At 41.9% G+C, this 413,370-nt stretch overlaps 1 protein-coding gene across 7 annotated transcripts; it reads right to left on the reverse strand.

Annotated features, from left to right (window-relative positions):
* Positions 1–3,132: 3,132 nt before the first annotated feature.
* Positions 3,133–307,575, reverse strand: FOXN3 (forkhead box N3). 7 transcript variants are annotated; one of them, XM_073349399.1, is made up of 7 exons: positions 307,390–307,575; positions 178,092–178,648; positions 134,147–134,283; positions 98,413–98,477; positions 35,367–35,432; positions 22,070–22,178; positions 3,133–8,844 (listed from the first exon to the last, which is right to left on the reverse strand). In XM_073349399.1, exons 2-7 carry the CDS (start codon positions 178,632–178,634, stop codon positions 8,295–8,297), a joined length of 1,470 nt encoding a protein of 489 aa, XP_073205500.1. In that variant the 5' UTR covers positions 178,635–178,648; positions 307,390–307,575; the 3' UTR covers positions 3,133–8,294. The 7 variants fall into 7 exon arrangements, with proteins under 7 accessions (XP_073205500.1, XP_073205502.1, XP_073205503.1 ...); XM_073349401.1 differs by lacking the exon at positions 307,390–307,575 and adding an exon at positions 234,904–234,928; XM_073349402.1 differs by lacking the exon at positions 307,390–307,575 and adding an exon at positions 213,968–213,989.
* Positions 307,576–413,370: the final 105,795 nt, after the last annotated feature.

Here is a 413,370-nt window from a genome sequence, read left to right on the forward strand (position 1 = left end):
ATATGTCCTCACTGAACAGCGGGGAAGCTCACCCCTCCAGTTTGAACATTGTCTTTGAAAACTGGCTGTGGAACAGATGATGGGCTTGCTGAAGAATGGGGTGCTTTTTATCTTTTAGAAGCTCAATCTATACATATATTTAGGTCTGCTTGTAGAAATATGGCATTTTCAAAATGGAGAATGCTCCAGTAATAATTTTATGAATAGGATTTTACCATTTGGATTGGCTGTAATAGGCTCTGTTTACCCTTCATTGTTTAGTTGCTAAACAAAAGACTGAGGCCAAGATTTTCAAAATGAGTGCCTGGGCCAGATTTCTAACTCCAAATTAAGCCCTGATTACCAAGAGTTCACACCAAATAGGAGCACCTATTCCCACTGAACTCAATGGGAGCCATTGGAAGCTCAGTGCTTTTGAAAATAAGGCCACCTAGTACCTGCCTATCTATGGATTTGGCCATCTAGTTTAGGTACCAGTTTTTGAACATCTTTGCTTGAGTGGTTTATCTGCATTTGCTTACAGTAGGAGTCCTTGAAACAGCAAGATGGGTCAATGAATTGACTTGGGATTTGCACTGATGTAACTGAGCTCAGACTCCGGCTCAAAGACTGCAAATGCACCACTTAGAAGGAAATATTCTTGATAACACAATATCATCTGATATACGTGTCTGGATTCTTCTCTGGTTTATGCTGGATGTACAACAGGAGTAATTCCAATGAAGTAAGTTATATCCATGTAAAACTGATATGAGAAGAGAATCAGGCACACAGTCTTTTTAGCAAGATGAAAAATTCTATATCATAGAAGATTAGCATTGGAAGAGACCTCAGGAGGTCATCTAGTCCAACCCCCTGCTCAAAGCAGGACCAACACCAACTAAATCATCCCAGCCAGGGTTTTGTCAAGCCGGGCCTTAAAAACCTCTAATGATGGAGATTCCACCACCTCCCTAGGTACCCATTCCAGTGCTTCACCACCCTCCTAGTGAAATCCTACTTCCTATATCCTATTTATTCAATTGCACATGAGCAATCCATTGGCACCTAGTGAAGTGAATGCACAAGAGGGATCATACCGTGGGTATAAAACGTATTCAAATTGAATAAAAATAAATAGAAATCATACAGCAGTTAGTGTTTTAAAAATATTAACTGTTACTTAATATTTAAATGTATTTTCAAGCAAGTATACACAAAACTACAATTATTCAATTGATGCAACTCAGTAATTTTTATTGCAACTGGAAGACAATACATCACAGAAACTTTATGGTAGGTTTTGGGAAAGTGTTATTTACAATAATAATTGATGAAATAGTTTGTCTTTGGCAATATGATTACACATCAAGAAAATGTAAAATGCAAGTATGTTTCTAAATCAACACTTTCATATTTCCTAAAGATCGGCTGATTGCACTTGCCTTCGGACTGCTCATTTAGGTAAACACAAATACAACTTAACACCACTGTTTATTCCCCCATCACAGTTCTTATTTCAATATCATGAAATTGGCAGTTTCATACGCCAAGTACAGCAAAAAAAATAAAAAAAAATTGGTTTCTTATTATGGTACTAAATTAACTTATTGGCCAGTTAAGGTCATGTGACCCTTAAGCATTGATATTAAACCTCTTGGTCTTTTGATTGCTTTATCACTTTTTTCTGTAAAACAAAATATTTCAGAAATATTACAGAATCAGAGTATAAAAAAATGTACAAGTTTATAATGCTTTTTCATACACACACAAGTCATTCCCCCAACATTTTACTGATGGCAGTTTTAAGTAGTGAGTGTGAATGATGCAGGCATGGAATTGGTTATTAAATGCAGGTATTACTTTTAATTGTTGTACCAGACACATACTCAGGAAATGTACAATGTTCAATTAACTTAAAAATGCACTAAATTTCAGTCTTATATAAACTAGAAACAAAAATAGGTATTGGGATTTCAGGCCACAGTAATGGAAGGATGGAGTCCAATTTCTAGCTATGATATATTATCCATATTAGCATCTGAACATCCAATATGGAATATCAGCTTTCGGTGAAATCCACCCTCCGTTGAATGCCAGCTCAAGGCCTTTTGCATCACTTAAATCCGTAATGTTGGGCTTAAGTGGTGGGTCTTCAGTGCTGGTGGTCTGATCCGAAGCCCACTGAAGATAATTGAAAAAACACTCCCATTAATTTCAAATAGGCTTTGGCTCAGGTTCTGGGCCAATTTCACCCTCTTTACAAAAGGAATAGAAATCCCATGCTATACTCATTGCAAATGTGATACAGTAGAAAAAAACAATTATATATTTTCAGATAAATACTCTTTGTTTCAATGCTAACAGAAAAGAGGAAAGGCTACTCGTTTAGCACAACAACTCAGAAGTGACCTTCGTTAACTCATTTCTGATTTTAAATGTACACCAGCAAAATACAGCACCATAGACACATCAGGTTGAGAATTTTTTTTTCTTTTTTCTTTTTTTGGTCAGTGAAGCTAGTACTTGTTTGCTGAACTGTGGAAGAATTATAAGGTCATATACACTATCAATGATAAAGCAACCCAGCTGACAAGTCTGTGCTTAATTCAAGAATAACCAGTATTAGAAATAAAGTAAAAACAAAAAACCCTAATAAACCACTGTCAATTAATACTTCCTAAAGAAAAGGGGATTAACAGATGATTTCACAAAGGTATGCAGATTTATACAGAACACTAACTGTTATGTGTAAATCCTCAAACTCCATCTCAAAATAGAAACACACAAGATGTATATAGCTTGATTTACACATTCTGATTCAAAGGAAAAAGACATAATTACAACTTTGTAACTGTGTTAACTGCAATATAAACCAAACAGAAGTTCAAAGTTTGGCAGATAACTAAGAAGAGGGTTATCACTTAGGTTATATAGCAAAATGTTGATGTATATTACAGAGAGTAGTATAAATAATAAAAAAGTATTATTTAAATTAGATCACAGTGCTGCATTATGTGCATAACAGTGTTTGATATATTACTGGAGGGCTGTGAAGAACAACACTAAAGACTTAACTGGTCAGACTGTCAACACTGATACTCTGTTACAATCAAGAGGATGTACAGTTCAAATGCTCTTTTGCTGGCAAAGTCAAGAAGATAGATAGATGGATATTTTTTAAAAGCAACCTTTTCAAAATAAAATAAATCTATCCTGGGCAGCTGTGACCCAACTGAAATAACTTGATTCACTTGCTTAATGAGGTGAATTGCATTTGTATCTGAAATTGTGAACGTATTTTCCACACTTTTATTATGAACCTAGAGCTCATGGGGGTACATTTTTCAGAGCCACAGAGGGCCAGATTTGTAAAGGTATGGAGGTACCTAAAGATGCAGATGCCCACGTACCTGCCCAGTGGAATTTTCAAAAGCCCGAAACAACTAACTCCCACTGATTTCAAAGGTAGTAAAACATCGAGGCATACTTGAAAATCCCACTAGGCAGGTGCCTATATGCACCCTTAGGAACCTAAAGACCTTTACAAATTTGGCCCTTAGTGACTTAGGAGCCTCTCTCTCAATTAAAGTCAAAAGGTCACTCTTGACTTAGGTGTTTTTAGAAATTTTACCCATGGCACCATTTGGTGGATGATTTAGGACCAAATGCTTATGAAAATTGACATAACTCCATTATAGCTCTATTGAGTCCAAATAAGTAGGGAATTTGGTCCATAGTTTTCAAAGTGAGGCAGTAATTCAGTCAAATGTAGAAGACCAGTGTGTGTGTTTAGGGATTTTCTTCTCCCACACTAGTGTAAATCAGAAGCAACTCCAAGGACGTCAGTTAAATTACCCACAAGTATGTAACCCATGGATGATGAGAATTGAACTCATAGGCTGATTTTCTAGAGCTAAAGGGGTGTGTATCTCATCTCACCAACCCTGATTTTAACTCCAGTGATGCCCTGGAGTTACTTCTGGTTTCAACACTTGTGAGATCACAATCAAGCTCCGTTTTTAGGAAGATACATTTGATGAAATAGCAAAGCTGCTCAAGACCTGTGCTTAGCATTTTTAAAAGGCAAAACTTCATCAAAATGATTTTACAAAAGAACATCAAATATTTTGCAGCATATAAGCAATGAATGGTTGATTCCTTTACACCTGCAGACTTTAACAGAATCTATTTGTGGCATTAGCTCTGGCTTACAAATGTTTCTCCCTCCAAAATGAATATTGTAAAATGTAAGAATGTTTGTTAATTATAAACCACCCTTAAAAATCCTCTCAGGTCTGTAAGTTGCCATTGATAGTCTGCTGCCCTGGTATCTTTTTTCATACCAGCTTTGAAGAACATTAACTTTGAAAGATTTTTAAAATACTAGAATGGGGAAAAAATAGATGTTTAGAGATTTTCGGAGCTCTTCCTCAAAAATGGCTATGTCAGAAAAAAAGTCTGGCAAATGATAAAGTCCATAATATGATCCAATTACCAGTTAGTTTTGGCAGGATTTTAAGAATAGTGACAATTGCACAGAGGTGTTGGCAATGTATTTTTATTTATTTAGTTATTTAATTCTTGAGCGTATTTACGAACATGCATTGTATTGGCTCTATAATGTTTGGTTACATAATAAACTGGACGGACCTTAAACAGTCCTTCCAATCCAATGTACAAAGAACACACCTATTTAGATAAATGAATATTTAACTGATGGAACCAAGACCAATTCCGAAGAAGCTACTGTGCTCAATCAGGCACAAATCACATGTTTTAAAAGGTGGCTTGTAAGTATTTATTTTTTTTAAACATACCAATCTGTAGTTATGTACTGAATGTCACCAGTTATATGTATAGGAATTCTGTACAAAATACTTTTTAAACTTAAAACAATAGGTTGTTTTATCACTTATATACTTCATGCCCTTCTTGAATAGTCTACAGGGGGCATTAGTACAAAACCAAATTTCTGGTTCCTCTCTTTTGGTGGGCCTTGAAAGTATTTTATAAAACACAGCCTATTGACATCTTCCCAGTAGGCCAGCCTAGAAGCTACAAATTGCACCTGCCAATATTTAAATATACCAGCAAGTCCATAAAGGAGTTATTGAAGTCTTACAGAAATAATATATTTTAAAGACAACCTGCCTAATTAGGTATTTATGTACAAGATTGTTTTCTTGGGTGGATAACACTAGTGATAATTACATATTTAATCAAGTAGCCAAATTAGAAAATAGTACTTATGGAACAGATACTTATCTCAGTTCCACTGGTGTAAGTCTGGAGTAACTATTCTAGTCAGTGAAGTTACTGTGGAATTAGTTTTGTGACTGAGAGCAGTTTTTGCCCACTGGTAGGTGACCATGTCATTTTTTCTGGTGACGGTGGGGAGTAAGCCATTGCTTCGAATTTACTTGATGCCACTAAATTTTACTCTTAATTGTATTTAATATTAATCAGGCTGGTGGGATGGAACAACATATGCACAAGTGTGTATTACAACGGTTTTTGGGGCAAGTTGATGCATTTTCATTTGCAGTCACTCTTCCCAGAAGTCCATGAAACACAAGAGGCCAGATTTTCTAGTGCAGTTGTGTAGCACTATCAGTGGATTCTGGCCACAGAGCTGGCATATCTGCCAACAGGAGAATGACCCCAGTGCAGTCATGAAGGAAGCAATATGGCTGATGCACCTCTAGGCTGCACTGATCCCTAAGTTATGGGTTTTTGCTTCTCAGGGCTGCTGGCAACCAATGCAGTTGGTAGGGTTCTAATTTACACCTGGGGACCAACCCTGCACACAGTGGACATGGCTCAGCTGAGTGCAAGGGTTAAACCATCTTTGCTTCCCACCGTCTCAGTCTATGCTGCTTGATGTTCTCCCAGACTCTAACATCCAGCCCATGGACTACTATTCAATTCACAATATAGTCAGGGTCTGGGGTCCTGATACACACTTAGGCAAATCAGAAAAAAAGAAATAAATTTTGGTGCTGCACCCTTGTGCTGTATTATATTTTCTATACAACAGAACACCCATTGAGCATAGCAATATTGGCAGACCATAGTAATCCACTGCACAATCCTTCCACTTCCTAAACCAAATGAAAAACCCAAATGCCTCATGGTGCAATTTTTCTTTTACTCCATTGGGTGGGCAATCACATCCCTCTATAGTTTCCTGATCATGGGCTATATTCCTTCCTCATGTAACTCTGTGGATTGAAACAGTTATACCAGGGATAAATTTGGTGGCCTCAAGTTTTTAAAGACGACAAGATAATTTTATGAAATGATAGGGATTTTCAGTCCCTGTAATGTTCCTTTTGCCTCTAGGATCTTTTTCGTGTAGATGATTTTAATGCCAAATTCACAAATTGGGGTGGGAGAGATTGTATTTTATTCACAGCTTCCCCCCCCCACTTCCAGGGAATTCCAATCGAATTATCAACATTTTCATGAGAGTAGCACAACTGTACCTGAATCGCTTCCTCTAATCCTGTGCTATATCTCTGATCACCATCCATAAGGCCCTTTACTAACTTCATTTCTTTTCATGGCAAATTAGCAAAGCTATTCACTGACATACCTATCCCTGAACCAAATCCCAATTATTTTCCTCAATTAAGCTCCTATTATTCTCTTGATTCTATCATACACACTCACTACTAAATTTGCCCTCAGATTATTGCATCATGTTACACATGTACAGGCAGAGAAAGGACATTTTTTTTTTTTTTTAAACAGAAGTAGGGAGCGGGGGCTGAATGTGCAGACAAGGCAGTATATAATTCAACCATCCAAGCCCTACCAGAGTGTGAAGATATTTTTAATATTGCAGAGTAAGTTCCCCAACAGTCAGTGTTTGTCCCTGAAGAAGGTTAAACCTTAAACACCTGCTTCAAAAAACCAAAACAAACAAAAACAAAACAAAAAAAAATAAAAATAAAACAGACTCTAAGCCTAAGGGCTTAAAAATTAGAGGCATAGCCTTTTTCTCTATTTTCTATATTTATATGAAAATAATTCATGCTTCATGCTAAATACATTATTTACCTTACAAGAACTTTGTTATCTTTGAATTAAAAAAAAAAAAAAAAAGTAGTAGTTTTTCATTTCCCCTCCCCCAAATCCATGCAACGTGGATCAGAATTTTCTGCTGGCTACGCTGGTTGAATCTGGAAATCTGATGTTGTTTTTGCACAGACGAATCCTGACTGACAATAACTGCATACTCAATTTTGAGGGCAGTATAGGAGCTCTTGGTTGTACTCTATTTTCTTGTCCATCAATATGCCTTTTTTTTTTTTAAATACACATAATACTAATGGCAGGTTTTGTAGCATTTTTTCCCCCCGTTAGATCAAGTATTTTTGATCCACAGAAAAATATTCTGATTTACTTACTTCCTTAATATCTACTGTAATTTCTTAGACTTGATTGCTTTTCACTCAGGCAGTTTAGAAGACATAGCTTGTTTTCCATATTATTATTATTATTATTTGCACGCAGTGCCAATCTTCAGGCTTATGGCTTTTTGAACATTCTTTTAATTTAATATAGAAGACAGAATTCAATGATTAACAATACCATTAACGATTCCCTCTCCCCCCCCACCATTTCTTCTCATTATTTCACTGAAACCCGTTGCATACACAGTTCAAATTTTCCATAACTTAAAGTTATCAGTCTTCACATTATGAGCCACATATAGTACAGGGAGCACTAATAATGCATTACTGTATGCGCAATTGCTTTCAGTGGCTATCCAAAGACTTCTATGGCACAACTGTATCCAACTGCCACCGGTTCTTGGTTTGGTGTTGAGGACTCCATGCCTCCTCCATCCTCCAAATCTCCTTATTCACTTTCATTTATAAACCCAATTGTAAGGCCATACTTTTTAACCTAAGGGCCAGGCCTGAATGATTACTGAATTATGCACATCTCTTCTAGGTATAAGAGGGATTTCCGAGGGCCGAATTGTACTCCCATCACAATAATGTTGATGTCACTGCGTATTCAACCATGCATTTCTGACAAGCTGGAGAAAGCAATGGTGATTTTGGCTTTTTTTACTTTGTGTCTTCAGGTAATGAAAAGCTTTTGTAAATTAGCTGAGTGTCAGTATGAGTTCTATGGCTTCAATCTCCTTTAAAAATAAAAATCTTAAGGGTCCAAAAAAAGAAAAAAAAAACCAAAAAAAACAAAACAAAACAAAAATGCTGATATTGCCACAAATCATTAGAATTCACCTGACGTGCTGAAACAAAATTTTGTAAGTTCAAACAAATCAATGATTTGTTCTAATTTTTTGTGGTTTCTTTTTGCTCTTTCTGCCCCTTTGCCGTCCGATTGGTGATGTTATTCAAACAGGACCGAATTCCTGCTAAATGCAGGAGTGATCCAGCTGCTTCTTTCATCTCCTCATCGTCACTCTCTGGGGGCTTTTCTGTACGTCTCTTTTTAAGAGGCAGTGTGTCACTTGGTACTTTTTTGACCTTCAGTAAATGTTGCCTTTTCTTGTGCTGGGATGCATACCCACTGTCAGCTAAAGAGTCCTTGGTCTCCTTTCGGTTTTGCTTTTTGTCCTCCTCTTCTGTTTCACTATGGCTCTCGTGGCTCTGGAAGCTAACTTCACTCCCTTCGCTGCTGTCTTGGCTGCCTTTAGTAGCAAATTCATAATGGTCATCAGCAGATGAAGAGGAAACAGAGTCACTAGCAGGTGAAGTGCTCCTGTGGTTGGAAGCTTTGGCACTGCTATAGTTGTGATCCTCCTTTGGGTCGCCACTAACCACGGGAGAGCCACACGACTGTTCACTTTCTGTCCTCATCCGGCAGTTTGCTAGTCCATTTCTGTTAAAACAATATGAAATATCCTTAGAAACCACGTACACATAATGCTGCTCTAATGTGAAATGCAACAATCGTGGACTAAATGGACTCAATATGGCTACCAAAGTAACGATCATTCTAGGCCTGATCCAAAGCCCCATTAACTCAATTAGTGGGAGCTTTCCTATCAAAGTGAATCATCTTTGTATTGGGCCTCATAGATAAAACTCAACAATTCAAAACAGACTGACAGGAGTGAGCGGTACAGTCACAAAAATTGACATTCCGACGGTTCATATTTATTCTTCATCAATAAAACTATCTAATTTATGTTTACAAACAAAATCAAATCACTAGTTTTCAAAGAGATAGAAATGGCAGTTTGGTGACCTGGAAATTTAACTCCTCCTTTCCTTTATATGTCAGTACTACTGAAGACTGGAATCAGAAACTTGCTAGCAGGTTTGGAGACAGATGTGTGTTTGTTTTCCCCAGCTATGTGATTCTGACCGTAGAGAACACCTTGTTCTGTCAATAAGTTAAGCTGCTGTGGCTTCTGACTAGGCACCGTGACACAGTGAGCAGTGGTGTACAACAGCCAGGTAACATTTCACGGTCACTTTTTGGACCATAAACACATTAAGAAAGAGAATCAACATTTATTCTGACTATATCAAAAGAAGAGGGGCATCCTCAGTACTGTCAATCTTAATATCTATTTACATAAGTGATCCACAAAATATTTTAAGAATGGTAATAAGAATGCTTTTCCGCTACAAGGCATCATTTGGGATAATGTCTTCCTTTCCTATATATCTGTACCGTACTTAGCACAGTGGGACCCCAATTCTGATTGAGGCCTTTGGGTGCTACTGCAGTATGAAAAACGTATAACCACTACAGTCCATTTTCACTCCAGTGAAGTCAATGGCAGTTCTGCTGTTGATTTACATGGGAAAAGAATGTGTCCCCCATGCAGCAAGTATGTTAAAGCAGGGCCTAATCCTGCACAGTGCCCTCAACTCCCACTAAGCAAAATGGGAGAGGAAGATGCTCGGGACTCATTCTACAGGCTCCTAACTACTAACGAGAGAAATACTAGATTGTTTTCAGTATCACTTGATGAACTGCTTTTAAAATCAAGTCTTGTCACCTTCGCATAATTCAACGTTGCCAGTCTTTCAAGCCAATGTTGGATAAGTGACTTCCTACGAGTATCCTGAATGTAAAGGTTTCTCAAAAGGAATGTTCAGAGGAATAGCACCCTGCCAAATCAAATTTACTGATCCCCTCTCCATTTAAAGTAAATTATGGGGAAGTGGTTCAGGTTGGACCTGAATGGAACTTGGACCTGCCTTCTGGAACTTGTTTCTTTACAGAAAACAGGACAATCTTATCCATTTCCCAAGAGTATGGGACAAACTTATAATACAGAAAAGAAACGAGCTGTGCATAAAGTCACAGTTTCCATCTGTTTAACAGAACAAACAATGGCTAGAGATGAAAGCAAACTTCTGTTTGTCTAAGACCTATCTTATTCTGTTGAAGTAGGAAATAGAGTTCCAAGAACCAGCAACAACACAGTGCTGGAAGATGGCTAATTAGTCATTCTAAATTTTCTAGTTCGAATATTTTGGGGAAAACATGTAAATACAAGGTCTAGTTATTGGCAAATAAAGTCTCTCACCAACCTCTCTTGCTCAATAAAATTTAATTTGTCCTAGATTTTAGAGTAGGTTTATGATCCATGAATTATATACAGGACCCAGCAGGAAGAGACAAAGCTCCTTCAATTATTAATAACTAAATGCAGTGTCATTCATGATTGTGCAACAAGCCAGCTGCATTTACTTTGAGATGGTTTGCCACTGCAGGGGTTGTTGTTAGAGGATGCCAAACGCTTAAAAGAAGAAATCATCCATACAAAGTAGTTGTAAGGTGAATTTATAACCAATTCCTTAGAATCATTCATTAAAAAGGAAGCACGGGATACATTTTAAATGACAAATTCTTCACTTTTAAGCTAAATTTACATGTAAATATGATCAAAATTATCATAAATTAGCATAAAATTAAAGTTAGGTGATTTTACTAGGCAGCTAATAGTCTGAGCAATGTGGCTCAATAAAGATTGCAATGATCTTCAGCATAAATTCAGCAATAAATTCTTGCTCCAAGGAAACAAACACTGGACAAAATAGGTGGGAAATGAAACAGTATATTTATTAACTAGACCGTAGGTAAACAAGGTTTTTAATGGACCTTCCTATTATTAAATCTTGGCATAGTTTGTTTTGAATTAAATAAAAAAGCAACAACTCCACAGAAAAGAGCAGCAACATCTCCCTAAAAACTGCTGATTTGCCCCTTGAGTGCATTGAGCAGACTCTGGTGTTTGTTTTGAAACAAATGGGCTACAATTTGGAGTAAAGACCCAATGACTTACTCAAAATTCCAATTCTTTTGCAAAGTATATAAAAAAAATGCCGAGAATTCTAGGATTATAGGGGGAATTGAAACTACTATAAGGAGATCCCATCAGTATCCGAATAACCACAAAAAATGGAAAGAAGGAAAAGAAAGAGAGGGTGGTCCATAGAAAGGTGCAAGAAAGAAAAAATATTAGAGAAATGGGAAGAAAGGAGGGAGTACACCAAGGCTCTCAGAATGGAAAGCATTAGGGATAGGGCTGGTCAGAAAATGGATAACTTTTACTACAGAAAATATTTTCTGTTCTTCATTAATATTTTGAAATTTTTAAAGTTTTCCAACCAGTCCTGCTTAAGAAAATAAAAGAGAAAGATAGCAGGTCAAGGAGACAATTGGTAAGGATACCAGCAGAAATGAAAATGAGTGAAACAGATGGAATGTTTTAGTATCTTCAAAAAGATCAGTTATTGTGTATCCAAAAGTAAACAAATAATTGTTACCTTGAGGCAATAGCTCAAATACACGAGATGTGAAGACTTCCCTATACTTGATGTTAGCAGATGAATATAACGAGTGGAATTAAAATAATATCTAATCCATTTCCATTGCATATGTACTTCTGAGGCACTTCCAAGACCTAATTCTTTGTATTGCTGCTATGAATTCATACATTTGCTAACAAAACAAATAGTGTAATACTGGGTGTGAGCCAAAGCACCTCTATATTCACACCCAACACAGTATTATTATAATATTTGTACACAATATGCCTTGTGAGGTATAATTTGAAAACCAGTAATTCGCTGGTCAATAATTTCATGGTGAAATGTATATAGCAGCGTAAAAGTAAAGTTATTAATTCCCTTGTATGACGTTATTAACACATGTTCAAAACCAGACAGCCCTGCCTAGGCAAAAGTCGTTAAACAAGTCTCTCCTAAACAAAGACATGTGTGTTTACCTCAATTTACGTACAAGTAGTAAACAGGATCTTCAAGACAGCAGGGGGAGGAGATGGCAGGGAACACAACAATTTGCATTTCATCAAACAAAAGTGAACAAAAATGTGTGTGTGGTGGGGAAGAACATGGAGCCTCCTTCACTAGCAGTCTACATATCACCTTCCTCACAGCTTGAATGAACTTTATTTTGAGAGGTAACTTCCAGAAGAATCCATTTCAGAGGTTCAATGTACTATAAAAGAAAGGGGCAGAAAACCCCAGGTGATCTCTTTCACCTAAAATGATCAAGGCACCAGCACCTTTGGAAGAGATCCTGACCAAGGAGAGGGTCACCATTTTGCAGAAGACTGTGGGTGAGAAAGGCTATCTTGAACAAAGTCTCGAACAAAATCTTTCTAGATTGAGACTTTTAGATATGAATTTTCACTTTTATTTGCTTTTAACCATTCCTAACTATCTCTTATACTTGAACTCACTTAAAATCCCATCCTCTTCCGTTAATAAACTTGTTTTACTAGTAATCTAAGCCAACAGTACTGTGGTTTGTATTAAAGTGAATGTCAGGTCCAGGTGATGCGGCAAACTGGTGTGTTTTCTCTCTATAAGGAGCAAATGAACCATATTATTTCACTGAACTGTCCAGGAGAGGGCTGGACATTACAGAGCACATGTTCAAGAAGTAAATGATAACACCTCTGTCAGTCATTCAGTGTTTATAAATGCCAGAAAAATAGTATTGTGTGCCTGGGTCTAGCCTATTCAGTTAAAAAACCAAGACAAATACAAATAATGTATATATAGAGATTGTGTATCAGAAGGCCTCTAAACACAACCCTCTCTACCACTGAAGCATTAATAAAACAAAAATGCCCATTTTGCCTAGTGTATTTTTTTTTTAAAAGGGGAGTTTAGACATCTGTAAAAATGCTAAACTCATAATCACAGTGATAAAAATGCTACTAAAAATCAATGCCCCACAAAGATTTTTAAATTACCCAAAAGTTCATCCAGATTTTCTAGTAACTGGCACTTTTCAAGTTGTTTCATGCTGAATCTCTAGCCTGTAGCACAGACTACTGGGATGTGTTTTGTTGCTTCATCCTTCTTGCACTGAAATATTTTGTTTTTCTGACCTTAACTAGATTTGAAAACACTTAAGATTTATAAATCCACAGCTACAGTGTAAAGATTTTTTTTAAAAAAGAATAAAATTAAATTTGACTAGGCCATAGACAGACCATGTGGGGTGTTGCCAGAAAAAGGGATGGCCATTTTAAGGTCTGATTCCATTCTCATTGAAAATCAATAGAAGTTTTGTTACTGATTACAGACGGAGCAGGAGGGAGTCTACAGTGGCTGGATCTCCTCTCTGCAAGACAGTAATGAAATGATTTCACCAGTATGGTGTTAGTGGGTCCCAATTTGCAGGGGGTCATCTTCTAGAAGAGACAAAACTGAAGTCCAAACCATTGAAGGCCATTAAAGATCTCAAGGTGCCTTTTTTGTGTGTGTGTGCAAGCATACAGATGTTTGCTCAAGCTCTTGGGCAAATTCCAATAGAGGTAAATAAATGTTGCCTATGTGAATTCCTCTAGTGGTTTCAACTGGATATGGTATTATTCACGTCCTGTCCTTAACTGTTGGGTAGTTCTCCTTCTAAACACCAGCTACATTCCACCCGTGCTGGCTGCATTTTACAGGTGGCTGAAGTGAACTCTGTATATAGTTGGAATATCAGTTTAATTGTTTTTGGATTCTTCTGAATGAAACACGTTATGGATGTGTAAGTGGGAGTTTTAGAATCTGAGAGAGTATCCCAATTAAGAACAGGAGAAAACAGGGCATGTCAATTTTTCTTCTGGACACTGGAAGTTTCCAGGTTTGCTATAACCCATATAGTAAACTCTACACTGCAGGAAAGTCACAGGTTACTTTGCAGGTTGGTGGAACTGTCATGTAGATAGCACTGTACAGGACAACAAGAAAGCAAATTAAAAATAAGTAGGGCTCACTTGTATGATGATTGATGTGACCCTATCCATAGAGCCCTGCGCAGATACAAAAAGGTGTATCCACATCCGATCTGCAAAAATGGTCTGTGTATACCCGCAGATTTGCAGGGCTCTATCTATCCAGGAGTTGCTGAATAGAAGTCAACACTGGTAAGTCAGTTATGCTATTGACAGAAACTCTCACAGGGAGATTTTCTATCGTAATAAACATACAAAGGACTACAGCAAATATAAATCTTGTAATGATCCATTAACAAACATACGAACTGGATTTTTTTTTTTTGCATTAAACAGATTGCTCTAGCCCAGTATCCTGTCTTCCAACAGTGACAAATGCCAGGTGTTTCAGAGGGAACGAACAGAACAGGTAATCATCAAGTGATTCATCCCCTGTCACCCATTCCCAGCTTCTGGCAAACAGAGGCTAGGGACACTTCACAGCATGGTTTTGCATCCCTGCCCAGCCATTGATGGATCTATCCTCCATGAACTTATCTAGTTCTTTTTTGAACCCTGTTATAGTCTTGGCCTTCACAAAATCCTCTGGCAATGAGTTCCACAAGTTGACTGTGCATTGTGTGAAGAAATACTTTGTTTTAAACCTGCTGCCTATTAATTTCATTGGGTGATCCCTAGTTCTTGTGTTATGAGGAGTAAATAACACTTCCTTATTTACTTTCTCCACACCAATCATGATTGTATAGACCTCTATCATATCCTTCCTTAGTTGTCTCTTTACCAAGCTGAAAAGTCCCAGTCTGATTACTCTCTCCTCATATGGAAGCTGTTCCATAACCCTAATAATTTTTGTTGCCCTTTTCTGTATCTTTTCCTATTCCAATATATCTTTTTTGAGACTGGGCAACCAGAGCTGCACGCAGTATTCAAGATGTGGGCATACCATAGCTTTATATAGAGGCAATATGATATTTTGGGTCTTATCTGTCCTTTTCCTAATGATTCCTAACATTGCTAGTGACTGCCGCAACACATTGATTGGATGTTTTCAGAGAACTATCCAGGATGACTCCAAGATCTCTTTCTTGAGTGGGAACAGCTAATTTAGACCGCATCATTTTATATGTATTGTTGGGATTATGTTTTCTCATGTGCATTACTTTGCATTTATCAACACTGAATTTCATCTGCCATTTTGTTGCCCAGTCACCCAATTTTGTGAGATCCCTTTGTAACTCTTTGCTGTCTACTTAACCATCTTGAGTAGTTTTGTATTATCTGCAAATTTTGCCACCTCACTGTTTATTCATTTTTTCCGGAACATTTATAAATACGTTGACTAGGACTTGTCCCAGTACAGACCCCTGGGGCACACCACTATTTACCTCTCTCCATTCTGAAAACTGACCATTTATTCCTTTCCTTTGTTTTCTATCTTTTAACCAGTTACTGATCCATGAGAGAACCTTCCCTCTTACCCCACGACAGCTTGCTTTGATAAGAGCCTTTGGTGACGGACCTTGTCAAAGGCTTTATGAAAATCTAAATTGTCCTCACAGAAAGAATGCTTTGTCTATATCAATATCAGATTTAGAGAGTTAAAAAAAATGTGGCCCTTTTCACGTTGGAGAAGGAGGCAAGTTAAATTCAACAGTCAAATATTTTTGTAAAAGGAACACCTCCTTCAGCTCCACAAAATAACTCACTATGCATAATACAGCAGGAAATGGGCCTGCAGTGCAACCTGGATTTTTTTTTTTTTTTTTGGTATTAAACAGATTGTTCTAGTAATAAACCAAATTAAGACCATCTATATGGAAATACATTCCAGCTCCTTTACGCAAACAACCTACAGTCATTCATAGATGGTGTGGGTGCATAACTCAGCTTATGTCTTGGCACCTATGCTGCATACTAAATTTATTTCTGTTCATTTAGTTATTGCTTGAATGACTGATTCAGAAAAGCAAATAAATAAAACAAACCAGCATGTGAGACAGGGACATCATTCCTTACCACCATGTTGGACTTCACAGACAAACTAGGTTTGGGCTCTAAGGCTATGTGCATACTACAGCTTATGACAGCAGAACTTATGTTGCTTAGGGGTGTAAATAAACCACCCCTGGAGCGACACTTTCCACGTGCCATTCTAGGCATTGACTGTACCCAGAAAAGATCTACAGCTGTACAATGGGAATAATGATACTGATCTCCTTTGTAAAGCACTCCGATATCTATTGAGGAACCGCACTATGTAAGAGCTAGTATGATGATGAGGGACCTGATTACCTAGGATAGAACATCTCTTCCTATACATTACCTTGACTGATTAGGTGCTTCTACGAACAGGCCCTAAATTGTGCTCTCATGAGGACTTTAGGCTGGACATTCCAATGGAAGAGGGGGAGGGGGGTCCCAGACTATGGAATTTGCTTCTTCAGGTAGTCAGAGCTTAATCTTCAAATCATCAGTCAAGCCTTTGCCTACTCTAAGGTGTGACTTGATTTTTCTGTTTACAAAAACGTTAAATGAAAGTATGTGCCTGGAGGCCAGAATGTCACTGTACGTGTTTTCAAGTGTGCTCAGATGATGCCACAGTGCTGGGGTACACTAAAATTGAATAATACAATGGTTCTCATATTGGAGACTGGAGACATTTTAAAACCTCCTACACTCTGAGCAGTATTGGTATCATATTTCACCCAGCTATTTTCTGCTGGCTCCTTGACTTGTCAGCCACAATGTGGAAAATAGTGGTGGCAAACAAGCTAAAAGTGGTGTGAATAAAGTAAATAAGAACTACTGTCAAAACACATCCAGCTACGTTCTGTTGTGGAGATTTAGCAACAGACGATGATTCATAAACTAAAATAGCATAGGATGCTTTTTTCCATTTACAGATCAGTCTGGAACAAAAGATCTATTTATGAGATTTAAGCCAAATGCACAACAACATAATGATTGTCTCCTCAATAGCTAATCTTTATTCATGTAAAGTGGTGGACGTGTCTTGATTTCAATATTTTTCAATAGGGTATTTTATTCAAACAATTCTATTCAGTCGCACCTTATTTTATATACAAAAGGTGAAGTGATTATGTGAGATTGCTTCCTAATTTGTTCTTCCTGCAGGGAAAAGTAGGCAAGTAGATGGTAGATTGTGTACAACTGGGAAACACTGCAACCCATTCACGTCCCACATTAAAAAGCCATAGTTCAGTAAATTGCTCAACTGGATGGAATTGGTGTGAGGTAATACATCAGAAGCCAAAGTTATTTAAACGTGTTAGGTCAATGCTTAGTTAGGTTTTGGTGTCTTCCACAGAAAGGATCTTGAATAATCAATTATCCAGCTGCAAGAGCAATGGCAACACAAAATCTAACTTTTGGTGACTATAACCTGATGCTAACGGCTGTCCAAACAACAGGGCAATTTGCTGAAAGTCTTACCTCCTTGTGATCAATCCATTCTATAAAAAATCTCACCAAATGAGGGTAAATCCATCCTCATCATCGTATCTACTCATACTTCACACCTGAATATAGCCATTATATGAACAACATAACCCCATATCTCAATGTCTGTTCTTTGATCCGTTAACTTTTTACCCCCAATCGGGGAGACTGCAGATTATGTATTCCTTACGCCACCTGTTCCTAAACCGAATTTCACACCCCTTGATAATCTGTACCTTATTCCCTGATAACCAGAAACTTCTATGCTTAAATTCTGTACCATTTTCTTTTTACCTCAACATCCTCTTAATAAAATTATTTGCTTAGCGGTATCCTTCAGCCAGCCAAGGTATGTCACAGATAAGACTAAACTGTTTAGATCTGCAAACTTAAGTGCAGACAGAGAAATAATACAAAGGGATCTACAGAAATTAGATTGTAGAAAGGAAGTAACAAAACAAAAGTCAACCAGGAAGGAAAAAACCTGAAAACTGTCATGCCAAGAGAGATCATGTGGCGATTGCAGACAGATATATGCTATGACTGCACAGACATAGATAGCACGTGTGCCATTTGATATGGCAGCAAAGAAAGCTAATGCAGTTTTGGACTGAATAACCAAAGCCTGGGCAGGTAATAGCCACTCTCTAAAAGGTAGCTGTCATACTGAACCTGTAATGGGGTATTTGGTACTGGGCACTTCAACACCAAAAAGGTATTGACAGATTAGCGCATGTGGATACAAAAGCTGCACAAGTTACTGTGTGAAAGAACATCCTTGAAACCATGGACATTCCCCTCAGGCTTTTCTGTGCTTTACAGTCCAGCGGATCCTTCATGAAGGCTCTTCTCTTCCACAGAGGATGGGGTGATTTCTGTCATATCAGATAGACAAGCCATTGGTTCTTTTTGGTACTTCAATAAAGTATCTTCAGATCCCTGCCCCCCGCCCGCCCACCCCCTTTTTTTTAAAGTCTGTGATCCTAATTAGCTCTCACAGCACTGAATGGATTTGATGTGAAAGAGAAATACAAAATCTGTATCTGTGGATAACCCAGACTATCCTAAAACAAAAGAATTAAATACATGCACTGGAATTTAAGGACACATATCATACTTTCTCATGATGCAAATCATAGTTGTGCTGAGATCAAGCTATTACAAACAACTGGCATTTCCTCACTTTTGCAGGATTGTTAAATACGCAACAGAACCTATAGCCATTGGAGCAGCCAGGAAGAGCAGTAGAAAGAACCACACATCATTTAAGAGCCAACAGAACCACATAATTTTAGAGAAGGAAAGTATCTATTAGACCCTCTACTCCATATCTTTGTGTAGAACCTGTAGCAACTCTAGGCTCTTTTCAGAGTACCAGCCATGTTAGTCTGTATCCGCAAAAAGAAAAGGAGTACTTGTGGCACCTTAGAGACTAGCAAATTTATTTGAGCATAAACTTTTGTGAGCTACAGCTCACTTCATCGGATGCATGCAGTAAGCTCTTAGAATACTGGTGTCATTTTGTTAAGATAGAATCTATGAAATTCTGAGACCAGATCATGATTCTATGATCATCTAATTTAACCTCCTGTATAATACAGACTATAGGACATTCCTGAATTAAGTCCTGTTTAAACTAGAGTACACGTTATAGAAAAAAACATCCAATCTTGATTTAAAAATTGCCAGTGACAGAAAATCAACCTCTGGAACAATTTAGCAAGGATTGTGATGAATTCCCTTCACTACTAAAAAACTGTGCTTTATTTCCATTCTAAATTTGTCTAGCTTCAACTTTTTATATCTTTGTCTGCTGGACTGAAGCCCCCATTACCAATACAGTAAAAGCTGTATTATCCGTCACTTTACCAACTATATAGCTCTAGAACCTGGCATTTCTGATATCCCCATTAAAAGCCCAGTTGGGGTGGGGCCGGTAGGCTCCCTACCTGGCTCCGCTTGGCTCCCCGAAAACTGCAACATGTCCCTGCTGCTCCTAGGTGAAGGGATGGCCATGGGGGCTCCGTGTGCTGCCCCCACCCCGAGCGCTGCCTCCGCAGCTCCCATTGGCTGGGAACTGTGGCCAATGGGAGCTGCTGGGGTGGTGCCCGTGTGCAGAGCTGCCTGGCCGCACCTCCACCTAAGAGCAGCAGGGACATGTTGCTGCTTCTGGGGAGCTGCCCAAGGTGAGCGCTGCCCGGATCTGGCACCCCAAATCCCCTCCTGCGCCCCAACTCCTTGCCGAGCCCCCTCCCACATCCAAACTCCCTCCCAAAGCCCTGCCCCCATCCCATGCCCCAACTCCCAGCCCCCTCTCACACACAAACTCTTTAGTCTTCATTACCATTCATCAGGGTAAAGATACTATTCCACCTGCTGGAAGCAGGAACAGCAGGGGGACGGGAGGTGGTGAACCTCTCTGAGAACAAAAAATTTAACCTATATGCTGCCCTGCATAGCATGGCGATATTGGGAGCAAAACTGTGGAAGTCTTCAAGTGGTGGTGGTGTTGGAGGGACACGGAGAAAGGACATGTTTCTTTGGAGATATCCCCTTTTTCCTCCACTAAGCTTCCTCTGATTCTGAAATAATATCCGTGTCGTTCAAGCGATAGCCATAAGTTGAAGGGGAGAATGAGCTCAGGAGCAGCCACTCTCACTTGTATGTCCTTCCTCACCATTTAGACTGGATTCTATGTTTTAAAATAATATCATCAATAACTAATCCCGTGGCTCTATGATCCCCTCTGGAGCAGAACAGAGGCTCTGCCTGACAGCCAGTGGCATCACTGCTGGAAGATGTGTGGGCTGCCATTCCTGGGTACGGTAGACCTTAAACAGGTGCAGACAGAGGGAAACTCTCTGTATTTCTGGTTGATGCCTCATTCAGCATAGCAGATGAAAAGATGTGGTTTAACAACAGCCCATAAACAGCCATAGGTTGTTACTGAATTAATACCTTCCTCTCTGTGCACGTTTTGTATAAAAGGGAAATAAAGGTCTCAGAGGAAAGGGAAATACTCTGTCTCCAGCTGTTGGCTGGATGAACTACACCTAAGGGTCTGGATATAAAGAGCACTTCCAGAAGCACTGACTATGAAAAGGCACAAACAACTGAGGCAATTATAATGAATTAAGCTAGTACAGTGGTTCACAAACTGTGGATTGTGACCCCATTTTAATGGGTTTGCCAGGGCTGGCGTTAGACTTGCTGCGACCCAGGGCTGAAGCCGAACCCCGACTCCACTGGGTGGGGTCAAAGGAAAGCCCAAGGGCTTTGGCCCTGGGCGGTGGGGCTCAGGTTATAGGCCCCCCCGCCCGGGGCCAAAGCCCTTGGGCTTTGGCCCTCCCACCTGTGGCAGCAGGGCTTGGACTTTGGCCCCCTCCCACCTAGGGTGGCGGGGCTTGGGTTGGTTCAGGCTTTGGTCCCCCCTCCTGGGGTCATATAATAATTTTTGTTGTCAGAAAGGGTCCTGGTGCAACAAAATTTGAGAATCCCTGATCTAGCAGTAATCACAATATTTTCCTTCATAGACTTGTAACCTCTGGCTGAGAGCCTTGATAGCAGATGATGTAGCCTGAATGGTCCTCTCCAAACCAGAATCAGCACAAATTATGGAAGTCCACCCAGGGCACCCAACTGGTAGACGGTGAAAGCATTTTTTGTAGATATTGAGAACACTGGAAGAGAAGGACAATAGCAACACACCTGGCCAAATTCTGCCATGGTGTAAAAACTCTGCTGTCTCAAGTGGAGTTAGCTTTCACGAAGTAAAGCAAACCACTGAATCAGAGCCCTTAGTATTACCAGACTTTTCTTATGCATCTTGTATTGTCCTCCCTTCTGAAGGATACGTCCTAATTTCATGGCTTAAAAACAACATTCCATTCGTGAACATTTCAAAATACTCTTGCAAGTGGACCATGCACTAAAAGAACTTCAGATTGTACATCACAAAGTTAATAATGATAGCTATAACGTTTACATACCCTCAGAATTTAAGTATTATAATTGATATTCTGGTGTCTGATATTTAACTCTAGGAAAAGATTTATGCTAAATATTTGGCTAAATGGTTTGGTTATATATGGAAACACAACAGAACACTTGTAGCGAGAAAAAGAGCTGACAGCACTAAGCTGTCACCATAACCTGCAAATCCATTGATGAATGTACAGTCCCGCTTTTCAGAGAAGCCAGGGTGCAACAGACAGTCACTCATGAGACACTTGTCATACAAAGAATGGTGATCCAGGAGTACATGTACTAAAAAGAAAATTAAAAAGCCCACTATGTCCTCTCATCTAATCTCAGAAATAAAAACAAGTGTCAAGACTTTTGACGACAATCCTTGCATAACCAGAGTATATCCACTGTCTAATAATTAGTTTCTTTAATGCTGGTTCTGTACCTATATACTCTTACCTTACTGCAGCAGCCATGCTTCCAATAGGGTTGATTGGCAATGGCCTAACTCCTGGGAACATTCCTCTACTCAGAACACGAGCTCCATTTTGTATCACTCCAGGGGGAACTAAAAGAAAATTTTTAAACATTTAGAAAAAAATTTTAAGCAGCACTTTTGATGTTAAGCGCTTCAAAATAAAATTAGAAACGTTAAATAAGAATGTCTAATACAGCGCTCACCTTTAAAATCTTCACAAAAACCTTTGTTCATAGTTAACATTAAAGTGCTATTCACATTATTCTATATGCGAAGTAAAGATTGCAAAATATTTAATGGCAACCACTATTAACTTGGTTCATAGAGGTCACCCTCAAATTTTCTAATTGCCATAGACAATTCCTTACACAACATCCTACAGTAAACAGGAAAATTTAGGTAACATTGCAATTACTGAAGTAAAATTTATCTAAGGCAAAAATGGCAAATACTTTAGGAAGAACATATTGTAACCAAAATACAAGCCATATTATAAGCCGTTATATCCATAAGTCATAACTTTTTATCATTGTACACTATTTGAACAGTGATCTTCCATCTTCGTTAGGTCCTATCCTATTCAAGGAAAGACTAGGACACCTAATTATACAAGTACTGACTATTTGGACAACAAAGTTTCTTTGGATTTTTAGGGATTTGTAATTCAGCTGAATTCCAGACTGTGGCTTTGGACCACAAGGTTTTGTGCTAGAAGTAAGTACTTTTCATCACACTTGCGTGACGTCTACAGTCACTATTTTGAAGTAAAAATGAGAGGGGGAGGATTTCAGGGATATATTTTTGCATTCTTTCCGGCCTATATCAGGAACAAATCACGACAGCTGCAACGCTACCTCAGCTGTTCTGACCAGAAGAATATTTGAAATGACAGAACTACGGACCTGTCTACACGGACACTTTACAGCGCTGCAACTTTCTCGCTCAGGGGTGTGAAAAAACACCCTCCTGAGCGCTGCAAGTTTCAGCGCTGTAACCTGCCAGTGTAGACAGTGCACCAGTGCTGGGAGCTGTGCTCCCAGCACTGGTAGCTACGCCCCTCATGGGGGTGGTTTTTTTTTTAGAGGGCTGGGAGAGCTCTCTCCCTCTGCTATGCCGCAACTACACAAGCCACATGAAAGCGCCATGGCAGCACTTCAACTTTGCCAGTGAAGACATGCCCTCTGGCTCTGCTCACTCCCCGATGTTCTCTGAGGAGTGTCTGTACATAGTGGGCGCACAGCACTTGCTTACTCTGTGCAACTGGACCCAAGTCCTGGCTGTCTCATGCAGGCTTTTAAGAGGAGGTTCTTACTCCCCATTATGTGCCATCAAAAGCACATAGTGCAAGTCGCCATCGAGTCATTATCATTTAAATTGCAAAACTAGATATTCTGCATGCAAATTGATCAAAAGCACTTGAGGTATTTTCAAATCAACAGGGAAAACTACTCCAGATTTCACTTTGTGCACGTGTGTGTGGACGGTGGGGGTGTATTTTCAATAGCAACAACAATCCGTTACAATATTGGCACCACAACTGGGGCCATCTCAGAATGGAACAGTAGCCTTTACCAATCTAAGTTTGTCTCTCAGTAAAGTATCCCTATTTAGCCCTGATTTTTCTTTTTCTCATCACTTTTCCTTTAAAAAGTCATTTTCCCATTACCCTCCCAAAGATGTGGATAGATTCATTCAATTGCCAGTATTATTATTGTGCATGTCCTCTAACTGCTTTTTATTTTTAAAGACCTTTCATTTAATTCTAATTGAAGGGAGACTGGCAATCTAAAAATAAAATACTCTTCAAAAGAAACATTTATTACTATTGCCAGCGTATGTCAACATTTTCAGAAGTAGATGCCTAAAGTTAGGCACCTAAATATATACTTAGGCACTTAAACTAAAGTGACCTGATTTTCTTAGGTACTGAACATTAACTGTTCCTGTTGACTTCAAGCTATGGTCCTATCCCATCTTGACTACCATCTCCTCCTAAATGGCATCCTGATTCTCACCCTGCTTCAACTCCAAACCACACAGAACATTGCTGTGAAAATAATCTTTTCCCTTCTGCTTAGAGCATGTTAATCCCTAATCAAATCCTGTCACTGGCTTCTACCCACCTTTGGTTTTTAGCACTTCTGGACAACAGGTCACTTATATGTACATGTCCAAACATAGCTTTCGGTGACTAACTTTAGGCTGGAAGTTGACTTTCAGTTATTTAACTGAAATAATTTTAAAAAGTTACTTTTTGCTATTTATGCTGTTCTACTTTTTGCACACACCCCCCCCAACGTAGGAAAATCAATGAAGTCAGTTTCCCTGCATAATCGTTTTCGCGTCCAGATTCTAGTGCTCCAATGTTTAGGTTGCAAACACTGCAATTGAATGTTTATTTGTTTAAAACAACTGTTGGGATTTTACAAAAGCAAGCTTGCTTTTACACAATGTAAAATTTTGGACCAAATCTGTGTAAACAGTGCCTATTTAAAGGGGCCTGAATATCAGTGAAGTATAATATACGTAAGTAATATAAGACTAGTAGAGTAAAGCTCAAGGAAAATTCAGGTATAAGATTAGGAAAAAACCCAAAAGAGCAACATAGCCTGAAGCAACAGATAAAACTGTCACATATCAACATGGCTTTTCGAGAAGGAGTGTGGATACACAGTATAGGAGAGGGGTGCATATTATGCGGTACTGTTTTTTTAAATGCAAAGTCCCCTTCACTTCAGAGCAATAAATTCTATAATATCAACAATCCTTTGAATGAAGCTTCCCAAGGACAACAGCCTGAAGGGATATGGAGGAATTTGTGATTTATGTTAATGAGTTACAAGTGTTGCCTAAAGAACTTCAAGAAACTTCCCAAGGCCAACATACTGGCAATTCAAATAAAACAAGGGGAAAAAATCAGCACCCAACTCTTCCTTCCTTGCTCCACCTCTGTTCAGATCTGCAAGCTCAGTGTCACATCCAATGAGTGAGCTGTAGCTCACGAAAGCTTATGCTCAAATAAATTTGTTTGTCTCTAAGGTGCCACAAGTACTCCTTTTCTTTTTGCAAATACAGACTAACACGGCTGCTACTCTGAAACCTGACATTCTCTCCTCTCACTCCTTTCCTTTTCCTATCCCCTCATATCCAGCCCACTGAAAAACCCTGTTTCTGTCTTTACACCCTTGAAAATCACTCAATTCCTCCCCAGTCGTATGGCTAAAATCGTGGTCCTCTCTCACTCTGAGTATTCCAAGCTCTTTTGTTGCCCAGTTCTCATCTTGCTCCACTGTAAGCCATACAAAATAATGCTATGAAGAGCTTTTTTTTGTCTCCTGCCTCTCAGATCATGATTCTCCTAATCAAATCCCTTCAATAGCTTATACTCCACTTCTGTATCAAGCTCAAGACTCTGTGTCTCAGATGGTAGGTTCTGCCTAACCCAACCTCTGCTTACATTTCTGCTCTCATGAATATCTCCCTCCCCCGTCCCAACCTTTCATGTCTTCCTCTTAATTGTTCTCTTCATATCTATACCCCTTCTCATCTCATCGTCTTCTATGCTGACCATTTGGAACAGTGTGAAACCCATTTAGAAACGTGAAAGATGCAAAATAAAATCCTGCTATCCTTTGAGAAACGTCACCCCGGAAGCAATATTGCTCTCTCTTTAGGCCCGGCTCCCTGTTTGCAGCCCATTTCTTTCCCCACCATTGCCAGTTTTGTTACGCTTGGGTTTAATAAAGGATCTGATCCTGAAAAGTCTTCAGCAAGACTACTTGCCTGAGTATGGAAAAGATCCAGGGACCTTATCTTTAATTTAAAATATGCAGTAGCTGGTATATTGAAAACATCATCATTCCAAATTCAATCATCATTTACTTCAGGTTACATTAATTATGTCATTGCTGCCAATGCCTTTGTTTCACAATACTTTCTGAATTGTCACGTAACAGCATCACTACGTAACTGTCCAGGTGATATCAACATACAAGATACCCGAAAGGTTGGGTGGAACAGAGCAATAGGGACTGGGGGGAGGGGAGGAAGCAATAACGAGCCAAAGCCATAATGAAAACACATATTTTCACTGGTTGAATTGGTGTTAATGGATTTCTGAGCCTCTGATTTAAAAAAAAAAAAAAAAAAAAAAAAGAATGACAACCACCTCATGGTAGAAGTTCTTGATTGATAGGTAATCCATTCAGCCCATATGCTAGGATGGTTTTCTGTTGCATATTTTGTATTACTTGCTCCTATCTTCTTTAAAGATCCGGTTATGAAAGTAACATTTCACACTGCACCAATACTCTTATTTCCAATACCAAGTAACACTCCAAAAATATTTTTAAACTGAATGATTCATATTTGAAAACTGAAAGTCCAATAGTTTGAAAATTCAGAATTGCTCTGCCCTAACTTCAGTAATTCGGGCATTGTTTTCTTACTTAGATGGCTCACAACCTGGTCCTTAACATCCAAAGCACAAGGGAGGAGGAGGGCACAAGGACCCCTTTACAAACTCCATCCTGACTGCCCGCATTATGTGAGGGTGAAGATAGCAGGAACACCACCCCGCTCCCTGGGCTGATGGGTGAGGTCTGAGTGGGCGTTTCCCCCAACCCCAGCCAATACGCTGTCCAGCACAGCTGCACGGAGGAAGTAATCTGTGTCAGGTATAGGTCTGGTGTAGGGTACTTCCACCCCGAGGATGGGGAACCAGAAAGAAGAGTGTGACTGAGCGGGACTGCTCGAAGAGCAACAATTGAGCCATAGTAAAAACAACACACTGTATTTACATAGTATCTTGCACGTAAGGACCTACTTGTTCTTTACAAATATTAATTAATTAAGCATAAACTTATTCCCCCTCCCCTCCCCCAACCTGAGATCAGTATTATTCTCATTTTACAGATGGGTGATCCAAGGAAGTGATTTAGGGCTTGTCTCCATTTACAGTGCAATAGTGGCAGCTGCTACATAGTTATGCCAATGTAAGTTGGTAGTGTAGACCAAGCCTGTGTCTAGGTCACACAGTCAGTCTCTGGCAATCAGGAATAACGTTCTATGGTTCTGAATCCCCATTGTCAATCCTGCTTTAACTAACATAACACGCCGCCTCCTGACAGACATTTTTAAAGTAATCTCCCCTCTTTCTGTGCAAATGACTAAAGAACTTTGTTATGTTAGAGACACACTGCTAAGGAAACTCAACCACATATATATTTTTCCCCTTTAAGATGTTTTTTCTTCTTCATAAACAGCTGTCTTAGAGAAATTCCAGACGCTGGAACAATAAGATGTGTACATGTCTTTCACTATTCAGCTTTCGCCATTATTTTGTACTGACACAGATATTGGACCTGATTCTTCTCACGTACACCAGTGTAAATCAAGAGGTACTGCCACTGAAGTTAACAGAGTTAATATTTGTATGTGTGGAGAATCAGGGCCATGACCCCGAAGCCAGCTCTAAAAATTCACCCTCCGCTTCTTCTCAATATGGGACAGATTCTGATCTCAACGGTGTAATACAATGAATTTTAAATGGAGTTGCTCCTAATTTACACCAGTGTGAGTAAAATCAGGTCCTCTCCATAGCAATTATTCCATAGTTACCCTTCCTTGCTTTTATCAAGATTTCCAATGATCAACTGGAGAGAGAAACAATGCATCTAATGAAAAAAAATATAAAAACCATAACTCTGAAATTGTGTGGGGAAAAAAGTTTTAACTTGTTACACTTCCCTGCAAGTTTTTGTATTACAATATAACCCACAATAAAGTGACTACCACACTGCTATACACAGAGAACATTTATAATACTAATCCATAAGGATCTGATACAAACCCACAAATCAAAGAAAGTCAAAACTTGGGCTGCAAGATAGAAGTCAGAGATGGAAGAAAGCTACTAAGTCATGCAGCCACCCCTCGGTCAATGCAGGATTGTTCCTTGTGATACATACTCTAGCACATGGTACAGTTTAGTTTTGAAAGCTGCAAGAAATATGGCTTCCTTTATCCCTTCCCTTAATAGATAATGTCCATAACCTTGTATTTTGCTGACAGGAAAAGAGTTCATCTCTACTGTACTTAAGCATCCCACCTAAACTTAAGTATTTCACAGCAACCAGAAAACCACTCATAGGGCACAGAAAAGATGAGGTCCCTGCCCTGAAGAGTTTACCCTTTTAACATCAGAACTAGACACAGGGAGTGTGAGTAATAAAGAGAGGGGTGAAAAAAGGACAAGGAACATGCAGTGCATAGAATCACCCACCATACAGCGACCACAGCAGCATCCAGCTAAATAAACTAAGGAATTGAAATTCATGTTTCAAACATTATGGCATGGAAGTTACAATAAACCATGCTCAGCCCTGAGATGGTATTTAAAATCAGGGACCTTAAAAAGGAGAAAGTATTAAAGGCAAACATTTTCCACATTCCATTTGGGAGATGGGTGCGTGTTTTATTAACTCTTCTAGCTCAAGGTAAATAGCTCTCTTCACTAGACTGAATGCACAGTTTTTAGAGCACTAATAAACTTACCAAACTAAGCTTATCTGCCTGATAGAGAAAGTCTGTTTTTAAAGTGAACATTAAACCATACAGGTATTCTGCAAGAGCAGATTTGTCTTCATGTCTCCTTTGGTATCATGGGACACAGGCTTTCAGGCAGAGGCTGTCCTTCCTGACCCATCTCTTGTACCACAAAAGAGATGGATATAAAACAGAGATATAGGCCTTCTCCTAATGGATGTCAATTTTTGCCTTCATCTGCTAATTTCTTTTCCATTTCAGTGTCTGCCACAGCACCTTAGCTCAGGCTACAGACATGGAAAGTAGGGAAATGTCTGTGATGTGCAAGGCATAAGACATCAGTGGTTGCCACAAGCAAACGTTATTTGCTTAATATGCCACACTACTGACTTGCCTCATCTTACATTAGTGATGAATTTGGCCCCATCTTCCTAATTTCTTCCATTTTGCTCCTCAGGGATAAGCTTGCAACCTCTTCATCACATAGGTTAGGTTTACATTGCAACAGGGGCAGCACATGTAGACATAACTGAGCTAGCTTTGATCAAGCTAGCTTTTTAAAAATAGTATCCCTGATGGTATGGACTAGCTGCCCGAGTTCATACCTAGGGTTCTAGTGGGACTATACTCTGGCAACTAGCCCTTTTTGCCACCCATGCCACTGTGGTTACATTGCTACTCTTAGCAAGCTAGCTCCATCAAAGCTAGCTCAGGTATTCCTACGCATGCGGCCATCACACCTCCTGATTGTTGCGTAGACATACCCATAATCTTACTACCCTAAGACCACGCCAAGCCCAAACTTCCCCATTAGGCTGCATAATTTTAACTCCTCTCCCTGCTCCCATTTGGCAGCTTAAGCGAATCTCTGGGCTTGTCTAAACTGCCCCAAAGTTCCAACTACTGGAGCATGAACAGCAGGGCGCACCAAAGTGCTGCACTGTAACTGACCCATGTGCACACTGTGGGCAAAGACTAAAAAGTTCCTGGTTCACTTAATGTAATCCTTTTTGAAGAGGACTATATTAATGGAAACTAGGAACCTTTTAGTTCACACCAGCAGCATCCACATGGGGAAGTTATAGAACAGCATTTTGCTGCGCTTGGCTATCCAGGCTCCCGTAGGCCGAACTATGGTGTAGCGTAGACATAGCCTCTGTTGCCACTTAATCCCAGACACGTACTCTCACATTTATGAGAAAACTTTATAAAACTATGCAACCTCTGCAACCTTCTGCCATGTAAGGGGTGGGGTAGGAGGTGGGAAACCGCAGATCTATAAGCATCATTCTGTAGTAAATAGGCAAAGGGGGGAATGCATTTCAGGTACATTGAAATGTTTTGTTTTGACAAAACTGAAATGTTCTACTCCAGTTCCTACTTTTTTCATTTTATATTTTACAATATACAAATTTTAAAAACCGAAACAAAAGTAACTTTGAAACAGAAAATGGAAATGTTCCTTACCAAAATGCTTTTTATTCCATTTTAATTTCAAATTGAGTTTTAAAAGTAGCACATTTCTGCAACATGTGCTGTTTCAGTGAATCAGTATTTTCCGATTGAAAAACATTCTGTCAGAATAAATTCCCAGCCAGCTTTACTATTTATTGTTTGTTTACAAGAGGTAACGATAGGGCATTGTGGTTATCAGGTTTCATAGAGTAAAGATGTATCAAGATAGCAGCTCTTTCCATTTACCCATCAGTCCAAGTGCAGAATTTCTTCTAGTGATTTTTATTTTACGTTTATACCTGCATCGAGCCATTCTTGAAAACAGGTCTTCCATTTCCACAATCACTTGGCCTGGATCGAACAGTAAATTACACTGGGAAGCAAATTTTAGGTCAATGAGGAAAAAAGTCAGACCTCATTAAGCATTTTATTTTAATTTAATATAAGCAAAAAGACAGTTAATGGGATCGTGGTCCCTTAAGTGCCTAAATCCTTTTTGAAAATGAAATTTAGGCTCCTAAATTAGTAAAGTGTTGCAACACTGCCGATTGCAATGCCTAAATACCTTTACAAATCTGTGCCTACGTGTCCTGAGAGAAAACTAAAAACATTTTCCAAAGCAGAAAAAGGGCAACTGACAGTCCCCCACCCCATAGTTTTATACAAAGAAAACACCAAAAATCCTTTCCTAAGGACCCAAAGAACTCCTTCCTCACCACGCTTCTCAGTACTCTGCAAATCCCACCCAAAACAACAGGCTTTGTAGAGTGCCCTGAAGGTCAGCAGATTCAAGCTATTTTGAAACAAAGATGTTGGAAAGTGAGGAGGCATTTTCAGAGTTGAGGGGACCCTCATGTAGAAAGGTCCAGCCTTCAGTTCCCTGGTTAACACTTGCATTCTCTCTAGCAAATCATTGTTTGCATTTGTGCTGTTAAACTGTAGTTCAGCAAGGTGCTTAAGTGCATGTGTAACTGCAGCTATGCAAGTAATCCCACAGTGATCAATGGAACCACTTATATGCTTAAAATTACATACTTGCTTAACTACCTTGCTGAACCAGGACCTTTTGGAATTAAGACCAGGATCCCTACTATGATGCTTGAACTATGGTGCTTGAACTATTAGTTTCACTAGTTGCAGCAATAAATTGATGTGTGCGCTACTCCCTCTAGTTCTTCTGTCCTCTAAAGCAACTGTTTCAAGGAATGATTTCACCCATTATTATTATTATTAACTGTAAAGTATTAATATGTTATACATATATAGTAATTTTTGTCGGAGGCTCTCCAAACACATTGCAAAGAAGTAGAAAAACTATGGTACAGCAAAGCAAGGTTAAGTGATATGCCCAAGGTCACACAGAATGGCAGGACAACAAATTACAGTTTGCCAAAGATTACAACAGAAGTTCCTAACTCAGAAGCCTTTACTCTGCTACTTGGGGAAGCTACATAGCCTAGTGAATGGAAACTGTACAAGGCCAGAATGATCAATCACGAAAGGCTTGTAAGTGGTTTCTAATAAAGATATTTATCATTCACATAGCTCCTTATGACTTCAAAGGAAGCTAAGGTGCAGAGAGGCTAACAGGCAACACTAAGGCACAGAGACAAAGTGACTTGCCACAGGTGACCTAGCAAGCCAACATGTATCCTCAAGTTACAAACATAAACCTAAATATTGGTCATGATGGAAATAAATACATGAATTTGTATTAAAATATTAAGTTCCAACGTATTTGTGACTTGTGATAATTACTATTACTTCTTAAGGAAGTGTTTTGCGTAAATCTTTACAAAATTCTGTAAAATACAATACTTAATTCTGTATATTATGTATGCCAACTAGAATACATAATAGCTTAAAACCGTATTTTTCCACTGTCTTTCTGAACATTATTGTAGCAGCTTTCATGCTTTGCTCTGAGTGCGAGCCTGGATGTATGTTTCAATAGAGTTTGTACCTGCTGGCTCCCCCGTTTTTTGTGTTTGTTTGTTTGTTTGAATTAAAAATCTGAAGTGATTTACCATGGTACTTTATTGGAAAATTTTAAATGGTTCAAGAATGCATTTGACAGGGTGTCAATAATTGACTATAACTGTATTATTTTCAAGCTTTTGGCGTCAATTGTGATCAATTTTATGAGATTCTATAACGTAACCTCCCCCACAAAAAATAATCTAAATTATGAAGAGGTTTATATATTAGTTTTTAAGTGACAGTGAAAATACAGTGAGGCTGGGTGTAAATGGTGAATAGAGGCAGCATAGGATTAGGTGCCATTTAACGTAAGAGCAAAAGTCAATATTAAAATGCATCTGTGGCTTTCAGCAGCACTTGGCATATGCGTATCGATTTTTAAATGGTAATTTTTAAATATAAAAATTCTGTAACAATGCAGGAACGATTTGCTCTGTCTTTGGCTTTCTTGGTGTAGGTGAGGAGGTACTTTCCACCAGAGATGAACGTGAACTCAGACTACTAATTTCTGACAGCAAAGCCGAGGTTACTCTACAAAAATAAAGCTTAAAACACGATTGTGAAACGTGGCTGTGGGCAAACATTTTTTTTCTTCTGTTCATACACTCCAGAATAAAACTATGTCCTGGAAAAGCAGGATTTAAGCTTGGTAGATACCTGAAACATGGTTAGAATATGTTGTTTTTTTCTGTCCATGCAGGTATGAATTAAAGTACGGTATCTGGTTTGCCCACAACTATGATTCACAATCATGTTTAGACGTTGTTATTTTTGTAGTGCAGGCAGGGCTTGGTTGAACTGAAGATTTAAATTCACTGACTTATCACTTTTTTAGATTGCGAAATTACTCTTGGCTCCTGAATGTCTTCAGCCGCTCATCTTTGTTGTGAAAGCAGCTGCCACACCTGCAGTCAAACATGCTCAGCTACTGAAAACATTTTCAACAGTCAGTTATCATCAGTTGTGGTCAAACTGCACATAATGCCCCTTCCACTTTCTACCAAATACCGAAAGGCACATTGTTCAACCCAGGGCATTTTTCAGCTGCGATTTGAATACACCCATGATACTGTAACCTAACACTGCAGATTGAGTCCTAAATCTTCAAGGGTTCTGATAACATCAGCATGTTTTCTTCACTGATGATTTATGGCTTGATTTACAATCTGTTACAGTTGGCAACAGAAGTAGAGTCTGAAATGTGGGCTTCTGTAGGACAATCGGGATTGCTGTGAAATTTTTCTCTCTCATTACCTTCTATTTGAAAATAAGTCAGAAGTTTTTTCATGCAGTAGTTTCTCAATGTGCACTAGATATTATCTGAGGTAAGTTGCCTAAGATTTTCCTAATATGGTAAACAGGCAGGGCCCCCTGAAATTCACAGAACAGGTTATCCCACCTTCCTAATTTTACATTTACAGAGAGATAACATAGCAATAATATTTTATCTAAAGGATCAATGATGGGTTAACACTTTTTGTTGCCCATCCCACTTAGCCTATTCCACCTAAGTCACTAGTTTTTAGCTAGAGATTACATTCCAGCCTGAGAGCCATCATTATTTGCTGATATCTTTGAAGTTGGCAGGGTGGACAGAGCTGTGATGTTTTCACTCTTTTCTCTTATATTCTTCTCTCTATATATATGTCCGTGTTTGAACTGAGTAACTTGCAGGATAGGTGGGGTGGATTGGTGGGAGGAGGATCTGGTACATTCCAACAAGGTAAGAAACTGGCTTTTCAGAAGTATCTTTATAAACTAAGTTATCCCTAGCCAAATGATTTATTGCTATTTATAGTGGATGTGCCAGAGACCCCTGGGCCCCAAACCTACTTCCACTCAAACATTTTGAAGAGTAACTTACTATGTCCCCATTCCCTTGCCATTGGCCTATCCCTTACTCCACTCTCACTTTCCCGTTATTCTGTAATTTAGTACATCATGTTCAGTTTGCTCTTTTCTTTATGTCCATCTCCTCCTTCTCTTTCCTTGTGTTATCTTCTCTACTTCTTCTTCCCACGTTCTTCATCTCTTCCTTCTGCTCTTGCTCTCTCTCCTCATATCCCACCAATTCTCTTTTCTAACTGATCCCCTCAGTGTCCTCTCCTCTGCTGCTTCTCTCAGCCCATTCTTTCCACTAATCCCAAATGCCACATCCCTTGATAAAATCTCTCCCTTTCACCATGTACACTTCCCTCCCCCTTCCAATGACATTCTCAGCCTCATCCCATGGGATGAACCAGAATGGGAGTGAGGTCAAATCTGTTTTTCTCTGGGGAGAGGAGTTTCTTGGAGGAGATTCTCAGCAGATCCTTCTCCCATGAGATTTCAAAGAAGGCTGACAATGGCGCCCCCCAAAGCTCTCCTTGGCTGTGCAGGGAATGCTTTGGATTCTGACTGGTTCTCTTCCCCAGACAGAGCAAGGAAGTGCTGACCAAGGCTTCCCTTACAGTTCTTATTTGGTCACGTGAGCTAAACCAATGTCAGGGAAGCTAGCCAGGCTTCATAACGGCTGTAGGTAAATTCTGTCTTTATATTTAAAGCTGTGAATTGCTTGGTATTACTGCCCGTCATGCTGACCAATACTGTCCCATTGTTTCCTTGTACTCCCCCATCTCTATCAGTCGTCTTTAGTCTTATACTTAGATTGTAAGGTCTTTGGGAGCAGGGACCATCTTTTTGTCCCATGTTTGTAAGGCACCTAACACAATGGGTTCCTAGCCTCAAACAATAAAAAATTATCACAATATCTGTGGGTCCAGCTGGAGAATGACAGGGACCTATGGGCAGGAAGCCAAAATTTGCCAGATTTCCTGGAGCCTGCGTAGGGCCCTGGCACTGCATATCACACAGGCAAAATGCGAAGTATGCATGCAAGAAAGGATGTGAAATAGTGTCCAACTGACTAGAAAACATCCAGGTGGCCTCAATCACACACATGATGGAGTCAAATCAAAGCAAAATGAAAACAAAAAGTATGTATCCTTCGTCTCTTTCTCAACTTCTGGTGGTTACCCCAGGTCTTATCTCACTTGTCCCACATCACTAAATTATATGTATTTAATGAATAACAATAATCTTATCTCTAACACAGAGATATAAAATTGTTATTCATGTAATAGTGGATATTATATTTCACAAAAAATAAAATAATATTTAGTGTAAAGTAGTGTCTACAAGGGAATTATATTTCTCCATTAGATCCTCCTTTTTTGTCTGGTATGCTGTATACTTATAAAAAGAGAATGTTAACTTTACATGTCTATGGTGCTATATGCTATAGAAATATCTACTCACAACCTGCTTGTATCTCAGGGGGAGTATTCAAAAGCATCATGGCAGTGGCAGCATCAATGTCAGGATCTGGAAAAATCAACCAATAAATACATTATTTACAACTGGGCTAATCTTGTTTTTACCCCCCTGCTAGACCGAATCTCTGCATTGAAAAGGAATAAAGATTAAAGTATCCAAGACGTTATTTTGGAAAATTCCAACATGTGATCAAACTTGCACATGATCCCAAAACTACTGTTAAGTCAACTACACTGAAATATATTTGTCACTGTACTGTATATGTTTGTGTGCACGGTGTGTTCTGTTATTCCTCTCAAGCTTGCTATTTAATTCTGGTGAGGAGTATTTAGTAGGGCTGTCAATGAATCGCAGCTAACTCACGCGATTAACTCAAAAACATTAATCGTGATTAAAAAAATTAATCACAATTAATCAGAGTTAAACAATAGAATACCAATTGAAATTTATTAACTATTTTGGATGTTTTTCTACATTTTTATATGTATTGTATTCTGTGTTGTAATTGAAATAAAAGTTGATTACAAATATTTGCACAGTGAAAGATAAACAAAATAAATAGTATTTTTCATTTCACCTCATACAAGTACGGTAGTGCAATCTCTGTGTCGTGAGAGTGCAATTTACAAATGTAGACTTTTTTGGTTACATAATTGCACTCAAAAACAAAACAATGTAAAACTTCAGAGCATACAAGTCCACTCAGTCCTACTTCTTGTTCAGCCAATCACTACGACATTTATGGGAGATAATGCTGACCTCTTCTTATTTACAATGTCAACAGAAAGCGAGAACAGGCATTTGCATGGCACTTTTGTAGCCAGCATTGCAAGGTATTTACATACCAGATATACTAAACATTTGTATGCCCCTTCATGCTTTGGCCACCATTCCAGAGGACATGCTTTCATGTTGATGATGCTCGTTAAAAGAATAATGCATTAATTAAATTAGTGACTGAACTCCTTGGGGGAGAACTGTATGTCCCCTGCTCTGTTTTACCTGGATTCTGCAATATATTTCATATTATAGCAGTCTCGGATGATGACCCAGCACATGTTGTTCATTTTAAGAACACTTTCACTGCAGATTTGACGAAATGCAAAGAAGGTACCAATGTGAGATTTGTAGATAGCTACAGCACCCGACCCAAGGTTTAAGAATCTGAAGTGCCTTCCAAAATTTGAGCGGGACAAGGTGTGGAGCATGCTTTCAAAAGTCTTAAAAGAGCAACACTCAGATGAGGAAACTACAGAACCCAAACCACCAAAAAAGAAAATCAACCTTTTGCTGGTGGAATCTGACTCAGACGATGAAAATGAACATGCGTTGGCCTGCACTGCTTTGGATGGTTATCAAGCAGAACATGTCATCAGCATGGACACGCATGTCCGCTGAAAATGTGGTTGAAGCATGTAGGGACATATGAATCTTTAGCGCATCTGACATGCAAATATCTTGCTCCGCCGGCTACAACAATGCTATGAGAATGCCTGTTCTCATTTTCAGGTGACATTGTAAACAAGAAGTGGGCAGCATTATCTCCTGCAAATATAAACAAACTTGTTTGTCTGAGTAATTGCCTGAACAAGAAGACAGACTGAATGGACTTGCAGGCTCTGAAGTTTTACATTGTTTTATTTTTGAATGCAGTTATGTTCTGTACATAATTTTGTATTTGTAAGTTCAACTTTCATTATAAAGAGATTGCACAACAGTATTTGTATTACGTGGATTGAAAAATACTATTTCTTTTGTTTTTTTACAATGCAGATATTTGTAATAAAAATATAAAGTGAGCACTGTACACTTTGTATTCTGTGTTGTAATTGAAATCAATATATTTGAAAATGTAGAAAACATCCAAAAATATTTAAATAAATGGTATTCTATTATTTTAAGAGTGCGATAAATCGCACGATTAATTTTTTTAATCGCACGATTAATTAAGATTAATTAATTAATTAATCTTTTTTTAATTGTTTAACAGCCCTAGTATTTAGGTTTCATTACTAATGCACTGTGCAAGAAGTAGTCATTTCATGAGTTGTAGTCACTGTATTGGGATGAGTTACTAGCACAGTGGAGAGTGTCAAGAACAGTTGCATGGAATCAGACACAAAGATGACATTCGGTCATTTTCATATGTCAATAAGAATTTAAATTATTATTGTGAGAAAGCATTAGAAGCAAAAACCTCTAAAATCAGGGAAAACAAAACCAGTGTTTCATTGAAGGTACCTAAGTGATTTGCATTCATACCTATTGTTACTTTTAATATAAGCAAAAATTGTTACTTGGCTGCTGTTATTCGTAAATTGGTTTCTGAATCCATCATGAGCCATCCGTTGACAGATGGCAAGTTATGGAAACAGAATAAAATATGATCCTTTTATAACTATATTCACTTGCTTCAGACGCAGCAGCAAGGCTGCTATGGAAATGGAGGTAGCCATGACAACAGTAAACAACCCAAGAGTGGCCACTGAATAAGCTGAAAAGAACATCTGCCCCAGCAAAGCGTCCCAGCTGCCCTGGGGCGAAACTTGCTAATCGTGCAGTGATGCTGTGTGACAGAGAAAGCCGCCTATGCGATGTCCAAATAAATGAAGTGTGCAATTGAAGCAGACATAAAAACCCACGCCCTTGCCGATTGCTGCCTCTGCATTGCTAAACTGAATGACTAATGAGCTCATTAAAACACACACACACACACACACACACACACACACACACAACTTGTCAGTATTTATACTAAATTACATACCAAAAAATTCAATTTACTGCTAATAGCTTAATGGTACTCTATATTGGGTATTATGTTGGAAAATACTTTTTACTGTTAAAAAATACATTTTTCATACTTTTGTGTGTGTTGTTCTATTTCCAGGGGAGTAATGTGTTGTAGTAGAAAGTTCTACAAGCTATTCATAATACAAATCATGCAGTGTAAAAGATTTTAATGTCTAAGCAAAAAATAAATTAACTCCACCTACAGAGAAAAAGAATTTGATTCCAGCTTGAGTATATAATATTGTATTGTAAATAGCTATAACAACTTCTTACATGACAATATTTAATACACGATTGCTGTAACAGTAAACTCAACAAATGCAGAATCGGTTACAAGAAGTTTTTGCACCAGTTTGGTTGTTCCTCTGTTCTGACTTGCACAGATGCCAATGTACAGAAGGCAGGTGCTGAACTTCCGATCACATCAACATGTTCTAATGCCAAGGATTACTCCTAGTACACTTCTCATAAGAGAGTTCACAAGCTCACATTCGTTATTAACTCTGGAAACAGGTCAAAGGCAGAGTTCTTCCCAAAAATCAGCATTGATTGACGCTGAACTGTTTGGAAATGGTGGTTGAAACTTTTTCACGTCCCCGTGGGTGGAATAGTGTGTTTAATGCACCACATTTTACAGGATCAAGTTCATTTACTGCAAATCAAATATTGTTTTCTTTAGCTTGACTAAAAAGGGAGAATGTCCAGAGGAGATTCATATTTAAAATAGAACGATCTTACCTGTGTTAAACAGTAGTTTAGAAAACAACATTGAAAGAATGTTAGTAGTCCAATATACTTTGTTACTATTCACGTATCCAGTTTTAGCCTTTGTTTATAGGCTGTTCCTGTATGATTTTAGTTTCTGGTTTTCTTAATTTAGATGATGTTCCAGTGTTTGGGTAGAAAAGACTGTGGGGAAATGATAATCTTTTCCAGAGAAATTAAACACAAAAATACACCATGGAAACATTTATAAACAACCCCTACATTGTGGGTCTACATTGATGTGGCCAGCATATCTTGAAAGTTTTATGTCTTACGATTTGACAGTTCTACAGGAACAACTGTGGTTTTGTAATCACTTGGACACTAATCAGAACTGGTTATAACAAACATGGTGTGTCCACAGCAGCTATTTTCCACAACATAAGCAAGATTCAGATATGTCCACACCTGCTATGCTGTCTAGCCATGTTTGTGTCTTGCACTTTTGAAAAATCTGGGAAGCTATCCCACGCCTCAGCAGGGGACAGTCCCTAAAGACATGCACACAGGGTGGCATCAGCAACATAAGGGACAATGCACATTGGGATATTATGCTGAGCAGAGAAGTGGGCCAAAGTTAGGGACTGGATAAACGGGGCAGAGGCCTCATCTGTACTATTAAAGAAAAAAAAAGCATCGAAGACTTGTTACAAGAAGAAAACCACATGGCAGCCTAGGCCACAGGCACAGAAAAGGGCAACACACTGATAGGTGCCAAACATGGCACTACCTGGCTAGAAAGTTGGAGTACAGACAGCACCATAATGCAAACTGAAAGTTGAAGGGCAAGTTCATGCTGTAATGCCAAAGCGACTCTTAGCGATGTACCTGTCAAGCATTCATGGTTCACAACATGGAGGTTTTTAGAAAGGGGGAGAACAGAATGGTAGTCAGAAAAATGCCTTTATTCAGTGCTTTACCTTGGCTATAAAAATCAAAGTTTAAACGGGCATATTTTGATCACTCTTTAGTGCTAGAAAAGGAGAAACCAGAATAGGCAACTACAGACAGCGAGGGAGATTCACAAGGTGGAAGTAGAAGAAATCCTTCCAAATGGAAAAGGACAGGGAGCAGAGGAAGGACAAGCTGGTGGGTGCTATAAAGAGCATGAGGAAGAAATCAAAATGACCTCAGAACCAAAGTCCTCAAAAAGGCAACAGCAAAAGCTATTGGCAAATAGATCAGCTGTAGTTTGTTCTCCGAATATGTATTTGGTGTGTATGCACTACAGTATGCAGTGTACTATGTAATATCCACACTACAATCCTAAATCTAAGGGTTGGCTCCTCATTCTTTGAAAGCCCTGCAAATGCTATCAAGAAGGTAGCTGAAAGCAGCGACAGACCGTAAGCAGTTACAGTAGAGCACATAATAGTCTGAAGGGACATAGTCTAAATGGGGCAGAGGTGGTACATAATTTGGATATACTGTAGTTGTAATTCTGCTACTAAACTTTATCCAGCACTGCATTCAAGAGTGAAGATTCCTTTGACAAGTCAAAGGCAAAACACATACACGCACATACAAAATGAAGAGTTTTAAACCCATAACAGAACTGCTGTACTTCAGACTCAGGCCCTAATTCTGCAAAGTGCTGAATTATGTGCTTAACTCTAAACACTAAGTGGTTCCACTAAAATTAACTATGTGCTTAAGTGCTTTGTTGAATCAGGGCGTTGGTTATTTTTTCAGCTATGTTTGTGGCTAAGGTTCACTTAAAAAAAAGTACGTACAGATCGGAACGTGTTCTGCACAGTAATACAGAATGGTCAAGTAATGAGCATGAAATATCTTGGCACAGAATTGGTCACAAAAAGCCAGAAAGCCAGAGGGTAACCCTCAGTGGTAGACTGTTTATTCAAGAAGTGACAAAAAATAATTAAAAACAAAAGGTGGCACCTGAGAAACCCCAATGTGCCAGCTGTCCATCTATTATGTTGTTCTGATCTTTGGTTTACAGTTTCACACAGAAGGAAAAAAACACTTTACCTTAAAATTATTGGTTTATTATTTGTAATAGAGTTTTTTTATTTCAAATTCTTTGGCCACTGAATGAAAACAGTCCAGGCCTGCCAAAATGCTAGTTCTTCCCTCATCATTAAAACATACTATAAAAACTACAGTAACAAAATTAAAAAGGGTCTATATTGCTTCAAAATATAATTCCTAACAAAATTATAGTAGATTTATTTCAATTACTATACAGTATATCATTTTCCATTTAATCATTCCAACTGCACACTGAATTTATTCCAAAATAAAGAAAATAGCAAATTAATATTTTAAGCAATTATGTCCTGAAATTTCAAGCTCAAATTCCAAGGAAGAAGCACTTAAATCCATAGTTAGGCACGTAAAAACTCAAGTAGTTTATAATGAGATGTCTAAACACAGATTTAGGTGCAGGCCTTTAGGCACCTCAGCCTCAATCTTGCAAACTCTTATGCACATGAGTAAATTTATGCATTTGGGTAGCTTCACTGAAGTCAATGGGACTATTCACTCATGTTTTTGCAAGATCAGGGCCTAAGTTTGAGAATTTGGGTCTTAGTTTTACTTTGGTCAATTCAATAAAATGCATAAAGGCAGAGGTACTATTCAATTTCACTGCCAACTCGTAAAAGGTGAAGTCAGTACACGTACTGCATCATCTGTTTACCATGATCATCACTGTAGTATCGCATCAGACAAGAATATACAAGATTTCTTTAGTTTTTCTTTTAAAGGATTTTTAAAGGCTTTACAGTAACATTCAGCTAATCTTTGTGTTTCATTCACCCTACTTTTCCATTAGCCTTCTCCATTACATTCTTCCATGCAGGATCCTATTATGTAAGCATATTCTCCTGAGCTGCATTTAAAACTTGCAACTCTAATGCCTTCATTATCCACAGTATCAGGCATTCCCCACCCCAACTCCCACCACTCCCATGTATTTGCTCATCTTTAATCTTTCTTCTTGACTTTATCCATTTTCAGCAATGGTACACTGCAAAAACAACTACGCTCTTTCCACGTTTTGTCCTTAGGCTCATTAAGTCAACAGGTCAGCTCATAGTTTCTCTTTGCCTAATTATTCTGTTAAGGGATGTGCCTTTCCTCTTCTCATATGAAGACTGTTAAGCTTGGAAAATGAAAAGCAAAAGTCAAGGTAGGTCAGAGATATACGAAATAATTAACAATGAATAAAGGCAAATCAAGTACTTTTATTTACCTTGTCCAGTGACAGAGAGAAGGACAGCTGATGAAATTAAAATGTAATAAGCACAAGCCAGAGAGAAGGAAATACATTCAGGCAACTAGAAATGGCCTATGAAATTCCTTGCTGCAGGATATTACTGAGCCTGACTCGGAAACATTTAATAAGATTGAGTTGAACTTTCTCGAACTAAATGGAATTACTTGTGGGAGTGCTACTGAAAACTAGTAAGGATTGCAGAATCAGGTTCTAAAAAGGATTAGACATTGTAAATCTCAATAGCAATACATACAGTTAGTCTACAGGTAGAATAAGAATGAAAGTAATCAATTCTTAATGCAAACTGCCAGAACAGGTCAGGAAGGTGTTCATCCCGTGGTATTTTGTAGCCTTTTATGGCTGGCCTGGTCTTCCCCTGGTTTTCCTACAGTGATTTTCCCCCTTCCTCCAAAGGCTCCAGTATGAGACACTGCAGAATGAAGGTACCAACTAGATGGACCATTAAATTGTTTTGGTATGACAGTTCCAAATGAACGACTGCCACTTTTCAAGGTGTTTTTTTTTTTAAAGGCCATCATTAAATAATATGGAACATTGATAGCTGAAGTCTTTCTCCTACTCAACCTCTGCATTATAAAACTGTATTGTCATTGAACTAACATATATAATTAACCCTATTCCATAACAATTTTATTACTGAACTAAATGATAAACAGAGTCACAAAAAGTATTACTATCTAAAAAGATTAGTACTCTTTCTTCTACCGTGCTCTTTTTTCTAATATAACAGTAGACTTTGCACACGTCCAGATTAATGAAAGCAGCTTGAAACAGAAAGCATATCATAACTTTTGATCTCAACTGTAAAGAGTAATGTTAGTTAACTGTAAAAAGTATAGATACATACTGTTGTCAAAGCAGGATAAAAGCTTTAGAGAAAGTCTGAAAAGATGGCAGATCTACATTTTATATACAATGAGAGGGGATAATAATAAAATCTATGATTGATCTCAGACTTCTTCCGTTTCCTGAGTGTTGCTTTTTTATTTTTTTCTTTCAGTGTTTAAGGAAGAGAGAATAAATTCACCTTTGTAAGCAGTACCAGTACAATCTTGTCTGCCCTCCATCCCATCTGTACAGTACTAGGCACAAAGTACAGGATGTAGAAAACAGTGGCCATAAGTAAGTAAGGACATGACAAAAAAGGAAAATTCATGGGCAAAGATTTGCTATTCCGTCATTCACTCATCTACATTTTAGTCAAGAATCACAATAGGCTTCTTGGTTCTGCATGATCTTACATAGCAGAATTTGGAATTTTGTGGCTTTAACAAAACTGTCTCACAAATTAGAACTTTTCTTCTTTTTAAATGTTAAGCCCCTCCTTAATCCAACTGGTATAATCAAGGACATCAACTCTTTTTTTTTTAAAGCAGATCTTCACTTCAGCCCAGGTCCTTTTCTCTCTCTGCTGCTGGTCATAACCATGTTAACATAACAAACCAGGATTACGGTAAAATGAAATCCACCTCTGTGTACAGAAGGCCTTTACACCACTTACACTTTATTTTCCTAAGGGAAAAAACCTCTCCATTGAGGACAACACTTATCTTTTTATTAATCTAAAATCAGAGCTTGAGGGGGCCTCAGCACAGGGATGAATACTGAGGGTATGTCTCCACTGTAGATTCTGCCCAAGCTTGCCTAGCCCTAGTGAAGTATCCCCACCCATGCCAGAAGGTGGGGGGTAAGAAAATATAGCCCAGGTGGAGTTGTGGGAAGGCTCTGGAGGACTATCAGCTTCCAAGCCTCATTAGCTTATGTCCTCACCGCAAACAAGGGAAGCGGTCAGCAAAGCCAGGCTCAAATCTATACCCTCAGCTGTGTATGCTAGCCTGGGCTTGAAATACCCTCACTCCCAGATGAGTGTGTGTTCTTATGTGGCTATATGGGATTTAGGGACCACACCTGGGCGAGAACCTGGGCTAAGTCTGTAGTGAAGAGTCTACACTGCAAAGAAAAACCCATAGACTGAGTCTCAGAGCCTGGGTCAATTGATTTGGGTTTTAAGGCTAGGAATAGCAGTGTAGACATTCCTGCTCAGTCTAAAGCCTAGGCTCTTTAACCCAGCAATGGGGCAGATATCTGAGACCAGACCCAGCCTGAGCAGGAGTGTCCACGCTGCTATTTTTAGCCCTGCAAGCCTGAGTCAGTTGACCCAGACTCTAAGACTCAGTGCTGTGATTTTTTCTTTGCAGTGTAGACATCCTCAGAGAACAGGCCCCTTTTGCTATTTATCTAGTTACATCAGCCCAAATAAACTCTTCAATACCAAGAAAGACGGGTGTAAAGAAATTCACACCCAGCACTATTCACTTCACTTGTTCCTAAATTAGAAGATTAAAACCCAGCTAATTAATATAAACAGATCAATTTTAGACTACACAAACTACCAGGTTTGGCAATTTGTTGAAAACACAAATCAAAAGAAAAAAACAAAACCAAAACCTAGTTAGGGCAATACCGTGTCTCTCATGAATTCTTTGAAAGTGTATCCTCTGCTTAGAGACCAAAAGGATCAAATACAAAGTTCTCAGAACAGAAACCCAAAGAGATTAAAGCACATTTCCCAGTAGAACACTTGAGAATCCTTATTTTGTACTGGGGCATGCCAGCCCCAGTCTATACATACAGACGCTAAAGACCATACATAGTTCTTGGGAAGACTGTTGAGCATTCTCCACAGGGAGCAATGTTGAATGCTGCTGGGATGAGCAGCTTTTCTACTCCTCTGAAGCATATTAATGGAAGAGGGCAGACAATCCTAGCAACAGTTACATTGTATGACTGAACTATGTTTGGGACCAGGTTTTAATACTTAACCTTTTCACTCTTTCTGGGATAATCCTCTCTGTAAAATTCTTTGAATTTAAAGAAAAAAAGGAAAATCTAGCATCTGGTATCTTTTGACCTCTTTTGTAGCTCTCCAACAAAAGTGTTTTTACCCAGAAATACAAACGGATACCGAGTCAATGTGTGTAGAGCATTTTCTTTTTAAAGGGTTAATACTCAACATTTTTCTTTATATTAAAACAAGGAATTTTGGCTAGGTCCTTTGAAGGCTTTTAATTACAGTTGTAGACTGGCTGTTACATGCACGTAATCAATTTCCAATCTTAGCAATTCATATTTTGGGTACATATTGGCCCTGTTTTAGTGAAGGCTCCTGCTAACACTCTCATATCTGCCTAATCACAGAAACAACCCACAAGTATAAAGTTTATCATTGTAGGATTGGAGACTTTATTTGTATTAAACAGACTTACTCTAACAGTATCATTTTTGTTAGGATCCAATGGACATGCAGTTTGTTTAGAACAGTGTTTAGGCATTCCAGCACCAGAGTTTAATAAGTACTGAACATCATCCTATTACTTAAAAAAAATTGTTTGTCTTTTTATCTCATATTTAGTAGATGCTAGTTTTTTGCACACTTTCGCCTGCTCTTTCTCGTTCAACTATAAGACCATAAAATATATTTTCACTTTTTTTTTCCTTTGGATTTTCTTTGGTTCTATTGTATTTGTTTTCTTGACTTTATAGTTACAGGCTCTTCCCGGTAAACAGATCGGGGACTTTCCTATTTGTTGCATTGCATAGTATCAAACCTGTAAGTTATATACAGGCCTCATGACACTTAGGAAATTTGAAATTACTTTAGAAAATAATGGAAAAAATGTGACTAGAGCCCAGAAATTGTTCCAAAATACTGCAAGAGGGCTCACTTCACATTGAAGCAGAATGCTATGGAGTTTGAAGTTATGACTTTACAGCTCAGTAGCATTCACAGATCATTAAATAATCACGATGATTCTACTTTGCTATTATCTGGCCATTAGTGAGGGAAAGGTAACATGAGCCCAGACAATGATTTTTAAAAAATGAAATGAAAACACTGACAGGGGAGAGATACACATTCCTTCCACCACTGATTTACTGTGACTCAGTCTCAGTTTACCAATATGTAATAACGTGGATACCACCCACCTATCTAATGGAGAGAACACAAGGATAAATTGTTTGTAAAGCACTTGGAGATCCTTGGATGAGAAGAGCGAAGAATTAGTACTCCACAGGAATAGTTGAATTAACAGGTCTTGCCCCCTTTCCTTACATAATGAATGTGTATAGCAATGCAACTCAAATCAAAACAGCCTTGTTGCTGAAGTTGCTGAATATTCAAAACACCTTAGTAGGGACTTGATCCTGATGGTGCTGAGCACACTGATCCTGATCTAGCACTTAAATATGTACACACACTTTGAACACAAGTAGTCCCATGGACAAGGGCTAGTGTGCTTAGCAGTTGCAAGATCAACCTGAAATTAGAACTGCCTTACAAAATTTTAACAGCTCGGGATGAGGTGTTGACAGCTGAATAAAATATCTTCCGCACTTTCGTTATCAATCATAACAGAGTGGGCAAACAGGTTCTGTGCCGGGGCTGGTAAAATTTCCACAAGAATTTCGTAAGAAACTACTGTTAATGTACCATACTCCCCCCCTCCATTTACAGTTCTCTGATACAGCCCACAATTTCCAGTGCGGAGACTCTCTGAACTTACAGTGCTCGGGAACACCAGTAACTCCTCCAAAGTCCGCTGGATCAGGGGAATAGTTAAGCGGAAAGGGGAGTGTGTTTTGTAAAGTTTCTATTCAGTCATTTAAAAAACCCCTCCCTACTCAACATTGTTATTTTTATACCCAAATATATATGTGTGTGTGGGGGAGCGGGGGAAATAATTATTTCAACATCCAGCAGCCCAACTTTTTATTTTTTCACAGAGGCAGTTCTGTGAGATTGTGTCAGTTACAGCACACTACCCACCCATTTCATCTTTTAAAAAGTTGAACTTGACATGTATAGGGGAAGAGTCCATATTAATTCTACTGGTTCCTTGAGGCCAGGGATTTGGGGGTTGGACTAGATGACCTCCCAAGGTCCCTTCCAACCCTGATATTCTATGATTCTAGGACAGTAAAACAAGAAGCTCATTTAAAATGTAATTTGCTATCTTCATCTGTGTGTTACAGAGAAAAACAGTAAAGTTAATGCTTGTCTATGGAAACCAATCTAAATATTATCTGGCAATCATATTGATAAAAATAAGCACAAAACGAAGAGAATGCATTAACCTCGTGAACACTAAATTTTTAATGATCACCTATTTATTCTCTAGGGAGAATCAAATAGACTTGCTAACGACTACTGCACAATCTTGACTGATCTCATGCTCTTTCATGGCTAAAAAATGAAAAATTTCTAGGTACCTAAGCATCCAGTGAAAGAATATTTCTTTTCTTACTCTTCATAGTCCTGCTATGCTTCAGTGTATGTCCAGTAGGGGGTAGAAAATCTCAAAGTATAATGAGGACTATGGACCTCAAAAATATTTTAAAGGAGAAACCGTCTGTTTATTCTTCAGTTTAGACCCATCACTTATAAGTAAACTTACTTCCACTATACACTGGAAAGTGGAACTGCAAGATACACAGTTCTGTTTCTCAAGGACATTACTTACTGCTCCCCTTTTTTATTGCTTCATAAACATTTCCTTTAGTACAACAAATATGCTAACAGCACATTTGACATTCTCTCCATAAAATATACTGCATATTACTGTAAAAAGTACTAATGTTTTCTCTCATTAGTAAAAGACTGCCACCTTTCAACTACAAATATATACTTCTGTTTTACACATAATTGCAAGTGAAATTCCAGTATGAAATACCAACCTGATATTTAAATCCTCAGTCTCATAAAATAAGTGTTAAATTTCATATGAAAGGCACTCTGATATTATAGTGATGGGCAGCAGTATAAAACCTATTGATAGCTAGATAGATGATCTTCTGGACTATCTAAAAAAAGTTTATCTCACAGACGTATCCCGGTGCATCTCAATGTATGATAAGTATTTAGTATTACAAATCAGTGTTGTTTGCCTACTATTAGAGGTAAGCCTGAACAAAAACATCTGATCCAAACACTGAATTTTGGGAAAGTGTGCAACCATATTTAAACTTCAGTTTAAACCTGAGCTACAATTACCTTTATTCTAGTTCTGCAGATACAAATTCAGAAGTGTAATATATTTTTTTTATTTATGTATGTTAAATAGAGAAGTAGGTTTTGCATTCCAGGAAGATTCCAGATTACAGTGGTGGGGACTGTGCTGTTTGTATCTATAAAGCAGGTACAGCCCTGGCAGGAATAGTGCAGGATGCCCTATCCTACCCCAGCCCAATCATCTGCATCAAACCTAAGCTGGCCCTCTAAGATGAAAGTATAACTCAGTTTCCCTAGGTCATTCAGTCATGGGACCTCTCTGCTGAGACTGCCAACCAGGGTGCCAACTAGTGGTAATTGTGATAACTGTCATTTTCTCTATCTAGTTACTGATATGACCCCATCCCCGTGATATCAGAGTGCCTCTCATATATTTAAAAATAGAAATCTCTTTTCATTCCCAACTGTAGATTAAAGAGACTGTGTGCGTGTGAGACACAGACTTATTGGAGGAAAAGCCAAGGCAGGGAGATGAATTCTGCAGTTAGTTCTAAATGCAGCGAGGTCTACAGTTAACTCACACTCTTGTGGGAGTGAGTTCCATAGGCTGGGTTCAGAGCCAAAAAAAGTTTCATCTCCTGTGTGCCTCCTATTGGTCAACCGTTTCATGGTTCCAGTGAAACGTAGCTGCTGTGGGAGATCGAAGTCGCAATCTCTCCTGTAACTAGAGCTCTCCTTGAGAACTTTGATTATCACAACAAAGGCCTTGATTTGAACTCAGACTGGGAGGGCTTGTTAAATGGACAGGATGTTGAATTTTTACAAGACAGCTTTTTCAGGGCAACTCCATTCTTAAAAAAAATTAGGTGCAATAATCAAGGCTGGAAGTCACATACATGTAGATCATTGTGACCGGTCTCAAACCAATCCTCCTATTACTTGAAGATATAGTTGGCATTTTTTGCGGCCATAGCAATATGGGCATCCAACAGTCGCAAAGAATCCAAAAGCACCGCAAGGCTGTGGAGAGAATTATCAGAGGGCTATCCAGTCGGAGACGGTCTTTGCAGCACTTCTTTCTTCCTAGCAACTTCATTTTTGTTACACAGATGTTCAAGGAGCCTGGATTTGTCATCGCAGACTAAAACATAGGTCCAACGAGTCCAGCGTTTTGGTTCCCATAATAGCTAGCACTCTATATCTTCAACACGGATTCAAATAACTCCCCACACCAGAAAACATGTCTAGTGCAGTTTTGTATCTAGAGAAAACTCCTCCCTGACTCCTGCATGTGCTTAGCTTATGATCCAAGTCAGATTCAATAAATCTTATCTGAGTTTGTGTAACTACATGTGCTATTAATAGACATAAAATTGTTGAGTCCTTTTTAGATGCAGCTACAGTATTTGACTCTATGATCACCTGTGGAAGTACATTTCACAGACTGACAATACAGTTTTTCTTTTAGATGTTCTAAATTAAATCAGCACTTACTTTCAGTAAGTGACCTTTCCCCTCCTCACAGAATAGGGTGGAAGAGAAGAATCACTAACTAAGAAGGATGGGCTTGTGGATAGGATATCTTATTAGGACTCAAGAGACCTGGGTTGAATTACAGGTTCAGCCAGACTTATTGAGTACCTGTGGATGAGTCATTGAATCCACTCTGGGCCTCAATTCCTGATCTGTAAAATGGAAACAAACACTTCCCTACCTCACAGGGGTGTTGTGATGCCCCATTAATCAATTGTGATATGCTCAGATACTATGGTATGGTGGTAAGTACACAGAGAATTGCTTCTAATTATACTCTACTTACTCTTAAGTAATTATTATCTCTCTCCACCTTCCTTTCTTTCCAGGCTAGATTTTTGCCATTTCTTGTCATGTAAATCCCACCATCTGTCTATCTTAGGTATGTATATGGCACCAATTACCACAGTATCTGAGTGCCTCACAGTCTCTAATGTATTTATCCTCACAACAACCCTGCAAGGTAGAGAAGTGCTACTATCCCCATTTTATAGACGAGGTACTGAGGCTCAGAAGGGTTAAATGACTTATCCAGGAAAGTCTGTGGTGGAACAGGAACATGCACCCAGATTCACAAGTGCCTGCCTAGGGCCCTGAACACTGAATGGTCTTCCTCTCTAATTATCCTGACCTCTGAACTCTCCTTTATCTGAACCTCTTCAGTCTTAGAGCATGGCTACACTTGTAGATGTAGAGCGTTTTGAGTTAAACCAGCCTTCGTAGAGTGCAGTACGGAAAGCGCTGCAGTCTGTCCACACTGACAGCATCAAGCACACTGGCGTGGCCACATTTGCAGCACTTGCAGTGGCATTGGGAGTGGTGCATTATGGGCAACTATCCCAGCATGCAATTGGCTGCAATGTGCTTTTCAAATGGGGGTGGGGTGGAGTGTGACAGGGAGTGTGTTGTGTATATGTGGGGGGGGAGAGAGTGGGTTTTTGTGGGGCTGAGAGCATGTCAGTATGCTGTCTTGTAAGTTCAGACAGCAGCAGACCCCTCTTGTGCTCCCACCCCCCTCACACACAGCATTCCACACTAATGGTTGCTTTGTCTCAGAGCAGATAAGCAGCCGGCTGTCAGAAACTGAGCTTTCAAAGGGCATTTCCGCATTCCTACAGCCGATCCAAACAATGACAAGAGTGGCCACTTGACTTAAGGGGATTGTTTCTGGAGGCTGATCAGAGCGCAGTAAAGCAACACCTCGTTCACACCGGCGCCGCGGTGCTCCAGCGAGGGTGCAGCAAACATTATTCCACTCGCCGAGGTGGAGTATCAGCGGTGCTGTAGCTGCAGAGTCAGAACGCTCTACATGCCTTGCCAGTGTGGATGGGTATTGAGCGAGGCTCCTTTATTGTGCTGTAACTCCCCAGTGTAGCCAAGCCCTTAGCTATAAAATTGATTTAGGTGAGGCAAGCAAAATTGGACACAATTCATCCAAGGAGAGCATACATGCCATTGTTCATTAGAGCAACGTCCTACCTTCTCAGTGGGCCACATTCTCAACCCAAATTTCACCTCCTTTGTGCCACCTGAACTACACCTAATCAGCTCCCTGATGCCCTCTTCACCCTGTTCTGAGTCTCTTGGTATGAGAAAAATCTAGCCTACCATTTTCAGAACTGGGGCTGCACCAAAAAGCTAACTCCTCACACCTCAGGTAATATGCTCGCCACTAGCTGATATGGTCAGGAAGAAACAGGTTATGATAAGTAGATTTTGGTCTATCAGGGCTCATAGCTGATATGGAATAGAATATTGAGTATGTATCTTTAAAAGCAGACAGTTGGTTATAGGCTGACCATGGACCCCTGAAGGTGTAGGCAAGGTCTGCAGTTCTCTGGCCCTTAATTCAACCCCCCGCAATGGCCCAAGTTTTCTTGTGCTCCTTCCCATTCTCCTTAGTGCCCACCCTGCCAAACCCTAAGATGCATCTATATAAGGCCCAGGCACAATCAGGCCAAAGTAATTTCTCATGTACTGAGACTGTGGTTGGGAGTTGGCTAATGAAACATTGTGCTTTAATTTCTGAGAAAACAAACACTGTCACTATGTAACTGAAATCCAGGTGGTAGCAATGCACAAACAGGGCACAATAGGAACGTAGGGCTTTATTTTTACCAACTGGTTCAACGGGTTTTGAATTTCAGGCCACTTAGAGCTTTGTGGCACATAAAAGCAAACACTGCATATATCCTTCCCACTGCAGATTTTAGCCCTTTCATGCTTGTTCACTGTATCTACAGCTGTTTTCTCCTTTTCTTCCAATTCCATAAGAAAGTGTTTTGCTCTCCATACTTTCTTACAAGTCTATCCTCAAAGTAGCTAAAAGGAACAGTCATCTCCCTTCCAACCATAATACTTAAGTGCTCAGTGAACACTCCATAATACTATTACTCTGCACTTCTTGATGAAAGATGCTCTCGGGGATCTCAAATGAGCTAGGGAAGCTACAAAACACTCATCTAGGCATTAGCTTCATTTTACAGACGGGGAAAACGAGGCAGAGGTTCTGTGACTTACCCAGGGTCACATAAGTGAGTGCCAGACCCAACAATGAAACACATCACTCCTGAATGGAGCCGGGCAAATTTTTTCCAGGTGAATATTTTATTTGCCAAAAAAACCCACAAAAAAACCAAACAACCACCCTGTTTCAGTCAATCCAAAACTATTTGTGAATGTGTGTCAAATTCACAAATAGTTCTGAACAAAACAAAACAAATTCCCTCCCTCCATATTGGTGCACATAAAATTTATTCCGCACATGCGTGGGAAAAATTAGAGGGAACACTGTCAGGCAGAGGGGGAAACTGAATGCAAGTCTCACACATCCCAAGTGAGTGCCTTAGCCAAGCGGTAAGCTGGCCACCAACAGCACCACCACCGTGTGAATCTAGTCCTTTAAAAATGCCTGGAAGCAAAAACATTTTGTTCAACCAAAATGGATTTGTGATTTGTCAAAAGTTTTCAGAATTTTGGATTCAGTTTGGCCCAAACCAATTCCCCCCTCCCCCGCTTCTTATCAGAACTGCTCTACTCTACTCTTATCAGAACTGCTCTACTCCTGACATCCAGTTCTGTGCTATAAGCCACAAGACATTGCCTCTCTGGAGAGCCCTAATGACCCCCATGTCAATTACTCTCTTCCAACTACATGTAATAAATAAAACCTAGAACTCACCAAAGTTCATTGCAAATATTTTCAAGCATCTGACACATGGATATAGTTATTTTAATGCAAGATTTGCACAGCTGAACACTGATTTTAGCTGAGAAAGTAGAACTTTAATTAACAAGCACTGGACAATTTATGTTTGTTTTTGACTATATAGCAAGTTATTTTGATTAGAACATTCAGAGCTTGAATGAATTCCGCACAAACAGAAAAGCATGCATGTATGTAAAACCTTGAAATAGTAAGTCATGCAAAATTATAGTTTAGATGAAAGAATAATTACTTGTAACTGGCACTTTATTACTAACAAGGGCTCTACTTTGCTACCGTACCTGTTTTTTTTTTAATGTAACAGAAGTTAATGGTATACTCTGAATATAGCATATTAAGAAAAAATTATTTTCGTCTCTGTGGAATCTGCCTGTGAAAATGAATATGATCTACAGTCTGCCTGTGAAAATGAGTATGAATCACACTGATGTGGTATCAATGGACTAGAGGCCTGTGACACTATGCCTGATACTATCAGCCTCTCCCAGAAGTTGGCTCAGGAGTCCTTAACTTTTTAATTTTGTATATAACTAAGAGCTGGTTAATCTTATTTTCAGATACTTTACAACCTAGCAGAGGACACTTATTTGTGCAGGAAATAGCCCAACTTGATTGTCATGCACATTGTGTAAAGAGTTGTCACTTTGGATGGGCTATCACCAGCAGGAGAGTGAATTTGTGTGGGGGGGTGGAGGGTGAGAAAACCTGGATTTGTGCTGGAAATGGCCCACCTGATGATCACTTAAGATAAGCTATTACCAGCAGGACAGTGGGGTGGGAGGAGGTATTGTTTCATATTCTCTGTGTATATATAAAGCCTGCTGCAGTTTCCACGATATGCATCTGAGGAAGTGAGCTGTAGCTCACGAAAGCTTATGCTCTAATAAATTGGTTAGTCTCTAAGGTGCCACAAGTACTCCTTTTCTTTATTCTGAGCAGTCTCTATTCTAAACTTTGTTTTAAATAATGCATAAATACAGAAAGAACAGGCGGTTCTCTACATCAATGTACACGTGGCTATTTCTCTACTATTCTTCATTTTTCAGTTTACACTAACAACTGTAAACCACAGAATAAATATTAACAAATTTATTTGAGCATAAGCTTTTGTGGGCTAAAACCCACTTCATCAGATGCAAATGAATGGTTTTAGGCCACGAAAGATTATGCCCAAATAAATTTGTTAGTCTCGAAGGTGCCACAAGGACTCCTGGTTTTTGCTGATACAGACTAACACGGCTACCCCTCTGAAACCTGTCAGAATAAATATTATGATTTGCTACTGCATTTGAGCTCTGTTTCTGAAACATACACTACATTTAATTATTGTTTTGCTAGAGCATGCCCACACAAATGAGCTGTGCATGCATGAATAGATGGAATCTCTAGAGAGCATGAAAGGGGTTAAAAAAAATGAGGACACTTATGTCAGCCCCTCCTTCTTGTCCCCTGCATTTCATCACACTGAAAGGATTTAAAAGTAAAAAATTCCTTCCACATCATATAATCCTGGCATCTCCTGTGCAGCAGATCAAGCTCACTCGTTTTCCTCTGTGTTATTCCCAAAAGAAACTGTACAGATTAGGACCAATAACTCCATTTTCCATTCCTTGAAGTTTTCTGAATACCTGTTTTTCCTATTTAGGCACATCAGAAAAAGCAGCACAAACACTAGTAAATACAAAGTGACCTTTTCTGTAGAAGTGCAATTCTGATTATGTTACATAAGAAATGTAATTTCCTGAGGCTTTTTACTACCTTACTTTATGATAGACGTGATATGATATCAATCCACCAACTTGATTTTGCTGACCCTTTATTTAGCAGGCCTCAACTCACCCATGACATTATTTACTTCAAATACAGAACCATTACTGAGATTAAGCCACAGCAGGAATTCACTCATAGTGAATGAGTAGGTCATTGTGGTCATGTTTATTATTTAACAGTAGGAATAATTCATATAACAGCAACAGTTCCCTGTGACTTCATTTATCACTTTCAAAACAAAGTACATCAAACTTGGGGCTGTGGTGGGGAGATACACACATCCAGTCCATCTAGAATCTTTCTCTGTTAAGCACTGAGCCAATAGTCACTGATGACTGCAGTACAATACTTGGGAGCATTCACTGTTAGAGGGTCCATAGCTTGAATGGAGATAGTTGAGATCTGATCACTTGTGCCCATTTACCCAGGCAGGGGGTATGGCCCTGTGGGATTCACACCTGGTCTACACTTAAATGTTCTGGGGTATAGCTACCTATGGTGGTTAGGAGCATGGGGGCAGGGAGAGGTGAAAAATCAGACACCTAAGCAACATAGCTATGCTGGCAAATGCCTTAGTATAGATGTAGTTATATAGGCAAGAAAGTCCTTTTGCCGGTAGAGCTTATTTCATTTGGGGAACTGGTGTAAACTATATGGCAAAAGAACTTTTGTTGGTATAAACTGCTTGTGCTCTAGGGCAGAGGTTTGCAAACTGGGGGTCGGGACCCCTCAGAGGGTCGTGAAGTAATTATGTGGGGGTTGCGAGCTGTCAGTTTCCACCCCAAACCCTGCTTTGTCTCCAGCATTTATAATGGTGTTAAATATATAAAAAAGTACTTTTAATTCATAAGGTGGCTCAGCGGCTTGCTATGTGAAAGGGGTCACCAGTACAAAAGTCTGAGAATTACTGCTCTAGGGGGATTTGCCACTATAGCTACACCACGAGACAAGGCCTTTGTAGTGCAGACTAGGCCTCAGGAGATACGGCTTTAACTCCTGGCTCCACTGCAGATTTTGGGTGACCTTGGACAAATCTCTCAATGGTGTCTCTCTCTAAATTCCCCATTTGTAAAATGGGGATAATACCTCCCTTTGCCTGTCTTGTCTATTTAGATTACAAGTTGAGGCAGGGACTCTCTCTTACTATGTGTATTTACAGTGCCTATCACATCTTGGTTGGTGATAAAAAAAATCTTTGGTGGTTGTTCAGATAGAAAGAGTTCCTACCACATTTTTTCAAAAATGATTAGAGGATAACTCATACTAGTAAGGACACCAAGGCTTATCTTCTAATCATTTTGAAAAAATGTGCTAGGAACTTGTTCTATATGGACAGCCACCAAAGATTTTTTTTTTTAAATCACCAACCAAGGGGTGTGGGTGTGTGTGTGTGTGTGTGTGTCCTCTCCTGAAAACACCACATTTTCTCTAATGTGGCTTTCTTCATTTTCTCACTATTTATTAAAAATGCATTTAAGAATAATTAATGTTAACTGAAATTGCAATGAAATAGAAACACCAGTATCAAGTTTCTATACACACATGCAGACACACCCCTTAAAAACTTGTTCCAAATTTTCACACAGTCTGAAGACCTGACATGCAAAGTATTTTATTTCCAGCCTGGATTTTATTAAATGCCTTTACTGGGCAGCCTCAACAAATGATATGTGACTAGTTGTATTTCCAAGACCCTACAAACAGGGCTATGGCTTTTGCCTTTTTGTTTGGCTAATCTTTTCACATCTATTTGCCTTGCTGTCATGACAACTAAACAGTAAATAAATGATTCAGGTTCATTCAACAAATTCCAAATTGGGAGCCTGCCTGTTTTGTTTGCTTTAGGGCAAAAGGAGGACGCAAACAGCAGCTTTGTAAGTTAAGTTGCTGATATTCTTCTCTCAATTATGGCTGTGAAAAGATATAGAAATGCAAAGTACTCTTTACAAATAGAGTCAGTTCATGCTGATCCAACTTGTTTCAATTCACTTTAATTTGATTCCGCCTCTAGAAGTGGTTTAACTTTGATATCTGCTAACCATGTTTTCGGCATTAAGACAGATTGTTTTCAACTCAGCAGGACAAAGCAATGTTTATACGTTCTGTCTAGAACAGACTATTTACTTTAAAGGAAAAAACGGAGTCTATAACCAGCTCTCCCAGTGCTCAATTTCATTTTCTGATCTAAATCATCTAGGCATTCCCTACTGCTAATAATGGTTTAAAAAGTGCTACTGCCAGGTGATGCAAACAAACAAAAGCTGTTCAAAAAAGGTCTCAATCAAAATTGAAGCACCTTCATTAACTATCTGACAAAGAGAGGAGTTTGTAACATTGCCTAATGATTTTGGAGGGTATCTTTTGCAGACAATCATGACTGGTATGTTTACATTTCAGTTAACCTGCTGCAGTTTGATTATAGGTCTGTTTGCTCTCCCGTTTGAGGCATCAACTCTGCAGTTCCAGGATTGTATTGTGGGTAATTCAAAGACTGCACCCAAGTTTAAACATTAAAAACATCTTAATTTTATCTTAACTTTTAAAACAATTAATCCAGGATGCAATATTTTCTTTAACAAAGCACATTCAATTTCTTCCTAGTCTGGCAGCCAGGCAAGCATAACACACAGTATGGCAGGCAGCCAGAGTAACATCACACCAAGGAAGTTCCTCCTTTAAAAAGACACACAGCAGTATGAGTGTGATTCTTAGGTTTTACACTGATTTTAGAAACTAAAACAACTTTACCTCTTCATTAAAGGGATAGCCCTCTTTGTAAGCAAGGGACAGAGAAGGTTGAAGACCACTACATGGCCTGTTTCACAGCAGAGAAGAGAAACTGAAGTCTTATCAGATTTTTTTTTTTAAATGCCACTGTTACCTGAAAAAACGTACTTTATAAAATTTAGGTTAAAGGAAGTGTTTACGTTTCACAGATTAATTTCTTTTCCCTTCTACATTATTTCCTTTACACACACACACCAAATATGCAAAATGAATTTTGAGACAGTTTTTAAGGCATTCTTTTCTATCCTAGATAGGTTCTTAAACCGTGCTCATCAACTTAGTATTTGAGCACCTCCCAGTAGTGCATTATGCAACATAGCTAATATCTGTCTCATGTTTATTCTCTCATCCTCTCCCCAGAGGGAAAAGTGTGTAAACTGGAAAGTATTGGTTTGTTTTTTTTTATATAATCTCTCTCTCTATATTTTACACATACACACGTTGTGTTTAAATTAGAAAAGGCAAGGTCAAAGAAGAGCACATTGCACTTCCAGTGACAGATGGCGAGGTTTGTGATGGTCTATAGTTCCTACAGGAGTTAATTCCACAGTCTTGGGCCAGCCCTTGAGAAAGCTCTGTCTCCTGGTTGCATTGCAGAAAATTTTAAATTTTGGGTTTTTACTTCCATACACAATGTAAAATTGATCAAAACTTTTTAAAAGAGCTGGGGAAAATGTAACAAGATTTGCATGCCCTCCAACTGAACCTAACAGAGTCTCCTTATGTTTTTCCAACCCACGGGGAGACAAAATTCACGAAGCAAGGAAGTTTGCTTCTCAGCTTAACATCCTCCTCATCCTCTAATATGGATGGTCTCCCTCCATCAAGTTCTGGCCTCCACCTTCTCAAGCTGTGGATCTGCTGTGAAGGGCCACTACTACATACAATGGCCTTCTGAAAGGCCAAGTGACAACTTATTCCTATCTTCCAAGGCCAGAAGAGACCGTTGTGACCGTCTAAGTCTGACCTCCTGTATAACACAGGCCAAAAAACTCCTCCAAAATAATTTCTAGAGCATATCTTTAAAAGCAAACAAACAAAAACCAAAACCCATACAATCTTGATTTAAAAATTGTCAGTGTTGGAGCACCCAGTGCAACACCTGGTGAATTGTTCCAATGGTTAATTACTATAACTGTTAAACATTTATATCTTAATTCCAGTCTGAATTTGTCTAGCTTCAACTTCCAGGCATCAGATCATGTTAGACCTTTCTCTGCTAAACTGAAGAATCCATTATTAAATATTTGCTCCCCATTGGTAGGTACTTATAGATGTACTTATCAAGTCATTCCTTAACCTTCTTTTTGTTAAGTTACATAGATAGACCTCCTTGAAGTTTATCACTAAGGTGTTTTCTCTAATTCTTTACTCATTTTCGCAGCTCTTCTCCAAACCCTCTCTAATTTTTCAACATCCTTCTTGAATTGTGGACCTCAGAATTGGACACAATAGACCAGCTAAAATAACCTCTCTACTACTTGTGATTCCCCTGTTTATGCATCCCAGGATCACATTAGCTCTTTTGGCCACCCAGTTGCACAGGGAGCTCACATTCTGCTCATTATCCACCATGGACCCCAAATCTTTTTCAGGATCACTGCTTCCCAGGATACAGTCCCCCATTCTGTACACATGGCCTGCATTCTTGTTCCTAGATGTATACATTTACATTTAGCCATATTAAAATGCATATTGTTTGTTTGTGCTGAGTTTAATCAAATGATCCACATTGCTCTGTATCAGTGACCCGTCCTCTTCACTATTTACCACTCCCCAAACATGTGTGTCACCTGCAAACTTTATCAGTAATGATTTTATGTTCTCTTCCAGGTCATTGATAAAAATGTTAAATAGGGCAGGGCCAAGAACCAATCCCTGCAGAACCCCTCTAGAAACACACCCATTCAATGATGATTGCTGGTTTACAATTATATTTTGAGACCTATCAATTAGGTAGCTTTTAATCCATTTAATGACTGCCATGCAATTTTATATTATCCTGTTTGGGTTGTTTTTTTCATCAAAATGTTACATGGAAACAGATCAAACACCTTACAAAAGTTGAAGTATAATACATCAAAACTATTACCTTTGCCCTCACTGCAGCCAACAGAGCAATAGAAGACTAACTATTCCCTTCCATTGAACTACTCTGCTCTCGGCCTCTCATACATTCAGCAGCACCATGCTGGGAAACGAAGTCCCATAATTCCTAGCATGTGCCCTTAGGGAGCTCCCATAAGCTATCTTAGATCCCATCCTAGGTCTTATTCAAGATGCACCTATCAACAGTCTGGGCACAATTCCAATGGGAAAAATCCTATAACTCAAAGGAAACTCAACAGCACTCATTCCACTTACATCAGAAAAGCCTGAGCAAATAGATTGGTTTTGCAAATGTCCTTACAATCATAAGCCTGGGTCCAGATCAGGTCGGGCCTGATACCCCTTAGACTTAGGGCAGAGACAGTTATAGCAGAAGTGCTCTCTCTCTCTGTTTGATGTGTGTGTTGGGAGGGGTTGCAGATACTTCCTGGCCCTTCTAGAAAATCTTTTGGCTTGGTTGGGGGGGGGGGAAGAAAGGAGGGGGCATAAGGGGCCTTCCTGGTATCCCCCATCCAAAATGAAAATAAAGTTGGAGCCATCTAAAGGCCCAAGAGACAAATCGGTGAGTGGTGGGATGGACCCATCCCCTCCTCCTCCCCAGCCTAAGGATTTACAAATACTAAGGGATTCATGGGATTAGGTTTTTTGGTTTTTGGGGTGGAGGTTGGCAGGGTGTTCCTTTGGAGGCTGAAGTCCTTCAGACAGGTGAATTGAACCTCACCAGTTCATCCAGCTCTAACTCATGGTATCATTTTCAGTTCTACACATATTTATGACATGGTGGTTCACATGTTACACAAATGCTTTCAAAACTATACAAATTTTCCAAAGTTACATGGTATGCATGAGCTCCTGTTCCCAGTCCCAAAGTGTTTAGTGCTGTGTTATGCTACCAGGTTTTTACTGTGTGCCAGTCACTCCCCAAGGTGTTCATGTGAAGCACTCAGACAAAATGAACATAACATCTGTATTCTATTTGCTAATGAGCAATCATCATTTCTACAATTCTCCAGCCTGGGATTTTGGTGTTTGGAATACTAATGCCATAAAAATAAAAAAATGAAAAGTTCCACTCATTAGCACTATAGTTATCAAAATAATTTTGCACTATTTACCGTGCAACCAGGCTGCTATTTCCATTATGCTCCAGTATTTTAATAAGTACTGCTTTCAACAATAAATTTTGATGATATATATTTAATGTATTTTCAAGATTAGAAACATTAGTCCAGCAGTTTTTGCTTTAATTACATTTTATCCACACAGGCCAAGGCTTTTTAGTTTAAGATATTTTCAGATATGGCCCCCTGAAAAGTCCCATTTACTGTTTTTTGGTGGGTGATAATCCCTAAGCATGCTCAATGCTGTAGAAACAGAGATGAAAATACAGAATACAGCCCCTGCTGCACACAGTATATCAACTAAAACAATGCGTGAAAGATATACAATAGCCTTACGAAAGCTTATGCTCAGATAAATTTGTTAGTCTCTAAGGTGCCACAAGTTCTCCTTTTCTCCTTGTATACAGTGGCATCTATCCATATTTATTGTAACAAACATATACTCTGATAATTATGGATTAGGAGTATTGTCTGAATGAGAGCCAGTATCTTGAAAATAGTTATAGACAACAGGCAGCTCCCACTTTGACTCCCTTCGCTCTGTAATGCTTACCTGTTCTAATGCTAGATTTGGATCTCATTTACAGCTGTGTACATCAGAAGTAATTCTACTGGCGTCAATGGAGTTAAAGAAGAACAAATGAGACAGAATCACGACTGAAGTTACAAACTCAATTCAAGTGACTTATGATCCATTTAAAACTTGCAAATTTAGAAGATTTATTTTAAAACTTGCGAATCACTTACTGGAATCTAAATTACCAAGAAGGAGAAACACAACAGCACAGGGTTTTTGCGTATGTGCACCATTGGAACTCTAGGGTAAGAATAGAGCCATGATATGGGAGCAAAAAAGGGGTACTATTCTTGATAGATACAAGAACACAGTACATTAACAATTCTATTTTTGTACATTATAGTAGAGACGTTTTTGCTGAAAGCCTTGAGGTCTTTTAAAACCTAAAAATAAACCCTTATCATGTGACCTCAGATCATACCAGGTATGGCCATTAAATTTCAAACATTATGCACGCAGTTCAGATTTTCCAAAGACAGTCCTATTGCCTAACATTGTGATATTCTGTTACATATATAGCCTTTTCCCAATAAAGACATCTTGACTGTAGCATTTCCTTCCTTAGTTAACGCAGGCTTTCTATTTCCATGGCAACCTGTAACATTTCACATACCACAGAACACTATATCATGTATCACCGAGGCAGAACAGGAAATGCCACACTGTACTGAAAAGCGACCTTCCTCAAACATAAAATTAAATAAAAATTAAAACAAACCAACAAAAAAATCCCACTTGTACTGTGGATTTGAGGTGAAATTGTAACCGTTTGTAAACTCACAGCTAGAAATGTATTTATGTTTAACACACATCTCTGGATCCCAGAAAGTGCTTTAAATCACTCCAAGGACTGTACTTAGCAAAACAAAATACAATTAGCCTTGATTTCCAAACAGCAGTTGCTCAATAAAACGACCATACTCTAAACATTTACCTATCATTTATCATCAATGAGAGCTGAAAACGTTTTCCTCTTTATGACAAAACTTCTAATTCTGGACAGAGCTGAACAAAACCAGAACTCCAGTTCTGAACCCAGATCAGAATACTGAGACTCAGTAACATCTTATCTTCTATAACCCACCCACCTATGATACATATAAACCAGATTAGCAATAAATTGCCCCATTCCAGGGACCATATTCAAATATAATTAAAACTCTTTCCCAATCACAAACATATACACTGCTGCTGCCAGTAATCTGGGCTACCCACCCAGGCATCTTCAGTGTCTGATCCACGTAGGGAGGAAAATGCATAAAAAGAACTATGTCAAATCATAGATTGGTATAGCATTACTGAAATTTAAGAAAAAAGAGGAGCAAAAAGCTGTTTTTGTCCATTTGATTACCACCGCCACCAGTTTGACTCTCTTTCACACCACAGAAGATAATTATATCTGTGGCATCATACTAGCAAAACATTAAATGGTTTTATATACAAAACACACTGTACAGTATTTTTTTATTTCACAGTTTAGAAAAATGTGTGGTCCTTCAACTGATGTAGCTTTATTCGGTTACAAGTAAAATAAGATTAAAATACAGCATTTACTGCTTAAGAGCATAACTCCTAAAAAAAAAAAAATCACATAAATGTAAAAATATTATTAAAAAAAAGAATTCATCACCTTATTGCGCCAGTAAGTGCCTATTTCAGCAACGATAGCCAGTACAAAGGAAAAATTCAGGCTAGTGCTCAAACCTACTCAGTATCCCCTTTATGGTGAAAGCAAGTATCAGTTAGTTCATGGTTCAAAGAAAATCATCGATTTAAAATATGGTCCATTTCAAATACTGAATTAAAATAATTTTCAGGTACTATATCTGAACTCAAGTCCTCCTGCCAATTTTTGTCATTTTACAATATTATTTTCCTATTTACAAAGTTTGCTTTCCTCCATGGATGTATGAAAAACCCAAATAAAGAGGGGAAATCTCATTAAATAACTATTAAGGGAAACAGTGAAACTGATGGTACAAAAAAATGCTACTCAATCCACAAAGTAAGCAAAATGAAAAAATAGAAGAAAACATTTCTCTCTAAGCTTACAGTGATCTTTATTTGCATATCAAGACTTCCTTTCTAAATAAGAATAAAATGTAGAACTAGAAATAATATTAATTCAAACATTATAGTTTATTTTAATAATTATTAATTATTCATATAATGTAATCATTGGGAATAAACAAATGAAAGCATATGGCAATTGTAGAACATGGCCACACCTACTACAGCCAGCTAATGAAATAAAACTGTGAAAAAAAAACAACAAACTCTCTGCCATATAAGCTCAAATATAATATGCTGTATTGAACCAGATACTACATGAGCACAGTTCATGAGGAAACAAAGCTCTTAAGTTTTAAACAAAGCATCCTTATTTAACTTGATAAATTGAGGATACTGAGAAAACTGGTTAACTTATTTTTGTTATATCTGTTTTAAGCCAAAGTGCCCGATTTAGAACACGTTGTCACAGTGAAAGTTAATTGCTTCAAGCTAAAAAGGTAACACTTCAGTACAGAGACAAACACCTACAGGATCTCTATCAAGCGTTCTTAAAACTACAGTACCCACCTGGTGAAGCGAAGAAACAGATTGACAGAGCCAGAAGGGTACCCAGAAGTCACCTACTACACGACAGGCCCAACAAAGAAAGTAACAGAACGCCACTAGCCGTCACCTACAGCTCCCAACTGAAACCTCTCCAGCGCATCATCAAAGATCTACAACCTATCCTGAAGGACGATCCCTCACTCTCACAGACCTTGGGAGACAGGCCAGTCCTTGCCTACAGACAGCCCCCCAACCTAAAGCAAATACTCACCAGCAACTACACAACAAAAACACCACCCAGGAACCAAACCCTGCAACAAACCCTAGTGCCAACTCTGTCCACATACCTATTCAGGGGACACCATCTAAGGATCTAACCACAGCAGCCACACCATCAGGGGCTCGTTCACCTGCACATCTACCAATGTGATATATGCCATCATGTGTCAGCAATGCCCCTCTGCCATGTACATTGGCCAAACCAGATAGTTGCTACGCAAAAGAATAAATGGACACAAATCAGACGTCAAGAATTATAACATTCAAAAACCAGTAGGAGAACACTTCAGTCTCCCTGGTCACTCAATAACAGACCTAAAAGTGGCAATTCTTCAACAAAAAATCTTCAAAAACAGGCTGCAACGTGAAACTACAGAACTGGAATTAATTTGCAAAAACTGGACACCATCACATTTGGCCTGAATAAAGACTGGGAGTGGTTGGGTCATTACAAAACCTAAACCTAAATTTCCCCCTTACTAATTTCCCCCTACTGTTACTTACACCTTCTTGTAAACTGTTTGAAATGGGCCACTCATTACCACTACAAAAGTTATTTTTCCTCCCTTGGTATCCTACTGTTAATTGAATTGTCTTGTTAGACTGACCTCACACTTGGTAAGGCAACTCCCATCTTTTCATGTATTTATACCTGCTCCTGTATTTTCCACTCCATGCATCTGATGAAGTGGATTCTAGCCCATGAAAGCTTATGCCCAAATAAATTGATTAGTCTCTAAGGTGCCACAAGGACTCCTCGCTGTTTTTGCTGATACAGACTAACATGGCTACCACTCCGAAACTTCAGTACTATCGGCATTTTGGGGGAGAGGAGCTAACTTACTTCCTTTTAGAGTACTAGTGATTCTCAGGAGACAAGGGACTTGATTCTCATCTCTCCTATACATATGAAAGTCCAGAGTAAGTCCATTATTGCTGTTAAGAGAGTGAAAGTGGTATCAGATCAGAATTGGGGCCAGCATATGAATCACAGATCAAAATAGCACAACACAGAAAAAGCACCCCAGCAATGGAACCACAGGGAACAGACACGGAGCACTTTGTTTACTGACAGCTGTAGAGTAAGCTGAACATCTTATTTACTGTTTTGTTTTCACTACAGCATAGATCATTTTGAAAGAGTACTGCAAGGGATATGTTTAGCAAGACTGGAATAAGGAATTGAGAAGTACATCCTCCTGAGTGCACCCTACAAGCCAAATCCATTACACAAGTAGAGACTCACCTCTTTGGAGGGCCAGCAGTCATCTGCCTTTGCCCTGCACTGGATTAAACTAGCAGGGCTACATTAATGGCTGTCGAGTATTGTCATGCAAAGTCACTTGGAGGAACTTTTTAGGGAACTACTGAATCAGCATTACTTCTGGGAGCTCTGGCTACAGTCCTGTTGTCATCAGCACTGCCCACTTTTGACACTGGGCTAACTGCTTACAGCTCTGCCCCAAAAGTGAAAATGCATCTGCTTTCCCCAACTAAACCTTGTGCCTTGGGTTGGCACAGTTCCCAGCCCCAAAGAACTCTGCCACTTCTACTGCCGATATATACTCGGCCAACAGTAGATATTGCCTCATGCCTGGAATTCTGAGGTTAAGTCTTTTGGGATAACATATATCCTATCGCAACCATTATGCTCTCTATAAATATATCAGAGGGATAAATACCAGAGAGGGAGAGGAATTATTTAAGCTCAGTTACCAATGTGGACACAAGAACAAATGGATATAAACTGGCACCAGAAAGTTTAGACTAGAAATTAGACGAAGGTCTCTAACCATCAAAGGAGTTAGAGAAGCAGTGGGGGCAAAAGAGCTATCTGGCTCTAAGATTAAACTCAATAAGTTTATAGAGGAGATGGTATGATGGGATAACATGATTTTGGTAATTAAATATTCATGGTAAATAGGCCTAATGGCCTGTGATGGGATGTTAGATGGGGTGGGATCTGAGATACCCAGGAAAGAATTTTCTGTAGTATCTGGCTGGTGAATCTTGCCCATATGCTCAGGGTTTAGCTGATCGCCATATTTGGCGTCGGGAAGGAATTTTCCTCCAGGGCAGATTGGAAGAGGCCCTGGAGGTTTTTCGCCTTCCTCTGTAGCATGGGGCATGGGTCACTTGCTGGAGGATTCTCTGCTCCTTGAAGTCTTTAAACCAAATTTGAGGACTTCAATAGCTCAGACATAGGTGAGAGGTTTTTCGCAGGAGTGGGTGGGTGAAGTTCTGTGGCCTGCGTTGTGCAGGAGGTCAGACTAGATGATCATAATGTTCCCTTCTGACCTTAGTATCTATGAATCTATGAATATCTGCTGAAATAAAAAGCACCATGTATGTTGAAATATTAGTGTTCAGTGTGGCAAAGCTTCATTGCACGATAAATCAAAAATGTACCCTCCCTTCCTATATAAATGGGAGGCTGTAAAACAGTTTATATCCCATAATGCCAGAGCCTTTAAACATTCTGTTGTATTGGGTTTAAACGGAAGATAGGGCAAGAAAAAACAGGATTCTAGATTATGTAACCACAGGGGTTTTGTAACAGAAGTGCTGATCAAATCTTAACTATCACCATCATCCTTATAGTGTAGTACAGGGAGGTTTTTTCCTTGTACAGGTAAAAGGATTTTTCTGTGACTTTCACTGACTCCTGTAACATTGTACTGGGCTAGACTCATTCTTCAACTGTACTGCATTAAGTGAACCCATTCTATACCAAATAACCATACCTCAGCAATTACAATACAAATGTGAACAATGAAAACAAGATCTATAGATTTCTTCCACAGTGCCAGGTCTCCTGTGCTGAGCCTGGGACAACAATTTTGTAACACTGCGGTTTCCACTCCAGCCATGTCAAAATGGCAGACTGCTGATCATTTGTGACAGGAGGCATTTGTACTAAGAGATTTTTGAAAGCAGTACAGTATTTCTTTGTGTGAAGGAGCTGAGAAATAATAATAATAATAATAAAAAAACCAACAAAACCCCTTCTTTTCATTGTGAGCTGCCAAGCAAAACGATCCCAGAAACATGCTCTCTTTATTCTTTAACTGATGGAAATTACATTAGAGGGAAACCCAGCACAAAGGAAGTTTTTGGCAGGGAAATGTTCCTTTCATTTTACATTCCATAAAAACTCCCAAAGATATACTGATTGACATCTGCAAAGATGCGCCTCCATATACTCATATATTGTGTCTGCTATAATTCCAGCCTAATCTGTATTCCATATTTGTCATTTAAAACAAACAACATTCCATCTTTAATTATTTTAAACTAACAAAGTTCAAGGAAATCCAGAGCTAAGAAAATAACACTGTCCCACTGTGCTTAGATTTTATATTGGATCCATGATATAGAAGTTATCATCCTACTTCCGTCTGAATTTCTGACCTTCTGTCCATTTGAGAAAAATACTTATCTTAAAGGGTAGCCAATTTTTCCTTATAATTTATTAACTCAAAAATGGTGCCCATTACAGTAAGTTGCAAGTATATATACACAATCCTTCTTATAAAATAAATAGTCACAATAAATGAAGAAATAATTGTTTTGTGAAATTTCCTTTTATAAACCTGAAAATTAAGACTATTCCTCGTTGGTTTTGTTCTTTTCTGTTGGCAACCCTGATCTTCTCCTACCACTTCTAATGGGACGGGAAGTTCATAAAGCCTTTTGATTAAATTTGTGCATCATTTTCAGTGATGGCAACAGCAGTCTGAAATAGTTTGTTAGTAAGCAGATGGCTTGCTGGCTTTGCACTACCACAAAATACAGGTAACGTGTATACATTAATGCCAAAATAAGCAATGCTCCCTGGCACACATTTCTCTCTCTCCACAACTGAGGCATGGGGGTTTAGTTTTAGATAAAATATTTTGCTCAATGATTATACTGTCACTTTCAGCTAAGAATAAAGTGATTATTCCTCCGAATAGGGCAGAGTCTTACTGGCCCTGCTATAAGGCTTTTTAATACCAGAGCTGGTTAGAAAATGTCCATCAACATTAAGTTTCAAGAAAGAGATTTCACTAAAAAAGCACTCCCCTCCACCCGAGCTAGTACAGAATTTAAATAAAACACAGCTTTTCCAGTAAGTTTTATTTATTAGACTATTCACTCCTGAGAACAGGGATCTTGCTTAATTTATATTTGCAGAGCTCCATGCACATCCACAACACTGTGTAAATATCGAACCCACCAGAATAACCACAGCAACAATGCAGAAGCAATAACAGTGACGGCAAACTTGTGACAGCAGTAGCTCACACATATGAGAGCATTAAAGGCTACATTGATGACAATCACAAGGGACTTCCTTCTAACCAACTGAACCAAATAGGCCAGTTTACACTAGCAGTTTGGTAGCATAGTAATGTTTGTTAAAAGTGTGATTTTTGGTGACATTTTTGTAATATAAAAGTGGTTTTGCCTGTCTATCTTATTTCACTTGGGAAACGAGTACAAGTTACACTAGCAAAAGCACTTCTTTGCTTCTATAAGATGCATCAAACACTAGGAGGGTTTTCCAGTATAGCTATACTGGCAAACCTTTTCTAATGTAGGCCTGACCTTAGAATGGAGCCCGGAAGGTGTGTCTACACCTGAAAATCTTTGGTAGAATTGAGTTGATTTCTTCTGTACTGTGAAATGTAGCACAAGCCTCTCAAACAGAAATAGTAGTACTTTTTAATCTGAAATTTCCAGCACAAAAATGAAGCATGTAAGCAATTTAAGTACCTATTTTTCATAGTACTGCTGGCTCTAGCCATTCTTCATTGCAAAGAAATTGTGAAAGTTAGATGCACTTTTAAACTTTGTTACTTTATGTACAGTCAGTTCTACAGTAATGTTAAATACTGCCATTTAACTGGTCTAGACTTTAAAGGAAAAGATTTTCCCAATAATATTGAGAATTAGTGTTGTCTACTGTTTAGAGCAGCAGACTCAGAATACTAGTGACTCTGCTTTACTTTTGGCACATAACTTAACCTATTTGCCTCAGTTTTTACCTACTGCAAAATAGAGCTAACAATTACACATCTTTGGGGAATCGTTTTTAGATCCACAGATAAAATGAGCTATATAAAAAAAGAGGGCTGTGAGTTAATACTTCAGTTCTATTTCTATCCTTAGTTTGGTCTACTTTACAAATTTCATTATTAGACTAGTTTTTGACTGTCATTTCTGTGAGGAAAAGAAATGCTTGATTGAAAGACTCAACTAAATAAAAGCCACAGGGGTTCTATTCTCCCATTACCGTACACGTGTCACACCCATTAGCGTGACTGGCACTTAGACACATGAATGCTGATGACAGAACAGAGAATCATGTACAGAGAAAAAATATTTTAAGTTGATTAGTCTTAAAAGATATCATACCAAAATGCAACCTTTTAATAGCTTGTCTGTAACATTGGTACATCACAAAGGTGTGTCTATGTAAAAGAGAGTGTTGCTATAATCAGAACAATGATTATCATTTAATAAAAATAATATTGCATAAAAATCCTTAAGTCTTTTGATAAAAGAATCAACATAAGGAAAATGAGACTGATAAAATCGTATACTCTTACACTGTTGTACCTCTTCCAAGAGAAAAATAAAAACTAAGCTTTAACTAAAAGATAATAATCAAAGAAATAGTTTGGGGGAACTATAAAATAATTATGTACTTTAGCTGGTGAGTTTTCTTCAATTTTTGTTTTTTAATGAAGTACATAGACCTCCACTGAAAGGTACTGCATTGCAACACGAGTTATAGTACGTCAGCCATGGCATCAGTTCTTCTATTAATAAACCTGAAACTTGATGTTTTCATGATCCACAGATTAGGGCAGTGGCTGTCAGTACTGTACTTACTGTACCAAACTGCAGGTTAGATACTAGGTTTCCACGCATGGCAACAAAGAGGTGGGTTTAGTGCTAGCATTCATAAACACTGCCACATGAAAGCTTTTATTCTGATGCATCAGCTGATATAAGACTCCCCTGAGCTCCATTATATAGAAGAATGAAAACAATTAAAACTTATATTCAGGCCATGCAACACAGGAACAGTTTTCTCTGCATCACTGCTAGTACGTCGAGATGCAATGTTTTTTTTCCTAATTAACCCTTTGATGTCACAAATCAGGATTTTCTCCAAAACTAATCATAACTAAAAGTAGTGACAAAAATTCCTGTCTCGCTGGGTATGGGGGGAAAAATATAAATCGATTACCCCTCCCAAACAGACCACTAATGTCTCCACCCCCAGTAACTCTTACCTTGAACATTCACTTTTAACATGGGTACTAGTAAGACGATTCTCTGATACTTTTTCCTTCAGCTAATTACTGCAAAGGACAGCTACTGCAAGAAGAATTATTGTAAAATAGCAACCAGAGCTGTCTTACACTCATTAAATCTCTGTGAGAAATCAAGTTCTTCATTCAGACATACGGACACAAAAAAGGCCAGCATTTCAGCTCCTGGATGCTTGGAGTTATTTGTGCCTGGGCTTTTTTTTTTGTTTTGTTTTGTTTGAAATAAAAGGCATTTCTCAGGAAGGATTTAAAAGTTTAAAAGGTTGGCGGGGTTCTTTTGTGGTGGTTTTTTTTTTTTTTTTTGGGTAAATCACGAGATTTTCATATTGGTTTGTAGATTAACAGGGTAATATAAATCTTTTGTGATCACCCACATCTCACAATTGGGAAAGTTACTGACTCTTGGACTGAGTGCATAGGAAGTTTTTTGATATTAGGGGGATTGGCTAAGGGAGGGGCAAGGATAGATATCATGATTCCTGGTTCTCTTGAAATCTTTATAAAATGTGGACAAGTGTATGACCCTCTCCCCCACCCTACCCCACAAAAAACCCCAAGTGTATTGACACATTGGTGTACGAAGGACCACAAAAGAAGTAACGGCAAAGCTTAACTCCATACACTGGAGTTACCAGTTTGACAATGATGGAGATGGAATCTCAGGGGTGTTTCTATTACAAAGCAGACATATCATGAACAGCTAATAAATCAGCTTTGGTTCAGGTCTTTAAGGAGAGGAAGGTATTTTTTAAACCAGTTACCAAAAAAAATACTAAATTTTGTATTTCAGTAACTGTTCCTTCTCTGCCTCTGACCTAGCTGCACAAGCCTGAACTCCTGGCTATGCTGGCAAACTTTGTTGCCATGTGTAGAGTCCTTGTGCCAAATCAGCAGTGTGATTAAGTACAGCACTGATAGCCTTTGTTCTAATCTGTGGATCTTAAAAAGATCAGCAATAGAAAGTTCCAAATCTACCACTGGAAGAACTTTAATGCGGCAGTTGTTTCTCATTTTATGAATGGAAACATCTTCCCACTGTGGTTGCAGCTCCTGTTCATCATCTGACACTGATGTCTCCCCATAGGGGTACTAGAACATTTTTTATAGTGGGGTGCTGTGAGCCACTGAAGCAAACGGTAAATCTTGTATATAATGGAAACCACTTCAAGTCAGGGGGTGCTGCAACCCTAGTTCCCGCACCTGTGTCTCCACAAGCCTTTTCCTAGCATAACACATATCTACGCCTTGACAGCTGAAGTAGGCCAGGAGCTGACTGTCTCACCCTGCCAGCCACTGGAGTTACCTGTTGCTATAGTAACAGAGGTATCTCATTTTTCAGCCTCATATGTTCCCTACTCAGGGCTTCTGTAAGCAACTGGCATTTCTACCGTGGACCAAACAGTCTGTGTACACTCTGGGGTTCTATTAAAGAAACCAATAATGAATTCCAGCTTAGTCTTCTCCCCAGGCTTAGGATGTTCACAGGTTCCTCCTGTAGGACTTCTCTGTCCCAGACTCTAGCTTTTTTTGCCCAGAAGCTTGACCGCCTTAAAAGATGTGGTTCTAGCTTTCGGCTGAAAGCCAACAAAGTTCAAACCACAGTCCACGGCAAATTCCTAGGTCAACTCAATATGTGGTCTCAGCTGTTTAAAGCTTTTGATTGGATATCTTGAAGGATTCCCTGCCAGTTCTGGTAGTACTCACACCAGAGAGTATACAAACCAAGCCACAAATGAACAGCTACCGTGATAGTGTTGAAGTACATGTGACCCCTCTCACCTTTTTGCTTGTTTGCCTTTTCTACTGCAGCAAAATGTAGTGGCCAGGGCCTTCTAACCTAAACAGCTAAAATGCACAAGCAGTTTACTACTGCTTGCTTTACCAGGGCAAACCAGTCAGAGCTTCACATTAAAACTGCACAGACAAAAATCAATTTTAAAATGTTATTGATGCTGCAATATGTACTGGTGTGCACCACAGACCTACATCTAACATATTCAAAGTAGCAAAAATACTGCATTAAGAGTGAAATTCAACAAAGCAACAGATGCTGCAATTAAAAAAAAAAAGTGGGGATTTCAAAGCTATTCTTCAGTTTCACCTCAAAATTTATTGTTAAACTGTATTTAATAATTAGTTATTAGATATGCACCAAGCAGCTGACATCATAATACTCTTAAAACCTCAACCGTTACATAACATGTAAGGCTAAATTTACAGAGGTTACTTTCATTCAAAAACATCAATAGTCTTTTATCCAACAGAGGTTGAGCAGGGTAGGATGCAGTGTCTGAGTTGAAAGTGAGTAAACAAAGCCGATCTTTTTCAAATGCCACAAGAATCCACTGCATTTATCATAGCAACAAGCATATAGTAAACTTTAGTGTAAGTTTAGTATAAGTTTAACGCTCCAAAAATGGAGGGGGAGGGAGCCCCAACAAGATAATGTACATTCTGGCATCCTTGTCTTTTCAAAGCCACGTTATCAGGTTTTTTATTTAACTTTAGCAGAATAGCAAACATGAATCACCACAATGTAGAGAAAATACTGTACATATTGTAGTGATACAATATAACTTGTCATTGAAATACTGTACAGTCATTTATTCCCTTCCACCAAGGAAAGTCACTGTTAATATAGCAAATAGCGACTCTACGTAGTTCAAATGAAATGGAAATAAGCATTTGTAGGGTCCTACCGGACATCTTAGCTTCAATACAAATATGGAAGCTTATGAGTTAGTGCACGGTGGGGTACAGAATCTCAGGGCTTTTATAACCCGTTTCACTAACTCCTGAGAACATAAGCAAAGAACAAAAATATAACTCCACAGTTTTAAGAGAGCTGTTATGTTCTGCTAATCATCAATGCAAAGAAGGATGAAATCCTGACTCATGGTGCCAAAGACTTCAGATAAAGAGGTAATCCATCCCCTTCTGGCCATGATCACACTTGGGGAAGAAAGAGAGAAAACTGACAGAACAGTGTGCTTGGTTATTAAGGTTTACTGTGAACTATTTGAAGTTAAGCTTTCTTAAATTTTTTCAAAATTAGTGACCTTAAGCAGTGTGTGTCTGGGAGGAGTACGAAAGGGGGAGGAGGGGAAGCAGTGGCGGATTAGCTAGAGGGCCAACGGGACCTGTGCCCAGGGACCCTGGCCAATTGGGCTCCCCCCAAAAAATGGCACCCCCATGCCCCGACTCTGCTCCCGGGCAGGAGAGCCAGGTGAGCGGAGCAGGGCAAGCCCCTGGTCCTTGACAGGAGCATCAGATGGGCAAGCGGAGTGGGGCAAGCCCCTGAGCCCCAACCCCATTTTCTTGGCTGGAGTGCGGGGAGGTGAGGGTGGGGATGGCCCCCACTTGCTCTGGCCCAGGGCCCCACAAGACCATAATCCACCTCTGGTGGGAAGGGAAAAACCCCTTGTCTGAGGCTAGCAGAGAGCCTTGACATAGTAGCTAACTATACGTAGTTTTCCCACAAGTCATTGTTAAAAAAAAACCCCAAAAAGCATTAATAATTCTCACCACAAATTACTCGCCCAGTCTTTAAGCATTAATCAGAAGAGGTTGAATTTATATGTTGACCTTTTACCTCGGCTTTAAACCCGTTGACTTTCACAACTCACCTGCTGGCTAAGTTTTAAAGGAAAAGATTTAGGGAAAACTATAAATGGAGGAATAACCTGGCAAAATATGGGAAGGATCCAGAGTGGGCCAAAGGTTCTTTTTCCACTGCATTTTCTGGATGATTTAAGCACTATTTGGAGTGGGAGACTCGATTTTCTGGATTGCCCAGACAAACCATGTGCAAATTAATATTGGGCACAGGGGAAGATTTCAATTCCAAGTCCCATCTTAACTCCTCAGACATTCACAGCCTGTTATTCCCATGCTTCTGAAATATTTGTTCTTCTGGAAAAGTTAAAAAAATTAAACTCTCTGACTTTAGGCCCTAGGGAACAATATTGTTTAGTTTTTGTATTGTTTGTTTCCAATACATAAGATTGTTGGAATTTCTAACAATCCAACAGCCTTTGTATATTAACTTTAACTAGAAAAAATCTGATTGGGTGCTCTTCTCCCTCCCACCACTTTTTTTTTTTTTGATTGAGCTGTGCGCTTCTACATTGCATAAAAAGGCCAAGTAGTTTAAACGCCAAAGCAACACATGGATGACAGTGCATAATGGGACCATCCCGTTCAATACACGGAGTACGGGGATGTCACATAAAACCAAGGATGCATACAAATTAAAATCATGAAAGTGCAACAGCAGAACACACAGAAAGCAAAACCAAACCAGCTAATGCAGAACGTGCCTTTCATGTGAACATCTGCTGGTTACAAATAGGAGCTCCGCTTGAACTTCTATGGTGAAAACACAAAGATCACACCCAGCTACTGTTGCTTAAGGTGCTCAGTAGATTTTCCTCTCTTTAAGTGCCACCCCTATTGAAAATATTCTGTATGCAAGTGCCTCTTTTCTGCATGCACAACTCAGGTTCATTTGTTGAAAACTTAACTTTCAGTGTGAGTTTGGCAAATGGAGCTGTGCTCTTTCCCTAGAACATTTAACATTAAAATGAACCATGAAAAAAAGCTTTCATAAAAAAAAAACACCACCACCACCTTTCTAAAAGGTGGAAGGGGCATATTACTCAGAGTTTGTTCTGATACAATTCCTATAGGCACTGCATATGGCAGTAGGCATGTGCAATTTGGAATTTATTTTTAAAGCATCCCCTTAGAAGAATATCCCACAGAAGATTTCCTAAATGCCCATTTGTATACTGGGCGTTTTAGTGTGTACAGAACAGAAATGATCATTCTGATCAGGTAATGCTCCCCATCCACTCCCACCCCCACACTCTGAAACACTGCCAGGGTATCAGCCCCACTTCTTCCTTTATTTGCTGGGACTCCATAGGCCTAGAACTCTACTAATTCAGCTGTGGCTTAAGAGCTTTTTCAAGACAGCCTTTTCAATTCAAAAGTGCCCAAACTGCTTAATTTGAGAGCTCTGTGATTCAAGCCTTTCAACCAAGAAAATATTTCAAGAAATTACAGGAGTTTACTTCAATATATGGTTACTGTAACTGGGTATAGACAAATCTGTACATTCTCTCTCTCTCTCATGCGCAAACACACAAAATGTGTGAAAAAATATCTGATTACTTCCATCACCTGACTGAAATTTCAGAGTCCCCATTCAAAAATTCAGGTATCCCCAATGGATTACATATTGCTGTACTTCAGGTTAATCCCCTGAGCACTTGCAGACTTTGCACTGTGGCAGTGATGTTTATTGATAGGACATATAATGCACAGTATGACCATAGAGACATACAGATATAGTTATAGCTATAGCTATGATGCACTGTCTGGCCTTTAGGGTACTGAAGGGTGGGGGGGAGAGAATATAACCACACTACCTAAGACACTTGCTTTTTCAGTCTCTTCCCCAATTTCCTGTTCATGAGGTGCAGTCTCTCCCCTTCCCCATTCTGTGAGGTGACAACTTTCACGCTGTGCAGTTTCCCCAACACTGGCTTCTCTAGTGGTCTGAAGTGGCCTAGCAGAAAATGGATGTGAACTAAAATCTGTTCTCTAAAGCACCATGCTGACAATGCAGAGCTTTGGGTTTTAGTAAATTCCCTTTTACTACCAACATGTGGAGCAGAGTTTGCAGGGTCAGAAAGGCAACCTAGGTCAGCAAGTCCTGGAAAGCAAGCCTCCCAATGCCTGGGACATCTCAGAGATGGAAGTTTGAATGCTATACACTCAAAACTTATCTGTTTTTCCTTATTACAAAATGGCTGGAACTACAGCATATGTCCTAAAAGTTTTCCCACAATTGCCTAGGAAGACCATGGTCTTACACAGTCAAACCTTCAAAATACAAGACTGTAAAGAATTATACATTATAAAATTATATACAATTATAATACAAGACTGTAAAGACTGGGATCAGAGGCCTGGAGCTGTCGGATCAGCCCTGCATGCTTCACCTGCAAATGTGCTGGAACTTAATTAGCTCACCCTGAGGGTCTGGAGTGGTGCTTCTAATGGACCGCTACTGGAGCTACTGCGGAGAGGAACTGCTCCAGAAAAAAACAAATTGACAGGAAGGGAGACTGTTTGGAGCCCTTTATTGCTGAGGCTCTGAGGTAAAAGCCAGGGAATCATGGTATTGGAATTACTGATGCGAGAGAGAGACTTGGAGAACTACTTTGCTCGCATAGACTTTGAGGGAAGAATCTGCAAAGGTTTTGACGATATTTTGTTAAGAAGAAATAATGCAACTACGCCCTGCTGAAAATAGCATCCCCAGATTCCTTGAAAAAACCCAGACAGAATTAACCCTCAGGGAGTGAACTGATATTGCAAGAACAAAGGTTGGTCCAGTAAGAGGAAGGCAGTATAATATAGGCCTAATCCCTTTACAGTGACCAACAGAGAACACTGTCCAATATTTAAACACAATATTTAAACACAAATCTTCAGAGACTGTGATATAGAGGCCTGTTTGGATTCAGGGATTCTATACAGAGGTATATGGTCAAGTATTAGAACAAGGAATTTTTGAGTTTGAATTCTGAGTGACATATACTTGCTTTGTGGTCTCAGGCAAGTTGATCATACTATGCACCTCAGCTTCTTCAGCTATAAAATATCATATATTAATACTTACTAGACCTCCCTAAAAAGATCCTACGTGATTTAATTAATTAGCTAATATGGAAAGTACTTTGAAGTTGAAAAGTGCTATTTCTGGAAATTGCTTAGAATCATCGCCACAATCCCAGTAATTTATCATTCTTGACAGTATTTCAGTTTTTTTGTCCACAAAAGCAAAGAAGCACTGTTTATATATTTTACATTTAGATTGTATGCTTCTGAGGGCAAGGGCTTGTCATTTTGATTCTTTGCCAAATGCCATACACACCTACAGTACAGCATAAATAATGAAGTCAGACACTATATTGCATGTTTTCATTATAATGGCCTGATGATAAACTCAAACTCCTAAAAACGCAAAGATCATTTTTGGTTTATAATAGAAACTGAATTGGAGTTTCAACCGCAGACTCAAAAATACAATACAATACTAAGATACCATCATGCAGGATGGGAAGGGGTAAGGGGAACAAACATTTACTATACAATTACGTAAGAAAATAATCATCTGTGGGTTAGATGGACATTTTAGATGTCTAAACTGAGGTAAAACATTTGGGGTGATCTCTCACAAAAAAAATTGTTCAAATTAGCTCTTAAGTGCATCTGAACAATAAATAAAATAAACTAATTTGATCCAATAAGGAATTGGGCAAGGCCACGAAGAAAATAGGTAGTGTATATTACTCTCTTCTTCCTTGCATTAATCCCATCAGCTGTGGGGTCTGCTCTATGGATCCTCTCCCTCCGAAGTGCTCTCTGTTCAATGCCATATCCTCTGTAGTGTATATTCTCTATTACATACAAAAATGCTACATTCAATGGAAGTTATTTAGATTGCAAAAATCAAGCACTTGAAAGTCAGAAAATACCAGATTTATAGTTGCCCATGCAATTTTACTTCTACTCCCTTGTGCTCTGACTGAGACAGCAGTCCTTAATAGTATGTGATTACATAATTAAAGATATGGTATTTTAGTGCATATGCACAAGGGGACTGAATTAAGGTTGCATGGGTAAACATACATGTTTTTAACTGTCCTATATAATAGACAAATCACCATAAATAGATAAACTAACTCACTGAAAATCAGCTTTATCACTGGGATATATCACATTAGAATAGCAAGTAAGAGTGAAAGGAGTACAATGTAAGAGCAGCGGTCAGAGCTCTGTAGTTAAGGCTGAGTTGGAGGTTCTGCACTTAAAACAGGGATTCATTGTCAGTGTTATATGGGAAGAATATACCACACCCTCCCCTAAAACACAGCCCTTTGAGTATTGAATTAATTTTCTTAGACTTTACAAATAAACCTTAATTTATACGTAAAATTAATTACCAGGTTATGTAAGAAATTCAGCACTCAGAGACCCTTTTTGGCCCAGCAGACAATGCCTGAGCTTAGAACAAATTTACACCAAAGTCGGGAGACAGATGAATCTTGAGTATAAATGGTGTAATGGGTCATTATTGAAGAAATGTTTAGGATTATTTGTAATTTATCCCCATTATAATTCACAACTGAAAGTTTCACTTTCAGCAGAAGCTGCAGAACAATATTTTTCAGACAAACTCATGAACTACCCTCTCAAAATCTATTACTTACAATGGGACACAGGTTGCCCCCTATTAATATGGCCACTATCTCTATTCTCCTCAGAGTGCTCGTCTCTATCTCAGAACAGGGAGCCCACCATTTTACTGAAAGCAGATTGGCTTCAACTTCCCTTGCGAACAATAAAAGGCATTGGTTATCAGTTCCACTGAAAACAATCAGAAATGATCGCCATTTGGACAGATAGCATTCTTCACTGGTTTCCCTGATGGAGATCTGGTGTTCATTTTCTGCTTACAAGGCAGTGACCTTGGGCTAGATACAGTACAGGTTTTGTGCCTCTTACCAGTGCACTTTCAGGAAAAATATTCTATGATCCTCATTAACTTGTATGTCTTCCTCTATATAAATTCAAATAGATTTCCATTCCTCGTAAAAGTCAACCAATTCTTGTGAATTAATTTAAATTAAGAGCCCAAGAAAGCAGTAGGATAAAATGGGGCATTTATAATGACAAGCACCCAAAATGTGGAAGGTGCTGCATATTCACATAACAGACAGTATTTGCTGGAGCAGAGGTAATTTATTTTAACCCATATTAACATATGTAAGAGACTACTTAATATACTACTTACGTGGATTATTGTGTGGAATTCATTATACATATACTTCAGTAAAAATCAGATTTCGCATCATCAAGCAGTTATTTCTGAAATAGTGTAAAACTTGTCACCTGTAACTTTTGGATGGCATGGAGAGAGGAATATTTACAGCCAATATAGTTCATGTGAGTTAGAGTTTAAAAAGTATAACCACAATTACTTATTTACAATTGAGGATTTTTAAAAGGATCACTGCAACTCATTCATCCTCTCTTTATCTGTATTCTTGGCCATTTTTTAAAACATTCAGGTGTGCCCCAAGGTGTAGGGAACAAAGTCGTCATAAATATAAAGGGAAGGGTAACCACCTTTCTGTACACAGAACTATAAAATCCCTCCTGGCCAGAGGCCAAACCCTTTGACCTGTAAAGGGTTAAGTAGCTAGGATAACCTCGCTGGCACCTGACCAAAATGACCAACAAGGAGACAAGTTACTTTCCAAGCTGGAGGGGGGCGGGAACAAAAGGTCTGTCTGTGTGATGCTTTTGCCAGGAACAGATCAGGAATATTCTTCAGAACCCCTGTAAAAAGTTACTAAACAATTTAGCTAGAAATGCATTAGATTTTCTTTTGTTTAATGGCTGGTAAAATAGCTGTGTTGAATGGAATGTATATTCCTGTTTTTCTGTCTTTTTGTAACTTAAGGATTTGCCTAGAGGGATTCTCTATGTTTTGAATCGGATTACACTGTGAGGTATTTACCATCCTGATTTTACAGAGGTGATTCTTTTACTTTTTCTTTAATTAAAATTCTTCTTTTAAGACCCGATTGTTTTTTCATTGTTCTTAAGATCCAAGGGTTTGGGTCTGTATTCACCTATGCAAACTGGAGAGGATTTTTACCAAGCCTTCCTGAGGAAAGGGGGTGTAGGGCTTGGGGGGATATTTTGGGGGGAAGATGTCTCCAAGCGGGCTCTTTCCCTGTTCTTTGTTTAACACGCTTGGTGGTGGCAGCATAGGGTTCAAGCACAAGGCAAAGTTTGTACCTTTTGGAAGTTTTTAACCTAAGCTGGTAAGAATAAGTTTAGGGGGTCTTTCATGTAGGTCCCCACATCTGTACCCTAGAGTTCAGAGTGGGGAAGGAACCTAGACAAAAGTATTCCAAGCAGTAGTTCAAGACTGTTTTTGCGTTATTTCTGACCTATAAAAGCTGCTCCTCCTACTATTGTGCATATATAATATTTAATACACTCCCCTAGGATATTATTTGGGAGGGAAAAATTTGTACTTATACAACAGATTTGTCCACTGAATAAAAAAAAATACAAGTTTTATACTTTAGGCTCTATTTTCTAAGGATATATGTCCACTTTAAGGTCCATTTTCCACTAACACGTGGGGAACTAGGGGGGGGATGAGGGACTGTGCACTGTTTCACTCCAAAGTCCTTACACAACATTTGTATCCAATTTCTGGAGCAGAAACATGCTCAAGTAAAAGCTGTGAGGAGCCTTCATTTACATTTGAGGTTTCCCCACCATGCCTCTCTTAAATTGTTATATGTGATGCAGGATCTACCCAAGACTTCAGTTTCAAGGAGCATCTGTTTAGTGCTCTTCTACACTAAGAACTCTCACCTTTGGGCCCTTAAATAGATTTTTCTCATCTTGCTATGTAAAAATTCAAGGTTACATATTACTCCTGAGTGGTAGGGAAACCCACAGGAGTGTAAAATCTTGGCAGAAAACTAAAGAATTTAAAACTTGCAGAGTTTCCACCAGATGTTCTCCCCAGAGAGGCACTTGGGGGCTACTATGGGGGAGAAGATGTGTGCCTTTGATGGAAAATCATCCACAAAGACACGCAGGCTTTCCCTGCAGATCCTTGGCCATTTCAAGGGATTTAGGCCATGAGGGGAGGTTTCCCACAGGAGATAAGGCGCCACTAGCCTGCATGCAAACCTGCTATGGGTGGGACAAAGGTCAAAGGCAGTAATTGTTGATCCTACCAATGGTAACTCAATCTGCTGCTTAATCAGGTGAGCGCACCATGAACAGTGGCTGCTCCCCAGCTACCCCTACTGTCGTCCAAGAGAAAAGCAATGAAGAGCTGACCACAGACAGTAAGAACAGGGGGCCCCTGTAGGGTTTATTTGATGATTTTCTGCCTCATCTTGTTCCCTTCAAAGTCTGCCTCTTGTCATGTTGTCGAGGAGCATGAAGTGGCTCAACAGATGAGAGAAGAAGTTAAGATTTTATAGGGCTTCTGAAGCATCAGTTTGAGCACATTCTACTGAGTTACTTCTCTTGTCTTGCTCTATGAAACCACTGTCTGCATACTGACTTCTTATGCAGGTCACTTCTTTATTTATTGGGAGATAATGCATCAGCATTCACAACGCGTCCCCCCTAAATAACCAGTTGCAGCTTGTCTGTCTGAGGTCTATAGAAATGGAGGACCCAACTAGCAGATCAAATTTGAGGATTACCATGAATCTTGGTCAAAAGGTCAAACAGGTTCCAGACAATGATTTTCTAGTCATAGGTCCAGCACTTAAGGTCGTCCAGCTGAATGTTGAAGGGTTGTCTGCTAGTTACTGTAGCATGGCTTGACTGGATAGCATCCGCCAAATAAATATATTGATTTATTAATATTGTCCAAAGCAGTGAGTGCCAGTGTAATTCCATATTCCATTTAAATTCCATGTTAAGGTATGTTAAATCCTTATTCAGATGCCAGTTTGAACTTTTCAGGCTTTGGTTATTTATGACTATCATATAGACTTAATTTGTAGCAAAATAGCAAAGGAGGTTACGCTTGTGCAAGATAAAAGAGCTAAATCTTTAAAAGAAACTATGCTACTGTAATGGTTTAAAAAAAAAGAAAAAGTGAGCCAATTCAGTATGACTAGGATAAGACTGACAACTATTTTTGTTTTTGGTCTGAGCGTGACTACACCCCAGTGAGAAAAAGATAAGGACTGCTCAGCTAGCCTCAGTTTTTTCTATCATGCCTCTCTGCCAATCTGTGCTCTCTCATTCCTCTGAGACACAACTCACTCCCACTATAAGACGTTTTTTAAAAAGTGAGAGTCATTCATAAATCAAAAATAAAACAAAAACATTTTGTATACATACACACACCACACACACACGAACTACAAGAGGTAGTTCCACATGTACTGAACTGAACCAGACATCACACAATACTCGCTTCCCATGCCAATAAATAAAATCTAATATCTCACTCATACAGTTTACACCTAAATCCATCCTCGTTTTGCAACAGAACAGTTTAATAACAACATTCATGATTAAATGTGGGAGCACGGAAAGCGAACCAGAGACAACACTGTTAGTGTAAAATTAATCTGTTCTTGGACAGGGGGTACAATAATCAGCTGTAGCAGAGTTGACTCCTACTTTCAATACAAAAATATACTGTCTAAAAACTTTTAAAACACTGAATTCCTTTTTCTTGAAGTACTACCTGCCATCTGCAGTAGTCACAGGTGAAATTATTAGAATCAAGTGCCCAACTGATAGATTTAGCACAATGGATGGGGAGAACAGACAAAGAGAAACAGGAAGAGCTGAAGAAGGGGAAATGTGAACTTGAAGGGAAAAAGTGCAAAGAAAGAAGAAACAGTAAAGACACAAGGAGATAAACAGTGTTTACTACCCAACATAAAAGTGAAACATGGTAAAATTGTGTATCCAAGGATAACTCAATCCTGGTGTTCAGATGCCAGATAAGCCACTTCAAATGCACAGGAGATTTTGGATTTCACCAGAATACTGTTGAAAAACATATGCAAAAATGTTTTAACAGTGTTTCACAATTTATAAGAATGGAAACAGTACTATAAACTTTGTGACCAAAAAAAGGATTAAATACACACTTGGCTGAGCAAGAGTTCACCCTGCTCTTGAGAGGACTGCATGCTAGCATTACGGTCTTGTAACATCAGATGCCACATTACTGAAGGCAGTGATGCCACTGGAGTGGTATTTGGACTTGTTTAGGTGTTAGAGATCAGAAACTGGCAGCTGGAACTCAAGACAGGTTTTTTAATTCATTATATAAGGTTGCGTGTCTGTCTCAGAGGTCATGGATTCCGTGACTTTCCATGACCTCCGTGACTTCTGCAGCAGCTGTAGTTTGGGTGTGTGGGAGGGGGCTAGTGGCAAGGGGTTTGGGTGTGGGGCGGTGCTTACCTTAGGATGGGGCGGGGGGGGGGCTCCCCAGCTCCCACCGGCATGTCCCTGCAGCTCGTAGGTCAGTGGTTCTCAACTCTGGTCCACCGCTTGTTCGGGAAAAGCCCCTGGCACGCCAGGCCAGTTTGTTTACCTGCCGCGTCTGCAGGTTCGGCCGATTGCGGCTCCCACTGGCCTCAGTTCGCTGCTCCAGGCCAATGGGGGCTGCGGGAAGGGAGGCCAGCACATCCCTTGGCCCGCGTCGCCTTCTGCAGCCCCCATTGGCCTGGAGCGGCGAACCGCAGCCCATGGAAGCCGCGATAGGCCGAACCTGCGGATGCGGCAGGTAAACAAACCTGACTGGCCTGCCAGGGGCTTTTCCTGAACTAGCGGTGGACCAGACTTGAGAATTACTGTCCTAGGTGGAGGGGCTAGGTGGCTCTGCACACTGCCTGCGCCCGCAGGTGCCGCCCTTGCAGTTCCCACTTGCTGCGGTTCCCAGCCAATAGGAGCTGTGGAACCAGTGTTTGTGGCGGGAGCAGCACACGGAGCCTCACTGACCACCCCTCCCCGTAGGAGCTGCAGGGACACGCGGAGCCAGGTAGGGAGCCTGCCAGCCCCGCCAACCCTCCCCCCAGCACCAGAAGGGATCCTGGGCCACGCACCGCCGCCTGCTCCCCCCCTCCTAGCACCAGCAGGGATCCCGGGCCACATGCTGCCGCTCCCCCCAGCACTTGCCGTGCCCACGGCCCCCCGCCCAAGTTTTAGTTAGGAGCATATAGTAAAAGTCATGGACAGGTCATGGGCCATGAATTTTTGTTTACTGCCCATGACCAGTCCATGACTTTTACTAAGAATACATGTGACTAAAACTTAGCCTTAATTATGTCCTCTTTCATTATAAGGAAAAGGTCCAATGTTTATATAATCAACACTAATACAACTACTCACAAAACTATAAACAATCAAGTTTACAAGCTGTGATGCAGGGATATACTATAAAAATGTGAAGCTGAAATAAGGCCTGAAATGTCCCAATTTAATTTGTGTACTTGAAAACAAATTTGTGTAACTTGAAAGCAAGGCTGAACTTCTCCAAAGACCTGAATAGTCTTAATTTATTTTAATTTTGTTTGGTCTCTTTCACAGTTTAGATGGGTTCATGAGGGTTGGCTGATTTGCAGCTATAAATATATACCAGTAGGGGGAAGAAAAAATGAACATACCACAACAATTCTGGCAAAAGAAACCACTGTAGGACCCTGACTTATAAAGAGTAATAACGAAGAAAAAATTCTCTTAAGATGCAGTTGAGAACAATATAATGGCACACACTCATTTATTTGGGGGGGGCGGAGGGAGGGCGCAGTGTGGGCAGAGGCATGCCCTTGTGTTTTGAAAGTACTGCATAGCAAAGAAACTGACACCTTCCAGTTCTTGGTCAATATCAAACATATTAAAGGATTAATTCTTATGTCAGCTGTTAAAGACTTTCTGAATTCACAATATGGCTTAAAGCAAAAAGTTCTTGAAAGCAAGTTTACATCATCCTATTGTCTCAAGAGGCGTCTTTATAAAAAGCTTTCCCTCCCCCTAGCCCCTGCCCTTTCTCGACCCAGATGTAATTTCCTTTCTTGTTTCCTTATTTTTTTTTAAATGAACAAATAAATAACTAAATATCACATGCTCACTCTAGTGTTCTAACTACTTTGGCAGGTGTACTCTGTAGAGCAGATGGATAACGCTAAGGGGAAGCATAAAGGAGGATTACTTACCCTGAAGGAGTCCCTGTTTTGCTTTTTGAACATACTGTAGTTCCCTCAACATAGGCAGTCCTGCCTCCTTCCTTCTTAAAGTAAAACCTCAATATAGCTTTAAATCCTTTATAAATTACAACAGAGGAGAAGTGATGGGTTCATAAATGGTTTTTTAAAAAGTAATTAAGAACATTCTTGTTTCCCCCAAATTATCTGTCTAGTTTTAACAAGAGCACATTTGGAGAATCTCAAAAGGATTAATTTATAATCCAGTACCTGAAGCTCCCCAATTATCCTGGCTCAAGTGATGTTTAATTAAAACACTACAGTGAAACATGTACAGCAGACCATCATCCCAGTTTGAAACCTTCCCAAGCTACCCCCAAACATCTAAATACAATTCTGCTACCTTTTATTAAAGTTTCACTTTTATTAAATAACCAATTTTTGTTGGGTGCTTAAGGAATATTTCATGCAGAGGAGGGAGGGGGAGAGAGAATACTACGCTTTTCCGGTATTAAGTAACTGGCACAAAGGCTCTGATCCTATCACTAAAGAGAAATTTTTAATAAGTCTAAAGACCAACAATAAGTTAATACTAACACCAAAGATATGGCACCTTCAAAACAGTAAATACTAACATCTCTGGGATCTGGTCACCATTGCTGAAATCCCTGTTTTCTGCATTGCTTTAACTTGCTTACAAGTTACAAAGCTTCAGTCTCATCAGATGATCTGAAAATATATACCTACTTATGACCAGTGAACAAGAAACTCAAGGGTTACAGCAAGAAATATACTATTTTAATGAGCCCAGAGTTTATTTTTTAATTTCCTTGATATAGATTCACTCTGAAAAAGGCTGACATGTAATCAAGAAATATCCCAGACTTGGAGTTCTGGTACCCACAAGGTGGTGTTTCCTTGGAAATTTGCAACATCTTTTCTTTGTTGATAGTAATTTGCATGTCACCAAGACTGTTCAAGGCACTGATGTTGTAGAAGTACTCATGTTAGTAATCTCCACGCAAATGATATATTTAGCCTACTTTGGTTGTATTCTCAGTAGTTCAGAGATTATGGCAGTCAAGATTTGCTCTGTGTAATATTACCCACCTTCACACTTTCAGGGGTACCAACCAATCTCAGATTCTTGGCATGGTGCACGTGCTTCAACTCATCAATCTTAGGATTTATTGCAACAATTACAACATTTTCCAATTGCAATAAGGAAGATCTCCAATTGGAGATCTCCAAGTTTTCTACCATTTTCTTATGTTATTTCACAGAGTTAACTGCTAGTTTTTAAACTTCTGCTCAGTACAGGATTCATGGGCAGTATCCAGCCTTTGGATCATCAACACCATCACGTGTCTCTAGAATTTTTTTACTCCTGTGTATGAGTCCACAAGGATGTGGAATGAACCAAAGGTAAAGTTGAGCTAGAGGTGGAAAGTGAAGAAGAGCCATCACCTTTGGTACTGGACAGAGGGGCTTTGAGGAAGTCTTCCAAATCCAGTAAGTGATGACCCCAATCCATTTAAGGAGTCCAAAGCCCATTGAAGTGTAATTGTTTACAGGAAAGCCTACTTGTAGATAAAAATCATTAATCTGCAGAGTAATGGGGCTCATAATAAAAGATTCACCTTGGGCAACAACAAAAATACATCCACACAATCTCTTGTTACTACAAACCTGCACGGATGCAGGGTCCCAGCTATACAAGTTAAGAATGTAAAATTAATATATCTTTTTCCTTGAAAAAGTTATGATTTGCTGAATATTATTATCCTATTTGTATGCATATATCATGTTTGTATCTGAAGTTATGAATAGTGACTGGGGATCTGTATTTCAAATGGGCTTATTCTGGAAAACATCCACAGCCAGCCTTTCAGGTACAACAATGAAGAAGCTAAAGTTTTGAAACAAAGGGTTCCCACCATATGCTAAAGCTATATAAGGCAGGGAGTGACATCATCTGTAGTTCTTCACTCCCCACACAAGACGACTCCTGGAAACAACTGAGAAACAAAGACTGAACTATGGGAAGTGCTGAACCCAGGCTAAAGGGATTTCTAGCCTGTGTATGGAAGACCTGGGGATTCCATGCTGTAAAGCAAGTGCAGCTTGCCCCTTAAGAATCTGCAACCAGCTTACATCATCTCTCAGGGGAGAATTTGCTAGTTCATACTCTATCTTTCTAGTATCTTAGCCTTAGTTTGCGTTTTGTTTATTTACTAGGTAATCTGCTGCGATCTGTTTACTATCACTTATATTCTATCTTTTGTAGTTAATAAACTTATTTTACGTTTTAATCCACACCAGTGAGCTTTGACTGCAGTGCTTGGGGGAAATCTCTGCTTGGTTACCACAAGTGTGCATTGTTCTCTTCACATTGAGGGAGAGGCTGAATGGGTATTAAACCCATATACTGGCCAGATCTCACCAGGGCAGGACGGTACTGCTCCAGGGTCCTAGGCTGGGAAGCTGGTGGTTAGAGAGCCTGTGTGTAACTGCAGTTGGGTGTGTCCCTACCTGTGTGAATGCTGGTGAAAGTGCAGGCTGGGGGCTTTGCAGCTTGTCACAGCAGCATAGTGTGAGAGGAAGCCCAGTCTGGTGGATCAGAGGGCTCAGTGGTACCCCAGTTCCAGGTGGCATCCCGGGGGGGGAGGGGGAACCCGTCACATTAAGGTAATAGTAATACATATCTTATCAAATGCCACGTTGTAAACATTCACACCCCAGGGGGACAGAGAGCTTTGAGTGTGGCACAGCTCATTTGTGACTCTATAAATCCCCAGCCTTCCAAGAGTGCTACATGATACACAGGATGTTCTCTCAGATCTCAGGACAACAGGAGGTCACAGAGGTCATATATCTTGTCCTTTATTTCGGTTGCTAAATTCTACCCCTCCCCCTTCCAGATGAAACATCAGAAGCTCCAGGAACGTAAATTCACTTTTCTAAATGCTTATAAGACTCGTGTAGGTGTTTCTGTGGGAGAGCCTGATTGGTCCCTGAGCAAGAGTTTTAGAACAGAGGCCTACCAAAGCACATTATATGTAAGCAAGTCACCTAACCAAGTACTTAAACATTACAACGGAAAGGACCTCATTGAAATTTTCCAAGTGCATTTAAGGGTATTAAATATACCCTACATATATTGTACTTTAGGGGTATTCATTAACATTTACTACCATTTTCTGTGAGCCACAACAATTAATTTTAATTGTTGAGTTGAGGAGAAAGAACCAACTATGAAGGCTGCTTCCTACCTGGTTTTATATCTACTATCAGAAATTGACATGGAATTAAACCCAGAGTTTTATAGTTACTAATCACAACCTATGTAAACTAAACCAAGATGAGATCATCATGCAAACGGATCAATTTAGAGAGGGGTTAAAATACATACTTAACCTACCTAAGGTATTTCTAGTGTACTCAGAACTGTAATGATTCTAGCATTAAAAACAGTTATTTAGCTAGACACCATCCTACTTGAGTCTGTTTCTCACCTCTTCCAGGTTCTAGGTAACTGTACTCGCTTTCCCCCCACATCCTTTAAATATACTATATACATGTCGGTGGTCAGACAAGGACTTGCCAGAGTAACAGCAACATAAGGAATTGTTTTTTCACCATATATTTCAAAGAAAATACTTTTTGCTATTACAATTCATACAGCAGCTCACACTAGGCAAATGACGACATACACATACACACCCTACCTAACATTTGTACTGTAGAATGACCTGCCCAGAATTACTCAGCCGCACCCTCTAGTTGCCAAGGAAAGTAAACTAAGACAGTAAACTTTACCTTGACTCATTTACAAACAGATACTTTCATGTTTTTCCATTTATACCTGCAAGCCACAGTATGAAGCAGTTACGAAATATCCAAATTCATTTGTCCTACTGAGACTTCTAACAACAATACCGTCATAGAGCTATAATATAGGCAAATCAAGTTTAACACACTAACAAAGCAGGGCAGAAATTAAATGTTACTTAAAAAAAGTCACAAATCAGAAAATACAACCATGCAACAGTCATGCTGTATTAACATCAAATTATCACCTTGTTTCTCTTCTTTGTATTTTAGAACATATAAAAATGCTATTTTTAAAGTTAAGGTACTCAGATATTCTAGTAATGTGGAATGCAAGTACCTAAGTCTATACCAGGGATTCTGAGGACAAAATTTTTGGTGGCCTCAGAGTGTGGCCACCAACTCTGGCTGGTGGCCACTCTCACACTTTTTCCTAAAATACTTAATTAGCTTTAGGAAAAACAAATATAAGCATGTACACGTCCAAATCATTGTAATTTATTTGTTGCTAGCTACTAAGTCTGTTGTGAAAAGTGATATTAACAAACATAAAAGTATCACTTTTCACAGCAGACTTACTCAACCCTGGCAAGCCTGGGGACAAATTAAGCCCTGGATATTGGGGAGGGGGGGAGTGGAGGGGGGCGGCGGGGGAGGCAGCATGGGTCTGGAGCCTGAAGCCCCGCTGCCAGAACCCAAAGCCCTGTGGCAGAGGCCTGGGGATGGAGCCTGAAGCCATGTGAACGTAACCTGCTGCCCCACCATCCCAGGGCTGAAGCCCAAAGCCTGAGCCTCATCACTGCTGGGAAGGTGAGAAACTCACTGACTGCCTGCTCCTACAAGGTTGTACTTCAGGTGTCTCCAGAGGGGGGCAGGGCCCAACCCCTGCTGGCAGCCCCAGCAACCAACACCAAGGAGCAACAGGGAGGGGGAGGGACTGCTACTCCTCCCCCCCCACATCACAGCCCAGGAGGCTGTGGCCACAAGAAAAGCATGCAGCCACGGTGGCCGCATTTGAGAAATGCTTGTCTATACAAGGCTCCAACCGCAATATTAACTTAGTGTGCCTGTATGCACTTTAATGACAAAAAACAGTAATATATTATGCTATAGATCTGACTAGAAAAAAAAAGAACAGGAATACAATATGCATACTGTACAACCTAGTTAATGTGGATCACCACCCTAAAATAGTGACATTGTAAAAGAGTCATTGTGGGGTCCCATATATCACTCTGATATCAATATCAAGTTTGCTCAGACTGGGAAAATTTTACTCACTAACCTCTGCGCCCCACCCCCAACTTCCAGTTCCACCAACAGTCCCTGGATTCTGACAGTCCAGCTGGATTCTTTCCATCTCCCCCCAGAAGAAAGGTTTCTACACCTCAAATTATGTCCTTGGTGGCACCTGTGAAACTCCACTGACTTCATTTTATGCCTTCAATGACACCTTTGAAAACCTACATAAGGCTAATAATAAATAGGCTATTCAAATATTCAGGCTCCACAGACACTGCATGTGATTTATCTCCCTTGAAGAAAACAACTGAAGAGATTGTCAGTAACCCTTTACAATCAAAAAAATAAAAATCCCAATCTAAATAATAATGTGATGTGTCTAAAAATTTATTTATTATAACAAGAGGTGTAACACCTCTACTGGTTACTTCAGGTTGGTAGACAAAAAAGGGCAAGTCAAGAACAAAAGATACATATTTAAAGAGGTAACAAAGTATAAATGTTACCATAGCATCAACTGACTAAAAATGACAGGCGAAAGTATAAAAGAGAAAACCTGGTGAAATGGAAAAGTAAGTTGCTGTGTTGTTGGAAAAATACATGGGTGAACTGAACTGGGATTTCAGAGGCATGCACCTCTTAGCATAAACTAATCCTTATTTGATGGCAAGGAACAAATCAACCTGTAAACATGTATCTGGTAGTAGCAAGCCTATTCCAACCTTCAAGTGAAAAAAGATCTATTTAACAAAGAACGAACAACATTGATGCTTTTTAGGATTAGATTTCTTGCCCAAGACACTCTACAAAGAATCTGGCACAACTGTTCAAGTCCTTCAGGGAGAGCTCTCTTTTTTAATTACAACTGACCTGTTTGAAATACACTAAAAATTAAGGCACATTATCTACATTTTATTTATTTTCCTCAGTAAATCCAACTCAAACTCATTTAATAGCAATATGCACTCAGCTGTGTTAGCCACTCAAATCTTCAGTTGACAGGAGAGTATGGGATCTTCTTACCCGCAAATTTGTTTTTTGAGCTATCAGGGCCACAAATTCCAAATGCTTCTGATGTCACTGAGAGTTTATTCCCTCTTCATCAGTGTGGTGGCAGATAAATTGAATATCTGGCCTGGAAGCCCAATGGACCAAGGGTGACCCTTCGATATTTGGTAGTGGTGACTGACAATTGGAATATAAAGCATTTTAAGTTTTTGGTCAGCTTGATAGATTTGTGATCCTCTTTGAAAGTCTACTATTAACTGATTCCCATCTTGAAAGTAATGAGAATTAACGGATGAAATCTCAAAGAAAGGCCTGATCAAGTAGCTTGTATTGACAGTAGGTGTTTGACCATGTTAGATGTCCCATCCCTCTATGAATGCCTATTTTAATGAGAGTATTAACAGAAAAGGCATTTTGGGGATTTTGGCTTGGCAAATCAGAAGGCCTTACATTTATCTTTTAAAAAAAAGACTTTTGAGGATTATTTTTGTTATTTAAACAAATGTATTCTATCAATAGTTAAAACTCAGAAACTTGAAACTCCAGTTCAGTTTTTATTTCATGAAATTATTTTAGTGTACTGCACGCACATACATTGGTTATTTCTCAGTTTCTGATAGGTGCAGGGGTGAGGAAAACATATTTGTAAAAATGTGAATGTGCATACACAAGCAAACTGGAAGCCTATCTTTAGATGTGCATAATCCCTTTGTCTGGTCGAAACAGAGTTTTGTATCAATTTAACTGTCTGGAGTAGGGGCTTGGTTTGCATGGTTTTGTATCCCTGCCCATCCTGGCTAATAGCCCCTGATGGACTTATCCTCCATGAACTTATCTAATTCTTTTTTGAACCCTGCTATAGTCTTGGCCTTCACAACATCTTTTGGCAAAGAGTTCCCCGGTTGACTGTGTTGTGTGAAGAAATAGTTCCTTTTGTTTGTTTTAAACCTGCTACCTATTAATGTTATTTTGTGACCTCTCGTTCTTGTGTTATGAGAAGGAGTAAATAACACTTCCTTATTTCCTTTCTCCACACCTGTCATGATTTCATAGACCTCTATCATATCCCCCCTTAATCGTCTTTTTTCCAAACCAAAAAGTCCCAGTCTTATTAACCTCTCCTCATACGGAAGCCATTCCATACCCTTAATCTTTTTTGTTGCCCTTTTCTGTACCTTTTCCAATTCCAATATCTTTTTTGAGATGGGCGACCAGATTTGCACGCAGTATTCAAGATGTGGGCGTACCATGCATTTACATAGAGGCAATATATTTTCCTGTCTTATCTATCCCTTTCCTAATGATCCAACATTCTGTTAGCTTTTTTTGACGGTCTCTGCACATTGAGTGGATGTTTTCAGAGAACTATCCACAATGACTCCAAGATCTCTTTCTTGAAGGATAACAGCTAATTTAGACCCCATCATTTTGTGTGTGTAGTTGGGATTATGTTTTCCAATGTGCATTACTTTGCATTTATCAACACTGAATTTCATCTGACATTCTGTTGCTCAGTCACCCAGTTTTGTGAGGTCCCTTTGTAACTCTTCACAGTCTGCTTTGGACTTAACTATCTCGAGTGGTTCTGCATCATCTGCAAATTTTTCCACCTCACTGTTTACCCCTTTTTCCAGATCATTTATGAATAATATTGGTCCAGTACAGACCCTTGGGGGACATCACTCTTTACCTCTCTCCATTCTAAAAACTGACCATTTATTCCTACCCTTCGAATCCTATCTTTTAACCAGTTACTGATCCATAAGAGGACCTTTCCTCCTATCCCAGCACTGCTTGCTTTGCTTAAGAGCCTTTGGTGAGGGAACTTGTCAAATGCATTCTGAAAATCTAAGTACACTATATCCACTGGATCACCCTTGTCCATAAGCTTGTTGACCCCCTCAAAGAATTCTAATAGATTGTGTGACTTCTTTAGCAAAATAGTTAAGACACTGCAAGCCCCTAGTATGGATGCACTTATATATCGGTACAAATGTGAATTATAACTTATTCCCTTAAGGGAAGGTGCATACCAAGTATAAAGCACTTTTAAACTGGTGTAACTGCATCTACACTGGGGGATGAGGGGGTGTTATACCACTTTACGTATACTGATATAGTTAAAGCAATGCAATTTGTATGTGTAGACAAGCCATTGGGAACATCCTTCCCTCACTACTAGGAAAGTGACATCAGAAGAAGGCACATGGATTTCCCCTCTCTATTTCGCTGCTGTGAGGAGAGAAGGGGATGAGATTTGTACCCCCAATCCTTTGCTGGGCGGGGAAGAAGGGAAAATGGGTTGTGACTTCAGAGATAAGTCAGGCTGACTTCAGTTTGCTTGAATGCTTCAGTCCTATTGATTGAAGTGAACACAGGCCCACAGACAGGCATTTTCAAGATCACCAGAGCACTAATTCACTTAAATCCAAAACACACCAAGACTTTATTGCATATTTACAAGTGGCTGGCTTTCAAATGCCATTATGCTAAACAGAACTAGGGGAGAAAATCTTCCTAGTACAGACATCAGAAATTAGACTATGTAACAAAGAATGTGGTTATACCTGATAACCAGCCGGGTGTATTTCTTCACTGCTCAAATAGCACATAGCCAATATGGAAAGACATGAGAGGTGTTCAAATTTTATAAAACATTCTGAAAATATACAACTTCTTAATAAAACCCTGCAGCAGATGCCTAAGTGGGTTCTTTGTTTTTATAAGTGAGGGCAATTAAGAAAGAGTGGGTCATTTAAAAAAGTTTGAACTATAGTATTTCAAGATGAAAGGGAACTCAAAAGTTGAGATTTTTGGCTACAAATAGATTTTTAATTTTATCTCAGTCGTTGTACATCTTAGATACAGGTAGTTAGTCAGCATCTGGAATCTGCAGGTCACTATTCCCGCATCACTGCTAACTATAAGTGAGAGGAATAAGTTGTAGCCTTATTTTCATTTTATTTTTTAAAGTATTTGAAGCCAAGGTTTTGCACCGGCAATGGTGGACAGAAAGCACATGAGGGGAGTGATAAGACAGCTTAGTGGCAATGCTTAAGCCATGGATTGGCAAGCAACTTGATCTCCTTACACTTGCGCTCCTGAAATTGGGACATGGTCTGAGAATGACCAAGCACACAGCAAAGAGATACAGCTGACTTTGTTGGAACCCCATACATCAGCCTCAAACCCTTGCTACATGTGACCTCACCATTCTCATCTGGCACAGATGTCCCAGACAAGAACAGGATCTTTTCCACATAAAATGGATGATAGGAAGAAATCACTAATTTCTCTAAACTAAAGTTGAAAATTGTTTTAATAAAGATAAATTAAAAATTGCTGGATAAAGAACAAAACAGAAGGTTTGAAAAGAGAAAGTTGATGATTTGGAACAAAAACAGCTTGTGTAACGAAGCACAGGAACAGGAAAACTGAGCTAAGACAGCAAAAAACCTAGAAGTTCTGGTAATCCTGCAAAATAGCCCTAGTGGGCTTCATTAGGGAAGTTTTTGCAGTAAGTTTAGAAACTTAGATGAGGCAAAAGGTCCTGTGTACTATGAAAACTGTTTTAGAATCTGCATGGGAGTTCAGGTGGTGAAGGGAGAGCACATGGGCATCTTGACTAATGCTGCAAGTTTGTGACGGAGGTTGCAAAAATTACAGATTCTGCGACTTTCCGCAACCTCTGTGAAATTCCGCAGCTGCAGCGGCCAGTGTGGCTGACCCCAGGGCTGCCTGAGCAACTAGTCCTGGGGCCAGCCACTCAGGCAGCCGCACTGACCACTGCTGGAGCCACCCCAGGGCCAGCCACACTAGCTGCTGCTGGAGCCACCCCCCAGGCAGCCCGGGGGGCACCTGCACCGGCCGCTGCTCATCAGCCCCAGGCAGCTGGCCCTGGTGGCCCCCAGAGCAGCAGCCGATAGGGCTGGCCCCGCGGGGCCCCCCAGTGCAACGGCACCCCGGGGCAACTCAGATTTAGTCATGGGCATTTTTAGAAAAAGTTATGGATGGGTCACTGGCTGGGAATTTCTCTTTATTGCCCATGATTTTTACTAAAAATACCCATGACTAAATCTGAGTTGCCCCGGGGTGCCGTTGCACTGGGGGGCCCCCCGGGGCCAGCCCCATCGGCTCTTGTATTGGAGTACTATGACCACAGTACTCCAATACAGTGGGGGAAAAGGCAGATTTTTAAGGAGTGGCTGGGGCAAGACCTTGTATAACAGGAAAAATAAAGTTCATTCTTTCATTTTCTTTGGCCCCAGGTTGAAGGGCAAAGTCAGGAACCAGATAATACAGAGCTCTGCAAAGAAGAAACTGATGCAGCCATCTTATGCCCAGGGAAGTTAAATGGAGAAGGGACACCTCATATCAATTTTGGGAGATTAAATAAGGCTCTTGGACAAGGTGGAAGGAAGAAAGCCAGAACAGGATTAATCCTCTGTTCTTTTTACATCAAAGACATAATGATTATGGGACAACCACACTTAATTTCAACTTCTGTTATTTCTTCTTCTTTCCCTATTTTGATGTCTGCAGATAACAGGTTTCCCAGTCACCATTTTCCCTTGGAAGACTTTAGAAGGGTTAAAATTGCTTTGCCAAATAACTGAAATAAAACACAGATAGAAACAGGGAGAGGTGTCAGTCTCTCTCAGCTAAGAGGAGCTAGTAACACAGTGGAGTTATCCTCTCTTTAGCCCCCCGAAACCAAGGGCACTTTCCTTTAATAGTGCAAATGAAATGGAGTGTGTGCAGTAACTAACAAGTTTTGTTTACTAAATTTTGGGGGCAGTCATTTTAGACTACCCTCTGTAATACCGAAAGAACATTCTCTCTGCATTTAACTAGATGCTTATCACGAAAGGTATTTTAAAAACCCTTCCTGTTATCTTACTTTTCCCCAATTAAAAGTTTGCTTCCTTGGAAACAGAAGCATAGGCAGAAACTAGCAGTTGAGTTAATTCCACATGTGAATGTCTGGTTCTCCTCTTCCCAAGAAAATGGATAGGGATTGGCAGAGTAAGGGGTTTAAAATGCTATCTGGTTGCAGGGCTTCACTGTGGCCTCTCTTTTCCTCATCTGACATCCCCCTCCACCCACCTACCCCATTTACACCAAAATTAGACTTGAATGATCACCTGTAGCAGCAGCTGCTGCAATATTTTACACAGCTATAAGCACCATTTTTAAAAATAAAGCCAGAGATTTGAAGGAATTTTTGACTCTCGTCTACAATATTTCAAATCGGAACATGAAGTATGAAGGGAAATGTCTCAGACAGATGCTTTGGGTCCGCCCCCCATTCTGGAGTGGGGTCATGGGTTTGGGACAGAATATTGGCTAACTTGTTCCATTTGATGTGGCTATGCTCAATACCAGCCCAACTGAAAGCTTTGCTCGTCAATCAGTTACTCAGTAGACAGTTGCCTGGTTTTGTAATGAGAAAATATCTGCTGGCATCTCTGCGGAGGTGTGGGGAATAAAAAATGGCTATAGTGACTTCATAAACATCTTGTAATATAAGAAAAGGGAGGTCAACATTTGTGCCATTCAAACTTGACATCTCTCTCATTTTCTAAGGTAACAATAGAAAAAATGGTATTAAGGGTACTTCTAAACATCTTACTCAATCACAGACAAGCCCTGAATGAGGGAAGCAGAAACTTTTCTGACATATTAGACTCCCCCTGACCATTCCTTCCAATATGGTCTTGTGACTATGAAGACATCAAATCCATATTGTCCTTACAAAAAAGGAAAAGGATCCAATTTCTGTAGGCTTTACTGTCTCCTAGAAGTAAAGAACAGCCTGAAGTTTCTAATGAAATACATCAGAACACACTATAACAAAGACACAAGGAAAAAATAAGGATGCAAGGCTTTAGAAATATGCAGAAAACTGTCTCAAAAATATTCTACATTGAACTGCAGTAGTTTGATTACCCTGTGGGGAGGAGAGCAGCCACATTCCACTCCCTTCTATTTTGTGACTATCTTTGTATAAATAATTTTGGGTATGGCCTCATGTGAGCCATTGACCTCAATGTTAAATCCCCTCTTGATCTCTGGGACATTTTACAGGGTAGGAGTACCTTCGTTTAGAATGGAAGCTACCTGCATAAAACTTTCAAGCATTGAGGAATAAGATCCCAAAATTGATACATTTCACAGGCTGATCTCAATACAAAAGTTAAAACTTGTTTGCCCCAGAACAGAAAAGTCTTATGAAAAGTCTGCAAGTTATTTCCACAAATTTTAAACAAACTGACATAATTTTGAGACAGAGTTTTCTTGTAATGTTCCCAAGAAACATTAATTATGAGGGAATTTATACATACACAGCAGCAAAGACAAAAATACTCTTTCTGAAGAATGAAAATCTAATAGAACTCTCTGAAAACCTTCCCCTAACACCTATTAAACTCCCCAAACTACGTAGTTTTAGTTCACATTGTACGTCACACTGAAATAAAAACAAAAATAATTCCAAAGTCCTATACAAATATAAAGAAGAATAAACATACTTTTACTTGGGAGGTTTTCTTTGATACAAATCCTCTAATTATTTTCCCCACTGTGGTGCTGACACATGGCCACCCGAAGAGACATCTTGGCATCAGCACAATTAGAGAATGCATGCTAGGAAGTAAAAGAAAGTCTCTCTCTCTCTCTCTTTCAGGGAAGAATTTTACTTCATCAACACAGTTTAAATTGTTCCTAGGACATTTTCTGCTGTGTACTCTCAATTTCACTCAAGAAAAAATTGTTATAATTTACAATAAGCAAATCAATCTGAGGAAGGAGAAAGTAGCAATTTTCACAGTCAGTATCACTTCTGGGTAATAATTTGCTATTTTCATGAAACCAGGATTTAAAGAAAGCTGAAATAAAAGGAATCAGGTACAATGCAAATAAAACCACAAAGTCACTTTGAACTTCTTCCCCAAAAAGAAGAATATGAAAATTATGATCACTCGAAAATACGTTAATAAGAATAATTACTCAGGAGATGCATATATATCTATGACCTACCTTGTAGAAGGGCTCCATTTCTCTTGAAAAAGGTGCTTCCTGACCAAATGGGTGGACCTGATGTGCTAAAGGTAACAAGAAATAAGTGTAAAGAAAATCTCATGTACATTTAGTAATTTACAAGTTACTATTTTATTGACGTCCTCTCCTTTTAATGTGGTATCAACTTTGTCATGTTTTGACTGACTTTAAAACAGGACCCAACACTCTTGTTATTATGATAAGTTGATTTAAGTTTCACATTCGATTCACAAAAAAGCATTCCTCAGTCTAACCCTCCAGCCTCACACTCATCCACATATTAATTTAGAGAAAGAAAGGCAGCATGGAGAAAAGAAAAAAAAGTCACAAAAAATATTTAGGTTTCAGAGTAACAGCCGTGTTAGTCTGTATTCGCAAAAAGAAAAGGAGTACTTGTGGCACCTTAGAGACTAACCAATTTATTAGAGCATAAGCTTTCGTGAGCTACAGCTCACTTCATCAGATGCATATCGTGGAAACTGCAGCAGACTTTATATATACACAGAGAATATGAAACAATACCTCCTCCCACCCCACTGTCCTGCTGGGGTGGGAGGAGGTATTGTTTCATATTCTCTGTGTATATATAAAGTCTGCTGCAGTTTCCACGATATGCATCTGATGAAGTGAGCTGTAGCTCACGAAAGCTTATGCTCTAATAAATTGCTTAGTCTCTAAGGTGCCACAAGTACTCCTTTTCTTTTTTAAAAAATATTTAGTAATTCACAATGCAAAAAATATCCATTGGGTTTTTTAAAATGCATCTACTACTGGAAAACAATATACTTTACAGCCAAGCATTTAGTCCGAACAACCCACTTTCCCAGTTTAAAAGCAGTAGTATAAAAAAGGCTTCGGTAAATACTGTACTGTTTCTGTATTTTCATAGGAATATTACTTCCATTAAGAATGCCATGCATCAAGTGACATCTCATTGTGTCATCATTAATAATCACATTAATAAGAATATAACTTCAACTGATATGGACAGTAAGTTTAGAAGGCTGGACAAGAGCCATGATTTTACAAGACACTTATTTTATTGGTCATTATTTATTACGTAGTCTGAGGTAATGAATAGGGCTCCAGTTATGGACTGGGACTCCACCGTGCAAGGCACTGTACAAACATAGAACAAAAAAGGGGCCTGCCCTGAGGAGCTTACAATCTAAGCATAGACAGCAGTGGATTCTAACAGATGGGGAAGCACTAGGAAACAGGGAGACAATAGGCAGTGATATTGACGCAGAAGTAGCCTAACAGTGAAGTTTTTGGTAGACAATTTTAAGGAGGGATTATGGATAATGAAAGTAGATAATGAATTTGCTTTGCAAATATTTATGGAGACCTCCTTGCAAGCACGAGGGCCAGCAACGGAGAAAGCACAAAGATCCCAGGTTGAAAATTAAACAAGTTAGCAATGAAGGCTGGCATCATTTTCAGAGTGGAGGCAGGAGTCAACATCTTAACAGCCTACAACAGATGACAGATCAGGCAGATGTAAGCAGCCAAGAGCCTCAAAAGTGAAGACAAGTACTTTGTGTTTGACAACATAGAGAAAGGGGAGACAGAGAAGGGATGCACAAAGAGGGGTGAACATGGTCAAAGCAATGAGATAGGGAAATGATCTTTGCAGCATATAAGCTGGGCAAGATTGCATTTCTTAAATCAAGAGATGAGGAGGTTGCTGTAGCTGAGATGAGGAGGACTTGGAGACAGGTGTAAATCATATGACAAGCTGCTACAGTGGGTCTCGCTATCATCTGGTTGAGTAAGACTATTTCACACAGATTTGTGTTTAGCTGGAGGATTTAAAAAGAAATTGTGTGAAGTGCTGACTCAGAACTTGTGGTGTTTCTATAGCTGCCCTACCAACATTTGAGATTTTTTTTCCCCGCCACCAAACTTCAGTTTGTTAGAGCCTTAAACAAGTCAAGAAAACTAGCGTCCTAATGCATTGTGATCTCTAAACAATCTGTTAAACTGTATCTAATTATTCCTCACAGAACACTACCTACATAACTAACAGCAGCTTCAGCACACAGGGTACTTCATGAGAAATGAACAGGATCTATGACAAGAGTTCCAGCCAAAGAGTTTAAGGAAATAACAGATCTGCAGGCAGGTCAACTTAGACTTTCAGCTTTCTGAGATAGAAAAATAGAGTATTATGCAGCTTAGCATGTGGAGGTATTTTGGAAGAGTTTTTTTAAAAAAAAACAAACAGATCCTGTGTGAACATTAAAAAGCCACTGCACTTTAGTAACAGTAGGGTGTTACTCTATTTGCCAAATATTCCCCTCTCTCCATAGCTGTGCAGGGTGATTTGTGCAGGTTGGTGCCCACAAAAGACACCTGTATGCAGTGATGCTTAATTAGTTGTAGGTACTTGGGAAACCTTCAGTACAAAAGGCACTAAATACAACATAAGCTTTTATTATAAACTAGAAATCTCAGGTATGTTGATAGGGTTTAGGCATGGAAAGCATTTTAAAGCACAAACTCTAGGGGGAAAATATCTTTAAAACAAAAAAATACATTGTAGCATTCTGGAGGGAAGAAGAAAAAAAAGATGCGTTAAAGGATCTTTATTATAAAATCATTATATGAGCTGCAAGAAAGTGCACTGAAGCTTTAAAAAAAAACCTAAATAAAAAAACCAAAAACCCAAAACAAAAAAACAACCCAGAATTATATATTTACTACACTATAAACTCATCTTGAAACAAGCACATTGGAAGCATAAATTACTAGGATACAAAGAAGTCCCCTAGATGCAAATCCAAACACAGATTAAAAAAAAAACAAAAACAGATACTTTTCAGGAAGATTAAGATATAGCAACTTCTGCTATATCAGTTAATCCACCCCCATCTCCTCCATCTTTGGATGCATGGTCTAAAGAAAGCAACACAGCATTTCTGTTCATTACTTTTTTCCTCTCTCTTTGTTTGACTACTACTGCACAAAATTCAGTGAAATAGAAAACAGATGCCTTTTGTTACATTTGCCCCATTAGCAAGGTTCTGATAAAATGCCATGAATAAAAAACATGCTGCTTTTCAAAAAAATTATTCTGCAGAGACTTCTGTGCTAACATATACATGCTTCACTGAGTGACTCACTTAAATAAAGTATTAATATAGGGTCTGTAAAAGAATTCAAGTCAATAACCTAGGCATACAAACTTTTTATAGCACAGGACAGAATTAACCAAAATAGTATTACAGAATCATTGTTACCAGCGTGAAAATAATGTATATGCATATGCATGCACATGTCCAAACACAGATGGATCATGCATGTATACACACCTACTTACCTACAGGTGAATGACTAGCAACATCCTTGCTGTACACCTCCTTACCTTACAAATCAGGGCACTGATGCTCAAGGTGTTGGACACTATGAATTCACATGGAGGTAAATGACAGCACCTTGTAGGACTGGACCCTAAGTTTTTAGAGCCTCACTGAGTCCAGAATCATCTTTGGGGTTGGCACACGGCAAAGTTGCAAAATGATAAGGCAAATATGCTGCACAAACTTGTCCTGGACAGAGGGCTGAACATGAGATTCCCAGCTTTATGTAAAAGGTTCCCATGTAGAATTCAGTAGAATCCTGAAGTGAAGTTTTAATGAAATTTTCTCACAACCAGACTATTAGAGTAACTTGGGAATTGGAAGGGGGAGCAGAAGAGATATTAACTTATATTTTTGACTAGACATAAAGTCTACGATGTAGGAAACACAAAGCAATGATGGATTTACCTTGTATTTTCCTGAAACTGAAAAAGCCCAGAGACTCGCATGAAAACTCAATCTGAGCCAACCTGAGCCCACTGAGATTGAGAAAATTGAGTGCAGATCTCCAGGGAAGAAATTTGGAAATTCAGATGTGTAAGCAGTGTGCCACAGAGAGTGAGACAGATCAAGATTTTCAATAATAAGCCTCAGTGTTTGCAGAACAGTGCTCACGTTTAACTAAAACTGGTAATTGATGGATAAATTAGCTTCCAGTTCCCAAACTCTTACACGCAAAGTCTCAGGTGGTATTAACTGTTAAAATTTAGTTCAATTTGAGAAACGAGAGTTAAACAGTCTCTCCGTTTTAAAGTATTCAGTGTTTGCTTCCTCCCTGTTTCTGATGACATCAACTTTTGGAAAAGCTCACGCTACACATACCACCTATGATAAAAAACACCCTTTGGGTCATCCAGAGTATTTTTGGGCTACATTCAGTTGGCTATATAATTTGTAAACTACTTCAGGAAGAGACTATTTAGCTTTCCGTTTTCTACAACAGTGAATACAAAATAATAATATACATGCCATAGAGTATATAAAAAGTAGTAATTTGTGACCAGCATATCCTGGTAATAATAATGCTACTTTTATACCACCTATTAAGATTTTTTTTTTTTTTAAACGTGTTCAACAGGAGTGAGATCCAGTTGCTTAGATTCTCCTTGAATAAATCCTCCTCGGGCTACTAGAAATACCGAACTTTTAAGCAAAAGAATACCGTACTACCATTTAGTGTGAGGTCCACTTCAAATGTGACTTAGTGTTCAGAAACTAGAAACTGATCCATAAAGAAAGCAACAGCTATTTTAAAGTTGCTATGACTTAAAGCCATAAAACACCCTTCACTATCTTATTATTTTAAAAGTTTACAGTTTAATGGATCTGTGAAAGGATAGGCTTTAAGACTGTCTTATTTAGAACATTCTGCAACCATACCATTCTACAGCATTCAGTATCAGGTTCTTCTTCAGTGTCACAAAAGTGTTTTAATGCTGTGCTCTAAAGACAGCAGAATATAAATTAACATTAGTCAGAAATACAAACTGTGAAGTGGAAATACACAATACTTGCGGAGCTAACTAAAATAAGAGTTTGGATAGAACAACAAACATTGTAGCTGGGAAACAACTCCGAGGTTCTAAGAACTTCTGGCCTAATGCAGATTTGCTATATGTAGTCAGTATTAAACTATAACTAAAAGGTCTAATCCAGGGATCGACAACCTTTCGCACATGGCCCATCAGGGAAAGCCTCTGGCGGGCCAGGACGGTTTGTTTACCTGCAGAGTCTGCAGGTTTGGCCGATCGTGGCTCCCATTGGCTGCGGTTCGCCGTCCCAGGCCAACGGGGGCTGTGGGAAGCGGTGCAGGCCAAGGGATGTGCTCGCCGCAGCCCCCATTGTCCGGGGACGGCGAACCGCACCCAGTGGGAGACGCGATCAGCCAAACCTGTGGACATTGTAGGTAAACAAACTGTCCTGGCCTGCCAGTGGCTTTCCCTGATGGGCTGCATGTCAAAGGTTGCTGATCCCTGGTCTAATCAAAGTAACTGTCCCAGTAGTAGATATAAATGTAGTTTTGACCAATTGTTTTTGGCTTTAATGACACAACATTTTAAAATGTAATCAAGGTTTGTCATCTGAAGCATGACAACAATATACTGGACCATGGATAAGAACAGATTGCATCTGAGAAAATATACAGAAGCATAAACAGTCCTCTTGTTGCAGGACAATCATTCTATTACCTGCATTTTGTGCAAGATAAACTGAAGATTCAATCCTACTCTCAGCCATGGGGTACCCACCATTGTGTAGACTGTAATGGCAGTTAATCCAAAATGCATGCTAACAGTGGCAGATTTCACAACTATATGGGGTGCAGGCCCATGCATTTAAATTCACGATGAATCCCTCCAAATCCGGTCAGTCATTCTAACTATGGTATGTATGTAAGCTCCTATTAGTAGAGCACTGCATGGTTAAGAAAATCTTCATCCATCCAGTAAGCTATCAAAAATGCTCAACAATAAATGACTGAGTGAAGTCATGTCAATGGCATTTTTCTGTCTGTACAATAACTTTTGAAGATCCAGGGGTATCAATGGGAAGAACCCTACTGATTTTGGTGACAACTGGAAAAGCCCAATTTCCACTGAATCAGATGACTGGCTGATTTTCCTCTCCTGTCACAATCTCACTAGGGAGCTTCTGGGAATTGAAGAGAGGGACACACAAGGTTTGGGGCAAAGCTGCCTAGAAATTTGTCTGATAGGATGTTGTGGGGTGGGAAGGTTGAAGTCAGGAAAAGTTGATTCACACAAATCTAAAACATCCTGCAGGAAAGTGTCAATTTTAACAACTGTTTTTGCTGGAAACATGGCAGGCTGGCCCGACCAGCAGGCAACCAACCAGGAGCTCCTGGTGTGTGAAGGGAGGTTGGCCCACAGAAGCAATGAAAAGTGTGACCCTGTAGTTGAATTATTTCTATCAAAATGTATAGATCACCGATTTACAAGATCTTAAAAAGTGTATAGGCTGTAAGAGACTTACAACAAGGAAATAAAACTCCTTTGTCTGCTGGAATTTACATTAGAGCAAAGAGCCTGCATTTCTTACAGCCAAACAAAAGAGTAAGACATAACTCCTCTTTCAAAGTTGCAGTATTTTACATTTATGCCAAAACTCCAGCCGGCCTCCTTTTCAGAAAGGCCTGATTAAACAGATTTCTCAAATTCAAACAAAACCAGTTGTATGGGTCCAAACACAAGAGTTAAGGTATGATGTGAATGGAGAGGGGGAAGGTACTAAGTCTGGGGCCAACAATGATTATATTACTAAAAATATACCTTGAGGAAATGGGGGGAGGGGAAGAAAAAACAAAAACAAAAAACCCCCCAGAGAATATAGTTTAAACTCCTTTTGAAGCAGGGAGTTATTAACAGAGACAAAATGTCAAGGGGAAAGGAGTTCTATGCTCCATGGCTAGCCACAGCAAGTGGCAGGGTCCCTAAAAGGTGGGTAGTGACAGAGCAGATATTAGTCAAAATGAAGCTCTGAAAGGAGACTTAAATACAGCCTACACTGGTAAAAGCTCTAAAGATCAACAGCATCAGCTGAAAGCCAACACACTGCTTTATACGCACTGAATGTAAAGAACATGGGACAGGAATAATATGACCACAATTGTTTAGTTTTACCTACTAGAAAGTATTTTATCTTTAAAGTCAGAAATTGTTACAAGAGAATACCACCTTATATTTACAGGTTTCAGAGTAGCAGCCGTGTTAGTCTGTATTCACAAAAAGAACAGGAGTACTTGTGGCACCTTAGAGATTAACAAATTTATTTGAGCATAAGCTTTTGTGAGCTTGATGAAGTGAGCTGTAGCTCACGGAAGCTTATGCTCAAATAAATTGGTTAGTCTCTAAGTACTCCACCAGTACTCCTTTTCTTTTCACCTTATATTTGTACTCATTTAAAATCTCTCTTTGTGATTAAATAAACTTGTTTTATTATTAATCTACACTAATCCAATGTTGAGAAACTGTTGTATATTGACCCTTTACAGGGGCAATGGACCTTTAATATCTGAACTATCCAGGAAAGGGTGGGACAGTGCAGAACAAATGTTTCTTGGGAAAATTCGGGATTGGGAGTATGTTGAGGTCACCTTGCTGGTAGTAAGCAAGGCTGGTGGAAGCCAGAGTGTGGCTGGTGTGTTGCTGACAGGCTGCCGCTATACACAGACACTCAGGGTGTGCCCTACATGCTGTCAGGTTGTTTGTGAGCGGCCCTATTTGGGAGCTACAACAGCAAAGCACTGGGAGGCACCCAAGACACACAATCCCTCACTGATCTGGACTGCACCTCAGAATGTAACACCATCACACCCTGATCTAAAGCCAGCAGTGGAATTACAGTCCACTCTAAAGGAAGGCTCAGGTATTATTGGTATACAAGTGAAAATGGAGATTAATAACTACTACCCTTTTTTTTCCTGGAGAGATTTAGGACTGGAGGGTAATTGGCAAGCACTCTAGTATCAAGATTTGGTAAGGATGTGGCATACCCCAGTATTTTCCCCAGTTTGCCTTTCTTGTTCTCAGAGTTATGGATTTTATGTACTATGGAAATTCAAAGCTGTGGAGATTCTCCGCAAGCTGCACTTGTGCAGGGAAGGGGAGACTGGTTATTCAGAAAAAGGAGGATGCTGATACTGGCTTGTTTCACATTCTCCTGCTGCTTCAGAGAAATGGCTTGTGCAGTTGGGTTGAGAAAAGCAAAACACTTCAGCCAACTCTTTTCTCTAATATACCTCCTGCATACAGTCATGGAAGAGGCTTCCTCTATTGTTGATGGCCTCAGTGCCATTGGTAGTTCCTCTGCCACCTTTTAATTTGCCCTCGCCTATTCATTTGAACAGGCACCCAAGGCAAACTTTCCCACTGCACTGGCTGTCTGCAAGGCTGAACAGATCCCAAAGGGAAGTCAACAGTGACACTTTGTTATAGGTGGTGGTGAAATGTGAATTAGGAGGTGTCCTTTCTGACTGGATGGTTTTCGTTGCATGCAAGACAGCCGTTTTTTGCCCTCAACAACGAGTTGGAAGAGTGCAGAAGATTTATTCAACTCTTGCTTTCTAACTCTCTTCAGGAGGACATAGGTGTTGGAACTTGGGGTGCAAGGGGTGCTGCTGCACCCCCTGGCTTGAAGTGGTTTCCATCATATACAGGGTTTACAGTTCGGTGCAATGGCTCTGGGCCACTACACAAATTGTTCCTGCACCTCTGCAGGAAGAGTTGCATTGTCCCCCACACAAATCAGTGCGGAAAACTGAACCGTTTCATTTTTACTCACTACTGGTAGGAAATCTGTATTTCCTTTATTAAAAAAAAGTCTAAAGAAGAACTGAAGCTTAGAGAATCATTGTGGTGGCTCTGGCAAATGAGCCTAGTACCAAACTAATGACTGACAGGTCTGGTTCTGGCCCCAAAACTAGAATTGAATATCCACAATGTGAGGTTTGGGCAACATGGGAACAATGGAGAAATGACAGTTTATAGTAAAATACTTGAAAATTTCAGTTCTCTTTGCAGTTCCTACCCCAATGGGAGGTGCTTCCTACCATCTGAGCATAAATAGGCCTGTTCTGATAAAATGAGTGCTGTTTAACCAAAGATAGAAGGGAGGAGTAAAGAGATGGAGGAACAAGTGTAATTTGGGTTTGAACTAATTCTGTTAGAATTGTTCAGAAACAGTTGTGTGTCAAATCAAGCTCTTGCAACTCAAGTGACTCTCTGATCTAACATTTAGAGAAATGAGTTCCCTTATGCCTAACAACTTCATTTATCCAAACCATGTGTGGCACACATGTCTTCAGTATATTCAGAATTAAGTTTCAGTAATTATTTTCAGATAAGTACAGTTTTATTCAAAAAGCAACTTAAACATTCAGCACATGACCAAAACCACCCCCTGTAGTGGAAAGGGCACTTGATTTAATCCACTTTAGCAATCTGCCCATTATTACAGTTTTTATTATTTTTAAAATGCCCCATGCAATGATGCAAAGTGATCTTGTTGCAATGTGAGTTGAAAATTCATTTATATTTACTATATTACTTTTGGGTATTTAGACTGTTTGAGTGTGCTTCTATATACAAGGTGATTTAATCACCTTTCAGCTCCCCTACAAAATCTTGTGAAAGCACCACTATAGGCGATATCATTAAATCTACAAGGAATGCTTGTAGGGAACTGCAGGTTCAGAAACTTTGCTGAGAGTTTTCTACTAATGCGTCCCTTGGGAGTGGGGTGGGTAGGGACACATGTAAAACCCTATGGAGGAGCCTACCCCAACAGTGCTCCCTGGCTCCCCTTTGTGGCTGAAAGTCTGCTCCTCCACCCATACAAAATCCCCTGTTGGGGCAGGGCAGAGGATCCAAACACAGAGCAGTAAATGCTCAAAGAGCAGTATTCATTTTAGCAAGTACCACCAGCTCCTACCAAAAGTGGCCAATACCTTGCTCAGAATCCTTTTAGTGCACTAAATCCTGCCCCACCTCAGCCACAGAGCTATGACCCAGCAGAGTTAAAATGGAGTTACCACTTCCTCCTTTCAGGGAGGGGATGGAGCTCCTTAACTCTTCTTTGTTCCCCTCCATTCCTCATAGCACAGGGAACACAGATCCTTCTATTACCGTTCTGCATTCATTTTGCGACATTCAACTTTACTGCCATTACTGGACTAGAACGAACTAGGCTATAGTACAAAAAGGGGTTAATATGCTATAAATCCAGTGATACACTGTGGTTATATTAAAGAATTTATCACCCACATTATACTTTTTGAGCCATACAGCAGCTTTTATATACTGCTGTACTCGACTCAGACACACGGTCTGTTAACAAGACAAGAATTAACAGTTCCTGCCAACAACTTTCTGGCGGTTAATATCACAATTAGCTATTGCCTAGCCACATTCAAGCAAGCTTCCTCCCACATCAGGAATCCCCACCCCTCAACCCACTAAAACTAGGCTAATGAAAATACAGGAAAAATATTTTGAAAGTACATATTCTTAACATATTTCCCTGATTTTAATGAAAACTGATTACTTCAGAGATTTTTAACTACACAAAATCATTAGTCACCGGTCTCCAATTTTCCTGCAAGTGCCAAGGCATTATTTTCAGAGATTTATGACTTCACAGTAGCAATTTTTTTAATTTATAAAGATTAATGTAATATTATAGTAACGCTTCCCCTTCCCTTGTAGTTCCCCCTTTTATTGTCTCTGTATGACTCACTTGTGGGATGTAGACTGTAAATCTTAGAACTGGGACTTTACTGGTTTCTCTGAAGGTGTTTAACACACTTTTGAAGGAAAAATAATAAAATGCTGATTTCTTGTGCATTCTAAATAAGTTTTGTATAAGATGACATGACTGCCACTGGGTTTAAGCCTAGACCTTGAATAAAGTTAAACACAAGAGGAGAAAGCAGGCTGTAAACGTCTTCAAGGACAGACAACAAAATGTATTGAAAACAAAATGTGTTTTGCTTTTTGAATGACAAATGTAGTGAGCTGATCAGGCTATTGCACTCCCCAAAGACTGAATTGTGCATCTTCCCAGAGGAGCATTCTGAGGGCCGCCTATTCTTCCCATCACCATGTTCAAAACTTCAGAGCACAGGTCACCATTCTTCTAGTCCAGGAAAATTGGGCCAAGTTTCCTTTGGAACCCATCAAATAGTCTCTTGAGATAGCCCAAGGGAATCTCACCACTGGAGAGGTGCATGGCACTCCCTTTTCCTTGGGATACTCTCTCTGTGGCCTCCAGCAAGATTCTGGCCCTTGCTACTGGCTGAAAATAGCTTTTTCAACATCAGTTGCAGAGGCAAAGCCTGTAAAAGGTAAGGCAAATGGTCTCTTATTCTTGTTTTGTTCTTTTTTAAAAGCTACAGCATTTTTATTTTTAAACTGACATCCCTATCTAGATGTTTGCATTTTGGACTAGATCTGTCAAACTAGTCACTTCTTTCTACTTTAAATACTACAACATTTCTTTTGAGATCTTTGTTTTTCTAGGCTGAATATCAGAATAGAAAAAAACACCACATATATTTAGAAACTCATTGTGAGCCAAATATGCCACATTTTATAATTAAAAAGATTTTTCTACCAGAGGAGTCATGTTCATTGAGTGCAGGAGTTTCTGGCTACCAGCCTCAAATTCTAATCCCAGTTTTACCACTAATTGAATATGTAGATTTTGGTCAAGTCCCTTCACCTCTGTGCCTCAATTTCCCCACTTGTAAAACAGGTATAATACTGACCTACCCTGCAGTGCTGCAAGGAAGGATAATTATTTGCTGGATAGTATTGTGAAAATAAAGCACTATGTGAGGGCTAAGTATTTTTTTTTAAGTGTGTTTAAAGTTTACTTTATTTGTAGTATGCACTGTTCTCCCTCACCCCTATCATTATTTTGGAAGAAGACAACACATTGTGGGATACAAGAGTTACGTAATTTATTGTTGTGCTGCTTATATTTCTCTCAATTCTTAACACAGTCAAGGTCCTCTGTACAACTTAAATCCTACATAGGGATTGCACAAGGTAGGAGAGAGGGTTTTGGGGGTGTTGCTGGGTTGAGAAGCTGTTCGGGGATGTCTGTGCACCACATAACTAATCTTTGTGCCAGCCTGTATAGGCAGAGAAGGTCACTTACAGGATGAAACAGGAGACAAGCTAAAGATCCCCGTTTATGGACATTACAGGTATGTCTACACTGCGATTAAAAAACCCTGGCTGGCCCATGCCAGCTGACTTGGGCTAAGGGGCTGTTTAATAGAGGCGTAGACCTGTGAGGTGGGAGGGTCCCAGAGCATGGGGCTGCAGCCTGAGCCTGAACGTCTACATCTCAGTTAAACAGCTCCTTAGCTTGAGTCAGCTGACACGGGCCAGCTGCGGGTGTTTAACTGCAGTGTAGACATACCCTATGGGCTTTAGTACCAATATGGAGGGGCTGCACACCATAAGCTAGAATAGCAGCTGCAGTGGCCTAGGTTAGTGAGGGTGAGATGAATTTGATTTCCCTACATTCCATCCCTTTAGGAATGGGAAATGCTCAGGCTTCCAGCAGGTGGAATGAATTGCACATGCCATGCAGTAATAAGGTAGCGTTGCTGTTCATGTCTTCTTTAAAAACACAATTCCCACTAAATTGAATTACAGCAGCCTTATCTTACGATGTTAGGTAGAAGAAAAGCAGCTTTCCCAACAATCAACATTGCTTGGTACTTGGTATTTTCAACTCAGTATCACAACATTAAAACTAGAAACAGACACACCTCTTGAGAGCTGTAGCTCTGCATATTAATACCTAAGCAACTAAACCACAACAATAGTATATCTATCATTTAAGCATAATAAAATATGACCCCTGGTGAAACAGGCTACCGTGCCAAAATCAAGTCTGGATAAAGTTTGAAACAGACAAAGTCCATTTTCTACAGGATTTTCACGCAGTTCATTGGTAGAGAAGCTTCTGTTTATATTTCAAAGACACATGTTTTGCATCATGTTACAATGATATTCTGCATCGCCATGGTTACCAGTAATTTATATTATATGGGAGACTGGTCTATTTTCCTTCAAACAAAGCAAGAAAAATTGTCAGCATTAAGCCTCACAGTATCATCTGAAGAAACATTACTTTTAACTAAAGTGGATCTGATACAAGACCTAGAGTGTAACCATATGTCAGATCTTATAGACATAGCATGTTACCCCTGAACAAGAGCAAAAAGTTTCTGTTAGCTTGGAAAATACAAGATTAAAGTAGCTGTACTTTAACAGGAGTGAGGTTAACAGCACGTATATTCCCAGTAAACAACAAATCTTTTTTTAAAAAGGCTACAGGAGCACAGAGAAAGCTCCATTCCATCCATGGATATTCTCCCAATTCTTTTGATGTGGTGTGGCTGACACCTCACCAATTTACATACTAATGCAGCACCAAATAATAAAGCAGCTTACATTATACATGGCATATACATATGTATTGATATAAAAGCAGTTGAGAGGACCCACTGCTAGTGTTCATGTTAACTCCCCCTTTTTCAGCTGCTCAATCTTTCAAGTTTTTTTGGAGCTCACTGTTTCCATTCTTGGTCCACGTGTACAGTATCTTTGCACTTGGAAACTTAACATGTGAACAAGCTCCACAGATCTGCATTCAGTGGACCTCCCTTATTCAGGATCTGAAGTTACTGGGTCAAATACCAAGTTGTTTAAATTACATGTAAGAAAACTACATTAGAAAGAAATTTAAGGTTGCACAGTCAAGCACTTAAAAGTTAAATTCTAATTTAAGGTTGCCTTGTGTAACTAACTCGGCCCTCTTGTGTGTATGCATTATAAAAGAGTTTTAAATTACATGATCAAATACTATTTATATCATTCAGTGCACAGGATGGACAGTGCTCAAAGACTGAAGGACATGTTCAATAATACTTCTTTTTATCCTCGCTATTCAGTGAAGTGGTACCAGGCTTCATTCATTGAACACCCTCTGAATCCTGCGCTGAATATGGAATTATTGCCTCAGGAGCTTTTCTACAGTGCTTTTCAACATACCAGAGTCTCAAACATCATTAATTTATCTTTACAACCTCCGCTACACGATACAGTTTTACAGATGGGGAACTAAGGCACAGAGAGATTAAGGGCGAAATTTGCAGGAGTCTATGCTAATGCGGATGCCTCACTGATTGCACCATATTTGAAAGACCTTGGGACTGATTTTTCAGGACAGAAACTGCCTCATGCTATGTGTTTGTACAGAACCTCGCACAAAGCCACTCCAACCATAGCTGGGACCTTTAGACACTAAAGTCAAGAGTAACAAGAAGATGTCAAGAGTAACAAGAAGGGTTTCTTCAGGTATGTTGGCAACAAGAAGAAAGCCAAGGAATGTGTGGGCCCCTTACTGAATGAGGGAGGCAACCTAGTGACAGAGGATGTGGAAAAAGCTAATGTACTCAATGCTTTTTTTGCCTCTGTTTTCACTAACAAGGTCAGCTCCCAGACTGCTGCGCTGGGCATCACAACATGGGGAAGAGATGGCCAGCCCTCTGTGGAGATAGAGGCGGTTAGGGACTATTTAGAAAAGCTGGATGTGCACAAGTCCATGGGGCCGGACGAGTTGCATCCGAGAGTGCTGAAGGAATTGGCGGCTGTGATTGCAGAGCCACTGGCCATTATCTTTGAAAACTCGTGGCGAACCGGGGAAGTCCCGGATGACTGGAAAAAGGCTAATGTAGTGCCAATCTTTAAAAAAGGGAAGAAGGAAGATCCTGGGAACTACAGGCCAGTCAGCCTCACCTCAGTCCCTGGAAAAATCATGGAGCAGGTCCTCAAAGAATCAATCCTGAAGCACTTGCATGAGAGGAAAGTGATCAGGAACAGCCAGCATGGATTCACCAAGGGAAGGTCATGCCTGACTAATCTAATCGCCTTTTATGATGAGATTACTGGTTCTGTGGATGAAGGGAAAGCAGTGGATGTATTGTTTCTTGACTTTAGCAAAGCTTTTGACACGGTCTCCCATAGTATTCTTGTCACCAAGTTAAGGAAGTATGGGCTGGATGAATGCACTATAAGGTGGGTAGAAAGCTGGCTAGATTGTCGGGCTCAACGGGTAGTGATCAATGGCTCCATGTCTAGTTGGCAGCCGGTATCAAGTGGAGTGCCCCAAGGGTCGGTCCTGGGGCCGGTTTTATTCAATATCTTCATAAATGATCTGGAGGATGGTGTGGATTGCACTCTCAGCAAATTTGCGGATGATACTAAACTGGGAGGAGTGGTAGATACGCTGGAGGGGAGGGATAGGATACAGAAGGACCTAGACCAATTGGAAGATTGGGCCAAAAGGAATCTGATGAGGTTCAATAAGGATAAGTGCAGGGTCCTGCACTTAGGACGGAAGAACCCAATGCACAGCTACAGACTAGGGACCGAATGGCTAGGCAGCAGTTCTGCAGAAAAGGACCTAGGGGTGACAGTGGACGAGAAGCTGGATATGAGTCAGCAGTGTGCCCTTGTTGCCAAGAAGGCCAATGGCATTTTGGGATGTATAAGTAGGGGCATAGCGAGCAGATCGAGGGATGTGATCGTTCCCCTCTATTCGACATTGGTGAGGCCTCATCTGGAGTACTGTGTCCAGTTTTGGGCCCCACACTTCAAGAAGGATGTGGATAAATTGGAGAGAGTCCAGCGAAGGGCAACAAAAATTATTAGGGGACTAGAACACATGACTTATGAGGAGAGGCTGAGGGAGCTGGGATTGTTTAGCCTGCAGAAGAGAAGAATGAGGGGGGATTTGATAGCTGCTTTCAACTACCTGAAAGGGGGTTCCAAAGAGGATGGCTCTAGACTGTTCTCAATGGTAGCAGATGACAGAACGAGGAGTAATGGTCTCAAGTTGCAGTGGGGGAGGTTTAGATTGGATATTAGGAAAAACTTTTTCACTAAGAGGGTGGTGAAACACTGGAATGAGTTACCTAGGGAGGTGGTAGAATCTCCTTCCTTAGAGGTTTTTAAGGTCAGGCTTGACAAAGCCCTGGCTGGGATGATTTAACTGGGAATTGGTCCTGCTTTGAGCAGGGGGTTGGACTAGATGACCTTCTGGGGTCCCTTCCAACCCTGATATTCTATGATTCTATGAAAGGAATACAAATAATGTAAGGTTCTATAAAATTATTGGTTTAGGTCCAAAGGATTGAACAGTCATCAAGTGATAGCAATTAAAAGTGGGATATAAGTAGTGACTGGAGAAGGTTGATTATGCTGCACCCGGGAAGAGAAATATCTCCATTTAGCTACGGAGCTGGTCCTAGTTGAATCTTTCCTACTTTGGCTAAAGATAGAATGCTCCTGTTTGGCACCTGTTCAGGCTATTTCCGATGTCCATCCAAACACCATGCTTAAGATGGAGCGAGTCTAGATTGGGGTGTCTGATTCTGCCTCCTTGATGAGTTAGGAAGTCCAGGAAGGGACAGATCCTCATCAGGGATGGGCTGACATTTTCATGAGCTCTTGGAAACAAAACAGGCTGGGACAATTGTGTGGTAGGAGAATGATGGCCCTGTCGTGATGGATCGATCTCAGGACCTGTGGTAGCAAAGGAATAGGAAGAAAGGTATACCTGAGATCATCTGTCCATGACAACAGGACAGCATAACCCTCTAAGCCACAGCGCATAGCTCCTCTGGAGAAGCACAAGGGAAAGTTTTCTGTTCATTTGGGAGGCAAAAAGATCCCACTGAGGTATGCGGCTTGGAGAACGATTCGGTTTCTGATGCACTAGTTCCGAAGTCTGACTGCTTCCCGGCCAAGGGGAAGAGATCTTGCTCAGCCCTGTTTGCTTATGTAAAAGACATTGGTGATGTTGTTTGACATCACTTGGATATGAAGTGAATGTGTAAGTGAGAGAAAGACTCTGCAAGCCAGGTGGACTGCTCTCAGTTCTAGTATACTGATGTGAAGTTTGGCCTCCCATGGGTCCAGGCGCTTTATTCAGTGTGGTTTGTTCAGGTGAGCACCTCAAACCAGAAGGGAAGCATCTGTTACTTTGGTGGCACTGGAGATGGAAATGATGATGGGAACGACCACTTGCACAGATACTGTGCTCCATCTCAGAGGTGGAGCCCATTTTGTTGATGAGTGAAGTGATCCTTGTTGTTGCCAGTGGTGGTTACTTATGATGTGCATACCTTTCACTAGTTATTGACTAATCCCTCTCTGAAACTCATTTCACACAACTTGTATCCAACAACTTGTAATGGTAAAAACTTCTGTGTAGTACTTTTTTCTTCTTTTCATCCCAGAGCATCTTTGCCGACACAGGGGAAAGTACAGCATCACCATTCATCCCTGTTTATGGCTTGTTCCTCCACTAAGCCTGGCCTGGTTGTCTCTCTGTGTACGATATCCTACCATCTACTTGGTGGCTGGCCTCTAGAATGGATTGGCTTTGACTGTGTAGGACTATTTTCTTTAACATCCTATAATCAGTTTGTCTTCTGCAGTGTTTCCAATACTGTAAAGGACTGATCAGTAGCAAATGGAAAGAAATGTGCTTTCTGTAATAAAGCCCTGGAGAAACCTATTCCTTAAAGTCAATGATTTAGATTACAGAGCATGATTAACTATTTGTTCAACAGTGTGAAAAAAAACAAAACAAAAACAAACCCACACATACAACAGATATCCACAGACTCTCGTGTCCTGACCCTACATAACATCAGATCACAGATAGCAAGAAACTTTGCATTTCAAACATCAACTATTTTCAAGCTTACCTATCTTATTGAAACAATACTAATCAGTCATAAAATTAATGGCATTTCATCAAAGAGGCAATTTATTGTGTATTCATTTACTACCCTGATCCCCAAACCGTGGGGTGCACACACTTAGGGGGCCTGGAGGAACGTTCGGGTGGCGCAGCAGGGCCTGGGCCAGCCCCCATGGGGAGGGAGCGCCACCTAACCCCTCTCTGTCCGCAGCTCCACTCCAGCCCCAACCTCCAGCCGAGGCGCCAGCTGTGGGTCCCGCTCCCAGGGGGTGGGAGAGCGGACAGATTATATTACGGGCAAGGGGGGGCACAACATAAAAAGTTTGGGGACCACTGATTTACTACAACCAATTAAGCAGAAATATTTTCTTCTCATCACTTCATATGTTATTGGAAAAAATTGGAAACAAACTGCCCTTTGCCATATGCTGTTTAAAAGTAAAATAAAATGAGAATTAAGAAGTAGGTTCTCTTTCTTTTTCACAGTACCATATCTGGGACACTACTAGAGTCCAAAATCAGTGCATTCTTTCAAGTGTTGAATGAGAAGATAGTGAGTATTAGCACTGGGAAATCTGAACAATTCAGGCAGCCACCTAGCTGTATTAGGGACCTTCTCCAAGACTCCAACCAGTACATGCACTCGGACACTTTTTGAGATCCCACCACTGCAATATAAGACGGCAGAAATTGTGCCTTAGCTGTGCCCAAGTTTTACAGTATGGAAATTATTCCCTAGCCACAACAGGTCTTGGCGGATGGAAAGAAGCGCCCTTGAAATACCACCTCAGTTCATCCTTTCCGCCTTTCAAACATCCCTCTGTCCCATCTCCACCCCATTACTAAGAGATTTTTTTTTTATTACCCCAGACTGCCTATATTTGTTACAATCTCTTCTCTTTCCCTCCACACCCTATACACACTTCCCGCTCCTTTGTTGAATCCTTTTGGTTTTTATTATTCATTGTGCTTTAGAACGTTTATGGTCATTGGGCAGCACCTTTAACACCTCAGCAGGGGGGCCTCTTTACAGCTAAATTTTTATTAAACAAAGTTGGCTTCTCCCACATACTGCACAAGAACAAGAGCTTAATGTTTCTTGACCTGTACAAGTTCTCACTGTTTGCATTAAAACCCTATTGACACCTTCCTGCCCAGCCCCTGCCCCACCTCTTCCTGACCCTGCTCTTCCCCTGCCCCCACAGCGCCTCCTGCACACCGCTAGACAGGTGATCGTGGCAGGCACTGGAGGTGCAGGGGATGAGTTGATCTGAGGGGCTGCCGGTAGGTGCTGAGCACCCACTATTTTTTTCTGGAGCACCCAGGGAGTCGGCGCCTATGGTGTAGACCAGGGATCAGCAACCTTTGGCACACCAGAGTAGGTCCCCTAGCGGGCCGGGCCGGTTTGTTTACCTGCTGCATCCTCAGGTTCGGCCAATCGCAGCTCCCGTTGGCTGCGGTTCACTGTCCCAGGCCAATGGGGGCTGCAGAAAGAAGCGCGAGCCAAGGGATGTGCTGGCTGCTGCTTCCTGCGGCAGCAAACCGTGGTCAGTGGGAGCTGTGATTGGCCAAACCTGCAGACCTGGCAGGTAAACAAACTGTCCTGGCCCGCCAGGGGGCTTACCCTGGCGGGCCGCGGGCCAAAGTTTGCCGATCCCAGGTGTAGACATACCTCTAGTAACAACCATGAAAACAGTTCTTCCCAAGACAGTTTAATACATCTTCCTTCATACAGTACAATCTTGGCTTCTCTTTTAAGAAATCCAAGTAAAGCTTCCTTTAAAAACAGCATGCCCTTTGATGGGCAGATAGTGTTCCTTCATATTTGTTTGTATGTTTGTTGGAAGCACTTTGTGTAGGAAGTACTACAAATGCAACTGGGGATCAACTTAGTAGTTTTCTTTTAAGGATCTCAAAAGCAACAGGACATCGATCTCCCACTTCAGTCCCTAAACTGGATTGTCTCACTGGATTGAGCAAAACTGTTGAATTATTTCCCTAACAAAAGAAAGGCACTTTTAGGTCCTATAATCTCATTTCAAATCCTTTTACCCACTCCCTACTCTTTTTTGGCCTTGAAATTGCAATCCTCTTTTAGTAATCTCAGGACTAATTGGTGCCAGCACTCCAGTTTCTCTTGCTATTTCTTTCCCCGCCCTTTCGCATTGTTCAGGTGCTGAAAAGGGCAACCTGCCAGAGTTCAGTGCCCCTATAATGAGTCTGTTCTTACAGAGTAACTGTTAATAATTAGCAGGAAGCATTTTGTCTTTAAATCTCACAGCTTGAACAGCAAGATTTTGTCAAGCTAAAGAATCACTTAACTGTTGATACAGGGGTTCCAAAAAATTTAGCCAGTGATCTGCATGCGCAACACACGCAGTGCTGAGTCGGGTGAGGGGCACTGCATGCTTGTGCATTTTGCCAAGCCTCTGTGCACATATTCTTAGAATGGCTGAAGGAGACTAATGAAAACACACACAGAGATTGTTCTAAAGTTTGACTTTGATAATTAAGAGAATGGAAAGCAACAAACTGTCCTAGAAACCTTTGAAAGTAGTAGATACAAGAGAGCTTAAAGGAATTATTGGTGTGACAGAATCTAAGCAGTATGAGGAAAATCTTAATTTATTAAATATTTAGAGTTCAATTTCTGATGAATATATATATTAAAAAAAAGCTTTTCAAAAACAGCTTTCTAGCCTTTAGCTAATGACTGTATTTGTGGGTAGGTGCCAAGAAGGAACAAATGACTTCTGTCCCTGAAGCCATATCAGAGGTGACCATTACCCAGCCAGCAACAGAACAGAATTAGCTTTTCTGCAGTGGAAAACTCCCATCTACAAAGGCTATCTTGCCCATTCACAGCCAATCTAGGTCTCGATCCCAGCTCTAAGTCAGAACTAGAGCCCTGTCACCTGACCAGAACTCAACGGAACCAGAATACAAATGGGGTCAGGTCGGGTAAGAAAACAAACGGATCCTCTCAGGCTTGGGTTGGCTCTCCTCCTTCTGCCAGCAGGGTTAGCACTGCAGCTGCAATGTGCCCCTCTCCTGCTGGCTGCTGCTGACTGAGGGAGTGCGTCGATTGACCCGGAGTCACAGCGCCTCTTGTTCCAAAATGCACATGGCACAGCAAGAGGTGGCAGGAGCAGGGCATGAAGCTGCCAGTGCATACAGCCACCACCGCACTGATCCCACAGGCACGAGGAGGAGAGAGAGCTGGGACATGGGTAGGAGGTGGTAATGACTCTGGTTCTGGGAGGATGGGGGGACGAGAGAGGATCAGGTTACAAAATGACTCAACCTCTTGGGCTTGGGTCTGGATTGGGCCTAAAAAAAATCCGCCTCTCTCAGTCTTCCACTCCACTACCCTTCTGGGTAAACCCTTCCTTCAGGGCTTGGATCCCTGGGGTTTCTACTCTCCCCCTGGGTTTCCTCCTTTCCCTCTCTGATACGCAGACTTCCTCAATGCAGCCCTTTTCTGCTGCCAACTGCCTGGCTTTATATCAACCCTGCCTGTGTCCTCTCCGCTGGGCTCCACCACCAATCAGGGGTTGCTTAGGCCACCTGATTCCTCTCAGGTGTGGCCCCTTCTCGGCTTCATTAACCCTTTCCAGTCTAGTGTACAAGTGAACACCCCAACCTCTGCTTTTCCTGCTGGAGTCCCTTACATGGCGTACCATGTGTCACTAACACAGAGACTCTAATGTCTTTCTCCCTACCTCCATATTTAGGATCTGGGTAAAAATTTTTAAAAAGTGTCTATGTGATTTAGGAACATAAATCTCATTGACTTTCACTACTAAGTCACCTAGAAACTTTTGAAAATTATACCCTCTGGCTAATCTATGAGAACAAAAGCAAACAGTTTTGTGGAACAGATTGAATCAGCTTAAAAAGAGCTTAAACCCAGCACCTGCTAGGGGAAGATTTTCTGAAGTGCTCAGGGCCCAACAATTCTCATCAAGGGTCACTAAATAGGAACCAACCCCTTGAAAATCTGATCCTACATCTTCAGTGAGATCTACAAACTATGATGTGGATTAAGTTTAAATCCCACTTCAATACGGGGCACTGATGGCAGCATCTTTGAGGAAATGGAGAAGGACCAGTACTGGCAATTCTGCATTCTTTTCAGTATTTGAAGCCAACAGCAGCATGTGTGCTGTAACAAAAGGTCCACATTGCTCTAATAAGCCATTTGACTGTGCCCTTTTAAATATCATAGAATTATGTAAAAGCAGCATTTTACATACACGCTTCAACATTACACATACAAGTAAAATCTGAAAAACAAAAACTCCCTGCTCCTGCAGCTTTGTTTGTTGTTAATTCCCTTAAGTTTTGAAAATGATCTAACTTTAATTACTTGTTTTATTTATTTTGTCATCTCCTGAGAAAACTGGTTTTGCTTATCTTTCATATGCAAAGCAACTAACCAAACGGACTCTTTCATATAGACTAAGTATCAATTAAGAGAGACCTAAAATACTAGATTAAGTGAGCTGCTATGAATTTTGCTTATGATTAGGCAGCTGGTAGAGGGAGAAAACAAAAAACACCAAAAACACACATACACTTTCAGGAAAGAGAGATATAAATAAAGGCAATTTATGATGGTCACACTTTTGTGCTACCTGCTAATCCAGGTTAACTCCAAGGTAAAAAAAAAAGAAAAATAACAAAAAAAACCAACAACCACCTAAATTCACTACAACTAAAAGAAAACTAACACTAGAAATATCTGTCATTTACTCTTCTCAGAAGCCTTCATCCAGGATTAACTCCAGCCAGTAACTCCTTGGCCTAAATGGACAGTTTAAAATATCACCATACATTTCAGCAACTTTGTCTATATTGGACAACCAGTTTCGCTAGTTCCTTGGGTGGCCACTTCCAGGTTTGATTCTCTCCCCCTCTCCGCCCGCAACAATTTAGGGATATAGTGTAATAGATTTATTTTAAAGGACAAGAGAGACCATTACACAGCCCACTGAAACTCACCCAATAATTTCTGCAACAGGCCAACAACAACAACAACAGGCCAATAACTTCTGTTTGAACGATACCCTATCTTTTAGAAAGAGCTCCAACCCTGACTCAGACTGACCAGTGTATGTCAACAAAAACTGTCCCTATGGAAGTAAGTTTAATCATATTACATCCAGAACCCACCAATAAATTAAATGGGTTTAATATGCAGAACAACTGGAGGTAGTGATCAGATTTGTTTGTAGCTTTAGCCAGTGAAGTGGTATCTTGTGGATTTGACCCCAAATGCTAAGCTAACCAATAAATGTTGGCTACCCAGTTGCTTTTTCAGAGTGCAGAAGTGTAATTCAGGGCAATTGTCCCCTTTTATGAATAAATTCTATGTACTAATCTTAAAGGTTTAAAATGGAATGGATAATGGTTAAACCAGGAGAGAAAAAGAAAAAACCTCTTAGACAATTTCCTCCATACATCTGCCTGAGTAGACTAGGCCCTTACACTAATTTCTCCAGTTTAATTTAAAAGTTCTGTGGAGCAATAGGGGTTCCTTCACCTCCTAGGGAAAAAAATATATTCATAGTCTAACAGATCTCACTATTAGGAGCAAAGCCAGAAGAATTATTCACTACAAAAGGCTTATTCAAATATAGCCTCTTTCTCTGTTCACAGATTATCTGTGAACAAAGTGAGTTTTAGTAATTTGTTTGCTAATCAAATGGGTTACGCAAACATACTTCAGCCTATGGGTTTCTTGTAAACTATTCACCATGACTACTGCTTCAAATATTTGCTGTTTTGCACTGTACATAAGTCACTTTCACCACACAGTACAAGTTTTGCTCTCTACTCAAAAAAAGCAGCTTTTTAGATGGCCACATGAACACATCTGGCACAAACATTCAAGTGAAGACATATTGCACAAGTATTCATGATGTACTCTGTAAAATGGTCTTGAGAACAAATCTTTGCTCAGCGGAATGTTCACACAAAGCCAGTAAGAGGGAACACAGGTAACAGAGAACAAAGGAATATAGGAACATAAGAATATCCAGACTGGATCAGACCAGCCCATATAGTCCAGTATCCTGTCAGTGACTGGCACAAGGTGGTTCAGAGGAAGGCGTAAAAAACCCACCATAGTAAAACATGGGGTAATCCAGGGGTTCCCACAGCAAATATTTTGGTGGCCTCAGAGTGCAGCCACAAACTTTTGCTGGTGGCCGCTCTGACACTTTTTCCTAAAATAGTTAATTAACTTTAAGAAAAACAAATAAATATACACATCCAAATCGTTGCAATTTATGTCGTTTTTTTTTTTTCAGACTCAATAATAAAAAATAATGCACAGTTGTCTCTATTCTTTACTAGACCTAAACACCATAGTTTAATTCCTATATTTGGGGGGATATAACCAGAGCCAAACAGGGCCAGCCTTACAGGGGGCTACTGCTCACAGTCCAGTGGTCAGGGGGGATGCCGTGGTCAAGAAGCAAGGAGGCCCTAGGGTGTGAAGCTGCAGAAGGGAGGTTGGAGCAATGGGTGGAGGAATGCAATGGAGCCAGAGGCAATGAAGGCTTGGGTGGGGAACCCCACCCTAAGGCTGAAGCTTGAAGCCCCACAACTGGAGCGGAACGCCCCACCACTGAAGCCCAAGCCCAGGTCCCACCAACCCCAGGAAGGTGGATTGGGAACCCACCAGCCACCTGCATTCCTCCAGCGTTGTGCCCCACCTGTCTCCAGAGGCGGGGCAGGGTGCCAACCCCTGCTGGCAGCCGCAGCAAACACCAAGGCAGTGCATCCAGGAGCAACAGGGAGGGAAGGGGCTGCTGCTTTTCTCCCTCTGCCCCCCACAATCACCGTGCAGAGGGTTGTCATGGCTGCGAAAAACAAAACAAAAAAACCTGCTGGGCTAATCTGCCCCCATTTTAAGTCACATCCTAATCTCTAATATTTAGCGATCATGTCTCAATACTGAAGTATGAGGTTTAGTGTCCCTCCTAAAATGTGTCAGTATTAACTATTACAATTCTGGATATTATATAGTTTATCCATACCAAGATAAAATGCCTTTTTCAATCTTGCTAATTTCTTGGCCTCAATAATTTCCAGTGGCAGCAAATTCAAGTTTTAGGACACACATTGCACAGAAAATTATCAGTTTTGAATTGTCCACCTTTAATTTTATTCAAAAAATATCATCAGACTTTTATAAAGCATTTATCAGGCCATGGGGACACCCTCCCCCATTTTTCTTCAAAACACAATTTTGGCAAAATCAACGCAATTTTGCAACACTTTTTATTTCAATGGCAAGTGATTCTGTCACAGTTTTTCCAACTAGCCATAACTGTGAAATATAGAACATCTATCTTAATGTTCTATGATGCATCTATTAGTATTATTTGTATTTCTATAAAGTGTCTAGAAGTCCCACTCATGGACAAGGACCCCACTGTGTAAGGTGCTGTACAAAGAGCTTCCAGCCACCATAGGGGAAATTTTTATATTCACCCTAAAAACTGGATAAGATACACACTCAGATACCACTATGATGAATGACTTTATAAAAACCTTCAGAGACAATCAGTAATAACTTAAATACAACCTACTTTCTTCAAATATAGCTTAAGCAAAAGTTTCTAAGGAAGTTTCGCTGAGAGACAAGCCAGTTTTGAGCTACTCAGACAAAATCAGACATATAAAATCCAAATAAGGATTTAAAAAAACAAACAAAAAAAAACACTCTCTGCAACTCAAGAAAGTCTGGACCATTTTTCAAATATTGCAGAATGGATTCTTCTTAGTCTTAAGAGTACACCTGGCACTTTTCATGCCAAGCCAAGTTCTGCTATATGAAAACATACAGAGGGCTAAAAACAGAGCTTGTAATGGATTCTGTTTTCAACCCTAATTATGGACATAATTATTATCTATACATAATGTTCAGTAGCCAGACCCATTATAATGTTATAATGTAAAGATGCTCCTCTTGAGCATTGAGGTGACTGTCTTACTTTATTCAAACACTGAACAGAGGGCCATTAGATCTTCAGATCCTATGCACAGAATTGTCATCCTAGAGAGGAAGGATGTCTTCTATTGCACCAAATGGTTATTCAAATATTTGAAGCTTCCAGTGCTTCTAAAGGGCTCCTTGTAATGTGAAAAAGGAAGAAGGGGTCTATATGTTTTATAAACTTTTTCTATCCACATAGACTTCAAGTTACCTATAAATACTTGATGTACCTTTCTTTAAAAACTTCAATATTCCTCTTTATCTAAATGTATTTTGATATATGGTACTACAAAAATACTTAAATTTTACAAGAAAACAAACCTCACGCACTACTGGAGAGACAACTATGGTTTTCTCACTTTTTAAGATTTTCAGAATAGTCGGAGCTATATTTATTCCAAATAAACCTTGAAGTTTAAGGCTGTACTAAGAATAAATGAAATTTAACTCCATGGCTACAACTAACAAATCTGAAGGAAAGCTATTTTGATGGATCTTCTGCTTGGAAAAATACTGCTATGAAAACAAAGTATTTGTTATAAGAAGACTATAAATGGAAGGGTGACAAAAAAAAAACAAACAGCGTAGTGCAAAGAGAAGTTAGTTAACTGACTGAAGGATTGTTTGGATCTATGTAGATGTTTACAGACATCTTGTACATACTGTTGGTCAAATTCAGACCTGATGTAAGCAGGTTTATTTCCCATGGAAGTGGCCGGGTCAAATTCAGCAGTAACATCACTTGTAGTGTGGGTTAGTCATAAAATAGGTGTTAGTGGTAAATTTGCATGGCTTGCACCAATTTCCCATTTGGCTGGTGTGCAAACAAACAAGTACAATTTACATTCTCCAACTCATAAGAGCACAGAGTAGGAGAAAGCAACTAGGAGGTGTAATAGAGCAGTGGTTCTCAACCAGGGGTATATGTACACCAGGGGATACACAGAAATCTTCCAGGGAGTACTTCAACTCATCTAGATATTTGCCTAGTTTTATAACAGGCTACATAAAAAGCAATGTCAGTACAAACTAAAATTTCTTACAGGCAATGATTTGTTTATACTGCTTTATATACTATAGACTGAAATGTAAGTACAATATTTATATTCCAACTGATTTATGTTATCATATGATAAAAATGAGAAAGTAAGTAATTTGTCAGTAATAGTGTGCTGTGACACATATTTTTATGTCTGATTTTGTAAGCAAGTAGTTTTTAAGTGACATGAAACTTGGGGGTATGCAAGACAAATAAGACTACTGAAAGGGGTACAGTAGTCTGGCAAGGTTGAGAGTGACTGTAATAGAGTATCCCTTCTGAGTTTGTTGCAATTGTTTTGGCAACATCCAAAGTTATTCTTCCATGATACAATGTTCACAGTCTAGGTATAAGCTGTGCATATTAGCAATTGCTCTATTTTTCTTACTAGAGTTGTAGTATTCAGCTATTATTACAGTAGTGCCCAGACGTCCCAAATCAGTCCCAGGGGCCCATTGTGCTAAGCACTATACATACATAAGACGTAATAAACTCTTTGGGCAAGGGCAATCTTTCAGTCTCAACAAGAATAAGACAACAGGTGAGCCTACAATAGTATTGGAGGTATTGAGATAAGACTGACAGCAAAAGGAACACAAGGTTGCATGTATTTGCCTAGAGTACAATGTGAAGACTTTATATAGTTTAAGTTCAAATGAACAAGCAATATAAAGATATACTAACAGGCCACTAGCTGTTCACCATGAGAGCTCAAGTGATGTGGGTTTTGCTAGCTAATTATTTTATTAAGATCTACACATTCCAGGAACTGTAACCGTTTCTATATTAACATGGTCAATATAAGTTAAAACAAACTTTAGTTTTGTTATAAAAACTGGAAAATTAAGCATCTGTATATTTAGCACTCTGACCAGCTGCCACTTCGTTTTATCACCCAGCAACCCACAATGTGCTCTATATTAAATGAAACGTATTGTTAGTTGCAGTGAAAAGTGATCCTTTTTACTTGGATTATTACCTGCAATTTGTAAAATACTTGCAATCAAAGCAAATTATTCGTTAAAACAGCAATATTTGCAGAGCTAAGCCATTTTAATCAGACACATCAATATTAAAAGACACCTACTAGAGGAGCTATTACAAATTCTAAAGTTACTTGTTACATTTTCCAGAGAAGTAAATAGCAATAGGAGGAAAACAGCTTTGTTTAAAACAAAAAACAACCACCACCCCACAAAATTTTAAATTTCTAGGGTTCCTGATTAGTGCAGTTGAATTAAACACTTCATTCAAGGATATACTTCTGATAAATACTTTAGATAAATATACTGAAGTCAATGGGACTACTCAGCACCTAAAGTCAAGCATATGTATAAGTCTCTGCTGACTGGGGCGCCAATACCTGCTAAATCAGAAGAGAGCAGCTCTGTGGGAAAGGTGGAGCGATTTTACATAATTATTTTTCACATCAGAATTCCTTTAAATAGATTGAAGACTGTCATGGTACAGGTAGAGTGTGGGAGTGCAAAAGCCTTGTTCAAAGTAACACAGTCTATCTGTATATCTGGAGAATTTTCCCCACTCCAGTCACACAGCAGCTTAGAAGAGGATGCACCAACATTTGCCACCAATTTAGCAAATACAAATTAGCATGAGTCACTGGGCAGATTGTAATGAAATTTTTTTTAAAAGTTACTTCTTACCCCACAAGCCTTATACTCTGTTTTCTGTGACTACATAAACCTTATAGTGCTATATCCATCTCTTCTAAAAGGATAAACCTCATCTTACAGAGGATCTTAATACACTATACAAAAAAAGAGTAAAGGTTATTAGTTTTAGAAAAACATATTTAGTTAACAGCATTTTCCTCCCTATCTCCATGGACTCCAAGAATAACTGAGAGCTGACCTGATACAACACACTCAAGAAAAAAAAAATCCATTGAAGATTTACTCAAAGCATTAACAGAAGCAGTAATCACACCTATAGTTCACTATAGAGTACAAAGACCGATGATGATGATGCAATACACGATGATGATGATGCAATATCAGAGCATTTACTTAGAGAAGCGACTGTTAACAGAGTTTGTGTCTATAAAAAGAGATTCAGGGTTGCTACTGTCACCTTTTAATATATTTAAAGTTTTTTGTGACAGATTTTAAACCCTAGACCAACAAATAGGAGAGAATCATAGACTCATAGAAATGTAGGGCTGGAAGGGACCCTGGGACGTCATCAAGTCCAGCCCCCTGCACTGAAACAGAACCAAATAAACCCAGATCATCTGTGACAGGTCTTTGTCCAACCTATTCTTAAAAACCTCCTGTGACGTTGCACCCCATAATGCTTTATAGAAATATGCTTATGAGTGTAAATATGACATAACTGGAATATGTTTTATGCTAGATATGCCATGTAATATATCTTTGCAAAGTTATATTCCACTGAAAGTATTCATCCTATTCATATGCATGTAGCACTTTTATATCTGAAGTTATGAGTGTTGGCTCTATGCTTGTATTTAAAGTGTTTTCTGTAGGAAGCACGGAAGGCAAATTTGGTCAACATAGTGTGAAGGGGTTATTCAAGTAATTGGGAGTACTTAGCTAATAATGAACCTTGGGAGACAGCAATCCACATCTAAGCTTTCCTGAGCACGTTCAAACTAACGTGTAAACAATGGCGTCGGCCTGTAAAGAACTGAGCCATGCATGGACACATGACTTGCCCATGTGACTCCAAAACTCCATCTTGTAGCTGTGATTCTGCACAGGAGAACACAAGAGGTTTCCGCCCACAAGAGAAAGACTATACAATCCCTGGGAAGCCCCTCCATTTTGTCTTCAGCTGGTTTAAGAGATAGCCTCTCTACCCCAAAGAAATGCCCGAAAGAAACTGGAACAAAGGACAGTAACTACGGGGGTGTGAGTGATTGCTGGACCCAGACTAGGAAGGAGCCTAGTCTGTCAAAGAAGCTTATTAGAACATCACTGAGGGTGATATTTACCTGCATTTAGTCTCCTACTATATTAGGCTTAGACTTGCGTGTTTTTGTTTTATTTTGCCTGGTAATTTACTTTGTTCTGTCTGTTATTACTTGGAACCACTTAAATCCTACTTTTTATATTTAATAAAATCACTTTTTACTTATTAATTAACCCTGAGCAAGTATTAATACCTGGGGAAGCAAACAGCTGTGCATCTCTCTCTATCAGTGTTATAGAGGGCAAACAATTTATGAGTTTACTCTGTATAAGCTTTATACAGAGTAGAACGGATTTATTGGGGATTTGGACCCCATTGGGAACTGGGTATCTGGGTGTTGGAGAGAGGAGCACTTCTTAAGCTGTTTTCAATTAATCCTGCAGCTTTTGGGGGACGTGGTTCAGACCTGGGTCTGCGTTTGCAGCAGGCTAGCGTGTCTGGCACAACCAGGCAAGGTACTGAAGTCCCAAACTGCCAGGGAAAACGGGATTAGAGGTAGTCTCAATACCTCAGGTGGCAGTCCCAAGGGGGTTTCTGTGTCCCAACCCATCACATCTCCAATGATGGGGATTCTACAACCTCCACTGGAATTATATTCCAGAATTTAACTGCTCTTATAGTTAGAAAGTTTGTCCTAGTATCTAACCCAAATCTCCCTCACTGCAGATGAAGACCATTACTTCTTGTCCTGCCTTCAGTGGACACGGAGAATAACTGATCACTGCCCTCTTTATAACAGCCCTGCACATATCTGAAGACTTATCAAGTCCCCTCTTCAAGGTTTTTTTCTCAGGTTTTTTTTTTGTTTTGTTTGTAAAAACCTTTCCTCATAGGTCAGGTTTTCTATACTTTTAGCGTTGCTGCTCTTCTCTGGACTCTCTTGAATTTATCCACAGCTTTCCTGAAGTAGATATAGTGTCCCAGCTGAGGCCTCACCAGTGCTGAGTACAGTGGGCATTTAACAACTGTGTCTTACAAATGACACTCCTGTTAACACATCTCAGAACATTAGCCTTTTTTGGACTGAATTGTGCATTTGATTTTTGCTTCCTATGTGTAGCACTTTGCATTTGTCTTTACTGAATTTTATCTTGTTGATTTGAGACCAATTCTCCAATTTGCCAAGATCATTTTTAATTCTAATCCTGTCTACCAAAGTATTTGAAACCCCTTTCAGCTTGGTGTCCTCCACAAATTTTATAAGCATACTCTCCACTCGATTATCCAAGTCATTAATGAAAACAGCAAACAGCACCAGACCCAGGACTGACCCCTGAAGGATCCCCCTAGATTTGCCTTCCCAGTTTGATAGCCAACTATTGAGAACTACTCTTTGAGTATAGTCTTTCAACCAGTCTTGCACCCGCTTTATAGAAATTTCATCTTGACCATATTTCCTTAGTTTGCTTATGAAAATGTCATGTAGGACTGCATCAAAAGCCTCAATAAAAGATCAAGATATATCAGGCCTACTGCTTCCCCGCTATCCAATAGGCCAGTAACCCTGTCAAAGAAGGAAATTAGATTGTTTTGACATGATTTGTTCTTGACAAATCCATGCTGACTATTCCTTAAAACCCTACTATTCTCTAGGTGCCTACAAATTGATTAAAATTAAAGTTATTAAACAATTTATTCAGTAATTTAATAATCTGAAGCTTTTCTTTAGAACATGTGCTTTTCAATTTGACCTTCCAATTTATCTCAGGTGCTTTGATATTTTAGTCAAAAGTTTAAATGAGAAAAAATTAAATAAAAGGTTGTTTGGGATTTTTTTTAAACCAAGTAAGCACATTAAAATGAAATGTTTAGCATCACCATATTCTACTTTTTTGGCTTACCGTCTTGAAAGAAGCAGTGCCATTTCAGAACACTATGGGCTCTGGTTTCTCTGTGATGGACAGGCATTACAGCTGTTAACTGCATTAATGTCATCTGCATACATTGATGGGTGTACACTGTAACACTGGATCCAAAAAGCCCAAAACTTTATAGAAATTTGGCTTCAACCTTCCTGGCTTAGGCCTTTTTTCTCATCCTGAATGATATTATTTTAACACTGAGCCCTGTACTAGATAGTATTATGTACTATGACTTTAACGCAGAACATTCTTTTGCAAAACAAAATCAGCTCTTAAAATGACTAGCTCTCTTTAGAGGAATATTTCACAGATTTACGTGGTGTTGAATAAGCTTCTGGCTGAAGATGTGTTATGTCGCATTCCCTCCACCCCAAGTATCGATTGTGTATCTCCCCTGTTCTACTTGTCTCCAAGCCTCTTATGGAGATTCTAAATGGTCTGTCATACAAATATTTGTTCCTTTGCAATGCCCAAAAGAGACAAGCAGTGGGTCAATTTGCCTCTGTGGGATCTTGCCAACTGAGACTTATAAAACTTGTAATTTCTTCTGTTAATCCACCCCCCACAAGGCATTTTAATATAGGTGAATTAAATCATTCTACATGTATTCTATTAATTTCAGTCAGCATAATTTCTCTTTATTGTGGGCTGTTGTCACCCAAAGCTTACGGGCTGCCGTGGAGCTTCGCCACATGTGGCCTTTGCTAATTTTCCAAGGTGCCACTTTGGTCAGGTGAAGTTGCAGGTAAGGATTGATACCTTTTTAAAGATTTCTCCCAAGTCTAAAGATTTATGCAAGATTTTCTCCCCCCTGCACATGTAAATGTTTTAGCTGTACAGTGACTATTCAGACTTCCTATACATACACAGCTAATGTATTTAACAATTTCCTATTTTGACTAGAATTATGTGATTACCAGTATATGGTTAAACTAATTCAACATTCAATGATGCCCTAGTTCAGCCTTGTATTGTCCTTAAATCATAATGCCATAGCAAATTCACAATAGCAAGAGTGGTAATAAAAGTGGTAAACATTTTAAGAGACCACAAAAAGATTACGTTCTTCTTAAGCCTTGAGGTAATTTAACTACTGAAGTACTTCACTGCTACAAAGAACAATGAGAAGGGTTTGGATGTTTCAATAGGGGAAATTGGAGGTGAAACTCTTCTTTCTTTGAAAGGCTTTTACACCGTATTGAAGTAAAGTTAAGTTATTTGTTTATAATGCACCCTTAAGATGAAAACAGGAGGACCAAGTGCTGTAGTAAAAGGGTCAACAGCACATGAAGTGTAAAAGCTTTAAATTCATTGTTTTGAAAAGGAAAGAAAGTCTCCCTTTGAGTTGCTGGAGCTTAACATACAGTAATATTATAATCCTTCTTACACTAAATGGGCAGGGGGGGAAGGGGAGTATCAACTTGGAAATGATACAGATATAAACTAACATCAACAGAAGAAATCATGCACTCAAAGTAAATTCTAAAAGAGTTTCTCTCTCTCTCTCACACACACACACACACACACGGCAGATATACAGCCAAATTCTTGTGTTTTGTCAAAAAATAAATAAATAAATAAATAAAGTCAAGGTGTGGAGCACAACTTTCTTGCCCTGATCCTGGTGCTGATCTGTATGCTTATTTAGTAGCATGCTGTTTGTTACAGGTGACAATGGCTTGCCTCAGACCCAAGTGACAGAAGAGCATGTACAGGTTTGCATAGTTTAGGGGGATCCTAACCTCATCCCCTTTCTAATAATCACCCCCCCCCCGTATCTGCTACCCTGGCAGCAAGCCAGGTGTGTGCTACACAAACCCTGGATTAGCTGTACACCAGTGCAGGATTACTTTTATGATTGTGGAGATTCTTTTATGAACAAGTTAGGACTTGTCTAAAGGAGGGGAAATTGCATTGGTGTAGCTACAGTAGCGTAGTCACCCTAGTGCAGATTTTCCTAATCTAGAAAAGCTCTCAGTCAGCTCCAGCAGCCAACGTATACCAGTGGAGCAGCATAAAGCTATCAGTACACCTGAGGATCTGTCCCATAGATTTAAAGGGAAGAGACTTACTTTAATAGGAACAAGATATATATATATATAGATTTCAATTATATTGAGGAGGGGGTCATACTGAAGTTCAAATATTTGTGCATAAAATTATTTTCAATCAAGAAAAACAATAACTTTAAACTGCAGATGTCTTATTTCTGAGAAAGTCTGCATTGAGGAGAATAAAACCTTTCTGGAGTAGTGCTCTGCAAATTGATAATTAGCACTTTCAGAAAAACCTGTCAAACTATCCCAAACAGCATTCTCTGCCAGTGGGATTAACATGACTCAACAAGTTTTCTCTGATTCTACAACTGCATTGGATGAAGAATTCTATGTGCTAAGATTCTATGGAAAAGTAAAATTTTATTTAAATGTTTAACACATGCCTGCATAGATTACCCTCTATTTCTACTGTTCGCGAATACATTAATGAAATCATTAGGCTTCTCAGGTCTATAAAGAAAGATTATTTGAATATTTATTTAACTGCCGTTCTAACATAACCATCCAAATTATTTAACTATCTGAGAGTATACAGGATGGTGGATGCTTTTGATAAAAGGTCAAGGGGGACACAGGAAAAGTGAAAAACCTCTTTCACTGAGAGGGTGGTGTGAGAATGCAGAAAAGCTACTTACAGCTCCAATGTTAACCTTAAGTTACTCTAACAAGCACTGGGTCCTCCACTGCGGTTTTACCATTTTTACTCTATTGCATTAGAAAATCCCACATTATATTTGATCTCATAAAGCTATATGACCTCAAGCTGTCAGCTCATATAACATGATTCTGTTGATTTATATGAAAACAGACAAAAACAGGTACAATGTCATTTATTTTAAAGAAAGTTTTAAGCCAACTGTAGTTGCTATGTAGGGTTATGTTACCAATGCAACAGCGTATATCTGAGTACTAATGGCCTGTCCTTTTGCCAGGCAACAAACAGCCTTGTGATGCAACTGCACCTGTCTCAGCTATGCGTTGCTATGGAGACATTCTAGTTACTATGGTTACCATCACGCTAATCGCCTAGCAAGGGCAGACATACAGCAGTCTCCTACGAAAGCCCAGCTGTTCCTCCCAATCTCTGAGTGAAGATTGATTGTCTGGCCATGTGATGGAATGCACTGCTCAGCAGAGATGCACAAGAACTTCATTAACATTGTTTGAAAGAAATCACTTTGTGCATCGCTGCCTCTTTGCAGGACAAATATTAGACTCATATTTTTAAAAGAATATGTTGAAAAGACAAAAACCATCAAAATCACCCATTAATCCAGAGTGCTAGTAGCAGGCATTCTTCTCAAGTCAGACAAAAATCCTAGTGACAAAAAAATATTTCTGATCAAACCAAGATTTGCTAGAACATTTTAAAATGTAGATTCTATATTTGCAGTTAAAAGGAAGCAGATCTATTAAGAACCAGATATTTACTTCTCTCCTTTGTGGGTCACAATCTTAAATGCTCTCTCCTAGCAGCTAACACTTCACTTCTAAGCAATGGTCAGATAAACACACCTATTTCATTACTGTGAGAGAACGAAAGCCTCTATTGTTCTCCACTGCACAGCTTTGAGATAAATGCAAGCACATGCACTCAACTACAAAGCACTACAGAGCACGTAGTAACCACAACAGAAAGAGTTTTAAATCACCAGATGTAGGGTTGACATAGAGACCTGACAGTTGCATTGACAACACAGTCTTAAAAGACTGCTCAATCAAGCTCAAGAGAAAAATAATTCACTAACACCCTGCTTGCTGGAGTCAGATATTTTTATCTATTGAAACAGGACAAACTGATATTTTAAAGCTTCCCATTTACTTTTGTGTGTGTTCATTTTACATTTTGCTTTTGCTGAGAAATGTTATAAATTATCCATGGAAACACAGCTCCTTCCAGTCCATGGATTTATTAGGATCAACATGTTGCCATCATACAAGAGATCAAGAGGGTAAGGAATATTGTAGATTAAGTAAAGGATTTGACCACTCATTATACTTCAATATTTTGTTCACTACTATATTGTCATAACTATTGTGATTAGTTATGTTTAATGTCTTACCCAAGAAGTGCAGCTCAATAGAAATAATAGTCGTTATAAAAGATGTTCTAGTTTTCTTACCTTTGATATGCCTGAGGAGATGTGGGAGGTGTATTGAACACATGTGAATATGGATGATAGGGTGTCTTTTTCAAAGCCTGAATGAGATTTTGTCTATATTCTGGGTCTATACACCACAAGGACCCCTTTCCAATACTCTGCAAAGAGAAAGAGTAAAAAAAAAAAAAAAAAAAAAGATAAACATGATCTAGTTGCATAGACGCATGTATAAGCAATACTTTCACAGGAAAAACAATGGATTTCTTTCTGCTTCTTGACAGAAATGAACAGTGTTTGTTTGCCAGAGATTATTACTCCAATAATGAAATATTTCAATTTTATTTAAAAAAAGGCTTTCAAGGAAAAAAAAATGCAAACTATTGTCCCTGTTTACGTTAACGCTGGTGAAATGATTCAATATCTGGAAATTTCCCTCTTACTCCAGACTAGAACTACAATTTCTTATTTTTCCATGTCAACTTTGAAGATAAATAGATTCCTCTCTAAAAGTGAATAAAATGTTATTTTTTTGTTTTGCTGTTGTAAAAACAAAACACAAACAAACAAACAAACAAAAACCAGGGAACAGGGATAAAAAGGAATGGTTTAAAACACCTTAGCAACTGTTTTAAAAAATAAAGGGACTTAATCCTTCAGCCACATGACATCCGTGCAATTCTAATACAAAAGCAAATTAATCCATACATTTTTTTCTGAGAAAACAAAACAAAATATCCAATGTAATCAGAGTTTAAGTCATTTAAGGCTACTGAGGAATTTTGATTGGTTAAACCAGCAGCAATTTTAATTAACCTTTCTAGACACACTAAGAACTCTAGCAGTCAGTCTGTGATGGGGAAGCCTACATCAAAATTCAATATTTATTCTGCAGATCAAAGCAATCCTTGTATCAGTACTATCAGAGGTCTGAGTGCAGATATTCTGAATTGTTCGGTTTGAACTCTTAAAAAGATGGAAAGCGTGTCCTTAACAGACTTAGAAAAATGGCAGTTCAGACACAGAATAGGATGCTATTTTTTTCACTAAAAGTGTCCAAAACAAGATAGGTAGGTCTGTAAGAGAAACTCATAAAATAAACAGCTGCTCTACTTACTGATTGCTGAAGAGGCTGCAGGCTTTCAAGTAGCCTACCATACTGAAGTCATTTTGGTAAGGTTTTGGATAAATGTCACCTATTTTACCCCCTTCTGGAAAAAGTCAAGTTATACTACAACCTCTTGACACTTACTCTTTCTCAGTTCTATATCTAGGCTTGGCAGAATTCAATTTTTTGTTTTGTTTTTTAATAATTTCAACAAATATCAATGTTTGTTAAGCATTTTCTCTATTTTAATCAATTTAATTTTTCACAGTTGGGCAAAAGTATTGGTTTTAAACATTTTTTATTTGTATTTTCATCGGGGGGGGGGGGAGGAGCGCTAGACAATAATTATTTAAGGACAGTAGAAGCTGAAATTCAAAAAGTTAAAAGCTCCATAATGGGTAAAACACAAGTTGTCAACATCGTCTCAAAATATACAAAGTAAATATCCTTAAATCAAACTCTAATAAGTTCTAAAGAAAAATGCTTCTTGTCAGTTTGTGGGTATACAGTGAAATTGATGTTTACTAACATTTAGCTACAAAAATCTAATCCTTCCAACCCTTTACTTTAGTAAAGTAAGATCAACATATTAAACTGACTGACTGACTGTGTGTGTTTGTGTGAGATGACGTGTACACAGTGGAGTTAAAAAATAAAATCACCACTCTGAAATTAGTACATGACTAAAGCTAGAGAGAGGGGAAAAACCCACACTTTTGCTTTTGGAAATCCTGTCATGTTTGTGGATCATCATCAACTTTCAAAGTGTTGCCTTATCCTACAAAGATACTTCGAGGTTCTTTACACAATATACAAGATTCTTATAAACCTTCCTCCAAACTTACAGTCCCCCGACCCTGTTCCTGCATCTGGATCTGTTTGAGTAGATCCTTGAGCCTTCACAAAGCCCCACTCACTTCAATGGACTCCCATGTGAGAGAGCAATCATCTGCCTTCCTGGAGCTCATTGCAGGATCCAGCCCTTAATCTTGCAAAATAGATACAGCTGTAGACAGACGTATGGGTGTTCAAGCATACTGCCTCAGTCTTGTTGCATTTTACATCCTATTTGTTTGCTTATATGTTGTCTTAAATGAAGTAAGGCTCCCTGGGTTATGTCTGGAAAGTGCTACCACTCTGTTGATCCTACATAAGTCATACTTCTCCCTTTTACCCCAAGTTAGGAAGAATCCTTGTGTCCCTATGCTTGATGGGCTTTCCAGGATGATCTTAGATAGGTGGTCCCCAAACTTTTTACTTCACCCCCCTCCCCTGCCCACGCACCCCCCATCCCCACCCCAGCTGGGGCCAGGAGTGGGGTCATGGCTTTGGGAGGGGGAACAGGGGAAAGGACAGGGAGGAGTGGTAGATACGCTGGAGGGGAGGGATAGGATACAGAAGGACCTAGACAAATTGGAGGATTGGGCCAAAAGAAATCTGATGAGGTTCAATAAGGATAAGTCCAGGGTCCTGCACTTAGGACGGAAGAACCCAATGCACAGCTACAGACTAGGGACCGAATGGCTAGGCAGCAGTTCTGCGGAAAAGGACCTAGGGGTGACAGTGGACGAGAAGCTGGATGTGAGTCAGCAGTGTGCCCTTGTTGCCAAGAAGGCCAATGGCATTTTGGGATGTATAAGTAGGGGCATAGCGAGCAGATCGAGGGACGTGATCGTTCCCCTCTATTTGACATTGGTGAGGCCTCATCTGGAGTACTGTGTCCAGTTTTGGGCCCCACACTTCAAGAAGGATGTGGATAAATTGGAGAGAGTCCAGCGAAGGGCAACAAAAATTATTAGGGGACTGGAACACATGACTTATGAGGAGAGGCTGAGGGAGCTGGGATTGCTTAGCCTGCAGAAGAGAAGAATGAGGGGGGATTTGATAGCTGCTTTCAACTACCTGAAAGGGGGTTCCAAAGAGGATGGCTCTAGACTGTTCTCAATGGTAGCAGATGACAGAACGAGGAGTAATGGTCTCAAGTTGCAGTGGGGGAGGTTTAGATTGGATATTAGGAAAAACTTTTTCACTAAGAGGGTGGTGAAACACTGGAATGCGTTACCTAGGGAGGTGGTAGAATCTCCTTCCTTAGAGGTTTTTAAGGTCAGGCTTGACAAAGCCCTGGCTGGGATGATTTAACTGGGAATTGGTCCTGCTTCGAGCAGGGGGTTGGACTAGATGACCTTCTGGGGTCTCTTCCAACCCTGATATTCTATGATTCTATGAAAGGAGGCAGGGCCAGGGCCACAGCTGGGGGTGGGCCAGGGCCAGGAGTGGAGCCGGGGCCCCAGGCACAGAGCCAGGAGCAGGGCCCCGGGCGCGGAGCTGGCAGCCGAAGCCGGGGCCGGGGCCAGGACCAAGGCCAGGGCCAGGAGCAGAGCTGGGTGGCACTCCATCCCCACCCCAAATGGGGGTTGGCCAGGGCCTCAGCTGCGCACCCCCAGAATTTTCCTCCGTGCCCCTCTAGGGGGGCACACCCCACACTTTAGGGACTTCTAGATTGTACATATTGTACCTATGTATCAACAATATTCCAGCAGTGGCAATGGAATGGCCTGATATTTCCATGTTCAGAGAGTTTAACACCATGGCTGCTTCAGAGTCCAAAACTAAAAGAAAAGGAGTACTTGTGGCACCTTAGAGACTAACGAATTTATTTGAGCATAAGCTTTTGTGAGTGAGCTGTAGCTCACGAAAGCTTATGCTCAAATAAATTGGTTAGTCTCTAAGGTTCCACAAGTACTCCTTTTCTTTTTGCATTTACAGACTCACATGGCTGCTACTCTGAAACCAAAACTAAAAGCTTGACTAATCTGTGTCAGTCTACTTACAAGCCCTTTTATTTCACGCAGTTAACAATTCTATGTACCAAAACCATTTCAATGATTTTAAGTCATTGTAGCTATATTATAATACCCAGCTCTTATGTAGCATTTTTCAGTTATACATCTTCCAGCGCTTTACAAAGGTTAGTACCATTATTCCCATTTTACAGATCGGGATAGCACAGAGTGTGATAGTGACTTGTCCAAGGTCACCTACCAGACCAGTGGCAGACCCAGGAACAGAACCCAGTTTTCCTGAGTCCCAGTCCTGTCCTCTGCCCTCTAGCTAGAGTGAGAAAGATGTTACTATAGTCCTTTTAAGAAAAATGTACAAAGCAGAGTATTTCTAGGGGAAAAACTTGCTGTAATCCTTAGTATCCAGAACATAGAACAACTTTTTGAAAGTTACATTTAAGGACCATCGAGCTTGAAGAGATCCTTTTAACATTACTTCAGGACATTTTATCTGCCTGTTATCCAATTACCTACACTATTTATATTGTCTATGCCATTATTTATTTTTATTTGTTTATATACACATGCACAGCTTTTGGTCCACCGAAAAGAGACTAGACTTCACTTATGCACTGTAAATTATTGCAGATGAAGTATTCAAAAAAATGCTGTAATACATCAGGCTACCGCAGTGAGCTTGTGATTTAGGGTTCAGTGAAATTAGCTGTGTTTTTAAGCAGCATCCGAATTGCCAACTGACATTTTGCATTCAGTCTTCAAACATTATACCAGATGTCAAACATCACTTCAAAACAGAGATATGTTTACTTGAAAATCTGTTGGTGCAGAGATGCACCAAGGATTGCAAATATGAGTTCATTACACTTAATACATCAATGAAAAAATGTTGATGCTGATTACCCTGTTGTGAGCTTTAGTATGCAGCTTCTAGTAAGACTCCTCTACAAGGTGGTTAAATTAGAACTTGGAGGTCTGTGTTTTCATCAGATACAGAGCATCTAATAGCAAACAGTAAACCAACTAATTATACTGAACTGGAAGACGTTGCAAAGGTAGGATCTGGCCCTATAAAGTGGTGAGTATTCCCTGACATGAAGTAGTAAGTGGCAGTTGAGAGAGCTCAGCCTCCCAAAAAAGAGGAAACAGAAATACAATGGGACCTAAAACACATTAAGAATAGGGACAAGCAGTTAAATGAGATTAATCCTGGAAACGTACAACACAACCTGAAAAACACAAATATTCAATAGGAGGGAGATACCTTAGAAGCAGTAAGTATCAAAAGAGAGACTTAAGGTAGGTTAAAGGAAAAGGAGTACTAGTGGCACCTTAGAGACTAATCAATCTATTTGAGCATAAGCTTTCGTGAGCGACAGCTCACTTCATCGGATGTATTCAGTGGAATATACAGTGAGGAGATTTATATACACACAGAACATGAAAAAATGGGTGTTATCATACACACTGTAAGGAGAGTGATCACTTAAGATAAGCTATTACCAGCAGGAGAGGGGAGGGGCGGGGGGGGGGGGAGAGAAGGAAACCTTTTGTAGTGATAATCAAGGTGGGCCATTTCCAGCAGTTAACAAGAATGTCCAAGGAGCAGTGCGGGGTGGAGGAAATAAACATGGGGAAATAGTTTTACTTTGTGTAATGACACATCCACTCCCAGTCTCTATTCAAGCCTAAGTTAATTGTATCCAGTTTGCAAATTAATTCCAATTCAGCAGTCTCTCCTTGGAGTCTGTTTTTGAAGTCTTTTTGTTCTAATATTGCAACCTTTAGGTCTGAAATCGAGTGACCAGAGAGATTGAAGTGTTCTCTGACTGGTTTATGAATGTTATAATTCTTGACATCTGATTTGTGTCCATTTATTCTTTTACGTAGAGACTGTCCAGTTTGACCAATGTACATGGCAGAGGGACATTGCTGGCACATGATGGCATATATCACATTGGTAGTTGTGTAGGTGAACGAGCCTCTGATAGTGTGGCTGATGTGATTAGGCCCTGTGATGGTGTCCCCTGAATAGATATGTGGACACAGTTGGCAACGGGCTCCTGGGTTAGTGCTTCTGTTGTGTGGTTGCTGGTGAGAGTATTTGCTTCAGGTTGGGGGGCTGTCTGTAGGCAAGGACTGGCCTGTCTCCCAAGATTTGTGAGAGTGATGGGTCGTCCTTCAGGATAGGTTGTAGATCCTTCATGATGCGTTGGAGAGATTTTAGTTGGGGGCTGAAGGTGATGGCTAGTGGCATTTTGTTATTATCTTTGTTGGGCCTGTCCTGTAGTAGGTGACTTCTGGGTACTCTCCTGGCTCCGTCAATCTGTTTCTTCACTTCAGCAGGTGGGTACTGTAGTTGTAAGAATGCTTGACAGAGATCTTGTAGGTGTTTGTCTCTGTCTGAGGGGTTGGAGCAAATGCGGTTGTATCGTAGAGCTTGGTTGTAAACGATGGATCATGTGGTGTGGTCTGAGTGAAAGCTAGAGGCATGTAGGTAGGCATAGCGGTCAGTAGGTTTCCAGTATAGGGTGGTGTTCATGTGACCATCGCTTATTAGCACCATAGTGTCCAGAAAGTGGATCTCTTGTGTGGACTGGTCCAGGCTGAGGTTGATGTTGGGACGGAAATTGTTGAAATCATGGTGGAATTCCTCAAGGGCTTCTTTTCCATGGGTCCAGATGATGAAGATGAAGGTAGGTTGATAGCAAAGAGCAAAATTAGATTCCTGGGTATTTATACAGCCAATCACTTCAGAATTTAGTCACTGACATACAGTAAATACATGTGTTCCATGTGAAAGAGAGAAAAAATGGCCTGCATATGCAGTCTGCCCCGAAGAACAGGAAGCCAGTTGTCCCTGTTGGTACAACACTGGTCACAACCCAAAAGCTGCAGACAATTCTGGACACCTCAAGATGTCTGCGAATGGGAAGGATTTCAGAACGGGGTCCAAAAATAGTTTGGGGCAAGAGGATTTATGCTATGAGAAACCTGTGTGGTTTTATCTGAAAAGCATAAACACCAAGGAGAAGGAAGTGTTTTAAGGGGGTAAATCTAAGGAAAAGAATATCCCATATTCATGACATTTGTCCACTAGGGAGGAAAATTTAATAACAGTAGTAACTTTAAAATACTGTTTATACATATTGTGATTTTAAACCTAACAGCACAGAGGTTTTTTTTTGTTAAAAGGTGCAAGCTACCAAGTTCCTCCTGTTACTTACCAAGCATCCATAACTTGCAAAGTTAATGGGAGTTGAGACTCCTATAGGATTAGGTCTCTCACAAAATAACAAATAAGAAAGAAGTTTTGTACATTATATATATTGGGTCCACTGATGCTCTATCTGTGTAGATGAGGAATATTTCCAATTAAGGAAATAGAATTGCACCAATGAGGGAGGTGAAGGAGGGAAGAAGATCTGAAAGAGACAAGTTAAGTTGATCCCATATGAAAAAGAAACACTGACTGAAGAGTTTTTCTTGAAATCGTCACTGAATCTGAGTTTGCAATTTAGGAAATAAACCTTTAGCATCCATATCTCATTTTAAATGTATGCCTTTGTTTTTTTTGTAACAGCATAGTCACAACAGAAATAGGGTGTTGTGGGGTTTTTTTTAATATAAATGAAGCAACATTTGGTTAAGAATATCCTTCTTGACAATAAGAGTGTGAAGAGCTTCTTAACTGGCTGTTTAGCTGAAGGACTAGTTTTCCAAATATAGTGTAATCATCAGAAAGGAAGTCAGTGGAATTATGACCAATCATTTAGTGATTAATTTCCATCTTATGACATTTTGTGTGCTCCTCCACCAACTCCTCCAATGTCAGAAGTCAATAGTGTCTCCAATCAAAAAAGAAAGAGCGGGGGAGGGGGGGGAGAATGCTTGGATTACATTTGTCTCCTAGGAAACAAATGACTAAGGAGTGGATAACAACTCCCTGATAATCTTAGCAGTGGAATGTTTCAAACTCCCTAACAATGCATCCTCTCAAGGCTAGAAACAGTAATCTTATCCATTCCTGTTTTTCACAGGTTATTGTTTTACAGAAGTATTTAAAGGTTAGGTGCAAAAGGACTCAATATTATTGAATGTCTCCTCTACTATGTCCAGGAGGAGAATCTTTAGAATGATTCTCTCTCTTCTAGCATATTTCTAGTAAGTTAACATTTGCTAGTGACCAAAACTGATTTACACTCTGAAGTGATTAATATTAAAAAAGGCTATAAAGTTTTCAATAATATAAGATACTTCATGCCTCTATTTTGTCAAAAAACATACATACATCTCACACATGAATGCTAACAAATATACGTAAAGATTTTTTTAAAATAAGGCATTATGAATCTTCTCTTCCAAGATTCAAAGGAGGGAGGCAGGGGGATGATTCCTCACCCTCAATTTAAAATTTGCCACGACAGGCCACATCTAACATAGCATATATATATATTTGTCGGAATTTCTTTTTTAGGAAATGTAGAAAGTATGAAAAAGTGATTTAGTTTTTGAAGGCCCTACTCTTTGTATTGATAAAAAGAAAAGGAGGACTTGTGACACCTTAGAGACTAACAAATTTATTTGAGCATAAGCTTTCGTGAGCTACAGCTCACTTCATCGGATGCATTCAGTGGAAAATACCTTTCTGTATCTGTATGAGTTTTTTCATGAAGTTGATAGATTTCCACTCCATACAGCTAAATTCAGTGCCTGGCATAATGACAGGTTTCAGAGTAGCAGCCGCGTTAGTCTGTATTCGCAAAAAGAAAAGGAGGACTTGTGGCACCTTAGAGACTAACAAATTTATTTGAGAATTATGCATCCAATGAAGTGAGCTGTAGCTCACAAAAGCTTATGCTCAAATAAATTTGCTAGTCTCTAAGGTGCCACAAGTACTCCTTTTCTTTTTGCGAATACAGACTAACACAGCTGCTACTTTGTATTCATAGTGAGCAATAAATCCCACAATAAAAAGGAGTGGTCATTTTTTCCCTTTGGATTACAAAACTGCTGCTTCTCACTTTTTTACTACATATTATAAGTGGGGCTGATAGCCACCTATCATTAAGGCTGCCTGACACTTTCCATTGTAACACCCTGTATTCAGTTGCTTTGGGGCTGAAATTTTACATGCTGGTTATCGGTCAGGCAGATTTTTTTTTTTAAACTTCAATCAAAATAGAGAGCGATTTCTAACAACGAGGCGAAGGAAAGAAATGTTTTTCCCATTTTAAAATATTCTGGGGATCTTTTCTATTAACAGCTCTAGTACTCCTATGTTTTGGAGCAGGACTTGAAATTTGGCTACAGGTAGCCTTTGCGTCAGGAATGTGCCTTTTGCAGTACCCAATTTTGGCCAAATTATAGACCTTAAAAACCAAACAAAAAAACACCCCTCAGTTCACACATGATTAGTTGAGACTTCTTAGATTTTAGCAGATCCTCACTAAGCATGCTCAAGCTTCTGACAGCTCCATGTGCTAGCCAAGCTGTACATGTGCCATCCCCACAGAGCGACTGCATGCTTCCTCCATCCTAGGGTTATGAAGTGAAGCATGACTTTCCCTGTAATAGCTGCTCTGGGTCAGGATAGGGTGCAGCCAGTCACTGGAACTGATCCCAGAGAGACTCTCTCTCGCCTGCTGGCACCCAGGCAGCCTGAAGGAGGAAGCTGTATGATTTGGAAGCAAAGTTAGACAAAAGCCAGACCAGCAGAAGGGAAAGGAGTTAATTAGGACCAAGAGTCTAATGAGAATGGCGGGGGGGGGGGGGCAGGGAGAGAAGAGAAACTGTGATTGGCTGGACAAGGCAACTGGGGTTAGGAACCAGTGCCGGGGCAATGGGAAACAGATCTGACAAGATGTTGGAATCAAGGGGAAGAACTGAAACCGGCTGGGCAAAGCAACTGGGACAAGAAGCCAAGGATAGGGGAAGACTTGAGCAAGGAGCCAGGGAGAGGTATGGGAGACTGGATGAAAAGTTTGTGGAGAAAGACTAGGACTGGGAACCAAGGGGAATGGGGAGACAGATTGGACAAGGAGCCAGGAGCAAGGAAGCCGAGACAAGGCCAATATGGAAGGAATGGAGAAGAAGGGGTCATGCTTGTAGAGAACAGGTAAAAGTTTGTGCCCACTAGAGCACACCTCCCTTCAGAACCTGGAGTGGAATTTATAATTCCCAAGTCTCACCATTCCTCTGCTGTTAACAAATATACACGAAGCCACTGCAAAATGTTGTATCATCCTCACCCCCTCTAGTGCTGGTCAATAGTACAAGAACAACCTACTACCATCAGGTTTCAGAGTAGCAGCTGTGTTAGTCTGTATCCGCAAAAAGAAAAGGAGTACTTGTGGCACCATCGTGTTCTCTGTGTATATAAATCTCCCCACTCTATTTTCCACAGTATGCATCCAGTGAAGTGAGCTGTAGCTCATGGAAGCTTATGCTCAAATAAATTTGTTAGTCTCTAAGGTGCCACAAGTACTCCTTTTCTTTTTGCTACTACCATCAGTTATTCCATAAGCTCAAGTGGCAGAGGTCTTGGCAGCGGATTTAAAGGTCTTAACTCTGTTGATGACCCATGTAGGTGTCAATATGATGCTACATCAAAGAATTTCAGTTTTTTTCCATATTAAAAAAAAAAATCTAGGAAATTACACACAAAGGCTCAGTCAAGCCCACAGAAATTGGGAAATGCCAGATTAAGTTTGCCTATGCAACCTTAATTCAGCCCCCTTGTGCATGTGTGTTATGACAGTCTTATTAAGTGATCACACATACTTTTTTCCCCATGGGACCTCTGCATTATTCAGTGCACAGGATGAACCTGCTCTGGGGATGAATTAAGGTTGTGTAGTAGTGAATGAGGCCATTGCCTATCTCCCTCATTGGTTGCAGAAACTGGAAGGCATTAGTGAATAACACTGGGGATTGCAGGAAGCAAAAGGATGGTCTCATGATTAAAATTTCCCTAAAAAATTGGATTCTAATACATACCTCTGCCACAGAATTCTCATGTGATGCTAGTCAAGTCACTTAAACCAAACTTTCCAAGAGTGGTCATTAATTCTGCATTCCTAATTTTCTGAATCCATCTTGTGACCCTGGAGTCTAATTTGCAGAAGTAGCGAGCACTTACAACTGCAACTGAAGTCAATGGGAGCTATACTTTGAACATACTAAGTCCCATATAATGCTAAGTACTCTGAAAACATCAAATCCTAGGTGTCTCAAATTGGGCAACCAAATACAGTGAATACTTTTTACCTCATTCTCTTTGCCTCAGTTGTCCCTGTGTAAAATGGAGATAATACCACCTCTTCACCTCACAGGAGATTTTTGAAGATACATTTATTAATGTTTGTGAAGGAATCATACTCTAGTAATTGGAACCATAGAAAATCTGAGGAAATTAATAATTCTGTCTTCAGAGCAAGGTTTGAACTGAGTGCAATAAATAAGGCACTGGGCTACATGTTGAACTAAAAGCAGAAAACAAAATAGCAGGTCATTCAGTACAGCCTGCGCACAGAATGAGACAGGGGTCCTATGGAAACAATAATACATAATCATGTAATAAGACTATCATAATGTATAAGGGGTGACAAAATAAGGAGGCAAAAGGGGGAGAAATTACAGTTGCACAAGTATCCATAATTGTGGCATTTCCTAACTTTTGAGTGATTGACTTTGCAATCTTAATAATGTTCTTTTAAAGTAGCTTTGTCTCGGTAATATTATTTGTATTATTTCATGATATATTATGGAGGCAGCAGTAGCCATTCCACAGTTAATGTTGAGTATATTAAGTTAAACATTGAGATGCGCAGGAATGAAATCGTTTTGCGATGCAAGAAAAATCATGTAGCATGTTACTAAAATAGGAAGTGTACACACACAAGATTGATATCTCAACAAAAAACTGCACAGCCATCTGATAAACAGGTACAATGAGATAAATAGCTCAAATAGTTGCCTTTAAAAAGAAAATATTCTGCTATTAAAAATAAATAAAATTATGCCCTTTTATTTCCCTCTTTCCCAACCCCCCCCCCCCCAAAAGGTGGTATTTCCCCTCAGAGTTACATGGTAGTGAAATTGGTAACAAATTTAAGGACAGACATCTCATGATCCAACAGAGCTAGAAAACAGAATCTGAACAGTGTTAAATCATGAGTAACTCCAGTAACTTCAATTGATGTGCTCCAGATTTACACCTACCTTGGCAATAAGCATGGAATAATGTCAAGGTACTTGAGCAACTACAAAGCTTATGCAGCGTGAGTAGGAGCAGTGGAGCTTTATTCCAGTAGGGGGTGGGGAAAGATTTCCCTGCTTCCCAGCAAGTTCATCACTTGGTTCAAGCCCCGACAGGTATCACATTGTCAGACCTTAAAATTGTGGCATTAGGATTAAACTTCCCTATCACTCAAAGACAAGTCTGAACTAAGGGTAGTTTTGGAGAGCTAAAGGCTAGAGTAGACCACAGCAATGTCCTGCTTTGTCCTGAATGATAGTGCCATCCATAGCTAGGAAATGGCTCCGAATACATTGAACCTGCTACATTATCAGCTAAAGCACCTCTCCCAGACATCAACTAGTCGAGGCATTTTACTGGATAAGAAGGTTGAAGGTTCACATAGCTGGGAGAGGAGAGAAATAGGAGAAAGAAGAGAGAGTTAGCTAGTACAGGTACTTGCCACCCTATCCCCACTGTTGCCAGAGTATCTGACAGCAAGGGACCTACCTTGTATCTAGCATAGAAAGGAGGATAGGATAAGAATTCAGAAGTTTAGTTTAAGTTGATGCAATTTCCATGCTCCTTTGGCCAAATCCTACTGTTAATCAAAGTCAAACTACTCACTGAAGTCAGTGGGAATTATCAAAGACAAAACAAAACCCCCACAACCCTCCTACCACATACTGGTGATAATATTGTGTATCAATACACACTGTAACTTAAACTCCCAACGATTTACCAACAGGCAATTTATGTACCACCTCCAAATGTAACCCAGAGCCTACCAGAGAAGCCAGAAAAGAAATGGGTTACACCAAAGCAGTTATAGACGCCAAGGACGTAAAAACGTACACTTCAAAGCAACCCGCTTCCCACTCCTGCTCAGGCTAACATTCACCTCCTCCTGACACCTCAACGTAAAAAAGGTATACCAACTTAAATCTTCAGAATACCTTAAACGTTACCTCCCACGACACGCTGTGTGGCTTGGGGCAAGTTCATGTACCTTTCGACCTCAGTTTCAGACAGACAGATTGTGGGTTGGGGGGGATGTTATAAGACCCAACCCTCCAAAGAAGTCACACTCAGTATTGCCAGCCCCAAGTGTTCAAAAAGTGTAAGTCAGTACACATACATCCAATAAATCATGAGATTAGCTTAAAAAAAAAATCAAATCTTTTTTTTTCAAGTTTATTTGAGTTCTTTATTTCTTTTCCAGCTTGTGAACCTTTAGGGGTTCCCATTTTCAAGATTCTCACCCGCAACATGAGGGCTAGACTTTTTTTTTTTTTTTTTTTAAATGAAAGCAGACATTCTGGTGTATTCACATTACTCCAGAGTTAAGAACCTGAAGAAAAAATATTAAATATCATAACACGAGACTTACAATGAAGTTCCAAGAGATGGCACCAACTGGTGCACTTTTTGTAGCATGATTAGCAGATGCTACGCTTGTCCAGCGTTCTAAAACCTATCCTCTTGTAATGACGCCCATAAATTACCCATTGGAATTTTGTACAGCTCCTAGAGGTGTCACATGCTGAACCAGGCACATCTGGGTGTCTCATTTCCTCCCAGGGGCTACAGTGTTTCACTTTGACCTAATAAGGCAGTTGTCCAGGTGAAAATAAATCCAAAGAGCTCGATGACACAGATAAGCAGTCAAACTTGGGTGCCTGCAGTTAAGTACCAAAATCCATATTTAGGCAGCAGAATAAGCAACCTTCTTTTCAGACATGCCAAGCACCTGAAACTTCCGTTGACATTAGGCAGCCAGCTGTGAAAATGTTGGCTATTTATCTGGTGCGGAGAGCACATTCACGTTTGCCATGCAAAAAATGAAACCATCAGACTATTCTGTTCAACTCACTGAGCTTTAAAGTAGGGTCAGAGCTGAATCTTTGCTGTTCTAGAGATATTGGTTGCATCACCAGTACTGTAAGGAAGACTATAAACGTAATAGGTCCCCAAAAAATGACTGGGTCAAGAGTATTGTTCTATGTTAAGAGGCAGTAGTTGCTGCAAACAAACATATTATTCCAGCATTCACTCACCACCTAGTATTGTAATCATTTGAATTATGAAGCAATTTCAGAAACCTAGAATCAAACAATGTTTTTGAGCTGGTTCTCAAGGAAGGTAAGCCAATATAAATAATTTCTCCTAAATGCAAGTTCCTCCTCCCCTACTTTATAAAATGTCTATTTCATAAGAGCAACAAGAGACATCCAGGTACGGCAATTGGAGGAAACTGCACTTCTTGAATGCCCAAGAGCAGTCTGCCTTCAGCCTTGCAGTAATCTCCCAGAAATGCACCTGAGCGAAGGATCACTTGCTTAAATAATGGATTCATTTTCACTAAAACAGAGAATGCTGCGGAGTGGAATTTTTTTAAGTACATTTTGCAATACAGAATGGATTACACTTCTCTCATCAAATATGTCACTATTCCTGGAGATCTGCAAACTTGGGAGCAGGAACTACTGGAAATAAGCAGCTCACAGTCATAGAATTCAACAAATCAAGCCTACTGTGACCATTTATGTCTTGTTGAATCAGCACTGCAGCACCCAGGGGTTGCCAAGGGCAGAGAGGCTTTTCCATATACAAAGGGAACTTGTGCGAACGCTACTTTGAAAGGCTGGCTCTGTTCTATTCATTCTCAAAGACAGTGACACTGAGAAAAGTGTGCTTTCCTTTCCTCTCAGCAGTCTCTCCCTCGCTTTAGCTCCATCTAACCTTAATGGCCGAGCATCAGCTGCTGAAAGGGAACTAGATAGGAGTTCCAGTGTCTTCATGTCAACCTGGGGTGGGGGAGGGGAATCTATGCAGCTGCAAACGAAAAACACAAGAACTTGGTAACAAGCTACAGCAGATTGATACTGAAAGGGGGTAAGAGTGCATTATGAAAATCTGTAACCATAAATTATCTACTTGGCAAATGGATAAGCTGAGGCTGCATCTTCCCAAGTATTTGTTAACCATTAGCAATGATTCACCAGTCAGCACTATTTAGAGGAACTTCATCAATTATCTGTATTCACTGATGGTTTAAGTTACCAAACCAGAAATCCAACATATAAATGATTAGCCTCGTTTGTGTACAATTGTTTCTGTAGTTGATAATAACTCGGTAGAACAAAATACCAGGCTGGTAGTGACGGGAACGAGCCGTGTTCTAGGGCAGCAGTGCAGCTGCAGTGCTTGCATTATTTTTTTTTTAAAAAGTGAAATCGGCGGCAGAAAGACACAAACAGAGCAACAGAAGAGTCAGAGGCTAGTTTACTAAAGAAGCCCACGGCTAGGCAATTCTTAAGGAAACAAAAAGCAAGCAAACCCCCTGCCAACAGTTGCTATTATTATAAAACACATTCCTTAGATCCACGGTGATCTCACAAAAAGTTACAAATAGCCACTCACGCAATCCGAGAGTCAATTTTCTACACCCCCTTAATGTGTTTCTAATGTATCAGGCTGAAATTCTATATGTAATTTTTAGAGTTACAATACAGCACTTTACAATGATTTTAATGATGGCAACAACTGTACAGTAAGCATTTAATTTTCATAAACGCTCACATAAAAAGCAAGCCTCTGAATTCAAGAAGTTGTAGAAACAACCTCTGTACGTCAGATTAAAGCTTTATACTGTTCCTGTCTCAGGTTAACCAATTTATTTGAGCATGAGCTTTCGTGAGCTACAGCTCACTTCATCGGATGCAAGGTGCCACAAGTACTCCTTTTCTTTTTGCGAATACAGACTAACACGGCTGTTACTCTGAAACCTGTCTCAGGTTGACATGCACAGAAAATTTAAGTACGAGAAATCTTTGCCTTTTAAAAATGAAACTAAAAACCACTTTTTTCCTCTTCTGTTTTGAATTCGCCCTCTGCAAACTGGCATGCCGTATCTCAGTTACAAGGACAGAGTGGAAAAAGGCTAATGCCTGGTTAAACATGACCCTTGATTTACAAGCACATGTTCATTTATTGTTTGAAAGTAAGGGCATGATCCTGTGAGATGCTGAGCAATGCACACAATCAAGCCCCAAGTTAGCTCAAGTCAAATATTTTTGGGGGTGGAGGGGGAAACAGAGACTTATTTTGATCTGAGTAAAAACAACTATGCTAATAGTAATATACAGTCACAGCCACCACAGTCATGGATCCTATCCTTTGCTTTTTTCTAGATGCCCATCATTTTTGATACTTTAAGATGTTTCAGTGAACGGATGGGTGAGTAAAAAACAAACATTGGCATAATGAGTCACGATTCTAAACACTAGACGATACTAATTCAGAAGACCTGGATTCCATTTTTGACTCTACTGCTGACTGTGCACCCTTGGATCAGTCACTTCACTACTCAGTGCCTCAGTTATCCCTCCAGTTATAAAACTTACAACTGCTGTAGAACGAAAGGTAGTGTAATTTGAGTGTCCAGTGCTAGAAGTGAAAAGCATTAAGTCTAAGTGAATCTTGCCTAAGGCTGAACAAGAGGCTACCAGAGCATGGAATCAATGCTGCAGGAATATAAAGGACTCCAATGAAGTAGTGGAGAAGAATACAGGACAACTAGATAAAAATAAAAAAAGAAAAAGGAGAAAAAAAAACTCATTAAAATTAAGTGAAAGGAAAGGCTATTTAGTTATAAGTAGGGCTGTCAATTGCAGTTCACTCACATGATTAACTCAAAAAAATTGTGATTACAAAAATTAATCGCAATTAATCAGTTTTAATCGCACTGTTAAACAATAGAATACCAATTGAAACATATTAATTATTTTTGGGTGTTTGTCTACATTTTCAAACATATTGATTTCAATTACAACACAGAATACAAAGTGTACAGTGCTCACTTTATATTATTTTGATTACAAATATTTGCACTATAAAAATGATAAAAAAGAAATTGTATTTTTCAATTCACCTCATACAAGTACTGTAGGGGAATCTCTTTATCATGGAAGTGCAACTTACAAATGTAGATTTTTTTGTGTTACATAACTGCACTCAAAAAACCAAAACAATGTAAAACTTTGGCGCCTACAAGTCCACTCAGTCCTACTTCTTGTTCAGCCAATTGTTCAGAGAAAGAAGTTTGTTTACATTTGCAGGCGTTAATGCTGCCAGCTTCTTATTTACAATGTCACCTGAAAGTGAGATCAGGCGTTCGCATGGCACTTTTGTAGCTGGCATTGCAAGGTATTTATGTGCCAGATATGCTAAACATTCATATGCCTCTTCATCTGGCATGTAAATACCTTGCAAAGCCAGCTACGACAGTGCCATGCGAACGTCTGTTCCCGCTTTCAGGAGACACTGTAAATAAGAAGCCGGCAGCATTAACGCCTGCAAATGTAAACAAACTTGTTTCTCTAAACAATTGGCTAAACAAGAAGTAAGACTGAGTGGACGCGTAGTCTCTAAAGTTTTACATTGTTTTGTTTTTGAATGCAGTTATTTTCTGTACATAATTCTACATTGTAAGTTCAACATGATAAAGAGATTGCACTATTTCTTTTGTTTTTTATAGTTCAAATATTTGTAATCAAAAGTTAAGTGAGCACTGTACACATTGTATTCTGTGTTGTAATCAAAATCAATATATTTGAAAATGTAGACAAACACCCAAAATATTTAAATAAATGGTATTCTATTATTGTTTAACAGTGCGATTAATTGCATGATTAATTGCCATTAATTTTTTTAATCGTGCAATTAATCACTATTAATTTTTTTTAATCGCTTGACAGCCCTAGTTACAAGATCTGCTTCTCCTGCAAAAGTAAGTGGCCTCAAAAAAACAAGCAAGTTGGCTCTCTGCACTGCTAAGCATTTGATAGACAACTGGACTTTCAAGTAGTTTGTTTTACAATGTCCATGTTCCTATCCAAGTCTTAGCACACTTGTATATGCGGTCAGGGTGAAGTTCCCATGGGTGCAAAGGCTCCATGAAAAGCTTTCTGTTGCACTTATGCCCTGCAGTGGGTTGTGCATGGCAGCCTCACCCTTGTGACCCATAGAATTGATCTCTATGCCAACCCACACAGGGCAGCACAAAGAACGACAAAGGAGGTGGGCCACAGAAAGAACTGTCAGATCTGCCATTTCACGGATCCACTTGCTGTAGACACCCCGCACAAATAGAACAAAGACATTGCCATTGATACTCCAGGGCATAGGCGGGAATAGTGACTGCAAGAGAGGACAGGTGGAGAATTTGGGTTTTATGCTGGTGAAGATGAAATTTACTTGTACTGATTTGGGATCTCAAGAACATGTAAACAATCCTCTTTTCAGCTCACCTTTAAGACATGTGGAAACAATTAAAAGGAAAGTAGGCCAATTCCACTCTCCTAATTAAATTAATGGGGAGTTGCACTTGTGTAACCGAGCTCAGGATTAGGCCACAAGTAAACAAACCAAGAAAAATCAAGAGATCATGAATTGCTGTCAAGACAGAATCCCCTCACCACACACCCATTAAGTACAGGGACCTTGTTCCACCTGGGTCATCTTAATACCACAGTCAGGCATGGTATTGCATCATTCTTTTACCACGATCCCTTACTGTCATCTGTGACATGGTGAGGACAACTCCTCCATGATTGTCCCCAATATGTAAGTTACCTTCAGCCGCAGTGTATGTGCAGCAAAGCACAGATCTGCATTCTAGAGACCTGACATGACTCCATATTGGATTATATGTTCACTGCCCTGGTAAACAAGAGCTCAAAAAATTGTGACTTCTTCCGTAGGCTTAGCAGATATTGCAGTATCTCTCATGACACTAAAGCAGTGGTTATCAACCTGCAGTCCGCACACTACATCTAAGAGGTCCGTGAAAGGTTGTTGTTAATATGGAACAATGGTTTCAGCCTGTGGTCCACAGACTCTTGGGGGTCTGCAAACTATTGCAAACTATATCTAAGATTTCCAAAGGGGTCCTCACCGCCATCTGAAGTTTTTTAGGGGTCCGCAAATGAAAAAAAAAAGTTGAAAACCACTGTACTAGAGTTCATATTTATGCTAAACCTGCTCGTTGGTATATCTATGTTAAAAATTATTAGGTTCTATTACAGAAATCTTGCAAGCAACTGAGAAATTAAATGTCATTTAGTAACTGTCCTTGAATCATGTCTCACTTTTAAATATAGAGAAACAATAATGAAAGAGGCAGATTAATAAGTAATATGGAGCATTTATATCACACTTTCCACCTACGGCTAATACTTGCCCTCTACGAAAAAAAAAGAAAGAACTAACATTAATTAGCCCTCCTTTAAAGAAAGAAAAAATTGATGCCACGAATAAAAGTTAAATGTCTAAAGTCATAAAGTCAATGGCAGAGCTGGGACTAGAACTCAGTTATAACTTCCAATCCAATGCTCAAACTAGGGACCATGCTACTATCAATACCGTTGGCAGGGGCACTCATTTGAAGTCACACTGGCCTTAGCTTTTACCACAGAAGAAAAAAAATCCTTTTCTTGCATAACTTTTCCTTTAAATGCTTTGCTATGTAGCATATGCAAAGCTAGCAACAGTTTGAAATGCAACCCTTCACCCAACAGACCTTTAAAAAACTTATTCCATGTCCATATCTGGGTCAAAAGTTAAAGGGTCATTTTTAGTCTACAAATACACCAATGGTGGAAAAAAAAAAAAAAAAGGCCCTGGGTGACTTTCAAGAGGAAGGGGTTAGCAGTCAGTAGAGAAGCATGGGATGGAGTAGGTTGAACTAAATCCATTAGCAGTGACAACTAAAAACAGAAATAAAGAGCTGACAAAAGCTAATGGGTCTGCACCGATTTTTCTTCACATAGTCTTTTAATATAGGGTCTTTCTTGCTCAATATTTAGTATTGTATCACCTGACTTGACATGGGACTAGCAAGCAAGTGCTTTGATAAATGGTTTGAAAGGTTGCCCTGCTTTGCAGTTTTCCAACTGCTTCTGTATTCTTTTTAGAAACACAGTTCTATAAACTCCATAAGCAACATTCAGCAGATTAACTGAACTTTTCCACTCACAAGAGTAACACACTAAACAGGAGCCATTTCTCCAGTAACAGAAACACTTCAAAATGTCCTACCTCGAGATACAAGTGCGGTTTGTGCTGATAAAAGTAGGTCATACATATAATTTTTGCCCCAACTTTATAGTAAATTCAAAAATATCTCCTGTTTTTCCTCTTGCCATCCAACATCAACCAAATAAAATAAAATTAATGGTGCAAAAACACCTAGAAGGAAAAAAGACTTCACATCTTTCCAAAACCTTATAACCCTGTTTTGGGCAAGCCTTCCTCACCCTTGCATGTCATCACTCCCTATGGTGTGTCACATCATGCCCAGATAATAAATTCATCAGGGCAAGGACTAGGTTGGAGATTTTCAAAGGCACAAAGGGCAGGGGCTTTCAATGAGTGTCAGGAGTTGACTCTGAAATGCCCCCATAAGTCTTATATTCTTTCTAAAGCACAAGGCAACTATAGGGCTCGAGACAAAAGCTGAATATATTAATAAGGAGTTGGCCATGCAAGCACTGTATAATCAAGAGAAAGAAGTATAGGCCTAAAAATGAGGGGATTAGTTATAGCTTGAGAGAAGGTGTAGCTGGAGGTATATCTGTGGCAGTCAGGAATAATGATTCCAGGCGCTCATCTCCAAAGAGCATAGCACACAGGATGCTGAAACATAGCATTTGCTTCCAAAATACAACCCTCCCAACTGCAAGCCAGAGACCACGGCATGGCCCCATCCCAGATGATGATCACCACTAGCAGTGCAAATGTGCCCCTTCCCACTGAGGGAGCACTGACACCCATTTTATGGATACCCCTATATAAGATTACAGAGATAAAGGGTGGCTCACTGCCTTCTGTGTGGAATTGCTGGGGGAAGAGATCATTGTGACCTCTCCTGCCCTCCTCCACCACCTCTATGCCAGATGGCCAAAACGGCAATGCTGTTTAGGGAAGAATTAAAGGTAAGTGAACCACTCTCCTAACTCGTTATAGCCAGACCTGTTTCCGAAATCTACAAACAACGACATGGGAAGATGCCAATTCTAAAGCAGCAGAGAGAAAGACACAAGCAAACCAGTCAACCCTGTAGACAGACTTAGGGCTGGTCTACTCTTAAAATGCTGCATTGGCCACAGCTGCACCACTGTAGCACTGAAGTGAAGACACTCCTACACTGACGGCAGAGCTTCTCCATTTGGCGTAGTCAATCCAACTCTGAGAGAGGCCATAGTTATGTCAACGGCAGAAACTCTCACTGACATAGCACTATCTACACCAGGGGTTAGGTCAATATAACTATTTCGCTCAGGGGTGTGGATTTTTCACACTCAAGTGATGCAGTTATACCAATATAAGTCTGTAGTGTAGATCTGGCCTTAGGGTACTGGGGAAAGCTACTGCCATTCCCATTTCCTGCCGAGTGACCTATATAAAAAGACCCTATAAAAGCCTTCCCTGGGGAGGTAGAGTGCAGCAGAAAGGCACAGCTTTATAATCTTAGGGCCCTTCAACGTGGGAGGAGCTGACCATAGGGAGTTGAGCACATGTCCAAACAACCAACAGAGGACCAGTAGGAGACATACGTTCCCCCACATGATAATTTACTAGAGCTGGTTATGTTTTTTAAGCTCACAAATGTCAAGACATTCCATTCCTCTGGTTTTGAAAACAGAATGGATTTCTCCTTATCTGCCTAAGTTTGATCCACACAACAGCATTCATCCAAGTCTCAGACACAGAGTGCCTGCTTATCCTCCGAGAGGGTGGACATAATGAGCAAAGCTCGTTAGGGCAAAGGCATAACAAGATAGCACTAGGTGGGAAAATAAAGTGTCCCAGAATAAAGAGGGAAAGGGGCGCTCTCAGAATCTTATGGGCTCATCTTTATGGCACAGCAAGCTATGCTAAGATATTGCAGGGATGTCTCATGCTTGGAGTGCTGAATTCAGAAGCAGTTGTGTCTCCTTGGTATGGTATTTTGATTTTTTTTTCTTTTTAAATGAACACAGTATGTCCCACAGTATTCTTGTCAGCAAGTTAAGGAAGTATGGGCTGGATGAATGCACTACAAGGTGGGTAGAAAGCTGGCTAGATTGTCGGGCTCAACGGGTAGTGATCAATGGCTCCATATCTAGTTGGCAGCCAGTATCAAGTGGAGTACCCCAAGGGTCGGTCCTGGGGCCAGTTTTGTTCAATATCTTCATAAATGATCTGGAGGATGGTGTGGATTGCACTCTCAGCAAATTTGCGGATGATACTAAACTGGGAGGAGTGGTAGATACGCTGGAGGGGAGGGATAGGATACAGAAAGACCTAGACAAATTGGAGGATTGGGCCAAAAGAAATCTGATGAGGTTCAATAAGGATAAGTCCAGGGTCCTGCACTTGGGACGGAAGAACCCAATGCACAGCTACAGACTAGGGACCAAATGGCTAGGCAGCAGTTCTGCGGAAAAGGACCTAGGGGTGACAGTGGACGAGAAGCTGGATATGAGTCAGCAGTGTGCCCTTGTTGCCAAGAAGGCCAATGGCATTTTGGGATGTATAAGTAGGGGCATAGCGAGCAGATCGAGGGACGTGATCGTTCCCCTCTATTCGACATTGGTGAGGCCTCATCTGGAGTACTGTGTCCAGTTTTGGGCCCCACACTACAAGAAGGATGTGGATAAATTGGAGAGAGTCCAGCGAAGGGCAACAAAAATTATTAGGGGACTGGAACACATGACTTATGAGGAGAGGCTGAGGGAGCTGGGATTGTTTAGCCTGCAGAAGAGAAGAATGAGGGGGGATTTGATAGCTGCTTTCAACTACCTGAAAGGGGGTTCCAAAGAGGATGGCTCTAGACTGTTCTCAATGGTAGCAGATGACAGAACGAGGAGTAATGGTCTCAAGTTGCAGTGGGGGAGGTTTAGATTGGATATTAGGAAAAACTTTTTCACTAAGAGGGTGGTGAAACACTGGAATGCGTTACCTTAGGGAGGTGGTAGAATCTCCTTCCTTAGAGGTTTTTAAGGTCAGGCTTGACAAAGCCCTGGCTGGGATGATTTAACTGGGAATTGGTCCTGCTTTGAGCAGGGGGTTGGACTAGATGACCTTCTGGGGTCCCTTCCAATCCTGATATTTTATGATTCTAACAGGCCGAGTGCTGTAGTTGTATATACATAAGGCCCTACCAAATTCGTACCTGTAAAAAGCACATTACGGACTGCTAAATCCGGTCTCCCACCGTTGAAATCAGTCTATTGTAGCGGGGTCGTGGTACTGCCACCCTTACTTCTGCACTGCCTTCAGAGCTGGGCCAGAGAGCAGCAGCTGCTGGCCAGCCACCCAGCTCTGAAGGCAGCAGCCTACCAGCAGCAGCACAAAAGTGAGAGTAGCATTGTATGAGGTGGGGGGGAGAGGGGGAGTAGTCACTTTTGGGGAAGGCCAACCTTACGAGTGGACGATGTAAGTGTCCGCCTAAGTTCCCTCTAAGCTGCGCGGCCACGCAGCAGCTTATTAAGTGCCACACAGGCTCTCAGGCTGTGATGCCTCTCCCCACCGGCCCCAGACTTGCTGCGGCCAGGGAAGAGACACCTCCAAGCCAGCCCTGGCCTGGACCTGCCGGGGGAGAGGCGCCCCACCCCCGGCCCCAACCCACAGCCAGGGGAAAGGCGCCCCTCCTCTGGCCCCAGCCCCAGAACTGCCACGGCAGGGAGAGGCGCCTCTCCCCCCACAGCCCAGGTGCTGCTGAGTCCTCTCTCACCAGTGTATCCCCGGGGCAGCCTGCACCCCAAACCCCTGATTTTTAGCCCCACCCAGAGCCTGCACCCCAGCCAGAGCCCTCACCCCCCAATACCCTATCCCAGCCCAGAGTCCCCTCCTGCACTCCGAACCCTAATTTCTGGCCCCCCCCCCCAAGTCCCAGTCCTCTGCCCCAGCCCTGAGCCCCCTCCCACACTCCGAACCCCTCAGCCCCACCCCCACCACATGAATTTTGTTATGTGCACCAATATGGAGGTGATGTGAGACAGCCAGGCTAGGGAGAATGGGATTTCCTCTTCCCCTACCCAGGCCACTCCTGGGCTGGGGCTGTTACACCTCCAGGAACCTCCCCCAGCTGCTGGGTGGGGACCCAGTTTTGAAGGCAGTGCCACCGCCAGCAGTGCATAAGTAAGGGTAGGAATACCACAACACCCCTAAAATAACCTTACAAAACCCACCCACACCTCCTTTTGGATTGAGACCCACACGGTTACAACACCATGAAATTTCAGATTTAAATATCTGAAACCGGAACATTTCAGATTTTTAAAATCCTATGACCATGAAAATTTCCAAAATGGACCGTGAATTTGGTAGTGCCCTGGTTTTCAGCAAACAATGGGCAGCTTTTTCAGTAAGTCAACAACTCCCCTTCATCCACTCAAAATTAGATTCCCTCCAATTCTCTCCCTACCCAGCCTCGACAACAGATTTGGTGATCTCTATGTAGGACCTGAAATACCTGCTTGTATCTCACAATCACTGCAACATATATCACAACTGGCAAAAGCTCAGGGTAAACCCAAAATTAGAACAGCAGCAGGAATATTGTTGGTTTATTCTTAAGAGCTTTGTCCGTACACATAACTTCACATAGTGTATTTTAGAGGGAGTATCTAAAGCATCTTAACCAAACAAGTAAACCGGTTTGAAAAGTAACAATGCAGAGAAACACTTGTGGTGGTACAGTATGTTAGAAAAGTCTGACATGAAGTCAGTGGTCTCTTATTTTGTGTTTTTAATAAGAATAGGAATACTGAATTAAGAATTCTTTCTAGTTAGTAAACAGGTCCTAGATCAAAATATGTAGCTTGATGAGAATGAAATTCACAAGTTTATTCGTGCCATTTTCCTAATGGACTATTTTGCATTAATGGAGCATTCATCTATGCCAAACACATTACTAGTTCCAGACATCTGATTCATAGTTTCCCTATCAAAATCACAACAAAAAATTATTTTTCTCTGTGTTATTCAACCAGACCATGGATTTTTATAATTTTTGTACATAAAATATAAAATAGGAGTACCCATTATTAAAAAAATTATATGCTGTGTGCAAATTTTCTCAGATTCACAGAAAAAACACAATAAACCTGAAATAAATACCAGAGTTTGTGGTACAGAGACAGACTGTAATCGAATAGAAGCCAGCAAAATCAAGTCAACCAGTCTTCAGTATGTTCTTTCACCCAAGTTGCTGGGAAATTGGATATGAAAAATCAGCCACGTAAAATTCAGAGAAAAAGGTCATTCAGAAAATCAAGATTGTGCACACACACACACACACACACACACACACACACAAAATGTACCTTTTACTCTGAACAAAAGAAATGGAAAGAGAAAACCCAATGGATTCCCTCCCCCGCAATTTTTTAACTTTGTTTTTTCTTTAGTATTAACTTTCCAACGTTATATTCATACATTGCTTTACAAGAAACAGGCCCTAATTTAAATCTGTAAATGCTTTAAATTATTCTAATACATTGAGAGAAGTGAGGAGATCACGGTCATGAAAACAAGAAGGATGTTAAAGAACTGTCTAGAAGTGCAGAGAGGAAAAGGTGAAGAGGTCACTGGCAGCTGTTGAGTCAGACATAGTTGAAGTGGAATCAAGCGTCACTGGATGTTGTAAAGATGGGACTGGGTAGAATTGTGAACCCTTAGGGGACTTAGTTTGCTAGGTTCTAGAAGCTTGACAGTGGGCAAAAGGTTCTCTATAAAAAGTTGGCTCACTCGTCTTTACCCACCCACCTCTACTCTCCAGTGTTTACAAAGTAACTGTTGCTCATCCTAATCGTATGATACATGAAAGCTGCCAATCAATACTGCAAGAGGGTGATTGGTATTTAGTGTACGTAATAACACTAAATTTGTGTAAACATATTTAGTAATAACGTTCATTAACATATGAATTTATCTGGCTCAAGCTACCTGAAGTGGAACGGAATGGTAAGGAAAAAGTGACTGAATGGACTTAAGTAATGAAAACAGATAATTTATGTGAAATAAAACGTTCATGGTGCCAAGAGTTGTTAAATAGCAAGGTAGAAAGGATTTATGGTCCTTTCAGAAAGCACAGAAGATTTGTTTCTTCAAAATTATTCAAGATCAAATGTGCCTCTGAATGAAATGGTCTACTGAAGTAGAAGTTGGGAAACAGAGTTCAACGATACAGCAAAAGATATTTTGATGTCATAGCCGTCACCAAAACATGGCAATGATATTTGAAGTCACTGTTCCGGTTCGTCTATGAGCTTGTTAATCACGCAGGAAGAGCCGCCCCTCCCCCCTCCCCGTCTTTGATCTTGATCAACCAATGAAAACAACTGAAAGGCAAAGACTTGGACTTCAGAAGGCTTCTTTTATGCTAACATACTCTTCAATATAGAACAAAAAAGCAACTCAGAGAAGGACTGAAGTACTTCATACCCTGGATATACTGCTGCAGATAGATTTGGGCCTTGTCTACACTGGCACTTTGCAGCGGTGCAACTTTCTCGCTAAGGTTTGGAACCCCTTCTCCCCCCTGAGCGCTGCAAGATTCAGCGCTGTAACATGCCAGCATAGATAGTGAACCAGCTCTCCCAGCACTAGTAGCTACGCCCCTTGTGGAGGTGGCTTTTTAGAGTGCTGGGAGAGCTCTCTCCCTGTGCTCTGCCACAACCACACAAGCCACGTTAAAGCGCTGCCATGGCCGCGCTTTAATGTTGCCAGTGGAGATGTGCCCTGAGACTCACATGTCCATTACTCGATGTTGGAACTGAAGAAAACGAAAACATTAAAGGAAAAAACTAAAACCAGCAAGAACATTAACACAAGACGGATGATTGAACATGAAAAAAAATGACCCAACAAAGGCATACAAACATGCTTGCAGAGAAAAAAAAAAAAAAAAAAAAAACCATGTTCCTAATTAATCCTATTGATAGACGTTATTTCTTTCAGATACGTTACGTTGTTGAAGGTGCCATCCAAAGATGCAGGAAAGAGTATGGTAACGTACTCTTTACAACTTATTCAGACCATGAAAATAAAATACGCTGGGGTGAAAGTAAGGTGATACGAGCCGGTATGGCGTACCGGTAAAAAGTGGCCTCCGGTACTGGCCCATACTCAGCTGACTTTAAAGTGCTGCCCCTTTTGCACCTCTCTCCCCCCCCCATCAGTGGCCCTGCTAGGTCTGATAGAGGGGTGGGGGTGGGGGCACAAAAGGGGCAGTGCCGTTAAATCGCTGCCCCTGCAAAGGACCCTGCCTAAAAGTGCTGCTGTGGCAGCACTTTAATGTTGTTGCCCCTTTTGGCCCCACCCCCCAGACTGCTGATGGGGGGGAAGGAGGGGGGCAAAAGGAGCAGCTGCCCCAGGTCTGGTGATTTAAAAGGGCCCTTTCAATCACTGTGGGAGTCCTGGGCCGCGCAGGCCAGGCAATGCGGATGGGCTGGCTGGCGAATGCCGACCCCAAACCCTGCCCCTTCTGCCTGAGGCCCTGCCCCTTCCGGGGGGGGTGGCCCCCAGAGCCAGCCCCAGTACTGGTAAGAGTTCAATTTTACTTTCACCCCTGAAAATGTGTAATAACTTCTTGGGTTTAATTAATCTAAATTTCTCATATGTATTCAAATTTAAAGTTTGTTAGGAAATTAGTTGTCACCTTAGAGTCCTAAATCACACTGACAGTTAAAAAATTTTCAACCAATATCAGGCACCTCATGGTTAACTGACAGGAAGAAGAAGGTAGATAACTCAACCTCCCAGTGATCCTTAATGGAATTCTCTAGTAGATTCTCTCTTTACATTTGCATCCAACTACTAAGAAATGTTGAAGACTGCACTTAGCAAAAAAACTCCGATGACAACACAGCAAATATTTTAAACAACAAATGCCTCTGCAGAGAGGCGCTATACTTACAAATGACTGAAGGAAGTTTCCAGTAGATTTGACAGATTATTGCCCGTATTGCAGTCCCAAAAGTATGACTCTTGTACTGCCAACCTATGTGATTTATCACATGACTACCAATACTTGGTATTTTTATTAAAGCCCCGATTCCTGGAGTCACATGATCATGTGAAAATTTCAGCTTCCATTTTAGAGATTAAGTTCTGTGGGGTTGCTGAGAAAAGCTTGAAAGAGAATCCTAAAGGCTCAACAACAAAAAGGCCATTTTTTTTTGAAAGATCTTGTGATTTTTAAGTTAATTTAATGGTTTTTAAATGCTTAAGACTGGTAACACTGCTTCATCTAATTAAGATGGTTTAAAAAAAAAAAAAAAGTGGAACTCCCCCCCCCATTTTTCAAATTCTGATCAGACCTATTAAAAAAAGAGCTGAAACTACAGATGGTCAAAAATGAACAACAATTCAGACAAGCTATGGAGCCTATTGTTTAAAGTGATCCCAAACAACAAAAGGTCAAACTGAGCCAAAACAGGCAGAAACTGAAACATTACTACTGGAACATAATCTTTCCTTTTATTCTAGCATAGAAAATTGATGATCCAGATTTAGACACCAAATCTATATTTGCGGAAGAGGAGCACAATGGTTGTGTTAAAATTGTGGAAAAAACTATGGTGATCACAGAAGACATGACAGCTGAATAGAGAATTTTGTCAATATTCATGACACATACTCCTATCCAGACAGCTTAGAATCAATCTGGTGGGTTTTCTTGCATTTTAATCCCACCACCGATTTTTTTTTGGGGGCCAGTTGAGGACGACGAAAAGAGCCAGATTCAGGTTTTTCCAGAGTGCCCGTTTACATTTATTGCTAATATTCTCTAAAAATGGAACACCTGTGTCTTAGGAAAATTTTACATAGAAGACAGAAATATATCAATACAAGCTTATTGCTTTTCTGACTTGTGATAATGCAACAGGAAACAGATATTCTTTGTGATGAATTTTCAGGGCGAACAAAACTACTTCCTGCTCCCACTTTAGCTAAACATATGGGGGATGATCTGCAAGTCACCATCTGTATAAAATGAGCACACAAATAAATAAGTAAAAACATTTTATTGGGACAGGCAGGGTAGTCCGAAAAATCTTCCCACTTGTCTCCAGTTGCTGGGAGCAAGTACTGTACTGAAACTTCCATGTGATTTGTCTCCTTGTGACAGCTCCTTTCCTGTTTCTCTGCTGGGCAGCCAAAAGTTCAAAAGCCACAAGCACTCCCAATAAGATTATAAACAGAATTCTACCAGCTTTTAGCACAGCAAAGTTTACAAATTTAAATGTTTCCTTTTGGGGATGAAAGGCTTTTAAAATACAACAAAACAAGCCATTGAAACTAGACAATTACTTGGCAATAAATGACTATGCTAAGCAACAGTTATTTGTCAGCACAGAAAAAAAAACAACCCCACATTTCTTTAATAGGAGTTACTTAGATATGAGACAAGTGACATTCCCAACCTGTATGTCTGTCTAAATTCCCTCACAAGATTCCCCACAACATTGCAACAACACTGATTTTCTTCCCACACAATATTTCTATCCATAATTTAATACCAAAACAATGATGTATTTTTTTGCAACTTTTCTTGTACTTTCAGTTCATACACAGATTGACCATTTCAAAGCCTAGCCTGCATTCAGCCCTGTCCTAAAATGGGGGCAGGAAGGAGGGGGAAAACAAAAGAAATGAAAATGCTTTTTAGTGACAAACATTTTTTTAAAAGTTTCCCCTCTGAGAAAGTCCCACAGTATTTAACTTGGCTTGAACCAGAGTTCAATAAAAGTTCATCTAAAAACCTTTGGTGACACCCAATTGAAGTAAAGGGGAAAAAACATACTGACTTCATCAAGGCCAGGATTTCGCTCCTAGAGAATAACCATCCTACAAAACACTACAACCAGTAGGTAATCTATCCAGTTCTACTACATGGTTTAATTGAAAAAACAAAAACAAAAAAAACACACCCACCCTAAGAAAGGCTGTATTTATTAAATTCCAAAGGAAATAGGCCACAATAGTAACACTTTTTCCACTCGGCCCCACCCTCACTAAGATGTTCCATACCCTTAATCATTTTTGTTGCATTTCTCCATAACTTTTCCAATTCTAATCTATCCTTTTTGGAGATGGGGGTGACCAGAATTGTATGCAGTATTCATATTATCTGCTGCAGAATCCCACAAATGAATTTCTGTTGTGTATACCACAACATTCACATTTTTCAGCTGCAGGGTCTCTATACAACCACCCATTCATTCCTCCACTTACTGAGAATCTTCCTTCAAAAAAATTATATTGGCAGTTTGAGGCCCACCGAGCTCTTGGGAAGCAGTAGTAGAAGAGGGTTGCTGAAATGAAGTACAGCAATCCAGTGTCTTGTAAGCCTGTAAATAGTATTTTGACATCTTAGAGTCACTGATCTAGGACAGCTGTTGGGCTTCTTTTCCTAACTGAGGAAACCAATCATAGCTGAGACTCATTGGAATGAGTCTTCTCACAGATCTGCTTTGAGCAGGGGGTTGGACTAGAAGACCTCCTGAGGTCCCTTCCAACCCTGATATTCTATGATTCTAAGGAGTTTCAGATGCTACATCAGTTCCCAAGACTAAGTTTTTTTAAAACTAATATAACTATCTTGATCTGAAACTAACAGTCTCCTAGGATGGCTATCATGGGCTTGCGACCAAAACACAGAGATGCTATGTATTTGTGGCTAGAAGTTCTTCCTTCCACAACCCTATGGTCAAATTCTCCTCTTATTTGCATGAGCAGAAATCAGGTGTAACTTCACTGAAGCCAAAGGAGTAAAACTGGTGTGAGAACAGAATTGGACGAAGAGAAATAAAACACAAGAAGGAAAAAAATGCCAGCATAGTAGCATCGTTATCTTGCAGAGCAGATTCCTCAATCTCAGTTCTTAGATGAAGTCCATCACTGTACCATCTGAGAACATCCAGCTGCACCACTGTAGTACAGACACTGCCCACATCAACAGAAGGGGTTTTTCCATCAGTCTCTCCGAGAGGCAATAGATAGGTCACAGGAAGAATTCTTCTGTCAAACGAGCAGTGTCTACACCAGGGATTAGGTAGACCTAACTAGGGCACTCAGAAGACAAAGTTTTTCACAGCCCTGAAAGACAGCTAGGTTGACCTAACTGAAGCGTAGACCAGGCCTGAATGTACACACTATCCAATGGGAAACCAGGATCTCTAATGACATGAGCTCTGTTACTGGATAAGTAAATCCTCACATTATCTAAATAGAGGAAGTGCACTTCTCATAGTAGGAGCAAAAGTAAGCCACATACTTACTATCACTCCAATAACCTTTGTTAGTTGCTCACATATTACAGAAATGAACACCATATAAGCATTTAAACAGCTACACATTCTGACAGATCCAATCATTGTGTTATAATAAACCTGAAGGAAGGCTAAGACCACTTGTTTCAGAAGAAGCAGGAAGCTAGACCTCTTTGTAGGGGGTGGCTAACAATGCTAGATGGAAATGGTAGAATTATCAATAATAATAAGGAAAAGGCAATGTGTTCAATAACTATTTTTGTTCTGTAATTGGGGGTGGGGGACAGATGATGTAGTCATATCATTATGATAACACTCTTTCCATTCCACTAGCATCTCAGAAAGATGTTAAACAGTGGCCACTATTTAAATCAGCAGGTCCAAGTAACTTGCATCCAAGTTTTCAATAAATCTTGGAACCCCATGGAAGTTCCAGAAGGCTGGAAAAAAGCTAAAGTTGTGCCAATATTTTAAAAAGGGTAAACAGGATGACCCAGGCATGTCAGTCTGCAATCAATGCCAGGCAAGACAATGAAGCGGCTGATCCAGGACTCAATAAATAAAGAATTATAGGGGGAGAATATAATTAATGCCAGTCAACATAGGTTTATGGAAAATAGATCCTGTCAAACAAATAGATCCACGTTTTTTCAATGAGATTACAAGTGCAATTGATAAAGGTAGTAGCGTTGACATACCCGACTTCTGTAAGGTGTTTGACTTGGTATGATGACATTTTGATTAAAAAAACTAGAAAGACATGAAATTAATCTACTTAATGTATGCCATGTTAAAAGCTGGCTAACTGATAGGTCTCCAAATGTAAATGTAAACAGGGAATAATCATTGCTCATATGTGTTTCTGGTGTGGTCCTGCAGGGATTGGTTCTTGGCTCCACACTATTTAACAGTTTATTAATGACTTGGAAAGGAACATTATACCATCACTTAAGGAATTATTTTGGAGGAGTCCTATGTCACACAGGAGGTCAGACTAGATGATCACAATGGTCTCTTCTGGCTTTGGAATCTATAAATTTCTGTACCTTTCCTCCAAATAATTCAATGAACAAATATAGCTCTCAGACACAGGTCTAAACAAAAATGAACCTCATGTCAGGGCCCTTTTTGCAAACTACTGCCAGGAAGAGGTTGTACCTGGGGAGCAAACAGCACCAAAGGGAAAAAAAAATCAAAACCAAACCAAAATCATCAGTCAGATGATTGTTTCCTCCCATCTGTACATAGAATCAAGGTCTGATTAGATTCCAGACAACTGTTCGAACAGACAGCCACAGTAATGGTGTGCTATATTACTACAACTCAGCAAGAAGAGCATTTGACTCATTTAGTAGTGGCCTTTGCTTCTATAATTAAAGAAGGCATACGGGAATATTTATTGTTGTGGCAGAATTCTTGTAAGGCAGAGAGTGTATTAGGAAGTTAAGTCAGGAGAACAATAAAGAAGAAAACTGGAAAAGCATTGAGCAGACTGAATGCCCAACATAGCTATGAACATTTTAGACTGCAAGCTCCTCAGGACAGTGACCGTGTGCGTGTGAGCTACTTATCAGCACTTCACAATTTCAGACACCACAGAGGTCTGTGAAAAACTTGGATTAGAAACTCAGAGAAAGACATCTCTACAATTCATTATTTATTAATATTCCATATTTGTACATGCTACACACTCTAAACCATATCAATTCACTGTCTACTAAAAACACCGTGGGAGGAAGGAAATTGAAGTTCATCACCAAATTAAAATACTGACTTATAGGCTGTCTGAAAAGGGCTTTCAGCTAGTCTATTCAATCATAATCAGATCTTGTTAACCATTTTTCAAAAGCTCTTCACCGCAAGGAATCAAGGCCTAATCGTTTAATTGTACTGTTCCATTTCAGCCAACACATAATGTTTGTTTCCTTTTTGGGGCTACAAAATAAGAGAGCAGCTTCTGGAGAAATTCAAGGAATAAAGTATTTTCTCATTAAAATGCACTCCTTGATGTTTCATTGAAGAATTCAAGTGTTGGACATGAAACAGAAAGGTGTTTTCTGAAACAAGGGAATATGGGTAATCTTTAAATGTTCAATCAAGAATTGGTGGTGTATTCAATGTAGTGAGGCTTTGGTGCTCAAAGGCATCTCTTATATACTTCTATGGGAGTTCATTGTAATTCACCATAGTTAAGTATTTGTTAATGGACTCTTAAAGTCTTTCTGTGCACATACTTCAACCCTCAGACAACCCTGATGGCTTGTGCAGCCTGCTGTGCTCAAAACAGAGCATTAGCCCCAAAGATTTGTTACAACTGAAACACAATACAGCTGTACTTTGTTCATTACAACTCTCAAGGAATTAGTAAGAGAGAGGTGGTGAACAAGAAAATAAAGAAGGTTTCACAGAAAACCTTGTTAATTGATTTTATTGACACCCTTCTTATTTCACAGGCCACTTCAGTAACATCCTTTTAAAAGCGTAACAGCACAGCACCTCTTAAAGCCTTCTCTGCTATCAATTAAGACCTTGAACAAAAGGAACCTATTGCCATATTTTAAAACTGAGTAAAAAAGGTTGCATCTGAAGAAGTGGGTTTTTTACCCACGAAAGCTTATGCCCAAACAAATCTGTTAGACTTTAAGGTGCCACCAGACTCCTCATTGCTTTTGTGGATACAGACTAACACAGCTACCCCTCTGATACTTAGTAAAAAAAGGAGAATACACATCAGAAGCTAGTTCTTATAAATGTCTCATTGGCCCCCAGTCCACCAAACTAAATAAGTATATGCTTAACTTTAAGCATGCAAATAGTCTCACTGATGTCAATGGAACTTCTCACGTTTAAAGTTAGGCATGTGTTTAAACATTCAGGAACCATTGAGGGTGCAATCCTGCTCCCAGTGAAGACAACGGCACAACTCTCCAGTGGCAAAAGAAGCCTTAAAACTTTTATACTGCTATTCCTGTCCCTTAACTCAGCCCTAAAGTCTAGTTGCCAACAGAGCATCTCACCTCCCCATCCCTCACCTAAGTAGCCAGCTTCTATCACCGCAACAAACATGGGCAGCTTGTTCCCACTATCCAGTCTAGCAACTTCGACTCACAAAACCCCTATCAGCTTGCTCCCAACCCCAGAAAATTGGACAGTTACTGCCATGGCATGCCTGTCGGGTCTCTTAAAGAAAGAGCCACAGGATGCAGGTGACCTGCATAAAGAATTCAGAGAGCTCTATGGACAGAGGTAGCAATTCATTATTATTAGTGACATACTGACAATGTGTTTGGAGCTGTACAAGATAAAACATAGACAGTCCTGAATCACAAAGTGTGTTCTCCCACCTTAGATAACCCTCACTGGAAATCAATGAATTGTAGGGGATGGAAGAGATTCTTAACTCCCTGTTTTATACATGGAGGTGGTATTACCTTTAAGGCATCAGTCAGAGCATTGTTCGAACACTGCCCAGTTCTGGCGATTACATTTCCAAAAGGAAGTTGAAAGGGGTTTAAAAAAACAAAAAACAAACAAACAACACACTACAGAAATGATTCAAGGTCTGGAAAAAAACTACATTACAGCAAAGAGACAAAGGGCTTGTCTACACTGGCAATTTACAGCACTGCAACTTTCTCGCTCTGGGGTGTGAAAAAACACCCTCTGAGCGCAGCAAGTTTCAGCGCTGTAAAGCGCCAATGTAGACCGTGCCCCAGCACCGGGAGCTACGGCCCTCGGGAAGGTGGGGTTTTTTTAGAGCTCTGGGAGAGCTGTCTCCCAGCGCTCTGCCATGACCACACAAGCCATGGGGGAGGGATAGCTCAGTGGTTTGAACATTGGCCTTCTAAACCCAGGGTTGTGAGTTCAATCCTTGAGGGGGCCATTTAGGGATGTGAGGCAAAAATTGGGGATTGGTCCTGCTTTGAGCAGGGAGTTGGACTAGATGACCTCCTGAGGTCCCTTCCAACCCTGATATTCTATGAAGCCACGTTAAAGCACTGCCAGGGCAGCGCTTTAGCATCGCCAGGGTAGACTAGCCCTAAAGAACTCAACCTTCTCTAGGGTAAACGAAAAAGAGTAAGAGGTGATTTGATCATCGTCATCTAGCAGACTAAAGCATAACAAGATCCAATGGCTTGAAAATGAAACAAAAAAAATGTATGCCTAATTTTTAACATGAGTTCAACGGAGTGCATATTACAATTGTAACAACTTAACTAGGGATGTGATGAATTCTTGATCAACTGATATTTTAAAAATTAAAACTGGAAGTCTCTCTAAAAGATACCCTCTTGCTCAACCAGAAGTTATTGGCTTGATTCAGAAATTGCTAAAATTCTGTGGCTTGAATTATTCTGGTCAGACAAGGTGATCACAGGCAGAAAGGACTATTTTAAATCCCAGCAGAGTGCCAAGGATCTCCCTACGAAAAATTATTTCCCAAGTAATGCAGAAAGCGTCACTGTCGGTGAATGTGCATATGCAGATTGGTTTAAGGCAGCCTATGCAGGCTCCCTTTCATCCCATTCTAACTAATGTCTTACCCCTATTAGTGGCATTTTACCTATCAAAAGCCAGGGCATTAACAGATCAGAAAAAAGCCATGTATATTAAAAAATCACTTTGCCTCAAAATCCTCTCCCTTCTCCGCCATGAGGACTCCTTTCTGCATGAGCTCCCAAAGTGAGAAGAAGGAAACAGTTTCCTGCTGTTCTGGTGCAAATCACAGTGAGCTCCCTGAATTTCATAGTTCAGAATGATTGATGGGGAACATGTATCTACAGCATCTCCACTAAACTCTCATTAAGGGAGAGGTTCACTGACAAAAACAAAACAACAAACAACATAAGAACAGCCATGGTGGGTCTGGCAAATGGTCCATCTAGTCAGAAGACAAGATACTGGGCAATGGGCAATGCCCAGTGCTTCAGAGGGAATGAACAGAACAGGTAATCATCAAGTGATCCATTCTGTGCGTCACTCATTCCCAGTTTCTGGCAAACAGAGGCTAAAGACACCATCCCTGCCCCCTCCACCCCCATAGCCACTGATGGACCTACCTACCCTCCATGAACTTATCTATTTCCTTTTTGAAACCTGTTAGTGTCTTCGACTTCACAACATCCTCTGGCAAGGAGTTCTGCAGGTTGACTGTGTGTTGTGTGAACAACTACTTCCTTTTGTTTTAAACCTAATACCTATTAATTTCACTTGTGACTTCTAATTCTTGTGTTATGAGAAAGTAAATAAGGAAGTGCTAATTACTCTTTCTCCACACCAGTCATGATTTTACAGACCTCTATCATATCCCCCCTTAATTGTCTTTTTTCCAAGTTGAAAAGTCCCAGTCTTATTACTCTCTCCTCATATGGAAACTGTTCCATATCCCTAATCATTTTTATTGTCCTTTTCTGTACCTTTTCCAATTCCAATATATCTTTTTTGAGATGGCATGACCAGATCCGCACACAGTACTCAAGATGTGGGCATATCATGGATTTATATAGAGGCAATGTGATATTTTCCGCTTTATTCTCTATCCCTTTCCTAATGATTTTCAACATTATTAGCTTTTTTGACTGATATTGCACATTGAGTGGATGTTTTCAGAGAACTATCCACAATGACTCCAAGATCTTTCTTGAGTGGTAACAGCTAATTTAGACCCCATCATTTTATATGTATAGTTGGGATTATGTTTTCCAGCGTGCATTACTTTGCATTTATCAACACTGAATTTCATCTGCCGTTTTGTTGCCCAGTCACCCAGTTTTATCAGATCCCTTTCTAGCTCTTCAGAGTCTGCTTTTAACTTAATTATCTTGAGTAGTTTTGTATCATCTGCAAATGTTGCCACCTCACTGGTTACCCATTTTTCCAGAGCATTTATGAATATGTTGAACAGTACTTGTCCCAGTACAGACCACTGGGGGACACCACTATTTACACCTCTCCATTCTGAAAACTTAGGGCTTGTCTACACACACACAGCGCGGAAGCTGCACCACTGTGAAGATGCTACCTATGCTGATGGGAGAGCTTCTTCCATCATCATACGTACTCCACCTCCCGTTGGCATAACCCCTGCTGCAAACTACATTGCTCAGGGAAAATCCACATCCCTGAGCAACACAGTTATACTGACCAGTGAAGCCCAGACATTAGTCAACAGAGTTAAGGTTGTCTTGTGGTGCATTGTGCCCTCCCAGAATGTTAGATTCAGCAAAACTCAAGCTTGTGAAAACCAGGAAATAAAAAGAGTTAGTGTACATGTCCATGCAACCATGCCATCAGCTATAATGGAGGCAAATCCATTAAGTAAGGGTAACTCTGGAGCAGTTCACCTCATGGCCAAACAAGTATGCAGATACTCTCAGAGCTCTGAACCTATTCCAGGTAAAGGACGATCCTGGCCTGATCATCATTACCCAATTATCAGCAATCAGCCTCAATGAATAAACACCATATCACACCAGGGTGATGGGCCATGTTATTCCCATCTTGGTCCACAGGCCCCGATCTGAGCTCTCTCAGCACGAGCGGCAGTCTAAAAGGAAACGCTTGATGGTCTTGGGTTTGTCAGCTGTGGACAGCCCCTTTAGCAAGCATTTCCCCTTTCTAATACGGAGAATCCAAGAAAGTCACAAAGAGGTGCCCTGCTACTCAGATGAGCCTTCAAGGAAGCAGAAAAAGCCTGGTAGAAGTCCATCTTAGTAGCAGAAGGGAGTATAGGAATGGCACTAAAGTTTTATGACTGGTTGCTGCTACAGGTCACTGATTAGAAAGGAACTTCCATCAATTTACAACAGAAGATGAAAAGAAAAGAAAAGAAAAAAACCCTCCTAATATGATAGACATCCTTTCCCTTCACCTACTTATAAGACAGTAATGATCCAAGCAAGTTCTTGTTTTTCAGAAATTGGAAAGCATACATGAGCCACATGCTCTGGAGCTAAGATATTGTCAGCTATGGTTCAGCAAAGGGTGAATACCTAGGCTCAATATATAAAATGTCTGGGGAGAAAAAAATAGGGGTTCAAACAAAAAAAGTGTTGTAGACTCTTAACTACAGCAGCACTAGTGGGCGCAGCTATAATTACAGCAAACCTACATAATGCGTCTGAACTAGCTTAGCCCTTTCCATGAAAGCAGAGGAGCTGCCACATCAGTAACTCCGTTGCTAAGGCAACTGCTTACTTTCCATATCAACTGCAAACTCGTTGCTATGGAGACACATATACAAGAAAAATTCCTTTCTATAGCCAAGGACCAGATGGTAGGGAAGTCGGAAAAGTCATGGGCTAATGGATTGTACTAAATGGGACATACAATACAGGGCATTTAAATCTGAACATTTGCAATAAGATTAATCTGAATCACTGAATTCATAGATCTAGTAGTACAAACAAAGCCAGGGAACTCCTTCTACGCTTAGGATCATGTGATATTTTATATATGCTGGTAGACTATTATTAAATGCTAAACTCAAATCAGAGATTTTGTACTACAAAGTACTTGTGTTTTCTCTCTTCGCCCACCCCAGATAATCACCATCCTAGAAAAATTACCTAGTAATCCTGGCTTTTATTGATCTACAAAGTGTCTGTTGGTTAAGACAATGTCATATTACTAGCGTAAAGATATTATACAGTAATGGCAATATTTGAACAAACCTTTGTACTGTATCACCCAACGTTTCTTTTCCACCATTCAGAAACATCAATATCAGAACTTTGAAAAAGGAGCAGTGATGCAGTTTGTACATCTTTTTTCCAGTGGCACAGAGCACAGGACACAAAAGTCAAGCACTCACTCTCTCTCTCTTTCATATACATAAGAAGCCATGCCCAATTAAGTACACAGAAGGTTGCCCTAAATACAAGAGTCACGAAATTGAAGGGTTCAGATTGAAATTCCTTTCACTGTGCCTAGGTATTGCAGTCCACAATGTACCATATAAAAAAAAATAGTCAAACTTCCACAATAAAGGGAACACAGAAGCATCCTGTGCCTTAAACATGGTAAGTTAGCTGCTGCAAAGTCTCCCTATCGTCCACTACATACATGCAAAGCAACAGGAAAAAGTTAGTGAAATTCGCCAGAAACATATTTTTAACCAGTTCTACTCATGTCACATCTCAGTCTAGATAACACAGAGCTCTATAACGGAAAGAGAGGAAGCTCCCAGCACAAATCTAGCAGCCTGAGGATCTAAGTTCCCTCTAAGCTGCGTAGCCACGCAGCAGGCTATCAAGGGCTGCACAGGCATGCAGGGGAGAGAGATGCCTCTCCCCCAGCCCCAGACCTGGGCTTCTGCCACAGCCGGGGAGAGGTGCCTCTCTCCCAGGCCCGGGCTGCTGTGGTGAGAGAGGGCTGGGGGGGTGGAGGGGAAGGGTCCTCTCTCCCCGCCACAGCCCCAGGGCAGCCTGAATCCCAAACTCTTCATTCCTGCCCCACCTCAGAGCCCATACTCCCAGCCAGAGTCCTCACCCCCTGAACCCTCTGCCCCAGCCCTGAGCCCCCTCCCACACTCTGAACCCCTCAGCTCCACACATCTCCTCCATATTGGTGCACATAACAAAATTCATTCCACACATGAAGTAAAAAATTAGAGGGAACATTGCTGGGGATGTGCAAGTTATAAAGGTTTGACCTAGTAATCTTGACAGGGCAAGTGATGGAGGTGTAGGGGGAAGGAAGACAGTAAAATAAAACAATCACACACATGTACGTGTGTTCCATTCTTATTGTTTACTGTTGTCTTGCACTCTACCCACATCTCTTTTGCTGTGGATCTAGATCATATCTGCCTCAGCACAGATCTTGTCTTTTCTACTTGCCTGCAGAACATTTACTCCAATGGCACTATATTAAATAACATGCAAAGCTAAAAAAACCTAACCTTAACTTAGACACAAGACAATGGTTATAGCCTTTACAGTCACCACAAATACAGAACACTCTGTTTTCAGTCAGCCCTGAGCATGCAGCACAAAAAGAGGAAAATGCCCCTTTTTACTTTGTTTGCCCTTGCCTGCAATACCACAAATGACTGCCACATGAATATAAACTGGGCTGGCTAAGAGTTAGCAAACTAATATTCTGAAAGGATTCAAGGGAGAATTAACTGTTCACCAGTATTTTTCCGGAAAAAAATACTGATATAGCATATACATTTAAGCACTGGAAAGCATGGCCATGAAAGAGAAATCACCTAGCTTCCCACAATGTGTCAACACACATCAACTAGCAAATGCCTGCAATTCCAAAAACTGATAAAACAAAACAAAACAAAAACAAAAAAAGCCTGAATACGCTGGGCATGTTTTGGGACCTGCCTTTGTTAACATTTCAGGGTGCACCATTTGCTAAACTACATTTCTACACAAGAGCAATAAGTAAAATACACACACAAACCCAGCTATTTGCCCACAGTTTTTCACTGCAAACAAAGCATCATCTTGAACAACAATACTATTAATGGGAGTTTTGTGATCTTAAAACAAAGATTCAGTCTGTATTTAAACCAGGGATCGGCAACCTTTGGTAAGCAGCCCACCAGGGTAAGCCCCCGGTAGGCCGGGCCGGTTTATTTACCTGCCGCATCCACAGGTTCACCGTTCCAGACCAATGGGGGCTGCAGAAAGCGGTGCGGGCCGGGGGATGTGCTGGCCGCTGCTTCCCGCAGTCCCCATTGGCCTGGAGCGGTGAACCGCGGCCAGTGGGAGCTGCGATCGGCCGAACCTGAGGACGAACCGGCCCAGCCCGGCAGGGGGCTAAAGGTTGCCGATCCCTGGTTTGCACTATGCCTTTTGAACAGATGTTTTACAAATTATCCAGTTACCTGTTGTAAAATATGCACAACAGGTAAAGCCTACTGCTTCCCCCAAGTCTACAGTTAGATGCCAAAGCAACTGAATCAGCAGTTGCAGCTACTGAGTGCCATGCGTGCAGGCCTCAAAATGCCAGCACTCTTGCCCTGGGAAGACGCGAGAAACTCAGGAGGGTATTTAAGTGACCTAACTCAATGTACATTTTAAATCGACAACAGAGATCTCACGACGTTACTGCTGGTTCCCATCAGGAGAAGTGGGTGTTATGAGGAACTGGGAAGTGGATAGACAGATATTTGTACATTTTTGACAGCTCATTTTCTCAAGAAAAGATCAAAACCTAGTCTCCTTATTTATTTTAGTTGGGATTTCTAAAACATCGCCTTAACAACTGACATGGTACCACCACTGTGATCATGAGCACCAATTGTAGGTGATCAGTTTTCCAGAGTCATGCTTAGTGCAAGAGGAACCCAAGTTTCTCTATTTTCCTATAGAGGATTACTTTGTGGTATTACTTATGATCTCAAAAGACTGTTGGACGCTTGACATACACACATAGCAGGGAACCTGTAATCTAAACAGGCAACTTTGAAAAGGGGTGTAACAAAGAGCAAATGGGAATGCTAAACACACATCTGGCTTGTTCCAAGATTTTTTTGTTTTATTAAGCCTGTTTTGTTAGCTTGTTGTGGTCAGGAGTGTGATTTACAGGCCACGATATGGAATAGTATGGCATTTTCCCTGCCTTTTCACTTCCAAATAGGAAGTTAGGACTTTAGTTTATCAAGTGAAATGAGCTCCAATTCATGAATTAAGGGCCAGTTTTAATATCATGCATGCTCACGTACAGCAACAACTAATTTATCAAATGTGGCATTAACCCATCAGAGACCAAACTAGCTGAAAGGGTGAATTCTAGGAAACCACAGTTTAAAAAGTAATAAAATAGTTTAAAAAAAAAAAACCCACACAAATATAGTTTGGAAATCTAACCAAAGAGTTGTTAGTGCCTATCTATGCGTTCTCTGGAACATTATTTATTCCACTTAAGAGTTACATCGGCTTCAATTTCACAGAATTCAGGGTCAGATCTCACCTAATCTAGTTTTGGAGCAGCCAAAATATGTTGCAATCAGAGCAACTGCTAAACCAAATGAAAAATACAAAGCTGAATAAATCGGTATTTTTCAAACCGAACAGTGTGCCCACTATAAAGATATTTTCTATAAATCTGTCTCATTTCACCTGCCATTTATTTCACCAACCTGTTAGAATTAGAGAACAAATTGAAGAAATAGCAGCCTGCCAATTCCTGTGGCCAGGGGTGGCCAACCTGAGCCTGAGAAGGAGCTAGAATTCAACAGTGTACATTGCCAAAGAGCCACAGTAATACGTCAGCAGCTCCGCATCCGCTCCCCAGCCCCCACTAATCAGCACCAACGCCCCCCTCCCCGCAATCAGCTGGTTCACATGCGCAGGAGGCTATGGAGGGAGGAAGGGGAGCGAGGGCATGGCAGGCTCGGGGGAAGGGGAGGAGTGAGCGCAGAGCTTGGGGCAGAGCAGGGGTTTGAGCAGTGAGCACCCCCCAGCACACTGGAAAGTTAGCATCTATAGCTCCAGCTCCAGAATCAGTGCCTAGGTAAGGAGCTGCATATTAACCTCTGAAGAGCCGCATGTGGCTCAGGAGCCACAGGTTGGCCACCCCTGCCCATGGCAGTTCCTTGCTGATGGTTCATGAGTCCTATTGCTTTAAGAAGCTGTAGCCATTTGGAATTGGACAACTGTTCCCCTAATGGACAGATTTATGCAATAAAAAAAAAAAAGAGATGCAGGAAATAGTAATGTTCCCAACACACTGTTCATTTTCCCTTCCTCTCAGTCACAGCCTGTTTCTTCAGATGTAACTGAAAAAATTCAAACAATGAAACCAAGAAACACAGCAATAGTGAAGATCTGGGTGTTAAAATTCTGTTTCTCATACCCATGCCACCTCTCTAAGGTCAAGGAGGCTGCATGGGCATAAAAGAGCATAATTTAACTTCCAGTGGTCACAGTGGTTACAGGGTAGGACCAAATACCTATGTCACAAACTTTCTCCTTGGCCGCTGCCACACTTATGTCCTCTCAGAGGAGATTCTCTTAAGTGCATCTGAGACCAGGCAGATTAAGTGCACAGGAAGATGGCTCACAACCAGAACTCTGAACTTCTTCTGAATTTTTACAAGTAACAAAGTTTCTTCAAATTGCAATTCAGATAAGGGAAAGGGGATGGAATCTTACACATGGCATCCCCTCTCACTACATACTTGTGTGAACCAAGAACAGTACTGCAAACTATTTATAGTATGAGTACATGGATCTTGTATAGCTGGAAACCATTAGCACAGCATGATAACTAAAAACAATATTTAACCACTATGCACGAAGACACCAGCTGGAAAAATTTAAAAAAAAAACCAAGAGTCCTTCTTTACAGATGTCTAGACAATGAATTTAATAAAGTCAGAACGAACCATCCTAGAGCAATGCTGGCTTTGTGAATGTAATGAACTGAAATTACCAGAGATAGTAACGTAAACTGCATTTGACTATAGTGAATACATTTCAAGATGAGCAGATGAATTTCATTACGAACAGGTATGTCTGAATAGCTGGAATCTTACCTGACTTCTGTCTTTGTCCACTTTCTTAAAACACTTATTCAAAGACAGATTATGTCTCACAGAATTTTTCCATCCAGTGGGAGCATTAGCAAAATAGGGAAAGTGTTCTAGGATCCAGTTGTATATATCCTTTACAGGCAGACGTTTGGTTGGCGAGTCCTCAATGGCCATAAATATGAGGCAGCTAAAGGAATAAGGAGGTTTGCAATTGGGGTTCTGCTTGGCATCATAGGGCATGTCCGACTGAGCAGGAGAAGGAGGCGTGTCATCGTCAATGTCCTGAACTGGGCTAACACTTCTTAAAACTGAGTCTCCAAAGCTTTTCAGCAAATTCTTGCTCTCATGTAACCAGTTCAAGTTAGTTAGTTCTTCATCCTCCACGGCCCCTTTATCTAATCTGATGGCAGGCAAAGAGAAATCTAGGTCCTCATCCTCATGAAGTGCCTTTGATAAATCGCTATCTTGGTAACACTGACTCAGGCCGCTGGAAACACTAATTCCTGAGCCCTCTGGCTTCTTACTGGGAGGCATGACTGGACCCATTTAGACAGAAGCTCCTAGTAGAGTAAATCCAAAGCAGGGAGGGGGGAAAAAAGAAAGAAAGTTAGCTGGTGAGACAGCTATAGTATAACAACATTTTGACAGCTTTTCCCCAGTCAATAATTTGGGCATTTATGTTCTACATTTAAAATGACAGGATCACATAAACACACATCCAAGACTGTTACATAAAATAATTTACAGTCAGGAAAAGGAATGAAATTTCAATCCATAGGATAATATGATAATCCTGATATACCTCAATTCTGCGCGTACTCAAAATTCCATACAGGAAATCCAAAACACACATCCCTTTACTGATGAATACATGTATCAAATCATAGAATACTCCACTCATACTGCTTTTAATAAGTATATAAACTTTAAAAAAAAAAAACACACAGGGTAAATAAGGCCAGTTGCTTCAGATTAAGTTCAGCTGTTTGAAGACAACACAACAGCATTGTGATTAAAGTCACTCTGTCTCCTCTGGCTGAGGGCACAAGCAAGCAAACGTCAAATTTAATGATAGCACAATTATGATCGAGCTCAAAACTAGGAGCAGTACTTTTTAAACAGACATGAAGGGGATCCTGCAATTTGGGACTGGGCCAAGAAATACAGAGGCATGTGCTAGAAAAACAGGACACTTCAAAGTACATGTAAAGAAAGGGGTTGGAACATACATTGAAACTTAATTGAAATGTGGCATAAATGAGAATCCATGGGAAATGTTAAGTATTATAGAAGTGACGCAGAAGAAGTATGGTGACAACATTTGTGGAGAATACTGCATTAGGGGGCTATGAGGGAGTGAGAGATCAGTAATATTCAGAAGGACTTGGAGAGATCAGAAGCTCTTCCAGATAAATAATGTGAGTGATTCAACAGAAACAGATGGGAGTAAAACAAAACAAAAAAGAGAGGTGGGGGGCATGGCAAGGGGAGTAGTGTGCCTTCAGTTTTCATAAACAACAAAACATTAAGCAGATTTTTTAAAAAAAGATAGAATTTTACATCCACCACTAACTTATGGAGCTTTCAGCACAAGTCCTTAACAAGAGGAAAAAGATGCCTGCATGGAAACAAAAGTGTAGAATATATTGTAGACTATATTAAGCACTATAATTCTTCTGTCTAGCAAGGACACATGTGGCATCCTGGTCACAGAATCACAGACTTGCTGTAGTAGTGAAGGAGAAATTATAGCAATTGGCAGCCAGAATTACATCTGGCTGCATCTGATGAAGTGAGCTGTAGCTCACGAAAGCTCATGCTCAAATAAATCGGTTAGTCTCTAAGGTGCCACAAGTACTCCTTTTCTTTTTTCAGAATTACACAGGGGCTGAAGCACCTTACCTACAGAAAAAGGCTGAAGGGGATAAGGTGGGGGAAGCCAAGGCCAACGTTCTGGGGAAGGGGACGAATGAAGGACGGAATTCATGGGATATAAAAGAGGGGAAAGAGTGCCCCTACTGCAATTCTTTTCACAGCAGTGATAAAAAGAACATGCTCATGCAAAGATAAATTAAAAAAAAAAAAAACACACTGTATGGCACTACCACATATAGAAATAAGTTAATATACAGTAAAACCACTACAAAAAGCAGAACAAAAGTAATTAGGTCTGAGATAGAAGCTAGCTGGAGGAGGAAAAAATACGGACATAGACCCTGTGGACAGAGAGGCTGAGCCTACATAGACACTACTTTCTAGATTTCTAAAGAGAATCTGAATGTATGGAATATAAATACGAGTTTTACAGTTTACTCCAAAATCAGGGCACTACACACTGCTCACCTATGCTGCAACTCAACTTTGGCTCCAAATGGAAGTTATGCCCCATGATCTCCTAAACAGGAAAATTATATCATGGCTGACAGTAAAGTAATTTAATTGCACTGTTGCTATGACAACATGCTGCTCTCTTTCTGTCTAATTTGCTTATTTGCCAGTATCCTCCCAAAGGGCCATATCATGCCATCCATTTTTAGACAAAACTCCTTATTGATTTCAATGGTGACTTCTGCTTAAAGACTAAGGACTTACACATTAGTTGCTATATTCAGTTATTGATTAAAAAAAAACAAACAAACAAAAAAGATTGCAGGAGCCACCAAAAAGTCTTTTAGGGTAACAATTATTTTGTTTCACATTTATGAAAAAAGTCCTAGATAAGTGGTAACTTTCCTACAGTTTGTTATTAATAGAACTAGGCATTAGCAGGGAAACAGTCTGATTAAAGTCCATAGGAAGCCCCCTTTCCCCCCAAAAAAATTACAGAAGTTATCAAACTACAGAACACTTTTCCTTAAGTGAATTCATATGAGGAAGGGAAAGAGACAATAAGTTTCAAGTCAGTCTGATTCTTTCACCTTTGCAACTAAGTAAGGTCACTGCCCTTGCAGGGTTCTCAGAACTCTCAAGTCCAGGAGGAGTTGAAGATGCTCAGCACCTTGCAATTTAGGCCCTTAAGCACATTAAAGAAAAAACAATGCCACCGTATACATGCTATAGTATATTGGCTTGCTGTCCCCCAAACTTTGGTTTGCAACAATTTTTTTCATAAACCACAAGTGAGCTTTCCAGTATTTGACTCTAACTGTATGCCAAATAGCATTTTTTTCTCTCTCCATATTTAGACAAAGAAATGCCTGATCACATGAGAGTCTGCAGTTAAGCAAACATTTTTTAATCTGCTGCCAATGAGGTCGCTCCACCAGATATGTAAATAGTTATTCACTGGTGAACTCCTTTACCAACTTTTCTGTTTGGTATGAGTTACGCTCTCTTTCGTTTCCCGTCACAGAGGAACAGAAATGGTTGAGAGGAAAAAGAAAGGGGGAGGGGAAGGTTACTACCCACCCGCTATTAATACGTTCTCCAGAATAACTACCAGAGACATAGTTTAGGCCTGAACAGATGTGTATCTTTAAAGGAAAAAAAATGAGTTGACAAAGGAAAAATAAAGCAGGAGGATGAAAGGCAGCCAGAGACGGGTTCTGCTGCACTTTGAAACAGGCACATTGCAACACTCGCCCTGTACTTGTCAAAAACATTTGAAGGGGGAAAAGGCACGCCGTGACTGGCTGGGATTGGAGTCAATCAATGGTGTTGCTAGGAAACTGGAAAACTGCTCTTATTCCTATACAGTGCCTGTGCCATTTGCAGTTGCAGCAAACATACCTTCAATGCTGGTCAGATGTCATAAACCTTTTATTGGCCTTACTGGATCATGCCATTAAAGCAACTTATCAATACACCTCCGAAGCCTAAGGAGTTATGGTCCCAGCGTTCTGATCTATTATTCTGACCATCTCCTTCGACCGCCAAACACCGAATGGATTTTTTTTTTAATTATGTCTTTGCTAAAAGAGTCAATTGGGAACTAGACAGCCTGACTTAAGAGCTGGAGAGTCGGACTCTGTTGCCTACGATGGCTTTTTAGTTTAAGACAATGCCAACTCTGTTCATTAAGTGTCTTAGGAAATCAAGGTAGCAACAGCGGCAGCCACTAAAACAAGCACACACATTTAGGGCACACACAGAACTCTTCGATCAACTCACTCCCTTCTTTGGTTTAGCTAGACCCCCAGACACGATCTGCAGCTCCGAAAGCCGATCAGCACGTTCGTAATTAATTAAAAGAGCTGATCAAATTTGCAGAAAAAGGATCTGCGATTTCTCTCTCGCCACACTGAGCTTCCAATGCAGTGCCTTATGCAATCTTCAAATATAACAAACAACAACTTACCTGGCTTGAGAGAGGTTAGATTTTTACCGCTGTCCTTTCATGGTTATTATGCAAACTTTCATCTGATTGAACAAGGCATCGTCTCCTCCTTTAGACTGAGCCAACAATGTGCAGAAGGGGAAAGGGGTCCCAAGGCACAAGAGGAAATACAGTAGCATGGGACCCTCCTGCAGTTTTACCTTCCCTCCCACCTCCCTTTCAGCTTTCCCTCCCCCCCCCCCTTCCCTTTACTCCTGATGGGCAGCGATTTGGGTCGGTGCTAGCAGAAGAGCGATAAACTGTTCCCACTGCAAGCAAACAAAAAAAGGCGACACATGACCAGGGAGGGAGGGGTGAAAGAGAAAACGTGGGCTGGGCCAACACTAGAGCAGCCACGGAAGGGAGGGGAGGGCCAAAGGGGTGGGGGAGGGTGTTCGCTCTCATTGCACACACGAAGATCCCAATTGCAGGCAGGAGGGGGGAAATGAAAACACCCTCGCTGCCCGCCCACACCCCCAGCACGGCCGCTGCCCCAGCAAATCCGGCTCCCCCCTGCGCCACGTTCCGATCGCTCACAGGAAATTCACCAGCTGCCTTCCCTCCTCCTGCGGCTCCTTCACTTGCTTCTCCGCCACTTCCCCAGAGTCTCTCTCCCCTCCTGCGAGTTACACAGACGTTTCCTCTCTCACGAGGGCTCCCCGCCACCCCTCCCTCGCTCCGAGTCTGGATGGGCACCTCAGAGTTTCTAACTCAGGGCCTGTCCCCAACTCGGCCTTATCCGAGTTGTTAGTGCGTGTGTGATTAGAAACGTTGCAGAGCCAATGTTTGCACTGCGCTCTGAAACTGCGGCGGTGCAGAGCGGGGTTAGACCTGCAAACATCAGGAGGGAGACTCTAATCGTCCCAATGAAAATCCTTCCTGACAAGAAGGTGCGAATTTAAAAAGTCTCAGACTTTTTTTAAAAAAAAAGTTAAGGTTGATCGGGATGTTACAGCAGCCCCAGGCCTCAAAGCTGATCTCGAGAGCAGCAGGGGCAAATAGCTCTGGAATTCACTCCTTTATAGTTCACACAATCCAGCATTGCTCCGTTAGGGGACACAATCAAAGATACTTCTTTATTCACAGGCTCCCCTAACAGTGGGTACTAGTCTCCCCCCTAGCAAGGGGTATCCTGGTAGTAGTGATGTTTCCATTTATAGGAATGTACCCCTTCAGTCCAACAAGATTATTCGGCTCCAATATTCAAAAGCAAGACAGAACCAAATGCACCCAAATTAAAGCTGTGCCAACTGGCTGTATCCACCCCTCAGCCCAGAAGAGACTGGGAGAGCAGAGAAGTTTGAAGGTCAACAAATTGAGGGTTAGAAAAAACAAAGCAGGGGAAGCAAACTACCCAACACTGAAAACACCAACCCTTGCATTTTGTGTAGTCATAGCCCCATGCAAAATGGAGGTCAAATGACATGGTAGTGCTTTTACACCCACTATGTACAGGGGTAAATGATAGTACAGATGTAGGACAGTGGAGAATATCCCTACCAGCATCCTTGCAATTTATACCAGGGAGCTCTTAGCTCAAGTGATTTAGTTTAGCAAATCCCAACTGCTGAAGTATGTATCCACACACAGAGAGAAGTACTAAATTATCTAGGGCCCAATACAGTTAAAGCTTTATAGGTTTAAAAATAGAGCTATGACTCTGACAGTTTGTTCCACCTGGGGTCTGTCCTCAAATGCTTTAAATTGCAACAGAAAACAAACCAGAAACAAGCACAATCAGAGAGAAGGAAAACCATCTATTCCTTAGAGAAACATGTTTTAAGGCCTTGACTAGGAAAAAAAGTGCTTCATTCCCACCCAGTCGAGCTATCTCAACAGCACTGGTGTTAACTCGGTTGAGAAACCCACTTAACACCAATTGAGTTAAACTAGTTGAATTAAGCTAATTTCAAAAACAAAACAAAAAAACCCCACCCACCCATTTTTTTTTTGTTAGTCTAGATGGGTTCTAAATGTGCAGCCGCATTCTGAGTGAGTTCAAGAGCATTTTCTCTTTTAAGAAAATAAAAACCCAACAGCTAGGACTTTTATAAATGTCTCATCTGTACAGCTCAAAATATCGCCTAACTCTGGGTCAATAGAATTATACAAGTGGGGAAACTGAGGTATAGAGGGGTGAAGTGACTTGACTTCAGTGACTGACTTCAGTCAGTGGCAAAGCTAGAAATAAAACCCAAATAAAACCTCTAATAAATATAATAAACTACTAGCTTTTATATAGTGCTTTTCATCAGCAGATCTCAAAAGACTATAAAACGAGGTTGGTAGATTTATCCCCATGTACAGATAGGGAAACTGAGGCAGAGAGGGACATGACTTCCCCAAGGTCACCCAAGTGGCTAGTGGCAGAGTAGGGAATAGACACCAGGTCTCCCAGCTCACAGTCATAGTACTCTATGCACGAGGTACATTTCCTGCTCTAATACTGCATTCACATAAGTGAGTTACGAAAAGAAAATCCAGATACAATTGACCACCTTTAAAATTAGCATAATTAATAGTTTTAAGGGTAATCCAAAATCAAGGGTTTTCCATTCTGAATTAACAAAATCTGCAAATTAGTTTATAGCAACACCAATTTTTCCCTTCAACATAGGCCAGGTCTACACTATAATTTTTTGCCCATATAATAATGTTGGTTAGAGGTGTGATTTTTATGACATTTTTATACTAGCAAAAGCCCTGGTGTAGATGCAGTTACACCAGCAAAAAAGTGCTTGTTTTTCCATTTGGAGAACTGAGATAAATTCTGGTCATGTCTTGCTAAGATCTTTCCTTGCTGATAGGTTTTTCCCTCTGTCTACTGAACAGATATTTTACATTCTTGCATGTTTTCTGAAAGCTGTACCAGCAACTGAATGTAAGAATGGAAACAATACCCATTAGGCCAGAAAATATCTTTATTACCCCCTCCTAACAATACCCTGCAATCACACTTCTTTCTATCATTGAAGCACACTGTGGACCATTACCTTACACAGTTCTTATCTCATGGCCATTCTGTTTTAAACAGAAAACAAATTACCAAATCATAACCCCACCCCCAGAAATTTACTCCAAGTACTTGGAGAAGTTCTTTAAGTAAGACAGCTGACTCTTTATCAACATCAAAGAGGAGACACTCATCATTGGTTTCAAAAGTTAAGTGTCTTACAAAACTAAGTGGAATTCAGCTAATGAGCATTGTTTCAGAAGTGTCAAGGGCAAAAATCTCATGGCACACTGTTGTGGGATATAAAGACGATTGCATCTAAAATCTCATGTATGTATCCTGTTCAGATACAGAGTTCAATTCTATTCTGTTTCAAGTCAGTGGTAAAATTTCCAGTTGACTCAATGGGAGTAGGATCAGTTCCAGAATGTTACAGCTTTTTTGTGGGAAAACATGTCCTGCCACAGTAAGCCATAAGGATAACAAGCCGAGGATCAGCCCAAAAATGTTTTAAATGCATGTATGGTAAGCAGTATTCTCTAATGGCTAGAGCACAGGACTGGGAGACAGGAAACATGTATATTCCAGTCTTTGCTGTCAGTGACTGTGGCCATGTCTACAGGAACAGTGCTGCAGCAGTGCCGCTATAGCGCATCTGGTGAAGATGCACTGTGCTGACAGGAGAGAGCTTTCCCAGAGGCATAATAAAACCATGAGTGGTAGAAGCTATGTGAATGGGAGAAGCTCCCCCACCAACATAGTACTGTGCAGATGAGCGTTCATAGGTGCTGGAACTAGAGGTGCTGGGTGTGCTGCCACACCCCGACTTAGATTCATAGATATAGATATTAAGGTCAGAAGGGACCATGATGATCATCTAGTCTGACCTCCTGCACAACGCAGGCCACAGAATCTCACCCACCCACTCCTGCGATAAACCTCTCACCTATGTCTGAGCTATTGAAGTCCTCAAATCATGGTTTAAAGACTTACAGTTTGGTTGAATGGCTCTCAGCCACCCCCACTATCCCCAGAAGCACCTCTGCGAGCGCTTGTCGGTGTAACTTATGTTCCTCATGGGGCTGGTTTATTCACTCCCCTGAACGACTTAAGTTATGCTGACATAAGCTGAAGTGTAGATATAGCCTCAATGTACAGCGGCAGTCAAAAAAGCGACCAGAAGCTGGGAATAATTAAGAAAGGGATAGATAATAGGATACAAAATATCATGTTGCCTCAATATAAATCCATGGTATGCCCACATCTTGAATACTCTGTGCAGATGTGGTTGCCCCATCTCAAAAAAGACATATTGGAATTGGAAAAGGTTCAGAAAAGGGCAACAAAAATTATTAGGAGTATAGGAGGAGAGATGAATGAGACTGGGACTTTTCATCTTGGAAAATAGACTGCTAAGGGGAGGTATGATTGAGGTCTATAAAATCATGACTGGTGTAGAGAAGGAAGTATTGTTTACTACTTCTCATAACACAAGAAATAGGGGTCACCAAATGAAATTAATAGGCAGCAGGTTTAAAACAAATAAAAGGAAGTATTTCTTCACACAACGCACAGTCAACCTGTGGAACTCCTTGCCAGAGGATGTTGTGAAGGCCAAGACCATAACAGGGTTCAAAAAAGTAGATAAATTCATGGAGGATAGGTCCATCAATGGCTATTAGCCAGGATGGGCAGGAATGGTGTCCCTAACGTCTGTTTGCAATAAGCTGGGATTGAGCAACAGGGGATAGATCACTTGATGATTCCCTGTTCTGTTAATTTCCTCTGGGGCACCAGGCACTGGCCACTGTCGGAAGACAGGATACTGGGCTAGATGGACCTTGGTCTGATCCAGTCGGGCCATTCTTATGTTCTTATGTTGTGCAGTCTTAGGGAAGTCACTGAATTTACCTGTGGCTCAGTTTCCTCTTGTGTAAGTGGGGGATAATAAGATTGTAAGCTTTCTGGGGCAGGGAATGTCTTTTATTCTGTTTGTACAGTGCCTACTGCAATGGAATCTTTGTTCATTCCTAGGTGCTATCATAATACAAATAAATAATAATACTACTTTTGTAAAGGGCTTTTGACATTTTCAGATGAGAAGTGTTATGTGTATAGTAAGATCAGAGTATATGTGGTGTCAAGCATTTGTTAGAAGAATCTCCAGTGATTTATTATTGCACTATAGATAGCTGTATAAGAATGTATTAACTTTCAGTTCAATTTTGAGAAATACCAGTCACTATTTCAGTCTCTCTGTTTAATGCGGACTTCCAAGAATCTCTCTCTACCCCATTCCCCTACCCTCCATCCAGTCTGGAATCTCTGATACCTCCTGCAAGCTGAGCATGGCAAAGAGCACAGACCCTCCATCATCATCATCACCACCACTGGTGAGAACATTTTCCCTGTCCATTAGTCTTATGATGTGTCACCACCCCTCTGGATATTTCTACCGCCTGCCCCAATCCCACAATGCATCAGGTTCAAACTTTTTGTCATCACCTTCAAGTCCCTACCCAACCACATCTTAACCTAGTCTCTGATCACATTGCCCTGATCAATCCACTCAGGGCATCAAGCCTTGCACCACGATCAGTTTATCTGTTTCTCCCGCAACTGTCTCCATTTATTTTTTCCATGCCAATGCCTATTTATGGGGCACTTTGCCAGAGCCATCCTCCCAGGCTGCTAACCTCCCTTCATACAAAGCTTTCCTGAAGACCCAGTTCTTCCAAGAGGTCTAAAAGAAATTTGCTGATTATGCCTGTGAATTATTATTTATGGTTTGTACTGCAGTTGTACCCAGAGCTCCCATTTCTGATTGGGGCCCCATTGTGTTAGGTACTCTGCAAGCACAGAAGTGAACATGGCTCCTGCCCCAAAGATTTTACAATCTATTTTATTTTAAAGTCTCATTAGAAGAAGATTGTGATCCATACTGTTGTGCACTAGCCTTCACCGTTTTCTTCCTGTTCTTTCTTCCTTCCCACTGGTTTGTTTCCCCTTCTTGTTGTGTCATGTCTAAAATTAGCTTGTAATGTCCTTGGGGCAGGGATCCTGTCATGTCTATTGATGGCACCTTACACACATTTGGGCACTATTAAAAAAAATTAATGTTAACACAATGCACTTTTGCCCTCATTTCCTCTTTTACACTTCCTGATGCAACTGCTCCTCCCAAGTGACCTTTTTTGTTTCTTTCTTCCCACACTTGTATTTGTGCCGTCTTTCATACCACCACATATGCTGGGCATTTCCTCTTTTTGTTCATCAAATGACTATTTAGAGTCACATGCTAACCTCCCTTTCCCCACATCTATATAATGGAGTCCACTCCCACACGCACATATTAGGAGGGGATAACAGAGGTTCTCATGATGATGGATAAATATTGCACAAGTCTGATACTAGCACCACCCCTATTTACTGATGGGAGACCTCTACTGTGACCGTTCCCTATGATACATATAATCAGAGTTACATAACTGGTTTGTCCTTTCATTTAAACATTCCTCAAGTTCTCAATTACACCATTTGTGGAAACCCAACAGAAAGAGCTGAATTTGTGAGATGAGCATCAGTGCAAAGCTTTATAAGAGGCATATATCTTGCCAGTGATCAGACGAAACAAACTTATATGTTTCTGCAGCTCTGGTGTTCCATGAACTACAGTATAATTAATTTTGAATAATCAAAACAACACAGTACAGTGTTTCATGTAAAAGTTCCTTTGTAAAATGGTATACAGCAGTTTATGATGCCATTGTACTTACACATATCTGCAACTTCTAAGGAAATGGTTATACTTAGTACTAAAATTATATACAGCTGTCAAACTAGCAGTAGTTAAAAGGGGTGGGGGGGAAAAATCACATGCTGCTTTTTTCCCCACATACAATTATTAAACCAGGTCTACAGTAAGAGCGCTTTACCAGTATAGCCATATCAGAATATTATACCAGCAAAGCACTCCTAGTATGGATGCAGTTTATAACAGCAAAACTGCACTTTTGCTAGTATAGCTTATTCCAGCCCCCTCCCCATGAACAAACAAACCATAACAATAAAAGTACAACTGCAGCTACTCTAGGAGCTTTTGTGGGCATAGTTGTCAATCAGAGATCACAAGTCACTACACACCCGACCAACATAGCTATACCAGCACAAGGTTGTAGTGTAACCCGGCTTTCTAGTTTACATGCAGATTTTGCAGGAGACAGAAACAGAATGAGTTTTTCATTTTCAAAGTTTTCTGGGGTTTGATGGACCAGATTCTGTTGTCAGTTACACTGATATAACAATAATTTGCCCTTGTATTATCTCTAACTTAGAATTCCTCGTACCACAATTGTATGACAAACCTGCCAAAGTTATCAAAGACAGAAATCAACTGGATTTTTTTTTTTTTTTTGGGGTGCAGGGAGAAGGAAGTGAAGCAACCAAAGTCCCATACGAAGCAAAAAACCTCAATTTTGAATAATAAAGTTACCTGGGAAAACAGTAATGAACACAATTAATATTGATACAAAGTTTTACTGTTGGATGGGCCTGCTAAAAACAAATTACAATTAGTTCTGGGTCAAATCTGGAAGTCCTTACTCTGTTTTTCTTGAATAAAAGCTCTTAATTTCAGTAAGGCCTGAATAAGAACTTTGGGCTTTGGGCCTTTATTTGTACATCTACAAATGCAATTTAAGTTAGCATAGTAGGATCTTGCCTATGACAATTTATGGGAGATATTGCATGGAATCAGAAGGCGTGTCTTCCACAGATTTAAAGAAAGTTCTAAAGATAATCACTTTTTACACATTCTTGACCTTTCAGCAACTCCACACTTACTTTTAGTGAAACGCACCTTGAATAATATAGCTATCAGCAATCTGTTAATTCCCAGAGATGTGTGCCTTGCTTCTTAAAATGTGAGCTTTTTCTTAAAATTGTATCTATTCTTGGAGACAGGGTTTGCAACCAGTTAGTAGCATGACTGACACTAAATGAAGTTTGTGTTCACACGCCAAATAAATGTTGATCATGTTGTAATTGTGGTATTAACAGCACTTTGCTCTTACCAGTAGCTTAGGCTAGCACATGACTGTCTCCCTATAACCAGTTACTAGTACTTAATTCTCTGTGGGGTTGGGACTCACTAGCTATGCCTGCCTGCATAAACAGATGGACAGTCTTTTTTTCCCTGAGCAAGATATCTGCCTCACATTTTACTATGGCTGCTCTGTGTGGATGTTTTCTGGACACTGCTTCCTGCTAAGGCACTATGGGATTGCTGGCCAGATTTTCCCAGAATGCACTGATACTAACATAGGCTGTGTGATAGGTGTAGAACACACAGACTCAGCTGATGCATGGTTGTATCTGAAAAGAGCTGCTATGTGGATATACTTTTTGTAATCTGGTAGGATGAGCATGTCACAAACTGATTTAAAAAAAATCCAGTTGTGTTTAAGTGTGGACAGCGTTTATTAGATTTTAAGAGTCCTACCAAACACACTGTGGAAGGAGACCAAGGAAAAGTGGGCCCCCGGGGGGGGGGGAGTGCAAAGGGAACCTGAAACAGTAGCATCTACAGTAGGTTTCCCTCTTCTTCTTGGGTCCTCTGCAGGGCTATAGGGTGCTGAGGAAGCCGAACCAGAAAGCAGCTGCCATGCACAGCATGCTCTCAATAGACAAGGACAAAGACTCTGTGGAATAAAAACACTAAATTTACTGACTAGAAATAATTCCCACATCTCTACAGAAACTTCTCACAGAGCATGAACCATGGTGGAGGAATCGAGACCTCATGGCATGGGAGCTAGGCAGAGGAAAAGAGAAAGGGGTAGTTTCTGGCTTCCACGTGGGTGGATTTCTGCTCCTCCATTGTGGTTGGGGATCCTCATGGTTGGGGTTGGATCCCCACTTCATGCTGAGTCTGTTGGCGCTGCCCCTGCGTCTCTGGAAACAGACAGCCTCACCTAACTGATGGCATAATCTGGTAGATTTAGGGCCTCATTCTGACACACCACAGATGTTTGGTAGGAAAGTTTCCCTACCTACATGTTTCCCTCATCCAGAAGGGATGGTGATGGCCTTAATAAACAACTACTTTGTTGAAAGGCCCCAGTTCTGCAAACACTTATGCATGTGAATAAATGGTTGTAGGATTGGCGCCTAAAATTGCTACCACTACACAACATTTTGAAACAAATTACGATATAGAAAAGTCAATTATGGAGGGGGGAGTATATATGCATTTTAATGTATATGCTTTATTTGCTCCACCCTTGCTTGTTAAACCACTTTCAGCATTTTTTTTAAACGCAAACAAACAAAACAAAAGAGCTTTTGCTGGAAAAACTTCTTAATTCTGAAAGTTACTGGACCAGCACTGGGTAATAGAATGGGGGTTTCAATAGCACACAAAAGCAAATCCAGACTTGAAAAGAGACAGGCTGTCCTGCTACAAGCCAGTCAACTGCCAAACTGTCATTTTGCTGTGCCGCTGAACAGAAGGCCCATGTAATGACAACCACAAAACTCATTTATACTCTGAAAAGGTGACTAATGAGCTCATTCATGCTGCCTATAAATTATTCACTTACAACACTGACCCCACTCAAGACAAACAGCAAAGTAAACTTTAAACACTGGGATCCAAGGCCTTCTGAGGAGTCAGAGTTACTTCTGTCAAACGTTTCACAATAAAACAGAGACTACACTTGCTTCTGTTTCATTGTCAAATTCACTCTTCTATTTACACTTCTTTTTACTACTTTTAATCAATTTAAAGTAGAGGCAGCTGTTACACGTTTATTTCTCTGTTACCCAGTTTTTCCATTAGTTATTACAGGCAATCACAAAGCACTATAAATAGCTTTAAATTAGATTCTTCAGAAATTGAAGACTGACCTTAAAATGTAACGCATGTCTCTACAGTGCTAAGAACACAAGTGCACACACATAATTAACAAGTCCTGTGTCCAAATGGAAACAAAATGACAATCATTTTCAGTTATTTTGGTGTTTGCTTTATGTGCTTTAGTTTAGGGTGAAATATTTCTGCAAAACACTGTTAACCCAACCTGCCTCCTGAGATTTGTGATTAGTTAAATTTCCATTAAAATTTATAATCTGTAACAACATGAAAATGGAGGCGTTTTTAAAGATATATTTTGGTTTTTAGGTGCTGGAATGCACACACCAACTTTTCCCCAAAAGTACCATATTAATGAAGATGACTTTCCTCATTCTGTTTAATGTGAAGTAAGAGAGTTTATAGTTTACCGTTATCATTGTAAATAATGTTTGCTGTAACAAAAGTGGTTGCTATATGTAGCTGTTTACATGAACTGGGCCTTTTTCTGAGTAAAGACTGCAGACGCTTTAATATTATCCAGATAAATTGCTCACATATTTAGAAGTTGCATCTTAGTAAATTCTGATTTGAAGTAGCAATTCATACAAAAAGACTGCTGAAGTTAAAATTACATTAAGGGCTGAATTCTGCTCTTTGATACATGTGCCCAACCCCCGCTGAAGTCAATTAGAGTTACACATGTACTGAGGTTAACTCCAAGGGTGAGAAATGCTTAGCCAGAAGTGAAAGCAAGGAAACTCATAGTTAAAGTGAAATTGCTGTTCTGAGCTAATTTAATACATTAGACACTGCAGGGTCTCCAAACAATGCAAGACCTTAAATGACACACAATACAAAGGCACAAGAAAAAGGGAGTTAAAGATGGAGTATGCATGCATCCAACAAAGTGGGTATTCACCCACGAAAGCTTATGCTCCAATGTGTCCATTAGTCTGTAAGGTGCCACAGGACCCTTTGCCACTTTTACAGATTCAAACTAACACGGCTACCCCTCTGACACTTAACTTCAACTTTTAATTTCGTCCTGGCTTTTTCACATTTTAAGTCAAACCCATACCATTAGAATCGCACTTTTAATCACCCCTTTTCTTCCAAAACAAAAAATATTAATGAAATGGAACAAGAACCTTGGTGCTGTGCTATTTAAAGGAAAAAGACTTTTCTACCTACCAACAGCAATTTGGATAGCCTTCATCTGTTTACATTCACATTTCCGAGTCTACAAGAAAAACACGCTTAGATCCTTCCTTGCACTGTTTGTGTTGCTTTGTAAAAAGGCAAGTGATTTAAAAAAAAAAAAAAAGACAAAGCAGTGGAGCATTCTGCAACCACACAACATGCAAGTCCTAACTTATCAGCAGCTCTCCACCTGACAAGATTCCTGAGTTTCTCCTACCTGAAGTGTGTTGGCAAAAAGCTGCCTTGAAACAGTGTCACATGTCTTGTCCCAATAAACTGTCTGACAAGCAGAGTTCACTTCACAGTTCATTGGTGGGAAATGTGGGAGCTTCCCACATTAGTCTTTCCACACCCTGCTCCTGTTTTTACTAATGACAAGCCACTGTGACGTCAGTTTTGCCCCAGGACTTGGTCTGCTTTGCATAAAAACAACCTACAGTTGGCTCCAAAATCAAAGGAATACTGAGTTGGGAGCGGGGACAAACTGGTATTAAAACTTTCTAACCACCCCTAATTGCACTCACCTCTTCATCAAGCACAGGTCCCAAACCAGCAAACAGTTACGCATATATTTAACTTTGCAGTCTGTCAGTAGTCCCAGGGAAATCCATGGTCAGCAGCACAGCAGGGCTAAGGCAGAGGCGGCCATGGGGGCTCCATGTGCTGCCCCCGCCCCAAGTGCCGGCTCCGCAGCTCCCCTTGGCTGGGAACTACGGCCAGTGGGAGCTGTGGGGGTGGCACCTGTGGGTGCGAGCAGTGCACAGAGACCCCTGGCCCCTCCTGTGCCTAGGGGCTGCAAGGATATGTTGGCCACTTCTGGGAGCCACCTGAGGTAAGTGCCTACTGGATCCTGCACCCCAACCCCCTGCCCTGAGTCCCCTTCCGCACCCAAATTCCCTCCTGGAGCTAGCGCCATACCCCAACCCCCTGCCCCAGCCCTGAGCCCCCTCCCACACTCCAAACCCCTTGGCCCCACCCAGAGCCCCCTCCTGCACCCCAAACCCCTCATCCCAGGTCCCACACCCAAGCCTGCACCCCAAGCCCTCACCCCCTCCCACACCTCAACCCCCTACCCCATCCTGGTGAAAGTGAGTGAGGGTGGGGAGAGCGAGCGATGGAGGGAGGGGGGATGGAGTGAGCAGGGGACAGGGCCTTGCATTAGGGGGCGAACCGAGGGTGTTCAGTTTTGTACGATTTGAAAGTTGGCAACCCTAATGGGACTACACATAGTGCATACAGTTAAGCACATGCATACATCTTTGCAAGATCAGAACCTTAGTCTATAGATTTTTCACTTTATTTTTGGTAAAACTTTTGGCCTTGATCCTGCAAATACTTACACACTTCAGTAACTTCACCTATGTGAGCACTCTGATGGAAGTCAATAGGACATTCACAGGGTGTAAAGTTAAGCACATGTATAAGTCTGTGTAGGATTGGGATCTTAGGTGCAGGGGCCCACGTAAGCAGATCTGCATCCACGTAGAGCTCCACGGAAGTTTGGGCTCCATGTTGGTGCAGAAGTTCTTTTCTCACAGATCAGCTTGCAGGATAAAGGAGTTATGCCTTGATTTTGCGAAGGACATATGCCCATGCTTAACTTTATGCACAGTGAGTAGTCCCCTACTGAGTTCCCTAGTATTTGCAATTGAAAGCTACATAGGGCAAGGGACCAGAGTTGGCTCTCACATAAACTGGTGTCCACTCCAGTTTACTGCAATGGAGTTACCCTGGATTTGCACCAGTGTTAAGGGAAACCAGCATCTGTTTCTTTGTCTTTATTTTTTTTCTTCTGTAAAATGTTGTGTTCACCCCTGGCACAATACCACTAAGGCTGATTAAATGGATCTCCCCTTATTGCAGTACAGACAGCTGAGCTAATGCATTTTAATCTCACACTACAGTCTTTGTAGCAACCTTAGTGATATAATTAAATACTACTACTACTAATAAAAACACATATCCATCAATGAGTAGCTGGTAATACATTTATATGTATACAGAGATTTTTTAAGTTACGTTCTAAATACACTGAACTTTACAGCAATACTTGTAACTACCATAACAACCGTATCTTATAATATACAACTCACATCCAATTCAGGGCAGAAGAGCAGTCCATTTTGTAGCAAAGACCAGTGCTGTTTTGTGGATCAGCTGGCAAGATGTTTTCTAAAGCAGCTCAGATCAGTCAACAACCATCTCCCCCTAGAGTCCAAGTACATCACCTCAAAAATATGTCTGAGCTCTTCTGGCACTGAGCCTGGGAACCCAAACCTATCCCTGATCCAGATCTTCCAGTTGGCAGCACAACAAATTGCTGCCCTGCCACCAAGGTGGAAAGTCATTTTTCACTCATTATGTTATTTTGAAAAATAGAGCACTTGCTTTATTTAAAAGGGAAAAAAACAATACGTTGTGCTTTAGGAAATCTACAGCCCAGAAAGCTCTTTTGCTTTATAAAGCCACACAGACAAGGGATCGAGTTAGAACAATGTGAATTAATATCCCAAGAAGTTTGAGCTGAAAAATATACTCAGACTGACTATTCTATTGCTCTCAACCCATTCAGTCCATGCCAGTCAGGCTTGAACTATGCATCACCAATTCCCTTCCCTGTGATGTTTGCAGTGGCTTGGGGTGGATATCATCTAGATCTGCATCAGAGATTTCCCTCTTTTTCATCTTGTGGAATTTTTCTAGGTATATTTTCCCTATAGTCTTCATGGGATTTACATGAGCTGTCACATAACAGAGCTAGCTGCACTTCTGTCCCCTTCTGATCTCTCTCAATTCACCCTTCAGGGGTCAGTCCTCACACCTTTATCTTAATCCATTGCAGGGTGGAATTATGCAATTCTTCCACTCTTACACGAGGCCTTGGGCTACAATATACCCTGTGAATCAATGCGCTTTCCCAGCAGGTCTGACTGCGTCTCTTCCCTTCAGGCAACTCTGACCAGAGGTGACAACAGTGACTCAACAGCCTTCTTAAACCAAAGTATTATTTAATTTAACAGCAGGAACAAAGCATTTAGCGAAAAAAGGACTTTAAAACAATAAACAGTCTACACATGTGTATCTTACGAAAAGGCTCACCTGAAAGTGTAATTGAGACCAGCTGTAGGGCCTTAGCCAGCAATTGCTGCAGCTGGCCCCCTTTCCCTCCAATTACTCCCCAAATCCTCATGATAACCGAGGCAAATCTAACTTTTCCAGACACCCCAGGGGGCATCTGAATCTTAGTCTGGTTCCCCTAAACAACTCTTCTGAACAATTCCGATCTCTTTTGAGAGATAGTCTCCTTTTGAACACGCTATAGTTGATCTCAGCCAGGCACAGATTTTTCTTCTGTAATGGCATTGTCCCTTAACAGCTCTCAAGCGTTTGCTGAGAAGCGGCTTATTGTGAGCCAGTTTTTTCCTTACAGCCCCCTAGTAATTAAACCAATATATTCATACAGTAAACATCCCCAAAACAGGTCAACCTACAGTATTCCTCAAGTATTTCAGAACAACTGCTATTCTGTCATGTGAACTATTTTGGATTTATAGATATTTATAGCCTGGCTTTGAGATCCTCAGATGGATGATAAGCACAGCCAATGGGTTTCCAGATGGAATTAGGTTTCCAAGTATTGGTGCTACTGTTCACTTATGAGGGCTGGGGGGCAGTGGTGAAAGGATTTAGTCCAATTGACTTTTAACTGACTTTCAATGGGGCTTGTATTTCCAGAGCCCTTTGGTGCTTTTGAAAATCTCTCTCTGAAGCCCTAAAAATAATATCTAGCTCTTATAGAGCACTGTACAGCAGCAGATCTCAAAGTGCTTTACAAAGAGATCAATGTCATTATCCCCCTTTTACAGATGTGAAAACTGAGGCACGGAGATGACGTGATGTGCCCAAGGCCACCCAGAAACCAATGGCAGACCCAGGCATAGAATGCATGTCTCCCAAGTTGCAGTCCATAGCTCTAGCCACCCTGCCTCCTAGGAATGGCCTAACATGTTTCTACCTGAGGGATTGTTCTCCCCATGTCACATTGTATAGTTGTGATTAGCAGAGATGCTTGAGGTGGAGCTGCCTCAATATAAATTGGGGACAGCTGCTGGCATGATGTTATCCTTAAGAGGTCCTCACCTTTGAACCTGTCCCTCCAGTTCTCCCAAAGCCTGGATTTGTTAACCTTCCTGGCATGCTGCGAAGCCCATCTTTTCCCAGTTTTTGAGGAAGTGGTTGGCGGTGGATTGGAAGGGTTTTAGTTTAGTTGAATACCTCAATATATTATGAAGGAACAGTCCTTTCTATTGTGTTGCTAAGTGAATGATCTATTTTTCTGGTAGGGGATAAGTGCCCAGAGCACTGGATGGGGCACCTAAAGAGGACTTTAAATTTCCAAAGAAATGAAATACATTTAAAACCTTCATAGCATGGAATATCCATTTCCTGGCAAAGGGAATGTCTGTTTATACACCCACCCTTATAGTTTTGCAAAGAGAGAGAACACTTCTAGGTACACTACGGGAACTCATTTGCTAGATTAAACACATAAAAAAACCAGTGCAAATTCACTAGTGGTGTAAATGGGTGTAACTACATGGACTACAGCATGTACACCGTCAGAGTAACAATCACCTCCTGCCTAAGCCTAGTGCAGAGGTGAATTTCACCTGGAGTGAATTTGGCCCAGGGGTACCATACATATTGTGATGAACAAGTTCATCATGATTGCTGTTGGTTACTTTATTTCCCAGAAAGCTCCCACGTGGCTCAGCAGCTGTGGCCTGAGGGAGAGAAGCAACAAGCACTGCCTGCAGCTCCATTGCCTGCTGCAGAAGGAGGTGGCTACTGGCAGAAAGCCAGACACTGTTAAGGGGAAGAGACTTTTCCTATTCTCCAGCAAGACTCTTTAGCAGTAGCAGTCACTAGCTCAGCCTCCAGCAATTTCCTACCCACTTCAGCATCACTTGCAATTTTGCCAGATCCTGCTTCAAACAGCAACAGAGGTGAAATCCTGTCCCACTGAAGTCAGTAAGAATTTTGGCATTGACTTCAGTGCGGAAAAGATTTCACTCAAGTCTGGAGGCCAGATTCTCCTGTCACTTACGTTGGTGTAAATCAGGAGTAGCTCTATTCAAGTCATTGGACAGAGAAGAATCAGCAATCCCAGCAATACCTTTCTTAGAAAAGGGGACGAGGAGCCAGGTTGCTTTACACAGAGTCCCAGCCTAAGCACTGTGATCCTGTCTTTGTCCCTAGATGTCACTCTGATGGCTCCAGAGTCAGGTTGTGATGTTATGGTGATAACCTCATTAAATAGTTCTGTCCCTCTGCTGGGATTCTTCTGTTTTTAACTATGTAACCCAATAGTAAAACAGCTTGGGATACTATTTCCTATAGGTGTTATTTTGGTGCTTATTGGTGATCACCTTTAGTCTTCAGCACCTCTTTGCAGCAAAACCAGGTGACACAGAAACCCTGCCTCAGTTTCCCTCATGGAACTGAGGTTGTGGCTTAGACAGTTAGAACTCCCCTCCCTCAGACAGGCATCTCCCCCAGTCCTCCTTATGCAGGTGGGTTTGTATTTCAAACAATCCCTCTGACTCTACTTCAGGCAGTAGTCAACCAGCTCTCCCCCTTGGAGCTGGACTTGTAACTTAGGCCAGCTGTAGGGCCTTAGCCAGTGTCTCCTTCAACTGGGCCCCTTTCCCTCCAGTCAGTTCCCAGATCCAGAGGGTTCAGCAGGCCTGCTTTCACCTGCTATGAGGGAGGAGGCAGCATATAAACTGGTCCCCTTTCCAAAACCCATCCCAATTTGCTGGGGAGAGGGGAGCCCTGCCCACTGTAAGGTTCCTGGTTCCGGACTCTTAAAGAAACAATGATGGGATTTCCTCTCAACCACTACTTATTCCCAGGACCACTTCCTCTCTCCCAATTTCTCCTATGTCTTTTTATATCAGACCTGCCAAAACCTTAGAGGGCCATGCCACATGATAGCCGTGGGCTTACCCCTAGAAACCACAACCCTTAAGGGGACAGATCACCTCATCACAGCACTGAACCCAGCAAAATGTATATAGAGGTCAGTGATAACTGCATGCTAACCCATATTGCCTCATTGTTTTCTAATACTCCACTATCTGTATCCATCTGTTGTCTCTTGTTTTATACTTTGATTGTAAGCTCTTTAGGAGCAAGGACAATCATTTTGTTCTGTGTTTGTACAGCGCCTACCACAATGTGGTCCTGGTCTATGGCTGGGACTCCTAGGCACTAGATCTATGCAAATAAATAAGAAAATAACAACCTACTGGCTCCTATATGATATTGAGCACCACTGGAGGCAGGGGAGACCTCGGCCTTCTGCAGGTTCAGACAGGACACTCAGCACCACAAAGGATCAAGCCATTACCTAATACTTTGTTTACAGAAGGGCATTTCTTTGGTGCACCGGCCCACACTCTTCACAGTTGTCAACGCTCCTTCAAACCTAGTCTATCATGTGAAAAATCATTTAGAGTTGGAAACTTCTCATTGTCATGTAGTTAAAACAAAGATGAATTGGAAATTCCTTTCAAGCATGCTAGTTTCTCAGTTAATTTAGTGACATACCTGATTTCTTTGACAACAGTGTATTTTTATCCTTGTAACAAGCAAAAAGCAAATTCAACCCAGAATATTAGGTTTTCTTTGTCTCGTTCAAGCCAGCCAAGTTTTTGGTTTCATTATTGTTACACTTTCCTTTTTGCCCTGGGCTTCAGCACTCTACTTCTGAAGAGGAAGCCTCTGCCCAGAAACCTACATTACAGAAATTGACCAAATGTACAATAGGTCACCTTAAGGAGAAAGTTCAGGCCAACAGATTTCACATCAAAATCAGCAACTAGCAATAGCTATAGATTTCCATGCCTTCATCTCTCCCAGCAGGTATGTCATATGCCCATGTTGGTAACTCAAACCCTTATGGAAAAGGCCTGAATAATGGCATAGAAAATAATAACTTCTCCCTAGGTTTTTTAAGATTATCTTCTAGAATGTAACAGAAAATTATATTCCTGGCATAGAATTCTATAAGTGGATAAAAAGCCCATTAAAAGACATCATTCCCTCAGCTCTGATTAAAGTGACTTCAGTGCAGTTGCACCAGGGATTGTCCAAGATCTTCACATGAGAAGCCAGGACTAGAACCTAGATTGTCTAACTCCCAATCCTGTGATTTAAGCCACTAAACCATGCTTCTTCAACAATGATATAAACATTATATAAAGGAACTATAAGTTAGTTTCTCATGGATTTAGAAAACAATTTTTGAAGCATAGGGCAGGGGCTCATTCAAATTATTTCTATTTAAAGTAATGTGCATATGTAAGTATTTTAAATTCAGCAAGTTCAGTTTGACACGCCTGCAGAACTAACTTCTCATATATCTTGTGATAATTACCTAAAAGTTATTAACACAATATCTATTCTTTATATGGGTATACACACTAGATTTCAGTTACTATTGTTTGCACCAATTGGGAATAGTTGTAGATTATCATGTATAAACTGGGGAAATCTAGAAACAAAGGCATGAGAGCATATTTTTGCAGCACAGTCATGGGAACAATAGGGGACTTTGGTAAATGACGGGCATGGGCAATCATCTAGATGACATCTATGAAAAGCATCATAGAATTTTTAATATCCATTCCAAGCAGACAGGACCTTGATGTTTAGTGTTTCAGTTTGAAGACTGGAAAAATGATTCTGATAGGAATCCAATATGAAGGTCCAGGGAGCCTAGATAATTTTCAAACTGGCACAAATCCCACACCCCTTATTCATGGAAAGCCCCCATTTACTTTGTTGGGAATTTTGCAGGAGTAAAGAATGTGAGATTTGGCTTCTAGTATTAGCCCTCTAATCCTCCTTTCTATTTACACATTAACTGTGATCTCTTTCAGGTCCATCTTGAAGTTCTTACTTACTGAGGGCTCTCCACTGACATTAATAGAGAGTTTTGCTTGCATAAGCACGACAGATTTGGACCTTAAATGCAATCCAATTAGAATGGTAAGGCAGCGTGGAGAATGATGCAAAAAGAGCATCTTTCAAAACAACCCTGAGAAATTAGAGAATTGATCTGAATACAACAAGATGAAATTCAGTAAAGACAAGTGCAGAATACTACACTTAGGAAGGAAAAATCAAATGCACGACTACAAAATGGGAAATAACTGGCTTGGTGGTAGTATTGCTGAAAAGGATCTGGGGCTTATAGTGGATCATATATTAAATATGAGTCAACAATTTGAAGCAGATGCAAAAAATGCTAATATTCTGGGGAGTATTAACAGGAGTGTCATATGTAAGACACATGAGGTAATTGTCTCGCTCTACTTGGCACTAGTGAGGCCTCAGCTGGGTTACTGTGTCCGCTTTTGGGTGCCACACTTTAAGAAAGCTGTGGATAAATTGCAGATAGTCCAGAGGATAAAATGTTTAGAAAACCTGACATATGAGGAAAGGTTTTAAAAACTGGGAATGTTTAGCCTTCTGAAAGGAGACTGAGGGGAGACTTGATAACATTCTTCAAATATGTTCAGGGATGTTATAAAGAGGACAATGATCAATTGTGCTCCATGTCCACTGAGGGTGGGACAAGGAGTAATGGGCTTACTTTGCAGCAAGGGAGATTTAAGTTAGATATTAGGAAAAACTCTCTAACTATAACAGTAGCTAAGCTCTGCAATAGGCTTCCAAGTGAAGTTGGGGAATCTCCATCATTGGAGGTTTTTAAGAACAGGTTGGACAAATACCTGTGAGAGATGGTCTAGGTTTTCTTGGTCCTTTCTCAGCACAGGGGGCTGGACTTGCAGACTTCTGGAGGTCCCAATTAGCCCTACATTCTATGATTTTATGAACTGCAGTGTACTGTACTTGTTATTAAGTTTGGATTATAAACTCCTCAGGCAGAGAGGTCTTCATATTTCTCTGTAAAGCATCATTCATGTTTATAGGTTGGGTTAGTTCTCACATTGTTTGGACAGCATATCCAATGAATGCATTAGGCAACTCCATTTTGTCCTGAGACAAATTTGGTATGTTATGGGGAGGATGCCAGTGGTAGGATGTGAGGAACAGGTGTCTGTCGACGCCATCTACCCATCATATTTTAAGGCTTCCAGGAGGGGTCTTTTCTGCCCTGATTTCATTGGACCAAAATAAAAAATTATTCTCATAGGGAAGGTGGTAGATATTTGGAGCAGATGACCATACCACCATAGAGAGTGTTGGGCAAGTGCTTGAGGGAGCCGAACATGTTTAATTAGAAAATGGATCTCTTCATTCAACTTGAATTCATATCATTTGATGTTTTCAATCATTCAGAGATGCTTCATCTGAACGGTGCCCAACTTCTTTTCAATGCTGACAGTGAGAGGCCACATTTAAGTCCCATAGGTCACCGAAACGTTATATATCCTCAGCTTTGTCTCTCTGCTTGACCAGGTGTCCAGGATCATCTTCTGTGGTTGGGTGCTTGGGATACAAAAAAAGAAGGAGCGGGACTCCTCTTTAAATGTCATATCCACAAATCAGTCTTATAATCTGAACCAATTTCCGGTTACCTACTTAAAGCCCAGTTGTAGCATAAGCATGGAAGGTGAACAACTATTCTTTGCTATGCTCCAACCAGTGAAGCTTCTGATGAAGACAAGAGGAAGTTCTACAATCAAGTGAACTCTTTTTGTTCAACTATCTCTAATCACAACATTGTCACTCTGCTCAGTAATTTTAATGCTACTGTTGATAATTCAAGTGGACCACGGAAAAATGTTATTGGACCTGTAACCTCAAATACCTTAAACAGCAATGATAAACACCTTTCACTGTTGTGTTTTTCTCATGATCTTGTCATTACAAACACCTGATTTCATGGGAATTTAATTCACCAATTTACTTGGTCGTGTGATAAAGCCCAAACAAAGATGATTGATTACATTATAATCTCTCATTATGGGAAATCATCCATCAGCAATTGTAGAATTTATCAGTCTGCTGAGCTCAGTAACACTGACCACAGATTAAGCTATGTCTACACTGCACTACAGTGTGGACTATGGGGGAGTGAATGGCAGAGTGCACCAAGGTGCTGCTCTCTAACTGCCCCATGTAGACGCTGCTGGCGTGAACTAAAAGGTGCCTAGTTCACATTAATATAGTCCTGTTTGAAAGAAAACTATAGTAATGTGAACTAACTACAGAGATGTAAAGAAGCTTAAGGGAAATAAGGTAGCAGGAATCTGTGGAATTGCTGTGGAACTATTCAAAAGTGCTGGACCACCTATTCTTTTGTGGCTGCAGATGCTGATCAATATCATCTGGAAAACAGAGGAGGTCCTGTGTGACAGGCAAAGTGGCATTATTTTACCACTAGGGAAAAATAAAGGCAGCAAACAGGACTATTGTAACTATTGTGACATTATTTTTCTATCTGTCCTTGGGAAAGGTTTTGTTTGTGTCTTGCTGACCCAAGCACCTGATATCTTAAGGAGCAAGAGTAGACTGCAACAAGCTGTCTTAACTCTCAGCCGTTCCATGACAGAGCAAATTGTCACAGTGCATCAGCTTATTGAGAAGGCATAAGACTTCAAGCACCCTGTTCACATTACACTTATGGATATCAAGGTCAGGTTTGACTCTGTTGACAGGGAATCACTTTGGCTGATCTTGAAACTCGCAGGCTTCCCTGACAAGCTCCGTAAAATGTTCTATCTCCTATCTGATAATTCCTCAAGCTGCATCCTTGTAAATGGAAAAAGAACCGCCTTCTTAAGAATTAGGTTGGGCATTCGATGCCATTCCAAAACTCTTCAATCTCATCAGAGACTATGTGCTTGAGCGGATACTAAGTAAATGCATTTTTGGCATATGCCTTGGTGACAAGCACCAACATCACCTACATCAATTTTGCCAATGGCATAGCACTAGTTGTCAAATCAATGGATGAGCTAGTTGTAGCATTTACAGCTCTGGAAATCTCAGCGGCAAAAATTAGGCCTGAAAATTAATTGGGGGAAAAACAAATTCTTCTAATCAGCAATTTTGAACATGTTGTGGGCTCATTTTTTGAGCATTTTAGTGGGTATCCACTTTGTCAAGATTTTCAGTGGTTTCACCTCCTTCAGCTCTTCTGTCGATAACGTGGGTGGCATCGAGAAAGAACTTGAAGCCTGCACTGCAAAAGTGTCATCAGTAATGGAGCACCTCATCAAGAATGTTTTTTGCAAACTGAACAGCACATTTATAGTGCTACATAAATAATAAAATTATAATAATTGATTATTAATAGAATGGCTTGAGTTTCCTGATGAGTGTCCCTTAACTTTCAAAAGCCATAAACATTCCCCTTCTTCTAAACAAACACTTAATATCTTAGAAGGAAATTCCCCCTCCCATTCCCTCTCACTAGTGGTGCTAGCCCAGTGGGGGCCCTAAGCAGGAATATTCCCCCCCAACACATAATAAAAAGCAAATGGAGGGGAGGGCATGAGCTGCTCAGGGCCCTAAGCAATTGCTTAGGGCTTGTCTTCACTACTGATGCAGTGGGCATTGATTTAGTGGGTCTCGTGAAGACCCGGTAAGTCAATGGCAGCATGCTCTCCCATCAATTTCAGTGCTCCACCTCCCCTAGAGGTGGAAGCTATATCAATGGGAAAGCGTCTCCCGCAGACATAGCGCATTGTAGACACCACTGTAAGTCGATCTAAGCTACTTTGACTTAAGTTACATATATCTTACGTAACTTAACTAGCGTAACCTAGATCGACTTACCTCATTAATGTAGACCAGGCCTTAATCTGCTTATGCCTAGCTCCAGCTCTGCTTCCTCTTACTATAACATTATCATTTCCAGCATAGTCTTGGAGGTATTCTGGTCAAAAAATAAATATTGATTTTACAAAACAAACAACTAAAAAAGACAAAACTGGGCTAAAAAAATCTGATCCACTTTATTCCCTGTAGCTATTTACAAAGGCCTAATGCATCCATGGTAAGGAGTTTTGAACACCCCTACAATAAAAAATGATGCAAGGCAAAAATAAAATTATTCAGTAATGACCAAGAATGTTTCAGGAAGTGTTTCACATTTCCAAAGTGTCTTTACAAAACAATCAGGAGGGAGAAAAAAATTATTTTAAATGCTATGAAAAATGTCAGTATTTTGATAACCCTTGGACCACTGCAGACATGGGGTCTGATTCTGACCCTACTTTCCCCTTCTTTACATCGATTTTAGTGCTCTTACATCTGATCTACACCAGTTTAAGTGAGATCAGAATCAAGCCCCCTGTAAACTGCACTGTAGATTATACTCTTCTGGAAACACTCCCTCTCACCCCCGCAAGCATCTTCTCACTTGTCCTTATCTGCTGAACTCACAACACGGAGTGCCAGGACTATTTCCCTGACCCCACTTTCTAGTTACTGAACTTTTCACATAATAACACAACCCCGTGCTCTCTGCTGATCTCTCTTGCAAACCTCCTGGCAAAAAATCTTGACCTTCCCGCCTGCTTAACTTTCCCAGAAACCTCCACCACACACCATAATCAGTGTTTCAGCTGCCTAACTTTACTGCCAGTCTTCTCACCAACAATGAACTCTGTCACCTTCCTACATGCTAAGTTCTCCTGTAACCTTTCCAGAAAATAACCCTGATAACCCTTTTAGGGTGACCAGATAGCAAATGTGAAAAATTGGGACGGCAGTGGGGGGTAATAGGTGCCTGTATAAGAAAAAGCCCTGAATATTGTGACTGTTCCTATAAAATTGGAACATCTGGTCACCCTAACCCCTTTCCACAATCCCTGAGCTCTCCTGCCAGCCCTCCCGCTGCTCCCCAGATAAGCATCCTAATGCCCCTTCTTGCTGCTAAATCACACAGGCACCAGCCACCTGGAAATTATATATACCCTTCTAGGGCTTAAAATCCAGTTTTGGCTTTAAGATAATTATTAAGTCAACTGGGTCTTTCGAATAAAATTCTGTTTCCATGTGAAAAAAAATACAAACATTGAATTTGTCTAGGTAAGTTCTTCATGGTATTTCTAGTGCTAATCAATACCACCTCTTAAAAATCCCCATGGTCCTCTTTAGAGACAAGTATCACAAAACCCGACTTTCCTAATGAAGATAGAGTTACTGAGTCCAGAAATGTTAAATGACTAATCAGTATGTCTGTGAGACAAGAAATTGGCTTCATTTAAGCTAATGTAAAAATGTGGTTAATTTGTACAAAAAATTATATATCAACAATTCAAATGAACTCTTGTGCCCTTGGCCTGGTCTATAACTAAAATTAGATCAACCGAGTTACATCACTCAGGCCTGTGAAAAATGTCATGCTCTGTGCAATGTGGACAGAGCAACCTAACCCCCATTGAATTCTTCCATCAACCTAGCTACTGCCTCTCAAAGAGGTGGATTAACTACAATTAGTGGTTCTCAAAATGTGGGTTGGGACCCCAAAGTGGGTCGCGACCCCTTTTTAGTAGGGTCGCCAGGGCTGGCGTTAGACTTGCCGGAGCCCAGGGCCAAAGCCCAAGCCCCACCGCCTGGGGCCGAAGCTGAAGCCAAAGCCCAAGGGCTTCAGCCCTGCCTGGCAAGTACCAGGTTAGAGGCCCCCAACTGGTGCTGAAGCCCTTTGGCTTTTGCCCCCTTGCCTGGGGCGGTAGGGCTCAGGCTCTGGCCCTCCCACCTAGGGCTGCGGAACTTGGGCACGCTCAGGCTTTGGTCCCCCCTCATGGGGTCATGTAGTAATTTTTGTTGTCAGAAGGGGTCGTGGTGCAATGAAGTTTGAGAACCTCTGAACAACATCTGTGGAAAAATCCCTTCTATCAATGTTGAAAGCATCTACACTACAGCAGCACGGCCACAGCACCGTAACTGTGCTGTTGTAGTGTAGATATCCCCTCAGTAACTTATCTAGAGCTGACCTGTTCATATGCAGTGTATACACACATACACACACACACTATGGGCCAAGGAGTTATATGGATTTTACACCTGCTTGGGATCTGTTCCTGTGTCTGTTAAGCATAACAGTGGTAACTGTTTTGTACATTGTACTTCACCTATGAAAGAAAATTGTCCAGGAAAAAAATCAGACATACAATTCCACCACAACTACCTACCACTGCATGCAAATGAAACAAGAACTAGTAGCACTTTTAACCTGTTTCTTTATCCTTTTCGCAGATGTGGAGTTTCCCAAAAAGACTTGAGTCGCTGGGCTGATGCTGCCCATCTGCTGTTCAACTGTATGCATTCAAGCCCACCACAGAGCTGCTTGTGAACTCGAGGCCGGAGGAACACAATTACTTTAAAGTGCTGCAAGCCATTTACTATAATGCTACCAATTGCACGAAAAGAGGTCAGCTGGGCTAATAAAAGGAAAAGCGGAGGTTCTAATGACAAAAATTCCGGGCCCAGACCTAAAGGTACTTTATGCAGGTATGCAACAGCCAAAAACATCTGAAAAGACTAGACAGGAGGAAAGTAACCCGAGACTGCACCCTTATGTACATCACAAATAAGATTGCCACAGCTCACCACAGAGGCAATATGGAGGCAATATGGAGGCAATATGGGCATACAAGGGGCAAGGCCAGTGGCTAAACACTAAGCGCGGATCCACAAAGCCACAAACCTGTGCGGGAGGAGGCATCAGACCACACCTGCTTCTCTCCTGTGTGATCAGTAGTAGCTGGATGCAGCCTGACTGTGTGGTGGCCGCGGCCTTGCTTCCGGTAGTTTGTGAACAAAGTTCTTGTAGGTTTCCCCACATTGTGTACACTATATGGTAGATTGGAGGTATCTCTTTTGGGTATCTCCTTTTCTCATCCCCACCTAAGTAACCCAGGAACGGGATTCATTTCTACAATCAAACCTTGTTACTTGTACTAATGTCTGGAAGACCCATCACACATTACTGACTTTTATGAATTAGTAAGTGCCCAATCTTATGAGGTGCTGAGTACCTTCCATTCCCAGCAACTTCCATGGTTGAGGGAACTTAGCTTCTTGCAGGATGAGGGGCTAAGCAAATGAGCGTGACGAAAGCATAGATAATGCATCTCACGGTGCACTTTGTTAATTTATTTAACAAGTGCAGTTTAGCTTTAATTATTTATGATAATACTTCATACTAAACTAGTAAACATAGCATAATATATTCTGTAAAAGTAATAAAGTCTTAGCTATATGAGACTGCATTATGGCTCCTTGCTCTTAAATCTTTGCTTAGAAGGGGAGCGCAGCATCAGTTTGTGTGTGAATTATGAGGTATGTGGGTTAGTGAAAATGAGCGAGGTGCTATTTTTGACTTTCTCTTTTTCTTTTTTCATTGTTCTCTTCCTCCCTGCTATGGGTCCCTCTCTCTTACCACTGCTCCCATTTAAGACCCAATTATTTTCCCATTGAAGTCAAATGCAAAACTTCCATTGACTTCAATGGGAGCAGATTGAAACCTTATTGTTTGTTTACATATTAGATCAAATACCACACAGATATAGTGGGCCAAATTCAGAGATGAGCCTATATTGTGACTCACAGGCCACGGAGCCAGAAGATAGGCATGGAGCAAGAAAAACAACTAACAAGGGAGTATACGTTAAAATAGCCCATCTCCTTCCTTAACACATGCATTCTTACATCTTCTGATTTCCCAATGTGGAAGTTACATCAGCTTAGAATCCCATGTTGGTAAGTGGGTATCAGGGAGTTTGATTCAGTCTCAGTTAGTGCAAGAGGGCCTGGTTCTCCTCTCACATCAGTGTCAATCATGAGTTTTTATTATTATTACTGTTTATTTTATTATTATTACAAGGAGCCATAATGCAGTCTCATAATTATTATAATTAATAATATAATTATTATTATTATTAGCGTCACAGTTGTGCTTGGGCTCTACTGATATTGCACAAATACAAAGTAACAGAGGCATTGTACAGAGTACTAGCGAGTCGATGCTCTAAAGAGCTCACAATCTAACTAGACAAAGTAAACTAAGGGTAGCAAACAGGGGTATAATTTATAAGCAGAGTGATGGTTTGTAAACACCATCGTCGTGCCAACATTTTTTTTAATTCTTTGGTTGGAGCTTTGTTCTGAAGCAATTAGCTAGACGGAAGGCCAGAAGACAGGAAGGTCTGGGGAGGGTTGGGTAAAGAATAGCGGGAAGAAAGCGGGGTGGAGCATGGAGGACAGGCAGAGTGAGGCTGAGATGAAGAAATTGTGAGGGATGGGGCCACAGCAAACAGCCAACCAGCACAAAAGGGAAACTGTTCAGACCCAAGCCTTTTCCAAAGCAGTCTGGTAACATCATCAGTGTCTGACAGTCTTTAGCGCAGCATCTGTATTGGCTGCTCCTTGTATTTGCTTCTCCAGTATTTCCTTTGAAGTCAGTGGAGTTTCATCAGTGTGAAACTGGGGTGACAGGAGACTCAGGCAAGGGAGGCCACAATCTATATCACCTCTGAATTTAGCCCAGTATCTGTATCTTTAAGTATCAAGTTAAAAGCCTTTCATAGAACAGATTAGAAATTAGCTCAGATGCAAGGGATAGTTGAGTCAGAGCATTAAGCTATTAATCATTAATTGTTTTTCAATTTCTCCTTCAATAAGTCAGTTTCCCCAGCTAGCCTCTTTCTTATTCACTGGTCCTCCCTAGTATCCTACATCTATAAAACAGCTGCTTGTAACCACACAGATGTTAGGATCTGGAAAAGCTGGTCTTTCTGCACTGAAATTTGGCAAGCAAATACTTGTTTAGGAGGATGTGTGACCATACTTGTTTCTGTGTCTCAGATACACTACTCTGGACCAACGTCATCCTCCCTGCATTACAATAGCTTGAGTATATCTACCCTGCAGGCTTTCTGCATGTCAAGCTCTGCACTTTTGTCCTGTCCTCCCTGTAACCCACACTGCAAACCCTCCGATATGTGTCATGGAGAAAATTCTACCTGAGTTGGCATACTTGAGTGGGTAGTATGGGGCTGTTGTAGGCTGACCAGATGTCCCGATTTTATAGGGACAGTCCAATGTTTGGAGCTTTGTCTTATATAGGCACAATTACCCTGCCACCCTCGTCCTGATTTTTCACACTTGCTGTCTGGTCACCCTAGGCTGTTGCCTGATCGAGTATTGATTATATTGTACTGATTACTTAAGAATTTCCAATTAACAAATGAAACCTTGCGGTCTGACAGGTTTCAGTTACAAGACCAGGCCCGCAGTTATCTGTACTATGATTAAATTGGCTGCAACAGTTCCGTGTAGGCAAACAGATTTTTTTGCTATTTTAATATTTTTATTAGCAGAGTTATTAACACACTAAAAGTTCCCAAACAAACAAAAATGTAGCAGTAATGTAGTATCGGTTTTACGGCCCACACCATAGGATATGCATACTCACACAATCCTTATTGAGACCTAGGAGTAGTGAGACAGGTGATAGGCTGCAAGGGGCCTATCTTCTCTCTGGCACACTAACCAATCCAATTGTTAAATTCTCTTCAGCCTACCTTGTGGTCAGGCCTATTACTGCGTTTGATGTCTGCCCTGAATATTCATAAGAGGGTTCAGCCTCTTTGCCCAACTGACTTCCTCACCCTTATAATATTGGGGAGTCTTAATTCTATAGGTTAGTATACTAATTATATCAGCCTTATTAGCATATACATCAACTGGTTACTATAACAATTCTTTAGCTAAGCATCTGCTGATGTCCCTATCCCAAAATACTCCAAAGTGGTATCAACTGATTTTTTTTGTAGTTACCTGTCAGCATTCTGCAGAATTTTGGCAGAATTATTTATTGCAAAATGTATGTCGTATGCCATTTTTTTACTTAGGGTCACTGCTAATTAACTTACTTATGCCAAGCTAAACAATTTACTTATGCCACAGTTCATAGGCCTCATATATTTATACTAACTGCTTACGCTACTATCTTACAGGTTTAGGCTGGTAGGCTTCTTGTATTTCTACCTTATATTTTATCTTAATGCTTATAAGCTAGCTTTGGACTTACAGTATAACCGATAAGTTAATGGATGGGCTACAGGGCAGCGCGCATGTTGAGCTGTGACCCACCCCTGACCTGCCCATTTTGCAGTGTGTTGGCAGCCAAATCACAAGTGAGTGGCCCCAAGCCAAGATAGTCCTTTATTTCCTTTCCCACAGTTCCCTGAACTTGTACCTGCCTGCCCTTCTACTGCTCATGTCCCACTAGCCCTAGTCTTTTAAACCACTGTCCGAGTCAGCACAGGTTATAAGTCTCAGGGGCTGTAAGAGGGGGCAAAGTCTGATCTGGTCCTTGGTGTTTGTCCCTCTTGCTCTGTCCATTCAGGACATGCAGTCCAGTCCAGGCAGGAGGGGCGCCATAAGCAAGCCTCTGTAGTCTCACTTTGTATGCTGTTAATGTTTGCCTTTATGTTCTTTCACTCCTGGAAAGTGAAACTTGAACATTTTTCATGTAGAAGGTACTCCAGCTGGTTGGTCAGATTCCCTGGCAGGGTAAACTTGTTACAACTGCCCTCGTAACTCACTAGACCACTTCACTCATGGACAAGCAGTTCCATCACCAGGCATGGAATAATCCCCTTTGCATAGATGTCTGAGTTTCTGCCATTTGCCTGGAAAAGCAGTTTCCTGATCTGGTACTTGAAAGGGGGTGATGTCATCAAGGGCTTCTCCAGCCTGAAAGAATGTTAGGACCAACACTTACCCTGGTGCTTCATTAAAAAGTCTTTGGCAACAACAGCTTCTGAATAGGACAATGAGTCAAGGAGTATTAAAAGCATTCCTAACTGACAAGAGTTTCAGTGTGGCCTTGTAAAGTGGGAGATTCTTTTCCTGTTCTCCCCCCCCATGAAAAAAATTATATTGAATTTCATTGTTTTGCTTGCCTTGGCAAGTACTTCAACCTCAGATGGGCCATCACTCCCATACAGGGGTAACACAGACCCTCCCGTCCACCAGTGAGAAAAAAGGAAGCACGTCAGGGCTGAGATGTTTGAGAATCTGGTCTGAAGGACTGATGCTCACCTGCAGTATCAGAGGGAGAAGGAGAAGAGCCAGGCTGAAGGAGCAGAGACGGATGGAACAGTTCAAGGCAGAGGAGAGGAGAAATAGGGAACAGAGCCAGATGATGATGGAACTGCTGATGAGCCTGGTGGCCACCAGGATTCAGCTGCCAGCAGTAGAGCCAGCTCTACAGCTGGCTTCAATGCCAGCAGCAGTAATAGCCCATGAGCAGCCACCCATGCCTGTGGTATCATGGCCTAAAGACAGTGCGCTCACTGGAAAATCATGGCATGCCTGACCCATGTAAAACTCTTGGGACTGTACACCCTGTGCTCTACACCCTTGTGCAAACTGCACTAGCCACACAACTTGTGCAGCAACGTGCCTCGTGAGAAAAACATTTTGTTAGGGGGAAGGAGGTGCATCTGAAACAATAACTCTGTGCACCATTAAAATTGTCCTATGTTGTTTCCAATTCAGTGTTCATATAATTTCATGGGCCAGCACCACATCTTACACCAGGGATCAGCAACCTTTGGCATGGAAAATCCACTGGCGGGCTGGGACGGTTTGTTTACCAGCAGCATCCACAGTTCACCATTCCAGGCCAATGGGGGCTGCGGAAAGTGGCGTGGGCCAAGGGATGTGCTGGCCGCCACTTCCCACAGCCCCCATTGGCCTGGAACGGCAAACCGCGGCCAGTGGGAGCTGCGATCGGCCGAACATGCGAATGCTGCAGGTAAACAAACCATCCCAGCCTGCCAGCGGATTTCCCTGACGGGCTGTGTGCCAAAGGTTGCCGATCCCTGTCTTACACACACACACACTTGTGCTATGCTTTCCTTCACTGTACATCCATGTTCCTTCCTGTCTGTGGACCTGCAGTTTTGGTATGCTTGCAATACCATGTTAGAGTTTTTTCACTTTTGCCCTTTTTTAAAATTTAATAAAGTAGTTTGGTTGTACAACACAGTGCTGTGTGGATGCTAACAGAAGACTGGAGAGAGAGGATGCTTAGTCTTTACCATTTAAAAAAGCTACAGCATTTCCTAAACTCACAAAACCAGTCATGTAAAGCACAGTATTGATAGAAATTAGCAGTGATTGAATAAAACAGTTAAAACCATAACTGCATTATAAGCCCCATTACAGCATTACATGCCCCCATTACTGCCATTGCTGGGCACCATCACAGGGCCCCTTTACAGTATCACATCTTCACATCCACATCCCATTGGCTACAAGGGCACACAATGCATCCCTTATCTCCCTTGACTGCTTGCACCCAGCCCCAGTGTTGATCAGTGCATTTACTGATTGCCTGTACTGGGCCTGCAAACCAGCAGGATCCTGAGACCACTCCATGTAGAAATACTCACCTTTGGCCTCACAGATATTGTGCAGGGCGCAGCAGGACTCAGCCATTCAGATGCATTGGCCACACAGGCAACCAAAGGGTTTTGTAGGCAGCAGCATCTTACCTTAAGCCTCCCAAATGCACACTCCACCACTTTCCAGCAACGACTTAGAGTGTAATTGAACTTCCTTTTCCAAGCCCTCTGAAGTCGGAGTATAGCTTCGTGAGCCATGGCAAGACAGGGTAGGCAGGGTCCACCAAAATCATAGTTGGCGCCGACATCCCATTCATAACAATGCCCTTAGGAGGGAACAGAGTCCCTGCTTGCCCCAACAGGTAAAATGCCAGATCTCCTCAGGATTCTGGAACCATCCACCTTTCCAGTACTGCCCCCTTTGGTGTTCAAGAACCTGCCTCTGTGGTCAAGGAAGGCCTGCAGAACAAGGGAGTAGTACCCTGTGCATTCACATACTTGCCCCTCCAGCAAGTAGGAGCAGCTCATCCAACAGACAAGGCTGGTCCCCCAGTAGTAATGGACAGAAGTCTGGAGAGTGTAGAGCAGGAAGTGCCTCAGCTAAAGATGTCGGTGGACTAAAACCACATCTTCACAGTGGCCTGGGAGGGCAGACAAGTTCTCCCACAATACGCCAGGAACCAACCCTTAAAGCAGCTCCAGCTGGCAAGATGCCAAGAACTCCGGATATGCCCACTGAAATCCTAGGTGTAGCTGCAATGCCAGTGTCAACACGGGTATGTGGTGTATAGGGCATGTGCAGCACAGCAATGTGGACGCTTGGAGGCAGGACTGGCTAGCTCGCATCCATGTGGGTGTGACTCAGGACATATGGAAAGCCAGCAGTGCAGACATACCCTTAGAAGGAGAGGGAGAGTCTCTTAGTTTGTTTCTCTTGGGGCTGGTTTGTTATAAAACTTCCCCCGCCCCTTCACCCTCACCCCATACATGTTGCTTTCATCTACAGAGTGCTTTGGAATCCCAGAGTGCTGGGAAACAAAAGGCCATTCCAGCCGGAAATAGACGCTGCTGGTGCGATGACTTATGGCCAGTGCTCAGTTGTGCTGCTGCCTGTCAGTCTTCTAAAGATGTGCTGAAACCTCTCAGTCCTGGATTGATGCATCTGAAGGTGAAAATGTAATGGGCTGAAGCTGCAAAAATCATTGAAAGTTCATAGCTATTGTCCTCTCCTTCCTGAGAGGCAACTGCACTGAGTAAAGAGTATAGAGTAGTATAATGAAATCCAGAAACTTTTGCTAATAAATATTGTCAAACTGAGCACATTCTATTGCAGTTCAAGAAGTACATTTGAGTTGCTAGTATCCATCTTACATGGATTTTTTTGAGGAATGAGTGAGTAGCACATCTGTATGAGCTGACATCTGGCTCAAAACTGTCATGAAATATAGTGTGACAAAGTTCCTCTTCTAACTTGGTGGGTCTTGCGCTTATTGGCGGATTTGCTCGCCTCGGAGATTCACGGCAGCCCTCAGTTTGGCCGTTTTCGTGAACCAGGTCAACTCCTCCTATGTCTGATCAGGAATTAGGAGGTTTGGGGGGAACCCGGGCCCGCCCTCTACTTCAGGTTCCAGCCCAGGGCCCTGTGGAATGCAGCTGTCTAGAGTGCCTCCTGGAACAGCTGTGTGACAGCTACAACTCCCTGGGCTACTTCCCCATGGCCTCCTCCCAACACCTTCTTTATCCTCAGCATAGGACCTTCCTCCTGGTGTCTGATAATGCTTGTACTCCTCAGTTCTCCAGCAGTAAGCCTTCTCACCCTCAGCTCCTAGTGCCTCTTGCTCCCAGCTCCTCACATGCACACCACAAACTGAAGTGAGCTCCTTTTTAAACCCAGGTGCCCTGATTAGCCTGCCTTAATTGATTCTAGCAGCTTCTTGATTGGCTGTAGGTGTTCTAATCAGTCTGTCTGCCTTAATTGTTTCCAGAAGGTTCCTGATTGTTCTGGAACCTTCCCTGTTACCTTACCCAGGGAAAAGGGACCTACTTAACCTGGGGCTAATATATCTGCTTCTATCACTCTCCTGTAGGCATCTGGCCCGACCCTGTCACAATAGATATATAGAAAGACTATGTAAGTCCTGCTGGACAGCTGCACATGAACACAGTGATGTCCCAGTGTCATGCTAAGTCTGGATTGTAACTCTTTGGGAAGGCCTGAAACTAAATTTAGCATTTACCTGGAATCAATTCTCTTGCCCTCACTCTATAAAAGTCAACGCTATCCTTTAATGAAAGAAACGTGATAGTCACTCCAGCTTTGCCTTTTCTATATTTCAAGTTCAGGTATCACTGGTTCTCTTTAATAGGATTGCTCCTGTGGAGCAACACTTGAAAAGGTCAAAAAAAAAAAAAAAAAAAAAACCCCACTAAGAGCCAAACTCATCCCTGGTACAACTCTATTGATTTCAGTGGTATTATGCCAGGGATACATCTGGCCTTAGCTGTTTCTATTAAGGTAAGTGGAAAAGAAGTGTACTTGTTGTCTTAACTTTACTTTTCAATTGATCTGTTCTGTTCTACCCTGTGTGCTTCACTGCAATCAATGGGAATATATCTATTAGAGAAAGTTACAGCAGAAAACATCTAAATAGCTTTTAAAAACACTGGCTTCTCAATTTATAATGAATGTCAGGGACATGAGAAGGGTAACAGAGATTCAGTGTGCACTGAAATGCTTTATCTTTTGAAAGAGGATAGATGTAAGCACATAGAGTAAACGTTTTTCTGTATAAGCTACATTATAGTAACAGAAATCTCTTACTACAGGATCAGCTGTTGATAGGAGACATGCAGCTGCCATCTCTAAACAACAGTGTCAAATATTACTCCTGAGGGCATTCTGTGCCAAAAAATTAAAAATTCTACACATAATTTAAAATTCTGCAAATTTTATTTGTCAAATAAATGTGGAGGCTCCAGCATGGCACTGGGGAGCACAGGCCACTGACTGCACAGAGGTGGGAGAACACTTTGCAGCTCCCCATCCTGGGACACGAACTCAGCGGTGAGGCTGCACCCAACCCTAAGACAGTGCAAGGCTCAGGCTTGCCCCAGAAACACCCCACGGCCCTGCCCCTCCATGCCAGGTGCACCAGGTGTGAGCAAGCAGGCTCAGCAAGGCAGGATCCAATTGTGGAGGGGCTTAGCATGGGGGATCCGGGTGTAGGAGGGACAGCATGGGTTGACAGCGTTCTATGTGGGGCAGTCTGCGTTCAGATTGCTCAGTGGGGGATCCGGGTGTGGGAGGGATCTGGATGCACAGGCATTTGTTGGGGGGTTCTTGGTGCAACGGTAATGGACTCTGCAGGGGGGTCCAGGTGAAGGTGGTTGGGGCTCAACATGGGGGTCTGGGTGTGGGGGGCCTAGAGCTCAGCAGGGAGGCCTGGATGTGGGGAGCTCAGTGGGGGGGTTTGGATGCTGGTAGAGTGGGGCTCAGTGAGGTGGGGATCCAGGTGCAGCTGGTTGGGAATTGCTGGGGTGGGGATCCAGGTGTGGGTGGCTCACAGGTGCAGGGGGAGTGGGTCTCATCATGGGGGGGGCAGGTTCTGAGTATGAGGAGGTGAGGCTCAGTGGGAGGGACTGGGTATGAGGGGACTGGGCAGACGGGGGAGCAGCTCTCTGTACAGGGATCCCTCCCCCTGCAGCTGAGAAGCGATGGGTGCAGGAAGTGAGGAAATTTGAAGAGATTCCTGCAGCTGGGGGAGAAATATGAGTCTGACCCAACCCTGGATGCTGTGCAGGGGAAGAGGAAGTCCTGTCCTTCCCAGCCTAGCCGGGACTAGCAGCTGAGCCTGGCGCAGGGCAGGAGCTGCCAGCCGGGTCTTCCCCAATCCTGCCCTCTGCCCTATAGTGATTTACCTCTCTGCCAGCTGCCTGAAACATACTGCTGGGGGGAGGGTCACATGACCGCTCTTGTGGCTTCCCCTTGCTTCCCTGTCAGAAAGCCTTTTTCTGTAAGGAAGCAAAGAAATCTGCGGGGGACATAAATTCTGCACATATGCAGTGGTGCAGAATTCCCCCAGGAGTAAATTATGACTTAAATATTACAGGAATGGATACTATCATAAAATTTAGCATAGATTAGACAGATGGTTAAATTAGGTGGAAATAAATCACTTTTCTATAATGATGTTTAAAATCATCCTTCCTACATCATGTCTGCCCCTGCACCAGGTAGACCATGCTTACACAACCCTTTTGCTAGGCAGACTGAAGACTGTAGGAACATCATGCTAATTTTTTACTAAATTATATTTAACGTGCCAGTTTTCTTATCAACCTTCTAATGTTTCTTGCTTCAACTATCCTTTATTAATCCAATCAAGCCATTCCTCAACTAAACTGATGTGTGTTCTGCAGACTGAAACATCACCCAAAACACCACCAACCTAGCCATTTTTAATAATAAAATTTGCAAAACATCACAGATTCATCTCCTGGACACTAAAACATTGTGCCTGAAACATGAATGCAATTTCAGATGTTGATGGTTTCATGAAATGAGACCAAGTTACAGAGCTTTAATACCACTTTGTGTGAGATTTCAGTGATGTTGCTTTCTTCATCTAAAGCTAAATTTGTGGTTTTCAGTTTAGATTTCTGCTCCAGGGCTATACATATGTATATTGATGATGGTCATTACTCTTGATCTTATTTTTTATTTCATTTTAATGGCCAAATATCCAGCCCTGGTCGCCATGATTGTGCTGAGAAGTTTAAAGTTGTTGCAGATCCAACACGACATTATGGAGTACCAACTTTCTGAAGATAGGGACAGGAAACAGTTGCAATGACTGAGACAGAGCACACAGTCAGGCTATATAGAGCAGCATTCGTGCGATGTTGATTTAATAAGCCATTTCTTGTTATTACCTCTTATTTATTCATTTTGTTTGGATGGGTTTTTTCTTTCACTTTATTGCTGAAATACTATAGTGCTCACGATTTCATCAGCTAAGCTAAGAAACTGGCTGAATATTTGGTTATCAGTGCTTATTACAGTATTTTTGTGGATATCATTTGGGCCTGGAGTGAACGCCTCGAAAAAAATCAGGCCCTTTGCATTTTAATACAAATATATGTTTCTCATTAGGGCCCTAATCCTGCAAGATACTTAGTACCAGCTGCCAACTGCTGAAAAATCTCAGTTGACTTCATTGGGACTTGCATCTTGAAGGATCAGAACATATAATATATGTATACCTCCTGCATCTTCCTCTCATCTGTGGACAAAAGGGTGTTATGTATCCTCTACCACAAAGTAGGGATTTATACATTCTCTCACAGGCTGTTTAAAGGCTCTGTTATGGAATTCCAAAGAAGGATTTTACCAATTCCAACAATTATATAGATGCTTTGCAATTTATCTCATGTCAACTCCCTCAGCAACAGTGACCAGGTCCCAAGTGCTAATGGCCATCATTTAAAGGTTGCTTTTAATGCACAATCAGTCAAGGAAAAAGCAATCATTTTAAGGGATACTATCATATTGATTTACTTTGCATTATTGGAATGTCTTACCATAATGCATGAGAAATTCACAACCAATAAGTTAACCTTCTCCCTGTAAAGATATTCTACAGATGTAAATCATTAGTCAGATAGGGCTGTGGGTGAAGGAAGAAGGCTTTTTTTATTCTTATTTGCCTTGTTCCTATTTTAAATTCCAAACTTTACCCATTGAACTCTACTTTATTCTGAATAACTGTTCGACTCAGAGAGTAATTCAGTTTTCCCACCACAATAAACAATGTGTTCTTCTGTTGATCACTTCACATCACCCATTCGTATGGGGCCATTTGAATGTCAGATCTAGCATTCCTTGAAATACCTCCACTCTGGTACGTTTCAGAGTAACAGCCGTGTTAGTCTGTATTCGCAAAAAGAAACATCCGATGAAGTGAGCTGTAGCTCACGAAAGCTTATGCTCAAATAAATTGGTTAGTCTCTAAGGTGCCACAAGTACTCCTTTTCTTTCTCCACTCTGGTATGTTTTTCCACATGCTACTGGCATATTTTATAGTATCTTCACAGACTACCTTCTTGGAAATAATGTTAATCAGGATAATTTCTATTCTTATTTTAAGGGACTCTTGATTGGGTGCTTTCAAATAATCTCTTAGTCAAATTTACCTTAGGATTTCCAAAGTCCTTACTACAACATTGGACAATGCTATTTAGGAGTCAGAGTGTAAGTTTAATGGCTCAAGCTAATCTCAAAGAGGGCCTATTAAACTCTAATTTGTCAGGTTTCGTTACATTCAATACTTACTCCCAATGACTGTAATTTTCCTGGATCATTTTGTTCACCAGAAAATTATGTTCCTTAGTTTTGCATCCCATCCCCTCTGCTGTATTGAGAAAAATTAAAGGTTCTATTTCTTCGCTGCTACTATCTAGAACAACAGTAGTGCAAAAGAGGGGTTAAGAGTTCACTGTCAAATATATTTATCTCAAAAGTAGGTATAATTCTTTTGCAAACAGCTACGTGTCAGTGCAAAGCCAAGCTGATTCAAGGTGATAAAAGCATTTTGGTAAATCTTTTCGATGACACTTGATCCTTCACAAGCTCCCCCACCCCTTCTTCTTCTTCATCATCCAATATCATTATTACCTTGATAAATTTGCAAGTTATTTTCTTTCCAAATGGATCGAGTATAAAACAGTTAATCTGCACTAATGCCCAGCACAGATTTTGGTGATTCCACTATTGTTTCAATTATTTCTTTGAGGAAAATGTGACCTTTTTAAGCAAACAAAGTTTATCATTGACTGATTCAATAGTGACAGGTTTCAGAGTAACAGCCGTGTTAGTCTGTATTCGCAAAAAGAAAAGGAGTACTTGTGGCACCTTAGAGACTAACCAATTTATTAGAGCATAAGCTTTCGTGAGCTACAGCTCACTTCCTCATGAGGAAGTGAGCTGTAGCTCACGAAAGCTTATGCTCTAATAAATTGGTTAGTCTCTAAGGTGCCACAAGTACTCCTTTTCTTGATTCAATAGTGTGAGCTTCTTCTCAAATTCTACTTAGAATTGCAACTCACTGAAGTGATGGAGAAGTCCTACTTTAGTTCCTGGTCCTTATTACATGTAACACACAGTGTTAACAATAAAGGTAGCACATACATCAGCATGAGCAATAAAATACCTTTCTTTTATGAGTGAGTTTGGTGAGTACTAAAAGTTTCTGTTGGACTAAAGACCTGGGAAGAGGTTTAACTCCAATAACTGACTTGATAACAGTTACAAGTCCTGCTTTAGATTTGCTATATCAAGGGAGTTGCTTCCCAGAAAGGATGGAAGGCAGAGAGGTGAAAGTTACATGTGGAATCCATCCAGTTTCCAAGGGCTAGTCTTTGTACAGACAATTCTAGCTGATCTGTAAGATGAAGCAATATTGATCGATGTTCAAAAATGAACTTGTCATATATTTTCAGCTGTCTTTGGGGATTTGGCATAGCATCCCATAAAGGATGCAGAGTGTGAGGATGAGAAAGCCCCAGGCAGAAAGAGGGTGGCCACAAAAGAATAACAAGAGCAAAATATAAGGAGTACTTGTGGCACCCTAGAGACTAACCAATTTATTTGAGCATAAGCTTTCGTGAGCTACAGCTCACTTCATCGGATGCATACTGTGGAAAGTATAGATCTTTTTATACACACAAAGCATGAAAAAATGGGTGTTTACCACTACAAAAGGTTTTCTCTCCCCCCACCCCACTCTCCTGCTGGTAATAGCTTATCTGATGAAGTGAGCTGTAGCTCACGAAAGCTTATGCTCAAATAAATTGGTTAGTCTCTAAGGTGCCACAAGTACTCCTTTTCTTTTTGCGAATACAGACTAACACGGCTGTTACTCTGAAAAAAGCAAAATATATGATCTTCTAGTTGCTGCTTGTGTAGCTTGCCTGCTATACCTTGACATCTCTTCGGTGCAAGATAAAAGCGCCAGGATAATATAGGTTGGGTGCTTTATAAATAGAAACTGTAGATTAGCTAGAATATTGACCAAGAATGGTTCAGTCCAAAGCATTTTGAGATCCTCTTTTTAAAGGTACTGTATACTGTAAGTAATTTGATTATGAATGTCTAAGGCTTAATTTTTAAGCTCTTTATAATCTCATTTTCCACAATCATTTAACATAGAACCCCGCCATCTACACTAAGCAAGAGTGTTTACAAAGATCAGATCTTTATAGACTGAGGCAACCTCATTGAAAGGAAGTATGTTTGGTCAGAGGCTCTCTCTTTTAGGCTTATGCCATGTTTAAATTTTTTCTGAACCTACCTAATTTAGGTACCCATGAAGTGTCTATCACAGTAGTATCTAAGCATTAGACCAAAGGGAAATGTGTTTTTTTTATCACCTATCACTATTTTAATTTTGCAGTCTGGCCCAGGACAAGTTGTTCTGCTTTCATCAGCCTTTGAGATCAGTAACTATGGCCCTCTTGCATGGGGCAGTTAGTGTAGGTCCAAAATAAACAGAGAAAAACTTTGCTCTGTAAAAACTGTTGTGTGAATTCTAATCGGGTTCAGAGTCAATATTTTATTTTTCTACATTTCCAACAGACATAAGTTATGCATTTGCAATTATTTCAGTTCACACATGATTCAGATCTACGTATTCTTATATTGTGCTTAATTTATGTTACTTTAAGAATGCAGTTAAGGCTGTCTAGTGGAAAATGGGCCCAATCAAAAGAGATGGATCCAAACACTTCTGAACCTTGGCAACATCCAGACCTGAATCCAAACTTTGTGGTTTGGTCTGTCTCTAAATCTCTTAGCAGGCCAAAACAAATGCAGTAAGTACCCCCTATTATTTCTACCTGTCATATTCATTACCAATTTGACAAACCATTTCAGTAAAACACCTTCTGCTTTCTTTGAACGCAGAACCAGCTGTATCCTGCAATATCTGTTAAAACAATTCAACTCCCCCTATTTCTCTTCATTGAGGGTCTGATCCTCCATGCATACTCACAAGAGTAACTTTACAGGATCGAGCCCTAACTGATGAGAAAGCCAAGTTGTTGTTCACTGCTCTAAAAGCATCATAGTGAGGAATACCAAACTTTGGAATGCCTTCCCTGATCGCATTTGCGACTTAGACACTTGAGAAATGCAAATCACTTCGAAAGCTGGTGCTCAGTACCAACCAATTGACATTGAGCACATTTTTTCGTTTTTTAAATGGAACATTAAAAGTAGCAGGATGGCTTATATTGACATATGGGTTCCACTTTGCTAGACATGCTGGACCAAAGTCATCCCTGGAATAACTCCATCATCTTCAACAAACGGGGTACATTTGGCCCCATATGCGTAGAGCAGCTGGGGATTACAATTGTTTTCCTCTTTTCATCCATATTTGAGCTTGCTGGGCATGGTTTTACGTTTGCAAAGCAATCTTGAGCTATTCTGTGCATGTGAGATACAGGCATACAATTAATATTGGAGTACATGGCTCTGGTATGATTTTGCAGTCATCCATGGCACATAACTAAATTTAAAATAAAACAGAATAAAACATACTATAAATATTGTGTAAAGAAACAAGTTGGAGACTATTTTGTTATCAGATGCTCAGCAATCTGTTCAACTGGCTTTCCAGCTTACTAAACACAGCATCAGACTCCATTTTGAATGTGAAATTATGTTGTCTTTACACAGCCTCTCATATAATCCATTGTATTCATATAGAAAGATGCAAAGCTCATAAATGCCATTTCATATTCCAAACAATTTGCTATAGGCAACTACATCATTACTTTGTACAAATAAATTTACATAAATCATGATTAGAATGTTTTATCTTAGCAACTTTATTTTGCTCCCAGAACACAAATTAAATGCATGCTTAAAGCAGAATATTTTAGAGAGAGTTATTCCTGAACTGTTTATAAGACAGGAATAGACATTTCTATCTAATTTTTCATTCATAATGTAATTTTTTTAGTTTTCTTTGAACATTTAAAAACCACATGTATAATTTGCAGGGATTTTCCTTGAAGCGAGCAATAAAATAGATGACTCTGCCACAATCTGTTCATTCATCAGTTAGTGTTTCCTTTGACTCACTGTGCATTATGTTCTAAACACTCATTAGGAAAGGCCAAGAATGACAGTAAGTCCCACTTGCTGCCTGACATTATTATTTTACAAGCAAACTGTTGTTGTTAAACAAAATTTGAAAATAAAGTCATTGGAAATCTACTTCTAGTAAATATTCCTGTGTCTAGATTAATTGCACAGAGTAAGTCCTCCCCCATTAAGAGCAGTATTATTGTTAGTATTATGTGATTAGAAATGTATGAATTCAAAATATGACTGACTCACACTTTGAAATGAATAACATTGGGTATAAAACCATAGGGCCAATAGCCAAGTCATCATCCCTGGGACCAAAGTCCTGCTCTCTCTCTCTATGGCTGCTAAGGGCTCCTGATACAGTGGAAATTGTGTGTGATGGGCTAGTGTAAGATTTGTCCTTTGTGTGTGGTGGGCTAGTATAAGATTGCTAAAGTCTGCCCTGGGGGTTCAAAGATCTCAGCTGTGTCTGAGACCCCAGCTTCTAATAGGCTCCCTGCTATCCCTACCGAGGGATTTAGGGAGTAGGCAGAAGAGCAGGAATGGGGCTGAAGGCCCTGCCATTACACAGAACCATCCCTCACAGCCCTCCCTAGAGTGGGTGTGCAGCAGCAACAGACGCAGTAATGGTCACAGAGTGGCTAGGCCACTACTTCACAACCTCTGAGAGATTCCTGCCCACTCCTGCTATGGAAGCTCCTGAACCAAGCTCCAGTTCTCAGGGAAACACCCAAAGCAGGGACTGTTGCATTGAAATGCCATCCAGGTCTACTCCTTCTTGTAATCACCCCCCTAGACTCAGAACTATGCAGGGGAGCCCCCCAAATCGGGGAGCACTAGGACCCAGGTGGTGTCTCCCCCCACCCCACTATGTGGGCTTGAGAGAAAGTTGCAAAGAGGAGCCATCCAGACTCCAACCGGTAAGGAAAGAAGCAGCCAAAGCAAGAGACCTTTGGTCCTTTAGAGAATGTTCTAGAATTCAGACTGGACTTTTCCTGCCATATGCTGACAGACTGTTTGCTCCATTCCTCCCCTACCCTCACCCATCTCTTCACCTCAGCATCACTCCTCTTACGCTCTTCTCCCCTTCCCTGTCCTACCCACCCCCTTCCTTTCAGTGGCCCCCCTCCCTTTCCTTTAGCTGACCACCTCCCAATTAAACACACTAAAAGAAAGACAACTGTTGCACTAACATGCCATATGCTCCCATCCCATGGTTCACTCTGCCTGTGTGTCAACCTCCCATCCGCACCCTGTGTCTGTCTTGTCTATTTAGATTGTAAAGTCTTTGGGGCAGGGACTGTGTGACCCAGGCACCCCCTGGGGGGGGGGGTCCCCTGTTATGAGTCTATGCCTAGGAATTTGCCTAGGCATGCCCAGAAGGGGACATTTCCCCTGTGATCGCCATTTTAATGATATTTCACCCAACGGGGCCGTGTGTGGTCTCTGCAGAAAGCTAACTCAAAGGTTGTCACTGTTATCGCAGGACATAGAATCATAGAATCATAGAATATCAGGGTTGGAAGGGACCTCAGGAGGTCATCTAGTCCGACCCCCTGCTCAAAGCAGGACCAATCCCCAACTAACATACGTGCGGAGAATTTTAAGAGTTATGTAACATGTAGAGTATTGTGTCCCAAAGCTGCTGGAGGTGAAACAAGTCACCTGCAGCAGGGTGGTTCTCAGAGCTAATTCAATCAAGAGTGAGAACAACTGACATTTTTCGACCCAGCCCAGCCAAGCGTTGACAGTGGAGACAAGGTGTGGGCGTAGGCCTTTACAAAGCACAAAAGAGCCCAAGAAAAAGACCTTGAATAGGGAGACCAGCAGGGTGAATTGAATTTAATGAAACATCCAAGTTATGAAAAGGAACAAAAAGTCTGGAACTGTATAAAAGGAGAAAGAAAGGACACAAGAAAGATGGTAAGGAGGCAACACTCTCCCAGTGTGAGTGTCTCATGAAAAATGGATTCCAGCTCTCTCAACTGGAGAAGTGCTGTACCAGCTGACCACTGGGTAAGAAATACCTTATTAGAGAGGAAAGGACCTTGCTAAGAAGTATAGGCTCTAGATTGCATTTTATATTTGTCTTTTATACATTTCCAATCCTTATACTTGCTTCTATTTGAATCTTAACTTATGCTTTGTCAAATAAACATCTACCTAGTTTTATATAGACACGACTAAGTGCTGTGTGCTAAGGAGAACATTAAACTGAGGTGAAGCTAATGAATGGAGGCCTTTGCTTCCACGGAGGCAGCAAATCTGTGTGCGGTGTGGGCGTCCAGAAGTCGAGGGACTGGGCACTCAAGTGTAATGAAGTGGGATTTACAGACAGGCTGGTGGGACCTAAGCCCCAGGATCACTGTAGAACTCTGGGAGCTAACTATCTCCATAGATTTAGCCAGAGCTTATCTATGCTGTCTCCCACAGACTCAGGGAACCTAAGGGCTGGGATGTGCAAATTCCTAGCCTGTGGGGGAAAGAACTGGGCTTGTGGAGCCCGGAGTGGGGGGCTTGTGGAGCCTGGAATGGGGGGCTTGTGTTACCAGCAGCCAGCAGTCTGGGGCAAGTTTCCGGTGCTCTGGGTGGCGCGGCTGAAGTGCCACCAGCCGCCGGGGCTCCAGGCCGCACGGTAAGGGGACAGGGAGCAGGAGGGGTTGGATAGAGGGCAGGGAAGTTGGGAGTGGTGGTCAGGGGGCAGCGGTGTGGATTGGGGTCGGGGCGGTCAGACGGCGGGGAACAAGGGGGTTGAATGGGAGCAGGGGTCCCGGGGAGCAAGTCAGGAATGAGGCGGGGGGGGTGGATGGGGCGGCAGGGGGCAGTCAGGGGTGGGGAGTCTGAGAGCAGTCGGGGACAGGGAGTACGGGGTGGTGGATGGAGTAGGAATCCCGGAGGAGCCGTCAGGGGACAGGGGAGTTGGATGGGGCAGGAGTCCCTCAGGAGCCATCAGGGGGCAAGAAGCGGGGGGGGGGCAGGGGGATCAGTTAGGAGGTGGGGGCCAGGTCACGCCTGGCTGTTTGGGGAGACACAGCCTCCCCTAACTGGCCCTCCATACAATTTTGGAAACCTGATGTGTCCCTCAGGCCAAAAAGTTTGCCTGCCCCTGGCCTACCACAATGAGGTCCTTGTCCATGGCTAGGCTCCTTGGCGCTATGGGAATACAAATAATAAATAATTCTGATAATAACTGTGCCCTAGTGGCTCCTTTCATCTGGGCCTATTCAAAGTAACTACAGAGACTTCTGCCACAATGCAGGCACTACCTAATGCCTGAATAGTTCCACTGTGGGCTTAAGTGGAGCACAGGGTCTTGCATGGACCCTCCACACTTGGATTAATTTCACCCTTGGGGAAGAATGAAAGGCGCTACGTTTCCTCACACTTTAAAATGCTTTCTGATTAAAATCCATGTTTTAAAAAGTGATGCATAAGAGTCAATACCTCAGGCTCTTCCTCCCGCCAACACTCACCACCCACTTTCAGTGCTGTTTGTATCTCTTCTCCCATGAGCCCTCCTTCCCCATTGGATCAGCTGCAGTGTCAATTCATTCCTATAGTTCCCTTCCCAGGAAAAACTGAACCCCGAGCAAATGTGTAGAGCCAAGATAAAGACCTCTGAAAATAGGGGAACTTTGACAAGACCTTTTTCAACTGCCTTGCTATACTAAGTCACATTTGTCTACAAATATATAATCAGTGTTTCCCTAGCAAGCACAACTACTAAACTTTTTTTTTACAAGGTACTGATCAATTTAGAACTATCCCCTCCTGCAACTCATTCACAACAAACAAAGCTTTGGCTTGTTAGACTTAATTTGCTGTACATTGCATGTATCCGTCTGTAAAAAATACTTTAAACCCCCCAGGGAAAGATCACAAATACCAACACAGTGAAGTAAACTTTAGACCATAGTCAACTCTGCATTTTTGCAACCTGGAGTGCCATTGCTCATCAGCACACACGGGGAAGAAAAGAAAACAGAAAGATGGCAGCGCTAACTGAGAGACATTCTCTTGCTAAGCTCTAGATTGTGGCAGCCTTGATGAAAACAACTTCTACAACACACCTTTTCCTGAAAATATTCAGGAACATGGCCTGCCCCCTCTGCGCTCATTCCACTTGAACTTGCTGCTCTATGTAGTTCTGTGTCTATAAAACTTGTTGTCAGTTACTGATCAACATAGATGATCATCTAATTCTTTCACGAAGAGTGCAGTAAGAGCAAATATAGACGCACCTGAGCTTTTCACAGTTTCATAGAGTTTAAGGCCAGAAGGGACCATTGTGATCATCTAGTCCAGTGGATCCCAAACTTGTTCCACCGCTTGTGCAGGGAAAGCCCCTGGCGGGCCGTGCCAGTTTGTTTACCTGCTGTGTCCGCAGGTTCAGCTGATCACGGTTCCCAGTGGCTGCGGTTCGCTGCTCCAGGCCAATGGGAGCTGCTGGAAGTGGCGTGGGCTGAGGGACGTACTGGCCGCTGCTTCCAGCGGCTCCCACTGGCCTGGAGCAGTGGACGCAGCAGGTAAACAAACTGGCCCGGCCTACCAGGGGCTTTCCCTGCGCAAGGGGTGGAACAAATCTGGGAACCACTGGTCTAGTCTGACGTCCTGTATAGCACAGGCCATTAATTTTCACCCAGATACCCCTATATTGAGCCCAAAGACTTCAGTTAAATTAAAGCATTTCAGTCCTCAGGAGACAAAATTATTGTGTGCCAGAGACAGAGAATGGGAGAGACGGAGGTGACCCTGATGCCTTAGCCCCTGCAATGGCAGGAACTGATTAGGTGGGGAGTGCCCAGCAGGGGATTAGGTAATGCCAGCAGGGGAACCACACACTGTGCTGCTGAGGAAGGTGGAAAACTCCCAACGTTGCTGCCAATCTGACTGGGGGGTGGGGGAGTGGGGATTCCTTCCTAACCCCAAATCTGGCAATCAGCATATGTGAGCAAGACACATCAGCCAGGCATATAGGAAAAGAATTCTTTGTACCACTTCAGAGCACCAGTCCATGCTGTCTGGTGTTGCATCTCCAGCTGTGACCAATCCCTGTAGAGGAAGGTGAAAAAAAGCTAACTCATATTACATCTGGCAAATTGTGCATCGGGGGGGAAATTCTTTCTGATTCTTGCAGGCAACAAGCAGAAGCCCTAAAGCATGAGGAGATTTTATTATAGTCATCATCTCACTGCAGATCTGCAAGTGTTAAAAACAGAGGCAATCCTGTTCTCTCCATGGCCCATGAAGACAGGGGAAGATTAAGAGGACTAGGATTCAGAGAGCTGAGAAGTTCGGATCTAGATTCGAATCCAAATTCAAACGAAGCCAGAGTTTGAGAGTGTTTAGATTCCATGTTTGTTGCAGAGACAGGTGTACAGCTGTGCAGTCTGGAGCTACAATCCAGATCTGAAGTTTGTGATGTGTGCATGTGGAGGGGATGTTGATTTCTGCGTTCCACTTTGGAACCAGCACTACTTGATATTAATAAAGAGATAGACTTTGCACTCTGTACTGAGAGGGGCCACATAGCAGCTGGAATCCCTGAGAGGACTTGCGGCACTCGCTAGGGTAGACCTGTGAAGAGGGTGTAGCATAATGCACCTATTCACTAGGGAGCAGAACTGTGGTGCACCTTCACCCACCCTAGCCCCTTTCAGGCACCCACCACCCATTAGGGTATGAGAATAGAGCTTAAAGGGATTACACTTCTCATAAAGATTCTAGCTGAAGCTTGTGTGGTGGCACAAGGGGAAGTAGGTGAGTGAATCTCTTTGCATATATCCCCCTACTAGTCATTTACTGGCTGACCAGAATCTGTGCCTACACTAGCATATCCTAGCAAATTGCTTAAAATGTAGGCAGTTTCTATGCCATAACCATGGTGATATCATGTGAATAGTAAGTAACTGAGTACTGGGGAACCCACTGAAGCCTCAGTAATACAGCCATGGAAGATGGCAATAATTTATCATCTCTGCAGTAGTTTAATCCCAGATGCACCATTTGCTAATTTATTTCCATATGTACCTGGCAGAGGGATTAATCAGCCATCTCTCTCTGAAACTAGGATTGCACTTTATCCCTTTAGTAAGCAAGAGAAAACAAATGCACACAGCAAAATAAGAGTTCCACTTAAAGGGACTCTGTCAACCTTAATGTTGTTTTTTTACTTAACAACAGCTTCTTAAACATTTCATACCAAAATCTGTTTTTACCTCAGTGTGTCTCTCCGTTTACTTGTGGTTTTGCCAATATTTGAGAAAATGGAAGCAGAAGTACTGAGGGGGGCCTTCATGGGCCAGCTGTGGGAGGTAGTGTTGAATATTGGATAGAGCACTGGACTGGGACTCAGAAGATATGGATTCTGTACCACTGTCCTGTTAGGTGACCTTGAGCAAGCCACTTCCCCTTTCTATGCCTCAGTTTCCTTGTCATAAATATAAAGGGAAGGGTAAACCCCTTTGAAATCCCTCCTGGCCAGGGGAAAGCTCCTCTGACCTGGAAAGGGTTAAGAAGCTAAAGGTAACCTCGCTGGCACCTGACCAAAATGACCAATGAGGAGACAAGATACTTTCAAAAGCTGGGAGGAGGGAGAGAAACAAAGGGTCTGTGTGTCTGTCTATATTCTGTCTTTGCCGGGGATAGACCAGGAATGGAGTCTTAGAACTTTTAGTAAGTAATCTAGCTAGGTACGTGTTAGATTATGATTTCTTTCAATGGCTGAGAAAAGAACTGTGCTGAATAGAATAACTATTTCTGTCTGTGTATCTTTTTTGTAACTTAAGGTTTTGCCTAGAGGGGTTCTCTATGTTTTGAATCTAATTACCCTGTACGGTATCTACCATCCTAATTTTACAGGGGGGATTTCTTTATTTCTATTTACTTCTATTTTTATTAAAAGTCTTCTTGTAAGAAAACTGAATGCATTTTCATTGTTCTCAGATCCAAGGGTTTGGGTTTGTGGTCACCTATGCAAATTGGTGAGGCTTTTTATCCAACATTTCCCAGGAAAGGGGGGTGCAAGCGTTGGGAGGATTGTTCATTGTTCTTAAGATCCAAGGGTCTGGGTCTGTAGTCACCTAGGCAAATTGGTGAGGCTTTTTACCAAACCTTGTCCAGGAAGTGGGGTGCAAGGTTTTGGTAAGTATTTTGGGGGGAAAGACGTGTCCAAACAGCTCTTCCCCAATAACCAGTATTAGTTTGGTGGTGGTAGCGGCCAATCCAAGGACAAAGGGTGGAATATTTTGTACCTTGGGGAAGTTTTGACCTAAGCCGGTAAAGATAAGCTTAGGAGGTTTTTCATGCAGGTCCCCATATCTGTACCCTAGAGTTCAGAGTGGGGGAGGAACCTTGACATTCCTGATCTGTAAAATGGGGAGGATATTTAGCTTTGTCAAATACTGTCCCTTTAAAGGAAGGTGCATATGTTTCCAAAGCAATGCCTGAGCACTTTGGGGCCACACTGATACAGACGATAACAATAATATTTAGCTCTTATGAAGTGGTTTTCATCAGCAGATTTCAAAGCACATTACAAAGAGCTAATGTCTGCTACTGTATTTCTTCAATGATGTGATTATTAATACATTGTTAAGGTTACTTCTGGTGCCCTTTGAGGATTAGTTTAAAGTCCACTATTGATTTTAATGATATGCCAATGATATTAGTATTAAACATAATTAGTCATATTAGATTGTTTGACAATGACTGTTTTATATACAGTATAGTCATTTCAGAAGATAATAGTTTCAGATAGAGTTAAATAAAGATTCAACTGGAGTTTGAAATGGAACGAGACCAATTAATTGGGAGGCAACATGGTCCAAAGGCTAGTGTGAGGAGAATGAGGGTTCTAGATCTAGTGCCACAGACGTTGTGTGACCTTGTGTCAGTCACTTAACCACTCTGTGCCTCAGTTTCCCCACTGTAAGATAAGGATACTACTTACCCACCTTAGTAAAACACTTTGATATGGCTGGAGAAATATGTGCAAAATATTAATAAAAGCACAAAAAGACAAAAAAAATGACTGCTAAATATAAAGTCTGTTATGAATGTCAGTATCACAGTAGTAGCTATAATCTGATATAAGTCAAAGTATATAAATATTTGGATGTGCTGCTGACAGACGATTTACACTAGAATAGGCATGCTGAATATGTCGATTTGATAATCAGATCATTCAGGAGTTGGCATATTTTACTTTTGTTCATTTCTTTATAGAATAAGATTCTCCTTGTTGGCCTCTTCAAAAATTATATTTAAGTAATATAATGGAGTCTATTGATAGACAGGTTATTAGGTTTCTCACCAAAAGGTAAATTACAATGGAATCAATTACTCAAATCAAGGGTGCATTTGAATTAGTTTCTTTACAGGCGCTGACTTTTATTTTTCCCGCTGGGTGCTCCGCCATTGCTCCATCCTGAGACCCTGCCCCCATTCTGTCCCTTCCCCCGAGACCCTGCCTTCACTCGACCTCTTCCTGTCCCCACTCCACCCCTTCTCTAAGGCCCCCCACCCACCCACCACTCTCCGTTCTCCGCCCTCCCCTGGGTGCCTCCCACCAGCCAACAGAAAGCTGATCAGTGGCCAGCCCCAGGGATGCCAAACAGGAGGGGCTGGTGGCTGCTGAGCACCCCCTATTTTTTTTCAGGGGTGCTTGAGCCCTGGAGCACCCACGGAGTCAGCGCCTCTTTTAGCGTTGTCCACACTGTGGTTCAAAACATACTAGTTTGACACAGTTGTGTCAAAATTAACATGCTTAGAATCACAGGGCGCATTCTGTTATTCATATTTAAGAGTAACTCCATGGTGTCAATGGAAGCAGAATTTGGTCCATAGGCTACATACAATAAGAATTTTTCCATAAATGAAAAACACAAGCCTAATTCCATGTGTCTGTATTCTGGGTTTTGCAAATCTGCAAGACTCTCGGGTTCAAGAGAAGTTGCGTTCTTTGTACTTCCAAAGGTGCTGCATAAGAACTTACATTTCAGACTCACGCAAACAAGAAAAAAGCCTTTGTCACGAAAATGCCATTATGAAACAGCCTTCTCAGGACTGCATATTTTTGGACCTATTGGACCATACCCAGTTTTCTAGAGAGTATGCAGGTGGCGCACATGCTAGCGAGTCCAGTAACCAAAACAGTGACAAAACTCTTACTCCCTTCAGTGGGACGGAATCAAGCCCCACAGGTGATTGCTAAAGAATTATAATAATCAAGGATGCATACTTGGCCTTTGGAAGCAGTAAAAGACTAGATTCTGCCTTGGCCTAATATGGCCATCCAGAGGAGACATTCCCCAAATGCAGCACTGGGTATAAGAGAAGAACAAGGGATACATCTCTGATGCTCACCCCCTAAAGCGAGTAAGCAGGGAGGGAGTAGTGGGGAGTGAATGGAATCATGTCTCTGCCCCCTACAGGCTGGCCAGCACAGTTACCCAAATGTGTGGCAAGGGATAAGGAAAGCACACAGCACCCTTTTAAAGGCTTTAGCAAAATACTCCTCCCTTCTCCCTAGTGCAAGAGGGAAACCTCAATGAAACTTCATTAGAAGGGTGTCTTTGAGGCACAGAGTAGCAGCCATATTAGTCTGTATTCGCAAAAAGAAAAGGAGATCCGATGAAGTGAGCTGTAGCTCACGAAAGCTTATGCTCAAATAAATTTGTTAGTCTCTAAGGTGCCACAAGTACTCCTTTTCTTTTTGAGGCACACAGACTCTCAGTGCTCCCCCTGGTGACAGTGTAATTCTCCCTGGTGATACCCATTACTGAGGAATGTGCCTAAAGGCAAAATCTAGCCCACAGTAAGTACATAGTAAATCTGTAGCAAACAGACATTGTATGTAATCACTCCTCTCCCTATAACAATAATCACAGAAAAGTTGTTTGGAGTGCATCACTTAGCAATCCATTTTGGTGGACATCAAGTTGGTAGAAAACATATACTTCCTAGAGAAACAAAGATTAAACAGAATTAGTCTACAGTTTTATATTCTCTTTAATTGCTTCCCTAACAGTCAAAATGGTAAGTTAAAGACATAATTTTCCACTGATTAATAACAGACATAACATATTTTGACATTAAAAGAATCAATATAAAAGCAGAACTGCCAAGCATTTAAATAAGTTCATAGTGTTAATGTAACAGCTAAAATCTGTACATCTAACACCTGTTCTAATAAACAGATATAAAGGATTTTTTTCTGATCAGTATACATTTGTATGTTTTACATTGCCTCCTCCCAAATTCCAATTCAATCAGTAACATGCTTCTCAAGTGTATATCACTTCTAAAAAAACCTGAAGTAATATATACATAACCTAGTATATGACTTGGTGGCATAAAATAAATGTAGATGCCAATAAAAAGTAACAGAAAATGTCAAAGACAAACCAGGGTCATCTAACGTATACAGTACAGTACACGGAACTGATATTTACAAGAGCTTTCAGAAAAGACAATGGAGTCCCAAATTTTCTCTAATTGCACTAATAATCAGCTCACCTGTCTATCTTATTTACAACTGTCTTTTCAATGAGACATTAAAGGATTAGTTGCTGTAAAGTCTAAAGTACTTTAACATTCAGCAATAAATAAGATTTTGTTTTAAGACTCAGCTATTTACAGCCTCTGTCTGTACGACAGCAAAACCCAGCCCTCCAGTGACCACACACTTCCTAGAGATTTCCTTGGAAAGGTATTTTCCTTCTCTTTATTCAGTCACGTTTATTTACATTCAATCATATTGACCAAATAAATGAAAACTGCTTAAACGGCCTCCTTTAACTTTTCAACTTTGACCATACATTCCAATGTCCAAGTGGAATGCTGCAAACACTTACCCTATTGATTAGATGAACTCGTACAAATTAATATACATTTGAATCCAGAGCGATATTTTAAATTCTTTTACACTTACTTAGTCTAGTGTGTGCTGCCTGCCCACTGATGCGATATCAGAAACCTGCAAGCTACTATTTCTGCAACTGTGTCACTGTAGATAGTCTGAAACATGTACGTAGCTGTTGCCATGGAAACAAACACAGCTAGGGTAGAGTGCCAAGCTGTGTTAATTCCTTCAGCCATGAACCCCAGGGGAACACTAACATTCATCTTCATTCTCCTTTTGTCTCTCACTGCTTTCATTTTTTTTTTCACATTATCAAATGATGGACTAAATACATATGGCAACACCTGAAAATACCATTGTTGAAACAATACAAGCCCCATGCTTTATATCAGAGCATCACTGGTTCCTACACCCTGCAAAAACTTCACTTGGGAGGATGGACAACTTCACTTTTTTTGGTTAGGGTAGGACAAAGGAACAAGAATAATGCAGAACTCAGTTGCAGAGCAGGGTTTTAGCCTGACAGAACAGCTGTCACGTTGGGCTTGGAGATGCTATAGCAGAGCGTCATCTGTTCTGGGCCAGGCAAGAACTTTCTAAAGTGGAACCAAGATATCAGCTTCTCCCTCCCCTCTAAAGTTGTAGTAAACAAGGGGAAGCATGGTCTAGTAGTTAAAGCACAGGTGCCAACTTCCTGTATGACTTTGGGCAAGTCGTTGCATCTCACTGTGCTACTGCTTACCCATCTGTGACACTGGGATAATATTTCCTGACTTCATTGGGGTGTGTTGAGGTGTCATTCTTTAAAATGCTTTGAGATCCATAAATGGAGGGGGATGTAGAAGTATAAAGAGTTATTGTATTATAAATGCTTATGAACTGACATAAATTGTAATTTGGTAGAGGCACTTGACAAGGCCGGGGGTTCTCTGGGGCCAATTTGTCCTTGCCATTGAGCAGTTGCGCCTTCACAGATTAGGAGCATCTAGTAATGGGGTGCAAACTGAACTTTGGCCCATAAACCTCCCTGCTAGTGTAAAAACTGCACAGAAGCAGTCTGGAAAATGGCATGAAGGCCTAGAGATAGGCATGGCTCAGTGCAAGGAGGCACTTTCCCAGCTACCACCACCCATGGAGCAATGCAAAACCAGTTGCCAAGCTGCCATTCTCTTGTTGCCCCAACTGTGCTCTGCCACTCCTGAAAGGAGAGACACTGAATGTGGGGGGAGCATTCACTCTTGTCTGAGTTTAACTCTGGGTCAGTCCCAGTTTTGAGGAAAGGGGAACATTCTACTTAGTGTGGCTCCTCCCCATTACCTCTGGTCCTGCCCACATTTTCCACACAGTCCCAGATTGCGTGGTTATTTGACAGAGGTGGAAAGGTGACCTCGCCTAGAAGAATGTATCCCAATTGGCCATTTATCTCCCCCACAGGGCTCCACCCCAGATTTCTCTATGGCTTTTCCCCATTCCGAACAGCACAGCTGGGCATGGGGACTACATGAGCCAGTATTCATACTCACATAATCCTCTTTGCTTCTTCTGTTTGCCCCAAATTCCAATATCACCCCCCAAATTTACCATGTGATGACTTCTGAATATTTCAGGCTTCACCATTAAACATAATAAATGGCAGGCCTTCACTACCGGGAGCTCACCGGGGGCAATGTCTGGACTAAGGGAGACTTTTTTCTTTAGTGATTGCTGTATATACCCACATTAGGAGACATAACTCACCTGTAAAGATTTAATTACACCTCACTGCTGGAGTCATTTCAGCACATCTGTCTGGATGGAATTCACTCTCTCTCTCTTGCATTAAGCACACATACAGTGAATGTGCTCCTCCATCTAAATCATCTTTGTCATGGTTTGCCAGCAGAGACACCCAACACATTTTTAATGGCTAGATGACAAGGGCCAAATCTGTTACTCACCCAAAACTCCCATGGACATCAGTGGGAGTTTTGCATGGGTACAGTGAGCAGGATTTGGCCTCAAAAAATTAACTGGCCCCAATGAGTCCCTGAAGTCTGCATGTGGGGAGAACCCTAGGGCACTGCTGCAGACAAGGGTGTCAGTCACCTCCCGAGCAGCAGTACCCCTTCCCTTGGACTCTGTAGATGGTTCTTGAGGGGTCCTTGGATCTGTGCCTGGCAAGGGAACAGGCAGTGGGTAAGTCAGAACAGTAGATGGACAACATATTCCCACTGTTCCTGCAGAACTCAGGATGGAAATGCCACACAGTCTGAGGCTGTACTGCACTTCTGAGCCCCTTCTCCCATCCCCCTCTGCATTGAGAATTTTCCTTTAAGAAGAGTGCTGGGGATCGCCATGATCTGCAGAAGTCCTGGCAGCTGCAGTGCCAGGGAGGCATAAGGCAGAGTATGTACAGAAGCATTGGGCCTTTGCGTAGATGGCCTGCTTCCCACTGATGTCACAAATTCCATGTGGATCTCAGGAATTCTGAAAAACAATTGGAGAGATTTCCTCTCTGTTAGTCCCTTCCCCTCGATTTTCTAATCAGGGGAAGAGGGACATTTGGGTCCTGAGTTTTGATGGCTTAGTAAGAGGGGCCCAACTGAACACAAATCTTTTAAATCAGATACAGCTGTGAAAGTCCAATTGCCCCTTTAAGTGTTTAACTACCGTACCCAGAACTAACAACATGGGCCAGTAACAGGATCACTGCCGCCAAAGGTTGGTGAGAGGCATTTGTCTGCTCTCCTTGACATTGCAGTCTTATGGTAAGAAAGAACACATTTTAAAGCCTGGTCTCTGGATCAAGAGGGATGTTAGTAGAAGATTACACTATAAATCTAATCCCTTATCCCCAGTACTCAACAGTTTGGTATTTGAACCAGCCTTTCATCAAAGAAACTGACATTGGAGTATTAGGAAATTTGGTCAATTGATAGTGAATGAGGCAGTCATGTCTATCAATCTGCTCAGAGGCAGACTGGTGACTGCTCCTGTCAGTTTCTTCAAATGAGACGTATTTTGAGTTCTCAAACAGTTCATTCATCTTTTCACTAGGGTGCACCTTGGTAAAAGCTTCTTACATCTTCCATGATGCCAGTACAAATTCTCTGCTATTTCAAAGTACATGTTTTAGGTACTTGTATGGTTCCCATCACCACAGTATCTGAGAGCCTCCCCAAAACCCTGTGAGGTAAGGAGAACTCACCATTTTACAGATAGGGAATTGAAGCACAGAGAGACTAAGTGAGCTGCCCAAGCCCACAGCAGAAGTCTGTGGCAGAGCAGGGAATTAAGCGCAGGTCTTCTATGTCTCAGCTGAGCACCTAACCATTGGACCTTCCGTCCTCCCAAAAACATGGGACAAAGATCTGGACTGAAATATCCCCACAAATTCTGGCATGCGATGGACAGCTACAAGCAGGATTTTGTGACTCTATAAAAAGTCATCTAATTCCACTAAGGTCCTATATACAGTAACACAGCCTGATGGGGTAGCCCTCTTCTCTTTCAACTAATAGGGGGTTAGGAGATCTGTGACAGTCTAGCTCTCCCCTTACTCAACACAGGCCAGCACAGAACTTCCAGCATCATAACTTTAAAGAGTCTATGGGGGGAAGGAAGCACTTCTCAAAGGATGGGTCAACCAGTCTATAGAAAGATCACTTTCTTTTAAATTCAATAGGACTTTTCCATAAGAGTTGGGCCTCAAATGTACAGTTTTTATAAACTCTGCAAGAGGAAGAGACTGCACAGTTTATAAAATTCTTCAGGAGAATGTTCATTCTGTAGGCTGTCTCACCAAAGGATTTTAAATTCCACAGAGTTAAGCACTTCTGGACTTTCAATGCATACATATCTGGAATAAAACAGTGGGGGGAAAACCTGACCTACAGTGTCTGCATGACACAGACACCAATGTACCTGTATTTGAGTCTCTTTTTCTTCCTCTTTCCAGTCCCTTTCAGAAGAAGCCAAAAAAAAAAAAAAAAAAAGAAATCTGACATGTTGGGATGGCACTAGGACCCAGATCCTCTAAGGCACAGGCCTTATTATACACACACAAACTCCCCAGTGGGAATCAGGCACCTAAATGCCTTAGAGCAGTGGTTTTCAACCTGTGGTCTATGCCTTATATTTCCAAAGGGAAAGTTAGAATTTTGTCAGGGTCCACAAATGAAAAACGATTGAAAACCACTGTCTTAGAGGATCTGGGCCTCCATGTCGTGACTGAGAGACACTAAAGGTACGTCTACACTGCCGCTGGGAGTTTGCCTTCCAGCCCGGGCAAACAGAATCATGCTAGCTCAGCTCAAGCTAGTACACTACAAATAGTAACACGGACATTGTAGCTCAAGTGGCAGCTTGGGTTCTCAAGGCCAATCGACCCACCCTGGGTCTGAGCTCGGGTGGCCAGCGTGAGCCTCCGTCCGGGCTGCAACGTTCACAATGCTGCAGGCTAGCTTGAAATGAACTAGCAAGAGTCTGTCTATGTGGACTGGACGGGTTGCTCCCAGCTGCAGTGGACATAAGATACTTCTCATCACCCAGCTGCTCAGTACTGAGACAGTCTTAATCCTGGATCACTAACTACAGTTGCCCAGCAAGTATTCATGTTTCCGTACACTTTGTAGTGAAAGACTGAAACATCCTGTCTCTTTTTGTTGTGTGACCATTTCCGATTGATTTGGCACTCAACTGTTACTTTGCTTTCCTCTCTGCAGGTGCAAGAAGTTGAGGAGTTGCTGCCTCAACAGAAGAGAGATACCAGGGTTGTGTATTTCAAATCCACTAGTGATGTTGAGGCACATTATTGCTTATATTATGCACAGTATTAATTACATTTTATCTAACGGTTGGTTCTTCTTGGTGTTGAATATTGGTTACAACAAAAACACCATTTATAATTCTGTCAAGTGTATTTTTTAAATATAACCTGAAAAGGGAAGGGAAGTGGGTATGTGCACTATTTGCTTCTTTCTCATGTATATAAATAAAATACATCCTAAAACGGTTTTGAGAGCGAGTATGAGAAGAGAGTTCAGATCTTGCCTACACTGTAAACCTCTATGGCCACGTCTACACTGGGGAAATTAACAAAGAATTTCCTCTCGTGTTATCACCAGTTCTGCTCAACAAGTCTTAGCACCAGACCAGAACTCTAATGTAGATTAATCTTGTGGGGCAGACCTGTTTCCACCACCATGTTAGTTAAACCTGATAAAATCAAGTCAACCTGACACAGTGGTAAAAATGGGTACAGCCTCAGGAAGCTTGTTTAGACTAGGTTCCCTCTAATGCTACCTTCAGGTCAGTTGAACTAGTGATAGCAGCCATGGGTCAAGGTTGCTAGCCACCAGAGAACCCATACCAGGGAAGCCTGATTACTTGGAGAGGAAAGTGATTTTTAGTCAGACTGCTACATTTTTTTGTGTTTTGTTTTTTGTTAACACCTATTTAAACCAAAACACTTGGGAGAAAAGCTGTCTCTTTATTAAATATTTAACACCTTTCCCTTCGGCTGTGGGCTGAGAAAGCTCCCAATCTGCCTGTGAGTCACCATGAAGTCCTCCAACAAAAACAGGGAAGACAAGACTTGATATTTTTGCAGGGGGAAAAAGCCAAAACCAAGCAAAACATTTCTTTTTTTGAAAAAACAAAATAAAAAATTTGTTAGGCCTTCTTTATGCATAATGAAGAAGCAAAAAAGGAGCACAATCACTGACTCCTTTTATTCTCTTTTTATAGATTTTAAGCTCAGAAGGGACCATTAGATCTCTAGTCTGACCTCTTACATAACATAGGCTGTAGAATTTCATTCAGTTACTCCTACTCCTGTACTGAGCCCAGTAACTTGGGTTTGACTAAAGCACATCTTCCAAAAAGACATCCACTCTTGATCTGAAGACACTAAGAGACACATAGTGGCCATGTGAGTAACTAAGTCAGCCACTTATTTCAATCAAATTAAGATAAATGCACTTCAGCATGTTTTCCTTTTTTGTCCAAATCACTTGTTCAAAACCCAGATGAGTTAATTTACTCGCACCGCTGACGACTGTCCTGTTGCCGTTGGCTTAGGCAGCTGTGAAAAAGGTGGCATCTGTGCACTTAGAATAAACTCAAGTAAACTTACTTGGACAAGTCAATAACTCTAGAAACATTGTACACACTCTCACACTGGCACAGAATCACTGGTATGTTCAACTGCTTTGAGCTACTAAATATATTGTAAAAAAATGGAAACCAATGCTCCAAACCACATTTACCAGATTCCACTGTGAGGTGCTGTAGTTCTGACTGCATCATCCACACTTCCTTTATGCCCACTAAAATTACTAATCATCAAAGCAATTGGAACTGCCTGGCTCGAGGTTTTTCATTTCCTTATTATTTGCTGACTTTAAAAGTAACCTATGTAACTGTCATTCTAGCTACTGTGACAAAGTTCCTCCTCTACCTTGGTGGGTCTTGCACTTATTGGCGGATTTGCTCAGCTCGGAGCTTCACGGCAGCTCTTAGTTTGGCCGTTTTCGTGAACCCACAGTCCGGGTCAACTCCTCCTGTGTCTGACCAGGAGTTGGGAGGTTTGGGAGGAACCCGGGCCCGCCCTCTACTCCGGGTTCCAGCCCAGGGCCCTGTGGAATGCAGCTGTTTAGAGTGCCTCCTGGAACAGCTGTGCAACAGTTACAACTCCCTGGGCTACTTCCCCATGGCCTCCTCCCAACACCTTCTTTATCCTCAGCATAGGACCTTCCTCCTGGTGTCTGATCATGCTTGTACACCTCAGTCCTCCAACAGTCCGCGTTCTCACTCTCAGCTCCTAGCACCTTTTGCCCCCAGCTCCTTACACGCGCACCACACATTGAAGTGAGCTCCTTTTTAAACCCAGGTGCCCCGATTAACCTGCCTTAATTGATTCTAGCAGCTTCTTGATTGGCTGCAGGTGTTCTAATCAGCCTGTCATCTTAATTGTCTCCAGAAGGTTCCTGATTGTTCTGGAACCTTCCCTGTTACCTTACCCAGGGAAAAGGGACCTACTTAACCTGGGGCTAATATATCTGACTTCTAATACTCTTCTGTAGCCATCTGGCCCGACCTTGTCACACTATGTACTTTATTTCTAGTGTAATTTCCCATGCAGCAGGTAAAATACAGCAGAAAGTTGGAATGCTGTAATGCATAAACAAAAATCACATGCTTGGACAGTAAATTATCAACTCTCTTTGGTAGCTACAGACAGGAGTCTCAGAGTGAAATCCTTATCTGCTCAACATACAAATCATCAGAGAGGATACTTATTCAGTGGTTCTTTTATCTCTGATGGGATACTGTACTAAGATATCCTCTGGTAAAGTTAGAGAACTAATGTAACACAGTGCCTCCACTGAACACAGATGGGAAAGAAGTGTACAACCATGGCCACTCCACTGAACACTTGGGTCACCTCTAGAATGGATTACTGCAATACCATTTTACCCGAGGCTGCCCCTGAAGGCAATCTAGAAATTACAGTTGGTATAATATGCTATAGCCTGTGTGTTAAAGGGAACACATTTTGGGGATTACATCATACCAGTTCTCTGCACTGACTACCCATCTAGTAAGTGATAAACTTCAAGGATCTGGCCTTGTTCTTCAAATCCCTAATTGGGCTTGAGCCAACATATCTGAAGGATTGGCAAAGGCATTTAATGGGGGTACTAAGACTGACAGATCTTAGATCTATTCTCACTGATCTGAGGCCAGGGACTTCTCAGCAAGGCACCGATAGCTTTGGAATTCTCTGTCACCAGAGATCAAGTTAAACACAATAATTACCACCTTGGGGGCTAGAAGCAAGAGTTACCTTTTCCAGCAAGCCTTCTTCTGGGCGAGCGGGATTGCTGGGCTGCATGACCTAGGAATTGTGTCATCACGCTCTGGTTCTTCCAAAGCAAGCAGTTCAGATTTGTGAGACAGAGGGGTAAAGAGTTTTGTTCCTCTCTTTTAATGGATTTAAATCTTTTTTAATCCTAACTAAATGACAGTCAGATACATCACAGGGATGGGCTCTCTTTAAAAATGAAATCAGTCGTGATGATGATAAAATAGAATCTGTCAGGGTGGCAGAGCAGCAGTCACATGGTGTAGGGCAGATAATTTAACAGCCTAGCCGCCTGAACCCAATATAGGGAGGCAGAAATGGAATGCAAGCTTGGGTAGCAATATTTGGTGCAAGACAGGACAAGCCTAATGGATTAAGGAAATGTGATACGGAATCTTCCCATCAGAAATAATTATAATTAGCCTAGACGTTACAGTAATGTATGAATAATAACTAATTACAATAACCAGATAAACAGTGCTGCTACTGTTTTCAGAGCATAAGCAATAACATTCAGGGGAATGCAAAATCTAAAGTGTGAATTAATAGCCACCAACCACTAACACCCTCCTGTGCACATGAGACTAAAAGCAAATTATGAAGCTAAAATATACATGCTGCTGAAACACGGACTCTAATGTTCAAACTTTGTAAAAACTTTAGCAATCTGTCAAAAAGTTTTTAGGCAAAAACAAAAATTTGCAGAGACCAGCTCCAAATCTTCCAAATCCAAATTGAATACAGGAAAGGAGGTTAACCCAGAAACAAGAAAAGGGCAATGTTTGCCTCCCATCATAATTCACAAAAAGATATGGTCCTTTTTATCCACTTCAGTGGCCATTACAAGAGTAAAAAACTATTTGAGTTATTTGCTCTAGTCTAAAAACTCAACTGGCCAAATTCTGATCTCAGTTCTGCATCTTCCTGCCTATTATTAATGGATGTAACAGGGCTGAATATAATCCAAAATCTGCTGTCATCTGGTAGCTGCCAAATACGAATGAAGCATTGGTGTTGCACAGCGCAACAGGGATACACAGGTGCACCCAAATGCAGAATGTGGCCCAGCATCTATTAATAGTCAGCAGACAGTTAAGTCTTTGTAGTTGTGATCTGATAAATAGATGTTAATGTACCATATAAATATGAAAACTCATTTATTTTTGAACCTATGAATATGAAAAGTTCACCTTCCCATAACCTCTTAGCAAACTAAAATAACACAGATTTTCTTTCAAAATATTCCTAGATTATGATTCCATGACTTAAAGAAGGAGAGAATCTGTTTGCCAGTTCTTAAAATATTAATAGTGAAATGCCAAGACTCATATTCTTATTGTGATGCATTTGTATCTCTCTGAGTAATTCCCATTGGCATTAATAAGAGTCACTTACGTAAAGCTCCTTGCATCAAGATAACATAATCCAAAGAATCTCATTATATAATGATGATTCTGGCTCTAGAAAAGGCAGTGTCCATTTTCCATCTCTTTCGGCTATAGTGCAGTACAGTGTTTAGGGCTCTCAGTGCACCAGTCTATAAAAATCAAATCAAATAAATAATTTTAACTCTCCCTCTCACATGGGGCCACATCCCTCTTGCCTCGCTCAGGCAAGTATTCCCACTGATTGAAGACTATGAGACTATTCTTGTGAGGAAAGCATGTAAGGGGCTTCTGAAGTATGTTCTAAATGTTGATGGTTCCCATTGGGGCTGACCGATTCCTGTCAGAAAGGAGAGATTCTGATGCTGATTCTCATTTACCTTTATGTTCCTTTAAACCTGTACCCAGTACTCCCACTTTCAGGCCTCTTTACACTGGCAGAACCACATGAAACGACCTTAGAGGAGAGTAAATGAGAATCCAGGCCTTCCACCTCTTTGTGGTCATTTTAACCACCTATGGATCTTTTGATACTGGCACAAGCCATAGAAATGGAATGAAGCCCAGCACTAATGAACTCAGCATCCATCAATGGCATTCCTGAAACCCAGGGGCAGGGCCTACAGGGTGCTAAACACCCCAGTGGAGATGCTGAGTGCCCTCAGATCTCAAGCATCCGACGAAGTGGGTATTCACCCACGAAAGCTTATGCTCCAATACATCTGCTAGTCTATAAGGTGCCACAGGACTCTTTGCCTCTTTTACGGATCCAGACGAACACGGCTACCCCTCTGATACTCAGATCTCAAGCAGCTTTCAGGAAGTGCTGTCAGGCTTGTCCTCATGCCTCCTCTTCTACCACAAGCTTTTCCTGCTCTCTGTCTGGTGCTGCATTGCCTGCCTAGACAGCAACAACTTGTTTCTAATTTCCCAGCAATTCTAGCTCTGATACAACAACAATGCCAAATCATTTGAGTCCAATTAAACCTCCAAAAGATGATTCAGAGTAAATTGAACTGTGGTTAATTTTGGTTCATTTTCACATATTCAACTCACACTTTCCAAGAATTTTTAGTCTGAGCTCCATCTGTAGGTTACCCACCCGGTACCAGTACAAGTCTGGTAAGTAAAATGAACTGAGGGATATGCCTGGGAGTTTTTTATTTATTTATTTTTCTTACAGCAGAAAATTAAGGCAGGAAAGAAATCTTTTTTTTTAAGTTTAAATTGATCTATTCATTACATCGACAGTAAGAAGCTCCAGATAACATATGAGCCAGAGGAAACTCCTTTAATTTGGTGGGCCAACTCCTGGATAAAAAAATTTGCTTAGGTCAAGGACAGGTTGGGAGAGATTTAAAAAAAAATCTTTTTATTTAATATCTTTTTAATAGGAGACTGAGCTGGTGTACAAATGAATAGCACTGGTCAAATGATCTTCTCCTTTATTTAGGCAGAGCCAAATTCTCCAGTCCTGGTTCTGGCAAGACTTCCATTGAATTCAACAGTAGTTTGACATAGTGAAAACTGAAAAAGGAGTACAGGAGTTGGACCTTAAGAATCACAAGATGACCAAAGTTCCTTATTTAATTAAATATGTCTAAATTCTACAATGTGTTCAAATATTCATAATCTTCATGAATGGCAAAACAATGTAATTAAAACCAAAAAACTCAGCTTTGAGACAATACAAAACTGGCACTGTGATGCCAGATTGTGCCATCATCAATTCTTATTGCTCCAGGTACCCTAAGTGTATTTAAAAGATCATAACAGTTACAGCCCAATTGCCACTGGGACTTCAGAGCAGGTGCACTCATCATCTAAACAGAAGCCTCCGTGAAAGCAATTCAAGTTGAAATTGCGACACGATTTTCAGAATGTGAAAGAGACCCATTGTGAACAATTACACATTCCAAAAATGCAAAATAAAAAGACATATTCCATCCATTGTTGTATGCAGTGTAATTGTAGCCAGGTCAGTCACAGGATATTAGAGAGACAAGGTGGGTGAGGTAATATCTTTTATTGGACCAGATTCTGTTGGTGAGAGATAAGCTTTTGGAATCCAAAGGCAAGTCATGCCTGACCAACCTGAATGCCTTCTATGATGAGATAACTGGCTCTGTGGATATGGGGAAAGCAGGGGATGTGATATACCTTGACTTTAGCAAAGCTTTTGATACAGTCTCCAACAGTATTCTTGCCAGCAAGTTAAAGAAGAATGGATTGGATGAATGGACTACAAGGTGGATAGAAAGCTGGCTAGATCGTCGGGCCCAACAGGTAGTGATCAATGGCTTGATGTCTAGTTGGCAGCGGGTTCTGCGGCCGGTTTTGTTCAACGTCTTCATTAATGATCTGGATATGGTATGGCTTGCACTCTCAGCAAGTTCACGGATGACACTAAGCTGGGGGGAGAGGCAAATACGTAGGAGGGTAGGGATAGGGTCCAGAGAAATTAGAGGATTGGGCAAAAAGAAATCTGAAGAGGTTCAAAACGGACAAGTGCAGAGTCCTGCACTTAGGATGGAAGAATCCCGTGCACTGCTACAGGCTGAGACCAACTGGCTAAGCAGCAGTTCTGCAGAAAAGGACCTGGGGATTACAGTGGACAAGAAGCTGGCAATGAGTGTATAGTGTGCCCTTGTTGTCAAGAAGGCTAACGACATATTGAACTGCGTTAGTAGGAGCATTGCCAGCAGATCGGGGGAAGTGATTATTCCCCTCTATTCAGCACTGGTGAGGCCACATCTGTCATATTATGTCCCATTTTGGGCCCTCCACTACAGAAAGATGTGGACAAATTGGAGAGAGTCCAGCGGAGGGCAACAAAAATGAATAGGGGGCTGGAGCACATAATTTATGAGGAGAGGCTGAGGGAACTGGGATTATTTAGTCTACAGAAGAGAAGAGTGAGGAGGGATTTGATAGCAGCCTTCAAATACCTGAAGGGGGGTTCCAAAGAGGATGGAGTTAGGCTTTTCTCAGTGGTGGCAGATGACAGAACAAGGAGCAATGGTCTCAAGTTGCAGTGGGGGAGGTCTAGGTTGGATATTAGGAAAAATTATTTCACTAGGAGAGTGGTGAAGCACTGGAATGAGTTACCTAGGGAGGTGGTGAAATCTCCATCCTGAGGGGTTTTTAAGGCCCAGCTTGACAAAGCTTTGGCTGGGATGATTTAGTTGGGGTTGGTCTCCTTTGAGCAAGGGGTTGGACTGGATGACTTTCTGAGGTCTCTTCCAACCCTAATCTTCTATGATGCTATGATTCTAGGTCTGGGAAATTTACTCAAAGTGTCACAGCTAAATACAAGATGGAACAGATGATTTAGCATAAGTAGTTAACACGTATTCCAAGGGACCATTCAAGTAGAAGTGGCCTATTAACACCCTCCAGTCACAGGGAGGAAAGGAATGGGGTGGGGAGAAAGCAGCTGCGGTGTTGTTAGTGGGTTATAGATTGTTGTAATCCAGTGTCTGTGGTCAGTCCATGATTTTCAGTGTCTATCAACATTATGAATTTAATCTATAGTGCACTAGCAATTCCCACTCCCAGCTGCTTCCCCCCTTACTTTCTTCCTTATGACGGGAAGGGTGTTAATAGACCCTCCCGGTGGGTGCTCAACCCCCCCCCCCCGCCTCTTCTCTGCCTCTTCCAGCCCCTGCACTGCCCTCGCCCTGCCTCCATTCCACCCCTTCCGCAAAGTCCTCACCCCTTCCCGTCCCCATTCCACCCCCTTCCCCCAAATCCCCACCCCTGCCCCGCCTCTTCTCCGCCTCCTCCCCTGAGCGCGCCGTGTCCTCGCTCCTCCCCCTCCCTCCCCGAAAGTCCTAAGTGCTGCCAAACAGATGTTAGGCAGCGGGGGGCAGGAAGCGCTGGGAGGGAGTGGGAGGAGCGGGGACGCAGTGTGCTGGGGGCAGGGAGAAGGAGGCGAGGAGGGGGGAGCTTGGCTGCTGGTGGGTGCGGTGCACCCGCTAATTTTTCCCCATGGGTGCTTCAGTCCCGGAGCACCTATGGAGTCAGCGCCTATGCCACTTCTGCTTGAATGGTCCCTTGAAATGTGTGTTAACTATTTATCCTAAACAATCTGTTCCACCATGTATTTAGCTGTGACACTCTTAGTACTTTTCCTAGATCTGAAGAAGAGGCTGTGTAAACTAGAAGGCTTGTCTCTCCCCTCACCAGAAGTTGGTCCAATAAAAGTTATTACTTCACCCACGCTGCCTCTCTAATGTTAAAATTATATAATACATAGGTTGAGAAAAGAGTGTTTGTACATCTGGGTATAGAGCTTAGATTATTCACAAATACAAAGTTTGTTTTTAAAGTAGTAAGATACATAGAGTGCATAATCAGCATTAACCCAAACGTAGGTGAATGAATTTAAGAATACAGTTTAGATATTTAGCATCCATGCATTCAGGTACATTACTCATGAAAAAAGTTATACAGAGAGTTGGTGGCAGAAAGCAAAATATATCAGTGTCCCTCAGTAATTGAGAATTTCGGACAGGTTTCCATTTAGAGAAAAAACAGTCCATTAGCAAAGTATTTGAGTTACTTTCCCGACTGTACTTGTCATCGGCACTCACGCTCATCCCTCCTGATATTGCCGATGTCCGGTGATGTGTTCTATGGAGATGTCCCTTGACCACCTGATGGCGTCCGACACCATGAATTGCCTCATCACCGAGCATAGCGTTGACCGACTCCACATTCTCTCAGCATTTGCTCGTTACTGGGGTCCCATGCGCCCAGGGCTCCGACGATCAGCATGTGCGTTTGGACCTCGTAGCCCCTAGCTCTCAGGGTGTCGGCCAGAAGGGCATATTTCTCCAGCTTTCGAGATCGGGCATCATGGAAAGCTGGGGTCCTGTTCTCGAAGGGCACTGTGACGTCCACCATGATGATCTTCTTTCGGTCCTCACTGGTGATGACAATGTCTGGTCGCAGTTGGCTGTCTGTTCCAGGGAACCTTCTCCACAGGTGGCGGGATGGCTCTGACCAGGCAATCTTGGATGGCATTCTGTCGCGGCTTGCAGCTACACAAGACATGGGGTAGTGTATCGTTGGCATAGCTGCACTTCCTGCATTGCTTGTCCTGATTCTGGTGGCGGATGGCTCCGTTCAGCGGGACGCAGTTGAGCTGGGCCCAGTGGATGAACCTCCAGTTAGCAAATTAGGTGAAGCTGCCCCCAGGGAGGAAGTGGTTGCTGGTGTTCCACTTGCATCTCACCTCAAAGACCTTGCCCTGGTCCGGCTTCCGTTTCAGGTTTTCCACATATTGGCAGCAGATGGCATCCTTCAGGGTCCTCTCCAGTGTGGTTCTGGTTCTCGAAGTGATGACGGTGTGCTCCGTGTTCTTCACCTGTGGTTGATCTCCTGTGTGGGTGCAGTTGGGGTTAAGAAGCAGAACAATCTCTCCCCCAACCCCCCTTATATCCTGCACTGGCCAGATCTGCAGTGGAGAGCATAGACCCCTCCTAGAACCTGTATGGGTACTAGGGCCCAGATCCTCAAAGATGGCTCCTAACTTCCACTGAAATCAATGGAAACTAGGAACCTAAATACCTCTGAGAATCTGGGCCTAGGTGATTGAAAGGATGAAGCCATTGCTCCCAGCCTCTAGTCTCTGAAATCCAGAACTGGATGGAACTGCAAGGCCCAGCAAGGTTCCTCACACACCTACACCTCATAGCCATTCAGCAACTCCCCTGACCATGGGCAGAGACCATGACTCCATCCCACCTGAGTTTTGGGGGATGATGTTAGGGGAACAACGTCAGCCTAGTGGAATTCTTCTGATAGACGGAGGTTGCCAAAGAATTTCTCTCTCCCCTGTGGCTGCTGTGACGAGATTACTAAAGGCCTAGTGAAGTATTAACCTCAGGGGACACATCATGTGTGGAGTGAGAAGGATTGTGTTAGGAACAAGGGATGTAGGAGTTGAGGTCTGGTGAGCACAGCCGGCATCCAAATTAGGGAACAGAGGCAGGTGTCAGAGCTGGAGTCAACTGCTAAGTACCAAAGCCTTGGGGCTGAGCCAGAGTCCAGACCAGGAATCAAAGCCGAGGATTAGAACCAGGGTCAGATACCAAATGCCAGAGCCAGAGCCAGGATTGGTAGCCAATAGTCAGGAGCAAGGTGAATGGGCAGCAACTAGGGAGAGGCAAGGATCAGGAACAGAGCAGGAATCAGGAACAGGGTTGGATCAGGTTTGCAGCAGGAAGCAGGCAAGAGCAGGATCCAATATAGCAGCAGCAAGACGTCTGCATGGTTCCTCACACAGTCCACCCAGCTCACTTCCTAGCTTAAGTACCAGGTGTGCACCAGTCAGGTAGCTGCAGGCCTTAGGTACGTCAATAGAACTTCCTGTGGGAACTGACTTTCCAGTGAGATGCTGCTTCACCCATCTCGTTTGAGGGAGCCCAGGGAACGTCAGTGAGCCAGGGCCCCCACAGTCCTAGGTTCTAGCCATGCACCCTTGGATCCTTACATCATGATCTATATGTGAACTTTTGACCCTGGCACCTCCATCCTCCCAAACAGCTCTTCACCTCATGGAGAAAATGCCTGTTCCCATTGCTCCCCACACCTCTTTATCGGGCACACCCTTTTTCAGAATTACTTGGCCCAGCATACAATCAATTTTTGAGGCAGTAAAGGACCAACATGGGCCCAAGATTTGGCTCTGGATATGACAAATTACGCCTTTTTGAGTTGGTGCTGACAGGTACAATATTGTTGAAAGCCACACAAAAATCTCCATTTGTGTCTATAGTTCCTATCAACTATTCACAATGCCATAGGAAGCCAGGATTGAAAGCCATAGGAAGGAGCAGCATAGTAAATGGAGTGTAATCAATTTATCCTAAAGTTCATTTTAGTTTATATACCAGCTAACTGGGACAATATGCAGAACTGAAAGTTATGGGCACATACTTAGATTCCTGACTGCAATAAATTTGTAATTTTATTACAGTAATATATCTGTCATAACAGTACCTTGCCTGCAGCTATTGCACCTTGTGCTGTGATCCCATCAGATATTAAAAGCTAAGCAGGGTTGGGGTAGTAAAGTAGTCAGGGGAATTTTTTTTTGAATACTTTGGTACTGCAAGAATATCTCTAGGCCAGTGATTCAGTAGATGGCTCTCTTTTCTCGGAGTTAGTACTGACCCAATGCCCCAATTGCATGTTAAAGGGCACTTTTGCGCAGGTGTTTCTGCTGTTTGGATGATATGCCTGGCAGAGGTCCTGGTCACTTGTTTCTCACCTGAAGAGTGTAATATTTATAGGCATGGATGGACCATTTCTTTCAAGTGCATGCAAACCACGATGCCCCCCTTCCACCTCCAGAAACATTGTGTTGGGGGCTAGAATTCAGTCTTCCACAAATATGGACCCCTTCTTTTCCCTGCCCACATTGCTCTTTGTAGGCTTCTGAAAGGTAGAGGATAAACAGACCCAAGAATGTTCCTTTAAAATGAAGAATATGTTTTCCAAGAGGTGTCAGCTGCATCTTTTAAGGGGAAAAAGAGGAAAGAAAAGCCACTGGGAGATACAGTAGGATGAAGTTTTACTTTTGGGCCCAGCAAAACCCAAGGCCCTGGGCTCCCTATTTCAAGGGAACAAGAAATATAAAGGAAAACTCAGCTGCCATTTAAAAAATAAATAAAAGTTTAGCACCTTTTCTTATGAAGAACCTTGAAAATGTAAATTGATGCAAACTGTTCACCAGGCTCAACTGGAACCAGAGGAGAGCCATGGGGAGACATTTCTGATGTATCATGCATCAGTTAAGTTTTATGTGAATCCAGAGAATCATCTCACTAACCCACCCTAACATAAACTCAGTAGCTCAGTAGCAGCATTGTGCAAAGAGAGCAATGTGACCATGTAACCAGAAACTAGATATGTTACAGGATGGGGTAGTGGTTAAAAAAATGTTTCTCATGCTTGCCCATGAAAGTCAAGATTGTCTCTGACCAGATGAGTTAAGATTCAAATCTTAACTCCATTTTAAACCATGTTTACAACACACAAGTCACAATTGTATTTTAAAAACACTCATCCCTCCAAAATCATAGTCCCGTGTTTAAATCTGAACATCTAAAATGACATGTGTCCCTAAATCTCCAAAACCTCAATTGATATGCAAGAAGTTTACAAAATCATCAAGCAAAAAACCACAGGCATGGATCACATTATAGCAAAACAAAAGGAGCCAGCTAAGCAAACAATGCAATTGCAGGATTCTATTCTTATTTCAACTTATTTAGGTCTCAAACTTCACCCACCTTAGAACTCATACTCTAGATCCAAACAGATTTTTTTTTTAAATCACCATTCAGACACCTAGTTATTAAAAAGGATACAATTTATATAAGGTCTAGATTTTTTAAAAAGGGATGCCATGTTGACATTATTGCTGGCAGACAAAAAAAACATGTTAATTTCAAGTTCCAATAGCAACTTAGGGGAAAATTTATGATCCTGCTCCAAACTGAAGTCAATGACAATTTTGCCATTGTCTTCAGTCTGGAGAAAGTATGACCCTATGTGTCCCAAACAGAAAAAGAACAGAAGATATTAGGGAAGCTATTTTTATTGTGGAACCTCCCTGACCATGGTACAACAACTAAAAATATCAGAACAATAAAATGTACTTTACAATGGAAGTGGGATTAAACAATGTATTACAGAAGTTAGGGCTTATCTATACCAGTGGTTCTCAAAGCTGGTCCGCTGCTTGTTCAGGGAAAGCCCCTGGTGGGCCGGACCAGTTTGTTTACCTGCCGCGTCCACAGGTTCAGCCGATCACAGCTCCCACTGGCTGCGGTTCACCGCTCCAGGCCAATGGGGGTTGCGGGAAGCAGCGCGGGCCAAGGGACATGCTGGGTCCCTTCTTGCAGCCCCAGTCCGCAGGTTCAGCTGATTGCAGCTCCCACTGGCCGCGGTTCCCCACTCCAGGCCAATGGGGGTTGTGGGAAGCAGCATGGGACGAGGGATGTGCTGGCCGCTGCTTCCTGCAGCCCCATTGGCCTGGAGTGGTGAACCGCGGCCAGTGGGAGCTGCAATCAGCTGAACCTGCGGACTCGGCAGGTAAACAAACCAGCCCAGCCTGCCAGGGAGCCTACCCTGGCGGGCCACATGCCAAAGGTTGCCGATCCCTGACCTAGACAAATTGGAGGATTGGGCCAAAAGAAATCTGATGAAGTTCAAAAAGGACAAGTGCAGAGTCCTGCACTTAGGATGGAAGAATCCCATGCACTGCTAAAGACTGGGGACCGACTGGCTAAGCAGCAGTTCTGCAGAAAAGGACTTGGGGATTACAGTGGACAAGAAGCTATGAGTCAACAGAGTGCGTTTGTTGCCAAGAAGGCTAGCGGCATATTGGGCTGCATTAGTAGGAGCATTGCCAGCAGATTGAGGGACGTGATTATTCCCCTCTAGTCGGCACTGGTGAGGCCACATCTGGCATATAGTGTCCTGTTTTGGGTCCCCCACCACAGAAAGGATGTGGACAAATTGGAGAGAGTCCAGTGGAGGGCAAGGAAAATGATTAGGGGGCTGGAGCACATGACTTGTGAGGAGAGGCTGAGGAAACTGGGCTTATTTAGTCTGCGGAAGAGAAGAGTGAAGGGGGATTTGATAGCAGCCTTCAACTACCTGAAGCGGGGTTCCAAAGAGGATGGAGTTAGGCTGTTCTCAGTAGTGGCAGATGACAGAACAAGGAGTAATGGTTTCACGTTGAAGTGGGGGAGGTCTAGGTTGGATATTAGGAAAAATTATTTCACGAGGAGGGTGGTGAAGCACTGGAATGGGTTACCGAGGGAGGTGGTGACATCTCCATCCTCAGAGGTTTTTAAGGCCCAGCTTGACAAAGCCCTGACTGGGATGATTTAGTTGGGGTTGGTCCTGCTTTGAGCAGGGGGTTGGACTAGATGACCTTCTGACGTCTCTTCGAACCCTAATCTTCTATGATAAACAAATACGTATTATCAGGTAGATTTATGCAGCTCTTTGTTAAAAGCATTGAAGAGATTTGCAACAATAGTTATGCTTTTTGGGTGCCTAACTATACAGAAATCCCACATTTTAAAAACACCACATTCCAAAGACCACACATTTGTGCACCCATGAGCTCATGCACAAACACTCGCTAAACAGACACATCACACACGTTCTGATGATGATAAAAACCGTAGGTTCTAAGTTCAAGTCACTTTCTGCATCTAAGGCTACTCAATGCAATAAAATTGACAAACAACAGTGAATGTGAATTTACAGATTACTAGAGACCCCTGCGCAAACTTCTTTTTATAACAGGCACAATATGAGCAGCAGCTCTGCCTATGTGCCTCAGACCTGAACTGGAGGGACCACATCCAGTAGTGACAGAAAAGATCTGCTTCCATGCCCAGTTCAGTTCTTGGCCTTTCTGATGCATTTGCCAAGAAGTGGTGCCAATCATGCCAGCTGAGAGGTGGTTTTATGAGTGAAAACTTGCTCACTAGGAACATGATTGAGACTCACTAAATCATTTTACATAAGCCACAGAACATCCAGTACAAAAATACACCACTTTTAATCACTACTTACCTGAGCCACATTCAAACTAGGGACCTAGAGATAAGCAGTACCCCAGCACCTACTAGTCTCATTTCACTTAGGGCTAGAGGGTGCTTTTGGCACTTAACCTGGAGTAAGGAGTAGTGTGCAGTGGGGCTGTCCCAGCAGGAACCCCAAGAAGACTAGTGTCTCAAAAAGTCACAATTCCTCCTCCAAGTGCCACCCTTCTTGGTCCTGGAGAGACATAATTCACTAGACCATGGCAGGGTGCAGCTTATTTCCTTGTGTGCACTCAGCCATCCTCCATGTCTGTGTATAAAAGGAGTGACCTCTGGTCACAAAGCCACGGCAGTACCCACTCCCTGCCTCCTCCTCACCCATCCGCTCCCCATGGGGAGCGTCCAAAGCTCTCTGCACTGCACACGGACCCAATCTCTGGGTGTCCTAACACAGCCACACAGTGAGACAGTGACCTTACTTTCCCACACTCTCCTGTGTGGCTGCACCAGGGCTGGTTACAAACTAGCCCTTTAAAAAGTGGCTGTTGATGGATCTCTGCGCTCATATTTTTATGTTTGTGAGTATTGCACAATTTTTTAATGATAAGAACAGGCAATTATTTGAAGTTAAGGAGTAGAGCTTTATAATAAGAGTCAACACATCAGATTCAGGTCTGATGGCCATGCCTTCAGTTTAGGATGGGATAAGCAATCTTTTAGAAGCACCATTCTAAATTTTTCTTTCACACCAAAATCAATTAGTGCCTGTAATAGGGATTGGTTTAAGCACTCCCCAATTGTTTTCATTATGGATATTTTCTCATTTGTCGTGAAGCAAGACTATCATACGGTGAAAATCATGGTTTTACTGCTTCCGGACAAAGATAAGAAGCCAATGAGGAACACAAACTACCAACTTCCCTTATGCTGTCAGATGGCTGGGATAACATCTCGGGTCCCCCAGAAACAAACCTTAACAGGTGCTTTTGGAAAAGGAAGATCCTGAGGCGTTGAGGTCGTGAATGATGCAGCTGTTGTCCAGTGACCAGCTGGATCTTTGGAAGGTGCTTTTCAGTTTCAGCTACAGTTCATAGGGAAGATTTTCCCTCAGGAAGTGCATTCTCTAACATCAAAGGCTTTTGAACATGTGGGATTTTAAGGAAACTGCTTGAATTGCTTCTTTCAAAAGTGGTCTCTCCTCATCATCTCCTCACTATATCAATCCTGAGCATCCTGAATGGAATCTAAAGTCTTATTCCTGGATGTCTTTGTGCACTGACTCCCTACACTGCATTGTTACAAAATACATTTCTTTGTCCGTCGCATCCCTTTCTGGCTTCTGGTACCTAGGGACAGGTGGCACATTACTACGTGGAGAGAGCTGCTGGAAACAGCCCCCCCCCCCCGGTATAGGTTTAATGGCAGCAATACTATATGAAGACAGATTTATTAACACTTTTTCCACTTTATTCAGCATAGCATAAGGTTACAGTGGCTGTAGCTTCTGTGCTGTTCCAAATTCACATTGTTCCCTAGCACAACTCTGCCCAGCACAGACATTAATTGCAGCATGTGCACTCCTCTAGGGTTCTCTCATGCTCTCTTTCACCCCTACCAACTTCGTCAACCTGAGCAGAGATGTAGCAATTCCCTCCCATATAGCAGTGAGTGGTAACCAGTGTCTAGAGCATAGGTCCGAGGAGAGACGCAAAACTCAAGCACTAACCTGGGTTTTATTCCAACCTCTGAAACAATCTTAAGTCAATGAAAATAATCTGGAGCCACCCATATTACAAAGCAGGAAAAAGAAAAACATAGGAAACATCTCCTCCACCCCCTTTTTCCTTGTTCTGTAGTCTTAGACATCTCCCATTGTCTTTGCTCCAGCAGCTTTTCATGAGTCTTCAAGGTTTTGAGTTATTCAGAAAGCACTGACAGAGGCAGGAGACTTCATCAATATCAAATCCTCCCAATTACTCCTGTAAGTATCAGTGACATTTCAGAAATCCTTGAGATGCCAACCCGGCCAAAAAGACCTCAGCAGAAAGACTGAGAGTTGAAGTTAGGCCATCCAATGTGCAGAGTTCTCCAAAACGCCTTGGCACTGATAATTGCATCTGGAATCTAAACTGGGAGTGTTATGAATGCTACTAGTGAGGACAAAGACAGAATAATACAAAGTGACCTATCTATTTTCTTCCATGGAACATACCACAATCAATGAATATAATATTCCTTTAATTCAGGTATTTGCTCTAAGAATAAAATCTTCCTCTCTGCTTGGTATTTTCTCTTATAAATTAACTTCTCTCTCTTTTTTTTATTAAGTACATAACAAGTGAAGGTTTACACCATGGAAAGGGTAGTAGCTTTACATTGTTGCAGCAATTTCCTTTCATGCTTCCATACCAACTCTGCTCTAGAATACAGAAAATCATTGATGGCTAATCGTTTATTTAGTAAGAGATGGGGCTTTTCTTTAGCTTAAGGGAAATTTCACCCAGAGGCCAACTCAAAAAGCATCAGTCCCTTTATTAACGAATGCCCAGTCCCTGTACTGATACAAAGGAATGTGGAGTGCATACTTATGTCGAGGACACCACAGCTCTCATGAGCACAGGGACTGCTCCTTTATAGTGTTCCCAGACTCATCCCCTCCCTGCCCCTTTTGGGGTGGTTAAAAAGGCAGAGCCACTGTGGGATAGGACAGTGTATGCTGCAGCCCCTGACAGGAGTAGTCATGAATATAGCCCCTTGCACAAATGGGAGCTCCATCCCAGTTAATTGAAAACTGCACCACATTCACTCCAGGCCTCTGCCTATCAGTCACAATCTGGCCCCTTATGGAGGACATCGTATGCTGATCACAGTCTCAGTCAGACGTAACAAATCTGCAACCTGCCTCTGTACATCTTGGTGCATACATCACACTGACCATGGCTTAGATAGTACTTAACATTATTACTGAGCAGCTCTCTACCCCTTCGAGCCATACTCCTGGATGAAAGACACTGATTCAGGCTGTCCAGAAGATAAAGAAGGGACCTGCTAAAAGGAAAATCTTGTAAATGAACGATCCCACCAACTATTAGCTGTTAACTTGTCCTTGGGTTGCAACTGCCTGTTACTGAGGTGTCTCTGGTGTTTTCCAATAGAAAATTGACTTGAGAAGAAACAGACCTTGTTGTGTTGCCAGCCTGCTGACATTATTTGCTATTAAATGTCTTTGCTACTAACCACTTATTACTACTCCTTTCAGAAGTCCTCTGTATGCCCCTTGGCCCATCAACAATGGATTTTCCTGTCACTGCCACACGGTCTTCATTGTTGTGGCCTAAATTAAACCCTGACCTAGGTGGGTGCAAGTCCACTGACGCAGCTAGTTGAATCAGGGCTGAATTTGACCCATCTTCATGCTGAACTCTACCCTTCTATGTTACAAGGGATTCTGGCTCCTATGTCCGCCCAAGTTAGAAGGCACATGAAGGGAAAAGTTACCTGAAAAGCTGTCATGATTTTTACACACCAGCTGCTTCTTCTCACGTTCCTTTAGGAGAGGCGGTTCTGACAGCATAGAAGCAAAGACTTTGGAGTTGCCTCAAAAACTCTCATTGGGCCAAGCTCTGTGAGGAAACGCATCTGAGATAGTCCAGATTTCCGCCCAGACATGGAAATCTAATCTGCTCCCCACTCACACTTCTCTCCACTTCCCCCTACAGCAGCACTAAGAACACCACTGGTTTAGCTGCTGGTTTCCTATTAGCTCCCCAAGTGCCCTCTTTTTCAGTTAGCACCTCCAGAGCAAAAAGCAACGGCGAACGCTGCTCCAAATGCCATTAACTACTATGGGTTTTGCTGGTCTCAGTGAGAAGGTAACATGCCATATACATACTGGCTCTTCCTTAACTCTGCCCCATCTTCTATAGAGATTTGTAGAGTTTAAACCCCAAAGGGACCATTAGTTTCTCTAGTCTGTCCTCCTGTATATCACAGGCCATTACATTTTACCCAGCTACCCCTTTATTGAGCCCCATAACTTGGGTGTGGAAGAAGCATATCTTCCAGAAAGGTTTCCAGTCTTGATTTAAAGACATCAAGAGAGGGTGAATCCATCACTTCCCTTGGTACCTTGTTCCATTGGTTAACTACCCTCACTGTTAAAATTGTGCCTAACTTCTAATTTGAATTCATCTGGCTTCAGCTTCCAGCTACTGGTTCTTGTTATGTGTTTCACTGCTAAATTAAAGAGCCCTTGAGTGCATGGGATTTTCTTCCTGTGAAGTACTTAACCACTGTAATCAAGTCACCTCTCAATCTTCTTTTTGATAAGCTAAACAGATTGAGCTCTTTAGGTCTCTCTCTAAGAGTACGTCTACCCAGGGATAAAAGCCTCGCGGCATGGCCAGGCTGGCCCGTGTCAGCTGACTTGGTCTCGCAAGGCTCAAGCTGCAGGGCTAAAAATTGCCGAGTGACATTTTGGCTTGGGCTGGAGCCCAAGCATCTACACGACAATTTTTCATGGCTCTTCCTCTCCAGTTTTCCAACAGCCCTTTTAAAATGTGTACACTAGAACAGGATGCAGTATTCCAATACTTGTCTCACCCATACTGTAAACAGAGGTAAAAATCTCGTCCCTCTCCTATTCACCATTCTCCTGTTTATACACCCACGGATCACATTAACCCTTCTTGCTACAGCATTTGCACAAGGAGCTCACCTTCAATTGCTTGTCCACTAGGACCTCTAAATCCTTTTCATAGTCACTGTTGTCCAGGATACAACCTGTGGGTATGGCCTGCACAACTTGTTCCTGGATGTGGAACTTTACATTTGGCTGTATTAAAATGCATTTTGTTTGAATGGGCCCAAACAATACAGATTTCTCCATTTGACTGTCCTGGTATCATCATTAATATTCACCACTCCACTACTCTTTGTATCATCTGTACATTTGACAGCTTTGCCACTGAACCAGGATGGGCTTTCAGTCAAAGTTGTCCTCTTTCTTGATTGTGGAATTGTGGCCATCAAATAAACTCTTCTTAAAGAATTCCCAATTTTTATTTACATTTTTCTGTCTAATTTTTTCTCTTAATTGATTTTGTTCATAGTTTTCCTCAGCATTGGGGAATTAGCCCTTGAGGCACCAAGTAGATATATTACTGGTTGGACTGTCCTCTGCTTTCCCATATTGAATGTAATCAGGTCACGATCAGTAGTCGCTAGGCCAGGGCCCTTATGGTGAGGATATATTAAGTAGCAGCTTTGATGGCTACATGTAGGTGGTGGTGGGGGGTAGCTTCTGTGCCGCAAAGGGGAGCACAGAGGCCAAACAGAGGAAGTAGAACTGGAAAAAACAGATTCTTCTCCTCAGCTATAGCTATTTATTTATAAAAAGATGCCAGTATTAAAAACTCAAGAATATTCATGTAAACAGGACAATCCACCAAAGAAAGGAGTCTCGCCCAGCAACACAACAAATAGACATCCAGGGAGGCCTGCCACCGAGCCCTCTATGTGCCCATGATGGTCAGACCTGTGAATTCCACCGAGAATGCTCTCCTTTGTCTAGAGACTGTTCGCTCAGTCATCTCAGCTCCCCTCCGCTGTTGTGGCTGATCACAGCGAGAGAGATGGTCTTCCAAACTATGCAGGGCTTTATGGGCCACCATCACCCTGAACTGCATGTGAAGTGAATAAAAACCAGTGCAGTTTCAGTAGCGCTGATGTAACATGCTCTCTCTAGTCAGCACTGCTAAAAGGGGAGAAAATGCTGCATCTGAATAAAGTAGAAAGAAAAGGTGTACTTGTGGCACCTTAGAGACTAACCAATTTATTTGAGCATGAGCTTTCGTGAGCTACAGCTCACTACAGCTCACGAAAGCTCTTGCTCAAATAAATTGGTTAGTCTCTAAGGTGCCACAAGTACTCCTTTTCTTTTTGCGAATACAGACTAACACGGCTGTTACTCTGAAACCTGAATAAAGTATGGGTAGCAATGGACACAGCAGCAGCTGAGCAGAGAAGCATTTCACATGCTTTCTCCACTTCACCCATTAACTATTTTTAATTTTTAAGCAAGTTATTACAGCTATTATAATATTATAAATATTACATTACTCACTCAAAAAGATTAAATGGTCTCCAATAGGTGAACATATGCCTGTTATTGTCACATTGGGAGCTCTTTATGATCTGCTACCCCACTTCCCTATCCTCATCAGTGCTGCCTAAGGAACCCATCCTGCCAGCTGCGGAGTACAGCCAACTCCTACTGATTTTAATGGGAGTTGAGGGAGCTTAGCACCTGGCAGGATCAGGCCCGAAATGTGCCCAGTTTAGAAAAGAATGCAGCTGACTGCTATGGCATGGAAGCCTTTTAGAGGAGACTTCTACTGTTCTATGTGATGCCTTCTCATTCTGTTCCCTACTGAGGTCTCAAGTCTTGAAATCAAGTTGCATAATTACAGTACATTTATTTACACTGTAAACATTGTGGGGCAGGGACTGTCTTTTCATTCTGTGTTTGTACAGAGCCTAGCACAATAGGGTCCCTGTCTGTGACTGGGTCTCTGAAGTGTTACCACAATACAAATGAATACACTACTACTAATAATAGTAATGACAGTCTCTCTCCTTAGGTGAAGCCAATTATGGAACAAAAGGAATTGCCACATTTGACTTCCACAGTAGTACTAAAACATGATCTAGCTGGGGAAGGGATGAGTATTTTCTTAACCTTTCTTTAAAACGATGTATTTATTATTTGTATTGTTCTAGCATGTAAGAACCCCAACCAAAGAAAAAGGCCCCAGTGTACTAGGTGCTGTACAAATGGATAAAAAATAAAAATAACTATCCCTACTCCAGAGAACTCCTAAGACATCCCTGTACATAGGCAAAACTACAGGAATTGACCAGTTTTCAGAGTAGCAGCTGTGTTAGTCTGTATTCGCAAAAAGAAAAGGAGTACTAGTGGCACCTTAGAGACTAACCAATTTATTTGAGCATAAGCTTTCATGAGCTACAGTTTTTTTTCCACTGAATGCATCCAATGAAGTGAGCTGTAGCTCACGAAAGCTTATGCTCAAATAAATTGGTTAGTCTCTCAGGTGCCACTAGTACTCCTTTTCTTTTTAGGAATTGACCAGTGATTAATAACATTTTCTAGCAGAAGAGGAAGTCATTTGTACTGGGCCCATCGAAACAGACAAGTGTGCATCCATATAGGCATATATATTCTGGGGGTCCGGAGGGAGTTTTGCCATTCACTTCAGTAGAAGCAAGATAACACCCCACGTCTCCCCTTTTCTGTTGTGAAAAATATTTCTGAAAAACTGTTCGTAATTCTTTCACCTAATGCTTTAGACAGTAGCCGTGTACATAGGAGCTGCTCCTATAGCCACGTGTTTCAGGGGCTAGGGAAGGAGGTCAGGAAGCTGAGCAATTTTCAAGAAGCCACCTGCTGCAACAGCACATTTGCAGCGCAGATAGGGTGAAGACTGGTTTATGCAGACTTCCTCACTATTATCGGCCTTCTCCTCTGCCCCCTTAAATATGATGCCCCATTCCTATCTTGGGAAACAGTGGGGTTAATCCTTTTTGGTCTTCATTTATTTCCTGACAAGCATGGTAACAAGTCTTGTGGACACATTCCTTCCTTATAATTTCAGCCACCGAATGTTCTGCTTCCAAGTATTTGTCTCTTCCTCCATGCAGCATAGAGTCAATACAGAAACAGCCCAGACAAAAACAATTGTATTATCATTGAACAGAACTCCGTTATCTATTTGATGGAAGTTATCAATCCTGGAGTTGAAGGATTTTACAGAACAAACAGAAAAGAATGTATATAAGACTGAAGGATAAGGAGACAAAACAACAGCTTTTCAATCAAGAGTGACATGCCATAGGCTTTAGGAAATAACAAGTTCAATAGCCAGTTGATAAACAGCTTGCTACCAGAAAGCATGTTCAGAATGGCAGCAAATCACCACATATATAAGTAGGGTGACCAGATGTCCCAATTTCATAGGGACAGTCCCGATTTTTGGGTCTTTTTCTTATATAGGCTCCTATTACCCCCCACCTCCTGTCCCAATTTTTCACACTTGCCGTCTGGTCACCCCATATATAAGCCTAGAATAAACTATTCCACACACAGCTCAATATCGCCACATATGTCATGCCCTCTCTATACATATATAACGACTTGATTCTGCTACCCAAATTCACACCGACCAGCTCCTTAATATGGATCTGATCTAAAGTCCATTCAAGTCAAGGAGAGTCTTTTCATCGACTTCTATGGACTCTGAATCAGACCCTACAAGAGTAGTCCCATTGATTTCAATAGGAACATTCATATAGGTCTTGAGTCGGCAAAGCACTTTAGCTTGTGTTTAACTTTAAGCCTATGAGTAGTTCCATTGGGTTCAATGGTACTTTTCACAGGTTTAAAGTTAAGTACATTCTAAACCACTTTTCTGGATCAAGGCATAAGTAAAGTACTTCTCCACATAAATAAAGGTGAGAGAATCAGACCGTAAATGTGAACTACACAGGTTTGTTGTTGTTTTTTAAGATTTGGCTTTAACCACTGTAATTTTGTAATCATTGTAAATTCACCGAGAGCACATATTTTAAAGAAATGCATATAAGTGAATAAATAGATAATATAATAACTAAATGTTCTATGGAATAAAAGGGACACTGTCAAGTTAAATTTGATTGCAGAATTTAGGTTTTATAAAAGTTGTTAATCAGAAATGTGCCCACGATTTTTTGATTTCAGCAGAAACTTTTTAAACATTCTCCACAAGTGTCTGAAATCCAAATACTGTAGCTTTGAGCCTAATACACAAGAATCCGTAGAATGGAAACAGAAAAGTGAAACAGACTGGAGTATTCATTGTCCAAGCTGAGAGAAATTCAAAAATTAAACAAACAATTATAGAGTGAAAAGTCAATGAGACGTGTAACAGTCCTTCAGTTTGAATAACTTGCAGTCTTATTTGTAACATAGATAATGGCATTTAAAAAAATATATTGTTACCCTGACAGTGTGCCTTTAAGACTCTCACTTTGTCTGAGGGAGGAGGAAGAGCAACATAAGTAATATAACTGAGCTTTAAGTCATTGTTAGCAAATTGACATTATGAAGTCAGCTAAATTAACAGCTTTAGCAAGGACAGAATTAAAAAAAACATTTAATCTAATCCTGACTCTGGAGTCAACTATTGAGAAATTTAACAGCCCCTGTGAGCTAAGCTCACACTTCTGTTTCCTTTGTGTTCAGTGGAACAGTAATGCTAATATATTCTGCCTCAGCTAAAAAAGGAACCAATGGCAGGACAGCTATCTTCCTCCAAGGAGGTTGCCGGGCAACCAGCAAGCTTTCCGCTTGGAGCTGATGTTTCTGAGCGCACAGTTAGATCTTCCATTACTTACAACTAACTTGATTGTGATGGATTAAAACAAGATGAAAATCTGCTGTGCTCCTCTCTTCAGAACACAGGGATAATTAAGACACAGGAAAATACCATAAAACATAGACATATAATGTGTGCAGAAGACTGTGTGAAGGAAAAAGCTGGCACTAATGAGATTAATGCTCTAAAATGATCCCTTTCTTATTTTACAGTACATAAGAGCAGTTGGTAAAATCTCAGATTACAAAAAAGTCAGTGATTCTTCTTTATGCTTCAATAAAACAATGTGATTTTTCAGTGCTCCTTATCTGATGATATTTAGGGCTATATCTGCCTTTATCTGCTGGAGATGTACTAGAGGGACATGAAAGTCCTGTCTATCTAATCCAATCTAGCTAGGCATTAATACCACTCTCATTAGCTTGGTATCCAAGTACCTTGTTGAGCCATACTGACAGAACAAGTATTATCATTAATTATTTGTTAAGCACCAACAGCGTACACTGTTATGTATAATACACATAAGGCAGCATAATCCCTGCCAGAGGAGTTTAGTCTGAACAGACAGTTAGTAAAACCAATTTAGTGACATTTTTACTGGTAGGAACATTTGTGGGCTTTATGGAATAAAAGAATACGGCTTGTTCAAAAATCTCAATTTTTTTCATGAGAAATGCTGGAAAATATTCATTTTTTCAAAATTTCCCATTAATTTTTTTCCAGTTTTTGACAAAACAAAAAATGAAAACAAAATACAAACAAACCCTTGTTCACCGATGTCTGAGAATTTGGGGGTTTTTTTTGGTAAATCAAAAACTTTGACCTAAACTAAAAATTTTTACTGAAAACCAAGACCTTTTCGGTTTTCAGTTTCTCACTGAAAAAACAGAAGATTTAAAATGAAAAATTAACACAAAATTTTGCGCTTTGGTCAAAAGTCCATTAAAAAAAAAGTTTCAGTGAAAAAACGTCACCTCCCTCTGTAAATGAGTTTCAAGGAAGGGTTTGAAAGGGGTGAGGAGGGAAGCTGGTATAGGTGGTAAGACAGAATATGACATGAGAATTGAGCAGGAAATGGAGAATTAGGAGAAGGAGAGGCGGGCTTCATCAGTTCAAGATGTGTAGTGAACGTGGTAAGAAACAAGAGTAGAGATTAATGCAGGGATGGAGTTGTCCAGAGCCCTGAAGGCAAGAACAAGAAACTGAAATTTGGAAGGCAAGAGGCAGACAGTGGAGGGACTCAAAAAGGAGGGTGGTGTGGTCCAAGGAGCAGCCAAGGAAGATAATTGTATGTAGCTTTTAGATGACTTACTGGTCCCAAAGCCCTGGTTGGGGCAGCACAAGCTGGCCCAGGGCAGCAGATAAGGGTGAGGAAGTTTGTGGAGCGGCTCACCTAATGGTTCCTGTATAAAGGTGTAGCAAGCACCCCTGGTTAGTGTGTGCTGTAGATCTCAGCATAAATACTCTGGGGCTGGCCACACGCCTGGTAAGCAGCAGACCACACCCACTTGGAGCTCCTGTGTGTCATCAGGCAAAATCAGCTGCGTGCCTTCTTTGCAGCGGTAGGTGGATATGTGTTGATGCATGGCAATGTTGTAGGGGAAGTAATAATCTCCCAATGCTCCTGCCAGTGCAATACAGGACAAATTTCAGCCCTTAGTGTTGTTTTATTGTAGTCAATATAGGTTTTAAACTCAGTTAACAATTGCCCAATGTGAACTTATTGCTAACATATGTACTGCTTTAAGAGGTATTAATAGGACAGTTCCTGATTAACAAAACCAACCCTTCCCCAAACAAAACAAAACCAACCTCCCTATTTCTTTACATTTTAGACTCATTTTCCTGATGTAAGCAGCAGCTCCCCCACTTCACTGCCCTACACCTCTTTGCAGACAGGATTCAGAACTAAAATGAGTGACAGTTACTGTGCACCACTAGTGAACTTCTATTCCTCTCAATGATAGCCATAACCTTTAGGGTCAAGGAGGTAGCAGCCAATCTGGGAACTCTGTACGGCTGGACAGAGGTGGTCAACCTCTCTCCGGCCACCAATTCTTTGTTCTGTTCTAGAACTGTTTACGTTTTTTGGGTTGTCCTCTAGATCAATGACCCTGCTATACTCACTGGAGGCTCTTATTGACTTAAGTGAGCTCTAGGTCAGGTTCTGGAGCAGCAACTTCAGCTGCACCAGGGGATCTCTGAAATGGCATGATATGGAAGCTGCAGAGATGGCCTTCAGCTTGTTTTCAGTTACATGTTCAGATGTCAGAATTGAAGTTCCTACACTCATTCTGATGATGTTCTCTAACACTCTGAGCAACCTTTTCAAAAGCTCTTAAGTGACTTAAGAGCCTAAGTCTATTTTCAAAAGTGACTCAGGAACTTAGGAGCCTAAGTCTTCCTGAAAGTAAATGGGACTTAATGCTCCTAAACTACTTGGGCCATTTTGAAAATGTTACCCTTTATACACACAATTACACTTCTATTTCTGTTTGAAGAGTTAGAGTCCAAGGTAAATAAACTGCTTGCAAAAAATAATAGCACAAATGACAAAAAATTCTCAGCAAACTTCCTAAGACTGACAAATGGATATTCACTGAGCATTTGAGCAAGGTGACAAGAGAATGAACTTTCCATTCAAATGAAAACCTTTATATTTTACAGTAATCCTCACGTAAATTAAACCTAGAGCAGCTCTGAGAAGATCTAGAAATGAAATTGTGAACAGAATAATTCATAAGGCACTTGGGTCCTTATTTCTGCATACTCACATAATGGCAATTAAAGCTAAGCACCTCTGAAGAGCCTCTAAACAAGCACATGGAAATCTAGGAGAACCTCAGAGTGGGATTCTGCATTAACCTAATGTTCATAATCAAGCTCAGAATGTTTGCTCCCCAAAGCTTGAAACAGGAATGTTAATATTCTGAGGCAAATTAAAAACCTTAATGTACTGCAAAAGGTAAATCCCAAATCAAGTCTGTAATAGGTGGGGAAACTTCAGAGTACTGGTCAAAACATGGCAATAAAAATACCCTGAACTGGTTCTGAATACCCTTCTACTTTCTGAGGTAACTTTCTCCCTGCAAGGTCAATGTCTGGACTCAAGTGAAGCATCAGATCATCAACTGGGGTCTAAGAAGCAAACATACACTTAAAGAGAAGCATCACTTTCATCTGCATTGAAGTAGGAAAGACAGTGTCCTAAACCAAAATGGCAATCCAGGTCACCTTCACCTTATCTAGTCTTATGCATTAACAGTCAACGTCAGAGATTCCTTTGTTGGAAATGTAAAAGTATGAACTGTGTACGTACAGAGATCATTCACTGTGCACAAGAAAACAACAGTGAACAGTCCACAGGAAAAATCTCCCCACTTCCAGACAATTAACTGGAAATTTTTCATCCATTCTGTTAAGTGAAGAGGATGTTTGCTGAGCCAATCTGTTTAAAGGCCTGTGTCTGCTTAAGCTACAAACAGAAGAAGAATACAACAATTTCTGCTTGGCTTAGGAGGGAAAACCCCACTGTGTCCTTGAAGAAGGTGAAACTTCTGGTTACAGCTTGGCAATAGGCCTCCATACGAAAAGCTCGGCAATAACCTCCAAACCTGACAGTCAGATTTGACAACGTATCTGCAGCTCTTTTCTCCTCACCAACACTAGCTACAGAGTCCACAATATTGTAAACTGAGTAAATCCCAAGGGCCAGATCCTCAGCATAAATCATCATAGCTCAATTGCACTCAATGGACCTATGATGATTTACACTAGCTGAGGATATAGTCCTTGGAAGTCTTCAGTGATTATTTCCTCCAATCAGAGAGGTTGTGACACAAACCCAGGTGTAGAACACCCAGCCACTTACATCTCTTAGTTTTACCCCATCAGACTGGAAAGGCAAATAATGGAAATACCGTTAAAATTATGACTGTAAGACATTCACAGCCAGAGCACAAAGTAATTTTAGCAGGACAGAAAGATGTGAGTGGCAATTTGATAATGAAATTCCAACTGCACAAAATCGATGGCGCATAGTATTCATGTTAAGTGATCTACTTCAGACTGAAGGACTTTACTTAATAGTACCTGGCCAGTGGGGAGAAATAACACAAAAATTAAGGGAGTTAGGGTCCAGAATTTGGTCCCTCCATTGTACATAGCTGCAGCATTGCAGAAAATACTTCTTTTTAGGTCTGGTATCATTTATTAACTTTGTCAGGAAAATCAGACTCACTTCTCACCCACTTCAAATTCTGGTCACCTGTCCAGACTACAACACCTACGTTCAGGATGGTGTGACACTTCATCACTCTAACCCCCAGCTCCTCATGTAAAATGACGACAATACTCCCTGCCTCGCAGGGAGGTAGCAGGAATGAATTCATTCATGTATTTGAGGCGCTCAGATTCTATGGCGGTAAGCATCCTACACATAAATAATGCTTATCTCTGTCTTAAAGTGTTTAAGCCCTGTGTATTCTACAAAAATTACTTAGTTGTAACTGTAAATGTCTTGCTTAGAAAAGCGAAACAAATGCCTATGTTACATCTGTGTGTTAAACCTATGAGTGTTTACCAGTTCAAAGATGCAGCGCCAGATCCTGAGCTCGCACAAATTAACAGAGCTCTGCTGACTGCAGTGGAGAAACACCAGCTGAGGACCTGGCCCTAACTGTAGATTCAGATTCCAGGAAAGAGAGACACAGAGGAAAGCAGAATTGGATCAGAAAGTGCTCTGTTTTACAAATGGCATGGGGTAGAAAACAATGACTTCCTGCAGTTTTAAAAATCTTGACACTTTTCCTTCTCATCTCTCTTATAATTTCAATCAAAGAGATTTCCATCTGGAACAGCTAAGCAGGGCTTCAATATATTAAAGTATAAACAAATTTCACTTTGTAAGAGTTAACAGGCACTTAGGGTCTGATCCTGCAGTCCTCACTCAGGCAAGCCATCAATTTTCAACAATGGGAGTTTTGTCTGAATAAAGATGTCAGGTTCAGGCTCTAAATGTGGTAAGGTGGGTAGCAATTTCTGCTAAAAATTAACACCCCCTTCACACAAAAGTCTTAATGATTGTTTGCATAGTACTACATAACTATAAGTGCTCAGTATTATTATTTATTAGAAATTATTATTTTGATTATTAACATTTAGGCAGTCCCCAGTAATCAGTAGTATTTCTGCCACTGGACACTTGGAGCATTCCCCCTCTAAAAATGAGGTAATAAAATCAGCGTACAAATGCACACCAAAGTAATAAAATGTGTCTTCATCCCAATTATGCCATAAACAGCTGACAATGTAAAACAGCAGCCCTTCTAGTTGAGAGATGGATGTGGGAGCAGCCGCTCAGATGTCCCAGACTGTATGGTGCACTAAATAGCGCACATTCCACTAGGGGGCACATTCCATTAGAGGGCACAAAATGACAAGTAGTATAGACTTTCATTGACCAGCCCAGCATAGAATAGAGTCACTTTGAAAGTGCACTTAATGAGTGAGCCAATATGCACCTAAAGTGAGTACTGTATCTCACCTATGGCTTAGTGTGTGCTACAAAAACTAAGCCTGTCTGAATACGGTTGTCAACAATTGTATTAGTTGACCTGGTGATGCACATAGTTTGTCTGGGTCCACATTGACAACTAAACCATATTTGGCCCCAGGTCAGCTAACAAGATAGCTGACAACTGTGTTCAGACAAGGTTAAATTCCAGCAAAGACAAGGTATAAAAGGTTCTTGATCTGTCACCTGCTTGGCTCTGACCTTCCACTGTACAGTGTCAAGTACCTTAATGTCAATATATTAATTATTAATGCTAATAAAGTGTAAGTACTATAAGTACCTGACTAGTATCCGCTTTCTACCTTACCCTACATAAGAACTGTAGGACGTTTGAAGAGTTGGTGTCACACTCTTGCCCCCTATTCAGTCACTTTACGCCGCTCGGGTGGTGAGAAGTGGCAGAATGCTGCCCTACCTAGCCCACTGAGAATTCCCAGTGTGTAGAGGAGCTCTCAATTGCCATAAAGCAGAATACCTGCCTCCTACACCAGTTGCTCCCCCGCGTCATATGTGAGATGTAGGGTGTGGGCCAGGCAGAGTGCACATGCATTCTGCTGAATTTTAACTGGTTCATCAGCCCTTGAAGACTATGGCCAGCTGGTATAAATCAGAGCAGCTTCTAAGTTGCTCTAACTTATGGCAAAGTATGAACTGGAACATCCTGAGAATCAGATGGCTGTAACTTGCTCCCTACCTGGCCTTCTGCCTCTCCTTGTGAGTAGATCTTGGCACAAGAGAGAAATGGAATCTTGGCCCTTATTTATGTCCTTGTTCTTAAGAATTGGATACTACATATAAATTGAAAACGCACATCTCTTACAAATGCAGAAAACAACCTTTCCTTTGACTGGCCAGACCAGGCATGTTTCCAAGGGGATAGGAATCTGACTGCACAACTATTTTAGACTACTTCCTGAAAGCCAGTCCAGAGAGTACCATTGACAGCAGTTCCATAGGAGCTTGTGCGTTCACCTCTGGGTGAGTAACAGGCTCAGATAGAACAGATGACTGGAACTCGGAATTCTAAAGCTGTGCCGTTCAAATATATATCACACACATACTCACACACGGTCCGCAGCCTTGTCCAATTTAGGAGTGGTTGATAATTTAACTGCTTTATCCTTGAAAAAAATCCAGATAATCTGGAGATTAAACTGGAAAGACTCTTCCTGAGAAATTGCTTTCTGTAATACATAGTGAACAGAAATATATATATATAACTTCTATTGCTCCCTGAGGAAAGACAAATAGCCCAGTTGCCCTTGGAAGATTCTAATGAAAATGCTAAGAAAATGCTTAATCACATATGCTGAGCCGTCTTTGAGCCACTTCAAAATGAACCTTTCTTCCATTTAGCAGAAATAACATGTACAGTAAGAGTACAATATATGAGCCAAATTCAGGTCTTATGCAACTTTTGGGTGCAGACAGGAATACAAGCAGCATAAATGATCTCCCACACGCTAATCTAGCCATCCAACCACGGCCCTATACCAAATCCCAATGCAGATTATTCTTGTCAGAAAATCCTATCAGAGATAAAGGATGGCCCAATGGTTAGGGTGCTAGCCTGAGATCCAGGGTTCAATTCCCTGCTTCAGCACAGATATCCCATGGGACACTGGGCAAGATAGTTAGGGCCAGATTTTCAAAGGCATTTGAATGGGGAGAATTGTACTGTCCTATCTCACAGGGGTGTTGAGAAAATAAATACATTAAAGACTGTGAGCTGCTGAGACATCACGGGGGCCACAATAGGCAGGAAGTCCAACCACCTGAAAGGGGGTTCCAAGGAGGATGGCTCTAGACTGTTCTCAGTGGTAGCAGATGACAGAACAAGGAGTAATGGTCTCAAGTTGCAGTGGGGGAGATTTAGTTTCGATATTAGGAAAAACTTTTTCACTAGCAGGGTGGTGAAACACTGGAATGCGTTACCTAGGGAGGTGGTGGAATCTCCTTCCTTAGAAGTTTTTAAGGTCAGGCTTGACAAAGCCCTGGCTGGGATGATTTAATTGGGGATCGGTCCTGCTTTGAGCAGGGGGTTGGACTAGATCACCTCCTGATCACCTTACAGCAGGGGGTCGGACTAGATCACCTGTCAACCCTGATATGCTATGATTCTATGATCTCCAGTGCGTGCACTTAAATAGTTCATTCTAAGGATATTGCAGATTTCAAAGATATTCCTTACACTTAAAGTGGGTGATACTGGTAGGCCTGGGAACAGGCCTAGAACCAGAATGGACTTAAGTTTGACCAGACTTAGTGACTAAAAATATCAATATAGAGAAAACTGGAACAATAAGAAAATTCAGTGGGTCAAAAGCCCCAACTTGTTTGAAGAGAAGGCAAAATTACCAGAGGCCAAATGAAAAGTGGCCAGTTACAAGAAAATGGGAAGAAGCTGAAAGTAAAATGAACCAATAAGAGGTATTGAAATCTTAGATGTGCAAAAAAATGGAAGATTGTGCACATCTTTAGCTTGCAATCCTTTCGGTCTATCCTGAATTGTTCACACAACAGCTCTTTAATGTAATGTAAGCGGGGGAATAGTCCCGCTATTGTGGGGAACTTTCCTGGCTTCTGCACTACCCCGGTGAAGTGGGCTAGCGAAAGGATCTGAGTCCTCGCTCCCACTTCCTTTACCCAGTGGCCTCCCTGCCCTTGAGGGCTCCCCTTCCACTCTCCTGTCTGGCAGAGTCCTCGTAACCCCAACAAGGCTGGGCCCAGGATTCCTGGGGGGCTCGATCCCCAACCCTGCTGTGGTCACCTATGACAGGGGCTAGGGTGTCCCCACTGCGGGGTACTCTCTCTGCACTGGGCACTTCTCTGACTCACTGACCATTACATACAATTTAAAGCAAATGCAAGTTATTTAATCAACAATTAATTTTAAAAAGAATAAGGGAAAATGGGAAAGGTTAAAGGAAACACATCAGCCCACTCTGTGGCAGGGAATATCACACGCAGTGTCTCTGGAACGTCAGGGCAGTTCACAGTCTGTTCCTTGTAAGTCTCAGGCCTGCTTCTCCGGCCCTGACTGTGCTGCAGGGATGCTGAGTTGGACACTTGCTCTGGTGGTGGCCACACGCTCTCAGGCTCTAAGTGGTAGGACCCTTCTTCTCAGTGTCGCCCCTGCCCTGTCGGGGTTACGATCCAAGCCTGGCCTGCAGAGCCTCCTGGCTGAGGCATCTCCCTGCGCTGGGCCTGCTGCCCAGGGTCCCCTTAGCTCTCTCCAGCTGCTCACTGCACCCAGCTCCGGACTGCTCCAGCCCCAGCTCCACCACTCTGTCTCAGCACTGCTGCTGCTGCTCTGCCTCCAGCTCCCTGGGCTGCTTCTTTGGTCTCTCTGCCTCTGGTTGCTACAGCTCCACTCCCAGGACAGGTCTGCTCTGCAGGCTGCTTCTGTGACTCTGCTCCCAGCACTGCCCTGCTTCATGGGCTGCTTTTCTGGCCCCTCTGGCTCTGGTGCTGCAGCTTTCTTCCCAGGGCAAGTCTGCTCTCTCTGGTTTTGGGGCGGCAGCTCTGCTCCCCAGCTTAGCTTGGGCCTCTGCTTTCTCCTTAGCTCGGCCCCACTCTGTCTGACCCCCACAAATCCAGCTCACACGGAGGACGGGACCTCCCTGGCCTCCTGACTCCCTGATTAGCCTGCGCACCCTGTCATTCAGGTTGACCTGGAGCATTGGCCTCTCCCCATTGTTCCTGGGGGCTGCCAGTCTCAGGATCCTGATTCCCCATCGACCCTTTCCCCTTTTTAGTACTGGGAGCTAGCAACTAAAACACCCGCACTGAATGTTAGTAAGGGGGCAACAGTCCCCTTACAGTAACAAGAAATGACGCAGAGGGTATTGTCAAAATCTGAGATGCCACCACCTTGTCCTCCTTCAAATCACTACTTAAAACCTACCTCTGGCGTGATGCCTGCAAACAACTGCCATCTGACGATGACTAGGTGGTCAGTGGAACTACTGTTTGTTGTACACAACATGTTCAGTCTTTTGTTTCCTCTCCCCACATTTGTGTCTGTTTCTTCCACCTTTTGCATCTTGTCATTGTCCTAAACTGTGAGCCCTCTGGGGCAGGAACTATGTTATTTATGTGTTTGTACAGCACCTAGCACAGAGGGACCTTGAAACTTGATTTAGGCCTGTAGATGATACTGTAATACTAAGCATAGGTATAGGCAATTCAACTCAAAAGTGGGAAAACAGCTGTCTCTATCCGGCCAGGCCAAGACAAAACAAAACAAACAAAACAAAAAACAACTGAAAAAAACTGAGCACATTACTCATTGCTAACTATTCTTTCCAGAAACATAACATAATGGCTATTTCTTGGCCAGTAGATTTCTTGGGGACTGTTGGAAACTGATGATTAGTAACATATAAATCCTGCCAGCAAAGATCAGCAAGAAATTCCTTTAAGCATACCCATATACAGATTAGAACTTGAGTATTTTACCTTCTCCTCCAAAGCCAATTGTTGCTGTCAAGCATACCCTTTTATTACTGCCACATATACTTTTAAGAATAGCTAATCAGAAAAACCTATAGAGGTATTTAATCTGGCTCTTTTTTTTTTAAGCCACCTAATGTTTTAGTTTGTAACTGCTGCCAACTCATGCTAAGAGGAAATTTAATACTGTCAGCATTTAATTATTATTTTATCACAGATTTCTTTACCTTCCTACAGTGAAGAAATAGCTAGGGGAAAAAAAGTGCACCAATGAACAGCTTTTTAACTGTAAGACAGTATCCTCATTCTTTAGCTGCATTGAAAATTACCAGTTTAGGACACAAAATACCTCATTCTACAATAAATTTTGTTGGGTCATATTCTCCTCTGTTGCACCCGGGTAACCCCATTGTAATCAATAGGTCAAATCCAAAGGTGATGTGAATGGGGTGCAAGTTACATGTCAGTGGGTAGGTGTGAGCATTCCTCTCCCCACTGAAGCCTGCTCGTGTGTGACACAAGTCATCAAAATATGTGACAAATGACCACAATATGGAACACCTGGGTTTTATTGCCCATTGTGCCACATAAATAATAAATTAGATTTTTTAAAAAAACAACAACAACCCATTTTACAACTTGTAACAGGCTAATTAATGATGTTTATGCATGTTAGTCTGTTACAAATTACAGGATGAGTTTATTTGGTTCACACTTTGAAAAAAATCCTTAAAAATAGGTTTTATATTAAAAATAAACCACATTCTAATCTGTTGTTTATATCAAAACACAACACAGGTATCCCATATTCAAGTCATTTAGAGCCAAGATAGCTGGCTTGGAGAGGTCTTTACCTAGGCTGCTAAGGAGTGAAGAGGTCTATCCCCGGGCTTCTCATACGGAGGAGGATTCAGGGTGGAAGGGGTAGTTCCTGTTTAGGCCACCTCTCAAAATAATTCATGAAGCAGTGAATTAAAGCAACCCCTCCATAAAATTCATGCTATGCCCCATGCCTCCTCCGCACTTCATGCCAGCTCTTTCCCACAACTTATACTCCCTCCCCATCCCCCCAATGAATGTAAGTTCCTCACACACACAGTTAATTTCTGCCATGCCCTTCTTAACTTGGATGTATGATATGGGGATAGCGTTGCCAGGCATCCGGTTTTCGACCAGAATGCCTGGTAGAAAAGGGACCCTGGTGGCTCCGGTCAGCACTGCTGACTGGGTCATTAAAAGTCCAGTTGGCGGTGCAGTGGGGGCCCGGAGCTCAGGCAGACTCCCTGCCTACCTTGGCTCCATGCAGCTCCTGGAAGGGACCGGCATGGCCCTGAGGCCCCTAGGCACAAGTGCAATCAGGGAATCTCCTTGCGCTGACACCTCCCCAAGCACTGCCTCCACAGCTCCCATTGGCTAGGAACTGTAGTCAGTGGAAGCTGCAGGGGCGGAGCCTGCAGGCACGGGCAACACACACTGTGCAGAGCTGCCTGGCCACGCTTCCGCCTAGGGGTTAGACATGGCGGCCAGTTCCAGGAGCAGCGCAGAGGCAAGGCAGGCAGGGAGCCTACCTTAGCCCCGCTGTGCCGCTAACCAGGAGCCACCTGAGGTAAGCTCCGCCCAGCCGGCCCCCACGCTCTGAACTCCCTGCCCCAGATTGGAACCCCCTCCCACATCTCAACTTCCCGCCCCAGCCCTGAGCCCCCTCCTGCACCCTGAACCCCTAATTACTGGCCCCACCCTGGAGCCTGCACCCCCAGCTGGAGCACTCATCCACTCCTGCATCCCACCCCCTGCTCCACTCCAGTGAAAGTGAGTGAGGGTGGGGGAAAGCGAGCGACAGAGGGAGGGGGGCTGGAGTGGGCGTGGGGCCTCAGAGAAGGGGAGGGGCCGGGAAGGGGTCAGAGGAAAGGTGTTCGATTTTGTGCAATTAGAAAGTTGGCAACCCTATGTGGGGAACGGTGGTGGCTGCTTCTGCCAGGGCCCTCCTAGGACCCAGGGCCTCTCAGCTGCTTCTGCAGCTTTTCCTCCTGCAGATCTAGGCTACTTATCCCCTAAGAAGCCTGTGAGGAAAGGAGAGGATTTCACACTGAGTAGGGAGCAGGTCTGTTGGGCTTTGACATTATTCACCAGAGACCTGGCTCTGCTTCCTTCTCCCCCCTCTCATACTGTGAATAATATGTTGACACTACCGAGCTGCTCCCTCTTCTCCCCTCCCTGATCTGAAATCTACTGTCAGCTCCTGCAGCTTTTCAGACTCTTCCCCTGGAGAGAAAGGAGCAGAGGACCCAGAGGTAATACAGTAAGATGTCCTTCCTTCACCTGCCAGTCTGTAGCTCCCGGTCCTGAAGAACACCACCTGGCAATGCAGTGGGGCGGGGAGCCCGAACTGGATACAATATAGCACACAGCACATAATCCGGGACAATTGAGAGGTCTCGGTGTGAGTGTCAGAGTCTAAACTGGAGTAATTTGTACAATGCGGGGGTTGGAAAAAGCTTTAAATTACAATATCTCAGATTCCCTTAGGATCACCGCTGAATAACAATAATAATCTGAATATAGACCACTAGGTTTACATAGCGTATGTGCTTAGAATGAGGCCTATTGTTGATGACGCTGATATCAAGCATCTAAACCAATCAACTAATAACAAAGAGCCGAATTCTGATCTCTTTTACACCAGTGTCAATCAAAGGAGTTACTCTTAGTTGACACCATTGTGACTGAGAGCAGAATTTGACAGAATTATAGCAGCATAGCTTTCAGACACATCTTTACACAATTAATGGCTTAAAACATACTGGCTTTTACAACATAATGATAGCACAGATGTGGTTAACATATCTTTTCTTATGCACTTCTAACATGCCTAGTACCATAATGTTTAATCGTAGAATCATAGAGTTAGAAGGGACCACAAAGGTCATCTAGTCTAATCCCCTGCCCAGATGCAGGATTTGTTGTGTCTAAAATCTTTCAGTCAATTTCTTATACGAAGCCATTATATGTTGGCAAGATACCATTCTGATATATCTCATGAAGGTGCTGAGCTCTACTTAAAAGCAGTAACAGCAGTATAGACTAGAGTCCTATTACATTAAAGTTCTGACAATGAATTTCCTACCATTCCCTATAAATTAAGATTTAGGATGACCATTTTACAGAAATTACATGGTGAACCCTTCAAAATCCACAGAAATGGCCAGCCAATATCCTGGAAGAATGAAAAGGAGTACTTGTGGCACCTTAGAGACTAACAAATTTATTTGAGCATAAGCTTTCGTATGCATCCGATAAAGCGAGCTGTAGCTCACGAAAGCTTATGCTCAAATAAATTTGTTAGTCTCTCAGGTGCCACAAGTACTCCTTTTCTTTTTGTGAATACAGACTAACATGGCTGCTACTCTGAAATCTGGAAGAATGATATTTCTTGCTATTGTAACAAAACTAAAAGCATTTGCTAAATTTAAAGCGAAAAGTAAACCAGGCATCAGTATCCCATTTAACTAGGGCTGGTGGCATCATGTGTCTTCTACCACTGTTCCTAGTTACATGGTTTCTTTTCACAATAAATGGGGGAAGAGAAAGTAAGAGCATCTGTACACTACAAAAGTGAGAAGAAGCAGCCTGTCGTTATTTCCCAGGCTGTAAGGCAAAGAAGATCTGTGCATTTGAGAGCCAAATACAAATTTGATCCCGTCAGAAATTGCATCTAGTTTAAGTCCCAGAGGATGTCTCACTCCCAGCCACTCCGTTAAGGAGTCAGCAGAAAGCAAGTTACAGAACCTCAAGTTTGAGAAAAAATAACTTGCCATACGTCTCGTGTTCACCAAGGAGGAAAGAAACGGTTTAGTCCTCCTGGTTCATGTGAACTTGAGAGTGAGGTAGAGCCTCTGTGTGCAGAGATGGAAAAGCGTAGGCATGCAGCGGCCCCGAAGTCCAGGAGATGGAGATAAGATGATGTATTGACTGTACCTGGTGAGACTGTGTATGTGACTCCGGCCTTACCACATAAAACTCAGGGTGAATGGGATCAAGAATTTATGCTTGGAAGGACTTTGCTATGGTTTCCAGTACTCGGCGAACACTCTGGGCCAGGGTGGTACTCATGGGAAGTGAAGGTGGAAACACTGGCATTATGTTACGCTACTGAGGGGAATATTTTGGTTGGCTTAGGAAAAAATTGGCACCCTGGAGGGTTGTAATGAATGTGGTTACAGAATGTCATGGTGGATTTTTTTTTTTTTTTTTGGAGAGTAACCCTGGGGGCCACCTTCTTTTTTCCCTTCTGAAAAGTGTGTGGGGGGAGGGGGGTATGTCATAGGAGAGGTGATCACTGTGGATAGACTCAGACCAGCTCCCCTGCATCAGAGCAGGTGAGTCTGCTTCAGTCAAATAAAGGGGTCTGGGCTACACTGGGGACTATAAAGGGCTGCTAGTGAAAGGAAGAGGGAGATTTATCAGGACAGGCTGTGCCTGGAGCAGGGGGTCAGGTGCTCAGGGAGACAGCCCTGGGGCTGCTGTCCCACAGAGGAGGCAGAGCTTGTCAGAACTGGGAAGCTGTCAGAGGCCCCTGTGGGGTGTGGGCTGAAACCTGCAAGGGAGGATTGAGTTAAAAGACTGTTTTTCGGTTTACTTGCTTCTGTTAAGAAAATAAAGTTCCTTGAAAGAGACTGGGTGGGGCAGCATATATTTTGGAGCTGGGGAGAAGCCCTGCTTGGTGCAAGGGAGGGGAGCGAATGTTACATGCAAATATCAGCAATGGAACCATCTGAGGGAAGCTCCATTTAGTCAGAATTACAGGTTCCCTCCCTGGCTCTTAAGGAAAGGGCTCTGTCAGAGACAACTCTAGTGAGTGTCCAGTTCGTGATTTGATAGGGAAATGAAACTATGTACTCAGTGAGGGCTCTCAACAGTTCAACTGCATTAACTGGCAGAATCCTGCAGGGGATGTAAGGGTGCAGGTGGGTACATTTACCCCTAGGAGTGGAGGGAGTACCTCCAGGTACAGCCCTTACTAAAATAGCTACTAGGACTGCGCTAGAAGGTTCCCTCCCTACAAATAGGCTTAAAGGTTCTCTTGTTGGCCTGGTGTCCACAGAAAACTCTTTTAAATAAACCAGAGACTTAGCTGCCCACATGACTCCTGCAGTGAGAAAAACAATTGTTCTGCTTTGTATGTTCTGACCTTTGCATACAATGAAATATACAGTTTAAAAAAAACACATGAAAGCACAGAGGCTGGAAACAATGAGGTGACAAATTTTATTTTGATGATGACAAGTCAGTACCTTCTTGCCAGTTGGCAAAACAGAAGCATTGCTGCTCTGTCTAGGAATAAGATACCAAAGAGGTGGTGAATGTAGGGTTCACTATCCAGATGGTCAATACAGATGAAACCTAATTACTATAGATAATGTGGTTATCCTAGGTTAATACAAGTCACACTTCTAGCTTTAATTTGGAGAAGGCATATAGTTAAAAAGCCCTGCTTAATTCTAGTTCTACAGAGTAAAAGAGGGAAATAGCTTAGGTCACTGGGAACATTTGAATGTCATTTTGGTAGGCAGTGCATTGCATTTGACAAGGCTACCGAAGGAAATGAGAAGTGATAACTGATCGTGCCGTGATTAGATCAGCCACCTTGGGAAAGGTGCTGAGACAGAGATATTTCACTAAAATAAGGAGAAACTTGGGAATAGATTTCTGGCAAGTGATCACAAGGTAGATATGTTCTGAATTAGAAATGGATTTTGCCGGCAGATAAAGCCTAACAGATAGCAGGTAGTTCAAAATGATACATCATGAGGTCCAATAGAGTGACTATAAAGTTTGGTCTCATTTATTTAACATGTAAGAATCCTATATTTAACAAATTTCAAAATATATTTGTTGTGCTGCCAACTTTAATTTCCAGAAGTTAAACAACTTTGTGTTAAAACTGCCAATGAAATCAGTTTTGAAAACTAAGCCACATTGTCCTTTGTGCTTCATATATATTTGGTGGGAAAAGTAATGTATTTTTCTACATAGTATTTTCCCATTCAGAAATTCAGTAGTTTCTCCTCCACCCATCTGAGCCATCTTGCAAGCCACTGTGGTCTGAGGAGCTTGTCTGAAGTGCCTCCCTCCAGAGGGAGATAACTAAAGGCTAAATTGAGCCAGGCAGTGAGAGCCTGGTATCAGAACCAAAGCAGAAGAATACCAACACAACAGGAACTCCAGAAGGCAACTTAGCTCAACAACACAGCCAGTGCTTTTCCCATTAAAGAGGCCATGAGGAAATCCCCTCCACAGCTGTCTAGCTCTGACTTCAATGGAGCTACATCAATTTACATCAGCAGAGAAGTGAGCCAAAAATCTCTCTTTGGGCTGGTGACTGAGAAAGGTCAATAAAAATGGTATTTTAAACTTGAAGACAGTCACCGTAATAAGAGAGGGTAATTATTAGCAGTGGTGAGTAATGCATTGTAATCAACTCATTACACACTTTTTTGTTATCAAAGCATGTTTCTTTCATCGGCAGCTCAGAGTCACAGTGGTTGGTAACCATCGAGGGCTGCTCCTTTAGAAGTTTGGTCGTCGTTTTTTTCCAAAGGAGACAAATGGAAAAAAATGAATTGGCAACTGTAGCACTAGCTTGTTTATTTTCACTCTGTAGTTAGGGCACTGGGAACAGTTATTAGCTAACTGGAAGACTCAGAGCTGTAGAGGGTGTCACTTCACTGAAGCCAGTGAAGGTCACAGGCATTGTACTATTTACAGTAGGACAGAATCTGGCCCTCTGTCTTTAATGGAATGGGGTACTTGTATATCTGAATTTTATCCAAACTGCTGCAATCACCCAAAGACACTTGCAGCAATGAAGACACTTGCCTGTTCATGACAAAGACCAGTTTTGGTGGTCACAGCAGTATTAATCTATGTAGCAAAATGTCCTGTACACGCACACATGGCTCTATTCTTCCACCAGCTCCAAGGAGACTTCTGTGCATTACTCCTGCTGGCACTAGCAGGGCCAGCTCCAGGCGCCAGCGTTCCATGCAGGTGCTTGGGGCGGCAGTTAGAAAGGGGCGGCAATTCCTCCGGCCGTGGCAGCAATTCGGCAGCAGCTTCTCTGTTCTGCCCGCCATAGTGGCAAATCAGCGGCAGCGTCTTCCTTTTGCTGTCCGTGGCGGCAGTTTTTTCCACTGCTTGGGGCAGCAAACACTGTAGAGCCGGCCCCAAGCATTAGTGGGGGTTACTCACATAAATCACCCTACACATCAATAGAGAGTAGACTCATAAGAGCTTCGATCACTGGGAAAGAGCAAAAAAAAGGGACCCTTTAGGTGTGAACAGAATGCAAATAAATATAGATTGTGGAGCAAATTCTGCTCTCAGACACTCACAGGTGGTTCCCATTGAATTCAATGGGAGTTCCATGAGAGTATCTGATGTAGAATTTAGATCTTTGTTTATTATCATCCTGATCTTGAGCTGTTTGCTCAGGCAAAACTCTCAATTAAAGCTAGTTTGACAGAGCTACCAAAGGAAATGCAAGGCAAAATAAATTGGAGTTGAACCAGGATAAATAACTCAGGATCAAGCCTTATAAGATTTAAATTTTGGCCAAGACTTTTTAAAAAGTGCCTCCTAAATCCATTGGTTGACACTTAAAGAAAGTGCCTAGATTTTCCAAAGTACTGAGCACCAGGCAGCTCCCACTGACTTCAGAGGAAGCTACTGGATGTTGAGCATTTTTTGAAAAAAATCAAGCTACATATTTAGGATGCTTAAGAATGGATTGAGGAGACTAACTTTAGGCATGCACTTTTGAAAATCTTGGCCCCTGAGTTTGGAAATGAAACCAGAAAATGTCAGCTACATACTTAGTTTTCAGACCAGGAGACTCCCTCAAAATTATGTTCAGTTTAAATAAACCTTATCTGCAGATCATGGACCCAATCCTGCTGCCTTTATTTGCACAGCAAGGAACAGCAGGATTTGGCCATTTTTCAACATGAAAGTGGTTTTACAATTATTCTCTAGTTTCCTTCCGTAATGTACCAACAGTGCTGTGTGACAGTGAGAAAGGCATGTTGAACATGTGGAGACCAAAAGTGGTTGTTCAAATAATAACAATAATCTACGTAACCTCTCAGTATTTTCACCCCGCCATGTTCATGCCTCTTTTAGCAGACAAGGGGAACAAACATAAAGTATGTGAAATTGACGTACTCCAAGAGAGTGAAATTCACCTGAGTGAATTAAGCCCACATAAGGCTCTCCATCCCACTTGAAGTGTCTTGCACAGGCTCTCTACAGTGGGGTAAATTTTACCCTAAGAGTCTTACTTAGATTGCAAACTCTTTGGGGCAGGGACCATTTTTAGGTTTTATGTTTATATAGCACCTAGCACAGTTGGGTCCTGAGCCATGACTGGGGCTCCTCGTTGTTACCACAACACAAATAAATAATACAATAATAGCAACAACTATAATAACAACAACTACTACCACCACCAGTATGACGTTTCAAGACAGATAACACCCAAATTCAAAAGAGACTGAAAATTACATTACAAAGAGAGAAGAATCCTTTTCATTTCCATAGAGCCTTTCATTCTGCAGGATCCAAAAGTGATTCCCAAACTATATAAGTGTTGCACCATGGAAAGGCATCCACGTTTCGATTAGGAGGCAAGCAAAACAACAGAGTGGGAAGGAGAAGCTGTGGCTCAAGGAAACCATCTTTAATGGTCACACGGTGCAGACAAGCTTTGAATGCTAGGGTCTCATGGAATAAAATTATTGGACAAAACTGATTTTATTATTCCTAGACCCTGCCTAATAAATGGGTGTACGCTATCATCATAGAGAGTATTGTTAATGATGGTGCATTCACATAGTCCCCTGGCAGATGATGACATTGTTTTTCTATAAGAAGGTCTTTCCAAATACCGCAATGGAATTATTCATGTAAGGGAAAGTCGACAGGAGTTCAGAGCCCAAGCAATAGCAATTTGGTCTGTGTCCTCATCATTAACATCCCTTTATATTATCTTGTATCATTGTCTTCACCTTGGTTGCACAAGTGTAAATGGGACAGAATTTGATCCTGTAGTTACAAATTAGTTAAAATTTGTGGTGTGATGGCTTTTTATGACATCATCACCGCTCACTCAGAAATGAACTAAGACCACCTACTCAGTTCACACAGCCGCTTTAACAGTAGCCGTTCCTACTTACACAGGAGTGCGGGACCACCAAGCAGGCTTCAGCCCCTCAGGTCTGCAACTGTTTGACTGGTTGTCTGGTATCTATTACTTTCCAGACTGAAGCCAAATGAGTGACCTCTGAGAGGTGACATTTAAGATACGTTAACTGAAAAGTACAGTAGGTTTTTTTCTTTTCAATTTGTTTTGTTAGCAAAAATCTCCAGACACGGAAGAAAATGTGTCCTCTCATTCTCCATATACTGTATCAAAGAAACTCCCTGGTCCAAGTAAGAGATTCAGAACACTGAGACAGTACAAAAGAGGTTAGAGGATTCAGTAGATCCCAGTCCACTTGGGCTATGCTTGCCACACATGACTGCAATGGCTAGGAAAAGGCAGGCTACCTTTCACTCTTCCAAGGCACAGCTCGTTTCCACAATGTCACCAGCACCTATGAGCTCAGAAAGCAAAAGTCACTAAGCACCAGCTAGCAGCATGCAAAGTAGAATTAAGTTCTCTGTTTAACCATAGGACAAATTTCAAGACAAACAATAGCTGTCCAATCTTCCCCACACATCCCCAGCCACAGGCCTCAACCTTGTTTCTAGAGTCAGAGTTTAAGGCCAGAAGGGAGCATTAGATCATCTAGTCTGACTGGCATATCACAGGCTCAAGTACGTTCGTTAGTCTCTAAGGTGCCACAAGTACTACTGTTCTTTTTGCAGATACAGTCTAACACAGCTGCTACTCTGAAACAGGCCATAGAGTTATACCCAGTTCCCCCTGTACTGAACCCAATAATTTTTGTTTGGCTAAAGCATACCTTCCAGAAAGTCTTCCGATCGTGATCTGAAGGCATCAAGAAATGGAGAATCTACTACTTTGGCAGTTTGTTCCAACAAGCCCATTGTTAAAAATGTGTGCCTAATTTCAAATTGGAACTTGTCTGATTCAGCTTCTACCTACTGGTTCTTATGGTGCCTTTCTCTGCTTCAGTAAAGAGCCCTTCAGTACCCGGTATTTTATCCCCATGAAGGTACTTATCCATTGTAATCAAGTCACCTCTCAATCTTCTTTTTGATAAGATAAACAGATTGAGCTCTTTAAGTCTCTCACTATCAGGCATTTTCTCCAGCTCTCAAATAATTTTTGTGGCTCTTTTCTGAATCCTCTCCAATTTTTCAACATCCTTTTTAAAATATTCACACCAGCACTGGAGGTAGTATTCTAGTGTTGGTCTCACCAGTGCCATATGCAGAAGTAAACTCATCTCCTTACCCCTGCTCACTCCTCCCCTGTTTATACACCCAAGGATCGCATTAGTCCTTTTTGCCACAGCATCTCACTGGGAGCTCATGTTGAGTTACTTGTCCACTATGACCCCATAGCCTTTTCAGAGTCACTGCTTTCCAGTTCTGAAATGGTTCAGAGGGTAAATCAATCTCCACACTTATTCAGTTATTGGTCTCGCTGCTTAGACTACAAATTAGGGCTCCACCTAATACCAATTTAGTAATTATAGTGACAATGTGGACATTAATCTGTCAGAAAATGGACTGAGAACTATTAAATTCATTTCACATAGGCCACCAAACATCTATCAGACAGCAATGATTTTTAACCAATACCAGCCTGGGCTGGATTTAAACCAGCGACCTAGATGTTCTGTATCCCATAATGCTCTCCTATAATGTTACGTTTAAGAAAATTCTCTGACTTCCCTGCACCTGTTTGAAGTTCCTTAGCAATAATCTGACTTTTAATTCCTTTAGTCCAAAGCTGAGCATTTCCAGTCACACAGCTGACAGCTAGAAAGGCAGACGAGCAGATGCCCCCATCGCCATCAGTATCACACTTCAGGCATCTGGCAGAGTGAAAACCAGCTAATCATACCAACATATAACAATGCCTTCCTTAGCAGCATAAATATAACAGGCACAATTCAGATCTGAATTCCACCAGTGTGAATCAAGGCTAACTCCACTGAAGCCAAAGGAATTAAATTCAGAGAACTCAGATCAGAATCAGGTCCTATAAGGTCACCACAAAACTCAGTCAATGAAGTTACCCCAGGGGTGATTTGGGCCCAATACATTTAAGTAATAAAGCTTGTACCAGACACAACAGTCATTTCTGTAGTGACACATCAAATCAAAATTGTTTAGATTTCGAAAGAAAATTTAAAATGGAAAAGGAGAGAGACATAGTGAAAACAGTTTTCCAGTTACAAACAAACAAACAAACAAAAACCAAATAGCTCAATCAAACCTCGATAATATTAACTGTACTGGAGTCTCTAGGCACATCCAGAACACTCTGCAGCCACAGCTTTGCTTCCATGGAAAAATAACAAGCAGAGCTCTGTATAAGAACAGTGACAGAAGCACCATGCAGCATAAATTAGTGATACTGCTGTAACCATCCCCAGGACTTGAAAGTCTGCTGCACTATAACATTAGACTACTTTGCAACAACAGAAGATATAAAAAAATTAGACATAAGAGTTAAGCTGGGGTTTGTTGATAGCTTAGCTTTTCAAAGTTTATGAATTGTATAAATGATTATTCATGACCTATGCCTCTCAAGAAGTTGATGTCCGTCTATTTATCTTACAAACTTTAAATATTAGGTAAGATTGTATAGCTCTTTTCAGCTTGACATTTGTCCTCCCTTGGCTCTCCTGGTTCACCTTCCACCTCTTTGGCCATTTGTTCAGAGTCTTTCAGTGTGTCCGCCTCTATCACTCAGTCCTTGACCCCTTTTTCTTTTCTCTTCTCACTGTATCTTATCCACTCACACAACTTCAGCTATCATCTCTATGGGGATGACAAATCTCCCTCACCAGTCCCGCTCCATCCTCTCCCATATCTCAGCCTGTCTCACAGACATCTCCTGAATGTCTCATCAAATTAAACTCAACATAACAAACTGGACTCCTGATCTTTCCTCACAAACTCTCTCCAATCCCCCATTCACTCTCCCTGTTGAATACACCACTATCTTCCCTGTCACTCAGGCCTGTAATCTGGGGGTCATCTTCATCTCTTCCCTTTCACTCATTCTTCACATCCAGGGCTTGACCAAACCTTGCTGCTTTTTGCCACACACAGAGGGCCAGATCTATCATGGTATAAATCATTGTAACACATGCCAATTTACACCAGCTGAGGATCTGGCCCACTATTTCTGAGATCTGACCTTCTTATCTTCCAACTGGTTAAAACCCTCATCCATGCTCTCCTCATCTTCCATCTTTATTACTGTAACCTCCTGATCTCTGGCCTCCCTGACACCAGCATCGCCCCCCTCCCCCCAGCACACAAGACACAGCCATCTTCCTTGCTTGTGTTCTGACCACATCACCCAGCCTCCTTGAACCTCCCTGGCCTTGCCTTCTCCACCACTTCCAGTTTAAATTTCTTGCAATCACCTTTTAAGTCCTCCACTGCCCTTGTCTTCTCACACTGCATATTCTTTGGGCTAGGGAAGTGGTTTTCAACCTTCTTTCATTTGCAGACCCCTAAACATTTTCAAATGGAGATGCAGACGCCTTTGGAAATCTTAAACAGTCTGCAAACCCACAGGGGTCCACAGACCACAGGCTGAAAACCAGTGGGCTAAGGAGTTTGCCTTCCTAAGTGTTAGGTAAGTGCCAAGCATAGTCTCAGCATCTGAATAATAAATAAATAAATAAATAAATAAATAATAATGATTTCCATATTACTCTAAATGTCTATTTTATATTTTAAAAAGAAGGAAAATCACTGTAAAAGTTCAAAGCCTAATTTCATATTGGGGTGCAGGTACAAACAGCTGTTAAAAGAAACAGAGGTGTGAATTAGGGCACCAAACATGCAAGTTTGGTGCCCTAGTTCACGCCTCTGTTTCTTTTAACAGTTACCGTGACTGTGCAACTCTTAACTGGCTATCTGTACACAAAAACACGTGCAAATCATGGTAAATGTACATGCAGATTAGGCAAGCATTTTAGCCCCGGTATAAATCAGTATTGAAATCAGCAATGATACAATGGTGTGAAAATGATGTAAGTGACAGCAGAAATAACCCCACAGTCTTTATACAATCAGGCCCTTAGTGTTACATTTTGTGATGGCTTCACAGAGTCAAGGAGGTCTGACACTTAACTATTCCCTTTATTTTCTGAGTTACAACCCGACCCTTAATAAACACGTTAAGGTAGCAGTAAGTGCATTTCCTTTTCTTAAAAAACAAAACTCAAACAAGCCCCCGACTCTGCATGTTTTGTTTAATCTAATCTAAAAAACTCCCCTCAGTCCAAAAAGCAAAATAGCAGCTCCATTTAGGGACTTCCACACCTGGACACAGGTGCATGTGTGAAGCAGGATTAGGCCCCTAATGAGCACATTAAGCAGTTTGCCATATGCACAATGCTAGAATGATAAAATGTTAATGGAGTGAAAAGTATATAAGTGAATTATTAAAATATGGTTTCTCTCTGTAAAGAATGAAGCTAGAAAAACCCAGTAAAGATAATGTTAAAAAAAACAGGATTGAGATATTTGAAACCCTTCCCAAAAAGCTTTACAAAACTCAGGGTTAAAATGAACATATTAACCAGTTTCTTGGGAATTTGTAGAGATGAACCTGCTCCAAAACCCAGATCCAAACAACTCTGAGCTTTGGAAAAGCTGGGACCCTAGTTTGGGCACCTCTCTTATAATTGCCTACGCTTCCCTTCACAACAAGTGCAGCCAGCACTGAAATTCACTGCGGGAGGATGCTAGTAAGAGAAATAATGTACGGTGAGGCTCTCGGGGGATGAATCAGGCCAGAAAGGCTGCATATACTGGCCACACTGGAAGCTGACGTATCCAGAGGAAAGGTTGGCCACTGTGTAAAGCCAAACATAAAAAAACCCATCACCATATCAGGGAGTCACAGAGCTGCCTATGGCGTGGAGAACTCAAGATACAAGGCAGGGCCAATGCAGAAGTAAGGTTATTACTTGGTTCTGTAGCAGCAGGATCAATGGTCTACAGGAAAGCAAAAAAAGAAAAAAAAAAGAGTGGGTACTAATATTTTACAGTACAAGCAGCAATTAGCAATAAAGCTAATGTTGTGAATTGCTTTCCAAAGCCTAGCTTGTATTGTCTTGTACTTAAACTCAATTTGTTAAAAAGTCTAGTATATTGTCTTTGAAGCCATGTTAAGTAGCTCAGCTGACGTGAATAGGATGTGGAGGAGTATCTGCAGCTGGTAAGTATTGTGCAATTAGGTTCAAGTTAAGGGACCCAGCACTCCACCTGAGCAGCAGCAGAGTCCCAATATCCACAGTGTTCTAACGCAGGGGGTGCCTTCCTTCCTGGCTGACTGATGCCAGTCACCCAGGGAATACATTTTAAAGAACTCACGAACCAGAATCCCTCTGCCTATGCAATGAAGCAGAGTCAGAGAAAGGAGGCAGAGTGTTAGCAGCTAAAAGATTACCCCACAGCAAATGTAGATTTCGGGGAAAGGGAGGAGCTTCCCCAGCACAGCCATTGTAGCAGAATCACCCCACGTGCCCTTACAGAATAGAGGCCCTGTCCCAACTAAAGATAAGAACATCTAATGGTTGCACTTTCACAACACCAGCTGTCCTAGCTGGAGCAAAATAATAAATAAAATCATCATCATCAAGTCCTCCTTTTCTTTTTGCAAATACAGACTAACACGGCTGTTACTCTGAAACCTGTCATCATCTATATTTCTCTTTCTGTCCACATATCTCAAAGCTCTTACAAATTATTATGAATTTATCTAACTATAGTACTTAGGAGCCCTAGTCATGGACCAGGACCCCATTGTGCCAGGCATTGTGCAAGCACAGAACAAAAAGCTGGTATGAGCCCCAGAGAGCTTCCAATCTAAATATAAGACAAAAGACAACAGATGGATACATACAGGCTGATGGGGGAGTACAAGGAAACAGTTAGAAAAACATTGGTCAGCCCTGGTCTACACTAGGACTTTAGGTCGAATTTAGCAACATTAAATTGATTTAAACCTGCACCCGTCCACACAGTGAAGCCCTTTATTTCGACTTAAAGGGCTCTTAAAATCGATTTCCTTACTCCACCCCTGACAAGTGGATTAGCGCTTAAATCGACGTTGCCGGCTCGAATTTGGGGTACTGTGGACACAATTCGATGGTATTGGCCTCCGGGAGCTATCCCAGAGTGCTCCATTCTGACCGCTCTGGACAGCACTCTCAACTCAGATGCACTGGCCAGGTAGACAGGAAAAGAACCGCAAACTTTTGAATCTCATTTCCTGTTTGGCCAGCGTGGCAAGCTGCAGGTGACCATGCAGAGCTCATCAGCACAGGTGACCATGATGGAGTCCCAGAATTGCAAAAGAGCTCCAGCATGGACCGAACGGGAGGTACGGGATCTGATCGCTGTTTGGGGAGAGGAATCCGTGCTATCAGAACTCCGTTCCAGTTTTCGAAATGCCAAAACCTTTGTGAAAATCTCCCAGGGCATGAAGGACAGAGGCCATAACAGGGACCCGAAGCAGTGCCGCGTGAAACTGAAGGAGCTGAGGCAAGCCTACCAGAAAACCAGAGAGGCGAACAGCCGCTCTGGGTCAGAGCCCCAAACATGCCGCTTCTATGATGAGCTGCATGCCATTTTAGGGGGTTCAGCCACCACTACCCCAGCCGTGTTGTTTGACTCCTTCAATGGAGATGGAGGCAATACGGAAGCAGGTTTTGGGGACGAAGAAGATGATGATGAGGAGGAGGTTGTAGATAGCTCACAGCAAGCAAGCGGAGAAACCGGTTTTCCCGACAGCCAGGAACTGTTTCTCACCCTAGACCTGGAGCCAGTACCCCCCGAACCCACCCAAGGCTGCCTCCTGGACCCAGCAGGCGGAGAAGGGACCTCTGGTGAGTGTACCTTTTAAAATGCTATACATGGTTTAAAAGCAAGCATGTGAAAGGATTACTTTGCCCTGGCATTTGCGGTTCTCCTAGATGTAGTCCTAAAGCCTTTGCAAAAGGTTTCTGGGGAGGGCAGCCGTATTTCGTCCTTCATGGTAGGACACTTTACCACTCCAGGCCAGTAACACGTACTCGGGAATCACTGTAGAACAAAGCATTGCAGTGTATGTTTGCTGGCATTCAACCAAAATCCGTTCTTTATCTCTCTGTGTTATCCTCAGGAGAGTGAGATATAATTCATGGTCACCTGGTTGAAATAGAGTGCTTTTCTTCAGGGACACTCAGAGGTGCCCGTTCCTGCTGGGCTGTTTGCCTGTGGCTGAACAGAAATGTTCCCCGCTGTTAGCCACAGGGAGGGGGGAAGGTTGAGGGGGTAGTCACGCGGTGGGAGGAGGCAAAATGCGACCTTGTAACGAAAGCACATGTGCTATGTATGTAATGTTAACAGCAAGGTTTACCCTGAAAGAGTGTAGTGACTGTTTTATAAAATGTGTCTTTTTAAATACCGCTGTCCCTTTTTTTTTCTCCACAAGCTGCATGTGTTTCAATGATCACAGGATCTTCTCCTTCCCAGAGGCTAGTGAAGCTTAGAAAGAAAAAAAAACGCACTCACGATGAAATGTTCTCCGAGCTCATGCTGTCCTCCCACACTGACAGAGCACAGACGAATGCGTGGAGGCAAATAATGTCAGAGTGCAGGAAAGCACAAAATGACCGGGAGGAGAGGTGGAGGGCTGAAGAGAGTAAGTGGCGGGCTGAAGAGAGTAAGTGGCGGGCTGAAGACAGGGCTGAAGCTCAAATGTGGCGGCAGCGTGATGAGAGGAGGCAGGATTCAATGCTGAGGCTGCTGCAGGACCAAACCAGAATGCTCCAGTGTATGGTTGAGCTGCAGCAAAGGCAGCTGGAGCACAGACTGCCACTGCTGCCCCTCTGTAACCAACCACCCTCCTCCCCAAGTTCCATAGCCTCCACACCCAGACGCCCAAGAACGCGGTGGGGGGGCCTCCGGCCAACCAGCCACTCCACCACAGAGGATTGCCCAAAAAAAAGAAGGCTGTCATTCAATAAATTTTAAAGTTGTAAACTTTTAAAGTGCTGTGCTTAAAGTGCTGTGTGGCATTTTCCTTCCCTCCTCCACCACCCCTCCTGGGATACCTTGGTAGTCATCTCCCTATTTGTGTGATGAATGAATAACGAATGCATGACTGTGAAGCAGCAATGACTTTATTGCCTCTGCAAGCAGTGATTAAAGGGAGGAGGGGAGGGTGGTTAGCTTACAGGGAAGTAGAGTGAACCAAGGGGCGGGGGGTTTCATCAAAGGAGAAACAAACAGAACTTTCACACCGTAGCCTGGCCAGTCATGAAACTGGTTTTCAAAGCTTCTCTGATGCGTACCGCACCCTCCTGTGCTCTTCTAACCGCCCTGGTGTCTGGCTGCGCGTAACCAGCAGCTAGGCGATTTGCCTCAGCCTTCCACCCCGCCATAAACGTCTCCCCCTTACTCTCACAGATATTGTGGAGCACACAGCAAGCAGTAATAACAGTGGGAATATTGGTTTCGCTGAGGTCTAAGCGAGTCAGTAAACTGCGCCAGCGCGCCTTTAAACGTCCAAATGCACATTCTACCACCATTCTGCACTTGCTCAGCCTGTAGTTGAACAGCTCCTGACTACTGTCCAGGCTGCCTGTGTACGGCTTCATGAGCCATGGCATTAAGGGGTAGGCTGGGTCCCCAAGGATACATATAGGCATTTCAACATCCCCAACAGTTATTTTCTGGTCTGGGAATAAAGTCCCTTCCTGCAGCTTTTGAAACAGACCAGAGTTCCTGAAGATGCGAGCGTCATGTACCTTTCCCGGCCATCCCACGTTGATGTTGGTGAAACGTCCCTTGTGATCCACCAGAGCTTGCAGCACTATCGAAAAGTACCCCTTGCGGTTTATGTACTCGGCGGCTTGGTGCTCCGGTGCCAAGATAGGGATATGGGTTCCGTCTATAGCCCCACCACAGTTAGGGAATCCCATTGCAGCAAAGCCATCCACTATGACCTGCACATTTCCCAGGGTCACTACCCTTGATATCAGCAGATCTTTGATTGCGTGAGCTACTTGCATCACAGCAGCCCCCACAGTAGATTTGCCCACTCCAAATTGATTCCCAACTGACCGGTAGCTGTCTGGCGTTGCAAGCTTCCACAGGGCTATCGCCACTCGCTTCTCAACTGTGAGGGCTGCTCTCATCCTGGTATTCATGCGCTTCAGGGCAGGGGAAAGCAAGTCACAAAGTTCCATGAAAGTGCCCTTACGCATGCGAAAGTTTCGCAGCCACTGGGAATCGTCCCAGACCTGCAACACTATGCGGTCCCACCAGTCTGTGCTTGTTTCCCGAGCCCAGAATCGGCGTTCCACAGCATGAACCTGCCCCATTAGCACCATGATGCATGCATTGGCAGGGCCCATGCTTTCAGAGAAATCTGTGTCCATGTCCTGATCACTCACGGGACCGCGCTGATGTCGCCTCCTCGCCCGGTATCGCGTTGCCATGTTCTGGTGCTGCATATACTGCTGGATAATGCGTGTGGTGGTTGATGTGCTCCTAATTGCCAAAATGAGCTCAGCGGCCTCCATGCTTGCCTTGGTATGGCGTCCGCACAGAAAAAAGGCGCGGAACGATTGTCTGCCATTGCTCTGATGGAGGGAGGGGCGACTGACGACACGGCTTACAGGGTTGGCTTCAGGGAGCTAAAATCAACAAAGGGTGTGCCTGTACATCAAGGAGTATTTCAGGCAGGACTGCACGGAGGGTTCCAATAAGAAATGGTGCACCTAAGTTATCGTTGTTATTGGAACAAGGAGGTTAGCCTGGCCTCTGATTGATACATGGCTAGATTTACCTCGCTGCACCTTCTCTGTGAGTGACTGCAGTGTGATCTAGACAGGGGAGGAGGAAAATGAGTACAAAACAAATCTGGTCTATTTCTTGTTCTGACCCACTCCATCTATCTTTTACATCTTTGGCTGGCAGCAGACGGTGCAGAAGGACTGCATGCCATCCACATCTCATGGCTGCTTGGCAGAAGATGGTACAGTACGACTGCTAGCCATCTTCATCTCTTGCCTGCCTGGCATAAGATGGTACAATACGACTGCTAGCAATCCTCATCTCTTGCCTGCCTGGCAGAAGATGGTACAGTACGACTGCTAGCAGTCCGTATCGCCTGCCCGCTCACCATAAGACGGTTCAATAGGACTGCAGGACTAAAGAGAATGACCTGGTCAAGTCACTCCAAATTTAGTCCCTGCGCCCATGTCTGCCCAGGCGCTCCCAGCTGACGTGGCCAGGAGCATCTCGGACACGACGAGGACGACTACCAATCGTATTGCACCGTCTGCTGCCAGAAGGCAATGGGTTGCTGCTACTGTGCAGCAAAGCCGTACCGCGTCTGCCAGCACCCAGGAGACATAGGGTGACGGTTACCTGAGCTGGCTCCATGCTTGCCGTGGTATGGTGTCTGCACAGGTAACTCATGAAAAAAGGCGCGAAATGATTGTCTGCCCTTGCTTTCACGGAGGGAGGGAGGGAACGGGGGCCTGACGACACGTACCCAGAACCACCCGCGACAATGTTTTAGCCCCATCAGAGTGCTCCATTGTGAGTGCTCTGGACAGCACTCTCAGATGCCCGATTGTTTGCCATTGCTCTGACGCTGGGAGGGGCGCTTACAGGGTTGGCTTCAGGGAGCTAAAATCAACAAAGGGGGTGGCTTTACATCAAGGAGTATTTCAGGCAGGACTTCACGGAGGGTTCCAATAAGAAATGGTGCACCTAAGTTATTGTCGTTATTGGAACAAGAAGGTTAGCCTGGCCTCTGATTGATACATGGCTAGATTTACCTCGCTGCACCTTCTCTGTAAGTGACTGCAGTGTGATCTAGAAGAATGAGTCCCCTAGACAGGGGAGGGGGGGAAGCAAATCTGGTCTATTTCTTGTTTTGATCCACTCCATCTATCTTTTACATCTTTGGCTGGCAGCAGACAGTGCAGAAGGACTGCATGCCATCCACATCTCATGGCTGCTCGGCAGAAGATGGTACAGTACGACTGCTAGCAGTCCGTATCGCCTGCCCGCTCACCATAAGATGGTTCAATAGGACTGACTGCAGGACTAAAGAGAATGACCTGCTCAAGTCACTCCAAATTTAGTCCCTGCGCCCATGTCTGCCCAGGCGCTCCTGATCGACCTCACAGAGGCGACCAGGAGCACCTCAGACATGACGATGACGGCTACCAGTCGTACTGTACCGTCTGCTGCCACAAGGCAAGGGGTTGCTGCTCCTGTGTAGCAATGCTGTACCGCGTCTGCCAGCACCCAGGAGACATAGGGTGACGGTTACCTGAGCGGGCTCCATGCTTGCCGTGGTATGGCGTCTGCACAGGTAACTCAGGAAAAAAGGCGCGAAATGATTGTCTGCCCTTGCTTTCACGGGGGGAGGGAGGGAGCGGGGGCCTGACGATATGTACCCAGAACCACCCGCGACAATGTTTTAGCCCCATCAGGCATTGGGATATCAACCCAGAATTCCAATGGGCAGCGGAGACTGCGGGAACTGTGGGATAGCTACCCATAGTGCAACGCTTCGGAAGTCGACGCTTGCCTCGTTACTGTGGAAGCGCTCCGCCGAGTTAATGCACTTAATGCACTTAGAGCATTTTCTGTGGGGACACACACACTCGAATATATAAAAGCGATTTCTAAAAAACCGACTTCTATAAATTCGACCTAATTTCGTAGTGTAGACATACCCTCAGAATGATAGGCCATGATGTCAGCATACCAGCAGCCTAACAGTTCTCCATTTTTTTGTAGGCATCACAGAAAAGAAGAGTTGAAAGGCAGGGTTCAAAGAAGGATAAGCAGTAGTTTTGAGGATATTTATGAGGGGCTTCTTCCAAGCATGAGGAGCAGCATGAGCAAAGCACAAAGGTGCGTGTGTGAAAATTTAATAACTGGGCAATGGAGGCTGGCAGCATGGGCCGACTGGAGGCAGGAATCGAAATCTTGATAGCAAGTGAGAGATGACAGGTAGGGTGAGGAGAGGCTGTGAAGGGCCTTGGAATTGAAGACAGGCATGTATGTTTGATGTGATAGAGAAGGGGGAACCCGAAGCGGGATGATATGATCAAAGTGACGGTCTAGGAAAATGATTTTTGCAGCAGCATTCTGAATGGACATGAGCAAGGCAACGTTGCATTTATCAAGGCCAGAGAAACGGATATTGCAATAATCAAGACACAAGATGATGAGAGGCGTCAAGCTTCGTTATTCCCATTTTACACAAGGGGAAACTATGGCACAGATATAATAAAATAATAATAATAATACTCAATTCTTATATAGTGCTTTTCAACAGTACATCTCAAAGCACTTTACATAGAAGGTAAGTATCATTATCCCCAGGAAGCAGAAATGACTTGCCAAACGCCACAGACAGCATCAAAGGGAAAACCGGGAAAGGACCCAGGTCTCCTGCCTATGAGTCTGATGGCTCATCCATCTCAGAACCTTGGAAGTATAGCTCAGGAGATTTTGGCACAATCAAATCTGAACCTGAACTCTAGAGTGGATTCAGCCTTGAACTTAAAACCACAGGATAGGCCTGGTTTGGATCTGCTCATGTCTAGTAATAATCCAGAGCTATATTATTACTGTCAATCAATCTAGCTTTCTGTTTCTACCATGCTCAGGACCATTCAGCACCTTTAGCTTTGTATTTTAGGTTGAGTGTTTCTTTTATTATGAAAAATTGTGACGGTATCACTGAGTACTTAGTATCTCCGTGAACAGGCTAATAATGAGCTTATTGTAGGCTTAATATATAGTGTTTTGTTAACAGGTGCAGTCTATGAGGTCTGTTTTTACACTGCATTATTTGGGTCCGAGAGGCCAGCCCATCCCTCTTACAGACCTTCTGGGTCTCAGGCAAAGTGATCATGCAAAGACACTGCCATGAAAAGATTTATCATTAGGTGCTCATGTTATATTTATTTAATCCAAGATTTTCAAAAACAGGACTATGAAGTCAGGCACCTACATAAATGGGGATTTCAAAAGTGCAGAGCACCCAGGAGATTCCATGGCTGGGAACTGCTGTGTGCTCTCAGCACTTTTGAAAAAATCAGGCCACTTATTCTTATTTCGGTGCCTAAGTATGGGTCGATGAGTCCACCTGTAAGCGCTCAGTTTTCAGAATCTCAACTTAATCACTGGTCTCCAACCTGGGATCCCAACAACTTCAGACTTGGAGGAGGCTCCGAAAAGGAAATGGATCTAAATTTTTGGTACCTCCAGTTGTTTTCAATTGGTGTGGGGTTTTTCCCCCCAATTACATTGTAAACTGGAATCCTGGGAGGGACCTCTCTCTCTCTCTCTCTCTCTCTCTCTCCCTCTCTCTAATCCAATGACTAGCTAAGTGTTTATCCACAGTGGAATCCACAATCCAGGTGGGACTGACTGCAATTCAGTGGTTAGAGCACCCACCTGGAAGGTGGGAGATCCCAGGTCTGATTTCTCTGCTCCCATCACCTTTATTTATGCACCATGCAACAGCTTCAGCAGGAGAGATTGAAGGAGCCCCATCTCAGGGCTTGTCTACACTACAAAATTAAGTTGACTTTATCTAATTCAACCTCAAGCCTCCAAATTAATTAAGTTGATTGTGCATGGCCACACCATGCTCAGTGTCTCAATGGAGTGCATCACGGGTAGCTATCCCAAAGTGCAGCTTGCCGCAGTGTGTTTCGGGAAGTTTGTGCAATTCCTCATGGGACCAAAACATTGTCACAGGGGCGAATGGGAACGTTGCATTGGCATCCCATGATGCACTATTCTCCCTCCCTCATATTACCAGGAAACAACCCAGTGGTTTTTGCAACTTAAAACGGCCACCTTAAAACTCCAGAAGCATGGAGCCTTCTCTGTTGTGCACTCTTGCTGTGACCATCTCAAATACCTCGCGCCTTCTCCTGCAGTATTTCCAGAGCCGAAGTAGGATTTGCCACCCTGCCGCAAGCCATTGGAAAAAACAATTCACAGTTGCTGCTGGCAGTCACGGAGCAGCTGCGCTCTATTGAGCGCCGTTTCTGGTCCCGTGAAACAAGCACTGACTGGTTTTGCAGGTATGGAATGACAAGCAGTGGCTGCAGGATTTTCAAATGCAGAAGGCTGCCTTCCAGGAACTTTGTGCAGAGCTTTCTCCTGCCCTGCAGTTCAGCAACACAATGATGAGATCTGCTCTGACAGTGGAGAAGTGAGTGGCGATTGCTATTTGGAAGCTTGCAACGCCAGAGAGTTACTGGTCAGTGGGGAACCAATCTGGAGTAGGTAAGTCAACCATGGGAGCTGCTGTGCTCCAAGCGTGCAGGGCCATTAATTGACTTCTGCTATGAAGGGTAGTGAGTCTGGGGAATGTGCAGGACATAGTGGATGGTTTCGCCGTGATAGGGTTCCCTAATTGCGGTGGGGCGATAGATGGCACACACATCCCCATTCTGGCCACAAGACCACCTTGCCAAAGAGTACATAAACCAAAAGGGATACTTTTCAATGGTGTTGCAAGTGCTGGTGGATCACAGGGGGTGTTTCATCGACATCAACATAGGATGGTCGGGAAAGGTTCATGATGCGTGCATTTTTAGGCACTCGGGTCTGTTCAAAAAGCTACAATCTGGGAATTTCTTTACAGACCACAAAATGAACATTGACGACTTAGAGATGCCTGTAGTTATCCTGGAGGACCCAGCCTACCCCTTGCTCCCATGGCTCATGAAGCCGTACACCGGCCATCCGGACAGCAGTAAGGAACGTTTCAACTATAGGCTCAGCAAGTGCAGAATGGTGGTTGAATTTGCCTTTGGTCATATAAAAGGGTGCTGGAGAAGTTTCCTAATAAGGTTGGACCTTAGTGAAGAGAACAGCCCCATGGTTATAGCTGCCTGCTGTGTGCTCCATAATATCCATAAAAGTGAAAAAAAGGGGGGAAATTTTCTGTAAGGGTGGGCAGTTGAGACAGATTGCATGGCAGCCATTTTTGAGCAGCTAGACACCAGGGCAATGAGAAGAGCATAGCAAGGGGTGCTGCGTATCCGCGAGGCTTTGAAAAGCCATTTCGATAATGAGTTACAGTAACATGAGCTGCGTGTCTGCATTGTGCTTTCCCAAAGCTTCACCTGACTTGTATCACTGTCCCTGTAAAGCCAACCCTCCACCCCAGCCCACTGCTTCTACTCAGTAAAGAACATTTATTTCTTGAATCCATTTACTTTATTTAACAAACATAAGTAAAGAGGGAGAGCAGAAAATAGGTGACCTGGGGAAAAGGGGTTGTAAAGTTGGAACAGGAGAAACATTTTCAGGTGTGTAACATAACACCACATTCCAGACCATCAAAGGTCTGTGAATAGGAGCCTTCTGTTACTTGTACCCTCCCCCTGAGTTAAGTGAAAGGGATAATGGACTTTATGCTCACGCCTCATGGAACTCTTGGGGGAGGGTGATTCTGCACCAGGCGATGCTGGCTGGCTGTCCACCAGGGTCTGCAGAGGGACTCTACCCTCCTGCTTCTGTTCCTGCAGTTCAACCAGACATCACAACATGTCTGCTTGGTCCCTCATAATCTGAAGCATCTCATCTTGCACTGCTCCTCTTGCTCATTGGAAGCTTTCCTGTTCTCCATATCCATGTCTAACTTCTCGGACAGTGAAATCCTCTACGCTCTCAGCTCTGTGTCAGCTGTCCCAGAGGCGTGCATTATCTCAGTGAATATATCCTCCCGCGTTCTCTTTCTTCTCCTTCCAATCAGCAAAAGTCTGCTTTCAGGTGTTGATGACACGCCGAAGGACACATTTCCACAAGCAAGGTGAACCCCTACAGGTGTGTGAGTCTGGGGAAAAAATAAAGGAGCCATTGCACATGTGTAAGCAGTGTCAGGATGAGCTCCACCCTGACATCTGGTGGTGAGGTGTGGCAAGTTGTGGAAAAGAACTTCAGGGGCCGATCTCATTTGCATAGGCACACCCACCACGCCTAGAATGAGACCATAGCTGCCCAAATGGTCACTTTGGCTGCTGTGGGATCCCCAGTGTCTCTGTTATTGGGGCAGGAAGAATAAATTGTTATTACCCTGATTATGGGAACTTTGCTTGGAACTGTACGTGGCCTTTTGTTATGATGGAGGGATTCACCATCAACTAAGTAGCACTCGCTAGGCAAGGGTCATGGGTTCCAAAACTGTGTGAATGGAGAGAGGCTGGGGACAAGTATTAATACTTGGTGGCATGGGCCCCTTGGTGAGGGCCTTACATGCTGATTGCACTTCCTCCTCTCTCCACTGTGGAATATCAGAGCTAATTTTGATATCATTAGAAGTCTAGTTATAGGCTGCTGAGCTCACTTTGGGCTGACAGTGCACCAGCACTGGGGCTCCCCTACTATAAGCTGAATTCACCTAAGAGCTGAAATCACTGAGTGTTGTGTTAAGTAGTGGGGGAGCCTGAAGATATATTGTGGAGCAGTTTGCGGGGACGGCTGGTGAAGCAGTTCGATGCGGAGCAGTGTGTGGATGGCAGGAGCTGCTTGTGGGCCGTGGAGCTGAGCGCAGGAGTTCGTGGGGCGGCTGGCGGAGCGGAGCGGAGCGCAGCTGAGCGAAGGAGTTCGTGGGGCGGCTGGTGGAGCGGAGCGCAGCTGAGCGAAGGAGTTCGTGGGGCGGCTGGTGGAGCGGAGTGGAGCGCAGCTGAGCGAAGGAGTTCGTGGGGCGGCTGGCGGAGTGGAGCGCCGCTATGGGGCGGTCAGCTTCAGATCACGTAAGGTGCCTCTTACCCCTGTCCCATTTCCACCCAGGTTGGGAGGTAAAGCTCCGCTGATAAACTTTCAAACTCTGGGGCCGCCCTGACCAGGGACAGAGACTTTTGGGGCATTGGACTTTTGGGACTTCGGGTGATTTGGGGTTGCTGGACTCAAGAACCAAAGGAAAAAGGGCATGCCCCAATTTGCCTGGGGTGGGTTTTTTTGCTCATGGGTTGTGTTATGAATCCTGTTGGTGGTGTTTCCCCAACATAATGCCACATTGTTTCTCTCTGTTATTAAAAGACTTTTGCTACACTCAGACTATGTGCTTGCGAGAGGGGAAGTATTGCCTCTTGGAGGCGCCCAGCGGGGGTGGTATATATTTGTCCCAGGTCACTGGGTGGGGGCTCGAGCCGGTTTGCATTGTGTTATTGGAATGGAACCCCTAGATATTGAACCCGGCCCTTGTTGCTGCCAACTCTGATGGGCAGAAGGGTTACACATGAATAAAATGTTTCCAAAGCAAGGCCGTTTTCTTAAAAAAAAACAACCCTTATTACATTAGGTGCAAGCCATAACATAATCTGTAACCATTCACTGTGCAATTTTGCTGCTCCAGCCATGGTGAGTAGGCCCTCCCCGGGTCATGGGTGACCACACTTTTAATGAAATTTATGGCAGGCTCATGTCGGAAGCAAAGGTAGCTCCATGGGAAACTGTTTACGAATGGGGTAGGGGGAACATTTTCACTCCCAAATTGCGGAATCTCTCATGTGGGGCCCCAGTCCCATATCAGCCACTTTAAATTACTTACCGACCCACGCCGAGCACAGTAAAGGCACATTAGTGGCTGCGTGGTTTGGTAATCCGGAATGTGTGGGTGTGGGGTGGGTCTACCTGCCCTTTTTTTTTTTTTCTTCTAAGAGCACTTTTAATGAGAACTTCCCCTGTTTCCCCTAGGCGACCCTCTGTGATACCAGTCTCCTGAGGGTAACAGAGGCAGAAAGGAAGGAGATGCTGCAAGCATCTGGGTATAGAGCCGGTCCTTATGCTGCTATGCTGTGTACCGCAATGATGCCAGCAGAATTAATTCAGGAGTTGCATGGGAAAGTGTCCTATTATGGTGGAGGAAATAAGACTGTCCTGCCCAGAAACCTTCTGCAAAGGATTGCAGAGTACCTCCATGAACGTTTCCTAGAGATATCCCTGGAGGATTCCACATAATCCCAGTCCACATAAACAGTCTTTTCTGGGGGCCACCCTCTGCCACCATAGCAGCTCGCTTTTTCTTCACAGTAAACATGAAATACCACCGAATGTGTGTGCCCACTAAAGTTTAACTGGACTTTGATGGTAACTGTATGCTCACCAGAGGTGCCTTTCCCAGCATCACGGTTGGCCACCATGATGTCCTGCGACCCACAGGTTAAAAATATTTCCTGGCTCTTAGGGAGAATGGATCCACTGCTCACCTGTCTTCCATTCTCCTCCTCCTCCTCTTCCTCATCCACCATATTGTCCTCCTTGTTGTCCCTAGATTCACACACCTGTGAGTTGTCCACATTGCTTGTGGGGGTGCTGGTAGGATCACTCTCAAGAATTACATGCAGCTCATTGTAGAACTAGCATGTGTGGGGTTCAACACCAGAACGACTGTTTGCCTTCTTTGCCTTCTGGTACACTTGGCAAAGTTCTTTTATTTTCAGACGGCACTGCTGTGTGTCCCTCATGTAGCCCTTCTCCCCCATTCCAGGAGCGATCTTTGCATAGATGTCAGCATTTCTTCTGCTGGATCGGAGTTCTGCCTGCATAGACTCTTCTCCCCCCACAGCGATGAGATACACCACCTCCTGTGCAGACCAGGCTGGAGCGCGTTTGGGGCGTGTAGTCTCCATGATCAGCTGTGTTCAAGCTGGCATGCTCCCAATGCTAATCAAACAGGAAATGGGAAATCAAAGATTCCTGGGGCTTTAGCAGGGGAGGGGCTGTTTCCTGTGTACATGGCTGCAGTGCAGCAGAGTTGAGAATGATTTCCAGAGCGGTCACAGCCGAGCATTGTACGACACCACATGGAGGCCAATTAAGTCAAATTACACAACACTGCGTCTGCATTACCTTGCAGTCAATCCATGAAAATCGAATTAAGTGCTACACCTCTTGCAGAGGTGGATTACAGAAGTCAACATTAAAGGCAATTTAGGTTGGTGTAAAGGACCTGGTAGTGTAGACACATCCATTAACAGGTCGACTTAAGTCAGCTTCCTTCAACCTAACTTTTTAGTGTAGACCAGGCCTCTGATTGTCCCATAGCTCAGTCATCAGAGCACTATTCTGTGAGGGGTAGGAGACAGCTGTTCAAATCCTTTCTTCCCTCTCTGGCAGAGAAGGGGAATTGAACTTGGGTCTTCTTCATCTCAGGTAAGTGTTATAACCAGCATGCTAAAAGTAGCCACCACCTCTTCCATCCAGATTTTGAATGGGACCCCAGCTGGTAGATGGCCTCTGAGCATACCTACCAGATCTGGACCCAGAGACAACTTAGGCAGCTAAATGCCTATCTTCCCCTGGTTTGTGAATTGCTCTGGAGCTTAGGCAGGAGCTAGGTGTCCAGATGTTTAGAGTGAGGAATCAGTGCACATTCCAAAGGCAGTAACATAGGGGCCTAGGGAAGTTTACCTGCAAAAATGTAGGCACTTAAACTCAGTTGGTGCTTCCAGGGTTTATGGATGGCAGTAGAGCCAAGACTGGGAGGTGGACACCTAGACCTGAGACTTAATCTGAGTTCTCTTCCTAGCTCTGCCACTCACTTGCTTTGTAACCTTGGACAAGTCATTTGACCATTTTGTGCCTCAGTTTCCTTATCTACACAATGGAGATAATACCTCCCTGCCTCACACGTGTTGTGAGTATTAATGTTTGTAAAGTGTTTGGTGATCCCTGGGTGGAAGGTGAATTAGAAATGCAAAGGACAATTAATAAAATAATTCATGTACGACTTTATGCCCTCAGAAACTGGCCTTTGAGAAAAAAAATCTGTGCATGCAAACTGACTATACAGGAAATTAGTTATCCAATTTGCACATCCAAATACCAGTTCTGCATGCAAACAGGCAATTTATGCATTCAGTTTTACAGTCCACTTTTGAAAAAGGGAGCAGGGTGGAGGAAATGTGGATTGACAAAACCAAATATAATTTTGCTTCCGATAGTATCTTGCATTTCACATGTCAAAGAGTACTGATAAGTGTTTGGTGTAATAAAACTTTTACACACTAAACTGATCAGAGATAAATACTGTTACACAAACATTAGGGACCATGAAGAATGAAGGTTGAATCGAGAAAGCAACTAACTAATCCAGTTCATTTCCTTCAGTTTGTAAAAACAAGTAACTGACATATTTCCTGCCAATGAACGTTCCTACAGATAAGAAAGATCCTGACAACAGGAAATTCTTTGCTAGAAAAGAGAACAACTTTTGCCATTAAGCCTCACATTCTTCATTTAAGTTCCACTCAATTAAAAGTAACATCTAGCTAATTAAATATGAGCTGGATAAAATTATGCAATTATCCAAATCTCAAAGACTTTTCTAAAGTGTACATGAACCACTGTTTTCATAATAAGCTGACATGCTTCAGTTCTAGAACTCTCGGAGGCTGACTCTTATTTGCACTCAAATAACTTATTTGACTCATTGTAAACCCCTCTGGCAGCGTAAAGGGAGTACATTACACTTACACTGATTTAATACACTGCTCTAGCCTTAATGTAAATGAGTCAGCCCTTTGTTTTTCAGAAAGTAAGGGTCCAGTCCTGGAAGGTGCAGAGTGCCTCCTGCAAGATTCTGAGCACCTTCAGCTTGTTATCAACTCAGATCTGGCCCTAAAGCTATAACAACTGCTCAGCAGTCAGCTAGTTTTCCTTAAAAACCAATGAAATATGCAAGTAAAGAGAAAACAAAGGTCAGACTAGTCATTGTAGTAGCTTTCAAAACTGATGATTTATATTGAGGGTGAAGCATTCAAGTGGTTTACACTAACCATTTGATAAGGATAACACTGCTAAATGGGAATCTAAGGGAACACCAAAATGAAATGCTTCGGAGCAAATGTAATAAACATGCAGAGATGTTCTTCTGTCAGAAACATTTGAGATCAGCATCAGCTACCCAAGGGGAGGAAGGAATCAACCCCTCCCACAAGTCTTTCTTGTGAGTTTGTTGTGAAAGATTCCAGTTAAGCTTTTAAAAGCAAAATGGCTCTTCCCTCTCAGACACAAGAAACTTTTCAAAAGACCAGCAAAGTAAAACTTTAATTAACCATAATACTAATTGTAGCGGTTTATTATCAGTCTTTATTTTCCCATGCCGTATTCACCCCTCATGCAGTATGTTTTTCTTTCATGTCTCAGTTGTAACCTTCACTGTGTTCCTGAAGCAAACAGAGGCTCCAATAGAAAGGATTACTTAATGTTAACAGTTGACACTTATTCATTCAAGGTTTTTCCCCCAAGATATGAAGGAGAGTTGTGACATTCAAATTTAAATAATAAACTTTTAACATATTTTGGTAATTAAGGATGACAAGCAGGGGCGCTGGAACTGTTTTTATAGTGGGGGTGCTGAGAGCCATTGAACCAAACTGTAAGCCCAGTACATAATGGAATCCACTTCAAGCCAGGGGGGTGCGGCAGCACCGCCTGCACCCTTAGTTCCAGCACCTATAAAATGGGCCTAATTAATCTGTTATAACTCCTCTGGAAGCCACAGGAGCTACACAAGGAATTAGTTTGGCCCAGTAGCAAGTTAAAATAATAGTCACCCGCATACTTTTTTTCCTCAGCCCCTCTTGTCTTAGCCTTTTCACAGTATGGAACCCGAAACTTCAGCAGAAACATCTTCTGGGCCCAATACTACAGGCCTTGCTCAGGCAAGACTCCCACTGAAATCAGTGGGAGTTTTGCCTGAGTAAGGACTGCAGGTTGATTCCCTTAACTCTTTGTTCTTTCAAGAGTCTGAAGTGAAATATAGATACGAAATATGGAAGACAGTGCAGGGTTTGTTGTAACATGACCTTGATGTGACAGGCACATTCTCAGGTTTCAACAGATGCTGTGGGAAAGGCAGCAGAAGCCAGCGTGTTCTGCAGGCATTTCTGATGACATGCAGGCTTTTTTTTTTTTTTTCTTTTCTTTTCTTTTTTTAAATAAATGGGGGGTAGTCTTCTCAGTTTCCATGACAACGGTGTCTCCACTTGTCTGTTATTAGATACCATCCACTTCCTGTGTCTAAATTTTTAAGCCAATCAGAAAAGTGTTTATAGATTTTACAGCTCCTGGGACAGTCCCTCTTTTACAAGAGAGCTACTTTAATGACACGTAATGCTTAGGCTGCAAATGTTAGAAGGCCTTATATTTTCAGTTGCAAAGAGATCACACTTTCCAGAGTTTCCTGGCTACTGCATGAGATACTGAGAGAAAAACACGGTTTTGCTGCCGAATTCATTGTGCTCATAACAGTGGCCTTGCCATGATTTTTTAATACTGCACAAACTCATCCTAATTGTTTATTCATTTTTATTTTTGATTTACCCTCTCACCGGGTAAACATTTTGTGCATGAAAAATTCTAATGTAATAATTTTATTAAGAAATCCAGTTACCCACTACGCACCCAAGAAATGGTCTGGTGTAACGCAAATGATACTACAGCATAACACTGTTTGCTGCAATTAAAGTTTCAGTCAACTGAATTGTGTATACCACAATACTGCAGTAATGACAGAATTTTACAGAAATATTTTGATAATACAAAACAAAAGCTGACCACAGTCTAACAAGTATGCTGGGGAGGGATGGGGGGGAAAGGGGAGGAGAGGCTTATTTTATTGAGAGAGTAATCACATATATATTTTGAAGAAATAAACCCAAGAAAAAGTCCAACTAAGTTAGAAGTCAATATTGAAGAAAGGCAGGCAAGGGGAAGCTAATCAGAAAATAGGAAAATACCTCTCTGAATAGCTTTGACAAATCAATCTTAACACAACTGATGAATCATTGTGTGTGAGTGTGTATAAAACAAATATACGAACTGTAAAGTATGGACTGGGCTTCTCTATAAAACAGATCTAAAAATCAGTGAAACACAGGAACAAAAGAAATATAACAGGGTGTCTGCCTAAGATTAGTGAAATGACTGTGTCAATGAACTGGAAGCACACTGGCTATGACAATCTCCATATGGAGGCTGTCAATAGCCTATTCCTTTCAAATTTGATGCATTTTTAAATTATTATCATCATCCACCCCAACAGTTCTCAGATGCCTTTCCTGAAGCACAGCTTGTGTTTGAGAACTACCAACACTCAGCCTATTGACACTAAAATGAAACAAAACACCCTGCAATTTAAGTGTCCAATCCTGTGATGTGCTCAGTGCCATTAAAACCCACTGAAGTCAGGGGAAGGTACTCAGCACCTCACAGGAGGTGCTCAGCAGCTTTATAGGATTTGGCCGTAGAGTTGCTGGGGCAAAATGCTTTATTTTCCAAAAATATCTTTCTGTATTGTGAGCAAAAAGTGGAGAAAATTCTTAGCAGCTCTGGCCTGGCAGTTTCCCCTCCAAATATTATTAATCTCTATTTAGAATCTAAAAAATAAATTCAGAATAGCTGATTGACCTGAAGCTTGATCTAAATTGCAACCACAGATCTGAAAATTTGGTTAAAACAACAAAGCTGAGTGACCATCAATAATGTTAACTACCAAAATTAGCACAACTGCAAAATTAGGAGGACCCCGTCCTGCAAGTCCTTGAAGTGAACAGGAGTTTTGCCTGAGTAAAGACTGCATGGGATCAGGCCCTTGAACATTTTTGTCATTCATAACTCATTCTCAATGTAGCCTAGAAAGCTATTAACAAACACACATCAATTACCTGATCAGATCAAGCAAGTTCTGCTTTTCCACAACAAATGAAGCAAAAAGGTTTAGCAACTAAACGCCTGCAGAAAGTTTTTGTTTGTTTGTTTTTATATGAACTTACTTTTGGAGCTAAACTAATTTGGATAAGGTTACTGTACATCCTGCATCCTTTTACAGTTTAAGCTGCATGCAGTGTATCCATTTAGAAACAGATGGATTTTTTTTCCGGGGAGGGGGGACAAAATCTAAAAATTCAAGTGTGCACCCATGCAGTTGCCTGAACATTTATAGGTTTCTAATGACAATACTAAACACTGAGCCAAAGATTAAAAGACAGGAAATGAGAACCATTTTAGTTACCTTTTAATCTTTGTTTTTTGCTCTTGCTTCCTTCTGCATTAGTTGCTGTTGCAGGTATGTTATATTCTCACAGTTAATCCTTCCATTCTGGTTTTGTTCAATATTTGGAATGATCCCTATAGTCAGAATGCAGCCATAACCCAGACTCCATGCTCACTGAGCTATCCTTGTGTCAGAGGTACTGCTAAAAGCACAGAAATAAGGAAACTTTCTGCTGGGTCCTAGTGCTCAACTATAATAGAGAGTCCCACAAACTGTATTGCAGAATAAAGATCATGTTTATTGTTCTGACTCACTTGCCAGCACCTAGTGGGGAACATGGTCATGTAAGCACTGCCTGCTTTATGACTTCTGAAACATTACAAATTATGTTAGAGATGGACCTGATGGATTGTGAATAGCCCAGACTTTGGGGAAGAGGGTGGAGTGTGAACCCAAATCTAAACCCAGATCTGAATTTTATTGCTGACTCCTATCTAATAAGCCAAAACACAATCTGGAATTTGAAACTAGGAAAACTTTATAGACGGTTCAAAATAGGAACCTGGAGCGAGATCTAAATTTTGAAGCTTGGGCATGTCTGCTATTCACCCATTACAAAAACAGCCAAATTTCTGGTATCCTTGCCCCACAATCCAATAGCAGCTCCTATGTGTCACATCCATATGTGCGGAACTCTGCATTTTGGGGTGAGAGGGAGGGTCAGGGCTAAGAGTAGAGGGCCAGGGGTACAGAGAGACTTTCTGTACCACATCCAAGAGATTTCCCCATATAAGATAATGCTAACAGTTCCAGCATTATCCTGAACAGGCTCCCACTCCAAAGAGGTTGTTTTCCCAAGAATGAGTAGGAAACCAATGGGAGTGTGGCCCCTAAGTGAGGGATCTGTGTTTCTATGCAGGAGATTGGTGGCCAGGGAGTAGCAGCAACTGGGCCTCTGCAAATGTGACTTCTTCCTCCCACTAAGGAATACTACATCTTACATTTGAATTTTAAAAACTAGTTGAAAGCATAAAGTTTAGATTATAAAGTCCTATTCAAATTCGCCAGGTCTCGTACAGATAATGTAATCTCCCCAGGTTGAAATACGTACAGTTCCAACAATTCCATTCTGTATCTCAAGACAGGATCTGTTCTTAATTCCCTGAAGCCAAGTCATGACACAAAACAGCCCCTGCTGTTTTAGTTCCCAGCTTCCCAAGAGTTCCTTTTCCACTGCAGTGTCAGCCAGTCTGTGTTAGTTCCTGAATCCCGCAGCTTGTGAGTGTCCTGAGTGCTATATACCCTCTGTCCAAAAATAAAGGGGATATTCAAAAGATAGTTCTGATTGGCTGCTGAACAGTCCTTGTTCCCAGTTCATGAAGTGTGCACCTTTCATCATTTTGCCCAGTAAATGCTCTCTAGTGCAATTGTGTTTAGGTTATGTCTATTTTTAAAAACCAAAGGCATAAAGAACTAAAACTGTTAAGATTATTTACTTACTGGTATTGTTTGGTAGCCCCAAGGAACCCCAGTTAAGGACCCGAGTCCCACTATGCTAGATGCTGTACGGACACATAACAGAGAAGACTGCCCTTACCCTAGAGAGCTTACTGTTTAGGTGCCAGACAGGACATGACAGGTGGACAAAGGAGGCTTATGGGGAGGGGAAGGGTAGGAAATGAACAGTGATCAACAGAGGACGTTAATCCTGGCTAACCCCAGCCTAACCATTTTAAGTTTCCAAAACAATACAAGGCTGTTCTATCGCAAATAATATTAATAAAAAAGAGCAACACTGCTCAGCACTTATACAACATTCTTCATCCTTAGTTTACAATACTTCACAGGCAGTAAAGCAATGTTATCCGAACTTTATGTATAGGGAGCCTATATGGGGAGCCTGAGGCACAGCAAGGTAATAAGTGGCTCAGCCAAGGACAACAAACACACTGGTGGCAAACCTGGGAATAGATCCAGCGCCTGGGCCATCAGACCACACTATCTCCCTCAAATCACCTACCTACCTAATGATCTTAAACCATTACAAAAAGTTAGATTTTTTTCACTAACCCAAAGCAAAAGTGCTCAGTAGCACTACACGGTGATGTTCAGAGATGCACATGGCACCAGTCTTCCAGAGATTCCTCAGTAATTCTCTCCCACAGTCATAAAGGGGCACTGTCAGACCATACGCCCAAAATGTAGTTGGTGGTAAAATAAAAGGGGGTTGTATAAGTCCTGGCCCAGATTGTCCTTATGCGAAAGGGACCTACCTTAGATCTCACTTCCGACACAGAATGGAAGGAATCAGGTACCTCTATGACACTATTTCCTTTATTCCTCAGCCAAACTTTCTGGGTTGGGGGGCAGAGATAAGGCAGATTTCAATGGAGTGAGCAGGCTGGGGGTGTGGCTGGGAGAAGTAATCATCATCCCCCGATATTCTGACTTGCAGAGTGTATATAGAAAATACACCCTAGGGCTCTAACATCTTGCCTGTGAAGTCCTCCCCTCCCTCCCAAAGGTGTCTTCTAGGGGCCAGAGCTGGTGTGACACCACATGCAGGAGCATAGTTATTATAGGAGAATGTGGGAAGTAGCATCCCCCTCCACTCACCAATGATAGGTTTATTAACACATCAGTGACTGTGTTGACACACAGAGAAAACCTCCAACCACAGAGGAAAACAAACAGAAAAGTGCGTTTCTGAATGTTATATAGATTAGATCTGTTGTACTTTGTACAGTCACTGACCTGCAAACAAGAATCAGGACCTTTTTCTGTTTGTGCTCTGCTCCTCTCTGCATAGCAGACCCCTGCTGACACACAGAAACTTTCTGTTCAAGGGAGCAAAAATGAACCTTTCCCATACTCTCAAGGGTCTTATAAAGGGAGGAAATTGTATAATTCAGATCTTTGCTCAGAAGACATTCCCAACTGACTCCCCTGACTCCTGGGCCCTCCCCTCTTTGCTAACCTGCAACCCTGGACCAGCTCACCCACTAACTCCCAGTTCTGAATTCCTGCTCTGACCCCCACTTTGTTTACTTCAACATTGCTCACCTGCTCCTTCTTCCTTCCCCCACTATCTATTCCTTCCAGGACTTCCTGCCCTGCACTCACTCCACAGTGGCGGCTCCTACAACTCCTGTGCTGTGGGGTTGGCTGGGTGTGGCTCTCTGCTCCTGGCATTCCAACCTCCAGGGTCACAGAGCTGCTCAGGTTTGGCCCCACCCCCCTGACTGGACCAAATTTGTGTGAATGGAGTTGTGACCTGGTTCATGGGGCTGCAGTGCCAATCACTCAGATTTGGCCTACCTGGACCCCTGTCGTCATGACAACTGGGCCAAACCTGAGTGGCGCTGGGACCCCAGATGTTGCAGAGCAGGGGTAGGAGCCACAGGAGCTGCCATGCGACTCTGAAACATTCTGGTGACCCAATTTTGGGTCCCGAGCCATAGGTTGAGAAACCCTGGTCCACACCACACGTGGTTAACTAGGAAAAAGCTCTGGGAAGAGTTAGTGGGTGAACAGCTGGGCGTCATTGCCTCCAAGTGACTGTAAAGGCCTGCAATGGGCATTTAATTATTCATTGTAACTTTACCTTTCTTCATTCTGCCCTGCTACAACACAAGGGACAGTGGACACATGCCCTGTCATCCTCAGTTTTGGAAATAAGTCTGGATTTATCATCATTCAGATTTACTATGCTATTGTGTGTGAATCACAAGTTTGGGGAGGATTGGTGGTGGGATTTTTATTTATTTATTTATTTACTTTGGCAAGGGGACTGTTATTTCCCTGACACTAAGTCTGGGTACAAGGATACGGATAAAAGCTGGATCCTGCCAAATCCTGACAGTTTTTGGCCCCGGCTTCCCAAATGCCACTGCTGAGTTGGGGGGAAAAATCTAGTTGCAACAACAGCAAAAAAACCTCTACACTCCTTGGTGCAAGAGCGCCACAAAAATACAGATCTGGTGCCAGGATCCTGCCTCCTTTTCAGGTCAGTGAGTGATAATTAGAAAGTCTGGATAAAAAGATTTGGAAAAAATGGTTATTATTTGCCACCTTTATAAAAATGACCATGTTTTACATTGGGGGCAGGGAAACACTGTTCTGTTTCCTTCTGATTTCCTTGCTCCATGCTGAAGGACTTTGAGAAGTCAGTGAAGGTCTACTACCCAATGTGCCAAGTCCTTCCCTACTCTGCATTCAAATCCCCACTAAAAGTCTAGCTATTGCAAAGGGGAAAAAATTTGATGGGGAAAAAACTTTCTGGAAGGCAAATCCTTCTGCTGCATCTCCAAGTCTCTTTGGAGTGTTGGCCTTTCTGTGTTAGTTTTTGAGATTGTAAACTCTTTGGGGCAGGAGGCTGACTTGCTATCTGTGTTTATATGGCACCAAGCATATGATCAGTGCTTAATAAAATGACAGTCTTTGGCAAAACTCCCATGGACTGCAGTGGGGCCAGGATTTCACTCCTTTAGCCTGGGTACCCTTTCCTTACCAATCCACCTTGTCTCCACCCACGCTTCCTTCAAGTCCCTCATTAAGACCCAGTTCTACAAACAAGCCTACAAACTCTAGTGTCCCCTATAAGACAATATAACCCCCCCCCTCATTTAAATAGTTATAAATCAAGACTGAACTCCTTAGGAAAGTGACAAGGATTTTTGTATGTCATTGATGCACACAGAGGGATAAGGTGGGTGAGGTAATCTCTTTTTATTTTTACGTCACTCACCTTGTCTGTCTAATAACCTGGGTTCAACGCAGCCACAACAACAATGTAGAGCATACAGTCCAGATACTATGGTCATAGGAGCCACATAAGTACGCAGGTGATAAATAATAATTATGATATGAAATTAGTTACCATGCAAATGCTAATTTATCTACAAAAGGCATTTAATTGCTTTGCTGTAGTGGGGCGTTTACCCACTTTGCTTCCAGAGTCTGTTTTGCTTCTTCACTTGAACTGAAAGATAAAAATGTTAATGCTTTAAGCTACATCACATATTTTTAAGGGGTAAGAGGTATCAGTGACTTTTATCCAATTAATCTGTATTAGACAGCATAAACATAGAACACAAGTGTAAATATATTGGGCTAAATTTTCAGAAGAGATTAGTGATTTTCAGTTTTTGGATGTCTGACTTGAGATACCTTAAAAGGTATCTAATTTTCTGTTTTTCACAGGGCAAGCGCTGAGCAGTTTAAATATTTGCTCACTCCCATGCAGTTTCAGCTTATTATAAATTACTATCTATTCTGCAATGTATGCTGATCACATTCTGTGTAGGGATACAGTTATAGTGCTGTATACCTACTCATTCCATTGCACAAGGAATAGCCCTGGACATGCACAAAATAGTAACATACAAGGAGATTAGGGTAATCACATTCTCTGGTCCCTGCTTATGAATCAAGTCCCACACAGCTTCCCCATGGAAACCCAGGTGTTCCTTTTATGGTCACAAAGGGATACTTAATTAAGCACGTATATGTGTGCTTGTACTGCTCTAATAACAGTATAAGAGTCACTTGAGCAGTAGATTTGATTTTATGAACCAAAAGGATAAAATGTAGGCTCTGCAGTGCACATTGAAACTGAATCTTTTTCATTCTTCCTTATTTTATTTTAGTTAATATCGCCCTTAAACTTAGAATTATCCTGCAAGTATTAAGGCTCATTAACTTTGTTGCAGCTTGCACTTAATGGGATGTCTTTTGTAACAAATATGAATCACACGAATGCTTCAGCCTAAATGTTTAATAAAAAAGTCCTGGAGTTACATGCCAGGATTCAGTCAGAAGAAAGGTGATGGGGATTGCTGTCATGCTTGCAGGGCTAGCTGCACCTCTGACGCCTCCCTAAGTGCACCTTCAGCTGGTGTTAGGCCTCATGCCTTTACCATTCCTGGGTGGAATCATTAAATTCTCCCACTTAGACAGGGTCCTGGGCTACACCATCCTGTGTATTGACTGTGCTTACCCAGCAGGTCTGACTGGGCTTGGTACCTGAGATTTAGCCTTCCGAAAAGAAAAGTATTGTTTATTTCTGTAACCATAGGAACAATGCATAAAAAGGATTTTAAAACAACAGACAATCTACATGCATGTCGGTTTCACATAGAGTCTAACCATCCTCCGGATGGGGGCCCAGTAGGTCTAACTTCCTCCTGACTCTCACTTTGCAGGCTCTGGGTTCTCAGGCCAGGTCTACACTAAACAGTTCAGTTAACCCAGCTAATCCCTCATGGGTGTGAAAAGTCCCTGTTCCTGAGTGTTGTAGGTAAGCCAACCTAACACCTGATGTAGCCAGCGCTAGGCCAGTGGAAGAATACTTCGGTCAACCTAGCTACTGCCTCTGAGAAAGGAGGATTAACTACAGCCACAGGAGACATTCAGTGAGTGACGACATTAAAGTGCTCGCAGCTGTGCTGCTGCAGCAGGTTAAGTGTAGACACAGAGAAGTTTTTGAGAACGAGGCTGTCTCCTTGAGGGAGTGCCTCTCTTTAAACCCTGTGCAGTCTTTGATTCCCCCTCCGCACAACATTTGGAGTCCCTCTTGGGGAAACCTATCTGGCAGCTCCAGCAGGGAGCCAAGCCAAGCCATCAAAGTGAATGACTGTTGTATTGTCTCTCAAGAGTTTGCAGAGCAGGGTATATCTGGATTAACCTCCCTCTTCCTAAGTGCATTTCCTGACAATCCTGCTATTGAATAAACTCCTTATATGCACACCATAAACATCACAATAACCAGATAAACACATAATATTCACATGATTTCTAGTGCCTAGGGGTATGTCTACACTGCGAAGTTGTCGACAAAACTTTTGTCTTTCACGGGTACTTAAAAAAGCCCCCCCTATAAAAAATGCAAGTGGCAGTGTGAATCCAGCTTTGTCGGCAGGAGTGCTCTCCTGCTGACAAAACTAATACCGCTCGCGGGGCTGGAAGTATTTTGTCAGCAAAAGTGCCGACAAAGTACCGACAAAGAGTGTTTACACACCCTGACTTTTAGCGACAAGGCTGTGTCGACACTAAAAGCTGCGTGGTGTAGACAAGCCCTAATAAAGTTATCAATCTAAGTTCCCAGGCTCATCTTTTGACAGTGTTGTGCAGGTTTCCTTTGAGGATGAGGACCGATAGTTCAGATGTAGAGTAAATCCCTTTGTGAAAAATGTTCACTCACAGGTGATAGGGTGTTTTTGTCTTTTATCATTTCCTGTAAGAGTTCATTCGAGAACGTAGTGATTGTCTGGTGTCATCCACATAATTGTTATTGGGGCATTTAGTGCACTGGATGAGGTACACCACATGTTGTGAGAGGCATGCATGGAACACATGGATCTTGAAAGGTGTGTTATAGGGAGGGGGAGCTGATCATTGTAGCAGTGCAGATATGTCTGCAGTTTTCATGGAATCATAGAATCATAGGACTGGAAAGGACCTCAAGAGGTCATCTAGTTCAGTCCCCTGCACTCATGGCAGGACTGAGTATTATCTAGACTATCCCTGGCAGGTGTTTGCCTAACCTGCTCTTAAAAATCTCCAATGATGAAGATTCCACAACCTCCCTAGGCAATTTATTCCAGTGCTTAACCACCCTGACAGTTAGGAAGTTTTTCCTAGTGTCCAACCTAAACCCCCTTGCTGCAATTTAAGCCCATTGCATCTTGTCCTATCCTCAGAGGTTAAGAACAATTTTTCTCACTCCTCCCTGTAACAACCTTTTAAGTACTTGAAAACTGTTATCATGTCCCCTCTCAGTCTGCTCTTCTCCAGACTAAACAAACCCAATTTCTTCAATCTTCCCTCATAGGTCATGTTTTCGAGAACTTTAATCATTTTTGTTGCTCTTCCCTGGAATTTCTCCAATTTGTGCACCTTTCTCCTCAAATGTGGAGCCCAGAACTGGACACAATACTCCAGTTGAGGCCTAACCAGCACGGAGTAGAGTGGAAGAATTAGTTCTCGTGTCTTGCTTACAACACTCCTGCTAATACATTCCAGAATGATATTTGCTTTTTTTGCAACAGTGTTACACTATTGACTCATATTTAGTTTGTGGTCCACTATGTCCCCCAAATCCCTTTCTGCAGTACTCCTTCTTAGGCAGTCATTTCTCATTTTGTATGTGTGCAACTGATTGTTTATTCCTAAATTGAGTACTTCGCATTTGTCCTTATTGAATTTCATCCTATTTACTTCAGACCATATCTCCAGCTTGTCCAGATAATTTTGAACTATAATCCTATCTGCCAAATCACCTGCAACCCCTCCCAGGGTGGTATCGTCTGCAAACTTTATAAGAGTATGTCTACAGTACAAAATTATTTCAAATTTATTCTATTTGAATTTTTGGAAGCGATTTTATACATTCGGTCTTCTGTGTCCCCACTAAAGTGCGTGAATTTGGCAGAGTGCGCCCACAGTACTGAGGCTAGCATTGAATGTTGGAGCGGTGCACTGTGGGTAGCTATCCCACAGTTCCCGCAGTCCCCACCGCCCACTGGAATTCTGGGTTAAGTTCCCAGTGCATGATGGGGCAAAAACATTCTCGCGGGTGCTTCTGGGTGTGTGCCGTCAGTCGCTCCTCCCTTAGTGAAAGCAACAGCAGGCAATCGTTTTGTGCCTTTTTAGCGTGCAGATACCATACTGCTTTCAGCAGATGGTACACCACTGCTGTCCTGCTACTATGAATCCACTTCGCATTTCCTCTCATCTTTCTACGTAATCTCTAGGATCTACTCTTTCTCTTCCTCATTGAATGCTTCCACTGCCAACTCTGCTTGGCCATCGTGAACCGAGCAGCACCGCTTCCGCCGCCAACTCTGCTCTCCTTCTCTTGCCGCACTACCGAGCTTCTCCATGTCTGTCCTGGGCTCCCGCCGCCATGAAAGCTACAGAACACAACCCTTTCCTGCCTTTTTTCAGCTATCGTGAACCAAACAGCACCTCTTCTGCTGCCACTCTGCTCTCCTACGTTTCATGCCCTTTTTCCAGGATTACCCGTGCAGGCACCATAGCCATGGAACCTGCTCAGATCTCCGCTGCAGATTTGACCTTTTTGACCTATTTTGACCTTGTAAATACCTCACGCATTACCCAGCAGTATGTGCAGTACCTGCAAAAAAAGGCACAAGGAAGCGACGACAGCACGATTGCTATACTGATGAGGACATGGACACAGACGTTCCCAGAAGCACGGCATGTGGCAATTGGGAGATCATCGTGGTGTTGGGCCAGGTTCATGCTGTGGAATGCCGATTCTGGGCTTGGGAAACAAGCACAGACTGGTGGGACTGCATAGTGTTGCAGGTATGGGATGATTCCCAGTGGCTGCGAAACTTTCGTATGCGTAGGGCCACTTTCATGGAACTTTGTGATTTGCTGTCCCATGCCCTGAAGCGCAAAGACACCAAAATGAGAGCAGCCCTCACAGTTGAAAAGCGAGTGGCCATAGCCCTGTGGAAGCTTGCAACGCCCGACAGCTACCGGTCAGTTGGGAATCAGTTTGGAGTGGGCAAATCTACTGTGGGGGCTGCTGTGCTGCAAGTAGCCAACACAATCATTGACTAGCTGCTATCAAGGGTAGTGACTTTGGGAAATGTGCAGACCATTGTGGATGGCTTTAATGCGCTGGGGTTCCCTAAATGCGGCGGGGCAATAGATGGAATGCATATCACTATCTTGGCCCCAGAACAGCGGGGTGGCCAGTACATAAACTGCAAGAGGTACTTTTCCATGGTGCTGCAAGCACTGGTGGATCACAAGGGACGTTTCACTGATGTTTCACTGACTGATGGCCAGGAAAGGTGCATGACACTCGCATCTTCAGGCACTCTGGTCTGTAGAACCGCTGCAGGAAGGGACTTACTTCCCAGACCAGAAAATTACTGTTGGGGATGTTGAAATGCCTATAGTTATCCTCTGGGACCCAGCCTACCCCTTAATATCATGGCTCATGAAGTCGTACACAGGCACCCTGGACAGTAGTAAGGAGCAGTTCAACTATAGGCTGAGTAAGTGCAGAATGGTGGTAGAATGTGCTTTTGGATGTTTGAAAGTGCGCTGGCGCAGTTTACTGACTCGGTTAGATCTCAGCACAAGCAATATTCCAATTGTAATTGCTGCTTGTTGTGTGCTCCTCAATATCTGTGAGAGTAAGGGGGAGACATTTATGGTGGGGTGGGAGGTTGAGGCAACTTGCCTGGCAGCCAGTTTCACATGGCCAGACAACAGGGCGATTAGAAGAGCGCAGCAGGGCACGCTGCACATCAGAGAAGCTTTGAAAGCCAGTTTCATGACTGGCCAGGGTATGGTGTGACAGTTGTGTTTATTTCTCTTAAAGTTACCCGCCTCCTATATATATGAAAGGAAATAAAGTTAAAAGATACATTTTAGAGAACAAAGGGGACACTCTTTCTCAGTGAAGCAGGCAATTCATAGTACACAGCACATGTTCTTTCTGTACAAGGTCTCATTTTGCCTCTTATACTGAAGTGCCTGGTGTGAGTAAGCCATCACATGTGGCTAGGCAACAGAATTCAGCTTGCAGGCAGCGATGGTAAGCCCTAGGGGCACACGGGGTTCTGCTTCTTCCTCATTCATTTCAATGCTTTCACACTACTGGGCTCTCTGGGATGATCACTTCACACAACACCCCTCTCCCCACCCACCCACCACATGGCTCCAATGAGGCTCTGATAAGGGATGAGCCCTTTAAACTAAACACGAACAGCCCAGCGCGGCTGGGTTTCCCTCCACTCCCCACCGCGTGGCTCCGATCAAGCTCTCACTCACCAGAAGTGCTTTCTGCAGGGTCATGGTCTGGGAGCATGCCTTGGGAGTCGGGGGAGGCTATCTCCAGCATTAAGAATAGTTCCTGGCTAGGGGGGAAAACGGATTTCCCACTTGCCGCCTGTGCACTGTCCTCCTCCTCCTCCTCCTCCTCTTCATCCTCCAAAAACTCATCCTCTTCACTCCATGCTACTCCCCCCTTGCAGGTGTCCACAGACAGTGGTGGGGTAGTGGTGGTGTCACCCCCCATAATTGCATGCAGCTCACGGTAGAAGCAGCATGTATGGGGCTGTGACCCAGAGCACCCGTTCGCCTTCCTGGCTTTTTGGTATGCTTGCCTGAGCTCCTTGATTTTTGTATGACTCTGCTCTGTGTCCCTGGAGTAGCCTCTTTCCGTCATGGCCCTGGAGACTTTAGCGTATGTATTTGCGTTTCTTTTTTTGGAAAGTAGTTCTGCCATAACAGATTCATCTCCCCAACATGCGATGAGATCCACTACCTCTCGTTTGGACCATGCTGGAGCTCATCTGTGAATCTGGGACTGCGTGGTCTCTTGTGATGGTGGACTCTGCATGGTCTCCTGTGATGGTGGACTGTGCTGATGGTCACCTGTGCTGATGGTGACCAAACAGGAAATTCAAAAGTTCCCAGGGCTCTTACTGCCTACCTGTCTAGTGCATCGGAGTTGAGAGTGTTGTCCAGAGTAGTCACAAGGGAGCATTCTGGGATAGCTCCTGGACGCCAATAACGTTGACTTGGGTCCACAGTACCTGTAACCTGGACCTGCAATCTCGATTTTAGCGCTACTCCACTTGCTGAGGAGGAGTACAGAAATTGGATTAAAGAGACCTTTAAATTGAAAAAAACTGGTTTGGTCGTGTGGACGGAATCAGTTTTATTTCAGAGTAACTCGGCTAATTCCAAAATGACCACATACTGTAGACCAGGCCTAAGTGTACTCTCTATGCCATTATCTAAATCATTGAGGAAGATATTGAACAGAAGCAGACCCAGAACTGATCCTGATGGGAACCCACTCATTATGCCCTTCCAGCTGTGAACTGTGTATGACTGTGAACCATAGATAACTACTCTCTGGGAACTGTTTTCCAACCAGTTATGCACCCACTTTATAGTAGTGTTATACCAATAAAATAAAAACCAGCAGGATCTTATTAAAGGGGAAAAGGCAAAATACCACATTTATTATGAATTCAGAAAGAATCATAGTAAGCAGTTAGTTATAGCTATAACATTTCATTCAATCTCGTATTTATTCACACATTCATTCATACAAACACACACACACACAGGTTCTGCAAGTTACCAGCCTTAGAGTTACTCATGCCAAGCCACTGGCCAGGTGGCCTGGACGTGAGGAGGGAGCAGGGCCTTGTCAGATGCACATCTGATGCTCCTGGAAGTTGGTTTGCAGAATCAGACCCCAAAGTTCTCACTTTCTAGGGTCCATTTTTATAGGAATTTCTTCCTATGCCAGTCTATGGGAATTGCTTCATCATGCTGTTGCTGAATCAATCAGCAGATGTCACATTCCTGACGGCTCCGTGCTGCCAGATGTATCTTGTTTTTTGGTTCTCCCATTCTTGAGGCTGTTGGGTGGATTCCAGTCTGCCCTCCGGGGGTCCTCTGATTATTTCCACTTGATGCCTTCTTCAGCTGATGGACACTGCATTCTTAGGCTGGCACCTCCCTGATCATTCAGTTATTATCCACACCAAGCATCCATCCACATACATCCTCTATCTCTATTTTAATCACAATTGTTAACAAAGCAAGATGAAAACAACAAAGGGGCGGGGAGTCTCTGGGTGCTGTTTCTATTGTTACAGAGTATTGCTTTGAGTCTCTCTCTGTGTGAGTAGTTGTTGTTACAAAGAATTGCTTTGAGAACAGACTCTGTCTTAGAATGTACTAACGCAATTAGCAGCTTGCAAGTTTCACACATAGAGGGAGGGAAACAGTACAAAAACCCAAGAGATCTCTTAATTAGTAATACCCTGGAATTTAAACTATGGGGAATCAAATTCGCTTGTGATTTTAATACAGAACTTCTTTAATACGATCCAACAGTAGCTCCCTGTAGGTTGCATTTCCCTAGTTCGTTTATGAGAAGGTCATGCGAAACAGTATCTAAAGCTTTACTACAGTCAAGATATACCATATCTACCACCTCCCCCCTATCCACAAGGCTTGTTACCCTGTCAAAGAAAACTATCAGGTTGGTCTGACACGATTTGTTCTTGACAAATCCATGCTAACTGTTACTTATTACTTACTATCTTCTAGATGTTTGCAAATGGATTGCTTAATTATTTGCTCCATTATCTTTCTGGGTACAGAAGTTAAGCTGACTGGTCTGTAATTCCCCCAGTTGTCCTTATTTCCCTTTTTATAGATTGGCACTATATTTGCCCCTTTTCCAGTCTTCTGGAATCTCTCCCGTCTTCCATGACTTTTCAAAGATAATAGCTAATGACTCAGATATCTCCTCACTCAGCTCCTTGAGTATTCTAGGATGCATTTAATTAGGCCCTCATGACATGAAGACATCTAACTTGTCTAAGTAATTTTAACTTGTTTTTTCCCTATTTTAGCCTTTGATCCTATCTCATTTTCACTGGCATTCACCATGTTAGACATCCAGTCATCACCAACCTTCTTGGTGAAAACCGAAACAAAGAAGTCATTAAGCACCTCTGCCATTTCCACATTTTCTGTTATTGCTCCCTCTGCCCCATTGAGTAACAGACCTACTCTGTCTTGGTCTTCTTCTTGCTTCTAATGTATTTGTAGAATGTTTTATGGTTACTCTTTATGTCTCTAGCTACTTTGATCTTGTTTTGGCCTTTCTAATTTTGTCCCTACATACTTGTGTTATTTGTTTATATTCATCCTTTGTAATTTGACCCAGTTTCCACTTTTTGTGGGACTCTTTTTTTATTTTAAGATCATTGAAGATCTCCTGGTTAAGCCAGGGTTCTCTCTTGCCATACTTCCTATCTTTCCTGTGAGGTGGTATAGTTTGCTCTTGTGCTCATAATTACGTCTCTTTGAAAAACTGCCAACTGTCTTCAATTGTTTTTCCCCTTAGACTTGCTTCTGATGGGATCTTACCTACCAACTCCCTGAGTTGTCTAAAGTCTGCCTTCTTGAAATCCATTGTCTTTATTTTGCTGTTCTCCCTCCTACCATTCCTTAGAATCATGGACCATTTCATGATCATTTTCACCCAAGCTGCCTTCCACTTTCAAATTCTCAACCAGTTCCTCCCTATCTGTCAACATTAAATCTAGACTAGCCTCTCCCCTAGTAGCTTTCTCCACCTTCTGAAATAAAACATTGTCTCCAATACATTCCAAGAAATTGTTAGATAATCTGTGCCCTGCTGTGTTATTTTCCCAACAAATATCTGAGTAGTTGATGTCCCCCATCACCATCAACTCCTGTGCTTTGGATGGTTTTTTTGGTTTTTTTTCTGGATGAAGTTTTGCATCTGTTGTTCTGGCAGGCTCTGGTGCTGCTTTGAGTTGGTGTGTCCTAGTCTGTGCGGAGCTTACTTCTGATGATGTGGTTGTCTGAAGGCTAGAAGTGCGGGTTGAGGAAAGAATTTTCAGAATGGGGTCCCATCAAGTATGGGTTGTAGTTGTTTGATGATACCCCATATGGGTTCCAGTGTGGGGTGGTGGGTGACAACTAGAAGGGGTACTGTCAGAGCGGGTTTTATTTCTGTATTGAAGCAGGGTCTCTCAGAGAATTTGGGATGTGGTATCTGAGTGCCTGGCTGTAGATAACAGATTTCTTGGTGTATTTGGGGTGGTTACTGGATCTATGAAGGTAAGTGTGGTGATCTCTGGGTTTCTTGTATATAGTTGCCTGTATGGTTCTCTTTGATAGCCTGTTAAGTCTTTTTTGCATAGTCTGAAACAAGATCAATGCATGAAATGTTTTGTTGTTTTGGTATATCTGCTCTCACTTCACGCTTCTTTGCTAACTGCTCCTTCTCTTGAGCAGTTGCATCAGTACCTTTAGCATACTGGTGTGTAACTCATTCGGTGAAGAGGGCCAAATTCCATGTTTAATTATGGTCAATGGTCTGGAATATAAATTTAGGACTCTCCACAAATCATGGTAGATTTTCCACTAACGTCAATGGTTAGTTGATTCAAAGATCAACGGGGAGCACAGATTTTGTATAGTAACTAAACTTTTAGTTATGATTATTTATTTGTTCAGTAACACATTGTCACATTTAGCATCACTCAGGCTAAGTCTACACGACATACCACTTCTGGCATGTAGGACCAATGCTAGTTTTGCACTGTGTTTCCCTTCCTTTTTCTGTTTCTCTCCTGCTTCCTTGTATCTATGGTTCTCAATTCTTCTCTCTGCGTACTCTTCCTGCAACAGTTCCCACTCACTGTGGGCTCCCTTCCCTAACCCTTCCACCAAAATGTTCAGTAATGAAATAGTTAACGTTTATATGTGAAGTATCATTGTTTACAGTGAACACCCTGGTGAGGTTACCGGCTGGGGGAGGGGAGCTAGTTTACACCTCTCAGAAGCATTGATTCAGCTGTCTGAAGAATCGGGAAGGCAACACTCTAAGAGGAAGGGTTTTCTGCACCATCATGAGGTCTAGAAATTTACCATTTCTTTATAGATGAAATCTTACCTTCTCCAGAATCTGAATATACCGTATGGGCCACATCAATATGTCACATGGGCAGGATCAAGCCCACAGGCCAACCTATGTTACCTACAGCTTGTATTGCTGTTTGTGGTGTTTCACCATGAGGTGTTTTTCTTTCCAGCTCATATCATATTCCTGGTGATACAACACATGGTGCCTTTATCAGCATCAATGTTCCTGCTAATATTTTTTCTGTATGTGGAACAAATGGCTGCCCATACTCAGGTCTAAATCCTAGAGTTAAATTTCACGTCTCTGCAGAGGGCCAGCAGAATGACTATACACCACATACGTCTCTCTGAAACCCTAAAACTTCTTAGGAGATGCATAGAGGTGCTGACCCTCTGCACTCAGGTGAACTTTACCCTCTAATTGCAGTCATTCCCTCTCCTAATCTCTTCTCACACTGTCTTCTTCCCCCATACTGCCTACCCCTCATTCCCTCTCTTTACTCGCCCTCCCTGCTCATTCATTCCTTAGCTCACATTCATTATCACTTCCTTTCCACCACTCATTTCCTCCCTTTTACTTTCCCTCTCCTTTTTTCTCCCACTCTTCCTTTTCCCATCCCACTCAGCCTCTTCCTCAATACCATCTTGTTGTATCACCTTGGAGGCCTGGTCTATACTTATAAGTGAAGTGAGGTTGACACAGCCATAGGTGCCGACTCCGTGGGCCGGAGCACGCATGGGGAAAAATTAGTGGATGCTCTGCACCCACCAGCAGCCAAACTCCCCGCCCTACCCACCCCACCTCACCTCCGCTCCACCTCCTCTCCTGAGTGCGCTGTGTCCCCACTACTCCCTCCCCCCTCCCAGTGCTTGCTGCTGCCAAACAGCTGTAGCAAGCTCCGGGAGGGAGCGGGAAGGAGCAGGAATGCGGTGTGCTCAGGGGAGAAGGCGGGGAAGAGGCAGGGCCAGGGTGGAGATTTGGGGAAGGAGTTGAATAGGGGCAGGGAGGGGGCAGAGTTAGGGTGGGGACTTTGGGGAAGAGGTTGGAAGGGGGGCAGGAGAGGGGGGGCAGGGTGGAATCAGGGTGGAGCCAGGGCAGGGTGGGGTCAAGCACTCACTGGCACCATTAGAAGTCGGCGCCTATGGACATAGCTACATTGGTCAGGACTGTAAAAGAAAACCACGCCGTTGACTGATGAAGTTATGCTGACCTAAGCCCCAGTGTAAACTCAGCTAAATTGATGGAAGAATGCTTCTATCGACCATCGCCTGAGGAGGTGGTGTTCCCACAGGAACAGAAAAAACTCTTCTGTCAGCGTAGGCTGCGTCTACACTCTGGGGAATGCTGGGAAAGCTATGGAATTATAGCTATGCCAGCATAGTCTCCATAGTGTAGACATACCCTTACTCTTCTCCTTTTCCAACCTCTATCATACTATTAATTATATACATTATTTATATGTTAGCCACTTCACAGACATATAAAAAAAGCTTTATTCCTGTCGCAAAAAGCAGGAAAGAGGAAAGGAGGCCAAAGCTTGAATAAACTCTGAAGTGCAGCACATTTGTTGTAGTTCCATGATTTTTGCTTTTAAGTTTGATTCAAATAAATCATCTCTTTTATTGCCTTTGATTGGTTCCATTACACCTCGCTGGGCTAGCTGACCCACTCCCTCCTTCACAGGTCTCCTGCTTCCAGAGTAATTAGGGAACTTATTTGTCTTTGTATCTTTGGCTTTCTGTTCTTGAAGAGACAAATCTCTAAGTCATCATTCAGCCCAAATGCCTGGTGAAGTTGTGATGGTGTAATTGATAGGAGACTCTGATACAGAGCCTCAAAGGCAATTAGGGACCTAACTTCCATTAAAATCAGTGGGAACGAGACACCTAAATACCTTCTGAGGGTCCGGTCTGTAGTCCTAGGGCTGTTTTGACTTAGGGCTTGTCTACACTTCTAGCACTGCAGTGGCGGAGCTGTGCCAGAGTAGTGCTTAGTTAAGATGCTACAGCACTCCACCTCCCCAGTGAGTGGTAGCCATATCCACAGGAGAACCCCTCTCATCAACATAGCACTGTCTACACTGGGATTTAGGTTGGTATAAATACATCACTCAATCCACACCCTGGAGCAACATAGTTATACCAACTAGTGTAGACTAAGCCTTAGTATGGAGTGAAAGACCTGGCCCCAAATTTCCTCTTAATCTTTCTCTCTCACCTGCCAAAGTTTATGCTCTGTTTCATTAGTCTCACAGACGCTGATATTTATAATACAGTATTTACAGGATCATATTTAATTGTGTATATGTACTTATTAACTAAAACATGGACTTTACCAGGAGAGGTTTCTTTCTTGTGTAGGCCAAGAATTTTCTGCTTCTAATAAACACAACCCACTTTATTATGCTATGGTTACCTCATTATCCCTGAGAAAACAAAAATTGAAAATTTTATTGGGATAAATCAAAGACTGATCAAATTATCTTGCAAACTAGCTTTATGAATATCTCATTAAATAATGTAAGCCATAACAATGCAGTTAATTAGAAAATAGTACTTTTTCTGCCAAATGTTTGCTTTTTTTGCTTAAATGTTTGTGCTGTTAGGGTAGCCCATCTGGTTTAGATTGTAGAATGGAAATCACAAGACTTACCCACCATCCCCTGACTTGTAATTCTGGAAAAGACTCGAAGTATTTTGGCAACATAATATGTTTCCCTGCCTTCTATGGAAAAAACAAATCTACAGCTCTAGAGTAAATTAAAATAGACAACTGAATAATTGCTAGACATGAGTCCATGCTGCAAAATTGGGGGATGAAAAGGGTTGGTTCAGACCATGATAAATAAATAGGATCCAGACGTATAATTTACATCCGGACCCAGTTTGGATTCTGAACCCTATGAAGTTCAGGGGTATCTGGATCTGCAGGTTTGGTTGAGGTCTGTCTCTAGTAATTTCCAATCCAGCATATACTATATAATGATTTATTTATTTAAAATGCATAAAGAAATAAAGCTAAGATAATAATATGCCCTGGGATTGCAAGCTCACTACACATTTTTCTATCTATTTTAGGTACATATATGGCCCTTATTATCATAGTATCTGAGCATCTAATAATCATTAATGTATTTATCCTCAACCTACCACTGAGGTAGGGAAGTGAGATTCTCCCCATTTTACAGATGGGGAACAGAGGCAGAAGGGGATTAAGTGACTTGCCCAATGTCACACAGGAAGTTTGTGACAGCACTGGAAATTGAGCATAGGTATCCCAACTGTTAGACTATGTCCTAATCACTGAACCACCCCTTCCCCTAAAACTGAATTAAATGATCATGGAATTCAGTAACAACTACTACTGATACTTGGTGCTGAAATAGCACTTTCTTCCAAAAGTTTCAAAGCTCTTCACAAAGGTGGGCTTGTATCTTTATTCCCTTTTGCAGATGGGGAACACAAAGCACAGAAAGTTTATGTGAAAGTGACCTACCCAGTCACAGCACAAACAAGCTGCTGAGTCAGGATAAGAACACATGTTGTAAAGTGCTTTTTGATCCTTGGATGGAAGACTCTCTAGAAGTATTATCACAAATAATTATTCAAAATGTTGATAAACCTTGGAGAAGGATATATCAAAATATTTACCAGAAGGACAGAGAAAACTCTCTGTCCTTCTGGTAAATATTTTGAGTCTATCAAGTAAATTTGTATAGAGTGGGAGCAAATTGTCATTTACTCACTTTCAAATAACTGATGTGGCCACTGGTTTTCATTCCTAAGTGACCACTGTGACACTCTGTACCTCAAAGTAGTACCCTGGAACCCCCATATTCACTACGGTGATATGATTATTATATGTTTTAAACAAAGTATACCTTGTGAAGTATCATTTTAAAAGTCTTGATCTGTTGAACATCAATATCCTGTTGGATTGTATGTACTATCTTGTATGTGAAGTTATGAAGTATTACTATATGAGTTACTGAAATATATGGTAAGGTTGGGAACACCCACAACCTGCCTTTCAGTTACAACAAAGGAGTAGCCATCAATAGCCAGATAGTGTTAATCGCTCATCAGCACCCATAAAGAAAAGAATCCACTATCCTAGAGACTTCTCGGAGGAGGCACATATGCCATGGGGGTGAACTAACTCATGTCAAAGCAAAGATCTTTTCAGCAAGCTGGAAGAAAATATAAAAGAGAGACAGTAGCTTCATCACTTGGCCTCACTCTTCCCCCATTCTCCCATCTCAACACCTGGAAGCACATCTGGAAGAAAAAGACTTTGAACTGGGGAAGTGTGGTCCCAGGCTGGAGAAGAGTCCTAGTCTGTGTATTGAGGAACTGTGACCTGCTTGTTCCATCTGTCAGGATGAGAAAAGCTGTTTGATTCAGCTCTTACTAAATGTTTAAGATTTAGCATGCGTGTTTACTTTTTACTTTCTTACAGTAACTATCTCTGACCTGTATGCCTACCACTTACAGTCACTTAAAATCTATCTTTCTGTAGTTAATAAACTAGGGTTGTTGATTAATCGCAGTTAACCCAGGCTATTAACTAAAAATAATTAATCGCGATTAATTGCAGTTTTAATTGCATTGTTAAATAATAGAACACCGATTGAAATTTATTAAATATTTTGGATGTTTTGCTACATTTTCATATATATTATATTCTGTGTTGTAATTGAAATCAAAGTGTATGTTATTTTTGCTTACAAATATTTTCACTATAAAAATGTTAAACAAAAGATATAGTATTTTTCAGTTCACCTCATACAAGTACTGGAGTGCAATCTCTTTGTCATGAAAGTGCAACTTACAAATACAGATTTTTTTTTTGTTACATGACTACACTCAAAAACAATGTAAAACTTCAGAGCCTACAAGTCCACTCAGTCCTACTTCTTGTTCAGCCAATTGCTAAGACAAACAAGTTTGTTTACATTTAAGGGTGATAATGCTGTCCTCTTCTTAATTACAGTGTCACCAGAAAGTGAGAACAGGCATTTGCATGGCACTTTTGTAGCTGGCATTGCAAGGTATTTACGTGCCAGATATGCTGAACATTCGTATGCCCCTTCTTGCTTTGGCCACCATTCCAGAGGACATGCTGATGATGCACAATAAAAAAAAAAAGTTAATTAAATTTCTGACTGAACTCTGTGGGCTAGAATTGTATGTCCCCTGCTCTGTTTTACCTGCATTCTGCCATATATTTCTTGTTATAGCAGTCTTGGATGATGACCCAGCACATGTTGTTCATTTTAAGAACACTTTCACTGCAGATTTGACAACGTAAAGAAGGCACCAATGTGAGATTTGTAAAGATAGCTATAGCACTCGACTCAGCGTTTAAGAATCTGAAGGGCTTTCCAAAATCTGAGAAGGACGAGGTGTAGAACATGCTTTCATAAGTCTTAAAAGAGCAACACTCCAATGCAGAAACTACAGAACCCAAACGACCAAAAAAGAAAATCAACCTTCTGCTGGTGGCATCCAACTCAGATATTGAAAATGAACATGCATTGGTTCGCATTCCTTTGGATTGTTATCAAGCAAAACCCGGCATCAGCATGGACGCATGTCCCTGGATGGTGGTTGAAGCATGAAGGGACATGTGAATCTTGAGCGCATCGGCATGTAAATATCTTGCAATGCCAGCTACAACAATGCCATGAGATCACCTGTTCTCACTTTCAGGTGACATTGTAAACAAGAAGCTGGCAGCATTACCTCCTGCAAATGTAAACAAACTTGTTTGTCTAAGCAATTGGCTGAACAAGAAGTAGGTCTGAGTAGACTTGCAGGCTCTAAAATTTTACATTGTTTTATTTTTGAATGCAGGTTTTTTGTACATAATTCTACATTTGTAAGTTTAACTTTCACGATAAAGAGATTGCATTACAGTACTTCTATTAGGTGAATTGAAAAATACTATTTTTTTTGTTTTTTTACAGTGCAAATACTTGTAATAAAACATAAATATAAAGTGAGCACTGTACACTTCATATTCTGTGTTGTAATTGAAATCAATATATTTGAAAATGTAGAAAACATCCCAAAAATTTAAATAAACGGTATTCTATTATTAACAGTGTGATTAATCATGTGATTCATTTTTTTAATCGCACAATTAATCGCGATTAATTTTTTTAATAGCTTGACAGCTGTAAAACAAACTTGTTTCATATTTTATCAAAACAATGTGTTTTGGTTGAAGTGCTTGAGAAATCTCAGCTTAGTTCACAAAGCCCAGTGTGTGTCCATTCCACACTGATGGAGTGGCAAACTACTTACTGAACTTAGACTGGCCAGGTTTCTGACCAGTGCAAGATGGTACAGTTCTGGGATGCAAGGCTGGGGAGAATTGGCTGGAGTCTCCCCGGACTAAACGGTGAGGAACAGCTCTGGCGCCCTGCCCCCTCCTTTTGTTAAACTTTTGAATACCTTGCAGCAGGGGTTCTCAACCTTTTTCTTTCTGAAGCCCCCCAACATGCTACAAAAACTCCACAGCCCACCTGTGTCACACCAACTGTTTTTCTGCATATAAAAGCCAGGGCCAGCATTAGGGGGCAGTAATCAGGGCAATTTCCCAGGGCCCCCGCACCACAGGAGGCCCCGCGAAGCTTAGTTGCTCAGGCTTCAGTGTTAGCCTCGGATGGTGGGGCTTTGTCTTTCTGCCCTGGACCCCAGCAAATCTAATGCTGGCCCTGCTTGGTGGACCCCCTGAAACCTGCTCACCTTCCTGCAGTGGGCCCCGGACCCCTAGTTGAGAACCACTGCCTTACAGCACCCCGAGACCAGCAACCCCCAAGCCCAGCACCCCAGGTCATCACCAGGGTTGCCTGCCCCTAAACCCAGCCTTGAACCTCCTATTTATGATTCAGGAGTGGCTGAGAGATCATTCATGTAACACAGTTGTGTATGTCCCTGCCTGTGGATGTCTGTGTAAGTGCGGTGCCTATAAGAGGTTTGTAGCTTGACATCAGCATCACAGTGTGAGAGGCAGTCCAGACTGGTGGTTTGAAGGGCTCAGCAGTCCCACAGACCAGTTTGTACCACAGTGACCCTGTCACAACCATAAAGACAAAAAAGAGATGTATTGCCTTCAAGGCAACAAGGCAAGTGCCACATGCTTCATGTGCAAAAATGGTCATGAATAGTTGCTTTCAATAGTTGCTTCTGAACTTCTATGAAGAAATAGGGTTATGGAACATGGTATCCGATTCTGAACCTCCTCATGCTTTGACGAATTTCATGTCCAGATGTGAAAACTTCACAGCTTAGTACTTCTCTATAATGGGCCAGCCTGGAACACCAAGGGCCAAATTCTGCTCTTATTTACGTTGGTGTATACCTGGAGAGACTCAACTGATGTTAGTGCAGTTAATACAGATTTTCCAGCTACTGAAATCTGGCCCAAAATATTAGAACCCCTGATTTGCTGTCGTTTCACTCTGCAGAAAGATCTCAGAACAAAATGTGGCAATTGCTTATTGTAGCAAGGTTCATAGAATATCAGGGTTGGAAGGGACCTCAGGAGGTCATCTAGTCCAACCCTCTGCTCAAAAACAGGACCCATCCCCAATTTTTTTTTGCCCTAGATTCCTAAATGGCCCCCTCAAGGATTGAGCTCACAACCCTGGGTTTAGCAGGCCAATACTCAAACCACTGAGCTATCCCTTCCCAAGTTGCATACCCTGTGGGTTGGAGAGCCTGGGGTTAACCTGGATTACAGAATGTGTGCCCCCCCCAAAGGGAATCAGGCAATTTCCCTTTAAGGAGCAGGGTGGCTGCAGTAAAAGGGAGAAGTTTAGGGAGCTGTGGCACCATGACACCAAGGAGTTTGGAGAGTAAAGCCCAGTGAGTAGGAGGCTCCTGGGGGGGGACACCCTGATTGTGTTTGGGACTGGATGTCAAAGCCCAGTGAGGAAGAGCTGGGAGATCAGACTGGGACAGAAGAGAAAATGAGAGGATGAGATGAGAGAAATGGGAATGAGAGAAAATGCCAGAGCTAAGTATGGATTTTTTTCTTTGTGTTATTGGAATGGACTTTTGTTTGGGACTCGCTGGGTTGTTCTAAACTGATTCTGGTATTAAGTTATCCAAGGTGGTGGTATTGTTAACCAGAGAAAGGCTCTGAGTTCTTAAAGGTCCCCATAGAAAGGAAAACAGAGGTGGGGAACCTACTGAGACAACCCTGGTGAGGAGGGGGTACTCAGTAAGCAGCAGTCCTGTTACACTGATGCTGAACCAGACAAATTCAACTACAGTAAAAACCTGAAATAAGAGAAATTCTTTAGTGTTGACTTAAAACTAGAGTGCTAATCTGGCAGGTTAAGGAATGTCACCCTACAGGATTGTACGCAGTGTAGTTGTAGTGGTGTCGGTCCCAGGATATTAGAGAGACAAGGTAATATCTTTTACTGGACCAACTTCTGTTGGTGAGAGAAGCAAGCTTTCTGCTTTGTGTGGCTTCAAAGCTTGTCTCTCTCACCATGTCAGGGTTCCCTCCCCACTCTGAACTCTAGGGTACAGATGTGGGGACCCACATGAAAGACCCCCTAAACTTATTTCTACCAGCTTAGGGTAAAACTTCCCCAAGGCACAAACTCTTTGCCCTTGGAGTGTACACTGCCACTACCAAGTGATTTAACAAAGAACCAGGGAAAGGACCACTTGGAGTTCCTATTCCCCCAAAATATCCCCCCAAGCCCTTACACCCCCTTTCCTGGGGAGGCTTGAGAATAATATACCAACCAATTGGTTACAAAGTGATCACAGACCCAGATCCCTGGGTCTTAGGACAATAGAGAAATCAGTCAGGCTCTTAAAAGAAACAGAACTTTATTAGAAAGAAAAAAGTAAAAGAAGCACCTCTGTAAAATTAGAAGGGAAGCTAATCTCACAGGGCAATCAGATTTAAAACACAGAGGATTTCCCTCTGGGCAAAACTTTAAAGTTACAAAAAGAAAACCAGGAATACACCTTCCTCTCAGCACAGAGAAAATCACAAGCCAAAACAAAAGTAAACTAATGCATTTCCTTCCAGGTACTTACTAATTCTAATGGAATTGGATTGCTTGCTTTCTTGATCTCTCTCCGGCAAGCACACAGGACAGACAGACAAAAGCCCCCCCCCCCCCACGTGGCCCTTGAGATTTGAAAGTATCTTGTCCCCTTATTGGTCCTTTCGGTCAGGTGCCAGCCAGGTTACCTGAGCTTCTTAACCCTTTACAGGTAAAAGGATATTGTGCCTCTGGCCAGGAGGGATTTTATAGTACTATATACAGGAAGGTTGTTACCCTTCCCTTTATATTTATGACACACCAACAGAAGTTGGTCCAATAACAGATACTGCCTCACCCACCTTGTCATCCTACAGGATTGTTACCTTGGTGTTTGTCATAAATATAAAGGGAAGGGTAAACCCCTTTGAAATCCCTCCTGGCCAGGGGAAAGCTCCTCTCACCTGTAAAGGGTTAAGAAGCTAAAGGTAACCTCGCTGGCACCTGACCAAAATGACCAATGAGGAGACAAGATACTTTCAAAAGCTGGGAGGAGGGAGAGAAACAAAGGGTCTGTGTCTGTCTGTAGTCGTCTTGGCCGGGGACAGAACAGGAATGGAGTCTTAGAACTTTTAGTAAGTAATCTAGCTAGGTATGTGTTAGATTATGATTTCTTTAAATGGCTGAGAAAAGAATTGTGCTGAATAGAATAACTATTTCTGTCTGTGTATCTTTTTTGTAACTTAAGGTTTTGCCTAGAGGGGTTCTCTATGTTTTTGAATCTAATTACCCTGTAAGATATCTACCATCCTGATTTTACAGGGGGGATTTCTTTATTTCTATTTACTTCTATTTTTTATTAAAAGTCTTCTTGTAAAACACTGAATGCTTTTTCATTGTTTTCAGATCCAAGGGTTTGGGTCTGTGGTCACCTATGCAAATTGGTGAGGCTTTTTACCAAACCTTGTCCAGGAAGTGGGGTGCAAGGTTTTGGGAAGTATTTTGGGGGGAAGGACGCATCCAAACAGCTCTTCCCCAGTAACCAGTATTAGTTTGGTGGTGGTAGCGGCCAGTCCAAGGATAACGGGGGTAATATTTTGTACCTTGGGGAAGTTTTGACCTAAGCTGGTAAAGATAAGCTTAGGAGGTTTTTCATGCAGGTCCCCACATCTGTACCCTAGAGTTCAGAGTTGGGGAGGAACCGTGACATTGATCAAAGAATTCAATTAGCTAGCTAGATAGGATTTCAGCTACCCCTCTGATACTTGATACTAGAGCACAGTGCATGAATGTCTGGCTATGAAGATACAGGGGGGTATTCAGCCATAGTTTTGTAATGCACACAGGGGTCAAGTATGCCAGAAGAGGGAGCACAGCCCACCAGTTAGGGTGTTAGCCTTGGACTTGGGAGACCTGGATTCTCCGCTGCAAGCTTGCTCTGTGAGGTTGAACAAGTCATTCAGCCTTTCTGTGCCTCAGGTCCCCAACCCCAAAATAGGGATAATAGCACTGCCCTGCCCTGCCTCACAGAGGGATTGCAAAGATAAATACATTAAAGACTGACGTTCTCATATACTAGTGTAACATATGCTCTATAAGTATCATTGATAAAATATATTGCACACCATGAGTATGCAGCTTGATCTGAGTCTGTTCAGATTTCTACAGCCATCCAATTCCCATTGGGTTCGAAGGCTTAACACATGGATTAGCACAGCTACTCAACCACCAGCTTTATAGCATCTCATTTGTATAGCTACCAGTAACTCAATATCTATCCATAAACATTTATCCCCTTATAGCGACAGGCATCAACTATAGTATGGATTTAAATCCAAAGTCTAAGTTCAAGAGTGTTTGGCTTTTATACAACAAATTCAAAGTTGTACCTTCCGCAGCTACTGTACCTCAGGGCCCCTTGTGTACACTCGGTGTAGTATTTTTGTACTGTACATGGAGTTAATTTTAGTGCTTTAATTTATAGTATATGTTCAATATACCTGGTTTTACAGTTGTTATGGGAGCCATAACTCTGAATTGCCTGACTTTTGTTCAGGCAAAATCTCAGCATAGCACTGATGGAGCTCTTTGCGTTTTCCACCTGGGAGGAAAGTTAAGCTGTGTGCTGGGATGTGGTTTGGGTGCTCACCTCTCTTGGCTATCCCAGACTTTGATTTGTGGCAGTGGGTTGGCTGGTTGTTACTTGGGAAGTAGAGATCAGGTAAATTTCAGAAACTGGCAGTGGAGTTAAACGCTAGTCACTCTGGGTGGCTTTGCAAAGCAGAGATTGCCTATTTAAATAAATAATACTGTTATCCTTTTTGAAACAAGAAGTTTGCCAATTTTTGGGGTCTAGCAGGTTGCTTCTGTTAGGGGGAATAAGTAGATGATAAAGTCAGGTATTTTTTTGATGCAATCCTGTTTATTTACAAAGAATGTTCAAAATCCTGCTTCCCTCAACATAGTAGGAATCAAATAGCGGGAGACAGTTTCTTTGCTCACAGTTCCAGGCCCCTTTCCTGTCAGCATTTAGCCCAAAAGCTCTTAGCTTTTTCCTCAAAGTCACACTACCAGTGCTTCTGTGGCTCTTTTTGGTTGTTCTGCTATTTCTCTCTCACACACAGCTCCACCAATCAATGTCCTGGCCTCTGTGTTTTCTATATTAGTTCTCAGGGAAACCCCTTGGACAAGGGTGCCGGAGCCCTCCCAAAAGTAGGCTGCCGGGGGTCCCCATGCCACCAAGGCTGCGCCTCTGGCCAAGCTGGAAGCCAGAGCCTGGCCATGTCACGAGCCACATGGGCAGCTGTGGGGAGCCACAGCAGACTCTCCACCTGCCCAAGGTGTGGGGGGCCCAAGCAGCTCCCAGACCCTCACCCAGGGCAGGTGGATGGTCCATGCTGCGGCTCCCCACAGCTGCCCATGCAGCTCTTACCATGGCCGGGCTGTGGCTCTGAAGCCCCCCCCTTCCCAGCCAGAGCTGGGTAGGGGAGAACTGCGTGGGCAGCTGTGGGGAGCTGGCACAGAGTCATGGACTCTCCTCCTGTTCTGAGCCAGGGGGGAAGCCTGGCGGGGGGAGGGGGTGAGGACATGGATTGGGGGCTGGGACACAGACCGGAGGCTCCTCTCAGCCCCCCAACACCCCAGGCAGATGGAAGGTCCACCATGGCTCTCACAACTGCCCAGACTCCCTGGCTGGGGCCTTGGGGGAAGAGGAAGGGAAGGGGGCAGGATCTGCCCTGGTGAAAAGTGGGAGGGCCAGGCCCATCCACGTTCAAAAAGTGGGAGGGCCCTGGCCCCCTGTGCTCCCAGCCCCCCAAGTTCCTTCAATGCCCTAGGCCATGTGGTTCAGCTACTACTCAAGCCTTGCGATGTGCCTGTTTTTTTGTCTTAGTGGGGAGAATTGCTCCTATTATTTTAGCTGTCTGGTTCCATAGAAGAGCTCAGCTCAATTGCTTTCACATTTATCCTGACTGAAGAGCCACTGTTACAACCACCAGCTTCAAGGAAGTTTAACCCAACCCATAAGAAAACTTTGAACTTCTAGCGTGCCTTCCCTCCATGTAGTGATTAGTGCCACCATGTTAAATTCCTCTGTCTCCTGTGGTATGCAGCAGGTCTTAGAGGGCTCATTCATTTTGTTTTCCTACTTAAGCAAAACTTTTTTCTCATAACAGTAACCAAAGATGGAGGCAGCAGCACTGGGTGAACAAGGCCTCATGAGATACTTTGCTGGAAATATTTATACCCAAAGGTATGCACAGTGGGAAAGCAGGGGCATGCCCCCCAATAATCATCCAGGGCACACAGCTCCTTCTGGGCCCCAGGGCTGCAGGGAGGAGAGCGAGCTCCTGATGGAGTGGGGGTGGGACCCAGAATGGGCACCCCAACGGGGTCAAAATTAAATTTCTGCACACACATCTGTTTATACCTTATTTTTAAAATCTACATGAATTATTGCTAGTAGACCAGTGATTAGTATGTGTTATCTGAAGTGGGGAGAGGGAGTGAAGGTCTTGTAGGAAGATCCAGGGCTATCCTCAAGGGACATTTTTGAAAATCTGCCACATGGTAAAATGTGGTTTATTTCAAAGGTAAAAGCTTGTTCTTTAGAAGAATTTTTATGAGCCTCAGTGCTAAGTAATCTCTAGCAGGGATTATTCAACAGTATCCAGACTCCAGAGACAAGGAAATCATCTGAACCTCCCCTCCAATGTAGTGGGAAAATTTGACAATGGTTAGTAGGCCTCTTCCAGCATATCTGCATCCACACTCTCTCAGTGCACTGGAAACGTTCATTAGTATTGCCTTGTATGTCAGTAGTGCCAGTTTTCCTCAGTGAGGATCAGGGTCCTACTTGGCAAGATGCAGCATGAACATTGAGGTATATATACACAGTGCCTGCCCTATAAAGCTTACAGTTAATTCAAATTTCAGAGTAGCAGCCGTGTTAGTCTGTATTTGCAAAAAGAAAAGGAGTACTTGTGGCACCTTAGAGACTAACCAGTTAATTTGAGCATAAGCTTTTGTGAGCGACAGCTCACTTCATCAGATGTATTCAGTGGAAAATACAGTGAGGAGATTTATATACACACAGAACATGAAAAAATGGGTGTTATCATACACACTGTAAGGAGAGTGATCACTTCAGATGAGCTATTACCAGCAGGAGAGCGGGGGGGAGGGGTGGGAAGAAAACCTTTTCTAGTGATAATCAAGGTGGGCCATTTCCAGCAGTTAACAGGAACATCTGAGGAACAGTGGGCGGAGAGCGGGGGGGGGGGGGGGAAATAAACGTGGGGAAATAGTTTTACTTTGTATAATGACACATCCACTCCCAGTCTCTATTCAAGCCTAAGTTAATTGTATCCAATTTGCAAATTAATTCCAATTCAGCAGTCTCTCGTTGGAGTCTGTTTTTGAAGTCTTTTTGTTGTAATATTGTGACCTTTAGGTCTGTGAGTGACCAGAGAGATTGAAGTGTTCTCCGACTGGTTTATGAATGTTATAGTTCTTGACATCTGATTTGTGTCCATTTATTCTTTTACGTAGAGACTGTCCAGTTTGACCAATGTACATGGCAGAGGGGCATTCCTGGCACATGATGGCATATATCACATTGGTAGATGTGCAGGTGAACGAGCCTCTGATAGTGTGGCTGATGTGATTAGGCCCTATGATGGTGTCCCCTGAATAGATATGTGGACACAGTTGGCAACGGGCTTTGTTGCAAGGATAGGTTCCTGGGTTAGTGGTTCTGTTGTGTGGTTGCTGGTGAGTATTTGCTTCAGGTTCGGGGGCTGTCTGTAAGCAAGGACTGGCCTGTCTCCCAAGATTTGTGAGAGTGATGGGTCGTCCTTCAGGATAGGTTGTAGATCCTTGATGATGCATTGGAGAGGTTTTTAGTTGGGGGCTGAAGGTGATGGCTAGTGGCGTTCTGTTATTTTCTTTGTTGGGCCTGTCCTGTAGTAGGTGACTTCTGGGTACTCTTCTGACTCTGTCAATTTGTTTCTTCACTTCAGCAGGTGGTTAATTCAAGTCTCCTAACTTCTCCCACTTCACTAGGGTGTTAATTAAATTGCCTAAGGGCACACCACAAGTCAGCTGAGATTAGCGCTCAGATCTCCTAATTTCTAGTCTAAAAATTAATTCTCTAGACTAGCGTCTAACCCCTAAAAGCACTTCTCTATACTTCCCAGTTTGACTATAACAAATAATTTACACAACTTGCTGCTGCCACTACAGATTAGCTGTTTAAACTGGGCAGAGTCCACTCTCCCAACTCCCCCCTCCCCCCGCAGCCCTGCTTTCCTTTAATTCTAAATTTAGTATCACTGTCCCCTGGAGGTCAGTCTTACCAGCCATAAGTAACTGGTGTTTCTGCAGCTGCTCATAGCTTAAGCAGTTATAAGCAAACATTTTAATGTATTTATAAAAAGGTAAAACATCCACAGAACACTATGGGAGACAGAGATAAGAGAGACTAGATATCCACAGATACAAAATTTTGTGCCAGTTTCTACCTAAGCAATATCAAGGAAGAATTTAGGGCCAGTTCAGATAAACTTACTATAACCACATTGTTGGTGTGGTGCCCTTTTGCAGCCCTTCAGGACACAATTTACCCAGCTACTGGTATGTCTCTGTCTCTGTGAGGTCCCGTGTAGTGATGCTTTGGCCCTCCAGCCAAACTACCCTACAGTCCTACCCCTTTCAGGACATTAAAATAAGCAATCCAGAACAAAAATCAAACAACTCAAAACAGGGTCATCCTATGTACCTTCAGTAGGACTCCACCCTTCTACTGAGGCCTGGTCTTCCAAAAAGTTTGTGCTTCCCCCAGTTTCCAGCCCACGTGCTAGGAGGGCGGATCCAGCTGGTTAGCAAGCTCTATCTTAAGGCTGCAACTAGGCTTCTCTCCTATCAAGAGAAACAGCATTCTGGCCTCCTTCCTGGTCAGTACCAGCTGGGCTAGTTCTCCTTTTAGCTCTCTGCTCCCTGCCTCACACGGACTCCAGGTATAGTGGGGGTGGGTCCACCTGAGGCCACATTCTTTCCTTAATCTTCTAATTCCCCAGCATGGGGCCTCTCTGTCTCCTGAGACTTACACTGAATAGTACTGTTCCCAGAGTAATCAACAGGATTGCTTCTGCATTAAGGTACTAGTCTATGTGAGTAAGGGTTTCAGAAATGGACCCTAAAAGTGTCACAGGGTGACACTGGTCCTTTAAGAGGGAGCAGGGCCAGTACACCTGTGCCTTATCAGCACACATCAATGTGGCCAATTAATTGGCCTTACAAGAGGGCTTCTGGGCCCCAGGATGGAAGGTACCTGAGGATTTAGGGCTGCCTGAGGAGAGGAGAGGAGAGGAGAGCTGGCCTGGCCTGGCCTGGCCTGGCCTGGCCGAGACTGTATGTGGTTCCTGGGTGAAGGCAGAAGAACAGCAAGATATGTTTGCTGGTTGGTGTCCCCAAGGAATAGACTTAGGGGACTGAAGGCTGGGGAGTGATGAGGGAACATGCCTCCTGACATCTCCAGGGCCAGACAGCTGGTCCAAGAGGAATCATGAGAGGTCCAGGGCAAGTGAGGGATGCTCCCTAGGCAAGGGTGCTCCCTACTGAGAGGCTGTGGGGGTTCCTGAGAGAAAGAGCAGGGTTGCACTCCAGCCAGAGGGGCTGGGGTGCCTGTCCAGGGTTATAGGGACTGAAGAGGACTGTCAGTCACTGGGTGTGGCCAAAGGCATCACTGTGTGTAATATAAGGGGCATTGAGGGATGAGATGTTGGGTGATCTTAATATCCATTTATTACCCCCAGTGCAAATAGTCATTATGTTGGGACTATTGCTATGGACTGTTTTGCATGAGGTTTTAATAACAAACCAGCCCCAAGGAGGGGTATTATTAAGAGAGTAGCATTGGCATGAAGTTATTAGGTTATCTGACATCCATTCAGGAGATCTCATTGATGCCACATGCCTGTTCCCAGCAATGATCTGAGTAATACAGAAGAAACAACATACAGTATCTCCTGGGAAGCTAAATCAGCAAGCCATTTACTAAAAAAGATAAAGGAAGACAACTTTCCTCAGGAAGCAGAGAGTGCAGGGGACTCAGAGGGATGAAGCAATTAAACAGACCCTCTTGCCTTTGTTTCTTCAAGCCAGGAATGAACCAGATGCATATGAAATAGTTTTCAGGAACTCCCATTACTTAATGTACTTTGTTATTGTATGATGCAGTAAGAATGTTGCAACCAGTTATTTACTTTAAAGAGAACAAGCACTGGCTCATCCCCTTGTTCCTCACAGAAGCAATAAATAGACTTGGATTATTGTTCCACTGTACATTAACATTTCCTTGCACTATGCAATGTGTCTTCCTGCTCTGCTTCTAGTCACATAAAGCCCCTACCCCAGATACAACTAGAGGTGAGCTTTGGCCACAGGGTTCATGTCCAGATGCTGATCCAAAAAGAGAACTTCCTCAAAGTTCAGCAGTGTGCAGCTTCAGAAGCAGATTCATCCCTGCTGTAACTTCATTGACTCTACTGGAATTACAAGGATGATTTTAATGTGTTTGCACCTTACTGTGTAAGTGGGGAGTTTGGCCCAAATTCTACCCACTTTGTGGTTCGAGAGGTGTTGGTGTTAGCCTGGCTGGCTAGTGGCAGCACAATGTGCTGTCACCCAATAGCTGCATTCCTGAGAGCCCCTCATTTCAGACTAACAGGCTGAGAATAGTTTGCTTTCCTCTGACTGGCTGAGCAAGTGGGATTGCCTGTTTCAGAAGAAAAGGAGGACTTGTGGCACCTTAGAGACTAACTAATTTATTTGAGCATGAGCTTTCGTGAGCTACAGCTCACTTCATCGGATGCATACTGTGGAAAGTGTAGAAGATCTTTGTATACACACAAAGCATGAAAAAATACCTCCCCCCACCCCACTCTCCTGCTGGTAATAGCTTATCTAAAGTGATCACTCTCCTTACAATGTGTATGATAATCAAGTTGGGCCATTTCCAGCACAAATCCAGGTTCTCTCCCCCCCCCACCCCAAACCCACTCTCCTGCTGGTAATAGCTTATCTAAAGTGACCACTCTCCTTACAATGTGTATGATAATCAAGGTGGGCCATTTCCAGCACAAATCCAGGGTTTAACAAGAACGTCTGGGGGGGGGGGGTAGGAAAAAACAAGGGGAAATAGGTTACTTTGCATAATGACTTAGCCACTCCCAGTCTCTATTCAAGCCTAAGTTAATTGTATCCAATTTGCAAATTAATTCCAATTCAGCAGTCTCTCCCTGGAGTCTGGATTTGAAGTTTTTTTGTTGTAATATCGCAACTTTCATGTCTGTAATCGTGTGACCAGAGAGATTGAAGTGTTCTCCGACTGGTTTATGAAAGTTATAGTTCTTGACATCTGATTTGTGTCCATTTATTCTTTTACGTAGAGACTGTCCAGTTTGACCAATGTACATGGCAGAGGGGCATTGCTGGCACATGATGGCATATATCACATTGGTAGATGTGCAGGTGAACGAGCCTCTGATAGTGTGGCTGATGTGATTAGGCCCTGTGATGGTGTCCCCTGAATAGATATATGGGCACAGTTGGCAACGGGCTTTGTTGCAAGGATAGGTTCCTGGGTTAGTGGTTCTGTTGTGTGGTATGTGGTTGCTGGTGAGTATTTGCTTCAGTTTGGGGGGCTGTCTGTAGGCAAGGACTGGCCTGTCTCCCAAGATTTGTGAGAGTGTTGGGTCATCTTTCAGGGTAGGTTGTAGATCCTTAATGATGCGTTGGAGGGGTTTTAGTTGGGGGCTGAAGGTGATGGCTTCTGTTATTTCTTTGTTAGGCCTGTCCTGTAGTAGGTGACTTCTGGGAACGCTTCTGGCTCTATCAATCTGTTTCTTCACTTCCGCAGGTGGGTATTGTAGTTGTATGAATGTTTGATAGAGATCTTGTAGGTGTTTGTCTCTGTCTGAGGGGTTGGAGCAAATGCGGTTGTATCACAGAGCTTGGCTGTAGACAATGGATCGTGTGGTGTGGTCAGGGTGAAAGCTGGAGGCATGTAGGTAGGAATAGCGGTCAGTAGGTTTCCAGTATAGGGTGGTGTTTATGTGACCATCGTTTATTAGCACTGTAGTGTCCAGGAAGTGGATCTCTTGTGTGGACTGGACCAGGCTGAGGTTGATGGTGGGATGGAAATTGTTGAAGTCATGGTGGAATTCCTCAAGGGCTTCTTTTCCATGGGTCCAGATGATGAAGATGTCATCAATATAGCGCAAGTAGAGTAGGGGCGTTAGGGGACGAGAGCTGAGGAAGCGTTGTTCTAAGTCAGCCATAAAAATGTTGGCATACTGTGGGGCCATGCGGGTACCCATAACAGTGCCACTGATTTGAAGGTGTACATTGTCCCCAAATGTAAAATAGTTATGGGTAAGGACAAAGTCACAAAGTTCAGCCACCAGGTTAGCCATGACAGTATCGGGGATAGTGTTCTTGATGGCTTGTAGTCCATCTTTGTGTGGAATGTTGGTGTAGAGGGCTTCTACATCCATAGTGGCCAGGATGGTGTTATCAGGAAGATCACCGATGGATTGTAGTTTCCTCAGGAAGTCAGTGGTGTCTCGAAGGTAGCTGGGAGTGCTGGTAGTGTAGGGCCTGAGAAGGGAGTCTACATAGCCAGACAATCCTGCTGTCAGGGTGCCAATGCCTGAGATGATAGGGCGCCCAGGATTTCCAGGTTTATGGATCTTGGGTAGTAGATAGAATATCCCAGGTCGGGGTTCCAGGGATGTGTCTGTGCGGATTTGATTTTGTGCTTTTTCAGGGAGTTTCTTGAGCAAATGCTGTAGTTTCTTTTGGTAACTCTCAGTGGGATCAGAGGGTAATGGCTTGTAGAAAGTGGTGTTGGAGAGCTGCCGAGCAGCCTCTTGTTCATATTCCGACCTATTCATGATGACAACAGACCTCCTTTGTCAGCCTTTTTGATTATGATGTCAGAGTTGTTTCTGAGGCTGTGGATGGCATTGTGTTCCGCACGGCTGAGGTTATGGGGCAAGTGATGCTGCTTTTCCACAATTTCAGCCCATGCACGTTAGCGGAAGCACTCTATGTAGAAGTCCAGTCTGCTGTCTCGACCTTCAGGAGGAGTCCACCTAGAATCCTTCTTTTTGTAGTGTTGGTAGGGAGGTCTCTGTGGATTAGTATGTTGTTCAGAGGTATATTGGAAATATTCCTTGAGTTGGAGACGTCGAAAATAGGATTCTAGGTCACCACAGAACTATATCATGTTCGTGGGGGTGGAGGGGCAGAAGGAGAGGCCCCGAGATAGGACAGCTGCTTCTGCTGGGCTAAGAGTATAGTTGGATAGGTTAACAATATTGCTGGGTGGGTTGAGGGAACCATTGCTGTGACCCCTTGTGGCATGTAGTAGTTTAGAAAGTTTAGTGTCCTTTTTCTTTTGTAGAGAAGCAACGTGTGTGTTGTAAATGGCTTGTCTGCTGCCCTCCACGCTTAGTGTGTTGCTGTAAGGGCGTCTGGAAATGAAAGGTGAGGAAATGCTGGGAGGAAAGGGGGTATCTTTGAGAACTCCGCACATGCAAAGAGGCCAAGGAGCGTGAACCTTTTAATGTGAAATGGGAGCTTTTGGTATTTAAAAGGGAAAAAAGACATATTTTTGACTTTCAGAATTTGGCTACCACACATGGTAATAGCATCTTTGTCACAAAGTTGTCTGCAGGATTTTTGGAATGCAGGATGGCTGCATATTTGTTTATCAATGGATGGAAAATCTTTCTACGGTTGTAGTGATATGGCAGAGGAGAAGAGCTGCAATTGACTAGTATCAGTTATGTCACTCATTTGTCACAAGAAATTAATAAACTATGGGCCCAGTTCAGCAACATTCAGATCTAGCTTTCATCTCTACAAAAGTATCAGAAATAATCTTCCATGGCCCTGTGAGGAAACTAGGTATTTTCTAATGAATTGTGCTCTAAAAATGTGACTGTGTATGTGATTGCCATGCTGTGGTTATGAAAGATGAACTTGCTGTACCATATTATCAGGACATGTTCAGTTTTCTGCTTTCACCATCTGCTTGCTTTCATATGCTTTCCATTACTGAGACAGTGTATTACAGTTTTAACAGAATTAGCAGGAATAATTGAGCTCCCAAAACAAACACTGTAGTAAATAAAATAGGCAACATTCTACTCTCCCTGAAAGCCAGGCAATTCAACTGAAGTCTGTTCTATTCGACCCACGTGGGCCAAATTCTCTTCTCAGTTATACAGATGCAGCTCCCATTGACTTCAGTGAGGATGTCTGGTGTAAGTGGGAAGAAAACTTGGCCCTAATATTCCTATTTTATGTCTAAAGTTTAATCTAATGGTATAAGGCTTTATTAATGTTGTCATCACAGCTGTATGACCTAATGGTTAATGTTTCACTGTCAATCTGCTCTGTGTAGTCAGTACAGTATATTTAGGGCCAAATCTCCCACTGTTTTTCTGGTTGGAAGTGAAACCTACAACTGTGGTCAAATTGCCAGTAATCTACATTTAAAATAACAACATGTGGTTAACCAGCCAGCATACTAGATGTCTCACCTGAACAAGTTTGGTAGGTGCTACCATAGTCCTGCAGTCAGTGATACCCCAGAGAAGAAGGAAAAAGTGAGCGAGCTGAATTCAGGCATCAACTCGTTTACTTGACTTGGAAAAGGAAAACAAAAAGTTTAAAAAATAAGGGACTTTCATCCTTTACGAAGCAATAGGCAGAGAAGGGGAATGGGAGGGAAGTCTCTTCCAAGATAAATATTACCTGAGACTATTTTTTTAGGGGAGAAAAGTTACTGTGGCTATTTCAGCATTAGGTTATATAGGCCATAGGCCTCCCATGGAGCATACTCTACTAGGAGTGAGGGTGCAACCGTGCAAGCCACCTGCAGTCCCATTCTGTTGGGGAGCCAGTCCCAGCAGGATTTTAAAGCTGCCGCTACTGGTAGAACTCCTGGGAAGGGTGGCACCAATTCTGCCACCTGCCCTTTCACAGGGTAAATCCTCCCTCTAGCACAGCTGTGCTCCTCCATGCTGGAGCGGAACCTGGGCCAGAATAGTTCTAGAGAATTATAGTGACATAGGATCCTACCAGATCCTAAATGGCCTCAGGACCTGCTGAACTTACAAAAGGCCACAGTGCTCCAGATATCTCTATAGGGCAAGGAAATCTTCTCATTTTGTAGCAGCCATAAGAGTCTCAGAAAATCTGCCAGCCACACTACATCACATCAAATCCTTGTGAACTCAGACACATGACTTCCAAGCCATTTGTTTTAAGTCTGTTACTGAAAGGTGGGGCAGGGATTTGATATTGAATAAAGAGAAGGAACAATGATGTTTCAGCCTATCAGCAAAATATTTGTACAGGTAAATGATCGACGGAATACTCAAGTTACAAAATTCTGCACATAATGACATAGTGTAGTAAGTTATGCCAGGCTTACTGATGATCAAAGGAGATTAAAAGTGGAGGTGATTCAGAAACGGAAAGTCTGCCAGTTGTTTGGAAATAGTTCAGTTCAGTTTGGAAATGGATTCTGGTTTGTTTTTCTTTTCAAAAACTGCCTCTGAGGTGGCTGCTGTGGTAAATAAAGTATAGACACCACAAATCAAAATTAATAGTGTAACAGTAAAAAAGGGTTTTATTACACCATTGAGCCTAGCATACCCTTAAAGGAGCAACAGTCAAACTAACCTGAAGGATGATGAGATGGATGTGGAGCTGCTCTGTAATTTATTACTGCTGCACAATGACCTGGTTATTGGGATGTTTACTGTATGAATGCTGGTTTTGTTTAATGGCAGGTTGCAAGAAAATGAAGCAGAAAGTGAAACTATGGGTCAAGATAAGCCCCTGCCCCTCCACCAGCAAACGCATCTAAGGGTTATCAAGAGAATGCCAAAACTATTAACTTTCAACATTCTATCTCCTGTCTCCAGCCAAGTTACAGAACCGGCTTTGACAAGCAGAACCAAAGCCTGGAAACTGACAAGAACAAAGCAACACTGGCGTATTTAAAAAGAGACTCTCTCTGGAGATGGGCATAGCTGTTCAGGTAGTTTTTCAGGGGAACAGATGGACGCAGGCAACCACTGGGAATGTCTGAAGAAGCTAGACCTGCCTAGGTCACCAAGACAGGATGGTAGGGCTTTAGCAAGATACATGTATGTAGACTGTTTTAAAATCCTCTTTACTCTGATGCTTTGTTCCTCATGTTTAAAATAATCAATAACGTTGGTTCTAAGCAGGCTGTCTGGTCATATATTTGCCACTGGAAGAACCCCAGTTGGAGCTGCTGGATGACCATAATGTATATACAGGATGCTGTAGCCCAGGGCCCGGTCTGAGAGTGAGAGAACTGCAAAATTCCACCCCTGGAGATGTAAAAGCATGATGCTTGACATCTCAGAGGTGCATTCATAGAGATCAGAGAGAGGACAGAAATGCTACTAATCCTGTAACTGACACATGGTGGTGTGATTAAGGCATTAGTGTAGGACTCAGGAGACATAGGTTCAGTTCCTGGCTCTGCTCCAGACTTCCTGGATGATCTTGGGCAAGTCCCTTAAGGTAGTTTTCAAAAGGCACCTAAGTTACGTTACCTAGATGCTTTTAAAAATTTGACTCTGTGTCTCAGTTTCCCCATCTATAAAATGGAGATGATAATACCCTCCCTTGCAAAAGTGCTGTGAGGATAAATTCATTTGTGTTTGAGAGGCACTCAGATACTATGATAGGGAACAGATAAGTATCTAGGCAGAATTTATTCACCTTCAGCTCATGCTGGAAGACTCAGGCTTTCAGTGATGGAGGGGCTGATGGTTGTTTGGGTGAGAAGTTTTGTTTGGTGGGAGTTGCCAGTAGGTTTGGTGCTGTTACAGTTTCTTTTAAAGATAGGTACCTTTTGGGGGCTGTTTTATGAAGAATTAAATTAGAATAAATAAATGGATTGGCTTTTTGGATGCACAGGGGATGCAGACTTTGGTGTAAATCAATACTGATAAAACAATGTATGACAAATCCTCATGTTCTATAACAGGGGATGCTATGCCAATTATTTTTTGTCAAGGTACAAATTTCTTGACCAAGATGTAGTCAAGGTCCAGACTCCAGAGAAACATTTTTCACTCCGCAAGTACCCCTGTTCAATGAACACATACAGTGCTATGAAATATACCCAGGGCCTTACTGCTTATATGTTCAGTGCATTAAATGAAACATAAAATCAAACCACTGTATAACCTAAAAATAACCTCCAAGACAGATGTAATACATTACATCGGAGACTTTGAGAAAGTACTTAGATAAAGTGTTCAAATACATGCAAATATTAGCATTCAAACACTTTCAGACAACTGTCTTCAGCTCTGAATGTGTTTTGTCAAATAAAATTATTGTAGGCATATCAGTATATAGATAGATAAACATACTCAAAGCTTTTCAGCCTTTTGTGATTTATTTAACATAAGTATCAGCATTTGAAAGAAAACAACACTTAGAAAACACAAACTCTTTATCTTTTATGATTCAAATCTTGCCAATAACAAATGCATGCGGCTTCAGCCCCGCCTGGAGGTGTGTTGGGACTCGAAACGTGCTGGGACGTGGGGCTTCAGCGGCACCAGGACTTCTCTCAAAAGAGTCTGTCTTGCCTTCAGTCCTTCCCCAGGACTTCCCTTATAGCACCTGCCTTGCTCTCCGTTATGCTCTCTTTACAGCAGCCTCCTGCCTTCCCCCCAATTAGTTCCTCCATGGTTCTTATGAAGTCCAGATGTCTAAAGATCCTTACCTAGCCTGGTCCCCTCTAGCCAGCAATCACTCAGTCGCCTCACAGGTACAGAACAGGACTCTAAGTGTGGTTCTTTCCCTTCTTTATCAGGTGATGGGAAAAACCCCATGACACACTCCCACCTAAAGTAACAGTCACTGGGGAATGTCCAAGTGGTCAGCAGCACAACGATAGGGGGACTCCATAGGTAGTAATGCCTGAGCTGCTCTTGTTTCAGTGGGTTCACACTCCAAAACCATTCTACAGAAGTAACATTGGACAAAATAGCTCTATGGGAACTACGTGGCTAATGGCTCTGTAAAAGCTCTCTGAAGCAGTCAGTTACCTAGTGTAAGATACAGAATATTTACTGTAAATAATACTATATGTTACAGTAATAGAAACTCCTTTGTGACATGCCAAAGCCTATGGGCTCTCATATGAAAAAAAGACAAGATTAAAGGCTATATTGTTCTTTGAGCCAGGGTGCATGGGGAGTTTTGAGAACAAGAGGTGGACATGTCATCAGAAAGCCATCAAGGTTCAGAGATAGGTAGTGGCAGATGTCCAATAAGAGACAGAAAAATCCTCTCAAGGGTCAAGAGGTTCAGGTTGTCATTTAGGTGCTTTATTAATTGATTGTATTGTTTTATGGGGGTTATTTTTAGATGTTATGTTTTATCTGAATTTGATTGTCAGGAAAGGGAAGATAATAATAGCCACTGGAGTGAGTGGATTCTGACCTCTGTCATGTGAAAGAGGTGTTACTCTTCTGTAACGCTGACGCTGAGCCAGAAAAGTATTTGAGCTACAATGATTTGTATATACTTCCCTGCTGATCAGATGTGGTACGTAAATGAAAATAAATTGAAACAGGTTAACAGTATCAGTGCCATCTCTACACACCCTGCTTAATCTCATAATCTTGTAACTGAAACAATAATAGTGTCCAACCCAAAACAAAAGTGCATGCAAGGCACATGTGGAGGGATTTAACTGGAGATTGTTTTTGGTTTGGTTTGTGTCTCTGTGAAATAGAGGCAGAAATACCAGAGAAGCTGAGACAGAAGGCAGCAAAGAAGCACAAGACTTAGTCACAGAATAAGCACTGGAATGTTGAACTGAGAAAAACTAAGAGAAAGATTTTGGGCTAAGTGCTGACCGGAAAAGGACTTGGAACGGTAAACAAAGGCAATACCTCTTGTTGCTTGATTCCTGCTGTGTTCAGGGAAACAGGACTTTGTACATTCTTTGTAAATAAACAGGATTGCATCCTATCATCAATTTGTTATGGGAAACAACCCATAACACTCTGAATTTGGCTAACTGCTTGAGTCAAAAAGGGATAACATTAACATTTCATATGAAAGACATAGTCATGGTCAGACTGCGTGCATCAGGGAGTCTATACCCAACAGAGATTTTAATATCCAAGGAAGTATGGGGAGGGTAAGAAAAAGAGGGTGAACTTTTTAATGTTCCATAGGCAGGGATGGTATGTGGCGAAACGTGCTAAGAACACTGCTTTCCTTACTTAAGGAGGAAAGGGTCAGAACAGTATTTGCAGAGGTCAGACATTCCCAATCAAGTCACTGAAATACCTGTTCCTCAAGCAAGCCAAACAGGTTTGCTAAAAGAAGATTAACTATATCTCTTGTGTGGTCAGTTTCTCAGAAAATGGTCAATATTGTCTGAAGCTTGCAGTAAAGTCCAGTCAAAGAGGAGAATGAAAGGGTGTGCTACTCAAACTATGTACTGGTTAGTATGGCAGGCAAAGGTGTTTCCCCACATTCACTATGGCCATAAGGACTGGCATGTGATAAAATCATAGAAAGGGTCATTGTCTCCTAACACTGAACAAAGAACTGTATTAACATAAGGAAGCAAACATTATCCTTAGATAATGACAGGTTTCAGAGTAACAGCCGTGTTAGTCTGTATTTGCAAAAAGAAAAGGAGTACTTGTGGCACCTTAGAGACTAACAAATTTATTTGAGCATAAGCTTTCATGAGGTACAGCTCACTTCATCGGATGCATTCAGTGGAAAATACATCCGATGAAGTGAGCTGTAGCTCACGAAAGCTTATGCTCAAATAAATTTGTTAGTCTCTAAGGTGCCACAAGTACTCCTTTTCTTTTTATTATCCTTAGAGCTATTCTGTCTCATTCTCACTACAGAGCCTGTGCTCAGGACCATTCCTAGACCCTTCTTGCCTGGCTGCTGGTTTCTGATTTAAAGAAACACTGCATATATTCTCCCACTGACAATATCATCCCTCTGTTTTAATTACCCAAGAGCTTTTTAACTTCCTGATAGTTAGACTGAAGTGATTATTAGAATTTATTTTACTTATTACATGCACTTTGAAAGTGTACAGTGCTGTACAATCTGGGCAACTCACCAGAAATAATATTGATAGTTGAGGAATAATGTTACATCCTCAGTTTGTATGAATCAATAAAACTCCATTGAAGTCAGTGGAGCTATGTCAGTTTACGCCAGCTGAGGATCTGATTAAAAATGTTTAAAATAGGAAAGAAAATAAACTAACACACACAAACATAGGTGGGGTTCTGTGCTTTATAGTAAGAATTGATATCACCAATAATTCTGGTTCGTGTCTAACAAGGTGCCACAAGTCCTCCTTTTCTTTTCACGTATACAGACTAACACAGCTGCTACTCTGAAATCTGGTTCGTGTGTGACTTTCATCCAATGCCAGGTGCCCCAGAGGGAAGGAAGTCAAAGGATACTTGTAATACAAGTTGCTTTCATGGGCCTGCTTTCTGAGATGCTGAACATAGAAGAACAGCAAACAAGAACAACCGTTGTTATACTTGGATGATAGTTTGGACTCATGGTTGAAGTGTTTCAGCACTAGAGATCATAGTGAGATAATTACCTGGGTTTTTTTGTTTTTGTTTTTGGCTTGACTTCCTTTCTAGTTAACATTTAACCAAGTTTTTTTTTTTAAAATGTAACATTTTGATTTTCCCTCTCCAGTGCTCTGGAAAGCCTCATAAAAATTTGAGAGAAAACCAATTATTTCTCCTCTTTCATTTCATAATTCACAAACATCATTGTTTTGTGAGTGTGTTGAGTGGTGCCAACAGTAGCATACATGCAAATTGTGACAAAGTTCCTCCTCTGCCTTGGTGGGTCCTGCACTTATTGGCAGATTTGCTCACCTCAGAGATTCACGGCAGCCCTCAGTTTGGCCACTTTTGCTAGTGGCTCAAACCTGCTGTCCACTCAGCTAACCTAATTAATTGGCCTGCATGGGGAAAACAGAGAACAATCCCCATAGTCTCTGTGTCCTACCTAGTGGGTCAGGGACAGGCCAGACCCCTTTCCAATTTAGGCCTTCCAGTTTAGGCCTGGTGTTTCTCCCCAACCAGGTCAACTCCTCCTGTGTTGAATCAGGAGTTGGGGGGAAACCCAGGCCCACCCTCTACACCAGGTTCCAGCCCAGGGCCCTGTGGGTAGCAGCTGTCTACAATGTTCCCTGTATCAGCTGCATGACAGCTACAACTCCCTGGGCTACTTCCCCATGGCCTTCCCCCCAGCACCTTCTTTATCCTCACTGCAGGATCTTCCTCCTGAAGCCTGATCACACTTGACCCCTTCAGTCCTCCAGCAGCACACCTTCTCTCTCCCTGTTCCTTGTGCACTCCCCTACTGATAGGAGGTCCTTTTAAAACCAGGGGTCCAGATTAGCCTGCCTGCCGTAATTGATTCTAGAAAGTTCTTAATTGGCTCCAGATGTCTTGATTAGCTTGCCTGTCTTAATTGGTTCTAGCAGGTTCATGATTGCTCTAGGGCAGCCCCTGCTCTGGTCACTCAGGGAACAGAAAACTGTTTATCCAGTGACCAGTATATTTGCCTTCTGCCAAACTCCTATACCCCACTGGTCTGGGTCTGTCACAGACATAGCGAGTCAGACCCATTGTCCATATACTTGCTTGAGAGGCAATGCAATAAACTCAACAGTGGACAATTATGGAAAAACCTGTCCATCCCCACGAAGCAACTGCCTTATGCTCTAAAGCACGAAGATCTAGAACTCATTCTTTTTTGGAATCCTCCTATGCACTTGGCCCCAATGATATATTGTAGCCGTAAGTGGCACCGGTTAATTATTCATTGTGTAAAATATTTCCTTTGAGTTTGAAAATGTGTTGCCTCTCAATTTCATTGTACATCCCCTTGTTCTTGTATTATGAGATAGGGTAAATGGAAGTGCCTGATTTACCTTCTCTACATCATTTGATATTTTATGTGCAATATCTTTTTGATGTCCCCCGTCATTCATCCCCCTGAAAACTACACAGTCTCAATCTTTTCAAACTCTCCTTACAAGGAAATATCTCCACTCCTCTCATCACTTTCATCTTCTGACTCTGGATTTCTCCTTTGTCTCTTGTATCTCTTTTGAGACAATTTGTTCAGAACTCAACACAGTATTCTGGGTGAGACTGAACCATTGATTAATATATCTTAAAATGTGGTCAGTATTATTGTCTGTCCTGTCTCCAATGCATTCTAACAATTTGTTTGCTTTTTTTGACTACCATGATGTGCTGGGCAGTGGTTCACATTGAACAATGAATTATTCTTTCCAATGTGCATTAACTTGCATTTGAATCAATTTCATCTGTCATCATCACTTTAGATAAGCTACTACCAACAGGAGAGTGGGTTTGTTGGGGAGGGTGGGGAGAAAACCTGGATTTTTGCTGGAAATGGCCCACCTTGATTATCATACACATTGTAAGGAGAGTGATCACGTTAGATAAGCTATTACCAGCAGGAGAGTGGGGTTGGGGGGAGAGAAAACCTTTTGTAGTGATAAACACCCATTTTTTCATGGTTTGTGTGTATAAAAACATCTTACGTATTTTCCACAGTATGCATCCGATGAAGTGAGCTGTAGCTCATGAAAGCTTATGCTCAGATAAATTGGTTAGTCTCTAAGGTGCCACAAGTACTCCTTTTCTTTTTGCGGATACAGACTAACACGGCTGTTACTCTGAAATCTGTCATCATGTTGCCTATGCCTGTTTTAATTACATGACTGCAATTTACATAAGAACGGCCATACTGGGTCAGACCAGTGGTCCATCTAGCCCAGTATCCTGTCTTCTGACAGTGGCCAATGCCAGGTGCCCCAGAGGAAATGAACAGAACAGGTAATCATTAAGTGGTCCATCCCCTGTCGCCCATAGCAACTTGTTACTCAGATATGTTTGTATGGTGCATCAGCTTCATCCAATGAGGTCAATGCAACTCTGGGAGTAGTGTTTACTTGTTAAGGCTGTAGCCATACCACTTTTGGTTGTGATCTTGTTAGCTCTCACAAGAAGAAGGAGGATCCTGGGAACTACAGGCCAGTCAGCCTCACCTCAGTCCCTGGAAAAATCATGGAGCAGGTCCTCAAGGAATCAATTCTGAAGCACTTACATGAGAGGAAAGTGATCAGGGACAGTCAGCATGGATTCACCAAGGGCAAGTCATGCCTGACTAATCTAATTGCCTTCTATGATGAGATAACTGGCTCTGTGGATGAAGGGAAAGCAGTGGACGTATTGTTCCTTGACTTTAGCAAAGCTTTTTGACATGGTCTCCCACAGTATTCTTGTCAGCAAGTTAAAGAAGTATGGGCTGGATGAATGGACTATAAGGTGGATAGAAAGCTGGCTAGATTGTCGGGCTCAATGGGTAGTGATCAATGGCTCCATGTCTAGTTGGCAGCTGGTATCAAGTGGAGTGCCCCAAGGGTCGGTCCTGGGGCAGGTTTTGTTCAATATCTTCATAAATGATCTGGAGGATGGTGTGGATTGCACCCTCAGCAAGTTTGCAGATGACACTAAACTGGGAGGAGAGGTAAATACGCTGGAGGGTAGGGATAGGATACAGAGGGACCTAGACACATTGGAGGATTGGGCCAAAAGAAATCTGATGAAGTTCAATAAGGATAAGTGCAGAGTCCTGCACTTAGGACGGAAGAATCCAATGCACCGCTACAGACTAGGGACCGAATGGCTTGGCAGCAGTTCTGCAGAAAAGGACCTAGGGGTTACAGTGGACGAGAAGCTGGATATGAGTCAACAGTGTGCCCTTGTTGCCAAGAAGGCCAATGGCATTTTGGGATGTATAAGTAGGGGCATTGCCAGCAGATCGAGGGACATGATCGTTCCCCTCTATTCGACATTGGTGAGGCCTCATCTGGAGTACTGTGTCCAGTTTTGGGCCCCACACTACAAGAAGAATGTGGAAAAATTGGACAGAGTCCAGCGGAGGGCAACAAAAATGATTAGGGGACTGAAACACATGAGTTATGAGGAGAGGCTGAGGGAACTGGGGATGTTTAGTCTACGGAAGAGAAGAATGAGGGGGGATTTGATAGCTGCTTTCAACTACCTGAAAGGGGGTTCCAAGGAGGATGGCTCTAGACTGTTCTCAGTGGTAGCAGATGACAGAACAAGGAGTAATGGTCTCAAGTTGCAGTGGGGGAGATTTAGGTTGGATATTAGGAAAAACGTTTTCACTAGGAGGGTGGTGAAACACTGGAATGCGTTACCTAGGGAAATGGTGGAATCTCCTTCCTTAGAAGTTTTTAAGGTCAGGCTTGAGAAAGCCCTGGCTGGGATGATTTAATTGGGGATCAGTCCTGCTTTGAGCAGGCGGTTGGACTAGATGACCTTCTGAGGTCTCTTCCAACCCTGATATTCTATGATTCTATGATTCTAAGGTAAGTAAGGCTGGACTATGGCAGCATATGGTGCCTGATCCTGTAAACTTTTACTCCTACAAGCAACCCACCTAGCTCAATGACTTTAGCGAAACTGGTTGAGTGAATCGGGGCCGCTGATGGAAGTAAAGGTTTGCAGGATTCAGCCTTTAGACTGGAAACTTACAAGAACCCTAACGTTACTAAAAGTACTATTTGTCATTGAGTAAGAGACCGTTTCCCCTCAGCCCTGAACCTGAGCCAGGGCACAGACATGCTACTAGAGGACATCGAGCTGTTGGAGATGCTGTCTTTTCTGTGAGACACACAACTAAGCTCTTGTATACTTGTGATCATTACAGATCCCATGGCAATTTTTACAGTGGTAGGGGAGCTTTGTCCAGTGCTTATGTTCTTCTTACCAACTTTTTCACTGTAGTTTCATTTGAAAGTAAATTAATCTTCACCTCTTCTCCTAAACTGCTGTCTAGTAATATTGTATGGTGTTTAAAAAGAGTGCATGGTTTACCCTAAGTATGGCTGCATTTCAGTAGAAGGTGATGCAATTCACCTGCCTGTCTAATATTCAAAAGCATGTTTGGATGCTTCAGGATGAAAGGCTTTATATAAAAATGTAAAGTATTAGTTTTTGTCTCAGTACCAGCTAGAGAGTGCCCACAATAATTGAGTTTTTTGCAGGGTCTACAAATCCAGTGTACACAGACATTTAATTTCTCATTTATGAATAGAAGTTTTTGCAGGACTCCTAACTCTTCTTCAGCTAGATTGTAACAACTAGAAAATAGGTGTACCTTTTGGACCTAACTCACTGACTGACAACTCCAATGATATGCTCACCACTCTCTACTTTACTTTTTTTCTTGTTGCAAACTTGAATTTGTTTAGTTTCTGCCTCTTATTACCTCTTCTGGTTACCACTCACAATATTGCCTTCCACATTAAATAACCTTGCCTTGCATGTGTCTTTCAGGTGCATTTGTGTTTTCCTTCTCAGACTGCTCATGAAAAGCAGCTCTGTCAAAATTTAGGTTTCTGTTTTTCACTTGGCAATCTAGATGATGTGTTTGATTAAACTGCAACCCACATACCAGTACGTTGCCCCTTGCTGGTGTCAGATTTAGTGGTAATTGGCAAATGACACCCTGTAGCAGGGTGGTCTGTCCCTTTAAGAGCCCACGGAGCCAGGGAACTGCACACCCTGGCCTAAGGAGAAGCAGTCAGATAGGTGTTGGGAACCAGTGGATCCAGCTAAGCAGGAGCTAATGATTGGCTCCAGGGCTGGCCCACAACATTTTGGCACCTGAAGAGGGGAGCTCAAATGATGCCCCCATACTCCCTCACTTGGGCCAAAACTTTGAAACTCTGGGTCCTAGTGGTGCCCCCACCCCCAGTCTGGCACCTGAGGCGGCCGCCTCAGTTCGCCTCATGGTAAGGCCAGCTCTGATTGGCTCTGATTCCCAGCTGGAAGATATAAGAGGACTCATCTGTGCTCCAGGGAGAAGAGAAATACTTTTCTGAGGAGCAGCAGGCTGAAAAATGGCAGGTAGGGCCTGTGTTCCCTTTGAGCCTAAAGAAGGGCTGTGATCTTGAGGTGCTGGCGGGTGGAGGACCCCACAATATCAGTCCACATCAGAACTATCATTTTTGTTACTTTTCCTGTTATATTTCCTGTGTTTGTGTGGCAGAAGAACCTTCACAGAAGGCTAAAACAGACTTGGGCATGGGTGATGAGTCTGTCCACCAGCCAGGGGACAAAACAACCAAGCTACACATACTACTACATATTTTTGTTTCATTCTTTAACTAAGAAGATGCCGTATCTCATTCATATTTCATCTTTATAATTTCTTAATTAACTTTCTGGACAAGGCAGCGATCTAGATACTAACTTCATAACCCTATCCCATCCTAACTTGTGTGTGACCTGCAATCTCCCTCCTAAGTAGCCTGAATTCCCGTTTTCCTACAACTTATAACGATTCACAGTCCTTAAGATAGATACATTTTAGTTGCTAGGGCCTTGAGCATATTCATTTTGGACTAAATTTTCTAGTATAGAGGAGGTAGTGAAACTTACTGCTGCAGCAGGTCAATGTGTTCCTTATTCAAGAAGATAAAAAGAGAACAGATTTAATAACTGAATTAATAGTTTTGCATTTAGTTTACTACATCCAAGACAATAAAGACTGGAAAGCTGAAAATGTGAAGGTAAATATACTGTATATAAATGTGTTCTGTGACACAGCTCAACCACTTACCTATTGGGAAATCCTGCCTCTCCCTGCAACATGCATGAGTGCTGCATGTGGGCAGAGGAACCATTGTGCTTCTGCTGTGTACTGGGGGCAAGCAGCATGCAGAGTCCATGTACAGCAGGTGTACCAGAAAGATGTGGTTAGTACTGTTCCTGCTGATCCAAACATTCAGTGCTTCATCTCAAGACAACCAGCAAATCTTACATTGACTACATAGGTAGCAGAGTAGCTCTATCTTGATTTGAGTCTTGTAACCCATCGAGATGAGAGTTCCCCCTTGTGCAAGTCACCATCCTAGGCTAAGCAGCGTGAGCCTTTGTGATTGAAGGTTCCATCAGGCAATATCTTATACTATCTCCATAGACTCTATGTTGGGGCCTGGAGGCTCTGGAAGCCAGCCTGTCCAGATCAAGATGGAGCACTGCATGCTGACAGCTGTAGACTCCTTGAGCTGCACCTCTGTACTATTCACATGGACAGCAGTGTTCTGCTTCATTCCATCAAATTAGGGGTGAAACTAGGGCCCCACTGAAATCCATGGCAAAACTCCCATTGACTTGAGTTCGGCCAGGATTTCTATCGTGGTGCTGACCTGCCATTCTTTGCAAGTTACTTACCATTGACTCAGGGCAAGTTTGGACGGCCCTGCTTTACACTGGTGAGGAGCAGGTGCTGCGAGAATATGTCAATTAAAACCCTGTGGCTGGCCCATGCCAGCTGACTGGGCTCGCAGGGCTCAGGCTAAGGGGCTATTTAATATCAGTGTAGATGTTCAGGCTCTGGCTGGAACCCAGGCTCTATGGGTGTCCCATTACAGTGTAGACATACCCTTAGATTTTAGTTTTCTGAGCCAGGTATGGTTAGAAGAGGGAGCTGTTCTAAGACTGCTCCTTTGTGATTCAGTACCAGCCAGTGGTGTGGAAGAAGAGCGAGAACATGATGGTACTTTCTATACAGCTGTATCAACACTCCAAAGTTCCTTGTTGGCCACAGACTTTTCACAATACTTGCCTAACTCTCCTGGGTTTTGTGAGGAATAATTAGATAGTGTTTGTAAAACTTCGAAGATGAAAACACTCTGCAAATGCTAAGCACTGCTCTCCTTGATTGTGGTGTCTTCAGGCTCCTAAGGAAGCACTTCTTACTTTGCAAGGATCAGTTGCTTCAGGTGTTTCTTCAAAGCAATTTTTTTTTTATTTATGCTAAGCTTAAAACAAAACTTAGCTGTTATATTTTTCAATTAAAGGTGCAAGGACCTGCCTTATAGCTATTAATTCAGCATGCCTTCGCAGTCCCTATCCCACTTTGATTTTAATTTTTTAAGTCTCATTGCTGGACAGTTTTATTTTAATTTCCAGATTTACCCCTCTGCAGGCATATTGCTAGGATGCCAAGAAGGAACAGATGCAGCGCACTTAGCTCTGCTATCCTCTTCCGCAGTAAGAACATATGTCATCAGCCCAAATAAACACCTACCCGGAGAAGGCGTCTGTGAGCTTCTAGTTGCAGTTTGAATAGCCTAATGATCCAGCTTGGCTTTAAATGTTCAATTCAATCCATCTGCAATATAGTACACTGTAATCAGAGACTGCAGAGATTAAGAATCAAGTGACATACAAAGACATACATACATTTCAGAGAGAGAATGGATACCTGCTTACTGTACCTCTTTCTAGCCATGTGTAATCATAAAATGTATGTAACATACAAGCTGCAGCACAAATGCCAGCAGTCTGTAACACTGATACTATGTAAAATGAATGGTCTTCCAGACTCTCACCTTGATCTCATTCAGTCTACATTCCATTTTCTTTAAAAATGCCATAAACTTAATCCAACTCTGCATGATTAATATTGGTTTTAACTACAAAACAACTGGCACTACAAAAACACCTTAGGCCGGGGAAGCACCATCAAAGACACACAGCTTTCTGGGAGGAAGAGAATTTAAACTCCTTGACTGAGAAAGAAAAGGAGGGCTCTCAAATACTCAGATGATTCATAACATGTGAAGAGCTTTTAAGATGTTCTGCTAATACTCTGAGCAGCTATGAACATAGTGCAGTCTATAATCTTCTGCCATTCCTATGCACATAGGTGCCAACTCCATGGGTGCTCCAGCCCAGGAGCACCCATGGACAAAAAATGTGGGTTGCTCAGCACCCACCTGCAGCTCCACACAATCAGCTCCTCCCCTTTCCCCTGGCACCTCCCGTGTTCCGGTGATCAGCTGTTCAGTTGCTGGGGGGGAGGAAGAAGGGACGGGGTGTGCTCAGGGGAGGGACAGAAAGAGGCAGGGCAGGGGTGGGGCCTTGGCGGAAGGTGTGGAGTGGGGATGAGGCTTGGGGAGGAGCAACACCGCCCCCGCACGTTAGAAAGTCAGCACTTCTGCCTGTACACATATAGAATCATAGAAATGTAGGGTTGGAAGGGATGCTGAGGTGGGACCAAATATACCTACACCATCCCAGAAAGGCATTTGACTAACTTGTTTGTAAAAGCCCCCGATGATGGGGATTCTCAGCCTTCCTTGGAAACCTATTCCAGAGTTTAACTACTCTTATAGTTAGAATGTTTTGCCTAATACCTAATCTAAATCTCCCTTATTACAGATTAAGCTGATTACTTCTTTTCCTACCTACAGTGGATATAGAGAGCAATAGATCACCAGCCTCTTTATAACCGCCTATAACATATTTGAAGACTGTTATTAGGTCCCACCTCAGTCTTCTTTTCTCAAGACTAAGTCGTGTTTTTAACCTCTCCTCAGAGGTCAGCTTTTCTAAGCCTTTTATCATTTTTTTTGCTCTCCTCTAGACTCTGCAATTTATCAACAGTTTTCCTAAAGTGTGACACGCAGAACTGGACACGGTAACCCAGCCGAGGCTTCACCAGTGCTGAGTAGATTGGGACAATTGCTTCCCACGTCTTACATACAACAGGTTTCAGAGTAAGAGCCGTGTTAGTCTGTATTTGCAAAAAGAAAAGGAGTACTTGTGGCACCTTAGAGACTAACCAATTTATTTGAGCATAAGCTTTCGTGAGCTACAGCTCACGTCATCGCATCCGATGAAGTGACCTGTAGCTCATGAAAGCTTATGCTCAAATAAATTGGTTAGTCTCTAAGGTGCCACAAGTACTCCTTTTCTTTTTACATACAACACTCCTGTTCAGGGGCTGCAGAACACCATTGTGTGTGGGGGGAGGGAGGTGGGGCATAGATGTACTACATACCCCACCCCAGCCTGACCCTCCTCTTCCCTCTACAGTGCCCCACCAGCAGCCTGACCCCTTTCTACCTCCCCACCCCTCACACAAGTTGAGGTGTGTGTGAGGGGGGCTGAGTGTTGTTCAAGGTCTCTACCTCTTACTTTCCCATGAGCCTCTACACCCACCCACTCCCAAGAATCTCCCTCAGCCCTTGAGGAAGCCCTGGGACTCTCCCTGCTGGTCATGCTACTGGGGAGCTCCAGCTGGGGGTGCGGCCTCTGGGGTGGGGCTGGGGATGAGGGGTTTGGGGTGCAGGAGGGGGTCCTAGGCTGGGGCTGAGGGTGGTGGGCACAGGCTCTGGGAGGAAGTTGGGTACGGGAGGGGGTTCAAGGCTGGGGCAGGAGATTGGGGTGCAGGCTCTTGGAGGAAGTTGAGTGTGGAAGGGGGCTCTGGGAGGAAGTTTGCCTGCGGGAGGGGGATCAAGACTGGGGCCAGAGGCTGGGGTGCAGACTCTGGGAAGAAGTTTGGGGCCAGGAGGGGGCTCAAGGTTGGGGCAGGGGGTTGGGGTGTAGGAGGGGGTTCAGGGTGAGAGCTCCAGGTGGCGCTTACCTCAGGTAGCTCCTGGGAAGCAGAGACATGTCTCTCTGGCTCCTATGCAGAGGGGCTACCAGGGGGCTCTGTGCACTGTCCCTGCCTGCAGGTGCTGCCCTGCAGCTCCCATTGGCTGTGGTGTAGGTCAAAAACTGGATACCTGGCAACCCTAGGGCAAGTGGCTCTTCTATCTCAACTATTGGGGTCTGACTTTTTCCTCCTGTTCCCAATACAGCATAGTGGTTCTTGACCTCAATGGATGGGGGATTTTGGAGATGGGAGGAGGATGGAGCATTGTCTGCTACCCAAGGTCACTACAAGCCAGCCTCCTCCCCACGGAGCAGCTGTTTCTTCTTCCTCCTGCGATCCTGCTGTAGTGTTTTCTATTCAGCTTGCACCCTTCAACCCAGATGTCTCCATGTGCATCTTGTTGATGAAGTCCTTGTGCAATCAGATGAGCCACCTCCTCCTGTAGCTCTCTTACCCACTACCTGAGGGACTCCACCAACAATTACCTCTTACACAGGGTGTTTCCCTGGCTTTTTTCATCAGGGACATGAGGGCTACATTTCCAGTGAGTTAAGACCAGGATCTGGTAGAAGCCTCCAGGGCCAGGATGTCTGTTTAGCCACGGCCCCCACAGGCGCAGGCATAGGAAAAGATAGCAGTGATGTTGGCAATGCATCATTTTCCTCCCATTATGGGTTTTTACTTATAGAGTACATGTAAGTTAAGGGGGGAAAACCCTCCAATTTTTCTGCTTTCCTCCACTGGTGAACTCAGCTGGGTAACTCCCTTAGTCTCCCAGGTGCCTTCATCGCATTAGCCATGTCTTACCAGTCACATAGGATGAGATGGAATAAAAGGATATTGATATATGGTGGGTACACAGGAGACAAAGTGGGCAATGCAAGTTGTTTATCTGTAGTTATCTCTAACAATTATTTATGTATAGTACTATTCCTTTCCTCTTTATGGAAGGCTATGTATACTGTTTCTTTAAAGCAGGAAGCCAGGCTGGAGGATAGCTGGCAGAGGTTTCACACAGAAGCTTTGCAGTGAAGCAAAGAAAGACAGTGGTTTTAGGGATAATGGGTAAAAGGGATGCAAGTGCCTTAGTCTCATTTTCAGAAGCAATGTTAATACTTAGAGACAGACTTATAAAGGTATTTAGGCAGTTAATGATACAGATAGATGCTTTTGAATATTCCAGTAGGTGCCTACCTGCATCTTTAGACACCTTAGCAATACCTTTAAAAATCTGGCCCTTACAAGCTTAAGTTTAATTGACTTTTAATGAGATTTTGGTTTTTAAGAGGCTAACTTATTTTTGAAAATGGGACTTGGGCACTTAAGTCACTGAAGTACTTTTGAAAGTTTTGCCCAATTTTCCTTAGTCTAATAAAATTCCTTGTTCAGTGTTAAAAGAAAGCAACTGTTTGCATGAGCCCTTACTAGTGTCACATTAAAAAGACACTGTCAGATCAAATTTGCCCCCAAATTAAGGTTTTGTAAAAACACATGTTTACGTTAGGGGGCTTATTCCTTCACCCACTTCCCTGGTCCCTCTTGCATGAACAGAGAGCAACAATACCCAAAGTCCAAAGGTGCAAACAATTCAATGTTTATTGGGGTGAACTTTCAGCAAGCATGATTCCAGTTTCCTTCCTTAGTGTCCCCCTTCCCAGCTCTGACACCATAGAGCCTTACACCTGTGTCCTTGTCATAAATATAAAGGGAAGGGTAAACCCCTTTGAAATCCCTCCTGGCCAGGGGAAAGCTCCTCTCACCTGTAAAGGGTTAAGAAGCTAAAGGTAACCTCGCTGGCACCTGACCAAAATGACCAATGAGGAGACAAGATACTTTCAAAAGCTGGGAGGAGGGAGAGAAACAAAGGGTCTGTGTCTGTCTGTAGTCGTCTTGGCCGGGGATAGACCAGGAATGGAGTCTTAGAACTTTTAGTAAGTAATCTAGCTAGGTATGTGTTAGATTATGATTTCTTTAAATGGCTGAGAAAGGAATTCTGCTGAATAGAATAACTATTTCTGTCTGTGTATCTTTTTTGTAACTTAAGGTTTTGCCTAGAGGGGTTCTTTATGTTTTTGAATCTAATTACCCTGTAAGATATCTACCATCCTGATTTTACAGGGGGGATTTCTTTATTTCTATTTACTTCTATTTTTTATTAAAAGTCTTCTTGTAAAAAACTGAATGCTTTTCATTGTTCTCAGATCCAAGGGTTTGGGTCTGTGGTCACCTATGCAAATTGGTGAGGCTTTTTAATCCAACATTTCCCAGGAAAGGGGGGGTGCAAGCATTGGGAGGATTGTTCATTGTTCTTAAGATCCAAGGGTCTGGGTCTGTAGTCACCTAGGCAAATTGGTGAGGCTTTTTACCAAACCTTGTCCAGGAAGTGGGGTGCAAGGTTTTGGGAAGTATTTTGGGGGGGAAGGACGCGTCCAAACAGCTCTTCCCCAGTAACCAGTATTAGTTTGGTGGTGGTAGCGGCCAGTCCAAGGACAACGGGTGGAATATTTTGTACCTTGGGGAAGTTTTGACCTAAGCTGGTAAAGATAAGCTTAGGAGGTTTTTCATGCAGGTCCCCACATCTGTACCCTAGAGTTCAGAGTGGGGGAGGAACCTTGACAGTCCCTATTCCCATTCCTGCCCTTAGCCAAACAAGATTCCAATTTCCCCACCCCCATTCCCTGTTCCCATTTCCCTCTTTAGCAAAAGATGATTTCCCCATCCCCATTCCTTGTTCCCATTTCCCCCCCCCAACACACACACTTCCTGATTGACTGCAGACTATATAGTAAAACTTGAGTTCAGCTTAGCTATACCTTAACCAATCATTTTACTGAAATTTAACTAATTAATCCTAACATATTGTAACATGATTATGTAACCAATTATATCCCACCACCTTAATTAGTTTATGCCCAGCAAAATTAATTATACAGCAGACAGGAACAATCACCGAACCAGACAGAGATTATACAGACAAACAATAGCAAAGTGGGAACTATAATGACAAAACAATACCGAAGTGAAGATTTCACATCCCAGCTATTGATAAGTGAGTTCTTGCCAGACAGGATGCTATCAAACTAAGTTTCCTTTTACATCTTCTAGGCACTTCCCTTTGTCTGGAGACATTATCAGGACAGGATTGTATTCCTAACAGCCCAATAGCACCTTATTTCCATGTGACTAGTTTGGAATGTGAGGAGGTGACCGGTCGCTTCCCAGCTTATGGCTGCCTCTGTTGCTTAGCCAAAGGCCTTAGCCTAAGAACAGGGCCTCAGACTGTCACGGTAAGAGAAGGACCTTACACTGGCAGACAGTGATTTTGATTCTTTCTTTTATACCTCTAACTAGCCAAGTGATAAGAATACACCTACATTCTCAGCGTATAGGTCTTTACAGACTGGCCTGAATATCTATATCTTAACAGTTTAAATCAATGAAAATTGATTATAACAAATGCCAGTTGAAACAATTTTAAAACAAAACAACCCCTCTCCCCCACCCGACACACACAGAGCCAAATAAACATTGCCCTGCAATACATGCAACCTTAACATTGCAGACTGGGTTAGTTCATGAGACTCCAAAAGGGAAATTAAGTGGACGCTATCAATACACTGAAATTAACTAGTGTGTTTTTATTGTCCAAAGAATATGCAAGAATCAAATAAAGTTCAGAGTGATGGATCACAGGAATGAGAAGGATGACTGTTACTATGACATATCACACTTTAGTTTATAAAGAGGCCAAAATGAGCACCTGTTAGCCAAAGCAATCACACTGAGTAAAATTTAGATTTCATAGTCTTGACCGAATAGTGATGTATCACCAGAAATATTAGCAGAGCTGTTGATGCAGCTTTGTTTTTTTTCCTCAGCCTTCTCCACGCATCCTTTTTTCAACTCCAAATGGCTCACTATTTTTAGAACATAGGTTTGTATTAAAAATTAAACAAAATGGGAGTTAGTAGACTGGCAATCATTGTCCCATAGAACTGCAGGTTAATTGTCTGCATGTTACATGTCCAGGCTCTTTGAGGGGCTGATCCTGTTACCACTGGTTTCAGAGCAACAGCCGTGTTAGTCTGTATTCGCAAAAAGAAAAGGAGGACTTGTGGCACCTTAGAGACTAACCAATTTATTTGAACATAAGCTTTCGTGAGCTACAGCTCACTTCATCGGATGCATACTGTGGAAAGTGTAGAAGATCTTTTTATACACATAAAGCATGAAAAAATACCTCCCCCCACCCCACTCTCCTGCTGGTAATAGCTTATCTAAAGTGATCACTCTCCTTACAATGTGTATGATAATCAAGGTGGGCCATTTCCAGCACAAATCCAGGGTTTAACAAGAACGTCTGGGGGAGGGTGGGGTAGGAAAAAACAAGGGGAAATAGGTCACCTTGCATAATGACTTAGCCACTCCCAGTCTCTATTCAAGCCTAAGTTAATTGTATCCAATTTGCAAATGAATTCCAATTCAACAGTTTCTCGCTGGAGTCTGGATTTGAAGTTTTTTTGTTGTAATATCGCAACTTTCATGTCTGTAATCGCGTGACCAGAGAGATTGAAGTGTTCTCCGACTGGTTTATGAAAGTTATAGTTCTTGACATCTGATTTGTGTCCATTTATTCTTTTCCGTAGAGACTGTCCAGTTTGACCAATGTACATGGCAGAGGGGCATTCCTGGCACATGGCATATATCACATTGGTGGATGTGCAGGTGAACGAGCCTCTGATAGTGTGGCTGATGTTATTAGGCCCTGTGATGGTGTCCCTTGAAGAGATATGTGGGCACAGTTGGCAACGGGCTTTGTTGCAAGGATAGGTTCCTGGGTTAGTGGTTCTGTTGTGTGGTATGTGGTGCTGGTGAGTATTTGCTTCAGTTTGGGGAGCTGTCTGTAGGCAAGGACTGGCCTGTCTCCCAAGATTTGTGAGAGTGTTGGGTCATCCTTCAGGATAGGTTGTAGATCCTTAATAATGCGTTGGAGGGGTTTTAGTTGGGGGCTGAAGGTGACGGCTAGTGGCGTTCTGTTATTTTCTTTGTTAGGCCTGTCCTGTAGTAGGTGACTTCTGGGAATGCTTCTGGCTCTATCCATCTGTTTCTTCACTTCTACAGGTGGGTATTGTAGTTGTAAGAATGTTTGATAGAGATCTTGTAGGTGTTGGCCTCTGTCTGAGGGGTTGGAGCAAATGCGGTAGTATCACAGAGCTTGGCTGTAGACAATGGATCATGTGATGTGGTCAGGGTGAAAGCTGGAGGCATGTAGGTAGGAATAGCGATCAGTAGGTTTCCGGTATACGGTAGTGTTTATGTGACCATCGTTTATTAGCACTGTAGTGTCCAGGAAGTGGATCTCTTGTGTGGACTGGACCAGGCTGAGGTTGATGGTTGGATGGAAATTGTTGAAATCATGGTGGAATTCCTCAAGGGCTTCTTTTCCATGGGTCCAGATGATGAAGATGTCATCAATATAGCGCAAGTAGAGTAGGGGCGTTAGGGGACGAGAGCTGAGGAAGCGTTGTTCTAAGTCAGCCATAAAAATGTTGGCATACTGTGGGGCCATGCGGGTACCCATTTTTTCATGCTTTGTGTGTATAAAAAGATCTTCTACACTTTCCACAGTATGCATCCAATGAAGTGAGCTGTAGCTCACGAAAGCTTATGCTCAAATAAATTGGTTAGTCTCTAAGGTGCCACAAGTACTCCTTTTCTTTTTCCTATTACCACTGAATCTGATTGGAGTTTAACAGATCTGCAGAATTTTCTTTTCTTTATCCATGTGTCTGCTTTAGCGGCTGGCTGAATTCACGTGCTCCTTCTTTGTTTTGCTCTAATAAACGATCAGCTCCTTTCTCCCTCCATCTTCTCATTGATGCGCTTACCTTCTCTTGGCTTCCCATGATCTCCATCCTTCCCAGATTATTGTTCTTGGGCCAAACCCTGAAATCCTTACTTAAGTAAAACTCCCATTGACTAAACTAGTTACAGACATTTGTCCTCTTTCTGCTGTTTGCTATTGTTTATATAGAATAAAAGCTGTGCCTGATCATTTAAAGGCAAAGAGAAGGACAAGGAGTCAAATTCTGCTTTTGGTTAAAATGATGTAAATCTAGAGTAAATCCTTTGGAGTAAACAGCTATTTCAGATTTACATAAATCAATGTAACTGAAGTTGGAGTTTGGCCCAAGGTCCCCATTCCAAGAGCTTTACAGTGTTAGGGTCTATACAAAACTTAGCTAAATCAATAGGGTTCTTTCAATAATCTGTTTTTTGATTAGCCCCTACATTTGGACGGAAAATATGATGATGGCACAATAGATCTGTGGAGCAATGAGTGGGGAAGTAGAAGTTTGTTAAAAATATATATATATAAATTACACAGAAAAACTACAGTTAAAGACCATTTTTAAGGTGGCAAAGGCAAGCAATCAAAAGTTTAAAAATATCAGAAGTAAGGCTGCCTTTGTAACCTTAATTCAGCCCTTTTGTATGTATGCATTATGCTACGGAGTTTGATTACACAATCACATACTATTTTAATGCAATTTTTGTGTGTGCACTATATAAATTTTACAAATATATCAAGTGACATACCTTTCAAAGGAAAATTATTACAGATATATTTTGCAGAATTAAGTTTATAGTTAAATTCAAGTGGGTGTGTTTCCAGGGGGTCTTGCAGGAATTGGTTCTTGGCATTACAGTATTTAACATTTTTATCAATGATGTGGAAGTAAACATAAAATAATCTCTGATACAGTTTGGAAATGATACAAAAATTGGGGAAGTGGTAAATAATGAAGGTGACGGGTCACTGATTCAGGGCAATCAGGATCGCTTGGTAAACTGGGCGCAAGCAACCTGTGTTTCAATAAGACTAAATGTAAAGGTATACATGTAGAAACAAAGAATGTAAGCCATACTGACAGAATGGGGGATTCTATTCTGGGAAGCAATGACTCTGAAAAAGATTTGGGGGTCACCACGAATAATCAGCTGAACTTGAGCTCCCAAAGTGACTCTGTGGCCAAAAGAGCTAATATGATCCTGGGATGCAACAGCGAAGCTCAGTTGGAGTAGAGAAGTTATTTTACTTCTGCATTTGGCACTGGTGCGACTGCTGCTGGAGTACTGTGTCCAGTTGTGGTGTCAACAATTCAAGGAAGATGTTGATAAATTAGAGAAGATTCAGAGAAGAGCCAAGATAAGGATTAGAAAACATATCTTATGGTGATAGATTCAAAGTGCTCAATCTATTTAGTTTAACAAAGAGAAGGTTAAGTGGTGACTTGATTACAACCTATAAGTATCTACAGAGGGAACAAATAGTTAATAATAAGGTCCTTTCTGGCATTGGAATCTGTGAATCTATGAAGTTCCATTATTAGGATCCGAGCCTGCAAATACTTACCCTTATGAGTAGTTTTACCCATTACTGCCAATGAAACTACTCACATGAGTACAGCTACTCACATACTCAAGTGCTTTCAAGTTCAGGCACTTGGTACTGTTGAATTCAGTGGGAGTGTGAGGACTTTTTTTTTTAAAAAAAAAAAAATGCAGTCGGCACAATACAGAATATCACTGCTAACAAAATGTGTATGAAGTGACCTACTCTGCATGCTCAGTAGTTATTTTCCAAACCTAAATATCTTGGCCGTGTGAGAAATCCAAGTTAAAAACAAATCTCAGAAAAGGTGTTTAAATCAGAAAGGTTGGAAGATGCTTAAGTACAGCCATGCTACCAGGCACTGGTCTAATAGCTCTGGCCCCAATCTTGCATTCCTTACAAACGCACAATTCCCAGTGTAGTCAGTGGGAGCTTTAGGAGCATAATGCAGGATCTGGTCCTTTATTTGTAGAAATAGCAACAACAAAAACAGATTTTTATGTATCTCATTTTTCTACTTTTGACAAATAAATTAAAATTGGGATGGATGGGGTCAAGGAAACAGAGTTTAGCTAAGGACATGTCTCTGCCTGCTTCCCATTAAGTGTCCACAATGTGCTCGCACTGCACAGGACACAAATAACAGCCTGAAGAGCTCACAATCTGTACTGAAACTAAAGCAAAATATTTTCATTTATAAACTCTGATACCAGCTGGCATTGCCACACAGCACATTGAATTGTTTGGACTGCTAGTTTGGCAGACTAGCTTCAAGAGCACCGATGATATGTTTAGGGAGTCTGAAAATGGTAGAATTTGGACTCAGATTATTTCTGAGACTTAAATATGGTAACAATTCATGATAACGCAGGAGTATAAACTTTATTGATCTTTGTAGAGCTGTCCCTTGGGTAGGGCAAATTGGGGCAACTGCTCCGGGCCCCACGGGCTGGTGTGATTGGCTGGCACAGTCTGTCCCAGAACAGACTAATCTGTCACTTGCGCCCTGGGTCTCCGTGCTCCGAGTCCCATGCTTTTGAGGGTGGGGGCCCACGGGCCGGTGCGATTGGCTGGTGCTTTTGGCAAATCCATCACTTCCACCCCAGGCCCCGCACGCTCCTAGGGACAGCCCTGCATCTTTGATATCTAAAGTGTATTCTTTCTATATATTCCTTAATGGATGTGTTCTGTCATATGTTTTAACAACAATATTTCTTAACACTCCATATCTTGAGTTCAAACCACTTTACAAATACTATGAGCTGGGCAGTTAAATATTACTCTTCCCATTTTACAGATGGGTACACTGAGGCAGGGAGAGTAAGTGACCTGCCATACCAGGAGTCAATATCAGAGCTGGGACTAGAACTGGGAATTACTGACTCATTACTCGTACCTCTTAGAAAGTTTGGAAGTTTCTCATTATAATGAAGCAAGCACAACCAGGCTGGGCGCAGGAGACTAAACAGGTGTAATGCTGCCAAACGCAGGGAGAAGGAAGTTTATTCATGCTTAATGTTGATGCAAAGAACTATTTACTTTGGCATCATCATCCACACTCCACTCATGGCTTGTGGACACAATGAAGCACAGACAGACTGATTCATTCAGGATTAAAAATACATTTTATATGACTGCAGATATGGTTTGATGAGGTTAAACATCCATGCTCTCAGAACTGTTCCCTTCATTGGAGTCAGATAACACAGGAATGATATTTCTGGCACCTTAGAGACTAACCAATTTATTTGAGCATAAGCTTTTGTGAGCTATACTTCATCTGATGAAGTGAGCTGTAGCTCACGAAAGCTTATGCTCAAACAAATTGGTTAGTCTCTAAGGTGCCACAAGTACTCCTTTTCTTTTTACAGGAATGATATTGTGAGTGTTTTTTTAATTTGTACACATTTACAGAGCAAACTTAGAACCCTACAGTTTATCCAGAGTGATGTTGCTGGCAGAAGGGAATGTCCCTGACCTTGTACATGTGATGTGGGTAGGACTTGCGGGAAGAGCTCATTCCCTTGTATTTGGGGGAGCTCATGGATTGCCCTAGGGTTACAAATTGTCCCAAAGGGTAGGGAAGGGCGAGTGATAGACCTGACACCTTCCTCATTGGCCTGCAGGATCTGAAAGAACGGGGCAGCCTGTGAACTTCCCCTGCACACCAGAGAGCTGGGGAAACAATCCCCACCTGGAGCTCCCCCTGGGGCACTGTAGCTCTGTATCACCTCCAGTGAGAGCCAGATTGTAATTAACACTACCTGACTTTTAAAAGAGATGTAACAAAAAAGACCTGCTGCCTGGGTACAATCTCTACAATGCAACCCAGGAAATTTCTAGTTAAGGAACATAGAGATTTGCCCAAGAAGCCAAAAGTCTCAGCTTTGCCACCAAAGATATGTTAATTTGGGCAAGGGGAAAGAAGCAGTCCAGCATGAGCAAGCTTCCTTCAGCACTGCTCCACCGTTGTCTCTTGTAGTGACCACCTGTACAGATGAGTTTTAAGTCACGTGCCTATAATTTATGCACCAACTAGGCCTTTCATTAAAGTGGTGTGATTTTCAGAGGCAAAGTGCAACCACAATTCCCCTGAAGATCAGTAGAGGGGACCATTTTTACATAGACGCTTTTTTCCCAAACATAATTATATTTAAAAGAAATAAATATTTTTCCCCGCACAAAATCAGCATAAGTTTCCTCTGCCAAAGAGAGATTTTCTATTTCTGTGCTTTGTAAGATTTACTAGCTCTTCATTCTTGCCTATTGGTTCATACTTGAGACACAGAATATTCTATGTCTGCAGTGTTGTTGTAGATTGAAAGATTCTCACAAACAGAAGCTGGTCCAATAAAAGATATATTACCTCACTGACCTTGTCTTTCTAATAGTATATAAGATAATAAATCAGCTTCTTCCCAATTTTTAACATGTTTTGATCCTTTTTTTGCAATGTTGTAACATTGCCAAAGAGGCAAATTTGGCTCAAAATTTAGGTAAAAAGGAGGTGTGTGTAATCAAAGATTAATAGCAATGCTTCCAAGACTTTTTTTTTTAAATTCTAGAGAAGAAGTTTTATTTATACACAAATGAACAGTCCCTTATAGTATTTGCAAACTAAACATTGACATATTGTGCTGAGCATTAAAACCTGAAAGTAAGTGACAGAAAACTGACTATAAAAAGAAGTGCAAATGATTTGTCTATTTTCATTGCCAAAGTTAACTGAAATGTACAAAGTAAACCAAGTGAAAAAGCAATAAAAATAAATGAGAATTAAAACATGCGTTCAATTTTAAAAAGTTAACATGTTCCTAAAAACCTAGGAAAGCCGATTTTATTAGGATATGTATTAACATGGCAATGTCCCTTCACATTGAAATACATGTAAAAGAGGGAATAATTCTCAGTTTATCTTCAGAATTATTGTATACGGTGTGTTTTGGCCGAGAAACTTGAATACTGTTCTGTCACATTCAGTACAACAAAACATATGGTAATATACTGTATACATGTTTGCATTCAAATATTGTTAGAAATAAAAGCAGCAACCCTGTAAATGTATGTTGACAAAACATATGGCCTATGGGTCAAGTAGACATTAATCTTCATGTTGGTAAATGGGATTGTCTATACACGGTTTAAGGAGGATGGCCCAATCACATGGACACTTGTCCAGCTTAAAGTTCTCAAAAGCAATGTATGTTTCTGCTAGGCCTGTCTCCCAAACTATCTTAACAGAGTGACTTAGGAGCATGAGTTCAAGTGACTATCAGTGGCACTTTTGAAAATCCCACCCCATATCATTTTAGCTGAAGACAGGCTTATAATTTCCTGCTGGAAATAAATCATGCCGCCAACAGAGACAGATTCTGGCAGATCATAGTAATGGACAAATAGACAAATACTCTGACTATACAGCAACTTGGCATCTGTTTCACAATTGCTGTGAGAAGCCTCAAGTACAGATTGGTAAACCATAGAGCTTGGCAAACTTTGAAGAGACTTGAGAATTAGATTGATGGAGAACCATAGACAAGCTCATTATTGTTACAAACCTCACTGTTCCCAACAAAAAGGTTGTTGTAAGCACAGAAATGTAGAAGTGCTTTGACAGAAAAAAGCAACAGCAAGTAGTTGACATTGGCTGACTTCTCTAAGCCTGAAAAGAATGAATATCCTGAGAAAAGGGGTCAGATTCAGCTGTGGTATAAAAAAGTTCAGTTCTACTGACTTCAATGGAATCATACTTGTTTGTGCCAGCTAACCCTTATGATGTATTCACAAGCTTTTCCTTCTGTGTTATTGTCATGAGTAACCCCCCTTTTTTTCCCTTGTATGGAGGGAGAAGGTTGCAGGGCTGGGAAGTTAAGTGCAGAACAGAAAAATAGCTCTAGAGAAATGTGGAAATGTAATCAGATATGAATTAGTCTGAACAAGGGCAGATTTAGGCCAGGTCTGGATAAGTGGCTGCTTCAGGCACCACACTGCAGGTTGTGTTATCAATTGGGAAGGAGATACACAGCATGGAGATCCTGTGCAGCTGAAAGAGGCCAACGTTCAAGCAGGGCCAGCTCTAGGTTTTTTGCCACCCCAAGCAAAAAATTTGCCGCTCCAAGAGCCATTTTGGAGTGCATGGAGAGAAGCCAGCAAACTGGAAGGTGAGGTCCACACTCTAGCAGGGAGTCTTGGGAGAGAGAGATGGACACAGCGTTGCTCATTGGCGGGAAAGGAACGGTGAGCAAAATGCTGTGACTTTTTAGGAAGGTGGTGGCTTGGCACAATGGGATTGGGAGGTTGTCTGTAGAAGCAGCCAAAGCAGAAACTGCTGTACTAGAAGGAGGGAATAAAATGGAGTCACCCCTCCTCCAGGATCCTGAACTGTGCCAGGGAGATCCACACCCCCCCCCCCCCCACTCTGGGGCCTCTGGTGGTGCATCCCCTCCACCCAATCATGTGCCCTTGGGGGGAAAAGCTGCAGAGAGGAAGTAGCAAGAGACTCCAACTGGTAGAAGAAGCTATAGAAGCAGCCAAAGCAGGGATCGCTGGGCATTTTGATGGACTTTTTCTGCCCTGTACCGATTGGCTGTGTGCTCCAAGTCCCTCCCTCCCTCAATTAAATAGATTTGGACAGATTGGAGGGAAGCGGTGTCAGAGCCAGTGAGGGTAGAGCAGAAGGGAGTACATTAGTCAAGGTAGGAATAATCTGACCACAGGCAACTGTTTTAACCATCCAGACATACAGAAAGGGTTGATGTAAAAGAGTAATGGTTTTTCTGCAGAGCTGTAGCTACCCTCCTATATCAATGGAAGAGGTTTTTCCCTCAGTGTAGTTAATCCACCCCTCTGAGAGGTGGTAGTTAGTTTGACAGAAGAATTCTTCCATTTACTGTAGACACAGCTAGGTCAGGGTTAGGTTGACCTAAGTACATCGTTCAAAGCATGACATTTTTCACAGCCCAGAGTGATATAACCAGGTCGATCTAATTTTTAACTATAAACCAGACCTAAGAATTGGCAAGACGTTATAATCGCCAGGATATGTAGGAGAAGGAGGAAACAAAGATGACCCCAATGTTGTCAGCCTGAAATTGGCAGCTGAGTATTTTTTAGAAGCAGGCTGAAATATGCCAGTTGTTGCTAGTCTAAGAAAACCAGTGGAGAGATAGTTTGGAACAAATCAATGATCTCATGTTCTCTACTCAGCAAACTGTGAGAAGGCCCTGAGCTGTTGTTCAGCCAAAGAGAACTAGGGAACTTACAGCTTGCGCTACCATCTGTGCCTGTCAAATTCCAGCCAAAACAATCTCTTCAACAGAATCCAGCAGTGACACTCACTCATATTTTGGCAGGCTGTGTGCGGAGGGTGAAGAAGCTCTATCTTAAGCCTAGAATCTGCTGTAAAGGAGGATTATTAGTGCCAATTAATTTCTCTTTGTATACAAGAACTATTGCTGATTGCTACTCGCACTCCAAAATCTGATGAACTATGCAGTACAATGTCAAAAATGTATGAGTGGTGTAGATCTGTAGAAGTGCTCCTGCTGACCCACCTGCAGCACACACTGCATGCCACTTGCTTCATTTAAGTGCTGTTAGGAGGGGAGCTATTTTAAAGGAATCCCCTGCTGCACAGTTGAGAAACATGAAATCTTACACACACACACACCCCTGAACCCTGAGGCCCTCGCTCATTGAATTCAATGGGATGCTGCCTGAGCATATACACTGAATAAGAACTCCGGAATTTGGAAGTAGCAACCCTGGCATACCTTTCAGAGTAACAGCCGTGTTAGTCTGTATTCGCAAAAAGAAAAGGAGGACTTGTGGCACCTTAGAGACTAACCAATTTATTAGAGCATAAGCTTTCGTGAGCTACAGCTCACTTCATCAGATGCATATCGTGGAAACTGCAGCAGACTTTATATATACACAGAGAATATGAAACAATACCTCCTCCCACCCCACTGTCCTGCTGGTAATAGCTTATCTAAAGTGATCATCAGGTGGGCCATTTCCAGCACAAATCCAGGTTCTCTCACCCTCCACCCCCCCACACAAATTCACTCTCCTGCTGGTGATAGCCCATCCAAAGTGACAACTCTTTACACAATGTGCATGACAATCAAGTTGGGCTATTTCCTGCACAAATCCAGGTTCCAGCACAAATCCAGTTTGACCAATGTACATGGCAGAGGGGCATTGCTGGCACATGATGGCATATATCACATTGGTGGATGTGCAGGTGAACGAGCCTCTGATAGTGTGGCTGATGTTATTAGGCCCTGTGATGGTGAAGTAAAGAAACAGATTGATAGAGCCAGAAGAGTTCCCAGAAGTTACCTACTACAGGACAGGCCTAACAAAGAAAATAACAGAACGCCACTAGCCGTCACCTTCAGCCCCCAACTAAAACCCCTCCAACGCATTATTAAGGATCTACAACCTATCCTAAAGGATGACCCAACACTCACAAATCTTGGGAGACAGGCCAGTCCTTGCCTACAGACAGCCCCGCAACCTGAAGCAAATACTCACCAACAACCACATACCACACAACAGAACCACTAACCCAGGAACTTATCCTTGCAACAAAGCCCGTTGCCAATTGTGCCCACATATCTATTCAGGGGACACCATCACAGGGCCTAATAACATCAGCCACACTATCAGAGGCTCGTTCACCTGCACATCCACCAATGTGATATATGCCATCATGTGCCAGCAATGCCCTTCTGCCATGTACATTGGTCAAACTGGACAGTCTCTACGTAAAAGAATAAATGGACACAAATCAGATGTCAAGAATTATAACATTCATAAACCAGTCGGAGAACACTTCAATCTCTCTGGTCACGCAATCACAGACATGAAGGTCGCTATCTTAAAACAAAAAAACTTCAAATCCAGACTCCAGCGAGAAACTGCTGAATTGGAATTCATTTGCAAATTGGATACTATTAATTTAGGCTTAAATAGAGACTGGGAGTGGCTAAGTCATTATGCAAGGTAGCCTGTTTCCTCTTGTTTTTTCCTACCGCCCCCCCAGATGTTCTGGTTTAACTTGGATTTAAACTTGAAGAGTGGTCAGTTTGGATGAGCTATTACCAGCAGGAGAGTGAGTTTGTGTGTGTATGGGGGTGGGGGGGGATGTGAGAAAACCTGGATTTGTGCAGGAAATAGCCCAACTTGATTGTCATGCACATTGTGTAAAGAGTTGTCACTTTGGATGGGCTATCACCAGCAGGAGAGTGAATTTGTGTGGGGGGGTGGAGGGTGAGAAAACCTGGATTTGTGCTGGAAATGGCCCACCTGATGATCACTTTAGATAAGCTATTACCAGCAGGACAGTGGGGTGGGAGGAGGTATTGTTTCATATTTTCTGTGTATATATAAAGTCTGCTGCAGTTTCCACGATATGCATCTGATGAAGTGAGCTGTAGCTCACAAAAGCTTATGCTCTAATAAATTGGTTAGTCTCTAAGGTGCCACAAGTACTCCTTTTCTCCTGGCATACCTTATCTTAGTATAACAATTGTGTGTGAAATATCCATGTGTTCAATCCATCTAACAACCTATCCCCACAGCAAAACTTTACACCACCTTTTCCACTGTGCATGTGGACTGCACAGTGTATACTTAATGTTACTGTAGCCGTAGCTCGAGACTGAGTGTTTTTATATGACAAAATCCATTAATTTTTCATGAGTCTTTGTACTTCTTTCATATGGAAATAGAACATTTACAGGTTAATAGAAAGGTTTGAAATCCATCTGAGGGCTTCAGGAGCTGCAGAAAGCACCTTTGCTGTACCTCCTGGAAATGAAAAGATGATTTGGTCACAATGTGTTTGATGGTCTGGAGGACTTTGCATTTGCACTGTGGTGAATCCTTGATGCTCCATTTGTGCATCAGGTGCTTGCAACTTCCATGTAACATCCTAACATGGTTGATGGTCATCTGCTGTCTTCAATGGAGCAAGGAACCAGGTGGTTTAACAGTGTGATCATCTATGACCGGGGTGGGCAAACTACAGCCCATGGGCCGTGTCTGGCCCATCAAAACTTTTAATCTGGCCCTTGAGCTCTATTGTCCCGCTCCGGCCAGAGTGGGGGAAATCAGGGGCTTACCCTGCTCCGCCTCCCAGCGCTCCGGCTGGGGAGCGGGATCAGCTGCTTCTCTCACTTTGAGAAGATAGAGAAGACACTGGAGCTGGTGTCATGCCCACTGTCATTTAACTATGAGAAAGCCCCGCAAGAATTGCAGCTGGAGCTCAGTGATGTCCACTGCAATCCCACCTTGAAGGAAAAGTCCAGTTTTTCCCCTCAGCCCCCACCCCTGCCCCGCCTCTTCCCAGCCCTGCTCCACCCCAGCCCACTCCGCTATGCCAGCTCCCAGCTGAGCCGCCGGTGAGTGCTGGGAAGCAGTTCCCCCCCCAAGCCTGAGAGGTGGGGGAGCAGAGTGGAGCAGGCTGGGGTCAGGTCGCTCCACTTCCTGCTGCCCCATGAGTGTGGGAGCAGGCCCAACTCCTGCTGCATTCCTGCACTGGCTGCTTCTGCCTCCCAAAGCCCTTGGGTGCAGCATCCCCTCCTGGAGGCCTGGGATGCACCCCATTCCCTACAGAGGCTGGGGATGGCCCCCCTTGGAGGCCCGGGGCCAGCTGCCCTGCAGGGAGGCTGCGTAGGGCACCACAATCTCTAGGGACAGCCCTGGATGAGATCCCTGTGTGAACATCTTCCCAAAATAGGTGCACAGTACTTGGCCATGGAATAAACTAAAGCCAGCTTTGCCATTCACAGCATTTGAGCATCACAACCCCAGCTAGAACCTGCTAGCTTTTGGGTGACATTGATGCAAAACTTTGTTTTATGGCACACCTGCTTTAGATGTTGATAGGAGTCATCCTTGATTACAGCCTAACCTAGGTCGTGGGGGGTTAGGATTGTAGGTGATTGCATTTGACATACTCCAATGGTAAACCTGGACCTACCTATATATTATATCACACCTAAAATCTGTATACCTACCTATTTATGTATCATATGGTGCTATTACTTATACAGAAAAGGAGTACTAGTGGCACCTTAGAGACTAATCAATTTATTTGAGCATAAGCTTTTGTGAGCTACAGCTCACTTCATCAGATGCATTCAGTGGAAAATACAGTGAGGAGATTATATAAACACCCATTTTTTCCATGTTTGTGTGATCATACACACTGTAAGGAGAGTGATCACTTAAGATGAGCTATTACCAGCAGGAGAGCGGGGTGGGGGAGGGGAGAAAACCTTTTGCAATGATAATCAAGGTGGGCCATTTCCAGCCGTTAACAGGAATGTCCGAGGAGCTGGGGGGAATAAACATGGGGAAATAGTTTTACTTTGTGTAATGACACATCCACTCCCAGTCTCTATTCAAGCCTAAGTTAATTGTATCCAGTTTGCAAATTAATTCCAATTCAGCAGTCTCTCATTGGAGCCTGTTTTTGAAGTCTTTCTGTTGTAATATTGCGACCTTTAGGTCTGAAATCGAGTGACCAGAGAGATTGAAGTGTTTCTGACTGGTTTATGAATGTTATAATTCTTGACATCTGATGTGTCCATTTATTCTTTTATGTAGAGAACCTGTCCAGTTTGACTGCTGAATTGGAATTAATTTGCAAACTGGATACAATTAACTTAGGCTTGAATAGAGACTGGTGTTGTACCAATAAAATAAAAACCAGCAGGATCTTATTAAAGGGAAAAAGGCAAAATACCACATTTATTGTGAATACAGAAAGAATCATAGTAAGCAGTTAGTTATAGTTATAACATTCCATTCAATCTCAAATTTATTCTCACATTCATTCATTCATACACACACACACACAGGTTCTGCAAGGTTGTTATCATAGTTACCAGCCTTAGAGTTGCTCATGCCAAGCCACTGGCCAGGTGGCCTGGACATGAGGAGGGAGCAGGGCCTTGTCAGATGCTCATCTGATGCTCCTGGAAGTTGGTTTGCAGAATCAGACCCCAAAGTTCTCACTTTTTAGAGTCTATTTTTATAGGAATTTCTTCCTATGCCAGTCTATGGGAATTGCTTCATCATGCTGTTGCTGAATCAATCAGCAGATAGCACATTCCTGACGGCTCCAAGATGTTATCTTGTTCTTTGGTTCTCCCATCCTTGAGGCTGTTGGGTGGATTCCAGTCTGCCCACCGGGGGGGATCCTCTGATTTCCACTTGACGCCTTCTTCAGCTGAGGGACACTGGATTCTTAGGCTGGCACCTCCCTGATCATTCAGTTATTATCCACACCAAGCATCCATCCACATACATCCTCTATCTCTATTTTAATCACAATGGTTAATACAACAAAAGGGTGGGGAGTCTCTGGGTGCTGTTTCTGTTGTTAGAGTATTGCTTTGAGTCTCTCTCTCTGTGAATTGCTTTGAGAACAGACTCTGTCTTAGAATGTACTAACACAATTAGCAGCTTGCAAGTTTCACACATAGAGGGAGAGAAACAGCACCAAAAACCAAGAGACCTCTTAATTAGTAATACCCTGGAATTTAAACTCTGGGGAATCAAACTCATTTGTGATTTTAATACAGAACTTCTTTAATATGATCCAACACTGGGAGTGGATGGGTCATTACACAAAGTAAAACTTCCCCCCCCCCAACCCCCCCATTGCTCCTCGGAGGTTCCTGTTAACTGCTGGAAATGGCCCACCATGATTATCACTACAAAAGGTTCTCTCTCCCCCCTCCACTCGCCTGCTGGTAATAACTCATCTTAAGCGATCACTCTCCTTACAGTAAAAAGAAAAGGAGTACTTGTGGCACCTTAGCGACTAACCAATTTATTTGAGCATAAGCTTTCGTGAGCTACAGCTCACTTCATCAGATGCATACTGTGGAAAGCGTAGAAGATCTTTATACACACAAAGCATGAAAAAATACCTCCCCCCCCACCCCACTCTCCTGCTGGTAATAGCTTATCTAAAGTGATCACTCTCCTTACAATGTGTATGATAATCAAGGTGGGCCATTTCCAGCACAAATCCAGGTTCCCCCCCCACCCCCACAAACACACTGCAGGGGGAGGGTGGGTGAGAAAACCTGGATTTGTGCTGGAAATGGCCCACCTTGATTATCATACCCGTTGTAAGGAGAGTGATCACTTTAGATAAGCTATTACCAGCAGGAGAGTGGGGTGGGGGGGGAGGTATTTTTTCATGCTTTGTGTGTATAAAAAGATCTTCTACGCTTTCCACAGTATGCATCTGATGAAGTGAGCTGTAGCTCACGAAAGCTTATGCTCAAATAAATTGGTTAGTCGCTAAGGTGCCACAAGTACTCCTTTTCTTTTTGCAAATACAGACTAACATGGCTGCTACTCTGAAACCTGTCATTACATATATACTTACCTGTATCTAGTCTTTCAAGCCTAGAAAACTGGGAGGGAAAAGAAGAAAGGGGAGGTAGTGGAGAATAATCAGTGTCCCTACTCATTGCCTTTGGGGCACTGTATACCCTTTGGCTGTATTCATGGCAGGTTTTCATGTGAGGGTCAGGTCTCCTTACATGCTCCTCCACATTATGCCCATCACAATTTGGCTCTGAGTGTTTTCAGAGTCCTCATTTAGGCAAATTTCCTCTCGACTTCAGTGCAAGTTTGGCTAAGGTGCTCAGGATTTTGCCCTCTAAGGACTAGGATGATGTAGAAGTGTTTGGTTGCTGATAACCAGGAGTGGTAAATATGGTTAAGCACAGCCTAGTGGAGCTTTCAAATAGTCTTGAATGTAGGTTTTGTGGGGTTTTTAATGAAAATGTGTGGAAAGCAGCACCATCTCCAACAGAAATCTCAGTCTCAATCCTTCCTGCATTGTCAAGCATTGCATAGGGCGCGAACAGTGGTCTGCCATCTCGCTCTATCCTGGGATGCTCTTTGCATGTCCTGTCATTCACTAGAAGATTTTGCATTACTTTCAGCAACTTTAATGTGAGCCTGCTCCATGACTGTGTTCATGCAGTGTTTATTGGCACATGTTGAAAACAGTCATTAACCCACGTTGAATAGTATCCGATAGGCTGTATGCAGCTATCATTTAGCTGGCTTGTCTTTTGTTGCTTCACTCCTTTTTGCGTTTATTATTTCTGTTGCCGTTGGGCAGCTGGAGGAACACACAAAAGGGGTCGATTGAAAGAATCCCTCCATCAAACAGTACTGCATGAACACAGTCATGGAGCAGGCTCACATTAAAGTTGCTGAAAGTAATGCAAAATCTTCTAGTGAATGATAAATGGCCAAGGAGTCATTAAAGATAATTTGTTGCTGAAATTTATAACAAGACAGATCTTGGCCCATTTGTGCCCTCAATTATATGGTGCAGCGCCCATGCATTTTACTGTGTACTTGTTAGTGAGGGCAGCTTGGACTCTTTATGTAAAATTATAAGAACCAGCTAAAGTTTTAAAACATGCATATGAGTTGCTTTCTCCTACTTCTGTACAATGAGCATATTAAACACATTCAGTTTTCTTTGTAATACTAACTTCTTATTTTCAGTCCAATAATTCTGCTTACCAATCAGACACATATATGGTACTTTCTAGAAAGAGTTCAAAAAGGCAGTCTGCTTTTTGCATTCTGTAGTTCTGCTTTCAGATTCTCTGTAGCCATTTACACTGTAATCCATCCAATCCCATGTTTTGTCCCTTCAACATGTCACAAATTACATTTTTTAACCCAGATTCAGAGTTAGAAGGAATTGGGCCAAAATTAACCATGGTGCAAATACACTGAATGTAGTGGTATTATTCCAGAGATGAATCTAGCCAGCTTTTTATTGTATTGACCTAAAAAGGTGTAGCCTACCTTGCTTCCTGAACTAAATAAGACTCTGCATCTTTGGATCAACTGGATTTTTTTAAATATACGTTTTAAAAATTTGTATATGTCAATATTTTATTAAATTACTGTCAAGTGGGAAATATCAGTTATTTTAAAATCAGTTGATTTTTCTACTTGGCAGTATTATATATGTAAATTTTAAAGACAACACATATTTATGTGTCAGAGTTAAGGGGGTATTGTGATAAAACATGGTTTATAAGAGGTGTTTATTTTTATTATTCAGGCATTGTAAGATTTGAGGTGCTTAGCTATTAACTTCCTTGCTTTTAAGTTCTTGTTTTTTGTAAATGTTTTGACAGGTAATATTTTGTTGCCACTTATCAATTGTAAATGGTTTGGCAATGAAGTTTTCTGTTTTTGAAATTTCCCAGTTTTCAATAATATCTTGAATTGTTTTTTGTATAGGTAAACAAACAGGTCAAATAATTAAATGGAGCCTGTGAGTCACCAGATTAAATTAAAGTAGTGAGTGAAACTGGCCAAGTTAGTAATGGCTGGAACCCAACATCCATATCCCCAAGTAACTTCCAAATTGCTCTGGAAGGAATCTGGCAGCAAAAGTGCACTGTCTGCATGGAATACATCAACAAATGTCTTTGTAAGGGTATAAGAAAACACTGTTCAATGATAGAGCACTGTACACAAGCAATACAGCACCCTAGTTATCTCTGCTTTGAATTCAATGACTTATTGTAGTGGAATACATTCTGTATCAGGTTTTTCTTTTCTCTCTGTTTCCATGACTGAGAAGCATGTTTAGTTTTCAAAGAAAGGCAATTTCTTAGCCAAATTTACTATTTCTGTCCTTGAAAACCACCATTGTAATGTCAAAATCTATCCAGCTGATCTATCTATTGATGCTTATAAAGCATTTCTCTCCATGGTATAATACCTTAGCACTGTACATGAATTAAAATAACAGTAGTGAGTTTGCCTATGGCTAACTAGTCAAAAAATTGTAAATATTTGTTGAAAGTTTTGAAAAATGCTCTGATTTCTAAACTTTGTAAAAATTCTGGGATTTAAGGTTTTTTTCCCCCAGTTTCCAGATTTTTCCCCCCGCAATCCTCTTATTCCCATATTTTCCATTTTGTTAGAAAAGGGAGAACAAACTGAAAAAAAAATCAGAAATTTTCTGGAAAGAAAGTTAATAAAAAATTCATTGACAGCTTTTCTAATGCAAATTTTCATCTAGCTCTAATAACCAGTAAAATCTATTTGTTTCACTTCTGTGCAGAATGATTTCATTTAGCAGACAGAAGGATCAAAGGAAATTATAGATGTGATAAATGTGGGGGATCTGTGTGGTGCATGTTGATCTGTACCCCACAATGTATGGTTTATGTATTGGATGTCTGATATGGGGTATTAGAATATCAGAGAGCAGCAGACAGTTTCAGCACCATTCTCCAGAGTCATAAAACAAGTGATTGCAAGTCTTAAAACCAAATGGATCTAACTGCCAGACAATGGACCAATCACATGGGCATTCTCTTAGGTGGCCTGCCCTGGGCAACAGGGACAAAACAGTTTGAGGCAAAAGGAAGACTTCACACCTAGGTCTTGTTACAAAGCAATAGAGTAATTTGGCTCAGGCACACAGGGAAGCTGGGGCTTTGAGAAAAGGCTGCTCCTCTGAAAGACGGAGAAACTGACTGAAACTCACTTACTGCAAGACAAACTGGGACCAGGCTGGGTCCCAAGAGCTCCTTGTCTTCCTAAAATGATGTAAGCAGAGTTTGTTCTTTTCCTGTACTCAAAAGGGAAGGGCATCGAACTTAGTTTGTAGTGACTTGTAAGAGTAGATGAGACTAAATATACATGAAGGCTGTTTGTTGTTTTGAACTCATTTTCTCTAGTGCTGCATTCCATGGGATAATAAACATACTTGTTTTGAGAAAGCTGAAGGCCACTATATCACCAGTCTCAAGTTACTGAAGAGGGGATCAAGCAGGTGTCCAAACTCTGTTGGTGTAAGGAACCAGGGCCTGGAATCCAGGTCTGCAGGTAGCTGATAGTCCCACAATGACTGTAGAAGGCCATGTAGAGAGAGAGCCAGGGAACATGAGGGAGTAGGTGCCACAGGAAGTACCACTCAAGAGACTCAGAGTGACACTATCCTGTGGCCCTCTGATTGGTCAGGTGCTTCTACTTAACTCCAGGGGTTGCCCCAGGAAGTTGTCTGGGCAGCTACGCAGACTTTACCTTGTCTCCTGATTGTCTCCAGCTTGATATTTACACTGATTCCTGCCTCTCAATACTAACCTGTTACCTCGGATTTCCAGCCTCTGATGCAAGCCTGACTGATTCTTGTTTATGGGACCTGGCCTTCAACTCTGGCCTGGTGACTCCTGTGTCTGGTGGGCAGACCTCAGCCAAACTGCAACCACTAGGCCAGACCACCTATGCCTTGAGCCTTTACAGTTGGCTTGCTCAGTAATAAGCAGTTGACATAGGATCTGGCTACAATATCCTTATGTCTGATTGTGTGTATAGAGAGACAAGAAAAGGAAGAGAGGTGCAGCTAGCACCATAACCATGACAGTAGACATTTCACAAAGATTACAAAGAGAAGCCATTTTAATGCCCTTAAATCTTAAGAACTTAATTTAAAAGTTTTGCAATGCATTCAAACAGCTCATGAGGGTTAGCTCCAAAAATGCACATGAATTTTTCTTCATCTTGCAGTTACATGGGAGATCAAAACCAGGCTCCACTTCTCCATAACAAACTAGTTCCCTCAGAAGCAGGAGCACCTGCCACTATACCTTCAGCGGAAATAGAATTTGACTACTGAGCTAATGTGGATGAATGCTACGAACAGTTGGGATTCTTACAGACCTTTTCTCTAAGCTGCAACCAGCCAATATAGAAGAACATGTTCACACACAGAGAGCAATTTATCCTGCTCCCCCTGAAACAGCTAGTAAAAACTAACTGAGCAAAAACATCCACTAACATCAATGGGAGAAGACTTGGACCCATAACTCCCATTAAAATCAATAGGAGCAGGAACTATCCACAACAACAACTTTATTTGTTTTGATTTAAGAACATAAGAATGGCCATACTGGGTCAAGCAAAAGGTCCATCCAGCCCAGTATCCTGTCTACCGACAGTGGCCAATTCCAGGTGCCCCAGAGGGAGTGAACCTAACAGGTAATGATCTAGTGATCGCTCTCCTGCCATCCATCGCCACCCTCTGACAAACAGAGGATAGGGACACCATTCCTTACCCATCCTGGCTAATAGCCATAAATGGACAACCTCCATGAACTTATCCAGTTCTCTTTTAAACCCTGTTATAGTCCTAGCCTTCACAACTTCCTCAGGCAACTTCCTTTTATTTGTTTTAAAGCTGCTGCCCATTAATTTCATTTGGTGGCCCCTAGTTCTTCTATTATGAGAACAAGTAAATAACTTTTCCTTACTCATTTTCTCCACACCGTTCATTTAAGATTTTTAAATCATTTGATTCTACATTTTCTTTCACATATAGTGCCACTCCCGCCCTGCACAACCTGTTCTGTCCTTCTGATATATTTTGTACCCCGGAATGATTGTGTCCCATTGATTGTCCTTATTCCACCAGGTTTCTGTGATGCCTATTCTATCAATATCTTCCTTTAACATGAGGCACTCTAGTTCACCATCTTATTATTTGGACTTCTAGCATTTGTGTACAAGCACTTTAAAAAACTTGTCACTGTTTATTTGTCTGCCCTCTGATGTGTCAGATTCTTTATTACCTGTTTTCTTCAGATGTACGCAGCACCTGCATTCTCAAGGAGATTTACCTTTTTAAAGGCAGTTTGAAAGGATGGTAACAATCTGTTATTGAGCTAAAAGGAGACAAACATTCAACAGCTAAAATTGTAGGTCACGGTAATTTTTTGTAATTACCTGAAGTTTGCAGAAACTCATATTTACTTTGAGTTAACAAGGCTGCTTTCAGGCTAACCCAATTTCCCAGCCAAGGTTGTAAAAAGGGTTAAAATGTTTCAGGACATTGTAGTGAAAGCTGATTGTAAGATTTACTATGGGAAGTTACCATCTTGCCATAATCCATTCTTAGATGGCACACATAGTATGTGAATTGGATGAACTCTACCTCTATTACTAGTCTGTATGGTAGAGAAGATGTGCTGCATGGTGAAGAGGGGAGAACCAGCTGGACATGCAAATCCACAGGTCTTTCCTTTCAAATGGGATTTTCTGTAACTTTCTATTTGGTCCTTTACATTTTCTCTATTTACTTATTCACATGAAACCCTTCCATTTTTAATACAGAGTAATTACAAGTACTCAGCTTTTGATGTAAAAACATGGCATAGGGCTGCTTTTGTCATCTTCTGATTGCACTGAGCATTGTCTTTTGTGTAATCATGATATATGGTAAATGATTTCTAGTGAGTCAGAGTTTACACCAGCTAGCTATATTCTATCTCATAGAATCAAATAATTAGCATTTAAATAGCACTTTCCATGTTCTAAGAGCTTTACAACAGGTAACTTTCCAGTATGTACTGGAAATGATTAAAGACCTCCTGTCAAATTTTGCTCTCAGATATACTGGAGAAGCTCCATTGAAGTCAGTTATTTTGGATTTACACCAAGGTAAACAATAGCAGTATTTAGTCTTAGCTTGTTTTGTCCAGCTCACATGTTAAGTGTAACATTATTAAATGTATGGTACCTAAGGATAGGGTCCTAAATTGATATTTGGGCATCTAAATAAAGTGAAGTGATAGAAAAGGTGGGCAGCCATAACTCCCAATAAGGCTAATGGGAGCTGTGCATTCTTAGCACCAGTGGAAAAATTGAGGTATTTTATTTGGGTACTTAAATTTATGTTTCTAACTTCATGCACCCAAGTTTTACAATAGTCTGAGCAAATAAGAGTGTCTGTTCCTGTTTAATATTTACTGGAAAGCTGATCATGTCACAAAATAATTCTGGGACTCAAGCATGCGTTTAAAATATATAAAAGAAAACTAGAATAAATCAAAGCATCTCTCTTTATTTCCTTTCTTTATGGACACGTATTTACTTGTCAAAAGTAGCAGTATTTTCTAATATATGACCAAATGTAAATCTAAAAGAAATGATGGAGTTAAATGGAGTGTTCCATTATACCTTCCTTTATATATTAACTTGTGTTTCTGATTAGGTTTGAGGCACACTGCATTGATGGAATAATGAACATCTTTCCAGTAATTTATGTGACAGGAAATTGAACCATCAGGCTCCCCTGCCATTATTTCTATGAATTTCCCAAGCTGTAAATGCATCAAATATTAAAAGAAAGAACATAAATTCTGTAAAGCAATAGGTCTCATTTTACTGAGTATACCCACAAACTTTATACAAAGATTTCAGAATTAACAAGGGCACAGGAAAATAAAATTTTGACCTGTGACATGAATTTCCAAATACACTATGACCAAGTTTTTCAGAAACTAGTGATTTTAGACCCCCTCATATTTTCGGTTCCCATCTTGAAACACCGTATAGGGAGCTTGATTTCAGAAAGCGCTGAGCATTTGCCCTCTGAAAATCAGACTGCTTTAAGGTGTCTCCCATAGGGGTCGCAAATATGAAGATATCCAAAATGGCTAGTTACTTTTGCAAAAATTTTGGTCCATGAGTTGGAAGTGAAATTAGCTGTAGGTACAGCAAAAGCTATGATTCTGCACTCATTACTCAGGCAAAACTACTAGCATCAAATGCCAAATCACCACTTTATCGATATTACAAATATAGGACTTTTTTTGGTCAGGACTCAGGAGTAAGACCACTGAAGTCTGCAGTTACATTGCTGAAAAACTGGTGTGAGAGGACTATTAGTCCCTTAATGATCCTTTCAGTCATAACTTTGCATTCCGATTAATTTTTTTCAGAGGAAAAACTCTGCAGGTTCCTTAATAAGCACAACTTCAGTGGAGCTTAATTCTTAGGAGTGTTTAAACTGTCTGAAATACAGTATATCAAAACCCTCAGCAGTAGGAAAAAGCAAGATGTCTATGTCCATTGAGTAATACAAGTATAAAATTCAATTCTATTTTTTCCCCACTTTGTCTGCCAATTTTATAGCACTTCATTTAAGCCTGAATCTCCAAAGAATCAATTCAAATTAGCTTTATGATTTTCCCCAAAGAATCTACTTTAGTATAAATTGAATTGGAACATGCGACTTAGTAAATGAGCATAAAATTCAAGTTAACTGATCTGAAATAAAACCTCTTTTAATCAGAAGACAAAAAGCTCAGGTGCAAGTACATATGACAGCTCTAAAAATAGTTTGTCCTTGCTGGTAGTGTAATAATTGGACAAACTACTCTGTGTAGTTATAATAATATCTATGGGTTTTCTGACCTGTTCAAGAGTATGAATTGGTTTTATGAGGCAAAGATCTAAGTCCTACTTTATTAAAGGATTGTCATTTTCATAGAGTCTTACTGTGCTGCTATTTTAGGAATAATACTTTTTGACTTGCTTTATATGCTGTTGCAAATGTGATTTATGACAGCTTTGTATTATTGTAAGCTAGAATATCTGTAACAACTTTGGGTCTTTATTTATCTTTGGCAATAGTGTTAAGTGGTATGGTAAAGGAGTGGGAGAAGACCAATGCTATCGAAAACTGATATTGTAAGGATGAACAATTATTAATGATCTCATGTTTTGATTGCACATATCTCCTTGTTAGATACTAACTCACAGACATGTCAATAAGTGACTGAAGGAGCATTTTACAGTGGACTGAGCATGAGGCTGAGTCAGAGCTGCTTGTTTCTACTCCCAGCCTTAACACGGATTCATTGTGTGACCTTGGCAAGTAATTTAACTTCCCTTCCAATCCTTAGATAAAAATACTGTTTAGAGTTCAAAATATACACAGTTGTTGTATTAAATATACATATCACATTGCCCACCAGTGAAATACAGATGCCTCTAACATGGAAAGTTGAAATAGCTGATTGGAATTATCTTTGTTCCATCATGGCTTGAACTCCTAGTTTTTGGATGCCCCTAGAAAGGAGGACTCTTAGGAAAAGGTTGTACTTTTCAGTAGATTGCTATGGAATTGAAGTAATATGCATAGCAAGCACATTCCATTCCATTCATCTCCTCATGAAGCCCACTAGACGTCCAGGGAGGTGACTGTTGTCATCATTGGATCTATAAAATTACCCTAAACGTGAGCTCCGTTGTAAAAAGTATGTGAAGGTTTGTAAGATGTCACAAACTATAACAAATGCTGATGAGAAAAGGTATGAAAGGGAGTCCAAACAAAAGGCCTACTGATATATCTCAAGGACTATGTTAAGATCATGCTTGTTAAACAGGAAATGTGTGGAACCAGAAATCAGCAAACCAGAACTGGTGTTGGAAACTAGGCCTAATTGGTGGACAAAATGAAAGAATTGGGTATTACACCCATAATCCCCTTTGTGGGTTCTTAATGAAAGACTGTGGGGAGAAAAATTGGCTACTGTAGAGCGCTTCACCATTATGGCTGCCATCCCCACAGTCTCCTGGGATTGTGGGCCTTCATCATCCTGATGCTGAAGGATGTCCTGAAATCTGATCAGATTTTAACAGCTCCATCCCATCTCATCTCAGATGATTTCTCCTCTTTTCCCCAAATGGACAGTTATGACTATCTTTGATACCATCTAAGAGACTATCCTTCTAAAAACTTCCCCAGTGAAAGGGAAGTAGGCACATTGTTAAAACAAAACCCTTACTTACATTTCAAATCTGCTCTAACTGCTTCTCTTTTTAAAAAAATCTTTAATAAAAGTTTAAAAAAGGTTTAATGATGTGTTTGCCATAGGACTAAGGAGGCTGAGGTCTATCTCAAACCCTGAACTTTGTTTAATGTTTGACAGTGGCTTGGTAATGGTAACATTTTGGGGATCCAGTATTCTATCTAAATTACTGCAACATGACTGACTCCTTTTTTCCTTCATGGAAAGAGGAAGATCTAGCCTTGGGAGAGAGGTTCCACTAAGCACAGTTCTAACAAACATTTTATTTAATTATACAACTAAATGACATTTAAGGTTATGGCTGGTTCTCCATTCTAATCTATTATTTTTAGGTATTTGTTCTAGTTTGCATTCTTAGTTCTTTTCATCTAAAGGTGAATAAAACAGGTCAATCTTGTTATCCTCAATGTGCACATGAAGAAACTGAGGCACAGAGAGTAACTGATTCTCCTAAGGAGAAATTGGAAGTCAGCGAAGGAGCTGGGCATAGAACCTAGATTTTCTGATTCCTTGTGCTCTGCCTTACCAAAAGAACAACCTTCCTCTCTTGTAAGATCTTTGAGTACTCCGTGTGCTATGCAGTGTGATGGGATGTTTACCCCACATTTGCCCAGAAAGAGTTAATGCCTAGTGACCAGGGGGGTAATTGACCCAATGGGCCACAGCTGAGAATCAGGTGGCCAAGTAATGCCCTGGGAGAGAGGGGGAAGGAGCTGGGCTGGATTTATAGAGACAGGAAATTGGAAGCAGAGGGGGCTGCTGGCAAAGTCTCTGCAGTCACTCCCTGGCTGAAGAGAGGCGTGTTTGGGCTGGCAAACCTAGAGAGTAGGGAAGCCAGGAAAAAAGGGACAGGGCTCAGGGAAAGGCAGTAAGGTCTAGAAGGGAAAAGGTCTTGACTGCTGGTTAGAGGGTCCCTGAGCCAGAACCCAGAGTAGAGGGTAGACAGTGGTTCCCCTGCCAGCCACTGAGGGAGTGAATGGGAAGACCACCTAGAGGACTGCTGAAGGAAGACTTTGGTATCTTGGAAGGGGGAAAACATGTAGAGTGACCTGGCTGGAGGGCTGAATCATGAAGAGGCCGCAGCAGCTCCTGGAGTGAGAAAGGGGCAAAGATACAGCAAGCAACTGAGGTAAAGGATGTTGACCTCACAAGCTATTCCCCCAGAACAGGTAAGAGGCAGCACCATACGAAGCAGTGAGTGCACCACCAATAATATGCCAGTGATTTGCATAACTTCATTAGCATTAATTGGAATTCCTTGCAAAACCTAGACTTCTACCATAAATAGCAAAGAATAAATACAGGCAATTATGGTTAACATGCTTCTACATGTGCCACTCAGTCTAGCTATTCTGGTAAGGGATGGTGATAGAGTGGAAGCTTTACCCCTGGAGCTCAGAAAACTGCTTTGGTTCTGCTTTGAGCAGGGGGTTGGACTAGATGACCTCCTGAGGTCTCTTCCAACCCTAATCTTCTGTGATAAGTTGTTATTTTTCTTTTCAGAAAGATTTTAGGTAATATGGAAGCACTGGGCACCAGCAAACACTCATCACATACCATCAAATATATAAGCCACTCTAGTTTGTAGGCCAAACTAACTCTTTGGACTGTCTATTACAAGAAAACAAAGATTACAGGAATCTATACATGGTTTCCTGTGTGGTATTTTAGCACATTCTATCCCACAGTCAATGTAACTTTCTTTGAAACAGGCTTTAAAATACAAAAAAATCATTGTTCACAAATGAACTGATATTTTACAGTGAGCAGATACTGTACTATGGCATGGAAGGTTCCTCATTTATATTTGAGGACCTTGATTCATGGTCTTTCCAGCTTCTGCTTGGAAAATTTCCTTACTAATTTCCATGCAAGCAATGACACTCAAGATGCCCAACAGAGAACACACTGCAGGAGTGCAAAACATGCCTTAGATTTTCTATAGATATGGTCAGAAAAGGCTTCATTCAGGACACCTCATTAGTCCCTTAATTATTCATTTTGTTTATTTACAGTAGAAATATTACACACACTATGTGTAAATCCCTACCATCCTCAAACACCAGATGCTGGCTTCTATTTGCAGTTCCAAAAGTCAAAAACAAGGCCTCATCATGAGAATTTAAAAAAAGCCCAATTAAACTGGTGCCAGCATGTTAATAATGAGCTTCTAGTCACCTCCCTTATCTCTTTTGCACACCTTTGAAAATGACAATAATTGCTGTTTGAAAGGGACACTGTCAGGTAGATAAATTTAAAAAAAAATTTACAAATCCAAATATTTATATACTAGAGGATTTTAATGAAATGTCAGTTTTCTCAACTAAAATACAGGTCAGATCAACTTGGCCATCTCCTATACCTAGGATTTTAGGTATAATCATAAGGATATTAGAGATGAGAATTTTTTTAGTTAAAGTATGTCTTGGCAAAAGCTATAGCTATATACTGCATATGCCCCAATTATTCAGATCTCTGTGTAAAAGTCATACAAAAATACCTTCTTTGGTCTCAGACAGAAAAGTCTCCCTCCACTGCAGCTTGCATAGTGCTGCAGGGAGATCAGAAGCCAATTCAATTGCCACTTGCTAACCTTCCCAGTTTAACTACATTACAAAGACTCATGATCTCTTGGGACTCCTATTGCTTCTGTTGCACCATACCCCTATATCCATGGAAAGACAAGATAGATCCTACACTCATATCAATGAGAGTTCTCCCATTTACTTGTGCAGAAGTTGGATTGAGCCCAATGTTTTTCCCCACTTACCTTTGAATCCCAACCTTTCCTGACATTCTCTGTCTGTGTATATTGTGACAAGATGGCCAATGTTTATATGGTGGGTCCTGTGCTTTTCTTGGGGGGGGGTGTGAGAAAGAGGAGCTAAGACAACACCCTTTGCCCCTGCTCTTGAGTGCTAAAGGTCCCATTAGTGGTCTAGGAAGGTGGTAGAGGAGGGGTCTGGATTTGCTCCTCACTCTGAGTCCCAGCCCCTCTCAACCCCTGTGGGTTTTTTTACCCTCTTCCCCCTTGGGTGGGGTACCTTCAGTCCTTAGATGTTGGGGGAGGGAGTCTCCCTGCCAGGGCAGGGTCTCCCTTATTTCAGTTCCCTGGTCTTTCAGCTCTCACAACACACCTCCAAACTCCAGTCCTCTCTTCTTCCTCCTCTTTCCCCTGGCTGTCTGAAACAGGGGGTTTTATTAGGTTCCTGACAGGACTTAATTGACAACAGGTGCTCCAATTAACCTGTAGCAACTCTCCCTAGTCTACAGGGAACCACGCCTTAATTAGCCGGGGTTTATATATTTCCCCTCTAACACTGCTCCTTGGTCCTTCTGTATCACAATGTGCAGAATTGCCAGGGAACACTTAGTTGTGTACATTCTGCATTTTGCTACAGCTGGTTGAGGTGCCACTTTTGCAACTACAGTTCATAGAAAATTTTAAGTTTAAAGTTATGGGAGAGCTTCCTGGAAACTCAATCAGTGTTTCCATTCAGTTTGGTATAGAGAATGAATTTATTATTAAACATGTATTTCTTAGAAAGGTTTTGACAAGACATTATTGTTTTTATATCAGGTCCTTGCAAAAATGAAATGTGGGTCATATTAAATGTGATTCTGTTTGTGTAAGGCCAAATAGTATCTTTAATTATTAATAAGCAAAACAGCTCCTACTGAATCTAGACTACACTTGAGCAATTATGTGCATATTTTACATGGTCCAGGGGTTTAGAGAATCCAAAAGTGGATCAGCAATATAGCTGCAACATATTATGTGCCCATGTTTGAAACCCAGGTTTAGGATAAACCTCAGAGATACTAGATGTATCCTCATCATCATGTTCCTATTACACCTGTGGCCTTCAGGGGCAGTGACAAAACTCCTCCACTCCTGTCTGTTTCTGGCAAGTCTTTCAATGGTTCCCCAGCTGTACCCCACTTTTTTCAGCTTAGCTTCCACAGCTCTTCACCATGTTGTTTTCAGGCAGCCTCATTTTCGCTTGCCTTCAGGTGTCCATCTTATTGCTACTCTGGTAATGGAATCAGTTTCCATCCAAAGCACATGACCGGTCCATCTTCAACGCCTCCTGGCAATGATGGTGCTCAGATCCTCTTGGCTGCACTGTCTCAACAGATCTTGGTTTGAGATTGTTCTGGGCCAGAAGATACGGAGGATTTTTATGAGGCAGGTTGTATGGAATGAAGACAGTTTGGACATGTCATACTTTCTCATTCCCCAGCATTCTGCACTATAAAGTAGTGTTGAAAGTATGCAGCTCTGATAAATCTTGAGTTTGGTTTTGGTGTTGTATTTTGATTATTTCCAGACTGTTTTTAAGCTCCTGAAGGTGTTCCTGGCTTTATTGATTTGTTCTGGATGTCCTGGCTTGTTCCACCGTCCTGGCTGATGGTGCTGCCCAAGTATGTGAATGTTTCTACATTGGTGAGAACATAATCCTTTATCTGTACTGGTGATGGTGAGGCAATATTAAAGGTCATGATATCTGTCTTATTGCAGTTGATTTTCAGTCCAATTTTCTGGCTGAATGCACTGAGTCGAGTTGTTTCTTCTTGAATATGGTGTTGGGTATGTGATGGGAGAGTGATATCATCTGCGAAGTCTAGATCTTCAAGGGATGAGAAGAGTGTCCATTTAATGCCTCTTGGCATGTCTTCTGTTGTACTCTGCATTACCCAGTCGATGGCAATGTTGAAAAGGATTGCAGACATGACAAACCCCTCATGTACTCCTGTTTTGACTTCAAAACTGAGCTCACTGTGAACAACACTGCATGTAAAGTTGGAATAGAAGCTTTTGATTACGTTGATTATATGAAAAGGAATTCCATATGCCCGCAGAATGTGCCATAGGCTGGTCCTGTGAATGCTATCAAAAGCCTTCTCAAAGTCTATGAAATTTATGTAGAGTTGCCATTGACATTCTAAGCACTGTTCTATTATGTTTCATAGAATGAAGATCTGATCTGTGCATCCACACCCTTTCTGAAAACCTTGCTCTTTTCTGAGAACACTATCAACTGACTCTGATATACACTGGACTATGATCTTATACAATACTTTGCTTCGCACAGATAAAGGTGTTATACCACGCCAGTTATTACAATCACTGAGAGTCTTTCTTTGGTATTTTCACTATAATCCCATTGGTCCATTCATCTGGCACTTTTTCCCTTTTCCAGACTGATGTAAATAGAGGGGCCAGGATTGATGCTGCTAATTTAGGATTTACCTTGAACAATTCTGCATTCAAGTTATCCTTGCCAGGAGCTTTCCTATTTTTAAAGGATTTGATGGCTTGAATGATCTCTTCCTTAGTTGGGGTGTCTGTTTTGATATCAAGATCTTCTGCCTCCTGGATGTTTGCTTCCTCTTTAGCTGTTGGGATGTCAGCAATTCTTTGAAATGCTCTGTCCAGCGCATTACTTGTTCTTTTTTGGTTGTTAGTAGGTGTCCTTGTTTGTTCCTGATGAGAGTGTTTGTTTGTTGGTGTCTGCCGTTTACCACTGATAAGCCGTGTCATTTTGTAGACAGTTCCTTGTTCACCACGAGCAGCTGCATCCTCTGCTTGCGTTGCCAGATTATCAATATAATGCAGTTTGTCCACTCTCACAAGGCATTTGACTTCCCAGTGTGCCTTGCTATGATGCTCATGGTATTTGTCATTTAGCTTCTGGGATTGTGTGTCTAAAACTTTTTTCTTCAGGGCTCGTATCATAAATATAAAGGGAAGGCTAACAACCTTTATGTATGCAGTAATATAAAATCCCTCTTGGCCAGAGGTACAGAATCCCCTTACCTGTAAGGGGCTAATCAGTTCAATTAACCTAGTCGGCACCTGACCAGAAGGACCAATGGGGAAAGAAGATACTTTCAAATTGGGGGTGGGGAGAAAGGCTTTGTGTGCTCTGTGTGTGTTCTCTCCGAGACAGAGAGAGAGACCAAGCAAGTAATCCAGCTCCTACTGAATGATACATTTAAACTTACAGAAATAGTAAGTAATAGCAAGGAAATGCGTCAGATTATCTTTTGATTTAGCTTGTGAATTTTCCCTATGCTTAGGGGGAGGTTTATCCCTGTTTTTTGGTAACTTTAAAGTTTTGCCTAGAGGGGAATCCTCTGTTTTGAATCTGATTATCCTGTAAAATTACCTTCCATCCTGATTTTACAGCGGTGCTTTTTACTTTTTTTTTTCTTTATAATAAAGTTCTGGGTTCTTTTTAAGAATCTGATTGGTTTTTAGTGTCCTAAAAACCCAGGGATTTGGTCTGTGCTCACCTGTACCAATTGGTGAGGATATTATTCTCAAGCCTCCCCAGGAAAGGGGGTGAAGGGGTTTGGGGGGAATATTTTGGGGAACAGGATCTCCAAGTGGTTCTTTTCCTTGAATCTTTGTCTAACTCACTTGGTGGTGGCAGTGAATACTGTCCAAGGACAAGAAGAGATTTGTGCCTTGGGGAAGTATTAACCTAAGCTTGTAGAAATCAGCTTTGGGGGTCTTTCATGTGGGTCCCTACATCTGTAGCCCAGAGTTCAGAGTGGGGAGGGAACCCTGACAGCTCGTCTGGTTTCTATAGCATTCCATGTGCTGGGTGTAATCGACTCGTCCTTCTCTTCTGCCTGTAGCCTAGACAGGCTTCACTGCTCTGTTTATAAATTGCTGTTACTTTGTCCCACTTCTTGTTGATCTCCTTGTGACAGGTTCAGTCACAGCGATCCCCTTGGGACAGTCACCTGATGTGCTGAAATTACTTCTGAGCTGGCTTTCCCTGCCAGCTTGGAACTCCAGAACCCTGCCTTGTTGAGCCAGACACACTAGCCTGCTGCAACACAGACTCAGGGTCTGGGCCATGCCTCCAAAGCTGCAGACTTTAACTAAAATAGCTCAGCAGGTACTTGTCTCCAGCACACAGACACTCAGCTCTCAATGGGATCCAAACCCCAAATAAATCCATTTTACTCTGTATAAAGCTTACACAGGGTAAATTCATAAATTGTCCTCCCTCTATAACACTGATAGAGAGATATGCCCAGCTGTTTGCTTCCCCAGGTATTAATCACTTACTCTGGGTTCATTAATAAACAAGTGATTTTATTAAGTATAAAAAATAGGATTTAAGTGGTTTCAAGTAATAACAGACAGCACAAAGTAAGTCACCAAGCAAAATAAACCAAAAACAAGCAAGTCTAAGCCTAATACATAAAGAAACTACTTATAGGTAATATCTCACCCTCAGATATTCCAATGAGCTTGTTTCACAGACTAGACTCCTTCCCAGTCTGGGCCCAATCCTTTCCCCTGGTACAGTCCTTGTTAGTTCCAGCAGCCATCTCAGGTGGTAAGCAAGGGTTTTCTCATGACTGGCCACACTCTTTGACATGCTCCACCCCTTTTTTATAGCTTTGGCACATGGCGGGAATCTTTTGTCTCTCTGGGTCCCCACCACTCCTTCTGAATGGAAAACTACAAGATTTAAGATGGATTTCATTATCAGATGACATGGTCACATGTCACTATAAGACCCCTCGTCTCTATTCCCCATGGGCTGGCCCACACATACACAGGAAGGCTTTCAAGTAACTAAGACCATTTAAAGAAAAGGAGTACTTGTGGCACCTTAGAGACTAACCAATTTATTTGAGCATGAGCTTTCGTGAGCTACAGCTCACTTCATCAGATGTTTACCGTGGAAACTGCAGCAGACTTTTGCTGCAGTTTCCACGGTAAACATCTGATGAAGTGAGCTGTAGCTCACGAAAGCTCATGCTCAAATAAATTGGTTAGTCTCTAAGGTGCCACAAGTACTCCTTTTCTTTTTGCGAATACAGACTAACACGGCTGTTCCTCTAAGACCATTTACAACTGATTGTTTATGGAGCACCCTTAATGGCCTCCACTTAATATGTTGACATCAGTGATACAAGTTTATATCTTATTCTCCTAACTTCAGATATAGAAATAATACATGCAAACAAATAGGATGAACACACTTAGTAGATTACAAGCTTTCTAATGACACCATACAAGAGGTATTTAGCGTAAAGCATATTCCAGTTATGTCATATTCATAAGCATATTTCCATAAAGCATATGGAGTGTAACATCACACTCCTCATCTGCATTCTCCTCCTCTTCATCAAAGTCTGCAAGTGCTTGAAACCTGTTCTTTAAAAGCAGAATGAAGGCTTTCTGTATTTCGAGGGACTTTAGCTTGTCAATATCATAACATCTATGTCCATTGTTTGGTGGACCCACACTTCTCAGTTTTAGCTTGATGGAGGCTGTCACCAGGTGGTGGTTGCCGCCAACATCTGCACCCCTTCTCACTTTCACATCTGTCAGTGAGCGTCACCATTTGCCATTGATCATGATATGATTAATCTGGTTCTTATCTCTGCCATTTGGAGAACACCATGTCAGCTTGTGAATTTCATGATGTTCAAATAGGGTTCTGCCGATGACTAGGTCATTCATATTACAGAAATCAACAAGCCTTTCTCAGTTTTCATTCATAGTGCCACACCCATGTCTTCCCATTGCTCTGTCATTGTTTGTGTTGTCCTTACCAACCTTGGCATTCAGGCTTCCTGACGATAGTTAGATCATGGTGTGTTACTCTCTCTAACTCCGCCTATAGTGTAAGGTAGAATTTGTCATTTACTTATACTTCACTGTCATTTGTCGCAGCATAGCTCTGAATCAGGGTGATATTATTATGTTTCCCTTTCAGTCTGGCTCTCATAAGTCTGCTGCTGCTGGATTTCCATTCCAGCAGGGAATGCTCCACTCTCTTCTTCAAAAGGATGGCAACACCCTCATGGTGCTGTCCATCATCCCATTCAGAAAATAGAAAAGTTTCTCCCGGCTGTTAATCTTCCTGATCCCGTCCATCTGATCTCGCCGACACCTAGGATGTGTAAGCTGTAGTGCCTCATCTCTGCTGTGACCTGAGCTAGCTTCCCTGCTTCATACATTGCCCATACATTCCAAAAACCAAGTTTGATTTTTGTCTTGGTATTCAGAGTAACAGCCGTGTTAGTCTGTATTCGCAAAAAGAAAAGGAGTACTTGTGGCACCTTAGAGACTAACCAATTTATTTGAGCATGAGCTTTCGTGAGCTACAGCTCACTTCATTGGATATATGCATCCGATGAAGTGAGCTGTAGCTCTCAAAAGCTTATGCTCAAATAAATTGGTTAGTCTCTAAGGTGCCACAAGTACTCCTTTTCTTTTTGTCTTGGTATTGTACACTTCAGTCTTCATGCCAGTGGATGAATATTTAGTCTTTCTGCTGATTGATCCAGAAATGGGTATTGATGGGTTCTGTAAAAAGTGTAAAAACGCAACATGCCTGGAGGTAAGATGGCAACTACAAGTAGCATCAGATAGGTAGTAGTGGAGTGGGAAAGAAAAAGGGTTGGAGGGAAAACAGTGGTACAGATATGTGAATTGACTTGTCCAAGATCCTACAGCAAATAAATGGCAAAGCCAAGATCAGAACTGAAATACTGACTGACAGTCCAGTCCCCTATCTGCTACATCATGCTGCCTCTCTTGATGAAGAAGGAATAGAATCTTCTCACTCTCTCATAGCTGTGTTGACTCGCAGTGCTTTCAGAAAAGCAAAAGCTTACTTTTGTCACCGAAGTCTGAATATGTACAGGAAGAAAATCTGTTTAACAGGAGGGTTCCATTTTAACATAACAATGTTTGGATGCTTATCTGATTAAAGCATGGTTATGTATTTTACCTAGTTCTTCTTGGAAAGTAACTTTAGGAATATGCTAGATTTCCCCAATTTAAATTCAATTCACTGGTCTATAGTTCCCTAGTTTGTCTCTTGACTAGGGCTGTCAAGCTATTAAAAAATTAATCACGATTAATCGCACTGTTAAACAATAAGAGAATACCATTTATTTAAATATTTGTGGATGTTTTCTACATTTTAAAATATATTGATTTCAATTACAACACAACACAAAGTGTACAGTGCTCACTTTATATTTATTTTTATTACAAATATTTGTGCTATAAAAAGCAAAAGAAATTGTATTTTTCAATTCACCTCATACAAGTACTGTAGTGCAATCTCTTTATCATGAAAGTTTAACTTAGAAATGTAGGATCTAAAGTTGTATATTGTTTTATTTTTGAATGCAAATATTTTTATACATATTTCTACAAGTCCATTCAGTCTTACTTGTTGTTCAGCCAGTCACTCAGGGTATGTCTACACTACGAAATTAGGTCTATTTTATAGAAGTAGATTTTTAGAATTCGATTTTATACAGTCGGTTCCGTATGTCCACACTAAGTGCATCAAGTCGGCGGAGTGCGTCCTCACTACCGTGGCTAACATCGACTTATGGAGCGGTGCACTGTGGGTAACTATCCCACAGTTCCCAAAGTCTCTGCCACCCATTGGAATACTGGGTTAAGCTCCCAATGCCTGATGGGGCAAAAACATTGTTGCGGGTGGTTTTGGGTACATGTCATCAGTTGCCCCTCCCTCCGTGAAAGCAACAGCAGATAATTGTTTCGCGTCTTTTTTTCCTGGGTTACCAATGCAGATGCCATACCGCAGCAAGCATGAAGCCCGCTCAGCTCACAGTCACCACTGCTGTTGTGGGCAAGTCTACTGTGGGGGCTGCTGTGGTCCAAGTAGCCAATGCAATCATTGACATTCTGTTATCAAGGGTAGTGACTCTGGGAAATGTGCAGGCCTTTTTAGATTTTAGGTGCATCATATTCCTGTCCTTTGTCACTGGTGAAGAAGTCTTGCAGCCGTACATTCCAGTCCGGTCGGTGCTCTAACACCCCATAACACTTCTGTGGTTGACACATGTAACAGTTCCAGGGCTCTTGCTCTTTTGCCTTGGCCAAGGTACCTTGCCCTACCAGGACCTCCAAGCATTCGACACAGAAGCACCTGCAGCAGCTGGCATTGCTACACAGCAGCAGCTCCTGGGTGCCTTCGCAGCAGACAGTGCAGTAGGACTGCTAGCCAGCCTCGTACATGGTGTACGGCTCCACCGCTTCCGCTGCAACTCTGCTCTCCTGCGAGCTGGAGGCTTCTGCCTCAGGCTGCTCTCTCAGCTGGCAGCACCGCATGGTCTCACCTACGCCAGCCTACCCCTTGTTCCCATGGCTCATGAAGCCTGGACAGTTCAACTATAGCCTTAGCAAGTGCAGAATAGTGGTAGAATGTGCCTTTGGATGTTTAAAAGCTCACTGGTGCTGTTGGTCAGACCTCAGCATCATGTCCTGCCTCCGCTCTTCGCGCTCACTTAATTCTTTCCTGGCCTCTGCCACTGAATGCCTCCATGCATTAAGCTGTGCGCTATCAGTGCAGGAGGACTGCATGAGCTCGGAAAACATCATCGCGAGTGAGGGTTTTTTTTGCCTTCTCATCTGCGATAGCCTCAGGGACGGAGATGATAGGGGGACGTAGAAACATTTTGGGCAGACTGCATGGTCACCTGTGCTGCTGAGTTCACCACGCTGACCAAAGAGGAAATGAAATTCAAAAGTTCCCGGGACTTTTCCTGTGTACCAGGCTAGTGCATTGGAGTTCAAAGTGCTGTCTAGAGTGGTCAATTTCTCTCATTGATTTGCATCCGCACTACCCCACATTAGACCCAGCAAGGTCAATTATAGCGCTACTCCCCTCGTTGGGGAGGAGTACAGAAGTTGATTTTAAGAGCCCTTTCGGTCGACAGAAGGGGGTTGGTTGTGTGGACGCAGTCATTTTTAAATCGACCTAACGCGACTAAATTCGACTTAACCCAGTAATGTAGACCAGGCCTCAGACAAACAAGTTTGTTTACATTTATGGGAGATAATGCTGCCCATGTCTTGCTTACAATGTCACCTGAAAGTGAGAACAGGCGTTCGCATGGCACTGTTGTAGCCAGCATAGCAAGATATTTACGTGTCAGATTCGGTAAAGATTCATATGTCCCTTCATCTTCTATCACCATTCCAAAGGACATGCATACATGCTGATGACAGGTTCTGCTTGATCTGGGACGTAAATATCTTGCCATGCCGGCTACAAAAGTGCCACGTGAACGCTTCTTCTCACTTTCTGGTGACATTGTAAATAAGAAGCGGGTAGCATTATCTTCCGTAAATGTAAACAAACTTGTTTGTTTTAGCAATTGGGTGAATAAGAAGTAGGACTGCGTGGAGTTGTAGGCTCTAAAGATTTACGTTGTTTTTAAGTGCCGTTATGTAACAAAAAAAATCTACATTTGTAAGGTGCGCTTTCACGATAGAGTGCACTACAGTACTTGATTAAGGTGAATTGAAAAATACGATTTCTTTTGTTGTTTTTATAGTGCAAATATTTGTAATAAAATAATGAGCACTGTACACTTTGTATTCTGTGTTGTAATCGAAATCAATATATTTGAAAATATAGGAAAACATCCAAAAATATTTAATACATTTCAATTGGTATTCTGTTTAAGAGTGTAATTAAAACTGTGGTTAATCGCGATTCATATTAATCATTATTAATTTTTTTCAAGTTAATCGCGTGAATTAACTGCGATTAATTGACAGCCTGTCATAAATATAAAGGGAAGGGTAAACCCCTTTAAAATCCCTCCTGGCCAGAGGAAAAATCCTCTTGCCTGTAAAGGGTTAAGAAGCTAAAGGTAACCTCGCTGGCACCTGACCAAAATGACCAGTGAGGAGACAAGATACTTTCAAAAGCTGGGAGGAGGGAGAGAAACAAAGGGTCTCTGTCTGTCTATAGGCTGTTTTTGCCGGGGATGGAATCTTAGAACTTTTAGTAAGTAATCTAGCTAGGTACGTGTTAGATTATGATTTCTTTAAATGGCTGAGAAAAGAACTGTGCTGAATAGAATAACTATTTCTGTCTGTGTATCTTTTTTGTAACTTAAGGTTTTGCCTAGAGGGACTCTCTGTTTTGAATCTAATTACCCTGTAAGGTATCTACCATCCTGATTTTACAGAGGTGATTTCTTTACTTCTATTTACTCCTATTTCTATTAAAAGTCTTCTTGTAAGAAAACTGAATGCTTTTTCATTGTTCTCAGATCCAAGGGTTTGGGTCTGTGGTCACCTATGCAAATTGGTGAGGCTTTTTATCCAACATTTCCCAGGAAAGGGGTGGTGCAAGTGTTGGGAGGATTGTTCATTGTTCTTAAGATCCAAGGGTCTGTAGTCACCTAGGCAAATTGGTGAGGCTTTTTACCAAGCCTTGACCAGGAAGTGGGGTGCAAGGTTTTGGGAAGTATTTGGGGGGAAAGATGTTTCCAAACAGCTCTTCCCAGTAACCAGTATTTGTTTGGTGGTAGCGGCCAATCCAAGGACAAAGGGTGGAATATTTTGTACCTTGGGGAAGTTTTGACCTAAGCTGGTAAAGATAAGCTTAGGAGGTTTTCATGCAGGTCCCCACATCTGTACCCTAGTGTTCAGAGTGGGGGAGGAACCTTGACACAGCCCTACTCTTGACCCTTTTCATCCCTGTTGTACAGAGCAGAGACTTTGTTAAAATTTTGTCAGAACCTTTGTTATGCTCTCAAACAGTACATCTGTAAATATTCCTGCTAAGAGTGTCTTTCTAGGGTGTAACACTACTATCAACAGAAGTCTTCATTTTCATAGAATCATAGAATATCAGGGTTGGAAGGGACCTCAGGAGGTCATCTAGTCCAACCCCCTGCTCAAAGCAGGACCAATCCCCAACTAAATCATCCCAGCCAGGGCTTTGTCAAGCCTGACCTTAAAAACTTCTAAATTTTGATTTAGTCTATAGTTAAACTATTTCCATACAAAGTCAAGTCCTAATCCAAAGCCATATAATGATTTCTCTAATCAAAAAATAAAGTGCTAGAAAAGTAAATGGACAGCACTCTGAAGACATTAATCTAAATCTATTAAGATTTAGTCTTAATTGAACTAGTAGCTCTGTAGACAATTACTCTGTTTCATACTCCTCTATGGAAGAGTTTTTTAAGTGGACATTACAGGATATATGCTGAAAGGACACTTTACATTAACCTTGAAAATATCTTCAGGAAGTCACATTATTTTGATGTAATAACAGGATGTCAAATGCAAAACCACTGTGTAACAGAAACAGTTTAAGAAAACCACTCAAGTCAGAGATGGCAGATTGCCATTTCAATGAGAACTGTTGTCATTCTCATTGGAAGATACAATATTTTCAAGAATCCAAGATACCTTGAAGTACAAGAGCACAATGTTAGAGCAATCCCCATTTAACTGTAGAAGTTCTCTGAGAAGCTCTGAATCTTTAAACTTGGCTGTTTTTCCTCTGGTTACCTTCATTGGATATCAAACTTAAAAAGAGACAAAAAGAAAGTAAACAAAGAGACCTTCTTTGAACATCCCATTTTAAAAATGAAGAATTGCAAAGTTTCATTTTAATAGTTTGACAGCCCTGGAGACAGATGTCCTAATTATCCTCAGAACAGGTGCACAAAGGCATTTTCCTGCCAATGTGACTCAGCCTAGAGCTGAAGAACCCAATTCTCAGGTTAGATGGCAGTTCAGTATAAAGCCTTCTCAAACTGCACTTATTCTACTGAAGCAGCCACCAAGGAGTTAATGATGCCAATAGTGATTATGGGTTTTTAAAAAAGAAATTTTTGATTTGGCTTTTAATTGATGCCTGAAATATGGCTGAAATACTTTAGCAAGTCATTTTAACACGACAATTTTTTAAGTGTGTTCTTTGGGGTTTTGTGTTCTTGTTATCTATTTGTACATGGAATGCCCAGTGGCTGAAGTGGGGTTGTGGCAGTCCAGAGCCGTGGTAAAGTGATGAGTGGGTGGCCTAGTAGCCAGGAGGTCAAGTGATATTAAAAGCAGTCTGGGGCAATGGTTGGAGTTCTCACAGGGGCTGTTAGCTGGGAGATCCAATCCAAGGGGGCCAGGTTGGTGGGATAGGGAAGCGAGGTTGGGTGGGGTGGCAAATCAGGGTTGGGCGAGGCTGCAATCAGCAGGCAATGGCCTGTTGTTCAGACAGCTTCTTCCTGTTGAGGTCTTTATATAGTCCACATATCCAGTGGGAATGCTGTCTCTCCAGCCAAGCAGGAGTCTGGGTATGACTGTGGAGCTGTAGCATTTAAAAATTATCATACAAAATCAACATAGCATATGTTAAAAGTATTAAACTGTCTCACTGATAGATCTCAATATGTAATTGTTAATGGAGAATCTTCATTGAATGTATATGTTTGTAATAAATTCCTGCAGGGGTTGGTTCTCTGCCTTACACTATTTTAAAAAATTGATTATCGGCAGGAAAAGAATAAATTATTTAAATTTGCAAATGAGACAAGGTAACTGATGGAGAATTGTCTGTGCCACAGCCTTTTGACCTCAAAAAGGAATCATTGTGGGGCAGATTGAGGATTTCATACTTACAACACAATCATCCTGCATCTGTCTACAATTATAGCTTACTGTTCACCAGATTCATAATCTTTACAGACACTAAAAGCTAGAAAATCTGCATGATAACTTGGAAAAATAAGACATTCAACAAGTTCAAATGCATATGCACCTTTGAATTTGTTTTGTTTTAATCTTTTCTGCTGAATATTAATGAACATCTGTAACCTACAACATGAGCAAACCTTCTTCATGTGACTGGCATTTTTAGATAAGCACTTGGATTGATAAAAAATAAGTATAGACACTCCTTACACCTATTACTTGTTAGTTAAAATCTCAGTATTTGGGCCTTGTAAAATACAGAGTATACTATTCAAAACAGAAGATTATTTTATATGTGTGTGTGTATATATATCATATAGCAAAGCTCAAATGTATAATGATGCCACAACATTGACTGTACCAGCTTTCTCATGATACAGTCTGTTTTGTTTTTCCAAAATTCGTTGGAGAAGCCCATGTCATTCCACGTTTAGCAACAATAATTGTGCTATAATAAAGACTTCCCACAATCTATTTTTTTACAGATATTTGACAGTTTTGAAGACTATCAGCATATTTTTCCACTCCTCTCAGATGTCTTAAGACACTAAGTAATATGCTGATTAGTTGTTTCAGCCACTTAGTACACTGTTCCACATTTTTTAGCATCTTAAGGCTGGTCTAAACTATGGTGGAGACAAAGCCAGTACAGAACTGGTTCAGAATCAGGGAGCCACAAACACCTGCTGTGTGCTCCCCCTCCTCAGCTGTGACAGGAGATCATGGTATAGAGTTGAGTATCTGGTCCTGGAATTCTGGACCTCAACTAAACACATCTGAACTAAAAATTCTTTCTCTTCCTGATCTAAGCTTAGATCTACTGCACCATCTGTAGCTTATGCTGTTTTCATTTTAATTGCAAATGTAATATAATCAAGGCATTGATTTAACTAGTATGTGAGACTGGTTTGTGTTATTGGTGCCTAATAAGTTTTGGTATTAAATCACGTTTCGTTTTTTTTAACCAAGTTGACTCATTTCTCTTAAACTCAGTTTGACTCCAATACATTTAGGTGATTTGCTAAGTTTACAAATCTACAGCTGGTATCATAGACTGCTGTGAACAAAGAAAATGTCTCTGACGTAGTTTGCTCAAACTCTGATCATAATGCATCCATATTATAGCACTGCATGAAGATTCAAACAGCAGTTGCGTAACCAAGTACACTAGATATTTGGACATCTCAGTCTCATGGAAGTGGCCCTTCTATTTAGGGTGTTTCTTGGATTCTTAGAATTCTTCCTGTGGTAGTCCTTGACACTTAGGGCTAGAACTTTAAAGACACTTAAGCACTGAAAGATGAAGATAGGCGTCAAATCCCACTAGGAACCTATCTATTTAAGGCCCCTAAATACTTTTTAAAATCTGGCTCTTAATCATTCATTAATTGTAATTTCTTCTCTCCTTTTCATGTTAGTAAAGTCACATTTTTATGTAATGTATGAATCAAGATCCTATCACTTTTAAGAATCATCGGGTGTCATAAAAATAAAGGGAAGGGTAAAACCCCTTTAAAATCCCTCCTGGCCAGAGGAAAAATCCTCTCACCTGTAAAGGGTTAAGAAGCTAAAGGTAACCTAGCTGGCCCCTGACCAAAATGACCAATGAGGAGACAAGATACTTTCAAAAGCTGGGAGGAGGGAGAAAAACAAAGGGTCTGTGTCTGTCTGTGTGATGCTTTTGCTGGAGACAGAACAGGAATGGAGTCTTAGGGTATGTCTACGCTACGAAATTAGGTCGAATTTATAGAATTTGGTTTTTTAGAAATCGGTTTTATATATTCGAGTGTGTGTGTCCCCACAGAAAATGCTCTAAGTGCATTAACTCGGCAGAGTGCTTCCACAGTACCGAGGCTAGAGTCGACTTCCGGAGTGTTGCACTGTGGGTAGCTATCCCACAGTTCCCGCAGTCTCCGCTGTTCATTGGAATTCTGGGTTGAGATCCCAATGCCTGATGGGGCTAAAACATTGTCGCGGGTGGTTCTGGGTACATATCGTCAGGCTCCCGTTCCCTCCCTCCCTCCCTCCCTCCGTGAAAGCAAGGGCAGACAATCGTTTCACGCCTTTTTCCTGAGTTACCTGTGCAGACGCCATACCACGGCAAGCACGGAGCCCACTCAGCTCACTGTCACCGTATGTCTCCTGGGTGCTGGCAGACGCGGTACTGCATTGCTACACAGCAGCAGCAACCCCTTGCCTTGTGGCAGCAGACGGTGCAATAGGACTGGTAGCCGTCATCGTCATGTCTGAGGTGCTCCTGGTCGCCTGTGTGAAGTCGATCAGGAGCGCCTGGGCAGACATGGGTGCAGGGACTAAAGTTGGAGTGACTTGATCAAGTCATTCTCTTTAGTCCTGCAGTCAGTCCTATTGAACCGTCTTATGGTGAGCAGGCAGGCGATACGGATTGCTAGCATTCCTATTGCATCGTCTTCTGCCGGGCAGCCATGAGATGTGGATGGCATGCAGTCCTTCTGCACCGTCTGCTGCCAGCCAAAGATTTAAAAGATAGATGGAGTGGATCAAAACACGAAATAGACCAGATTTGTTTTGTACTCATTTGCAAACCCGCCCCCCGTCTAGGGGACTTATTCCTCTAGGTCACACTGCAGTCACTCACAGAGAAGGTGTAGTGAGGTAAATCTAGCCACGTATCAATCAGAGGCCAGACTAACCTCCTTGTTCCAATAAGAACAATAACTTAGGTGCACCATTTCTTATTGGAACCCTCCGTGAAGTCCTGCCTGAAATACTCATTGATGTAAAGCCACCCACTTTGTTGATTTTAATTCCCTGTAAGCCAACCCTGTAAGCCAAGTTGTCAGTCGCCCCTCCCTCCGTCAGAGCAACGGCAGACAATTGTTCCGCGCCTTTTTTCTGTGCGGATGCCATACCAAGGCAAGCATGGAGGCCGCTCAGCTCACTTTGGCAATTAGGAGCACATTAAACACCACATGCATTATCCAGCAGTATATGCAGCACCAGAACCTGGCAGAGTGATACCGGGCGAGTAGGCGACGTCAGCGCGGTTGCGTGAGTGATCAGGACATAGACACAGATTTCTCTGAAAGCATAGGCCCTGGCAATGCCTGCATCATGGTGCTAATGGGGCAGGTTCATGCTGTGGAACGCCGATTCTGGGCTTGGGAAACAAGCACAGACTGGTGGGACCGCATAGTGTTGCAGGTCTGGGGTGATGCCCAGTGGCTGCAAAACTTTCGCATGCGTCAGGGCACTTTCATGGAACTTTGTGACTTGCTTTCCCCTGCCCTGAAGCACCAGAATACCAAGATGAGAGCAGCCCTCACAGTTGAGAAGCGAGTGGCAATAGCCCTGTGGAAGCTTGCAATGCCAGACAGCTACCGGTCAGTTGGGAATCAATTTGGAGTGGGCAAATCTACTGTGGGGGCTGCTGTGATGCAAATAGCCCACGCAATTAAAGATCTGCTGATATCAAGGGTAGTGACCCCGGGAAATGTGCAGGTCATAGTGGATGGCTTTGCTGCAATGGGATTCCCTAACTGTGGTGGGGCCATAGACGGAACCCATATCCCTATCTTGGCACTGGAGCACCAAGCCTGCGAGTACATAAACCTCAAGGGGTACTTTTCAATAGTGCTGCAAGCTTTGGTGGATCACAAGGGACGTTTCACCAACATGGGATGGCCGGGAAAGGTACATGATGCTCGCATCTTCAGGAACTCTGGTCTGTTTCGAAAGCTGCAGGAAGGGACTTTATTCCCAGACCAGAAAATAACCTTTGGGGATGTTGAAATGCCTATATGTATCCTTGGGGACCCAGCCTACCCCTTAATGCCATGGCTCATGAAGCCGTACACAGGCACCCTGGACAGTAGTCAGGAGCTGTTCAACTACAGTCTGAGCAAGTGCAGAATGGTGGTAGAATGTGCATTTGGACATTTAAAGGCGTGCTGGCGCAGTTTACTGACTCGCTTAGACCTCAGCGAAACCAATATTCCCATTGTTATTACTGCTTGCTGTGCGCTCCACAATATCTGTGAGAATAAGGGGGAGACTTTATGGCGGGGTGGGAGGTTGAGGCAAATAGCCTGGTTGCTGGTTACGCGCAGCCAGACACCAGGGTGGTTAGAAGAGCACAGGAGGGTGCGGTACGCATCAGAGAAGCTTTGAAAACCAGTTTCATGACTGGCCAGGCTACGGTGTGGAAGTTCTCTTTGTTTCTCCTTGATGAAACCCCCCACCCCTTGGTTCACTCTACTTCCCTGTAAGCTAACCACCCTCCCCTCCTCCCTTCGATCACCGCTTGCAGAGGCAATAAAGTCATTGTTGCTTCACATTCATGCATTCTTTATTCATTCATCACACAAATAGGGGGATGACTACCAAGGTAGCCCAGGAGGGGTGGTGGAGGAGGGAAGGAAAATGCCACACCGCACTTTAACAGTTTACAACTTTAAAATTTATTGAATGCCAGCCTTCTTTTTTTGGGCAATCCTCTGTGGTGGAGTGGCTGGTTGGCCGGTGGCCCCCACACCGCGTTCTTGGGTGTCTGGGTGAGGAGGTTATGGATCTTGGGGAGGAGGGCAGTTGGTTACACAGGGGCTGTAGTGGCAGTCTGTGCTCCAGCTGACTTTGCTGCAGCTCAGCCATACACTGGAGCATACTGGTTTGATCCTCCAGCAGCCTCAGCATTGAATCCTGCCTCCTCTCATCACGCTGCTGCCACATTTGAGCTTCAGCCCGCCACTTACTCTCTTCAGCCCACCATCTCTCCTCCTGGTCATTTTGTGCTTTCCTGCATTCTGACATTATTTGCCTCCACGCATTCGTCTGTGCTCTGTCAGTGTAGGAGGACAGCATGAGCTCAGAGAACATTTCATCACGAGTGTATTTTTTTTTCTTTCTAATCTTCACTAGCCTCTGGGAAGGAGAAGATCCTGTGATCATTGAAACACATGCAGCTGGTGGAGGGAAAAAAAAGGGACAGCAGTATTTAAAGACACATTTTATAAAACAGTGGCTACACTCTTTCAGGGTAAACCTTGCTGTTAACATTACATACATAGCACATGTGCTTTCGTTACAAGGTCGCATTTTGCCTCCCCGCACCATGTGGCTAACAGCAGGGAACATTTCTGTTCAGCCACAGGCAAACAGCCCAGCAGGAACGGGCTCCTCTGAGTGTCCCCTGAAGAAAAGCACCCTATTTCAACCAGGTGACCATGAATGATGTCTCTCTCTCCTGAGGATAACACAGAGAGAGAGAGAACGGATGTTGTCTGAACGCCAGCAAACATACACTGCAATGCTTTGTTGTACAATGATTCCCGAGTACGTGTTACTGGCCTGGAGTGGTAAAGTGTCCTACCATGAAGGACGCAATAAGGCTGCCCTCCCCAGAAACCTTTTGCAAAGACTTTGGGAGTACATCCAGGAGAGCCGCGAATGCCAGGGCAAATTAATCCTTTCGCATGCTTGCTTTTAAACCATGTATAGTATTTTAAAAGGTACACTCACCGGAGGTCTCTTCTCCGCCTGCCGGGTCCAGGAGGCAGCCTTGGGTGGGTTCGGGGGGTACTGGCTCCAGGTCCAGGGTGAGAAAGTTCCTGGCTGTCGGGAAAACCAGTTTCTCTGCTTGCTTGCTGTGAGCTATCTACAACCTCCTCCTCATCATCATCGTCTTCTTCATCCCCAAAACCTGCTTCCGTGTTGCCTCCATCTCCATTGAAGGAGTCAAACAACACGGCTGGAGTAGTGGTGGTTGAACCCCCTAAAATGGCATACAGCTCATCGTAGAAGCGGCATGTTTAGGTCTCTGATCCGGAGCGGCCGTTCGCCTTTCTGGTTTTCTGGTAGGCTTGCCTCAGCTCCTTAAGTTTCACGCGGCACTGCTTTGGATCCCTGTTATGGCCTCTGTCCTTCATGCCCTGGGAGATTTTGACAAAGGTTTTGGCATTTCGAAAACTGGAACGGAGTTCTGATAGCATGGATTCCTTTCCCCATACAGCGATCAGATCCCGTACCTCCCGTTCAGTCCATGCTGGAGCTCTTTTGCGATTCTGGGACTCCATCATAGTCACCTCTGCTGATGAGCTCTGCATGGTCACCTGCAGCTTGCCACGCTGGCCAAACAGGAAATGAGATTCAAAAGTTCGCGGTTCTTTTCCTGTCTACCTGGCCAGTGCATCTGAGTTGAGAGTGCTGTCCAGAGCGGTCACAGTGGAGCACTCTGGGATAGCTCCTGGAGGCCAATACTGTCGAATTGTGTCCACAGTACCCCAAATTCGACCCGGCAAGGCCGATTTAAGCGCTAATTGACTTGTCAGGGGTGGAGTAAGGAAATGGATTTTAAGAGCCCTTTAAGTCAAAATAAAGGGCTTCATCATGTGGACGGGTGCAGGTTTACATCGATTTAACGCTGCTAAATTCGACCTAAAGTCCTAGTGTAGACCAGGGCTTAGAACTTAGTAAGTAATCTAGCTAGGTATGTGTTAGATTATGATTTCTTTAAATGGCTGAGAAAATAGCTGTGCTGAATAGAATGAATATTCCTGTCTGTGTGTCTTTTTTGTAACTTAAGGTTTTGCCTAGAGGGATTCTCTATGTTTTGAATCTAATTACCCTGTAAGGTATTCACCATCCTGATTTTACAGAGATGATTCTTTTTTTTACTTCTATTAAAAGTCTTCTTGTAAGGAAACTGAATGCTTTTTCATTGTTCTAAGATCCAAGGCTTTGGGTCTGTGGTCACCTATGCAAATTGGTGAGGATTTTTACCAAACCTTCCCCAGGAAGTGGGGTGCAAGGGGTGGGAGGATTTTGGGGGGAAAGACATGTCCAAACTCCATTTTTTCAGGAACCCAGATGAAGTTTGGTGGTGGCAGTGGAAATCCAAGGGCAAAGGGTAAAATAATTTGTACCTTGGGGAAGTTTTAACCTAAGCTGGTAAAAGTAAGCTTAGGAGGTTTTCATGCAGGTCCCCACATTTGTACCCTAGAGTTCAGAGTGGGGAAGGAACCTTGACATAGGGTTAGAATAATAGAATCTTAGGGTTAGAAGGGACTGCCAGGATCACCTAGTCTAACCCTTTCCAAGATGCAGGATTGGCTGTGGCTAAACCAGGGGTTCTCAAACTGGGAGTTGTGACTCATCAAGGGGTTGCAAGGTTATTACATGAGGGGTTGCGAGCTGTTGGCCTCCACCCCCAAACCCCGCTTTGCCTTGAGCATTTATAATAGTGTTAAATATTTTTTAAAGTGTTTTGAATATATAAGGGGGGCCCCCACTCATAGGCTTGCTGTGTGAAAGGGATCACCAATACAAAAGTTTGAAAACCACTGGTCTAAACCATCCAAGACAGATGGCTATCTAGCCTCTTTTTGAAAACCGCCAGTGAAGAAGCTTCCACAATCTCCCGAGGTAGTTTGTTTCATTGTCCTACTGTTCTTACAGTTAGGATGTTTTTTTCTGAGATTTAATCTAAATGTGTTGTGCTGAAGTTTGAACCCATTGCCTCTTGTCCTGCCCTCTGGGACAAAAGAGAGAAACTTTTCTCCATCTTTATGGCAGCCTTTCAAGTACCTCAAGACTGCAGTCATCTCCTCCCTTAATCTCCTCTTTTCCAAACTAAATGTACCCAGTTCCTTCAGCCTTTGCTCATATGACTTGCATTCCATCCCACTGATTATCTTTATCGCTCACCTCTGGATCCTTTCCGGTTTCTCTACATCCTTTTTATACGTTGGTGCCCAAAACTGGACACTGTCCTCCAGCTAATGCCTGATCAGCACTTAGGAAAGCGGTACTATCTCCTCCTGTGACTTGCATGCTATGCCTCTGTTAATGCAACCTAAAATTGCATTTGCTTTTTTTCCCCCACAACATTGCATTGTTGACTCATGTTGAGGTTGTGATCTACCACAACTTCCAGAGCTTTCTCAGCAAAGCTGCTGCCAAGCCAGTTGCCCACCATTCTGTGTTTGTGGATTTGGTTTTTCTTCCCCAAGTGTAGCTCCTTCCATTTGTCTTTGTTGAATTTCATTTTGTTGTCTATAGCCCAATTCTCCAATTTATCAAGATCCCTCTGAATTTTATCTCTATTCTCCAAAGTATTGGCAAACTCCCCCCGCCCCTAGCTTTGTGTCATCTGCAAACTTGATCAGGATGCTCTCTATTCCTAGATCAAGGTCATTAATAAAGATATTAAACATCACCGGAGCCAGAACAAATCCCTGTGGAACCCCACTTGAGACCTCCCACCAATACAACATCATTCCACTTTGTTTGCGGTTGATTAACCACTTATGTATCCACTTAATGGTAGTTCTGTTGAGCCTACATTTCTCCAGTTTACTTATCAGAATGTCATTAGGACTATGTTAAAAGCCTTGCTGAAGTCCAGGTATAATATGTCCACTGCATTCCCCCTGTCCACCAAACCAGTTATCTTGTAGAAGGAAGCTGGTTTGGCATGATTTGTTCTTGGTAAATCCATGCTGGCTGCTAGTGATTACCCCTTCATCCTCCAGATATTCACAAATTGAATGTTTTATACATTGCTCTACTGGCTTTCCAGCTATCAAAGTCAGGCTGACTGGTCTATGGCTTCCTGGCTCCTCTTTTCCCTCTTTTAAAGTTGGGCACTACATTAGCCCTTCTCCCGTCTTCCAGTACCTCTCCTGTCATCCATTAGTTTGTAACTATTATTGCCAGGGGCTCCAAGATTTCTACAGCTAATTCTCTCAGCACCCTCAGGTGAATAGCATCAGACCCCACTGATTTGAATTCATTCAAATTGGTCAGCAGATCTGACGTGTTCTTTACTTATCCTGATCTGCATCCCTTCCCCTTTACTGTCTCTGGTAACTTTGCTAGTCGTCTGATCGCTGAACCCCTCCTTTATGGTGTTGTAGCTATGCCACCGTAGCATAGACACTGTCTACAGTGACAGAAGGGGTTTTTCTGTTGCCGTAAGAACTCCACCTCCCCGAGCGGTGGTAGCTAGGACAACAGACACATTCTGCGATTGATCAAACTGCATTTACACCTGGGTTAAATTGGCATAGCTATGGCACTCAATTTTTTGCACCCCTGAGTGCCATAGTTATATCAACTTCACTTTTAAGTGTAGACCAGGCCATATATCAGTGGTTTTCAACCTGTGGTCCATAGATCTCTGGGAGACTGCAGACTGTCCAAGATTTCCAAAGGGGTCTGCACCTCCATTTGAAATATTTTAAGAGTCCGCAAACGAAAGGT

The sequence above is a fragment of the Lepidochelys kempii genome, chromosome 6 (assembly GCF_965140265.1).
Source record: "Lepidochelys kempii isolate rLepKem1 chromosome 6, rLepKem1.hap2, whole genome shotgun sequence".
NCBI classification, from domain to species: domain Eukaryota; kingdom Metazoa; phylum Chordata; order Testudines; family Cheloniidae; genus Lepidochelys; species Lepidochelys kempii.

Excerpts from the sequence above, each read along its gene's own strand:
- FOXN3 (XM_073349399.1), bottom strand. The coding sequence starts at position 178,634 with ATGGGTCCAGTCATGCCTCCCAGTAAGAAGCCAGAGGGCTCAGGAATT. Across the intron at positions 134,284-178,091 it reads TGGACAAAGACAGAAGTCAG|AGTATTGGAAAGGGGTCCTT; the intron begins GTAAGATTCCAG and ends TTCTCTTTGCAG. Across the intron at positions 22,179-35,366 it reads CCCTGAGATACAAGCAGGTT|TTCCCCCTGGAGTGATACAA; the intron begins GTGAGTAGATAT and ends ATTTTCTTTTAG.